This window comes from Camelus dromedarius, chromosome 16, assembly GCF_036321535.1.
Source record: "Camelus dromedarius isolate mCamDro1 chromosome 16, mCamDro1.pat, whole genome shotgun sequence".
Lineage (NCBI taxonomy): Eukaryota > Metazoa > Chordata > Mammalia > Artiodactyla > Camelidae > Camelus > Camelus dromedarius.
Window position 1 is genome coordinate 37,077,479 of NC_087451.1, and position 575,117 is coordinate 37,652,595.

Here is a 575,117-nt window from a genome sequence, read left to right on the forward strand (position 1 = left end):
GCAATTACTGCCCTTCTTCTCAGGGGCTTCTTTAATCCCTTTTAGTTTACAGGGTCCTGTGGAAAGCAATTATTCCTCCAGCATCCCAGCATCGACCTATCTCCTCCTCCCCAGCGAAGGCTGCAGTCCAGCTAAGCTCCGATTCAGGGTCTCTCCAGTGATGGAGTATCTTTGGGAGGCAAAGGAGCACGGTAAGACTCAGTTCAGGATAACCACGGCCTCCAGACACGAGCGCGCTGTAGCAGGAGTAGGGCTTGGGGGCTGGGGTGGCCACAAAGGGGTGGCCTCTCTAGCTGGAATGGTGCATTTGGAATCAAGAAACCAAAATTCCAGGTCCGTTTACATCATGAACTGAAATCTTCTTCCTCTGTATTAAAAAAAAAAAAAAATTCTTCAAACCTCACAATGTTAACGCCCTCAAGTATCATCCAGTCTGACTCAGAGGGAATCAGCACTTCCTAGTGCAATGGGCTTAGGTTTCTGGAACTCTCCTGTTGACATCTCCTGTTTAAATAGCCCGAGAGTTAAAGATAAAGTAAAATGACGTGAACCACGCTGTGTACTCATTAACGCCTGCTAATCTTTCGGTGTTCCCGTATTTGGCTCACAAATATATGCTTTATGAATCATTTCCAGGTCTGGTCCCCCTGACACCCTGTACGTGGATACTTGACTTGTTCCCATCCTGTTCTCTCCCTCCTGTGAGCTCCTTGAAGGCAGGATCTGTCTTTCCTGTCTTTCTAATCTTTGTATCCCAGCGCCTTGCACGGTTCCTGGTCCTCAGTAAACACGTATTCAATGAAAGAACTGCTTCATTGCTTGGAGCCTCCATGCCCTGCATCAGAGGGATTTGTCCTGACTTTGCTTCTCTCTGGAAGACTGACGGTTTCTTCCCTCGCTAGTGCTTTCTGCTTCTGTAATTATTTTTGATGGATTAGGGCCAATGGCTATTGGTAACTGCAGAGCGTCAAAGCTGCGCCATGCTTTGGACCCTACAGTGAACACCATGAGGCTCTTCTTGCCCACTTTGCTACCGTAAAGGCAAAACAAAACACGTCAAGTACAAACGATCAGGTACGTTTGAGAAGTGGCTGATGATAATGGGTTCTGAGGTTACACGGGCATTGACTGCAGCCTGTTAAGCACGACCCCCAGTGCAGGAGGGTCAGGACCTGAAGGCTGGGGCGCCATCAGGAACTCAGGCAGCTTCTCTCTGCACCCCTCTCTCTGGAACCAGGCACCATCTTGCTCCGCTGGCTTCAGTCTCAGTACCTTTGATCCCTACTCCCTCAGCCATTTGCTAGGAACCCATGATTAAAGTCTTAAGCCCTAATCCGCATGACCTTTAAGTTCCCGGCCCCATGAGTCACTGCTTAGCTTTCATGTCTCAAGTCCCAATTTCTAAATCACTCTGAGATCACCTCAGCCTGATTTCACAATCCGCCAACCATCTGAGCCCGTCAGAATGACCAAATCCAACTGTAGCCTTCTCCAATATGTACACCGTCTCTATAACTCACTAATTTAAATTCTGCAAACATCTAAGTAGGTCTGTTCAAGGTGTTTGTAAACTGTGGTTTATTACACAGAGGTAATATATGTTCATTTTAGAAAACCTAGGAAGACATAAATAACCCATAATCCAGGAAGTTCCAAGTGTCTCCTTTGTAAGCATAAATAGAGATGCCATTTTTACAAGATAAGATTATACTGCATTTACTGCTCTGCGATCTTTTTTCACTCAGTCACCCATGGTGAGCATCTTTCAGCTTTTCATCCTTTCAAACTAAAGAAAAGGAGATTTTGATCCTGAAGCATTAGCTACTATTTGTTGAACATCTAACTTGTATTTCTCCATGTCCTTTATCTGAATCAGCTTCTTTATCCTTCACAAAAACTCCATGAGGCAGGAACTGTTATGATTTGGAGATGAAGAAACCATGGCACAGAAAGGCTATGAGTCACTCAGATGGAAAGCGTCGGTGCCACACTCTTAACCACCACTAGCGTAACTCGGTACTCACACTTCCCCACGTGCTAGTCTCCTCTCTCGTTACATGGAAGCAGGTGAGACAGAGAAAGAAAGACCAGGCAATAGTCAGGGAGAGAGAGTAAGAGAGAGAGATGGAGATTCATGGTGGAAAACAGAGGGGGTGTGCGAGCAAAGAAGTAACATAGGAAAAAAAAATTAACATGGTGAAGAAGTAAAATACTAGATTGAATTCCATGAAACTGAGATTTTTGTGAGTCAAAAGAAGTTGAACATTGACAGCTTCGTAGGGCTCAATATATTAAATTTCATCACCAAAGATTTTCCTCACCGCTCAGCAGCATACAATAAGGAACGATATGTTGAGCACCCACTAGACCATAAGTGACATCTCAATAAACATCAAAGCATTGATAAAACATAAGTACTATATTCTCTGACCACAATTCAATAAAGGGAGAACTCAATTTCAAAACAAAAATAAAAGTCAAAAATACTCCTGTACATTTGGGAACTAAAAATGGTTCTAAATTATGCATGGGTCAAAGAGGAAATCATGATAGAAATTAGAAATAGTGCCAAGCTGGCTTGTCATGAACTGATTTTTCCAATTTAACCAGTCAGTGTGATTTAACATCTGATAATGCCGGTAAAGCTAATGCAGTGAGCCTCAGAAACGAAAGAAAGAAAGAAAGAAAGAAAGAAAGAAAGAAAGAAAGAAAGAAAGAAAGAAAGAAAGAAAGAAAGAAAGAAAGAAAGAAAGAAAGAAAGAAAGAAAGAAAGAAAGAAAGAAAGAAAGAAAGAAAGAAAGAAAGAAAGAAAGAAGGAAGGAAGGAAGGAAGGAAGGAAGGAAGGAAGGAAGGAAGGAAGGAAGAAAGAAAGAAAGAAAGAAAGAAAGAAAGAAAGAAAGAAAGAAAGAAAGAAAGAAAGAAAGAAAGAAAGAAAGAAAGAAAGAAAGAAAGAAAGAAAGAAAGAAAGAAAGAAAGAAAAAAAGAAAGGAAGGAAGGAAGGAAGGAAGGAAGGAAGGAAGTCTGTTTTTAAGTGAGAAAAATTATGATGTCTTTTTTTTTAAGGGGGGAGGTAATTAGATGTATGTATGTATGTATGTATTTAATGGAAGTACTGGGGATTGAACATTGAACCCAGGACCCCATGCATGCTAAGCATGCACTCTACCAATTGAGCTAGACCCTCCCCCTGAAGTATTAACTAAATGGCTTATTTATTACCCATTGGTCCATTGATTTTGTGTCTGGATTTTATGCAGTATTTTCTCCATTTTTAACCCCAGGGCTCATCTCAGAAGAGCCCCTTTCATCACAGCTGAAAAGCCAGCCCCCAGGAGCATGACTGCCAGTGCCGAGTGCTTCCCGTGTGGCCCCAAAGCCACCATCATCCAAGCCTCTTCTGAAAGAGCCTGCAAACAGCGGACAGCTGAGGGCACACCCACAGGAACATCTGGAGAGACAACCAGATGGCATCTCGAAATACCAGCTGCTTTCATGTACCACAGTGGGTTTCCCCATCCATCATATCACATCTGGATTAACCCTAGTAGGCAATCCTACTGACACAGGCATCTCTCTTCCTCATGGATGTGGGCAGACCTGATCGTGTCTCTTTACAGTTCCAAGTACGCAGAAGAACACTGAACAAGTGATAGCTTAGAACAATAGCCTGCGCTTCCCAATCAGAGCAACACACACAAGAACAGGGGGTGTATTTTGCTTCACTGCTCATCCCCCAGTCCAAGGAAAACACTGCCGCCAAAGGTCATGTGCACTGGAGCACAAAGCAGGAAAAACCATGCCGAAGTAAGCAAAGCTAAAATCACTTCTTTAAAACTCCAGTTCAAAATATCACCTCACACCGGTCAGAATGGCCCTCATTAAAAAGTCCACAAATGACAAATGCTGGAGAGGCTGTGGAGAAAAGCCTTACACTGCTGGTGAGAATGCAGTTTGGTGCAGCCACTATGGAAAACAGTACGGAGATTCCTTTAAAAACTAAAAATAGATTTACCATATGATCCAGCAATCCCACTCCTGGGCATATATCTGGAGGGAACTCTAATTCGGAAAGATACATGCACCCCAATGTTCACAGCAGCACTATTTACAATAGCCAAGACATGGAAGCAACCTAAATGTCCATCGACAGATGACTGGATAAAGAAGTTGTGGTATATATACAAAGGAATACTACTTGGCTATAAAAAAGAATTAAATAATGCCATTTGCAGCCATATGGATGGACCTGGAGATCATCATACTAAGTGAAGTGGGCTGGAAAGAGAAAGAAAAAAGCTGTATGATATCACTTATATGAGGAATCTGAAAAGGGAGGGGGAACATAAATGAACTTATTTACAAAACAGAGACAGACTCACAGACATAGAAAACAAACTTATGGTTACCAGAGGGGAACAGGACGAATAGGGATAAATTGAGAGCTTGGGATTTGTAGATACTAACTACTAGGTTCCTACTGTATAGCACAAGGAACTATAGTCAATATCTTGTAATAACCTATAATGAAAAAGAATATAAAAAAGAATACATGTATGTGTATGTACATTCATCTACGTATAACTGAATCACTATGTCGTACACCAGAAATTAACACACCGTTGTCAATCGACTCTACTTCAGTTAAAAAAAAAAAGCCTTAGGAATTCCATCAACAACATTCTTCCAGGAACATCATAGTGTCAATATTCCAAAGACGTCTAGAGCCCCCTGAATCAGGGTCTAGGATGCCAGAGAAAGGACGGAAAGGAATCCCCAGGAATCCTGGGATTTTGTATAAGGGCAAAGGCTAAGAAGTAGGATGTAAGGACTGAAATCCGGTCAACACTGTTGAATCTGAACACCGTCCTAAGAATGTCCCACTTCACTAACTGGAAGGTCTCCCAAGTAAGCAAAAGCTCGTTGCCATGTGACAACGTCAGGTAATCAGCTTGTCTCTCTCCTCCTTTATGTCTTTGGGGACTGGCTCTGGGTGTCGGCAGCACAGCCCTCCTTAATTAGAGGGTGTGACCAGTCTGTCAGCTAGTGTTTTAACAACATGGATAAGAAAACCATTTTTTCTTAAGTGGATGTCTTGGTTGATAGAGGAGACATGGGTATTTTTCTTTCTGTATTAATTTTCTTTAATGTTATTATAGCAAAAATAATTAATAAGTAAAAGTAATTGTATGAGATTAAATGCATTCACCACCCCTGATCTGACTCAACGTGGCTCAGAGGCCAAGGGTCTCTCGTAAAGGGTTGATCTTGTAAGGAAGTCAAGGAGAGGGCATCGAAATTTACACAGAACACAGAGGTTTGGGAAAAAATGAAGCTCACGGCCATTTATCACTAGTCTTTTACTCTGAAGCTTCCATCCCTCCTAATGGCCAAGAAAAATAAACATTGCCAATCCAGGGTTAACTTCTGCTGTTGTTTGAAACGTTTCACTTTGAGATTAACTCGGCCTCATTGGGGTAAATAAACAGTCAACTCAAAGGCTGTTTCTTCCCTCCCGCAAAGGGTCATTTCCCCCACGCTTCCTTCCCAACAAGGGTCTGGGTGCAGAGGGAAGCTGGCCTATCCCTGGGGCAGGGGTCCTTGGAGGCCTTGGCTGTGGACGGGTGGACTGGCCTTGTCTCTGAATGTCCTGAGCTGGTGTTTACTCCAGTGTGGCTGACCCCACCATCCCTCGTGGTGTCCTGCTGGCATCTGAGGCTGCAGCCCAAGGTCCTCATGGTCCTTCAAATCACCAGGTCCCTGTGCTTTGTGGCCCGGACCACAGGCCCACCTATGCCAAAAAGCTGCTGCTCTCAACACGTTGGTGTCCTTCACCTGGGCAGACAGGAACCACAGGCCATGGGGAACCCTGTACCCCGGCTGCTCTACCACCTCAGCTAGGATCTCAGCAGGCTCAAGGCAACTCTCAGGGAAGGAGCTGGTCATAAATACTGACATCATATCCTCCTTTCTTTTGGTTCCCAAATGGAGCATCCCATTGGCAAGGGAGTCCACAGATACAACCCAACTGGTCAGCTCCAAGGTGGAGAAGCATGGAGGGTGGATGTGATGGACAGAAGAGATCCGGCCAAAACTTTTTCCCTCAAGGGGAGTGGGGAATGGCACGAGCACAAGGGTGTATGAAAAAGAACATATCACTGGTATTTTTTGGAAACTATTCTATCCCTACCCACAGTTCAATTTCTATCACTGTCCACCTAAGTATTTATTTCAATTGGATGCCCACTAATTTGCAAAGTGTTATGATGATTGTAGCTCGCCCTGAGTGCTTTCTGTATGCCAAACATGGTGGAAAAACTTGATGTTGCTTAATCCTCAAAGGAAATATTTTGGGGTAAGCTTTATCATTAACATCTCCATTTCCAGATGGGGAAATCAAGACTGAAAGAGTTAAAGAATTTGTCCAAGGCCATCGAGCTAGTCAAGGGTCCATGTGAAATATAAGACCGGCTCTCCAAGAGGGGCGGGGAGCTGGGAACGCACAGTGGGAAGGCCACATCCTACTTCAGCATCAGCTCCTAAGTCACGCTGGTGGGCGGCATCTGGAATGGTGGGGGCCCCACGCCACCAACTGTTTTTTCAAGAGAAGCTTGCAATCCACCTTGCATAGGAAAGGTCCCACTTTTTCATTTAGTTGTTCAATTCATATTTTTCATTCACATTGGAAAATGGGTGAGTTAAAGAATACACCCCCGGAGGTCCAGCTCGCAACCTCTGCTGGACGGTAGCAGAGGGACCCCGCCCCAGAACCCCAGAACCACTCCACTCACGGCTGTGACGCTTGTCAGCAGCCTTCACAGAGCTGCAAGCCAGGGATGTTTGTTTCCTGTCAAGTTGACAGCCATTGTGTTTGTAATGACAGGAATGTGATAGACAGTGGTTGCCAGCGTGAAGTCTCACGCTGAGAACTTTACATATGAGATATCATTTAATCTCCACAAAACCCTGCAATGTACATGTACCTCCTTCCCCAAGTCCTCCAGGTGAAAACACTGGGCTCAGAAATGTGAAGTCGCAAATACTGCAGGACATCACTTATGTGTGGAATCTGAAAAATGCGACGAACTAGTGAATGTAACAAAAAAGAAACAGACTCACAGATAGAACAAATTAGTGGTTACCAGTGGAGAGAGGGGAGCAGGGAGGGGCAATATTAGGGTAAGGGGTTTAGAGGTGCCAACTGTTAGGTGTAAAATAAGCTACAAGGATGTCTTGTACAAAACGGGGAATATAGCCAATATTTCATAGTAACCATAAATGGAGTTTAATGTTTAAAAACTGTGGATCACTATATTGTACACCTGTAACTTATATAATATCGTACAGCAATTATACTTCAATAAAAAATGGTAAGTCCCAATCCTAAAGTCACAAAATAGAAGACAGAAAAGCTAAGGACTCAACTCAAGCCTCTCTGACTCCCCACACTAAACTTTTTTCTACCAGAGGTGGAAGACTTTCCCCTGCACAATGCTGAAATTCTAGACACCCAAACCAGCAACCCACTGGGACAATCTGTTCTTCCAAGTCAGTTACCAGTGACAACTTCGAGTTAATGCTTTTTGCACTGCAGGCTGCCCCTCAACCATCCAAATATTGTGCTTCCTACGAGCACCATGGACAACTTTAGAACACCAAACAGAAAAGGAGATAAGCAAAGTAAAGAGTGGGCTAGCCTGTCCTCGGAAGTGGGCAGGCTGGTGGAAAAACAAACAGAATCTGCTGAAAATTAATAGGAAGGCAGAGACTCAGCTGAAGAAATGCTAAGAGGTGCCTCTGTTCCTTTTTTTTTTTTTTTACCTGATGTACAGAGAAAATGTCATTTTTAAAGAGTAGCTTTAAAAAAAAAAATGGGTTCCACTTGCTGGAACTCAAAGGACAGCATTCAATGCATAGATTGTATCACTCCCCAGGCATGCTTTCCAAGCCCCAAGAACTTCATTCTCTCCCTGCATCGTAATCTCAGCTTTTTTTCTGGATGTTTCAGCCACCCCTCTCAGCACAAACACTTCTCAGACTCCCTGCACCCACACCTCATCTAGCATTTTTATTCCAATGCAGGAGTAAAGTCTGATCAGACAAGACATTGCAAAGGAGAAAATCCATGGTTACGTATTTCCACCTGCTACGTCACCCGCTCTCCTCACCGCCGAGGCTGAGTCATCTCCGATCGCCCGTCCATTGTCTCAAGCTCCATCACACATTCTTCCAAATGCTTCTGTCATGACTTCTGATGTAATAATGATAAATGATGGTCTGTCCTTTCAAGACACTTATTGCTAAGAGACCCCTTCTTTTCTACACGGAGCTTAGTAACAAATCTCTGTGATCGATACGTTTGAAACGATTTCTGTTCCCCACCCTCCCACAAAACAGCCATTCCCTCGGGCCTTTCTGCTCCCTCTAAGTAGCGCCGTCATCCGCCCTGTTGCTCAGATCTAAACACCAGCAGACACCTTGAGTCCCTGAGTCTTCCTTCCCCGTCGCCGCTCTAGCTACCGCATCAGCAGGCCTGGTCAAGTCTGCCCCCATCCCACCCTCCTGCCTCCATCTCTCAGGAGGCACCCAAAGTGTGCTGCGTCACCTCCACCTGGACTGATGCAAAAACCTGCCGTCTGGCATCTCTGCCTCCCCCTCTCCCATCTCCAGTCTGTTCTGCACAGACCAGCCAGCCGAATCCTCATAAAACGCAAAGCCAAGCACGGTGTTTTCTCCTGTCTCCTCGTTGCTTCTAGAATAATGTCCTACAACATTCTCCGTGAGGCCCTGCCCGCCCTGGCCCTGCCCTGGCCTGTCTCCAGCCTCATCTCATGCCACTGTCCCCCTCTCTGTCTGTTCTAAACATGCTGGCTTGTTTTCTCTTCCTCAAATATTCCAAAGCCTTGACTGTCTCACAGCCTTTACCATGGCTGTCTCCTCTGCCTGGAATGCTCATCTCCCAGTTTCTATCTGAATGGCCTGTCCTTATCATTCCGGCCTCAGATCCAAATTCTTTTGCCCAAAGAGCCTTTCTGACCGCCCGATTCAGAAGGTGGTTCTTAACAGTTTCTCCCTCTGCCTCCCTTGTTCACTTCCCTTCTAGCATTTTCCACAAGTGACAATTACTTTGTTTACTCTCTTGTCCACACTCTGCCCTCCACACCCAGCATTGGGTTGGGGACACCACAGGGATCAGTGGAGCCCACGGGCGCCGTCCCTTAGCTCTGACCGAGCACACACCAGAGTCAGTGAGGGAAGCAATGCCACTGCCCACTGTGTAAAAGCAAACAGCCAGTTCGAGTTATAAAAATATGCTTTCAGTTAAGATCACAGAAGATGTTTTCTGATTATGCTGAGCTAGGGAGTGAGATGCAAAGATGATAAACACATTTAATTTAAAACAGATGGAAAGTGGTCAGTTCCCCACTGGCTATTTGACGTAGGGCCCCCTACAAAGTATTCCCTGCTCTCCAACATTTTACGAGTATACTCTTTACACGCCAGCCTCTGCTCTCGAGAAGGGCATCCCCAGGCCCCCAGCAGTCCCACGATGGCCCTGTTCATCTCGACCCGCCGGGGAAGGCTTGATGGAGTCCTGCGGGTCCACGCTCATTTGCATATCTGCCTGGGTCTGGAGGATGCCCATGCTTCACTACAACTCTATAAACAAGCACCTCAAAGTGAGGCAAGCACTTCAGGATCCTTGAATAGGGCACCAGAGACACGCGGAATAGCCTATTTATTGAGTGTAGATTTCCTTAATGTGCCAAAGCATGCCTTTGGGTGATTGGTTCAGATGTTACAACTTGCTAGAAAAGTTGGAGGTTTCTAGCGATCAGACACAGAGCAGATGTTCTTCCAAGCTTAAGAACTTTGTTTTTCTAAAAAAAAAAACAAAACCAAAAACTGCCCAGCTAGTCACAAACCATGCATCACACAAACTGCTTAAAAGTTGGATCTTTTGAGAGACGCGAGAGAACCACCATAAATGAATAGAGGCTGAAACCACAACTGCAGAAACCAACTTTAAACAGAAAAACCACGCACTTTTTTTTTCCTGTGGTACGGAGAAAATTCCAAGTGCCTGTCCAGTATCAGCGAGGACGGTCCGATAACTGGGGTTAACTTAAGGCTCCCAGTAGGGACACTGTTATTTCTAAATCCATAACTGTTCTCTCATAATGATCGCCTCTAGGATGCTGGTTTTCAGATCAAATTTCTCTAGCTTTCAGGGAAGAACTTACACTCAGCAGAGATCTTACCACGCTATGCTTCTTCAGATGGGCTAACCTCAAAATGCCAAAGCAAAAGCATGTCCTGTTTTCTGAGCCCTTAGTGCAGCGGGACACTCGACAAATCCCAGATGCAACCTTCGTGGGGACAGAAGCGTCACCTTGACTTTCTGCTTCTGACTGACTCTGGTTGTCACTGTGGATGTGGGGTTGATGAATCATGGCCCCTGACTCTCCCCTCCACAGAGTTAATATTTTTAATCTGCTGTCTTTTATTCTCCTCTACCTTTACCCAATACTTTGTCCTCTATCCATCCATCCATCCACCCATCCATTCATCAATATGAATTGAGCATCTGCCTCTTGCTGGATACAGTGCTACATGCTGGGGATACACTGGTGAACAAGACAGAGTTGAGGACCTCATGGAACATAAAATCTAATAGTGGAGACAGGCATAAAGATGGGCCATTTATTGCACTATACTATGGGCCATTACTAGAATGGAGATACTTGAAAGGTGCTGGGGACCCAAGGGAGGGTAGGTCTACATCAAAGGATGGGAGTGGGGAGGTATCACAAACCACACCACAGAGGAAGTGACAAGGAGTTCCCCAGGATGGGAGTGCGAAGAAGGGAAAGAGGGAAAGTGTTACATTCGAGGCAGAGTGAAAAATACAAGGCAAGTCACAGAATCCTGAGGGCACTGGATGGTTTTGCAGATGGAACAGCAGGGTTGAATCAGAAAGGACCCTGCCAAGAGGGATGTTTAAGAGTCACTAAAGAACTATGTTCAATACTCCTCCAAAACAGGTTTTTTAAATTGGTATAACAGGAAATGGATAAAAAGAAATCGTTCGGTGGGCAGTATATTCGAAAAGATACGTACATCTTAGTGTTCATAGCACCACTATTTACAATAGCCAAGACATGGAAGCAACCTAAATGTCCATTGACAGATGATTGGGTAAAGAAATTACGGGGTGTGTGTACACACACATACACACACACACACACACACACACATACGCACACGGAATACTACTCAGCCATAAAAAATAGAATAATGCTATTTGCAACAACATGGATGGACCTGGAGATGGTCATACTAAGTGAAGTAAGCCAGAAAGAGAAAGAAAAATACCATATGATAGCACTTATATGTAGAATCTGAAAAAAATGACACAGATGAACATATTTATGAAACAGAAACAGACTCACAGACATAGAAAACAAACTTACGGTTACCAAGGAGGAGGTCATGGGAAGGGGAGTGGAGGGATAAATTGGGAGTTTGGGATTTGCAGAAACTAACTACCATCTATAAAACAGATATACAACAAGTTCCTACTGTATAGCACAGGGACCGATATTCAATCTCTTGTCATGGCCTATAATGAAAAAGAATATGAAAAGGAATATATGTATATAGATAGATACATAATTGAACCTGCTGTACACTAGAAATTAACACAACACTATAAACCAACTAGACTTCAATAAAATAAATAAATTTTTAAATATGAAAAAAAAAAATGCTGGCTCTTAGATGTGTCCTGACTGCCTGGTTTCGTCCTTGTAAGGACTGTGTTCTTTCACATAAATATGCCTGCTCTCCAATCGTCCTACTGCTGGGGCAGCATTTCCACACTTCTCTCATTATTACCACGTGCAGGAATAAGCTGACAGCATCCATTAATTTTCTTTCCAGATTACATCTTTTTTCGTGCAGTTAGGTGTTCTGATTCAAAACCTTCCTCTTATGACCACGTGTTGGGCCACTTATTTAGGGGCTGTTGAATCACTCAGATTCAACAGCCTGATGGTGGGTTTTTGATGTTCAGAGCTCCCCAGGAGAGGAGGAAGGAGCACAAGAAGGCAGAAGAGCTGCCTGGAGACCAGCCCTCGCCTCACAGTCAGCTGCTGCCGAAGTGGGAAGGGGCCCAGATCCCGGGGACAGGAGACGACGAGGCTGCGGAGGGAGGCCCTTCTCTCAGCAAAACAGAGCCACGGAGAGACGCCAAGGGTGAGGCCAGCCCAGGGCTGCAGACCTAGCCACGCTGGGTGCGTCCTTCAGTTGGATGAAACAGGGCTGTGGAGAGACTGCTGGGGCAAGCGCAGAGCTGATGGGATGGGACACAAGTACGAGGGGGAAAAGCTAAGGTCATGAAATGCAAGTCTGCGGAGCTACCACTGTTCATGTCTGAACTTCCGGCTCCAAAGCTCTCATTTCCATACTTAGGTAGCATCCAGCATCCGGCCAAAGAGAACTGCTCCCAGTGAAACCAAGGCCATGCACACCAGTGATAGCCACGGGCTGGGTCCTGAGTCCCAGATAGTCAGCCTCATCCTTTCCGCGAGAGAATCTGATTCTCAGATGGGAAAGCGGAGAGTGCAGTAGGGAAGGGGTGGGTGGCTTGGCTCTGGCCAAGGACCCACGCTCCCTTTCCCATTCATTGCCTTTACTTCTGCAGAGTTGGGCTCTTCCACACGGGGCTGTAAGCCCAGCAAAGCGCATGCCTGAGCTCCACGCACATCCCAGGAAGGCAGGGAGCAGCCTCCAGCCAGGGAGGCGTCGCTTCCAGAATGAGGAACAAACCACTTAGCGCCAATGGTAGACACCTTCTGAGCAGGGGCAGCAGCCATGGGGCGGACACACAGAAGGGCGGCTGAGCTGGCTGGAAGCACCCCCTCCTTCTTTCTCCTTCTGCACACTCTCTCTCCTGTCCCCTCTCCCTTTGTCCCTCTACCTGCCTCTCCTAGTGACTCCCCAAGGAGTGACTTTTCTTTGCCAGTGGTTCTGGGTGAAACACACGGAGTAGCCTGCGCCCTGAGAGCCGGGGAAGGCAGAGGGGTGTCACCTTTGCATCTCCATCTCCTCCTCCAGCTCTGAAGAGAGCAAACCTTCTGTACGTACATCCACATGATGTTTCTGCTAAGGGTGCTTCACTGATAGAGGAGAGAAATGCCAGGGGCATATTGTTAAGGTAAAGAGTTATCTCTAAGCCTCATTTACTAACTAGGAGAGGCAGTCCTTTCTGGTCATTAAAACAGAACTATCACCTACCCCAAGTGCTAAACAGAGTGACAAATTCCAGACACCAGAGGGGATATAGAAATTCTCCTAATTTCCCACACACACAAAATCAGAAAGGGTTTTGAGTTACACAGTCATGGCTCACTTTTTGAAAATCAGTTTCTATTCCTTAAAAGTCGTCTTGGTTTCGGTCACATTCAGGCCAATGAAAGCTGTGAAGACGTGAGCCAGGTAAGAGAGAGCTTGGAAAACGGGTCTTTTGCAAAGCCTGGTCTTACTGCCCAGGCCTGAAACTAGGAATGTAGGGGAATTGTAGGGCTAGGGAAAAGGAGAAAGGAGCTGTAGCAAAAGTAGAAGGTGAGGCAGAGGTGAAGACCCTTTATCTTAGGATAACGACCTCCGCCGTGAAGCAAGGCATGTGCGGAACCTTCACTGCAAGGTTGGGAATGAGCTGTAAACCTCAAAGGCCTGTCTCCCGGCTCAGACACTCTCTCGGGGTCTGCACACGAGCCCAGAGCTCTCCCAGACACGTCCACGCAGCCATACTCACTCTCCCCTGCCCTTCCAACCTTCCTAACGTATATTCCTCTCCAGCTCTGCTTAAGGATCAAAGCCTCCTTTGCTTTTTCACCTTTGTCTCATGCGGCAACCATTTGTACAAAGTCAACTTAAGTGACTTGGAGATTTAGAGAGTGCATAGGACACAAAAATGGGTTCAGCCTTTCCTTCAGTGAATGTTTGTGGAGCACCCACTGGGTTCCAGGCACTGTTCCAGGTGCTGAAAATACCTCGGTGAATAAAACCAACAAAGATTGTCAGAAACACGAAGGTGGAGAATGCATTTATGGGTCCCACCGCCCTCTCCAACTCATCTCCAGCCTTACAGAGCAACGTGGAGAGAGGGTGAATTTGAAGACCACTTTCCACCCACCTGTGGTCCCTCCCGTCTGGGTCAAATAAATCACCCCAGGAGAGCAGCAGTGCTTGCCGCCTAAGACAGGAGTGCTTTAGAAGCTTGGGAAGCGGTCCTGGGGGCCTGCAGGCCAAGAGCCCACAGACTGCACCCCTGTGAGCTCGTCTGTTTCTTATTTTCCTCCCACTTGAAAGTGATTAGATTTTTCTTCCATTCGGGTTTTTTTTTTTTACCCACTTCTGACCCTGAAAGGCTCAGGAAATTACGAAACAAATTTTCCAACAGATGCTTCTTACCAGCGTCAGACAGTCCTACACAGCTGCCAGTTTGCTCTCCCTACATCTTGCAAGCCCGACGCATTGCAAAGAGCAGCCTGAACTGAATGGCCCTGCTTGCTTGCGGCATGCCCGGCTCCAAAGCGAGGCTGGCTTTCATTGCCTGATGAGGCACTTCCAAACCTACGGGGGTTCAGCCAGGCAAGAGATCCCGGCAGGAAATATGCACAGACGTTAAGATGTAAAGACTGACAGTGGAGGGGTGGAAAGAGAGAGAGAGAGAGAGATTCGGAAATGTTTAAAAAGAAGTGGGCTTGCTTGGAAGTGTGTGGTTTCCACAGCAATTTTTGGAATCTCGGTGCAGAGAATAGCGGGGGTGACTGTTTCTGAAGAATCCGCAGCCACTCCCCAGTCAGAAGGTCATGTGTTGCATGAAATCTGAACCACAGCCCTTGCCTCCGATCTGCCTCTGCTCGGGGGTATCTGGGGCGACATGGAAGACTGCAGATCAAAGAGGGAGCTTGCTCCAATTTGTCAGAGTCAGGGAAACACATCATTCAGACCAATAGCGGGTAACTGCACATTCTGCGTAAACACGCTCACCCAGACTAGACGGTTTAGCAGAGCATGACTTGGTTTTGTTTTTTGGTTTTTGTTTTCAGAAAAGAACAAGATGATTGGGGGAAAAAGGAGAGTGGAGAGGGCAAAGGCTCAGAGAGAACGCAGGGTCCGCCGCGCACATGCTGTCTGGCTTTGTGCAACTCTAGGATCCCCGATGTTGGTGCCGTGGTTTTTCTCGGGCAAAAATAGAGCTCAACATACTCAGAGCCTAAAAGAATCACCCAGTTTGGAGCGATCTTGAAGGTCATAGTCTGACCACTGAGAGCCTGACACACAGTAGGCGCTAAATAACTCTTTAACTCATCAATGAAGTCATTGAGTGAAGGAACCAGCCTGGCTCCCATGCGACATCCCTGCCAGCGGTGACTCCACCTATGTGTAAATGCCACCATGACGCGACCCTCTGCTGAGACGCGCCCCTCTGTCTTCGGCAGCTGTGGCTGTTGGCAGTGTATGTAAATTCAAACCCAAACCCAAATCCAAACCTGCCTCCCTGCAGCTTCCACCCTTGGTTCTAATTCCATCCACGGGGGCTGAGCCTGGTGTGTTTGACCCCCTCTCTGCGTGGCAGCCTTCAGAACTGGAAAATAACAGCCATGTCCCCCGCTGGATTCATTCTTCTTCAATCTAACTATTCTCACCTCTTTCAGTCATGCCCCAAACAACAGAGTTTTAGGGTTTTCGTTTTCTGCAACAGCCTCAACCCTCTCCTCTGAATGAGCTCTAGTTTGTCCAGGTGCCCTTGAGCTGAATTCAGGGATTCAGTTGCGATTGGACCAATCCCCTTCCAGTTGCAGATCCTGTGTCTATGGATGCAGGCAGTGGTCCCAGTGGCACGTACACTGGCTACCATTCATTTCATCTTACCCCAAACCTGGATTTGTTTAGATCTCATACTTGGGTAAGGGGGCTCAAGGACAGAGAGCAGCTCCTTCTCGGGTCTTCTCTTCCTCAGACAAAATTAGACACATCTGGCCTGATGGATGACTTGCTATTCTGGTTAAATTCTGTTTAGGCCACCCTATTCCACTTCCCACACCATTACGCAAACTTCCCGTGAGTCAGTACTGAAGACGAGAGGCATCCTGCCCTCCCCTTTCACACTAATTACAACTTTATTCAGGGATTCCTTACATGATAACAGAAACATTGGAGTATTCCTTGCACATGTCAACACTGGTCAGTTTGCCAAGTATTGTCAGATACTTGGAGATAAACTTTATGAAGTAGATTTGTATATCAGATAGAATTACATTTGAACTGAAGAAATAGAAAGCGTTCCACCCACAAAAAAGAGGCATATATTTTCCCCGATGACAAGAGGTCCAGAGAAAGGCAGTGCAGGGCTGGTAGGAGGCTCCGTGATGGCATCGGAGACCCAAGACGTTCACAGCTTTCTGCCTCTCCTCGTCCTCACAGGAGGGCCATCTCCTATAGTGGCTTTAAAAGTTAAATGAGATGGTGGATATAACTGCAGGTATCAAGCAAGTAGCAGCTGCTGTCATCACTGTAGCATTTTTGAGCAGCTCCTACATGGCAGGCCCTGTGTTAGGAGCTGGGGATTCAGAAAACAATAACGTGAAACTATATTCGATACCTTGTAATAACCTTTAATGAAAAAGAATATAAAAACGAATATATGTATATATATGCTTGACTGGGACACTGTGCTGTACACCAGAAACTGACACATTGTAACTGACCGCACTTCAATTTTAAAAAACAAGAAAACAATAATGCAAGCTTTGCTCTGAAAGAAATCACAGTGTTTCTCTAACACGCCCCCAGTTCAAAAGTTGGCAAAAAAGCATAGCATTTTTCCATTTCCTTTCCGTGAAGAGATTGAAATTCAATGCATTTCACACATTTTCAAGCCGCTCGCCCAGGTCTGGAGGGCGGCCACTTTCAGTAGACCGCCCTCCTCTGGTTGGGGAGTAGCTGGGATCATGCTGAGAAAAGGTCAGATTGCCCACGTATCCAAGCAGGCTGCTGGCACTCGGCGTGTTTTCTGCTCACTCATTCAACATTTACTCTGTCACCGACATGCATTAAGCACCTACTATATGCCAAGCTTCATGCTGGGGACTGGGGCTTCAAAAATCAGCACAACCCAAACTCTGTTAAAGAGCTCGGAATCTAACACTAAGAGGCAACGATTCCCTTTCTGTACCAAAGAGGTGCTTTCAGGATTGAGGGCATGGAACTAGTTTTGAGGTTATAAATACTCATTTTTTAAACTTCCTCAAGTCTTCTACGAGTATGTGTATCTCTCTCTAGGGTTTAATCACTTGCAGAGAGTAGCCTCTTTCCAATTTCCCCATCTTCTCCCCCTGCCACCATTCCCTCACTGCCCCCCCAAAAAATTATCACCAAGGATAGGATCTTGAAAGGTTACCAAAATGCTATCCTTATTTCACAAAGTAAAAGAGGAGCATGAAGCCACAGCCTCCTCTTCCTTCATCCCTTCTAACCCTCCAGGTCCTTCCACCTTACAAAGGGGCAGAGTCCACACCCCGAGGCACATCCTGAGCCGGGGCGGCTGCTGGCCTCTCCTGCCTGCGGCATAGTCCCTGCTTCCAGCAGGACTGATTGCACACGCAGCAGAAAGCAGACCCTTGATGACTGAGAAGGCTTTGGCAAAGCCCAAGGAAGCGGGAGTCCTCTTTTAAGATAACACTGAACCGGTGGCAGCCGTTTGATACAGAAAGTGATGTGAGCTTTGGTTTTGTAAAATTAAGACTGGATTTGGTGTGCCTGAGTCTCCAAGGGACCCTTCCCCCCAGAACATCGCAGGCTTCTACAAAGACCAGAAATTGCAACCTGAGATGCAGTTCAGCTAGAAGAAAACCTAAGTTCCCATTCAGACCAAGTTCTCTTTAAAACCCTCGCCCCCTTCCATTTGTTTCATGAACACTTACTGAGCATCCACAGTGGTCGAGACACGACACTGTGCTAATCCATCACCACCACACTCCCACCAATGACAAATTTTAAAACATCAGATTCCCACAATGGTCTGAAAATTCAGTGATTTGGCAGCCCCCAGAAATAATCATTCTGAGTTTGTTTCTTTGTTTTTTTGTTTTTCAATTTCCTCTGGCACCCTGGGGGAAGCTGCTAGGTTAAGCTTCCTCCATTCTCTATTTTTAATTGTGGTAGAAGGACAACGCCTCACCTTGGGCTGCTGGAGGGAGGGATTCGAGAACCGCAGCAGCAGGCATCACTGTTCGCGACATCGGCTCCCGAAATCTGGGGCAAAAGACATGAGCAACACCCAAGGTCGTGGCTGGTCCAGTGGAGGACAACATCAAAGCAAACCTAGGGATGCAGTCATGCCCTTCAGTGCATACGTGTGGGAAGAAAAATAACCGTCCAACTTTAGGAAATTACATTGCACTACGGCAGAGCTGCCAGCACGAACATGAGTGAGGAACACAATGACCAGTTGGGTATTTTTCTTTTTTCTTTTTCTTCTTCTTTTTTTTTTTTTTTTTTCCAGTAGAAGAGAGCCTTGTATCCCTAAGTTGCTTTAAATGCGGTCACACAAAACGTCTAGAATGTGGACTGGATGATTTCAAGGTCCCTTGGGATCCTGGATGCTGTACCTGGATTCAGCCAGCCAGCCTGGGCTTGGTTTGTTGAAGGCTTTCTCATGAACTATATGCCTAGCTTGCATAAGGTTTCTGGACTTGCTGAGAAAACTTCAGACAGCTCCTCTCTATTTGGGACACCAGAACTTGTCTCTTGGCAGCAGAGGGTGGACTGAGGCACCTACTCACCCAGAGGTCAGCAAATCTGCCCTGCCTCCTGTTTTCCTATGGCTTGCAGACTAAGACTGGTTTTCCCCATTTTTAATGGGTTGAAAAAGAAATCGAAAGAATATTATTTTGTAACACTGGAGAATGATGTGAAAGTCATAATTCAGTGGCCATGAATCAAGTTGTACTGGAGCACAGCCAGCCACGCCTATTCATTTACATACTTACATATTGTCCGTGTCTACTTCCGCTCTGCAACAGACCATGTGGCCCACAAAGCCTCAAATATTTACTATCTGGCCCTTTGCGGAGAAAATTTGCTGGCCTCTGCACTCAAGTAAAAGGGTAATTCACAAACGCAGAAAAATCAGAGGCTCACATAATTCATTCTTTAATTAACCTAATTAAATGGCCATGTTGGAGTTCCTAATGATCTTCTCTACTCGGTTAAACCCCCAGAGGGAGAATCAATTCAACTCATGTGGCCTTCGCAAAGCAGCTTATGAATAATGCATGTGGCAAGAGACCTGGTCACCATGCTGCTCACATTCCAGAAAAGCAAAAAGAACACCACCGGGGGTCCTCTGACCCCTTAACAAGGGCTTTCATTCTTGGCTCTGGGTTGAGGGTCTGCTTCTTTCTTATTTGCACAAGCTTCTTCCTTGTTCTGCTCTGGGGTCAAACCCAGAGCAATCAGCCCTATTCCAGGGGTAGGAAGCGAGCAATGTGCAAGGACCTGACAGCGCGCCGTTTCTCTCCCCGCCCGCCTGGAACAGACTGGAAGCTGCCAACCCCTCTGGGACCTGTTTATCCACCATCGATCTCGGGTCAGACCGCCACAAAAGCTGTGGGACGAAGCTGGGAGCTGTCTCCACCGACAGGAAAGAGCTTCCAAATACACGATGTAAGTCTTCCAAGGACCCCTTCTTTCCTTTTTCCTTTTCAGTCTGTAATTGTGCCCCATGCAGGGGTGAGCTGAGCGAACGAGGTGCAGAGACCAGCCGAAACCAATGGGACAGGAGTAAGTGGTTTCTATCCACCGCCATCTCCATCCCGCCCTGACGCCATCTGAGACCAGGACAGGGAGAGAAGTGTAGCTCCGAGTACAAGTCACAGTGCACTCATCACCCCCCTCATTGGGGGTCCCTAAAGCGAAAACAGAAAAATCCTCAAAATAGGACAGTTTTTGATGTTCCCAATGGTTTCTTCCACCCCCGGCCACCTCTGTTCCTCTTCCTTATCCAAAATTTCTGCTCCATTTCCACCGTGTCAGGTGTTCCGAGTTTTATTCTCCTAATACCGTACCCTCTGGCTAATTTTCTGGGTTCATTTTGCTTTGGATCAAAGAGATGTGTTTGAAAAGTGTGGTGCTAGTCTAACCCTTTCTCCCTGTTGTCCTAAAAATCTAGAAATGACTTTCTTCAAAACTTCACTGTTCACTCAGGGGACAAACTTCTGCTGAGCACTGACTACATGACACGTAGTCCGGGTAGACGGGTGACTTATGTAGATGGATGAAACACAGGCCTTGGGGTCTGGCTGGGACATGATCAAGTCGGGACACACTCACGGTGACTCAAGTGGGGGACACAGACCCTGGGGGTAAATGCTACGGAAGCCCAGAAGGGGAACTAACTCTGACCGAGGAGCCAGAAAGGCTTCTGGTGGTGATGACACTTCACTGGAAGCCAAAATCAGAGTCCAGAATGATGAAGAGGAAAGAGGCCAGGGAAGGCAGGAGAGGGTTGGAGCGGGGAGGTGACCTCAGTAGAAAAGGTGGCACAGACTATTTTAAATGTGATGATGGTGGTGGTGGTGGAGCGTTTCCTCAAGAAAGGCAACATGACACATCAGGGAGAGGAGCAGAGCCAGGGGAGGCCGGGGTGGGGGTCTCTCTCATCATTCACCGCAGATACAGGTCTGCCTTCGGTCCACTCTGGCCCGAACCACAGCCCTCAGTGTGGTCTGGCATCCTCTAAGGTCTATTGGTATCAATCTGTCGCTCTTCAAAGTGCACTCTGGAAAACACCTTTCTTGGAACAGAGTCGCCACCCTGAAGCTACAAGTGTGAATTTAAATATGCAAGAGGAGGTGACAGAGACCTGGAGAAGGCCCTCTCACCCTGCTGGGTCTCAGTCCCTCCACCTGGGAAGGAGGATGTTTGATCTCTAACATCCCTGGCGGCCCCTCCATCTCCCGCCTGCCTCCAGAGCTGCCCGTCCGCATCCTTACGGTCAATGCTGGAAGAAATAAAACAACACACATCTTTGTTTCCTCTTGTGTGGGAGGCAGGAAATGGCCTAAACCCCTAATTGGGATGAGATTCCTGTGGTGTATCCAGCCGCCCACTCCTCAGCACACCCCCACCTCCCAGGTGTCTTAGCCAGAAGGATGGACACACTTTGCCAGCAGCAGGCAGACCCATTCGCCACCACCATGTTGCCAGCTGTACCCCTGCCTCTGGTGGGTGTAAAAGGATCACGATGCGGATAGAGACAGCATCTCCTGAGGCCCCTCTGCATACAGAGAGGGCCAAGCATTCCCGTGTGGTCAAGAGTCTAGGCTGGGCACCACTCTCCCGCTGACCATGCTTGGGCAGAGCAAGAGGAGGTACCAGTTCTCACGGAGAATATGATGCACAGGTAGAATTTAGGACTCTGTCATCTGCCCAAAGAGGCTGGGCCAGAAGACAGGAGGTGAAGGTGAGACGGTCAGGAACTGGGAAACCCAGGTGAGAGCAAAGGTCAAAGCAGTTGAAAGGCAGGTCAGGTGCTGGCGGAGCTGTGGGCACCTAGCAGGAGCTGCTTTCAATGGGGAGCTCACGGACTTGTGTCTGGGCAGAGAGGGCACATGTGGGGAGACTCTCTGGTTTGGAAATCCACTGGTTTGGAAATCCACGTGAGTGTCTGTCCTAGCAGAGTGCAAACGGGGCTCTTCAGTTTCCAATACAAGTGAAATTAGAATCAAAAAACAAGACCCTCCATCACACTTCCAATCCCACCGCCCACTTCCAGGAAGGATGTCCTTTGACCCATGGCATTCTTATCACGCCCGGTTCTCATAAACCATGTCAATGACAATACTTTAATCAACAACCCGCCATAGAGGTGGGTGGTGGTGAGTTGAGGTCCCACAGTGAGTGGCACAGTCACAAGGAGGGCTCAGTGCCCTGACCCTCCGTCTAATGTGCCACACTCCCAGCAGCAAGTGGAAGCACGGCCCTTTTATCTGTGTCCCAAAGCCACAGAAAATTAAGAAAGTTACATGGAAAGCCAACTTGTGAACAAGGGGCATGAACCACAGCTGCCTGTTCTAAAAAGTCCACCTCGAGACTTGTCTAGGTGTCGGTCTGTGGTACTTGGTAACCACGTGCTCTCTGGGCTCCTCACTGCAGGCGCACCTGCCCCAGCAGGGCCCCTTCCGGCACTTCATGGACATGAAGGCGGAGAAGAGGCTGGCTGGCCGGAAGGAGCGTCGCAGTCGCTTTGGAGACATCAACGTGCACAAGTGCTATCAGTTTGGGCAGGTCTTCCGCCCTTTCCAGGCCCTCGCCTCCACAGTGAGCAAGCTTTCCTTTTCTAAAGGGTTTTAAAGTCTTTTAGTGAGAACCATGACAAAGCCCAGTTCTTTCTTCTTTTGAGGGATGCATTAGTCAGTTCTGGCCACAAAAGTGCTGCATAACAAATCACCCTAAAACTCAGTAGCTTAACAGTCTCAAGGATCTATGTTTCTCACTCGCTAGCCTGCAGGGAAATATATTCATTCTGCTTTTGTTCACTGCAAGTTCATGGGGTTGGAGGAATAAAGAATTGAGAACAATAACCCCAGCTACCACAAGAGACTAAATTTAGTCTCCTTAAGCTATGCTTAGAAACAAAGCCATTTCAAGAGGAGAAAGAGGTCTGGGGAAAAGGGAGATTTTTTTGATAAAGAAAGATGTTCTGGTGCCCGTCCTTCTACCTCACCTGTTATCTTCTAAACCCAAGTCAGTTCGAGTGGGGCTATTCCAAAAATGCATTTCCTTGAAACTATTACTGTTATGTCTGTGGGGTACTTTCTAGATATACATTCTTATGATTCTAAAATTTGAGTGTGCATACAAATCACATGCGAAGCCTGATTAAAATGTAGATTCCCAGGCTTGTGCTAATTCCCACACAGAGAGTCTTGGGTGGGGCCTTGGAATTTCCTTTTTTAATGAGGTCTCTATTCCCCACATTTATGCATCATTATTCAGCAGGGCTTCCCGACCTTGTTTGCTTTATCAGCACCCCTAAGTCTGAACGGGCCCAGTGTGTCGGGCCACCTGTAACCTGTTCACAGCTCAACAGCATCCACTGGAACCTGGGTCAGATGCTTCCCCTCATTGGTCGTTCTCACTCTTTTCTGAACTTCAAAATTGTCTGGGTAGCCAGCCATGCTGATGCCCAGGCCTGACCCAGACCAATGAAATCTGCAGCTCTGGGGGGTGAGTCCCCAGCATTATTCAGTCTGTTTTAAAGCATCACTAGTAGAATGACTGCCACATCCCGGTTTTCCCAGGACTGACTTGCTCACTTTTCCTAGGACTTCCCATCTTTTAGCACTGAAAGTCCTGAGTCCCAGAAACCCCTGGTCCTGGTTTTAAAACTCAGTGTCTCAAGTCCCTGGAACTTGTGCAAACCAGATGGTTGTCACCCTATCCCCACTCGATTCCAACATGCAGCCAAGTTCAAGAACAACTGCTGTCTGAATTCCCTAGAAACTAACCCCATTTCCTCCCGTCACAGGTAGCTCTGCCCATCTACCCATTCACTGGCCAACATTCCTTAGGCATGTGCATGTGCCCAGAGCTCAGCACTCTGGAGAGTCCAGGAATATAAATTTCAGCCCTACCCTCAAGGAGCTTCTAATCTGCTGAGCAAACTGAGCCACATGCTACAAACACAAATAAAATGAAACAGTCTTAGTAGCAGCTCCATAAATTGATAGACCCAGAAGGAGATGAGGGTTATCTAAATTTGAAGTGCCTTCTGCTAACTCCAGCCCCACCCAAGGTCCTGCTGAAAACAAGGTCTCCAGATGGGGACACCCTCTCAACTCACAGTTCCGCCTGGGAAGAGCAGATCTCCTCAGACTTGGAAACAGAGGTACCCTTGTGTTGAATTCTTACTGTGTGACAGGTACAGTGCTAATGACGTCACAAAGCCTTGATCCGCCTGACTTCTACCATATTAACCTCATCTTCCTTTTATCAATGACAAAAGGAAGATGAGATATATTAAGTGACTTGCTCAAGGCTACTGTTCAGTGGTAGAGCCAGGATGTGAACCTACTGTGCTGAAGCAGGTGCCCCTCCACCCCACGCTCTATTTCATTGTCATTATTCCCTGCCTGATAGGAGATGCGAAGACTGGCTTTTCCCCAAGACCTGCCCGTGAGTCCGCACCTGCAGAGTCTGGGCATTCTGTGCACCACCGAAGGGAATCTTCAGGACTTACCCTCGTCTTCTCCAGAGCTGGGCTGGGGAAAGGACACCAACAACCATGAGAAAGACAAACCATCAAGCCGCATTAAAACACCTTTAATCCCCCCAATAGTTAAAGCAGCAAAATCTAATGACATGAAACAATAAAAATGACAAAACTGCATGCTGGCCTTTCCCTGCAAGGCTTTGGATTAAAACAGTTAAGAGCCCCGGGACTCAGGAATGCTGAGACACTCTTCAAACTTGACTTAAAGAATTCCACCAACACGCTTTTGCGAGAACATTTTGGGGACGCGTGAAACAATCAGAAGCTGCACCACGCAACACACTGAATCCTCCGTAAGGACGCTTTTCTTGGAAGTCGGAAGATGCAGGGGAGAGGATGGTTATACGTCAATGAATCAAGGACCCCGTTCTTTCTAATCCGTCTGGTCTACCATCACCAGCATGCTGGATGGTGATCTTGGGGTTAGCACCTCGTGGTCACAGTGTGGTTGGCATTGCACCGAATGCTGCGACAGCCTCGCAGGATCGCATCAAACACTAGAAGGCTGAAGTTTCTCCTTTTGTTACACACACGCACAGAGCCAGAAGGAGAACCTCTCCCGCAAACCACTTAGCAGATTCCCCAGCAGTTCTCCTTGGCTAGGATGAATTAGGGTGGTGTGGCTGACCCACGCCATAACCACACACGAAGCTGGGAAGGCCACTATTGGGTATTTACTGGGAGGCAAGTTCTACCATCAGGAAAAGAAGGTGGGAAAACAGCCGATAGGGAAGCCATTAATGTCTGCCACCCAGGGACACTCACCAGTGTGCAGCTCAGACCACTCTGGTGAGAAACGTCTATTTGTGCCGAGAGAAAACCTGCCTTCTTATAATTTCCAAGCATCAATCCTAAGGTTGCTTCTCCACCATAAAAAGCTTTCTTTTTTTATTATTTTAAAAGTAACATATTCTTATAATAAGAACTACTCAAAGGTATAAATAAGAAAATAATAATTACCCAAACCACACCATTTAGAAACAACCCATGTTTGCGTCTGGGAAATTTTAGGTTGCTTTTCCATCTTTTGCTTTTATGGATCTTTGGGCCCAGATCCCTTTTCCATAGTTTTGGTTGGGCTGTTTCTTGCCACCATTGCCCAACAGTCCTCAGAGGGTCACCGGCCCCACTTCCAGGGCCCCTCCCACGTGGCTGTGGTGACCAAAGTCATGGCACCTGTTTGCATTACAGCACTGTCCCTGGGTAGGTGGTCTGTCCCTTCCTTGCTTCTAATTTTTGAACAGAGTAAACAACCCCCCAAAACAAAAACAAGACGTATTCCTTCTTTATTTTTAACCCTTAACCTTTTTCGCAGATTCACGGAAAGCTCAATTTTTTTAACATTAGCGTGTCTACTTCTGAGCTATGTGATATGCACAAACACACGGTCCCCTCCTTTCTGGCACAATGTGTCTTTTCAATCTAGGGTAAACAGCTCCCTTTGCAGCCTTGCTGATGCGTTCAACTGTCTGCTTGCTCTCCCCTTACTGCCATCATTCACGATGGCACAGGCAGAATTTTATATTTCGGTGTTTCCCATTTCTCTTAAGCCAGGGATCTGGCTGCGCTCTCGGGCCGTACCTGACCCTCCTGTTTTAGGTCCATGAAGTCTGACGGGAACGCAGACACACCCCCTTGTTTCCACACTGCCTACTGCTGCTTTGTGCTACAACAGCAGAGACGACTAGTTACGAATGAGACTCTGCAGACCGAAAAGCTGAAAATGTTCACTATCTGGCCCTTTACGGCAAAAGCTGGCTGCTCTTTCTTAAGCCAAATTCCCCTTTCCAGGTTCTGACTAAGGGGTTCTACTTCACTTATCTCCACTTTTTGTCCACCTACCAGCAAAGGAAGTCAGGAACGTATCCAGTTCCCTTCCGAGAAGGACCCATGGTAGGTGGCTGCCTAATGCTGTCCCCACACTGTTCCACCTGCCTGAAGGCTAATTTGCCATCTGTATTAAGAAACCACCCTGCATGTCTTGTGCAAGAGCCGGCTGCTCGTGGATAAGCTTCTGGCTTTCCTTTTATTCCAACCATGAGCCGCTCCTTCCCACCTGCTTCTACTTTTAGGAGGAGCAAGGCTGGCTCTGCACGGGCGCCAGTGAGGGCTTAACCTCAGTACTGCCCAACCCGGGCACTGTGTTTTCTTTTACACCAGGTGGAGCCTTCCACCCAGACCCATGCAGCGGCAAAGCTCTGGACAATTGCAGTGGAAGGCAGTGAGAGCCTGAGACCCACACAGGAGATCTCTGACACTTAGAGCACGTGCCCAGGCATTCAGAGGAAGAACGGCCAATGCAATTCACAATGGACAAGAAACATACATCTTTGCAGAACCCCATTCACCACACAGCAAGATCTACCTAGACCAAGCTTTTCTTCTACTCTAGGACTTGCACAAGGCAGGACGCACAGGTGAGAAGTCGTAATAACATCAGCCAGCGCATCCTGAGTGATGACTTTGTTGCAGGCGCTGCATTAAACGCTTTGGGGGCTGCACCTCATTTAATCCGCACTATTGTTCACGAAATTAATCCGTTACTATTAAGGATGAGAAAACTGAAGTTTCAAGAGATTTCACAGCACCATCACATTCCAACTCCGTCTCTCATGCAGGCACTCGAGGGGCACCCTCTGCAGCCCGGACGTGCTCTCCCAGGCTGGCCCGGTGCACGACAGCCCCGATTAGCGGTCATTTACATTCCATGCTTGTTCGGAACCGCCACACAAACGTCCTTACCCACTTGTGCCCTGCAGTTTATCTGTCCTTTGCTCTTTTCTTAGCTCTCTCGATTAAAATAAGCCATGCATATATGACAAATGTTAATGGATTCATCTGTCACTGCTTGGAGACAACATCTTTCACTGTTGGCTGCTGCCTGCAGCCTCCTGGCAGCCGAGCGGGGCAGGCGGCTTTTGTGGCAAGACCCCCGGAAGCGGGGCGCAGGAGCTTTGCAGGTGTGCAAGGTCCATGCGGAGAGGGGTCAGGGGGAACTGAGGGGAGCAAGCTGGAGGCTCCTGGTATGGTTAGTGGCTTCAGGCTGTTTCAAGGAGAGCTTTGCCACTTACGACCGTGGGACCTTGGACATGACACCTATGGGATGTTCACGAGTCTGGCTCCTGGTGAAAAACCTCTACGTGATTTTTCAAGCCTGGCCATAGGCGGTTTGTAGGGTTTCCCTGGCAGGCCCTGCAGGAAAGCTGCCCTCCCCACACCGGGCCTGGTGAGAGCCGTGCACTGCAGACTCTGAAGGGAGTTGCGGTCCAGGACTGACATCCCTCTGGCGTGCTATGCTTTTCACACACAGTAATCCCTCTGTGTGTGCAGGGGGATTGGTTCCAGGATCCCCTGTGGGTACCACAATCCTGGGATGCTCAAGTCCCTGATACAAAATGGTGATGTCTTTGCTCATAACCTACACACACCCTCCTATATACTTTAAGTCATCTCTAGATTACTTCTAATACCCAATACAATGCCAATACTATGTAAATAGTTGCCTGTGGGGACACAAGGGTGCAAATTCAAGTTTTGGTTTTTGGAACTTCTTGGAATTTGATGCAACAGTGGGTTGATTTCAGGGATGAGGAACCTGTAGATACAGTGGACCGACTGTATCTGCCTTCCTAGCCCTGGTGCCTTCTTTCCTCGGAGTCTTTATCTTGGGGCCTGGGGTAGATAGAGGCCTTCTTCAGGAGCCTCCACCAGGCCTCCTTATGGGGCAGGAAATGAGGAAGAATCTTGAAGACCCTATTCTCAACCCAGACCAAGAACCTGGGGCTTTTCTACTCCCAGCCTTTTCCCCTCCCTCCCCCGCCAACCACAGGTGAGAAGTCATAATAAGGGCCCCTCAATGGTGATATGACCCCTCACCTGCTCTGACCTACCCCACCCTCACTGTTCCAGGTGGGGAAATGGAACAGAGGAGTCAGCATTTTCTGTTTTCAGAACTTTTGCTTGTACCATCGCAGTAAGAATTTGAAGGCTGAACGCTTTCATTTTTGGCTTGTGCCCTGAATCGACTGCCCGGCCACCTGGCAGCCCAGTGTTCCCCCTCCAGCTCACTAAGTGCCCGACAGACATGCCCCGCTGTCCTCCTGCTGTCCCAGAAGTCCTCCGAGGTCGTGCCTAGAAGGTGTCAGGCACATAATGACTACCTGATGGGAGCTGCCACTGCTTCTTGCTTCCCTTTTCCAAGGCTTGATTCTAAGTCTCAGATCCAGACTCTGTGCACGTGTGTGTGTCTCAAACACAGGAAGAAGGTGTGAGACATGACGAGGCTGCAAAACCCCACACAGCAGCCCCTTAGTCTGCGACACTCCCTCTCACCAACCTGACGGCCCCAACTTCCTCTCTAATGCTCACCTTCTCCCCGAGAGTGAAGAAATGCTCCTCCTGCCCTCTCACAGCGGGCTGTGTCTTGGACCCTGGCTGGGGTGTCCTTGGGGTGCACAGAGCCTGGGACCCTCCCTGGGGGAAGGCACCCCCTGCAGCTGGCTGTTTACAACCAGGAAGCAGGACCGGAGCCCAAGGAGATGGGGTCAGTTCCATTTTTACGGTGTTTTAGGGACGCCTTTGACTTGATATTCTAGAAATTGATTTTCTTATTGTGTGTTAATTAAACTTCTCCATCTGCTTTGCCATGGTGACTGCCGGTCTGTCACTGGATAAAGGAGTGCCCTCACTAGCCCTCCCCAAGTGCTTCAGGGTGGCAGGGAGGACAGGACATCTGTGATGCTGATCGGACTGGGCCTGCCTGGGCTGGGAGAGACCCGCCCTGACATGAAGGCACACAGCTGGTGACCCAGGCAGACAGCATCTCCAGTCCCGGGAAGTTTCCATCCACAGGGGATTCTGGTCCTGAGGTTGACAGGTAAGGGAGTGAGGCAGGGGGAAGAGGGAACAAGGAGGGAGAGAGAAGGGACCCTCTGCCCTCAGACTCTGCATCCATCACCTAAGCATCTCCCACATGCCCGCCAGGCCCATGCCAGGCCCTGGACGTAAGCAGCAAACTGGACAACATCCCCGCTCACACAAGGCCTCAGTCTCCTCTCCCCACTGCCCCTGCCCAGCCCATTACCCGCACCCTCACCACCCTGCTCTGTGCCCTCAGATCCCGACTGACTGACTGCCGGAGCCGCTGTCTGGATGGTGGCAGCCACCACCGTGGCTTGGCCTGAAGCAACCTCTACTCGGACTGTCCACTCAGGGTGCTGGCTATGGGGACAGGCGATCCCTGTTGCACGTGGGGTGAGGAAATCTGAGATAACGTCACATCGGCTGGCGAAGTCTGTACCCCAAGGCACGTTCATTCATTGGGCAGGTGTCTGAGTCCCTACAATGTCCGAGTGCCGGGCAGGGACTGGAAGACTCAGGGGAGGGTTCTCATGTCATACAGATTTGCTCTCTGCCCTGACCCCAGCCCGGAATGTAAAGGTTCATGGGAAGGACAAGGAAGTGGCTGCAGTAAAGGACAACACGCGAGTAATCTCTGTGGGGAAATAGGGGGTTCTCTGGGGGCACCCTGGCAGGGGATTTGGCTTTACCTGGGAAATCAGAGAAGCTTTTCTTGAGAAAGTGATATTTCAATGGAAGCAGGGGCGAGTCAACCAGAAGAGAGGCAGCTTCCAAGCACGGGTGAAACAGCACAGACGAAATCCTGGTGGTGAGAGAGCACAGCGCTCTCAAGACATTGAAAGGGGGCCCGTGTGGCTGGAGTGAGAGACCGTGCAGGGAGAAGACCGCGGACCAGGCGAGGCGAAGAGGCACCTGTGCTGGAGCGGGGGCTCACCCCAGGAACAGTGGAGACCCACGGATGGGTCTCAAGCATGGAAGAGCTGTGCTGGTTTGCCGTAAAAAGGATGACCCTTGTCACCACGTGGGGAGAGCCTGAGAGTATCAGAGATGAGATTCTAGTTAAGAAACAAATGCCGTGGCAAAACCAGGCGAGAGATATGATAGCTTCATCCAAGGTGGAGGCGGACTAGATGGAGAGATGGCTGTGGGTCACACATACACCGTTTAGGGGCTCACTGGCAAAACTTGACATCGCCCATGGGGGGGCAGAGGTTTTCCCAAAGAGCATCTAGGCTTCTGGCTTGAGTAACTGGGTGGGTGATGGTGTCCTCTGCTGGAGCGGGATTATTCAGCCAGGCTGGCCTGGACACCGTATACCACCATCTCTACGCGAAACTGAACTCAAAATTCCAAGACACAGATCTAGCAACAAACAACTGAAACAGATCTCATGTAAAAACAGTCTGTCCATTTATGCTTTCATTCATATCAGGCATTTTCAAACAAGGCTTGCCCCTTCAAAGCACACCTGGGTCTTATATTGTCCACATGCCTGAGAAGGAAAACAAAGCAGAAAAGTAAAACAAAACAAAACAAAACACAAAAAGATTTGCTCACAGTTTTGTTTTTTGTTCCTGCTTCTTGCTGACTGGAACTAACTACTGCCATATGCTCAGAAAATCTCCAACGTTTGCATGTTGGTTTTTTTTCTTTTTATTTAGTTTTATCTGGTCGAGTCACAGAGCCTTCATCTAAGTAACCCTGTAATCTGCACTTCGTGAATAACCATGTAATTGAGCAATTGCAGTCATCGCTGAGGGCTGCTGCGTGGACAGTAGTCTTTTGGGTTTTCTCCAAATTTTTTTCTGGAATGCCGGGAAAGGGAACACATGAGTTGACTCTCAGGGCCCCTGATGGTGGAACCTGCAGCCTTCTTCTGGGAGTAATGACGGCGAGGAAACCGAGCCTGGATAAGCGGAGTGGATGCCTGCACCCAGCTTGGGGAGCATTTCCCAGAGTGATCTTCTGGTTTTTTGTTTTTTTTTTTTTAATTAGAATCTTGGGGAAAGCTAAATCTGAGCAGAGCTTGCTTGAGTGCTTGGAATGTTCTTTTTGGAACTCTGTGCCGTGCAGACAGCTGTGTGCAGAGCGTCCCCACACCCCAGCACCTCCACACAACCTTACAGATTGATAGGTCAACACACAGACTGATCGTTATTCCCCCCACACTTCAGATGTGCAAGTCGGTTGACTTGTATAAGATCAGGCTGTAAGTAAATTACAGTGAGACCTTGAACCCAAGCCTATGTGACGTCCAAGAAGATTAAGTTTCCCATTTTACCCTAAAGTTGTTGATCTCGGAGTCAAGCACAGAGAAGTCCTGTAGCCCTGAAGCGGCACCACCTATGCTTTCATCCCTCTCCCCAGATTTCCAGACTTGCCTGGGTGTCTCTAAGTTCAACATGTTCCAAACCCGAAACATCACATCCCCTCCAAATTCTTTATCCCCTCTGATATTCCCCCATCTCATTTAATAAAGCTGTCGTTTACTGAGTTAGCAGAGGAAACCTTAGGGAAGACTTAACATCTCTCGCCTTCCTTCTGTGTGTGTGTGTGTGTGTGTGTGTGTGTGTGAGAGAGAGAGAGAGAGAGAGAGAGAGAGAGAGAGAGAGAGACCCACCCATTACTCCTACCTCCTAAGCATCTTTTGAATTAATTGCATCCCCCAACTCCATCCCCCGCTCCACGATCTTAGCTTTATCCCTCACCTTCTCGTCTCTATATTTACAATAGCCCCATAACCACTCTCCTTGTTGGAAAGATTTTTCTGAAACACAAGTGTGATCATGTGTCCTCACTCCTTAAATTGCTCCCCATTGCCTTTATACAGTAAGAGCCAAAATTCTTAGCAGGTACCACGGGGCCCTTCTTCATCTCTTCCAGCCTCATCTCCTGCTCCTCCCCACCCACCTTATTCAAATTCCAACCGCTCACATCTATCCCCTTCCATGCACATCAAACCTCCCTTCACCATTGAATATCCTGGATTCTTACCCTCTTCTCTACTTTTCCACATAATAGTCCCTCTGCCACAAGTGTCCTTCCTCTCCTTATCTCCTGGGGACTCCTACTTATCCTCAGGACTCAGCTGGAAAGTCACCTTCTCTATGAAGCCTCCTCCCAGCTCCCAAGGAGGATTAGTGCCTCTCTATTCGTACCCCACTGTTGCAATATTTATCACAGTGATCTGTGGTTATCTGTTGTCTGTCTTGAGGACTCTGATTTCCTAAAGAGCAGTAATCATGTATTATCCACCTCTGTATTCCCTCACACCCAGTCCAATGCCTGGTACTCAATGGCTACTCATTAAATGGCTGGCAAAGAAGTGGATGGATGAACAAAAGAAAAACATGGCACCCAGGCTTTGGAAAATCACGTGTGGCTTTGCACTAAGGTGACGGCTGTTACCAGGGACCAAAGATGCTAGTGGGAGCACAAGGAGATTCAGAGGTAAATGTGCCTGTGACGGCGGGCATGTGGGATGTTTAAAAGCTCCAAGAACTAAAAACGAATGTCAGCAGCCTCCCCTGCAATCGGCAGGCATTTTCCTTAGGCAGCACCGTGTGTTTTGTATAATTGAAGCATTTCTGTCCATCTTGTAAATCACAGTCTGAAAATGGCCACGTTGCAGCAATCTTGCAGGGAAACAGGAGGAGGGCTTTGTTGACAGCCCTTCCCCTGCCAGGCTGGGCCAATCGTTTCCCAGGTCTCATTTTATTTTGACATAAATATATTGCACACCTTCTGGGTGCCTGGCCTTTGCGGTCCACTCTGATGAAGTTTTTTTTAAAGTATTAGATATTCTCTCTCCACTCAGGAGATTTCAGTCTCCCTGGAAAAGCTAACATTTACACCTGGAATCATTAGAAGTCATAAGACCATAGCAGATCAGTGTCAGATTGCATAAAATCAGTGGGGAGTAAAGAGACACCTAGAGGATGGATGGATGGATAGATGAATGAATGGATGGATGGATGGGTGGATGGATGAATAAATGAATGGATGGAAGGATGGATGAATGGATGGATATGGATGGATGGATGGATAGATGGATGAATCAGTGGATGGATGGATGGATATGGATAGATGGATCGATCAATGGGTGGATGGATATGGATGGGTGGATGGATATGGATGGATGGATGGATGAATGGATGGATGGATGGATGGATGAATGGATGGATGGATGGATATGGATGGATGGATGGATAGATGGGTGAATCAGTGGATGGATGGATATGGATGGATGGACGAATGAATGGATGGATGGATGAATGGACGGATGGATGGATGGGTGGGTGGATGGATGGATGAATGGATGGATGGATGGATATGGATGGATGGATAGATGGGTTAATCAGTGGATGGATGGATGGATATGGATGGACAACTGAATATTCTCTGAACCTGGAATTGCTTTAAGCTAATCAGATACATGAGACAATTATAATGCCTCACGGTGCCAATCTATCAACACAGTGATTTAGCCCAATTTAAAATATTCACTATTACTTTGAGGAATGACACTGATGAGTGAGATGTGAGAATTTTTGGGAAGTTGCAGGTATTGACATCTTTTGGTCCCCAAATGACACCTACTTGGCCTGCATAAAATGCTAGTTTTGGCAGGAAGTACCAGCAACTCCTCACCGCTTAAGAAAGAAAATAAGAGGCAAACAGGAAACCATGTTTATTTTTTACTACAAGTCAGCCAAACTCCCACACCTGGACTGTGCATTTCCTCTGTTGGGCGTTATAAACTGCAACAAGAAAATGATACTTGCCTCCACTCTTTCTCCCAAGAAGCTGTCTTACCATCACCCTGCGGGGTACAGAATGTGTGAGAGACTGCAGGGGAGCAGAGCCAGGGACAGGTGCAGGAAAAAATGTTCCATCCTCCCTCCCAGATCCCTCAGCAGAGTCATTTGGAAACTCTCCCTCCCAGGGAAGCATGTCACCATTTACCAGTGGCTGTGCACAAGGAGGCAAGTTAACATTTGATGAAAAGCTCTCACAGAATACTGCTGAGGCACAGGGCAGGCCAAGTTGCTGCTGCAAATTGTTCCATAATGAAATGATTTGGGAGAAAAACAAGAGATCCTTATGGCCATGGGTTGCCCCCCATGTTTCTAAACCTTGCTCACCAGGACTGGTCAAGGTTGCCTTCAGAAGATTGTTTTGCTCACAATTCCTTTGGTGAATTTTCTTTACCCCAGCGAGACTCTTGAAGAGAAGCTGAGACGTGAGTACCTGTTTTAATTCAGACTGCTCTTTTAACTCTGTTTAAATTACTATGATCATGCCTAGTCTTCCATAATGGTGCACATTGGCAGGTAAAATGTCTCTGAGGTGCAGGCCTTTAATGAGAATCTTCGTCCAAGAGGTATAATTTGAGCAGTCTGCCGTGAGACATTTACCAGCTCAGCAGGGCCTTGTCTCCACTTGCACTGAACTTCTCTTGCCCTCTTACGAAGTACCTGCTTGGTTCTTCTCTGTTCTCTCATGGCATAGGCACCTGATGGTGCCTCTCAGCTTGGGTCTGCCCTCGTAGAAGACTAGCATCATATCTGAAAACTAACAGACAGATTGGAGAAGTACCCTTATTCATGTTCACATGGGTAAAAGTGCCATCATCAGGTTGTCCAGTTGAGAACAAAGCTGCTTTAAATTGTAATTGCTCTTCACCAAAATGTCCAACAACAGATGACTGGATAAAGAAGTTGTGGTATATATATACAATGGAATACTACTCAGCCATAAAGAAGCATGAAATAATGCCATTTGCAGCAACATGGATGGACTGAGAGATTATCACACAAGGTCAAGTAAGTCAGACAGAGAAAGACAAATATTGTATGATATCACTTATATGTGGAATCTTAAAAAAATTATACAAATGAACTTATTTACAAAACAGAAATAAAGTCAGACATAGAAAACAAATGTATAGCTACCCTAGGGGAAAGGGCAGAGGGGATAAATTAGGAGTTTGGGATTAGCAGATACAAACTACTATATATAAAATAGATAAACAACAAGGTCCTACTGTATAGCACAGGGAATTACATTCAATGTCTTGTAATTACCTATAATGAAAAAATATGAAAAAGAATATATGGATAACTGAATCACTGTGCTGTGCACCTGAAACTAACACAACATTGTAAATCAACTATACTTCAATAAAAAATAAAATAAAGAAAAACAATCAGTGTATACTGAGGACCCAGCATCCCTCTTCACCTTTACAAGAAAGATTTCTAGGTAAGAAATGTGCACCAGAACATTCAGGTTCTACCCTGAAAACAGAGGGCCTCCTGCATGTGTGACCCCAGACCCAGAGAACCAGGGAGGTGGTGGCAGGTTTGGGAAGGAGGAAAGAGAAACCTGAGTTCTCCCCTCAGCTTTGCCAACAACCAATGTATCACATTAAGCAAGTCACGTCTCCTCTCTGGGGGCTCTGTTTTATTAAATGGGAGGGCAGCTTGCAATGAATCTCCTCTGGGGTCCTCTCTAGGTCTGGAATTCATTAGGTAACCTGGGACCTCCAGACTCCAGAAAGACCTGCATGACCTGGGGGTGACCACACAGGAGGGTGTCAGGATGTCCAGGCCACTGTGCCACAAGTAAAGATGTCAACCTGCCACAGAAACCGGCACAGAGAAGAGCCAGCCCTGGCATTGCAGCATAAGCCATCAGCCGGCTAGTCTGCCTCCAGCCTGGGTCCACTCTCATGTCTTCTTGCTCTGGGCTTCTTTTTAAAATGGAGAATTTAGCCTCCGGAAAAATGAACAGCCGGAGTTTTCAGGAAGGTGTGCCAGCTGTTCTTTTCAGTTTGTCAAAAGCATACCATCCAAATCTCCTTCCCTCTTGACTGGCCAGTCCTGACTTCTCACCATCCCCGCTGAAGTTGCAAACACCACGTGTTCAGAAGGTAAGTAACAGATCAGTCTGCCGTGATGACTAGGAGGAAATAAAGCAGTTTGCCTTCGTATGAAGGGACATCAGTGTGGAACGGGTTTATTAACCCTTAAGCACAAAAGTAGGGGAGGATGAGCGCAGGCGTATCCTTCTTTCATTCAAACCCCTCCCAGTCTCACCACTATCCTGAGATCAAGATATCCCGTTAAATATTTAGCCGAGACGACATTTACCTGAAAAACAAAATCTCTGGTGAGTCGTTTGCTGCTTGTCTCTTGGTCCCCTGGATGCTGACCTCGGGTCTCCAACCAAAGGAAACTGGGCTGAGAAGGCAATGACAAGGCAGGGCTTGGACCTCAACTGCCATTTCCTCAGGCCGCACGGTTCTGTCCTTAATTCCACTGTCCTACTAATTGGTAGGTCTCTGCCGTTATGGATTTGTTGACATTTGAGCCTGGTCTGGTCTTGATTTAAGAGAAGTAAATAAGTCACAAATCTTTATGGGCAAAGGTAATTGCAATGGGACATGTTTTTCCTAACCAGAGCCTTTTTCTCTTCGCCACTGCATTCGAGAGGACTCCATCTCAACAGCGTCTGCGACAGCTGTGTCCCCAGAGTGGGCGTCTGGGTCCTTGCCTTCTAGGGTTTTAATGTGGCCCTCAGCTAGTCATTGAATTCTTCCTCTTCCCCCTCTGCTAGATACTTCTTGAAGCTTAAAAGAAGTTTCCCTTTAGAGCAACCACTTAATTGTCCGGATAAAGGATTTTGTACTTGTCCACTCAAAATCTGATTTATCAATCCATCAGTTGATGAATGACATGGTCTATTATTTCTACATATGCTTATGTTGTGAGCATGTTTTTGAGCAACTGAAAATTGTGCTAAGGCAGGAAAATATAATGGGTGACTTGGGAAAAAAATGTTCACAAATCGCATCACAGATCTTTGCTCAAAAATGCATATAACTTTTTAGAATAAAACACATACTTTGGAAAGGAGAGGGTGATTTAAGGTGAAAGAGGATGTCGTACTTACAGATTGCAGGAATTTTTTTACAATTGGCATGTATTACTTTTATAATTAAAAAATTAAAGAGAAATGTAACACATATAACTTAAACATAATAGACATAGTAAAATTGGCATTCTTTATGAAAGTTAGAACCATTGAGGAAATGTAACACTTTAATAGGGTTCAAGGTAAAAGATAGTGGTCCAAGACATCATACAAAACATTAACTTTTACTAGAGACCCTCACATTGTACTCAATCCTAGCACCCTTTCCATATTTTTTCTCCTTGTATAATTTTATATGTGACAGAACAAAGAAATAAATTATAAAATGATTGAAGTTAACCAATCTCTATGGAACAATATATTTTTCCCCAACTGTAAAAGTAAAAAAAAAAATTAAGTCAAAAAAATAAATAAATAAACTAGCCTAACAGTCATGTATAACTTGCAAGTTCTTTCAGTGGATAATGTCAGCAGCTAAGGACGTTAAGAGGGGAGGAAGGCTTAACTATCCTCTTATAAACTTCCTGCCAGGTTATAGGGAGAAAAAGAAATCTCAGACCGAATTCTTCCTACCAATGGACAGTTATCCAACAAACATTTATGGGCAAAGCAGACACAAAACAGTTCATGCAGTCAGCTCTATAGATTCAAATGAATTCCCAACTCTGTCTCTTGGGAGCTATGAACACTTCCTTTATTAGAAAGAGTTGGTCAAGACAGATGCAACCACTCTAGGAACAAGATTCCGTTCCATCAGTGGGACTCAGGCCACCGGAAGTTTTCCCATGTCAGAGGCTGAACACAAGTTTATTCGCTCTAAGAGTACGGACAAGATTTTCATACCCTGGTCATGGAAGCCAACACACAAAACCTGAATATTCTCCATTCTCCGATGAGAGCTGATTTTTAACAATCATCATGCTAGTTAACAAGTGACTATTCTCACCAGTAAAACCAATTCCAGTATCACTATGTCACCTAGCAATTTCTACTTTTTTCAGCCGCCAGCCTGCAGCAGCCCTGCTGAAATAATACAACATCTAAGGCGAGATGTTCCGTTGTTGGTTGGCTATGTGGGTCCGGAGGTCAGAGGACTAGCATATGGGCTGCAAGTTAAGATCAAAGAGGTAACAGGAGGAAAAGGGTGAGCCATCTGGGGAGAGCAGAGTGAGAAAAGAGAGCATGGGACAGAGCTGTCAAGAAGACCAACACTCCTGGTCAGAAGATGAGCAGCCTGCAAAGGACGAGGAGTTTGGAAAAGTAAAGAGAGAGGAACGAATGTTTTTAAACTTGTGAGATGAGCTCCAGGAAAGAATCTACTTTGGGAAAACTTGCAAGATGGAAATGAGAAACTGGATGAGGATGAGTTTTTGCAACTGGTGAACTCAGGGGAGGGGTTGGGACTGGGAAGCTCAATAAACCAAATTAGAAGATCAGGGCCTGGGTGTGATGTGGGGAGAACCACTGAAGGCCCTCAGGGTCCGGGAGGCAGAGACGTGCGGGGGCAGGGTGTTGGAAGGGATACACTGAGCAACAGAAGCCCGGGCTGACACGCGGACGGGACAGCACTCTCTCAGGGTGTGTGCAGTCACAGGTCTACACCCGCAGCACATGGTCACCAGGAGCAAATCTGAGCAAGCCTGCGGCCTCCGTAATAGTCATTTTTGGCCAGCGCAGACCTTAAATTCAAGAGGGTGAAGGATGCCCTAGAATTAAAACTACTTACGGACTTGTCGGGAAAGGCCCCCAACTCTGACTTCCCCTCACCTCTTTTCAAAATGAAATTCCTTTGCATTGACTGGATTTAATTCACCAGAGTCATGTGAGTTAGCAAGCCCACACGGATTTGGGAGTTTTTGCTTTATTAGATTACAGCCTATAAAATGCTAATGAACAGTCTCTTAGCTACCTTGGAAAAAAATAGAAAAGAAAAAAAAAAAAGTTCTGCAGCAAACAATCCTCCGTGAATTTTGATGACAATCCTAAAATGTTCCCTCTAGTAGCCAAAAGTAATTACACGCAGTTGGGGCGAAGAAAAATCTTTGTTTTCTCAGTATGAAACAGATGTTTTACAGAAGCAATTACCCCTATGCCGCCAGTAAAAAAAATAATCTAACAAATTGATCTTTGATTTAGGGAACAGCTGTATGATTCTGCCAGAAAAAAAAAAATCTTATAGGAACAAAAATGAGTTGTGATTTATATGGACCAAATGTATTTCAGAGCAGCTTTTCTTGGTTTCCCAGAATTCTGAGACTCCGGGAACTGGAAATAAGTACCTGTTGCTGCTGGTTCTGAGGAAGCAGGTATAGGGAGGAGGTGGGAAGGACACAGTTTATGTTGGAGAAGCGGCATTTCATGAGCACACCTTTGTTGGCGTGTTCTAGGTCAATCTCAAGTAATATCTGTCCTGTAAAGGTGTTAACTTTCAACAGGGTCGTTCTGATCCATCATCCACTTAATATTCAACTTTGTTGAATATCTACGCCTACCACTGCCCTGCTCAAAAACTTCCAGTGCCCACCCCTTCCCTGCCCCATTGTCTACTAAACTATCAGTGCTTCGCCTGGGAATTGGAGATCCTCTGTGGATGCTCCTAAAATCCTTTTCCAGCCTCAGTTTCCTCTCCTCTGTGCTCCCACCAAGCTAGACCACTCACCGTTCCACTTGCACACTCAGCTTTCCCACGTCTACCCCTTCCCACCTACAGAGGACCTCCCAGCTAGAGACAGTCCCATTTTATACAAGGCATGTGTTTCTTTGATTCATATAACTTAGGACCAATTATCCCATAGCAACACGTATAAAGTTTGGGAGTATATGTTCTCAGACCACAAAAAGCTACAAGCAGATTTGTTCTTAAAGATGTGCAGCCATCAGTTTTTCCAATTTTCCCATTATTTTGTCCAATTTACAGAAATTGGTGGACCCACCGGAAAGGGCTCTGTTTTGGTTTTTCTCAGCATTAGCTCTAATGTTTGCAGAGAGCATTTCTCTAAATTACCATTACAGTGTATCATAACCACAGCTCAGTCTCCTTCAGAGCACTTCACCACCTCTAACTTCATTCCAAAGTTGCTGATTTTTAAGGCACGTTTTTCTGTCTCAGGCTTAGCCTCAGCAAATAATAAAAATGTAGATAATATGGTTACATAACATATGAATATTTTAAATTACTAATAATTGTAAATGTTAAAATGACAGCATAGCAATTGCCACAATCATTCATAGAATTTCTAATCCCCATAAACAATAGCTGGTGTTTGCAACAGTAACAGTAATGACATGGGATAGTGAGTAATTTGTTTTACCAGCAAAAGAGGCGTCAACATTGACTAATAATTTAAACACAGTTTACTATCCACTCAGCCCACCAGCTTAAAAATCATATGAGGAATTGTGCTTTCAGTTTGGGAAATAAGAGTAATTCCATATTTTGTGCAGTCAAGGAGATTTTATTAAGATCTCTACACATCGTATTTTCAAATTTCTAGAATTCAGGTTCACATGAAATGGAACAACTTTGACGTTTTCTCCCACTAATTGCCTTGGTCCTTCTCCCAGCAATTTCTACCTGTCAAATCTTACCCCTGTTTAAGGCCTAGATCAAATAGTACCACTTCTTAAAAAAAAAAAAAAAACAAAAAAAAACTTTCCCTAATCTTCCCAGCATAATTTGACCTGCGCCTTGCTTAAATCCAGGAGCCCATGGACCTGCATTACAGTACTCTTTTACGGAGATGCGTCTCATTTTCTTATCTTTTCCTGTCCCTTCTAAGACTAATTGTTCCTTCCTTTTATAACCCCTTTGATCACCCAGCTCAGCCCTTGACAGAAGTGCAGAATGGAAGTTTGCTTTTAATTGAATCAAACTGTAAATCAACGTTGATCACTCATCTCCAAATGCCCTGACCTCAAAGCTGATTTCTCTAGCTCGTACTTGCAAAGTGAACTATTTCCTAAGAAATAAGATTTCACACTGCATCAGGGTCCTAGGGCTGCCATGACGAAGTACTAAACACCAGGCAGCTTAGAACCTCGCCGATGTATTCGCTGGTGGTTCTGGAGGCAGGCAGACTATGGTCAAGGTGCGACCAGGGTTGACTCCTTCCGAGGGCTGTGAGCGACAGTCCAGTCCTTGCCTCTAGCTTCTGCTGCTTTGCTGGCAATTTCTGTTGCTCACTGGCTTCTGCTGCATCACCCTGGTCCCTGCCTTCATCTTCACGTGGCGTTCTCCCTGTGTGTGTGTGTGTGTCTGTGACCACATTTTCTCTTTCCATCAGTAAGACCTCTTCCAGTATGACCTCATCTTAGTGAATTACATCTGCAATGACTTTATTTCCAAATAAGGTCACATTCTGAGATACTGGGGGGTTAGGATTTCAACATAAGAATTGGGGGGGGGAGTAGGCGGCAGGGGAGGGACACAATTCAAAACATAAGAGTTTTATTTCATTCTTCTATAAAAAAAGCCAAAGGGAAAAACCTGGGACCACGACATGGGACAGAGGCATGGTCTTGTGCATCAAGAGACCATGCCAGGTTCTTCAGGACCAGTCACTGAGCCTCTGAGCGATTCTCCCCATGTCAGCCTTCTGGGTGTAAGAACAAAACCTGCCCCATCGCCCTCCAGCAGTTGTCTGGAGTAATGTTTGGGTCTCACAACCTGAGTTACGTTTTCAGAGGAAATTATAATGCTCCTTGAAGAGACAGACTGTCTCATGAAGCGGTGCTTTCCTGTGCTCAGAGCCCAACAAGGACATGCAGTTCAACACATTCGCTGAATAAATTAATGAATAAACAAAGTTTGTTATTGATTCAGATGGGAATAGCTTAAATAGGTAATACAGTGTATCCAGAAAGCTCATGATGTACATAATGACTATGTGCCTTTGATAGAATATTTCAAGGGGATTTACACCACCACACCTGCCATCGGGAACCCAAGCAAAAGGGAAATAAATAGTTAATCAATCTATCCAGGTTTTTAAAATATCATAGGATCCTACATTTTACAGTTTTTTTCCCCAATGACATAGCCAGCAGACTTCATCGTCTTGCAGCCTTTAAACTATTTTAGGACGTCTGTAAGCCACAAATATATTTAAAAAGCATTCATTTGACAGTGTATATTTCTAATGTTACCCTTTTAAAGGTTTGTGAAAATTATCCTGTATGTTGTCCAATAGCCTCCTTTCTTCACTAATAGCACTTTTTGGAATTATTTCCTTATCCACACATATATTTCATTTTTAACAGCTGTCTAGCATTCCAGTGAACAAATAAATAAATAAATTTATTTAATAGATCCTCCCCTCATGGATGCTTACATTAGTTCCTCATTGTGTATTATTTTCAACAATTACTGTAATCAATATCCCTGAACATTTTTCTTGGCAGTCTTGTGAAATCACTTCTTCAGCTGTAGCCTGTGTAATCTGGGAGTGGATTGGCAGGCCGAATTTTACTACCAGATTTCCATCTATTCATTCTTTCAACAGATATTTAGTGAGCGTGGACCACGGATGAAATGTCTAAGTACTGGAGATGCAGTGGTGAACACAGCAGGTACCGACTTTGCCTTCACAGAACATCCATATGGGTAGAGAAAGACGTAAATGCATAAACAAGTGAATGCACAAATAAGCAAGGTAATTTTAGATAGAACTCAGTGCTTTTGCGGAAATAAATGGGGTTGTGTGATCATGAGCAACTGGTAGGCGGGGGAGAAGGTTGTGACAGTCAGGGTCAGAGAAGCAGGACCAGTAGCAGATATATAATATGTGATTTACTGCAGGAAACTGGCTTATGGGATTGTGGGGCCTGGCTAGGCAAGTCCAAAATCCATGGGGCAGCCTACTGGGAGGAGGAGGCTGGCACACTGGACTGACAGGGCTGCACACAGGTGGCTTTCCTTTTTCTTTATGGAAGCCCCAGCCCTGCTTTTGAGGCCTTCGACTGATTCAATCAGGTCCACCCAGGTTATCTAGGATAATCTCCCTGTCTTCACACCAACTGATTATGGACTTCAATCACATCCACAAAATACTTTCACAGCAGCACCCAGATGAGGGTCTGATGGAAGAACTAGAGCCTGCAGCCTAGCTAGACGGACCCATCAAAGAGACCATCACAGGGTCCTGGACAAGATGGTCCAAAAAATGACATGTGAACAAAAACCTGCAGAAAGAAGGAAGAAGCCATGCAGAAGGAGAAATGATTTCCTAGGTCTTAATATTGGAAAGATCGCAGTGTGCCTAAAACACTGCAGGGAGGCTGATGTGTCTGGACTGTTGTAAGCTGGGAGGAAGAAAGAGCAAAATTAAATGGACAATTCCCAATTATGTGGGCCTTTGAGATCACGGGAAGATGTGCGGATTTTATTCTAATTAAAGGAGGAAGTCGTTAAAAGTTTTAACCAGCAGAGCAACACAAATTCACAGTTTTAAGAAGATAACCGGTTGCTGGGTAGGGAGGTCAGTTAGTGGGGTACCCAGGCGAGAGGAGATTATGGCATGACTGTGATGCTGTAGAGATGGAGGAAAGTGGACAGGTCTGGGAAATATCTTAGAGGTACAGCAAGACAGACACTGCTACTTAACTATCCATATTCATATTCCCTTCTTCACTTACCAACAGGGTCTCACTTTTGTTGGAGGTAGGCATATGCCCTATGGCAATTTCATTGTCCCCAGCTATGCTTGCTGCTGGAGCTGACCTGTAAGAGGGAGTTGCTGGGCAGAGATGCTAGGAGAGCTCTTTGTAAGGACAGACTGGAGTGGCTTGACTTTTGCCCTTGCATCTGCTTCCTGCCTAAAATTGGAATGCCGTTTTAAGTCCAGGTGCCATCCTGCAGCCATGAAGACAGGAGCCACACACTTAGGTGTGTGCATTTGTGTATATATCTGTACTGAGGCAAGGGTGCTTATGTGTATATATATAGGCAATGAGAAATGGAATCCTTTAAAAATGAACTGATTTGTTGAGTCTGGACTTGAGTTATCAGAAGTAAAAGTTCTAAGAAGTCTCTTCTCTTCTATTGACAAACAGAGCACTGTTCCTCTTTTTTTTAGCAAGATCCAATTAGGCCTTGATGTAGAGATGGCAGGTTGAAATATCACAATTCCACCCATCATGTTCATAATTCCTTTCATGCATTTGCATCTCTAAGGAACCAGGTCAGAATAAACAAACTCCTGGCATTTTCTCAAATTTTGGTCTCTGGCATCTATCTCTTAATAATTTCCAGAAGAGGAGGTGGAAAAAGAAGCAGTGGTTCATTCTGGGTCAGCTTCCTCAGCCACTCACTGATACTGGAATCTTTCTTCGATGATGTCTTCAGAAGAGGAGAGGAGAGTGGGGGTGTAAGGCATAACCCCCATTTATCCTGAAAGGATGCAAGGTGCTCAACAGAGATGTTCATAATCTAACCCTTTTGAATTTTCCTTTCTTTCTTTCTTGGCTTTGTTGGTTACTCTTGTTAGGAAGATACGTCCTGCTTGCTTCATTGAAGTAAATATCAAAGTGGCCTTTGGAATAATACGACTTGAGAGTTTATCTGTATCAGCTTTTGTTTTGAAACCAGAAAGAGTGTCCCTAGAGAATCATTTGCTGCACCAGATGTTTTGTTCTCACAGCTCTGGTTGCCCAATTGTCATCTTATTTACAATGAGGGATTAGCTTGCAGGAAGAGCAAAGCCCTAGATTTTTAAAGGTGCAGATTCTACGGCTAAACCTCAAACCAATCACTCAGAAACTTTAGGGGTGGGTCCTAGGAAACCGTATGTGATTCTGATAACCTATGACTCCTTCCTTCTCCTCAGAGCCCAGGATACTGTGATTTCTCCTGGTAGCAAACAAGAACAAGGCCAAAAGAATCGTCCAAAGGCAAAGTCTGTTGAAAGTGACTAAGTTCAGAGCTCCATATAAAACCGAACAGTGCTGGGGAACACGCAAGAGAAAAAGCTACCAGACTTGCCACTGTTTATTGGGAAATCAAGTCTATTCACATGATAAAATGTTTCAGGGGAACAGAAAATAACATGCCAATGGAAGAAAGAAAATCAGCCATGTGTGCTGAAGATATGACTGATAAAAGAACAATGAGAGTTGGAAGGGGGTTGTTTCTGGCAAGAAAATTAGTTTGTTTTGATATCTGGGAAATTACACATCTGCATAGGTAATACTGATTTAGTGATGGTTATCAATTAGAATGAATTGTTTCCAGCCCAGACACAAAAGCATGAATCTATGGGGAGATCTTATAAGATGTAGCATTTTCAAAGTGGAGGGGAAAAGAAATGGTACTTAATCATTGTCTTGAGGTTTTCCATTTTGAATAGGGAGTTAGGTCCGTCCCTCACACCATATACAAAAACGAATTTCAGATGGTTTAACCACAAAGCTACAAAGACATTAGAAAAAATAGACAGCTTTTTAAATAGTTTTAAGGCTAAGACAGCCTTCCTAAGCGAGACATAAAACTGAGAAGGTCTAGTTGAAAAGATCTGACAAATTTGACAATACAAAAATGGAAAATCTGCACTACAAAAGACACCACAAACAGAGTTGAAACCAAACAAACAAGTAACAGCCTGAAAGAAAATATTTTCAGCAAATATAATACAAAAAATAATATCTAAAATGTGGAGTTACTGCAGATCAGTAAGAAGTGGCAAATATCACAAGAGGACACCAGCAAGCAAGTGGAACCAGGTGAAGGCGAAGAAGAGACGACAGGAAAGGAGCCCAAATCGTGAGGAAGCATGGAAGTAAACTACACCTCATTTACACTCTAGAGGGATACAGATTGTTACGGCCAGTATTTTTAAAATATTGATAAGATCCACTGTTAGCAAAAAGACAAGATCGAAGACACTGTCATACACTGTTGGTATGACTGTAAACACATAAATATTAATCAATTGGTGCCCATGTCCTTGGAATCAGAAATACCATTTCTAAGAATCTATCCTCAGTTCTACAAAGTTATGTGTAGGGGAAAAAGAAAAAAGTTTGCTTCAGAATTGTTTGTAATGGCAAAAGGAAAAAAATTAAGAAACATCTGAAAGTAGAATTCTTAGTCAAAGAGCAGGAAGATTTTTAAGTTCTCTATTTTTAAGTGGCCTACTTCAAAATACTCCATACATTTTCTACGCAGGACTTAGGATTAAAAATAATTAAACTGCCCTATAATTATTCATTCAACAGGATTTTAGTTCCGCTGCTTCTCTGTACGCCACCCGAGGGCGGAGCCCACGCCCAGCCTGTGCCTGACAGTCAGTACGGAATGAACGAACCCTTCCAAGCCTTGATCAAACATCGAGTTTTCATGAAATAAATAACTTCAGCTATTTACGAGAGTGTGAGACTCCTAAAAGGACCCTGCTTTGTCTAATGAAGATGACATTAAACTAGCAATTGGATTACTTAAGTCCAATTGCACCCATAATCCTTAAGCAAAGCCATTTCACCTCCCTGATCTTGGGTTAACATGTTTGCAAAATGAGGATAGGAACGTCTGTCCTTCTAAAGGACTCCTGTGAGGATGCACGAAATAACCTAGGAGGCTGAGCTCTGTGTAGACCTGGAGTATTATCAAGACTGAGTATTTTGTGCAATAAAATGCAAATTGAAAGATTTGCATTTGCTAATTGCTTCCTTCAGGAAACGGTTTCTCCAAGTTCTTAGAAGCACAAATGGTTTTACCCAATCCGTGGCACAGGCCCTATCAGCAGAGCCAAGAGTAACCAGAATGGGCAGCTTTTCCTGAGCTCCTAGGAAACAGGGTTATGCTTCAGCAAAAGAAACAAAAACTTGTTTTGTTTCCATCGCAAAGGCTCTGCTGGAGTTTCAACATACACCTAACCTCCTGAGGTTCAGGGGTGGATTCTTTTAAGAGTGTAGGTCCAGCATCCCATGATCCGTTCTTGCACCTTTTATGCAAAGTCGGAACCTCTGGAATCTGTTTTGTGCACTGTGACCTCACCCCCTGGTCACAGATGATTGGTCTAGAAAGGGGTGACTTGCCCAAGCTACTCCAATCAGAGTATCTCTTCTAGAAACTTGCAAAAGACCAGCCTCTCTAATGACTGAAGCTGTTAACTTTAACCCTGAAATGGTATAGCCACCTTTTTCTTTACAGTTATAAAAAGTGGGATTTTTTTTTTTTTTTTTTTGGCATTGCACTGACTCCTGTCCTAACCTCAGAGGATTCATCAGTAGGGGTAAGACTGAAATCATAACCTGTTACGTATTTCTGGCTTTAGCTTTGATCTCTCTGTCTCCCTCCCTCCCTCCCTCTCCCCCCCCCCCTCTGGTCAGTCTCTTTGTAATCATGCATATAAACAAAGGAGGGTAGATAAATTCACAAAACATTAGTACTTGTCATGAACAGCTTTCCCCCACTACTGTGCAAGTTTAAAACAGAAAAACAATAGGAGGCTTTCTCGTCCACACCCCTCACTCTCCACCAGCTGTTGACGTTTTATAAGCCAAAAAAATAAGCTTGTGGCCAGACAAAACAGCACGCAGAAGACATAGACAAATCGCTTCCTTGGCCACGGCTCACTTGGATGCAACCGAGAACGTGGTGTGGCTTTTTCTGTGCACCGAAGCCGGCTTCTCTGTGGCAGCTAACACACGCGGCAGAAGCTGTGTGATCTGGGGACATTTCAGTCAATATGAGAAACAATTGTAAGGAAGACCTGTGTCACTAATATGGAAAGTCCCCAAATATGTATTTGAAAATAATGGCTTTCACAGCCAAGTTTATACAAGATAGCTTCCTAAACGCTCCCTCTCCCCACAAAAAGCCAGCCTGGAGGATGAGGTGGGACAGTGCAAAAACCTGCAAGGGAAAAGCAGAAAAGAAAAGAGAAATTATTGTCCCTGAGTTTCTGGTGGCTTTCCTCCTTCTGGTCCCTTCTCTGTAAGTTACAAGAGACACTGCAGCAGACTTAGCATAAATTCCCCGGTGTTTTGCTGAGGTTGTCTTGAGTGAGGTTCCAATGTTTGTAAGAAAAGAAGTCGAAATACTATTGATGTGATTAGCCCCCTTTCTCAATGAGGAAACTGAGAGTTAATGAAAGCAAGTGACTTGGCCAAGTTCCAATGGTTCTCCCCCAAAATTTATGCAGCTCCAAAGCCTAGGTCCTTTCCTTCGAGCTGATGAGAGCAGGATGTGTCTGAGCCAATTGCAGCCTGAGTTATCAGGGTATATGGGCTCGGTGATTTCCTTCTTGGTTCTAAGCAACGAGTTATCCAATGAGAGAGAGTCTCATTCATCCCCTGTTCCTATGCTCCCTCAGTTCATTCCTCTTCCCATCTTCCCGGTCAGGACTAGAATCCCATTTACAGCCACAGCCCTGACATCTCCAGGTCATGGCAGGTCAGGGAGAGAGGAATCTGAGAGCAAAAGCTTTGGGTATCTCTCCTCTCAGATTCGAGGCTGGAAAGGGGGCCTGCTGTTTACTTCTGTATTATTTGATTGTGTGCTTAAAGATTAAAAGGCAAGAGGTACATTTAAGTCCTTCCAAAGGTCAACTCACTCAGTTTTCCCTCCCACCTTGCCTAACACACAGGCATTTCTGAAATCAAGGAACTGGGCCCTGCCGTTGAACAGAATTAATGTATTTGAATTTTCTTTTCTTTTCTTTTTTTTTAATTAGAGGAACAGGAGTAGGTGTCACCCCAAATTCTACTGTTCTAGCACTACCAGGGTTAGGCATTTGATACATTTTCCCCATCCTTTCTCTTATGCATTTGTTTCAAATAAAGTTGTTACAAAGGGGTCTAATTTTGTAACATGTTTTTTTGTTTCATATGCATTTTCCCTGTTGCTGCGTGTTCTTCACAACCATAAATTTAAGGACGGACAAATTTTAAGAGTAGAGCATAATTATGATGGGACTTTATGGGGGTTCTCTGCAGGGCTACCCAGTATCTAGCCTTCTTCTCTCTAAGTCAATACGCTTCTTGGGAAGAACTGAGCCAAATGGTCCCTCTCCTCACATCTGGAAAGCAGACATATGAGAACAGGCTATAGGTGCAGCCCTACGATGCTTTAAGCCTTGAGAGAGAAATGCAAAGAAGTAATGGGGATCTATCCTGTGCCTCTTCTGACAGGGCTGTAATCTCAGTGAGAGGCACCCAAGTTACAGCAAGTGGAGGTAATGCAGGCTGTCCCCTCTGGACTAGGGTTCATACATGGTTCAGCCATTGGGAACCTTATGAGAGCCGCTCAACTCTATACCTCCCTCTAAATTTTGCTCAACCTTACCAATCACACTGATCATTTGAAAACAACTTTATTTTCTATTAAAATGTACACTTAGAATTCCACTAAGGAGAAAGTTCCATATTAGCAGTGATTTTTTTTTTAATGATTCCTACTACTATAATTTCTACAACCTCTTTCTTCATGGTTTATTTAAACGTGTACTTCTTAATATTGTTATTGATTTTTGGCTTTTAAAAGTCATTTTATTTAGGTATAATTACATACCATAAAACACATGTGTTAATATACAGTGAGTTTTGAAAAACATAAACACCTGTGTAACCACAATTAAGATATAGAACATTGTCTTCACTCCAAAAAGCTTTCCATCTCTGCCCTCAGCCCCAGACAACCACTAAACTGCTTTTGTTAACTATTGACTAGTTTTATCTGCCATGGAATTTCAAACAGATAGAATCATATACTACTTATCTTCTTTTGCGCATCGTAATGTTTTTGAGTGACAGCCACATTGTTACATCTATAACTAGCTACTGTTTCTTCTTATTGCTGAGGAAGTACTCCCCTGAATGGATATACCACCATTTCTTTACCTACTCACTATCCGACGAGCATCTGAATTTTTCCCAGTTTTTTTGGTTATTATAAATAAAACTGCAATAAACATTTCTGTATTATTCTTTTTGTGGATGTATGTTTTCATTTCTTTTATGTACATACCTAGGAATGAAATTTCTGGAACATAGGGTAAAAGTATAAACTTTAGGAGAAGCCGCCCAACTTTTTTTCTAACGTGTTTCTGCAAATTTACATTCCTAGCAGTAATAAGTTAGGTTCTAGATTCTCCACATCCTCACCAACACTTGCTGCTGTTAGCCCTTTTAATTTTAGCCATCCTAGTAGTTTTAATTTGCATTTATCTTATGATGGATGAAGCTCAGTCTCACTTCATTGTCCTTTTTGCCATTAAAATACCTTCTTTTGTGACATGTTCATTCAAATCTTTTGTCCATTTTCATTGGGTTATTATCCTTTTACCACCAGGCTGTAAGAGTTCTTTATTCTTGACACAAATCATTTGTAATATATATGTATTGGAAATATTTTCTCTGAATCTATAGCTTGTCTTGCCTCTTCATTTTGAGTGTCTTTTTAATTAAAAGTTTTACATTTTGATGGAGTCCAATATATTAATTTTTTTGACTCGTGCCTTTTTGTATCTTATCTAATAAATTTTTGCTTACCCTACAGCCATGAAAATTTTCTCCCATGAATTCTTTTAGAATTTTTATAGTTTTAGCTTTTATCTATTTCAAAATAATTTTTGTGTATGATGTGATATACAAGTTGAAGTTCACTTTTTGCATGTGGATATCTAGTTATTCCAGCACCATTTGTTGTTATTGATTTTTAACTTAATTGAATTTTGTTTAGAAACCAAACACTGTATGGTTTGCATTACTGAAATTTGACAAGACTTCCTGTTTTTTTCCACATATAGTCAACTTTTACTGTGTGCTTGAAATAAATGTGTATTTTCTTTTAGTTGTTGGCTGTAATGTTCTTTACATGTCCTTAGATCAAATCTGTTGATTGTATTATTCAAATTTTGTATATTGTTGCTGGGTTTTTATCCACATATTTTATCAGTTACTGAGCTGGTGATAAAATCTTCCAAAACAACTGTGGTTCTATCTATTTTTGCCTTATATATCTTGATGCCATGTTATTAGATGCATACAAATTTAGAAATCCTACATCTTCTTGGTGAATTGAACTTTCTCTCATTATGAAGTACCCACTTTATCTCTACCAATATTCTTGCCATAAAATCAGCATCTTTTAATCTCTGCATAGCTATACCAAATTTCTTTGGGTTTAGAGTTTGCTTGGTATATATATTTTTTCACTCTTTTGCTTTAACCTTTCCATATTCTTGTGGTTTTGCTATAAAGAGATAATTAAAGTTAAATTAGATCATGTGTCTCTCATAACTAGCATGTAGATGGGCTTCTTTAATTCTCAGTTAACAGTCTGTCTTTTAAATGGAGCATATGGTTCCATTTACATTTAGTGTAAACACTATTATATCTAGATAGTTGTAGTAGTTTGCTGTGTCTGCCAAAACAAAATACCACACGTTGGAAGGTTTAAAGAACAGAAGCTCATTTTCTCACAGTTCTAGAAGCTAGAGATCCAAGCTCAAGGTTTCAGAGAGACTGAATTCTTCTGAGGCCTCTCTCCTTGGCTTGTAGACAGTCATCTTCTCCCTCTGACTTCATGTGACCTTTCCTCTGTGTGTACCTCTGTCCTAATTTCTTCTCATAAGGAGATCAATTATATTGGATTAGGGGTCACTGTAATAACCTAATTTAGCCTTAATAACCTCTTTAAAGGCCCAATCGCTAAATCCAGTCACATTCTTAGGTATGGGAGGTAGAACTTCAACCCATTAATTTTTCAGAGAAACAGTTCAGCCCATGACATTAGATACACTGTCAACTAGATAAAATGACCATCTATTGTATTTGTTTCATCTGTTCTTTGGTCCTTTTTTGTGTTTTCTTTGTTTTGGATTAAACTTTTTTTTTTATTATTCCACCTTTTCTCTATTAGCACGGAGGTTGTACATGCATTTCCCATTCTCTTAATGCTACTCAGAAATTACAATATGCACCTTGACTTACCAAAGCATGATGCTAACTGATGGCTTTACTCCCTTCTGGGCAATGCAGAGACCTTAGAATACTTGAACTCCATTTACCCCCCTTCCTACTTAATGCTCCTATTATTCTTTATTTGAATTCTAAATCTGTTTCAAGACCCCACAATGCATTGTTACTATTGCCTATCAAATTAATATTATTAAAATTTATTCACATCTTTGCCCAGAAACAAAATTCCCGGCTTCATTCTCCTTTTATGCTATTCTTGTGCAACTTACAGAAACAGATATGGTTATCTTCTAGTGAGATGGGTGGAAGCAGGACTAAAATTCCAAACTCTTCCCTTGGAAAGAGGTAGCGTGTTATCCTCCTACACAAAGATAGAGCTTGTGCCATGCTAGATGATACTGGTTACTGTCTGGGATGTTTGTTTTGTTGAAGAGCAGGCTAGAAAGAAAAAAGCAAAGGTGGCAGTAAGGACGAAGGGAACATTCAAGAAGTGAAGGAGAGACTGTAGATGGGAAGAGGGGCTCCGTGGAGACATCCCCAGAGGATTAGCTGGGTGACAGCTGAGTTGGAACTCGGAGGCTGGGAGATGTTTGTCATTCCCAAGCTTAGGTTCCTGGATAAAAGGAGTCCGTAAAATTGGAGCAGAGGCCCAGAAATCATGCTCATGGCAGCAGACAGAGACTCCTCCATATGTATGAAGTCTCCAATGATGAGACTCAGCTTAGAGCACTGTGAATTTTATCAGTCCTTGTGAAAACCTGTCTAGAGCTTTGCAGCTTGTGAATATCCAGCCTCAATTACTTAAATGAGTGGTGTGTTTAGGGTGAAAACTTCCTTTCCTTTGCCAACTTCAAATCATATGTCCTGCTTTTTGGATACAGTCCGTCATGATGTTGACAGGTACAGCCCAACATAGTCTTCTCACTACAAGCATTTGGAAATATTTTACAATTAGCCATGCTTCAAATCTTGTATATTAAAACCAGGGCCTTCGGTTTGCTAAATCAAGACGCTCCAAAAAAGTACGTTAGAGCCAAAATTTCCATGGTGAAAGAAAGGCCAGCGAGTCTACATCAGATGCTTTGCCTGCTTTCAGACCTTAGACATAGTTAAATAAAAGTCTCAGTGCCTCTTGGGTTTTTTCCATCTTCACAAACAAGGACTAAACAAAAGACTCCTTGATGATAACTACAAAGGGGGAAGTTTTCAGAAAACCAACCCTATTTGTATGATGATTACTAGATGTTAACGTTTATTCTGTGTTTGCCAAAGGCCAGGCATTCATTGTACAAAGCTCTTGGCATGCATAATATCTCATTCAAACATTTAAATAGTCCTAACTCGTACAGCATCCCTTGGCATCCATGGGTGATCAGTTCCAAGAGCCCTCGCGGGTACCAAAATCCACAGACACTCAAGTTCCTCATATAAAATGCCTGCCCTACAGTGAATACAGTCAGCCCTCAGCATCCTCTGGGTTTCACATCAGCAGATTCAACCAACCTTGGACAGAAGTTTCGTGGTTGAAAATCCTCAGTGGGTTGAATCTGCAGATGCGAAATCCGCTGGTACAGAAGGCTGACTGTACTCATACTACCCCCGTTTTAAAAACTGGCGAGGTTGAGTAGCTTGCCCCAGGCCAACCAGGTAGGCAGTGTCAGAGCCAGAAATCACAGGTGGGCTTTCTCACTCCGAAGCTGATGTCCTTAACCTCCACCCAGTTAGAGCACACAGTACAGCGAACTTGCCACCAGCATTGTCTCAATTAATTGAATTGAATTAATTAGCTTATCTCACCTCTCTACAAACGCACATAGGTTGGGCCAAGTCACATTTTCGAAAGCAAGACCCAGCAAAGTTCTCGGGTGGGTTCTATTACTCTCCTTCCTCCTCGGGCTCTGGGTTTCCCACCTCTCCGGATCCCACACTTCTTTGGCAGACATGGGGTGAACTTGAAGAAAGAAGGACAAATGTGAAGACGAGCTTTTAGGAGAGTTACAGGATCATTAAAATGTGTACTGGGTGGGAAAAGCATCAAAATGCACTGAGATCTACACAAATCACAGGGCAGTTCATCTAGGGCATTACATTCTATAGCAAGGTAATATATTTCAAATCCTATGAGCTTCTGTTCTCTTTTTTGGCCCTTGTTCCATTTTTAACAGCTAAGCTATTTTATGCTTATTGGTTCAGGGGATGATGTAAAGAAGGAAGCAGAGGCGAAAAAATAATATTTTCCTGGCTCTAATGTTTTAAAAGCCTAGGATGTTAAGGGCCTGGAAAGGACTCTCGGCTTAGGCAAAATATTTCTTGGAAAACATCTTGAGTGAGAGTAGAGCCAGGTAGAACCATACAAACAGGGACAAGGAGGTTTCTGAGGTGGCACGCTTGGGCCAATGAGGGAGGACAAAATTGGGTGGCAGGTGTCTCACCCAAGGCCCTTATAACCAGATTACATTAAAGTTATGGGACATCTAGCTCCCCTGGTTTAAATATAATCCTAGAGCAGGAGAAAAAAAAAACCCAAATTCACCGAGATGAGATGTTTTCCACCCTCGTGAAGTAAGCGTTTGAAATAGATGTTGGATTGAATTTCAAAAATACACTGTCATTTGTGTTTCTTGCACACTCAGGCTTCTGGGCTAAGCTTCACACCTATGACCATGTGCACAACTGACTGCAAACCGGGAGAGCCTTCCTGGCAGACTCGCATCTCAAAGGGCATCTTGGGAAAGGATCGACAGGAAGAGGTTACAGGCCACAAGTTTGGGAAATTTCTGGACAGCAAAAGGGACAGGCCTTGCTTTACTGCCAAGTCAGCTGATATGAAAGGACAGCTTGTCTCTTTATAGACGTCCCAGAGCAGGGACGTCAAACAGTTTCGAAACAGTTCTTAGGAAAGGGCCAAAATGTTGCATAAAGTTGAAAACCAATTTTGCAGCCCAAGGCCCGAAACTAATACTGAATCCTCTCCCAGGGTCTTAGAAACCCTGTCTCCCTGGAAAGGGAATCCTGCACCTTTGTGCTCTGTGGACCTGATGCCTTCCTCTTTGGGAGGAGCTAGAAGTGCTTCGTTTTCAGCCAGCAGACAAAGGAAGGGAGGAGTCCCTAGGCACATACGTGCTGCATCGGCTTCCCTTCCGATCGCCAAATATCCTGTCCCACGGACGTGAGTTTGTACCGAACCTCATTCATAGTTTTAACTCAGTTGATGCCTCGGAGACAGTACGAGTGGAGGAAGGACAAGAGACGTGCCTCCTGCCATAACGAAAGGTTCTTGGTCTTTATATTCAAAGTGTGGTCCAAGGATCCGTGGGAGCAGCATCACCTGGGAGCTTGTTAGAGATGGATCTTGGGCGTCCATCTCAGCGTGGCGCACAGAGGATTTTTAGGGCCGTGAAAATACTCTGTATGATACTATAATGATGGGTATATGTCATTATACATTTGTCCAAACCCACAGAATGTGCATCATCCAGGGGGAGAATGAAAGGGTAAACTATGGCTCTCAGGTGATTGTATGTTAATCTAGGTTCATCCACCGTAACAAGCGCACTGCCCGAGTGAGTGATGGGGCAGAGGCTATGCATGTGTGGGGCCAGGAGGTATATGGGAAATCTCTGTACCTTCCTCTCTATTTTGCTTTAAACCTAAATATCTCTCTAAAAAAAAATAGCAAGTACTTTTTAGAAATGAGGTCCCCAGCTGCTCTGGGAGGAAGGACTCCTCATGGTGGGAGTTGTGTGAAATCCTGGAAGAAGCACAGAGATGGGTACAGGCCCTGGAGTGAGTCTGTCTGAGTTCAAATCCTGCCCTCTTTATTGTTAGTTCTACAGCCTCAGTGTCCTAATCTGTAAAATGGGGACAATGATGATAATAATGGAATTCAGTTTCCAGGGTTGTTGCAAGGGTTAGATGAAACAAGACACACAAAGCATTTAGGAAAGCACCCGGCATAGTGAGAACACCATAAACGTTCGCTTTCATTATTTTTAAGAGGAAGTGCTTTGTGCTTTGGACACCCAACAGAAGTGCTGAAACCTTGGTGGTTCTTTCCCTGCTCTTCCTTTTCCGCTGCAGAAGGCACAGCGAGGGATTTTTAACTACCCGTGACGGTCCGTGCTCAGCGTGGGCAGTGTAGCCAGTTCTAGGAAGGTATGGCATACATCGTTGTTTCTCAAACTTCATTCATTCTAGAAACATCTTCACTCTTTTTTTTTTAAACCATTTCCATATACAACCCCTATGTATTATTTTTACATAAATCAATTTACAATGAATTTGGTTTTCTTAGGAGCCACATCCTAAATGGTAAATAAGAACTATGAAATCAGTAGTTTGATGTGCAGGTCGTTTTGGTTTTTTTTCCCCTAACCCACGTTAAAGTGAAACCCTAAGGATGGAAATAAAAACATTCACGCGTGCATAACAACGTTACTTAGAACTCCAGGAAGTCTCTTCTTTCCTACATTAGCATTTTATTAGCTCTCAGCTGCCATTCTAAGTGTTTTGACATTAAATCTCTCCACCCAAGTGATTTGAGCAAAACCTTTTGGCTTCCAGCTCATCCAGCTCAGCTGCGGACCAGAATCACCAATCGATTCGCCCAAGATGAGCTAGCCAGCGCAGGGCAGAAAGATCAGACCTCAGCCGCTCTGAAATACAGAAGGGGTGAGCATCCTTCCTCTCCCCAAAAGCACCGAGGCAACAGCTGGGTCCACACCCCTACTCCCAGCCTCCCTCCTGGGTGACTTTTGTCTTGTTCCTGTGATTATCTGGAGCCTCCCTCCTTTCACATCAGTGGAACTGGTGGGTTTGTACTCCAGAGCTAGAAATAATTATTTCTAAATGTCAGGACTTTCATTTTGCAGTTTGCCAACGTCCGAGCGGCTCGCTTTCTTTCAGAGTCACTCATCAAGCCTTTTTTTTTTCCCCCCCCACATAACCAAAGCAACGGGTTGGTTTGCCTGTCACCCGACTTGTCTTAAGGCATATTTCAAAGGCTGAGCCTCCTGGGCCAGATTCCATTCTCCTAAAACAGTGAAACTACTACAAAAGGAATGCGTGAGCAAGCTCTCATGAGTGACCGCCTCCAGCCCAATTATTTCTTTTCCATGTTTTTTTTCTCTATGAATTACCTAGCGAGAGTCTGGCGATTCGACAATGTTAATTAATGTATGAGGAAGGAGAACAAATTAGCTGTGTCTCTCTGCTCTGCTTTACAGCAGGCGTGACAATGCTCTCGGACATTGTATTAGCAACATTCAGTTCAATTCAGTCAGTTTTTTTCGAGGGTTCCAGGCAAGCCACAGGTGCTAACGGCTTCCAGGGTGACAAGACTTAGATGTGACATCCTTCAGTCCTCACACAAACGAGGGATGTGTCTTTTCCACCGGGTCACAAACCAAAAAGATTTCAACTTGTATTTATCTAAATCACGTGTTCTCGGTAGGGGCAAAAATCAGTTCTTGAAAGTGAAAATATTTTGGCTATGACAACGGTGTGTGACCCTCCAAAGCTCAACTCTACCCAACAAAATTGTATTCCCTAGACTCTGATGTCTCCCATTGGGAGAATTTTAATTTTAACAAATTTAGTCATTTAAGTTTAATTTAATTTTTATTAGGGTCCATGATAATGAACAACAACAAAAGGTTGTGAAACACTGAACTAAACAAAACTATATTTCAAATATCCTTCTTTGACTTAGAAATTCTGCTTCTATTATCTCTCCTAAAGAAAGGATTCCCCAAAGAAGCAAGTATACAAAGTTCCTGACGGCACTTTTTTTCTCTTTTACTAGAGAAAAACCTAAATGTCCACCAGTTGGAAATAGTTAAATAAACCAAAGTGCATCTGAATTACGAGATTCTGTGTATCAGTTAAAAAGAAGGAAGTAAGTCTAGATAGAGAGAACCACATCATATTATTGGGTGGGAAAAGCGATCTGCAGAACATAAATGCATCATCACATTTATATTAAAACAAAAACACAGGATCGACATGTTTTTATATGCATATATTAAATACGTAAGTTCAAAAGAAAGAGAATGGTAGGATACATGCCATAGTGATAAACCCAAAACACCTCTGGGAAGAGGAATGGGTTTGATGGTCGAGGAGTGGTTGACGAAGTCCACGGACTGTTTATTTATCTCTTCCGTTATGCTTTGGTTTTGCATTTTTCACAAGGATGAGTCATGACTAACTTGTAGAAATAAGAATAATAGATACAAATAGTTATAAAAAAATAAACTCTACCTCAGCCACCTGACTACTGTCCTGAAGGAAAGAGCAGTCACTTTATTGCTAATAAAACTGGAAATCAAAAGCCTGCGTGCTCCAGTGGGATTAAAGTTTTTATCTTTCTAAAATATCAAATTATAGAAAAATGACAAAAAGTTATGCCGAGTCTTTGGGGGAAAAAAATCTACTAAGGTTTGAAGTAATAGAAGAAATCAAAAAGTAAAGAGATTGATTTTACTACATCAAAATGAAACAACGGTAAAAGTATTTCCAGAGGGTGTTCTGGCAACGTGTATCAAAGTATAAATGAGCAAACCTTTTAACCAAAGGTCACAATCCTAGGAATCACACAAGGATGTTTACAGATGCATGCATTACAATAGAGAAAGATCAGAAATCACTTAAAAGTCCGTTAATAGAAGATCGATTAAGCAAAATATGGCAAATACATACAAAGGAACACTTTGCATTCATTCCCAGTAATGGTTTATTATTTATTGACACGGAAGGAGGTCGGCAAGACACTACTGTATTTTAAAAAGTAGGTTATAGAAAAACACAAAGAGGATGATCTTATTTACATAAATATTTACAGCCACTCTGGCTGTTGGCAGGAGGACTCGGTTCCTCACCATGTGTCCCCCCTACTAGGACTGCTGGAGTGTCTTCAGCGATATAGTGGCTGCTTTCTCCGGAGTGAGTGACCTGGGACTGCAAGATGGATGTGGCAAGGTCTGAATGACCAAGCCTCAGGGGCCACGCTCTCTCATTTCTGCTCTACCCTATTATTCACATATGTCAGTTTGACGCAGTATGGCAGCCATGAAACCTGCAAAAGGGCATGAAAACCAGGAGGCAGGAGTCACTGGGAAGCCTTTTGAAGGCTGGCTCCCACCTGTATATATTGTTCTAAGTTTTTGTAAATTTCGTTGAGGCAAAATGGGACAAAAATAAGTAGGTAAAGGCTATGGCATTGTGCCAAGAGTTTGACATATATTATTGTTTTTCATCAAATCTAAAACACCATCAACTCAAGGACACACCACTGTTTTCTACGCCACTTAAAAGTAAATAAAACACTGCCCGTAAAACTGTGACGCTTTGAATTTTTATTGTCTGCTTATTGAAGGAGCTGCTTTAGATTTATGGGTAGTGATTTTCACCATATATCCCTTGTGTGTCTTAATGAGAAAGAAAATATAAGAGAAATAAGACATTCAGAGTCTGAATGTTCTAAATCACTTTTCGAATCAGAGTCATCAACGTCCACATTTCTCCACACAAAAGCATCCCTCAGGCGACCAATGATTCTCCTCTGGGATTTTCTTTTAACACTGACACCCGTTCTGCAACTTCTGATGTTGGTGCTTTCTTGATCTTGCTACAGTCCATCACACCAACTCCTCACTGCTTTGAAATGTCTTTCATCTAGTCCGTGCAATTTCACAATTTCTCCTGCCTTCAGTTGCATAGCTTGGCATGGGATAAAAAAAATCCTCCTGCATGTACTTCCAAAAAATAAATTTTAAAAAAACCAGAGCTTTCTCTACTCACGAATCCCTTTCTTAGGTCTCATGAAACAGTCATTGTTTTGCAAGAAAAAACATGGAGCCGTGGTCACTTCTCCAACGATGAATGCTTGCTTCACAGATACCAAATTTATGCTCCGTCTCTCTGGCAGTCATGGCAAGGTGCATAGTTGATTTCAGAGATGTTAAAATATGAACGATATGCATCCTAGAATTAATGACCTGTAGTGTCCTATTTGAGCTTCCCAACAGCCCTGCGAAATAGTTACTGTTTTTACAGATGAAGATCCTAAAATGCAACTAGATAGGAGAGCTTGACCAAGGTCACATGATCAGTGAGCCCAAACAGGCACTCAGCTTCAGCTTCTGACCCTATACCCAGAGCATCTGACCTCTGCACGGCTTCTCCAGTCAGTAGAGCCACCTTCCTCCCTCGCATTTCATCAACATCGTCATCACCATTACTCTTGTCATCATCATCATCATGGTCATCTTCTTTGTCATTGTCACCATAATCACGATCGCTGTCATCATCATCACAGCTAATACTTACTGAGCACATACTTACTATGTGCTAAGCTCTTTGCTACAGTTTATATGGTTTGCCTCCTAACGACCCTACAGATAGGCTTTATTACAACCTCATTCTACGAGCACTGATAGTAAGATTCAACAGAGATCCAGGAACTTGTTCAAAATTATTCCGCTGAGGCCTGAATTCAAAACCTGGCCATCTGACGAGAGATACCACACTCTTAACTACTACAGAATTAAGTCTAGGACCCAGCAAACTATAGGCACTCAATAAATGATACACGTATTTGTGCCTGTCCCAGTGACCAGTATGCAGAAAATAAACAAATTGGGAGTTCGACATTTGCAGATACTAACATATATATATATATTTTATATATATAAATTTTATATATAAAATAAATAACAAGTTCATTCTGTATAGCACAGGGAACTATATTCAGTATCTTGTAATAATTATGTTGAAAAAGAATATGAAAATGAATATATGTATGTTCATGTATGACAGAAGCATTGTGCTATACACCAGAAATTGTCACATTGTAAACTGACTATACTTCAATAATATATATATATATATATATATATATATATATATATACACAAAAAAAACCCCCAGCAATAATAGCAGCTAACTTTTAACTGAGCCATTACTATGTGCCAGGCATTATGCTAAGTGCTTCTTACAGTTTTTTTCTTTTACTCCCCACATCAGCCCTAGGAGGCAGGCACTGTCTTATCCTCATCTTACAGGTGAGGAAATTGAGAACTGGAGAAATTAAGAATGCAGCCAAGGGTGACATGTTACGGACATGACAGGCCAGCCAAGAAACAAGCACCACTCGGAGGGTTGGAGTACTCAGATTTACGCCAGCGGGTTCAGAGGGACTTCTGCTCCGAAGCTCTGAGCACCTCCAGGACGTGTACATGAGGTTTTACAGGGTTAATTACAAGCTTGGGGTATTCGGCCAATAGGCATGGAACAGCTTTAGCAGAATCATTATCACAAAAGTAGAGGCAGGGAGGCAGCAAACCAACATTTCAAGGCCAGATATGTCTCTCTGAAAATCCAGCTGGCTAGCAAAAAACATGAGCAGGGAATCAGCAAACCGACGCTTATGAACTTAGATTTACGAGTTAGCCCAGCAGAACTCAGATCAGTAACCTGACACTTGCTACACTTAGATTTACAGGTAGGCCCAGCCCGGCTTTTCCTTCACAATACAACCAGTTGGTGACTCAGCAATCATTGAAGCCCAAGAGCCCTGATTCAAAAGCCCATGTTCTCAAGTAGTACACAGTAACGTCTCTTACGAGGAGCACTGTGAGTGAACGTGTTTCCATTGATCCACTCCACAGGTATTGCCTGAGCACATACCACGCGCTGCGTGTTATGCCGAGTGCGATGGAAACGGTAAAGAGTAAGAGAAAGGTAGATCAGCCTTCATGGAAATTACAATCTGGATGAAAAGCCACCACAAATGAGAACTCTGAAGAACGAAGAGAAAGAACGCCCACATTTACATCCTACCCTTCCCAAAACTCTACTAAGATAATGAAATTACAGTGATGATAACGAACATGCATCAAGATGTGTCAACACGGATATGAATGTTCTGCAGGGAAGATAACAATAAAGTGTAATAGGGAAGAACAAATCTGACTCCATATTGGCTCTGTTTCTTTTTCTTTAACCTTTGGGTTCTGTTGCTTTTACTATAAGTTAATCACTAAAAGGATATTGCCCGTAGCCTGAAATTTACAGGATAGCCCGTTTTCAAGGCTCTGACCTTGAAAGGTATAACACATCTCCATTCATATAGAGATAAAAAGTTGCAGAGCAGAGAATAACATTTGTCTTGTTGGAGCTTTACAGGAACATCGTGACCTGACCTACCTGGACCGCTGCAAGACCAAAGGATTCCAACACCATGAAGTTTGCCAAAAACAACCACACCCACCCCCCTTTTTAGTATAAAAGGAGCCTGAATTCTGACTTGGGTGAGATGGTTCTTTGGGACAATGATCCATCATCTTCTTGGTCTGTTGACTTTTGGGATAAAGTTGCTATTCTCTGCCTTAACAACTCGTCTTTCGATTTACTGGCCTGTCATGTGGCAATCAGTACGAGGTTGGACTTGGCAACAAAACCTTATAACAACCTGTTTTACAGATGAAAAATCTGAGGCACAGAGAGGTCAAGTGGCTTGTCCAAAGTCGTACAATTCGTTTGTGGCAGAGCTAGTGTAGGATCTAGAGCCAAGGCTTTGATGCACCTCTTTCCACAGTAAAGGAAGGAAAACATAAATTCTCAAGGGCGGAGACTTCAGGAGAAGGGGTATCCAGGACTGGGAGAGATCAACAGAATTTTAAAGACTGGAAGGCAGGGCAGGAGGAATAACTTACTTAGCAGAACAGAGAACACCATGGATAAAAGCAGAGGACTGAGAACAGAGCTGCTTCTCCCCAACGCCAGACCTCATAGAGACACACGAATTGGGGACTTTGATGTCACAGAGCGTGGGTTGGGGGGTACACGGAGTCATCCTGGAAGGTAGGCATCGGTATTCGTAACAGTCAACACCTTCACATGCTCCTGTGTACAGAAGGCCGGGAGCCAGGCACTGACCCCGCTCCGCAAGGAGACATTCGCAGGGAAAGTTACCAAAGTCTGGTGTCTCCTTCCTCATGGAGACAGGACGTGCTCTTGGTCTCTCCCCGACTCTCACTTGCTCCCACAGGGCAGGAATGGTTAATCCAGGAAGAACGGATCAGGCTTAGTTCAGCCCCCTTTTCTTCTTGGGAGAGAGTCTGTCCAGGAGAGGGCACTTTTCTTCTGCGCTTCCTGATGTGAGTCTCTCCACGAGAGGAGGCCTGTCTGGGTCCAGCACTGCCCATGACTGCGTATGTGAGTCACGAAGTCTCCGGGCTTCAGGTCACGGACCCCCTTGGCTCTCGCTCTAAGCCGCCTCCCTACCTGAGCTTTCAACAGTTTCATAAATGTGATGTTTTCATCTCCCTCCTGCCTTGCTTTTTGGCCCTGTTTCTCAACCTGCGCAGAACTTAGGTTAATTAAGAAAAAAGACAGAGACAAAGAGACAGAGAGAGATGGAGGGAAAAAGGAAGGAAGGAAAGGGAGAGGGAAGGGAAAGGAAGGAAAACAGAGAATGAAGGATTTTTAAAAAAATGTATTAAATAACATCCTTGGAGAGATATGAGGAGATAATGTAGCCACAAAACAAGAATTTATTAATCAGAGCAAAGAAGAGTTCTCAGAAAGTAAAGCCAGAGCGCCCAAAATAGAGATTTCTCTTGATGAGCTTGAAGATAAAGCTCGCCCTAGTTTCTCTCCCAGAAAGAGAACCAACGGAGACAAGGAGATGGAAGATACTGGGTGGAGGGGAGAGAAACAGGAGAGAAGGGATCAATCCCGAAGGTCTAACAGCCAAATGAGAACGGGAGCTCGAGTTCCCAACAGAAAACAGCAGGCGGGAAGTCTATATATTGTACAAAGGAGCCTCCAGTGTGAAAGGGCATCCTAGGGGCCCAGCATCAGAAGCAAACAGAGACCTGCATCGAAGGCATGTCGTCACAGAGTCTTGCAATCGGGGATAAAGAGCTGCAAGGGGGCCTCGCCCCTCCCCCCACGGGGCACCGTGAAAGCCAGGCTTGGAGGTTAAGACTGTGAACTTTCTAAATCTTAACACCTTCAAAGCTCTTTATTTTCTGCCATGTCTGGTTTTTTTTTTTTTTGTTTTTTGTTTTTTAGCAATTTCTGACCCTGAAAAAAGCCGAACCTCCATTTTCTCTGTTCCTCCTCTCTGACTGCCAAACACTGCTGCAGAAAATTCTAAAACCATGCCATAGATTCTGCTACAGATCTGGGGTTTGCACTCTCTATGGCTCATCAGACCCAGAGAACAACTTTCTCACTCCCGCACAGCAGCCAGAGAACAGCTGGATGTGAGTATATATTCATATATATATATACACTGCTTTATACATAAATATATATATACATACACACAAATACACACAGTTTGTAATGCATATTATATTATATAATATGTAAAATGTATTATGTATAGTATATAATTATGTATTAAAAGTATTATTATATTATTACATAATATATTAAAATATATTATATATAACATACAATTATATGTGTGTGTACACATACAAATATATATATAAAAACTCAGATAGTGATGAGTGCTCTAAAATTCAGACAAGTTGCTCAGTCTCCCCACATTCCTCCATGAATGAGACTTCCTCACAAAATGTCGCCCTGTTCGCTAAGTGGTCACAGGCACCCTTTTGCCTGGATTACTCCTCCTCATTGATTAAAGTTACTTAATGGTAGCGAATTCACAGGGAGCACTCAGGGATCTTTTTTAATTTCAAGGGAAATCCAGTGGTGGTGGACATCCATCGCACCGTGCGAATTCCTAGTTCAAGGTGTTTTGCACTTTGAGCATTTCATTCGATCAACTGCATTCTTTTTGAGGACATCAGCTTTGAGCCAAGTTGGGGTTGGGGCCCTTAGAGTGATCAAAAAGCAAGAACCATATGAAAATCACGGTGGAAAGGACATGAGGGTGACAGAGTCTGACCTGATTCCAGCATTTGAGAAGTTATCCAGCAGGCACACACGTAGCATTAGCAAGCAATCGTTTCTAAAAACAAAGTCAAAGAGTTTTCTCTTGATTTATGTGTGTTATTTTTTAAACTTCTACTAAACTGTTAGGACAAATACTTACTAAGCTTTTTGGACCTGACCATTTAACAAACAGAACTCGGGTATTTCTTTTGGCTTCGCGTGCTGTGAAAGAATTACTAAGACACTAAGGACCCTGTGAACCCGGAGAGTTTGGAAATCTCTTTCCTGGACTTTTAGACTCTTAACATCTGCCTTTGTAGGGATTTACCTCCCTTCACACAATAGTGGTTGTCCTTTGCTGCAATCACTTAAGTGACAAAGTGCTTTGATCTGCCTGCTGCTGGTACAGACCATACACACACACACACACACTTCCTTCTGCCTCCTTTCACATGCATAGGAGCTTCCTCCATTTATAACTGCATTTGAAAGAGGAAGTTTGGAGAATGTACCAAAAAAAGTGAGGAAGGAACCACGAAGGAAATGAAGGCAAATGAAACAGTGTCTGTGCGTGGGGTTCCTTGGAGGTCCACGAGGAGGGAAGACACTAGAGGCACAACCCGGGGCAGCTGTTGTGCAACTGTAGGCAGAAGAGGGATATTTTGCAATTGCAGGAGACAACATGTAGCACAAAGTATAGATAAAGCCCAGTCCAGAGTGACACCCTTGCACATGACATTGATGTTCTCACAAGCACAGGTTTTTCAGGCACTGGGACTGGAACAGACAAGTTGGAGCTGGAGGAGGGGGATCCAGGCAGGACAGGTGCACTGTGGCAACTGCAGGGGTTAGGCTGGTTTCTGGGTCCATCCAGTTGGAGATCTGGGAAATAGTTTAGATGAGGGTTGAGAGCATGCCACTCACAGATGGGGAGATTTTGATCAACCCTAAGCTGTATGAAGATAAGGACAAGGTCTAACAACTTCACTGCTGTCTCTAGTACCTGAGACAGGGCTCACCGCATAGTAAATGCTTATTTATTTGTTTTTGTCTGTGTGTGTGTCTTTGTTTATTTCTAACTCCCTGCTAGAAAAGCACACATCTCTCCAAACTAACAAACTCGAAATATATAAAACCAAACTCAATGCCTTCTCCTCATTTACTCGTCCTTTGTCCTGGAAGGTCCTTTAACTCCCCCTCCCCCTTGTTCTTCGGTACCCCATACCCCATCCTCCACTATGGTTTCGATCTCTGACCTCTCCCTTGAATTCGGCCTTAGTCAGGTCTCCATCACCTCTTCCACTGAGCCTCTCCTCCAGTCTAGCCCAACCTACGCACTAATTCCCAAACCCAACGGTTCACTCCCCTGTTCAGAAACTTTCCATGGCTTCTTATGTCTTATCAAGTAGAAACCAAACTCCTTAATAAAGCTTGTGACGGCCTCGACCTTCTGGCCCCTTTCAACATCGGTTACTTCCATTTCCCTCCCCCTGCACTGAGGACCACCTGCCCTACACTCGCATCTCTGTATTTCTGCCCACTGCATCATGCTATTTCTTCTCTGTCATGCTAGATTGCAAGTTCCTTGAACCCTAGGACATGCATTATTTCTCCTTATATCCCCCGGTGCCCCTGCACCCAATACAGTGCCTTGTTTGGGGAGGGGTACTTAATAAGAAGTCCTTGGGAAGGACATTAATTAGACCCAGACTCTCTCTTCCCTCATCAGTGACCCCCTCCCCCAGGGGAGAAGATGACTTACCTGATTCATGAGTTTGGCATAAGGATCTGAGTTTTCTCAATTCAACATCCTCATTCTCTCTTTGAGGAACCAGCCACCTATAATTAACCTGTATTCTCGCTGAATTCTCCTTTCTTCTTGGCCATCCAGAAACCTTATTGGGGCAGGATCATTCCAGCAAAGAAGGCCTCTAGCTTGGGGAAGGGTTGCAAGTTTGATCCAGGGTTGGGGGTGGCGTGTAAACAAACCTATTTTCCAGATTAACCCATGCCCTCCCATATAGTGCTTTGTGAGTAAGAAAGGTGAGGTTTTATCTCCATCTATCTGATTCTTTTGTAAATTTTCCAACTCTTTCCAATTTAGGCAGGTTAGAAGGTGTTAGATTTTAAGTCTTCTCAAAATCTAGTGTCTCGTACAGACAATGTGTATCCTATACGTGTCCCTGATTTAACTGACTTGAATCCTGTCCCAGAGACTTATTTTCAGCTCTCTCGTGAGATTGGGGAAAAAAAAAAAAAAAAAAAAAGCCTTACTTTATAAATAGTACAACAGTTAACATGGCATCTTTCAACTGAGGAAATTGAAACATTTTGGGGTTTGAGAAACATCATTTGTTATTTCACAAACAGCAGGCGGTTGGGAAAAGCCAAAAATGGATTTTCCATGTCAGATTTCTCTTCATCTAGAAAGCCTTCCCTTCTCAGGGAAATTTATAGGTTTCAGGCTTCCTTTTCCCTGTGGTCATCAAATTTAATTTCCCAGGAGTTTTTTTCTTCTTTTTTTTTTTTTAGGTTCTAAACTTGTAAAATTTTCCCAATTCTTGACATTCCAGATCCTCTCATCTCCCCTCAATCCATCAATTCTAACCCTTCCTTCCCTCCACTTCTATGCTACACTTTTATTCCTCTGAACATTGTAGAGACAACCAGACCTCCTGGTTCTCAAAGACCCACTTTGAGCTTTTGCATTTCTTTTGTTATCTCAAAACATCCACCAGCATTTTACATCTTTCCCTCCAGCCTCCAACTGTAGCCTCTCCTCCTCCAAAAAGTGAGCTTTTCCCCTCTACCTTGCATCAAACCCAGGAGACCTGCTTTTCTCCATTCCTTTTATACCCTTTTGATTTTGTTTTTCTCCACTGACTCGTTCCCACCGACCTTTAAACATACCCAGATCTCGTTCTGAAAAACCTCCCGCTTTCCTCTTCACTTGTTGCCCGCCTCTAGCTGCCTTCCCGTTTCACCCCACTTCCACTCACCATCCAAACCCTAAAAACATTGTTACACAGGTTGTACCTGTATTTCCACATCACTGAGTTGCTCCACCACTCCATGACCTTCTGCTTCCAACCCAAGCATTCAACGGAAAGAACTGCTCTTAAAGTTCACCAACAATCACTTCATTGTCACATTCTTCAGTCTTTCTTTAGTCCTCATTCTTCCTGAACCACTTGCTTCATTGACATTCATGGCCCCTTTCTGACCACCCCCCCTTGTGTTAAAGGTACCACCCGACAAACCCCACCCACTTATTTGTCTGTCTTTTTTGTCTCGGTCTCATGTTCTTTCCCGAAAAGTTGTGATTCAGACCTGAGTCTTGATGCGCACTATGCCAAGTGCCTATATTTGCTGTTCTCACTTCATCTTAATAATAGAATGAGGTGTGCAGCCCAGTCATGGTGAACTGTGCCCATCCGACAGTGACTGGTGTACGACTGGGCATGTGGCCCTTTTCTGATCAGTGGCAAAAGGAAGGCCTCTTAGGGGTTCGGAAAATCTTTTACTTCTTCTAAAAGAGGCACACAAGGAGGAAAAACATGTCTCCCTGCCCATCTCTTTTTTCTTTTGCTATCATCACATAAGTACAAAAAGAATTGAGCTGCACCAAGAGGGAAGGGTAAGAGAAAGGTGTAGAAACCAAAACCGTCCCTTGACATCAAGGAACTTCCAAGCTAATGCTGCAACTTCCCATATGTTTGAATGACAGGTCTAGAGGTAAGTCAGCTACTGGCTATATTTCTATTACTTGCAGCCAGATACACTGACGCATGCTTCTAAAACTCTCTACATTTCATCCATTCTCACAGAACATACTGTGAAGTCTATGCTGACCTCATCAAAACCCTTACCTCCAAATGTCTCTCCCACCCCCAGACTTCCCAAGCACTAGATCTTTCCACTCAGATTTCATGCCATCATCTTAAAGCAACATGTTCAAATCCAAACTCATCAGTTTTTCCCTAACGTCAGCCAGGCTTTTGTCATCTCATAAAGATTAAGAAACCCTTTGAGCCTTTTATAGAAGAACATGAGTTTCAACCTAGCTAGAGCTCTCATGGTGGGGGATCATTGTGCAGACAGGTAAGACAGAATTTAGGATTTATATCTTAACGAGGCTTAGCTCTGCCTGGGTATGCTGAGTATTTCACAATGGATGTGGGTATAAAAACAGGGATGAGACACAGAATACACAGCAGGAAGTGGCCAAAGACAAAGCCAAAATGAGAGGAGTCATCAGACCATGAGAGATATTTTCCTAAAGAGCGTGGCCCTCGCAGTGTAAGATTTTAAGCTATGGAACAATGTGATCAGATTTACATTTTGCAGAAGTAGCTTCAGCAAAAGCATGAGGAATGAATCAGAAGGTGAAAAGACAGACACCAGAGCTTTCAAGGGGGTTAACTGAGCAAGGCAGTGGTTGCCAAGATCACTTCTTAGCTAAAGTAGCCCTGGTCCGTGATTGAGCAAAGCATGGTGCACAATCCCACCAACAGAGGAGCCTCCATCAGGCACTCTTGGCTCCAGACCTCTCCACTGGCCTGGCACAGACCATCAGATCTGCCTCGCAGTCACATGGCCCCCTCTGCCCAGCGAATGTTTTGCACTCAGTATTTGCTTCCCAGAGAGCCCAACTGGTGCCAGCTACATGAGTTAGTGCCTATTATTCAATTTGATTAAGTAAGGATTTAATAAGCATTAAAATGGAAGAGGCAGGAGATTAGTGATTTGCTCAACTGACCCAAATTACCAAATACAGGAATCCTTACTCCAAGCAATTCACTTCCTAATTAATGTACTCAGTCTTTCCTGGGTTTTTTGTTTTGTTTTGTTTTGTTTTTTTCATCTCTGTTAACCCAGAATATAAATAACTATATTCCATCAACACTCCCTCCAAAATATCACCCATTTCTATTGTCTTACTTTCCTCTTAAATTTTATCTTGCCATCAAATATTACGTAGTAAAAATAAACAAGGATGAACTAGTAAATCGCAGGTAAAAGAATTCATTCAACCCCTTTGGGTATGTCATTACTGACTGCTTTCCAGATTGAGCTATATCATGGCATAAACCACAATCACTCAACACATAACTCCATATGGCAAAAGCTCTGTATAGTAAGATGAACGTATAAGGCATGTATTAAATCTCTTCCCAGAACATAATGGTCAGAAGTATTGCCAGCAGAATTAATTGAAAAAGGTCTTGTTTCTGAGAATTTAACCATTTACTTCACAAAGACAGAGGTTCATTTTCTCTTTCTTCCTTTTACATCAGTCATCATTTATCTCAGGTTAATCTTCCAAGAAGAGCACAGAGAGCTACAAATATGTTGGCATTTCCTTCTTACAAGGAAAACTGCAAAGCAGATAAAAATCTGCTTTCCCTGATTCTAGTCAGCCAGCATTGTATTAATTGGTATCCTGTTGCAACTTTCTGATGTTTTCTTACAGGGATCAGCAAACTACCATTCGTGGACCTAATCTGACCCACCACTTGTGTTTGTAAATAAAGTTTTATTGGAACACAGAGATGCTGGAGCTTATGTATTGTCTGTGGCTGCTTTCCTACCACAATGACAGCGTTGAATCATTGCAACAGAGCCCACCTCACCTACAAAGCCTAAAATAGTTACTATCTGGCCCTTAACAACAACAAAAATCTGCCAGCCCCTGTCCTGGTTAAAAAAAAAAGTATGATAATTTTCTCACAGTTCAGGTATTTGTTCATTCATTATGATTCACTCATAACATTTTAACCGACATTTTAACATGTTAACATCACTGTTAATGTGTCAATATGAAATCAGGAATGATTTTTAAAGATCATAATGAATGCTCTCCTTTTCTGTTGATTAATAGGTGATTTTTCTTTTTAATGAACCTAATTAAAAAAAAATCTTCTACCCAGAAGACATTTAGAATCTTAAGTACAGCCCTTGATATTCATCCATGTTTTAAGCTGGCTTTAAACTTGAAGCTTTAAAACAAAAACAAAGGTTAATCGCTAGAAGAAACTGGAAATATAACTAGAGCTTTAAGAAATCTTAGAAGCTAATTATGCCCTAACTGCCATGTTTTCCTTTCTTTCTTCTTGGAGAGACTGCCTCTCTGAATAAAAGAAAATGCCAGCCTTTTAAAATGCCTTCCGTCCCCAGATCTTTTGACGTCATAGACCTTCCAATTTTAATGGAGCAACATGTTCTTAGGAATTCATCAATGAATCATAGCATGAGAATGAGGAGGAAAAGGAGGAGGAGGAGGTCTGCACTGAAAGTGATTGCAGACGATCTGCTGCTCTAGACGGCGAGGGCTGCACAGGCCACCAGGCTGCTCACCTGAGATGCCCAGAAGCTAAGGAAGCGTGGACTTCTGGTCACCAGCTTCCCTGCGTCCAGCTTTCCACTGCAAGTGCTTTAGGTTTGCCCCAGGGCATAAACAAACATAGGTCTCTGAGTGATGAATTTGCCCCTCCTCCTGAGCTGTTTTACTCCCTCTGATCATTTCCTTCTCTGAGTGGGTATGGTTGTTTGGGGTTTTGTGAGCTTGGATTCAACTGCATCTTCAAGATGATGAAATCAGCATTCCCCAGTGCAGCCCCTCCAGGGTCATACGCCAAGGACTTTTTAACTTTCTTTTTATTTCAAAAGTAATATAAAGATGTTTGCATAAGAATCATAAAAATATTAGTAAGCAAAAAAAAAAATCAGATTATCCACAATCCTACCACCCAAGGAAGCCACTAGACCATGTAGCTGTATATTTATTTAGTCGTACACATAGTGGATTGAATGGTGCTCACCCACTCCCCTCAGAAATATATCAACCCAGACCTATAAATGTGACCTGATTTGGAAAGAAGTTCTTTGCAAAGGCAAGTACGTTAAGGATCTCAAAATGAGATCATCTCAGATTATTGGATAGGCCCTAAATCCGATGACACGTGTTCTCGTGAGGAGGGGAGAAAGCGTGTGGAGACAGAAGCAGAGACGGGGGTGATACCGCCACAGGCCAAGGAATGCCTGGAGCCTCCAGACAAAAAGTCTTCTCCTCTAGAGCCTTCAGAGGAAGCATGGCTCTTGCTTTCAGACTTCTGGTGTCCAGAATTACAAGAGAAACAGATTTCTGTCATTTTAAGCTGCCAAGCATGTGGCAATGTGTTACAGCAGCCCTAAGGAGCTAATACTTCTGTTCAGTAAAGATACATTGAACCAGTGTGAGCTAGATATTATACCACAGAGTTAAAGGAAAAGATGAGAAAGACACCAAGCCTTTCAAAGCCTTTTTCTATGCATTCATACAAATAAATGTATACGTATATTTTAATGGGTTAGCATAATGTAAAAGTTATTATCAATGCATCTTTTTACCTAATCATATAAACTGCTTTTCATGTAATTAATAAATAGAGCTTCATCTTACAGATGAACCACTATTTTGCTCGAGCAGTTCTCAATTTTGGAACATTAAGCTTGTCTCCTTTTTTTTTTTTTTTCCCTATACTGCAATAACCATTCTCTTTTTTTTTTTAATATTTTTTATTGAGTTATAGTCATTTTACAACGTTGTGTCAAATTCCAGTGTAGAGCACAATTTTTCAGTTATACATGAACATACATATAGTCTTTGTCACATTTTTTTCGCCGTGAGCTACCACAGGATCTTGTATATGTTTCCCTGGGCTACCATTCTTTATCTAAATACTTATGTACACCCTTCATTGTTCTCTTAAGTTGTTAAAAATGGAATTTAGAGTTCCAGTCCATGCCGGTTATCAACTTCTTGTCTCTCCAGGCCAAATCGACTCCTCTTTCCCCTGCTTTGTGAAGCTAGGGCTGGACCCTGCAAACACGCCTCCTCTACCCGTTGGCGCAGCTGGGGCTTTGTCAATAGAGGGTGCTGGAGAAATACCGCCAGCCAGTAGTGGCAGGAAGACACTTCTTGCAGGGTCCCAGCCCTCCATTTCTGCACCCAGCAGTCCTTGCAGACCAGGTCCAAACACGGTCTCAGGCCACACAAACACACCCGCAGCAGCTCTGGCCGTGGCTTCCAACATCTGTCCCACCTTCCAATGGACACATCTAGAGACCAACATCGTGCACCATATGGAGAGTTTCTTCACCACCAGTGGCTGGGTTTCCCAGTGGCAGGCCCAGGATCTTCCAAGAGATCTAAATCTCAACCTTGGGCCAGGGTTGGGAGCACCCTCCTAGTCCTTAATTCCTTCATTGTCCACTTTTCCTCAGCCCAGATGTAACAGCTTCTTTTCTGCACATGCTAGGTCTGGATCCTTTAGAGGAGCCCTGTCACTTTCACTAGCTAACAATTCTTTTGATCAAATCTTTCTTGTTCAAATAACCGGTGCACCGTCAGTCTCCTAACTGACCTTGGCCGCTATAAAATCTAAATACATTTACATGACCAAATTAACTTCCAGAAGAGTTGCTCCCATTTACAATGCCTTCCCCAAGCTCTAACCCATTCCGGATATTCTTACTCATTTTTAGCAATGAAGACGTGATAAGAAAGAAATCATCCCTTGTCAATTATTTTCATTTGCATTTCTTTGATTACGAGTAATGCAGAGGAAAAATTATCTGCATATGTGTTGTACTGGAAGGAGTCATAGTGACCCAAAAATAGTTGTCTTCAGGGAAGGGAATGAGATGGAGAAGACGGAGAAGGAAGGGGGACTTCTATTTGTTACTCTAAAACCTTGTATATTGCCCAAATATTATATAAAGAGAAAATATTCATGTATTATTTCTATAACTAAGCATATACACATCGTGACAAGGAAGTGCTGTTGAAACTTCTCTCTGACTCCACACGGCTGGTACTGGTGAGCGTTGTTACCTTCCTTAGTAGAACTGAGCGACCAACTTTGGAAATGGCTTATCTAGACCTGAAACCTCAGGCTGCACCTAGAACACCAAGAGGAAATGAGGACTCAGCACACGGGCCTGATCACCGCAGCCGTACTTCCTGTATTTTAAGGACTAGGTTACTTTTTTGTTTTGTTTTGTTTCATGATCACGCATATGTTTGCTCTACCTATTCATCAATATTTTAAGCATAAACATTCTTGCAGATAAATCTTTGTGGACATCCTTAATTTTTTCCTTTTTTTTTTTTTACACTATTTCACTATTTTATTTTTTTTAACATTTTTTATTGAGCTATAGTCATTTTACAATGTTGTGTCAAATTCCAGTGTAGAGCACAATTTTTTAGTTATACATGAACATACATATATTCATTGTCACATTTTTTTCTCTGTGAGCTACCACAAGATCTTGTATATATTTCCCTGTGCTCTACAGTATAATCTTGTTTATCTTTTCTACAATTCGAAATCCCAGTCTGTCCCTTCCCACTCCCCACCCCCTTGGCAACCACAAGTCTGTATTCTATGTCTATGAGTCTGTTTCTGTTTTGTATTTATGTTTTTTTTTTTTTTTAGAATCCACATATGAGCGAGCTCATATGGTGTTTTTCTTTCTCTTTCTGGCTTACTTCACTTAGAATGACATTCTCCAGGAGCATCCATGTTGCTGCAAATGGTGTTACGTTGTCAGTTTTTATGGCTGAATAGTATTCCATTGTATAAATATACCACTTCTTCTTTATCCAGTCATCTGTTGATGGGCATTTAGGCTGTTTCCATGTCTTGGCTGTTGTAAATAGTGCTGCTAAGAACATTGGGGTGCAGGTGTCTTTTTGAAGTAGGGTCCCTTCTGAATATATGCCCAGGAGCGGGATTCCTGGATCCTATGGTAAGTCTATTCCTAGGACTAGGTTACTTTTAAAGCATGTGCAAAACCACGGGCTGGACCCTAAGGTCCGATTTTCAGTTCACAGGATATGGTCACCACCCATCTTGGGAAGAACAAAGGGAGACTACAGAGACCAACATAGGGTCCCTTTGCCTTTTCCTGGCTATTGGGTGAACACAGTTGGAGCTTTTGAAATGTGGGACTTAGATCAACCCAGAAAGAAGAGGGCGTGGTTAGCTCAGCATAGAGGTGGGGCTACCGTCACCTGTCTGGTTCCAAAATGATTAATCATCATTCACACCTTTCATCCTTGCTCCCCAAGTAATAAACAAAAACAGCGTGAAGAGAGTGAAGATAGTTAATTGTGTTTATCATGATTGGTAAGTGTATAATTCTCCATCTGATGGGGGCTAAAATATTATAATACTGTAATACAAATATTTGAGATCCTCCTTCTCAGGAGGAAAGACTCTTTAATTACCCAGCCAACTAACAGACCTCCATCAGGCTGGGCTCTGTAGGATACGGAGAGGGGGACGGGGTGGCAGAGAGTGGGGTGGGGTGCCCAGGAAGGCAGGGCCCGTCACCCTGCATCATGAAAGGACTCGGGTGGGATGGGATAAAGAGGAGACAACAGGCATGATGGGGTGGAGTTGGTGGGGATGAAAGACGGAGGGGAAACAGGGGAGGAGGCAGGAGTCTAAAGCATGGACTTTGTGAAGAGAGGGACCTGTAACAAGGACGTTTAGGGAAGTGCACTAATCACCATATACCTCAGAAATGTAATTCTCACTTCTTCACCCCTTCAAAAGTTATTGAGCCAAGACGTGACTATATTTCAATAAATATATATATACATATATACACACCAAAAAAAAAGCTACTGAGCCAAGACATGTTAAGACATGTTAAGACATTTCTATCTATTTCGGCTCTCCTAATATTCTGAGACTGAGCTTTGAGCTGGAATAAGGTATTTATTTGTGTTACATTTGTTTATGTTTGTCTCACCTACTAGCTGTGAATTCACGGGATGGGTTGCAAGTGGCTAAACAGCAGTTAAAATGCTTAAAGACATGACTTTCCAAAGACATCCCTCCCCCTAAAACATCACAACTTTCCACCTTCTGAAAATAGTTGTGTTGTCAAGGTAGTAAAAACTGAACCAGCGCAAACACGTCTGCTGCCGTTTGCTGGGTACAGAAAGCCCATCACACGCACAAGAGTGCTGCTTAGAAAAATCACATGATCTGAAAGCAGCTACAGGAAAGTTTATGGATTTCTTCCAATTCAAAATAGAATTCAATATTATACAGCTGACTTAAGCCAAGATTGTTCTTATGCATATTCTTTGCCCTCTGGCATGTTATCTCATTTTAAAAGAAATGGTGCACATTTCTTAACTGCTGAATTTTATGACCCTGCTTAATCTTAATATCAGAGCCCAACTCTTTAACTCAACCGTCTCTTAAGAAGCGAGAATAACCCAGCATAGGAGGCTGCAGGGGAAACCAAGTCAAGTTTTTAATGAAACACTGTTAAGCACAGAAACAAGCAGAATGATATGACCAACATCCACATACTCCCCACTCAACTTTGTCAAGTTTCAACTTTGTAATATGCACTTCAGATCTTTTTTTCTAAGAGATAAATCACCACCAACACTAATAAAGCCCCACGTATAATCTTCCACAATCCCACTGCACTCACTTCAATCCCATGCATAACCACTGTGCTGAATTTGGTATTCGTCCTTCTCACACGTTTTTATAATTTTACTACATCTATATTTATCCATAAATAATATCAAGAATTGCTTTGCCAGTTTTGCAGTTTTTCTAAATAGCGTCATACTACCATACACACACACTCACACGCATACACACATATGTATCATCAATAAATGTTCATATCCTTCGCCAACTTGATGATGTATCTATGTTCAGAAAACATAGTTGTAATTCCTTCATTTTAACTGCTGTTTCCCCTTGTATAATCATACCACGATGTATTTACTTATTCTTCTGTGGATAGACAGAGGTTTTTTTTGTTTTTTTGTGTTTTGCAATTCTTTGCTACTATAAGCCAGACTGCAGACTGGAAATTCTTTTGAATAGATGTATGCATCTTTTTTTATGTTGTTTTTTAACATAAAGCTAAGAGAATAATATGACCAATAAAATTCACAGTTTTAAAAAGTGTACAGCTCTGAGAGTAAACAACACGCTCAGGATCCTCCTTTGGAGTCACACCTTCGTCACTGGCCCTAACTGCTGGCAACCACTGGTCTATTCTCTGTCACCACAGTTTTTCCAATTCCAGAATATCATACAGCTGTAACCACATGTTAGCTTTTGAGACTGGTCTCTTTCAGCATTATGCCTTTGAGATGCATCCATGCTGTTGTTCATATACATACTTTATTCCTTGTAATTACTAAGTAGTATTCCATTGAATGGATATACAACACTTCGTTTATCTATTTTGCCCATTGAAGGACATTTGCATTATTTCCGATTTTTGGCAATCATTAATAAAAAGTGCTCTAAACCTTCACAGACAGCTCTTTGCACAAACGTAAGTCTTTGATTCATTTCGGTAAATACCTCGCTGTGGGATTATGTTCACCTTTCCAAATTCTTGGAGATTGACCAGTTATCTTTCTGTAAGTGATTTCTAGTCTATTTCTATTATGATCAGAGAACATAATTTGTATGATTTTGAGTCTTTTAAATTTGTTAAGATTTGCTTTATAACCCAAAATATAGTCCATCTTGGCAAATTTCATGTACACTTGAAAATAATATTCATTATGCTGCTATTGAGTGGAGTATCTTTTAATTGGTGTTTTTAGACCACTTACATTTAATGTAATTATTGATAAGTTTGCATTTAGATCCACCATTTTATAACTTGTTTTCTGTTTATTCCCTATCCCCATTCCTGCTTTCTTTTGTGTGATTTGAATATTTTAGGGTCCCATTTTAATATATCTATTGAATTTTGATTATATCTTAATGTAGGTTTTTAATGCAGTTTTTTTATGTTCACTTTAGGGATTATAATATACAAAGTTAACGTTTCTCAGTCTCCTGAGAATTAGTATTTTACCACTGCAAGTGGAATACAGAACCATTACCAGCATATAGGTTACTTTACCTTCTTCCTTTTACGTTGTAGTGGTCATTATGTCTGTAGGTATGGAAACTGTAGGTCATTATGTCTGTAGGTATGTAATGCTTTCAACTATCACACATATTCTAAAGGGGAAAAATAATCTACTCTATTTTCCCAGATATTTACCATTTCTGTCGCTCTTCCTTCATTCCTAATGTTCCAGGTTTCCCTCTGGTAGCATTTGCTTTCCATCTGAAAAACTTGCTTTAGCATTTCTATTACAGTAGGCCTGCTGGCAATAAATTCTCTTAGTTTTTAATCCATATTTCATCATCATTTGTGAAGGGTGATAATTCTAAAAGGGGGCTTTGAAATTGTCTAACTTAAAGTATTCATTTTACATACGAGGAAAATGAAGCCCAGAGGCATTAAATAATTTGCCCCATGTCATTGAGCTAGTTGATGACTGAGCCAGGATCAAAGCTTACGCTTCCTGACTCCCAGTTCAGTGCTCTTCCTCTTCCTGTACAATCTCAATCATTTAGTTTACACTGGAAATAAAGTTGTGCAAAATGAGTTTGATTCCTGTATGTTAGTACAAGAAAAATTGTAAATTTATCATTTTTTAGAACAGAAAAGGACCTTAGAGATCATTCGATTCTGTGTTCCGTGTTTCAGACGAGTAAACTGAGGCCCAGAGAAGGTAATTCACTTTCCCAAGGGAAATTTACTAATAAGTAGAGCCATGACTTTTTATAGCAAGATCACACCACATACCTGCTATTTGTAAAGAACAGGCATTGGGGTTGCTTGTTTGCTTTTTTGTTTGTTTGCTTGTGCTTCCCAGTGACAGTGATGGATTGTACTGGGCTGAACTCTCTCTCTCTCCCCTCCTCCCTCTCGCTCTCATGACTTTATGACACTAGTTGGATGGCCAGCACTGGACATTGTATCCTCGCTGGACCATTTGGAATCAAATCTACAACTCTCCTGTTCTCTCAACCACTCCCAAACTTCAGTGTGTATCGGAATTGGACCTCAGTGTGTGTAGAATCTTATAAGCTGGTGAGAACTGGCTTATTGAAATTGCACATTCTTGGCCCCACTTCCAAAGACTCTGATTCCCTCGCTCTAGGGTGTGACCCTGGAATTCCCATGTTTATAAACGCCCCAGGTGATTCGAATCTACAGACTGCACTTTGAGAAATCTCTGGCCTATGTTGAGGCATTATGTCCTGGTTATGAATAGAAAACTCTGGACTTTCTAGCTCAGAGTAAGAGATGAAAGAGTACAGCACCGAGTCAGTATCAGGTTTCTGCATCTCACTCCAATCTGGACCTGCATTCAGAGTACTTTGCCTCCCTCCTCCCTCACTGACTGCTGCTTTACCTGGTAAAGGTTAACATTGTCCTCACACGCATCTGCACAGTAACCAAAACTCTTAGGGACACACACACCTGCAGTTAGCATAGTTATTTCATTATATGCCTCTTTCCTATTGTTCTTTCAAGAGGTCCATTAAAATTCCTAAGGTTTAGATATTCTAATAAATATAATAGTTAATGTTTATCTGGGGCCAGATTTTTTTAAGTCCACATTTTTTTTAAATACTCTTTTTCAAACCACCCGAGCACAGGCAGACCCACGTATGCAAACATCATTTATTCTACAGGAATTTGTTAATTTCAGTTCAATGCCTTGTGATGTCAGGGGTCCTATGGAAGCAGGAAACAGGAGGGGGAGGCATGTTGGCCTTGTATTCGTGGAGTTCTAGTTTAGCGTAGAAAACCAACCACACCAACAGGAAACAACTAGTTGTGTTTTAAGTAACATATGAACACGTGTGTGACAAAAATAAGAGTGTAACCTTCACAGATTAAAGAACTCTCCTGTTTGAATGTTGACTCTGTTGTTTTCATGGTTTAATTCCTGGAAGTAAAGGGCTTGATATTTAGCCAGACTGAAAGGAAACACAAGTGCCCTTGGAGTCTGCTCCTTTTAATACAATAGCACAGTTTACCTGAATCTGCTCAGTGCACTCTGTCTTAATTGTCTCATGGGTATAGACAGATTTGGTTTCTCAGAGATGCTTGAAGGGAGGAACCATGTCTTCTGTTTCTTCTGTGTCTCCCACAGGGTCCAAAGCTGTTATTTTATTGTAACCAATAGTTAAGCCCCTACTGTCTACCAGGCCCTGTGCGAGATGCTACAGTTGCAGAGGGAGCCCAAGATCCCTGCCCTCAGTATTTTCCCTTCATTCACTCTGGTGGTTTGCTCAAAATCCTGGGCCTTCCCTCGCTTGTTGAAGTAGCACCCTGGTCTCTGCCTCCATCTTCACATGGAATTCCCTTTGTGTGCATACCTCCGTGTGCAAAATTCCCCTTTTTATAAGGACTCTGGTCATACTGGATTAAGGGCCCACTCTACTCCAGTATGACCTCATCTTACCTAGTAACACCTGCAATGCCCCTGTCTCCAAATAAGATTGCATTCTGCGGTATTAAGAGTTGGAATTTAAACATAAAAACTTTGCAGGGAAACAAAATTCAACCCATAACACGTATAAACAACTAAACACAACATGATTGATGCTTTGGTCGGAATGCATGCAAACAGCTATCAGGGTGTAAGAGAGCACATGGCACTGATGTTGCAGAGAGAATAAAACTGGCGGCCAAAGTGTGGGTAGACCACGGACATTCTCCAGGTGGGGAAATGGCAATGAGCCTTTGGTTAAAGGCATGTCTGTGAGAGCAGGAAGCACTTGGGGAACTTCAGAAAGTATTACGGGGTGAAAACTGGAGGACACATAAAGAAGAGGTGGGAGATGAGGCTGGAAAAGAAGTCAGGAGCCAAACCATGAAGAGTCACATCACGAGTGGCCTAATCCAGAGGCAGTGAGAGGCTGTGGAGGCTTTTCAACAGGAGAATATCGTGGTATCTGTATGCTAGAAAGCTCCCTCTGGCAGGAGTTTTGATTATATCAAAACACGAGATGGGCACTGAAATGGGGCCACAACTGGAAGCAGAAAGAACATTCAGGAGGCTGTTTCCAAGAATCGATGCAAGAAACAGATGCATTCAAGAGCAGGAGAAATGGAAAGGGGGATGGCTTTGCAATGGGAGGCCTGAAACAGAACAATGGGACCTAGTAAACAGCAGTTGGAGAAGACATGGGTGCGAACTGAGGGGATGAAGATGAGGCTGGCGAGGAAGCCAGGGCCCCAGACCTGGAGAGTCAGAGCAGGAGCAGAAGGGGAGGGCTCATTTCTGGGAGGGGGAAGGAGAGATTTAGACAAACCGTGAGGTCAGTGGCATCGGACTGGCCAGCCCTGCCTCGAGGATTCCCACTCTCCCACTCCGACCTTACACTCCATCTCTGACTTCCACATGCAGTTTTGCCCTTACCTTTATAGGGCAGGGAAGACGTGTTCCGATCATTGCTACTTGAGTTAGGGGTAGCTGTTTCCTGAATCGAGGTCACACCAAAGGGTCTCCTGAGAGAGCAGGACTCCACGCAACCCCTCGGGAAGGTGAGAGTTAAAGTCGTAAGACTTGCAATGGCTTCTTGCCCATGAACTCTGCCAGCCCAGAAATGCAAAGCAGTTTGCCTCATAGTTACTGCAGATGCAACACCGATGATGCCCGCTCCTGGATCCACTGGCCACGATGCCTAATTAGACACGTCAGAAGTTGCCAAGTTTCTTAGAAACGGGAGGCCAGCTAGAATTTAATTCCAGATAAAAAGAAGGTGGTTCAAGAGAGCTTAAAAACCCCACCACCACACCCAGCTGAGTGAAGCAGCTGGCAATAGTGTTATATTGGGATTTCTCACTCAGACTGGGCATTCAGGCCACTACGTCGTGTTCCTGACAATGGTCCCTTTTTGGGACTTTCCTTTTCCGTACTTTTCTATTTTTGTCCCACTCAGGAACAGTCTCTAACCTATCCCAGTGTACACCAAGAGCCAGGAAGTAATCCTATTTCTAGCAAACACATATTTCACACTTATTCAACTGTGTGCTGGGGGCCATTCAAAACAAGTTACATACTTTAAGTCACCAAAGTCACACAATAACCCCATGGGGTAGGTTCTATTATTAGCTTCCTTTACAGGTGAGGGATGGCAAAGGCCACAAGAATCTCCCACGGAACCACAGTGGGGAAGAACTCTGAACCCACAAGTCAGAGTGTATTTGCGGGTTCTTGACTCCAGTAAGGGAAGGACGGGTTGAAAAAGCAGGGTTCGCAGACAAGGGAGGCTTTGCTGTCTGGGCAGGCAGCTCGTGGCGAAGATGCATTTTCCTTAACTTTCAGCAGGGTGGGGCTGCCTCCGCCATCAGATTTGCGCTTCACCATCCTAACAGCTCATTAAAAAGAGGAGCCAGGAGTTCAGGGCTGGGCCACTGCCCCTCCCTCTTTTTTCCTCAAAAGGAAAACGGGGTGGGGGAGCCTAAATTACCCCATGGGATATCAGGAGAAGGCCCAACACCCGTCCTTCAGTGATTCATTTGGGTGGACCGCGTTCACACCAAGCTAAATGCCAAAGTTCAGAGTGGGGTCATTGGGAGGACCCTCCCTCCTTCACCGCAAGGAAAATTTCCTCTCGGTAGAGTTGCAGGCACAGTTGGAACCAAACTCTATCCAAACAGGAAATCACCACGATTCTAGGTAAAACTGGTGCCTTATTTTGAAAGGTCAAACTTTTTCATTGACTGAGTGGGTGTTTGCTGAGTGCCTACTACGTGCCAAGCACATGACATGTAGTCCTTACGGATCTAGTAGATGCTCTGTTGGAAGATGCAGAAAAGAACACACACACACACATCTGGCAAATCTTACAGGACAAAGGTTTTCAGGGAGTTGTCTTTTTTCTAGAAAATAAACATGGAAATCAAAGGTTTCTCTCCCTCTCTCTCCCTCTCTCTCTCTCTCTCTCCCTCTCTCTCACACACACACCCCTCTGGAGTCCCCCCAAAGTTTCTGGCCTGAGCCCTGAGCAGAGCAAGTAGGAGGCCTGGGGCGAGGGGGGAAGGGTGTGAGAAGTGGGTTGGGTGACAAGGTGGAAGGGCAGAGCCGGAAGAGGGATCGGAGTTGGCAGGCGAGCTGCGCCAGAGGCAGGTGCCAGCGGAGAGTGGGCGGAGGTGCGGGCGCCCGGCCCGGCGGGGAAGGCCCGGCGTCACCCCCGCCTCTAGGAGTCGGGCTCGCAGACCAGCTCGCCCGGAGAAGCCGGGGGCACGGGCGTCCCCGCCGCCCGCAGGACGAGCCGCGGGAACGGTCGCCGCAGCCGCGGAGCGACAGCATCCTCAGGAGAGACGCCCCAGGCTCCGCAGCCGCCTTCCTCCTCCGGGAGGCGAGCGCCACCGCCTGCTCCCTGCACTCCGGCCGCCCGCGGAGGGCAGCCAACACCCGCGCCCCCATCCTCCACCTGCCGCGGGCTCCCGGGCGGCCGGACGCGGGGGAGAGAAGGTGCGAGAAACAGGGGCCCGGGGGACACCGTCCTCGGTGGCCACTTGGCGCGGAGAAGGGACACCCGCCCACACCGCGAGCCCCCGGGAGCTCTGCACCCGGTACCCAAGTTCAAGGGCGACACCTCTCGGAGGGGGGCTTTCCCGCGCGGTGGGCGTTTCGGCCCCGCTGACCCCCGCCAGCCCGCGGGACTCCTGCGCCGCCCGGGTCCTCAGAGACGCCCGCGCGCCCCGGCGGGGCCATGCCCGGGCTGCGCCGGGACCGCCTGCTGACCCTGCTGCTGCTGGGCGCGCTGCTCTCCGCCGACCTCTACTTCCACCTCTGGCCCCAGGTGCAGCGCCAGCTGCGGCCCCGGGAGCGCCCGCCGGGCTGCCCGTGCGCCGGCCGCGCCGCCTCCCCGGGCCCGGCCCCCGCCGCGGCCCCCTCGGCCCCGCACCCGGCCGCGCACAACTTTTCCCGGGCCCGGCCCCGGGCTGAGCAGGACGCCGGCGGCCGCCGCCGCGGCCCGGGCTCCAAGCTGCGGGCCCTCTTCGCCCACCCGCTGTACAACGTCCCGGAGGAGCCGCCGCTCCTCGGGCCCGAAGACTCACTGCTGGCCAGCCAGGAGGCGCTGCGGTATTACCGGAGGAAGGTGGCCCGCTGGAACAGGTGAGGACCCCGCCGGCGGCGCTCCCCCAGGCGCCCCCACCCCCACCCCCCCGGCTCCCGCGCCGGGCTCCGAGCGTGCGCCCCGCCCGGCCCCCGCCCGCGGCTGCGGACGCCGGAGCTCACTGAGCAGACCTCCGGGAGGAAAAGTTTCTAGGCGGCTGCACAGGGAAGAAATGGTCTCCGCCCCACCCCCGAGCCCCGTGTCCCCTCCTGAGCCCCATTTCTGTTTCCCCCCTCTCTCTCCTGGTCCTGACGTGAAAAGCCGCTGCTCGACTTCGGTTTTCCAGAACGAGGTGCCCAAACAGAGAGCTGGTTCGAATCCAGCACTTACCTCTAGACCGGGGTGCCTTCCAGAACCCGAGGCTGCTCCCTGAAGCCCAGCTCTTTCCCTCTACTTATTCCTCTGCCCCGGGGTCAGAGATCACGAGAGGTCAGCCCGGGGCGGAAGGTAAACCGTCAGTTTCCCGAAAGTGCGTGGTCGCCACTCTGTGCTATTTAAACGTGACTTGTCCCTTTCTGGTGAGTGTTACAACCTGAAGGCAGTTGTATTATCGTGGCGATTTGGGCTGACTTGGATCTGAGGCTTGATGCTTTCACAGAGGACGTTAAAAAAAAAATCTACCTGGGAATTTTTAAAATCCAAGGCAAAATACAGAGGAACAAAGTACCAAACATTAGCATAATATTAAGAAGGATGTTTTTTGTATAAGGGAGGGGAGGGACGGTGTTGGAGAAGGGGGAATGGTCAGTACAGAGATCCCTCGCTAGGACAGAAGGCCTTCATCTGAGTTACCACTGTTTTGAAGTATAGATTTGCCTAAAGATCACTCACATCCAGAGTCTGCTTTTGGACCACACCCATCACTTTTCTTAATACAAGATATTTCCAAATGAAATGTCATCGGCTGGTTTTATAGTCCCTCTGGAAGGAAGATAGGGAGACCATAAATCTCGCTGGAAATTTAGTCCTAGCCCAGTTTAACTGTTTGCTCATTTGTTTGCTCATTATTCTGCAGTGCTGAGAATGACCTGGGGTGGGGGGTGGGGGGAGACAGTCTTCAGAAAGTGAAAAGAGAATAAATTGAGTTATTGGCTGAAGTTTCTTTGGTGAATTTCAATTGCAACTCTACGGCTGATGATTTTATATTAGAAATAAAGTGGTTCTTGATTCTACTGCTAATTGGATGCAATAAAAAGGCAGTTTGAGTTTGCTTCTCAGACACTATCATTTTCAATATTACCTTTATTTCATCAGTAACGTGGGAGTCTGGATCAGTGAACGAGGAGATTTTGCCATTAGAAAATCAGCTACACAGTCTGTTGAGGATTTGAGGAGGGACCGTGGGAAAAGTCACTTGCTTTTGTCAGTGTAGATCAATAGTCACACATTTCTGTGACCATAAACTTCCCTATGTTACTTTCGTCCTTAAGGAAAGTGGAAGGGACTATTTTGGCAGAGAAACAAAAATCTTTCTCACCAATCTGCCCCACAGTCGATTTTGAGCTCGATTTCTACACCATTATCTGGCGGAAAAACACATTTACTGACGAGGAATGATCTTGGTCATTTAACAGAGGATTGGCCAACGGGGGCTGGTGACCTTGCTGTATTCAAATATAACAGAGTAGTTTTGTGTGGTTGGTTGAATGTGATGGTTGTGATATTTACTCATTACTTCCTTTGAATACTTGGGGTCTCAAGTGAGGTTTGTGGGCTGCAACAGGAGTGGGGGGGCTGCACTTAGGAGTGTTAGAACGGAACCTCAGAGGCAGAGAACATCCTTCTTTCACCTAAACTGCATGATAAAGGTCAAGGCGAGGATGTTAATAAGTATGTGCTGGTTGCTTAGATCAGGGTTAAAAACGGAATATGGAAGACTCAAGAGCCAAGGTGAGTCTGAATCACTCAGAGCCCCACCATGAGAGACGGTCACTCATTACCTTAAGTGAGAGAGTGTCCTGACAATGTGAGGACAGGTGAAAGTACCTGCCACAATGTGCAGGGCCACCGAAGTCTCCAGATTTCAGTGCAGACAACTGGAAGGAACAGCAAAGGGAGAAACAGGGAACGACCTCGCTAATTATTTCTCTCTTGCACAGGCAAGACCCCACCCCCGCACCTTGTTTGTAGCCACAACCCAGCCAGTGTTTAAAAACCAAGGATTTATAGACATATGTGGATGCTATCATGCCAATAATTGCTTAACGTTAGCTGCCATCCAAAATAATTGTATCCGCAAACCATCTGCCACACCAGGAGGAGTGCAGGTAATGAAACAGCTAAATCAGCATTCCTCACCACTTGCCCAGAGGAGCCCATTAGTCTGAGTGAGCGGATTTTTTTTTTTTTTTTTTTTTTTGCCACCACACTAATAAGTAACGGTATGAAGTCGGAAAGTGTCTTTCTACAACTTGAGCTCATTACCAATCGGAGAGACGACATGGCCCGTCTTCTCCCCCTCCAGCACATTCCTTCTGGATTTCAGTGGAAGATGGAGCTTCTACACTGTTTTGAATGTTTCAGGTTCTCGATCAATATTTGTTCATTGGAGGTCAATATTTAGTTAAGTTGAAACCATGCAAGAGACACATTGTGAGGAGGGCGGGCTATCCTGGTGCCAATGCTCAGGCTGCCTGCAGACCCCCTCCACCAGCTGTTCTTCCCTCCCTTCCCCTCTTTTCCCCCTCGAGATGGAACTAAGTGTGGCACAATCCAAGCTAAAAATGTAATCAGGGGAAAATGTTTCTTTTGGGTCGTCAGCCACCGATCACAGCCAAGCGATCCAACACCAGCCTCCATCGGGCGTGGTGACGCATTTGGCACCTGTCTTGGATAGTGAAGAGGAGGGGGCCCAGGGAGCCAGGGGAATGGGGTCTTCACTATTTCAGGACTTAAACCAGTAAGCCAGGCAAAGCCTTTACCTTTCACAGTAACGATGGAAGGCAGGGCTTACCTGGAGCCCAAGTTCACATGCTGCTACCCTTATATCTAGAGGCTGAACTTTGAGTTTCTTCCTTGCCCGGAGGCTGCCCAAGCTAGAGGACATCTGTCCTTTGACATGTCAAAACTGGTCTGCTTGGCCTGGCCGAGTGCCCACATATCTTTGGTCAGTCAGTTCCTCTGTAACCCTCTGGTCTGACAGTCAAGGTCAAACAAGGTCATGAAGCAGTTACAACACAGATGTGAGTTCTCTACTCTCTGCATTTCTTTCTTGAGACATCTTCAAGTGTCAGGAAGGTTATATTTTCCTGCAATGACCGACTCAGCATTTCTCAAAAGCGCACGCAAACGCGTGTGTAGATCTGTGTTTTCCCCACCATCGGAAGCTCCTGTCTTTTGTTTGTTTTGTTTGGTGGGGAAGGTAATTAGGTTTATTTATTTATTTTTTAATGGAGATACTGGGGATTGAACCCAGAACCTCATGGATGCTAAGCATGTGCTCTACCACTGAGCTATATCTTCCCCGCATAGGGAGCTCCTGTCTTTCCCTCTCCTCCTTCCTACTTGCCGTCACCGAAGGAAGGCTGGCCCTGAGTCTCTCTTGGAAAAATCACAGCAAAGAGACAGTGCAGCTTTGCAAAAATGACAGTTGCTCAAGGGGAGTAAATTGGCTCACCTATTTCCGGGGAAGCTTTGAGAAGAGCCAGTTATAAGAGATGGAGAGAGAGAGCCAGAGAGATGAAGAAGAACTCAGCTGGACACGGGAATGGTCTCATCGAGGAATTTTTGGAGGAAAATCTCCCCACCGTGGCATCTGTGGAACAAAAAGTAAAATCTCTTTATTCTCATTCCCTCCTTTTTATCTCTTTCCTGCTTATCTCAGGCTGGCCCCAGATCGCTTGGAGCACAGATATATTGGGAACAGGGGGTTCAACTGGCAGAGGGGATAAAAGTCCAGGTTCTTGCTCATGGATGCTGGCTATTGGTCTTTCTCCCAGAGTCCACAGGGCCTTGGCCCCTGGTCTGATTCTTCCCCCAGTGATGCCAGGCTAAGAAAGGAAATGACTTCCCTGGGTTGGAAGAAGGACCTCAGCCACAACCTGTGTGTGGTTCGCAGAGGGAGTGGGAATCCGGACATCCATCTCTCTTTTCTCTCAATTAAAGCCTTGCTTGGCCGGTTTAGGAGAAGTTATTATTTCAGTGGTTTCTGAATCCCTGGACTTGTAGCTGGAGGAAACCTCTCCACTTTTCTCAGGGTCAAAAGCTCCAAGCAGATGGTTTCTGAGAGGGCTAATCCAAAGGCCGTTTTCATGTTCCTTCTCCCTCATTCCAAAGCCCAGTCCTCACTGCCATTACCACAGCAAAGATCTAAATCGGGGGAGACCAGAGCTGTTCATCCAAGGACAACAGGCACTTCCTGTTCCTAGTTACATCAAAATGAAGCCCCTCGGCCAAGAATGGGAGGATGTTCATTGTTCCCAACCCCAAACACCTTCCTTTTACCCCAACCAAGTTCTCATCCATCGGGGAACTCAACTGGTTCTAATTCTCTGCATGCAAATCCTCCCACCTAAAAGACGCTGGGCAAGTGCCAGGTTCTTTACATACACTGGCCAACTCAGGCCTCACAGTTTCCCTAAAAGCAGGTGTGCGTGGTAGACAGGATTCCAAGACGGCCCTCCTAGAGGCAGGGCCCTGGTGTACACACAGCTTCTCCTTATTGTCCAACCCAATGCTAATCTAGGAACTGCAGTGAAGGGATTTTATAGATGTAAGTAAAGTCTAAGATTGGTTGACCTTGGGAGATTATCAGGGTATGCCGGATCTAATCACTTGAGCCCTTTAAAAGCACAGGGTTTTCTTTGGCTGGTTAAAGAAGAGGAAGTCGGAGACTCAAAGTCTGACAAGGGTTGGGTGTACCATTGCTGACTTGAAGATGGAGGAGACCATGTGACGAGGGACATGAGTGACCTTCAGGAACTAAGATGGGCCCCCAGCTGACAGCCAACCAGGAAACGGCAACCTCGGTCCTGCAGCCACAAGGAAGTAAATTCTGCCAAACGCAAGAATGAGCATGGAAGCAGATGGCTCCCCAGCATCTCCAGACAAGAACTCAACCGAGCCAATGACTTAACTCCTTTCTGCCTTGTAAAGCCTGTGCAGAGAATTCAGTCACACTAAGCTGGGTTTCTGACCTACAGCCCTGGGAGCTCATCAGTGGGTGTTGTTTAAAGCCAGCAGGTTGGTGGTCATTTTTGCCCAGCATAGAAAACAAGTTCAGCATTGCTGCTTCCTTCATTTTATAGAGGAAACGGGGGACGAGAAGGTTGTTATAACTTGCCTTCTAACGTCAGGCAGCTAGCACAAACCTCAGGCAGGCTTTGTACCCAGAGGGCCTGGCTCCAGAATCCATGCTCTCTAAGCGCCAGCTCCACTGTTCTGCATCCTTGGATGTCCACAGGTCCCTGCTTTTCCTCTTCTGGAAAGGCTTTTCTGACGATTTCCATTCACCCTGGTCCCTCCCTGACCAGACGCATCCTCTCCATGTCCTAGCGTGTTGTTATGACTGTGCACTGTCCACCAGCTTCATAACAGCTGTCTGGAGCTTCATGTCAGCATGAAGAGCCACTTGCTCCTGGCATGAAAATACCCCAGCTTGCACGTGGTCACACGAATACATCTGTTCCGTGGTTTCCCACTGGGGAGAGCCAGAGTCAATATCTGTGGGACAAATAATTGAAAACAGACGACACCAGGATTTGGGGGCTGTTAGCCGATGGTCTGTTGGCGCCTATGAAAAAAAAAAAAAGCCTTGAATATAAATAATCTTAACTTTTAAATCATCCCACCGGTATCCTGTCCACCCCTCCCTGTGAAGGTCTAAGGTGAAACCAGCCCACCAAGACATTCTGAAATTTGGATCCCGGGCGTTCCTGCTATTGCAGTAGCGTAAATAAAATCAATTTCAAAAGGAAAAAGAAAAAAGCCCCAGAGGAAACTTGAGAAGATGTCATTTGCCAAGAAGAGACAATTTCCTCAGCTTCCTGAGCTTTCCAAGGAAGAACAGCCAAGAAGCCATGCATTAGGGAGAAGTGGAGAGTCACAGAGCGACCCCGACTTAGCCAAAGCAGCCCCTGCTCACCCCTCGGAAGGTGCTGACCTGTGTTTTCCCTGTGATTATTCATTAAACTGGAGGCCGATGAGAGCCTGTGGATTCTGCTGACGGAGGCTTTCGCGTGGCTAAAAGCCAAATGAGGATGCCATCCTAGACAGCTTCAGTGGAGCAGAAGTTCCTCGGAGTAATGGCATCTGTGTACCTGTTATTATGGGCAGGCACACACGTATATGCCTTATGAAACCCACAGTATGGAAAAAAAAGGGGGGGCTTGGTTCTTTTTATGGCCTGTCACTTGGCAGGATGTCCCATGGCTGCAATGCGAAATCAGAACAGAACCGAGCTTGAGTGCCTTGGCGATGCCAGCATCCAGGACGCTCTACCCCTGGAGGCTGACCCTGGAGGGCCAGTAACTGGAGGCAGCCAGCGTAATTTGGCTTGGGCAAGAGGCAAAGTGAAGAACCAGAAAAGGGCCTATTTTATTGGATTCTCTAGTAATAAACCAGATCAATCTGGGAATAGTAAATAGTGGAGGACTGTGGTTCCTAAGAAGCCAAGAACCTGAAATAAAGTTCAGCAAAATATGGAAAGTAAAAGAGAAACTTAGGGAGTTGTTGGCACAAGGGGCACATGCACTGAGAAGCTGAACCACAAAAAAAACAAGGCGGCCTGGGGCGGGGAGCGGGGAGCTCGGTGGTAGAGGGCGTGCTTAGCATGCACGAGGTCCCGGGTTCAATCCCCAGTGCCTCCATTTAAATAAATGAATAAACTTAATTCTTCCCCTCCCCCCCCCCAAAAAAACCAAGGTGGCCTGGGAAGAGATGGGATTTTAGAAAACTTGGGAGAGGTAGAATGTCTAGAAAAGAGCTCTGCTCTGCTAGCAGAAGGAAAATCAGAGCTGTTCAGCCCTGGGAAGTCAAGTTCAGCTCTCAGAGATCATATTGGCCTTCACCTGTCCACACCTGGGTCAAACTCTGTAGGTCGTGGGTAAATATTTTTGATGGGGCTCACCAAAATGGGGTCTGTGTGGTCTCTCCTGGCCAATTGAAGTGTCCCACAGAGTCTCAGTTTCATCAGTATAAACGGGATTTTTATATTTCCGATGCATTTTCTTCAGTGGCTGAATAGTGACAAATCCTGTATGGAAAGTGTAGTCATCTGCACACATGTGTCTTCTCTCTGAGTTAATGATTCTGCACAACCGGCAGCCGCTCATTTACGTGTTCTCTGCCCCTCTGAGCACTCAGAGATCCTGAAGAAAGTTCCATTGACCACTTCATGGTCAGCTCAAGCCCCTTACTAACCAGCATTGCATTGCAGGGGTTGTATAACTGGGGTCATTGGAGTCTATTGAGTGCAAGTGATGAGGGCTCTATTTTCCTCTGCACACACTCTTTTTCCCCCATAAGGTCACACTCACGGGTTTTAGAGACGAGGTCAGGGACATATCTTTTGGGGGAGGACCATGCAGCCCACGACAGTCATGTCTTATTATCAATACAAAGGCCATGTAGTTACCGTTTTATTTTTGTTTTTTTAAAAAAGATTGTTTTTACCATTTCCACAAAGGATTGGCATAAAAGAGTGTTTTATGGTTGACATCACAGATCTTGCTTTCCCTGCTAGAGCTTCTGGTGGACGTAGAGTGGCAGGGGGTTTAGGAGGAAACGCCTGGCGATGCCTGGAACGTATCATCAAGGTCGTCATTCAAGATGGAGAAAGATATGGTAATTAGCTGAACCTGGAGGTAGGAACAAAGGCTCTTTATGAAGGTCGTGGAGTCAAACAGGACAGGCAAGTGAACTCAAGCCACGGACCTCTGTCCAGAGAGGGGCCGAAGGGCCGAGGGCAGCCTGATTCTCCTCAGACGATTCTTTGGGATCTGCTATGACAGGCGAGCCGAGGGGTAATCGATACATCAAAGCCATATGCTGCGGAATGTGACTGCGAAATGTTTGGCTGGAAAAAAATATTACAATAGATGACAAGTAAATGCCACCGTAGGTATTAAAAAGCTATCAATAAAGCAACCATTGGATGCCAGATTTGAGCAGTGTAACTCACCCGTGGCCCCTCCGGATTAAACTCCTTGCAAAATGTACACCCCAGGTAACTGAATGAGGTGGCGTTCTCTTCTGTTATTAGCTGTAAATCCACTGAAAGGTCTGGGGAGGTCGGCCAAAACCGATGCACTTGGATTTATAGCAATTGATCTGCATCCATGTTTTTGGCAGTAACAGAGCTAACGGTCTGTTTAGGCTACTTGTAATTTGTGATGTTGAAACCACTTTATCTGCATGTATGAAAATGCTTCCTCACTCTCCTGGGCACAGCAGGGGGTGCTGTGCCCAAGTCACCCCAAAATGATATTTACTCATTACGGTATAAATAAACAAGCAGTTGGGCCAGAACACTGAGCCCCACTGGACGTGATCAGCTGACTCTTTCTTGTCCTTCGGGTCAGCTTGCAAAACTGTGCACTCAGAGAGGTCTTTCCTGTCTCACCAACCTAAACGGATCCCAAACGCTCTTTTACCAACTCCCATTTTATTTCCATCAAGGCCCTTAGCACCTTTGTGCCTTCCTATTTGTTAATATTCTTAGCGTATACCCTCGCGAGATTGTAAGCTTTTTAATGATGTATTGAATCGAATGGATATGGCCACGTCCCGATCCCCAGAACACATCACCGTGATCTTCCTTGGAAAAAATGTCTCTGCAGATGTCATTGGGTTAAGAATCTTGAGTTGAGGAGATCATGCTGGATTATCTGGGTGGGCCTTACACCCGGTGACAAGTGTCCTTATAAGAGAAAAGCAAAGCGAGGTTAGGCACAGACAGAAAAGGAGGGGACATTGTGACCAAGAAGGCAGAGGTTGGAGTCGGGGGCCGCAAGCCGAGGAACGCCAGCAGCCACCAGAGCTGGACGAAGCGAGGAATGGATACTCCCTGGGAGCCCCCGGAAGGGGCACAGCCTTGCTGACACCACGATTTCAAACTCACGGACTCCAGATCTCCGAGCATACATTTCTGTAAAGCCACCAAGGCTGAGGTCATTTGTTAGGGCCGCCACGAGAAACAAACAGAAAGATGGATGCGTGTTTGCTTCTTTGGCAAGGTAACCCCCATACCTAAAATACTGCTTGTCCATAGCCGATGCTTAGTAAATGTTTGGTCAATGAATGAATGGAAGTACTTCAGAGGCTCTGAAGTGAGGCAGTTCTGGGTTTCAGTCCTGACTCTGCCATGTAAGCGTTGGGACATCTGAGGCTCGTTTCCTCCAGCCTCAGTTTCCTGCTCTGTAAAGTGGGCTGTAAAACCTGCTCCAAGGGGTATCAGGAGGGCAGAGTGAGGTCAAGTGTGTAACACACGGAGCAGGGCGCCTGGTTCACACAGCACTGAGTCACCAGTAGGTAAAGGAACACTAGCTGATTACTCTTTTATGTTACATTTGGGTTATTTGATAACCCATCGATAGCCAGCTTTATTCATTAATGTTTGATGCTTGCTTGGGTGGAGGAGGAGGAGGAACTGGAGGAGGAGAGGAAACAGCTTTTGTGGTTCCCAGACGCCAGGGAAAAACAGCAACGCTTCCCGCCCAGCCCCTGCCCTGCTTTGCCTTAGCCGTGGCTGGTGCTTCCAGAGAGAAAATCCGTGTATTGATCTCCCTGCAGTCACTCTGACATCAGATACCTGGTGCTCGCAGACAAGGAGGAAACACAGAAACGGGCTGGTCTGCAGTGAGTCTACCTACTTCAGAAATGATACCCCCCCATACACACACACACACACACCCCGCACACACACACACACACACACCCCGCACACACACACACACACTCACACACACACACACCCCGCCCACACACATACACACACACAGACACACACCGCACACTTCTGAGGGAAAACCAGGCAGCTAACGTTCCTCAGCGACCTGACAGGAGTACTCCTCTTCTTTTTCTCTTCTTCTCACCAGGCATTTATGAGGCCGGTTAAACAGGCTGATCTCCGCTCACTGGAGACCTCTCCCTCCGGCCGTGCCCCTGGTGAATTGGGTGCGTTGAGGAGGGCTGACACCTGCCCTCACTCTGCGCGAGGCACAGGGCTGACCACTCCACGCACCATCTCATTTAACCCTCAGAACAACCCCATAAGAGGGGTACTATTACTATCCCCATCTTCTGATGAGGGTTGAGGCTCAGACAAGCTAGGTTGCCCAAGAAACTGGATTTCAAAGGCAGAGATTCAACCTCGACGTTAACTTTGCCTCATGTCGTAGATCAGGTTCTGGAAACAAATCTGAGATGCGATTTGAGTGCAGGAGGCTTGGTGGGCAGTTCTTCTGAAGTCCCAGCCCTTCAAGGCCCAGAGGTAGGCAACAAAGAATTGCTTCCAACATGCTGCTGTAGAATGAGAGACCGCCGTGGTCTTTGTGGGAGGAAGTTGGCGATAAGCATCAAAAGCTTTCAAAATAGCCCAGTCTATCCATCCTTATGCACCATCGACCTGTTTTTTATTTTTATACTAAAAAAATTTTTCTTTGTTTTTATAGTTGGGGGAAAAAAAACATTATTGCAGAATCTCTCTGCCCCTTCTTAGCAGTGCGGCCTTGGACAATTCGCTTGCGCTGCCTTTATCGGGTCCACTTACCTGTAGATGGAGGTAGTAACCATAGCACTGGCCTTATCAGGAGTTGCTGCGACTCAGAGTTACAATTTCAAAGCGCTTAAACAGGGCTTGGGGCCACCTTAAGTGCTAGGTGAGGGCTGGCTGTTTCCTCTGCTGTTATTCAGACCTAAAGACCCAGTTGGGGTCACTGGTTCCTCTTCAACCTGATTTTTGTTCACAAGGACAGAGGTCCACGTGGCTCCCACACCTGGCGTGGTCCCCGCTGTGCCCCTTCTCGTGCTGGTCCCCTCTCATTCTGTCCGTGCCAGCTCAGAAGCCTTGTCTCTGGGTCTTCCGCCACCGCAGACCCAGGGCTGTGACTCTGTGAGGTCAGGATGGCGCTGGGGACCCAGCTCAGCCCAGAGTGAACACAAGCGGTCAGTTGCAACACAGCATGAAACCAGCTCCAAGAGGAGGAAGTGATTATATTTCAACCAGAAAGAAAGGGGTTCGTGTTGGGAAATCAGCTGATTCTTGGCTAAATCTCACTAAAATCTTGGTGCAGTTACTACTTTCTCAATGGAGAGACAGATAAGCAGGTTCAGTGCGTCCACCACCCCAACCACCACGCTGATCTTTAAGGAGCGGCCATCAGCATTCTACATAAATCCTTGCCAAAGCATCACTGTCTCCGCAGCCTCTATGGACGAGCAGAAAAGGCGCGGGTGAGAAACCCTGGCTGTTCATTCCTCCTTTCGCACTTACTATGTTGCTGCTTACCCTGTGCAGACCTTCATTTCCTCCTCTGGAGACTGGGCTTGAGGGGACTGGAGCAAGACAGTACAGTGAAAGTACCCCCCCAAAAAATTTGCAATGAGCTCTACCCAAATGCAAACATTAATAGTACTAAATAAAAGGATGCATCCTCCATTAAGTAAGCACCACAAAGGCTGTGGCAGAGACACCAAAATCCAGATGTCCCCCCCTGTGTGTCCCGGCCCCTTTGCAGTGAGGTGGGACCACATGCCTAGTTCCAGCCCATGGTAGGTCAGTTCAAATGGTTTACATCACTTCCTGGCCAAAGCATTTGGGAGCCCAGTCCTCAACCTTCCAGTGCCTCTCTTTTCTGGCCCTGCTGACTATGAAGGCCGCGTGCTGGGCTCCTGGTGTGTCCATCAAGCTGATCCCTGAGTCACTTGGTGGAGCAGAATCCCTGGTGACCTTCATCAGACTAGTCGCAGGTGTGAGAAATAAACCTTTGTTGTGTTGAACCGCAGGAGTCTCAGGATCAAGCCATTACTCTCCAGAGCCTGGTTCTCCTCCACAAGCCAAGTGTGAGAGAAATGTAACAATGGTTTCTTTTTCTAGAGTCAAATGGGACTCCAAGCCCCCTGGTGGCGGGGGAATGCCCTTAGGGTCTTAGGTGGCAGAGCATTTGAGGAAGACCCTCGAGTCCGTGTTCCGTCACCCGGTCTTGTGCAGAAGGGTGGCAGTGTCATTTCTGCACCAAGTTGAAGCGCAGGATTGTTTGCTAAGGGGGGTTCCTGGTGCCTGAAATGTGTCTTTCTGGGCACAGCACAGAGCCATTTCCCGCCACCGCAGGTCACCTCCAGGAAACAGGCCAGACCCACCACCCAAGCCAGCTCTCCTTTCATAATCTTGGAGGATCTGCACGCTTCCCCAAAGTGTGTCTTGTGTCCACACTCCCTACTCTCCGTCCAGCCCCCAACCCCCACCCCACCAGCTAGCCTCTCCCTTCACTGAGCTGAGGCTCTTCAAAAATAAAAAATGTTTAAAAGCCAGAGAAGGGGTGGGGAAACCTGTCTAAGGGTCTTCCTGGTCCTGGGTCACCAGCACCCTCGAAGACAAGGAAACGCAGAGTCCGGCCACCTCCTTAGAATGGGGGTGGGTAAGATTCCGCAAGAATGAAAAGCACATTAATATCTCAATAAATTATCCTACCCCACGGGTGACTGCTTACACTGAGAAGGAAAAAGATGCCAAGATCTGCAATTACCCTCTCAGTGTGTAAATCAGATGGAAAAATTATACCAGGCAAATTAGCATGAGCACACAGGCCAAGGACCTGGAAGAATTTAATCTGTGGGGAAGGCACAAGGAAATTTGCCTGAGAACCATGAAAATGTGTGTCCCCAGCCTAACCCTACAGTCAGAGCCGTCCCTCCTTCAGATGTCCATGCACGCGCTATGGGCGGTAAGGTCAAGTTCACACTCTTTGGAAAAGAAGTATATTCTGGTCAAGCTTTATGTATTAGAGGCCCCAGTGTGTGCATTTTTAAGGCTCCTCATTTTCTTTTTCCTTTTTTTTTATTGAAATACAGTGGATTTACAGTGTTTCAGGTGTACAGCAAAGCGGTTCAGTTATATATACAAGTTCTTTTTCAGATTCTTTTCCATTATAGGTTATTATAAGACACTGAATATAGTTCCCTGTGCTGTACAGTAGGTCCTTGTTCTTTATCTATTTTATATATAGTAGTGTGTAGCTTTTAATCCCGAATTCCCAATTTATCCCTCCCCCCTCTTTCCCCTTTGGTAACTGTAAGTTTGGGTTTTTTTAACAATTAAATATTAAAATTTTTTGCTTGCAGAAGATTAGGAGGAGTGTTGGAGACCCTGCTTTATGCTGTCTTATGGAAAATATTAAATTGCACAGAGTCCAGGATCCTTCATAGCAACTTTCAGGTCATTATCGGAGGATTAAGTGCTTTATTTGCTTGAGATTCTGTGGCTCCAGCCCAGGGTCTCTCAACCTCCGCTCTCCTGACATTTGGGGCAGATAGTTTTCTGCAGCACCAGGCTCTCTTGTGCATTAAAGGATTTTTAGCAGCACCCCTTAGCACCCCACCACCACCACCCATGATGCAAAAGTGTCTAAATATTGCCACCCCAGTGGGTAAAATTGCCCCCAAGTTGAGAACCTCTGGTCTACACCATGGAGGCAGTGTCCTACGGAAAAAAAAAAAATAGTATGCAGCTGTGGGACCTCCGCTCTGTGACCATCACATCCTGAGGAGGTTGAGGGTCCAGGGTTAATATTTAACGTTTCCCAAAATGCCCTGTGTGCCACACAGAACCCAGCGGACATCGACATGTGCTGTGTAAAGGAAGGGTTCAAGAAGTGCTCTCTGAACCAGAGTCCTGGCTGCAGGACTTCTCAGAGCCTTCGCTGCCTTTATGGTGACTGTGACTCCCCCAGAGAGGTGAGAGTTTGCCACTCTTCCCAGTTTTATTCGTGTGGAGCAAGTGACGTTTGTCAGTGATGCTGGTGCTTCGCTCGGTGCCCAGGACCAGAGTCTGGGAAATGCAGCCCAGCCAGAAGGCCCCGCTAGTTCCCTGCCTCGAGTCCGGGGATCCCTTCGACCAGGGATCATCCTTGCCATCTTCTCCAGGGGGTCGGTCTGCTTCATCTCCGATCATAGGTCTGGAGGTTGTCATGAGGGTGCAGATGCAAGTTTGTCACTAAGATCATAGTCCCAGCCCCTGGAGCTAGGATTCTTACCTGCCATAGGCATCTGGCTCATTCTCTTAGGCCAAAGCTGAACGCAGGTGCGAGGAGGGGGCCAGACAGCCAGAGAGGAAGCTCTGTTGTGGCCTGTCCCTGGGCTCCTGTGTTTTCCCCGGAGCTTGTCTCATTGGCCGGCCGGGTCCATTCAAAGGGTTCAGTAGGCAGCCACGTTCCAGAATTTGGGATGGGATGGAAAAGCAATAGCCTCTCTCCAACTTGGCAACCACTCCCCGCAGTGACAGCTCCTGGGCGTGGGGAAGTAGCAGGGCGCCCCTTGGATTTGTTCTCAGGAGCAGCAGTGCCCAGAACCACTCCGAGCCTGGGGGTTCCCGTTGGCTCCGTCAGCTGTAGCTGCTGATGGCTGCTTGGATGTGTTTCCCAGAACTGCCATCACAGCCCTGGGTGGCTTAACACCACAGAAATTTATCCTCTGATGTTTCCGGAGGGCAGAAGTCCAATATCAAGGTATACACATGGCCCTGCCGCCCCCATAGGCTCTAGGAGAAAATCCATTTCTTAATTCTTCCAGCCTCCGGTGGCTCCAGGCCGCTTCACTCCAGGGTTGGCTTCTGGGGTCGCATCGCCCCCTCCTCTGCTCTTTGCCTTCTCCTCCATGTGTCTGTCTTGGGAGGATATTTGCAGTCACACTCAGAGCCACCCAGATCATCCGAGATCATCACCCCATCTCCACATCCCTAACGGTCACTTCTGCAAGTCCCTTTGGGCATATAAGGACACACTGACAGGCTCCAGGATTAGGATGTGGGTGTCTCAGCCTGCTCCCCAGCCTGCCGCGGGGGCCGTCCCAGGGAGCGCAGCATGGAGCGGTTGCTCTCATCCTAGCACACAGAACCGGGTACCTGGGAGGTTCCGCAGCCGTCACAAATCATCCCGCACAGCCCTCCTTCCCCACCTGCCTCAGGCCGAGCGGCCTCTCTATAAATGGAATCTCAGAAATCATAGTGATAACTCACTAAACAACTATGAATTTATTTAATCCTCACTAAAACTAATTTATTTCCCCTACTTTTCAGAGTCACAGAGAGGTCAAATAATCTGCCCTAGGTCACATAGCTGTGAGTGGCAGGGCCAGGGCTCCGGGTGAGGGACCTGCCTCCCTGCCTTCCACTCTGCCTGGATTTGTAGACTCACCACTAATAGTGACTCTGATTCATAGATCCAGGAACAGCATCACCTGTCACCTTCCCCTAAAATCAAGCTGTAGCCCATGACCTCACTGATGTGGCTGAACGGCAGACTCCCAAGGGCAAGTGAGCTGAGGAGGTGAGGGGTTGGGAACTGGTTTGGGGGCTGACAGATCGCTGGTAGGTTTGGCTCACAGCTTCCGGGGACTTGGTCGGCCTCGGGTGCCCAGAGCTAAATCGCTGGGGAGGCAGATGAAGAGAAGGGGGACATGGGAGTCATGCTCTTTGAGCCCATGGGTGGGACGGAGCGATGGGGAGATGTCAGTCGGCATCCTGTGCCTGTTTATGAAAAGCCAGAGGATTTTGGTGGTCAGCCCACAAGTCTGCCAAATCTGGGGAGAGTTGGCTGTTCTAGATCATTCTGTGGTGAGGACACGCAGCCTGCAGGAGCTCACTGATCTCAGAAACAATGTCCCCTCGAAAAACCATTTCCAAAAGCCCATGCCTTTCCTGGCCTCCAGCATTTCCACTCAGGGCTGTTGTTCTGATGCCCTCCTACTCGGATGCCGGCTGGGAGAGTCCAGAAGGTCCTTTAGCTAAAGCCCTTGGCTTCCCTAGAATAGTGTGCCTGAAAGTGTCGTTCATACTGGGCGCTCAGTAGATAGTTCTCGGCTGTGAATGGTCTAATTGCCTGTCAGAGGCAGATTTACCACGGAGCTGATCAAGCTTCAGTCCAGGGCCTCTTGCTTCCCCAGTGGGTACAGGAAGCTGTGGGGGTGGCGGGAGGTTGAGGGGAGACAGCATGGGAAGGGAGACAGGTTGCAATCAAGACGTATTTCTATGTTAACCTCGGGAAGAATGGGATCTAAATCTTCAAGGCACTAGTAATTGGTTGCTATCTTTTCTCATTCCAAAGAAACAGCTCTCACGCTTAATTTTGTATTCACAATTTTATATTCTTTTTCTTAGCAATAGTCCTCCGAATTGTATAAGCGTCAGGTCCCACTAAACCTGAATCCTTCTTACTCACAGGGGACACAGGAGAAGACAGAGGAGGATTTTCCTAAACTCATCACCACCATGATAAAAACAACTCTGGGAAAATGTTCTCTCTAAGACCAATGTCAAGGACAAGGATATTGAAACATATGGATCAAACAGATGCATGGATTTAATTTGAAAGCCAAGTCCCTTAGAGGCTCACTCTAATGCTTTTATAATTTTCTTTATAGCAGAGTGGTTTTGGAAATTCATAAGATGGTTAAGGTAATAAATAAGTAAATACATAACTTTATGAGTTCTGTTCTAACAGAGATAGAATTCTAGTGCAACTCCTATCTTTGAGAGATTTCCCCTCCCCTCCCCTCCCCAAGTTTTAATACGAGTGTTCTGGAGTCTGATGGAAGTTTTGCAGCAGGAAACGTGTTCGGTTATTCTAAAAATCAGTTATTTATAGAGAATTTACTCCATGCAGAGCACTTGGTCAAATACTGAGCAAAATGCGAAAGAAATACAAGGCAGGCTCCTGCCCTCAGGAAATGTAGAGCGTAGCTGGGGAGAAAACACGTGGGTCTGAAATCTTTCACTGTTGCTCCGTCTCTCTCCCAACACTACAGCACAATGACCATGACACTGAGTTTCCAACCGAGAGAATTTTTGCCTGAGTGCCTGACAGCCCCATTCCCACCTCCCTCCAGCTGTTCAGGAGCCGGGTGCAGATGGCCAGGGCCCCATGAACCTCCACAGACCATCCATCTTAAGCCTGGTGATGGGGCAGTGGGGCCCTTCATACCTCTCCACCTGGCACCGCATCTCCTACAAATGCCCAGGAATGCTCAGCTCCAGGAAATGAGCAGGGGGTGGGGGTGGGGGGTCAACCAATTAGAAAATAATTAATGGACTATTACCAAATTCCTCCCCAGGGGACCCCAGTGTGAGCACTTAGCAAGCAGCGAGTATGTCATTTCTCATAATGGCTTCACAACCAGTGAAGGTAGCAAAATACAGATTCTAAGGCATGCAGTTTAAATAGCTGTGCTTCAGAGAGCTTAGCGTCATTGCTTTTGGCAGGGAACTCGGGCTCAGGTGCCAAAGGGAGACTGGTTATTTCAGCAGAAAGGACAGAAGTTAATTCCTCAGATCAGTTCAGTCTGTCCTGACTCAGGAGAACTGGGAAATTTAAGAGAATGATACAGTTAGGAAGAAGGAAGGACGGCAAGGCAGGATTTCTGGAAACTTTAGCATAATAGCGAACATAACTATATCCAAAAGGCACGCAAATCAGCTTCTCTTGGATAAGCCTGTGATTCCCGTTAACTGCCTTTCCAGAGAAAGGCAAAGGGCGCTTCTTACAGAGCTGTGCACCCGCTGTGGGTGAGATAAGGAACGCCTTCATTCATCCAACAAATATGTATTGAGCAAGTGTTACGTACGGCAGGAACGGTAGAAGAAATGGGAGGTGTGTACAAATTGGCGAGAGCGAGAGGGAAAGATCATATCCAGTAGTAGAATTGGAAAAGCTTCAAAGAGGGAGCTCCTTGGGCGCCTGGGAGGGAACTGGGGAAACCTGGGAAGGCTGGGAAGGAATTCTGGGGATGAAACTGTGGAAGAAGACATTCCAAGAGAAGAAGCAGCACCAGGTGGGGAGGGAAGTTGGGGAGCATTAAACACGAGTGCTTAGGTAGAGGGGTGATGGGGGGAAAGACTAAAAAGAGTAGCAGGGCTCTGGTGTATGTAGTCAGGAGTCTGGACCAGGTTCCATGGGCAGCGGAAACAGAGTGGAAGACTTTGCAGGAGGCAGGCGTATACTTGGAGCTGTGATTTCCAGATCATTTGGCAGTGATCAGGGCCTGGAGAGAAGCGAGGGGAAGACTGAGTTATGAATATCAGTTAAGAGGCTATTTTAGGCTCCAGGTAAGAGACTGAGGGTTGAGCTGGAGCAGAAAGAAAAGGAAAAATTTTAGAGGTGGTGGAGGTGAAAGTACAAGTTTTAGAAATGATTTGGAGCGGACGGGAGTCAAAGATGTCTGTGCTTTGCAGCCAGGTAACCTTACAAATGCTTAGTTTTGGAGAAGAATTAATGGGGGCCTCGACTCCCCATTGCCGATACAGCCCCAGCCTCCCACGTTAGGGGCTGTCAGAGAGTGTAACTGCTGTGTGTGTATTTGCAGGATCTAGTGCCAAAATTATCCCCAAAGGGCCTGACCCCAACCCACAAGGAACCCATAAATACAGGAGGCATCTACACCTTGAAATCAAGCGGGGCCAGGGGTGGGGGGGTCAATCGTATCCCTTCTGTTCCCTCCAGACAAGGAAATCTAGGTACCCAGGAGGTTCTTCAGACCTGAAGCTATACGGTCAGTGACTAGGAATGTGGGGGCGTGCCCACGCCTCTGAGAACCTTCCAGATCCTCCCTGAACCCTCTGAGTCACTGTCTCCCCTCCTTGCCAGAGGTGTTCCCTGCACCGGGCCAATTAATACCGCACCTCGGGGGCTCTGCCCTCAGGATCTCAGAAGGGACACAGGGCACGGGTGGGCACCTTCCACATGCTCTCAGCACCCCACTTCCCAGGAAGAGGACCCCACTTAGCCCACTGAGAGCAGCTGAGGTGCCGGCTGCAGGATTCCCATCCCTTCCCCACGCCAACAGACGCCCACTCCTATGTCCCAAGGCCAGACCTGCCTGAACATTCAAAGGGCTGAAGAAGCATTTTTCTCTAATGCCTCGAAGATAACTTGGCTACTGCTTAGTCTGCACACTGAAAGACCGCAGACAAGCTGCAGCGGATTCCCAGGTCCCGGGGATGATCCATGACCTTGCAGACATGCCAACGCATGCAGACAGCATTGTCTAGCAGAGCAAAATGATGCAGATGCTGAAGGGACAGTATGACATCCCTTGCTTACGGCATGTTCCGAGGGATGTGGTTCTGGCTAGCAAACCTGGCAGTTTCTACACTACAGGTGTGTTTTTGAAAACTTGTCATCTACCTGATCTTTAGTCTTTATAAACAGTAATAATAATTTAAAATAACGACCATCCTTGGACACCTAGTCTGTTGTTGGATGTTGTTACACTTAATTCTTATGACACACAGTGAGGTAGGTGTCAGCATCCCCATTTTCTGAAGTAGATAAACTGAGGCTCAGAGGGCTTAAACTACTATTTTAAGGCCAAGCCCTGTCTTCAGTCTTCTCATTTGCAAACTGAGTATAAGAGTATGTATGTCGCCAGGTGGTTGGAGGCTCATATGAGATACTGTGTGTATGGTAGTGACACCAAGCCCAAATCTCAAGGTCATCCTGCTGGAAAGAGGCAGGAGCAAGTCTTTGTGGCACAAAATTCTGTCCTTTTCTCCTGCTGCGCTCCTGGTTAGCTCTTGCTTAACTGTCAGGTATTAATGTCTGCGTTCTTTGACACGCTCACCTCATCCCTGCAGGGGTAGAACTTTGTCACTGTCATCATTGAAACCAAACCATGCCTTGTGTTTTGCTTTTGTGCCATTTATTCTTTATTTGGGGGAGTCAAGGAAATGTTTGTGCTGGAGGTGGGGGCTTTTGAGACGGTCCCTGTACAAGTTCTCTAGGTGAAGACTGCTATCCCAACAGACTGGGGTTTTGGAGGCAGACCAAGGGAAAGATTTAACATGAGTTAGGGGGGAAGAAAAAACAAACTCTAATTTAGTCTGGAAATGAAAACAGGGTTTAATCAGGCACTGAGTGATAATGAAGATGATTGAGAAAAGGACCTGTCATGTTGACTCACACAGCCGATGAGACCAGGAAAGTGGTTTTGGTTTTCTACTGACCTAATAACTGTGGACATGAAGGAATGACTCTCTCAGTCCTGCCTGGCACCCGGGAGGTAGATGAGATGGCCAGGCTCCCCTCCCCGGTATGGTGTGTATGTGTGTGACTGTGTAGAGTGGGTGCTGACACCATCTCCCAGAAACAGGGCAAGCGTGCAACACATCAGAAGCGAGACTTGCATCTTGCAAAGGGCAAGTGATGGAAACACACCCAAAGCAGCGAGGGGAAGAGTGCTTGCTCCGCTCAGATAACTGCGATGTCTGGGTGTGATGGCTGCATCCAGGCGCTCAGACGATGCCACCGGGAAGCCTTGGGCCCTCTTTCCCCTGTCACTCACCTTTCAGTTCGGTCTCCTCGGCAGTGGCAACACTAGGCAGGCTTTCTGGCCACCAGCAGCTCCTCACTACAGTGTCCTGATAGCTGAGAATCCCAGAAAAAGAGGCTCACTGTTCTCTGGTGGCCCCTGAAAATTCTCCAGGCATCCTTAAATTGGCACAGCTTGGGGCATGGGGACGTGCCTGAATTACCCGCCGAGGCCAAGAGGATGGAACATTCCACCCAATCACAATCCATCCAAGCACAAAGAGGGCTTATTTGCCAGGTCTGGGGAGGCTGAAAAGGTGACGGAGAGGACGTTAGATAGGGAGACAAAGGGAGGAGTGAGGGAGAGAAGCAACCCTTCGTGTTAGTTGTTTAATCGCGAAATTAACAGAAATGCATCAAGTAAGAAGTCAAAATTACTCTTCATGACCCTCAAGGCCTCCCGTCATTAACGGCGTGTGTACCTCTTCTCACGCACAGCAAAGTGTTTGTGTGTTTGTGTCTATGTAAGTATGTGTCTGACATCTTTAACAACAACAGAATACTCATGAGATCCACTCTACGAACCATACTGCAGTTAGGCATTCTTCCATGTCACTAAATTCAGAGCCGTCTCTTCCATCCCCCTGTCACGGACGTTTGTATCTGCTCCACTTGTATCGTTATAAACAACCCTGCGGTGAGCACCCTCGAACGTACTTCCTCACGCAGTTGTGCAAATAGCTCTACTGGATAAGTTGCACCAATGAAGTGGCTGAGTCATAGGGTAAACTCATTATACATCTTGAAATGGAAAACTGCTCTCTAGACAGCAGTGCCAACTATCCTCGTCAATAATGCAAGAAAGCATTATAATAATGCTACTTGACAAGCCTGTTTAAACCCTTTGGAGGTTTCCATTTTGAAAGGGTTTTGGCATTGTAAAATTCATGCAGATTACGACATAGGTTGGACTATAAAAGAGGAAAACTCTTTAAAAAGAGCGGTAAGTGGAGGGGTTGGGGGGGACTAGACTTCCCAGCAGTTAAAGTGTTTTATAAAGTTTTAAAAAGTTCAAACAGCATCACACCAAAGCATGGCTAGACAGAACATGAAACAGAATGGAGAGCCCAGAAACAGACCCAAAGATAAATGGAAATTTATTGTGTGAAAAAAAAGATGACATTTTGAATCAATGAAGTTTTAAAAAATGGATTGTTTAAGAAATGATTTTCTTAAATCTGGGGGGTGGACACATCCATGCCTGACACCTTTACTAAATAAATTCTAGACATGTCAGGCATTTATTTATTTTTTTTAATAATCTTTTTTGTTGTTGTCGTTGTTAATGGAGGTACTGGGGCTCGAACCCAGGAGCCCCATGCGTGCCAAGCATGGGCTGTACCAGTGAGCTGTACCCCAACCCAACATGTCAGATATTTAAATGGACAAGAATGGAACCAGAAGACACTAGAGGGAACCATGGTTTGTTTTGGTTTGGTTTTGCATTCCTGTCATTTCAAAGGAAGACTGGCTTTTCTAAGTATAACGTGGAAGTCAGAGCCATGAATAAAAGGAGTGGTCGTTTCAACCTTATAAAAATCGACATGTTTGCATGAAAAAAGATTATCCCTAAGTAAAGTCAAAAAAATGGGGGGGGGCAGTATATTTGCAAATCATATCAGGGAAAAAGCTAATATTCTTGATATATAAAACCAATAAGAAAAAGATGAACAACCCAGCACAAACATGGGCAAAGGAACATAAATGAGTCTTGAACACATGCAGAGATGCTCAGCTTCGCTCCTGACAAGATAGAGCTGCACATTTAAAATACACGAAGGTACCATTTCTCACTTACTAAATAAGATTGACAAAGATCAAAAAGTGTAATGATGCTGTTGACAAAGCTTCCTGAAAATAGTTTCATATGGTGCTTTCAGGAAGGGGAGGTGACGTTGGCCTTGGAGGAGGGCAATTTGGCAACATCTGTTAACACTGATGAGTATACATACCTTTGACACGTCAGTAACATTCCTAGGAATTCATTGTACAGACATCCTCCTGCACAGGGGAAACATCATATGTACAGGTTAAACGTCACAGCGTCACTTGTAACAAAAGATTTCGAACAACCTAGATTTCTACCAAAAGGGAGTTAGATTAATTCTGTTATTCCCATACACCAGAATACTATGCAGCCTTGAAAAGTAATGAGAAACATCCTGTGTGCTGAATTGGAACAACTGCCAAAACCTATGGGCAAGAGAATAAAGCACGTTTCAGGACAGCATGGATTTTCTGTTACTCTGCCTATAAAAATAAAAGCAGAAAGAGATAAGGGGAAAAAAACCGACAACATCAGTATTCTCTGGAGAGGGGAAGTGGGTAGACTGGGGCACAGAATGAAAGGAAGATTTGTGGAATTAAAATTTTGGAACATGTATTTCCTGTTTCAGAAATAAATAAATACAATCAGGCATGTTGATATTTTTAAGTCTAATAAAAGTGCCATTCCTTCCAGGAGACAATTTTTGTGGAAAACTCCGGTATGGCGGAGGGTAAGGAGCAAAGTGGTGTTTACTCCTCCCCTCAAGGTCACGGGACTTGTAACAGGTTTTCTTTTTATTGATGAAAGCAACATCCATCAATACTTCATGCCTAGCAGGTGGGGAGAGCTCAAGGGGTAGAGCACACGCTTAGCACACACAGGGTCCTGGGTTCAACCCCCAGCACCTCCTCTAAAAATAAATAAATACACCTAACTACCTCCCCCCTAAAAAAAATCATAAATCATAAAATTATACTGCTTCATGCTTTATTTTTGTGAGAACTTCTCTTTCTCTTCCTTTAAAAGTTCGGCTAGCCTGAAGACCAGGATGATCTCGGCTGCTACTGTGCACAGCCATCCCCTCCCCCTCCATATATGTATAATATATATTTTTAATATAGTGATATTTACTGCTGCCATATTGAGCTGCATTTTTAGAAATATGCCTTCTTTTCCCCCTTGAGTATCCCAAACAGGGAAAAAGAGCAGGTGACTGCTCTCTGCGTTCACCATTTTTCCACTCACAAGCACACACCGTAGTCAGAGCACAGGCCAGTGTGCTGCGGAACTGGCTCCCCTTTCAGGGTAAAAAAACCCCAATTTGTAACATTTGCCAATTTCCATGGTGTAAGCTGCCCCACCAGGGCAGATTTTCAGCTACCTGTCCAAACCAGCCCCTGCCGGTTGTCCCCAAGGAACAAAAGGCACACAAGCGAAGTTTCCGACAAGAAATAAACTACTCTTGGCAGCTCTGCCTTGACCATTAAAAAACAAAACAAAACAAACAAACAAAACAGAAAAGCCCGCAGTGGGAAGGATCCCATGATGCCCTTTCTTTCCGCCCTCCGACGCCCCCACGGCCAGCCCTCTGTCCAGATTGTGACCCTGCCCCTGGCAAGGGCAGGAGAGCTAACCAGAGAGCCACGTGTCCCCAGCCCAACAGTAAGTGCAGACTCTTTAAGGAGCAATTTGTGCTCTCGCAGAAGTTACACTCAGTTTGCCGCCCTTGTCCTCCGATTTGGGTGCTGCAGCCCCGACTGTTGCTATAGCTGGAGCCCATCAGCCATCAGCGCCACTGACTAAAACTCCCCCTCCTCCCCCACCCCTGCTCCCAAAACCCAGCCCAGCCTGAATCACCGTTTCTCTTTCCCCAGCTTCCCTTCTGTGCTGCTCTAGTTCAGGGTGACCAGCTCAGCTCAGGACTTTGCAGTCTCCCCAGCAGGCTCCCCAGAGAGTCGAGCAGTCCCATAGTTTTAGCCTCAAAGTAGCCTTGGGCACGAGAGCCCGGCCCAACTATCTTTTAAAATAAAAATCAATGTTAATAAAGTCAGGAAATGCTGGCAGGAGGCCTGCAAATCTGCTCAACAATTTGCCCTTCCCCTTGATTTTCGGAAACTACTAGATCTGAAGCAGCGTTAACATGAGACACTTCAAATTATTACTCAACTGGTTCACATCTCTCCCCATCTTCCCCAGCTGGGAGGCTGCCTGTCCAGGCCTCGCTCTCTTGGTGGGGACATCCCAGCCATCTTTCTCCCTGCTGCTCTTGGAGGACAATGTCTTCAGATACTCATGCTCTCTTGCCTTCTCCCCCCGTGCGTGTGCTTCTCCAGAGCTGGGGCCGGGGGTGGGGGGTCTTAATATTGTCCTACGTCGACCCTGATCGCATCTGCATCGGCTTTAACAGCATAGGGCAAAGAACACAAATTGACTGCTATCTTGGTGGTGGTGGTGTTTTTCCAGCTTTACTGAGGTATAACGGACAAAAATTGCACACACACTGAAGGCATACAACATAATATTTTGATATATGCATGCATTGTGAAATAATCACCACCATCAAGCATTAAACACATCCATCACGTCGCGTAGTGAGCATTTGTGTGTGGAAGAAGGGCGGGTGTGTGGGGTGGGAACACTTAAGATCTCCCACCCTCCTAGCAAATTTCAAGTCCACAATGTAGTATTATTAACGATACTCACCACGCGGTACATTAGGTCCCTGGAAAGTATTCATCCTGAGAAACAGAAACTCTGTACGTCCCCCCATTTCCCCCTCCCTCCAGCCCCTGGCAACCACTACTCCACTCTGTGCTTCTAGGAGTTTGACTATTTTAGATTCCACCTATAAGTGAGATCTCACAGCATTTGTCTTTCTGTGTCTGGCTTATTTCCCTTGGCATCATGTCCTCCAGGTTCATTCAGGCTGCTGCAAATGGCAGGATTTCCTTCCTATTTTAAAGCTGGATCATATTCCCGTGGTGTGTACGTACCACATTTTCTTTACCCATTCATCCACTGACAGACATTTAGGTTGCTGCCGTATCTTGGCTGTTGTGAATAACGCTGCAGTGAACGTGGCAGTGCAGATATTTTTTCAAGATACTGGTTTCGTTTACTTTGGATGTAGACCCAGCCCACACAGGATATTTTTACATTCAAGTCAACATGTTTTAAAAAGGAGATTACACATTCTGATCAAAATCTGGATTTCCAGCTTCTCTTGACAACTCGGAATAAATGATTTCCCCAGGAAAATGTAAGTTTCATGAGAACAAAGAGTTTGCTTTGTACACAACCCTGGCTCCAGAAGTTGATCGGTGTCTAGGAGTCAGCCAGTGGAAATTGGAGGGCCTGGTCTTGGTAAGATGGCAAAGCTTCGAGTGTCTGAATCTATCCAAGCACACAGCCTATCCAAGGCAGAACCTGGGGTGGGAAGGCAAGTGGCAGAAGACCAAAGAGACAATGAGTTCAAACACCCAGAAAGAAAGTGGTAGTGGAGCTAAGTCACAGTATAAGAAATACAGATGCATTGTGGAAAACAGTATGGAGATTCCTCAAAAGACTAGGAATAGACTTACCCTATGACCCAGGAATCCCGCTCCTGGGCATAAATCCAGAAGGAACCCTACTTCAAAATGACACCTGCACCCCAATGTTCATAGCAGCTCTATTTACAGTAGCCAAGACATGGAAACAGCTTAAATGTCCATCAACAGATGATTTAGTAAAGAAGATGTGGTATATTTATACAATGGAATACTATTCAGCCATAAAAACTGACAACATAATGCCATTAGCAGCAACATGGATGTTCCTGGAGAATGTCATTCTAAGTGAAGTAAGCCAGAAATAGAAAGAAAAATACCATATGAGATAGCTCATATCAGGAATCTAAAAACAAAACAAAGCAAAACATAAATACAAAACAGAAACAGACTCATAGACATAGAATACAAACTAGTGGTTGCCAAGGGGGCGGGGGGTGGGAAGGGACAGACTGGCATTTTAAAATGCAGAATAGATAAACAAGATTATACTGTATAGCACAGGGAAATATAAACAAGATCTTGTGGTAGCTCATAGCAAAAAAAAAGTGACTGAATATATATATGTTCATATATAACTGAAAAATTGTACTCTACACTAGAATTTGACACAACATTGTAAAATGACTATTACTCAATAAAAGTTAAAAAAAGAAAAAAAAGAAATACAGATGCATAGGGACCCCGAAACCCTGCCCCCATGGTGCCACCTACCCATCGCAATCAGCTTTACCTCACTAGATGATGTATGCTAGCTTGCCTTGCTTTCCAGTCCAAAGGCCTCCATCTTTTCACTCAACCATCTATATATCCAACTTCCCTCTCTAGTCCTCTGATATAGCTGTCCCTTGCCTGCCTCTCTGAGTGTTCATATTGCCCCCAACCCAACAGCAGGCTCCAAATCTCCCGTTCAATTCAGATACCACCCATCTGAATGCAGCTGAAGTCCACTTTCTCCCATTGGAGCCTTCCTCTTCATCATATAATCATCTTTCCCTTCTCCAAAGGCATATTAGCCTGAAGACTTGTCTAGCCGTCGACGGACCCCTGCCTTCTATTTTGCTCTGCTTATTTTATAGACATACAACTTGTCTCCTGCTCTAGACTCTGAACCTCTGTGTGGCAGTGGCATTGTTTTTGACTTTTTTCTTTTCACCCTGGCAGAAATGGCTCCTGAGCAGGACAAAGAGAAAATGGCTAATTAATTCTTCTTTTCTTATATGATGTATTGATTCATCCAACTCAGCTCCCAGCTCTACTTAAGGGTCTTCACCCTCATTCTTTTCATTTTCACCAATTACCTTCTCTCCTATCTCTGGATATCTTAGGTCAGGAAATACTGGGAAATACAAAATACAGACTTTTTCATGGGGAAGTGCACAAAGAGGCTCAGACCACTCCCTGAGATATCGGATTATCTGAGGTCCCTCATGTTACTCTTAACCATCTGCCCTTTTCCTTCACAGTGTTTGTTGTGGTTTGTCGTTGGGTATTTGCATATGTGTGTGTGGCATTGTGTAACTGTCTGCCTGTTTCGCTCACTAGACTGTAAGCTCTCGGGGGCCAGGAAGGCATGTGGCTGCTTTGGCATGTGGTATCCTGAGCACAGCACCAAGCCGGGGGCCTACTGGGTGCTTCGTACTCCTGTTGAATGAATGGAAGAGCGAATGGAGAGTCTGGACGAGGCGTTCCGGCAGGGCCGTTGCACCCTTGTCCCCCAACGTGAAAAACACAAAACCCTTCCTGCTTTTTCAGGCGACACAAGATGTACAAGGAGCAGCGGAACCTCACTTCCCTGGACCCCCCACTGCAGCTCCGACCGGAGGCCAGCTGGGTCCAGTTCCACCTGGGGATCGACCGCCAAGGGCTGTACTCGCGGTCCAGTCCCATCGTCAGCAAACTCCTCCACGACATGAGGCACTTCCCCACCATCAGTGCTGGTGAGGGTCACGGGCCAGGCGGGATGGCCTGACGTTCTCCCCGAGAGGCTGGGTAAACCGTCTCAAGCCGGGCTCCAGGATGGAATAGTAATGGGTTGATTCTAACACCCAGTAGAACAATAAGAAGAAAAACATTGAGGACGTTGATCTTTTTCCCTGTGAAAGAGAGCTTACAACGATGAGCTCCTCACAGCCCCGTAAGAGGCGCATAGGAGGTGTCCTATAGTTTACGGAGAGGTGATGGCTACCACTCACCTAGTGCTCCTTTTGAACCTGGTGACTCTCTCTTTTACACGGTGGTCTTATGATGTAACCATTATCATTGCCATTTTACAGATGGGAAAACTGAGGCTCAGAGAGGTTAAGCAACCTGGCCAAGGACCCAGTGGTGGCCCTGCTGACTCCAGGTCTGTGCTTTCAAGCACTTCGACAGTCTAAGGGACACACCGAGTCCCTTAGCAGACACCAAGCTAGCATCAGTTTCCCAACTAGGTGCTGCTGGAGTGTCCACTGAAGGGCTGGAGAGCATGGGGGCTGGACGGAGCAGGGTGGCAGACTGAGGCCAAAAGAGGCTTGGGGCTCGGCCCTATTGAATGACCAAGGGCCCCAGGCTGCCTCACAGTCTTCCCCCTCTGGCGTCTGAACCAGAGTCAAGGGCTCTCCGAGGAGCACGGCTGAACTTTCTCACCATCCTTCTCCTCTGTAATTCGCAGATTACAGTCAGGACGAGAAAGCCTTGCTTGGAGCCTGCGACTGCACCCAGAGTAAGTGGCCCTGGCCCCACCCCTGGCTCCACCCACCCCTGGCCCCACCCCCACCCTGGCTCTGGCCACGCCTCCACCCCACTCATTCTCTGTCACTATCCTGTAAACCCCAGTACCTGGCACACAAGTGAAGTTCCCACCATCCACTCCACGGGGGTCCTGGTCGGGAGGTGAAGAGCATGACTCCCTCTGCCTAATCTCCGAGCACCGGATGTGTCTCCCCACCCACCCACACAAAAGAGAAGGCATTAGAGAGGCGCTCTTGTGTAGGACCCAGCTGGTCAGCGTCTAGTCCGGGGACCAGCATGACCGGTGGCATCGGCGTCCTTGGAGAGCTTGATAGAAATGCAGAATCTCAGTCCCCACTCTGATTTTCTGAATTGGAATCTGGATTTTAACAAAATCCTCAATGGATTGGAGTGCATTTTCAGATTTAAGAAGCAGTGGTACAGGGCCGTGGTTCTCGGCCCAGCAACAGATTAGAGTCACATGGGGAGCTTTAAAAAGTGCTGCAGCCTGGCCTCCACGCAGGAGGTTTCGATTCAATTGCATAGGATGAGGCCCAGGCATCAGAATTTTTAAAACTCTCCATGTGATTCTAATGCAGCCAAGGCTGAAACTCCCTGGAGTAAATGATTAGTAGAATTTTAAAAAAAGAGGCATGAGATACAGCACTCTCTCCTCGCAGGGTGCTAGGACTGGGGTGCAGTCGTGCCTAGACACTGAAGCCCCCAGCCCATCACTGCCGGCCACAAGTAGCCTCATCCATTTACCTCCATGTACTGAACACACATCAGAAATTTCCATGTGTTGTGCTGGGGCTCCCCTTTTCTTTAGTTTGGCCCCTGCCATTTGCTATTTTGTGGAAGGCAAAGGTGGGGGAGGCATCGTCCAGGTCCTCACAGGGCTTACAGCAGGGCCTGGACAGGGCCAGGCGAGTGAGGAGCCCAGGACACATGTCAGGAGGCAGCACTCATGGTCAGGGCCGGGCAAGTGAACCTTGGGTTTCTAATTCACCCAGCCCCATCGTGGCCCAGGTGTCCAGTCTCAAATAGGAAGCGACCCCAATAAACCAGGCTCGTGTGATGTTATGGGTGGCGCAGTCAGAATCTCTAAGGTGCTGCTGAAGCACAATAAAGAATGTTTCCTTCTTAGGCAAACATCCTGGAGGGTTTTCAGGGAATGTCTATCTGGGGAAAACTGCCTTGTCTGCCCTTTTCCCGTAACAGCAGAAAAAGTCATACCTTGAGTCCCTGGACGCACTCTCCATGGCCTGATACAGTGGAATTTGCCCCACAGGCTTTGAAGGCAAATCCTAGTCTTCAGGGTCTCAAGTAAGAACAAAGAGAAGGAATGGGCCGGGTTTACTGAATGAACAAAGGGTCACAGCCCGGAGCGCGGGCCCAGGAGCATCGTTAACTCCCCCTTCTCCACATACAGTCGTGAAACCCAGTGGGGTCCACCTCAAGCTGGTTCTGAGGTTCTCGGACTTCGGGAAGGCCATGTTCAAACCTATGAGGTAAGTGACTGCCTTCCTCACCGCCACGCCCAGCTGTGGCCGCCCTGGGGGAGTTTGGGCCAAAAATTAATCAAAGTCGTCCAAAATCTTTTTAAGCCAATCATTTGTAGACTGCCTTTTGGGCGATCTGCCCAAGCATATAACCGTTTTGGTAATAATAATTAAAAATCGTAAGAGCTAGGTCTTTGCTAGTTTCCACGTTGCACACTTGGCATGAACTGTCATTGATTCATCAACCTTCTTATGAGCCAGGTGGTTTGGGTGGCCACTTTACAGATGGAGACACTGAGGTCAGCTCACCCCAACCTCCCAGCTGCAAGCAGTGGGACCAGGATTCAAACCCAGGCGGCTGGATTGCTAAATTCACACTCTGTATAATTGATCCCCACGTTTTTCCAGGGCTAGAATCGTCAAAAAGTTGACAGAGATCTACATAGTAATACTTGTTTTGATTGAAAAACTAGCCAATGAAGAAAGACTACTATGAAGTCAGTCACACTTTTAAATTAATCTCTATTTTATTCGTAAATAAAGCAAGAGCATGCCTTTAACATTTTGCAGTGCATGTATGTGGGCGAAATAATGTGTATTCAGTCTATGGACCGAGCTTGGTGTGCATATGAATCCGTGGCCCCCAAAGGGTCTGCAGCCTACAGGTGTGGGACTTCTGAATCAGGAGTGGTCCCCTGGAGTTGACATGCCCAAGAGAAAATGGCGCAGGAGAGGTTCCTGTCACCCAAGTCTTGCTTTCTGCCAGAATGGACCACCTTCCAGTGGAATCCCATTAGACTGACTTAGATTCCAAACCTTCCATCAACGGAGAGGCTCACTGAAGGCCCTGTGGGTGGGTCTGATGGTGGAAGGAGCGCTGAATAATGAATCTTAGTTCTAGTCCCTGCACTGCCTTGGAAAAGCACTTATTAAGTACTAGGTGCTTATAAAGAACTAAGTCTAGAAGAATTGGTCTGGGGTGGGGGAGTCAAGGCCCAGGCAGCCTTGAAAACCACCGCCATATAAGGAGACCTTCCATTTCCCATGTGAAAATCCAAAAACCTAGTTATTTGGTCAATTTAAATATATAACTTTTCAGAGATGTATGTGAAATGAGTGACTGTCTGCCTATATTTAATTTACTGATAAAAAAAAATCTCATATAAAACAATACAGAGACTTGGAAATCTTGCTTTTTTTTCCCTCCCAGTCTCACATTTCACCTGTCCTTTTTCTTTTTGGAGCAGCGTAAGGTTTACTGCAGGGCCGAGCAAAGAGGGCAGGGTGGTTTGTGCCCAAGAAAACCCTGAACTCTGTCCAGAATTTTTGACATTGGTCCTCGCCATCGCTAGGTCGAGTTTGGGGTCAAGGTTAAAATCAGTGTTGAATTCTCTTCCCGTCGCCACCACCAGGCTGTTTAAACCAGTTCAGTCGGGTAATAAAACCAGCATCTCTGTTGAAGGAATCTGTCCCAAACAAAATGAAGAAACTGAGAGGTGGGGGGAGCCTGTCATTTGCAGGACTATGCAGGGACTTAAATACAGAGAAACTCCCTTTTCTGAGGGACAGTTTGGGGAGGGGATCCCCTCTTATATCCAAGCATATAAGGTACTTTAAAAAAAAAAAAGCGCTCCTTTTAAAAGAGAATGACAGCAGAGAGCACACACAGTCAGTCCGGGCTCCAGAAGCAGGCACTCAGCTGAACACAAGAGCCACCATCACGCTCGGGCCATTAGAGAGTTTTAAATTATTGTCACGGTCAGTCGTGCACGTTTAATGTAGACTCATAACTGAGCACCAGTTAAGGAGAGGACACAGAAGGAACACTTGATATAGAAACAGGACGTTAAAGAGAAGCATAAAAATCGTAATAAATCTGCAGATCCATGAATTGCATTCTCTGAGTGAAGTTCTCGTACGGCACACCAGGGTGCCTGTAGTTTTTAAAAACTGGAAGCTAACAGAAAGTGGATGAACTCCGTTTGGGGGAGGAGAAACTGCTCACTCTTGCAGTGGGTTATTTGCAAGAAAGCACATGAAGTAACAGCCTAAAACCTCTTCTCTGCCTTGTCAATGACAAACAAAATGCCAAAAGTGCTCAAGTTAACCAGGTTTTTTTTTTTCCTGAATATAATCCAAAAGCTTCCAACATTAGGTCATAAAAGCCATTTTATCTATGCTAAGGCCATAGCACAAAGTTTAACATGCATTTTATAAAATTTAGTCCAAAGCCAAAGTAAGTATCATTCTAAAATGTATTTCTTGAAAACGCAGGCATTTTTTTCTATACGTAATGTCAAGTAAATAGCATTGGTCCCCTTTTAAAAAGGAAAACAGAAACTTACCTGTGGGTGATGTAAATTATGACTATGATTTAGAGATTTATTTTAATGTAATACGGTCTGTACAATGAGAACTCCATCTGTGCTTCACATGCTCTGAGAAGCACTGATGTAGAGGAAAAATGATTTTCAGATTTAAAGTCACTTCTAAATATGCCATACGAAAATGAGGAAATGGCGTTTCAGAAAATTCTGAAGGGCATCCGAGAGACTGTATGTTCTTATGGATAGAATTTAAGAATTAAAGCGAGATTAGGTCACAGGGACGGTCCTTGCTGGCCCGGACTCTGGGCGGCAGTAGTGAGGAGAAGCGGGTCAGGTCTGGGCATACTTTAAATGTGGCTGCACCTTTTAAAAAAAGGAGTCTCCTCTTTCTGGGCAGCCCCTCACTCTGGTTTCCAGGACCCATGGCCGTTTCTGGCCAAGTGCACGGCACGCTTTCAATTTCAAGTGCCGTTTGCGTGCAGCATTCCGCAACATTACGTCTTCTCACATTTATGTTGCTTTTGCGAATGTCATGCAGCCCTACACGGTAGATTGTAAAATTATCTGAAGATCATCATTCTTCCAGTGATTACTAGCGTCAAGTCAACCTGGGGCCAGAAGCCGGGGTGCCCTTAGTTATTGGGAGGCACATTTCTGAATATACACACCCAGCCAATTCATCAAGACCAGGCAAGATGATGCTTTTCAGGAATCCATTAGAGATTTTTTTTAATGTATGTAAATAAACATCCTCAATGCCAGCCACCTTCAGCTCTCTAGCAGGACCCTTATTGCACAAAGACCCGGAATCTATCTGCTCTTCAAATGTCAGTCATGTGAAACTGCACCTCCAGGACCCTCTTCCTTTTATGAAGTCCTGTCTCATACCCCAGCTCTCTCAGTCCTTGGCATCTGGGTCTGCGCTCCCTGCGTCTGGTGTGTGAGCCAGTCCCCCGTCTTCTGTGTATCTGCAGAAGAATGGATTTCTTCCCTCTTGACTACTGGGTTTTTAAAAGAATCAGCCACTGTCGCCAGAGCTGTTTGCATCGGAGACGTGGCGTTGGGGATGCCAACAGGACAGTCGATGTCCTGCAAGTAGCCCGACTCCTGCTACTGTGCAGCCTGGGTGGGTGGGTGTGGCAGGGTCTTCTCCAAGCCCAGGGAGCCTCGGGCCATTCCAGCATCACGCTGTGCATACAGTAAAAGCATGAAAGCGTGTTTTCCTCTCTGTCTGGTCACGTCTGTCAGCTCTCCTCTCGGGCTTGAAGTCTGAGTCCAGGGCGTGATTCCTTCCTTCCTTCCAGACAGCAGCGAGATGAAGAGACACCCGAGGACTTTTTCTACTTCATCGACTTCCAGAGACACAACGCCGAGATTGCCGCGTTCCATCTCGACAGGTGGGGTCCGGCCCCGTGGGGACGTTGTTCACTGCCAAGGCCAACCCCAAGGCGGGCAGAGCCTCATGGAGACCTCTCTGGAGTTCCTTCTCTCCAACACTTGCTCATATCCGCGAACTCCAGTGATGCCTTCACACCCAACACGTCCCATCCAACCCCATGGATTGAAAAACTCGAGGTCTTTTAATGTAATGAAAGGAATAACTTAGAAAGAAAATGAACCCTGCCAGGCAGCTCAAGCTTCCACCTGAACTGGACATGGCCCTTTGGCTCTGGTTTCCTGATTTAAAAGGAGGGAGAATGTGCCCACTCCCATTTCTCCAAAGAGTCTTACAATAGTAAAAGGTGAAAGTTCATTCCTAAACTTCTAGCTCTTCCTGTTTGCCCGTCATTACTCCTTAAGGTGTGGTCTGTGGACTGGCAGCCTGGCTACCCCCACCCCCACCCCGCCACCTCCCAGGGAGCTTTTCAGAAATGCGGAATCACGGTCTCACCCTGGCTCCACTGAATCAGAGCCTGCATTTGCACAAGATCCCAGGTGACTCGTGCACACTGAAGCGTGAGAAGCTCTGACCTGGAACACAGCTTGGCTGGTGGGGAGCTTTGCCCAGGAGGCTTGATGGGACCAGGATGCCAGCCCCTTTGATGTAGGCGTGCCCTGGGCATGGTCGGCTCAGCCCTGCAGAGACCCTCTCAGCTGGGTCTGGTCGGCAAGCCCAGTCCATTTCTAGTGGGCGACCATCTAACTCCCTGACCCGCCCTCAGATCTGAACAGGGCTGCCTCTCTTTCAGGATTTTGGACTTCCGAAGGGTGCCACCAACAGTGGGGAGGCTAGTCAACGTCACCAAGGAAATCCTGGAGGTCACCAAGAATGAAATCCTGCAGAGTGTTTTCTTTGTCTCTCCAGGTAGAGTACTGGCCAAGGCAATATTCTGGGTCTGAGAATGTGGTCTGACCGGTAGCGCCACCCATTACTGGACACTCCCGCCCTGGTCCAGCTGAGCGTCACACGAGATGAACTGGGGGCTGGAGATGGTTGTACGTGAGACGCTAACTAGCCTGTGTGAGCCCTGAACGCTAATGCCAGCCTTTCTGGAACCAGGTGTAATCCATTCAAACAATGACCGTTCTAATCATGTGGGTGGGATGCCGTGAGGCTGGGCCCCATGCTTTCTCTATGCTGAAGCACGTGAAAATTGGTACCCAGGATGCTCAGTTTAATAGCACTCACAAGCCCCTAGATCTGGAAAAGGCGATGTTTTCTTCTTCTCCTGCCTTTTCCCAAGCTGTGAATTTAGGGTTTCCCTTCCCTCCTGGTGGACTTCGTGGGGCAGGAAGATGACATGCCTCCTTCTCTTACTGTTCTCTCCTCCGCCCTCCTCCAGCCAGCAACGTGTGCTTCTTTGCCAAGTGCCCATACATGTGCAAGACGGAATACGCCGTCTGCGGCAACCCACACCTTCTGGAGGGCTCCCTCTCCGCCTTCCTGCCGTCCCTCAACCTGGCCCCCCGGCTATCTGTGCCCAACCCCTGGATCCGCTCCTACTCGCTGGCAGGAAAAGAGGAGTGAGTTGGCCCCCTGGCCGCGATGCCATCCCACGTCCCTGAGAGTGGCCACAGTCCCTGTACCAGGGACTTGTGGCCAGCCAGGCGCAGGTCCCTGAAGCTGCCTCAGTCCCCCTTTGCCTCATCGCATATGGGTCCTGGGCGTCTGTTCGGCCCCTTTAGTTCACGTGTTCAGTTATAAAGAGCCCATGGTGTTCTCAGCACTAGGGGATGCTGATGCAAAAGACACGGGCTCCCCCTTCAAGAAGCCACACGGTCCAGGGGGTGGTCAGACAGCAGCCAAATGGTGAAAACGCAGTGCCACACTTGCTATCGCACAGAGACAGCCCCCAGGAGCCCACAGGAGGGACCCGGGTTCACTGAGGAAGCCCCGTGAGGCCAGGACCTCCTGGTTGTTCCCCCGGGGCCTGGCACACCCCCAGGCACAGAGCAGGCCCTCCCTTAATATCAGGTGACTGAAGGAGGGGGTTCCTCGATCCAGAGCCCCCAGTTGTGGTGGGAGGAGAAGGAAGCAGGCAAGAATTTCTGGAGGGGGTGCCGGAATTCAGGGACTTGTGAAGACTGAGGGAGAGCCCACCAGACGAAAGGGGGCCTGGGGTGAGGGCTGCAGAGGAAGCAGGTCCCTGCTTCCTCTGGTGTGAGGTCAGTACAGCACCCAACAGGGCGGACACTTAGCATACGGGTGGTGGAAGGCCCCAGGCCCTCCTCACCATGTGGAATCTGCAGCGCCCGTGTGTCCCTCCTCAGGGTCGTCCCGGGTGCACCCAGGACCCCCTGTGTGCTGAGGAGCTGCCACCAGCCTGGGGCAGGACCAGGGAGCCAGGGATTTGGGGATGCGAGGGGGCCCCCAACACCTTGCCGTCTTGGCTTTTCCAGCCCCAGGACTTCTTCTCCCCCTCAGGTGGGAGGTCAATCCACTTTACTGTGACACCGTGAAGCAGATCTACCCGCACAACAGCAGCAACCGGCTGCTCAACATCATCGACATGGCCATCTTCGACTTCCTGACAGGCAGGTGCCCCCGCGCAGGGCCTGCGGCGGTGGCAGCGGGCTCCATGGGTGGGCTGGGTTCTCTGTGATCCCGGACTACGAGGACTGAATAACCTCCCAACAGTTCCTGGGGACAGAAGCTAACATGCTCCCCTCTTTGGAGGGGACGTCACTCCAAGGGCAGGCACCCAGCCCTGCCATGAGGCCCGAGTGGACCTCAGATCACAGGTGTCGGACTGGAAGTTCTCTCTTCCCTTCGCCAAGTGAGAAGGAACCAGGGAGGGAGGGAGGAGGTGCACAGTGAGCGAGCAGCAGAGGGGAGGCCTCAGAGGGGACCAGTCATCCCACCTTCAAGTCCCTCGGGGACTGGGGAGAGGCAGCCACACACACACACGCTTCCATCTAAAGTCAGACAGCAGCCTCCCCCGCTCAGTCGCATGCCCTTCGGGAGGCTGACCTGCTTGCCTCTGTATCCCGGCCTCAGCTGAAGCTCTTGGGCAGGTGAGGAAGGCCACACATCCATGCAGTGTATTAGGATCCCTGGCGGGGAGCAGGGGGGTGGTGGTAATAAAAGCCTTAGATTTGGAAGCAGCCCACGTTAGGGTTTGCTTGTTCAGCTTCCTTCTCCCTCTGCAATTTCACCAGTAACTCTGGGGGAAGGACAGCTTGTGGCCCTGGGTTCAGACTCCTGTCCCTGAACAGCTAGCAGGTCTCCATGCCCTGGAGAGGCCAGGAACAGATACCCACTGGCCTGCTGGCCCAAGCTCCAACGTCCCCCCTCCTCTACAGGAAATATGGACCGGCACCATTACGAGATGTTCACCAAATTTGGGGATGACGGCTTCCTTATTCATCTTGACAATGCCAGAGGGTAAGTGTCCCGACACCCTCCTCCCAGCCACCGCGCCCCTCGTGCAGCCGCTCAGGGGAGAGAATGAGGGGCCCCACTGCCAGGTTCCCGGCCTCCTCGCCTGCCCTACTTGCTCTGTTGCCTTTTTCTCGACCTTTGCTAAGTACCGCTTGATTCTCTTCTGGACTGAGAGCACGTGTGAAACACTGAAGTCTTCTATGAGTTCCTGGAGGCAGAGCACAGGCCTCCTCCTCCCTGGGGGTCTGGCCCAGGCCCCCTGGAGTTGGTGAATTAATGAATGAATGATGCTTGGTTTTAACATCTTGGGACAGAGGTTTTTGTGACCTGGTGGAAGGGCTGGAGAGGCAGCTGCCGTGCCCCATGGCATTTTACCCCAAGCTGTGATTCAAAAAAAAAAAAAAAAAAAATGGCAGCGACAGCAGAGGAACATAACGTTAAGGAGAGGAGATGCTTGCCACCCACAAAAACCTGTTTCTTCTCGTAGGTTCGGACGACACTCCCACGATGAAATCTCCATCCTCTCGCCGCTCTCCCAGTGCTGCCGGTGAGCTTTCGGTTCAGGGACAGGTCACAACTGTGACACTTCGTCCTGCATGCCACCAAGCTCTGAAGGTCCTCATCCGTCTTCCCTGGTCTAGGACGTGGGTGGGGGGAATGACAGGAACGACCTCATTTCTTATCCTACAACTGCGGGAGCTGCCTTGGCACTGCTCGCACTCCCCCTCTTCTCAGCACAGGATGACTCAGGGTCTAATCTTTTAAACCTTTCAATCGCCGGCTGTAACCTTTAACCCACTCAGAGAATCACTCACTTTTGCAGAGCCTGACAGCCACGGGTATGACTAATCAGACCTACGCTTCCCATGAGCTCATAAGTACTCTACTCGATCACCATCTAAGCAAGACCCTGATTAAAGCCCCATAAAGCTGTCCAGAGAATCTCTCTCCTACGTCCATGCCTCTCCACTGTTCCAGCCCGGCTGGGCAAAACTGTCCCCCTGCTCAGCTGCCGTTTCCAGAGCTAATTAGGTATTTGTGATTCACTTGCTGCGAAACCATCTCCATTTCCGGCTGGAAAACTCAGAGCAGAGACTGAGCCTTCGCGTCCACTTCTTGAGCTAACTTCAGTGTGCCTCCCTCCTCACGGCCCTTCCTCTCCTGAATAGGAATAGGCAGGAGCTGTTTATGACAAAAGTTGGGACAATTAAGCTGCTTACCCATCTGAGCCCGAGTCAGATTCCCACATAAAAAGAAATCAAAACCTGAAAGTCCAGGATGGTCCTGTCCCATTCTCATCCCCGATTTTGGAGTCTTGACGCAGAGCAGAGTTATAAAGTTGGCCAGGAGCAGCCTGGAGCCCGTCAGTACCTACAGGTGTTGAGGTGACAGACGTCATCGTTCCACCTCCTGGGAACGTCTCTCATCAGCTTTGTCTCCTTGAAAAGTCATTAAACATCACTTCTGTTTGGATTCCCTTAGAAACGTCAGCTGCGTCAGTCCAGTAGCCACGCTGTGTGGCATTACAGATGTCACAGCACAAAAGAGATCGGGAGGCTCTTGACCAAAAGGAGACCAGGCAAAGGATGTCACCTTTCATTCAGTCCCTTTTTACCTGGTTTTCACTGAAGACACTAGGAGAGAAAGCTCTCAAAATACCAGCGCAAACAGCTGTTTGTGGGGAAAGAAGCAAGTTTGGGGAAGTTTTTTTCTTTACATTTACTTACTTGGTTCCTATGGCTTTGTCCTTTCAGAATAAAAAGGAAAACACTTCTGCACCTGCAGCTGCTGGCCCAGGCCGACTACAGACTCAGTGACGTGATGCGGGAGTCGCTGCTAGAAGACCAGCTCACCCCGGTCCTCACAGAGCCCCACCTCCTTGCCCTGGATCGGAGACTCCAGACCATCCTGCAGACAGTGGAGGGCTGCATAGAGGCCCACGGGGAGCAGAGCGTCGTAGCCAACGGCCCAGCAGAACAGTCAGCCCTGGACTCCGGCCAGGCTCACTTGACAAGCTAAGGGCTGGACGGGTCAACTTTCAGGAACAGCACCTGGAGCCCGCGGTGGACTTGAGTGCGGACCTACTTCCTCACAGCCCCCATCCACGCTGCGGGTCCTGGGGCGGGAGCGCGTGAAACAGGTGCGGCCCCGGGATGATTCTAAAAGAGCAAAGGAAGTGGGATCCACTAAACTTTCTTCCTCGGTGCACGGCCTTGGCTCCCTCTTGCCCAGGAAGCTCTGCTCATCAAGGCCACAGACCATCCCTGAGCCCACTGGGAAGTCTGGATACGGAGCAGGCTTGGAAGCCTGGTTCCCAGAAGCGAGTATTAACTGTAACGAATAAAATTAAAGGACATCAAATGGACACCTAGCTGACCCCTCCAGATCTTTATTATAGCTACAAGGATAATTCCCGAGCCAGATAAAATACCTGACATCTCACAAGCAGACAAACAAAAAATCCAGAAAATGGTAACTCTCAAACTGGTTCAAAGTAGACTTCACACTTTGTATTCATATTCCAATCACTGTGGCCCAATCTGATTACAATTATCCCTATTGACTGGTCCCCTAAGGTAATTTTTCAGAAACATTACAAGAGGCAAAAATCACATAGGGATCTGCTCAGAATATCATACAAGGGATGTTTCAATCTGAAAAGTAAACGTCAACAAGTAATATCAAAGTATGTCAAAATTAGCATCCAGTAACAACACAAGGGCAAACAAGGGCGGGCTTGGCGGTGGAACAGTGAAAGAATGGGTCCAGCAGGTACGCGAGCCTGGACCAAGGCAGGAGAAATGCCAGGGCTGGCTACGGGCCACCAACCAGGATCCTCCTCCCCATACGATCCAGGAATTGCCCCCCACCTGTCCCCAAGAGAAGCTGGGGCCACCTGGAGAAGTCTGACACCCTTAATGCCCCTCCCCTCAGCTGCTTACTCAGAAAGGACGAAGTCAAGTTTAATTTCCAAGCCTCCCTCAAACGTGGGTATTATCAGGGATTTCCTGTCTCTTCCACCTTCTCCCTGCTGACCTGCTGATGTTTGAACAGGGGGCTTTGTTTCTTACTCCGTAACTGGTGTCTGAAGACACACATGACAGGAATGCATTCTCATTAATCAATCAACAAGTAAAAATAGCTGATTTCATCAGATCAACCTTTCTAGTAAAGTCCAGAGGCTCAAATACTGGAAGTATGAGTGGGGCTGGAAGAAGCTGTCATTGAAGTGGGTACCAGGTCAAGAACTAGAGACGCCATCCACGACTTCTGCAATGTGCCCACAGACAGCCCAATGGGGTAAGTTATGAAAGTCCTTCTGACCCACCCCGGCACCCCCATTACTCATCCACTGCCCCGAACTTGCGTCTCCACGGAAGTAGCGTCACTACCACTTACGGAGTTCCTCCCACGTGCGAAAAACACAGGTTTCCAGTCCTCCCGGACAGACAGACAGAATCCCCTACACCTCCATCGTACCTCCAAGAAAACGAAATCTCAGAAAGATTAACGAAAATCACAGAACTTGATGATTCAAAACTATTCCAAAGCATTCTTTCCACTGGAACACAGAAATCCAACAGTCTCTCACCCAGTTTATGAAGTTGTATCTGCTTGTGTGAAAACAAAGATCAGCTCTTCAATAGAGGAACCTTAATCCCAGAGACCTGCGTTACTGAGCTGACCCTACAGCAGCTCAGGGCTTCCCACTTCAGGAACTGCTTCTCTCACTCCACGCCAGTATTTCCTTTTGGAGGGGGGACCAGGTAATTACACACAGAGGAATGAGAGAAGAACATTCAGGCCGAGGCATTCAAAGAACAGCACAAAATGGTCCGAAATTCCTAACTGCAGAGCCTCAGGAAGGTAAGTCAAGGTCCCCCTCAAACCCAGGCTCTTCTGTGACAATGGCTTCATTTTCAAATGGCCCATCATAAAAATGCTGGCGCACTTTACAAACTGAGAGTAACAGAACTGAATATGACCACAGTATGTTGAGTACCGGATACCTAATTATTCACTTACCTTAAACATGCCATTATTTTTTCACTGATACCAAAGTTAAGACTCTCTCCTTCGACAAAAGTACCAGAAAGCAAAAGACTCCAGCCTTAGAACGATCAAGTTCCTCCAATATGTTCATTTTGGACTACTGTTCACCTCTTCGCAACATAAAAACTCTCCTGTTCCTAGGTAGAAACTTTTCATGCTTCCCTGTCACTACTACTAACGGCAAACTAAAAAATCAAAGGGAAGTGGACAGAACAGGAACTGGTGGAGAAACGGGTTTGGGGGAATTCATTTAGCCTTCCCCAAAGTCAGGAGGACAACTTGACTCTGAAGACTAAAAAGTAGTTGACTCTCTTACTTGTGGAAGTTTTATGGTCGGTAAATTCACCACGGACACTCAATTAACCAAGACAACCATTTGCCGTGAGACAGGGTTTAGGTTCCTGTGAGCTTCTGGTTACATTTTTGTCAAGCAGTCAATACACAACCTTGTTTTATGTGTTACGGCCTGTTAAAGACACCTTAGTTAATATATATTGTTGCTTCATCAACATGGAACTCGTGGTCAACAGCACTGTAACTCATGTCTGAAAGAAGCTATCAAAACATTTCCCTAAAGACACATCACAGCCTTCTCACCCTCAGGAACTCTAGCCAGGACTTCAGCACTACACTTGGCGGCCACAGAAGGTACAGAAGTGCAAAGAAGTGGTACTGCATAAACCCGAAAAGGGCCATCTGATCCCAGCACGAGCTAAAACTAGAAGGCAGAGCGTGCCCTTGTCCGACCTCAGCTGCACACATGAGTGTCGGGAGACTAAACTCTTCATCACTCCGCTCCAGTCCGGGAATGACTGTGAAAGTGCTGTGGCTGTTGATTTTAGGGTTACAAATTTTAACAAACAGGCAAATTCGCAACACTGACAAATGCAAGATCCATGAATAATGTGGATCAACTGTAATTCATCTTGAAGATCAACAAAGATGACTAAAAAAAAATGTTCTCCATCTAGTGGTGACTTTGAAAACCACAAAGCTACTTAAGCTAAATTAATTGGCAGAACTTTCAGCAAAATGAAAAAATTATCCTCATCAGTGGTTTCGGTTTTAGGTAAGGGTCAGGAAGAAGTCACAGCTCGGATCATATGTCAACACACAAATTTTAACTTTGTATGTACACAGCAATACCGATTTCTCTGTGAAAGCTCCATAGGGTAAGAAGGGAGAGATTGAAGATTCTCCCTCTTCTACTTTTCTCTCTACAGTCTCTACTGGTAGCTATTAGGATGGCTACTTGGGGGCCACGTTAAACGGTGATCTAGGCATTACTTCTCAATGTTGCTTTATTAGCTCATCTAGGAATACACTGCCAGAAAATACAGAAATACAAAAAGGGTTCAGCCATTACTTTGTGGCTGGAGGTAAAGCGGTATTAAGAAAACTAACATTATACTACTTCAATTTTAAAATGCCAATACTTAAGTCATTAAAAAACAAAAAGTGATTTCATATGAGCCAGTGTTTTAGAGGGAAAATTAAACAACCAGTACAGTCAACCCAGGAAAAATTTTAGTTATATTCTGTTGTGACTCAAAATGTTCCAACTCCAGTGGCTTGAGGGAGGGGATTACTGAATCTGGACAAAGTGCATGTGTTATAAAGCGGTAGAATTATCTCCAACTTCACTGGATGTAAAGAAATTAATTGCAATATACTAATGAATACAACGTAATCATCCCATGCCTCAGAAATCTGAAGAATAACTGTATCAGAAATGACTTTATATGTGCAAAATATAGAAGCATACCTAAATATCTGAATGCATATGTTAAACCTGAACCAAAAACTATGCTGATCTAGAAACGGTATTTCCCCGTTAAGGCTGGGAAAGATTCAAGGCCAGAGAACCAGTCTGTCTTCAATAAAAAGGAAATCTTTGGCTCTTGATTTAATCTTTTCCTTCCATTACTCAGGAAACAGGTCTGCTACATCTCAATTACCCTTTAAGTAAGGCTTTTAGATTCATTCTTTGACAAACTGGATTGGAAACACTGAAAATAAACATTACTCTTTCAAAACCCTGACCCACTAAATTCACTTTCCTGGCCCACCAGATTGGAGTTTCTGGGGAAGGGGGAGGGAGAAAAGAAGGGAAGGAGAAAGGGAAGAAAAACTGATTCATTAAAGAATTAAATTATTTAATCTTTTTTTATTACTTGACCTACGGTTAAGACAATCTATAACAAAAAGAAGAGAGTATATTAGCACACACAGTATAATCCGACTAGTAACCAGGAAACAGTACAAAATGGTCCTTTGGCCATCTATGCTCCCTACAGCAGTATCTCATAAATTCACTTACCAAGCCCAGAAATGGCTGCTAAAGCCCTGAATATCAACTGAGACCCATTATGCCAATGGTGATTTGCCACATACACTCAGATTGCACAAAGATAAAGCTTTAAATGTGATCATTTTTAAATTTTGACTTAAATTCTCACAGATTAAAAACTACAAAAGGGAGTAAACAGCAAGCCAATGATTTAAGAGCAAAACTCATGTAGAAGCATCGTATGTATCTATACATGAACATGATTCTATACATACATGAAACTGCAAATTTACAGTATTCTAAATTCAGTTGAGTACAATTTTGGCATTTTAACAAAGATCAAATCAAGCTTTAAGCTAATAAGCACATTAATTTTTATTTTTTATATTTTAAATATAAAAAAGTGGCTAAACAAGAAACAGATCAGAAAATCCTCATTTAATATATTGAAAAATAAAAAATTTGTAGTTAAGGTGGCTTTCTATCCCACACTAGAATGTAAATAAAACCTCTTTCCCAGATTATACTCCTAACTTAGTAACAACCTAAAAACCGTTCAAATCTATGAAAAAAAAATCTACCATGGCCAATTTAAATTACCTGGAGATGGGGAAGGAGAGGGGATTAATAATCAGAGCTAGTTGCACAGATGGAAAATGCTTGCAGTCACTCCCAATATAACCCTACATATTATATAAATCACAATGTAAATGAAAGTGCCTACATTACGGAACTGTGAAATTTTGTTTAAAAAATAACAATAATAAAAATAAACAGTTGGGTTTATTGGTGCACATGGAATAATGTAACAACACGTTAAGATTGATAAGCCTGGAAAATACTGAAATACAGTTAAGACTCAACACACAAGTTTACACAAAAAAGTTTGGTAGAGAAATAAAATGAAAAGCAGAACTTCTCAGCAGGATTGCCTTTTAGACCAATTTGAAACAGACACATCCTACCCCACCTCTAAACCACCATCAATTCTAGTTGATGTAAAAAGGAGGGAAGTTAAGCCAAAGTAAAACGCCTCTTTCCAAATCTCATGCCCAGTGAATGTGATGGGGCAAAGTTCCCAGCGTGGAACGCTGGCCACCTGGCACTTCTCCCCTTAGCAGAACCACCTCCGTTTTCCTGCTACAACATTTGTTCCATCTAGTCTATCTCTTCCCAGCAAGTCCAACCTCCTGGGATCAGTGTTTAAGGAGCACAAGAGATTATTATCCTGGAATCAACTGAAGGATATACATTAACCAAAATCTCTAAGTTAACAACCAAGAGTGCAGACCTCAAATTCTTAACCTCCATTCAGCATTTGATGGTCAGTATTTGGCACTAGGTGGATAAATAAAGGTCTGATCAGAATTTGTGAGCTGAGGCAGACATAATTAAATCATAACCCAATATTTGCAGCCTATGATTTGGTTTCAAACTCAAAAGGCAGGTATAGTCAGAGAAGTGGAGAGGAAACATTAATAACAAGATATAAACAAAACCACGTAAATTAGCTTGACAAATCAAAATTGTTAAAAAGAAAAAAAAAAACGAGCAGATCAGATGAATCTGATCACTAGCAAAAATGGGCATTTCTCCACCCTTAAAACTAGTTTAAATACAGGCAGATGCCTTTCTACTGTACTAAGATTCTTCTACTTCTGTTTTTCCTAATCCTCAGAGCTTAATGAGAAATCATTTATTCTATAAGAAATACAGCATATATGGCCACAGTCTAAAATATGCCTACGATAACAGGAAAATTACGTCACTTTAAAAAAAATCTTGCACTGTTACATCATGACTATGGTAATTCATTTGGTGCAGGGATCTGCCCTCACCAGGAAGCATGGCACGCGCTGCCATGTGGAACACTAACACTGCACAAAGAGAAGCAGTAACAGCAAAGTCTCCAGAGAACTCTTTCTATTTATTTAACTGTGTACGAGCATTCAGTTAGTGCTCCGAAATAAAAACAGTGCAATAAAAGCAACTTTTAATAGAAACCGACAAGAAGCTGCGATGCCAGCGGCCATGTGGCGCTGCAGAGGGAACAGAAAGCAGTCTGCACGAGTGAAGCGTGGACTGGGGGGAGGCAAGGAGGGAGGCACAGGAGGCAGATTTCAGACAGACAGTGACACAAAACTGTTGTACTGCTGGATGTTTCGTTTGAGGATATCTGAGCACGGGCCAAGAACACGTTCAAATCTAGGTCGGTCCAGCTTAACGCACTTCAAGGGGCCACGAGCCACCACGGTGGCCGCACGGGGACGATTCATCAGCAGTGCGATTTCACCTGGAGAAAGGAAAGGCGTGGTTAAGAGCAGGCTAACTTCCACGGAGGGCCGCTTTCTCGCAGGCACGCTTCTGAGGGGAAAAGAACAGCATTTACTTCTCCTTATAACCTAGTACCGGCCACACCACATCTGCACTTAAACAACTGGCAGACATGAGACAATCAGTAACTTAATTATTAACTGAGTAAAGATCAAAATCTCACACTATTTCTCTCAGAGCGAGGAAACTAAAAAAAAATAATAAAATTCAAGAAAAAAGATTATGAAAGACTGATACCTCATTGAGAGAAGAAATTGTATGTTTAGGATGAGGAAATCCACATACCAAAATAATCAGAAGGCCCCAATCTTCCCACTTCAACAAATTCTTCATTTTCTGAACGACGCTGCAGCACAGCCGCTGAGCCCTGGGATGAAGCCACCGAAAAGCAAAATACATGAACACTTTCAAATCCAGGCTGGTATGTTAAACATCCTATGCAATTTTAGCTACTTTTCAGAAATGAAAACAAACAAGAAAAAGGACTCAGCAGTCACTGCAAATCAGCGTCCGTGCGATAGAGCACACCTGCAAATAGGCGCTACGTGGGCTTGATTCCTGTTTACTCAGCAGCCCCCGCCGGGGGTCCCCTCATCAAGCTGAGGTGCTTAAAGGTTAGCAAACTGCGGCCGGAGGGCCGAATCCAAGATCACAGCTTTTTTTTTAATAAATAAAACTTTATAGGAACAACACACCAAATCAGTTACATGCTGCCTATGGCTGCTTTCCCACTATGACAACAGAGGTGAGTCTGCAACAGAAACACTATGGCTCACAGAAGCCTAAATTACTTACCGTCTGGCCCTTTACAGAAAGAGTCCCTCGACCCCTGGTTTAAACAACACCATTAGCATCCACTGAGCCACATTCATACAAAATCTGCTATGTGGCGCTTCTTGGCCAGCAAAGGTATCTGCTGTACATTTCCATGGATTATGAAGACAGAAAACCTAGTAACCTTTAGAATTTAAATACTGGACTTTGATCCTTGTTTGTCAAATAGCCCAAACACATGATTTTAACGAGGATGGTGCAGCACACGTTAACAGTCTGTTACGCTAAATGGCTGGGCTCTGTTTGGCTTGCGTGATGAGGACTAATCTAAGCCAGTCAGAATTTGGCTATTACCTCAGGGACAGCCCTTCCAGAATTCCACCTCAAACTCATGTAAAACATGGTGGCCTGGCAGAAAACCAAACAAATGCATTTCAAAGTGAATGATAATTTTTAAATAGAACTGTCAGGTGATCTTAAAAACTAAAGCTATAAAGCAGAATCGGTATTCCCTATTTTCTCGCTTCCGCCGTACCATCAACTGCAGAGCTGTTTACCTCTAAAATAATGAAGAACTCATCCCCTGGTTCTCCCTGCACCACAATCTTCTGCCCATCTTCAAACTGGACCGGTTCCAATGCATCAGCTACTGTGAGACGTTCCCACTTGTCCAGAGATTCTATAAGGAAAGAATCGGAAGAATTTGTCTACATTATTTGGTACTGCTAGAAATTTTTACAGAAGTCAACCAAACAGCCATGCCAATTTAACTGTCTAGTAATGGCTCAGATTAAACACGGCACCTGCCTTCAAATGCCTCTCGTTTCAGAGAGATCCTCCTCTTACCTACAGATGGCCCTTAGAGCCTTCCTTCAGTAGCACGGTGGCCAAGTTAATTTATACCAACTAAATCCAATGGCAAAAGAATAAAAAGAATGCCATCATTAAGTATTCCTAAAAACTGCCATTGATACAAATCAAACCTACAATTACAGGACCTAAAAGTAACAGTGTCAGCAACTATATCATTCCAGAGATTCATAGAAATAATGTATCTATTTATCTCCTCAGTTGAATTTATGAAACCAATAAGAGTAACTAGAAAACAACTTTTGTTCCCAAAGGCCAACCTTACACCCAAGACACTAAGTAAATGTAATTATTTCAGAGAAAGGACAAGTAAGGGCAAAAAAAGTCGATTCACTGTAACAAAGCAATGGCTGAAGACTATTACCTTTGAAAAATCACCATATCCTCTCCCAATGAAGAACAGCTTGTAATAATGTCTCTAAGTCCACATAACTAAATATATAGAAATATCTACAACCACCCTGCTTTACTCTAGATTTCCATAAACTTCTAGTACATTTTCAGAGAAAGCCAGCAAATGATACCTAATCTTCCTACAGAGGAAATGCATTCCTGGAAATACTCACTTTCCTGAACCAATAAACTCACTGATGGAGCAAGAGATTCAATTCATAAGTCACAGGGAAGAACTGTGAATGTCTACAGTCAGGAGGAGGACACTTTTACCCTTTCTGTCTCTCCAGGACATGTAATTCCAGAAACCTTTCTCCAAATCTAGTAATTTCTATTTAAGAGTTTTCTCATATACTAGCCAATTAAACACATTTTAAAATGACTTCTTAGTCAAACATCAACTTTGCATTCCATGTGTTTTTCATTACCATTAGTATTAGCAAAAAAAAAGAGCGAGCGAGCTGATAACTGGCGCAGTCTTTATGAAACATAATGGGTTCTCCTTAAGCATCATGAACACTTCAATTTAACAATTCTCCACGCAATCTTCCAAAACTCACCTAAAATAGACACTTTACTAAGGAACTCCTCATACATCTTCCGCTTTCTCAGCGTGCTTCCCTGTAAACGAAAAAAATTTAAAAATCGTATCTCTAAAATGTGTGATTCACATAACGCTGTGGAATAAGAAATATTAAGTTTCAAGCAAATTAACAACAGAGAAGTCAAAGGTTGCTGCTGCTGCTTCTTGACACATGATTGTTCTCCTTCGTGCTGAAGATGGCAAGCCCTCTACTCGGTTCAATAAAAACCTTTTAGTAACTTTCTATTAAAAGGATCACCAGGTATATGGCCAAAATATTCACCAATTTACTGAAGTATCAAATAAGCAAATAATCAGTTCTCAAAAAAAATAGCAAATAATATGTGTGACTAGAGCTAAATATTTTTCCAGCCCAGGGTTCTTTCCCACAATCCCAATCCTCCACAGAAATAAGGAAATAAAACTGCTACCATATAAACAACATCCCCGCCATCACTGACAAGAGTGCCATACCCCAAACTAAACCAAAATTTCTTATCTGCAAGGTTTGTTAAATATATCTAGGGGAAACACACAGTTCCTCTATAACATTCTGTTCACAGTAAATTGTCTTGCAATTTATATATTTATACACTTAAAATACATATATAACATATATTTACATATATTATCACTTACATTTATTATACATAAATATACACATAATGTATATATTTCCATCCCCTCAATATAGAAAATTTTCTAAACATATCCAACTGCATATTGTAAAACAGCCACAAACTTAAGAAAGTCATTCAGGATGATTCCTGTCATTAGCTGGGACTTAAATACTCAAGCTACTCCATAAACGTCACAAAGTTCGCAAAAAGTCTGCAGAATGTTCCAATGGTTTTATTACTTTGTTTATTCCCTTAATGAGAAAGGGATATGAAATTTGCATTACTGATAACCAGGTACAATGAATAATGCTACGCTGAGCTTAATGTAAAGCATTCAATCGCTGAAAGTAAAAAATATTCTCACTTTAACTTGGTGATATTACTCAAACGTTAGTTACATACACTCGACTGTAAATCACACTCCAAAAACCATGGTGTCTTACCATAAGGATTCTTCTATAGCTGTCTCGGTCGATACCCCACAATTTCACATTTGTCTTTGCCTTGACAGTGGCTGCTCTAGGTGTTCCATAAATCAAAGCAAGTTCCCCAAAGCTCCCTCCTTCCCCAACACTGGTTGCCCATTCATTGTTGACATAGACCTAAAATACAAACAAACTGTTTTTTTCTACCTACAAAACACATAAGTTTGAAAAACCCATAAACATTTTTAAGAGGTCCAAATCCTGAACTTTGTTTTAAAAAACAAGAGTATGTTATGTTTTCGGTATACAGCAGAGCAAAATGGCTGATTTCTGACAATGAGTTAAGTAAGTTTAGAGTGTCTATGATTACCTGGTTTAACTATCTGATAAAAAAATACGCTAAGCATTAATAATAACCATGTATTTACAGAATACTGTGCTAGGGCACTGTGTTAATAGGCATTTTACTTACACAGGGCACTGAGTTTTCTAATAATCTTAAGAAAGCAACATGACTTAGAGATTCAAGAAGGCCTTACCAAGTCTCACAGCTCATTACCAGATCAATCCAGACTCTCCCTTACACTTGGCCTGCTCCACAGCATACACGTGCCTCAACTACTCTAGAAAAAGTTCTGAACTGTATGTCTAGCTAAAGAAATTACCTTTAAGAAGTTTCTGTGTCATTAAAATATTTGGCAAAAGGAATTTAACATACATGGGCTGTAATACAGCCCTTCAGAAACTCTTAGCAATAAATATTAACAAGTTGACTTTTAAGATTATCAACATATTTTTGCTATAATTAAATCTTACATCCATCTCTCCTTGATCAATCACATAGAAGTTATCCCCTTCATCACCTAAAAATGAGGAGAATAAAAAAGTTAGGAGCATATTATAAATTAAAAAGCACAAATCAAAACTACCAAAATAGGGGGGAGGGTGTAACTCAATGGTAGAGCATGTGCTTAGCATGCACAAGGTCCTGGATTCAATCCCCAGTACCACCATTAATCAATCAATAAATAAACCTAATTACCTCCCCAGCAAACAGATCCAAAAACAAAAACAAAAAAAACCCTACCAAATTAATGTAAAATAATAAACTTACTAAGGTGCTGTGGGAGAAAAGAGTATATTAAAAATTAACACAATCTTTCAGGAAAAAAAAGTCCAGCAATATATTTCAAAGTCATAAAACTGATCAAGTTTTAGTCATCTTGTGGTCAAGAATATCTCTGAAAAATAACTTAAAAAAGCACTGTGTGTACAAAGGTATTAAATGCTACATCATCTATAACAACGACAAAACCAGAAACAACTCAAATAGTTAAGTAACAAAGTATCAGATAGTCACTAAACAAGAAGACATACAGATCACGAAGACCCATGAAAATACCAAGAGTAAATCAGAAAGGAAAAAAGGGAAGAGACCCAAAAGATGTGACCCACATTAGCATGTGGCCAGTCAATACTCAGGAGACGGCAAGGAACCTTACGAACAGAGAAGCCATACGATGAAGAGTGGGAGCGCTCTGATTGTTTCCTGCTTTATTTTACTAAGTGGTTAGCCATCAATATGAAGGATGTATGAAACACACGTGGTTCTCAAACTCCATACAAAGTAAAAACGCATGAGTTTCCTTTAACAGTTACTATAAGCAAAACTGTATCAGATGCTTTGGGAACTATTAGTCCCTTAGACAAAATGTGCCTTTTAGCTCAGAAGATTTTAATTAAAAAAAGAAATAGGAAAGTCCAATAGTATAACAGAAGGGGAATGGTAGGCTTAGAAAGGAAAGCAAGAGCCAGTAATAATACTGTGTGTCGTAAAAGCATCAACCTTTACCTTGCTGAATAACAGTCTCTCCAGCAATGAAGGAAACCGGAAACATGGCATCAAAAATATCACTGCAAGGGAGAGAGGGCCTTGTGTTACATTTTATGTGCCTCTTCTATGGACTTCAAACGTTAACCTTAGAATTAAAGCCCCCAGATTTTCAGCCTGGATTGTCATCAGGTAAACGACTGTTAAGAGCCTTAAAATCTGTGACCATGAGACTAGTTATGACTAGTTACTAGTTACGGACTGCAGCTGTACTAGAAAAGCAGGGTAACAAAGACTGTACCTACCTTCTCTCGTTATCATCAAGGTGTGAAAACAGCACATTCTTTTCAATGGCTTTAGCTAAAGCAGCCATTGTCTTATAATCTTTTGGTATAACCTAAGAAAAAAACAGAAAGTCAAATGACAATTCCATAAACCAAAACCATTTCATGTTTGCAACCTATTATTCAATTAAATGTCAAGTTCATTATAGTATTTATATATTTTCAACACAACACTCTTACACTATCTTTGATCCACAAACACTCAACATATATTGACTAATTAATCCCTTTGGCTACAACTAGGCCTGTATTTAAAGGCTGGTACTTAGTTCCTAGTCAACAACTAAAGACACAGGTCAAAACACCTTGGCATTGACACAACACTGTAAACTGACTACACCTCAACTTAAACAACAAACAAACAAAAAACACCTTACCCCGAGTCATTACTGAGGCAAAACTAAGCATTTTATGACAACTAGTCATTTTTTAAACTGATCATGTGCTACTAGTTTCACAACTTCTTGCCAGCACAATTCTCTCCTGTTCAGGCTAACAACGTACCTCAAAATGGCAGACTGGCTCTAAGGAAGAGCCAATTGAGATGAACGAAGCTCACAGGATAAACGATTAAAAGCCACAACGTGAATTACAGGATGTTAAAAAAACTGACACCATGATTCAAGGGGAAACAGAGTAGTGCCTGCTCTTCTACTGCAAAACACCATCAAACCCCCAAAATGCAATTATTCACTGTTTTATAATTACTATTAATTATTTCCTTTAATGGCATGCTATTAAAGAAACCTGTTCCCTGCCCAGGAACCACACAGGATGCAGTACAATCTACCCTGCCTGTGTTTTACTATTCAGGAGTGCACGTATCCATCAAAGGAGACTGAATGACTAGCACATGGGTCTCGAAAACATTTCAATGTTCAGCTATCCAAAGCACCTTTCTGACGTATGACGCAGCATCTTCCTCCGTGTAGACCTCAGCGCTGATAGCACCTCGTCGCCTGCGGCCCTTTACCACAGGGTTGGGGGGAGGAGGGGAGATTTCATCCTCCCTTGAGTCCGCACGGCTGCTCGCTTTCTGCAGATTCTGGATCTGTTTTGCCTCCTCCTGAAAAAAATTATGACTTTATAACCTTCAGCATGTAAAGCTGATAGTCTCACATTCCAGTGACAGTCCTTCTCGGTCACTTTAAATCCCTTCCTCTATTACCAAGGTGAAAGTTAAGGGGAAAAAGGCCAATGACCAATGGGAAAAAAACAGTCAAGTCTGTAAAGAAATATTCTGAAAGGACTGTACTCTTTCTCCGATGATGACAGATGCTGTACTTATTAATGAACAAAAGCCACTGGTACAAGGACAGTAACATGCAAATAAAAAACTGGGTATTCATTATAATAATATATCAACAATGATTTGTAACGCACACAACAGCAACAAACTGCAAGACAAACTCCTGGGAAATCAGCGTGAGATCCCTGCCCCATCCTACTCCCAAGAATGTCATCTGGGAATAAACACTCAGGCACAGCAAAGCGATACAAGAATGTCTAGATTACTGGTCTGTTCCATTAATTCAGTAAGTATTCTCTGGATCTGCCAAGTCAAGTCTACGCTAGGCAAGGGGAATATAAAAACCAAAGAGAGAGAGTCACGAGCCCGTGGAATTCATATTCTAGCTGGAGTCTCAGACAGACAATGCAATGATGTGATACTAACCAAGAATTTAAATAAGATCAAATGTAACAATACTTCTCCTTAACAGAGCTAGAAGCATTCTTTATTATCAGGGTTTACACTTGAAGTTAAAACAAAAAAAGTTTACCTGCTTTAAAAAACTTCCTAGTAAACCAATCTGTATAAAACTGATGAACTATTTTAAACACTCTTATTTTCAGATCTAGGGCCTTAAAAAGGAATTCCTCTCAGGTCTGCAGTAAAGAATGAGTTATGCCTGACATAAAATCAGAATTTTAAAAAGCTAAGAATGTATTATCTACTACTTTCTCATTCATCTGACTCATTCTCCATTATTTTTCTAAACCATCTTTCAAATTCTAAATGAACTTAGCATTTACTAATTATTTCTGAGAATTTTTTGATAAAAAAGAAATCATGGAGACGACCGCTCTCTCTCCTGCCGGGTGCTCAGCTCTGCGTCTGGCAGCAAAAGAACACGCACCTGCAGCAAGAAAAGCCTAGCGCCACAGCCAGTTGTTATCAACAGTGTTTATTCTGTTAGTAACGTCATGCCTGGTTTTTATTTTTTTGGAGGAAGGAGGCAACTTCATTTTTCTCACTTCTCTAGAGTTTCTAATTTTCAATTAAAAACACAGTAAGAAAAGCCTGTAACAAAAATAACTTCAATATAGTTGTATAGTTAGTTACAAACGCAATTACTTGTTGACCAAATAATCCAATAATTCTACTGCCAAGAATTTATTCTAAAATATGCATGTATGTGAAATGACAGATCTACCAAGTTATTTACTATACCACTGTTTCAACAGTAAAACACTGAGAACAACCAAATGGTCGCCAACGTGGTCACTAAGTAAATTGTAGTATATCCACACAATGGAATACCATACACACGTTGGAGAAGAACAGAAAGCTCTTTTATATATGAATTTGTAAATGTCCATATATTATCTATGGAACAGGAGCTGCATTCAAGGAAGTGAGGAAAAAGACTTTTTGTTGTTATACCCTTTTGTACCTACAGAATTTAGAACCATGTGCAAATATGTAACCAATTTTTAAAAAAAAATACACATTTTAATAAAACTCACTTCATTTTCATTCTGGTAATTCCAATAACTAACTGGTAAGGTTTTCCCATTCCATATTAACTGAGAACTCTAAAACACAAGTCTCCTCAAAGTTTAAGAGTATAAATGAAAACACAAATTCCAATCCCAAAATTTGTCACTGACATATTACACAAAAATTTCATGAAAAATTTCACAAGTAACTACATCTCATTTGGAACTGTCTTCTATCTGACTTTTAAAGATAATTTTGAAGTACCAAAAGCATTTTGACTTTAACACTTTCATGGATTCTCGTCTTTAACAGCAACCAGATAGAACCTACGTCTAAAGACTCAGAGCCATTACTGAGATCATCGATTTCTACTGTGTGTCATGGTACATTTTTATATCCTTTTTCTTGCTGTTGTCATTCTTCGGTCAGTCTCCTCCCTTGTCAGTTCTCCCACTTATTAAAACAAAAACAAAAGAACCTTTCCTAGTCGACTTACTGTCACCATGTTCTAGAGTATTACATTCAGATCCTGTCCCCACCACTTACTTAACATGTTTTCAACAATTGCTATTTGTTCCCTCCCTACCCTGGCCATTCCACTTTTCTCCACAGGTGAGGTAAACTTCCCACCCCACTGACTCGGGGCTTGCTACATGGCTTGCTTCAGCCATGGAACGCACGTGGGCGTGCCATACCATGTCCGCCTGTAAGGTCTGGTTCAGGCCCCAGGAGCGTCTGATCTCCCTCTGCCTTGAGAACAGCACACTTCTATAGTGACTACTCCTTCCACTCAGCCCCAGAACAAAACATGGAGCCCAGAAGGGAAGATGGGCCGAGCCCAGAAGAGCTGCATATGACCAAGAGATGAGGACTTCTGCAGGAAACCACTGCCATCTGGGCAATGTATGCTGCAGCAAAAGCTACTGCCCTGTATGACCACAGCCAAGTTAACTTGGTTTCTCTTGGTTTCACATGCTACCTCCATAAAATGGTAATAATCACCAACCACACATACTGAAAATAAGGAGAAATGTGTGTATGTAAAGTGCTCACACAGAACCTGGCACACAGGAAACACTCCATAGTTGGAGCTATTAAAATCCCTCTATCAGAGAGGCAAGGTTCTACTAAATATATGCATTTAAAAAGGTTTCAAATTACAAATAACAGTCTGAAGTAAAATGCAGACGCTTTCAATGGACCACCTATGAGAGTTTTTGGTACGTTTTTATTGACCAGTTGAGGGTACGAGAAACATGACCTCCGGTTGACACAGAGAGGTGACAAGAATGTGACTGTATTTTCAGACACAGAACCTAACACCTAATGTATAGAACAATGACCTGTTGAAAAGCTGACAACCTAGTTACTTCAAGGCCAAATACGGGTATTCAACTCTGACTAAAGGAACTGTGCAAGTGAACAAAGATCCTTGAGTTACAGAAAACACGGTGCTAAGCTGTAACTTTTATTAAGAGGTAAAGAAGCCAACATACCTTAACTCAAAAAATTTCATGTGCAAAGAAACTACTTTAATGATTAATTTCTTGTTTTCTCTTGGTTAGTGCTGAAACATGGCCGTGAAGAGTACAAACTCTGAAATGAGCACCATGCACGCAACACTCCCTATAAAAAGACACACACTTAATGTCTCACCAACTCTATCCTCTCATCGGATGGTTTCTATTGATGTCCAAAGAGAAGAGGGATCACCTTACAGTGACCCATTTCAGAACCAGATCTCCAGGAACGCACTTTACTTCAAAACAGGGAAGGCCCACAGCAGCCTGGCTCTACAGTGTTTCACTATTAGGAAACTGCTTAAACAGGAAAAAGCCAAACTTTCTACCACAATTCTGAGACAGCAAGGCTACATTCACAGAGACTGGTCAGTTGCTTTTGTTGCTGTTTTCATTATTCTAATCATGGTACCAGACACCAATTTTAACAAACAGTTTTTCAAGAAATCAGTAGAAAATACCCTATCACTGGGGCACCCAAACATTTTTTTAAACATCAGTATAAAAAGGTTCTTTTACTAATAAATTATGCTGATTAAGAAACTGTCCTGGGGAGGAGACAGCACAGAGGTAGACTGCATGCCTAGCAAGCACAGGGTCCTGGGTTCAATCCCCAGCATCTCCTTTGAAAATAAACAAGTAAATAAAACCTAATTACCACCCCCTAATACAGTGCTGTATGTCAATTATATCTCAATAAAACTAGCAGGAAAAAAATTAAAAAAAAAAAAAAAGAAAAGAAAAGAAACTGTCCAAACCAGTGGGGTATATTACCAGTATTTCTATAATACAATTAGACAATTAAAAACCAAATAACTAAGAAAATGCCTCCCAACTGGTTCACAATCATTATGAACCACATTAAAACTTCAATACACATTAAAAAAAAAAAACCTGTGAATTTATCTTGCTGAATTTCAGAAGCAAATCAAACAAACTACTCAAAACATTAAACGATCCAAATGTTCCCACTCATCATTTTTTTGAGGGTAGTGAACTGAAGCATTGTCCTTGATGATAAATTACCATTTCGCTTAGAAAAGCATATACCACATGCTTAGGTCACATTGACATACACAAAATGAGGATGAACAACAAAGCCTAAGAACTGGATTAATTTTTTTAAGAGAAAACAAACCCTGACCAAAACTGTAAATAGAGTAAAATTCTGACAACCATCAATCTTGATATCTCTCCTCTATAGTCGGTTCATCGGAGACATATTCTACAGTAAAACACACTTCACTAATTCAGTTTCTGATAAATGTCACAACCTAGACTCAAGTGTTTACTACGATTTCAAAAGGTGGAGTAAAGCTTTTAAGTTTACTTGTTTTGTTGAAGAGAAAAGCATTGAATGCTTTAATGCATTAAATTTCTCACTTCACATAACTGCTTACTACTTCTGATCTTGTCAGTTATTTTATTTAGTCAGTTTTACGTATTAATTAAAACAGTTATAAGAAACTACATCTGGAAACCCTGTTAGCTAAGGAAATTTAGCATACGGATTTGTTTTGATAACATCTGTTGATTACAAAGTTAAAAATTACTACAAATGCCGTAACTGCATTTCCCTTTTGAGGTTCTACTACAGACTTCTTATTTGGTCAGAATTTCTTTTCTTCCAAATGATACAACTCAGCACCTTTCTACAGCATTACATTTAATCATTGTCAGGGTCATCTCATCTTCTCCCCCCATTTATTTTTTACCTTCTCCAGCCTCTCAAAGTATTCCCTGAGGAATGCCATGGGTCTCTCAGGCCGGGCAGTGCACAACTGCACGATAGAATCCTTGAGCAGTGCCTGAATGTTGTGCTTCTGGACATAGAGCTCACATTCCCGGAGGCTTCGCTCCTCCTCACTGGCGGTGCTGCCAGACGCCATGGTGGTCTACAGGAAAAACACACAGATGCTTGGGAAAACTATTTATAAAGAGCAAATGCCAGTTTGGCCTTTGACTTACCAAATTCACAAGGATTTTTTTTTTCCCTCACTAAGTAGATTTTTTTTTTTCTTAACAGGGCGGTGGGGGCTAGGGAGTAAAATACATAGAGAAATAGCATCCCCTTAAAGAAGTGTTTCATTTAAGTCCTGCTGCACAGGATCTAGGCTCTGTAGGCAGCAATAGTAAGAGGCAATAACCTCAGCTCCTGGGAGGAAGTATGAGCCACTATCCCCTGCAGAGGCGGGCTGCTGAGGAGTCAGGCCCTTAAGGGAATTTCATTCAGTTCTCCTCCTACAAAAGAAATCATGATGACGTGGGAAGTGTGTAACTGGTAAACAGGACAGAGAATTACAAGGGCACACAAGTCAGCAATAAGTGAAAGCAAGTAAGCACAATGAAGAACATCTGACATTCCCTATATGTAACTCGTATCCCAGAGGAATGTCCTAATTGTCAACCAGCAAACTACGGGAGCAAAGGCTTTGATTAGCCAACTACTAGCATAATTAAGATTTTTGGAAACGTAAAAGAAATGCCAGATGAGTTTTAAAAGCAATCTTTTATTCCAGACTCTTTTTACCAGATTCTAGCCCTAGATAACACACTTACCCACTAGAAAGAGGGAATCCTTACTAGAAAAAAAATTAAACACACATAAATAAACAAACACCTTACCAAGTAGAAAAGATTTTGACAGGAATATGTCAAAACATTTTCTTCATCTGGACAGGAAAATGTTAAAACACATGAAGTTTTAAACACACATGAAGACCAATAGATAAATTTCATTTAGTGAATTTTAGAAGGTTCAAACTACCATGTGAAGTAAACTAAACAGAAATACAATCATGAGCAGCTAACCTTACCCTGGAATCAAAAGCTTAGTAATTTAACAACAGTCATAACTGTTTTCTTTCCAATCTCTAATTATTAAGATTAGAAGATAAAATCAAGGTCCCCTCCATTCAGCAACTGAATTCAATACTAACCCATTTTTTCCAAATATAACGCACACAAAACCACTAAGAAACTGTAAATTTAAAAGGAGAAAGAAACACGAGTAAAGAGCTGAAGTGCTCCACTGTTACTCATTTTGTTTTGACAACTTTCATGATAAAGGTCAATAACGAGGAGACTAACAGACCATGAGCAAGTTTGTAGCTCCCTGATAAGCACATAAAAATTAGAAGCCACAGAAAAAGAATCATGCCTCTACTTAATAAACAGTCAAAAAAAAAAAAAAAAAGTCCATTTACTTTAGGATAGATCTATACTAGTCACTTTTCCAGGTCAGACTACCTTATGAACTGATAATCTACTTCAGTAGAATTTTCTGCATTTGAAATACTGAAAGCCACTAAGAACAATGATAAATGATCTTTTTTATGCTCCAAGACATTCAGAAATACTATATTCAGACATATTTCAGGAGTATTAATACATGTACTCAACAGACAAATCAAAGATCAGGTCTGTGGTAGAAATAAGAGAACTGGGTATAAAGATGAAGCTGGTCTTTTGCTTGCAACAGTGTATTAAAAAGACGAAAAAGAAGACACTGGAAATAAGGTAGCATTATTAACAAAAATGCCCCAGGATTAATCCAGTCACCGTGTGAACCCCTGAAATCCGTTTATTTCATGATCTTACTATTTTTAATCGAATATACCTAGATTAATTCTGTGCTCATACTTAGCTTTAAGAGCCTAACAATTTAGGTTCCCTCACCCCTCCAATTATTTAACTGTTTTAAAACGTCACTGCATTGCCTCTACTCATAAGAAAACACTCAGATTTTCTTTTGGAAATTCAGCTGTGATAAAATTCAGTTTCAAAAGGATTTCATGAAATATTTAAAACACTCTGAGAAACTTGCTGATTCAGACCGCAGACCCTCAGACCAGCCATGAACACTTTCTTGGGAGTCATCTTGAGGAAGTGTTAGCTTTCCTTCCCCTGCGGAAGACCCATCTCTCGGCGAATCTCTCAAGTAGCTAAGACGTTTGGCACCGCACCTGCACTGAGCTGGAGGGGTTAACAGGTACCGCGTATTTTTCGAGAGAAAGGCCAGGAAAATGCCCTTCACTTCACTTATGCCACAGTCATGGCCACAAAATGAAGGAAGGCCGATCCTTCATTCTGTTTTAGTCGGAAGGCCACAGTGGTGGCAAGGGGACCTCAGAGGGGAAAAAAATCAGGAAAGGTAAGGAGATGAAAGGGGACAAAAGGAAATTTAGGACCCAAGCTAAGACCGTCCTGGGGGCGGGGGAGGGGCAGTAATCCCGGGAAGGAGAGGGAAAGCGATTGACGAGCAGACAGGAGGAAAATAAGAACGGCCGGGTCTCAAGACGAGCCAGAAAAGCTGGAGGGAGATATGGCGAATTCCGGGAAAAGCGAGCTGTTGTCCTTCAGGAAATGGGGGAGGGCGAGCGAGGTGGCCGCGGCGCGCGCGGGGGCGGAGGCGGCGGGGGCGCGATGGCCGCGGAGTCGGGGAGCGCGCGCAGGTAGGGCGGCCGCGAAGCCCCGCATCGGAGCAGACGCCCCAAGGGTCTCGGAGGTACAGACTCCCGGCCGGGGGCGCGGCCCGGGGCGTGAGGCCTGCGGGGAGGCGCCCGCCGGAGCCGGGGAGGGGCAGGGGGGTGCGGCCGTCCCCCTGCAGGTCGCTCCCCGTGACGCCATCTTGGATCGGTCCAGCGCCCCCCAAACGGGCGGCGGGGCGGCGAAGCTCGCCAACCCGGGACCCCCGGCCGACCCCACTCACCTGGGGACGGGCGGCGGTGGGCACGGGGCTGCGGCTGCGAGGCGACGGCTTGCAGAGCTCTCTCAGCGTTTCCCTCCCAGCCGGGCGCCACTCTGCGATAGCGGCTCCGCGGCGGCTCCACCGGAAACGGCCCGGCCGCAGCCAATCAGCGTTTGGCTGCTGACGTCAATGCGCCTCGCTCTGGCCAGGGCCGTCGCCTTGGCAACCTTAAAGGCTCAGAGCCGGGTTCCTCCCCCGCCGCTCTGAAGGACCCCCCTCCCACCTCCCACTAGAATCGATTCCCTTCTGCTCTTCTTTCGGTCTTACCTCGTCCCTTTACTGTAGCCATTTCCTCAAAGCTGCCTCTTGTCTATTGCCCCACTCTCTCTAACCCAGGGCTTCCCTCCTCTGTTCACCTGCCTCCCCTTACCTGTTCCTTTCTGGACGCCTCAGGTCCCCTTTATTCTTCCTTCTGCTCTTCCTCTCTGCGTGGCTCTCTCCTCTCTCCTCTCTTCTCTCCTCCCCACTCTCGCTCCTACCTCCCCCGCAGCCTCGGCCTTTTCTCCCTCCCTTCAACCCCCGCCCCCCACCCAGGCCGACCCACGTGGGGCGTCTCGGATGACAGGTGGGCGACTCCGCCCCGTGGCCCCTGCCGGAGGCGGACGAGGAGCCGGGGAGGGGAGATTCCTGCCGTTTCCAGGCCCCACAGGAGGAGGCGGCCCCCCGGCGGATCTGCGGCAGCTGCGCCGCCGGCCGAATGCGGGCGAATGGCGAGAAGCGCACGCCCGGCCGCGCATCCTATGGTCGGCAAGCGCCGTGCGGGCCTCCAGGCTCCGGCCCGCCATCCGGTCCAGGAAATCTGAGCCCTGCCAAGCGTCTGTTTGGCAGATTGGGCTGCTCTCTTCTCCGGGGGTGCTGTCATCAGTGGAGGCCACACCGTCCCTTTGGGCACAAAACGGTCCGAAGAGGACTGAGTCCTTCTAGAACCTGAAATGCCCCCTCCCCCCGATCCTCGCACCTGACCCTGTATGATGAGAAGTACAGATCGTGCAGATGATCACAGACCCTCTGTGACCATACAAGAAATCTCAACTGCCTGCAAAAACTGCACTAATTGGGGATGATTTGGGGAGGACGGGCGAGAGACTTCTTTATTGGTTCAGCCTTTTTTTTCCACCGGAGTGTCGGTGGAAGAAGAGAGGGGATGCAGGGGACAGTTTCAGACATATAACGTCGCCGGATGAATAAAGACGCCCCTTGGAAGACAAGCCCCTTGTGTCTGGCTCGTACCTTTATACTCTTGCGGTATATAGCTCAAGGGCTGTATGTGTAAAATACACAATGGATTTAACACCTAATACGAAAAATATATACAGATATCTCGTTTATAATTTTTGTATTTATTCCAAGTAGAAACTAATCTTTTGGATATATTAGGTTAAATATTACTAAAATTAATTTTGCCTTTTTTTTTACCTTTTTACTATAGCTATTAGAAAAATTTTAATTACCTATATGGCTCATGCTTATAGTATTTCTGTTGGACAGTCCTAGCCAGCCAACTGCTCCCCTTAATCCACCAGTATGATGAGGGTCCTGCTTATCATAGAATTTCTTTTACTTAGTTGTGGTTAACCCCTGCTTTCTTTTTTGTTTTGTTTTGGGTTTTTTTTTTTTCCAGGGGGAGGGGAGGTAATTAGGTTTACTTATTTATTTGTAATGGAGGCACCGGGGATTGAACTCAGGCCCTTGTGCATGCTAAGCATACACTCCACCACTGAGCTATACACCCCCTACACACACCCCATTATACCCTGCTGTCTGAAAATCAGGAAGCAGAGGCAACATCAGAAGGGCAGGATTAGGCCTATAAGAGGGAATGTAAGAGGGAAGCTGCTTCTCCCACCCATGCCCCCACCTGCTGACTGTTCTTTCGCCAGGGATGGGTGGAATGGGGATTAAAGACAGAGCCCCAGTCATATAGGATTTCACCCTTGTCCGTACAAAGAAAGGCTAATAAACCGAATCCTAAGCTGGCAAGCAGCAGAGGGAATTCGATAGCACCGAGCAGGCCCAGTCGTGTTCTGAGAAGAAAACACTGCCGTCAGAAAAATCTGAGTTCGGTTTCAGGCTCTGCCATCGCCAGTAATTGACTTAATCTCCATGAGCCTCAGTTTCCTCAATCAAGGATAAGCCAGGCTGTGTTAAAATTAATGGAGATAATAACAGCACACAAATCTATAGCACCTCCTAGGTACCTGGCACTGTTCTGAGTGCTTCATGCACGATAATTAATTTAACCCTCATAATGGCTCTATAGCATCGGTATTATGATTATCGTTATTGCTTCAGAAGGAAAGTGAGGCATGGATCAGTTAAGTGACTAGTGTGACCAGGCAGTGAGCGTCATCACTCTCCTTCGCAGCTTATATAAAGACAGTGCCAGCACTGGGTGTAAATAAATGATAATTTGCTTCCCTCTTCTCCTCCGCCTTCCTAATGAGCTCTGCACACTACTGGGTGAAGACCGAGTTGTACTGTGGCCCACTATCAATGGTACCATCCTAAGATAGTCAAGACGCTTAGAATAAGGAAACAAGTAAGCTGGTGACATTGAGCCAGGTGCTTTGAGTGACAGCTGATACCGTGCTGAGGCCTGGGTGTGTGTCCCCATTCAGCTGCATTCAGGCGCCAGTCCAGCCACGGGCTGTTTCCTGTGTCAGTAGCGCTCAACCTTGTTCTAGCTGCCAAATCCTCATATGCTCGGGCTTTGAAAGACAAAAAAGGACATGGGCAGTAGATAGTTGAGCCTGCAGGGTGTTCACTGAGACAGCTGTTCTGAAAAGCCAAACAGCCTCAATGATTTCCAAATGGTGCCAACACTCTTTCAGTGTCCCTGGGTGAGTGACACCGTGTAAATTTCATTTCAGAGCCGACCACTGTTTCCCTCTGGTTTCTGCTTGGTTTCCCCTTCTCCAGAGGCCTTCTGCCCTGCCTGGATTCCTAGGTCTGCCAGTCTTTTTTCTTTTTTTTCTTTTTTCTTTTGGTCTATGTCCTTGAAAAGCTCGACAAAATGAGTTCCTGGGGTCGTGGGGTTGTAAGTAAATTTTTCTTTTTAAAACAAAATTCCTTAATTGCTGTTACAATGTTTGTGAAACAATAGCAATTTTAAAAGTAAAATAAACATCAGCTGGGCATTTACTAAGCAGAAGTAGAACTCAGAAAGCCAGTACATAAAAGGAAAGAATATTTTGGCAGCCCATTTCTTAGTGTTTCTTATGTTTAAAGTTTCCATTGGCAAAGGTCAGATCCACATATTTCAGACTTCCAAGGAGAAATTTTCAGACTATCATCACCTATTTGGGCTGAGTATATATGCTTCCTGTGGAACCCAAGGTTGTGGTTTCAAAAATAACCTAATTCCAGCAAACATTCAAATGCCAAAAGTCTCTCACAAAGAATGGTTTCACTGCCCTAGAAATCCACTGCGTTCCACCTGTTTATACCTCCTTCCTTCTCCCAGTAACTGGCAACCACTGATCGTTTTACTCCCTCCATAGCTTTGCCTTTTCCAGAATGTCATGTAGCTGCAATCAAACTGTCTGTAGCCTTTTCAGACTGCCATATTTCACTTGGTGTTATGCGTTTAAGGATCTATATTTTTCATGACTTGATAGTTCATTTCTTTTCAGTGCTGAGTAATATTCTGTTGTCTGGATGTACCACAGCATATTTATCCATTCACTCCTTTGAAGGGCGTCTTAGTTGCTTCCAAGTTTTGGCAATTATGAATAAAGCTGTCATAAACATTCATGTGCTGGTTTTTATGTGGACGTGTTTCCAACTCGTGTGGGTAAATACCAAGGGATATGATTGCTGGATCATATGGTAAGAATATGTTTACTTTGTAAGAAGCCTCCAAACTGCCTTCCAAAGCGGCTGTACCATTTTGCATTCCTACTGGCGGTGAATAACACTTCCCGTTGCTCCACATCCTCATCAGCATTTGGTGTTGTCAGTGTTTTGGATTTTAGGCATTCTATTGGGTACGTATGTAGGGGCGTCTCATTGCTGTTTTAATTTGCAATTTCCTAATAGCGTACGATATTGAGCATCATTTTGTATGTTTATTTGCCATTTGTATATCTTCTTTGATGAGGTGTCTGTTAAGATCCTTTGCCCATTTTTAAATTGGGTTGTTTGTTTTCCTATTGTTGAGTTTTAAGAGTTCTTTGTAGATTTTTGGATAAAGTTCATGTAATTTTGACATGTCCCATTCTTTTGATTTATTTCAACAATCAAAAAATGTAAAAATTACTTGTCGCTTGTGAGCTGTACAAAAACATACAGTGTGCCGGACTCAACCCACAGGCCACAGTTTTCCAACCCTTGCCTTAGAAGTTTGGGTTTTCTTCTTAGAGCCATTGGGGAAATCATCCAATGGTCACATGCAGGGAAGAGATGCCATCAAGTACACACTTTATCACTCTGCCTCTAATGAAGCAACGACAGGTGTAGGAAGCATAGGGGAGCCTGGACCGAGGACACTTGTTGGAGTCTGTGTAGAACTAAGGGCTTTGAACTCATCAGCTTATTAATTACAAAGCCACGGAGTGAATGAAATCCCTCCTGGTAGAGGGTGTTGAGAGAGAAGAAAAGGGAAATAAGAAGACGGCATGAGGCAGGCCAAGAACAGAGGATAGAGGAAAGAAGGGGACCTAAGGGGGAACATTTGAAAGCAGGCAGCAAACCAGGAGAGGATGGGGGTTGCAGAAGCCAAAGGGAACAACTGTTTTGAGAAGGAGGCAGATGCTGCAGAGAGATGGAATAAGAAATGAAGAGTCGGGGCAAACTGAACAGGTGGGATCCGGGAAACCAAGATGACCTTCTGATCTGCCATCAAGGGGGAAACGATGCTCAGAGTTATTTCTCCATGTGGCCTCATTTGCATGACCAGCCAGCAAGAGATTAGACAATTCCATTGTCACAAGTGTTCTATTGGACAGCACAGGTCTAGAGCAAGGATTGGCTTTTTTTTTTTTCTGTAAAATGTCAGACTGTAATTATTTTAGACTTTGCAGTCACATCGTCTCTGCTGCAACTACTCAGTTCTGCCACTGTAGCATCAAAACAGTTATAGATGATGCATAGATGAATGGAGAGGGCTTTGTTCTGTAAAACTTTATTTATGGACACTTAAAGTTGAATCTATGATTTTCACACTTCACAAAATATTATTCAGGTTTTCCAACCACTTAAAAATGAGGAAATCATCCTTAGCTTGTAAGCTGCACAAAAAACAGAGGACCAGAGTTTGCTGATCTTCTTCTTAGTCTCCTGGAGTTCCAGCTATCTACTGTCACACAACAAATTAACCCAACACTTACAGCAACGATCATTGTATAATATCTTATGATTCTGTGGACCAGGAATTTTGGCAGAACTCAGTGGGGTGATTCTTCTGCTCCTTGTGGTATCCACTGAGGGCACTGGGTGGTATTCAGCTGGAGGATGGGCTGGTCTGAAGGATTCAGATGGCTTCCCTCCCATATCCGTTGTCATGGTGAGCGGGGAATGTCAACTGGAGCACTCACAGTATGGAAGTCTCAAGATGCTGGACTTCTTCCACGATGGCCCAGAGTTCCCAGAGAGCGTATCCCAAGAGAGCTAGGCAAAATTTGAATCACTTTTGATGACCTAACCTGGAAATCTCTGAGCATTATTCCTGCCACATTCTCTTGGACACACCAATGACTTCAGCCAGCCCAGATCCAAAGGGAAGGGCATGGAAACTGACCTCAGCATCAGAGCTCCTTCACCATCTTTAATCGGCCACAACCAGAAGCAGGAAGCCAGGAAAGGGGCCTTTTCTTTTCTTTTCTTTTCGTTTGAACTATGTAGGGTTTTATTTTTAATTTGGAAAAACACAAAAAATAAAATTAAAAATTACCCTTCAATCCCACTACCCAGCAACGATCACGTAACACTGTCAAGAATTCCCTTTCAATATTTCTGATGCTCCGTCTTTTCAGAGTCTGCCTGTATTTCTGTACTTTTCTTCAAAGGACTTTAAATAGGAAAGATACATTATTAAGTTTGCATGTTGAAACATGACTTTGGCATCAGTGTGGGGAGTAGTCTGGCAGGGAGACAAACTGAGCCATGATTGCTGTAATGGGGGAAATGATCCCCCAAGGCTTGGCTGCAGAAAAGTAGAGGAGGGGGAAGGGGACAGTTCAGCTGCTCCAGAAGCTTCTCCCCACTTAGTTTTGTGTTTTGATTTTAAACATTATGTAAAATGCGTTGCAAATGCAACTTCAAGACAGGCCCAATCCAGAAACAGGCTGGAAATAGAGCCACTGGAAAGTTTCTTTCTCACTCACACTTTGAATCCACCAGGTGGTCTGAAACTTAGTTCCATACTGTCTTCACAGCAGACCTCAAGTTTATGAAGTGACCTCTTTCCAAAACATGGTGCCAGAGGAGAAGAAATCTTGGCTGTTAAAGTTTCTGCAAAGGAAAGACACTTATCAGTTCCTCTTGCCTTTCATTAGTCAAAGCAGGTCCCGTGCCAGTGGGGTTGCGAGTAGGGCAGAGAAGTCTCCGATGGCCAGCCTGCCCGCCCGCCCCTAGGATCCGGCCTCCCTCAGCCTCTGATCTCAGCCCTTCTGCTCTCCTGCTCACACCTCCTCCAGCCCCACTGACATCCTTGCTGTTCCTCAAACAACGCAGGTCCTTCTCCACCTCAGGGTTGGCTGTTCCGTCCACCTGAAACACTACTTCCTCCAGCAGCCTCCTGCCCCACCTCCTTCAGGTCCGTGCTCACATGCCACCTGGCCGTCTTATTTCATATGCAACCTTCCATCCACCTCCATTGCCACCCCCATCATTCTCACATTTCCTCCATATTGATCACTCTGCGACATATTGTATATATTTTACTAGTTTGTTTTCTCCCTCTCTTACACACACACACACACACACACACACAGAAATGTCAGTTTCATGAGAGCAAGGTTTTCGTTTTGATCCCTGTTGTGCCTCCAACACTTAGTATCTGGCCCATAAAAAGTGCTAAAAACATCTTGGAAGGCATCTGTGATGAATGACTGAATACTAGAAAGATGGTCAACACAGGGGAAAGTCAGAAAGCATTCACTTTAATTATAACCATATGCCTCTCACTGCATAGCAGAGTGTCCAGCTAAAAAAATATTAACTCATTGGGTGACCTTCATTTGAAAACCCTAGATTGTAAAAATGTACCTGGAGGTAAAATTTATTTCCCAGGAGACAAACTGTGGGTAGTTTCAGTTATCTAAGTTTTTCTGATTTGTATTATTAGAGCAATATTCTGAGCTCTCCCTGGGTGCCTGGCGCCTCTGTGTGAACACGCGTATCTGGTGGAACCCACACAACATCCTCTCTGGGAGGGAACGAGCGTCAGTACTGAGGTGTGTTCGGTGAGTGACCTCTGCAAGGTGACATGGCTAGTCAACATCAGGACCAGATTTCAAACTCAAGTTCGGTTCTGGAGCAAAAGCGCGGCCACCCCACGCTGGTACTTTCCACAGCAAGTGTAATTATACTCAGAATATGAAGCAGAAGGGGGAACGCTTATTTAAAAAGAAGCAGGAAGAAAAGGAGGAGAAAGAGGACAGGAGGAAAAAGGGGGAGGGAAGGAGGAGGGGGAAGGAAGGGAGGAGGAGAGAGGAAGAGGAAGAAGCAGAATCTCCTTAAAAACAAGAGCTTGTGCCTCCTGGCACCACCGCTGGCTCCAGCCCAGTGACTTTCACAGAACGGTCCCCTGGAAAGACATTTAAGCTTTCAAGACTCCATCATTATGCAGACATTATAACCCTCCTGGGGTCTTCTCTGCCTGGTCCCAACATCAGTCTGCCTAATGGGAAAGCGACTGCAAAGTTAGGTGATTCCTGAAAGAATCTTTTCTCCTGTTTTGATCAATCAATGTTCAGTGAATCACTAAACACGAGGGACTTAATCACTGAGCTTCGAGAGTGTTTCTTTAGACTCAGTGGAATGAACCTAATTTTTGTAAATAAAGCTCTTCGGGCTTTGCAAGAATAATCGGAAGGTTTCCTCCTTTACTCACCACAACCCCTCATCTCCAAGAGCTGTGGATGCAAAGTGAAGTCCCCACGGCTGTGGGTCAGGCATTCTTGCCGTTTCACAAACACAGAGATGGGAGCAGGAGAGTTTAAAGGGTCCTGTTTCCAGAGTCAAAGATCAAAGGGTCAAAATAACAAGTGGAGACTAAAAAAGGCCTGCATGAAAATCAAGCAGCTCCCAACGGACGTGATGTCATCGTGTTCTCTGCAAAATCTGAAATCAGCTTCAGGGTTAGCAACAATAACAAGTAAAAACTTGACATGTTTAGAAATCTTTTAGTGTTCCTTTAAATATATATATTTTTCATTTACATTATATGATATATATATTATTTATTAGTGTAAGGCACCATGCATTTCTTTCTTGAAGAGTTCCTTGTCTTGTTAACAACTTTTTTAATTGGACAATTAAGACATGCCTGTGTCTTAAATGCCAAAAAGTGGCAAATGATACAAATAAAGAGTAAGCTCTCTGCCACTCCGTTTCTACAAATCTCCAAGGCTTTGGGAATGCAAATATTATACAATACATACTATTCACATATAAATTTTTATATTCCTTTACATATGCATATTTACATATATGACCATAATGGAAATTAGAAAATGTTTTGACGTGAGCAGCAAAGGCAAGAATATGTATCGAAATGGCTGGGCTGCATCTAAAGCAGAATTTAGAGGAAATATTTCATGCTATGCCCATCCTCCTGGTGCCTGTTTTATTTGCTCAGTATTATGTTTCTTGAGATTTTACTGACCAATGAAGATTTAAGTCATCTCTCTGCTTGTAGAGACACAGAGGACTGCAGGCCTGACTCCCAGGAAATTCTGGGCCATGTTTCTACAATAAGTATGCTATTTTTTGGAAGTTTTTGGTAGATACTTTTTACCAGGAAGGCAGTTTCCTTCTATTCCAAGCTGGCTGAGAATTTTTGTCATGAACAAATTGGAATTTATCGATCCGCTAAGATATCCACTGAGAGGGTTATGTTCCCCCTCCGTCCATTGATATGTTAAAAATTGCATTAAATGCGTTCATTGGTTTTTGAATGCAAAACCGTTTTTTCATTATAGAGATAAACCCAATTTCGATTTTATAATTGTTTTAAAAGACATGTAAAAGGTTGTATTTACTTATGTAAGCCAATAGGAAAACTCAAGTGTTTTGATTTTGAATGTTGGTGTTCTGGGGGTTTTATTTGAGAAGCTGATTGATGGGGAGCTGCTGGGAGAGGCATCACCTGACCTCCTGCTCTGCTGACCATTCATCACGGGACCGGAGGTGGCCCTGCCTGCCTGCTGCCAGCCTTCTCACTATGCCTGACATCAGGCAGCCAGAGATCAAATGGCCCCCGGGGCACGGCTGTCCAGGCCAACAGCCCTTGACTCCTCCGGCACACACTCGGCATGTCCAACGCAGGAAATAAGCTTCTGTCGGCATCCTCTTCATCCGTTAGCAGGCACACCTCATCTTTTTAAAAACAACCACAAAAATGCCAGCTGACTCTCTACCTTTCCAAAACCTTAGCCCCAGGAAAAAGCAGAGCTGATCTCACTTAATGCTCTACATTGGGCAATTTTCCAAGCTTACTGTTTTTTCAGCTGAATTGAAGAGGTTGAACTATGATAGCTATATATGATATAATAAGAATACTATAAAAATATAACCATTAAAGGTGTTGGAAAGATTAGCAAGAATCAAAATATTACCAATGAGCAACTGAGGTGCTGAGATTGTAAGGCACTATGCATTTCTTTCTTGAGGGGTTCCTTCTCTTGTTAACAGGTTTTTAAACAGGACAATTAAGACACGCCTGTGGTTAAAATGCCAAACGGTGGCAAATTTTACAAATAAAGAGTAAGCTCTCTGCCACTGCATTTCCCCTAATCTCGAGGCTCTTGGGAGTGGGAAGCAACCAAAAAAATCACTCTTTCCAGTTTCTCTGCAGAAATCAGTAATGCCTATCTCGAGGGAGAGGCCGATTGGTGGGTAAATCTACGTTACAGATCAGCAACTGGATCAACAGGTCCATCTCTTCATGCTAATCGGGTCTGTGTCCGTCTAAATTTAAGTTTAAATGTAAATTTTTACAGTGACAATTTTACAAGTTGCAAATGCCAGATTGTAAATTTTTACAGTGACAGTTTCCTCTGACCTCTCCTGTAGCTTACGGGGATCAAGAAACCAGAAACTTGCATCAGCAGAATAATCCCTCCCAAAATTAAGAATTATTTACAACCTGGTGTTTGCCAAGAGCAGCTGACATCACTTTCAACTACATCGATTAAAAATGAAGTTACTTGTGGGGTTGGGTATAGCTCAGGGGCAGAGCACATGCTTAGCATGCATGGGGTCCTGGGTTCAACCCCTAGTACCTCCATTTAAAAAAAAAGAAAGAAAGTAAAAAAATGAAGTTACTAAAAGCATAACATTTGATGACCTAATAAATGAATTTGCAGAAGAGTGAGCCAGAAAATCCTAATGACCAGTAGCAAATAATTGTATGATAGAAACTTACGACACGAGATGTGTATTTTTTGCTCATTGTGAGTTATATTACAACTCCTATGTCTTTCTAACCCCCATATGTTTTATAACTAATAAAATATTTTTTTCCTGTAAAAATCACTTTATTGTTAATTAAGCAGTATTTTTTTACTGCACATGTTTTTTTAAAATTTACATATATGCACTGTTCATTGTTTCTAAGAATGTTTAGAGCTTTAGCTTTCTAAACTTACATAGTTATCAAAGGAATAAAGCCAACCACAAACTAAGAATTAATTCAAAAGGCGAATAAAATATTTTTAACGGGAAAATCTTCCTATTTGATTGCCTTTAACAGCGCTTTTTCATGCTTTTGGAATAAAGGAGCTTGCATGTCCCTTTGCACCAGGTCCTGAAAATTCCGTAGCTGGCCCTGGTTGGGAGCTTTGTTGTGCTATGAAGATTCTCAAGTTCAATCCAGTGTCTGTGAGCAGAGAGCGGGAAAGTTCTTGGGAATCTGGCCTGTGTCCCCTAGAATATGGGAGGGTCAGACAGAGGCACAGGGAGCCTGGTACCTGTTTCTTACCAGCAGGGTGAGGGGAGAGCAGCTAGCAGTGGGGAAGGCTCTTTGCCAGCCACGGCAGGGCGGCAGGGCAAGGACTGGTGAGCTCCCCCTGTAACAGAGGCTGGAGGAGTCATCAAGGCGGAAGTCATCTTGAAAGGCCCCACCTACCACCTGCCAGTGCAACAGAAGAAAGAGGCTGTGGATGGGCGCTGCGGGGGAGATGCCGAGGTGGAGAGCCACAAGGGGTCTGCCAAAGAGTACATCACCCAAATTGGGAGCAGTGCAGAGGGTCCCATGAGAGCCCTCTGAATAACCACAAATGGGGCCCCTGAGAGAGGCAGGCTTTTGGAGATGCTGTCCTAATAGGAGAGAGGGCATTAGGGGGAAAAAGCCTACAGGGATGTCACTGAGGAAGACTTCACCCCATCCCCTAGTCCCCTCTCTTGGCCCCAACTCAGAAGAAGATGGAGATGGGGTGGGAAAGAGGAGGTAGGGAAAGAGAAGAAGAGGAGCTCAAGGCTGTGAATGGCTGTGAGAGAGACATTTTCTAGTCTCTGAAAGGACTTGAAAAGTAAGGGGACCTGCCCATACGATGCCTCAAGGTGAGCATGCAGGGGAAGAAGGGGCCATGATCACAGCAAAATAAGCTGTGTCCTGTTTGTCCTTCCATCCAGTTCACGTAATAAACCAGTTACCTGTGCGCAGTAATCCAGACGTTTATAAACACAAATAGACCTCGCATGACCTTTTTTTTTCATATAACAATTCTCAGGTGGTTCCAGGTCAGTACTATAGAGCTGCCTTACTCTTTTTAATGATCACATAGTCTCCCATCTCTCAATGTCCCACAGTTAACATAACCTGTCTTCTCTTGATGGATATTTTGTTGTTCTTCAAGTCTTTCACTGTCAATGTATTACTTTTCAAATCAGAAAAAAAATGCATTGACTTTTTATTAGTTGCACATTACTGAAAGAAGAAAAAATTTTTTAAAGGTTTTGATTCATTTATGGAAAAATGGTTAATTTATACAGTGAGCTCTTCATTGTTTCTGGGCTTTTTTCTCCCCATGTTGTGGTAATCTAGCATTTGACGGTAAAAGAGCGCATGTTCTTGGAATAAGAGTCATCGCTTTGTCACTTATTAGCTTGGTGACCTTGGATACTTTGTTTAAGTTTTCTAAGCTTTTGTTTCTTTGTGAAATGAGACTAGTAATTCCTACCTGGAAGTGTTTTCATAAAGACTAAAGATAATCTTTGGAAAAAATGGAGCGTGTAAGTACGTGCTCAGTAAAGGCACATGTTTTTATTATTGATGTTTTTATGTGCGTGCGAATGGATCGGAGTGCAATAAACATTAACCCTTGGTTTGCTTTTCCTTCATTCATCATTCACTATGCATCTTGGCAATGATGTATTTTTGAGGAATATAAACATAGTTTAATACAAAGCTAAGCAAAGGATGTGGAAGAGGAGGATACAGTATTTAAAGGTGACGCAGTTCAAAGGCAAAGCAAAATACTCCTCTCCACTAATATTGTTCATTTGTTCTCCAAATGTGCTTCGAGGATTCCTGGGTCTTCCCCAAGAATCTCTTGCGGCACCTGAGAACTCAAAACTATTTTCAAAATAATACTAAGATATGACTTGCTTTTTTTCACCCTTGTTCTCTCACAAGTTCACAGTGGGATTTTCTGCAGGCTACTGGATATGTGATATCACCACAGACTGAAAGCAGAAACAGCTACAAGAATCCAGCTGTCTTCTGTTAAGCCAGACATTAAAGAGGTGTGTAAAAAAGGTCAAACTATGCCCCTCCTCCCCACTTTTTGTCTGCTTTGGAAACAAATATATACATACATACATATATATGAATGATATTAATGTTAACTTATAATGAGTTGATTATTTTTAATGAATTAATTAATAAATATCTTGAACTCTTCTCAGTTTTCGTTTCTATTGCACCAAATAATGATAGCTATAACCCACTCAAACAATAGCTCTTTGGGACCCTAAATAATTTTTTTCCTTAACGGAGGCAGTGGGGATTGAACCCAGGAACTTGTGCGTGCCAAGCCCACGCTCTACCCCCGAGCAGTACCCCCCACTCCCCACCCCCACAGTCCTCAATAATTTTTATGAGTGTCAAAGGAACCCAAAAAGTTCAAGAGCCACTAATATAGCTAACTGACATCTGGTTATAATACCAATTAAATTTGGACAATATCGAGAGATTATGTTTAAGAGAGACAAAAGACAAAAATGACACTGATGATGAGTTAACAGAAAGCTAATTTTTATACAATTTTTAAATTATTCATTCTGTAAGTCAGTCAGCCAGCAAATATATCATGAGTTCCTACTACGTGGTCAAGCATCACTTTAGATGCTGGGAGAAGTCCTTGTTCTTACGGAGCTTACGTTTTAGATGGAGGAGATAGAGAGTAAACATGTAAACAAATAAACAAACAAGACAAATTCAGGTTGTGATCGCTGCTTTGAAGGAAATAGACAGGCTAATGTCCTAAGAACCCCTGGGGTGGGGGAGGCGGGTGGAAGGCACTGGGCTGTGTGGTCATGGAAAATGACATACTTATGTCAAGGAGATCTCAGACTCTACTATGTTCATGGATTGGGGGATTAGAAGAATGGAAATTAACAGCTGACCATGCAAAGAGTCAATGCATAAAACAGTGCAAAATAAATGGTTCCTGTCTTTGGCGTGGGACAAATCTCTTTAAAACAAAACAAAACTCTCCCACCCTTTCCTGGGAGTTGGCTGTAGCAGGATTCTTTCAAGGGCTCAGGGGAAAGAGATCCCTTCGGGAATGCCATGGGAAGGGCATGTTGATGTGCTCAGAGATGACAGTCAGAGGCAGGCAGAGCATTCCAGAGAGTGAGGTGACACCAGGGTCATGTGCAGACAGAGGCTGACTTAAACCCCCACATGTGGGAACAGATCCCTGGGGAGGAAGCAGCAGAGGAAGCACTGAGGGCCTCGGAAATGGCCACTTGAAATATTTTAAGATATGTCTTGCCCACTTGGTATCTTTCCTAAGGGCTCTTAAATAGCTTCTGGAACCAAACTTCCATAAGAAACTAGAAACCCACTTCCTAAGTAGGTACAGATCAGGGTCGGCTAAAGAGTGTATTTCTAGCAATGAACACATTCACAAAAGTGACAGATTGTGAACTGCAGAATGTTGATGCTTTTTGACCCTGAACCAGACCTCCGTGTTTAATTCTGATTAAGCACAGTTTAACGTGACCTTGTTTATAACGTGTACCATGAATAGTTTCATAAAAATGATACTTTCTTAAAAAAGAAAAAAAGGAAGGAAGAAATTAGAAACCTGCTCAGGGATGTTTCTGACCTCAGAGAAACCATGAAAAGTTTAAATCACACCCACTTCAGATGTGCAGCCGTGAAAACTCTCAGTTGTGTTTTTGGAAAACACACCAGCTTTTTCTTCCCTGGGCGTATTTGCAATCAATAAGGAAAACAGGGGCTTCTGTAGATAATAGGTACTGAAATAAACTGGTGCACTTAGTTTCAGCTGATGAGCACTTGCCAGTTTGCATTTCCATTTATAACGGAGGTTCTCACTCATCAGCAATGTGTGACTTAGCGCTGCCACGGCCGGCTCAGCACACAGGCCAGCCTCCCCCTTCCTGATAGTGTAACTAAAATTAAAGGAATACTCAAAACATCAAAGTGGGACATCTCATTCCAGTTCTCCACCAATGGACACGTCTTCCATTACACGTGACCTCCTCCCACGGCTTCAGCTACTACCCCTTTGCCAGTGATTCTGAACCCTGCCCCCTCAATCCCATCTGTCTCCCCTCTGCCCGGGATACAGGTATCCACTGCCTCCCAGATGTCCCCTCTTTGATGTCACACAGTATCTTTACAGTCAAAGGAACCAAAGTCGCTTCCCAGATCAGTTTGTCCTCCTGCATCATATGTGACTGGCACCACTTTCCATGCTAACAAGAAACCTGCATAGTGGAGAGATCCCCGGGGCTGAACCGGAGCTGGGCTGATCACACCCCGGCTTACTTGAAGAACTAGTGGTGCATCAGGAGGATTTAGCCAGAGGATGAAAGATAAGAATGCAAAGAACGCTGTCCGTGATGAGCTGTCTCTACTCATCCTGGTGTCTATGGGGCCACCGAGTCCTATAATGTCTAACTCCATCCCCCCGCGATTGCCTGAGTTCAGCTCTCATCATCTCCAACCGGGACTGAAGTACCACCCTCCCGCCTGTTCTCTGCTTCTACTCACCCATCCTCCTCCCCTTACTTCTGCGGCTGCAAGGAGCTCTCTAAGATGCAAGTCTGGTTTTGTGGGTCGCCATTGCTTACACTCATTGCTACTCAGGTGTGTACATTGCCTAGAACCAATCTGGTCTTTCTCTGGACATCTGTGCATTGTCTGAGAAAAGTCCCAAGAGGCTCCAGGCAGGAGGGAAGGGTACGAAGCCCCAGTCAAGCCAAGAGGGTCCATAGCACAAACACGCAGACAAAAAAAAAGTGAGCAGCAGGAGGGACCAGACAGACAAGAGGCAACTTATAAACATAATGCCCACTTCCTATTTTTAAAATATTTGACAACACGGTCCTTGCCCATTTCATTGATTGTACGCTGTTTTCCAATTAGTACGCATGACATTTCAGGCGGGGTGCAATGTCTCAGACTCCAGGAATTTGATAGTAGGAAGTAAACATTTCATTCAGCTCTCCTCCAACTTTATTCTACAAAACACTGGGGGCTGATAACAGTTAGAGGTGGAGACCACCAGTGTTCGCCAAGTCAGGGTTAGTTTTATTAACTTACTGCAGCAAGAAGAGTGTGTACATCAGATGAACCGTGGGATGTTTCAGTAAGAGGCTGTGGGAAGGGGCTTTTTGTAGGATTTGGTTTGTGCCAGGTAATTCTAAGCTGGGAAAGTTAGGAGAAACAGGATCAAGGTCGGAGGTGGTCCTGAAGGGGGGTGGTTTAGTCACTGGATATCTCAGAAATCTTTGTTCGGGAGGTGGGAGGCACCGAGCGAGACGGGGGAAGGCATTGATAAGAAAACATTAGTCATTCGCAGTTAGTCATTTTGCAGCTGTGCCGCGGCCTCAGGGAAAACACCGTGTGCTCTTGGCCTTGCCCTGGACTTGTTTACGTCGGTTGGGAACATCGGAGTCGGCTCTTCCGGGCTGATTTTTGCTTTCTCAAGTCCCGCAAGATGTTAGTGGGTGTTTCTGGGAAAAAAAAAGAGATCTAAATAAGCCTGCAAAGTGCTTGTGAAACCAGGTTAAATAAACACAACATCAGGCTCCTTGGGGCTTTTAACACGCTGAAGTCACTGGTGACTCTTCCCAAAGACACCTGCGGTTTCTTTCAACACAGCTGCCAGAGGGAGTCTGCTCAAATCTAAGGCAGGACGTCCAGTGGTTTCTCATCCCTCCCCCACACCCTGAGCGTGAACCATTCTGGACCCTTTTCCTGTTTATTCTGCCCTCTCCTCTCTCTTCCCCAATGACCCTGGTGGCTCCTCCATGTTCCAAGAGCACTCCTGTTCCTTCTGCCCACAATGCTTTTCCCCACGTGGCCGCATAACCTCTTCCTTTCTCTCCTCTGGGTCTTTGCTCAAGTGGAATCTCCCAGTGAAGGCTTCCCTGTTTACTCTCTGCGAAATCTACCTCCTCCTCAACACCTCCAAATGCCCTTTCACTGCTTTCTTTTTCTTCCTAGCACTCATTACCATTTAAGGTGGGCTCCATTTTTTTTCTTCTGTATGGTCCCTCTGCCCACGTGGGCAGGGATTTTGAAAAATTGTGTCCCATGGTGCATTCCCACGACCTGAAATCGAGGCAGGTGCGTAACAGGCATGTGATAAAAATTTGTCAAATAAATGTATGTGCAAACCCCTTCCAAACTTCTCCTCCAGCAGAGGAAGTGGTGAGTGAGGTGTCTGTGTTTTCTGGGTACAGACAGTAGAGAGGTTTTGGAAGAACACATGGGGAGCCTTGGGGGCTCTTCCTCTAGGACTTCAGGACCAGCTCTCCAGATGGTCTCAAGTCAAGTCTTTCCTGCAAGGTCCATCCACCAGCCTGGAACAGAATACGGAAGACCACTAGATGGCATTGTTCACCACGAATCGTTGGCTTCCTGGCCCTCATTCTGCTAAGACCTTTGAAATCACCTTCTTCCCAGAGAATTCCAAGGAAAGGTTACCACTCCCAAGCTCTCCCTCTAGACCACGAAGAAACCCAGAGGCCTACAGCACCACATATCAACGAGCCACCCCCACCCATGGGCTCAGGTTAACCCTTGGCTTGGGAGCAAAAGATGTTTTCAGATACGGTCGACCCTGGGTACCCGCAGGGGTTGGTTCCCAGATCCCTGCCTTGTATCAGAATAAAAAATGGCATACAAAAGATGGCATAGTATTTGCACATAGCCTATGCACATCCCCCCACAGGCCTTTTAAAAATTTTTAATTTTTTTTAATTTTTAATTTTGGGGGTTTTTGTTTTGTTTTGTTTTGGGGGGAGGTAATTCGGTATTTATTTATGTGTAACAGAGGTACTGGGGATTGAATCCAGGCCCTCATGCGTGCTAAGCACATATTCTACCCCTGAGCTGTACCCTCCCTCTCCCATATACTTTAAATCATCTCTACATTACTTACAATACCTAATACAACGCAAACGCTTTGTAAATAGTTACCTGAACGGTAAACTCAAATTTTACCTTTTGGAACTAACTGGAATTTATTTATTTATTTATTTAAATTTGGGGGGATGTTTTCAGTCAAAGTTTGGTTGAATTCGTGGGTGAGGAATCCACTGATACAGAGGGCCAACTGTACTTCTAGCAGCACCCTGGCAGACTTAAGCAAAGCTTTGGACCTCTTTGAAAAGCAGCAGGCCTCCATGCCTCCCATTTACACTTGGCCTGTGGCCTTCTTGGCGCAGTTCTGTCTTTTTCTCTCTACCCTGCCTATCTGTCCCTTTATAGGACAGCGTACAGGGTAAGATGCTAACTCTTTCTCGCCTTGAGCCACGGCAGCGTGAGACACAGCATGGAACGGCAGCCTGAGAATCTGCTGGAGGGAGCTCAGAGCAAACAGCATCTCCAGCACACACTGCCTCAAGATCGCGAGATCTTTAGCAATGCACCCAACACATCCCAAGTTTGCTTCACATGGCTGCGTGATGGGGATAAAATCCTTGGGTTGGGACAGATCCAGTGAGCACTAAATGAGAAGATATAAGAGGCTTCAAGACAAACTTTCCATAAAGTTTTGTTTTCCATTTCCAGATACCACCTCTATCTACACTCTAATACCTAAGTTGGGGTGATCGGCTGACCTGATGACCCCATGTCTGTAATCTCAGCTGTTCTTAAGATGTCCAAGTGAACAGAAACTCCATGAATTGAACCTTCCTATATTGTCTTAAATAACAGACCAGGGGCCCAAGGTACATCTGCAAATGCATACATGGAAAGCTACCATCTTCGTGAATGTCAGTCCATCAGCAAGCATGTATTGATGGAGAACTTGTGATCTGCCTTGGTGTTTTAGGATGATTATTCTGGAAGCAAAAATAAGACAGATCGGGGAGAGGGGGTGAAGACAAAGACACCAGCTCATTCTTCAGTGAGACATCATTGTTTCTTACCCTGGAGAGGAAATACGTAAGTCAAGGAATATTAGAATGGTTCTTAGTTTTTGCTCCCTGCCCTCCTTTTTTTTTTAATCAACGAAACCAGAAATAAAGGTTCCATTTTTGGGAACAAAGGCACATTCTAGGGGCTGTTCATTCACTGCAGCCATGCTCTCCCACACAGATGGTGCATATGATTAGTTTAAACAAAAAAAGTCCAGTTGTGCCTTCTGGGGACTTCCTGATTGCCGATCCCATGGGACAGTCTCCTTTCCCAGAAATCACCCTACAGCCCAACCCCTCCTCCCCTACCTAGAACCGTGGGGCTGATTTCCTGAGCTTCCTTCACTTTGTGGCCCACCACCTGCCCCTCTCCCCCACCACCCCGAGGCTTTCGTATTCTGTGTTGCCCCTTGTCCTTTACCCTTTTCTCAAAGTACTGCCACACACACTTATCCATTATGGTTCTACTTTTTTTCTCAGCCCGCATTCAGAGTGTTGAAACACATCAGAAAAGAAAAAGGAGATTGTTTCCTGTGACTTGATTTTATAAAAATAGAATGAATTTTATAAAAAGCAGCAGCAGCCAGCCGTGGTATTTGCTCACCTAGTAGTTACTCTAATTATAGACCGTTGGGTGTTACGGGCAATCATATTGGGTGACAGGGGGTTGCCTCAGACAGGATGTCTCATTTCCAACTTCCCCTGTTAATGCCTTGTGCATGCCCTGATCAGCATCTCAAAATTACAACCTGATTGTTGACACAAAGAAGAAGTCTTCCCGTTAGCTGAACTGTGGCCTGCAATTTTGTATTACCAAGGATGCTTGATTCCTAGACCCTGGCTCAATTCTCCCAAGATTTTGCTGACTTATGTTTCCCTAAAAATGAGAGGCGTTGTATCTGGGAAAAGATGGACACTCGGGAATTCCAACTGGGAAAAGGAGAAAAAGTCAAAAATCTTGTTACCGTTTCCATAAACTGTTGTATTCTCTCCCTCCCCCTACCCAGTATCCCCCATATTGCTTCTGTCATTTAGCCTTGAAATCGCTGTGCTAAGAATGTGGAAGGATTAGGATGCCACAAGCCCAATATTCAAATCAGGAGTTTCCACTCCTGCAGAACCCAAAACGAGAACTTGTACTTAGAAAAAGAAAAACCAGCCTGACATCAAATGAATTCAGCACCTCTGAATATATTTATAACCTCTTCCTTGGCTTTTTATATAAATGGAGTTCTGGGATTTTTTTTTTTTTTTTTTTTTTTTTTTTTGAGGTTGGAACTTCTCGAAGTGGCTGCTTCTGCCTCTAAGAAAGGCACAATGGGGCCACAAACTGGCCCTCCACAAACCACATCCAGCCAGCTGGTGTGTTTAGTTTGGCTCATCTGGTGTTTTTTTTAAAAGGTAAGAATTAGTTGTCAACATTGACAATTTTTACATAAAAATATAGGTTTATGTAAAAATTAACATTTATATAAATATAAACATACATAAAATACAGACTTCTGTAGTGTCTTGGGGAAAATAAAACCAGATGAGGCAGCCCTGGGATGTTACTTCCACATGGGTCGTTAATGGATCATGAAACATTAGCCCAGGAGCAAACACACAAGGGACATCATTCACACGAAAAACCAGGGCTGGGAAGGTGATCTGTTTTCTCCCATATCTGCATCTCTAAGCCTGGACCTTAACTCCAGTGAGCCTTCAGCTCCACTACCGCAACATATCTGAAACTACATGCGTCTTCCTGCCAAACATCTGGTTTCTGAAAGCAGCCGGATGGGCCTCTTAACCAAGGAATCAGCTTTAAATATTCCCTCTTCCCCCCTGCCAATCACCCCTTTCCCCACCAGCCACCCCTTTTCCCACCAGTCACCATGCCCTGCAGTTTATGCTCTCAAAACGTCCCTGGGCGACAAGAAAGCTACCAACCACATGAGCACCTGAAGTGTGGCTAGTGTGACTGGAGATACACTGTAAGTGAAAAGGACACACTGGATTTTAAATACCTATGCTAAAAAATAATGCTAATCTAAACTGGCTGATTAATGATTTTACATGATTATTATTAAAATGACACTTTTGACATATTGGGTTAAATATAGTGTTAAAATTAACTTGCCCATTTCTTTTTACCCTTTTTTAACATGGGGTCTAGAAAATTTTAAATTATATATACCTTGAACATTTTAAATTACATATGGGTTCATATCTGTGTCTCACATTATCTTTCTATCAGACAGCTCTGCTTCTAAGTATCTCTTGGTGTGTCCATGATGAGGTGCTAATTTGCACTACAATGACAGTCATATTACAATATATAAATGTATGAAATCAGCATGTTGTGAACCTTAAATGTATACAATGTTATACATCAAATATATTTCAAGAAAAAAGTATCTCGGGTTTTTCCTAACCTTTCTGGCCTTACTGCCATCCAATAGACTAGTTTCTCACATCCCTTCACTCTGAAAATTTCACATTAGTCTAGGCTTTTCCCCTTTCTAATCTGTTCTGCACACCCTGGCCGAGTTTATCTGCCTAAAACACTGCTTTTATCATGAAACACTCCTGCTCAAAACCTAACACCAGCTCCCAACTCTACCCCATAAAGTCCAAATTCTTGGTAATAACAGCTTCCACTTTAAAAAACCTATTGTGCACACTGTGTAATTCTAGCACCTAGCATGTGAGGCTCTTGGTTTTCTAAATAGAACAAAAAGGACTGCAGCATTTGCCTGAGCTGGGGGAGGGGAGGAAAAGCACCTTTGATCTGAGCTGTTACAAGGATAATGCAGTTAAGGCATCCAAACAGCAATTCTTTTCACATAAGACGATTTATACAACACCTCACAATCAACTAAAGAGCAATCAACATCTGCATATCTATGAGTTGAACTATTTTTTTACATCAGTTGAAAGAAAGAATAGTAGCATTGAAAGAAGAAACTGTTATATTTGCATTTCAGAAAACCAAAACCAGAAATCAACTGGAAAAGCTTAAGTGAAATATTGATCTCCACTCACCTGCTGCAGGCTCAAGTTTCCAAAAAAAAAAAAAAATAATATATATATATATATATATATATATATATATATATATATATAGCTTTGTCACAAAACAGAAAACCTGAATTATGTGAATTATGCCAGTTTAATAATAAAAATATCATCTCAAAATCTGAAAAAGCAAGAATTAAAAATTCATCATATAAATCCCAAACTAGCAGAGCTTGTGATTCATAAACTGGGTTGGTCTTTCTACATGGCAACATGTACTTAGCTTGGAAAGAGAGACCCTTTGTCAGGATTCGTCTAGAATTACGTGAGTTTTTAACTGTCCTTGGTCTTCAAGATGTCATCTCTTTCATAAAATACACCATCCTATACACATTTTCTTTCATTTTTTTCAGCTACAGATCAGATAGGTTTTGCCAAATACTGTCGAGCAGAGTCCTTTGGTGCACAGGTCTTGAAATCAGACAAATCTACATTTTACCACTTACCCTGTTACTTCAGACAGAATTGTTCAGCAGTTCTGTGTTTCAGTTGCAGCTTTAAATTGGGCATAATTATACTTTCTTCACAAACTTTTACAAGAATTCAACGAGATAATATACATAGTGATTACAGTGCTTGACATATAGTGAGAGTTCTCAATGGCAGGGCAATGGATAAGATAACTTCTTATCTATCTGGTCTTAGCATCCTCACAGTATAAAGTTCAAAAGCAGCCTGACGACTCTACAAGAGGGTGGGGCTTTAGCGTCTAACGCTCTCTACTGAACTCTGTAAGTATTAAAAAGAACAGGAGGTTGGGTGGAGTCAGAACCAGCGCGTCTGCCTGTCTCCTTTGCCGCGTCGGCGACGCAGATGCGGGATTGCAGCCAGCAAGCCCTGCCCCAGCTGCACTCGTTCTCCCCTTCTCCCGCTCCGCCCCGCAGCTCTGGCAATGAAAACACCACCACGTGGCCTGTAGCCTGTGCGTCACGCGCCTTCACCCAATGGAAAGCCGCCTCACCGTGCTGGGGGTGGGCCGCCAGCAGGGCGGTTCCGCCCACAGCCGTTGCCAATTGGCCAAGGGTACTCCGAGTCATGGACTAACGACCAATGGCGGCAGGCGGCGGGGACCCCGCCCTCTCGGTTACTTTGTACCCCCGCGCGAGAGGGGCGGGGTCGGGGGCGAGGCGATGAGGGGCGGGGCGATGTGGGAACAGGGAGGGGCTAGGGCCGGGGGGGCTGGCGAGCCGGCCCGCGGAGCCGGCGCCAGCGGGCTGCTGAGGTGGCTGTCGCCCGCTCGGAGCTGCGGCTTCCCCGGGTCGAGCCCCCGATGGAGGCCGTGGCCGCGGACAGCCCCCCAGGCAGGGTCGAGGGGGCGCTCAGCTGTTTCTCTTTCAACCAGGACTGCACGTAAGCCGAGGCTCCAGCCGTGCCGGGAGGTGGTGGGGGGTGAAGTCGCGATATGGGGTGTTGTCCAGTCGGCAACTTGTAGCAGGAGGCGCGGGCCTACGCGCCAAGAGGTCCTCGACGGGACGGCCAGTGCTGCCCCAGACTGGTGCGGGTCCTGGTAGCCACCCTCTGCTCTTTCCCCTTCCTCCAGCAGAGGGGTTGAGCGCCCCCATCCCCCGCTGCCGGCCGAGAGCCGGCAGGGGCCCGCGGACGGCGACTGGAGGGTATCAGCCAGGGGAGCGGGGCTGAAGAAGCCTGAGGAATATGGGGGAGAGGGGGGAGGGTAGTGACCGAAGTGGGGGTCTGGGGAGGGAGGAGCTGTGGCCAAAACAAAGGAGATGAGAGGGAGGGGGAAGTTGCAAGTTGACCCAAGGCGAGGTAGTTGGGGCCCAGGAAGATGGGAGTACCGGAAAAACTTTCCCATTTGTCCTTGAGCATCTCAACGTGGCATCTGGGCAGGGCCAATGACAAAGAGGCAGCCTATCCCTATGGCCAGGCCAGCCCAGTCCCAGCCCAAGAGCAGGGCACTTCGCCTGCCGGCTCTGCCTGTCAGAAACCTTTGCATTGCTCTCCCTGTTTTCACATAGCCCACTCAGCGAGGCAGAACCTCCTTCTCCGAGTTCAGGAGCCCTTTCCCGGGCCCAGGCTGCCTTCTCCAAGAAGCATGCACTCCACCCCCTTGCTTTTTGAGTGGATTTTTAATGTTTCACCGTGATGTTCACATTCGGACTTTGGCCAGAGAGACAGGAGCTGCTGCACTGTTTCAGACATCTAGAAAATTCAGTCCCTTAGAAGCAAATGCCTGTTTTCTTACCTCTTCTCATGGAATTGTTAGATGCCAGCTCAGGGACCATATGGAATCATCTCTTTGGAATGTGTGCCCAGAGCATCAGGCAGCAGTGACCGCTTCCCAGTTTCCTGATATACCAGTTTCTGTTGTGTTCCTTCTTTGAAGTTGGCTTCAGGTTTGTGTGTTGGCTGCCTGCGACTGGGCTGTGCTAATATTGAACTTCAGTGGTGTCATTAAGGCCGTCGTGTACCATAAGCAACTCTCTGCCTTCCATTCCCTTTGTGTTTCTGTTTAAAAACACTGTATGCCAAACAATGTGCCTTTGTTAGGAAAATCTGTATGTGTGATCGTGTAATTGGGTAGCTGGACAACTTGGTTAGATGAGTGACTTTCAAGCTTTTCTTGACCGCAGCCCACAATAAGAAATACGTATTTACAACATTACCCTATATATTTATACATATGAAATATTTTATACATATATATATATAATATCACTGAAAAGCAATTCACAGCATGGTGTTTACCCTTAATATGTGCAATACCCTCTGGTATTTTGTTTCTTTTTTTTTTTTAAAGCCATCTGTGACTCAATGAATTGTTTTTAGGATCCACTCATGGGTTGAGACCCACAGTTTACAAAAATGATAGTCTAGATAAAATTCTGATGTTTTGTAAGAAACATTTTGCAAGAGAGGATGGCTTTTGAAACGCTTGGGTGTTTTCCTTCCCAATTGAATGCAGATTAAGGAAGGGAGCTAGTTTGCTTGTTTGTAGTAAATGTTAAATTCTGCCTTGTAGCACTGTTTATCAGATTTTTTTTAAAGGGATGTTAATTTTTACTCTAGGTGAATCCTGGCTTTCTATAGCCATTGGGTAAGAATGTTATTTTCAAAACTGTAGGGTGCTTGGGAATTAATTTCCTTAGTCCCTACTGTCAGTCCTGTTTTCTTGGATGCAGGCTCTGCTGGACAGCTCTGTCTCACCTATAAATAAAAGTTTTTGTCACAGTCAGTTGCTCTGAGCCTCAGAGGGTATGACACTGGATTTTAAAATGAGTCACACCCCTTACTGAATACATTTAGGAGTGTCAAGGTGTCTTTTTCTGTAAGGCTAGGCTCAATTTGGGACCCAGTATTTCTGGAGAAGGTGGATGAAGACAACTAACCTTTACCAGTCTCCTCTACTCATACTTCTTGCTAGGTCCCGTGCTAGACAATTTAGGTTTATTTTGTCATTTGACTCATGATATGTATTTGTCCCAAATCCATATTCATGAGAGGTGATGAGAATTTTTTTTTCCCTTATGGTTGGAATAAGGCTTTAGTCTGAATTCCTTGATTCAGAGTTTTTGTGGCCATTGATCAACCATTTAAAACACAATATTGCTCCCACTGCCATTTCTCATATTTAACATTCTTCTGTTCCCAGAGCAGGGAATGTTTGAAAGTTATTTTAAAAGGCCACATTTTTTGGTTAAGTATAAAACTCTAGTTCCAACGTATTTTTCCTTTACTGCAAGCTTTAGAAACCTCAGTTTGCAACTCAACGCACATGTATTTATGTGAAACAAGTTTACATGAAGGAAGTTTAAAAACAGTGATCGCTATGGAGTATGTACATTTTGAAGTTTTAAGATGCTGCGGGCCTGCCTTTCCAGTTGCTGTTTGCCGTCATTAATGCTGTAGTTCTGGAAGCCGAGCCCCAGTTCTGTGTGTCCTGCTGCTCTTCTGCAAAGATCCAACACACCAGGGTAGCCACACAGCAGGTCGGAGGGCTCAGGAGCAGAAACAGCCACCTTGCTGATTAAAAGTTGACAGTAGTCACCTCTCCCATTGTCCCAGGGAAGAGCCAATGTTTGGGTGGGGGAAAAAAAAAATTCCAGGGAAAATCATGTGACCTTCTCTTTTTTAGGCTAGTGAAACAAGAGCCTTGGCCACCTAGGCTTGTAGCAGTAAGCTGCTTATTTTAGTACATGCCTTCCTGGGAAGAACGAAGCTCACCTTTTCATATATTTTAAATGAGGAAGTAGGACCAATTTTTGGGTCCACTTACGACCACTTTAGGGTCCATTGCAGCTCAGACATCCCATTTCCCAGGGTGGAAATGCTCAGAGTCTGACTCATTCTGAGGGCGCCCCGTGGAAGGTTTTGTGCATCACGCAGGTGTGGAGGGCAAAGCGGGAGCGAGCGGGATGGCAGTTCCCAGCTGCCGAACAAAACTGACATGTTTGCTTTCATCCTGGGGGCAGGGAGACCTGGGTTCTCACTCTGTCTTTATCTGTTGGTTGAAAAGTGAAAAATTAAGAAAATAGCAATTTGTTTTAGCCCCACGCCCTTTGTCCCAGATAAGCGTTTAGTTTAGTTTTGTTTGGTTGGTTGGTTGTAATGAACCTTTAAGTTCTCAACGCTGGCTTCACATTAAAGGACTTGAACTAAGAAAAAAACAAATCCAATTAAATTGCTCAGCACTGGGGGGAGGGAGCAGGGGTGAACAGTCATCAGGAATTTTTTTAAAACTTCCCAGGTGAGTTCAATGTACATCCAGGAATGAGAACCACTGGTATAAAGTATCTGGGATGCTTTTGTGGGAAAGTGATGTGAGAGAGCATCTGTTAAATTCTGCTACTGGAGACCTGCTGTGCCTCCTCTGATTATGTATTTCCTTTTAAAGCAAAAAAAAAAAAAAAAAAAAGAAAGAAAGAAAAAAGAATTTATTTCTTGGTAGCACTGTGATGGATATTCTTAAACATTCCATTTTTCCTATTTCTGCCCGGTGAGGAAAGCACGGTGGGTTTGACGTTTCTTTTGATGATAGACAAAGCCCACATGGTTTCAAGTCTCTTAACCATTTCACATTTTTGTGAGTGGTTGTCTTCGACTTTTTCTTTCTGGCCGTACCTGCCCACCTGACAAGGCACGTATGCGTCACCGTTTAGAAAGTTATCAAATATCCCAGCTCCTGAGGTGGTATGTTTGTTTATCTGTCCCCTGAGAGGCTAGAGGGAAGGGGGTTGTCAGTGTTCAGGCAGATCGACGGGTGGAACACAGTACCTCTTGCCACCCCCATGCTGTCATTGTCTTCACAGATCCCTCGCAATTGGAACCAAAGCTGGTTACAAGCTGTTTTCCTTGAGTTCTGTGGAGCAGCTGGACCAAGTCCATGGAAGCAGTAAGTACATGTGTGTGTGGGGGGGATCTCAGGGTCCCCCCTCTGGACTTTAATCCGTGATGCTCCTGGGCTTTGTTTCCCTCCCGTAACCCTCAAACGGACAGAGTCAGTATTCTTCAGATTTAAATATAAATCATTGTCTCCACTTGCTTCCAAAAAACCACAATGAGGCACTGGTAAGATTTGGCAATAGCTTAGGTAACATTTTCTTTTTACGTTAAGAAATCCTTTGTTTGAAACCATGTTGACACTTTTTCCTATACTTAGATGAGCTGTCTTCAGTTCTTATAATTGTCTAACAAAAAGGTCGTTTATGATTTTTTTTTCACCATTTTATTGGCTCTGTAGAATACTGGAAACATTCATTCAGTCATGAAGCATTTTCTTTGTTTTAATAAAGCAACACTATCCTAACTTATATAGTCTGTATCAGAGATGTTGCAGTAGTTCTAGAGAATATTTTTTTTAAGTTCATCTTAGAAATGTGACTCTCTTACTGTCTCAGATTAAGTAATAATTTATGGCATCATAATAGTGAAGAATATACAATCTTTGGATTTCCTGGAAAGAAAGTGGCAAATAATATATGGGGCTCCAAATTGATTTGTAAGATGTTATTTTCATTATAACATTTTTGTGAAGATTTTACTCTGTGTCCGTCCTGTGTTGTTCCCTATGGGACCAGAGCCCAAGAAAGGCAGGGCTAAGAAAAGAATGTTCTCAAAAAGACACCGAGGCCTCCACCGATGGGCGCTCAATAGGCTTGCTAGTTTACCTTCTTCCTGAGTACAGAAGCAATTCTCTGGTCATAGCACAGGTGTACAGGTTGTTTTCAACAGGAAAGGGATTCCAGAGAGAGTCAGGGAGCAGGGAGCACAGAGAGATGGGGAGGGGGCACAGAATTAACTCCTTTCCTGCTCCCCCATCCTGGCGGCGCCTGTCCCTGTTAGCAACAGGGACCAGAATTCCAAAGCAGAGGCTCCCAACAGAGTGGTCACTCCTTTACAAACCTCTCATGGAGAAGGAATAGATTGAGATTGTCCGGACCTCCCAGGTATGTTTTACAGAGTGAACAGTGGCGCCCTGGGGCCCTGGGGGTGGGGTGATTCCACCACGCAGACAGCATCAGGAGAAGCTCTGGAAATCCTGGCTTTGTGTTCTGGTCACGAGCGTTTTCTTTAGATCATTGAAAGGGCTTTAAAACTTGGGAAACAGTTAAAGCTTCACTGTTGGGGAAGCGAGGAGGGCAGAAATCATTGCAAACATGTGCTAACAGAGGGCACCCAGTCAGCAGGACCCAGAGAAGGCCAGCTGACTGGCGTGAGGGAGCGCAGGGTAGGGGCTGATGTCTGTGTAACCTCGAGCTGCCGTCCCTCCCAGATGAGATCCCGGACGTGTACATCGTGGAGCGCCTCTTCTCCAGCAGCCTGGTGGTGGTGGTGAGTCACACAAAGCCGCGCCAGATGAACGTCTACCATTTCAAGAAAGGCACGGAGATCTGTAATTACAGCTACTCCAGCAACATCTTGTCCATCAGGCTGAACCGGCAGGTAAGTGCAGGGAATCCCTCTGGGTTGCAGCTGAAGAGAAAGATGAGCATCCTTTGTGATGAACGTCTCTACCACAAGCATCAGGTTCTATAGGGGGTTTTAATACTCAAGCCGAGTGTTTTGGGGACACCGTTAAGAGAGTTTCCTCCATGCGATGGTTTCAGTGGTGTGACCCTCCCTGGTCCTTTGCCTTGTGTGCTTTCGGTCCTTCTGCCTGGTGTGCTTTCTTGATGTTGGCCACTGGCTAGGCGGACCCTCTCCAGCTGGGTGCTGGCTGGGGGGACTCTGGCTCTGAAACTGTCTGGTGAACTCCTGCAGGGGCACCTTTGAACGCCTCTCTGGTTTGGGCCCTAGACAGTGGCATTCATTGTAGGCTGGCCATAATGCCTCTCAGAATAAAGTTCTAAAGAGCAAGTGTGGTCCTCCTGGGTTGGTCCTGAAGCCAGTCAGTAAGAACGCCCCTGCTCGTGCTGTTACTAAGGCCTTCCCAGAGAGCCATGTGTTCAGTCTCATGCTTCTAATCCTTAAAGATGTTTCTTGCAGTGTTTTCTTTGTTGGAGGAAGGATTATTCTTATCTGAAATATGCAATATATATTCTTTCTAAAAAATAAGTTCTCAGATTCCTTAAAAAACTAAAAATAGAGTTACCATATGATCCAGCAATCCCATTCCTAGGCATATACCTGGAGAAAACTCTAATTTGAAAAGATACATGCACCCCAGTTTTCATAGAAGCACTGTTTACAATAGCCAAGACATGGAAGCAACCTAAATGTCCATCGACAGATGATTGGGTAAAGAAGATGTGGTATATATATACAATGGAATATTACTCAGCCATAAAAAAGAATGAAATAATGCCATTTGCAGCAACATGGATGAACTTAGAGATTAGCATACTAAGTGAAGTCAGTCAGAGTAAGACAAATATCATATGATATCACTTATATGTGAAATCTAAAAAAATGATACACATGAACTTACTTATAAAAAGAGACTCACAGACATAGAAAACAAACATATGGTTACCAAAGGGGCGAGGTCGGAGGGGAGGGATAAACTAGGAGTTTGGGATTAGCAGATACACACTACTGCATATAAAACAGATAAACAGTAAGGTCCTACTGTATAGCACAGGGGACTACAGTCAATATCTTGTAATAATTTACAATGAAAAAGAATATATATACGTGTAACTGAATCTCTCTGCTGTACACCAGAAACTAATACAATGCTGTAAATCAACTGTACTTCAATAAAAATTAATTAATTAAGTTCTCATTAAATAAGTTTTGGGGATATTAGCAATTTCCCTTGAATTATTCAGTTTTAAATCCTCTGAGGGCAGCGACTGTATCCATTTTGCTCCCAGCTGTAAGACCTGGTAGAAAAGACAGTGCTGGAAGACAAGTGCCCGGGGACTATCTGTTTCCTGGCTGCCTATTAAATAAACAGACAAACCCATTCTTTGTATGACTGGGCATACCTTTGTATTCAATTAAATACTCCCAGGATGCGGGAGACCATTGCCTTCACTGAGGACATTGTTTTCTTCTGTCCTTGTACCCAAGCTATTAAGTACTTAATTAATTTTTTTTTAAACAACGAGACAAAGCGCCATCTGAATTAAGTTTATGAGAAGAGATAGATGGTTTCTTTGGGTCGATCAGCTATTTTGACTGAATATCCACTGAAGTCTGTAGAAAGCAGCGGGGTAGAACACAGGCTAAGAAATAGAATATGGGAGGTTTTAAGCAAGGAGTAGCAGGGAGATAAGATAAACTGGGTTCTTGGCGGGAGACGGTAAGGCGGTTTGAGAGTTTTCAGCTTGAAGGCTTTTAAGCACAACTCTTGGCTCAAGTGCTCTTGCCGAAATCTGTTGGTTGCACGTTGAATTTTGTTGCAGAACGTTTTTATCTTTGCATGTGGTAACAGCCAGGACGTGAAAATTAAGCTTGTTTAGACAAATGTCCCATAAAGATCAGAACCCTCAAATGGTATCGATGGTATTTGTTTGTGTAATGTCTGTCTTACTTGCTCTCTGATATTTTCATCAGCAAATGGGACAAAGAAGGACTGTTCAAGCATCTAAGCCTGTCAATCTTTCAATGTCACCCCCTCCTCAATAAAACACTCATTAACCTCAAGGGTCCCCTCTCCCATCTCCCATCTCCTAAAGAGCACTGATGCACCTGGAACTTCTCCACTGTTCATGGCCAAGCTAACTGGACCCCAGACCGAGCAGGGCTCTCTTCCCTTAACGTTCCTTCTCCTAAGAAGATGATTTGAAACAGGTCTAGAGAGTCTTCAGGGTTTGCTTTCCCTAACAACGTTCAGGTTTGCAGCTCCACTTTTGGCTTACTGGGCGCTGCAGCCCCTCCCTGCCAGGCGGGGGTCCTGCCGCCGGCCCCCCCCCACCAGGTGTGAAAAGCGGGGCGAGAGCAGCATGTCCTGTCCATATCATCGGGTCTTCAGACAGTGCAGTTCCTTTAAAAAAAAAACAGGAAAAAAAAAGTGAAAGATTTGTGTAGGGAGTTACCAAAGAAAGAAAATCCCTATTTTCCTCTCAATCTATAGAAAGGAGAAATATTTAGTAATTGTGGTCTTTTTCACTTTTAATTGCTGTTATTCCCCTTGCACTAATTGAGGAAATGTATCCTGTGGACTAAAGACGATGGCCAGATGTGTTTTGAGACATAAATGTCCACAGTTCTTTGACCATCTGTTCTGAGGGGCCCTCGTTATCCAGATGGAGATTGATGGGACGGGAAGCCTCTGAGGGCAGATATAAATATTTTCCTAATGGATGAAAGGAGTTTTTAGCTCTAGAACCTAGAGAAGTAGATGAGAGCCAAGGTGGCAAGGAGTGGGCAGAGCCTGGGGTTCTGCTGAGACTGGAGACTGACGGCTTAAAGGAAGCAGTGACCAGGGTCGCGCTCATCCCAGGAACAGGCTCTCAAATGCAGTCAAGACGAAGTGCCTCCTCTTCCCCTCTCACTGTTTTCTGTCTGTTTTCCTCCGTTTTTATTCTTTCTTGTCTGCAGCCAGCAGGGGGGTGACCTGAAATCGGGCCAAGTAGCCAAGAGCAGGTGGCGTCATTAGAGCTGGCGGGAGAAGATGCAGACGGGGTCAGACCAGCTAGCTTGTGGAAGCTGTTCCCGCCCCAGACACATGCTGAAGACCCAATATGCTGGGGATCGCGTGTGCAGCTGGGTGTGGGGGTACGGGAGCGTACCAGAAACCTACAGAGATCAGCAAGCACAGAACCCTCTAGTCCAAACCGTAGCAAGTGCTGGCGAAAAGGCACAGTGACGGGGGTCTACCAGGGGGTGTGTATTCCATGGAGAAACACTAACATACGCCATCAATTTGGAGACCCTGTTAGAATCATTTTCACCCCTCAGCACCCACAGCTTTGGCCACGGAGCCTTAAGTCACCTGGCAAAAGGTGTTTAAGTGTTGTTTTTTGGCGTGAAAGTGACAGTCTCCAGAAAAATCCTGAACTGTGAAGAGTCTTCCCGGGGAGCCTTCAGAGCAGGCTTTTCCCAGGAAGAAAGTGCTTCCTGATAGCCTCGTCAGGTCCCTCCTTTCCAAGAGGTGTCCCTCGGGATGAAAAAGTCTGGCCAGAGAGCGGTGGTTCTCAGAGCCAGGGACTTGTGTAAACGCCTCTGAATCTGAGTCTCCAGGCAGAGCCCAGGCCTTGCCCCTGCAATACCAGGTGCTCACCAGCCCAGAGGAAGCCTGGTCCGCACAAGCGGGGGTCGGGGGGCAGGCACTTGTTGGACCAGAACCCCCTTCCTAACAGCTCCTCCCCAGCCCCCAACATCTGCCCTCGTTTTGAGCCCTGTGTTCTGGTCTCTACACATCCAACACCTTAATTCCGAGGCCTGTTTCCACAGGGCCTGGGGAAAGAGGCTTTAAGTCTGGCAGGTTTCTTTTGAAGAGGAAGAGAAGGGTGACAGGGCCCTGGGGAGGGGGAGCCCCCGGGAGAGGAGCCAATCAGAGCGGGCAGAGGGGGCTGGGGGGCGGGCACTGGGTCGGGTGTCACGTGAGGGTTGAAGGGTTTCTCCAATTCCCCTGAACCAGGGCTGGAGAAAGTGCACAAAAGTGGGTCTGGACGAGAGTTTGAGTGGAGTCTAGTTAAAGCCAGCAGTGACTTGGAGAGGGCAAAATGGGACACGGTGTGGTACAGATGGAACAAAGAAGCCCGCGTCTGTACAGGAGGGAGACTTTGCTGTGAACATGGAAGGGTGGGACATGTCTGGTGGGAACGGGAACTGAACAGTTTCCCTGAAATCGTCTTAAATGGCAAAGGAATCTGATCAGGAAGTGTCCAGAAACCCCTGTGCTAAGGGGAGGGGAAAGCACCCCCCCTCAATTTCTAAATGAAATTTCCTGAGATCTTAAATTTTCTGTTTCTGTTCAAGTGGCTGATGTACTTACGCACACTTCACACGATCTTCAAATTGACCATCAGAATTCTTCCCCCATTATTCTAAGTGAAGTAGGCCAGAAAGAGAAAGAAAAGTACCACATGAGATCGCTCATATGTGGAATCTAGAAAACAAAAACAAACAAACAAACAAAAACAAAGCATAAATACAGGACAGAAATAGACTCACAGACAGAGAATACAGACTTGTGGTTGCCAGGGGGGTGGAGGGTGGGAAGGGATAGACTGGGATTTCAAAACTGTAGCATAGATAAACAAGCTTATACTGTATAGCACAGGGAAATATACACAAAATGTTATGATAACTCACAGAGAAAAAAATGTGACAATGAGTGTGTATATGTCCATGAATGACTGAAAAATTGTGCTGAACACGAATCTGACACAACATTGTAAAATGATTATAAATCAATAAAAAATGTTAAAAAAAAAAAAAAAGAATTCTTCCCCCTTTAGGCTTAGAATCAGGTTAGGATTCACATGAAAGGCAAGTGATTTCGGGATGGTGGGGCTCTTTTCGTGGAATCAGTCCGGTAGAGTGATGGGTCTGTGTGATTTCAGAGGCTGCTCGTTTGCCTGGAGGAGTCCATTTACATTCACAACATTAAAGACATGAAGCTGTTGAAGACCATCCTGGATATCCCTGCAAACCCAACAGGTGAGCTCCAAGCACGGAAATGGGTGCCCCCAGATCTCGTGTCAGGGTGCTCCTTGCGCAAGCTGTGTTTCCACCTAAACTGAAAACCTATTGTGTTTGCTTCATTGCTTTACACATCTTTGTGGCGTTTGCCTTGAAGCTTTGTCTTAATGGTGGCAGATTCAAATCCTATCAGGCTGCTCCTCCTGCAGGGGGAAGTTCCTTCCGTCTGGGACCCGTGCTCAGGGAACGTGTCGAAGCATTTAGGCAGACACATAAGAGATTTCACGCATCTGATACTGAAAGGTGTTTACCCTTCGTTACTTTCCTGGTTGTTCAGTACAGCGTAAGCGTAATAATTAGAAGCAGGTTTTGACTTGATGTGTCTGCGAGGAGACGGACAACCCAAACCGTGAAGAATGTTTTGTTACATTACAAGTGAATCTCTCTACTTGGGTGATATGCTAGGATGTTGGGCTTTAAGTCTCAGATGTAACACCGTTCAATAAAACTTCCCACTTCAAGAATGGGAATAGTTTGGACTGGTTTGATTGAAATAGCTGATGATGATGATGATGGCACTTTATGAATTCGTGGAAGTAGAAGTAAACGAGAAGGAAGTCCTTCGTTGTGCGGTTGGGTGGGGAGTCACCAGACTGGAACAGCTGGCACATCTAACGATTCAGGGTAATATTTGTAAATTGCACTCCAACTTAGTGTCATTGAATTACTGCCTCCGTTTACTGTAGTTTCCTGATCCTTTGACTTTCACTGAATTTCAAGATCTTTGTGGCCCAACTTCAGGCCCCTAGGTTCTTGGAGCCTCAGTCTCACTATCTGTGAAATGGAATAATAATACCCATCTCCCAGGATCAGCTGGAAAATTAAGGTACTTATACAGACGGCCCTTTGCTGTTGACCTCAGTGCTTTAAAATCTCAGTCCTGCCAAAATGGTATTTTAAAAGATCAAAGCTATTGAGGCCATTATAAAGTTGGGTGAGATAATGACTTTTAAGCCTATTTCGCAAAATGGAGGGTGGTAAGTGAATTTGCTTGGGGTGGGGGGCGGTTAGTTGTTTTTCGTTTTTTGGGATTTTTTTAGAAATGAGAGGCTGAACTAATCTGGAAAGTATTTATTGCAGACATGCTATGTGCCCAGGACCACAGTAGACACTGTCAGGCACAGATTGTGGCAGCCGCAGGAACCCAGGAACCCAAAATCTAGCCAGCACTAGCTCCCTGAGGCGGCCTGCCCCATGTAACGTAGGGCACAGCCAGGGCCCTGGCCTCTTTGGTAGGGCCGGGACCCAGGGTGTGACAGCTGAAGAAAGATGTGCTCTTCTGATCGGGCGGGAGAGGAGTCATGGAGTCTGAGCAGAGCCCACGGGACGGGTGGGCCTGACCTGGACCCTGGTGGCTCTGGGCAGGGGACATTTCAGGAGGACAGAAAGCTCAAAAGCTGCCAGTGGCTCTCTGTTTCTTAGAAAAGAGGGGAGTTGGGCACAGTCCGTGGCCTCTCCAGTGGGGTGACCTGTGGGTTAATGCAGTGGTCAGCTGCCCTCCCTCCCATTGACACACTCAGCCTGCTCGGGCCCGGGGACAGGGCTGTCTGTGTCCAGGGCTGTCCCTTCTATGAAGAGCCCATCTGCTGTTAATTTTCTGCTGTTATAGCTGTTTGTCATAGCTCGGAAAACTCACTGATTGCCTCAGATCCTGCAGTGAAACAGGGAAAAGATGAGGTTTGAAAGTGTGGGGCTATTTGTGCTTGATGTGAGAGAGAATGTGCACTATCTGTAAAGGGCATCCTTTTATCTCAAGAAAAAATTAGGAACAATGGGAGGTGTTTTCTCTGTCTCAGATAAACATTATGAATGGGTCCCGGTTTAGCACTTCCTCCTGAAAGGCCAGGGGTGGGTGAAAAGACCAAGATGTGTCTTATTACACCTGGGACATTCTTTGGAGACACAGCCCGAGACCTTTTTCAAACCCTGACATTTACAACCATCCTCTCAACTATCCCTGAGCTCTTTCTGCTTCAGTAAAGTGGAGCTGATCATTTTCACCACACAGGGCTATTCTGGGGAGGATGGACCAGGGCCGTGGAGTGCATGAGAGTAAAGGCAGGTCTGCTGAGCACAGGCAGGCGGTCAGCAAGGCTCCCTCAGCGCCAGCTCTGCTCACACACTTCCGTCTCCAGCCGGGAGGGCGGCCTCGAAACAGGTCCAAGTTTCACTGCACTGACCTGACCCATCAGCAGACCCTGAGCAGCTGAAACCATGACTGTAAGATCCTCAGAAGCCAGGAGTCTCCTATATTTGTTCCCATTCTCTCGTTTATTTTCTGAACAGCAACAACAAAATATAAGAGGGGAACTCTGTCCCTCAGTTTTTCTGAATCCTTAATGGGTCCACAAGGGAGACGGAATCACTTGACTGTGTCTCCATCACACAAAGTCTGAATGTATCTTGACCTAGTGAACCACAGATACGCGATGAACACGGACTTCTGCCACTGCTTCATGCTCAGCATCGAATGTGGCTGTAAATTTCCTTCCCTTTTGTCTGTTTGTGTCAGGCCCATTCCTGTTGTGTCAAAGATTGCAGGCTGTTTCCTTTCAAGAGTTTGGCCAGACGGGGCCCGAAGTTAATTTCCTGCCAGCACAGCAGTCTGTGCCCTGAGCAGCTGAGGGTGGAAATCTCCACAAAAAACCTGCCAACTGCAGAACTCAAGGATGCCATAGATCAGAGACCCCTTTACGGGGTGTCAAGGGAGCAGTCTATTCCACGGGGCACCGTGTGTAACAGAGCAGAGTCGCTATGTATCCCCCAGCGAGTGCTCTTAAAATGTAACCCAGGTGGGGTAAACGGTGCTCGTTTGCAGTAGCACGGAGCATTTGCAAGCACAGAAATGACTTCTTTCCTTTCTATTTTTAAAGATGGCAAAGCATATTCTGAGACATTAATCAACCCAGAGAGAGCTGCATTTTGTAAATCACTGTTAACTTGCTTTATGTTTGACACGTAATACTATAAATACCAAGGTAAGAGTGATTTAGAATCACAGGACTTCCTTCTGATTCCAGCAAATGATGCCACTGGTTCTTGAACGGAAAGCAGGCATTTCTTTCCCAGCTGTGGAAGAATTACAGCCAAACAATTTCTGTGAAATTATAACTGACAGTGATTTATGAAAATGTGTGTCAAGTTTAAAGTCCACAAGCCACATCAAAACCTAACTCCTGTAATTTAAAAAAAAAAAAAAAGCCTGGAAGAAAATACTCAAATATTAAGAGCACTGAAAAGCCTCTGGGTTTTAGAATTATGGGTGATTTCTTTCTCTCTCTCTTTATATTTTCTGGGCTCTGCAAATTTTTTTGCACTATCACTTTTATATTACAAAACATTTTATATTATAAAGTAATATCAAAGAAAAAGCTCATTTCCTGCCTAAAAAAGGGATTTGGGTGACATTTGTGATACAAACGGAAGACTTGGTAGGACAGTAATATCTAAGTCTGTAGCAGACTCTTCCTACTGTCCTCAGGGGCTTCACAAGAAATAAAGATGCATTCTTAGGGCTGATTGGATTTGTCCGACAACTGGACTACAGGAAACCAAAAAAGCTCACATTAAGCATTTCTGGGGACCTTCGTTAAGTCTACAAGGGTTGGTGTGCAGAGTCCCTTGGCTAAATTCAGATGGGCTGGCAGAGGTGCCGGCCCCTAAGCAAAACTGTCAGGTAGGTGGTTATGTGTCAGGGTCAACCTGCCCTGGTCCCTTCTCGTCAGAATCCAGTGTCACCTCTTCCTCCATTAGGTATTACAGAAAGTTCTATGTTAGCCGAAGAAGTTTAAGCTTTCTTCTTTTCTGGGATATTTACATTTTAATATAGAACTCAGCAAGTCACCTCACACTCAGCAAGAATGGCCATTATCAAAAAGACAAGCGGTAACAAGTGTTGGCAAGCACGTGGAGAAAAGGGAACCCTCGTGCGCTGCCCGTGGGAATGTAAACTGGTGCCGCCGCTATGGAAACGCTCCAGACGGTCCTCAAAAAACTAAAACTAGAACCACCTTATGTTTAAGCAATTCCACTTCTGGGTATTTATCCAAAGAAAATGAAAACACTAACTCAGAAACATAACTGGGCTCCCGTGTTCATTGCGGCATTATTTACAATGGCCAAGACATGGAAACAAACTAAGTGTTCATTGATGGATGAATGGATGAATAAAGAACTAGTATATAGAAATAATGGAATACTACTTGCTCAGCCATAAAAAAAAAAAAGAAAGAAATCTTTCCATTGTAATAACAAGGATGGACCTTGAGGGCTTCGTTCTAAGTGAATTAAATCAGGCAGAGCAAGATAAATACCATCCGATCTCGCCTGTATGTGGAATCTTAAAAACAAACGAGCTCATAGATACAGAGAACAGATTGGTGGTTGCCGGAGGCTGGGAGTCAGGTGGAAGGGGAATGAGAAATGGTCAGACGGGGTCAAAAGGCACACACTTCCCAGTTACAAAATAAATCATCCACGGGGGTATAACATTCAGGACAGAAACTGTCATTAATAATACTGTAGTGCTTATTTGAAAGGTGCTTAGAGAATAGGGCTTAAAAGTTCTCATCAAGAAAAAAATATTTTTTTTTTGGTAACTATATATGGTGAAAGATGTTAACTAGACTTACTGTGATCATTTTGTAATATATACAAATACGAAATCGTTATGCTGTGTCCCTGAAACTGATACAGTGTTATTTGGCAGTTACACCTCAGTTAAAAAGAAAAACATACTGAAGGGCAGCGGGAAGGATCTGTCCAAGCCTTCTGCTCAAAGACCCCTCTGGTTCCTTCTCCCTGCCACAGAGATATTTTCAGTTGAGGAAGTAAGTAAATGAAGACTTGGGATCTTGGAACATTAAAGCTGGAAAGGACCCTAGATCACCATTGCCCCCTTGCCCCCTCATTCCCCAGGGAGGAAACAGGCCTGAAAGGACCAGGTATAACTCAGCCTGTGTTACACTATCTACAGAACCTACGTCGATGCCATCTTGAAGCCATGCCGTGGACATTCTTCAAACACTGACTCCCCCGCTCCCAAAATAGCTTTATTGAGATATAATTCACATGCCATACAATTTGTGCATTCCAAGTACACAATTCAGTAGCTTTTAGTATATTCAGTCAATTTTAGGATATTTTCATCAATCCCCACAAAAAACCCGTACCTCTTAGCCATCACCCCCTTGCTCCAAGTCCTAGGCTACCCTAATCTGCTTTCTATCCCAGAGCTTTGTCTGTCCTGGATTCTCATATAAGGGACTCATACAATATACGGTCTTTTGTGAACATAGTATTTTCAGGGTTTATCCATGTAGTAGTAGGAATTAGTACTTCATTTCTTTTTAGTGTCTGATACTATTCCATGGTTAGGATATACCACATTTTATCTATTCATTCATCAGTTGATAGACATTTGGGTTGTTTCCACTTTTTGACTATTATGAATAATGTTGCTATGAACATTTGTATACAAGTTTTTATGCGGCTACACTTTTTAATTTCTCTTGGGTGTATACCTAGGGGTGGAATTTGGGGGGTTATATAATAATTCTGTGTTTAACCTTTTGAGGAACTGCCAGGCTGTTTTCCAAAGCAGCACCCACCCCCATTACATTCCCAGCAGCAGTGTATGAGAGTTCCAATTATCTGTCTTTTTGATTATAGCCATCCTAGGGGGTGCGAAGTGGTATCTCATTGTGGTTTTGATTAACACTGCTTTTTCTAAACCCATGTGCTCAGAACCCGTCAGCAGTTACCCACTGCATCTGTAAGATCTTAACTTTTTGATCTGGCTTGGTGCTCGAGTCCTTCTACAGATGCCACGTTCAATCTTAATATCTTTGCCGCCCCTATGGGAACCCCCGACACCAGCCACCCGACCTCCTGATTTTCTTCCCTCCCCAGTTCCACAAGACCAGAATGCCTTCTGTCTGGCTGGCTCTTCTTGAAATTGCATTTGTGTTGCAAAGAGCTCGGATGATGGTGGGAAATTGGGGTTCCTAGAGCAAAACTGGGAAGGGATGAGTGGCCTCTTCTAAAGCCTGGTGACCTTGCACAGGAAAGAGGGCTGCAGGGTGCCAGAGCCTGCAGGAAAGGGTGCTGGGCTCAGTCGCCCTCCCACAGCTGCATGGCCAGTGATAAGAGCATAGCCCTGGCTGTGTCCTCAGCAAAGCCAGAGCAGGAGGTAGGACCTTGGTACCAATTCTCAATGTTTATTTTTTTTACCCCCACTCTCCCCACCCCACCCCAAAAGATTAGATCAGGTACCTCTTAGCCTGATCTAAAGTTTTTCTTATACTTTTGAAAGAAACCCATGTAATGTACTAACTTGTAACAAAGGTATCAGTCACCTTTTTCATTTAAAAAGACGTCTCTCTTGCACTATCTCAAAGTTTCTATTCTGGTGATGCTTTTGGTCCTGATAATTCCTTGAATTCACTTCTATCACGTACACCTCTATGAATCTAAACCATCCTTGTAAAAGTCCCTTACTTACATGCTAGTAGGATCCTCCCCAGCTTGAATCCCCTTGTAAATAATAATGGCTCAGGTTGGTTCAATTGTTTGATTGGCTGTTTACTTTTCCAGAATATTGTGGAAGCGTCTTCAATCCAAAATGTCCTCTTTCTTTGGTTTGCTCCAGTGGCAGCCACGCTGTCTTCACTGCAGATGCAGCCCTCAAGTGCACCTTCACCTCTGCCTTTATCAAGGCAGGATATTTGGCTCAGAAATGAGCACTTTCTAAATAGGTGCCCCCCAACCCCAACCCAGCTTCCCTATCCTCCAGCCTGAAATGACTGGCCTTTCTGTCACCTGCAGAAAGGCTAACACCACCCACCCTTTTACAGTTGGAACATTTCCAACAGGAGTAAATTCTCCTGCAGCCCTAGAGGGTCATGGAACTGGGGGAGAAGTAAATGTTATTTCAGGGCCCTGGGGTAAAATGTGAGGAAAAGCGTTTAAAATGTTCTAAATTCTGATTTCTTCGCTGTGGAGTGGACATGGTCGGTGTCAAACGGTGAGGTCTTCCCCTGTGAATTCTCTTTATTGGAGTCCTTTGATGAGAAGAATCAGTTCCAAGGAAACATCGGCAAGGCCGTTCCTCCCCTCACCAGCAGGTGGCACTGTAGTCGTACCATTTGCAGATGCCCTTTCCAGGCAAGGTCTCCCCTGGCGGACCCTGGCTTTTCATGTGCGCTTTGCTCCCTGCCAGGTCTGTGTGCCCTCTCTATCAACCATTCCAATTCTTACGTGGCCTATCCTGGAAGCCTGACGACAGGCGAGATCGTGCTTTACGACGGACACTCCCTGGTAAGTGGACAGTGATCCTGACCGGCCCAGTCTGCCTGCCTGGCTGCGTGGTCAGTGGCAAGTGAGGGGCAGGTGGGGCGCAGTGCTGAGGCGGAAGCAGCCCTGGGCGGCTGCTGGGTGTGGAGGGGACGGTGATGCTGTCCACCCTGGTTGCCCAGTCGCCGTAGCCACGAGGCAGCGTGCCAGGCCGAGTCAGACATCTGCTGGCGGATGGAAGCCTTGCACCAGCTGGTGGCCCTTCGTCGGATCGAGTGTGTCATGCTGGGCCGTGTCGCGGCCCGCGACAGCGTGCAGCTGTTTCACATTTCCTGTCCTCTGCTCTCGGAGGCTTCACAGAGCGGGCCAGGCTGGCTGCAGGAAGTCAGGCCCCCAGAGATGCACGCAGGGCCACAGCACCCTGCCTTGGCCACACGGCAGGTCGTCCAGCTTCCCGAGGGCAGGAAAGGGGACAGAAACGGAGCAGCCCCTGAAGCAGAATCTAGATAGGCCAGGAAACGACGTACAGTTTATGTGTCAACAGTCTGGTGGAAAGAGAGACAGGGAACCTGGCAGATGAGTGGGAGTGTCTGGGAAGGAAAGAGGAAGGATGGAGATGAAATGCACCTTCCCTTTGCCCCGCCCGCAACATCCATTTTGCTTTTCACCAACAGAAAACAGTCTGCACGATTGCTGCCCATGAGGGGACACTGGCTGCCATCGCCTTTAACGCCTCAGGCTCCAAACTGGCGAGCGCATCTGAGAAAGTGAGTGTTCCCGGGGCCTCGGGCTCTCCTCCAGCTGGGGCGGTGCTGGTTGGCTCCCCGTGCTGAGAGCTGAGGGAAGGAGGCCAGGAACGCGAGGACTGACAAGTCTCAGGCCGCTCAGGATTCATTCAGAGGGAGGCCTTCGGGCCCCTGCGGGTTGGGGTGCATTTATCAACCCAACAGACCAGAGGCCTCGGCCCTGCAGGAAACGAGATACTTTGCACAGAGCCTTGCGGTCTCATTAAGCAGTGTGGGTGCATGTCATCGCAGATACAGAGAGATACTGCATCTCATAAGCCCGTTAGAAACAGTGTGTCTGGCTGTTTAGCAGGTGAGATTAATCTCTTCTGAGTAGAATAATCAGGGAAGGTGATCAAGTTGAATTTCAGATTCCATGGAAAACAGGTGTATCTGTGACAGGCAGAGACTGACTGTTCTGGGAAGGCAGAGTGGATGAAACAGACACGCCCAGAGCCTCAGGCTAGGGTGGGGAGGGACCAGGAAACAGGAGTGTCCAATTCCCGCTCCCAGGATGGTTTACATGGCACATACACAAACCAGAGAGCCTCACTGCTCCACCTTCTGGGCTTCCCCTCCAGAGACAGATGTTCAAAACCAACAAGACGCGCTCCTCTCTAAAGGCTTGTGTCTGTGTGAAGCCATTCGTGGTATGAATTGCCCACCTGCTTTCTCTTCCAGGGCACTGTCATCCGGGTGTTCTCAGTACCTGATGGGCAAAAGCTCTATGAGTTTCGGAGAGGAATGAAAAGGTCTGTGTTCACTGTGAGACCCATTTTAAAGTCCCCACAGAGGTCCTGCCGTGGGTGGCTGGCAGCCATCTGGGGAGAGGATGGGGGTGCCATGCACTCGGCTTCTGCCTGGAAGGATGAATACCTGTACTTTCTCCGGTCACTGCCTTAAACGCCCTGCCAAGTGCTTAGTACCCCTGAGAGCGGAGAAGGGTTACCCTTGCTAACATGGGCCTTCAGCCTGGAGAGCCCTTTTTTTGACATGTGCATGGGTGGCCTGCAAAGGAGGAACGAGATGAGCGAGGAGTCACAGCCCAAAAGTAACTTCCAATTCCCTTCCGTGGAATAAAAACGTGCCGTGGTCGGGGATGCTATGGGCTGCCAAGCTTGCAGCTGGGTCAGTGCACAGAGCACATGCAGAACCTCCAGCATGACAGGAAGGAGGCTTGTTTCTTCTCACCTGAAGCCATGACCCACTGGGAATCTTTCCGACATTAATTTCAAAATAGGAATGACACAGTGCTAAAGGGATCTTAGACCACAGGCAGACCTCGGGGCCACTGTGGGCTTGGTTCCGGACCACCGCAATAAAGCGAGTCACACGCATTTTTTGGTTCCCCAATGCCTGTAAAAGTTATGTTTATACTGTACTGTAGTCTTATTAAGTCTGCAATAGCATTATGTCTAAGGAAAACTATGTACATACCTTAATTTTAAAATGCTCTATGGAGGGAGGGTATAGCCCAGGGGTAGAGCACATGCTTAGCATGCACAAGGTCATGGGTTCAATCCCCTGTACCTCCATTAAAATAAATAAATAAGTAAAACCTAATTACCCACCCCCCCCAGAAAATAAATAAAAATGCTCTATTGCTAAAAAAATGCTAACCACCATCTGAGCCTCCAGCGAGGTATGATCTTTTTGCAACAGTAACATCAAAGATCACTGATCACAGATCACCGTGACAAATATAACAGTAATGAAAAGGCTTGAAATATGGTGAGAATTACCAAAACATGTACAGAGACATGAAGTGAGCAAATACTCTTGGAAAAACGACACCGATGGATTTGCTCAAGGCAGGGTTGCCACAGACCTTCAACATGTTAAAAAACAACCAAAAGAAGACCCCAAAACGCAGTATCTGCAAAGCGTAATGAAGTGCGGTGGAATAGAAGGAGGTCTGCCTGTGCCCAGGCTCTTCAGGACACGTCCGTGTTCTTTCTGAAGCTGATTTTTGAACTCTAAGGCCGCCCCCCTCACCTCCCGGGCTCACCCGTCCACTCGTTGCTGTGTTTCTAGGTATGTGACGATCAGCTCTCTGGTCTTCAGTATGGACTCCCAGTTCCTCTGTGCCTCAAGCAACACGGAGACTGTGCACATCTTCAAGCTGGAGCATCTCAACAACAGGTAGGCGAGGCTCCTTAGCCTAGAGGAGGCAGGTCCTGGTTATCCTGCCGGCGTCCGCGGTTTCTTCCCTTTCTCAATGCTGTGAACTTGTTACGTCTTCACCAAAGGGGTGAGTGTGGCTTAGCAAAGACTCAGTGGTGCAATGCCTGGCAGCACAAAACCTGGGGCCCCCCATCCTGAGTTTGTGCCCTGGCTCTGTCCCTTATGAGCCACAAGGCTCAGGCAGGTTATTTTGTGTGAGGGGGGGGAAGACATATCATTTCTTTTTTTTTATTATTAAAGTATAGTTGATTTACAATGTTTCAGGTGTACAGCAAAGTGATTCAGTTATATGTATATACACATATACATATTCTTTTTCAGATTCTTTTCCATTATAGGTTATTATAAGACACTGAATATAGTTCCCTGTGCTGTACAGTAGGTCCTTGTTGTTTATCTATTTTATATGTGGTAATGTGTATCTGTTAATCCCTAATTTATCCTAATTTATCCTAATTTATTTATTTATTTATCCTAATTTATCCCACCTGCCCCTTTCCCCTTTGGTAACCATAAGTTTATTTTCTATGTCTGTGAGTCTGTTTCTGTTTTGTTAATAAGATCGTTTGTATTGTTCTTTTAGTTCCACATGTAAGTGTTATCATATGATATTTGTCTTTCTCTTCACTTAGTATAATGATCTCTAGGTCCATCCATGTTGCTGCAAATGGGATTATTTCATTCTTTTTTATGGCTGAGTCATATTCCATTGAGTGTGTGTGCATGTGTGTGTGTGTGTGTGTGTGTGGTGTGTATATATCTTTATCCAGCCATCTATTGATGGACATTTAAGTTGCTCCCATGTCTTGGCTATTGTAAGTAGTTCTGCTATGAACATGGAGAAGGTACATGTATATTTTCGAGTTAAGTTTTCGTCTCTTCAGGATATGTGCTTAGGCAGGTAATTTAATCTTTCTGTACTTCCATTTCTTCATCTGCAAAGCATAAAAAAGTCATAATCATAATCATAATGATACATGCATCTTAGGCTTGCTGTGAGTTCCTTGACCGGGAGCATGCCGTATAGGACAGAGGTGTTAGCCAGTCTGGCCGTAAATACAGTAGTGTACAGGCAGGCCTCGTGTTGTGGCTCTGTGCTTTATTGTGCTTTGCAGATACCGCATTTTTGAAAAATTGAAGGTTTGTGGCAACCCCGTGTCGAGCAAGTCTATCGGTGCCGTTTTTTCCAAGAACATTTGCTCACTTTGTGTCTCTGCGTCACATTTTGGTAATTCTCACAATATTTCAAACTTGTTCATTATTGTTATGCTCGTTACGGTGATCTGTGGTCAGTGATCTTTGATGTTACTAGTGCAAAAAACTTACGCCTCGCTGAAGGCTCAGATGATGGTTAGCAGTTTTTAGCAACAGAGCACTTTTTAAATGAAGGTACATACATTGTTTTCTTAGACATAACGCTATTGCACTCTGAATAGACTACAGCATACTGTAAACATCACTTTTCTATGCACTGGGAAAATAAAATGTGCGTGTAACTTGCTTTATTGCGCTGATCTGGAACTGAACCCCACAGTAGTTCCAAGGTCTGCCTGGATTGATCATTGCCATTCCCCAAGCCCTGAGTGCTCGGCAGACACAGTCACAATGTGTCACTTTCTCGTGCACAGCACAATGTCCCAGTCATGCCTGTACATATGTATATTCATTTTAATATTCTTTTTCATTAAAGGTTATTACAAGATATTGAATATAATTCCTTGTGCTATACAGAAGAAATTTGTTTTATCTATTTTTATTTATAGTGGTTAACATTTGCAAATCTCAAACTCCCAAATTTATCCCTTCCCCCCCTTACCCTGGGAACCATAAGATTGTTTACTCTGTGACTCTGTTTCTATTTTGTGAGTTCATTAGTGACCTCTTTTTTTTTTGTTTTTTTAACAGTCCACATATGAGTGATGTCATATAGTATTTTTCTTTCTCTTCCTGGCTTACTTCACTTAAAATGGTGATCTCCAGGTCCATCCATGTTGCTGTAAATGGCATTATTTTATTCTTTTTTTTTATCACTGAGTAGTATTCCATTGTACAAATATACCACAATTTCTTTATCCAGTCATCTGTCTATGGACATTTAGATTGCTTCCATGTCTTGGCTATTGTAAATAGTGCTGCTGTGAACTTTGGGTGCATATATCTTTTTGAATTAGAGTTCCCTCTGGATTTGTGCCCAGGAGTGGGATTGCTGGATGATATGGTAAGTCTGTTTCTAGTTTTTTGAGGAATCGCTGTACTGTTTTCCATAGTGGCTGCACCAAACTACATTCCCACCAGCGGTGTAGGAAGGTTCCCTTTTCCCCACACCCTCTCCATCATTATCGTTTGTGGACTTTTTAATGAGGGCCATTCTGACTGGTGTGGTGATACCTCATTGTCGTTTTGATTTGCATTTCTCTGATAATTAGCAATATTGAGCATTTTTTCATGTGCCTATTGGCCATTTGTATGTCTTCATTAGAGAATTGCTTGTTTAGGTCCTCTGCCTATTTTTGGATTAGGTTGTTTGTTTTTTTTGTTATTAAGTTGTATGAGCTGTTTATATATTCTGGAGATGAAACCTCTTGTCAGTTGCACCATTTGCAAATGTCTTCTCCCTTTCCGTAGGTTGTTGTTTTGTTTTGCTTATGGCTTCCTTTGCTGTGCTGTGACCTTTAATTAGGCCCCATTTGTTTATTTTTGCTTTTATTTCTTTTGCCTGGGTAGACTTCCCTGGGAGAACATTACAAAGATTAATGTCAGAGAATGTTTTGCCTATGTTTTCTTCTAGGAGGTTTATAATAGCTTCTTATGTTTAAGTCTTTAAGCTATTTTGAGTTTATTTTTGTGTATGGTGTGCGGGAGTGTTCTAACTTCATTGATTTACACGCAGCTGTCCGGTTTCCCCAACACCACCTGCTGAAGAGACTGTCTTTTCTCCACTGTATATTCTTGCCTCCTTTTGTTGAAGATTAATTGACTGTAGGTCTGTGGGTTTATTTCTGGGCTCTCTATTCTTTTCCATTGATCCATATGTCTGTTTTTGTACCAATACCATGCTATTTTGATGACTGTAGCTCTGTAGGATTGTCTGAAGTCTGGGAGGGTTATTCCTCCAGCTTCGTTCTTTTTCTTCAGTATTGCTTTGGCAGTGGTCTCCACCTGAGTCTATTATTGGTGCTTAAAATAGGAGATCACCACATGGACTCATCTCCCCTCCAGGCTCTCCTGTTTCTGTCGGTCTCAGACCACCAGGAATAAGCCTTGGAGTCGCTCTGGACTCTCCCTCAGCCGGTCGGTGAAGTGTTAACACATCCCGCATGAGACGGCTCGTATTTGCCACCTTGGTGCCATTTCTCCGGCCACTGCCCTGAACCAAGCATTTCACAGCTCTTGGCTGGTCCACTTTGTTACTCTCCTCTTTGGTCTCACTCCTTCTAGCCTCTTCTTACAATCCATCCTATGTCTCTTGCTGGACTCATCTGCTGAACACACCCCTTTAAGCATGACCCTCCCTCCTCTGACACCTTTATTCCCCCTTTGCCCTTGGGAATAAAGTCCCGGCTCCTCCTGCCTAGCATTCGAGGCTTTTCTTGGCGCACCTGGTCTGCCGCTGCAGACTTCCCGCCTCTCCCACCTCCACCGGACCAGCACTGCTCATCTGCATCCACGTCTGACATGTGCTCCGCCTGCGCCCGCTCCATGGCTCTGAGTCAGGCGCTGTGGTCCTGGAGCTCTGCCTGTGCTCTGCCTGCCGACCCTGCATGAGGTGTCCTGCTTGCTCTTTCTGTATATCTGTGCTGTGCCTCCACCTTGAATGCAGGACCTGGATGTGGTACCTCTTTGTAAGTCCCAGCCCTCAGCCCAGAGCTCTGGCACACAGCACAGGTGTGTCTGGGATGTTCAGGATCCGAGCGTGATGGTAGAAGCCTGGGAAGCGCCCATCATTTTCAGATGAGAAAATTGAGGCCCAGAGAGTTTTGTCCAAAGACCATCCAGCCGGTTGGTGCCCATGAGAAATCAACCCCAGAGCTTATGAGCTGCAATGTGCCCCCGCAGCCCCCGCCACCAGGATCTAGTCCCACAGAGGAGCAACCTCTGAGCTGGTGTGCCGCTCAGCAGCACATGTGGCCCCCCTGGTCCTCAAAGTGCTGACCACTGCGGAGAGCTCGGAGGCAGGCGTGCGCCCCGCCCAGCCTCACGTCTCACAGTGGAGCAGTTGTCCCCTTTGCCTGGTGGAGCCCCTGGGCTGGCGCGTGATGACTGCAGGGGGCGCACCGGGTCCCTCTGAATTATTCCCCTCCCCCACCACCCCGTGGTGAATCCCCGGGAACCTGGGTGGCTCGAGGGCTGTAATCAAACACCATCCAAAGCGTCTTGCCTGGAGGCTTGCTTCCCACGCAGTCTGGCTGGGGAGGCCTTAACACTGGGATCGGCCTGTTCTTCCGTGAGCCCAGGACAGGCCTGGGCTTCTTTTACAGAGTCCAGGGGCAGATTCCATCTCGCTTTCTCCCCGAGCCCCCTTTTAGAAATCTAGAAATCAGACTAATCATCGGACACGACCTTTTTTTAACGTGGGAAAGCGGTAGCACTGCGAACCTCTTAATGGCTTTGCAGTGGCTTGCTGCCCTGCGGTCCGGCCGGGCCGGCTCGTCCTGAATTGTCCTAGGTGGGCAGAACATTACGCGAAGGCACAGTTCCTTCCCGCCGCTGCGGGCCCAGCAGGTTCAGGTGCGCAGAGTGTTGGACGGATGCCGCGGACCGCGGCCCCGTCTCACCCTCGCGTGTGACCTCACTCCCCCCAGTCGACCAGAAGAGCCTTCGACCTGGAGTGGCTACGTGGGAAAGGTGTTCATGGCTGCCTCCAACTACCTCCCCGCCCAGGTGTCCGACATGATGAACCAGGACAGGGCCTTTGCCACCGGGCGTCTGAGCTTCTCCGGGCAGAGGAACATCTGCACCCTCTCCACGTACGTATGGCGCCACCCACTCCCGACAAGCAGGAACCATTCTGCGTCTCGGGGTGGCGGGGGGTGGGGGGTGCTGGCACAGGAATTTTCACCCTCTGGTCACAGTGACACTGTCTTGAAAACAGTTCCCATTCTTAGGGAATCATGTAAAAAGGCTCTCGTCCAGACGCCTAGGTTCAGATACCTATGGGGTCGACAGATATTTTACCGAAGCAGTTTAAAAGCACTTATTAAAGTTGAATGTTGTAAAAATTTCATAAACCTGGCCAGCAAGCACGGGAGCCAGTTTCACTCCTGTTTTCCTTTCCGTGGCTGTGAGAGGCAGAAACCACGTCCCGCTCAGGTGAGCGGATGTGTTTGCCGGCAGGGGTATTTCACGGAGCAGCAGTGCGTTCGCACCGCATTTCGTGTCGTCCACACAATTGTTTTTAAAAACAAGAAATAATCCTCAAGGTCGATCACTAGGACACAACGCAAAGACTTGAGCAGAAACCCATGCTCTGGGGTCGGCGAGCTGCAGGTCTGTTGACGGCGGGACGAGAAGTTGGTGACCCCCCTCCCGGAGGAGTGAGGCTTTGTCACTCGAAGCCGGTCCATTGCCCACGTTCGTTGTGATCACAGCACACGTTTCTCTTGGCTCTTAGGATCCAGAAATTGCCGAGGCTCTTGGTTGCATCGTCCGACGGACACCTTTACATCTACAACCTGGACCCTCAGGACGGAGGAGAGTGTGTCTTAATCAAGACCCACAGGTGAAGAGACTAGTTTTCAAAAAGCCAGCCTTTCAGAGAGCTGACCGCGTCGCGTTGCCCCTTAGCTGAGGACACCCACAAGCCCAGCGCCCTTGCTTTTCCCTCTCGGCCACGGGCACTGCCCTGGGCCGCGCTCAGGTCCGGCCCCCTGCCCACCACCACGCTGCGTGCTGCGCAGGAGCCGGGCCGAATGACGTGCAGAACGCAAGGCCCCTCCTCGGACAGTTCCTCCGACACAGCGGGCGCTTAGAAACATTTCGCTGACTGAACCCAAAAGCCCTCTTGACCTGTGACCAAAGGCAGGGCGACCTCCTGCTGCGGACAGAACCCTGCCAGCTGCCACTGCCCCCGCGCCCGGGGTGGGGGGCTCCCCTCCAGCACCCACCTTGGTGCCCTTGCCTGGGTGGGCCGGGAGGAGGGAAGGACCGAGCTTCGTCTGTTAGACGTAAGTGAAGCGAAGCTGTGTGATCGGCCCTGGCCGTTTGAGGCCACTTTGCTTAACACCCACCCGGCAGGGTGCTGACAGGTCCGTGCCTTGAACTCTAGCAGCCAAGCGCGTGTTTCCTGCTGCTTTTCCTTTTGGAAGTGTCCCGGGCGTGTGGTGATCTCTTTCCCTCTTCCATTCCCCTCTTCTGCAATTAGCTTGCTTGGCTCAGGAACCAGCGAAGAGAACAAAGAAAATGACCTCAGGCCTTCATTACCTCAGTCTTACGCTGCAACCGTAGCCCGACCGAGCGCAGCTGCGGCCTCCACGGTGCCGGGTGAGTGGGGCCCAGGGGCCGGCCGTGCACAGGGCGGGGGGGGGCGCGGGGACCGAGACGTGTGGAGCAGCGACCCTCCCCCCTCACTGCTGCCTGTGGATTTCCTCCCAGGTGAAGCCTTTGAACTCGGGTCCCTAAACCTGGCAGGCGTAGCCCCAAAACGGTTGTGTCCCTGACAAGCAGCGTTAAACCTTTGCCTCTTGGAGGATTTTGCAACCAGGTGGAAAGTTTGAAGTGCCTGGGATGGAAGGGTGGGCGAGACCGGCAGTCCGGGGGCTTAGGGACCGTAAACGGTGGGGATTTTGGCTTGTTGGAAGCGTGGTCTCTCCAGCTGGAAAGCGAAGGCAGCCTCCACAGTTCCCCTGGATTCTTACTTTGCTGAGGTCCAGCCCCAGATCAGGGTCTGTCCCCAAAGACAGACCCTGTGGCTCCTCTCATGTCTCATTCTTGTTTTCTAGGTTACTCCGAGGACGGCGGGGCGCTCCGAGGAGAGGTTATTCCTGAACACGAGTTTGCGACGGGACCAGTGTGTCTTGATGATGAGAATGAGTTCCCCCCTGTGAGCATTCGGGATCCCTAAGAGCGGCTCAGTCTGTATGCTTGGCCGGAAACCTTCCCCTCGGGTGCGAGGTGGCGTCACTTCCCGGTTAGCTAGTCTGTAAACGTCTAATCCTCTAATATCGGGAAAGCCGCGGGCGTGCACTGTGCCGCGCGCTTCAGACCAGGCAGACTAGCCAAGCCGACAGCGCTAGGACAGCCGAGCACTAGCGCAGGGCGGCTGGGCGGCCTCCCTGCACTCAGAGGCCTAGAATCCTTGACCTTGCTTCTTTACCTTTGTCTTTGCTGCTCACAAGGTAGGAACTTGCCTGTGTGAGCGCTTACTTTTCTGAGGTTCCTAGGATGCTCCCGCAGAATGTTGTCGCCCTTGTGCCAAAGCTGGTGGTCTAACAGGGCTGGGCGCTCAGCCCCCTCCAGCTCCGACAAGACACACACTAGTTAACGGCCAGGCAGAGTGCAGAAGCGGTGGCGAGAGCTCCCCCAGCCCCGGCGCCTCTCGCTGGGCTTCCGGCGTCCTGCTTCAGCCCTTCTGCCGCGGGGGCCCGGGGGCTGGCTGGACGCTGGGAAGACAAGCTTGTCCCCCTGGGTGGCTGCCAGCCCTGTTTAGCTTCTGATTCTTTAAGGTTCCATTCAGAGCAGCATATAGACCCCTCTTGTGAGCTACAGTTAGAGAACAGCCCAGACAGTCAATGGGAAAGTGTTTAGAGGTGGAAGCGGTACTTTGGCCAAGACTTGGGAGAGTCAACTGAGTGTCCCTCCTGGAGGCAGAGAGAAGTAGCCACTGGGCACAGACCCTGGTGTGCAGTGTCTTCGCCTGATCATTATTTCCTGTCAGTTGGATTCCATTTACAAAAGGATGGAGTGTGGGTCTGGCTTCCTTCTTGCGTAGATCCTTGGGACAATTTAGCAAGCACAGTCAGCTTAAAAAAAAAAAAGAAGAAGAGCAAGCTGCCGCGGGGCCCTTTGTGCAGGTCTGGAGGGCTGTGTTCGCGATCTCAACTTGAGATTGTCATTTCTGGCTCTTAATGGGCAGGTTGCCAAATACAGTGCCAACCAGTGAAATGTATATTTTAAGGGTGGAAAGCAGTCGTTCTTAAAAACATTAATAATGTATTTTAAAACATCTGTTGGCTTGATGCCTTCTGATAAACCAGTTGTTTTGCCATTGGGTTCTCTTGCCCCAACTGGCTCTAGAGGGAGTTTTTCTGTTTCTCCGAAGTTGGTGGTTAATTACTTGAAGTTGCGTCTTCCGGGAACCAGAGCAGGTCCGGTGCAGTGGGGATGGACGAGACGGTCCTGTCCGTGGTGAGGTTCCATTTCAGCAATTTTGGTAAAAGTCTGTGGCTGCTTATAAAAGATCGTCAGATTCTTAGATTCTAAACTGTAATCAGAGTAGACCTCGCAGCTTCTCACGTTTACAGAATCAGGATACTTCGGATGTTGGCATTCAGGAAGTGACCCCTTGCCAAAGAAAACCTGTATCAAATAATAGGTACACCCTGCAGATCATTTGGAGTGGGGAAAAAAAATTAGGGATGCTTAGAAACTAGCACTAAAATGTGTCGAGAGGCCCGTGTGCCTACACGCCGCCCGGAAGCCGGGTACGAGCTATCTGTCCTCTCTCCCTCTTAAGGACCAAATGAGTGAAAGTTGGCTTCAGTCGCATTGGGGATTTTTATTTATACACAAGGAAGGCTTCCTGTCAGTGAGAGTGCTCATCACTGAACGAGGTTCCCCAGAACGGTCATTGGGCCCCAGCAATTTCGGAGCAGGCCCTGTGTGCAGAGCTGGTGGCGGGCATCTCAGAGGCCATCAAACCCCGGCCCTGCCCTCAAGCCTGCAGGTGGACGGTGAGGAGAGGGCCATGCTCCTGCAAGACAGCGACGTGGTGGCAGGGGGCTTCTCCCTCTCGCCACACGAGGGTCAGAGGCTGGAGTGTTGCTGGGATGTTCTTGCAACATCCTCAGTCACGCCCTCAGTGGCAACAGTAGTCAACTGGAGATGCTAGATGCCTTCCCCCCTCTGCCTCTGTTCTGAATCATCAGGCCTATTACCAGTACCTGTCCGAATCCGCATCTCTACCCATGTTCCTTAAAAATTTCCGGGATCACGCGTGGCTCTTGGGGCTCTCAGCTGCGTTAACATCCCTTCTCACAGACTCCAGCGTAGTTTTGCCCGGGGAGTCTCACAAAGGGCTCTCGGTGGTCGTCTTCAAACGTACTGACCCTTCCGTGGGTATGGTCACTCTTACTTTCTTGGGATTTACTTTGCTGCAATAACAAGGCGAGAAGAGAGACCTGATCCTCCCCAGTCCCTTAGAAAGGTGCTGTATTCAGGAGGGGAGCCGCTTTCATTTCAGTAACAAGCTAACCTCGACAAGTCTGCATATTTTCTGATACTAGTCTTCCTCTCGGGAGCAAGAGTAAGGGAATTGGGGCCAAGGGTATTTGCTGACTTTCTCATGGTGATGAAGCAGTCTGTGTTTACAAGTAAGATGAGCCTTGTAGAAATAACACACACACACACACACACACACACGCACGCACACATCCAAACACACATATCCAAACACACACCCATCTGTTTTACAAGTAGCATTTTCTGACTGTGCCACCCCCGTCTCCACCTAGATAAGACGGGTGAACTTTCTGTGACCACACATGAGGGTCAGTCTGTGGATGTTCAGGAAGGCTCTGCGGGGCCCAGCCGACCCTGTGCGGGCCCAGATCTGTTGACAATGCAGCCTGCCTGACAGCCTCTTCCCGGAAAGAGTAAGGCCGTTCTGTTTTGATTTCGGTAGATAATCTTGTGCCGCGGAAGTCAGAAGGGCAAAACGAAGCAGTCCTGATGGGAAGCGCACCTCAGAAATCAGGACCTCCCCTGTCAGGGGGTTTTGGAGGAAGCAAGGAAGGTGGAAGAAAGGAGTGCGAGTGTGTGAGCAGAATGGGGGGCAGGAACCCCAGGTGCCGCCTGCTTAAGCCACGGGACACAGTCCACGGCCCAGCCAGCTCTTCTCAGCCCTGGTTGCCCGTGGGTGCGGGAGACACGGTGCACACACGTCCTGCCACAGAAAGCACGTTACAGCCGTAGTGCCCACGCGAACTAACCATATTGGTCCATAACCCGAATTTTATATTTAAAAAGGGCATCCTTTTAAAATGTATGCTGTGTAAACGTGTACTTACAGGAAAACCTCTTCGAATTGTACTTCTTGTATATTACATGCCTAGAGAGAGAGAGAGACTATTTTAGCCAGGCAAAGTATTTCTGCAGTGATTGGAATAAATCATTTATTACCTTTGAGTCCCATTTAGGACACTAATAATAAAATCATGGCAATGCACTTTTGAGGCTTTAAAAATTTATTTCTTGGTGGCGTTAGGAAGCAGGAAGAACTCGTAAAATCTTTAAAATACAGCCAGTTGACCTGTAAAAGGGGGTGGGGGGGGTCGGGTAGGGACTTGGACTAATGTGGGCACTTCTGCTCTGAGACCTGGAAACGGATCTAAGTTTGTCAGGTCTGTGTCTATGCTGCTCATGGCATTCCGGGGGGAGCTTCCTAGACAGGGAGAGTCTCAGGCCCCCCCCAGGCCCACTTTCACAAGCCCCCAGGTGATCTGTATGCACACAGAGACGGAGAGGCACCGCCCTAGACACCAGCTGGGATGAACCTGTTAACATGACTAGTGAAACTGGGTGCGTTGAAAAACTGGCAGTGTATCGAGCGCCTGCTCTGTGTCGTCTAATACACCCAGCATTTTTCATGTATTGCCCGTTTAATCCTCAAAATCAGCTTGCAAGTTAGGTTAAATAATCACCCACGTTCAAAAGCTGGACCAGAACCCGGTCTGGCTCCCTCCACAGCCCGGTGCTTTCTCTTCCAGCTCGGCACGGAGTTCTCCCTCTCGAGCTGGCATGCAGGAGGGGCAGCAGGGGGCCACAGAGTGGTGGCTTCAGAGCAAAATTCCAAGACTGACTCTGAAAGCACACAGAGCTGCTGTGAGGAGGGTCCGACTGCAGCTGGGATGTGAACGTGCCCCATTTCTGGTCCCCCAACGTTCGTGTCACACGGTCTGGCAGCGGCAGGCAGCTCGGCGGGGGTTACAGCAGGGAGTTACCGAGGGATCCTGAGTGTAATCCGCTCTGGAGATGTTGTCATCGGCAATGTCTCGAAGGACACCCGCCAGAGCCTCTCTGACCTTGGGCAGTGCCCTCCGGTACTCAGCGCTCCCTCTTTCTAGAGGCAGGGCTTCCGCTGCATCGTCTTCCAAGTTAAAGATAAGGGGGGGCTCATGGTGCCGCTCGGGTCCGACGCTCCCATCGCAGGCTTTGGCTCCACCTAGAGAGAGGGTGACAACGGACACCCCGTCAAACCCAGCATTCGCCTTACATCATAAAGAGAACTGTGATGGATTCTAAATGAATCCAAACATCCCAGGACTCGAATACTCAAAATCATCGCTCTCCCGGTCCAAGCAATCGTCTCAAGAACCTGCGTACTCATTCTGGGAATATTCAGTTGTCCAAAGTGATTTAGAACTTCTCCTTGGACTTGGCTTCAGAGTCAGTAGGACACTGACTCAAAATACCTTTCACCTCTACCCTTTGAGAGTAAATCTGATTTTTTTTTTTAATGGATTTCTTGAATACAGAGGTTACTCACCACGGCGAATCAGGCAGGGAGGCGAGGTGAGTAACTTCACCTTGGGCTGCAATTCAGATTCTTGTATGAATTAGAATCTGGCTGTTAAGGTGGTCCCCAAAGAGAGGTGATGAAATGTCTGGAGTGATGGCAGCATCCTTGGGTGTTAATGACTCAGATGACCCCCCCTCCCCCCGTTTGCATGCAAAAAGGTCTTTAGGTTCCTGGCAGAAATGAATATAATATAACTGAATAAACAAAAGGAACTGAGGCAAAGGCTAGCCCTTGGAAATACAGGCAATCCTAAACACCCTCTTTTTGTCTCTGAGCTTCTTAGCAACCAAACATGAATAAGGTAGACATTTACCAACTGCTCTGGGGGGAAGAGGGGCCTTTTTCTGGCTCTGAGGTGTGGGAGAATTTTTTTCCCACTGGCTCCTCCTAGGGGGGACCCTGTCTGATGGCACGCACCACAGCATCCTTAGGAAAAACACAGCTGTGTGATCAGGGCAGTCCAGCTGATGACCTTGTATCACACCTTCCCTTCAAGCTGACAGCACAGAGCCCACGTGCAAGTCAGTGAAAGCAAAGCTCCACGTAGGGGCCAGCGTCCTGCCACCCGAGGACGCAGCCTCCCTTCTGGGCCAGTCTGGACGGAAGAAACCTTGAAATGCTGAAGGAGAAGACTGGGTAGATCACATGCCCTTTAGGCGGCCCCTGTTCATGCTTTTCCTCCTGCGACTGAGATTCCGTTTGCTCAGCAGAAACTAAGACCTGTTGCCTCTGCCTAGTGTTTGGAGTTGAAGCTGGCTCTCTGCCAATAAACAGAGGCGGCCCGAACTCTGGCAATCAATCAAGGTAAGGTTAAAGGCTTCCACTTAAGGGAAGAGTGAAGTAGCTCATATAGAACTAATCCTCCTGCAGATGACAATGTTAAGTTCCAAGCAACAGATTTAAAAAAAACAGCCGGTTGAAGGCATCTGAAAATCATCCATGCAGGCAGAAAGGAATTCAGTTCCTGAAAGGAGGAAGCCACATTGGGTTGGGTCTGTGTTTAATTTTTTTTTTCTCCTGGAGACAGACCCCCTCCCAGTCAGTGCAGCACGGAGCCCCGGGAGGAGGCTGTGGTCCCTTTGGTGTGAGGGGTCAGGGGACAGAGTTCAGGGCTGCCACAACAGATGAAAATTGTTGGCCAAATCCTGGGAGAGAGCTGGAGAGGGGAAACCTTGAAATCTGCAAGTAAGCTCCCTTCAGAACATCAGCTGACCCCTAACTGCATGCACTTCATATTTTTCCACTGAAGTCCCCAAAGGCTCGTGCTAGGAGCAAAGCCCATGTCCCAGAATGAAGGCATTTACCTAAGATTAAGGACAAACTCTGAAAGAGCCAGTTCTAACAAAGTACAAAACCAAGCTGTATACCAACCAAAATTCCACAAGTTTAAGGGGATTAAGTAGTAATTAACTGCTGTGAGGGAAAAAAACCAAAAGCAACACTCCTTGGATCACGAGTCAGAATCTCTCAATGCATCACACACAATGTCCAGTTTTGAAAAACTACTAAATAGGAAGCGTCTAGTTTCTGGTCCAGCCTGTGAGGGGCCTGGAAGTCATCCCTCCGACCTAACAAGTAAAAAGCAGAACAGACTGAAACACCAACGACTCCTCTTAGATCCATCAGAGGAGTGAGGTCACAGGGCAAACCTCTGGCCCCGCAAACTGGAGAGACAGGTAGGTGAGTCCAGAGTCACAACACACCAGAGCAGACACCCACAAGCTGGACTCTGGGACCCAGCGCCCTGGTAGAAAAACCCAAATTGTGCCTGACAAACAGCTGGGGGCTCAGCATGGACGAGTCCAAGCGTTCAAAACCCCATGGGGGTGGGGGTGGGGGTCATCTTTTAGATGAAAATTATAAAAAAAAAAAACAAAAAACAGAAAAAAGAAATGCCAGTGATCAAAAACACTGTAACAGAAATAAGAATAAGGATTCCATTGATGGACTCGTTAGTAGGGTACGTGGCTGAGGGTCTCTGAGTTTGAGGACATGTCAAAAGAAGCTTCCAAAACTGAAAAGCAAAGAGGAACAAAGTCTGGAAAAAGAAAAAAAAAAAAAACAATATCCAAGAACTGTGGGAAAACTACTAAAAGCGTAGTGGGACAACTGCGTAATGGGAATACCATTAGGAAGGAGGAGAGTGAGAGAATGTAACAGAAGAAATACATGAAACAATAATGTCTGAGATTTTCTGCAAATTAGTGTCAGACACCAAACCACAGATCGAGGAACCTCAGGGAACGCCGAGCAGGATAAATGCCTTTAAAAGACACTGTCAAGAGAATGAGAAAACAAGCCACAGACTGGAAGAAGATATTTGCAGAAGATATATCTGATGAAGGACTGTTACCCAAAATACTTAAAGAATTCTTAAATCTCAACAGTAAGAATAAGACCCAAAACCTGGACACCTCACCGCAGAAGATATACAACTAGCAAATAAGCAAATGAAAGGATGCTCAACACCATATGCCATATTAGTAGTTGCAAATTAAAAAATGAGACATCACTACACACCTTTTAGAATGGTCAAAGTTAAAAAAAAAACAAAAAACTCTGACAACACCAAATGCTGGTGAGGATGTAGAGCAACAGGAATGTCATTCACTGCTAATAGGAATGCAAAGCGGTACAGCCACTTTGGAAGACGGTTTGGTGGCTTCTTCCTAAACACGGTACCATATGATCTAGCAATCAAAGTTCTTGGCATTTATTCAAATGAGTTTATGACCATACAAAGACCCTCGTATGGATGTTTATAGCATAATTGTCAAAACAACTTATTCATAATTGTGAAAACGTAGAAGCAACCCAGGTGTCCTTCAGGGAATGAATAAAGTGGTACCTCCAGGCAATAGAATATTATTCAGCACTGAAAACAGATAAGCTTAAGCCATGGAAAGACACGGAGAAACCTTAAATGCTGTATTAGTCAGCACAGGCTGCTATAACAAAATGCCATAACCGAGGAGCTTAAATAATAGAAATTTATTTTCTCACAGTTCTGGAGGCTAGAAGTCTAAGAACAAGGTTTTTGAAAATTTGGTTTCTAGTGAGGGCTCTCTCCGTGGCTTGCAGACAACTGTCTTCTCACTACACCGTCACAGGGCCTTTCCTCAGAGCATGTGCACAGAGGGAGGAAAAAAGAGAGAAGCCTGTCTCATATCCCTTCCTATATGGACACTAATCCTACTGGATCAAGGCACCACCCCTAGGACTTCATTTGACCTTAATTACTTCCTTAGACACCCGTCTCCAAATACAGCCACACTGGGGGTTAAGGCTTTAACATATGAATTTGGGAAGGACACAAACATTTAGTATATAACATTCTTCCCCTGGCTGCCCCCCTGCAAATTCATATCCTTCTCATGTGCAAAATATATTCACTCCATCCTAATAGCCACCCCCCCCAAAGTCTTAACTCATCCCAGCATCAACACTGAAGTCTGAAGTCCGAAGTCTCGTCTAAACATCACCTAAGACAGATGTAGGTGTGACTAATACTCAGGTATGATTAACTCCTTTCCAGCTCTGAACCTGTAAAACCAGGCAAGTTATAAGCTTCCAAAATACAATAGTGGGGCAGGCATAGGATAGACACTCCTATTACACAAGGGAGAAATAGGAAAGAGAAAGAGAGAGTGATTACAGAGGATTCATCGAAAACTACATTGTTTCATGATTGCCACGGTACAGACTAAGTAAGAGGTGGCTGAGAGCCTCGGGCACCCTAGACGTGGGGAAATACGGGGTTGGTGTTTGGAGTCAGACCTTGGATTGGAATTTGTTCTCTGTCCCATAAATCTATTAATCAAGTGGTCTTGGGTGAACCCTAATGTAAACAATAGATTTTGGGTGGCAATGATGATGTCAATCTAAGTTCATTGATTGTAACAGGTGTACCTTTCTGCTTAAAGGGAAAACTGCAGCTATAAACGCTTATGTTTTTGAACATAAGAAAAGTTTAAAATTAACTGTCTAAATGTCCTCTTTAGGAAATGAATAAGGAGAGTAAATTAAAGTAAGTAAAGAAAGAAAGAGTAGAAATAAAAGCAGACGTCATGACATAGAAAAAAAAAGGAACAGAACTCAAAGTTGGTTCATTAAAAAGATTAATTAAAAAGATAATGAGGGAACATTCTGAACAATTTTAGGTCAATAAATCTGACAACTCAGATGAAATGGACAAATTATTTTAGAAATACAACTTACCAGAGCTGATACAAGAAGAAATAAAAGATCTGAATAGCCCTATACCTAGTAAAGAAATTAAATTTGTAACCAAGAACTTTTCCATCAAGAAAGCCCCACGCCCCAATTGTTTCACTGGTGAATTCAATGAAACATGAAAGAAATAAAGCCAATCTCACACAGCCCCTTCCCAAAAGTAGAGAAGGGAACACTTTCCAACTTACTTCACAAGGTTAGAAAAAACCCTGATAGCCAAATGCTGGAACAGACATGACAAGAAAGGAAAATATAGACAAGAATCTCAGCAAGTCAAATCCATCAATATATATTAAAAAAAAAAAAAAAGAATACATCACAACTCAGCAGGACTTATCCAGGAAGATAAAGTTGACTTGACATTTGAAAACCAGTCGATGTAATTCACAGCATTATGAGGGTGTGAGTCTGTAACGCATTTATTTTAAAAACTCATCAAATTGTGCAGTTTAGATCTGTCTCTTTCACTGTGTGTAAAGTTTCCCTTAATTGCTTTTTTTAAAAAGGAAAAACCACAAGGTAACTTAATTCTGGGCTACACACAGAGACCATGCCTTTTAAGGCTCGTCCTAATTCACAACCAAAATAAATCACATCCTCATCTCAGAAGGATACATGCATCTTTTTCTAATCTAATGTAGTAGGGGTCAATTCATCTTGCTTATCCAAGAGAGCACTTTTTAGGAACTGGGATGCAGATTTTCAGGGACCAGGGTGGTGGAAGCGAGGAATCAGGACACATCCGGGCGTCATCGTGTTTCATCCTACTCACAAGTTTCACCCCATCTGTTGAGATTCCCGTCTCCCCACGCTAACTCTCCTGGGAGTCTGGTGGCTCCTCGGAAGAACAGACCTCCCCTGGGTATCATAATTCCTATCTGATTGTGATCATTTTAAACAGTCCTATTACTTCATAGCAACATTTATGATCCGACCATTGTGGTGCCAAGGGTTTTCTGGCAGGGTTATGACTTCTGAAATTAACTCAGCCTGGAGAAACCATACCTCTTCGATAGCGTAATGTAAGGGCTGTAATCTAGACACTTTCCATCTGAAAACATAACAAAAATCTGGACTGGTTTGCATTTTACGTTTCAGAGAATCAAAGATTCTTGTGGCATTTTTAATATCCCTCAAGTTATGAACTCAAAGGACTTGTTTTGTTTTCATGCCACATTCTCTTTGGGGTCACTTACTCACGCTCGGGGAAAATCGCTTTTGTTCTTTATTATATAATTCTTTGGAAAGCTCTAACACGAAATAACTGCATCAAATCGGAATCCACATCAGGTCCCAGATTTTGGTGGGGTTTTCTTTTGGGGGCGGTAGGGAGCTGGTTGTTTTTTTTGTTTGTCTTTTGAAAAGTGTTAGGGTTCCTCCTAGGTGCAAGATTGTGTGCCAAGCACATCAAGACAACAAAGACTAAATAGTGTACAGAGCTCTGAGCTTAGAGAGCTTAAAACTACTAGAAGAAATGAAACGTGTACTTAAATACCTTGCCTCGGCAGCAGAATGTGACAGAGAACGAGAGTTCTCCGTACCCTACCAGCTGGGAAGATGAGAAGGGGATCCTATGATCCAGGTGGCCTTAAAAGATGAGAGAGATTCCAAGATGGAGGCCAAGGAAGAGGTCCATTGCTCTGGGAGCTAAGATTTTAAACGTGGAGGGACCTAGGATGGGGGGAGTCTGAATTCAGTTGGAAGCAAGAAGCCGCTGGAAGATTTTTGAGAACCATCCTGACCCAGTATCACATTCGTAAGACACATGTTTAAGATGGCCCCAGGGTGAGCCAAGGAGACTTACGTTTGCTGAATAGACCTCTAACATTTACTTTCTGAAACAGTCTATTGTCAAGTAAATTACACTTTAAAATATCTCTGAGCTTCCATTTAATGTTCAGCCAAACTAACATCGAAAGCGGAACAATGGAATGAAACGTTTCTCGTGTGACAAGGGACTGCATAAATGTGCTGGACCAGCTCTGAGCTTGCTGGAAATCTAGATGAACAGCAGAAAGACCTTGTCTGCATATTTGTGGGTGCAGAGGGTCCGTGTTGGGCCCTCGGGAGCTTAGTCCTTCTGCCAGGCCCACGTCAGAGGTGCTGAGAGCCCCTGGAAGGAGGTCAGCCCCCACTCATTCCTGGAGGCCTGAGTGAGGGTCCAGGTGGAGCAGGGGCCCATCACTAACTCACCGGTGATGTAGAAGGCCTTGTAGTGCCCCAGGCGGACAGTCTGAAGGGCTCCATCCTCTCCGGCGGCCCCGCTGTTGGGGTGAAACATCACCTGAGAAAGGACAGCAGTGCTTACAGATAAGAAAACCATGCTAGACGCTCCCCAGAAAGGATGACTTTCTTTGTCGCGGTCCCTGCTCCCCATCACCCTCCTCAAACCCACCCCCTGACCCCGACCCCAAACACTGACAAACACAGGCCTGCAGTCCACACCAGCCACACCTGCGGGAAATAGCTCTTCGCCAGTAAATTAATCAGAGTGCGTGACAGCACTGGCTGGACTCCTAAGCCAGGTACTAGCTGTGTAAGCGGCAGAGTCCAGTACAAAATGAGAATGAGAGAAACCTTGTCCAAAAATTGAGAATTTCAAGAAGACCACAGCACGTGTGCTTTAAAGCAAGCACGGGGTCCTCCTAAGTGGGGTGGGGGCCCTCTGTGACTGCACAGGTCACCCGCCCAGGAAGCCGAACCCTGCCTGCGCCCCACCTGGGACCTGGGAACCTGCATGTTTTAATGTTCCCAGGGGGTCTGACACAGATAGGGGGTGATCCTCAGATGTCTTTGAAAAAAAGTCTTCAGCATCCAGTTGACTTTCTAACTCTCACTTGAGCAAGGATGGCACAAGAAGGCATCCTTCAGAGGACACCTCAGTGCCATGTCTCCAGAACTGGGTACCACTTTTCCTCCAGACACAGGTCCGCTTTGACTCCATCCTACTGAGCAAATCCTTCCTCACCAGGTCCCAAATGAAAGAATCACCCCATGGAATGGAAACACCTAGTTCAGGGCTCCCAAGGGCAAGGTCTGGTAGAAAATAAATGACCAGCATCCTTGGTAGGTCAGTGGATTTGGGCTGGAAGCGTGAGACCGCCCTGGTATGAATCATGACCGATATATATCGCTGGAAAGGCGCTTACGTGATTCAAAGTTTCCATGGAGCTAAAAAAAAAAAAAAATGAGAAACATCTGTAGGAGCAGTAAACAGCTGTGCCCCCAAGTTTCCTGGCTCTGAAAGGATGCCAAGGAGGGTGGGGCTCCTCCCACACCTGCTGCTTCCGCTCTCGTGACAACCCCTGCAAGTTCCCCAGCCAGCCTGATGACAGCAGGCTCCTTCCAAACAGGAAAAGAAGCCGTAACTCAAAACCCTCACTTCTTCCAACCCTGCAGGAAGCCAAGCCTCTCACCGCAGGAGGCTGTTTTGTTTCCTTGTGGAGAGGGCAGGAAGTGGGAGACTTGGAAAAATCTTTTGTCAACTGATCTATGATGTACTCAGACATCCAGAAGATGGGAGTCAAGGTCCGCTGGTTCAGATCATTGACATGACTTGCGTTTCAGTAACAGAAATTCCATACGACTGGGCTGCTGTGTTCAGAATGTGTATTTGGCGTTACCAGGCACTACTCCCAAAATCCAAGAGGAAGTAAAATGGCTCACTCTCCGAAACGTGGATGGATTTTGGAGAACCTGTATATGCCTTTTTTTTTTCCTCTCCTCCTTTGAGCAGACTGATGATGGTGTTCTTGTTTATATCAACATAGGAAGGAGGTTGGCACAGCTACACATGAATCACAGCTGAAGAGATTTCCTCTCCAGAGGACACCCGGTGCGAATTTCAAAGATAACTTAATTTTCTGCAAACACGTAGCATCTTCTTGGTTGCCTTTCTTACCTGTTTGCTTCGTTTTATTTTGTTCTGTCTGTTCAAGCAGGGAGCATCTCCTTACAATCAGGCCCAGGAGGCTGGTGCTTAAACAGCCTTCCCAGAAGGAGGAATCTCCCACCCCATCAGGTTGGGGGGGCGGGGGTCACAGCTCTAGATCTCCAGAATCAGCCTTTTGCCAGCCACTCCCGACAGCGTCTTTCGCCACTAGGGGCCTCCCTAAGAGAAGTGATCAGCGTTGCAGAGACTAAGACTCAGCTTCTCTTTCCTCAATGTATGGTCTCCAGGGAGGTATCAAGCATTTTATGACTCAACCAGCCCCAGACTGGTTTGGGCTAGACAGATGCAGGGCCATTAAGGAAGCCTGAGAATTCCTTGGCTAAGAATTCTGGGGCTCGGTCACAGCCACCTGGGGCAGAGATCGGGCTTGACCAGCGGTGGCGCTGCAACGGGGAGCCAGTGGGACAGTTGGTGCCAGGCTGTGCAGCCTCCCCTGCCTGGTTGCTGTCTCCCTCCTTGTGGTTGGCCTCACTGCCTAGACGAAGACCTGGCAAGATTGGAAGCAGAAGGCTCAGCAGAGGCAAGAAGAGGCACGTGGCGTCAGCGGCTGTTGGTTATGAACATCACACTCATCATGGCCCAAGCTGTCCATGGGTAGTGAGAAGACCATCCAGTAGGAAAACCAACAGCTCACTATTTGCTTGTCAACCTCAACAGAGGGCCAGGCAAGGTTGCCAGAGGGTATGTGGCCCCCAGGTTGCTTCAGCTTTTCAGCTTTCGGTTACTCATTTGCAAAACAGGGAAGAACCCAATTGCTGATTTGCATTTGCAAAGGTTTTTTTTTTAACTTTTTTTTAATTGAGTTATAGTCATTTTACAATGTTGCGTCAAATTCCAGTGTAGAGCACAATTTTTCAGTTATACATGAACATACATATATTCATTGTCACATTTTTTTCCCCTGCTGTGAGCTACCACAAGATCTTGTATCTATTTCCCTGTGCTCTACAGTATAATCTTGCTTATCTATTCTGCATATTGCAAAGGGTTTTGAGATGACTATCTAGGGGTTACTCTGAGCTTCTTGAAACTGGAGTGGTTTTCTAAACCAACACACGTTACAATCTAGTAAGCCCAGGACATATCTAAGCGTGAACACAATTAAGTTGTGTTTATTTTAAAATGCACGTGTGTACATGTATGTATGTGTGTGTACACACAGGTATATGCGTGCAGATCAATATAATCACTCACAGTTTTACCTCCCGGCCCCTCTTCAGCAAACTCAAGACGATTTACTCTAGTGTCTTTAACGCCTGACCAGAAAAGACCAAGGCCAAATTCAGGGCCAGCGGCTGCCTCTGTTGACCCCTCCAGCATCTTCAATAATATTGCATCTTCAATAACAACCCAGTGCTCGGGGAGGCTGAGCTCGGCCCACAGGTGCCGGCACCATGTCCTTTTACTCTTGAAGATGCCATCGGCAGCTTCCGGCAAGCAGTAAGTCATGATTGTTTCCTTCTGGGCTGTGGGGTGTGGTTACAGAGCAAATCAGCCTGACTCCAGCTGCATTACCACAAATCGAACATCCCCATGAAAACCCCAAACGGTGTTGTAGCTAGTGTCTGGTGCTCCCACCCAGTTCCTGGGCCCAACCCCGTTGGGGCTTAGACCACTAACCGTCCAGCCCCGAGGGTGGGGCGCCCATGAGTCTGCGGAAAGCTGCGACTTGAGAAAGAGAGCGAGCCTTCTCCCATCTGAAAACGGAAGTTCCACGCGAGGGAGCTGGCTTCCACCGGTGGCCTGACAACGTCAAGAGGACCGCAGTCCTTGAAGCACTTCCTGGTGACCCCAATTATTCTATTAGTAGCCGTGGTAATAAACACTCGGGAGCACCTCTCTGCTGACGTCTTGCATAACCCCCCAGGGTCACATACTGCAAACTCCCAGCCCAGAGGCGGAAACCACCTTCCTGCTTAGCTGTTGTCCTGGAGCTGGGCTTGGCCTGGAAGGGTCTGCCCCTCTAGGGGGTCAGATACGCCAGGAGAAGCAGTCCTTCTCTGGGGGCCACTCCAGGCATCATCTGAGGACCCCTAGAGTCTCCCTGAGTGCCCACTCAGGACCAGTGTGCCAGCTGTGGGGAAGGGCAGATTCAGGAACTGCCCCAGTACTTTTGAGTCACTTCCATGTGACCCACGGTAAAGCCAGAAATAGACCCTTTGATGTGTGGGTCCCTAACTGAGAAGCCGGGCTCACCGGGCCTTCCAGAGGGGGTTCCGGGTTCCGCCAGCCTCCTTCCCTCCTCCCACTTCCTCTTCCTTTTGGCAAAAGTAAAACACACAGAGAGACAGGGAAGGGCCATCAGGCCTGACATTTCCTGGCTGTCGCTGCCACCGAGTGCTTCACAGCACCCCAAAGAGGGGACACTGGGGTGCCGGGGAGCAGAAGCCTAGTGCTCATGGCGGGGCTGGGGAGCCGTGCGGGCCGAGCCCTCCAGGAGCCGGGAAAGGTCGGGGTATAAAGACCTTGCCAGCCCTGCCACCCATGAGGTCTTCCCTTCATTCATTTATTCATCCAGTTCGCGTTTATTGCCTGCAGGCCGGGTGCCCGGCACTGTGTTAGGTGCACTAAGAATTCCGTGGTGAGAGCCCTGCCCTCAGGAGGCTTCTGTTCGCATAGGGGAGCCCCACCAGACACAACTTACAGACACAGGTCCTACATCTCAGCCAGCAGAATGTGCCAATGCCTAAGTCATGCCAGAAAATTAAATGATGGTGAGGGGGGAAAAATCATTCATTATGGGGAATAAGCATCAACGTGCGCCCACCCCAGGCCAAACTACTCCACAGACATCTGGACTGACAAACTGGATGGATGAGGGAAGAAGAGGAGGGGAGTGGAAAGAGAGGTTCATCTCAAAGGAGTCACCCAGGGCGGTTGTCAAACTGGATCTTCATTCGCCACTTGCCAGCATCTTCTGAAGAGGGTTCTGTCTGCACAAAGGCAGCCAGGCCCTGAGGAGAGGCGCCGGCCAGCGCCCTGAAAAGCCCAGGTGAGACACATACCTCCGCCACTTACCCTGTGCCCACTCTGCGCCCGGCCAAAGAGCACCTCAGAGGCATCCAAACCATCGAAGTGTCGGCCCCGGGGCAGTTGGGCCCCGGCCAGGGCCACCACGGTAGGGAAGATGTCCAGCACACTGCGGAAAAACCAAGACAGCGCTGGCCCCAGCTGATCCCAGGCTCTCTTCCCGGTAGCACTGTGTTGAGACCTGCCCGGACGAGCCCAGACTAGCACTGACAGCCTCCTGCACAGCCCACCCCCTCTGCCCGCCTGTCCTTCCTTCGGGTCCCAACTGGGTTTCTGCTCCTACGGGAGGCGGGATGGTGCGGTGGTTCAGCACCTGGGCACTGCAGCCAGGTGCTGCCTGGGCTCACATCCCAGCTCTGCCATCTAGCTGGGCCCTCAAGTGCCTCAGTTTTCTGTTCTCTAAAATGGGCATGTTAATAATAGTGCTGACCGCACAGGGTGGTGGTGTGGATGAAACCCATGGGTATGGCATGTTGAAGGCCTGCACTCAGCACTCACTGGATGCTTGTGTTATAATTACTCACAGGGGCACCCCTGTAGGCCTATTTAAGCACTAATGGGTTCTACCTGTCACCAACTAGGCCACTGCCACTCGCCAGGAGGGAACAGTGTGTGACAGGTGTCTGCAAGAGGACATTCACCTCCTTCCTTCCATCCCCGGTCTTTGTGTAGAGTGCCGTCGTGTGTGAAACATCCCATCCTCGTTTACTTAGCTCTTTCATTTCCATTACGAAATAGTAAATGTTTATAGTTGGGGGGAAATGACATCCAGAAATAACAAGGAGCAGCACACAGCGTACATCACCCGAAGGCAGCCCCTGCGAACGTTCCGCTGGATTTTGTTAATTCGGTTTTCCTTTTTAAGTCGTGCAGTAAAACCGGGCTCTACCACAGGGCCCATGTCCCCCCAGCCTGCTGTGCTCATGTCGGGGAAAAAACTCTTCAGCAAGAACAGATGGGCCGCCCTTTCAACAGAGCTGTTTACCTGAGAGCCAGGCCAACTGAGAGTCAGCGGGACTTGACGGACCAGGAGGGCAGGGCCAACGTGAGGCTGAACTTCCCCAGGAAGGAGGGTCAGGATCCCTGAGGCTGGGCCCAGCAGCCGGCTTCAGACTCCCCACAGGGGAGGCCTACAGGGCCACACGTCCTGCTTTCCTCCCGCCTGGGGTCCGGGGAGGGGCGCCTCGCCCTCCAAGGGGGGCTGCGGAAGGGACCTGCCACGGGGCTCCCACCACCCTCTGCCGGCCTCCTTCTCCTCCTGTCCAGGGCTCTGCCTACAACCCCAGGCAGGACCTCTCCTTTGACTCCGGTACAGACTGCTTCTGGTTTGCCTTCAGCTTTCACAGTCCACGTAGCTGGTGGCTTAGCGCTTGAGATACGCACCCCAGGAGCTGGCATCCCACACCAAGGCAAAGCCAGGAAGTGCACGGTAAGCACTTGCAGGGTACAGAACAGTCCAGAGACCTGTCCGGAGTCCAAGGTTCCTGCCACCAGTCAAGCAGCACAGGACCGCAGTGCAGCCTGGAAAGCCGGGCAGGGCTGGCGCTGTCGGTTTGCACTTTCTCTAAACTGTGCCCCCGGAGAGATCGGCCTCGCCGATGGGTCAGTCAGAGCCCGGGAAACAGGATCTGTGTTAGATTTCGGAATGCCTGGTACACTGTCTTTCTCCATCTCATCATCGCCCCTGCACCTCCACCGTCATGAGGCTTTAGCATCCTAATTACCGAGCACAGAACCCTGATGTCTCAAAATTTGGCAGGAACCTCAGAAGTACCTAGTCCACCCAGAGCACAGAGAAAAGCTTCTGGTCCACATCTCCAGCGACGTGCCAACTCAGCAGTGACTGGCCAGCACAGGCCATCAAAAAGTCCTTCCTTATGTAATGGAGGAAGCCACGCCCCCAAGGGTAGCCCTGGAGGAGGGAGGTCCTCCCAGGACACGCAGTCCCGAGGCTGGCCCCAGGCCTCAGCTTGAACTTGGAGAAAGAGCATTGGTCCCACAAGGGCCACCAAAGGGACCGCAGCTGCTCCAAACCTCAAACCCCACCCTCAGGTCCCTCTCGGTGACCCGACAGCACCGTTTTCAGGGAGCACGGGGGGTCCGGAGCATCAGGAAGACCCAGCTCCAAAGTGTGCACGTCCGTTACAGAGCAGAGCGCGGCTAGGAGTGAGGGTGGGGACGAGGCCCCCTCCCCGACGCCCCCACCACTGCCCACCGCCAGATACAGGGCAGGGGTGGGGGGACCTTGAAAGGAGATGTGTGGCTTGGCCTTGCCCAGGGAGCGTGACACCTAAAGCACCGGGCATCGACGTGGATATTGCCACTCTGCAGCTCCCACTTCCGGGACTCGCTTCTGCGCCTCAGGACAGCACGGAACCAGCCAAATCCCCCTCCCGCATAGCTGCCTGCCTTTTGGACATGAGGAGAGCCATGTGGTCCCCCCAGGGGACCATCGCTCTCCTGGCTAAGCAGCACCTTTAGCCGTTTCAAACGAGCTTATTTCAAGTCCTTCTCACCATTCTAGTCACGGTTACTTGCCTCTGTCCTTAACACAGATGGGGGCCTCCCAGCCCCAATGCAGAGCTGACCCTGCACCTTTCTGAAAGTGACTCCAAGAAATTAAGCGAGAGCTGTGGTTCCCACCCAGCATGACTTTGTCCTCCCAGGGGACACCGGTGCTGACCAAAGACATTTTGGTGGTCACAGCTAGGGCGGGGGGAGCTGCTGGCCTCTGTGGGTGTGGTCAGGTATGTCACCAAACATCCTACCAGGCCCAGGACAGCCCCCCACCACAAAGAACCATCCAGCCTCCAATGTCAACAGCGCCACGGTTGAAATACTCCCCACTCTGGAGTTTCAGGGTCAAACCTCCAGGCCTTCTTCACTTGTGCTGCCAAGCCCTGCCCTCCGGAAGGGACATCCGCTCCTGGACATCAGAACCCTTCTGTCTGATGTGCCGTTACTGCCCCTCCAGTCCTGAGAGCCTTGCGTGACCCATAGTTGGGCACAACAATCAATCTCCATTGAATAAAGGAATTTCCTCCATTCTGCAATTGTGCCCCTGGGCTTTGGGGTCAGGGCACCTCTAAGACCCTTCCTTGAGCTTATCACATCACCTGGGTGCACACCTGAGTATTAACACCAGCTGTATCTAAAGGTAACCAATAAGATGAGTTTGGACCCCTCCTTCCCCAACCCCCAAATGTGATTATATCAACTTGTCCACTGTCTGGTGGCCATAACGCCTCAGGGCCACTGGGATGTGGGCTTGGAGGGTTCTGGCCTTAGCTTGGAGTGGCTGAAGCGAGTTCTCTCTGATCTGGAAGGAGATCTATATCCTTGGAGGAACAAAAGACTAGAGTAAGTGACAGGAGAGGTGATTATGAACCACAACAGCGGGAGAGCCTGCCTGGGCATCCAAGAACAGGAGGCATGAGCATCAGTTTCTTGAATATGGATCATACCATCCTGCTCCTCAGAGCCGACCCCGGGGAGTCCTGCCAATCAGTATGCCCCACCCAAGTCTGCTTCTCATGGATTCACGTGGGAAAAGAGCAAGAGGATAAATTCTATGAAGACAAACTGTCCTGCTAAAATCAAGACTAATTTATCACCAAAAATACCCGCCAAGGGGCTGATCAGTTTTGTCCTGGTAAAATTCCAGGAGCCCCCTAAGCAAATGTTACCTTGCACCAAAACAACTTCCTTTGGCTACTCACCAAACAATCCCCTAAGTCACCTGTCACCCCTGAGGCCTGAAATTATCAACAAGATGATGCAGTTTTATCTCTGGTGCCGTAGCTGACTGTAGGTACAAACGCCACTCTCAAATGAGAAGCGCATGCTTGGTTTTTGGTGATGTAACTTGAGAGACGGCTGAGTGATTTGTGCACATCCAGCCCAGCCCGTGAACACTTGACCTGACTGCACTGAGTCAGCCCCATAAAAAGCAGCCCGCCTGGCCCTCTTCCTGGCCGGGCTGACCTCCCAAACTCCGGCGTGAGCCGTTGCTGTCACACCTGCTCGCAGCCCCCCACCACTCGACAATACAGGGCTGCCTGGCAGTTCCTAAGGGCCCAGAGGCTGCCAGGGACAGTGCCTACTCGGCCCCTACTCTGGCCATCACAGCTGTTTGTCCTTCCTTTCCCCTGGGCTTCAGTGTGCCCGCTTCCTCTCCATCACCGCCCCTCCGGGGACGCTGGAGGAAGACACAGAAGCTTGCTTTCCTCTACCAGGCTGTATTCTTTAGGCCGGAACCCGTTTGGTTAATGGTAAAGGACCTTTGGAACTAGTACATTAGCGTTTAACCAGAACAAAAACTCCAAGCACGTAAACAAGCAGCTGTTTCTACGGAGGACACCACCCCCACCGTCCATGAATACAGGGTAGATCCGCGGAGGGGACGTCCCCCCAGACAAGGGAGAAGTCCCCATTGTAAGTCACGGTTGCGAAGCTGCGTGGCATTGCCTTCAGAAGGGTGCACCTCAGCCAAGTTCTGTGCCAAGGAGATGGCCTCCTGGATCTGCCTTAATAAGGAGATCGGAGGGATCCTGAGATTTTATCACGTTTACAGTCATCCTACAAATAAAAGACGCACCTCATTATAGAAGCTTCTTTGCCAGAGGTAGGAAGACTGTCCTCACCTAAGGATTCATTCCTTCCCTACCAGCCCGGTCGGACCCAGCTCCCCCGCATCCTGCCCTCCAGGGCACAAGAACACCTAGACTCCTTTCTTGGGGCCACCTGATCACCAGCGACATGCTAGCTTGACACAGCCACCCGTAGGACGCCTGCCCTACCCTCAAGGAAGGAGTAATCCTGGCTCAGATGAGCCATTCCCTCCCGTCAGCTTGGCCCAGGCCCAAAGGGGAGATGAGGGTTCTGCCCTCCTGTCAACAGGCTCAGCCTCCACCCCATCCCTCTTCACGGAGACGTGATCCCAGAGGATGGCTTGCATTATTGGTCCATGCTGCTACTGTCAGAGTCTGGGAAGCATCAGGGGACGCCCGACCGAAAAGGTGATGGACAAGTCTCTCTTCCCAAGGTCTCTAGCCACTCAAGCGCCCATGACCTTTTCTTACATCCCAAGGGAGTTTGGGTCTCTTACCTTAACAGAGCGGTGCTGGTGACATTGCTGGGGACTCTGCCGGGCCAGTAAGCCAGAGCCGGGACCCGGTGCCCTCCTTCCCAGGTGGTCTGCTTGGCCGGACTTCCCCCTGTGAAAGAAGGGGAGGCAGCTGGTTCTCTGGGGAAGCAGTGCTCCTCTACAGGGACCTCTAAGGGCTTCCAGTAATTCCAGCAAAGGAACGACTGCCTTTAGGAACCAGCTACTTTGATTCCTCCAGTGATATCTTTCAGTATGTGTGCTTTTATTCTGGACTCAACACACGTAAATAGCTGCCCGTGGCAATCTCTGATAATAATGTCTTCATGCCATTTTTAACACTTCACATTGTCTGGCTTGTTTATTGACTGGCTTGTGGTGTGTCTGCTCCCCACGAGACGGCATCAGTCTTGTGCACCCAAGACACAGTTGGTGCTTACATATATCTGTTGAATAAGCGAATGCCTTCCTGCTGATCACGAAATGACTGTCTAGGATGGAAAAATAAAATTACTTGGAAAGAGATAAAGGCAGAAACTCCCCCAGTTATTTGGTCCGCCCAACACCCAAGTGATCTGGCACAGATTTTGTTGTATTTTGTTTGCTCTGCTTTGCATTTTTTTTTCTTGGTTCGGATTTTTTTTTTCTTTTTTTGTTTTTGGTGAATGAATGACTTGTTCCTACGTTGTGGAGACAGCGTTCATAATAGCTCCAACCTCTCACCTCTCGGCGGGAGGTAAGAACAATCTATGTGCAATCTATGAATTTCCACTTGGTAATTAAGGGAATTATTTTTGTAACCACAAAGTCAAAAGTGACCACCAGGATAACGATGACCAGCGGGCTGGAAGGGATGAGGTCATGTTTCATGGAAACATCCTGAATACACGTTGTGTTGAATTAACCATGACCATCCCCACCACTCCCACACACACCCCAACCTCATCCCAGCTGAGCCAAGGATTCCACAAAGTTAGCGTGTGGAGAGCCCTTCCAAGGCAAATGCTGTCTGTGCCTCGCACATACCGTGGTCATGCAACTTCCTTATGTTTGGCTGGCGTGAGTAACAAAGGCGGGGTGACGGGAGGGAGGGGGCGAGGAGACCAAGGCTTCTGTCACTCGGCCCTCACCCTGAAGCAAACAGAAGCTTTGATGTCCCTGGCCCAGCGCACAGCACCGGAAATGCTCGGCATTCCTGGAATTTTCTCATAACCAGCTTTGGAGTCCCCGGAGTGTGGAAGTAAGAAACAAAACACTAAACAACTCACGTTGTATGGACTGTTTATGTCTAGGGGTGTAGGGCTCAAGAAGCCACGTGGAGTTGTGTGGGCTGAGTGGGAAGCTCTTTGACTTGGCCCAGGACTTCTCAAATACCTTCTTCCTCTCCAGAGCCATGCCTCCCAGGAACACCTAGAGAGCCCACCCCCGATCATTCACGCGTGGGGAACAGACCCCAGCGCTGCGCAGAAGGCACGTGCACGTGGCCCTGGAATGCATGACTTATGCTGCAGACACCGCGGCTTCAGGCCAGAGAGCAGGGCGGAAGCCTCTATGATCGCACGTGCTCGGGCTCTGCGGGGAATTCCTCCCCCACGAGAGGCATGTGTATGGAAGCTTGGGGAATAGATGGGTGAAAATATGGAGCCCATTTATTTACACGCTTCCGGAGCACAAAACTCAAACGGACTTGCTCATTCAGCCTTCGAGGCCAGATGCTAAGCAAAGGCGAAGGTTTCAATTCAAGAAACAAGCCGGTTGTTCCGAGGGTCAACCAGAAGGCCAGGGCTGGGGGCTGGCACTGTGATTGGCTATGGGCACCAGAGTCAGCACGCAGGGCTGGGTCTCTGCCTCGAAGATGTTTTCAGAAGGGTACACGAGCCCCTAATTAATAAGTTTGCTAACTGGTCCTCACCACTAGGAGTTCTGCTCATTTGCCATAATCTTTTGTATTGTTCTTTTTTAGAGGACTAACTTTACTAATTTGTTTTCAGAGAGAAGTATTTCAATGTGTTTGCCCTATTTCAGCACAGAGTCGGAAGCTTGGAGAGGGTATGAGGAATTCAGCTAGTTACAAAACGTGAATGTGTCAACAGGGTGGACTTACAAAGATTCAGTTGAGACAAATAGATAAAGAAGGTTGGCAGCGAGAAGCCCCTCAATGTGGACACATGAGGGGCAATCCCCCACTGTGTCGTCAAGGCTGGCCAGCTGGTACTGGCTATACCTTGAGTTCTGGCTTTAACAGAAAGACACAGTTCTCTATTCTAGCCATGCCCACAAACCTTGTACTTGAAAGGAATTTATCTTTAAAAAGTCCAGAGTGTGGTAAGCAATTATAAAAAAAAAAAAAAATCCCCCACAGCGTGGACATCATCTCACTCCAAATTCCGGTATCTCACTGGCACTGCTAGGGGTGGACCAACTTAAAAAGAGTCGACCAGCATTCTCCATGGGTCCCCAGGGTTGATACTTAATAACCAAGCATCTGATTATCAGAAACATCTAACAGTGTGTGTCGTGGTTTATTTGAACCAGCACATACTGAAACCCATGGTAGCTGGCCCAGGTCCCCTAATTCTCTTCTTCAGTGATACCTGCTCCTACTAATGGAAACTCATTCCGAGTTAAACATAATAATAACGGCAACCATAATCTCTCCTATTGTTTGAGCCCTTCCTAAGCACCAAAGTAAGTGCACCTAAGGATAATGCTAAGAGTTTCCTACCATTATCTCATTTAATCCTTATGACAACTTTGTGAGCCAGGCACTATTATCCCCATTCTCAGATGAAGCTCAGAGAGGTTAAGTAATTTGTCCAAGGTCACACAGCAAGCATAACAGGAGAGTCAGGATATGAATCCAAGTCTAGTGACAATGCCAGCACCCTCACCCATTAAACCTTCTAGGACCTTCTAGGACAGCATTTCCCATCCCTGAATGCATATTCAAATCACTAAGGAAGCTTCTGAGAAATACCCATGCCAAGGTCCCTTTCCCAGAGATTGTGATTTAATTGGCCTGCGGTGGGGCCTGGATATCAGTACTTTATAAAGCTCTCCTGGTGATTTAATGCAGAGCACACCTGTTCCAGGGCAAAGGTGAGGAGGGCAAAGGGCAAAAACCAAAAAGTGGACACCATGCTTTTCGAAACTAAATGTAGCTTATGTGCTTTCTAATGACAGGGTTTATATTGCATTCACCTTAATACCTTTAGGCCACGGGATCATAAATGTGACCCTATACGTCATCCTGAGTAAGAACAATAGATAAATCCCTAAATTAAAATAGGGACTTTTTAAATTTCAAAATCCGTTCGTTAGCTTAGATCAACCTTACAACTTTGATCAGTGGCACTGGCACATGAAAAGTGTCAGTGGCGTTTGGCTTTCCATCGGGGAAGGCACATCTCAGGGTCATGAGAATGCATTTCAATGCACTTGTGGTTAGTTATGACTCTAATTAAGGCAGAACCTCTTACTTAAAGCAATAAATATTTAGCCTCAGCAACCAAAATATAAACAGAACCATGATTCATGAATTTGCTTACTTGTTCTTCCCTGGCTACGGAAGTGAAACGGCATTCTGTGATGCATCAAGGAAAGGGCAGGCTGAGGAAGACTCACCACAGCCAACGCTTAGGAATAGTGGTCCCTCCCAGGAAGGACTCAAAGGCCATGTTTCTCTGAGTCAGAAAGGCAGCGATGCTCAGACAGAGGCTGGCAAACTTCTCCGTACAGGGAGCCGCCTGCAGGACCCCCCGGAGATTCTGATTTCCTAAGTCTTGGGTGGGGCTCTGATTCCAGGTCATTCTGACACCAATGGTCTGAGGACCAGAGTTTCAGAACCATTAGTCAGGTAGATGGGAGGACGCCTTTTCATTGTGAGGCCCTGGGCAGAATTCTTAGCATCCCTTGGTCTGAACCTCCTCAGCCATGAAGTGGGGAAGGGGGTGGAAATGACTGTACTGACCTCATGGGATTCTGGGGAACGTTCCCGTGAGCTAATGCATATAAAGTTCTCAGTCAGGTCCTCTCCCACAGTGCCTACCACGGAAGTGCCCAACACATGCAATCCAAAAAACCCACAGCAAAACAAAACCAAAAACGCAACAAAATTACCTACAGAGAGACAAGAGCAGAAGTTGCAAACTGGCAACCCATAGGCTAAACTCCGCCCCCTTGACAGTTTGGTTTGGCATAAATCATATTTTTTATGTGACTTTTTTTTAAAGCAGTCTAGTTTTATGTATTTGGGGTAGGGGGAGAGGGGAGGTAATTAGGTTTATTTATTTAATAATGGAGGTACTGGGGGTTGAACCCAGGACCTCATGCATGCTAGACATGCGCTCTACCACTGAGCTCTGCCCTCCCCCCAAACTAATTCTGAATGTCATTAGACAGAGCCCTCTCTCCAATTTACTAAATCCCTAATGCTGCCTGCAATGGACAAAAACAAACGTTTGTTCATTAATATTACCTGCCTGGCTCCCAAAAGCATTTATATTCGTAACTCGGATAGAAGAACAGGCCTGTTCTGAGCAGGGCACATTCTATAACCTTCTAAAGAAGCAGGGCTCATTTCTAAATATAAACACGTGCCTTTGCCAAGGATGCCCGCAGCCCACACACTAGTTTTCTAGAAACACAGGGCAGCCAGACCGCTGTCAGGACCGGGGACTCTGGCTGGCCTGGGGTGGCCATGAGTGTGGTGGTGGGGACACTGTAAGCCTGGTGGCCTGTGGCCCAGACAGAGACATAATTTCACTTCCACTGAGTCCCCATCGGTGGGCCCTGCCCCGAGCCTGGGCCAACAGCCAGCATCCCTGGTCCCTCACTCTTTCCCCCAGCCCCACCTCTGCCCCAAACTGGACAGAAGGCCCAGGATGTAGGGTCCGCTTCCCAGTGGGAAAGGTTATGCAACAAGCCGATAGCATCGAATTACAAACAACCAAGGTCTCCTAGAAGCTGAGGATGCCAAATTCAACACAATGTTTCCTCATCACCAAGGGGGAGGAAGGAACAGCTCTGTTCTTCAAATAAAACAAGAAAAGATTTTCCAGACAGAGGAGCAGTCAGTCAGGGGACAAACAAGGTGCTGGTTCTGTCCCGGATAGGAAGTAGGTCCGGAGTGGGGAAGGGAGGGACGGCTGCTCCGAGCAGGGCCTGCGCAGGGGCCGTGGGCTCGGGGTCACCGGTCGACCCGCACCTCGGACCCTCTTTGTTTGCAAGAAGGCAAGGCCCTCTGCGCTGCCCCCTGCCCCCCGGCTCAGTTTCTCCTCTGCCCTGCAGGGCGCACGCAAGCCAAGCCCAGTGGCACATCCTCACTCCCGGCACGGGGTAAAAAGATGACTCCAGGAGACGCTGCCTCATCCCATCAGCTGAGCAAAGCGGCTTGGCCAGGAAAGGAAAGAGAAGACAGGAGGGGGGCTCCGGGGGGCTCGGGTAACAGGGGAAGGCAGCACGTGGCCTGACATACTGGGCTGGCCGCGGGGAGAAAGAAGCAGGGCTCTGGGTACTGTTTGTCCTACTCTGTTGCGAAAACATTGACTGTCTTCTCTCTTTCATCTATTCTGGAGACTGGCCTCCTTTACAGCAGGATGTGCAGGCATCCCACTGACAAGGAACCTGAGTGAAGAAGAGCAGGTGGTCCAGAGGGACCACCAGCCTCATGACCCGAGCCCCCAGCCATGTCCCTTCCACACGGTGCTCTGCCTGGCCTCCCAGAGCCCCCAGCAGCATTCTGAGCAGAGAGGAGGAAGAAAGCTATAAAACAGTGGACAGGAAACAGGTTTAGAAAATGAGGAAGGAAAAGTTCGCCTTTAGGATCTCCTGCAAAAAGAGAGTAGCGTTCAGCCCCTACCCCGCCACCACAAATTCAAGTGCTGTGTCCCACGGATACCACATCCAGCCACAACATTTATGCAAGGCCTTGCCCCCAAAAGGGTGTAATTTTGAGATGAATAAAATCCAGCTTCAGAGCAAAGTTTCCCAAGCTAAGGACCAAAGCACTTGTGAAGTTGTCCATGTTGTTTAAGTTGCCCGTGTACTCTGTAGGAAAATCTTTCTCAGGGCACTTCTTCCAATTCTCTTTGTGGGGACCCCCCAGTTTGTTTTGGCTGAGAGTGAAGAAATGGAGTCTTAAGGGGTGAGGGGCAGGGGTTGAGGCTAAGCGCCAGGCTGAGTTCCCTCCATGCGATGTCTCAGCTGGTCCTCCCCACCGGTCCCCCGAGATGGGTCTCCAGAGACCCTCCGGAGGAGGAAGCCATACTGGAAGGGCAGGGGGCCACCAGGCACCAGTCCCCACGCTGAGTCGAGATTCAAGCCTCCAAAACCATCTTTCCACCTCTCCACTCTGCCTCCCATCAATCTAGAAAGGTTCAGACTGGAACAGGGGCTAACCAGATTTTCCTTGACAACCACGGGGTCCAACTTGTAAGACAGGATGTTCCAACTGGTTGAGCAGTCGATCGGGTAGAACAAAATGTGAGAAACAACAATCCCGTGTGTTAAGGAGTGAGCCAATGGTGGTCAAACCACGTGGCCCCCTCCATCACTGGCTGGCCTCAGGAAAGCCCTCCAACCTACTTGGCCTCAGTTTCCACATTTGGACAACAAGGCAATTGGAATAAAGATGGGGCCTCCCACCCTGGCATTGTTTGACTGTGGGGACAATCCTGGAGAGTCTGTCCCTCATTTATTTTTCATCTTTGGCTCAGTACAAATGAGTCTGGCACCTGCTCCTCTTCCTTCCCTCAGCCCCACGGACGGTAGAGAGGTCCTTTAAAATGGAACAATGTGTCAGGAGCAGAGGGCAACGCAGAGCTAGTGTTTAAAGTGTATGGGGATTTCTTTTGCAGTGATGAAGGCTTGGGGGGACCCAGCAGAGGCGACAGTGGCACAACACTGTGAATAGGCTGAATGCTACTGAATTGCACAGTTTAGCTTTATGCTCCATGAACCTCACCACCACTTAAAAAAATCAAATGCCACTCTCTTAAAAATCCTTCCACGATTCCACATTTCCTTAGAATCATGACTAAAAGAAAAGCCCTTCAAACGCTGATCCCGGCTTTCCCTGTCTCTCCACTCAATCTGCTTCCATGAGCTCCAGATGCACAGACAGCTGGACAGCCCCGCCTCTCTCTTCTTCCCACCCTCGCCCAGGCCATGCCAAACCCCGTCGCCAGCAAATCCCAGGCGGTCTCCTACTCATTCTTCCAAACTCACACCACTCAGGGATGCCTTCCTGTTCCCCTCCCAGGTGGGCGAGAAGCCCTGGTGCTCCCCTCATGGAGTTCTTACCCTGCTTTATAATCACCTGCTCGTGTGTTTGCCCCACGGCACTTTCTGCAATGATGAAAACATGCTAACCAGTATGGTAGCCACCAGCCACATGTGGCTTCTGAGCCCTTGAAGTATGGCTGGTATGACTAAGGAACTGAGTTCTAATTTAATTTTTATCTAAATAACCATGTGTGGCTAGTGCACGGTGTATCGGACAGCGTAGTTCAAATTTTAACCTGCATCCATATCGCCTAAAGGACTTGTTAAAACAGATTGCCAGGACTTAGCCCCAGAGCTTTTTTAATCCTTTCCAATTTTACTGAGTACAGTTGACAACCAGCCCTGTATCAGTTTAAGGTATGCAGCATAATGGTATCACCTACATACTTCATGAAATAATTATCACCGTAAGTTTCGTCAACATCCATCACCTCATAGAGACACAAAATGAAAGAAATAGAAAAATTTTTTTTTTCCTTGTGATGAGAACTCTTCGGATTTACTCTCAATAACTTTCACATATAACATACAGCAGTGTTAATCACATTTAGCACGACGTACATTGCATCCCTCGTACTTATTTATCTTATAACTTGAAGTTTGTACCTTCTGACCGCCTTCATCCAGTTCCCCTTCGCCCACTCCCACCTCTCGCCTCTGGTAGCCACAAATCTGATCTCTTCTTCTTTGAGTTTGTTTGCCTGTTTTTGAAGCATAATTGACCTGCAACACTATGTTAGCTCCTGGCGCATCACACAGTGATTCAGTATTTCTGTACATTTCAAAATGGCCACCACGGTAAGTCTAGTAACCACCTGTCACCACACAGAGAGATTACATAATTATTGACTATATTCCCCACACTGTGCATTCCATACCTGTAACTTATTTATTTTGTAGTAATTGGACTTTTTCACTTCTTAATCTCTCACTTATTTCTCTCCCTCCTCCACCACACCCCAACCCCTCCCCCAGCAACTACCTGTTTGTTCTCTGTATCTATGACTCTGTTTCTTTTTGGTTGTGTTTATTCAGTTGTTTCCTTTTTCAGATTCCACACATAAGTGAGATCATACAGTATTTGTCTTTCTCTGTCTGACTTATTTCACTTAGCGTAATACCCTGTAGGTCCATCCATGTTGCCACAAATGGCAAGATTTCATTCTTTTTATGGCTGAGTAATATTCCATTGTATCTTACATCTTCTTTATCCATTCATCTACTGATGGACACTTAGGTCACTTCTATATTTTGGCTATTGTAGATAATGCTGCAATGAACACACGGGTGCATGTATCTTTTCAAACCAGTACTTTCATTTTCTTCAGATAAATAGCCAGGAATGTAATTGCTGGATCATGTGGTAGTGCTATTTTTAATTTTTTGAGGTACTTCCATACTGTTTTCCTTGGTGGCTGCACCAATTTACATTCCCACCAACAGGGTTCCTTTTCCTCCACACCCTCTCCAGCATTTGCCATTTGTGTGACACCCTCACCAACACTTGCTATCCCCAGAGATTCTGATTTGGCAGGTCCAGGGTGAGGCCCTACCATCCACAGTGCTAACAAGCTCTCAGGTGGTATTAATGCATCTGGTCCTGGGACCACACCTGATAACCATGGGTCTAGATCCGAAAGTTCTAGACTTGAATGACTCTAGACTCATAAGGTCAAGCTGTGGATATTCTAAGTGGTTCTCAAAGTGTGGTCCCTGGACCAGCTGTATCAACATAACAGGAACTTGTTATAAATGCAACATCTCCATCGCCACCCTACACCTACTGGGTGCAGGATCCCCAGGGGACCATCCACAATTAAAGCCTGAGAAACACTGCTCTAGACAGTCATTCTTTTTTTTTTTTTTTAATGGAGGTACTGGGGATTGAACCCAGGACCTTGTGTATGCTAAGTACGTGCTCTGTCACTGAGCTATACCCTCCCCTCCTTAGTATTTCTTTAAATATATGTACCATAATTTCTTTGAGCACTCCTCTCTTGCTGGACACCTGGCTCATGTCCAACTATTTTTTTTTAAAAACCTACTGCAATGAGCATTCCTTTACATACATCATTGTACGCTTGGCTAATTATTTCCTTAAGACAGATCCTTAAAGGAGGAATTAATGCATCAATGGGCATGCATATTTTTCAAACCTTTGGTCCATATTGCCAAATCGTCCTCAGCATGACTGCTCTTCCAGAAAGTGGGGTCCTTGTGGGGAAACTTTCTCAGAGAAGATGGGTGCTGAGCTGGGGGCTGAAGGATGTTTAAACAGAGAAAGGCAGTATTGTGTCACGTCAAAAGATCACCAGCTTTAACTTAGGAGCAAGCCTAGCTCTGTCCTCCCAAACTGTGTGACTCTAGATGAGTTACTCAGCCTCTCTGAGCCTCTCCCCTTCTTCATCTGTAAATGGAGTTATCGCTACCTGCCTTTCACTAAGCTTTAGAGGTAATACATACAGAAACCTTGCATGGCTGTGCACTAAATATTTCTTGAATAAATGAGGTAAATTAACAGTTGGGTAGATGGAGGAATGACTCAAAGAAAAAATGAAAGAAAAGAAAGGAAGGAGGAAGTGCAAGAACATCAGGATGAAAGTAAAGGCAAGGCATATGTGTTGGAAGGTCCACGGACTGGCTCATCATGGGGAGAGCTGGTGCGCTGGGAGGAGAGGAGAGAAAGGGACGGTCCAGGCTGAACACGAACTTTCTCAGTCCCAATTTGTTTCTTCCCTGGAACCTGGGAGCTGGTGAGTAATCTGTCCCTACTTCACAATGATGCCCCAAGGCCCAGATATAAACTGGTCCCCCTAGAGGTGGAATCTCACGCCCACACTTGGGCTCAGCACCAGCCATGGGATGCCCCAACCCGAGCTACCTTGATGAGTTTGCCACGATCCAGTGAAGGGCCCCACGCTCCCTGCAAGCTCACACTTCTGAGCCCACGGGCCATTATCTCCTAGAAACCAAAAAAAGAAAAAAAAAAAAAAAGCAACATGTAGCGGTCAACAGGCAGCAGTCAACAGGCTAATGGATGCTTCAGCTAGTTCTCTTTCTCTCTGTCACCATGTCCCTGTGCCCAGCAGGGGACTGGAGAGAAAAAGGATTTGTGAAAACAAACATGACCCCTACCTTTGAAGAATTACCTTTTCTAGGGGACCTGCCTCTGATGGGCTTTCAGAGAGGTGGCTGGTCCCTGCCCCGAGCTACCCCTCGTTGAGGCTCCTGCCTTCCTACACAGTTTTAGGAATCTTGTTTCCCTTGTCATCGGCCCAGCAACCACTCACTGAGCACCTGTGATGCACCCAGGGCTTCATATACATTATCTCATCCTCCTCCAACGTGCTAAGGAGTAGCTCCGACTGTTAGCTCAATTCTGCAGACAAGGAAAGAGAGGTTTCACAAGGGTGAAGTAACCTTCCCAATAGTAGAGAATAGACTGAAACACAGGTGTCTCCTGCCCTCGTTCCAGACAGGGACCTGAGACCCACAATGCCTGTGTGGGCCCTTAAAACAGCTCACTAGCTCAGCTCCACTCAGAGAAAAGATGTGACCTGGTGACCGGTGGCAACCTCTGGGATGCGGGAGGATGCTGAAGGGGGAGTCTCAGAACTGCCCGAGGACTCTATAAGTTCACAGTGTCAAAGTCATTCATTAACAATTAAGAGCAATATCCAGATAACCCTAATCAATACCCAAGGGGCCAGCAGGGTACCTGTCCCCTCTGTGCCAGCCTTTCCAGGGGTTCCGCCTTGGTGGCCCCAATGGACAGGTGCTCAGCACGCAAGCTAATGAGGCCCCAAGTTCAAGGCCAGCCCCCTGGCCCCATTAAAGAGGATGACTTGCCCAGACTCTGCTCCTCTGGTTGGTAGGTGGGGGTGGTGAATGTGCAGGGTTATCCATTAGATCTCAGTTAGACTGGCTGGGTTTTACTTCTTCACCTGTAAACCAGAGGAATGTGTTGTTTTTCGCTGTGCGGTCAACTTTGTCCTTGATCTGGCCCACGAGGCTGTCCATCTCACGGAGACCTGCAGCGTATGGCCTTCGACCCCATGTTTCTGCTGAGAGCTGGGTCCTGGCTAAGGGCACGTGCATGTGGGCCAGGCCCACATAGAGCAGGAAGGGTCTTCCGCTGGTGCTGAAACGAGAGAGAGCCAAGAGGTAACCCTCCAGAAGGCACTCTGGCTGTTCCAGTGTCTCTGTGGCTCTCCCTGGCCCCAGGGAAAAACCCAGAACACCTTCTGCCTCATGTGCTCAGGACATACTCATCTGTCTACAATCTCCAGAGGAAATGTGGAGATAACCTGGTTAGCTAGTTAAAAACTGAGAGGAACTGTAATCATTGTCACTGTCCTTTCGCATTTACCGAGAGCTTTTAAGTGTGACTCACGCCGTCTAAATTCATCCTCATGAGAACCCACAAGTTCCCTTTTTCAGATGAAGCATCGGAGGCTCAGGGAGACTGAAAGACTTACTCAAGCTTTGTAAATGATCAAGTCTGGACTGAAACTCAGACCTGGCTGAGAGCAGAGCCCTGGCCCCTAACTGCTGCCTTCTAAAGTCCAATGCAAACATATTTTAAAATTTTATCTGCTATTTTGCAGCATCCAGGCCATCATGTCCACTCCCAGCCTTGGCCCTTCCTAGGAGATGAATGAATGACTCAAGTTGACCACAGGGAATTCCAAGGACAGAGCCGGGAACATCCAGATCAAGGTCCCGTTAGAGGCCAAGGCACCTGGCCGCCCCTCATCTAATCCTGCAGGTGCCCCGGGAGGCCTCTGGTTCCCGACTGCCCCCCACCCCACCCTTCACTCCCAGGCAAGAGACGGGATCAAGTGCAGCTTCAGATCCACAGCCTCTCCACTCCTGCAGCAGCAGGGACCCTCAGGGAGCCCCGTCCCACAGCCCACACTTATGGGGAGGGGGGTCTTTCCGAGGACACAGTCAGGGTGAGGGGAGACCTCAGGCAAGTTTGTACAGAGTCATAATAGAAGTGCGGGCTCTTTTTACACCAGTGCAGCCAGAGACTCGACTTTCACATTGACCCAAGAGTTCTTTGCTTCCTCTGATTTACACCATCTCACATCAAGCTCTCTGAGTCCTCAGCTCTGCGTGCAACCTCGCGCTGGACAGTCCCCTGCGTCCTGACTCCGAGGGTCCCCTGGTTGGAACGGTGCCTATACTCAGTTCTCTTTGATGGACAGAAAACCCAGGGTGCACGTCCCAGTGGGGGCCTCTCCTTCTCTACTTCAATCAGCAGTTTCTCTGCAGCGTTTCCGGAGTTGCTCTGTCCAATGCAGGAGTCACAAGTCACATGTGGTTATTTCGATTTCAATTCATGAAAATGAAACAAAACTAAGAGTTCGGTGCCTCACATGCCACACTGGGGATGAGGCTTGAAGACACGGTACCCAGAGTGGCCCGTTTCATAGAGGTAGGAAGTAGAATGGTGGTTGCCAGGGACTGAGAGGAACAGAAAATGGGGAGTTGGTGTTTAACGAGCACAGTTTCAGTTTGGGGTGATGAAAAAGTTCTGGATGGTGGTGATGGCTGCAGAACAATGTGAATGTACTTAAAAACATAGAATTGTATACACTTGAAAAGGTAAATTTTATGTTACGTGTAATTTTTTAATCTTTTTTGTTTGTTTCTTTTTTGGGTATTTTTGGTTTTTTATGTTTTGTATATTTTACATCTGTCTGTCTGTCTATCTATCTATCCATCCATCCAGTGTCTCAGTTGCCTTAGCTACATTTTAAATGCTAAGGCTAGTGGCTACCATGTTGGACAGCACAGAGAAAGAACATTTTCATCCCTGCAGAGAGCTCTACTGGGTGGTGCTGATTTAGAGTGTCTGTTGCCTGCTCATGTACAGTTGTGTAGGTTGCGTCCTGCACAAAGACAAGGACTCTCTCAGCTGAGAGAGTAAATCGGAGCTTAACTCCAGCCCACAATCCGCTGGCCGGGCACTCTGGCACAGATCAGCGCCTGCTCAGAGGGGACGCCTTTTTTCTAATCTGCAGAGAGACACCATGTTACATTCGCACACTGGGTGGAACTGGTTCAAATTTCAGGAATTCTGCAAGCCAGTTGTTAAAACACGGCCATCATTAAAAATTAAATGAAATCAACTTACAGTTAAACAAATGATATTAAAAACAGGTAATAAATGTGCACGACTCCTCATATCCTAATTATTTTTTACATTTTAGTACTATCTATGCCCCGGAGGTAATTTCACGGACACTGACCCTGTATGGTGGAAACAGCCTAAGATGGGGTGCCCCAGCACATCTCTCCCCAACCCCACATTCAGCAACATCTCACTGGCATCTTAAAATCAGCCACAGTGAGGATACTTTTTACACCACAGAATTGGGCAAATGGTACAAATCAGAGCTTTGTTTGTCAGAGTGTTGGTTGTTAAACATTGGTCAGCTCACCCCTACATATGGGCTGGGCGCATGGTCCCATCATCCACCCCTGTCCCACTCACCCTCAGCATATCCTCCAAACTCCCCGCCCAGTATCAAAATCCTGTTAGTACCCTGGGCCCGAGGCTGAATGAGCACCGTGATGGTGAGGGACGACAGTACGCACGGATGAAGAGGACAGGTGCCGGAGATCTGCATCCAGACCCCTGGAATTTTATTTCATGGTTCTGTCACCCTGGACAATCAACTTAACCTCTGTTGCCTATACAGTGGGGACAGTTATGCTGCCCCCCAATAAGCTGTGATCATTAATTAACTGCCCAACATAAGCAGTTAATAAACAGTAGCCTTCTTACTAACAAGTATGAATTTCACGAGCCAGCAGTCGTAAGGATCCATAGTACCCAGGGAAGTACCTCTTCCTCTGCATCCTGATGCCATGCTAGAATTCATAAATGTGGCATCTTGCAGAAACCACACAAACTAGCTCCCAGGGGGCATCGATCCCCCAAACCACCCCTTCATTATGCTCCTGTGCTGAACGGAAAATAAAGAGTAAATAAAGCAAATAAAGAGAACTGGTACTTAAAAAAAAAAAAAGCCAATGACACAAATGAACTTACTTACAAAACAGAAACAGATGCACAGACATAGAAAACAAACTTATGGTTACCAGAGGGGGAAGAGGGGAAGGGGTTTGGGATAAGCAGATACAAACTACTCTATACAAAACAGACCAATAACAAGGTCCCACTGTATATTACAGGGAACAGTATTCAATAGCTTTTAATAACCTATAATGAAAAAGAATCACTATGCCGGACACCAGAAACTAATACAACACTGTAAATCAACTACACCTCATTTTTCTAAAAAAGCCAATTACAGGGGGAGGGTATAGCTCAGTGGTAGAGTACATGCTTAGCATGCATGAGGTCCTTGGTTCCATCGCCAGTACCTCCGTTAAAAAAAAAGCCAACTATAAGACAGTATGATTTCATATATATATATTCACCAGGCTAGAAAAATATGACCAGATCTAACAAAAGGGGTTAAGCTATTAGAAGAAGTAAGATGCTCAAGGGGACATTCCAGGAGAGAGGATGGGGCAGGGCGTGGAAATGCATTAAGATTAAGACCCAGAGACAGCCAAGTCAGCAAATCACCTGATCTGAAACAGAAGATGGCCAGGGAGGGACACCGACCTCTCACCTCTTAGGAAATGTCCCCACAGGCTTCTGGCCAGAGAGAGCCAGGCCTGCAGGTGGAGGCGGGGCTTCCCTCAAACCAGGAGTGTTCACCTGCCCAGCTGGTTCCCGGCCCTCTCGGCTCCCCCTGCAGTGGTCCCTAGAGGTGAAAGGTCACGGAGTCTCTCTGAAATGGAAGGCTGCACAATTTTACCCAGCCCCCAGCATTTTACCATCCCCCTCTGGGCTTCAGCATTCCAGACATCTTCTCAAACCCAGACTTGATCTGTCAGTTTCCTATTTAAAAGCCCACTGGGCTCCATGCAGCCCACAAGATAGTCCAAACCCTGCAGCCCAGCATCCGTCTTCCCCGCTCCGAGGCTCCTTCTATGGTGCCAGCTTCCCAAGCATCTCACCTCCATCTGCCTCCTCTCCCAGACGTACCCTGCCTGGTTCCTTGCCTAAATACACTTAATCTGTTCTTAAGATCCAGCTCCCAAGCCATCAAGACTCCTCCTCTGCTCCTAGCTCACCAATAGCTTCCTCTTCCCTTCCCCCTCCCCCAGAGTATTGATCAAATCTGGATAATACAACCTACCTTCAAGTCAGCTTTTAACGTTATCTCCTTCTGCACTAGCCTGGGAGCTACTCAAAAGCCAGGACAGATAGAATGTTCCTTTGTATTCCTAGCACAACACCAGCCCATCTTTGAGGCCAGATCAAGTAACTCACTCATTTATTCACTCATTCAATGAACAGTCATTAAGCTCCAACCAGGCTCCCCCCAGGCACTAGGGATAGAGCTGTAGGCACTAAGATTAGGATGGGACAACTAAGCTGATTTCCATGATCAGCATTATTTCCACACCCTTGGAGCTTCACAACGAACTGGAAACAGGTGAGAGAAAAATCCAACTAAAAATTAATCAGACACAACCTAAATATCCATTGACAGATGACTGGATAAAGAAGCTGTGGTATATGTATATATATGCACATATACACACAGCAACAGAGCTCAGTTAAATGCAACTGCAAGTAGGTTACTGTAAGGTCTTTAAGATAAAATTTCTTCTTGTCAGTTTTTCTTAATATAAGTGCCTGTTTGGCTTTACCTGTTACTTTTGTTAAATAAAGTTTGTATGTTGCACTAAAAAAAAGATACATATGTACGGATATGTGTATATATATCTCTCTGTACTATGGAATACTACTCAGCCATAAAAAAGAATAAAATAATGCCATTTGCAGCAACATGGATGGACTTGGAGATTGTCATTCTAAGTGAAATAAGCCAGAAAGAGAAAGAAAAATACCCTATGATATCACTCATGTGGAATCTAAAAAAAGAAAAAAGACACTAATGAATTCATCTACAAAACAAACAGACTCACAGACATAGTAAACAATCTTATGGTTACCAGGGGGAAAGGGGGTGGGAAGGGATAAATTGGGAGTTTGAGATTTGCAAATATTAGCTAATACATATAAAATAGATAAACAGATTTCTTCTGTATAGCACAGGGAACTATATTCAATATCTGGTAGTAACCTATAATGAAAAAGAATATGAAAATGAATATTTGTATGTATGTGTATGACTGAAACATTATGCTGCACCCCAGAAATTGACACCTTGTAAACTGACTATACTTCAATTTAAAAAAATTAATCAGATGATCATTACAGATTTAGCAGCGATGATGGAGGAAAAGTACAAGCTGCTGTGAAAGGATGTAACAGGGGAACCGAATTAAGTGTGGGGTGAGGGGGAGAGGGGAGAGATCTCTGAGACCAGGAGACCTGAAGGACGAGGGGTTCCAGGTGGGCGATGCGCAGTAGGCACTCAAGGTGGACAGAACAGCAGGAGGAAGGCCTTAGTCCCATCACCTAGTGAAGCACGAGTTGGTCATTTCCTCATCGGCTATTCATCTGAACATTCAAACAGAAAGAAGCGAGAAGTGGCTAGGAGGTGAGAATGGTCTATAGGCTGAACCCGGAGCCCTGACGTAGGTGGCAGTCGGTGTGTTAGGTGGGAGACAGGTGGGGGTGGAGATAAGGAGGGGGAGACTTGGACCAGCATGGGGAGAGCAGTGCAGGGGCCGGTCCAGCCCAGCAGAAGAAGGCATTGAGCCTTTGATGCAGGTCCTAGGATGCAGCCCAGGAAGGCGGGGGCTTCTCTGTGTCTGTGCCTCTCTAGGCCCTGGTTCAGAATGACACCCACCCTGGAACAGTGACCACACACTCTGATTTCAAACACCCTCAACTACTCCTCACCCCTGTGCCCCATCCCCTCGGCCTCACCAGGCCCCGTTTCCCCAGTTTAGGTTCAGTGCACGAGACCCTGTAAGGAGCAGAGGACTAGCTCGCTCCTTGACCCAGTAGCCCATGCCATCTGCTCTCTCTTTCTTTTTTTGCGGGGGGGGGGGGGCAATTTGGAGCTTTGCCTGCTGTTTAAAAAACTCAAATCTAGAATTCACTTTCAGGCTGGGTGGAGGGAGAAAATGAGAGTTCAAGATTTACAGATACTAACTGCTGCATATAAAATAGATGAACAGCAAGGACCTACCGTACAGCACAGGGAACTATATTCAATACCTTGCAACAGCCTATAATGAAAAAGAATATGAAAAGGAATATATATATAATATATTTTTATATATATAACTGAAACACTATGCTGCACACCAGAAATTAATACAACATGGTCAACTGAATATACCTGAATAAATAAAGGGGGAAAAAAAGAAGAATTAGCTTTCAGCATTGCTGCTAGGCTTGGGGTTTAAATTCAAGTAAAGACCCAAGGAAGAACGTTCAACGAAGTCTTAGGGTGGGACCCTCACTGAGCGGGAACAGAAAACCAGACTTCAGGGACCCCCGGTAGTTCTGACAAACAGGTCCAGGTAGGGTCGGAGGTCACGGAGGAGAAGAGAGTACAAATCTGGGGACTTTTCTGCTGACACTTCAAAAATCATGGGTGAACTGTCAAGGCAGATCCTAAAGAAATCAGCAGGCCTGAGGATTATTTTCCGTCAAGTTAAAAGCCAACAGGATTCATGTGACTTTTCACTCAATAAGTAACTTCACAAATTAACAAACCCTTCACCACTTTCCTATGATAAAGAGTTTTGTTGGTTGATTGGTTTGTCTTTGCGCTGGTTAATTCACTGGTCGATGAACAGCCCCATGTCCACTTCAGAGCGTTAATCAGTCCCCAGCCGGCGCACCCCCCCCCCACCAGAACACTGTGCTTTCACCGCAAAAGGAGGCACGGACTGTCCCCATCAGCCACGAAGCACCCACCTGTCACAGGGCACAGGGGCCTGACGCCGTCTCCAAGCTCCCGGGAGCGGATAAGTGCTCAACAGCCCCAGATGGGAGAAGGAGCTTTCCCCTTTTCATATCCACCATTTGAAAAAATAAAAAACAAATGAAGTGTTTCTCAGAAAGCCCTGAAAAACTGGTAAGATGCAGTCTCCAAAGCCCTAAGGGACTGCTCTCAGAATTTAGGCTGTAAACAGGTTTTGTTATCAAGAAAACATCATAAAGAGATCTGCATTGCTGCCTCCACCCTCCCAGCTGCCCTTCTCTCTAACGAAGTCCCAGCGCGGTTCAGGGGTTTGGGGGTTCTCTCACATTCCAGGAGCTGGTGAGATCAGTCATCCGAAGGTGGAATCTATTTTTAATTCTGCACAAGTGGACAGGTGTGCAGCACGTTTTTTCTTGCCCACTTAGGCAAAGGCTGTGGAAAATACCAAGGGACCTACTAGAAACTGCTCCCCAGCCCTCGAAGGGGTTGCAATCTTGGGAGAAAGCTGAGACAGCACACGTGGGCTCAACAGAGGACAGCACGGGGCGGCTGTGAAGAGTCGAGACCCGGCTGAGGGGGCGGCGTGGGGTGGCTGTAGGTGTGTGCACGTGTGCCTGTACCCCACCGTCGGTGCACCACAAGGTCAGGGTGCATTACTTGGGAGCTGTCTGTTGTTTCACACAATCTATTCTCTGTCCTGACCAGGGAGGCTGTAAACCAGAAGCCCTCACACATACACACATACGCAGCTTGCTAGAGACCCACTGTGGCACAGGTCTGGGTTTTTTGCTTTTTTTGTTATTTTTAATGAGTAGTTTCTAACTTTTAAAGATTAGGAGATTTGCCAACTGCCAGGTATCCCATCTTTCTTGAGAAATGGAAAGATCTGACAATCCAGGCTCCCATTTCCACAGAGAAGCAGCGGGCAGTGAGAGTTAGATGGCACACGTGCTTTCAAGTTCACCACAATCTCCACCACTCCCTAATGCCTCACATTCAGCCTGCTTCCCTCTTTAGGTTACCTGAGCCCTGGAGATGCTGGAATTTGTAACCCCTGCGTGTCACACTGAATCTAACCTCTGGAATCTTTGAGTGTTGCCTTATGTGGAAAAAGGGACTTTGCGGGTGCAATTAAGTTAAGGGTCTTGAGATAAGGAAATTACCTTGGATTTTCCTAGTAGACCCTCAGTGTAATCACAAACACCCTTATAAGAAGGAGGTGGAATAAGATTTGACTACAAAAGAGGAGAAGGCAAGGGGACCACAGAAGCAGAGATCAGGACGACGTGGCCAAAGCCAAGGAATGCCAGCAGCCCTGAAGTTGCACAAGACAAGAAACCATTCTCCCCTGGAGCCTCGAGAAGGAAACAGCCCTGCTGAAACCTTGATTTTGGCCCCATAAGACTCATTTCAGATGTCCAGCCCCCAGATCCGTAGGAGAATAAATTGCTATTGTTTTAGCCAATTAAGTTGGTGGTAAGTTTGTTACAGCAGCAATAAGAAATGGACATACCCTGCCAACTAAAGAACTCCACAAATGCCCGGAGTGCCCAGCATACAGCAGGCAGGCTCTACCCCCAGGCAGGTTATACACCCATAGGAGAAGGCAGAATAATAATGATGATAGAGCATGGCCTGAGCAGGGATACGGGGAAGCTCCCAAGGACTTTGGGAACATACCTGAGGCACTTCTAACCCAGGCTGTGAGATTCCAGGGCAGACTGTTTTCCAGTTTTACTACACATGCATCCATCTCTGCGGGGCAATGGAACTCCGTCGTGGCTCTGAGCAGTGCGGGCCCAGGGGACATGGTGGGTGGGAGTGGGGACCAGCACCGGGGACGCCAGGGCACTCCTCACCTTGCGTGCTGGATGAACTGGGTAGCTTTCTCGGCATACTTCTGTGCCAGGCTGCTCAAGTTCACGGGCTGCTCCACGATGTTGAGGTTTTCATACAGAGGAAGGGCCACGTCAGAGTAACAGTCCCGCTCAAGGTTCCTGTGTGGAAACCACAGATGGTAGAGTATTCATTCCCACGACCTAAGTAGTCATAGAGTCGAGCGAGATGCTTTAATGCAGTGATGCACATGAATACAAAACACTTAATAGTCTGGCCCCAGATGGTTTTTGCAGCCTGCCGCTTCCTCCCAGTGTAAAACCAGTATGAGACCTCCTTGCATTCCCTTTCTGTAGATGTATTGATCCTTCGACAAGCCTGGCCTCTCTGTAAAACTCACCAAGACTTCCGTGAGCTAGGGACAGGGGGACTCCCATTTCTTGAGGGGAGAAACTGAGGTCTAAACAAACTAAATTACTCAAGCAGAGTCCCAGAGCCAATCAGCAGCCCTGGCTCTTTCTATGGACCCCCCGAAATCATGGCTTCTGGCTGTTGGGGGCAACGCTTGGTATTTTCCCAAGTCAACAGCCAGGACTTCCCACGTCACGACGTCTGACAATATGACAGATGGTTAGCAACGGTTTTTTTTTAATTTTTAAATTTTTCATTTTTTCATTAATTATGTATTTGTTTTCCATCTTTTGGGGGGGGGTCATTAGGTTTACTTATTTATTTTTTAATGCAGGTACTGGGGATTGAACTCAGGACCTCAGGCATGCTACGCACGCACTCCACCTCCGAGCTGTAGACCCTTGCCCCCTGGAAACAACTTTTGAATTTCAAACCACGTTTGGAGAATTTGGAGAAACTTTAGCAATTAGGAAAAGTGGTGGGGGTCAAACCAATTCTATCTCTTGGAAAAAACCGAACCCAGCCTTTGGTCTCACTGATGGGAAGGAATCTGATACATGCACGGCCCAGCAAAGAGGCCAGGTCATGACTCTGGCCATGATTTGGGGCAGCTCAAGCCCTCAGAGCTTGACAGTCCTGAGCGAAAGTGCGGGGTTGCCTGTGCCCCCTTTCCGGGGGTCTGGGGAGGACTAAAGGAGGTAAGGAACGGTTAGTGTTTGCACACTGCTCAATAGAGTAGCAACACAATAAAAACTCAAGCCCTCCATCCTGGTGGCCACAGAGGACCAGGGGAGAAGCTGAGAATGATGGAGAGTAAAGGGGGGCCACGGGAGGCCCAGGCAGAGGAACTGTCCTCCCGGTGCAGGGAAGGGCTTGGGAAGAAATGAAAGTTCCTCGCCACAAATCTATGTGCACACGCACCACTCCAGAAGCTTAAGAGGAAGGTCAGACTATGGTAAATAATCAACCAAAGACTACGATTTTTTTTAAAAGACAGAAAAAAAAAAAAAGAGCACTGTCTCGGGCATCACAATGCTAATCTCATCATTTGTGTCCAATTTTTCAGCTTTTGATGGTCTCGCCCCATCTCCACCATCCTTTACACCCTTGCCCTATTCCTCTCTCGGCCAATGCTTTTCTTCTGTTTGGCTGAACACAGATTGAAAAGGAACTGGCTGGTGTAGGTCACACCATGATATGGCCAGTCGTGCCCCAGGTGTGACCCCCAGGCCACAGGCGGTCAGAAGGGCAGTGAGATGTCCTGTAGCATCGCTTCTCACACTGCAGCGTGCTCTGCATCACCTGGGCACGTTGTGAAAAGGCAGAACTCGGGGTGGGGTCTGAACACCTGCACTGCTAACAAGCACCCAGAAGACACCCATGCTGCTGGTCCTGCGACCACACTCTTGAGTCGTTAGGATGGAGAGGATACAGGCTCTGGACTGAGAGAGACCCAGACCAGAATCTTCATCCCCCACTCTACCCCAGCGTGACCCGTGGAACCAGGGGAGCTTCCTTCCCTGTACAATCAGGATAAACACTCGCCTCGCTTGGTGGTCACATGGGTCACAGATAAGTATGCAGAGTGCTTGGAACGTAACAATTCCTCAATAAATGGTTGTTATTATTATACTAACTATTGTGTTATTAATAAGCCACCTGAGACTCATTTCCCCCCGGTGGCTGCAACCTTAAAAATAACCATAGCGTACGGTCTGAACAAGCAGAGGGCTGGGTTTACGTTGCTTTACTATCCGAATAAGGTTTATTACCTTTTCTGATAATAACTGTATTGCGTGCTCATTACAGAACGTTTGCAAAATACAACAAGAAAGGAAAAAAAAAAAAAAAAGAAAATTCCTTAATCCCTCAACCAGAGTGTGTGAACAATGGTTACCATTCTGGCCTATTTCCTTTAGGGCTCCTGGAGGTGTAAATACAGAGGTAGTTAAGATCACACTGTCGATGACTTGCTTCCTGCCTTTTTCACTTACTATTCTATTGTGAGCATTTTCCCATTTCACTGAATATGTTTTTAAAACATCCTGTTTAGTGCCTGCATGACATTCCAACGTCAGAATGCTGCCTTATTTGTTTGAGTGGGGCGGGTGGGGGGCGGGTGATGCTTGTACGGAGCTCTGGGTACCTTTTCTCGCTCTCTGTACAGATCTCCCACCCTATGTCCACTGTCTGGGCCAGGTGAGTGGTCCAGGAGCAAAGCCAGCAGGTAGAGGAGGAAGGAGGCCACCTGCATGAGGCCTTCAGGTTCTCCCCGGCTCAGCTAAACAGTCCAAGGAGCCTGGAAAGTTCCAATAAAAAATTTTGTTTGCTTCATCTTCACCAGAAGTTTTCTTGCACTCCATGCCCATAATGCGTTTAAATTCGCACTCGAGGTACTCAACCTTTCCTGCTGTCTTTGCTCTCCCTTGTCAGCCTCTCTCATTGACTCCTGAAGGATCACACCCTCCAGATCTCTCCTTGCTCTGGAGCCCATAGTCAGTGCCTTGGATTGGATTACCTTGATGGCCTGTCGCCCCGTGGACACGCTGGACAGGGAGGGTGGTTGTAGCCGGGGGTGTCAGTGCAGCCCATATCATGGCTGTACGGGATTCCAAAGTAGTAATCAAAGCCTGGAAGAGAAGCCACGAGTTAGGCTTCTGCTGTATGAGTCGGCATTCTTACACCCAGAAATTTAATTTTCCACGATTTAATTCAGCAGTAATATGGAGAACGTAATTAAAAGGGGATTTGATTAATATCCCTTTGTAGTATGCAAAGAAAACACATTGCTGGGTTCTGGCTGCAAGACTAGATTTGCAAAACATCTTGGGATTAGCGTTAACCCAGACTGGAGGGAGGGGGTGGATTATCGAACCCTTACCATCCACAGTGCGCAGGACTCTCTGAGGGATAAAAGAGTAAATCCTGCCCTCAAGATACTTCCCACCTGAAGGGGAGATAAGCTATAGAGATTTAATTATAAGAGACAGATTATCAGTAAGCCAGCAAGGGAGATCAGAGGCAGAAGTCACCCCTGGGTGCTGTGGGTGGGATGGGGTTGGGATGGGATTCTCAAAATGCTCCTTGACAGAGATGCTACTTCAGCCAAACTCAGAAGGCTGTGGGGTTGGGCTTGGGAGGATGATTGGTGGGGGTGGGGGGGGGTGTGGTGAGGAGGTCAAACTGAGACCTGAAAAATCTCCTATTCACTTTTTTTTCTGAGACCCTCCCTCATCCTCTCCTCTCCAACCCAAGTTTTAATCTGAAGTTTCCCACAGAAGTTCCCCTGCTCCTCCCTGAGTCCCTGCTTCGGTGAACCCGTAAGATGATTTTTACTTCTTACCATGCTGGACCTCATGGGGGCCAGATGTTCCCTGACACGTGAAGAACTGGTTCAAGGGAAACATGGATGGGCTCCCGATGGGGGAGCCAGGAGGGCGGACAGGCACCAAGGAGGGGGGCCAGGAAAGGTGCCAGGTGAGAGGGATGTGAGATTAGAGGCAGCCATGGATGCTTCAAATCCCCCCAGTGACCCTGTGAACGAAGACGTCCTAACTTAGGAGCGATGTCCCCCAGAGGCAGGATGGCTTAAACATTCATGCAGTCCTTTTACACAGAGATCTTTATTTTCTATTTCCTAGGTGACAAATCCTCCAAAGAATTCTTACCACGGAAGTTGGGGTGATAAGAGCCATGGTGCCCAAGATGCCACTTGCCTGTAGGAAAACAAGAGAAGAGACTTTTAGAAGAATCCCGGTGGGGGCTCCCAGCCCCTCTGGGGAGCTGATCACACACTCAATTTTTTCATCAGCATCACCCTTTACTGAGGACAAGCAAAGAGAAACTGCACTGTGTGAAAGCCAGGCTTTGCTCTCTGGGACCGAGAGGGAGTCCCCAGGGAGACAGAAAGTAAGCAAGGATGACTCAGAGCCGCGCAGGAAAGCACGCAGGGAAAGAGGAAGGGGAGCCGTTACCGGGAGCCCAGAGAAGTCAGCAGGCTGAGCTTCTGCCCCTCAAAGAAGGTGCGGGGGCCCACAGTAGCCCCCCAGAGCCCACGCCACCCTCCGCTCCACCCACCCGCGCAGGGGCCCAGTGACCCAGGGAGCAGGTGCGCGCCCCAGATAGTCTCAGAGATGCCGGTTCCGCCTCGTTTCATCATCTTCCTCTCTGGCGGCATCAGCAGTCTGCAGAAGCTGAGCGAGAGACCGCCTCCCTGCTGCAGTCCAAGCACGGGACAGCAAATGAGGAAGCTCAGACGAACGGCTGCTCCTCGAGCTGTAAATGCGTTCATGTCGGGGAGGTGGGGGGGGGGGTTGTTAACTGGGCAATGTGGGGCAGGAGCTCGGACAAGGCTGGAACTCTCTGACCTGCTCACTCTGCGCTGGGCGAAGATCCCGGGGAAATCCCCCACAAGGCAAGGAGGCAAAGAAAAGATGGAGGGGAGTTAGGTACAAAGACCTAAAGGGTGGCAGCACGAAACACAGAGGACAGAAATAAACAGGCAGCCGCAGGAGGATGGCTAGGTAAATTATCTCACGCGGCCTCAGTAAAACACCTCCAAACCATCCTTAAAAGACAAATGCATATAGCTCAGCGGTAGAGCGTGTGCTTTGCATGCATGAGGTCCTGGGTTCAATCCCCAGTACTTCCATTAAAATAAATAAATAAAAACCTAATTACTCCCCCCTCCAAAAAAAAAAAAAACAAAACAACTTTAAGACAAAAGCATGTAGCAAAAATTGACAACTGATGAATCTAGAGGATGGGCATATGGGTGTCCATAGGTTTTTGAAAAAAAGGTAATAAAAAGTGGAGAGAAGTGGATTAAACATTCTGTGGAACACTTGAAGCATGACATGGAAATATAAAATTGTATCACAATTTTAAAATTATCTCAGGGGGAAGGTATAGCTCAAGTGGCAGAGCACATGCTTAGCATGCACAAAGTCCTGGGTTCAATCCCCCGTACCTCCTCTAAAAATAAGTAAGTAAACCTAATTACCCCCACCAAAAATAAAAAATTTTAAATTATCTCTAAAATTATAAAAATTATAATAAATATGTAAAATTATTATCACATGGACATACAAAATAGCAGGAAGGGGGAAAGGATACAACGAGGTAAACACACATTAACACGGACCAAGGTTGGAAGCAAAGAGCAAGTGGTGAACACGGACTTGATATTCCTTCAGCAGGTTTTTAATTTCCCCTAAAAGTGTGCTGATGGGAAATTCATAATCTCAACAAGCTGATGTGCTTACACATCCTCTCCCAGATAAGAAAAAGGTGTAATGAGTAGTGAGCGGAGAGGGTAGCAGCTGAACAGTGCATCTGTCATCAGTTTCTTCCCTGGGGTTGAAAGGCATGAAGAGGGAGTGGCAAGGGAGATCCGGTCCAGCTCAAGAAGAACTCAGCTCCCTGATGCTGAGCTCTGGAACCAAACTCTTCCCAGTTGTGCGTCTTACAGGGATGCATGAACAGAGCCGGTAAGGATGCTCAGCCTGTAGTGAGAGCTTCACAGTAATTAATGCCTCGGGGTATGGATAGAAAGGGACTGAAAAGGAGAGAAGGTTGGGACCTTAGTTGGTCCCTCCTACCAGTGAGGCTTGTCCTCCTGGGACAATGAATACCGCCCTCCTGTTTGATCTTCTGAGAAGTATGTCGGGCTCCTTGACTCAGAGGAGAAGTCGGGCCAACACACCAGAAACGCCAGTTTCACCCTGGTTTACACCAGAGCTCCAGGCACCAATAACATCCCCCCAGGGACCCTCACTGTGTCCTGTTTGTCAGCACACTGTCCCTTGCCGTTTCACGTGCGGCGGAGGGAGGCAGGAATCCCACTGGACCCAGCTCCTGGAGACTTACAATAACAAGCACAGGCAGCTCGAGGATGCTGTTGGGATGCTGGGTTCTGTAGGAGGGACCGGCGGTCCAGCCAAGCATAAGAGCACAGCCAGGCCTGACACACCTGTCTAGATCCAGCCCCCACCCACTCCAGGATTGGCAACTTGGAACAAATCTATGCACCTGCCTGAAACTCAGTTTTCTCACCCGGACAATGGGGGAAATAAGCATTTCAGAAGGCATTGCCTTACTCTGGTGCAAACAAACACAGCCCAGTGCCAGATACATTATAAATGCCTACAAGCATTTTAAAGGAAAGAAGGGAGGGAGGGGAATAGCTCATCAGTAGAGCACATGCTTAGTATACACATGCTCCTAGGTTCAATCCCCAGCACCTCTTATAAAAATAAATAAGTAAAACCTAATTACCCCCCCCCCCAAATAAATGAATAACTAAAGGAAAGGATGCTGTTGGACAATGTGGCAGAGGCTGCTGGTTGCCTGCCCTACACCCATGTCCCCACTTACTCTGCTAATAGAACTTTGGTTTTGTTCAGGGAGTGGGCAGACCTGTGCCCAAGTCCAAGTCAATCATTATAATCCCAAGGCCAGCTTCCCAGCTTTCTTTGCAGCGAGGGGTGGCCACCCGACCCAGATCCACCACTAAGATTTGAGTGCATTTCTGCTGGAGGCAGGGGGAGTGTCCGAGAGAAGATTTGCTTTCCTGATAAAAGTGAACAAGTGAGTCTGGCACCACCTCCCCGTTTTCCTTCTTTAAACCACAATGAATGGTACCAAAGCCACCATTTTGCAACCATGAGGCCACAAGCATGAGGACAAAAGCCAACATACTAAGGACGGCAGAACAGAAAGATAGAAATGATATCTTTGAGCGGGTTAGCCAATGAACTCAATCACTAACCTCTGAGTTTGTCGTAATGGGAGGAAACTAGTTCTATGTATGGTGAGTCCACAGTTAGGGCTTTTCAGTTACTTACAGCTGAAAGAATTCCTAACTCACACAGTAAGAAATAAGCAAACAAAAGCAGACTTGAGCAGAAGAGGTGGCAATGTTTGGGGTTCTGCAAACACAAAGCAGCCACCACAGTAAGTGCAAGGGCAGATGGGGGTCCTGGCAGTGGGGCCCAGTGTTACCAATCATCCCGGTGATGTAGCCAGCTTGCTGCAGCACCTCGGCCAAGGTGGTCTCGTTGAGCGGGAGGCCCCCCACAGAGGTGACTGCAAAGTTGTGAGTGACTCCATTGCGAAGGCCGAGCCGGCCGGTGAGCAGTGAAGCCCGGGAGGGCGAGCAGGTGGAGGCGGCTGCGTGGAAATCCACAAACCTGCATGGAAAGGAAAGCGATCGGGATCCATCCACAGAAAACCAAGCCAGGAGAAAATTCAATTCCCGCTCAGTTCCTAGGATTCCAGTGCTGGGAAAAAGCTCAAAGCTCACCCAGTTGTGGGACAGCTAAAGAAAGCGAAGCCCAGAGAGGTAAAGCGACTAATCCAAGGTCACACAGCTAATTCAAATTGATTTAATCCAATCTATTTAATCGATTTTTTTTAAGTGAAAGCAAGTTTATTTAGAGAGATACACACTCCACAGACAGAGTGCAGGCTGTCTCAGAAGGCAAGAGAGAGCCTTCATCAATCCTCTTTCTTTGTAGATTCCATACTTTGAAATCCTCTACTCCCTAAATGTATTTGTAACCCCAAAATCAGTACTCATGGCTCTTAAGTGGTCATTCACAGACGTACGCAGACCTGTGAAAATTCGAGCCGCCCGCTGGGAACATTCCCAGCTGAGGTTGAATCAGGTGACCTTCTTGTTTGGACTCTCACGCTGCACGCAAGTGTCCTCCCTTTCACAGTCCATTTAGTGCCATGGATTTTGCACTTTTGTTCTTTCTGTTGATGATTTCACTGTTTCCAACAGCCCCTGAGCGCAGTGCCAAAGGGTCGGCTAGCGTTCCTGGGCTCACGAAGTTGGGATGTGCCTCGCGGAGAAAACACAGGTGTTGGATGAGCTTCGCTCAGGAATAGTTATAGTGCTGCTGGCCATGAGTTCAATGGCAACGGATCAAAAACATACATTAAATAAGACATCTTTATACAGAAACACACATAAAACAAGGTTCTGTACTGATCAGTCAACGAAAATGTTGTGTCCAGGGGCCCCCAGGAACCTAACCCTGCATTTCCCCTGGAAGCAGTGGTTCCAGGTTCCCGAATTCATCGTTCACAGGGACTTTATAAAGAAAGTAAATATCGCCGGCAACAAGAATTGACTATCACTCACTACCATAAGCCCAGCCCTTTTTTAGACACTCTGGAGAAACAGAGGGGTTTCTCCATTTGCCTACCCTCAAGGAATGAGGTTAAATTTAATGTCACTAATAATGGGGCAGTTATTTCTGCCCCAAGTGTCTCCTGATGAGCGGCTGCTGAAGTTCCTAACAGCAAGGATTCCTGCCCAGAACGTTTAACCTGAATCAAATCAGACCTCTGGATCTAATTTCCACATTATAGGAAAAATAACTAAGAGCAGAGCAAAATAAAGAATACCACAAGAAAATAATTCCGCAAACCAGTCTCTGGACGTTCTATAAGACAACCGGTCTGATCTCTTCAAAAATTCAATATCCGAGGGAAAGATGGGATGGAGGGGGGATATTCCACAGCAGAGAAGAATAAAGAGATAGAGTCAGTGCAATTCATGACCCTTGACTGGATCCCAGTTCAAACAAGCTGATGACGCCTTCGAGGGCTAATTCAAGAAATTTAATATGAGCTGGATATACAGTGACATCTGGGAATCACAGTTCATTTTTTTCAACGTGGCCATGGGGAAGAATGTATTCTTCCTCTCCAGTTGTACTGAGATACAATTGACAAATAACCGATTAGTTTCAGGCATACAACAATGATTTGATATAAGTATATATTATGAAATATAAACACCATGATAAGTTTAGTTAACATCCATCACCTCACATAGTTAACAAAATTTTTCTTGTGATGAGAACTTAAGATCTACTCTCCTAGCAACTTTCAAATATACAATATAGTATTTAACTATAGTCACCATGCTGTGCATTACACCCCATGAAGTTTTATCTTATAATTAGAAGTTTTCACCACCTTCACCATTTTGCTGCATCCCCCACCCCCGCCTCTGACAACGACCAATCTGTTCTGTTTCTGTGACTTTGGTTTTTTTCAGATTCCACATATATGTGAGATCATACAGTGTTTGTCTTTCTCTATCTGACCTATTTCACTTAGCATAATGCCCTCAAGTTCCATGCATGTTGTCGAAAATGGCAAAATTTCCCTTTTTTAATAGTTGAATAACATTCCGTTTTGTATCACATTTTTATTACATCAAAAATATGTTTATTGATTGACCAACAAGGGCTTAATTTCCAAAATATACAAACAGCTCATTCAACTCAATAACAAAAAAAAAAAGAAAAAACCAAGCAACCCAATCAAAAAATGGGCAAAAGACCTAAATAGATGTTTCTCCAGAGAAGACATACAGATGGCTAGCAGGCACTTGAAAAGATGTTCAACCTCGTTAATTATTAGAGAAATGCAAATCAAGACTACAATGAGGGACCATCTCACACCGATCAGAATGGCCATCATTAAAAAGTCGACAAATAACAAATGCTGGAGAGGGTGTAGAGAAAATGGAACCTTCCTACATTCTTGGTGGGAATGTAATTTGGTGAAGCCACTATGGAGAACAGTGTGGAGGTCTCCTAAAAAACTAAAAGTAGACTTAACGTATGATCCAGCAATCCCATTCCTGGGCATATATCCAGAGGAAACTCTAATCCAAAAAGATATATGCACCTCAATGTTCACAGTGGCACTATTTACAATAGCCAAGACATGGAAAGAACCTAAACGTCCACTGACAGATGACTGGATAAAGAAGATGTGGTATACACATACATACACACACACACACACACAACGGAATATTAATCAACCATAAAGAAGAATGAAATAATGCCATTTCAGCAACATGGATGGACCTAGAGATTATCATGCTAATTGAAGTAAGTCAGAAATACTTATGATATCACTTATGTGTAGCATCTAAAATATGACACAAATGAACTTATTTACAAAATAGAAACAGACTCACAGACATAGAAAAGGGGTTTGTAAAAGGGATTACAAAAGAAGAAAGGGGATAGAGAGGAATAAATCAGGAGTTTGGGATTAGCAGATACAAACTACTATATATAAAATAGATAAACAACAAGGTCCTACTGTTAGGACAAGGAACTATATTCAACAGCCTGTAATAAACCATAATGGAAAAGAATATGAAAAAGAATATATATATATCTGAATCACTTTGCTGTACACCAGAAATTAACATAATGTTGTAAATCAATTATACTTCAATTTTAAAACAAGAATATGTGTTTATTACATTAAGAATGTATTTTATTACATTAAAATGTTTTTTACTCTTAAGAGATGCATGCTGCAGTATTTAATGAAAGGTCACGATGTCTGTACCAAGTGATTCAGAAAAAAAATCATAGAGCAAACATAAGAAAAAATGGAAAAATATTAATGGTTGAGCATTCCAGCGTTTATTTGACTATTCTCTCCCTTTTCCTTTATATTTGAGATTTTTAATATTAGCGAAGTTGACTGGGATGACGGTCTGGAGTCTAGAACGAGCAGGGCGGTGATGCGTGGGTGGCCAGGACCTCGCTGGAGGGTGGAAGGGAGGTGCTCACGTAGAGTGAGGGTCTCAAGCCCACATCTTGTCCGGGCTGCCTGGGAGCCCAGTGGGTGAGCTCGGCCGCCACTCTGGGCGGAGGGAAAGCCAAGGTCTGGGAGGGTGCAGGACAGACTGACAGCCACGGGGTCAGCTGGGGACGAAGTGGGTCTCCCTGCCTCTCCTCCCCACTGCAGCCCATCCTCCCACAGCAGCTGGGTAGGGGCCAAAGTGCTCCTCTAAGCACTGCTTAACACCCTGCATGATTCCCTGGGCACTCTACGATGCTGCTCCCCCTGGCCTGCCTTCTGGGTCTCTCCCTCCCTCCCTCCCTCTGGCCACAGGCTCAGTCTTACTTCAGTTCTGCAGACAGGCCAGCTCCTTCTCAACCTGTCCTCTGTCCACTGGGCACTGTTCAGGGTGCTCTCCCAGCTCTTCCCATGGGTTCTCCTGGTCCCTCAGTTCTCCCGAAAAGAAGCCTCCTCTTTCCTCTCACCAAGCTCCCGATGGCACTGGTCCCAGATGAGAATTACCTTGTCTGTTTTGTGTTCATACTTGGTGTTCATTCATCCCTGCACTAGAATGCAAACTCCATGAGAACAGGGCTTTGCTTGTAATGCTCACCGCTTCTGTCCAGCTCCTAAAACAGGGCTCTATAAATAGAGGAAAGGGGAGGGGAGGGGAGACGTCTTTCCTCCCCAGCCACTTCATTTGAAAATGTAATCAAACACCCAAATAACAGTTACTGGGAATGTGACGAAGCAGGCAGGGTTGGGGACAGTAGTTTCCCTGAGCACATTCACCAAAAGCAGCGCCTTTTTAACGGTTTTTAAAATAACATGCTAACATGGAAGTTGCAAGCACAAGTGTCATGATGTGAAGTGTCATGAAGAGATGGGACATCAGGGCACCACGGGGAAAAGCCAGGGAAGAAGGTCATGGAGGGCAGTGCGAGTTTCAGCACTCCTTCCCACCCACCATGGAGCCTGCCACCATCACGTCTCAGGCTGGGTCACCAGCTGCTACAGCCTCAGGTCTCAGCCGTGACCCCAGATCTGGGCACAGGCGGCTCCCAGAGTCTACAGACCACAGCTCTGAACTGGGCCCAGCCACCTCCCCAGGCATCTTGGCCAGGGCAGTGCTTGCTCAAGGGCTAAGACCAGTTCGGGGACATCTCCTTGTGATCTGTGCCCTCAGAGAGGCCAGCCTGGCACAGGAAAATGGGGGAAATGCACTCACACCCCTGCTTCTCCATCCAAGCAACTCTGGCAAAAGCCCAGCACAGAATGGGGGTTGAAAAGTAATGTTTACAAGGGACTCCAGCCCACACACATGTCACGCAGCCTCTCTCTGGCCACCAGAACCTCCTGGAAACCACAGAAGGGTCCTATGAGTCATTAATGCTTTCATACCCCTCAGAGATGCCCCACGGAGCAGCCCCCAGCAGACCTTGCCTGTCATCATGGCCCTGGCATTTACAGAGGTGATGGCTCTCGAGAGCAGTGTGGTCTGCAAAGCAACACAGTGGGTTCCTTTCTTTTCTTGAGCCTTTTTCCTCTCTTCTTTTTAACTATTACACAAGCCTAGAGATCATAAGGCAAAACTTTTAAAATCTTACCAACTGATTATGATCTGAGCCAGCAATTCCATTCCTGGGAGTGGAATTATCCAAAAGAACTGAAATCAGGTACAAAAATTCTTATACATGCATGAAAAACAGCAACACTGTTCACAGTAATCGAAAGGTGGCAAAAAAGCACAAATGTCCGTTTGTGTGAATGGATACACAAAATGTGGTACTGCCACAGAATGGAGTATTATTCACCCATGAAAAAGAATGGAGCACTGACACTTCACAACACAGATGAACTGTGAAAACGTTCTGTAAGTGAAAGAAGCCAGACACAAAAGGTCATATAGTGTATGATTCTATTTATATGAAATATCCAGAATGGGTAAAATCCACAGAGACAGAAAATAAATTGGTGGTTGCCAGGGGGCTGGAAAGGGGGGGAAAACAGAAAGGAATTGCTTTTAAATTCCTTTTAGGGTTTCCTTTTGGGGTGATGAAAATGTTCTGAGACTAGATGGAGGTGGTGGTGTACAACATTTTGAATGTGCTAAATGTCACTGAATTGCTCACTTTAAAATGATTCAGTTTAGGTCATGTGAATCTCATCTCAATTAAAAACAAACAAACAAATAAACAAAATCTTACAGACTGAGAGGCATATGCTCAAAGAGAACATCTCAGGAAGGAACCGAGGCCCAGGAAGCTGGAGGTCAGGTCTGGAGGTCTTCAGATGAGACATTACTCATTTATAACTGAGAGGGTGAATCATCCCTTCATTCATTTATTCCAAAAGGGCTGACAGAGCAGCCACGGGGGCAGAGCTGTGACAGATGCTAAGGACGCCAAGAAGCAGTCCTTGTCCTCAGTGACCTTACAGTTTAGTTTTGGAACAAACGTCCAAGGAGGTCATTTCCATTTTACAACTAATTGAGCACTAACTATAGACCCGGCTCGTTACATGTGCTGACTTGTTTAATCCTCACGGTGGCCCCAGGGTGCAGATGTCAATGACATATGAGGAAACCCAGGCAGAGGCAGGGTAAGGAACTCCTGACCTTTGCACCATATGGCCAGATAGCCAAGGGCAATGCCTTTGAACTTGGGCGTGTCCAATTCCAAATCCCACATGTGCACCATCAAACCACGCTGCTTCCACTGGAGCTTGTCTGGAAAGTCAAAGGGAAGGGGTCGGAAGGCTTACCTACTCCACAGCCAGTCTCGGGGAAACGAGAGCCCCAAGAGACAGAGTGAGGTTTTAAAGCAGAAAGGGCCCAGTCCCCCAGGCCCAGGGTGAGAGACGTGAGAAAAGAGAGCTGGTCTGGGCACCAGAAGAGGCTCTGAAGCTTAATCATCCAATGACTGACGTGGGACACACACACACAGCTCCCAGATCTGAGCCTCCTCTCTGCCACCCGTGGTCACTGCCTCAACGGAGGCCCTGGGAGTGAGAGTCAAAATCAGTATAAGAGGTTGGTCTTCCTGCCACCCCCCCACCCGCATTCTCCATGCCAACGCAAACGTCTTTCTACAGGGCACGTCCGATTGCATCGACCTCCTACTGAAGAACATGCTCTCTCTCTCCACCCACTTCTCCGGGCTCATGGGCCGCCCCGCCCTGCCACCCCCCATACTCCCGACACACCATGTTACTCCCGGGCCTCCGGGCCTTTGCTCATGCCCTTCCCAACACTGGGAAGGCCTCCCTCCTACTCTCCCTCCTTATCTTGACTAACAAGTCCCAGTTGTCTTCAAAACCTAGCTCAAGGCACAAATGTCACCCCCACTGTGTCCTCTTCCCAGACTCTCCCCTCCCCACCACTGCCCACACAGAGTCAGGGCCCCCCTTCTTTACGTATTTTATATACACTTTGGCATCTCCTTTACAACACTGAAGGATCGTTCTTTTGTTTTCATGTTTAGGACGTCTTATAGATGGCCAAAAATTCTTTGACAGGCCTCCCATTGAGTCGTGGGGTCTGAGTCCCCTCCCCTTGGTGCTGTGATGGCTTTGGCCACTAGAATAATGTGGAAGTGACATTCCACCAGCTTCTGGGCTCAGGCCTTATGAGACTGGCAGCTTCCACCTCCCCTGCCCTTGAAATATGAGGCTTGAGCCACCATCTGAGAAGCGGGGCTACCCCAAGGCTGCCCTGCTGGAGAGGCCGTCTGTAGATGCTCTCGACAGAGACCCAGCAGAGGCCACTGGCCTCTAAACATCACCTGTGTGAGTGAGGCCATCTCGGACCTCCCAGCCCAGCCACCTGCTTGCTGAATTTCACCAGAGCGGCCTTAGTCAACACAGTGCGGAAAACAATTGTCCAACTAAGAGATGCCCGAATCCCTGACCTACAAGATCATGAGATGTAAGAACGTGGTTGTTGTTTTGAGCTTCTAACTCTGGGGATAGTTTGTTACTCAGCAATTACACAACCAGAGCAACATCTGTCTCTCACTAGACAACACTTGCGTCCCCATGAAGTCCTCAAGTGGGCACCACCCACCGTGTGTGGAGTGGGTGAGGCCACCACCATCCTCTTTGCTTCTGTACAATGTAGCGAGTCTGGCTAAAGAGATCTGGGCCTCAGTCCCAGAAGATGAGTGTATTCCCGAAGACCATCTTTCAAGGCGACAAATGGCAAAGAAGGGACAGCAACAGGGAGCAGCGACATGACACTGTGAGGTCCCAGCCACGCCTGCCTGGAAGCACTCAGCCTGGCCCTGAAGCCACGCTTTTGGCAGTGGACTGTGCGGTGCCTCCGTCTGACAGAATGAGGGCAGGGAAGATAAGTGCTGGGTTCACACGTGCTGGGCGAGGTCTCCCTCCAGCCTCAGGGAGCTCCCAGCCTCCCAGCTCAGTTCTCACTCCTGCCAACACTTCCTCCCTGACCCTCAGTCCCATGGGGCTGCGAGAAGCACGTGCAGCCTTCCTTCTCTCATCGCTGGGCACCTGGGGGTAATTCCCCAGCCACAGGCGTCTCTCAAAGCATCCCCACCTGCCACACGTCCCAGGGGCCTCAAGGAGGGTGTCAAACTCCTAGGGAAAAATCCAGGGCCCTCGATGTCATAGGTAACGGGCAACTGCTACCCTCAGAATCCCAAACCGAGTTCCGCTTTGGTGCTCACACTTTTGTCCCAAGGAAACGTTCCTCTCTCCCCAGTCTCTTCTGTTCTCTTCCTCCAGAGATTAAAGCACAAGGATCCTCCCAGGTCACACCTAAATGTTCTCTATAATGATTACTAGGACTATTATCAGTCATTATTAGATTACTGTCCTATTACCAGCTGTTAGATCACCATTCTCACTCTCACAGCTAATGCTCGTCAAGCGCTCCTGTAATCCAGGCACTTCGAGCACATTACGTACCTGAAGTCACAGGCATCTACTGCCCCTGGACTCATTCTGGTTTGAACGTGCATTTCTGCGTGGGCTGGCCCAAGCTGGTTGGTGTCATCTCTTTATCCACCACCACAGGGGCACACAATTTGCAGGGCCCAGTGCGAAATGAAAACGTCGGGCCCTTGTTCACAAATTACCAAGCATTTCAAGACGGCGGCAGCAAAGCTTTAAACCGCCAGCCACACCTGGGTCCGGAGTCGAAGCGTGCACAACCTGCCCGGCTGTAGGCGGCAGCCGGCTTCCCGTTTACAATTCCTGCTCCCAGTTCCTCCTCTTCCCCTTTTCCAAGGGGTAGTCAAAGTAATCTTAAACATCCTTTATCAGCTAACGTTATTCCTGGCTGGAAACCCAGGAATGAGTTCTCACTGCAATCTGAGTAAACCCAAAGTCATTGCTGTGGTCTACTGGCCCTCCACCAGAGCTCTCCCGCCCAGGAGCTGAACAGAGAGGGCCAAATAGCTCATGGGTTTTCTCAGATCCAGTTCCTCTCAGCCCCAGGAGCAGCCAGCCTCTGGGCAACTGGAGGGTCCAGGGCAGTATTACAGCAACCCTACCTGCGCCCTGCACAATTCCAGGCAAAACAATCCCATAATATGGAGACAGCCTTTCAGGCGAGGCGCCAGGCATCCTGGTTCAAGGCCAATGCTGGCCACTTTCCAACTGCCAGTAGCCTCAGTGGAGACTCTTGGAAATGGATGCAAATGTCATTCGTTTCTGTGTGAGACACCAGACAGAAAAGGTGGGAACTCAACATGCCTGGTGATCTGGACTCCATCTGACATCTTCCCCACCCCACCCCACCAGCCCAGCTCTCTCTTCCATCAGTCACGCCAACCAGAGTGGCTCTGCCTAGAACACCTCAAGTTTGTTCCTGCCTCAGGCCCTGTTTATGCCCTGTCCATCTGGAACGCTCTGTTCTGGTCTCCGCATGACTGGTCCCCCCTGTCATCAGGGTCTTGCCTCTCATTTGCCCTCCCCAGGGAGGCCTCTCCTGACCTGACCACCCTCCAGTGCATCACTGTTCTATTTTGTCTTTAGCCCTTATCAACTCTGACCTCACCTTGTTGGTTGATTTGTCTCCTTGCCTGAGGCCCGGCTCCCCTAGGTGGAATGGACTTCCATGGGCGTGTCTGCCCGCTCCCACCGCCGCCCCTGGGGGCTGGTTCCAGATCTCAGGAAGGGTCCTTCTCTGCCTTTGGCAGCTGGAGTCTTGTGCTCCACTGGGGAGATAGTTCTTCCTGTCTAGGGGGGACACTGGCTTGCTCCAGTGCGTTCTCTGCGGACACCAAGGCATCATCCCGCCATGTAGACTTTGAGATGCTCCCCCACTGAACATTCCTCCCCTAACCCATCTTTCTGCCTCCCAACAGACACACAAGCACATCACCCCACCCCTCAAAGCTTCCACTTATGAGCTGCTGGCTTAGTTCAACCAACCACCACTGAGGAGCCACAGGGAGGGAACCACAGCCCTTTTCCATCAGGAAGCTTAATCTTTAGTGGAAGGGTCAAGACACATGTGGATAATAATACAAAAGAAGTTGAGCCTGATTAGAGAAACAACGTGCTATGGGAGGTGGAGGCAGAGGAATGAGAAAAGTGTGGGCAAACGTAGGTTCAAATCCGGCCCCAGCTAGCTCCAGTGTGAGACAAGACAGGTGACTTACTTCAAGCCTCAGTATCTTCATCTGCAAAATAGGCATAACTGTGCCTACCTCACCCGGTTATTTGGGAGATTCAATGGCATGACGTACAGAAAGCACTTAGCAGAGCTCCAGGTTTGGAGACTTTTCCCTCCAAATTCACGGTAGTCCATGGGTTTGCTATCATCACTAGCTAAATGGGGGAAAAAAGAACATTCCAGGTGGGACAGGGAAGCAGCGTGCAAGGCATGATGGAATCCTAGGGGTGGATGGCACCTGGCTCCCGCTGGGACTACCCAGGCATGCGATTCACTGCTGCAAGTCCATCGCAGGTCACCTCGGCCCCAACGTGCATCCACTCTCCGAGGGCCGGTGTCCACCCTCCTCGCTGTCAACCATCACCTTCTAGTCTCTCTGCCACCCCTTGCCTCCTTCAGCTCCTCCCATTCCAAACGACACCCCCCAGGATCAACATGGCCATTTCCCCCACCTGAATCGCTTCCATGACCTTCCAAGATGCCAGGCACACTGACGGGTCATGCCAGCCACTCCCCGATCCCAGGTCGTCAGTGACTCCCTCTGCTCGGCCACCACGTCCCACCAAGCACCAGCAAGACCTACCTCTTCAGCCTCTGAGCCCCTGCTGCCTGCTATGGGTTGAACTGTGTCCCCTAACCCCCATACCTCCAAAGGTGACCTTACTTAGAAACAGGATCATAGCAGATGTAATTAGTTAAGATGAGGTCATCCTGAAGTAGCCTGAGCCCTTAACTCAAGAGAACTGGTGTCCTGATGAGATGAGAGAGACACAGAGAGGAGAACTCCACGTAAAGACACAGAGACACACAGAGAGAAGATGGCCGAGTGCCAGAGGAGGCAAGGATTGCAGTTGGACTGCCACAAGCGAAGGGATGCCCGGGGCTACCAGAAGCAGGAGGAAGCAAGAAGGAGCTTCAGAGGGAGTGTCGCTCTGCCAGCACCTTAATTTTAAACTTCTAAGCCTCCAGAACTGTGAGAGACTACTTTTCTGTTGTTTTAAGCTGCTCGGTGGGTGGTGCTTGGTTGCGGCAGCTCCAGGAAATTAACGCAACACCCTACAAATCCCCAAAGTTCAGCCCAACGGGACTCTTGTTCCTGAAACATCTCGCACCCCTCCCTCCCTCCCAGCCCATGTGCAACTCACCAACCCAACACCTTGACTCGGCCGTAGCGCAGCCAGAATGCTCTACCCACCGCTGGCCCTCCCAGATTCCTACCTCACGTTCAAAGCCTTCCATTGTCACGAAGTGTTTCCTCATTCATTCCCCAGAAGGCTGGGTCTCGACTGTGAGTTCTGGAGCACATTGAAACATTCCTGCAGAAGGCAGACATTCACCCGACAGTATTCTGAGTACTTAACGAAAGGGGTTTACCGTGGGGCTGCCAAAGCCCGTTCCCTGCCCCACGCCCACCTGCCCCAACATGGGCCCAGGACTCTAGCGTGGGCTAAGCAGAGACCAGCCCCCCAGCCTCAATGGTCAGGCCCACGACCCACGATCCAAGCAGGACTGTTCAGAGTCCACACCTGGAATTTTCTGAACCAGGAAGAGAGGTTCTTTCTTTCTTCTCCCTTGCATCTCAAGCTAAAAGGATGTCATCCCAGAAGGGCCAGGGCCTCACCGCCCATCATAAGCAGGAGCCTGAGAGAAGGGCCAACTGGCTCCAAAGCCCAGACAAAAAGACTGAGTCTCCCCAGAGTTTAGTCCATGAGCCAAGGCTGTGCCCCTTTGGTGCTTAGGCTGCTTGAATTGGATTTCTGTTGTTTACAACCAGAGTCCTGGCTACCACTCTGCGAGGGAAACCGGATAGGGGCCTGGAACATAACAAGTACCAGAACGAGGTCAGTCCCTGCCCTCACGGCGCACGTAGTTCAGTGGGGGAGGTGGGTAGTTCCAGCGGGCGAGAGGCAAGCGCTTCTTAAAAGAGTTCCATGTAAGCTGAGCCCTCAAGTATAAACAGGCATTAACTTGATTTAGGTTTGTCTTATGATACTAAAAATAGCCACCATTTATCACAAGGCTACCACCCTAATCGTAGGACATGTGCTATTTCATACCATCAGGACCCCATTTTACAGATCAGGAAGGTAAAGCAGAGAGTGTGCATAGCTTTCCCAAGACGGTGCAGCGGGTTTGAGCACAGACACGTCTTCCTCTGTCTAATCACTGTTCGGTATCGAAGACGGTGGGTCCCTACATGTAGGAAATGACAGAGCCCCAGGCCTGCTCACCCCAAATTCCATGTTCCTTCCACATCCCCTTCCATTTGAGAGAAATCTGGCTGGTGGTAGGCTAGTCCACAGAAGGAGGTACCTTAACTTTAAGTCACTGGTCTTGGGCTGCGACAGTCCTGAGACTCACTCTTGGAGGTGCCAACCCTGACAGCCTGACTCACATCCACACAGACCATGTGAGCCCGTGAGAGACACCGGAATGCCACTTCCCAACTGACTTCCGAGAAGAGGCAGAGGAACCAGAGTTCAGCAAGGTCAGTGTGTTCTCTTCCTGCACACGAACGACACGGGAAATCAGAATTCAAAGTCTGTCATCGTGAGTGTGGAGTTAATGAATACAAAGGGAGTTAAAATGGGTCACAGAAAACGTCCTCCTGTGTGCTCAGCTCAGGGGACTTTTGTTCACTGTGGACTGAGCTTTGCCAGTGGGTCTGGGATGCTCAAAGTCTGCTGACCACCATTTCTTCTTGCCTGGTCCTCTGGACTAAACGTTGCTTCCTCGAAAAAATACATTATGTTCAAGCCCTTACCCCCAGTGTGATGGTATGTGGAGGGGGATGGGCCTTTGGCAGGTAATTAGGTTTGGATGAGGTCATGAGGGTGGAGCCTCCATTGATGGGATCAGTGTCCTTATAAGAAGAGGAAGAGACCAGAGCTTTCCCTCTGTCAAGTGAGGACAGAATGCTGCCAGCCAGAAAGAAGACCCTCAGCAGACCTTGACCAAGCTGGCATCCTGATCTTGGATGAGCCTCCGGAACTGTGAGAAATAAATGTTTGTCATTTAAGGCTCCGGTTCTATTGTTTTTGTTATAGCAGCCCGAGCTGACTCATACGCCTCCACAGTGACCAAACTGTATTTCCTGGATGCCACCCTGCCTGTCTGTTTTTAACAGCTGTGCTGAGTGTGGTCTCTCCTTCAACATGGTAAGGCCATCAACTTGGAAGAGCTAGAGCCCTTTTTTTTTTTTCAATGGAGGAGCTGGGGATTGTACCCACGACCCCTCACATGCTAAGCATGGGCTCTGCCATGGAGCTATACCTACCCCCCGCCCAGAGCACATTTCTATGGCAAGATGTAACTCTGAGTTCCTCCCCAGACTGTAGGTTCTAGGAGATGGGGCCTCGAGTTGCAACTCCAGCCCCAAGCAGACAGCCTTGGTGGGAAGGGTGGCTCCAGCAAAATCTGGTGAATGAACAAACAAAACTTGACAAGAGAGGCCCAGGTCATTTGACTAGAAAAAACATGTTCGTATTTTTCCACATAATTGCTTAAGCTGAGCCTCTTAGGGCTCAATTCCTTCCCTACTGCGTGTTAAAGTTCACAGCTTAACTCTCAGAAACAATCTGATTTCCTTTATTTCCAAGTCTTTGGACAGCCCTGACTGTACCTCTCTCCTTCCCCCACCACACACACACACACACACACACACACACACCCTTTAACGACACCCCACGCAGCTCAGTGAACTGACCTCCATGTCACCTTTCCCCCTCTCCCAGCCTCTGTCTCAATTTGGCAGGGGCTAATTAATAAGCAATAAAATGGTCTTGCTATTTGGAAAGCTTCTTTGGTTTTCCCCCAAATCTATCTGGGCAGGCTCAGGACAGTTCACCAACAGGGGTCCTAATTAAAGTCTGAAACTACATTGTAAGGCAAAGCTAGAAATACAGAACCAGACGTTACAGCAGCCTGTTAACAGGAAAATCAACTCAAATTAAGACACAGCCAGACAGAAATCAAAGCAACTTGCCATTGCATAAATTACGCGTATTAGAATCAGGAAACGTTAGCTCTGGAAACGCTGCCTCCAAAGCCCCCGGAGAGACATAACATCGAGAAGTTAAGCGTGTCCAGCCTTCATTTATAAGGAATTTAAAATAGATGATGAGACCTGCTGTGGCAACTCCCTAAATTGCTATGTGACTGGAATAAAAGCTATCCGTGCTCCATTCATAATTTAAAGGCTTGGAGGTGAAAATGGGTTTCAGAAATCTTTGCTGTGGCCTTTGAGCTTAGAGGGACAGGGGTGTTTAGTGAGACCTGCAAAAAGGCTCAAGAAGGACTTGGGCAAATCAGCTCAGTTCAGCCTCCACATTCTCTTCTGCTACATGGGAAGGACGTTAAGTAGGATCCTTGAGACAATCGGTAGGCAGGCCCTTTGTAAACTACAGGCAAACATGGCAGCACAGAGCCAGCTTGGTGTGTTTTGCTTATTCATCCATCCACCCATCCATCCATCCACTCATACTCTTGTTTTTTCCAAAAAAGAACAGCTGGCGGCTGAGTTTGATATGACCCTTGGCAAGTTTCCCCTTTCCTTTTCACTCTCATCGTGGATATGGGCGCAACCATGTTCAAGGAAGGACACACACAGGCATCTCGGCGCCTCCTGGATCAGACCCTTCTGCCCATTACCACCACTCTGAACTGAGCCATCCTGGAGGCTCCTGCGATATGGCTCCTGCCCTCTCAGCCACCAATGTGGGCCATGCCTAGTGAGCTGGAGCAATCATCTCAAATGCAGCTGGAAGCCTTCAGTGCTCAGGGGTCCCCATGCACGTGATGTCCCTCACCAGCTGCATTGTTGGTATCCCAGCCAATGGAATGCAAGCAGCCTATCTCAGCCAATAGAATGCAAGCCAGCCTATCCCAGCCAATAGAATGCAGAGAAGCTAGGGTTTTTTATTGTTCCAATCATGGTGTACTCCCAGCACCTAAGACACCTAGGGGGCGCCTCTGTGAACACCTGTTGAGTGAATGGGCACCTTTCAGTTCTGGATCTTTGCTGATGCTTCCCCTCTGCCTACAACATTCTTTCCACCCCCTTCATCTGGCTAATTCCTACTCATCTTTTAGGGCTCGACCTTCAGGTCCTACCAGATAAGTTTATTGAGTACCTCTTAGCTTCCCTCTGGAGAAATGGCCTTTTTTTCCTGTAGTCCCATAGCACCCTCTTTAACATGCTTCTCGCTCTGAGCTTCATCGTTCGAAAGGTGAGAAGCCCAGCAGGACTTTTCTCATTCCTGTCTGTGACCAGTGTATTAGTTATGTGCTAATTCTGTCCCCAGGATGTCAATTACAGCCAACTCCGATGATAAAAGCCCAAGGGGTGGGAGATGCATCAGGAGTTCCCACTGTCATAGCACAGGACCCTTCTGCATTCCAAGGGCCGGTTTTCCTGTCTTTATTTGTCACCAGGCTGTAAACCTCTTAAGGGCAGCGCCGGCTGGGGTCTCCCAGCATGACTCAAAACCTACCCTGAATAGAGATTCATTGTTGAATGACTGTAGTTGGGAGGCTTAAAAGCAGAGCAAATGATAGCCCCTGGAAAGGCTGTTTTGAACTTGCAGTTGTGACGCAGGCTGGCACCAAGGCCTCACTGGTTAATATTTCAGTTCCTTTTCTCTAAGATTGGCTGTCATCTAGATCGTCACATTCCTGCCTGTCCCTGTCTGCCACACAGAGCCACATGGTGAAGGTTGAAACTCCACCTTGCCCTGGTTAATAAGTGGGCATTACGTGATTTTTAGGTCTATTTGACCTACTTATCCAAGGACAAAGAGATAAAACTGCCTGTCCCATGATGCTGAGAGTTCACAAGGGGAAGATAGAATGGAACCTCCCAGAGCAAACAGCCCCGAGTTAATGGGAGAGGTCACAGGGCCAGAGGATTTCTCCCTGATGAGGGTCCTCAACCTTGAACCTGAATTGCTGTGTGGGGTCAGGGGTGCGGGAGAGAACGCTGGAAGGAGTTTACTTGGTGGGGGGAGGGTCTCATTCAGGAAAGTTCTTTCTGGCCTCGCTCTCAGGGTGTCCATGAGACCTCACTCCCCTGCAGCTTCCAGTGCAGCCTGGCTTCCATCTTCCTTCTGCAAAATCCCAAAGGTGGTAGAATGGCTGAGAAAGGCCTGAGAGGTAATAGAGCAGATGAGTGTTTGCAAAAAGCCAGTTCTGAAAAAATAAATCACACCAGGCGTTTGGCTGAATAGACAGCTCAATTCATTCCTCAACGAGGCCCTTTTTTAGAAACAGCCTGAAGCCCCTGGGAGCCTCTGACCTTCCAGGGGGAACATTGATCTCTGATTTCGAGCTAAGCCACTGCCTAGAACTCTCAGTGCAGCACAGACTTGACTCAAAATTAAATTGAGGGCAGAGAAGGGGTGACGCAGGGAGGAAGAGAAATCAAGGTGCACCGTTAACAGATGACAAGTCAATTACATAAGTAAATGTATTCACAATACACTGTCAACTTCACCTCTACATTCATTGCAGCACTATTTACCACAGCCAAGATATGGAAGCAACCTAAGTGTCCATCAATAGGGGAATGGACAAAGATGTGGTATATACACATGGTAGAATATTACTCAGCCATAAGAGAGAATGACATCTTGCCATTTGCAACAACACAGGTGGACCCAGATTATATTAAGCTTAGTGAAGTAAGTCAGACAAAGACAAATACTCTATGACTTCACTTATAGGTGGAATCTAAAAAACAAAACAAATGAACATAATAAACTAGAAACAGAGTCCTAGACACAGAGAGCAAATAGGTTGCTGCCCAAGGGGAGAGCGGATGAGTGAAATGGGTGAGGGAAATTAAGAGGGACAAACTTCTGGCTACAAAATAAATGAGTCACCGAATGAAAAGTACAGTGTGAAGAATGCAGTCACTAGACTTACCATGATGATCATTTTCACATGTGCAAAAATATCAAATCACTGTGTTGAGTACCAGGAACTCACATACTCTTGTAAGTCAATTATGCTTTAAGAACAAACTCAGAAAAAGAGATCAGATTTGTGGTTACCTGAAGTGGGGCGAGGAGGGGAGTGAGGGGGAGAGGAGGAATTCGAGGAAGGTGGTCAAAAGGTACAAAAGTTCCCGTTAGAAGATAAATAACACCTGGGATGTAATGTACAACAGGATACATATGTTCTGTGTGTATCAGAACATACAGCCTCTTACACGGTTGTACAACAATGCTGTATGTTATATGCGAAAGTTAAGAGAGTAACTAAGCATTCTCAACACAAACTTTTTTTCTACTTTTTTAACATTGTAGCTTTGAGGTGATGGATATTCATTCAACTTAATGTGCTCATCATTTCACGATGTGGGTCAGATTGTTATGCTGTACACCTTAAACTTACATGGTGCTGAATGTCAATTATATCTCAAAAAAACTGGAAGAAAAAGGAGAAATAAAATTAAAAAAGAAAAGAAACAATATACTGTCAGCTTCATTTCTGAGCCAGCCTGGCAGATCATTTAAGTGAGGGGACAGTGTCTGGGTTGGGCTGGCTGGGACCGCTGCTGTCTCACTGTCACTGGTCACCGTCCCCTCTCTCCCTCCAAGGACATCAATCAGGTGCTCACACCCCAGTTTGGACATCTTAAGCCAATGCCTGAATCCAGTCACCCAGCCAGGAGACTTCACAAGTTGCTTCTCAACCAGAGGATTTTCTGTCTCATCACAGGTGGAACCAGCACTGGCCTTTCCATGGATGTGTTGCCGGCAAGACCCAAACCAGAGCTGCCTTACCAAGGTTATTCACTGGGCTCTCACAGAGATTCAAACGCTGTTCGGGTCGCTTGGAAGGCTGGATGAGATGCCCAGGAAATGCATTTGTCCTTTTCTCTTTTTGAAAGTAGGAGCAACGCACTCCTCTAGCCCACCATGTAACTGCAAGTTTTCTAATTGCTTGAAAAGTTTACGTTTTAGTGGATGACTAAGTCCCTGGCATCATCACTGGAATTCCAACATTTCGATTTTCTTCTGGTTACCCTATCATTTTTCAGCTTTCAAAGGTTCAACAGCCCTGCCCAGCTCAGATTTGCACAGGACACTGGCCAAACGACAGCTCAGCTCTCAAGGTCAAGGGCAAAACCCCCTGGCTGATGAGCTTATTGACAAAAGGGCAGGAGTCTTGCAGCCCGCCGTGCACACATGGGCCACCCCAGGGAGCCCCACATGGGATGCCCCCGATAAAGAGGTGCGGTCACTTTCATTTTCTACACAAATAAACTGTCTGTCATTATCCCAAATGATTTAACGTGATCAACTGGCAAACTAGATAGCCTGTCCCCACATGTGAGAGGGCTGACTGCAACAGTCAGAACACTTCCTTACTCTCGGTGCCTCAGTTCCCCTCCACCATAACGTGTGGTGTGGATGCTCTTAGACCTGAGCTGCCATGAATGAGGCCAAGGCGTGGGGTCTGGGGCCCCAATCCATGTTTTATCTCCATCTAAACAGAGTTTAGGAAGTCTGAAAAGGGACATCGAAATCAAGACGCTGAGAATTTTGCTTCTCTTCACCCAAGGATTCCTTTATTTTTGTTTTTTTTTTTTTTTCTTTCTGCAACAATGATGACCTCACAGTTACTCTGTGAATGGTGCCCGTTCCGTCCACAACATTAGCAAATTGCACCTGCAATAGTCAGAGTAACAAAAAGAAGAAGAAGGAGGGTGGGTGGTGGCCGAGGAGTAAAAGGGAAATGTGATAGAGACGTGGAAGTGCTACCTTGGGGACTTGGGGAAGGAGCAGAATCAAGCAGATTCCAAGAGGACAGCTGAGTTCCATGGCCAAGCTGGGGGAAGGATGAGGGGGTCTGGCCCCGACAGAGCGACGTGCTTCTGGAACATAAGCTGAGCAAACAGGCATGACTCTCCAGCCAGGGGAGGGGGCGGGGGGAGAGCAGAGCCGCAGAGCCAGTGACACAGGGAAATACTTAGAGCTAACACCTCCCAAGCATGACTATTTGCTAGGGACTCAGGCAACTTTACTCACTTCCTCCTCAAAATGACCCGCAAGGATGCCATTACCGTCCCGTTTTAGAGATGAGCAGACTGAGGCCCAGCAAAGTTTAGTAACCAGCCCAGTGTCCCAGAGCTAGTAAGTGATGGATCCAGAGAGCCTGCTTTCAAATCCCATATTGGGATTAACTCACCTATGCATGTCCAGAAGGTTAGATCCAGGAGTCCGAATCCATGCACAAACATTTTTTTGAGTACCTACCGTGTGCCAGGTATTGTTTTAAGCACCGGAGGCAGGAACAAGATAGATCAGATTGTTCCTCTAAGGAGCCAACATTCCAGGGTGAGAGCCAGGTAATAAAGAAGTAAAGAAAGATCATGTCAGTGGTGATATGGGTCATAAATCAGGAGAAAAGGTCAGAGACACTTGGTGAAGGAAGGCAGTGGTCAGGAAAGGCCTCCTCAAGGATGTGACATCGGAGCGGAGACTAGAAGGGTAAGAAGGGACCAGCTATTTGAAGCTGAGGGAAGAGCTTGCTAGTAAGAGGGGAGGAACGGGCAGTGCAAAGGCCCTGAGGCAGATAAAAGTGTGTGTTTGAGGAACAGAAGTAAGTACACCATCAAGAGCATGGGAGGGGCTTGGAGATGAAGTCAGAGCAGGCAGGGGAAGACCACAGGCACCTGCAAGTTTGGCAGCCACACATTCTTTACCTGTCAAACTTCCTGTCCAATGGTTACATCAACGGTTGACGTCTAAACCACGTTTCTCTGATTGTCTCTTACATCTGCACAGCACAGAACTCCTCTGTCCGCTCCAAAGGGAAAAGAAATATTGAGATTCTAACCTCTACCTCTTCAACACCTCCTTCCCTCTTACCAGCAAAGCCAGCCTGGGCCTTGAAGGACACTCTTGGCAAATTCCCCTCTACCTCCCAACCATTAAAGATAAGGCTCTCGAATGAGAGAATGTTGATTCAGCCAGTCATTAACTCTGGGCGAGTGACTCAACCTTGATTTCCTCATCTGTGAAAGAAGAGAAACATCAGGTGGCAGCGAGAATTAAACGGGGTGATGCCCAGAGCTTGGCACCTTGTGAACACGGGGAACAGGTTAGTTACTACTGCAGCTGTGGGGCTGATTCAAATACAAGTGTTGGCCCTGTGTGCACGGTCCATGTAGAGACTAACTGCGATACGTCCCCGGACTCCACTCCCCCTTCCATGATTCATCATTCAGACCTTTCCATATGCAGAGCAGCCAATTCACACGGACAATTCATTGTGGCTTTTTTGCTTTTTTATTTTTTAATGGAGGTACTGGGGACTGAACCCAGAACCTCCTGGATGCTAACTAAGCATTTGCTCTACCACTGAGCTATACCCTCCCTCCACACTGACAATTCACATGGATATTGTTTCCGAGAACAGTAACAAAAATAACCATCGCTTACATCTATCCACGTCTACTGTGTGTCAGGCTCTGTGCTAACTGCTTACGTGGATGACTTCACTAAGCCGTCACAACATCCTATGGGGTGGGTGCTCCCATTGTCCCCATCTACAGGGGAGGAAAGCAAGGCTCTGAGGAATGAGGTGGCGTGGCCAGGGTCACGCAGGTGGAAAGCAGTAGAGCTGGGGTTTGAACCCAGGCCATCTGGTTCCAGAGCCAACCCTCTTAAGCAGGATAATTAACCTTCAAGGCAATAAACACCTAATGTGCCACACGCTCCAGACTATGTTGAGAGCAGAGGCAAAGATGAGGGCGGCATAGCTAATGGCTCTGGGTTGAGTCGTGTCCCCCCAGATCTCACGTCTCTCCAGATTTCACCAGTCCTTCACAGGACCTGTGAATGTGACCTTATTTGGAAACAGGATCTTTTCAAATGCAATCAAGTGGAGGTGAAGTCACACTGGATTAAGATGGGCCTTAAAAGCCAATGATCGGTGTCCTCCTGAGAAGAGGGAAGTTTAGACACACATGCGGTGGGGAGGCATGTTAACAATGGAGGCAGAGGGTGGAGGGGTGAGGCTACCAACCAAAGGAGGCCAAGGATTGCCGGCAACTACCAGAAATTAGGAGTGAGGCATGGAACGGATTCTCCCTGAGAACTTCCAGAAGGAACCAACCCTGCTGACACCTTGATTTAGGATATCCAGCCTCTGAACTGTGAGAGGATAAATACATGCTCTTTTAAGCCACTTAATTTTTTTTTATTGGAGTATAGTTGATTTACAATGTTGTGTTAGTTTCAGGTATATAGCAAAGTGATTCAGTTATACTACGTGTGTGTGTGTGTGTGTGTGTGTGTGTGTATACACTTTTTCAGGTTCTTTTCCATTATCGGTTATTACAAAATATTGAATATAGTTCCCTGTGCTATACATTAGGTCCCTGTTTCTTATCTACTTTATAAATAGTAGTGTGTATCCGTTAATCCCAAACTCCTAATTTATCCCTCCCCACCTCTTCCCTCTTTGGTAACCATAATTCTGTCTTCTATGTCTGTGAGTCTGTTTCTGTTTTGTAAACAAGGTCATTTGTATCATTTGTTTAGATTCCACATATAAGTGATATCATATGACACTCGTCCTCCTTTGTCTAACTTCACTTAGTGTGATCATCTCTAGGTCCATTCATGTTGCTGCAAATGACATTATTTCACCCTGTTTTTTTACGTAGGCCACCTCATTTGTAGTGATTGGTGGTGGCCATCCTGGGAAGCGAACACACTAATCAAAGAGAGACAACAGAAAAGTGACTTTCTCAAGTCACTCTTGGACCGCGTTTGGCAACAAGCCCTCTGGTCTGAAAGTCATGGTTCCCCACTGGCGGTGAGTCGGCAGAGGGAAAAGCCGCGATGAATCAATCCCTGGCCTCACAGGAAGCCTGCCTTCCTGTCAACAAAGCACACAGTGAAAAGCCGTCGACATCAGGCCAGAGGGCCACCGCCTGGCCCCTGTCACAAGGCTCAGACAGAGAGAATCTTGTCATCAACGGGAGGGAAAAATAGGAGAGCCCACCCAACTGCGTTCACATCTGGTCCCCAGGAGGTCCCTCCTGCTCAGGGCGCGCCCGCCCGTGGGGACAGCTGGGAAGATGAGGCCGAGGCCCCTCGAATCTCAGTTTTAATAACGGGCCAGATAGTTCCCCACAAACCCACTTGACGCTCAAAGCAGTTCTTCAGCATTTGGCAACCCAGTTCCCTTTGAGCATCTGTTAAGTGCCATGCATCAGCTCTCTCCCCACGGGGGAATAAATCGTCTGATCTGTACAATTTCAAGGCCTCCTGAACTCCTGAAGCCCATCCATCGGCAAGCAAGTATTTTGGAACTGCCTACTGGCCACCAGGCACTGTGCTGGAGGAAGAGACTAGGCATTTTTCTTCCTGAAGCCCAGTGCTGGGAGGGCGGTGCAGAACTTCCCACGGCTGCCATAACACGTCACTACAAACTCGGAGGCTTAGAATGATAGGAGTGTATTTGCTCACAATTCAGGAGGCGAGACGTCTGGTATCATGATGTTCGCAGGGTTGGTTCCTTTGGGAGACTCAGAGGGAGGCTCTGTTCCATGCCTCCCCTAGCTTCTTGGGGTTGCCGGCAACCTGTGGCCATCCTTGGCTTGAAGACACATCACCCCACCCTCTGCCTCCATCTTCACATCGCCCTCCCTTCTGTGTGTCTCCCTGCGTCCTCCCCTCTTCTTCTAAGGACACCAGTTGTTGGATTTAGGGCCCACTCTGAATCAAGTATGGTATCACAGAGATCTTTAATTACCTTTGCCAAGACCCTAGCCCCAAATTAGGTCACATCCTGAGGTTCTGGGTAGACATGAATTTGGGGGTGATGCTCTTTAACCCAACACAGGTGGTCGGATGGTTAAGCAGTCACCATGGAGAGCAGCAAAGGTGATGGCTGAGTCTACCTGAGGCATCCAACACAGCGTTCCTGAGGACCTGGTGAGCAATTGGGAAGCAAATGGTGAGTAGAAGCTAATTCAATGGGAGCAGAGAAAAGTGCCCCAGAAAGAACGAATCACACAGGTGAGGCCCAGAGAGAGGCCCCAACTGAGGACAGCTGTAAGACGGAAGGGGCCACACAGAGAACCGGTATGGACGGTGTGCTGGTCTTATGAGATGCTCTCCGGAGTTTGGATTTTATTCTTAGGGTCACGACACGCCTTTGAAGTGTGGGAAGCAGAGGAGTGTTTCTAGACAGTTCACCTTGGCCGAGGTGAGGAGGATGGACTGAAGTGAGAGAGACCAGATGCAGGGACCCCACGGGTCTATACCTCACGTGAAAGCTCCCAGCTTGAGGATGCAAGCGGCTGAAACCCAGATGTTGCACGTACTGTCCCAGCCAGGTACCTAGAATGACTCCACTGAGCCAAATGGAGGGATTCACCCCAGGCAGACGGTATCGGAGCAGATCCATCAGATCAGCGTCAGCCCAAGTAGAAACCCCAAAAGTCTGAAAGCTGGCACTTGCTCTCAATCTAAGCAGGGAACGGGGCTAGGCACTGGAGCGAAAAAACGTACAAACACTTGGCCCGGTTCAGATACACACGCCTTCTACTTTTGTGGTCCCTTAGAGTTAAGTGTGCCTTAAATGGACCAGCACATCCTACCCGCTCACAAATAAGCCTGTCTGACCTCAGTGCACCCCACTGACTTTCAGTCGCTCTTCAAAGGTCACCTTCACCCTTGAACCCCTAGGCTGAGGTCCACGCCCTACCCACAGACTCCAGAAATTCCTGGTGCAGGCTTATGTGCTAGATTGTGATCTGTCCTTTCCTTTCATCCTATCTCCACTACCAGACCTTGAGGGCAAGGATTTTTATCTTGTTCGCCTTTGTGTTCCTCGCTCCCAGTACACATTCGCGCACAACCCCACACACAAAATAGGTGATATCGGATGGATGGACGGACAGACGGAAGGATGGATGGATGGATTTCTTCATGATGCTCTACTGGCTTCAAACCAAATTCATCAACCAATTAATTAAATCAACATGGACCCATCAATTACTCTATAAGTGCTTTGTGCTGCCCTCTCCCTCCCTGAGAGTCAGGGTAAGACATCCAAAGAGATGCTGGCTTGGCATCCTCAGGACTCACCTCATTCCTTCTGCAGCCATCTTATCAAGGTTGTCAGTGTCCTTCGTTTCTGCCCAGTTAGCTCCCAGGTCACCCCACCCCACGTCATCTGCCAAAATGATGACGAAATTCGGTCTCTGGCCTTTTGTGTCCCTACTGAAGCAAAAATCCACAAGAGGATAAAGACATCCCAGGAAACTCACCCCCACCAACAAAACCTTTAGGAAAAGCCAGGCCATGGTGATAAGGGGAGGATTCCGACTGTGCGGAGTGATGGCGGGCCACAGCCAGAAACTTTTCCAAGAGTTCCCTTCTGCTCACTTTCAACTCAGGGAGTCCTGGCGAGCAGTGGTGGGGTTTGCGATGGTGATCGTGGTGGTGCTGGTGGTGGAGGCAGTGTCTAGAGGGATGGTGGGGCTACAGAAACAAGGCCCCCATCTGGAATCCTAATTCGAGAGAGTCAGCAAATTTGCAACCCTGAACTTGGCTTTCTCCACTGCAGCTCCGTAAGATGACCGGCTGTGTGCGTTACTCAGACATCAGTGTCAGCAGCTGCTCTTTGGCCACTTACAAGACGTCCCCTCTGTGCTCAGGGATGCGGGAGCCGGAGCACAAGCCTTGCATCTGTTCGGGACTCCAGCTGGCGAGTGCGGGATAAATTCTCACATCTGCAGAACACCTGGACGTTCTGGAAGCCACAGTCGGCCCCAGTCGAGTTTCTGAGTCCCAGATGGTTGAAGGCTTCATGTGTCTGTAAGGTTTCCTGAAAGAACAAAAATTGACAAGAAAACAGAGTTAAAACTGCCAGTGCAGCTGTGTTTTACTCAGTAGCTTAGGAAATAATCACTTTTCCACGCCAACAGATGTTTTCCTTCTTATTCAAATATTTAACGGGTTCATCAGTTTCTCCACCTGAGAAATACCGATGCTTATAATATTTGCCATAGCCACCTAATCACATGGGTGGAAGCGACACTGGAGATCATCTGTCTCAGCTGGCTCACTGTATATGTGAGCGTAGTGAGGCCCAGTGTTCTGCAGGGGGCAAGGACCAGCACCTGACTCTGTGAAGTCTCAGTGCTCCCACCACCTCCATCCCACCATGCTCCTCTGATTAACAAGAAATTCCCAAATTAACTGTGACCTTATCAAACCCGTTGAGGATTCTAAAAGAAAGGGTGAGACCCTTATCACCAAGACATGCTGTAAACGAACATTTCTACATAAAATTCTTGATAGAAAACTAATTTGGGGGGGGGGAAGGACAGTGAAAATATATATAAAGTTATAAAGATAAATATATATAAATACATATAAAGTTAATGGTAGACACTAGGTGGACAGTCTATGGGAGCACACTGTAGAACTCTTTCCATCCTGCTGTATGTTTGAAATGTCTTGTAATAAAACGTGAGAAAAAATTGCCAAAAATTTCCGTTAAATGTGTCCCTTTACATCTTTACAAAAAGAAAATCTTAAGACATGCTCAGTCAGGGCTTCTCACATTTGGATGTACATATGAATCAGCTGGAGATTTTATTAAAATGCAGATTCAGTAGGTGAGGCTGGGGCCTGGGATCTGTACATCTAATGAGCTCCACGTAAGGCCAGTGTCAGGCTTTGGATCACATGTTGAGTAGGAAGATGCTCAGATAACAAAAACGTCATGATTCTGGTCTCAGAAGAAAACCAGCTAACTGGAGATGATTAACCTCGCTGATGCTTGACCTAACTAGAGATGATTCAGCTTCAGTGGAAAAGCACAAAAGCAATCAATCAGGTTGAGTTTTGAAAGACAGAAATGGAAGGTTATGCGTTCCACTGACTGTAGGCTGCAAACAGGAACCAGAGAATAAAACCATATTGGCCCCCCCCCATTCACTTAAAAGCCCTAGGTTTACAAGGTTAGTAAGGAGACACAGACTTGAAATTCGGGATCGGATTAAAAACTGCAGTCAAATGCCCAACCCATGGAGGAGATTAAAGGAGAACCAGTTTGTAATACATGAAGGTGCTACCCGGGCTGGGCTTACGACAAATGCTATTTTCAGTCATGCGTCCCTGCCCTGGAGGAAGGAACACACAGCTGACAGAGCCAGCCCACCAACCCAATGGCCAACCCGAGTGGAAGGGAGTGGTTCTCGGGGTATGCAAATTCCAAAAGACCTAGATAAACTCAAAACGATAGGCAGACATGTACTTAGTCAAAATGAAAGGAAGTCCAAGTCCATAGCTATGGTTCTCTGGGAGCCAATGAATCCACTGTTCAGAAATGTGAACTTCTTCCGTTTTCCAAAAGTAAAGTTATTATTTCAAACTCAATTAGGTTCAACTGGTATTTGTTGATCTGGAGGCCCCGAAGACTTCCTCCTTTCTAGAAGAAAGAGCCTTGGCACGAGGTGGGGGCCAAACACTTGTTGACCTGCTGGTTGATTCCCAGCCTCATTTTACTGGCTTCTGACCATGAGCAACAAGCATTGAAAGCTTTTCTTCTTAAAGCTACTTAGCTCGGAACCCTAGAGTGGCCTCATTCTTCATCCATAATCCATTTCGGAATGACCCAACATAAAACACTTCAGGGGAAAAAAAAAAAATCTCTTAAGAAAGAAGTTAAAATTAAGGTGGGAACATAAATAAACAGATTGTTTTTCTTAGGAGTTCCATGAGAAAACATTCCTCTGAGGATTTTCAAAGAGAATCATTAATACTTAAAATTTTTCATAGAATGGAAATAAGTTAATTTAGCCAGTACACCATTGCATTATTCTTCACGCCCACACCTCCAGGGAGACATTTAATCCTTTCCCCCATTTACTTTTTTTTTTAACTAAAGGAAAAAAGCAAGTCAGACATGCAAAGAATGGACTCCAAGCCACGGACTTTGATTAAGATCCAAGCTGACATTATGGAAACAGTATGGAGGTTCCTCAAAAAATTAAAAATAGAACAACCATATGATCCAGCAATTCCACTTCTGGGTATCTGTCCAGAGAAAATGAAATCTTGAAGAGCTATTTGCACCTCAATGTTTATTGCAGCATTATTCACAGCAGCCTAAGTGTCCACTGATGGATGGACAGATAAAGAAAACGTGTTGGATACATTATACACACATACACACAATGGAATTATCCAGCCTTTAAAAAAAAAAAAAGAAGGAAATTCTGCCATTTATAACAACCTGGATGAACCTGGAGGACAGTATGCTAAGTTAAATAAGCCAGGCACAGGAAGACAGATACTGCATGATGTCACTTACATGTGGAATCTAAAAAAGCGGAATTCAGAGAAGCAGAGAGTAGAAAGGTGGTTGCCAGGGGGTGGGTAGGGGGGAGTGAGGGAAATGGAAAGATGTTTGTCAGAGGACAAAGTTCCAGTTCTGCAGAATCAATACCTCCTGGAGATCGAACGTACAGCATGGTGACTAGGGTTCGTAATACAGCAAGTTGCTAAGAGAGTAGATGTTAAATGTTCTCACCACAGGGAAACAAAAAAAAGAAGAAGAAAAACAAACAAACAAACAAAAACCTTAAAAGGTAACTACATGGGGTAAGGAATGTGCTAATTAGCTTGATTGTGGTAATTATGTTATCATTTATATGTCTTTCAAAACATCACATCGTATATGGTAAATAGTACAAATTTGATTTGTCAATTATATCCCAGGAAAGCTAGGGGGAGTTTTTTAAAAGATCCAAGCTGAGATGTTGAGCTCAGTGTCTGATCTGAGATTACTTTCCCAAATTTTCTTCAAGGGGAGCATGGACACAGGCAAGGAGCACTCCTGGGAGCTAAGGAAGAAAGGGGGAGTCTTTGGCAAATAAAGCCTTCACCCTCCATCACTGGGCTGGAAGGTACTCGACCATCTTGTTCGACAAACTGTGAAAGGAAGGCCCACCTGCTGCATCCGAGCAGAACGGACTGGGGTAGATCTCGCTGAGCACGAGGGTGAAACTTGCCCACGTCTCAGAGACCTTCAGGCCGCAGGGGAGTGAGCTTTGGTAGCCAACCCGCTTTGCAGTGGTCTGGGTTCTTCTCCACGACCCCTGCTGGGTCTGCGGAAGTTGGCCTCCCTTTGGATTTCCGGCTGACTGATGGGGAAAGGTACTTACAAGCCAGGAAACAATCCACAGGCAGGCTGTAGGCCAGAAGGGCTGAGAAGAGGAAGGGGTGAGGCAACCTGAAGATGCGCTTTGCATCTTGCACACCAGGGCTGGGAGCCCATCACCTGACCCTGGCTCCCCGTGGGCCCCCTGTGGCCAAGCGGCCTGTGAGAGCGCCTTGCAAACAGCTGAAACAACAAGAAGGTCGGGCAGACCTCTCTGGCCGAGGGCTCTATTGGTTTTCCAAAGGCAGAGCTTCTGATGAGCTGAGGCCAAAAAAGACAAGAGCACAGAGGGAGTGTGAGCTCTGGTTGCAGAGAAATGTTGATTCACCAGGCCAGTCGGAACACGGTCAGTCGGTGCGCTGGCTGCGGCCAGGAGTCACATGGGGGCTGCCAGGGGGGCTCTGAGGCACCAGCTGCCCACGTGGAGTCTAAAATGGTCCCCCTGCACACCCCCCGCCACCCCCGCTCGGGGCATTCAGTCACCCTGCCAGCGAACAGCATGGACCTAGTGACAGGTCTCCAACTGGGCGCTGCGCTCAGCAGGGAATCAAACCCAGAACCCATTGCCCAGATGCCACTGACCTGCTTTTAGGGGGAAGCCATGGAAGGAGGGCAATGTGTCACGGAGGAAATCAAAACAGGAAGGGGATTGGGGGGGGGGGGTGGCGAGCAGGTGCAAAGTTAAAGAGGGAGGTCAGGGACCACCTCGCTGAGAAGGTGATCTTTCTCCAAGGATCCACAGGATGGAAGGGAGGAGGCTCTGGGGCTCGCGAAGCTGGGCAGCTATGGGAAGGAACGCCAGGCAGAGAAACCTGCAGGGCACAGGGCTGGCACGTGAAAGGGCGGCCAAGAGGCCAGTCGAAACAGTAGACTGAGGGCAGGTGAGCATTAGGTGGAATCCAAGGTGAGGCAGCCTCTACTGGGGGGGAAGGGAGGCCAGAGGAGGGTTTGAGCAAGAGTGGCAAGTTCGGACTTACCTCGGAGCAGAATCCCTCTGGCTGCTTTGCTGGGAATAAACAATTGTGTCACAGCGTGGCACGGAAGAGAAGGCGAGAGGTCAGGAGTCCGTCGTGTCAGTCCAGGTGAGTCCAGGTGAGAGACAGAGCTGGAGTGAGGCCAGCCAAGTGCCCAGGGCACAAATTTAAGGAAGTGACACCCCACATCAGGTGCCCTGACCGTGCTGACAGGGCGCACCTCCTTAAATCTTGCCTCACCCTAATCCAAGCCCAAGTGGAGAGGAAAATCCAGTTACCTTGGTGGCCAGGTCAGATGCTTATTTACTGTCTACATGTAATAAACATCCTCCTGGCCCCTTCCCCTGCCCCCAGACCCCAACGTATCAGTTTGGGGCTGGCCCAACTTGGAGAGATTTCTTTTCTCAATTTTTTAAAGATTTTCTTTCTGGTGGGGGAGGTAATTGGGTTTATTTATTTATTTTAATGGAAGTACTGGGGATTGAACCCAATGCCTCATGCATGCTAAGCATGCGCTCTACCCCTGAGCTATACCCTTCCCCCGGGAAGATTTCTTAAAGTCTTATCTGGGGGGAGGGGGGGCCTCAGTTTTAGCTCAACAGAGGATGCCAAGGAAATCTTTTGTTTTGTTATTGTATTTTTTCTTTCAATTTTATTGAGATATAACTGACACGCAGCACTGTATAAATCTAAGGTGTACGGCATAATGACTGGACACATATATATTGCAAAATGATGACCACAATCAATTTAGGAAACATCCATCATCTCATACTGATACAGGAAAATGAGAGAGAGAGAGAGAAAAGAAAAACAAATGTTTTTTTCCTTGTGATGAGAACTTTGAGAATTTACTCTCTTAACCTGCAAGTGTTCCCTACAGCAGGGTTGACCATTGTCACCACGTTGTGCATCACATCCCCAGTACCCATTTACCTTACAACTGGAGCAACGGAAACCTTTCAATGCCTCCATCTAAGCTGGAAAAGCAATTCCACTTAGATAATTTTTAAAAACATTTTAAGCTTGAAGACCTCCAGCCAGGCCTTCCTGTTGGGAATGCCACTTCTGGGACCCCAGCGATGCCAGGAAACTCATCCACAGCGACAGATGACATCCTGCCCGATTTTAGGCTGGAACCACCCGTTGGGAACATCCCAGTAGGAAGCCATGTGGCAGGAGTCAATTTGGGAGAGCAGAGGCGGTGTTGTGCCATGCATCTAAAAACTCAGTACGCCAGCAGAAGTCCTATCTGGGTCCTCGAACCCAGGTCAGAAAAATACAAGAGAGTAGGTGGGCCTCTGAATAACAACATCCTTTCTCTAGAATTCCATCCTCCACTTGAGAAGAAAAATCAAGAGGGGTGTGATCAGGCGAAAAGGGCTTACGGTCAGTTACCTGAAAACCACTCCCTGAATGCCTGTTTGCCAAAATCTTAAGGACTTCTTACAAAGTGGTGTTAACTTATTATTATTAAATATTTATTACGGAAGTCATCCAACATTCAGGAGTTGAGAAACTCGCACATACCTAGCTACCTAGAAATATCTAGATCTAACAGTTACCAACACAGAGCTGGTCTGGTTTCATCTGTCACCTCTCCACCTTCCATTTCCCTCATCCTCCACATACACTGGATTATGTTGAAACAAATCTCTGCAAGCATGTAACTTCACCCACAAACATGTCTCTAGAGCTCTGTAAATGGTAAGAATTCTTTTAAAATATCACTACAATTCTAATAACGGCCCTTTAAAAAATTAACGATAATTCGCTAGTATCATCAAAAATCCAGTGTTGAAACGAACTCCCTCCTCTCATCAACGTCCTCACCAACACAAGTGCCTGCTCTCAGCAAGTACTGAGATGCTGATGACTGTTCTTCCCTTTCTCAATTGTCTTGAGGATAAAGAAACAAACATGAGCACCCTCTGACAAAGCACTAGGCGAGCCCAAAGCATTACTAAAATTAATATTAAGCAAAACTATTCTGAGCGTCGATGGTGAAACCCGGGCCCCCTGCAGCTGTTGGCTGAGTCTTCGCCATAACTGTTGGTCAGCATTCTTGGCAGTTGGATTCTGAATTCAGAAAAGGTAGCAGATACAAACACTATGGTTATACCCAAGACCGAAGGGAAAGTGAAGCGTCACCTTGATTTGCGTTTTCGAAGTTCTGAACTACATACAGTTCCTTGTCACGCAGTCCTGTGGCTGTCAGTGCCATTTTGGAAAAACCCTGAGTTGGGACCCTCTGCCTGGGCGGACTCTGGTGACAGCTGGCATGGTCCCTGGAGTACACTGCCTACCAACAAATCTGGTTTTGGACAACATAGCAGGACGAGATCAAGACGTAGAGTGGGTGTGAGGGGAACCTCCCTTTGCTGATAACTGAAAGTGCGAATTACATTTTCGTATCAGAAACATCCAAAAGAACGATTGGCCCAGGACACTGAGCTAGGTGCTCCAACAGGAAAAGGCCACGACTCTAGGGTGTAAATTCCCCAAGGGCAGGGATGTCTGTTTCACGCACTGCATAATCCGGTTACCCGGTCCAGAAAGCATTCAATCATTATTTCCCCAATGAGTGCATTGGACACAAAGAACTATGGCTGAGCCTGCTCTGTCCACCCCGAAAGCTCAGCGGCATCTCACCACTTCCCCAATCTCAGATGATCTTTCTAAGTTCCCCTCCCTCTCAGAGCCTCACTTGCAAAAGTGCCCTTGTCGAAATGCTCCTTTAGGTGATAATCACACCCATGTCCTTTCTTCTGAACTAGAGGGTGAACACTTTGAGAGGAGGGACCACATCCTCTAAGGTATGGTTTCCTGGCCTGGAAAGCTAAAGCATTCATCAGTGCGCATGCGTGGCCTGTGATGCGCTGCTGGGATAGAGGAGCGATGGGTGTAGGATGGGAGGACAGATGCTCCCTGTCTCCAGTGCTACCCTGGATCCGTACGAAGCATTTAAGCTCAGCGACAGAGGCTAGGGCCCTCCATGGATCACAGCAGGGCGGGGTCCCTCCTTGCCTCTTACCCGTATCATGGTCCTGGAGCATCCTTCTAGCTTCTTTGCCTCATCCGCCTAGCCATCTGGAAATATGTGGATGCCCTGCTCCTACAGGGTTAAAAGAGAAGCTTAACACTGTGTATTGTTCCAGGGAGCAGCAGGACAGGCCATGCGTGTTTAGACAAGACGGGGAAAGCCAGCATCTCCCTTTAGGCAAGAAACATAGCAGGAGAGCAGGTTTTTATTCCTTGGGCCTTGAGGAACACGGTGTGTGGGACAACTTCAGCAATTATCCAAAGAAAGCCGGGTTTAATCAGGGTGAAACCCAATGGTCCCACACTGAGCACTTTCCGACAATTCCAGTTAGATTTCGTGACCCACAACTGTGTCATAAAAGTCGAATGTGATACGTATTTATTCCTGAAAGTAGTGTGATAAAAATCATGTTGTTCTAAGAATTTTGATTTTTGTTTGGTTCTGTTTTTAGGACTTTTGCAACAGGCTTGAGATCATTTGGAGAGGCCTCTTCCAGGCAATTTTCTCCCTTTTTTTTTTAAGCAGTGAGAGGATGACAAAACTACAGGAGCAGTAAACGAGTCAGGCTGAGGAGGAGATATCAGCGAAACAAGTATCAGCGTTGAAAGCCAGGAACACTGGAAAACTGACTGCAGCATGAATTGGACACACTCAGTGATACATCACCAATACTTCCCAGAATGGTAACCAGGCGTCAGAGCCGCCAGAGCACCGGAGGGCCCTGGTGCCATGGGTCACCTCCCTGTCCCCAAGTCCAGCACGCTCTCCATCCCCTCTCACCTTCCTCTCCTGCTCTTATCCCTTCCCCCCTCCACCTTGCCAGCCCTTGCAGGATCTTTCCCATCCAGCCTAAGCCTCACTGAGCTCCACCATCGTCTGCCCCCTCCCCAGCCAGGAGTCAGAGCTTCAGCGCGAGTCCAGCACAGCACTAAGATGCAGAGCCAGTTCCATGTTAATCGGTTACCCCAGCACTGAGCACGCCCCCTACAACAATAACCCTGCGCAAAGGAGTATTATTATCATTCCCATCTCCTTTCCACAGATGAGCAGACTGAGGTAGAGAGAGGTTAAGTAATGTGCCCGAGATGACACAGCTAGTGAGGGCAGAGCTGGGATTCCAAGTCAGGCTTCAGAGTCCCTGTTCCCGTGCCCCCTACATCTGCAGCATCCTACAGGGGCCGCTCGGCGTGCAGCCCCTGCCTTCCTGTGCTGACTCTCGGGTTTGTTCTCTTCAGAGAGAACCTCTCCGTGAAGGCAGGGACCACATCTTTTTGTCTTTGGGTTCATAGGGATCTTACTCATTGCCCTGCCTTTTTTTTTTTTTTTTTTTTTTTTGCTTGGGTCTCTTTTCAAAGAATTTGGAAAAACAGTAAACCCCCTCTGTATAGTCAGCTCAAGCTGCCATAATGAAATACCATAGACCCGGTGACTTAAACAATAAAAACTCATTTTCTTAGGGTTCTGGTGGCTGGAAGTCTGAGAGTCTAGAACAGCCAGGTTCTAGTGCGGACTCTCTTCCTGGCTCGTATGGCTGTCTTCTCATAACATCTTCGCAGAGCCTTTTTTCAGTGTGTGCTCGCAGAGAGAGACAGAGAAAAATTTCTCTCTTCCTCTTCTTTTTTCTTGGCTTTTTAAACATTTTTTTAAAAAAATTTTGCAGGGAGGTAGTTAGGTTTATTTATTTACTTACTTATTTATTAATGGAGGTACTGGGGATTGAACCCAGGTCCTCATGCTTGCCAAGCATTCACTCTTACCACTGAGCTACACCCCTCCCCACTTCCTCTTCCTGTAAGTGTACTAATTCCATCATCTGAGCCCCATCCTCAAGACTTAGTCTAACCCTAATTCCTCCCAAAGGCCCATCTCTAAATATTGTCACATGGGTGGGTAGGGAGGGGCTTCAATATATGAACAGTAAGGGGGAACAAACACAGCCTCTAACACTCTCATCCAGTTTTAAATTATCTTCCATGTTTCATCAGAACTTTAAATCACTGCAAAAGATATCATTTCAATTGTATCTGTAAATGTTGACTTTTATAATAAAACTACTAAACCACTCTTTTAAATGTATTCAATGTAATATAATTTGGAAAGCACCATCACTGATTTAAAAATTACTTGGGACTATTTCTCATTAGGTTGGAAATTTTCTATCATTTTTTTTCTCTTTTTTGCAAAGCTATACTTCCATTCTATCTCAATACACTATACCTTTATGTTCAAAAGTAGTTAATTACTTTATCCTACTTCTCTGGAATACAGACTTTGTGTATACATTGAAATTTAACTTTTCACATTTTCCTCCAAGTGTTAAAAAAAAAAATCCCTTCAGGGTAACTGTAATTTATAAACAAAAAACACACATTATAAATTTTGACAAATTGTTATTAAGCACAAGATAACCTGATGGGAAACGCATCCTTAATAAGATGCGCTTGGGGGGTGAGACATTGACTTGAAGAAAGGGGGTTTCCCTCTTATGACGTTTGCATTCTCCCCCTAGAGATGCTAACAGCTGGCCCAGTGCACCTAGTGACATCTTGGTGCTGGTTAAGCCAGAGGCGGCCCACAGTGTAGGAAAAACGGAACGCCAGGCCTGCACCACAGTGGGCTCTCCTGGCTGTAGGAAAGAGCTGATGTTCTGAAAAGTGATTCCCCCTAAATTACCTGTGCCTCAGAACCCCTTGGCAAATCTTCAAATATCCCCAAAAGCATGCATTTCTGTTTGAAGGAACCTGCCTTCCTGCAGCTCTTCCAGTGTGGGAGTTGGGGATGTCCTGCAGGCCGCTGGATGTACCTAGCACCTCGCGCTGGAATATCGGTATTGTTAGAAGGAAAAGCTTGTGACATTCTCTGCTGTCTGGAGAAGCTGATATTAAAGTTTTAAAGCAAGAATTCGCTTTCAACAAATACGCGTGGGTCACAAAGAATACCTGCCCATAGGTGAGCTCCTGGGTAGGTGGTGCAGAGACCGGAAGGGGGAGTGTGGATGGGCGGGCAGGCAAGCAATCCAGGCCTCCAGGAGAAGCCCCCTCCAATACACCCCTCTTCATTGGCTGCTCTGCAGGCCCAGCCCTTAAAAGCAGGCTTGCACCTCTCTGATCTCCAGACAAGATTCCTTTCAATCTCCTTACCCCAAGTTGAAGTTCTCACGGGCTGGTAAATGCAGGGAGCTTATTTGCAAGCCAGGGCCATATCTGCCTAGCAACCCAACACGAAGACCAGAAGGGCTCTAAACGTCGACAGAGAACAGGCCAACTTTGCACAAAGGAATCTGTTCTCATGCAAATGACTTGAAGCAAGAGGGCTAGGAAAGAGAGAGCGGTGGGGAGAGCTCTCAGAAGTATTTCCAGAGAAGATGTTGGGGGACTTTCTAAGGGCATCATTATAGACTTGCCCTCTGTAAACCACGGGCCAGAGGGGTCTGCTGCCACTTGGGTTGTGACAGACACAGCAGAAGAGGCTAAGAGGGGCGCCAGACCCTTAACTGAATTTCCTGATTTTTCTGGTTCTGTACTCAATGACTCCAAAGGTCCTTTTGTTTGCATTTAGAACTAAACAGAGTTAGTTTTGTTTAGAGGGTAGGGGGGGTTGATTAGCATGGTAACGTCGTGCTTTCCTCCCTTGCTCTCCCTCAAGGAGTGAAAAAAGCAGGGGTTTTCACGCTTGGTCTCACTAGCATGGAGGGAACAAGGTGAAGCCGGCCACTAACCAGGGCGGGCAAAAGTCACTGGTGTGTGGCTACAAGACCGGACAGAGGTTGAGTTTCCAGACACCTCTTTGTCGTCCAATGCGGGTAGCCAATGTCATCTTTGGATGAGCTCTAGCTGCAAAAAAAAAAAAAAAAAAAAAAAGCCAGTGTGTCTAAACCTCGGGGGGATCCCACCAGGGCTCTGTGCCAAAACTTTTCTCATCTGTGAAATGGGGATGAGCATCAACTGCAGAAGGTTGCTGATGGGGTTAAAATTAGATCCCATGAATGGTACCTAATACAGTGTTGGGAACAAGCCAAAAGTGCAAAAAACTAATAATAGGTATAATTAATATTAATAGAAACAGTAGTTGTTTTTTATTATTATTATTATTATTATTATTATTATTATTATTATTATTATTATTATTATTATTAATTATCATTACAGTTATGCCCCCCAGCAGCCAGTCATATCACTTGGTCAAATACTCAGATGTCACTTCCCCAATCATTCATTCACCCCTAGGGCTTTTTGCATTATTTGTCTAATTTTTAAAACCAAGCAGCTGGAGCACCAAGATCTTTTGTGACTGGCTTAGAATCCCTCAGCTATAAATAATGAGCTACACTCTTAAGTTCCTAAGCAGGACACAGCACATACTGTGCTGTGTCATTTTAAATATGGCATTTCCATCTAAGTGCAGTGACAGGTCCTAACGCAGGATAAAACCCTAAATATCAAAGATTACATTTACAGTCCCTCCTATGTTAGCATTAAGTGTTTTCATCCTACGTGCGAATTCTTCGAAGAACAGCTCGAAAAGGATCGCGTGCAGGTGCGGGCTGGAGTCAGCTACCAGACTTGATCAACCATGAACGGCAGTGACGTTAACAGCTACTGGCTAGTGAGGTCTTACCATATGCCAGTCACTGTTGATCCGTGCTTCACTGGCATCATAAAGTAAACCCTTCGTTTCTGGGAATACCACGATTGTCCCCCTTTTATAGATTTGGAAGTTGACGCCCCAAGAAATCGGGTTACTCCAGCGAGGTTGCAAAGCTCATCAGTGGTCCCCGCTGTACAGTGCTGGTCGCAACAAGGCACTTCGCGCCAACATACCTGCCCCCCACCTAACCCACGCCAGAGCTTCTTAACAGCACAGGATGGCATTTAACCCAGTCGGTAGACCCTATCCCAAAATTGTAAGAGAAATCAGGAGCGACTGCAAAGGGATTTTTTTTTAAATCAAAATTCAAATCGCCTATTCCTCCCGGTGGCAACCCTCCGTGCACGCACTCCCAAACCAGGCTCTCTCGAGTTTCTGACATGAGAAACACACTCCCCAAACCCCAATGAAGGGAGCCGCCAGTGCCAAAGTCCGCAGAGGAATGTGGAGAATGAGGCCTCTGCTTCCGAGCAGGTCTCAGGCCCTGGGGATGTGAGGTGGAGACCAGGAAGCCAACTCTGCGCCCCGCAGGCTCCGAAATGCCTGGGACCTAACACACTGCTTTGTCCCGAGCTCGTAAGTGAGGTTTCCCGCACATCATCTGCTGAGTTTACCGTAATCTTGGGGTCGAGGACCTCGGGATGAGGGGCACTGTACCCCCACAGCATCAGGGTCCCTCCCCTACCTGCGCTCCCTGCGAGTTAGGCATCCATGCACCTGTATGGACGTCGCCTCCCGCCAGGCGGGGAGGATGTGCGCGCGCCCCGGGCCGGGGATGCTGACTCAGCCCGGCTGCTCAAACACATCCCTTTCGCACAACGCGATGCTGTTGCTGCTGCTCCTGCTGCTGCAGCAGCAGCAGAGGGGGTAAAGCAAAGTCCCCGTGGCAGCCGGGCCGCCAGCTCCCTGGGGCCCACTGCGGCACTCCACCCCCAGCCAAGGGGAACCGTGGGGGTGCGCGAGTTGACGAAATCGGGGGAAGTGGGCGCAGGAGGAGGAACTAGGGGTCCGCGGAGCCGCGCGCACAGCTCACACCCAAACTGGAAGGAACCTGTTCTGCCCGGGGCGGGCGCAGAGCCGCCGCAGCCGGGAGCCCAAACCCTCCGGGCGCGGGCGGGGCTGGGAGGGTTGCCTGGGGGGCTGCGGGAAGGGAGGGGGCCCCGGAGCCCCGAGCGCTCCCGGCCGGAGGTGCCCGCAGAGTGGGTATCGGCGCTCCCGGCTTACAGTGCAGCGGAGCGCCGGGGTCTGGTCTGGCCAGGCGCGCAGAGCCGCGCCCGGCTGGAGACGCCTGGGGGCCGCATGCCTGGGACCCCGGCGACAAGGGCGGGGGTGGCCCCGCGGGACCCCGCGGCGGATCGGGGACAGCGACGCCGTTACCTTCCGTGACCCCCAGCCCCGGCCCTGGGCGGGCGCGCTCCCGACACGGCCCCGTCCACGTGGGCCGGCGCGCGCGCGCCAGGCCGGCCCCCCTCCTTGGCGGCGCTCCGCGCTCGCAGCACATGGTCGGCGGCGGCGCGCCCCCGAGGCCGGCGGAGACCGGCTGCAGCCGGTATAGGATAAGAGATAGGAAGCAACGCGGGGCCGGGGCGCGGGCAGCAGCACGCACGGCCCGGGCGCAGGCGGCCGGGGAGGGGGGCGGGGGCGGGCGCGGTCCGGGTGCCCAAGGCGCGGGAGCGGGTGGGGGCCGGGGCCGGGGCCCGGTGGGCCGGGCGCCCGGTGCTCACCCGCCGGAGCCAACTTGCCATAGGCTCAGGCCCACGCCCTAAGGGGTTAATCCTTTCTCATGTTACCGAGCGGCTTATAAGGAGGGGGAGGCCAAGCCTCCGCCTTATTGGGAGCCTTTTGGGGTTTATTCTCTTCCCTTCTAACTTGGTGAGTTGGTTTTATTATTTTACATGTTTAAAAGTTTAATGGTGGGGTGTGGGGTTTTTTTTTAATCTGTGTTGGGAGTTTTTGGAGGGTGGTGGGGAGGTTGGAGGGAGGAAGAGGAAACCACTTAACAGCTTAACATTTTGGAGAGGTTATTCCGAAAAAATCTCTTTGACAGTTGGGAATGCTCAGGGCCACCGGGATGACGCGCTCTCGCCAGTGTGGGCAGCCGAGAGTTGCATGTCGGTGGCTCCGGTACAGTTGGGGTCCGGAGAATACCTAAAAGGCAGATTTGGCCTTTTTAGTGCCCCCGGCCCCGGGTTAGGGGCTGCGGGCCGTCGGGCGAGTGGGGGCGCCGTGCTCAGCCCCCAGCATGGATTTTCCGCATGAAGTTGCCTGCGCGTCACAAGAGCGAAATGTCAGAGGTACCTTCCCCAGGCTCGCGCGCGCACGCAGGGCGGCCACGGAGGCAGTGCGAGGGAAAGTGGGGTTCTCGGTCGCCCCTCACCCGACACACACACCGGGGGTGGCCAACGTGACACCCCCCTTCTCCCAGGGAAGTCAGGGATTTCCCTGCTGAGAGCAGATCGTCCACCTTGACCGTCAGAGCTGTCAGCGGATGAAGGCTGGTCCCGTTCAACTTCCAAGGTTCCCGGGGCTGCCAACCACAGGAAAGCGCCCGTGTAGCCGAGCGGTTCTCTAGCGAGGGAGGATGGTTTTGCAGAGGAAATGGGTTATTTCCTTCTGTTCGTCCTCTCTTTCTTTCTTTCTTTCTTTCTTTCTTTCTTCCTTTCTTCCTTTCTTCCTTTCTTCCTTTCTTCCTTTCTTCCTTTCTTTCTTCCTTTCTTCCTTTCTTTCTTCCTTTCTTTCTTTCTTCCTTTCTTTCCTTTCTTCCTTTCCTTTCTTCCTTTCTTCCTTTCCTTTCTTTCTTTCTTTATTCCTTTCTTTATTCCTTTCTTTCTTTCTAAAAACCTAAACACCCATGCTACCGCAGCAGACAGGTGATACAAGTTTCGTCGGTGACACGAAAATGTCACCAAATACGGGGGGCATTAGTCTTAGAAAAAGCTCCCTGGAGTTAACTGGGGAAGAGCAATTACAACTTGTCAACCTGGAAGCTGGTTTTGTTTGCACAGTTATAGACACTCCGTGCCAGCGCTTTCTCGAAGGAGATGGTTTCCACCCTGGGAATGAGATTTCTCAGTACCCTTACTGTTTTGCAAATCATAGTAAGTGGAGGGTCTTGTTTTCAACAACAGAAACAACAAAATAACCAAGTACTATGCAGAAATCTCTAAGTGGCTCTAAGTGATGCATCTCCCATGTGCCAAGCACCAGTACGTGGCATTTTTGGGGTCAACAATACATCCTGCCTGGTGGGTATAGAAATACCTCTTTTCATAATTAAGGGAAACGCGTCCAAGATAGAGAGTTACAGTATGTAAATAAACAATGCAGCCAAGTGGAAAAGCTCCTTCTATCTTAATGAGTACCACTAACCCTGAGTTTTCCTTCTGTGGTTTCCCAAAAAGGACTTTCCTCAGTGGAACTCCTGAGGAGGACACTTAAATTAGGGGCTCAGGTTTCAACACCATCATCTTGTAAAATGGATGAATCGGTTCTAAATCCAGTGATTCACAGCTGCTGAGGTGGCTGTCCAGGTTAGGATTCAGATTTTTTTTCTTAATAAGAGAACCGAAATGAACTTTACCTAAATACAGACTGGTTTTGACAACTAGGGCTGGAAACAACTTGTCGAAAGCTGTTCTCCAGGCTACGCCTTTAAGAAGAATGGAGATTGGCAGTGCGTTAGCTGAGGATTTGCTCAACGCTGGCCGCACCAGCAGCCATCACCACTTCCATCCAAAGCCTGCATTTTGAACTTTGCTCTGAACTGACCCTGGACTAACACTCTGATGGTCTATAATAGTCCAATATTTTGCATTCTTCATGCCTCTAGAGCAAAGCTTTTTCTCAACAAATCCAACTGCAGTGGAATTCCCAGATATAACAGATTTCTCAGTTTTGGCAGGATACTCATTTATTTAAGATTAGCTGACCAAATGCTTATAGGAAATACTCCAAAGTGACTGTGAATTTTGTTGTTATACTTGCTTTGGAAGAAGGGTGAAGGAGAGATGGCTGCCGGGAACCCTCATTCAGAATCATGGCATTTTACCCTCCACAGCACCCTGTCTCACCCCTGCTTTTACCGAGGATGAAATTTAAGAATTAAGTGATTTCCCCAAGATTGTGCAGCCAGTTAATGGTAAAGAGAAATTCAACAAATAATGCAGAAGGGCCTCAAGAAGACAAACCCATGGGCCTGGAGTCAGAGGACTCCCAACATGAATTGAGAAAGATGAAAGGGTAACTTAGAGCAAGTCAGGGTCAAAGGCTATCAGAGAAATGTAGATTTTTAGGGCAGAAAGAGATCTGAGATCATCCCAGTCTAGTTCAGCTCCCCTGTTCACTTCTTGATGACACTGAAAGGGAGCAGAGTGATTCTCCCAAGGCCGCAGGGTCGCTCAGCTTACCTCACCCACTATCTCCCCACACAGTAAACTAATATCCCTTCCCATCAGATAAATTCACATGCCCATAAAGCCAAAACAGACATTTCCATGTCCTGGAGTTTACAGAGCCCTCTAAGCAGCAGGCCTTTGTTTCCTGCTTTGTAGACGCTGACCCTTCGCTAAGCCAGTTGGTCTGCTGGGTGAACAGGCAAAGGAAAGGAGAGGCCAGGGAAGGATTTATTCTGCAAGCAGGGACTTCCTCACTTGGTGACTGGGTTTTACAAGGATAGAGTGGCACATTGCATCAGGAGCGCCCCAAGATGCATACTTTGTTTAAGTGAAGTTTTATTGAGCACATATCATGTGCCAAGCACACTGCCAGGCACGGGCTCTGGAAAGAGCAGCTGACTGGCCCGTAGGTGGCCCTGCGTGCCAAATTCAGATGTTATCAACCAGTATGTTTTGGAAACCAGGTTATTCTATTATCATTCTATATGGTGGTCTTTAGAGCTATGTAGATACTAGGGCATAAGATGCTTTAGGAGGATGAAGGCGTAAACTTTGGAGTAGGAGTGGGTGCTAGGATATCATCTTTCCTTTATGATGTTCCCAGCAATAATAACCAAAAAAAAGCTGTCCTCCAAAATCCTAAGAATGCAGGTGAAAGTTATATTTGGATCTAGCTCCTGGAGAGTAGCACAGATGTAAAGCAAAGTTAAAAAAATAAAAAAGAATTGAACACCCCGGAGGAGCTCAGAAAGTAAACAAAAGTAGAGCAATCAAAAGTCCACCATCTTCCAACCAGCTGAGATCAGATCTAACCAACATCCAAGTCCTTTACACCCACGTTTGCAAGAACCAGCTGACATCTGCACTTTCCTTCTAGCTCCCAGGTCTCCTTGGGCCACCAGGTTTGGCCTGAGGAATCAGGTGATTGAGAAGTCAGGTGTCAGCTGCCAAAGCCAGGTGGATGCGAGCTTTAAGGATTCCCACGTCCAGCCTCTTCATTTGACTGGTGAGCACTCAGGCCCAGAGAGGTACAGTGACTTTCTCCAGGTCACACAGTTAAGTAGTGAAAGAGTTCTCATAGATTTCTACACAAGAAGGCCAGGAGAGCTTTTATCTCTGAAAGAAACTGATTCCTCGAAATCTCTATAAAACACTCCCTTCCCTGGACTTCTAAATGTTGTTCTGTGTCCTAATACAGCAGGGCCCTGGGAGGCAGGAGATTTGATTCTGGACTATTTTTGTCCAGTCCCTTCCCGTCTCTGGGGCTCGGTTTGTGAGTGGGATTTTACAAAGAGGAGATGGACCAAAGATGGGCTCCCAGTTTCCTTTCAGTTTTAACATTCTGTGATTCTAACTCCATCCCGGGGCTGCGGGTTCCTCCCGATGCCACCCATTCTGCACATTCAAACCACCGACGGCAGCAGGCAAAGATAGAGTGTGACCTGGGCGCCCGTCACCAGAGCTGAAGCTCTGGCCTGACCCAGAGCCTTGCGATGGGTGGGAATCTCATCTTCAGAGAAAAACTGCAGTCTGCTCTTGCTGATCTCAATGCAACCCGACAAAAAGATTCTCTGTCTTGCTCCTGCAGTGATTTTAGGCTAGAGAGAGATTCAGCTTGTCTCTAGGGGGCCTGTATCACATTTTAGCCCAATATGCTTTTATTCAAGTTGGTCCTGAGCCCTGTATTAAAACTTAAGATCTTACGGGTGCCCAGGGTGGTGGGTATAGCTCAGAGGTAGAGCACGTGCTTAGCATGCACAGGATCCTGGGTTCAATCCCCAGTACCTCCATTTAAATAAAGAAAAAAAATTTTTTAGAGAATGTAGTGGTTAAAAAAAAACAAAGTCCTATTTGAAAAAAAAAAAAAAAACCTTGGACTTAGTAGCCACTCAGTCTTGACTGCTTGTCAGAAATGTGCTGAACTCCAGAAGGACATGGCTGAATGGTTTTAAAATGTGATAGATTTCAGTCTTAAGGTTCCTGATCCTTGTCATCAACAAACGGTTAAGTTCCTGGAGGCAGAAGCCATCTCTGTGTATTTTCAGTCATGTCCCCCTGTGCCTGGCAAAGGCCCTGGCACCTAGTAGGTACTTTGTTGAAAAAAAAAATAAAAGCCACATGCAAGGTACTTAGGGGCAAAGGGATACAAAGAGATAGAGACCCCAGATTTTGTTTTCTATGAGCTTACAATTTAATTGAGCAACTAAGATAAATGCATACAAGTCAGTAATACCCCCATTGTTCAAATAATACTTGTCACACAAAGAGAGCCCCTTAGGTTGAGTCGATCAGAGGAAGCATTATGGAAGTAGGAGGACTTGATGGGGCAGGTCTTACAGGTGCCAGCTGGAAGGGGGCCTCCCTCCAGCCTGGGGAAAGGGCCTGGCCACAGGCAGGATGGTGAGAGACCAGGAGGCAGGGAGGAGTCCCTTTTGGTCATGGCAGGGGAGTCGAATCATTGAACAGGAAGAAATAAGGCTACAGACACCCGGGGGGTGGGTGGGCGGTGTGTCTCATGATCCGTGGATGTTATCCTTCAGAAAGAGGATAGCCACGGAGAAAATGTGAGGAGAAGCATGTCATGGCGATGCAGCATTTCAAAAAGATTAATTGTGCTGGACACGTGGAGCCTGTTAAGAGACCAGTAATGAAATCTTGGGCTCAAAGGAATGGCCCGGTCGGGGTATGAGATGGGAGGATGAAGGCTGAGGACCTGAGCAGTGGGCTCACCAGTACCACTTCCCCCTCCTTCCCTCCTACACCGCCTCCCGAGGGATCAGTACAATGCTGGGGCCAACACTGGCAAGTACCTTTTTTTTTCCCCTGGTCTTCTCCATCTTAAGCCAGTACTGTTGTCACTCCTCTACCCCAGCTGCCTCACCTTGGGGGTGCATTTTGAAAGTCTAACGAAGGAGTGATCTTGTGAAAACCTCCGTTGCTGGAAGGCTCCAGGTTCCCATCCTAAATCAGTTGCTTTCCTGCTGGGAACACTAAGGACAGACTGTCCCATGGTTGCTTAGCTGACATCCTGAGCTACTTAACGGCCCTTCCCGCCTTTGCCCCTGCTCTCGGGGATGACACGTTGACACACATCAAAATGCAAAGGCCTTTGCTGCAGAGAGCATAAGCTTCTTAAAGCATCTCCTGCCCTATTTTATGCAACCAAATATCTAACCGTAATAGAGCGAAAAGTAAGTAGACGGTCCTTCCCAAGCGCTAGGCTGCTGTGGGGATGGTGCTGTCCGTAGGATGAACAATATGAAACTAGGTCAGATTTGCTACTTTTTAAGATTCTTAGAGCAAATTCAGAATATTTGGTCCTCTTATCAGAAATCAGCAAGACTGCTGGGGAAGATGAGGTTTCATGCTTTTCTTCAATCACCCTCCGTTATCAATAAAACCTGCCTCAGTCTGTGAACACAACTCACAGCTAGGGAAAGGGTACACATGCATCCTGGAAATTCACCTGGATCACTGTGTCACTGTAGAGAATTCTTAAACTCAAGGTGGGTTTCCATTAAGAGCTCTCAGACCATGGACTCATTTATTATGAGAGAGATTAATTTTTAGTTGGGCTAAAAACACACATGACTGTTTCAAAGTATACATAGTTGCCAAGGTTTTGAAAATGTCAGTGTTTAGGGGGCTAGAGCCCATCACAGAAGACTTAGCTTAAACGGCCCTCCCTCCAGTGTTAAATCTAGTGTCTGAGTGGTGTTACGCCACAGGTCTGCTTGTTTTGATGTTTGTCGCCATTTGAACAGGGAAGCAGGGGTAACCCGGTTAAGTTCACTGGGTATCCAGACCCTGCACACTGGTGGCCTGATTTGGTCACTATATTCCAGAGTACTTGTCTTGTGTGTAGAAATTCAGTTTCTCATACACCACGTCGTGACCAACTTGGAGGAGCTCACTCACCCCAAACCAACTCCCAGAAGACAGAAGTCCCACATTTTGATTTATGGTCATGTTCTGTCCATGTAGGTACATCCACATGGGACCCTAGCTCATCAGAATGTTGCTGAGTAGGAAGCGGGATGGAGGAGAGGTGGCTGGATGGTTGGGACGGCCAGTGGCACCAGGTAGAGACGCACAGGACGTCCAAGCATGTGTCCCGTGGAAGGTGCTAGACGTACGATCAGTGTCGTCTTAGCCTCTCCTTTCCTGGGCTTTATTCCTGATCAACAGTCCTTATGGCCAGTTCAGTCTTCCTTCACCTGACTTGTCTTCAGGTTCAAGGTCAGCATCGATACTTGGTCTGGTGGTCACTCTTTGTCCTTCAATGTGTCTCTAAATATTCTGCTCGGATTCCTTATGTTGGCTTAGTTAGTTTTTCCCATTTAACTGCCACAGCTTGGAAGTCCAACTTCCCAAAATCTTTGGGGGCTCCACATAGATGGGTGGATAGATGGATAGATACTGTTATTATTCAAAGACTTTATAATAACTGCTCATGATTCAAATATTCATCAACCTAAGAAGTGCGGTAAGTTGTGCTTACCTGTTACATGTACTGAAGAGTGTTAGACTCATCCAGCCTCGTGCCGTTGCTGGTCTGAACTTTTTTCTTTAACTTTTTTTTTTCTTTCAGATTAAGAATGACCCAAAAGAAATCACAGCTTTGTTCCAGAGCCAATGTTTATACTCAAGTGCCTGATGGAGGATGGGGCTGGGTGGTCGCTGTTTCTTTCTTCTTCGTTGAAGTCTTCACCTATGGCATCATCAAGTCGTTCGGTGTCTTCTTTAATGACTTAATGGACAGTTTCGATGAATCTAACAGCAGGATCTCGTGGATAATATCAATTTGTGTGTTTGTCTTAACATTTACAGGTTAGTACACCTTTCAGTTCAAATGCTCTGTAAGCACGTGCCTCGTTCAGTCTGCCTTATTGTGTAACGTTCAGTGTGCCTTATTGTGCAATGGCGCTCACTGTGCCGTGATGCTTCTCCTTAGATGACCTGTTGGCTCTTTCCAGCCTCGATTAAGTAATCTGGTTTTCAGGGGTTGGGGATGGCAAGAGGTAAGAGGCACCGGAGAAAAAAGCCTATTTGTCAGATGTGACTGCCTTCGGGTTAACACACGTGTTAAACGCATACTGTATGCACTCTCTTAGGATCCCGTAGGTAATTTTGGAGAAACGGCCCCTCAGGTGCAGTTACTGTAGGTTATTTTGAAGACCCCAGTTCAGTAGGAATGTAGTCATTTCCTAAAGAAGCACCATCAAACGTACTTTGCCTCCTGGGCCCTGGGCTCATAAAAACGCGCTCAGGAAACAGTTTGGAAACATGAAGACGTGGCTACATGAGGAAGAAAGATGGAAGGTGTAAAAGGGTATCATGGAAAATTATAACCGTTGTTCAGGGGGGACGCTCCAAATTCCAAACACCTGCTTCCCTAAAGGACTTCCCTGGCTAATAGGTGTACCGTGCTCCCAAAGCCAACAGCATCCAATAAAATAGGGGTGTAGCAGAATTCTTAACAAACTGATTTTTCACTTTGTCCCATATCCGGACCTAATTCCACATGTCTGAGTGGTCTCATGACAGTCCACCCATCTGTCAGGGGCCACCGTAGGGTTTTCTGAGAAAGCAAGGACGTTGAACTCACCTCAGATTTCCCTAACTGTACCCTAATACCCTGTCATGGGACGACTGTCTCTGACGTTTTCTAAGCCCGTCTTTCAGTGTAGCTCGTTTCCCGCTGTAGACTGTCTTAAAGAGGCAGCTCCACTGTTCTTTGCTGTTGGGAAAAGTCAGAATTTCTCTCAGGAGTCCTGATACCATCTCCTACAAGTTTCACTGCAGAACTCCGAGCTCCAGTTTGAGCCTTCAGATACTTAATTTTTTAATCACGGGATGTTTACTTTCTCGGAAAGATACGAATTAGAACCAAAATTTTACATCTGGTAATCTAAATAAAAAGAAAATCCCAAAACTTGAACTTTTCCCTCTTTCCTAACCAAAGATAATACAGTCCACAAGAAATTTCTAGTTAATACACTATCAGATTATCCCAGAAGATAGTTCTTCTAAATGCTATTATTCTGGTAGGTAATGCTTTAAGGCAACACACTGCCTAAAAACAATGCTGCTGGTGGTGTCATTATATGCATGATATTATCATGTTAGTGTTCTGGTAACATAAGAGCTATGTATGGACCAACCCCCAACAAAATTTAGTCCTTTTTTTCTTTGCTCTTTCTGTCCAGCATGCACTGTCGTGTTTTTCCTTCCCCCCGCAACCCTTGATGGTTCCTTATCTCATTGGACTCAAGTCAGTATCAGCGGTAGCCTGAGTAACATATAACTAGGAAACTAATTTTCCAGATTTAAATGTCCGAGGGGATGTCGTGCATGGAAGCTACGCCAATTGTAATTCATCAGCCACTCTGAATTCTCTGTCCTCCCTCTGGTATGCATGATGGAATTCACCATACTCATATCATTTGCAGAAAAGTCAAATGGAACTAAGCTAGAATTTGACCCTAAATGGAGCCTTTTTAAAAAGAATCCAAAGCAGTGAGTATAGAAAAAAGAAAGAAAGAAAAAAAAAGACTCAGGCTCCTAGGAAAGCCCATTTTTATTACAGAATAACATAAATGTAATGCATGTCTAAGTGTATAGGTGTTCATGGAGAGTCTAAATCTTTCATCTGACAATACAGATGTAAGTTTTATACATTACTCTGGCTTTCTTTTTAAGGAGCCCCCCCCCCCAAATATATGTCCAGCTTGAGCAAATACTACAGTAAGAGCTGAACTGACTTTCAGAAACCGTTGCACAGAATGTGTTATATATCTCACATCGTGCCTCCATGGTCAAGGCGTAAAGGATGGGATCTAATGAAAGCGAATGCGCACGCCTCCAGGAGTTAAAATACCACGTTCTGCTCTCTTAACGCAGCTCCCCTCTCCACTGTCCTGAGCTCCCGTTTTGGACACCGTCTGGTGGTGATGGCGGGAGGGTTGCTGGTCAGCACAGGGATGGTGATAGCAGCCTTCTCGCAGGCGGTTTACCAGATGTACATCACCATCGGCATCATCTCTGGTAAGTGTTCCCTCTGGGCTCACAATTTCTCCAGATGCTTAGTTTGAAGAACAAGGAAGAGGAAGAAGAAATGCAAAAGTATACTTCTTTCTGGCTTTCTCTTCTTTCTTTACCATTTATAGCATCCCAGATCCATGGTCTTGACCTGGGTTGCATGGACTCTGCAGGCAGGGGAACCTCTTCTCAATGCCCAATATTTTTTTGTCTGACTTTTTTTTTCAAGTCTTTACCGATGAGAACAAGAACTCTTTTGCAATGGTTTGCAGGCAAAAGATACCATTTTCACAAAGGAAGATTTGGATTTCTTTAGCCGAGATTTCCCCAGTTGGGGTGTGAGGATCCTGACCTGGAGGGGAGGGTGCTGTACTCTTGACTCAGTCTTAGGGGTCTGAGAAAACTTTTTTCCCTTTAAAAGGAGTCCCTACATTACTCACGGATTACCTATTATTATGTGTATGTGTATATATACACAGCTATATTTAGTTAAGATTTATACACTTAAAATTTTTTCATATATTCTGCACATATCAAAGCTCACTTATTTCCAAATAGACGTCTTACATAGAAACTATTATAAAACTACATTTTATAATATATATCAAATTATAGTCTGACCATTGCAAATTATATAAATTTGGGGCAAAAATTGCAGAAGAGTAGGGGAAAAAAAAAGTTTTCTGTTTTTTTTTTTTTTTTTTTGAACTCTTCGCTTCCCCAAAAGAGCTGTTGCAGTTTCTCCAGATCTCTGAGGAAACCTGTTTTTCCTTGCGACAGCACTGTTTTCCAGAACGAATGACTGAGCTCCCAGAACTCACCGTTTTAAAAATAAACACACAGATCCCAGATCTCTGAACGTCTCCTTCCGCCATCCATGAGCACATGGTTCTGACTGCTGTTTCGGACTTTCCATCACAGGTCTGGGATATTGCTTCAGTTTTCTCCCCACTGTCACCATCCTGTCACAGTACTTTGACAAAAGACGCTCCGTGGTCACGGCCGTTGCTTCTACGGGAGAATGTTTCGCTATGTTTGCTTTTGCACCAGGTAGGTGGACCACCCCAGTCCACGTGTTCACAGGGAGGAGCGGACTGGCTCCTCGACACCCTGACCTTTGCCAACCGCTAGTTATTGCCAAGCTCGTAGGCGGCGTCAGCCACGCGCAGAAGGAGAGGCCAACAGTCTTCTCTTCTCCAGCACGTTTTTAGGTCTGTCCTCCTTAACCTCCATTTTAGGAATTCAAACATTTTAATACTGGTCCAAGGTTACATAATAGGAAGATACATGGCACAGTTTCAGTGGTACAGCTCAAAACATCTGTTCCCAAAGAGATGATGTGTTGATTTGGGATTGTTCATGCAATTCTATTTCTCTCCTTGGTCACAAGAGCCATCTTCAGTATGGATTTAAATTGTGCCAATAAAATCACTTTCATTCACCATGTGTAGACACTCTCACAGTGAGATTTTTATCCCTGGTTTAGTTCCCTATCTTAATGTGAACATGTGAATTTCACTAACAACTAGTAGACAGATAACCTCGGAGACTTAAGATTCACCTCCTCCTCCGCCCCTCCTCTGCCGTTGCTGGGCGAATGTGTTGGTGAACTGCAGTGGATTTGTTCAAAGGAGATATGTGTTGTAGTATTTTGGGGGTGACATGTCATAATGTCTGAAGCTTTTCAGATAGTTTCAGAAAAATTAATGTATGTGTACAAATACAGGCAGGCAGACAGAGAAGAATGTTAATTGTTGAATTTAAGTGAAGGGCAGGCAGACTTAGAGGGGTAATTTCCCCTTTTCTGTCAGTTTAAAATTTTTCTTGTGCCTCTAACTGGCTAGAGGCCCCTCCAAAGCTCTTCTGGAGCCCCTGGCTGAGAACTTTTATTGCATCTCTGTTCCTCTTTATACACCTTCCTCCTCCTTGACTCATAAAAGCCCCCAAACCCGGAATGAAGCCGAGTGCCTGCTGACTGCATTCACACGGCTGAGTCGTTTGTGTTGAATCATTTCCAAATCTGGGTCCGTTCTTTCTTGCTCTTTTCTCCCGGGTCTCGTGTCCATTTCTGACCTCCGGTTTTGTTTCCCTCTCGCTCCTGTCTATCCAAGCCATCATGGCGCTGAAGGAGAGCATCGGCTGGAGGTACAGTCTCTTGTTCGTGGGCCTCCTGCAGCTAAACATTGTAGTCTGTGGAGCGCTGCTGAGACCCATCGTGATCAGAGGGCCGGGGACGCCGAAAGCCACCAGCCACGACAGCCGGAGAGAAGCGCAGTATATGCTCGAGAACGAGAAAACACGCACCTCCATAGATTCCATTGACTCAGGAGTAGAACTAACTACCTCACCTAAAAACGTGCCTAGTAACACAAACATGGACCCAGAGTCCAAGGCCGACCTCCAGCAGATCCTGGGCAAACCCGGCTCCAAGCAGAGCGACCCCAAGGCCCCGCTGCTGGACTTCTCCATCTTGAAGGAGAAGAGTTTTATCTGTTACGCGTTCTTCGGTCTCTTTGTGACCCTGGGATTCTTTGCACCTTCTCTGTACATCATCCCCTTGGGCATCAGTCTGGGCATTGACCAGGACCGCTCTGCTTTTTTATTATCCACCATGGCGATCGCGGAAGTGTTTGGAAGGATTGGCGCGGGTCTGGTCCTGAACAGAGAGCCCATCCGTAAGATCTACATCGAGCTCATCTGCGTCGTCTTACTGACTGTGTCTCTGTTTGCCTTTACTTTTGCGACTGAGTTCTGGGGTCTGATGTCCTGTAGCATATTCTTCGGGATTATGGTCGGGACGGTCGCAGGGACCCACATTCCACTGCTCGCCGAGGATGACGTGGTAGGGATCGAGAAGATGTCCTCGGCGGCTGGAGTCTACGTCTTCTTCCAGAGTATAGCGGGACTGGCTGGACCACCCCTTGCAGGTAATTTAAGTACCCCAAGTAAAACCCTTGTGTACAGTCCTTTAGTCAGTTATGCTATAATCCCTGTTGGGGTCTCACCCTCCAAAAAAAAATCAATTGATTTTTATACTTGCAGAGAACTTGAGAGGTGTCAGGATAGAGGTTACCTGAGCCAACTCTCTTGACTTAAATATGAGGCAACTGAAGGCCAGAGAGTGAGCCGATAATCCTACAGTAAATCAGTGACCAGGCTGGGATTAGAACCTGTGTCTGCAAGCCAAGAGGCCCAGGCTTTCTTTTCCTACCACTTTGCTCTGTAAAATGCTGGAGAGGTGTGCATGGATTTATGACCTCGTTACCCTCTGACTTTTGGAATAACACACTAAGGGGCTTCTGTAAACCATCTTCCCATCTCGGGAGGGGTTTTAGGGGCTGGAACACAGAACGGCACTTTGCAGAGACTTCACTGACCACTACAGAACGTCTCCTCATAGGAAGGACATGGGTGTGTGGTATGCCTTAGACCCGAAATGGGACCTTAAGGTTACTGTGATTAGAAGTTTTACCGCATGTTAAAAGATACCCGAGGTATCTCTTAACTCTTTCGTCTCTTACGATGTCACCTTTTCAAAGAAGCACGCGTCTAACCATCCCCATGTTGTAGATTCTCGACTCGGACCAACTAGACCCCGGACCGATTAGACCCCGGACAGAGTTTTCTCAGGTGCTAAGTGTGCTGTATGTGTGTCTATGCTTTCTCTCCCGTAGGGACAAGACTCCTACCTTCCACACCCTTTTATTTCTTTAAAAAACAAGATAACGCTAGGAGGGCAAAGAACTCAAGAAGCTGCTGAGTTTGCGGGGAGCCTGGGGGGAGAGAGGGTTGGTGGCCGAGTCGCTAACTGATGCTGGCGCTCCCTCCCAGGTCTGCTGGTGGACCAGAGCGAGATCTACAGCAGAGCCTTCTACTCCTGCGCCGCCGGCATGCTCGTGGCCGCCGTGTGCCTGGCGCTCGTGAGGCCGTGCAAGAAGGGGCTGTGCCGGCGGCCTCGTGCCCGGGAAAGGAGGGCCGAGAGCCGTCGGGGGAAAGCTTTACCCGACATCCCCGAGGACTTCCTGGAAATGGACCTTGGGAAGAATGAGAATAAAGCTCCTGTGAGAATGGAGCCCGTATGACGCCCTTCCAGGGCACGTGGGCCGCCCTGCTGGCTGGGGAGGGCGGGGGGCCAGGGGACCGAGGGCGGTGGAGGAGCTGACCACTCTACCCGCTTGCAACTACACTTTAAAGGGAATGTATCTGTGAACACCACGACCAACATCCTTTTCTTCTTTAAATTTTCCTTTTTTGCTTGTTTTTTCAGCTAAAACAAAGACAACCAAACACCCTTTCCGTACGTACATACACCTGGCTGTGAATCAGTAGCAATACACAGCTAGAGGAGGACTCTGGTTCACATTCTGGTTTTAAAATAGTGACATGAATTGGCAAAGTAGTTTTAAGGGCTCTCACATGTGATAAACTATCATCTTATTAGAAAATGACACCTGGCCCAGGCCATTGAAGTGAAATCAGCCATTCCAAAAAAGAAAAAAAAAATCTTGCATCATCATTTTAAAAATTTCTCATTTTCAGAAATACGAACAAATTGTTTAAAACCCTTTGAAAAATACTGAGGTTTCCATTCACAGATTCGGGCCTCTTGATTTTCCAAATATTCCATGGAAGTGAAGTATAGTTTAAGACCAAACATTTGGCTAACAAATGGAAATTTTTAAAATATATGTAACTTCAACTTCATAAATGTGAAGATTACCACTTCTTTTTACGGCCAGTCATTACCAGAAGTATTTCAATACAGAATACACAACATGACATTCAAAAATGTGCTTCCTGTTGCTTTTAATTATTCAGAAATATATGATTGTAGTGTCTTTAATTTAAACCACTATTTATTATTAAGTTATTCTAGGATGATTAAAGTAATCAAAAGAAAGAAAATTTAAGACATAAGCAGAATTTTTACCTCCTTTCTGCAATCCTTTAAATGCCTCAAAGAATATGTCTTAACTTGTAAAGTTACTCTCATAAAAGGCCAAGTTGTAATGATTCTTCAATTTGATACAAGGCAACGTGTGTGATTTAAAGGGGCGGGAGGGGAGAGGGAGACAAGAGCAAATCGCCTTAGCTTTTTAAAATGATTTGTTTTATTGCCTAAGAATACTTGAGGATCTTCTTTGATCAGAGTTCTATTTCATGGAATTGTTAAAGCATTTCTGATTTTTTTAAAAAAAAAATACGTCTAACTGTTGAAGCATTTCTGTATTTCACATGGGGTGGCAGAGACATTTGTTTTACCATCACGAGTTATAGGTTGCAATTTACGTCATATATAAACCTTGATTTCTCTGTGCTGCCAGAGTTATCAGGTTAACTGGTCATTGTCTTTCTGGAGTTACACTACATGTATAGTATTTCTATGTGCATATTTTTCTGTAAAAGGGCAAGTGTGAGGATAACAGGTGGACTCCTATGTCCTGAATCTCACTCTGCAGGTGATGGTCAGTACCGCTGCTCCATTTTATTCATCATTTACTGTTAATTTATGACAACTCAGGGGGAAAAAAAATATAACAAGCCTAGTTGGTTACAGGTACACACAAGCTTGAATATTTCTCTGCACTGAAATGAAAGTGGCATATAGTTCATCACCACCTGCTACATTTTGTACAGCATTTGATCAGCCATAGAAATAGGACAATCTGTAAAACTTTGGGGGGGGGGGGCAGGGGAGGAAATGACAAAGTGTCCGTCTAAAACAGACACACCAGAAACAAGGTGGATGTAGCAAATCTCTGTCACTGCCAGAGAAGGACTTGGAGCTTGTGGCAGTTTTGCAGACTTCCATGACTTCAGCACTTTACCACATTTTTTACTATGAATGTTCAATACAACTTAATATTTATAACTGGTTTCTGAGCGATCTGCTCGATGTCCATTCTGTTAAGTGCATGAAAAAAAAAACTGTATGCCAATTTCAGTATGTCAGTAATCAAGGTTTTACATGTTTGGAAGAAAATGAAAGCAGGATTGCTGATTTGTTCTGTATTAGTGACATTCTGGTACTTCTAGATTTGCAATAAATATATGGCTTTTTTTATTTAAAAAGAGGGATTTGTTTTTTATTGACTTCTGGGCATTCACTGTTGGATCCAACTGAAGTTATAAAAACTCAAGGAGGGTTCACTTCAAATAAATAACTTTCTTAAAAACCTTTCAGCAAAATCTTTTTTTTTTTTCCAGCAAAACCTTTTAACTCTACTAGAGACGCATAAACTGTTCCCAGAAGTGTTTGCTGAACGTCGTTATTTCATAAAAGAAGAATGAGTGAATGGAATGATATTACAGTAGCCACAGAGTGGTAGCTAAGCCTATCAAAAGTACTAAGTGAAAATAGTTAAAGACTAACCATAGGCAATTACAGAGCAGTCCCCAAAACTGGTCTAACCTCTAAGTAAACAGCACAGAATCTCCATGCCAGAGATCTGCGAACTTCTGTCAAGGTCCAGTTAGTAAATATTTAAGGTTTTGCTGGCCCTGGGACTCCGTCTCTGGAGGGTGAAACAGCCACCGACCATTGTAAAGAACGAGCATTGGCTGTCTCGATAAAAGTTTATTTAAGGATACTGAAATCTGAATTCCATAAAGTGCTCACACATTATGAAATATGATTGATTTTTTTCCAACATAAAAATGTAAAAACTATTGTTAGCTTTCAGGCTGTGAAGACAAACAGGCAAGTAGCCTGGATTTGGCCCATGGGCCTGCTCCATGCATCAGTGACACTGGGACCAACAGGGACCACCGGCGGCACAAGTCTGAAAGGATGACTCTGCTCAAAGCGATTCCTGGACCACAGGTGCCAAAGGCAGGAAAGATTAAAGAGCTAATGGCAGAGTCTCCGTTTTCATTTCCTGTGATTAAGGAGATTTCGCTTCAGCCTTGCAGACTGAGCAACTTCACTATAAATGTGGACTGTTTCCCACCCCGAAGTGAAAGTGTTCCAGTTGTAAAAAAAAAGTTAAGATCACATGCTCGTCTAAGACAAATTCATCCTGAACTGAGAAATGTTTCCAAGCCTTTTAACAAAGTTATTCGTTTTCCGCTCCAAGAATGGTTAATGGAGATTTCGGGCACCTATTTGCCTTTCCTTTAGCCTAATACCTGGTGATAAAACAGAAAACGGGTTCTAACTCCGCTCCTGTGACCTGCTCATCCATTCAAGATACCTAGACATGTTTATTACATTTAGATTCTGCACTCCTCAAATACTCTAAATCAGAGAGGATCCAGAATCTTTATTTTTGAAAGTTCCCAGACAGGAGGCTCGCTCATAGGCCTCTAGAGCTTAGAAGCTTTAAACTTTTAAATGGTTGTGAGCATTACCTAAAATAACTAAAGACAATCCAGACATGGTACGTGTCACTCCTATAAGTATACCTTACATTGAAAAATGTGAAAAAATGTGAAAAGAGAAACTGTCCTGGTTTTCAGATTTATCTTTAATACAGATGTTAATGTGAGGGCTACAATCTCCAACAGGTGGGCCAGGCACCGCGGCGTAAGCAAGGACACTAGCTCCCCCTGGCGTCCAGTCTCTATAAGGACCACCTGAAGGTGCGGAACAAGAAAAGTGCCAAGGTCAGGAATTGGCAAAATTTCAGTTGTCATGTAAGAAAAACTCTCACACCCAAATCAAAGTGACTACAGTCACTGTGGATCTCCTAGAGGGGAAAATGTACAGCAGACCTGGTATCTCACAACACCGTATCTAAGAAGGTTTTTCAGATACGGCTCACCAAAGGTTATGTTTAAATACAAATGGTGGCCATGAATTTATATTATTTATATATAACTTTCTAGCAACTCAAGAAAAGAACAAGCACGCTAACTACCCTAGCAACTTACTCCCCTACAATTCGCCCAAAGCTTCACCTCTTCTACAGCGAGGACTGCCATTGTAAGTCCCAACTTCACCTCGGATCGCCTGACCGTGTGACAGCAGCGGGGCCAACCGAGCTCTCCCAGTTAGCCTGTCCTCGGCAGAACTCTTGCTCGTCCTCCCCAAACTTGCTCCTCCACAAATCCTACCAGCCCTACTTTCTAAATATATCTAGAACCTGACTGCCTTTGCCAACTCCACCGGTACCCTGATCCAAGCCGATGTCTTCCTAGCTGGATTATTGCTATAATCTTCTAGCTCCTTTGCCCAATTTCACTCTTGCTATGCATCCACCCTAACCCACCCTGGCCTTCATTTTCCATACAGAAGCCTTGCAATAATCCTTTTAAAACCTAAAATCCTTCCTATGGCTCTCCATGCACGGCCTGGGGCTAGTATTTTCCGCCTTGCTCTTGCTACTCTAACTGCACTGGCTTTCTTGTTGTTCCTTGAAATCACAAGCCTCGGGCCTTGGCATCTGTGGTTCCCTTTACCTGGTCCGCCCTTTCCTTAGATGTACACATGATACAGGACCCTTCATTTGGTCCCCACCCCCCGACCCACCTTGAGGAGGCATGCCTGACTATCCTATTCAAAACAGCGCTTGTCAAACTACCCAATCGAAAAATGGGCAGAAGAGCTAAACAGACATTTCTCCAAAGAAGACACCCAGATGGCCAACATGAAAAGATGCTCCACATCACTAATTATCTGAGAAATGCAAATCAAAACCACAATGAGGTCATCACCTCACATGGGTCAGAGTGGTCACCACCAAAAAGTCTATAAATAATAAATGCAGGAGAGGGAGGGGAGAAAAGTGAGCCCTCCTACACTGCTGGTGGGAATGTAATTTGCTGCAGCCACTGTGGAGAACAGCATGGAGGTTCCTTAAAAAACTAAAGACAGAGTTGCCATATGACCCAGTAATCTCACTCCTGGGCATATATCTGGGAAATACAACTTTAATAATTCAAAAAGATACATGCACCCTAATTTTCCTAACAGCACTATTTAGAATTGTCAAGACAGAAGCAACCTAATTGTGCATTGACAGATGAATGGATAAAGATGTGGTAAACATATACAATGGAATGCGACTCAGCCATAGAAAAGAATGAAATACTGACATCTGCAGCAACATGGATGGACCCAGAGATTATCACACTAAATAAAGTCAGAAAGAGAAAGATAAGTATCATATGATATCACTTATATGTGAAATCTGAAAAAATGATACAAAATGAACTTACAAAACAGAAACAGACTCACAGACACAGAAAACAATCTTATGATTACCAAAGGGGAAGTGGGGAGAGATAAATTAGGGGTTTAGGATTAACAGATACACACTACCATATGTAAAACAGATAAACAAAAACCTACTGGATAGCACAGAAAGCTATATTCAACATCTTGTAATAACCTATAATGGAAAAAGAACCTGGAAAAGAATACACACGTATGTATAACTGAATCACTTTGCGTACACCTGAAACATTGAAAATCAACTACACGTCAATAAAAAATTAAAGATTTTTTAAAATTTCAAAAAGAACTTGTTTCTATCCCTTTACTCTGGTGTTATGTGATAAAAGTATTTGTTCACTCATTTATTATCTGTCTCTTCCACCAGTGCATTCGGGTAGCAGTTTTCTGTTCGCTGCTATATTCCCAAGGCTTTGAGCACAGAGTAGGTGGTGCTCCAAAAATACTGCTGAATGAATGAATTAATGAGTTCCTCGTTTCTCATGGACTTTTTTTTTTTGAGGTATAGTCAGTTTACAGTGTTGTGTCAGTTTCCAGTGCAGAGCACAATTTTTCAGTTACACCTGAACATACATATATTCACTGTCGCATTCTTTTTCACCGTGAGCTACCACAAGATCTTGTATATATTTCCCTGTGCTCTAGAGTATAATCTTGTTTATCTATTTCTCATGGACTTTTTCATGAGAAAAAATTGGTATCTATTTACGATTACAGCTCAAGAGTCGGGTGCTTCTATGAAGCAGCTGGATGGCCATGGGACACTGAAAGCATTGTGCTCAAAATCTGCTCATCCAATATCTGAGATGGGTTTCAAAGTGTCCCGCGGTAGAGGCCTACGTGGGCGGGTCCACTGTGAGGAAGAAAGCACAAATCCAAGGGAAATTAAACGAAAGCGTAACTACCACTAGGTTAGACACGCAGTCCTCTGTATCTGCTGGTTCCACATCTGTGGATCCAACCAAACGAGGATCGAAAATATTCGGAACAAAAATTCCGAAGGTGCCAAAAAGCCAAACTGGACTTCCCACACGCCTGGCAACCACTTACATAGCACTTACCTTGTAGTTACAACTATTCCTATTGTATTAGATGTTACAAGCAATTCTAGGGATGATTTCAGGTGTACTGGAGAATGTGCACAGGTAGTCTACAGATACTACAGCATTTTATATAAGGGACCTGCGCATCCATGGATTTGGGTATGGGGTGGGGAGAACAGGGGAGTCCTGGAACCAGTCCCCCTGCAGATACAGAGAGAGAGTTGTATGCAACCAGGGGGATGTGAGTTTTAACACATTGCTGGTGCAGAATTTATTTTAACTTAACCTATTTTCCAGTAGACTTTTTTTTTCATGATGCTTTTTTTTTCTTTTAATGGCTCGACTATAGCAAGTGCTTTTCCGGATACTGAATCTCTCTCTTTTTTCTTTTGTTGGTAAAGCAAAGTACTGTGATTTCTCTGACTTTGAGCAACTCCAGATGGCCCCACTTAAATAGAAAAGAGGTAGAAGGAAAGTTTAATCTTATAGCCTCTTCTGTAAACAATCTGAAAAAAATCAGTTAGGTCTCTGGCATGAGGCATTTTACTTCTTATGAGGTCACATGGCACAGTGAAAACAAAGCAGAACTTGAAATTAGGGAGATCTGGTCCCATTTTTGCCACTGGGATAACTACACACAAGTTTCCTTAGCTACTTGTTTCCACATTATTAACATTCCACAACCCTGCTTTCCAAAAGTGCAAATACATTCAAAGGACGCACCAGACCCTTGGCCATAGAGGAGAGGCTAAAAAAACCATCTGCCATGGAGAGTAACAGCAAGATTCAAAAGCAAATCGGTACCAGGTCCAGAGGCCCTTACACTGCTCACAATCTTTCAGCCTGAGTGTGAACACTCACTGTCCCAAATGTCAGGAGATCCTAAATGACCTTTTCCTTTCAAAATCCTTACTCTCCTATTAATTCAACTTCATAGGTGCAGCTTTCCATGCAGACTAGAAACTGGTGCTAATTGAGAGCCGCAATGTCCAATTACTGTCAGCCCAGGAGCCACCCAGAGCTGTTGAGCACTGGAAATGGGACCAGCAGGAACTGAGATGTAATGTCAGAGTAAAACACGCTGAAATCTAAAGGCTTAGTGCGAAAAAAAAATATTGTAAAGTGAGATAAATCGGACAGAGAAAGGCAAATACTGTGCGGTATCACATCTATGTGGAATCTAAAAGAGCAGAACTAATAAAAACAGAGATGAGAACGGTGGTTATCAGGGGCTGGGGGCGGGAGAACAGGAGAGAGACTGTTTAAGGGTTCAAACTCGCAACTGTAGATAAATAAGTCCTGGAATGATCCAGCGCACAGCATAGAGGTAACGGACAATACTGCATTAGAAACCTTAAACTTGCTAAGAGACTAGATCTTACACACACACACACGAATGTCAACTATCTCAGTAAATTTTATATTGATTACATGTTGATAATACTTTGGATGTATTGGATTAAATGAAATAGCTGATTAAATTAATTTCATCTGCTTCTTTTTGCCTGCGCTAACCTGGCTACTAGAGACATTACAACTACACAAGCGGCTCCGGTTATACTGGACGGTGCTGCGCCAGACCAGCAATCAGAACTGAGTCAGTGACTACGATCCAGACGCCAACAAGACAAGCCTTTTGCACGCTCGACTCGACTCCAGAACGGATTGCACTCACGCTCTTTGCCGAGCCCCGCCTAGGCCGGGCCCACGTGGCTGCGGCGCGGGGCTCCTCTGGCGGGTCGCGCGGTCCGGCCGCGGAGGAGGGGGGAGCGGTGAGGGTGGGTGGCGGGGAGAACGCGCTGCGCTCGGCGGCCCCGGGCGCGCGGGGAAGCCCCGGGCGGAAGCTGCTGGGCCGCGGCGCCCGCTTCCTGCCGGGGAGGGGCCGGGCCGGGCCGCGCCGCGCCGGGTCTCCGCCGGCGGCCGAGGGGGGCGCCCGGCCTCGCGGCCCCACTGCCACAGGGCCGGCGTCGGGGGAGCTTGTGCTGCCGGGCGCCCGCGGCTCCGGGTCCCCCGGGCCCCCCTTGCCACGGGCTCCTGTATAACCCTCACTACGAAGTCTTTAAGGCCTGGAACATTAGCACTTAACCCCTCCCTCGACCAGAGAGACACGACTAATTCCGTGGGCGCCAACGGGAACGCTTCAGATTCACTTTTTTTCTAGAGTGGTGGTTAGACCGTGGAAAAAATCCTTCTCTTTACCCTCAGATACCTAGTTCGTTCAGCATTTGCAGAGCAAAACCTGCCTAGATTTCTGTTGGTGGCTAAGTGAAAATAAGTGGTTAAGTGAAAATAAATCATTTTTTAAAGCTACAAAGATTTGTGCTCGTTTCGGCAGCACATATACTAAAAAAAATAAATAAATAAAAAATAAAATAAATACCTATAGCACATATAGTTGCCTTGAACAAGTTATATTTTTTAACTTAACCCCAAGAAATTTTCCAACAGCAAGTACAACGCAATAATTAATCATACACAACACTTAAGTGATGACTGCCTGTTACAGAAAACTTAAGCTTATCCGACTTTTAACAAGAGTGAAGTATTTGTTTCAATAGACCTCTTCCTGGTCTCACAATGCAGAGTAGATACAAATGGACTTACAGCTTGACCAAATAACTTTAACCCCCAATTTACACACTTGGCCAAATCTGAGTTCTTTTAGGTTTGTAACTAACGCTGACCTACAGGTCTAAAACTGTGTTCACCCTGTAGGAACATGAAATAAAACTAAACAGACTGGAGAATGGTTAAAAGTACGTTACTCAGGAAGGAAATGAAGCCCATAACAGAATCCATAAAAAGTCCACGCTACACTGGGTTCTCTTTTCAGTATTAGGAAGACCAAGTGTCCCCTATTAGTTTTAATGGCAAAACACCGTTTTCTAAATGACTTCAAAAGGTTTCATCAAGTAGGAAAGAGTGAATGTAAGGGAGACGTTGATTCAGTTATAAAATACGCTTTAAATCATACTGCATAAATAGTAACAGTTGAAGAATTTAGGCATCAAAGTTTTAAAAAAAAATTACCTTTAGTTTCACCTCCACAGTTAAACAGGAAGTGGGAAGTGCTTTCTGCTCAGCATTTGGTCAAGTGATCCCCTCTAGTTTCTAGATTTCCAGGATACATCGATCTGTCAGGTCTGAGGTTTTCAACCTCTTCCCCACCGTGGAAATCCAGCCAATGGTCACAGCCTGACAGGCCATCGTGGGCATTATTCGCACATCCAGAGATTAACCCCATCACACACCATCCCCTGCTCAAGTTAACACTTAAGGCAAAGGAGTGAGTTATTACTGTAGGGAGAAAACACCTGCTTAAACCTATATTAAAAGTGCAATACTCACAAATGTAATGACCATTATGTAATAGGGAAGAACACATCTAACTCCATACTGGATCTTTTCTTTTACTTTAACCTTTGTATTCTATTGCTTTTGCTACAATTTAAGACTGTTGCCTATAACCTGAAATGTACAGGATAGTCCATTTTCAAGGCTGTGACCTTTAAAAGCGTAACACTTTTCCATTCAGAGATAAAAGTTGCAGAACAGTAACATTTGTCTTGTTGGAGGTTTACAGGAACACCATGACCTGACCTACCTGGACAGTTGCAAGACCAAAGGATTCTGACACCAAAGTTTGCACCAACCACCCCCACCTCCTCCCCTTTTAGTATAAAAGAAGTCTGAGTTCTAACTCAGGTAAGATGGTTCTTTGGGACACTACTCTACCATCTTCTTAGCCTGCTGGCTATTCCTTGCCCCAACTACTAGTCTCTCGATTTACTGGCCTGTCATGCAGTGAGCAGTATGAACTTGGACTTGGTAACAATTACAACAGATTATTTGCAAGACTCCTCATAAAGGATTATGTTAAAGCTGAGAATTGCAATGTACCCACCACAAAGGTTGGTGCAGTTCAAGTACCACTGTCATTTTCACTTGTAAGTAAGAGTGAGAGGAGGTCACATTTTAAGCTGCTAAAAACTGAAGTGAGTTATTACTTCTTTCAGGATGAGCTAACAATTAAAAAAAAAAAAAAAAAAGGAGGTAAGGCAGCCCAAAGGGTGGAAAAGCTTGCAGAAAAGCAGGAGGGATGTGAAGGGAGAAAATGACTTGGTCGGGTCAACAGACAGGGAAAGGCGGGGAAGCACCTCTTTCTAAAAACTGAACCAGAAATCACCCCCTGGGAATTATGTTCCTTGGAAATCCTTTCTTAGGGCATATACAACTATTTTTAAAGGGTTTGTTTACTTACTAGTTACTGCTGGTCCTAGCTCCCTCATGAGACATAAACACATGTGAAGAATGGAAATGATGAGCTAGCCGTCCCAAACCAGGCTACTGAGACAGACGAGAAAGTTTCCAGTTTTTATCAGTCAAAATGAGCCTCATTTCAAAGTTCAGCTGCTTTAAAAAAAAAAAAAAAAAAAGTTCCACTCTGTTACTTTGACACAGTGCAGAGTCAATAGAACAGTTTATTCCAATGAAGTACTCCACCCAAATGACTGCATAATGTGCAAGTATTTATTTTTATTACTCCTATCGGAAGGTACTTATTTTTGGAGAATGGCCAGGCATTTTGTGATCCATTCTTTCCATTCCTTAAAGGCTTCCACAGGTTTTGGCAAGTTCACATTATCCTCACGACTGTGTTTTGGAGTAACTCCAGGTGTGTCAGTGGACTCATCATCAATCCACCTCACCAGCGCCTTGAGAAACAGAAAACAGACTCGTTATTTTAACACATCACAGCACAACTGTTTCAGGCAAAGAGAAAACATTGGCTCCTAAATCAACTTAATCTAAACTAGTGACTTATGTTGCCCCATGAAGATGTTCCATCTGATAAAGATGGTGACATAAAAAAACATGTGATGCCAGGCTGAGTGGAAGGGCGCGCACCGAGAACGCCAATGCCAACCCTGAATACAAATTACAGTTACACATGTGCACAGGAGAAAAGATTAGAAAGAATTACACTGATCCTCAGTTTTGTTCTTTTTTTTACAGTGGGGAGATAATTACTCTCTTTTCTCAACTTGCTGAGTGTTCCACAAGGCATTACTCTGTGCTGTTAACGTGATGTGTATGTCTCTACACCAGTTACGTGTACACATAGGTGTGGTGAAGACACACGTGTAGATGTGAATTGTAGTCACACCCACAAGTAGGAGCATGACGTGTACTGACACGTTCGTGGGCTTATGTGGACACACGTACATTCATTCACACACACACTTGAGATTAGGTACTTTCCTTCCTCCTTAAAATCATCCCTTCCTCCTAATGAGTATCGTATGGTTTTTCAGCTTGAACTCTGCCACACTTACCGATACTCTGCTCTGCAAAGTCAAGCTCTCTGGCCCCAAATGAGCGGGAAATACAGAAACCTCTTCCACTGTTTCTCATTGAACTCTAAGTGTAAGGCACTCAGAGGCAAGTCAAAGTCTTTAAGAAAGTTACGTCTTTGCAATTTTTTTAAACCACAGCTTCCTGCGTACCTTTGCACTCATCTCCTCCCATAAATCACCTCCAGAGAAGCGCCTGATAGAAAATGGTAGTTTGCTTGCTTATAACCACTTCCCCTTTTGACTCCCCCCCATTTACTTTGTATCTTTCTTGAATGCTGAAGCCGACAGCACTCTGCAACTTGCGTAAACAGATGGGGCAAAGGTTGAGGGGGCGCCGGTCAGCTTCTTCCAAGTGGTTGGAGCCCTGCATGAGGCATGCAAGCCACTGGCAGTGTCGAAGTCCAAAGATATGTCCGATCTCATGGGTCAAAGTCTGCAAGACATTCACATGGAGGCTTACAGCACCGTCATCAGCAGCAATGAGTTACACCCCTGCTTTCCCTTGCTTTTCTAAGAAACAAATTTATAGGAATCAGCTTCTTTACCATCATCACTAAAACCTCAATCTGCCCAGACTTAGTCCCTATCTTCCCTAAATGCCTTATTGCCTTCCTCTCTGTACTTAATTACTTCCCCTAGACCAGGGTTCCTCAACCTTGACACCACTGATGTGTTGGGTGGGATCATTCCTTGGGCTGGGCAGGGAGGGTGGGGAGGGGGAACGGGGGGGCCTGTCCTGTGCACTGCAGGAGGCTGGGTGAGGAGGGGGAGGGGTGCAGGGGGGGCCTGTCCTGTGCACTGCAGGTGGCTGGGTGAGGAGGGGGGCAGGGGGCCCTGTCCTGTGCACTGCAGGCAGCTTAGCAGCATCCCTGGCCTCTACCCACTAGATGCCAGTAGCACCCCTTCCCCAACTGTGGCAACCAACAGTGTCTCTAGACATTGCCAAATACTCCATGGGTGGCAAAACCACCCCTGGTTGAGAGCCACTGCTCCAGACCAATGGGGTACTTGCTAAAATTTAGATTCTGAGGCCCTTCCTCCAAGATGCCGAGTCAGCAGGTTGCTGGGGTGGGGGTGGGTGTTGATCTGCACATGACAAGCACAGCCCGTGATGCTGAGGCAGGGAACATACAGTTGACCCTTGAACAAAGAGGGAGTTGGGGTGCTGACTCCCCAGTCAAAAATCTGCTGGAACTCTACAGTCAGCCCTCTGCATCCGCAGTCCTGCATCCCGGACCCCAGCCAAACTCGGCTCCTGTGGTACGGCAGCACCTGCTGAGTACCTATTGGTATTTAGTGGAAACACACACACACACACACACACACACGCGGACCCGTACAGTGCAGAGCCGTGTTGCTCAAGGGTCAGCTGTACTTTGGAAATACTGTTCCATTGGGTGTGGTTCCCAAACCCCAAAAAACAGGACTGGTGAAGGCTGAAAAGCCTTTGCCTCTGGCCACGAAGAAAGGAGAACATGAGGAGACAGGCTTTCCACAGAGCGGGGGGGGGGGGGGAGACATTAGGAACCACCAGTGGGACGACTGCCGTAGAAGGTGGCCTGCTGCCCGAGAGGAGGCCCATTCTCCTCAAGAAGCCAGAGAGCAGGGGCCCCGAGGCCCCGGGGAGGCAGCTTTTCTCAATGACCACGGCAGCTTGAAAAAGTAGGTTCACTACTCATGCCAGAATTCTGGAACTAACAGTGAGGATGTGGATACAGCCAAGTCTGCCTGGAACTAACAGGACAAAGAAACGTGGCACAAATATTGTAAATTTCAGTATTAAGATATCCATTTAAATTGTTTTAATTGATAACTTCACTCAAGCAATATCCACCAAAAGTGTAAAAACGATACAAACTCGTTGATTCTATTACCTGAAGGATTGCTGATAAATAAATTCAAGGAATTAAGATCTCTTTAAAAAAAAAAAACCTCCTCCTGTTGGACTTGGATTGTTTGAACAACTCACCTTACAGGACCGAAGCAGCAAAACACTAGTCACTTCGGGAATGTAATAGTTATCAAAAACCGAATAGTCACTTGAAGATTTCTTCTGCAGCTTCTTCACTTTGCCTTCGTAGTGTGAGCTGTAAAAATCACTGCCATACCTGGCAAAGCTGAATATTCCCACACCTACAAAAAGGGGACAAGCAACGAGAGAGTAAGATTCCAGAAGGAAAGACCGAGAGAGCCTGCTAGGGACCTGGCCAGTGGGTGCACATCTGTACTAGTGAGTGCGCGCGGGCTCATGGGCTTAAGGTTCGCCAAGACAAAGAGGACTTTTTACCCCAGATTTCCCGATCAAAATCTGCTACCCAATTTGCTCTGCCCTGTAAAACTCAATGGTCTTGAGGTCAAATTCTTGAGAAACTGGAAGTTCCAGAGAACTTTTTTCCCCATAAAAGAAGTCTTTTTCTTAAACAGTCCAATCAAGTACTCCAGAAGGAGGAATGGCAGAATGATCACATGACCCACAGGCACTCACGATTTCACTCGTTCTGGACACAATAAACATCCCCCATGCCACGTGTGTCGGTGAGGGCTCCATGTCTCCCTCACGTCATGCCACAGAGGAAGACTGCCCGGCCACTGCCCTGGATGCCTCGGCAAACACATTTGGACCAGGCCTTCAGACAGAAGAACCTATTCCGTCCTACCCCTCTTTAAACACAGCACAACTCTACAGCGTGGCTGGTTCCACGTGCCCAGAACAGACACCCTTGTGTCTGACCTCCTGTGACACTTGAGCTTGTTTCAGCCATCTCTGCATATACGGAGAACAGAGTCTGATGCACAGCTCATTCTAAAGGGGGCTGACGGCTTTATGACTTGACTTGTTGACATCATCCCTTTCCCTGATGCCTCTCTTAGAGTTGTTATTCAAAAGTAATACGGGCTTTTTTGTTAAGGAAATGAATTCACAGTAAGTCTGCCCAATCTAATTCCATGCAAAAAGAAGGCTCCTCACTGCACTTTGGTGTTTGAAATTTAGGGGAAGAAAGCATTCTGGAATCTAAGAAAAAACTAAATCTATTCGTGTTACATGTGGTCTCCTCTGACCAAACCAGCATAGGCGTATTTCACTGTAATTCCTTTAGCAAGAACATTGTTTCCTTCTAATAGTCCAACAAATAGATTATTTCCTTTAGTAATTAAGTACTTCTCCATCTTAAAATACCAGTCTTTATAAACTTGGAGGGCAGAGTGACTTGCAGTAAGATACGGTCCCACTGCACGGCAGGTCAACCCTGTCTCTTCCTACATCTTCTTTGATGTCATGCGATGTTTAAGACATTTACTGAAAAAAAAAATTAAAGTACAAACATTTGGGGGGAATGCTTCCTGATCTCCTTAAATACATAAGACAAATTAGCTAACAATATCTAAATAAATGCATTGTTTAAAACATATTTTAATGCTTCCATCTCAGGTTAATAATAAAAGGGGAAAGAAAGATTTAGCTCATACAAGTTCATTTCTGAAAGCGCGTGCAAAAAAATCAGGAAGACAGCAGTGACCTAAGTCTCTACGAGTGTATTGACAGGGTCGTGGGGAAGGGGGCTGTAAGAATATAAATGGAGAAATGAGGATGAAGGGGTAGGTGGGAAAAAGAGGCTCTGTAGTGCCCTGTGCCTCCACCTCTGATGAACGGGGAAGAGATGTATTTAACAGGAAGAAATACTCGTCAGTGAGGGCTCCCCACCGCCAATAAACCCTGAGGCCAATGTAACATCCAGACAGTCTGTAAACTCTGTACTCATGAAGTTCAGTGCCTGGTAATTACTCTCACCCCCAGAATGCTAACGGACAACCACTCTCCTTAGTTCACTGGACTTTTCCCCTTCTAATCTGTCTTAGATCCTTGGAGGATGGAAGCAGAAAAATAAAAGCAAAAATGGAGGGGAAAAGAGAAGCAGAGAGAAGGCAAAAAAGAAAAAAAATAAAAATAGGCAAAAACATGATTCGCTTCCAGATCGTCTCCCACCCCCAGTGTTACTATACAGGGTTCCCGATGAGTCAGTTTATTTTCTCTCAAATCAAAAACTGAAATTGACTTTTCAAAAAAACAGAAAGTAACAAAATGTTATAAGACACAAGCTACGCCATCAATGCATGAAGACTACCAAAAGAGTTGAAAGACAATTAGCAAGATTTTCACTTACATTAATGATAACTCAAATACCATTTCTTAATCCACCTTGCCACTGAATTACTCACATTTACCATCTGTGGTGCTGAATGCCTATATACGTGCCAGGCATATACACACGCTTTTAATGCATCACCATTTTCATTTAAATTATCTCAAAATGACACCGTGAAAGAGGTATTATTCGCTTCAAGGTTGTGCAGGCAGCCGACGGCCCACCTGGAGAGGAACCCAGATCATCAGACTCTACCAACAGCGCGCTTCCCACTACAGCACGGCCCGCACGAGAAATACCACAGTCTTAAGTATCAAAATTATAACTGGTTGGAAGTTTTTTCCCCTCTTTCAACATCTTCAAATATTCTCAAATTGGGGAAGTTTCTACCAACAACGTCAAAAAGGAATACCATCCGTCAAAGAGGCCTGTCCAAAGACAAAATTCCAGGAGTCTCTTGGGTAAAGATCGATCATCGTTATTCCCACAACACAGAAAGCATCTTCAGGTTTCCTCTTCTTTAAGAATTTCAGGATCTGCCCTATTTAAAAAGAAATGTATGTATGAGACATACACACACACACATATTACTCAATTCCAACGGTACAGCTGTCTGAATCACCTGCGTGAATCTGCAGGTTCTGCGTGCTATCGTTGATTCTAAAGGAGCACCTCGTTGCAGAGACGGGAACCGGTTCCAGGAGTTTGACTCTCAGGCCATAGAAAAACGCTTCGCAGTAGCCCTTGAGCCATCTCAAATATTCTTCACTGATACTTCTGGTGTTTCCTAGAGACCCTATGATGTGCAAGAAAATTTAAGACCAATTTTAAGATGATCAAAATATTCAGTCTTTACTACCTCTGTCTCTAATAAGAAATTTGGAATTAGAAACAAACGAACTCTAAATTTTCAATACACTTTTATCATTCATGGATGTGAATACGAGTTAGAAAGAAATATAACAACCTCTTTCAAGGCAGCTTGGCTACAAATCGTCCACCACTGGAGTGAATGTCAAAAATGATGATAAAAACTGCCTGCTTGAATGAGATCAACAACCCACACTCTCCCTGGCAAAACCAAACCAAATCTAACGTATTATCGATATATACCAATGCACTGTATATAAATACTGCATTTCTCTGGAGAAGGTGTCTTTCTGTAAGGATCACTGAAAAACTCTTCAAAGTCTTGGGGAGCCTCAGGATGGGAGTTTATCCAATCTGATTGTGAATGCAAAGTAATGGGTCCAAAGAGATCACTGTCTGGCCGGAAGGCTTCGTTCATCAAACGGCGCTGCCCAGCATCTAACTTCTCATACTGTGACGCAAGCGCTGGGTTCTTTGAGATGAGAGCTGTTTTTAGTGTCTGTTCAGAGTGCCGTACTGTTTGCATCTACCACAAAGACACAAGTAGTCAAATATAAATGCATATCCGTGCTCGTGACTTTAACCCACCTGTCCTCCAATTACATTTCTTATTTCTCTCTAGAATGGAATGACTAATGGATTGCTAATGCCTTGGAGTGACCACATCAAATTACTGTCTGCTTTCCCCATTTCTAATCAATTTCTTGGGGAGGGTAATCTGAAAGAGTGAAAAGAAAATCATGAAATTCCTTCCTCCATCTTTTAGGGAAACTGCTCCCATTATAAAAACTAGTAACCATAAGACATGACCTGATTTCCCATTTCCTTCTGTCATCTGGGTTAATAAGAACAATATTACGAACTGACTCATTACAGCCACATGAAAAATACTCACCCTTTCCAGTGTGACTCAAAGATGTTCACGACAAAAAAAGAGAACTAATGTAAGTCCTGCCATGTCTGTAATTTAACTGCAGGCTGATACTATACCTCAGCCACTGAAGTTTACGGTCTCAAAGTCATGTCACCCTGGGGAAGACATCCAGTGACTAATCAAAAGCCACACTCACAGTGACATGCCTCTTCCATTCACACCATGGTCCTATGTAGAGATTTAATCCTTCCGTCTGAATGGGTCCAACAGCTTTCCACCATAAGGCTTTCTGAGTTAGGAAAGGAAAAAAACTGGTCATCACTGTCTGGGACCTATCGTATTTTCTAATTATCTAGGTTTTTCCAGTTTAATGACAGACGATTGAAGGGAAATTTTAAGCTAACGGCTGTTCTGGCTGGATATCTGAATTCTGGGATTCCAGAGTGTGGAAGAAATTCCAAAACAAAGATCTCTAGCTGTCAAAACTCTCATGAGCATAGAATCTTCCTCACTGCTCCACAACTGGGCTGAAATGTGACTTCTACAGGACAAAATGTCAAGCAGGATGTGCCCTCCTGTATTTCTACCTACATTTAGGGAAAGGGAGGTTCCCACTGAAGCTTTTGCTTCACGAGGACAGGCATGTCTGGGCCTGGTCGGGAACGTGTTGTGCGGCTGCCTTAACCCTAACAGTAAAAAGGCAGCGTGAAAGGTCAGGAGGCCTCCTCCAACCTCCCAGGTCTCCTCTAGGTTGAGACGTGCGGGAGAAGATGGAACCACGGGAAGCATGACAAGGTCGCTTCAGGGGGATGGAGGCCTGCAATGCCGTCAGTACTCAAACCAGCACGTCTCGAGCAAACCGGGACAAGATGGTCACACCGACTGGTCGCCTATGGCGACTCGCAGCTTGGGCTCAGGCCCGTGCAAGCGCGACCCGGCCCCCAGGTGGCAGGTGGAGAGGGGGATCCCCGCCGGGGACTCTCGCTTCGTCTTTTCTCCCCAAGGAAGACCGGGCCTCGCTCCCTGGAGACACCCCCGCCCCCGCTGTCCTCCCCGCTTCCGCCGCGGCTGCTCCTCCCACATCCTCATCCCTCCCCACAGCCCGAGACGGTCCCCATGCTCTACAAGCAGGCTGCCCCGCCAGGAAGCCCCAGCCCGGCTCTGACGGTTCCGCCGCACTTTCCTCACCACGCCAGGTGTCAACGCCGCCGGCCCGCCTCCCGCGGCGGCCCTGCGCGCCTGCTCAACGCGCGCTGCGTCTTGCCACGCCCCTTCGCGCAACGCCCCGCCCCACCGTGTCACGCACGGCTCCTCCGAGCCCCGCCCCTTTGCGCCCGCCACGCCCCGCCACGCCCCCACGCCCCAAGCCCAGCCCCGCCGCGCGAGGCCATCTGGGCCCGTGTACCCTCGGGCCGAGAAGGGTCACGAGGGGGCGACGAGGCGCCGAAGTCAGCCCCGGCACTCGCCTTTTCCCGCCTCGCCCTCGCAGGGGCGCCGCCTCCGGTCTCTCCGGGGCCGCTCTCCAGCCGCGCCAGGTCACGGGGAAGCTGGGGCGAGGCGGCCCCGCTGCTGCCTCGGGCCACGCCCTCTTTTGCCGGGTTTGCTTGTTTGTGAATGTGCTCAGCGGGTCGTGGGTTTGAGAAGCGCCCTCGACGTGACTAGTGTAAGCAGCTGGCTCGGAAATAAGTCAGCTGCGGCCGCAAGTTGACGCACGGCCTCGGCTCGCACTCCCCGGTGCCGTCACCCGCTGTACTTTCCCTTTATCTGGTTGCAGCCTGTGCAGCCGCCCGGGCTCGGGGAAGTGCCGAGTGGTGGGCTGCGCGGAGGCGGTGTCCGGTGCAGATGTCACCGGCAGGATATCTCTTCTTCCAGGGATGCGTCCCTTGGTGTCTCACCGGTGCTGAAAATGCCAAAATGCGTGTGCAAGAGAGAGGCTGGGAAGTAGAAAAGGGCTCGGCCTCCTTAGAGGATCTCAATTTCGTAAACGTTGAGTTTTTCAGGTCAGTGATCAACACAGCCTCTTGTTTGTGCCCCTCCCCCGCTCTTGACATCTCAAAATTCATTCTTTGACCATAGTGCCCATATCCACCCTTACCTGAACCCGTTCTTCAATAAAATGTGTTCATACCATGCCTATTTTCAGAGTTTCAAACTGAGGACAATGGTGCATCCTTCTTACCATACCTGAGAACTAGTGGGCTTTCTTGGATGTTGTGCCTTGTACTGAGTGCCTACCTCCGGATATCCTGAGGTAGCACAGAATCTAAGATCATGGTCTGTGTTTGAACCCTAGAACCCCTAATTGTTAGCGCGTGCCCTGTGTCTGTTATTTAACCTCTTAGGTACCTCTTCCCTAGTTTGTACAACAGAGATCCTAATAGCACAGATCTTACAGAGTTTTAGGCATCAAATGAGTTACGTTGGATGTTTTGCCTGTTGATTCAATGGCCTCCTGACAACCTGAGAGGTCTCTTTAGCTCAGTGTCACCTCTTCCATAAAATTCTCCATAACCCCAACCCCACCCAAGACAAAACTCCCTCTTCTGCAATGCTCATCCATCTCCTTGTTCTTACTGCTGTGAGATGCTGGAAGGTAAAGACTTTCACTTAGGGTATCTGGAACATAAAGGTATTCATTCAATCACTTGTATTCATTAACAAGAATTTTTCATTTTGCATTTAAACTGTTTAAATTCATCTTCTGGGAGGGCAGGAACTTTGCAATTGCCCCCAAATCTTAGAAGGATACCACATTTCTGCACAGTCTCAAAGTATTTAAATATTTATTTTTTTTAAAGCCTAGGACCTTGTGGTTTTTTAAGCTTTTTTTTTTTTAAGAATAAAAAGATATTTTCTATTACCAAGGATGCCAGAATAATAGGTGGTGTGGAGAAAAAGTCTGTATGATAAGAGGAACAAGTAAGAGCTGACAACGTTAAATCTGGGATAGGATTCTAAGATTTTTTTTTGCCTGTTAACTCGTATGCAGTTCCAGAATGAACCATAGTATATCTACGTTTCTAAGAGAAATACAGTTTCTCATTTTTAGAAATGAATGTGTATGCCAATCATCCAGGTTGTTCAAAAATAAAATTTGTAATGAAATTAGAAGGCTACGGAATGGGGGAAAGACATGCAAAATATATGACAGACGAAAAGAATTTTAATGGCTTTTACAAATCAATAACAAGAGATGCCTACACTATTGATGGGAATGTGCAGCCCCAATGGAAAACAGTATGGAGAGCCCTTAAAAACTAAAAATAGAATTACCATATGATCCACTAATCCCACTCCTGGGTATATATCTGGAGAAAATTCTAATTTGAAAAGACACATACACTCCAGTGTTGGAAGCAGCACTGTTTACAATAGCCCAGACGAGGAAGCAACCTAAATATCCATCAACAGATGGTTGGATAAAGAAGATAGATAGACAGACACACACACACACATATACATATACAATAGAATATTACTCAGCCATTAAAAAGAATGAAATATATTGCCATTTGCAGCAACATGGATGGGCCTAGAAATTATCGTATTAAGTGAAGTAAGAGAAAAACAAATATTATATGGTATCACTTACATGTGAAATCTAAAAAAAAGGATACAAATGAACTTTTTACAAACCAGAAATATACTCAACTTTTCCTTCATGTTTTTCCATCTATCACACTGTAGTACTCTTCTGAAGTTTTCATCAACTATTTTTTCTTTTGAATATATATTCAAACATTCTGTTCTTCAATAACCCAAAGCCCTTTCTTGTTCTGATTGTTTATTTTGCACCTTTTTTTTCACTTCATGGGTAAAAGGCCTTCTCTTACCTCTCTACAGATATTAACTGTATCACTTTTGAAGTTTTGTTCTGCTGTTTCCTGAATGTAGATCTTTTGCTTTTATGTTAGAACTTTCCACAAACATCTGGTGATCCTTGGCTATCTGTTAAGATTTTATCATACAAAAAGCTGGTTGATGGTTTTGTGGGGATGAAAGCAGCTTATTCACTGAAGTTTCACAGATGTGAGCTGGCAGAGAACCAGCTGATTCACTAAGGGGAGATCCCCCAGTGTCTGAACCTGCGACAATCCTGTTTTTCCCAAGGAAGGATCCTTTCGTAACTGACTGCCAGTGTTCTAGAAGCAGGGCATTGTAAGCCTAGGAGTCCCACTAATGAGAGTTCCCTTTATGTGCAGCTTCTGAATCCTTAACCCCTTTGTTTTCAGTCTTAGGTCTTAACTGCCCAGAATGACTCTCAAGTCTCACAGTCAACCCATTTTTAACATGAGAATATGCTAAGAGGGTGAAGAGGTTTCAGTCATTCACCCACTAGTATGAATTCATTCCTGCTCACTTTGCTTTTCCTCTAGTCCTTGTCTGATATCAACTGCTCTGAGGAAATGGAAGTCCAGTTGATCAGGAAATGAGGAAATGTGGGAACTTTGAGGTCGCAGAGTCCCTCAGCAGGAGATCAACTCAGAACAGATAAGGCAGACTGGGGAGGGTGCTGTAATCCAGGGCACTGGGAACTGGATGACACAAGGGAGGTGGAAAGATGGAAAAAAAAGTTAACCTAGGTTTAGATTGTGCTCAGAGCCCGGGCTCTAAGGGTAGAGCAGAAGCTGACTTGTTTTCTCCCTCCTGCACTGCAAAGACCTGCACTCAAAGACCCAGAGCTCAGGTACAGTCACGGCTGGACAGCACTGACTCTGCAAGTGAACCTGAGGACCCAGTCACCCAGGGAAAGACGGTTTCCAGGGAAACACATCCTGCATCCAAAACACCCAGCTTATAAATGATCTTTTGGACCCTGTCCCGCTTGCAAACTGAAGCTTGATTTGCCTGTAACAGGCCAGCTCCGGCAGTGCCAAGGGAGAGAGGCCATTAGCAGAAATGAGAAGCAAGAAATCTTTTAGTCCATTAGGTTGAAAGGGGATTTTTCTATCTTTGATTATTTATGATTTGTGACTTCAGTTACTGTTTCCTGGAACAAACAAAATGTAACAGTCCTACTTCAGCTTCCTCACGAGCAAATAGATGCCTATCATCAATTATGCTGCAAACTGCTAAGCAGTCTGTCCTCAAGGCCTTTGGCGCTTGCTGTGGCCTCTTTTCATAGTTCTTTGATGTTTTGTCAGGCAAGTTATTTTCTGTGCCTCAGACAGTTTCCAAAAGCTGCTGCAGTCTGGTGTGTGTGTGTGCGCCCGTGCACACGTGCATATATATATATATATATATACACACACATATGTGTGTTTCTATTTTGCAAATGAATATAGTAAACTCAGTGACATGAGCAAAAGCAGACTTTGCTTCTTACTTTAAGAAGGTCACTCCCTGAAAAATAGGAATTGGGGACCTCAAGGTTCTCCTGTGGCATCATTGAGGACTACTTGGGTGGCACCTAAGAAAGTCAGCAGGAAGTGGGGAGGGAAGGCCGGATAGAGTGAGCTCGGGGACCCCTGGAGGATGCTGTGATCCCCCTGCTAACTGCCCCAGCTTCTGCTGAAGGATAACATGGTCATGCATGTGGTCTCCGCACTGTCGCTGCATCTGAATTTACAGTTTTTCTTTCACGTTCCCCTTTTGCAGTCGCCAAGAAGACGGGGGGAGGGGATAAATGAGACGCAAGTGAAAGAGGAAGTGTCTCAGCACGAATGAAACATAAAACAGCCCACTCGATCCATGACCTCAATGGAAATACAGAAGACTGCCTCTGCGGCCTTTTAGACTTTCTCGGGGAAGGGACAGCTGCTGCCCAGAAGCAACCAGCTTCCCTCTGGCCAGGTCATCATGGTCACCTGCCTGGAGGTGGAAGGAACTTGTGAGGGGAGGGTAGTCGGATGCGCCCAAGGCAGGGAAGGCCTCCTTGCCTTTGGGTGGCCCTCAAGGCCTCTTCCGCAAGCTGGAATGCACTTAGCTTCCCATGGAGATACCCAGACTGTGTTCAGAGCAGGTGTCATCCAAGGGGGCCACCCTGGGACCATGAGCCCAGTTCACTTTCCAAGTCAGGCAGCAGCTCCCCAGTGAACACCTGTGGGGGCAGCTGGTGCTGACTGAGGGACAGGGAGGGACTGACAGCCCTCTGAAGGAGAGGACAGGCTTGAAGGCAGATGACAGAGGGCAAAGGATAAAGCAAGGGTGGTGCAGAAGAGACAGGAAAGAGCGCGTGGGCAGAGGTTAGAAAACACGTATTTCTTATGCAATGTAAAAATACATTTCTGCTGGTGTCCACGTATTGAGAGCCAGGACTGAGACATACTTACAATAGAAACATTCAGAAGGCCAGGAGAGTGGACAAAAAAATAAAAACACTCCCAGTCCTGCCCAGAAATAACCTGTATGAACAGGGGCTAAATGTTTCGACTTTTTCATAGCCTGCACTTTTTAACATAATCGTAATTTGACAGAACCTCGAAAATTATACACACTAAGTTTTCAACCTATCTCTTTCTTATTCCAGAAAGAATACTCAGCCTCTAAGGATGCACACTGATAATCTGGAAAACCTGAAAATGAATGATCATCATTTCAGTCAAGTAAATGAAGTTACAATCTCACAGTAAAATATTATGTGGTTGTTAAAAAGATTGATCTCATGCTGTTATTCACATGGAAGGATGTTGCCAAGATCTGGCTGAATTTTTTTTTAAAGTTTAAAAAATAGTATATATAACTTGAGCCCATTCATATAAAAACATGGGTGTATGTGCCTAGTTTTATATTTTTTAGAATTACTCATTTTGAGAAAACATTTTATGTACTGATTGATATAAAATATATCCATTATATAGTGAGTGAAGAGTTACAAAATGTATACATAATATACCATTTTGGAAGGTGACATTTCTAGGTACTGATTGGCATGTTATATATAGATATAATTTGTGACTATAAAAAAATACACAGTACACATATTAAATACAAAATTTACATATCCATTTTACATGTGCGTATAAAAACAAGCTTAGAAATGTATTCTGTGCTTTTTAAAAAGATAATTACTGTATTATATTTTAAACAATACTGTTATTTCTATTGGAGGGGAAGTAGTGTTTTGGGCTGAGTCTTGGAGGAGTTGGACTGGCCTGTGCAAGACAGTCCGGCTGGAAGGAACAGCACGTCCCCAAGGCACAAAGTCACAATAAAGCGGGGCACGTTTGTCGGCCTGTCATCCCTGGCATCTAACACCACGGCAGCTCCCTCCTTCTGAAATTTCGTCCTGGCTTTTCTGGGTCACTGTTCTCTCTGGGCTGCAGTGGCTCCGGTCAGGCAAGCAGACCCTGGGGGCCCTGAGGGAATGAGGACCGGGACAGCGACCTGGGCTGTGCTGGGCAGGGACTCCGTAGAGATTAAGAGGATGAAACCGACCTCGTTCGTATTCTCTTGGAGGCTCAGGTCCCGGCACCAGGGGAAAGAGAACTTAGAATCCATGGCACTGGACTTGGGTTCAAGTTGAAAGACCACCACGCCCTCAATGGCCCATCTCAGATGAGCTACTTCGCCTCCCTGAACCTCAGTGTTGTTATCCATAAAATGGGGCAATCACCACCTCTCCCCCGGAGGGTTGCTGAGAGCATTATAAATAAGCCTCAGAAAAAGCCCCTGATGGCTAGCCATTTTGTTTCCAAAAAAGCTGACTCCAGTAATAACAGCATGACAAAACCCCAGAGGCGAAAATGCAAAGCCCTGCTGTTTCCACAGGTCATTTTTTTGGCTAAAAAACCAGCCCTCACGACAAGCTCTTGTGATGGATCCTCGTGGTTGGACACGTCGGTCACCAGTTCTAATTATGGAAACGCTCTCTGACAAAACAGCCGGTTGACGTGAGTCACTGGGGTGGTTGGAGTCTCCAGGCCGAGAACTCTCCTGAGAATGGTTTGCAGAGATGTGTGTTGTCAGGAAGAGAAAGCAGTGACTGATAATCATTTTCACCCAGGAGGATTCGCCCACAGGCCAGACAGTCACGGGCTTGTCACACAGCAGGTGTTAAGAACTTGCCAGGGTCTCCTTCCTTTTAATTTTCTGCGTCAACTTCTTCTGGATTTTCGCCTGTTTGGTCTCTCCTTTGACAGACACACCTCTGCTGATTCAGGATCCGGCCTGGTAACCTGGGTGAAATGTTTCAAATGGCAATTCAAATAACTTCAGTCTGATTGTAAAACGCAGACGGGAGAAGAGTCTGCTTACTGTGGGCGGTGACAGAGTGGCTTCAGAAAGGGATCAGGCTCTTCTTGACGGGCAGGGTGTGAGAGGAGGCCATGACGTTGCTTTTCTTTCAAGGGTGAATATTTCTCCCTCCTGAATATTTGGATTTCTTATCTGGAGGCTTCCTCAGCTTGTTTTCTGAACAGTCAGCGTGTTTGATAATGTGGAAAGCCTCTCTCTGCAGGATTCCGTAGCGTGGCCGTTAGGGACACACACATGCAAGGCTGTCCCCAAGACTGGGCTGAATTTTTTTTCTTTTAAGTTTCAAAACAGTGTATATATAACTTGATCCTATTTATACAAAAACATGGGTGTGTACATGTGTTTCAAGAAGATGTTGGCCAAAAAAGAAGCAGACTCATGGATAGAGAGAACAAACCAGTGGTTACCAGTGGGGATGCAGGGTGCTTATGGGGATGGATGAGCGGAAGGTGTAAACTACTGGGTGTGAGATTGGCTCAGGGATGTATTGTACAACTTGAGGGTGGGTAACAGCCAATATTTGGTAATAACTGTAAATGGAGCACAACCTTTAAATATTGTATTAAAAAGTTAAAAATTAAAAAAATTTTTTGATTAAAAAAAAAAAGATGTTTGACAAAATGTTGCCTGACAATCATGGGAAGAAGCCACGGATTTGCATCCCAGTCTTGCTGCTTACCGGCGTGTGTGACCTGGGACAAGGGCTTACTAAACCTCCCTCTATTCCTTTGTCTCGGGAGCTGGGACCGCGACTTGGTGTGAGGATTCCGTGAAATACAGGACGCCCTGCGTCGTAAGTGCCGCTGATTATGATTCTGCCACCCTGAGACCTGGGAGAAATGGGTCCTGCCATTTGCTTAGTAGAGACCCAGAATGCGGTGGTTGCAGTAAAGCACGACTGACTGAGCTGGGTGTCCCCTGGGGGTGAGCCAGCACGTGGAGGATGGATCAGACTCCTGCTGCCTGAGTTCACAGAGAGGCTAGTGCAGAAAAAAAAAAAAAAAAAAAAACCAACTGCCATGTGGTGGCCGCCCTCACAGAGCCGAATACCTGTGTTCTGAGGTCAGCACATGCACGCCCTGCAGACAAGGGAAGCCAGATTCTAACAGTTTTTTTCTTGGTCAACCTGGGGGATTCGTTGGGTGATGCCAGTGGCCCCTGCCACTCAAAGCCACGGTGGGATCAGAGCTGTCCCAGACCTGGACATCCATGCTTCTGGACAACGTTAGAGAGAGCGACCAAAGCCCCGTTTTCTCTTTGACCCTCCTTTTTCTGCTGTTGACCAACCCCCTTTCGGACTGGCACATTCCTAGGATGTGTTACAAGAGAGGGTTTGAAGTGTTTTTGTAAATATGCTTTTCTTAATATTCTCCAATTACAATCCAGTCTTGCTGAAGGACCCCTTCTGACTTCTTAAGGTGACTCGACTTTGTTCTGATCCGGATGTGTTTTATACTTTCACTCTCCAAGTGGGGTTGCCAGATACGACGCAGGGGCCCCAGTTACATCTGAGTTTCAGATGAAACAATGAATCATTTTGTGTATGTGTGTGTGTATGAATATGTCCCATATGTTCTATGGGACCTACTTATATTAAAAAATGATGGGTTGTTTATCTGAAATTCTAATTAACTGGGCATCCTGTCTTTTTATTTGCTGAATCTGGCAACCCTAGCTCCAAGGGAAATCTTATTTCCCTGCTTCCAAATTCTTGGAGGGGATGGTGAGCTCATGGTTGCGGATATAACACATACGCAGCTCTGGGGAGGGAAGAGTGGTGATTCTTTAGGCACAAAGACACACTTCCACACAAACAGCAAGCATCTCCCCTTGCGAGGCTCAGCGCTGGGTGGCTTGGGGAGAGCAGAGCCTGGTAAGACCCAAGCCCTGCCCTGTAGAACACAGTGCAACTAACATAGAGGGAAACGGGGCAGAGCATGTGCCGTGCGGAGGGCTCCAAGCGCCCCACATTCAGGGGAGAGGGAGGTCACGTTTGCCAGGAGGGGTTGGATGAAGAAAGTCTCCTTCTCGGGGTGGCGTTTGGATGTGTCTTAAAAGCATCAGGTGGAAGAAGTGAGGAGTGCCTGCCCCTGGAGTGGAGAACGAGGCATGTTCCCCACCCAAAGGTGGCTTCCTTTGGGCAGAACACAGAAGACACCAAGTGGTAGAGAAGGGGGTGTAAGGCTGGGAAAAGTAGGTTCGATTCCATAAACACGCAAACAAAAACCAAACCAAAAAAAAAAAAAAAAAAACAGTCACCGAAACTTCTTCTGCATGCGTAATTTTCAAATACTGAAAATTTCTCCAGTATTCTCTTGAGAGAGGAGGTGGGGGCTGGTTATCCAGTTCCTCAAGGAAACGATTTTATCCCATCTTGAGTAAGTAACATTTCACCAACAGTTGCTGCCATCAGTTAACTCGATCTGGGGATCAAGGAAAGGGTAGGAGAGAGAATCAGGTCTATCCAAGCGACGCCTGGGCTGAGGCGGCCGTGGAAGGAGAAATATGGATGTCCTTCGTTGGACAGATTACATACAGTCCAGAGAGGTTGGCCAGGAAATGAATTTCTGAACAGCAAGTTGATTTCCCAGTTTTTCAATGAAAAGAATGAGAGTCCGGGGCTTCCCGACCTAGTTTGTTCATTGAACGCGTGGCCATTAACTTAGCAAGTGTATGACCTGGAAACTCCGATGGGACTCGGTTTTCTCATCTGTAATATGACAGCATGCCCCGCATTGCTATGTTTCTTTTCCAACCGACCCAAAGGAGAGCTCTTGGTGACAAAGGCCTGTGTGACAGGCCTGCTCAGAGGGCCCCACGACACCTGCAGTTCCCTTTGTCTTTTCTGGATAAGATAATTGGAGCTTAAGCAACTCCTGGGAGCCAGCCAGTATGAAGGGTGCTGAGGGGTAGGACCAGCCCTCCATCCGCTGAAGAATGAGGCTCCACCACATTACGGGCCTGCAGTGAGCCTGCCTCCAGGTATCCATGCCCTCCTGGTGTGCAGGGTTCTCATTCTTGAACCTGGGCTGGTTAAGACAGTGAACAGTGGTGACACGGCCCCAGCTCCAGCCCCATGCCTCAAGGAAGCTTGGTGGGTTCTGCTTTTGCTGTCTTGGGAGACGTGAGCTCCCAAATAACATGTACTGTGTATCCTGCTGGGAAGGCCACATGGAGAGGGAGAGGCCTTGTGGCTCGGTGGAGGAGCGCCAAGCACCTCAGCCAGATGTGTGCCCCTGTTCAAGGCCATCCAGCCACCCCTAGACTTCTGAGTCACCCGATACGGGGGGGTGGAGATGGCATCTGGGATCTTCCACCCACACAGGGACCAGCCACCCCATCCGTGTGCCCTGTATAAATTCCCGACCCACAGATTTGTGAGCAAATAGCATTGCTGCTATTTTCAGCCACAAAGTTTTTGGGTACAGCCCCGGGTAATGAAACCCCACACTTGCAGGAGAGGTAACCTGCCCAAAAACTGTCAGGAATCTGTGCCATCTGGCCGGTTGGGTTTCTCAGGATCCAAAGAAAGAATGTGCATAGTTTAACCACAGGCAGGAGCACTTCCTATTGGGGACCGAACAGGAGTTCCCTGAGGACTCCTACTTTCTGGACCCTGGGGTGGACTGGGGCACAGGCTCCAGGGGAGTTTCTCAGCTCTTGCTCAGAGCATCCCTGGGCTGGTGGACCAGCCCCAACTTTGTTGGGTCACAGCTTTGCTGCCCCAGAGAGGCAATGACACGGGGAGCTGTGTTCAGGAGAAGCTTTGGGGCCATCGATTCAAGGGTGTCCCCCACCTCTGGGGAGTAGCAAAAACCAAAAGAGACAGGAGGAGTGGAGATGGATGGATGGAGGCGGCAAAGGTGGCTCCCAGGGGCTCCTTCAGTCACCCAGGACAGGAAGCAGGACAGAGGGTGGCAGGAGGGTACCCAACAGGAAGGGGTGGAAATTCATGGCATGGACTGGAGTCCAGGGAGGGCTCCACGGGCAGGGACAGACCAGGGGCTCTGAAGGCAGCACACACTTCCACGGGGTCAGGAAGGGGCAGGGCGTTCTGCACTCGGGATGGTCCCCTGAAGGTGCAGAAACAGGAGAGCAGGCATCCTGGCTGTGCAGGTCCGCTGCTTGGGGCAGTGGAGGGTTTGGGGTCGGGGGCAGGAGGGCAGGTGAGAAATGTGAATGCCAGGCTAAGGCCGCATAGGGACCAGACTGTGGTGGGAGTCTGGGCTCGGTCTGGTCCACCATCAGCCAGCCCCGCCACCTCAGCAGCTGGCACATAAAGATGCTCAACAAATGTTTGCTGAACAGAGGGATTTCAGTTCTACATCAAGGGAAGACTGATGCTATTTCCACAGAGGCGATCTGTAGAGGAAGCAGTGTAACGGATGCTAGGGAGACTGGTCAAAGGGGAGACTGGACGGAGAGGACCCGTCAGGCTTCTGCAGGCTCCCCAGGAGAGGAGATGAGGGCTGGGCCACAGAGGGGCAGTGGAGCTGGGGGTGAAGGATGGGGAATAGTCCTCAGGAAGCATTTTATCAGGATGGGCCGCCATGGGAGGAGTGGGTTTCCGGGGCTGTGGGCTCTAGCCCTGCCTGGTCATCATACCACGTGTGATGTTGGGCAAGGTGCCCCCTCCTCTCCAGGGCTCAGCACCGTCTCTGTGAATCAAAGGTGTTGGAGGAGAAGTTTCCCTTCTGCTCAGGGACTCTGTCCCTGAGATCTGGTGACTAATACAGAGTGTGGATGGGGGTGTCAGGAAGGGAAGGAGCTGGGAGGATCAAAGATAATTCTGAGGAGGGTGATGGAGAAAATGATGCAGCTGTCGGCAGAAACAGGAAGTCAGAAGGGAGAGCTGCGCTGGGTGGGAAAGATGACGTGTTTGCTGTTAGGGAAGTCTGAAGGGGACGCGGGCACATCTCCAGAGCAAATGGGCAGCAGAGGCAAAATATCACAGCCAACTAGAACATTCCTGCCATGCTCCCCCCAAAAGATACCCAAGTCTTTATATGGTACCTGATATGGTAAAAGGGTCTCTGTGGATGTGATTAGGTATAGGTCCTGAGATGGGGAGATTATTCTGGATTATGGGGTGGGGATCCAAGATGCCCTCACGTGTATCCTTATAAGAAGGAGGCAGAGGGAGATCTGACACTCAGAGGGGAAGATGTGCGAATACAGAGCAGAAAGAGATTTGAAAATGCCGGCCCTGCAGATTGAGTGATGTGACCACAAGCCAAGGGCAGCCGGCAGCTCCAGAAGCTGGAACAAGGAAAGACCGGGTTCTCCCCTGCAGCTGCCGGAGGGAACACAAGCCAGCAAGAGTTTTCAGCCATCTGGCCTCCAGACCTGTGAGATGAGAGATTTCTGCTGTTTCAAGACACCAAAACTTTGTGGTAATTTGTTACAGCTGCCACAGGAAATAAAGACACTGGCCATCACAGACTCTCAACTTACTCGGGCCCCTTCACTTGGGCCCCAGGTTGAGTGCTTTGCATAGATTGTCTCTTACAGCTCGGAAGAGCCTGTGAGGCAGGAACTGTTAGCATCCTCACTTCCCAAAGGAGGAAGAGGAGGCGTAGAGGTTGAAAAACCTTCCAAAGGTCACAGGGCTGGTCATCAGAGTGACAGGCTGATTCATGCTGAGATGGGTGTGACTCCAGGAGTAATCAAGTAACCGTCGTAACCCACTCGGCTAGTCTATCTCCCAGCTAAACACATATTCCTAAACATTTTACCAATGCAAGCTTTTGGGTCCTGGTAAGGAAATTGGTGCCTCATTTGCTTAGTGCCCGAAGTCACAGAGCCAGCACGTGTAACAGCCACACCTCAAAATCCTAACCCAGTTCTAGCTCGGTGATGGCATGTTAGTCCTGCAGTGGGCCTCTGAGCATCTGTCTCCTGTGACCTGCCATGTCACAGGGGGACACACAGGGACCCTGAGGGGATTGCTCACGGTTTTAAGGCTGGTGTCCCCATGTTAGAGCCAGAATCAGAGGCCAGTCCAGAATGTTCCCCAGTTAAGCAACTTAAATGTGAAAAGAAATGCTGGCTTGGTGAGACCCTTCCTAACTAAGAAAACCCCAAGACCACTCTCCAGAATTAGAATCTGAAGTCAAAGATTCTCTCTTTATACACCCACTCTGGGCACGTGACGGGTGATGCATGCCACCCACCAGAAAGTGTAAGGGCAGGGCAACTGGGCACTTCCCAGGGGGCTGATTGGATCAGGGAGGTCCCCTGACAAAGTGGACCCATCCACTGGCTACCTGGTGGCCCCCAGGGGTGCCTCCCAACGGGGCAAGGTATTGGATTAATCAGACTAGCTCCCTGGAGTGAACTGCAGAATGTGGAGAAGACTGATGAGGGACAGACAGAAAGACAGACAAAGAAACCCGCCCCCTCAGGGCTACTTTGCATCCTGGAAACCTTCCCAGAAGAGGCTCACACACCCTCCCTCCTCATCCTGAAAGGCGATTCTCCGCTTTTCTGAGTGGACTTGAGACCCCTGGGTAGCTCACAGGGCAAAAACAATTAGCAGTATTCGCCCCACTCCTTTTGTTTTGCATCTTTGCATTCAAATGTCTACATCTTTCGTTGCTTTTTTGAGGTGACATTCTTATAACTGCCTTCCTGAATTAGTCTTGCTGCCTGTCACCCTCGCAAATCCATCTGGGCAAGTCAGATTTGCAAGGGAGTCCTCACCGCTGAGACAGGTCCCAGGGGGCCCCTCATGGAACCAGTTTCAAGCAGAGACTGCATTGTGTTCCTCTTTTTCACGCTCTGAGGACCAAAATGAGATGGGGCAGCCTGGGGCCCCAGTTTTTTCTATTATCAATCTGGCCTGAATTTAAAATGTTTGAGAAATGAATGTTAAACCCTTCACCCATTGAGGAAGGCTTCGTATCTGCCTGCTAACTTTAAAAAATATCTATTTTGTACTTTCCCATAGTAAAATAGAATAAAGCTGAACTCTGATGGTCCTTGGTCATTGATTTAACATGGATTTATGCCTGCAGTGCTCAGCCAATCACAAGACTGGGGTGCACGTGGACTCTGCTTACAGATCCTATTCATATAAGGCTGAACTTGGCCAAGGGCACCCTCCCCCCTCTAACTGCCAATGCCAAGACGACTCCCTCCTCAGGGGACCTTTACTTAACTATCACCTTTGGGTGATAAACGTGGTATTAGAGACTGAGAATTTCACACATGGGTTTCTGGTTTCTCTCGGGGGAAGTTGTCAAGATGAAAAACAAAAGAAACAAAAAGGAGGGTGAGAGTGAAGAAGGAAGACAAAGAAAGAAGCCAAAGGAGTGAAAAGAACAAAATTTAAAAGACGGAATTAAAAAATAAAAAGATAATAATAGCTACCCTCAATTCCTACCTCGTGCCTGGCACTGTAGCAGCCTCTGCATGAAAGGCTGAATAGCAAACTCACTGCGTAGGTGTTACAGATGAGGCAGTCAATGCCCAGAAAGGCCAGGGTGTCTGCCAAAAGTCACACAGCTTGGTAAGCAGAGAAGCCAGGATTTGAATCCAAGTTCATCTTACTTCAAAGACTATGTTTTTGTTCATCCAGCCCAGACGCAGCCTATAGTCACTCCTTAAAGAATCTCACAAAATAAGAGCAAAATGAAGCACAGGAATTCTCTGGAAAAGTCAATGTAGAGTTGAAAGCTAATGAGCAATGAAAATGTAATGAGCATGTCCTATGCTGGAACTGGCAGTTTGGACCTCTTGTATTATTGAGCACAGAGGCCATTAAAGAAATGGATCACACAAAGGCTGGGGAGAAAGTACAGCCCCTGGGGGCAGCCTGATAATGAGCAAGGCCACGTGAGGACTGTGGCTGAGACGAAATCTTGACCTCTCGGATTTGGTGTAGCTCAGCCCTGCGTGCCTTCTGGTACGGACCCCACTCAAGCCGAGGTGGGAAGCACCAGGAAAAGACCGGCAGGACCCACAGGCAGGGCCACTACTTTCCTGCCAGCGCCATCCGGTTCCCTGGTCTGGCGGTGTTATCTCGCTTTTGTGCTTCTGTAAAATGGCTTGCTTCTAGGAGAGCAGAACTTACCCCTAAGATTCTATTGGTTCCCAAAGCTCACTCCTGATTGGTCCATTTCTATCACTCCTGATTGGTCCATTTCTAACACCTACTCTGCATATGATGTTGCAAAATGTTGCAAAGTCTAGACTGGTAGCCTATAAAAGCCTGTGTAAACCTACAGACGGGGTCCATAGCTTGGAGTGTTAACTCCTCTGGGCCTGCTGGTGTAATAGACCTGAGTTCTCCAACCCTCCGAGTGTCGCTTGATCTCTTGCCAGGATCCAGGTTGCTGTAACTCTGAGCTGTAACACTGAGCTGCAACACAGTTTGCTGTAACAAAGTCTAGGCTTTGAAGCAGTTTTTACACTTACAACACCACCCCCACAAATTGTGCCCTCTTTATTTTTTCCAATTTCTATTATGAAAAGTTTTCAAACATACACAAAATTTAAAAGAATAGCCCAATGAACAGTTAAAATGTTATCATTTGCTTTATATCTCTGCCTCTGACTGTCTCTCAGAGAGAGTTCTTGCTGCTGCCCCCAACTTGTAAGTTCTACCATGCCGCAGTGCCTTTGCACATGCTGTACCCTCTGCCTAGAACATCCTACATGTTGCTCATCTTTTATCATAGCCTTCCATATTTTGTTTCCTCCAGTGGGCAGTGAACTCTTAGGGTGGAGATAAGAGAGCTGTTTCTCCTCTTTACTTCCAGTGCCTTACAGAAGGCTGCTTCATCAAAGATGCCTTCTCCTTTCTCTGTTGTTCAATCCATCCAGCACGCAGCCTTTCTGCTCCTTATGTCCAGATATATTTAAGTCATCTTTGAAGGCCCAGCCCAGTGCCTTGTCTTCCACAAAAGGGTCCTTGATTCCATCTATATGGAAGTAATTTCCTTTCCCTGAAGACCCCATAGCATTTTTCCATGTTTTCAGAAGTGGTAATTATTATTATAGATTCTGGGAGTTAATTATTTATTTTTGCACCTATATTTTCTCCCCCACTAGACAGTAAGCATCTTAAAATCAGTTCCATAAGTGGATCATTTTCTTATCACTAGAAGTATCTAGCACGTAAGCAACATAGTTGACATTTAGGAAGTTCAGTTAAATTCTACAAATATTTTTGAGCACTTATCTATATCTAGCAAGCTACTAGGCTCTGGGCGTACAGAGGTGAAGGAGACAGACAGTAATCTCTGCCTTCTGGGAGCATACAGTCTCTCCTAGAAGTCAGACTGGAAAGCAGGTAATTTCACACATGATGACCAGGATGAAAGGGGAGGCAGAGGAACTGTTTCAAAGCAAACACAGGGGCTTATACTTTGCTGGTCAAATGCAGGTTTCTCTTTCGCTTTTAAATGTTTATTGATTTGTTTTCTCAACATAAAAGTAACAGATGTTCTTTGTAAAAAATTTAGAAAATGGAAAAGTGTAAAGATACAACATCTTGTGACTCCCATGCCTCCAAAACAAACATTTTAATGTCTATTTTCAGTTTTTTTTTATTTTTTGCAAACTCTGTGGGGTGATTGAAAGCTCAATTTTTTTTTTTCAAAAACAGCCTTATTGGATATATAATTCACATACCATCAAATTCACTGATTTAAAGAGTCCAGCCAATGGCTTCTAGTGTATTCACAGTTATGCAACCATCTCTACAATCTAAGAACAGTATCCTCCAAAGCAGCCCACACCCATTAGCAGTCACTGCCCAGCTCCCCTGCCAACAGCCCTAGACCACCACTAACATATGTTCTGTATCGATAGATTTGCCTATTCTGGACATTTCATCTAAATGGAATCATATAATGTGATTGTAAAGAAGGTAAAGCCTTTTATGTCCAGCTTCTTTAACTTAGCATAATGTTTTCAAGGTTCACCAACATTGTAACATCTATCAGGACTTCATCCGTCTCATGAATAATACTCTATGTAGGAATATGCCTCATTTTATCCATGCATCAGCTGTTGGACATTTGGGTTGTTTCCACCCTTTTTTCTATTGTACATAACGCTGCTATGACCATGCATGTACGTGATCTTGTGTGGATGTGTTTTCACTTCTCTTGTGTAGACACTTAGGGGTGGAACTGCCGTGTCATATGGAAACTCTGTGTTTAACATTTGGAGGAACTGACAGGTTTCCAAAGGGAAACAATCCCACCAGCAATATATGAGGGTTCCAATTTCTCCACCTTCTCATTGTGGCTTTGACTTGCGTTTCCCCGATGCTTAATGATGTCGAGCATCTTTTCACGTGCTTACTGAGAGCTCAAATTTGGACACTGCTACAGAGATCTTGGCTACATGAGTTCTGTGCTAAAGACAAGTATCAAGTTACCAGTGAGTAAAAGCTTAAGGTTTGGTGGCCAAGTACCCTTTCTGGGTTCCACCATAGAGAGTTTAGAGCTGGTTTCTGTAAACAATCATGAGGACTGTAAACTCCATACTACTGGACACATGGAACTAACAACAAAAAAGCCCCCCAAATCGAGAAACATAAGAGTAATAAGACTAAAATAAATCTTAATTTTACAATGCAGAAATAAAATTATTTTATTATTTTTTTCATTACTAAATGGGTAAAAAATTATTTACTATAAGAATTTGAGGTATTGTCCTGAAACTGCGAATTCTTTATGCAATACCAGTGACCCACAGTATCTGGGATCAGTTTTAAAGTTTTCGGTTCTGTTCTATGACGTCACAAAGAGTGTGGTTCAACTCTCAGAAAAGACCTTCAAGATACTGAATTTTGGAGCGCACTGGAGAATTTTAGAACCAAACTCCATGGCTCACAAGTAATCTGATTTGCAGAAGCTTGAAAACAAAATGGGCATACTCATTGTTGCTATTGTAATAACTGTTCACATCACACGTTTGGGCAAGAAGTTCAAGCAGAAAGACATGGACACAATGTTGCAAAATGACTATAACTCAATAAAAATGTTTAAAAAAATAAAAATAGTTTTCAGAGCAGTGCCTGTCATATTGTCAAAAAAAAAAAAAAGACATGGACAGGCAATGAGTGAAATAGGCAACTATTTAATACAATTATCATTAGGACTTAAGCTCATGACATGTTAGTGAATCATATATAGGGAGAACTCACTAGACAGAAACATTAAGATTATTTATAGTGGTTGTGATAGAGCAGTAAGACTGGGTGGTTTTTTTTTTTTTACCAAAAGTTTTTGGCAGTATACAGAGAAGAAAATTTATACCAAAAAAGGTGTTACACAGAAGATGCGTAGGAGCTGCTGGATTCTTATCTTTGCACTGATCACTGAACACACAAACAAACGAAAAAAGATTCTTCTTGGAAAAAAAGGCAGAAAATCAAGCTGGATTCAAATCAATGCTAATGATGACCGTTATGTTTCTGTCCAGTCCAAGTTCATCTGTTGACACCCTAATCCCGATGTGATGGTGTCTGGAGGTGAGGGCTTTGGGAGATAATGAGGTCATGAAGGTGGAGCCCTGATGAATGGATTAGTGCCCTTGGAAGAGGCCAGCCAAGTGAGAATACGATAAATCGGCAGTCTGCAAAACAGAAGAGAGCCCTGCCCAAAACCTGACCATGCATGCCTGCACCCCATCTCCACTTCCAGTCTCCAGAACTTTGAGAAATATATATCTGTTGTTTGTAAGCACCCAGTATACGGTATTTCTTTTTTATAACTGGCTGAACTATGATCATAAACCAAATGCATCTGACCTTCACATATCTGAAAGCTCCAGTGAGTTTTTGAGGCTATCAGAGCCTAACTTTCAACACCACAGAAAGACTAACAACACATTCTTGAGTATCTATGGCCTGTTACAAGGAGTTTCCCTGTGAGGAAAAGAGTGCAGGAAAAAAAATAACACAACACTGGGGGTCAATTTTTTAAAAACCTATGGAGTTACTGTTAGTGTCTTCAAAGACACATATGTACAATTTCCCCCATAGAGTCTTTCCCTTTACTTTTTTTTATCATGAAAATTTGAAGACCTTATCATAGGAATTTTTATTATAGACTGTAACACTACACTACAATGTACACAGCTTTTGTTGCAAGTTGGAATACTCTCGAAGGCTTTCAAGAATCAGTAAAGAAAACGGAAACCGTCTCACTCAAGCTCCTTACTTCCCAGATAATCTGTCTGATCAGGCCACTCCCCAAGTTAGTGACAGTCCATTCCAGGGTCACTCGTCCACACTGGAGGGCGGAGCTCTCTCTACCCCTGCTCAGTCTGATTTCCCTCAGGCTCCCATCACCGCGTGATTGTGAGTCTCCTAAGAAGCAGATCCTGTGTTGGTTCCTCTTGGGAACAGTCAGATGTGTCAGGAGGGCACACAGGGAGCATAGCGAGAGCATCCGTGTAATAGTGTCAGGCTCAGGCCACAGCCGAGCAGGAGAGCTAAGACGTGCACATAAGCAGATCTGCTGTCAGTGCCCTGAGAGAGGGATGGGGTGAGGACGCGAGAGGTCCACAAGGACGACTGCTCCCAGCCTCGGGGTGGGTAGCCATCCTGCCGTCTTCCTCAGGGCCACGCCTTGAAGCATGAGCAGGATCTGGCCCGTGGTGAAGAGAACCAGAGAGAAGAGGCTCGGGGAAAACTGCTGTCTGGTTCAGTTGGAGTGAAAGAAGCAGGAAGGGAAGGCTGGCTGGGGAGGGAGGCTGATGCCTTGAAGGTTGAGGAGCGGGAGGTTTGCATGTAATTCTGTTCTACGTACTTTAGAAGGCGTTACGCTGTCCAGTGTACCTGTGCTACACTAATGCTCATTATTTCCATAAATTTGGGCATCCAGTCTTAGTTTTGTACATTGACTTTTATAGCAGCTCCCCCCACACTATTACCTGTTACATGATAGATGCCAGGACGGCCTGTCCATTAGCTTTAATGTGTAATGTCACCAATACCACTGAACCCTGGGTGCTAGGACATTTGGGTTTTTTTGTTTTTCTCCAGGATAGCTTTGATGTACTCATTCTGGCGTTAAACCAGCTAGTTAAATCTCACAGAGTTTACAGGAACTGGGATTTTCCATGCAGAATAATAGAAAAATAAAACCACCACTCTTTCCACCTCCCAAGGGCAGCAGTGTTTGGCTTTGTTGCATCGTAGGAGCTTGCTCCCTCTTGGCTTCAAGGTTTGACAGCGGCGGAAAATCAAGCCCGCGTCTAAAAGCGGCAGTGTGGTTAATTGCAAATGATCAACTTTTAAAAAGGCTTTGTTGCTTGTTTTCCTATCACGTACCTTCCCCGGGAAAAGGAAAAACCAACACACTCCTCCACTCGGTATAAATGTTAATTCTGGACACAGCTTTCCTCTGTGTTCTTGGGGCCATCCCAGCAGCTCAACCCAGCTGCCCTGAATAGTTACTTTGTGTTGAACATTTGTTTGAATCTTTTGTTGTCTTGGCCTCCTTGACAAAGGGATGCTTGGGAAATGTAGTTGACAGTGTTTATTCCTTCCTCCGGCCGCAATGCTGTATTTCAGGTGCTCCCCATCTCATTTCTGAAGGAAAATTACAGTATCTTCTAAAACACTGCCGGAGGTCATTTGCTTTTTGAGGATTTGCCAAATTTCCCATCCACCAAACAAATCTCTAGTTTAACCTATAAACTGAGTTTCCTGCGTTCTCGAGAGACCAAAGTCTCTCTTTTCTCTTTCAACAACCCAAATTGTGGGCAGTGGAAGAGGTCATTTTGAGAGAGCATCCCCTGCCAAGGATACATGATGGTGCCAATCAACCACAAGGGTGCCCAACACTTTACTGGACAATAGTTTGAGTTTCAGCTGTTTCCTTGGACAAATGAATAGTCTCTTGTTCCAACAATAGCATACTTTTTTTTTTTCTCCCCAAAGACTTCTTGGTTTGTTTTGTGGATTCAAATGCTCAAGTGAGTTTAGTTTCAATTTTAAAAGATCTTAAATCTCACGAAAAGAGCCTCATTTAATGACTTGTTTCCAATCTACAGATTTGTAGGTATCTGTAGATAATTCTAAGTCCAAATTTTTCTCAGTTTTTCTTGAGACCAAAAGTGAAATTTCATGTTAAAGGTGAGGCCTTAGACAGAATTTTTATTTGCCAGAATGGCCTTGAGCCAGCCAGTCTTGGATCATGGCCACCGGCACTGAGCGTTTATTCACACGCTTTGCAATTTGAATTGTGGGAAAAGGAAGAAAGCACATTCTGCTTGGTGGAAGGAAAGCACATGCTCAGCTTTCCATAAATGCCAGTTAAGGAAAGGTATAAACACGTCAAAAGTTATTTTACAGCTTCTAACTCAGCTGGAGTTGCGAGGGGGAAGATGGGTGGATTGCCTGATGTGATTTCACGAGAACGGGACTTTACGGCTGTGATCCCCCAGACTCATAAGCCAGTCTCATCACCAGGAAAGCATCAGACAGATCCCAACACAGGACACTCTACAAAATACGTGACCAGTATTCCTTCTCAAAACTGCCACGGTCATCAAAAATAAGGGAAGTCTGAGAGATTGTAACAGCTAAGAGAAGCAGAGAGACAGGACAAGTCAATGTAAAATAGTTCCCTGGATGGATTCTGGAACAGGAAGAGGCAACAGGGAGAAACCAAGGAAATCTGAATAAAGTATGGGCTTTAGTTTAAAAATATCAATACTGGTTCATTAATTATAACAAGCCATACTAATGCAAATGTTAACTGGGGAAACTATTACAAAAGGAGGGGACTACAGGGAAACTACCATCTTTGCAATTTTTCTGTAAATCATAAAGTTTTTTTGAAACCAAAAAATGAGTGGTAACATGTTAATTTGTTTCTCGAACGCCATTTCAATTACGAAGGTCACAGCAGCCATTACTCCTACAGGTGCACAAACCCTGAGCCCAGAAACACCCTAGTGCAATTTCAGCAATTTTAAGAGGAGCAAAGAGAACAGTGAGTGTCCCCGTCCCCCCCATTCCCACATCCAAACAGACTAAAGTGTCTGGGAGCTTTCTTGGATGAAGTCCTCCATCCTCAGTAGGGAAACGTCTGCAGACTAATATTTAGATCACTGGACATCTGCCCAAAGAGTGACTGCTGTGCCTTCACTGGATGAAAATTTGCTTTCAAACTTTAGGTATCTGCTTTACAGTTACATTTATCGAACTGTTAAATAACATCATAGTATGAAATAGTTTATAAATGTTTATTAAATGTCAGTAATTTTTACAAAGCAAATATTAATAGCAAGAGGCAAAATGTCTGCAAAATATGTACAAAAGTAAAAAGCCTTAATGTCTAGCAACTCATTTCATAAAATCAAGCCATTCTTCCCACTTTCAGACCTCCTTTAGAAATAATTTATTGCCAATCCTGAACTAAAAGCACTGACAGAAAAAAATTTACAACGGTTATCGGATATGTGCTCAGTTCCTGGAAAGCTATAAAAAGATATATGTATAAAAAAGCCAGAAATACTTTCATACAGAGCTAATACAAATCATGTTTTGTTAGGTACAGTGTATCTGTGAGGTTGTTACAAAACATACTTTTTGATAAGGCTTCTGTGGTAAACGAGCTCTCACCACGCTAGAGTATAGAAAAGCCACTGAAACATTTTGCGACTCTGCTTTCCAGTAAGAGGTGAAGAAAGGGTAAACGGTATAGTTTGCTGCTTTTTCACATCTACTTCCCAAGAATTACCTCCTACCCGCCCCCTCCCCTTTTTACTCCTGGCACCATCAGACAGGCATGATTGAGGACAAATGCATCACTTACTATGGCAAGAAATATTACAAACAAGCTCTCTAAATACAAACCCGAATCAGATACCAAAGGGATAGCGTGTAGCTATTACGACATTCACTGATTGAACATTAATGCATAGCGAGTCCTAGCGTACTGCAGTCCAACCCGAAGTGTTCATCAGTATCTGGTATGGATAGGTCGCAAAATCTTAATCAACCCAGAAATTACTGTCCTATCGTTAACACTTTTTGCTCCACATGAGCTCTGGCATTTGAAATCAGATAGTTAGACCTAGATGCCACAAGAATGACTGTAGATACTTAATTGCTAACTATACATTCAAGTACAGACAACAGAATGCTAGTGGTACAAACATTGTACTTCAATTTATGTTAATAATCACTTACCAGCCTAAAGCTAATACCAACATGATGGTACTTGAAAAAGCCATGGAGTTCAACTTGTTTAAAATGTCCAGGTTTAGACTTAACCCTAGTATAAATGTATTAGTCCCTAACTTCGTACCGTAAATTAATGGCTATGGACTATATCATCTGCTTTATCTGGAATGTGGAGACATATACACACCCACTCACATACAAGCCCTGCTGTCCTCATGTTTTCTGCACTGAAAAGCCAACTTGTATCCTATCAGTTAAAAAAAAAAAAAGTGCTTTTAGTCCAGTGACACAAACACATGGATAAATCATGTGACTAATGTAACTTTATATGTTCAAATGATGGGAAAGAGAGAGAAGCTCAGATTTCCAACTGAAAGACACCTGCAAACTTTCTGTTCTTGATCCTTCAATTAAAACTAAAAGAAATGAAAAGGTAACAAAGTGGCTTTCTCTAGATTTATTAGGGAGTTTGTTACAAATGTTTGACTGAGCTTTACAGGCATGATTTCACGGATTCAAACAAGAAATTGAGTTAACAATGAAGTTAGACTTCTCATTACATGTACAGAAATAACATTGCTACAAATGGCAATGGAGAGAATCTTGTTTCAAATGGCTTGGCTTGGGGTTTTTGTCTCAATGTATCATTATATAATGAAAGCACCAATTTGATGGTTTCTCAAATAGTGATTTGAGTTTCAGAACATAACAGAACATAAACTTGGTAACTTTATTCTTCATATAAATAAGGCATAACCGGGTATGTGTACTAATGCTGAAAATACATTTTACCAAAAGCATAAACACAAGTATTTGAGTATGCACTGGAAGTTAAGATTTATTCATTCCTGCTTACAAAAAAGTATGGGGCATATGATTCTTGGGAATCTAAAGCAACACTTCTCACCACTTCTGATATTAAGGTAATCTTATTTCCTTCTACTTTATACCAACCACTGCCAACAACTGAACATGGATTTCCCTACATAACCTCACTTGAGAGATTAACCACAGGATCCTAACCATGTGAAAATACATGTCAACGCAACTTCAAACCAAACCAAACCTTTTCACTCCACGATGCCTTCTTTGGTTGCTGTTGCATTCTTGCTATCAAGTGCCCTTTCCAGACGATAACACTGAAATGAAGGTTTCAACTTAATACAATATTTGGCAGCAAGCAATGATTCGGGTTATTAAAAATAATATTTGAGTGGCAGAGGCATACCTTAAGTTGTCTGGATTTTCAGAAAACATTTGGCAAAACCTTTTCCCTTTAAAAAAAAAAACAAGGCAAAAATCTGCAGTGTTCTTTGATTTATAAGGCAACTCTGTATACTATAAATTTCAAGGTCAATGAAGACACTTGCGTGACATTTCTTAAGAACTAAACAAGAAGACACTCAGACTTATGAATAGAATGCAATAGAGAATTAGGCACATTTTATTCCAAATCATAACCATGAAGACTTAGAAAATCAAACACCGAAAAACTTTGTATTCAAATTACATCTTTAGAGATTGGGGGGAGACTGGCATAGGGAAAACTACGAGCACCCTTTCAATTTTGTTCACTAAGTTTCATCTCCCTCTTCACACAGTGCTATTTCAAAGGGATCTGGTTTTCATGGTATAGAAGATGTAGGAGTCCTTCAAATGGTTTAAAAATAAACAAGATATAAATTATGTGGACTAGCGCCTTCAGACTGAACCTTACGGTCCCTATGATGTCTAAGCAAGCCTGCCATTAAGTGTAAATGATTTATTACCTCAAAATATAGCCTAGATTTTATTTTAAAAGAAAGTTGATTCTGAGACTTCTTCATACCTCTCAGGAAAGAAAACCTCAAATGCTCAAAATAATGTATCTACTTGGTGCTTTGCCATTTCTTTGTGGTCGTCACACTGGTGACTCCTGCTTTGTCAGGCAATGTTTATGGTTCGTATCACAGATCTAAAATATAACTTAAATAAGACTGTCTTTCCTCTTTATACATACAGGGAAGTGACTTTAGCTTTAGCCTTCACTGGAATTAAATAATATTTTGGCCATTCAGTGAAACCATTTGCTAAATTTACAGGCAGACTCTCCACCAGAAGTCTCCAGGTCACTGTGCGCATACTCAGACACCGACTAGCACTGAAAGGATTCTAACTGCGAATTTCAACAATGCATTCTTTCTGGTACAAAGCACCAGATGCAGACCTACTCAAACACACATCAACTAGACACTACACCAGGCACCTCGCGCTGTGATGTGGACCTACATGTCAGGAGCTCACGGATTACCGAGATGTGGGAACACTGCCAGGTATGGATGAAATGATGGTGGCAATTTCAGATGCAAGAAAAGTCAGGTACGTTAAGAACATCCCCTGGTGAGTTCACTGCAAAGCCCTAATCTCACCAGACAGCAAGACAGACCCAGCGCCAATGTCTTGGAAAGGCTGGGTGATCCATCATGTTGATCAATCTTTCAAGGACTTTTTAGCCAGTAAAATACCTGAGAACACAGTCAGCTATAAAGTGACACGTGTCACAGTCTTAATCACAACTCTCAGGAAAAGGAGAAAAGGGGTCAGACTCCCCAAATTGTCACCAGCCTTGTGCATCTGTTTCTCTAATCAAATTCTAACACTGCGTGTAAACTACTAGGCAGTATTTGCACGACTGCAAACCAGCCGTTCTGATGAGCTCACGATGAGTGTACCTGTAATCACAAAGCTACTTCGTGGCTACGCTGTAATTTGGTCAAGTGGTGGGGGGAGGTCAAATGTTTCACAATCCAGAGGTTCACTAAAATTCATTTCCCTCTTTCAAAGTATATTTTAAACTATAAAATTCATACTCTTTTAGTATGAACCAAAAAAAAAAATCACTACTCATTCTCAGAAATATCCTTGAAACATTCAAAATGTACCTCAATAAAGCTGGAATTTCATAAATAATAATGTTGCAAATGTGTACATACCCTTTCAGAGACACACACATACTGCCCTTGGCAAGCTCCAAATAAACAAAAAAGTCCCATAAATGCCACCGTCGGGAGTTGATGGGGACAGACAGGAGAGCAAAAAAAAGGTGTCTGTGATGGTGCAACAATGACTTCCCACAGTAAGGACCCAGGATTTAAAAGTCTGAGTGTAAAACACGTAATATTCTGGGGAAAGCGTCTATTCATTTAGAAAGTTCTTGTATCAGGCTGCTTGTACTTTCTGATTGCTGCTATGGCCAGAATGTCTCTCATGTGGCACATTTAATACATGATATTTAAATAAGAAAAGGGCACATTATACTTCACTCGACTCTTAATCAAAACATTATAGATGGCAGGTGCCTGTCTTTTGCTCCCCCTCCCCGTACCATTTGTGAACATTCATTAGCATCAGAAATCCTTATGTAAACTTTAAAACACTTAAGAATATTATCTGCAGGAACCACAGAAATTTTAAAACAAAAACAACTTTTGCATATATAAGCAATTAAACATGAAGGCTAAGTCTGGGTAAATGCACAGAGTGCCATTCCTTGGAGCAACCTTTTCCAGTGGCCCTTTCAAAGCAGGTCACCATAAAGCTAGGCACAGGTGTGGCTGCTACGCATAGGGTAGACAAAAGATTTTTTTATTTTACTTGTTTCAGAACTGAATATTCTTAACCTCATACCTACAAATATTTTAAGGACATCTTCTATACTTGGCACTACAGAGAATTCAGTTTGAAAAGTGGAAGAATTTAAAGCCTGAAATATACCTAGTCTGAGGTCTGGCTGGAAACTGTAATTCCACTTCAACGGAAGCCAGACTGAAAAAGATCAGAGCTGAACATCAGCAGATATTGGCAATGTGTCATCCAGCAGCTGTCAGCCACAAACCAAAGTCCACAGAAGAAGGACTAAGATTTCCAAGAAGTTAAACAGAATCAAGATTTGTCTAATTCCTGTTGTAAACGTCTATTAAAAAAAAAACAAAACAGAAAACAATCAAAAGGACAGAAAGGTATTAAAACAGCAAGTCTTTTGTACATCACTGGAGCATGAGCTGCTTGAGGTTGTCATGAAGAATAGTATCCTTCACGTCACGGAAAACAAGGCGGATGTTCTCCGTGTTGATGGCGGTGGTGAAGTGGTGGTACAAGGGCTTCTGCTGCTGGTCCCGGCGTTTGTTCCGGAAACATTCCACCAGGAATTTTTGGACGTCTCTTAAGCAGTGGGGATCCCCTTCAAATTCTAAGAAATAGTCTTTGATGCTCACAATTCGCACTTTCTCCTCAAGCAAATCTGTCTTGTTTAAGAAGAGAATTATGGAGACGTTGCTGAAAACCCGGTTATTGACGATGGTTTCAAAAATGTTCAGAGATTCTGTCAGGCGATTGGTCAGTCGATCTTCCATAAGCACCTGGTCAAATTCACTTGAGGAAACAAGGAAAAGTATTGATGTCACACTGTCGAAGCATTCAAACCAACGTTTTCGTTCTGATCTCTGACCACCTACATCAACCATTTTGAAAGGAACATTTTTAATTTCAAAGTCGTACTCATGAATGCCTTTGGTGGGTCTTCTGGCCAGCAGAATGTCTTGCTGTGATGGAATGTAATCCTGGAAAAGAAAACAGTTGGTTTATACTCAGTAATCCAGAAGTAATTAGAATGCTTAATGTACTACTGGCTGGTCTAGTGAAGAGATATGCAAACAAAATTATCTTTTTAATGACATCTCCGGGTATCATTAAAGGATCAATACCACTATTACGCTCATTATAAAATGTCAAGATAAACTAAAATGTTAGTGTACAAACTGGTTTAAGATTCACTGCCAAAAAGAGGCTCCTACTAAATTTTTTCAGTTCTGCAACACTACTCAAATTTAAATCTTATCTACCAGCTGTCCTCACCCCGCCCACCGCTGTGCATCTCCCTTTACTCTGACTCCTGAGCAGTGCCCACTCCAGCACCAACCAGAGTGACCTTACTGCTCACGCATCCACCCACCTGCTCCTCACTCCTCTGTGAAAAGCAATGAGGTCGGCATGTCAGTTCACGAGGACCACATGCCAGTTCAAGGTTCTGCCGCTCTCTCTCCAGCCCATTCCAAACGTTCCTGCTCAGTGCAGCCGCCTTGATGACTAAGAACCTCCACGCAGGTCACTCCACGTCATCACTGCTACAAGACTGTGCGGGAGCCGCCCTGGCTACTGTAACAAACTAACTGAACTGACTCTGGGTCCCTTCCAAGCTTTGTTTCTGGGGTGCAGTCTAAGCGGCTGTGCTCCTGCTTTCTCCCTATTGACACAAACCACTTCTCTGCCAGCGCCTGTGCCTGTGAAACAAAGGTGCCTCGGAGGGAGAGCCTATGCCAACATCGAATGAGCCCTCCCCTGTGAATGGACAGTCGACTACAAGACCCTGAACAGAGGGAAGCCGCGGGTCTCAGGAGGCACCGGCCACCCCTCGACGGCGCGCTTTCCCACGCAGTGGAACTGGTTCTGTCTTCTCAGGCTGGTATTTTCCCAGAACTCTGACACAGCTTTTTGACAATACTGAACAGAAGAGCTTTAAGTGCTCATCATCAAGGTCAAACAGTTTTTAAAATCAAGGCAGAATTTTAAAACAAAGCCAACTGTTATACACAATGCTGCGATTTATGCCTTCCCAAACAGTATGATTTTGAAATTTCATTATAATGTGAAACTTATCTCCTTAAAATAGTGCGGTTAAGAATAAAAAAAAAAAATGTAGGCAGTTCTCAGGTATCTGTAATCCACAGCGATTTACGAAGTAACTGTAGGACTCCAATAACGTGTTGGTATTTCCATGTTTCCGTCTAGCTTTTGCACACATACTTAAACTACTGTACTTAGAATCAGCACAGCCAATCAATCGTTAGCTTGCACCCACTTTTTCTGCTCAACATTTTATCATGAATTGGACCACATGCTGATATGGTTGTATTTCATTTTAAAAGAGTGTAACGGGCATCTCCTGCCTTCTGAGATGGCCCACGTTCCGTCTATGGAGTGTGTATATCCCTCAAAAAATCTACTTTTACTTAAAAAAAAAAAAGTACAACATACATCAAATGGATTACTGCACTATAATTTACATAAGTATTCCCCCACTGTAAGTGATCCTTTAGTTGTTTCCAATATTTTGCTTTAATTAATATAAATGCTACAATTAAACTTCTCATGCACATATTTTTTACCCCCCTTTTGGACTATTTCCTGAAACTAAATAACCAGGAATAAGATTATGAAGTCAAAGCTTATGAACATTTTGATGACCCTGGACACTTAATGCCCAGCTGCTTTCCAGAAAGGTGCTAACCAACTTATAGTCCATGAGCGTAACAGCTGCCTCAGAAAATGCGAGCCCTGAGTTTTTTTTTTAATGTTCTAATTTCATAAACATGAAAAGCTCTTTATTATTGCCTTAATTAGGAGCTAACAATCTAGTCAGGAAGCTGAAGGTTAATTCACATGAAGCACAAAACAGAGGACAATGAAATCAAGTGCTGAATGGTCTGGCAGAGTAATACTGATTAGGACTGAATTCTCCACCTATATTACCTGTGTGACCTTGGACAAGTCACTTAACCTCTCTGTGTCTCAATTTCCTCATTTGTAAAATACAGAAAACAGCACTCACAGGGGTGCTGTGAGGACTGAGTTCAGAACTGGGTTTGGCATATAGTCCGTGTGTTACTAGTCTCGCTGCACCACCGCTGCCAGCGCTGTCGTCACGGCCCTAAAGCGAGGGAAACCTCCATCCAAGTCTCTCACCTGTAAAGGCTCACCAATCGTTCGCACCTGACAATCCATTCACAACACAAGTTTCAGCAAGAAAACTGTCATCCTCGCCAACTCCTCAGTTCAACCAGGACGCTCTCCTGTCTACATCCTGCCCCGCCAACACCCCCGTTCTCCGAGCCTTCCTATCTCGGTGGGAATTCTCTGTCATCTCCTACTTCACGTCAATCCGACTGCTGCTCCTTCTCTGACTCCTTCTTACATTTTCCCTTTATTTTCACTGTCCCCATTTTTATCATCTCAGCTTGGAGCACCATCTCATCACTTGTTTCTTCACCTTGAATGTCTCGCCCCTTCTGGATCCATCCCTAAGCCAAGCCCAGACTAACCCTCCTGCAGCATGACTTCAGAGCTCAGGAGCCGAACCGTGACCTGGCCCTCACGACCCTCCTTACTCCCCGTGTGCTGGAACCGGCAGGCCCTGCTCCACACTGCTGAGGCTCAGCAGAGCCTCAAATCTCGATACCGTAACATGTCCATTCACGTGTGATAAACAACAGTGCAATGAATAATGCATCCAGATCCACGTGACTGCCTTCTAAAATCTGTTCTTGTAAGTTAGAGCCAAGAACTTGACGGTCCTTTGTCGGACAGCTGTGCGTGCCTCCTCGTTTCGTGCCTGAACCCAGCCTGCCCTCAGGCAGCTCAGGCTCCCTCGCCCTCACGGGCTAGCTCCTGCTCCAGACTAATAGCTCTCTCCGTCCTGTGAACTCACACCATCTTCACGATCAGTATCATTTAATTGTCCTCTGCTTGTCTTACGTATGTTAGTTTTGTCTCTGACTAGAATGAGTTCCTTAAGTGTGGAGATCAAAGAACAAAACGGCTAAGACTGAGCATTTACTGCGCACAAGGCGCCAATCTGAACACCCTACTGGGCACTACGGGCTGAACTGTTCCCCTCTCCCCTCCTGTTCATGAGCTGAAGCCCTGATCCTCAGTGTGACTGTATCTGGGGATGGGGCTCTCAGGTGGTTATGAAGCATACGGGTGGTGTCCTGATCAGGTAGTACTGGCGGCCTGTAAGGAGAGTAAGAGAGAGATTTCTCTCCCCTTCTTTCTTCACACGTACGTGATGAGCAAAAGCCGTGTGAAGACACCGCAAGAAGGCTGCAGTCTGCAAGCCAGGAAGAGAGGCCTCACCACAAACTGACTGTGCTAGCAGCTTGATATGGATGTATAGCCTCAAAAACTATTAATAAATAAATGTCTGTTATTTAAGGCACTTGGTCTATGGCAGCCTGAGCAGACTAAGACTTGGAGCTTATTTCATGTAACTGCCCCCTTAACCTACGAGGCTGGTTCTCTTACTATGTTCATAATATGGATGAAGAAACTAAGGTTTAGAGATGCCGAAGGTCACACAGCCAGTCTGTGATGGAACTGGGACTGGAACCCTGGTCGTCTGGCTGTAGAGCCCATGTCCTTGACCCCTGGGGTCCCACCTCCAGAGGGTCTTGGGGCTCGGCACACAGAAGGGCTTCAATGGTCCTGGCACTTCTGTCAGAGACGGAGAAGCAAATGCGATCCTGTGGCCTGTCTGACATGCACAGAACGGGTGGTCAGTCTGTAGCACACCCAGATTTTTTCTCCCCGCCTTTACAACCATCACAACTGATCACAGCACTTCTTTTTATTCCAGATGTCGCCTCAGGATTGTTTGCTCTCAACACAGAACTCTAAGCATCCAGTACAGCTGGAGCCGGCTCAGAGCCACTCCCTTAGAGGCTACCTGGTGAGCGCCAGGCTCTGCAGCTCGGCGTCACGGACGCCGCTCTTCACACCAAGGCACGGGCCCTCGTGCTCGCAGACAGGCGTGGGGAAATGCCCAGCAAACACGTGACGGGGTAAACCAACTGCAGTAAGGGCAACGGGGTTTGAAAAAAAGCAAGGGCTGATACTGAAAACAAGAAGAGGGACCTACTTTGAATGGCGTGCTCAAGGAAGACCTATCTGAAACGGCAAACTGAGAAGAACAGGTAAGTCAGCACTACTTGGACTGGAAAACATGAAAAAACTCTTACAAAGTTAATGTACTAAGGCTTCACTCCATCTGGCCTATATTAACTCTTTTTTTTAAGGCTTATTATAATCTGACCAGATAGAAAAGTGACAATGAAGCAGTAAGTCTTAATACAAAGTTTCACTGTGAACTGAGTGACTAAACAGACGGCTAAGCAGGTTCTAACTTCTGGAACACCTGTGTCTAGGGAACAGGAGACACACATACGGTACTTTTTCTCGTGTCCTAGATACATCAGCATGCTGCTTTTCTACTTGTGAGGGGGGGTTCACTCAAAGAACCCCTAAGACCACATTAAAATTTATAATGGAAATTTAGTTAAAGAGGAGGCATATGAAGCTATACTCAATTTAGTACATAACAAATGACTCTGGGGCAATGGCTTTCAAACACTTTCTACGTGGCACAGAACTCTTCCAGCGAAGTCTCTGCACGAGCCTAATACTGAGAACAGACAGTGGAGCTGTCCTCCCCCAGCGGGCCAGGGCCGCCGGCGCCGGCCACAGCTGAGCGCGGCTGCCTCTGAGGGCTACCCTGCCGGAAAACCAAACTCTCTTTCCAAGGGCGACCCCTCTTATATCATGGAGTCCCTTCAGCAAGCCTTGAGCACCTAGCCTTCCTCCACAGGAACTCCACACACACGAGTCCTGAACTGGAAAATACCGTTTGCTGAAAAGTTTTGAAATCAATCAAGCCACTGTGTTCTTTCTGTTTCTGCTTACAAAAAAAGCAAAAGACACAGAAGTAGAATAGTTAATGTGCCATTTCATTTTCAAGCATAAACTTCTTTCTGTAAACAGTTTTACTTTCACGGAACAGTGGACAGGGCATTCCTCAAGGAAACGGCAGAGATCAGGATGCTGACGGGTGGAAAAATGAAGCAGGAACAATCAGAATACTGCCACTAGGAAAAAGGAAATGGTTTCTACCTAATTTTTTTCTAAATTTCATAATCCTGATTACTGCTTTCAAATGACAATAAACATAAACATTCGGTTTAAAAACTTACTGGTTCTCCAAGTTTATCCAAGTTATCCAGGAAATATTTTACAGATTCTCCCTAAAACAAGAAGAAAATAAATAGTTATTAGGGCTCAGAAATGGAAGACTTTGTTACAACAGTTTATATTAAACCGTCTGGCTGTACACTTAATCCAAACATACCCCGTTTAGTCACCAATTTCAGACTGAACAGCTAACCCCACTAAAAACGTATAAAATGTCTGCCTCTGCCGGAGCGCGGCAGCCTGGTTCATTTCACGGTCGTTACGTAAGCCACCGTCCAGACAGGATCACACATGTGCTCTCTGATGTAACTGTGCATCCAGAGAGAAGATGGAACTAAACGGCGGAAACTGCTTTTGAGATAAACATACAACTACAGTTCAGGTGGGATTACTTCTGTGTACATTTTTGTGCCTTAAGTATTTATCAGTGGTGGTTATCTTCAGAGACGAGAGCAAGCCAGAGGTGAGGTAAGAACACCGTACAAGATCTTCCAGTAACAGGCAAATGCCTGGACAGACAGGCTTTGCTTCTGAAGACTCTGAATAATGCTGCAGGCTTCCCATCGGCAAATAGGTCTTCTTTTCCTGAGTGACCAGCGGACGCTCTCTGAGCCCAGATTTCTACTAGACCTCAGGAATTTCGAATACCTAAACTGTATGAGGATAAAACTCCTTAAAGGAAATACTTGAACAGAGGCCAGACAGGTAAGAGGGGAACCATCCAGGGAAAGATGGGCTCTGTGTCTTGGAGTCTCCCAGTGTTTCTGCTTTCTTGCTGGATTTCTGCTTCCCCTGCCTGAAGTGGCTTCCACAAGTTCCTAAAGGCAGTGTTTTTTTAATGTATAAGACAATCCCCTGAAGATCTTGTTTGCAGGATCTGATGAGGTACGGAGGGGAGAAGAGTAGTGTCTGCAATTCAGGTGATTTCTGGGACCACACTTGGGCGTCATAAGGCCTTAAAGCAGCAGTTCTCACATTTTTAGCCTCAGGATCCTTTGTACATCTAAAGATTCTTGAGGACACAAAGGGACCTCTAAGGGGGTTATACCTATCAATATTTACCATATTACAAAGTAAAACTGAGACATCTTAACAAATACAGTATTAATTCATTTAAAAATATCAACAATAAACCCATTCATGTTAGCATATTTTAGTACAGCCTAATAAAAGACAGTGGGACACTCTTCTGCTTCTGCATTGGAACTGCTACAAAGGTTGTTTTAGTTGTAGCATATGAAGAAAATCTGGCCTTTATGCAGAATGTTGATTGGATAAGGGAGTTATTTTAATAATCTTTTCAGGTAATTACAGATATTTTCATTTTTACACCAGAACTTGACAAATGGTAGTTTCTTAAAAGTGAGCTCCCTGTGGGATGGAAAGCCTACCAACTAGCTTTCTGTACTTTGTTACGTCCATTATAATTCACTGGTGTATCCTGTGCTTGCAATGGGTCTTTTACCCACCCCCAGTGTTGTAACATCCAGTGCTGGTTACATGGAACACAGAGAGTAACTACGTTATACAGATCTTCCAAGTGTTGGCATGTTTCAGTACATGGTATTAAGAAAATCATACTCATTAAATATCACACTGATCTCATCAGAAGCCTGAAGGCTTGAGAAGTTGGCAAGCTCACAGTGGTGGGCAGATACAAGTTTTCCTAAATTTTGATTTTCACTTCAAAGCTCAAATTTTATCAATAGCAACAAATACTGTTATTTTACTTGAAATGACAGGCTATTTTCAAAAAAAAAATGCCTGTCAAATGCTCAAGTCTGAGTAAGTCGGTTGTCTTCTCAGATAAAAATGGTGTTCCATGAAAAATGTAGTTAGTTCAGCTCACATCACAACCAGCTGCAGAAGTGCTTCCCCTGAGACCGTGGTCCTGCTCCAGGACGCTGCAGGGGAGTTTTCAGGGTGCCTCCCACTCCGCCACACAGAGTTTTAGAGAGCTGTGCCCTCAAGGGTTGAGATTTAAACTATTAATTTCTACTGTTTACTCAAGGATAATTTTAAGTGAAACTGGTGTGTGTTTTAAATTGCAAACACACAGCAGTGAAGAAGACAACCAGTAGTTTGGGGCCAACACGTGGACCTGTGCTAAGGCGCTGGCAGTTTCAGCCACTGCTATTCTGTACTATGAGTCCAGGTGTCCACATAATGAAGGGAAATAACATCTCAGTAACATTATAAAGAGTGGTAAACATGAAGACTACTTTTAGAGGGTTTCTGGGATCCCCGGTGGTCCACGGACCACACGTTGAGAACGGCTTCCTCCCAGTACGTCAAGGAGAGTGTGTACCTAGGTGTGTGTGTGCTTGTGGTGGGAGTGGTGGGGCAGGGAGGGTCTGCCTGTGACTTCCCCATGACTGTAAGCAGTAGCAGATGGTCGTGCTTTTTTCTGGACCTGGAATACTGGCACAGTATTTATAGCATCTAAAGATGATTTTTAAGAGAAGGGAAAAGAAAAAGCTTGAAAAAATTCATGTTGGGTTACTGAAGAGATTATATGGTCAAGCCTGTACAGATATTTTGTATTGTATCATCCATTTAAATGAAAAACATAGTATTTTTGTTTTTTTGACGGATAACATACATAGGCCAAAGGGAATCGGGGCTTAATCTTTAAATAACATCAGTGTTTACTTAAAGAATTGCTTGTACAACCCAAATGAGGTTATACACATTTAAAATACTTAAAAAGTAAAATTCAAACGAATGTTACCAACTGTGTTACACTGAAGTATACACAGAGTCTCTTGGACAAATATGATAAAAGGTAGTCATTCTGTTTATGTAGAAGACTAACAAAACTATTACCCTTTTAGTAATGTGCATATTGAATCCTTAATGTTAAAATTTAAAACATTTCAAAAAAGGTGTTTTTTGACTGGTAGTGTTATAATGTTGCATTTATTGACTTTTCTTGATTTTAGAATTAGTACAAATTCACTGTAGAAAACTTGACAATTATAAAAAGGAACAAAGAAGGAAACAGGCAATAATCATTAATTCCACCACGCAGAGGTAACTACAGTTAATGTTTGAGGATATTTCCTTCCAATCACTTTTTGTATATTTAACACATTTGAAATAATATAGACAGGTCTGCATCCTGATTTTTCCACTTAAGCAATTGGAAGTAAATTTTAATGGTCAAAATAATTCCTAGTATTTATGCACTAAAAAATTTAAGAAAACCAATAATCTAACATCGGACCTCTGAGTTACTTCCCCCCCTTTTAATAAACAGTTTAAATATTTTTAAAATAAAGAGTGTTGTGTAAACAGCTTTAGTATAACTGCACATGCTCTTGAATTATGTTCTTAGTGGTCTTGGAAGAATTACTAAGGCAAAGAGATCCAACATTTTAAAGACACTCACTACCTATTGCCACAAAGGTTCTACTGATTCTCGCCTACCCAACAGTTAAGATACTGAGTATATTAATAGTGAAACTATGATGCAGATAAACTTAGCCAAGATCACATCAGCGTGCTTTGCAGATGCTTCTATAATAAACTAAAGTGCAAACTCTCAGAGGCCCCACGTTGTGCTGTAACTGATGCTTATCATTTTAGGGACCCCAGGGCAAACGAGCTCTGTTTAAAAGAGAAAATGACATGTTCCATTTCCAAATTGACAATAAAGGTTCAACTATATAAACATCTATTTCAATTAATATTGCTGTTTATCTTAACTAATGGGCAAATAAATGAGGGTTAAAGTAACCCTAAGATGAACATATTATCTAAAGCAGCAAGCCTCTTTCTCCCGTTAAACAAAATAAATGCTTGTACCCAACCCATCATTTCTAGAAACTGGCATACTCATTCTAGCAACCTTGCAAATTCACACAAACTTTTTAGAAATCTATGGGTAGTCAACTTCACAAAACTTTCAGTGAACTTTTGTGCATTCTAACGAATTTATTCAACATAAACAAAATGATACAAACAAAATTTTTCCACTTATTACGGGAATGATTTAATAAATTTTGGTAAGCTAACATAATAACGTAAGTCATCAAATAATTATTTTTATGTAATTGCTAAACATAACATATTTTTATATCACTAAGTGTGAAATTAAGTAGCAGGCTACAAAGCGAAGGTCCACAACATCTTACCCACAATTTGTTTTTGGTTTTGTTTTTGTTTTTTGTAAGCTGGGCCCCAACACTCACTTGGCAGCAAAACCTGACCTGATCTGAGGTGAGGCTCTTTATAGTTTTTATTTCTCCTACATTGTGAAACTATTCAAATGTTTGGCTGCAAAAAAACGGTGGCGATTACACAATAAAGAGTACATACATTGTATTATCTATCTGTAATCCAAAGAATTCTTAATTCCATTAACAAGCACGGACTCAGGGATTTATGGTAAGAATGGGTCTGTAACATTATGTATGTTTTGATTTTAGCTATTTAAAATGTGGACAAGGTGATTTCGTGGTTCTGTGAGTGACTATATTCCTTTGTTTTTTTTTTTAAAGAAGGAAAACTCATCCCTATTGGTTCTTCTCTTGGCATTACAAATATTAAGAGAAAAAATTTTTAAGTTCTTTTTACTGAAGCTTTCTGATTCAACTGCATTCGTTAAGAGAGGTCTTAGATCTTTTGGGCTCCAATTACTACATGCCTTTGTTTATTAGGAATTCATCTCTCACCAGAATCAAATGATCATATTACAGAAACATGTATGTGCTCCTCTCATTAAGTTTCAGCTTCTACTGAAGGAAGCTTCATCAGTATAATTTACAAAGTCCTTTGTGCCCTTAAGACTATAAAATCTAAACAAAAATACTTTAATTCATTTTCACACATCTGAATGTGTGGATTCTCTCTAATATTTTAAGTCCTAAATAAGGTTCCCTGCTGCCAACTGACCATACTCTTTGCCTTCTCCCCTACCACTCGGCCAGTATCTATTCAACCATGATAAACACTTGAAAACGTTTTTCTCATGAAAAACACAGTTTGGTATAAAATAACTCCCCAGTCAAAAGAAAAGTCATGTGAATTCACCATTTGTGTCATAGATGGTACTGCTGATCCTTCCACAGTAAGAAAACTGAAAGCGGGAGACAAAAGGATAGTCTTAATAATCTTTTAATGCACATGGTTGTAAACTAAAGCCTCTTACTGTTAAGAGAGCAGGTTCCCTCAAATGAACCTATTCTGAAACAAAAGTTTCAAACACACATGCAAAGGCACACGTGCACATACGAACATACACGGGCTATAAAAGGATGAGGATTTTTCTGACAGGTAATTTAGGGGAATTTTAAGACCTTTACTCACAAACAAACAAAAAACCAAACCAAGAGAAAACCTTTTTATAATCTCAAAAATATTTTTTAATTAAAAAACATAAAATGTGTGTTATTTGCAATTAACCATGAAGGACAAAGAAAATGAATAATGGCATCTCTGTTCTCAGTAACCAAGAGTGTCTGACCATGGCTGTTGGTTTGAACTTCAGTGCCCTCACATGCAAATTTTACACCTAGCTTAGCGCCTGACACCTGGTAGCCTCCTCTTCTTCCTCCCCACGTGTTTAGCAAATGAAGTACGAATTATTAGGGGAAGATTTCCCTCAAATACTTTTTCCTAACCATTTCAAAAGTGATGGAAAGTCTTCTGGGTGTCTAATATTAACAAGATGTGAATGCTAGTCCTCGCTCTAACATTGAGTGATCTATCTGGCAAGTCTCTAAACTCCTCCAGCCCTCAATTTAACGGTCAGCAAAATGAGGAAGTTCTGTGGTTCAATGGATAATCACCAAAGTTCTGCCCCAGGCAACAATTTCAGTTTGTACAATTGATTTAAATTTAAGCTCTCCTTTCCTTACATCTATATGCCTATTAATCTTAAATTCATTTTTGTTGTGACTCATTATTCAAGTTATGTTCTTAGTCTCCTGGCTAATACAGAAGTAAAAAACTTCATGTATTGGGCAAGAAATACCCAGAGTTTAAGATTCTGCTGGTTATGACTTGAGGCTCCATTATAACTTTCCTCGATGTTTTACGTTACTGAAGGGAATTTTTAATAAAATTGCGAAGAAAAGCCATTTGACACTTACGACTTTAAAAATTTAACACATTTTGTATCATCCTTTAGTTCTTTTTTCTCTGTTTGAAATACTGAGATGACTTTCTAGGTTACTGTAGTAAGCCTGGAAAGTACAAAGCACCAGGGCACTCTGAAAGTTTTCCAGCATTCTTTACCCTGTGGATATCTGGGTTCCATCTAAACAACAGCAGAGCAGCCAGGGGACCTGGGTTCTAATCACATGACAGGCTCTGCTATTGACAAAGCCAGTGGATCCTGGTGAAGTTAACTCAAGAATAAAATGAAATGATAGATGAAATTATTAGCTCCAGTGGCCCTTTGAATTTAAAAATTCTATTAGTTCTAAGCGCCCGGCTAGCTCAGTCGGTAGAGCATTAGACTCTTAAAAATTCTATTAGTTCTATGAACCATATTTTGTGTCAGCTTTCCAAATCTGTGTCTAAACTAGGAATGGCCTCAGCGTCGTCCGCACTTACAAGAATCATGTATTAGAAAGTCTTTGCTTGCAAAGTACAAAAAGGCTCAGGGACCTTGAGTTTGAAGGTTAACAGAAAAGTTGAGAACACGAATTAGAAAAAAACTTTTATTAAATAAATGTGTAGTTACAGGGAGAGTTGGCAGTTTATTTGCTCAGTTACCAAACAAGTGACAGATTTATTCAACACTCTCTTCTGCATAACTAAAATATATATAGGACAGGATTTAGAATGTACTACTTTAAAAGGATGTGGAATTCAAGCTAGACAGCCAAAGAACACACAAGATCTGCTTTTTTAGAAGAATATACTCAAATACTGGCAGCTTTACAGCAACAGGAAGGGAACAACTCTACTTACATATTATAGGTACAATCTAGCACAGATTTTCACTTCAAAGATTTATCTAAACTTCTAAAATCTGTAGAGATAAGGATCAGATATTTTAAAAGCAAGGCATACGTATTCTAGACAGCAATTTGGCATATGTAACAGGAGCTGTACACAATGATCTGCATCATGGAGCTACAGAAGCGTATGCGAGTACAAGAGTGGTGAGAATTTCTACTGCGGCAGGAGGTTAGCTGAGAGCCACTGAATTGTTCCACGTGTGCATTTTATATATTCTGGACCAGGGGTCCTCCTAATATGGCCTGCAGGCCAAACCCAGCCCACTGCCTGTTTCCGTGTGGCCTATTTTTAAGTGGCTGGGAGGGGGGAAGTCAAAAGACTACTTCATAATGTCTGAAAATGATATGAAATTCAAATTTCAGGGTCCACAAATAAAACTGTGCTGGAGCACAGCGTGCTCGTCTGTCAGGGACTGGCTGTCCCTGACTGCTTCCGGGCCACGGCCATCAGCAGAGCAGACACGACGGGCCGCGTGCGGCGCTCTCCTTGCTCTGCACCACAAACTGCACCGAGGCAGCTAGAGCGTGGAAAGACTTCACGTGTCACCAGTGCTGCAATACCAGGACCTTCTTATTACTAGGGCACATCCACCACAAGAAGCAAAAAGGGAAAGAGCACTTTATATGGCATACTTTTAAGGCACAATGGAATGCGGATAATTCTGATATTAAATGAGACGGCAAAGCCCTGGGTTTATTATGCCAGGAGCCTAGCGCTGCGCTAAAAGGACACATGAACATCAACACTACCAGACTGAGCGCCCTGGAAAATCATCTAAACTCGATGAAAAGCAACAGTTGGAAAAATGACAAAATTTAAAATGGAACAGTGCATCACAGAATTTCTTCACAAAAGGAAAAAAACGAAAATGAGATTGCAACTGCTGGTCAAGCCAGGACTGCCATAGACTGCTCAGCAGTTGTTTCCTCAAGGGATCAATAATGCCAAGTGTGAAGTGACTGAAAAATTAGCCTGTATGAGCAGTCTGTGTGGAAGAACAACAGGTGAGATTATTTTCAAAGAAGCTGAGAAAACAATCAATACAACCTGAACTGGAATACGTTAGGGTGTGTTACAACTGATGGTGCTAAAAACGTGTGTGGCGCGGAAAAGGGACAAGTTTACAAAGCTGTGAAAATGGTTACACCATGTATTACTCACCAGCAGGGACTCTGGAGGAAATAAATGAATCTATAATGTGTTATTGAACCAGTATTGTTAACGATGAATTTAACTCACTCTCATGGACTTGATCACCATCAGTTCCACGAATTTTTGTCAGAAACAGACTTGCCCTATGTGCTAACTTACCCTATAACACAGTTTGATGGCTCAGCAGAGGTAAATTTTTACTGAGTTTTTTTGAACTAATAGATGAAACTGAATTTTTTTCTGAACAAGAATCACCTTCAACCACTAAGGCAGAACACTGAATGGCTTTTCAAAATCAGCTTTAGGGAAGACTTAATTGCATTTCTTAATGAATTCAACCCTAAACTAAAAGGCATAACAGTTGTTTGCCAAACTTATACTGTGGAAAAGTCATTTTAACAACTAGCAGTATTTAAATCATAAGCAACGTCCAACTGCTTTATATACTTTCTTCACTGTCAAAAGTGAGAACAGTGGGCCTCCATTCTCACATACATTTGCGGCAGGTATGTATTTCTAAAATCAAACTATAGTTCCAGCAACATCTTTCAGACTGTAATGCAGGTGCAAACGCAAAAAGTCCATACTTCAAAATCCATTCAACTGTGTAATGAGGAGCATCCACAGAACCTTCGACTGGAAATGGCAAACCTGCAATGGCAATGACACGCCAAGAGGCAAACGTGGAGAAGAATCTAACAGAATTCTATAAATGTCTTCCAAGCGATGTTCATGCTCAGTGAAGCTCATGCTCACTTGGTAGTACCTGTGTGAAAAGACACTTCTAAGGATGGAACATGTGAAATCTCACTACGGGTAAGCATTAATGGATGGACACTTGCAACTGATTCTGAGAGGGAACACTAGAGCTTCAAACTCCACTTGAGCAAAATGTTCTCCCAGCTTCCAACAGAGTCCAGTTCTTCCCACTAGCAAACCTGCGCTACAAAACGTTGTATGCACTTTTATTATTGTATTTTGAGTTTCATCAATGAAACAATCTGTGGAAATTTGAATTCTCTCTTGTTACTTACCTACAGAATGCCCCTGACTTTGACTCTTGGCACACGAAGTCTAAAATATCACACTATCTAGCCCTTTATAGAACGTTCTCTGACTCCTGTTCTAGACCAACAGTTCTTAATTTTGGCAGTGTATCGGAACCACCTAACGTGCTTGTAAAAATAAAGACTCCCAGGCCTATCACAAGTCTACTAAATCAAAATTTTAATAAGCTCCAAGAGAAGTGATTCCGACATAGCCAACTCTAGCATCAATTCAGACCTGGACATCTGTTTGACTCAAAACTGGATTTTATATTAATTTTGCCTTTTGATATTGATTATACAAAATCAGCTAGGGTTTATTTTTTAAACTTTGTAAAAATGCCAAGAATATTAAACTAGATTAGAAACTTATTTAGCTTTATCTTATTACAAAAGTAGGTTTCAAGCAACATTTACTTGCGTTCAACTAGGTCTCACAAGAAAAGCATCACCTGACATATCCAAATCGTGACAGAATCAGCAGAATCACATCTACAAATAGAGCTTTCTCTTTTTAAGATCTGATTTGGTGGCTCAGGCGTACTTTAGTTCCCACTGCACTACAGTTCCAGCTGCCTTCCTTTCTGAGTTCCTAGAGCCTGATTTCAAATGTCCGCCAGAGTCCACAGCCTTCAAAGCTAGCTCCCAGACACTTCTGTGGTTTAAAATTAATGAACCTGGCACTCCAGCTATAACACTCCCAAGCAGCTAAAAAAAAGCACAAATGAGAACGATTATTAGAACCACTGTTACTTATATTTTAGCAACAGGATCCAAGGAACTTAAAACCTCAGACTTACACAATTAATTCACTTCTGAAACAGACACCTAAACTCTGCAAATAAGTAAACAAAGCAATTCAAAGTGCGTAATAAAGAGCATTATATCTTTTTACCTGGTGAACAGGTGAAAATTACACCTTGGAATGAAAAAAGGTCACAAAATTCAATCGAATGCAAACTATATGTAATGCACTGGATTTTAGTTTGCTACTAAAATAAACTACCATTGCTTAGTCTTGTAAAATGTCTAGAATTTAACTGCAGGCCAATTAGGTATGTCTATAAATGGTAGAAAATTCACGATAAAAAAAAAAAGTCAACTAGAAAAAAATAAGTGAATTAAGAAGTATCCCATTTTTTATGTGTAGAGGCGCTTTTAGTTATGAGACTAACATTACCTAAAACAGTTTTTTTGTTTAAGAGTAAACATAATAGTACAAGAAATATTAAAATTCAAAGAAAATCTGTATTACCGAGAAAATTAAGGAGTGAGAAATTTTCTTCTGAAATCTAAGTATACATATGATTCTGCAAATGATGGCATAACTCAGAGTTAATATCTAGTTTCTCTTTATATAGTGGTAACCACTTGCCAAGTATCATAAATAGCAAAACACTTCCTGAAGTACTAGTAAACTACAAAATAAAGGTTTGTATTCTGAAACAGCTAAGTCCAATGGTTTCAAGTGGTTCACACACTTGCCATGCATATTAAGTCCTTCCATTTGCAAGCTTGGAATATTTCAAAGAGGGAAAAAAATTGAGAGATTCTTGAGAGAGAAAATTACAAATCTGTTTACTCCTTAAATTGACTACAACTGTGAATTATACTGCCATATGGCACTGCCTCTATTGCCAAAATAAGGCTTTTGTACACCCATAACATGCCTTTAATTTTTATTAGTCTTATAATCCCCAAACTAAGCCAGGTAGAAATATTTTCTGAATATTCATTAAGCACATGTTTGGAGAAATCCATTCAACAGGCAACTTATTAACTTGCCTTTAAAAGTGACCTAGAAGTAGGTTTTTTTTTTTAAATCAATAATTCATATGTGTATACACTAGTAATTTCAGCCCTGTAAATATCTTGAAGTCACATCTAAATAAGGAGTCTTTAAATATTCTATGAATAGACTCTGAGTAACATACACCTTTCCATCTAACATTAACTTATATGTAAAGTTTACAGCAAAAGTCAAATGCCATATATAAATGAAGTACAAAATGGAAACGTTCGGCGTTAAAGCTGATTAATGAATCAAGCAAGACTCTTCATTTCAATCTAAGGGTGTGGTCAGTAATAAAAATAGAGGGTAATATTTCTTATTGAATGGGTTCTGTATCTTTCCCATCCTTAATTTTTATTTCAAAATAAAATACGATAAAGAGGACAGCTAGTTTCATACACAGGGTAGGCACAAAACTCTCCTGATTCTCAGGGCTTCTGCCATGGAACAGCTTCTCTTCTGCCTCCATTTAAGTGCCCCTCCAACATTCTCCCTTTGCCTGGTCTTCAAGAAGGATCTATTTTATTGTTTCTTATCTTTGAGATGACCTACCTTTAAAGAAAAAATGACTTTATTCATTTTTCTCCGGAAAAAAACATCGTAAGGTACTGATGTGACACGCAGTGCATGTTCAGTAAGGGTAATACTGCGTCTATATCATGAAAGCATACTCAAAGTACTACCACTCACGCCTGTTTTTTGGTTCACAAGGAGAAAGACAGTATTTACTTATAGTCAAAGAAATACAAGCTATTTTCCTTTGCTCTATAGATAGGTCAAAATTAAGTAGTACTCCAACTGAATGCAAATTTCTCACTAGCATTTTCTTTTCTCACTAGCATTTTCTATGTGCATCACTCAAAACTCCTGAAAGAACCAAAATTAGTCAGTTATATTATAAACCACCTAAACATTTGAAAACATTCCAGATCAAGATAGTTTATAACAGCCTAAACAGAATTTCAAAGAGAATACCTCTAAATTAAACAGTTAGTTTCAGATTTTCCTTGCATATAAGCTATTAAAACAAACAGAGGCACATCAGAAATAAGATTTTTGGAAAGAAGTTAGAACTTTATTTTGTGAACTGCCCTTTTCTTGCCACTGCTCACAAATTAATAAATTCCTTTTTATAACAAGTTTTCTAATTAGACTTATCACCAAAATGACTTAAAGCTAATGATCTTCGTTTTCTAAGAGTCTTCCTTTGGTCCCACCAAATCCCAGTTTACATACCATACAAATGTAAATGAAGTTTAGTAATTCTACTACAGATGTCACAAAAAAGAAGGGCCTTATTTTATTAAAAGGTTTTATCCTGGAGAGGTAGAAAAAAAAAGTTTGGTCATAAGTCTAATAAGCATTTATAGATGCTTATATCTTATAAGCTATTCAATTTTGTTATCTTAAGAAAGCATCAATTATTTTCAAAACCTCATATAAGAGCTACAGCCCCTTCTTTAAAATACAGGTTTCAGAGTAGCAGTCGGCACTTCTTTATAAAATCCTATTCCCTTAAAAGTTAAGCAAAAACTTTTAATGTGAAGAAGTTTAATATTGCAGAGACGGGCTTGCTCTGACATAGTGTATAATGCTGCTCACTAGGTAAGATTTCTGTCATTACTTACTCCATGTTACCACTGACCACCACTATTCATAAAAAAATATACATACGCAGGAAAGAATTTTCCATATGTCAGAAATTCACATCCATTTCTAGAAGAATGGCTTACTGGTCCTCTGATAAAATCACCACCTCCGGGAAATGCTAATGGTACAACATTAAATGAACAGGATATAAAACTGTACAGAAAGTACAGAAAAGTTTATCTCAACAGCCAACACCTCATTCAAATACTGGAAGGAAATAACACCAAAATGTCAACAAAGATGTCTCGGGGTGGCAGTACAGCGGCTAACTAGATGCTATTCTACAATGGACATACACACATTTTAAAATTTAAACTTCGAAAAAAGCTAATTTGGATTCTGGAGCCTATTACAAGTAATTCCCTCAAAAAAACAAAAACAAAACAACTTCCCTGCTTTTCAGTTGTCACAGAATGATTAATACTAAGAAGCTTAGAGTTTTGAACCCTGAAAAACTCCTCAAAGTTAAAACACTGTTTTGAAAAGGGTCAAACATACGAATCCTAACAGTATATAAAGAAATTTCTCAAATTCAGAAGGAATGACCTTGACTGTTAAAAAAAAAAAAAGGATATGCAGTTTTCCAACATGAGACATAACTTCCCAAATAGAGTTTCAATTCCCCTGCTATCTAAACAGAGGGCCTGTAAGAGCATTTCATAACACCCACAAGTCCTTGTGAATGCGCACCAGATGGAAAGTTCTGCTCTCTGCTGATGCGCTGCAACGCATCTTGAAATCCCCACAACTCAAACGTTATGCAATAATCAACTTTAATTAACATTAACAATCAACATTAACTTAAAAAGTAATTCTGTGCCTAAGGTCACACAGCAGGTGAGAGGAAAACCCAGATCACTTTATTCCCAGGCACGTGTTTTGAGCCCATCATCCCAAATGCTGGGCAGCAGAGAAGCTCTACACAGCTGCCATGAGCATTAGCCACCTCCCCCACCTCATCTCCCATTCAATCACGTCAGACAGCAAAGACATGCAGCCTCTGAATGTTTCTAAATACTGATGAATGTGGGTAATAGCTCACAATTTTTTACTGGCATATCAGTTCCTGTTTCCGAGTCACTACAGGTTAATTGTGTCATTAAGGGACGCAGGGAAGCATGGTAGTAAGTATTCAATTGTGACTCTCACACTCAAACTAGCTGTGACCTTAACCTCTGTGGAGTTGTTTTACGTACAAAATGAAATGAACTGGACCACCTGCCCTCCTGTGTCTTTTCTATGTTAGTAAATACTTATGATCCTGCATAATCTTGGCAGAGGAGCTTCAATGCAGCATCCTACACCGTTTATTGTATCATTTGCAAGAGCTGTTGGGTGACTAACCTGCTCCTTATTAGATCAAGAGCCTTTATTAAGGCAGACCAGACAGGCAGTCCCTGAGTCCCTGAGTCCCCAGGGCCTGCTCATCCCAAACACACTGTGGCCAGGTATTCAACACACACTTGCTGAAGGAACAAAGGAATGAACGAGTGCCATGTTGTATCACTGCTCGAGCGAGTGCCCTCACTAGATAAGAAATGGTCCTAAGGAAACATCACTTGCGTTTGCTGGGCCTAACAGATGACCAATGTCATTAACTGACACTGACTCTTGTTCTGAGAGTGAGATTCAAAGAAATTGGTTAATAAAAATACAATGTCCTCTTAAACTTTAAAAAGGCCTGAAAACCCAACCTACTCAGTCAGGTGGGCTGCAAGTACAGCAAAAGGGAAATGAGAACAGTCAGCCTGACTTCAAGTAAACCTTCTCCACTTCCTCACCTCCTCTCCCTCACATCACGGGCCACACTCGGCAATAACCTCCCTGTTGCCAAAATCAGTGGATATGTCTGTCTTCACTGTACGAGACCTCTCAGTGGCACATGGCACTGATGACCACTTTTTCCCTCCTTAAAACACTTTGCCAGCTTCATGGCATTACATGTTCCTGAGTTTCTTCTGCCTTTCTGGCCATCTCTGCTAGCATCTCCTCCTCTGAACAGTCTCAAATGGTTTGAAGGTTCCTCAGGACTCTTTCCTGAGCCCTAATCTCTTTGACACCCTTTCCCTGAGTAACTGTGCATATTCTAAAGACTAAATATCACCTGAATACAAACAACTCCTGAATGTCTACATTTGGCCCAAAGCTCTGTTCTAGATTCCAGACTATGTATACAACCGTCCACTTGATTCCTCCTGCAGGTCTCATAGAGATCTCAAAACCTGATAAACCCAAACTAAAGCCTTAATCTTCCCCCTCAAATTTCCTTCTCACAGTCTTTTCATTTCAGTAAAAAGTACCACTGCCCCCCTGGTTGTTAAGACCAGAAATCCAAGTCACTCTTCACGTATGCTTCCCTCCCTCCTCTCATACTCAACCCATCAGCATCCCAATGACTTTCCCTACAAAGCATACCTTGAACCCACTGTCTTCTCTTCATCTCCACAGCGACCACCACCACGAGCACTCTCTCTGTGACAGTCTCCTAACTCTGGAGCGCTGCTCAGCACCCAAACAGTACAGAGGTTCTCAATCAAGGTCCGACCGCTCTCACTTCCCTCCAACTTCCACACCCCAGCAAGCTTTTCCTCACCTTCGGACCTGCACACATGGTGCTCCTTCTGCCTCCTGACCTCTTCCCTCTCCTCACCCTTCCTCATCCACGGGGTCTCAAATGCCACCTCTTCAGACCACCCTCTTGTTCTCTCATTGCCTCCTTTCCCTCTCCTTCAGAGCATTTCTCACGTGCGTGATTATTTACTTGTTTGTCTATTTAATGTAGTTTCTTCCTACTAGCACCTAAGATCAATGGGAACAAAGATTACTTTCACTGGTTCACTAGCAAGCACGCAGTCTGCAAAAAAGTGCCTGACTCTTTTTAGATGGTCAGTAACACGCCACTGATTGGCTGCTGAAGGCTGCCAGTTATCATTTCATTGATGTTTAACTCTTGGTAAAGAATAACCCATCTCCTGAAATGTGCTACCCAAGGCCTCTTGCCCTTTTACATTTCCTCTTCATTCTTCACATTTGAGGAGAACAGAATTCAGATTACCATAATGAAAATGGATACTCTTAAAGTAATGCCCTAACCTTAACACTTGTATATAGTATAAAATAGTTACATACAAAAATATCAAATGGATACATACACACATAATCCTATCGGAAGAAGTTCTACAGAATGAATTTTTTTTTTAAATAAAGAAAACTTTTTTCAAAAAAAAGACATATTAAGGCCAAATGTGCAAAATACTATATAAGAGGTGAGAACCTTGATTTCTTACTAGATTGTAACACCAACTTTAAAACTGGTAACATCTGATCATAACATAACAATTTAAAAAGTCAACAAGAAAATTAAGTAAGTATAATTCTCCTCGTCCCAGCCTACAGCTGAAATGTATATAATCTATATGGCAACAATTCAACGTACCCATCATTTTTGAAGCTGTAGCTAATAAACAAGGACAGTTTTTTGCTAATGTGGCAAGTTAGTACCAGTTAAAAATAGCAAATCATTTGTCTTGCAGTATTTTTTTTAATTGAAGTACAGTCGACTTACAATGTTGAGTTATTTTCTGGTATACAGCACAGTGATTCATTTATACATATATATATATATTCCTTTTCATGTCCTTTTCTATTATAGGCCATTACAAGGTATTGAATATAGTTCCCTGTGCTGTACAGTAGGACATTGTTGTTTACCTATGTATTGCAATATTTTAACTCAACAGGCTAAATCACATTGCTCTTATAAATATTTCAACTAGGATATATGATATTTGCAGCTGTGAATATAAAGCATATTTATTGTGAATATAAAGCATTCAATCATTCAGCTTTAAAAAAAATCAATAAAAATGAATTTAGAGACCATCTTACATTTGCATAGCAATTTATTTATCTAAAGTATCTGCATGTACATCTCATCTGTTAAGCCTCACTTAGCAGAGCTAGCCAGGAAATAACTTGTGAGCAACTCTCTAGCAACCTGGAAAACCTAGTACAGCTGCCCTGAGTTTTTCTTTTACTTAGCATCAATAAATGGAAACAACCGCACTTCACAGCCTGAGGTCTAAATGCAAATCACATGATGATTTAAGAGGACAGATTCTCTCTCTATAATTTCCATTGACCAGTTTGTCCTATTTAACAGGAAAATAACTTTAAAAAGATTACTGACGGACAGAAAAATGGTAACCAGGATACTGAAAGGGAAAGTGAGCGCCTCTCACCCCAACAACAGCATTCATTATTCCAGCACTTTCTGTTTAACCCTTCTAGAAGAGTAAAAGAGAAACGTCCCATTAACAGGCCAAATGTAGGTGCACTGGCTCAAAGAACCCAAAGACACGGTTTTGTTTCGTTTTGTTTTGAGGGGGGAGTGAATACAAGAGTTCTGTTTGCTGCCTAGCATTGTTTTTAAATAGCAAAATTAATAAAATGTTCCTTTTCTTTAAGAAAGCAAATCTGAAATTTGTTTATTTTGCTCCATCAGAAAAAGCAGAGATTCAATTAGACTAATGTTTTTAGTTGTTTTTTTAACAAAATGGTCAGTAGTTCTAAAATCTCATTAAAAAAAAGTAACATAAAATATTTTTTAAAAAGGACACTCTGTATTTTATGAATATAAGAAATTTTTTTTTAGGTTGGAAAAGAAGCCCAAATAACCTCTTTAATCTGAGTACTCACAACACCTCTGCCAAGCCACGGGAACCGGCAAAAAGGGAAAGAGTATGAGGTGCGTGCAGGTGGAGGGGCACCACAGAGACAGACGAGAGGGAAAGAAGAGAGCAGCACGCTCAGCGGCAGCGGCGGAGCACCTGTGCCTACGCCGAGGCTGTCCCACCAGACCTCTAGCAGGAGGACGATCTGGCTACTTCGGCATACACAGCTGCAGCATTTCAGGAGCACTCTCCAAACAACTAAACAACTCTGGCTGTAAATCTCACCGTGAACATGGGCAAGAAGAATACTGGTTAGTTTCACCACACATCTATATAATGCTTTATTATTTCCAAAACATTTTAATTTTCATTATTACATTTGATTCCTTAGAATTGTGAATGTTTCAAAAATCATGCAAAAATTTACACAGGGACTAGCAATAAAGATACAGACCCACTATTTATAAAATGGTTTTTGTTCAAAATGAATGCATAAGCAAAGGCTTTTCAGAAATGATTTCACTATGGCTATCAGGGAGACAAATTAAGCAATATTCTTTAAAATGTATCTATTTGTCAAGGAGATGGAAAATATAGTCAAAATAGTGACAGGTAAAGGTAAAGTGTGCTAATCTGGGTCAGTATAGTAATTTATGTACCAGAAAAACAGTCAATATAAGTAAGTAGAGAGCTGACCTTCCAAGGGACAACTGCAATGAAATATTTGGAGTTAATGTTTCTAATGTTAAAAGTTCAGAAAGTATCTCCATTCTCACAAAACATTAAAAAGCTACTATGAAGAAATGAAGAACCACATCACAGATTTTCAATCTGAAAATCAAGCAAAGCGGTATCAGAAGGCAAGAACCAGCATAGCAACAACAACCTCAAACCTCTCTTTGGTTTCATTAGAGACAACAAATGGTCTAATGAGTGTAGGTCAGATTTTGCATTCCTCAGAATTCAGAATTTTCATACTGGAAATCAAATTTAGAGAGTTTATCAAAGTTTACAGTGCTTTATATTTTAGAAAACTATTTGTGGTTTGCACATACGGCATTTTAGGAATATTAATTGTTAATAATAATGTGGTTACTACGTATCAGGCAACGTGCCAAAGGCTTTACATGGATTATCTCATGTAATTTCTACAACAACTAGTAACAGTAGTTGAATCATCCCCATTTCACAGCTGCAGTAAGTCAGAGAGATCGGGGGACTCGCTCAAGCTCAAACACTGAGCGGCAGAACCAGGACACAAGTTCCATCTAGCTCCATTTTATCCCACAGCACAGCAGAAAAACACATCACATTTTAAGGTCATCACGTTAAAATCATTTGTAAAAATGGTTTACAATATGTAAAATAAGTCAATAAATTTGAACATAGGTATTTTCTAATTTGCTTGGAAGAAACAAGTGAAGTTCCACGTAGCAAAACCAAGTATCCAGGTCTTAGGACTTGGACCAAAAACCAAAATAAATCAGCAGACAGTAATTCTACTTAAGTATTCTGCATCTGTTGCAGAGTAGTTGTGGATGAAAAAGTTCACCCATTGCAATAGTTTAAAAATCTTTTTCATTCGTTCTGCCAAAGGAAGAGAGATTAAATTTGAGAGATTAAGATGAACAACTATCACTGAAAGAGACTGGTAAATTTAGCCAAGGCCACTAAAGTTCAGTTCTCAAAACAAAGCTATTTCCTTGATCCGTATCAGCTCATTCTAATAATGCTATGTTAATGTGGATGTAACAAAAATCTCAAAAAAAAAAAAAAAAAGCATCTTGTAAAAAAAAAAACCAAAAAAAACTGTATGTTCCCAACACAGACTAAAGTGAATTTTATCATATAGCTGAAAAAAAAAAAAAGTACTTTCAAACAAAGAAATAAAAATCAGTTAATTTCCAGAAATAGGTACTTCCTAACTGGAACAAAAATTTGCAACAAACTGCAATCTGGAATACTCATAAGCAGAATGAAATCTGTGACGACTACATGAGAAACACTGCAAAGGAATTCATAAAAACAACAGAATAAAAGTGCTCTGACAGCCCCTTCTCCAAACCAAGAGCAAATCTGGGCAACTGTATACCAGACACATGCCAATTTCCAAATGTCACTTCCCTAGAAGAATATACTGCTGCCTTTCAGATAACTGGTTGCCATTAAACTTCTATTTTTCAAGGTACATTAAAAACTATGTTCACTGATGAAACGTCAGTTGAGGGTCACTAGTAGTTTTAAAGGAGGTGAACACTCAAACAGCCTTTATCATGAAGCATGGTGGTTAGGATAAACTGTACCACTCAAAGTTAGTAAATTTACCATTAAATATAAAATTATTACCATTACTATCATGCCTATAATCTAAGTTAATATAGTGAAAAAGGAATGGCACAAAGATGTTATGAACAGTTCAGAATACAAAGAGAACTATGTCAGTATTAGTGTAATGCTATGTATTCCTAAGAAAACCATACAGATATTTAAAATAATCTGCTAGAACTTACTAGTGGAACGTTAACTATTTGGGTGTACGTGTGTTGGTCAGAAAAGGCTGGTAATGAAAGGAAAGAATGCTCCACGGATAGAAGGCACGAGTGCTTGCCAAATGGTTTAGAGGCCAGCTCTGCGGACCAAGAGTCAGCAGATCGAGGTTCCAGTGTCTACCCTCACACCATTTACTACCTCTGGGATCTGAAGGAACCTCACTGCATCTTAATTTTTTAATCTGTGAAATGAGGACAACAGCTCATATTCTAGGTTTTTTTTTCTCCCTCTTAAGGATTAAATGATAATATATGTGATAGAAGTAATTAACATCCTTTGAAAAGGACAAAGCAATTTCTGTAAAACACAAACTGTTAAAAAGTTATGTAATTAATTATTAGCTCTGAATTAATTTTCTGTAGAAAAAAAACTGGCACCTGTTTTCAGCTAATAGGACAGGATATGGCGAATTGTCTGGGCTGCTGCCTATCTGTGAAAGATGAACAGGGACTATTCAATGTACCGACACCTTTGGCCATCGCGTTCTTCTTAAAAGCAAGCTTACAAATGGTTCTCCTGAGTTAGGTCCACATTCTAGTATAGAACAGCAATAAATGGTAATAATATAAAAAGCAGCACAGTATTTTACAATCCCTCTTCAGCACCCAGAGCTTGGACATCCCACAGCTAGTCAAGTTTCTACCAAAAAATAAAACGATGTAAACATGAACATGTCAACTTGATACAACACATCAAGAGATATAATTAGGTGTGCATGTATGTGTGTTACACACACACACAAAATCACACAAAGTTACATTAAAACTATAAGCACTTGCCAAAACATCCTGTTTTTAATGTATAGGGTAGTACAACTCTTGAGTTTCCAAGTTTTTGATAAAATGTAACCATTCTGACATCTCATCAAGTTCACCAAAAACAAATTCTATAGAGACCTAAGTTTAAAAATATCTACAATCTCTAATGTAATATACAATTCTTGTTATATAGGCTGAAATGTTTTACCCCAAGCCTAGAATCAGTAGGTTTTTAGCAACTTGAAGTCAAAGTCCTTTTTAGGTTTTATACATAAAGGAAATGGACCAAATTCTTCTCCAACAGAAACTTGAAAATAGTTTACAACTGAAAGTAGTAATTAATTCACCCTTTAAAGCAAATTCAAATTAGTGTTAAAGAACAAATGCCTCTAACTATACAGTATTTCAAAGCCATGCCGCAGTGCAAATAAACAAATACTTTAGCCCAAACTGAGTTCCTATTTTACTTAGTACTCAGCCCCTTCTCAAAGGCCAGTGCATGAGGCTTAATAGTTACTTTGTTACACAGACTGAGGGAAGCTCTGTCTTAATGAATAAACCAGCTCATCAGCTTTCGAAGTGTAACTACCACCAGGCACAAACTGTACTATTTGAGTAAGAAAAATGAAGTCTAACTGAAGGTATGATGATAACAAAGAAGACAGTTTTGGTGGCAGGAATTGCAAAGAAAAGACTGATCATTACAGGAAGCTGTATTAATGCTGACAACGTTTAAGTGTCCACAGAACCTAGGAGTGCTTGTCCCAGTGTCACACACTGTCTTGCCCTATATAACCAGGTCTATACATTTTGCTTATATTCCTGTGTAAGCACCTGTATATTACACACACACACACAAATTTTAATTGGCAGTGATCCCTAGCCACTTGGTTAGTTTCACCATGTATCTCCAGTTGTATCAGTTCCCAGCCAACCTTTGACTCCCATCTTTTTAGTCATCTAAGTTAGCAAATGCCCTAGTTACGGTCACATACGGTTTTCTAAAGAGAGGTATCTCCTCAGTACAGTGGTGGGCTCTCGTGCATGTACATCCAAAGCAGAGCATTACAAATATTTAATCGAGACTGATAAGAGATCACTTCTTAGGATATATTATCCTCAGTGTGCTAGTTTATAAGAAGGAGAAAGGCACCATAAGCTGTAACAACGTGAATCTTTAGATTTTTCTTTCTCCACAGCAAGCTATTTAGCTTGCCCATAATAAAACTAACCGGAAAAGGAAATGTTTGCCTTTGGGAACTGGGGAAAGAAAACATTCATGTTTGCACCCGAAGTTATTACTAACAAATGAATGGTATGCTAAAAACCTAAGCTGTGATGTCACTGCCTTACCCCTTTCCCCAAGACTGATCAAAGGACAGTCGTTCATCTTAAGCAAAAAAGCTGTAGAGAGGCTTAAAAACTACCCCCATTTTTCCTGCATTTCAATTTGCATTAATAAGTTTAACCACCAAGTGTTGGTTGAAACCAAAAAGGCTAATTTTAGTTATTTTATCTGCTAAATCCCCCCATTTTTCCCTGATGTTTACTTTTTCTATCCAAGACTCAAGAATATACTACACTGTTAAATGTAACAAGAAAGAAAAATTGATTCTGTAATACAGGAATTTCCCATCCCTTGGAAAACTAACAAACATACAGAATCACTCACATTTCCCAGAAAAAATGTGGACTGTTTCTTTTTTTTCTAGAATAATATAATTCTGACAATGTGAAAAATGAGGAAATAAGTGTCAGGCCCTACACTAGTGAGAGAAAAAGGGGAAAAAAAGGCAAACCAAAGGAGATTCTGCTTTACAGGGAGAACAAAACACAAACCAAAGAACCGTAACACTAGGTGAGGCACCAGATGAGGGTCAGCGAGCGCGCAGGCTCAGGAGACGCACTCCAGGTTGGGGGACGGGGAATGCTTCATGTGAGAGAGCTCAGGACCCCAAGGCACTGTGGCCAGAGAGCAAACCCACCCAACTCGCCTATGGCTGTCTGCTACAAATACAGATCACCGCTCCCCTTCCCAATTCCAGGAACAGAGTCTAGGGAAGTGTGTCGTGTTCTGTTTAAGCAAGGGTTCCAGCTGAACCTGATGCAAGGGGCCACGGACCACATGCAGTCACACAGAAAGGCTGCTCAGCATTGTTCTCAGTGAAGGGTAAGACCTAATGAATTCCCAGCTATGGGAATGAAATACCCTGGCAGAGGGACTCTGTGAAGATAGCCAGGGATGCAGAAAACCAGGGTATGTGGGATTTGAGAGGTTATAGGATAGGTGGAGTGGTCTAATGAAATAGATTATTAGAATCATAGGTAAGCTTGTTCAGAGTCCTGACTCACATTGAGGTTGAACTCTGTTCTGGAAGCTCTGGAGAATAAGCAGAGTTTTCTGCACAAATCCATGCTATGTTTGAACAAGATTACTGGGAGTCCGAGCAGGAGGTAGTAGGACAAAAATGGAAGGTAGAAAGGAGGGAATGATGCAAGAGACTTTTCAGGGGTAGAGAAGACAGGACTTGGGGATGTGCTGTATGTAGACAAAAGAAGGAACTGACGAGACTTTGAAGAAAATTTTAAATAAGCAAAGTGCCTTCCCAGTGTTCGACACCATGCCAAGCACCACAGAGCATCCGAAAGTACGAGAGCCATTAATCCAACGTAATAACTAAGCACCTACTGCACACGCCAGGTACCATTAACAATGCTGAGAATACACACAGGATGAGAATCCTTGTCTTCCAGTTTAAAACTAGATCTCTCCCTGCCATTCTTCTTGTGTCTCTACTTTTTATCAGGGAAAGTGTTTCTGGACCTTGTCTCTTCTTGTCCTTAGGCATTCTTTGCTCTGAAAGCATCAGTTGGCTCAAGTTAAGAACTTGCAGGTCCTCACTCTGAATGGTTTTACCTATCGTTCAAGAAGTGTCAGTGAAGTCCAACTTCAATTAAATGCACTTACGGAAAAGTTCCCTACAGAGAACTTTACAGTACAGTCGTTTGCTTGTTCACTGACTCAACATGCAGCGTGCGCTATTACAAATGGATGTTTCTTCCCTGCCTGGAAGGATGAAAAACATCCCGGGAAAATTTACAGTGAAAAGTGTGGTTTGTTGAGAAAATGAATTAAGAAGAAAGGAGAATAAGCAGCACCTAGAACAGGAGGGAGGGTAAAGGGAGATGAGCAGGGGTGTGTGGAGGACAAGAACTAACTACCAATCTGAGAACTGGATGGAGGTTACATGTCCATTTAAATTCATAATTTTCAACATATAATGCTGCCAGCTACTGAATTTTAACAGCTATGTGAGACAGCCTCTGCCTTTCATTAACGCATAAACTACTCGACAAGTTACACACTCCGAAGAGAGCTATACAAGGCGGTACATAATCAGGTGCTAGGCTGTATGACACGTGAGCCGTAATTCAGAGAAAGCAAAGACTCAGGTCTCACTTTTATCAAAAGTGATCATGAACACTTTCTAGAACTTTCAACAGCCAAGACTGCTTCTGAGTACAAACTGTAACAGCAAAGACTGCTGGCTGTGCATCATTTTGCAGCCATACCCATAAATGTGAATTGCTTTAATGCTGGTGACATCATCAAACAACTTTCTAAGCAGTTTTACTTTTAACTGTCACTTTATTTTGATCATATTATAGTGAAACACTTTAGATCTGAACTCCTTCCAAATTGCATACTGTCTGGATTGCTGTCATCCTTGGCATCTTTCCGGTCTTTGGCAAATAAAACCCCGAACACAATCAGAGCATTCACAATTAAGTTATAAAACACTTGATTGAAAAAAAAATCTATTTCAATTATTATTTTTGTATCTTTAACCTAGATCAGATCTTTTATCTTCCACTCTCTCTTCAATGTTGTGTAAGAGCTACCAAGTTTTACAGGGACTTTTGTTTAAGACAAAGTAGAAATAATAAATGTAAAATAAATTCTAGGTGCTTTCCATGTGAAACAAAGGTAGAGAAAGTAACAGATTTTTTTCTTTTTTAAGGAACATTTTGTAAAATGTGCTTAGAAGCCTTAAAAAAACACATAGTTTGCAAATATACAAAAAGCACAGTAACTGTTACACATTAAGGACTTTAATCTTTTTATACATTAACCTGTATCATGAAATAAATACCTCTAAAGATTAAAAAGCACATTTCAATTAGGTTCAGTTACTGAACTCTTAATCCAGAAGTAAAAGGTCAGTTTTTTAGAAAGATCAACATTGTTGCTCTAATTGGGAGGAAATTACTTTCAAAAGGAGAACAAAATTAGATAAAAATGTCTAAGAAAATCATTATGATCTTACTTTCAAAAAGGAAAAATGAGCAACTAATTATAACAACTTCATCAAATCTGTGGGGTTTACCTTATTTTCATTTTGCTTAGTTTAAAAAGCTCATCTCCATAGCAATCCAAATTTCTAAGGCTAAAATTCTGGATAGATACATTATATTGTAGAAGTCAGTGTATCTGGTATGTTTGAATCAGACACTAATAAACGTCATTAAAGTAAAATCACAACATTTAAAGAACCAAATCTCTTACCAGTTGGAATTCTCGACGCCGGTCATAGGCATTCTGTATGCCACTGTCTGCCCACAATGCTCTTATGGCAGGAAGATACTGTAAAAACACTCGAGTTTCCACGATTCCCTGGGCCGTCAAGGGGGTCCGGGTGTCAAATGCCATCATCTTGTCTCCATTCAGCTGGTTTGAGTTATCTCCCCAAGGAATGTGAAGCTTCTCTCGGGCATCTACCAGCACCCTCATACCTTTGTTTAAAAAGAAAGGAAAAAATAATGTGATGGGAGTCATTAGATTTTTCTTAGAGATTTGATTCTAGTATTATTTCCTTAAACTTAAGTACTCTAGGCCTACTGCCTCCAAAAATGGAGACCAACATCAAAACAAGAGCGAGTAGCTTCCCAGAGAGTAAAAAAAAACTAACAGCTGTTCAGTCATAAAATTAGAGCCTTAAAAAGCAAATACAATTAACACAATTGGCTCTTTCTGAAGGATCTTGACATGCTCTAATTTATAAAATAACTTCTGGGTAGAAGGTAGTCACAAGAGAACCAAAACTAGCGAAGGAAAAAGAAATTATGCTGCAAAGCCGGACTTCTAGGCTCTGAAGATTTACAAGCAAGATTTTAGGAGAGATATTTATTTATGAAATGCCAAGAACCAAACATTATCACCCTGTGTTCTGTGTGGCCCCTGAGCACCTTGCTTAGCCCAACACTGAGTCAAGAACACATTTAAAGCTCAGAAACTTCTCCCATTCCAAGCTCCAAATCACTGTGAGACACAGGATGGCCTTCGACATCCCTAACAGAAGACCAACTGCAAAAAAGATACAAAAACAGAGATTTCAACTCACAGAGATTCATCCAAACCCATTACTTCTATCACTAAACTGTTGTCTTTAGTTCATCTTAACAATCACATGACTTGTTTGGATAAATGAAAAAATGTTTTGCTATCAATTTTCTGATCACGCCAACTCAAAAAGTAGCTGTCTAGTGCGTGACTTCATCTCATAATCAAGACGCAAAGTAGGTCACACTTAGAAGCCTGTGCACATTAAGAACCAGGTGTTGACCTGGCCCATAATCAATGAACATGTTGACTCTGTCCATTGACAGGATTCCTTAAGTTCAGCTGCATCAGAACACAAAGGTACCTTCAATTAAACGACTGGCTAAGCAGTCTTCGGCCTTGAAAGAGACCTTAGTTTTGTACTAAACATTAAGGGAGGATAAGTACAACTGTTTTTTACACCTTAACTACAGAAGTACTAGGCTAGCTGTGGTGTGTGAGCTCCTGGCCTAGTGCTCTTCCCTGTCATTACCCCACGATGCTTTCCCCTCCCAACCCCCCCCCCCAGCAGTTTTCCTCTGCTCAGTACTGGGAAAGAAAAAAAGTGACACGAAAGAGTGACTTAAGTACTTCCTGAACAAAAATTCCCACTTAAAAAAAAAAAAACCCACTGCTTAAGAAGGCTTGAAATCTGCAGCAAATTCCTAGATAATTGCGACCCAGATGCAACTGAGAGAACCCTGACGCACCTTAAGTAGCAGGCACTGTACCTCAGTTTTGTCAAAATGCCTTCTATAAAGCAGAAAACATGTGATACTAAGGAAAATGAGTGCTGGTTCTCTCTCAAATGACAAAATAAAATCCCTCTTCTCTAATTCTTTGAAAGTCCAGAAACAAAATGCTTGTGTTTTTCATTTACGAACAAAGCTTTACCCTAATTTCAAAAATACTGACAAACAAGCCGAGCCTATGATCCAAGCTGATACTGATTCACTGTCTTTAACCTGCACAGGCTCCGCATTACTTTTAGGCCAAAGATGCTTTCTATCAACGCACAATTTCACTTACGTAGTAGAAGCAAGTGGTGGTACCCCGCTCCCCCCCTCCCCGCCCCCAGTTATTATTAAGCAAAAGGAGAGTGGAATGTGTTGCATTGTGATTACAGGCAAACATCCTGCCCAACCGTGACACTGGGGCGAAAAACCACTGATGCTAACTTTTTTAGACTGACTGTATGGGTCTTGCCCTTTCCTGACGCCAACACAATAAACAGGACTCTCTCAAGTTTCATATACTTGTCCCAAAGGGCTCGAGAGCTGTCACGCTTCGCCCTTGACCAAAGTCTCGGGCAAAAGTTTCCTTACTGCGACAGTTCCAGAACTCCCTGGCTCAGGAGGCGACGGAGGAAGCAGGGAGTTGGGAGCAGACCCGATCCCATGTGACTCGGGTCACCCACCCACCCGGGCCGGCGAGGTTCGGCGGGCAGCGCCGGGGCGTGGGGTGAGGGTGTCGAGACTGGGGTTGGCTCTCGGGTCGGCCTTCCTCGCCTGGGCGGGGGAAGACAGGAGAGGTCACCCCCCCACCCCAGAAGCAGCCCGCTCGCCTCACTTCCCTCTCGCAGGGGGCGAGGCCAGCAGCGGGGTGGGGGTGGGGGACCAGCCGTACCCCCGCCGCGGGGAAGGGGGAAAGCGGGGCGCCCCCAGGCATCCTCCCCCCGGGGCCGAGGGCACCAAGGGCAGGCAGGGCCGATGCCCGGGGCGCGCCCCCTTCCTTCCCGCTCGCCGGCCCGCCGGGCCCCGTCCTTCGGCAGGGACCGAGGGAACGAGGGCGGTGCCCAGCCCCGCGCCGGCCGCCCCGGGCCGGGGCCCTCCGTCCCCCGGCTCCGACCCCGGCCCGGCACCTTTGATCACGTTGCTGTAGATGGTGGGGCGGAACTCCTCGCGCGCGCGCTGGTCGAAGTCCTGCCCGTGGATGATCCGCATCTGCTTCAGGAAGGTGGACTTGCCGCTCTCGCCCGCGCCCAGCAGCAGGATCTTCACGAGCCGCTTCACGTAAGTCTTCTCCCGGGACAGGCATTTGTCGATCTCCTTGGACTTGCGCTGCTGCTCGGCCTCGCCGCTCGTCAGCACGCAGCCGGGGAAGCACACGGACAGCACGGACCGCGACGGCAGGAAGTCCGCCATCTTGCCGCCGCCGCCGCCGCCTCGGCGGGCCCCTCCGGCTCCCTCCACCTCCTCCTCGGGCGGCGGGCGGCTCCGGCACCGCGGCTCGAGGGCGGGGAGCGCTGCGGCGGCCCGAGCGCGTCGGGGGAGGGAGGGAACAAGCGAACTGACTCGCAGGGCGAGCCGGGCAGGGCGGGCCGGGAAAGCCAGGGAGGGAGGAGGGAGGGAGGAGGGAGGGAGGGCAGGAGGGCGGGCCCTGGAGGGGCGGTGGCCCCGGGGGCGCGCACGCGCACGCTGCCTCCCGGGGGCGCGCACGCACGCCGCGGCCGCTCCCCCTCCCCGCGCCCTGGACCGGCGATTCACGTTCTATCGCGAGCCCGCGACCGCCGCCGATCGCGCGCGCGGGGAGGGGTCGAGGGTGGGCCCTGGGTGGTCACGTGAGCTTGGTAGGGGCCAGGCGCCTCCGCCGGGGCGCGCGCGTGGGGAGTTAGACTTTCTGTTTCCCTTTAATTAGCTGCACCCACCTACGTGCAAAAGGGCAACTTCCGGGAGCCCTGGAGGCCGGAGACCACATCCCAGACATTGCCCTTTGGGTTCCCCAACCGCTTTTGCCGCTCTTACTCTGCGGTTACTTGCCCGCCTCCTGCTGTCACCGTCCACGCGCCTAATTTCGTGGCATTGGCGCCAATGTTATTCAAACGGGGAGCGTGAGCTTGGAAAGGTTTTCGTGCATTTTTTTAAAGTAGCTTCCTTGACATTCTGCTCTCCCAAGCCCAGACTGATAACCAAACGTCATCAATCCTCTCCTCCACCCTCACCTGCAGCTTTTTTTTTGGGGGGGGGGGCATTCTCGGACCTCTGCAAATACCCTCTTTTGAGGAGAAAGACCTGGAGTTGATGTTAATCTGCGATATGCTGGGGGTGGGTTGTTGGTGTCTCACTGATGTGGAGTCTCACCCGAGTGGCCGCGCTGCAGTCTTGACGGTAGCTGCAGGAGGGTGAGGTCATGGTGAAAATCCCCCTTAACCGGACACTGTGATGCAAACTCTTCCCTACAAGGAAGCAGATAAGCAAACAAACTGGGGACAAGAGCCGGCAAATTTTAGGTTTCCTGCCAGCACAGAGGATATGACCAGCCAAGGGACTTTTTTTCCTGGCCTAATGGCAGATTCAGGCCTGGACACCTGAAGGGCTGCCAGGAGACAAGCGACAAGTGACAGCTGGTTTGGCAGAGAGACTACGCAGCAAGGACCCCGAAAGCCAACTTCTTCATTTTTTGTATTCTAGTTTCAAGTGGAAAAAGCCATTTGAATCGGTCTCTGGTTTTGTCACCACAACCCTAACGCTCCTTGATTAGGGCTTCCCTGTCTCAGAGACGTCTGTGTGTCAGGCATTGAGGTAAGAAAGAGGTCAGCACTCTGAAAGACTCATGAGCGGGTTTAAATTTAAAAATCAGTTTACTCTCCGGGTTAGGTTAATGGCTGAGGAGCCTCATGACTCAGTAAACTGACTGCAGTAAACAATGCCTGTAGTAGGATTATCTCCTGTTGTCCTCGCCAAGCCCATGGGGTGGACAATCTACAGTCTACAAAGTAGCGTAGTTGCCACTTCAGTATCTGTGGGTTGATGGGGTCAGAGTCACTAGGCGGTGCCTTCAGGCAAAATATATGGTAAAAGTCTACCCTGGGTGGAAGAGCTTAGCTGGTGTTCAGGAGGTTCTGTTCTCCACCTGTGAAAGGACCAAACTCTGCCCAGGCTGGGCTGTAACACTGACTCTTAAGCACCATTTCTGTGTAGACTCCAGATGCTAATTTGAACTCATCTACAAAAACAGGAAGAGGGAAGCCTATGAGTTAGGTAGTTCTCTTTTTTCTTTTTCCAGAAGTGTATGCAACATAGTGGAGAACCAAGGATGCCCGGGAGGCAGGAAGGTATTCCTGCCCAGCCAGTTCGTGTTGTGACAGGTAGAGCAGCAGAGAAAGCTGTTCAAAGCCCTGCCTGTAACCTTGTGTTGGAACAGGCTTGGCTCAGATCAAGCCCAGCTGCTCCGAGCAGTGTTTCCGAAAAAAGAGACCTCTTTGAGCCCAGCCTGGGGTCCAAGGTAGTCAAGCTAGTAGTCAAACTACCTTGAAATTATGAGCATAAAAATGAGTCAGAGGTTTGGGGGTTCCTCAGAAAGTTAAACAGAATTGCCATATGACCCAGCGATTTCCCTCCTAGGTATATACCCAGAAGAATTGAGAACAGGTGTTCAAAGAGAAAATTGTACACCTGTATTCATGGCAGAGTAGCTCAAAGGAGAGAACAACCCATAGTATCCATCAACAGATGAATAGATAAACAAAATGTAGTGTATCCATGCAATGGAATTATTCAGCCATAAAAAGAGATGAAGTACTGACACATGCTACAATGTGGATGAACCCTGAAAACATTATGCCAAATGAAAAAGCCACTCACAAAAGGCCACATATTGTAAGGTTCCATTTATGTGAAATGCCCAGAATGGACAAATTGAAAGAAACAGCAGACTAGTAGTTGCCAGGGGCCAGGGGAGGGAAGAATGGGGAATGATTGCTTAATGAGTACACAGTTCCCTTTTGGGGTGATGAAAATATTTAGGAACTAGGTAGTGGTAATGAGTCATTCACTGAACGGTACACTTTAAAATGGTCAAATGATGAATTTAATGTTACGTGAATTTCACCACAATAAAAAGTGAGATAGGGAAGACAATAATTCCCATAAAAGAAGTCATTGGCGTCATTTAACATTGAAGTACTCTGTGCAATATTCAGTGAATGAAAGAGCCATTATGTTTATTTTAAAATAAGACTAAGAATTTAAATTATTTGCACCAAAAGCAGATCTACTCTAGCTGTGACTTTAGGTTACATTGTAATGATACTAGTGATATTTTAATTTTCAGATAAATTGTTTCATAACTGAAAAAAAAAACTTTTTAAGGGAATATAGGGTCTTTTGGTTGGAATTGAATCTGCTGGGTGCTCTATTTCCAATAGACCCAGATATGATTCATTGGAAACATCTGTATTGTTAGCCAGTTAATCCATATACTGGTGAGGGATTCAGATGTCCTGAGGAACTGTGATAAAATGATTAAACAGTTAATTAGTTGCAATGTTCTTTTCCTTCTGGGAACTCAAAGTCTAGTGGCAAACAGGCTTGCAAGATAAATAATGAAGATGTAACTAAAAAAATGTAGAAATACATTTCCAACATGGCTTTTCTCCTCTAATGTGGTCGCCTTAGGATGGAACAAACCCTTTCTAGCAATACTGCCAATTCCTGAAATCTACTACTTGGAACTTTATGTTGGAACTGAAAGAAAAACAGCTTTGCTGTCTTATAGTCATAGCTTTAAAAAAAAAAAAACCAACACTTTTTTTTTTAAGTGGCATTACTTAAGCTCATTTACCAAACTTCATGCCAAATAACCTTGGGCTGTTTACAAAAACCAGCACTATCCACAAAGGACAAAAATTTGTCACCCTCAGACATATCTAGAAGAATGTGCCAGAGGCTCTAGGAACAATTCCAAAAGATGAGTTGAAAAAAAAATTTTGGGGGGGAATGATGGGAAATATAATTTAAAGAACAGTTTTGGCCGCCAAGGTGACTACTCACTCCTCAGGGTGGGACAACACCCATTTAGATATGTTTATTTAAAAATCAGTCACATTACTTGATGGTTAAACCGTGTGTTAATTTTCTAATAAGGATGATGACATATCCAGGTTATCGTTACCCAACTCTGTTCTATCTCAGCACCAGCATAAAATAGGTGAATTCGAATTCTTTTTTACAGATAAAACAGGCACAGATTTTTCGTATCTTCCTTTCCATACCAGAGTAAGAAGGGAATTCCCTAGCCCTCCCAAAATACAAATCCTTTACAGTTGTGTAATGTGTGTGTGTGTGTGTATGTGTGTGTAATGTGTTAAATGCCCCAAAGCACTTTGACCTACTTTATCTCATTCTGTTCACAATAGCCTGATTAGGAACACCCAGCATTAACCTCACTCCCATGGCAGGATGAAGCTGAGGGGAAGAAAAATTTAAGTGAATCAAAAAAGTTTGAGTGCTCAAAACCTCACTCAGCCCAGCCAGTTGCAGAGCCAGAGCTGGGAACCTCCCCCTTTTGACTCTGAATCCGGAGCTCTTCCTGATATGCCAAAATCGAGGTAAAGCCCTGGGTCCCCAGGTGTATGAAGATCAAGTTTGAGAAACAAACAGCTAACTGTACTTAACCCTGAGACACCATAGAGTCCAGTTGTTACGTGTGTTGGTTGGTTAGTTGGTTGGCCGGTCTGTTTTTCCAGCCCCTTTTGGGGTAACTGCCACCTCCAAGTTTACCAGCTCTTGGGCTGATTCTGGTAAGATGTTCTGTAATGGAGCTCAGCCTCTGGTTTGTGAAGTGTTCCGGGCAGTTGATGTAGAAATAAGAAAGGAGCCATGCTTATGGCAATATTTACGTGGTGTACCATCCCCAGACGTTCCCTTACTGAGTGCTCGATGTGAAAAGGCAAATTTTGTCATGAAATGTGATGGTGCCCTTACCAGCGTGAGCCTCGCATGTGGAAAGTTTTGTAAGAAACTCGGCATGTGGAATTCCATTGTCAGTGGGTTTTGTTGCCGTTGTTATTAATGGAAAACGTGACTTTAATTACTGGCTACATTTTTCTCAGCCTCCAAGAAAGACCCATGAGCTGCTGTTGACCAGCTGTGACCTCACTTAGCTTCTCCAAAGTCAGTGGCCTGTGTCTTAAAGATACCGTCCACCATTCATAGAAACTCTTAACACCTTGCTTACTGCATCTGACGCATTTATGGGCAGTCTATTTATATAACACTAAACACAAGGCTTTTCTTGTAAATCTGAGATCCTTTCCGGGAAACAAAATATCCTGTTCAGTTTCTATTTTCCCTTACAGCTTTTAAAGATGAGGAATACTTTTTAATGTTTAATTGCCTGTAAGTGGCAGTAATGGGTAAATGTTCTTTAACGTAAGTTCTGTTTCTCCAAAGTTTAAGTCTGCAAAGTCTCAATTGATTCTTGTGTCTTAAAATCCTCTGCTCCCAGTCCAGCCGCTTCAGTTTTCTTTTCCTTGGAACATGCGCTAGCTGACTGCGACCTGTTGCTACCAGGAACCACACCCCTGGCTAGCTGGCCAGCCAGGTGGTGTCACTTGTCAGGACCTATACACCTAGCCTTTGCCTCTGTATAAATGCCGGGATGACTTAACCATCAAGCAGTAAGGGCTCATCCAGGGGCACAGAGAAATGGTCCCCGTGGCCTTGGTCAGACGGTGGCAGCCTGGCTTCCCGGAGCAAATAGTGTCATCAGCGCATCTGTCTCCAAAGCCCTGCGTCAGCCACTAAGGCAAAGAAGAGCTAGCACCTGGCGGGATTCAGGGGGAGGTACCAGCTGCTGAGTCAGAATCACAGAATCAGAGGTCTAGGGAAGATGAGTAATGGCCGCAGAGGGTCTAATCTAGCTTTAGTTACTAGCTTTCTCCCAGCTGTTGGGGGGGTCATGTCAGGCCCACCCAGGAGAAGATGGCGAAGAAATAAAAGCCAAGAGAAGCGGTTCCTTGTGTGTCAAGCGATTTTGCACTGTGATTGCTTTTTTTTTTGCTAATAAACACAATGGTAATAGGAAAAACAGCCTTAAGCAGTGACTTGAAGTCATCTGCTTTTCTGGCTAGACCCTACGAAGCATATCAAGATTGCTTGCTAGTCGTGGTGTTTCCCGGAGAGGGAATGGAGTCCGGGCGTGGGAACTTGGGGAGAACCGAGTTAACGTATCTGCGCCTTGCCTTTCATATCTGTAAAACGGGAGCATTTGTACATAAAGTTACGTCCTGAGGATTAAATGATAGAACAAATGCACTCTATCTCCGTCCATAAATGAGAGGTCTGGTTTTAGATTATTTGAGGACAGAGCTACCAAACTTCTTTAAAACCCTTTGGAAGGTTTAGCTGTACTGTCCTGGTCAGAACATGCTCCCATGTACTTTCTGAGCCCTTCCTTCTGTGGTTTAAACACCTCTCTTCTCTTTCCTGTGTGCAGATTCACTCACGGCAGTTGGTGTGTCCCCAGAAAGGGTCTGCTGATACAAGAGTGAGAAAAATGTATGTGTGATAGGGGTTGTCCTCCAAATCTGAGCTCTGATGAAGGGCAGGGTTTATTTGTTCCCACCAGCACAGGGAGCACGGGGAATCACCCCAACCAGAGACTGAGGTTCGAGTGGAGATGCTGGCACAGTGCATTAAGAGCATGGCCTTTGTTCTCTAATCTGTAAAGTGGGTATAACAATCTAAGTATTTGGGGGGAATTATGTAAAATGACAGAGCAGGCTTTTAGTCAATGTCACCACGTTTCCTTTTGTCAAAAGTATTTGCTTGTCCAATTGATGAACCAGTATCTGTCCATGGGAACGACAGGATGCCTCAGCCCACGTGCCCATGCTCTGTGCACTCTCCTGCCAACAGCCTCCATTGAACAACCCTTGAGCCTACAGGTGGTGCACCAGTGGTGCAGTCACCCCTTAGGACAGACTCACACTCAGGGAAGCGGATTTGGCCTGCTTGAATCAGGAACTCTGGGCTCCTGGCTACCTGGCATTTGGCTACGGGGAAGCATGGGCTGCGGGGGGGAGTCCCTTGGCCTTGGCCTGGAGTAGGGACAGCACTAGAAGAGGGCCAGGGTAGGACCCTCTAAAGCATAGGTTGGTGGTGGGGGCTTCTCTTGCCTGGAGTTAGGGCAGTACTGGCTGGGAGGGTGTGATAACACCTAAATTGCCCCCATTTTACAGACATGGGGCCCAAACTAGACCTCAGAAGTGTCCAGCTACCCAGGCTCTTGAAGTGGATCCCAGTGGGGGAAACTTGTGACTGTTCGGCTGAAACACTGTATTTAAGTCATTCATTAGCCAGTCCCTTGCTGGGGACTTTTGTGCCCCTCTAGTAAAAGCCTGCCAGTTTCTCGGGCATCACTGTCCTTCCCAAGGCCACCCTGGGCACTAAGTCAATGAGCACTTACTAGAAGAGCAGACACATAATGTGTTGTGGACTGAACCTCAGTCATCCCCTCACCCTGGATTTCTGCTCAGGACCTCAGGGGAAGCGAAGGAAGCTACCCCAAGAAGTTAAACCCAGCTGCAAGAAGAAGTGGGGTCCTGGGGCACAACCTCAAGCAGGATGTGAAGCCCTTAAGCAAAGCTCATCCTCTGCAATTTGGGAGCTCTGTATGTGCTGTTTGGAAGGCAGAAAGCGCCAGGTGCTCAGACAGTAAAAGATGAACACCTATTGCCTTAGGCGCATTTCTCTCTAAGAAGAGATTCAGCAGGTCACAGAGACACTTGGCTAATTTGCTTTAACAATTAAGGAATTGGGGTTGGGGGGCTATTTAACTCCCCCTGGGACAGACATGACCCAATAGACTCACCAGGAAAAGCACAATGAGTTCTAATGTACCTCCATTTATGTCTTGGGCCCCCAAAAGATATGTCCCTCCATGGCCCTATTCTTAGTTATTTAAACTTCTCCATAAATGAGGGAACAAATAATAGTAGCAGGCACCTTAGCAATAGCCAGGGACTAAGAGGTGTTTCTGAACAGCCTTCCCTCCTTCTCCCAGCATAATCCTCTCATGGAATACTAGCATTGTCTTAGGGAGACTTTCTTTTGACAAATGACTCTCTTGGTGGATGTTATGCGCATCTCAACAGCACCAGCCATTTTCTCGTTTGCCCGGCAGTGGTAGAACCCACAGTTCTCCCTGATTTGCTCCTCAGGCCGTCTTCCCCTGCCTCAGATCCTTTCCTTCCCCTGCTCCCTCTCCTGCCCTGACCTCCCCACCACCACCCTGCCCCAGCCCCATCCTTTCCTTCCTTCCTTCCTTCCTTCCTTCCTTCCTTCCTTCCTTCCTTCCTTCCTTCCCCTTGTCCCCCCTGGTCTGGTCAAGGTACCTGGCCTCTGAGGTCCTGCAGCATTTTCGCTTCTTGCATCCCAGCACTGATCACCCTGGACTGTCCTTGTCCCCTCCCTCACCCGCCCGCTGCACCAGAACGTGGGCCTCTGAGGCAGGGATACAGCCAGCTTACCCTGTCCCTTTCGCGGCTGTTATGTCATATTGTACGTGTGTGTGATTTACGTGGGTGTGCACCATCTGCTACTCTCAAGTTGTTTTGCTGCAATTTCTGATGGCTGCCAGCTGGATTTGCAGCACCCTGGGACTGGAGGGACGTGTGCAGTGACTCGAGGGACTTCTGGCTCAGCCCCACTTGTCTGAACCAGAGTCTTGGATGGTGCTGTACCCTCTGCTAACATGCAGTGGCGGGATAACACCCTCTTATGGGTTATTAAGTGACTTGAACCAGCTGAAGGGTGTGTGTGGGGTGGGATGATTGGGGCACACCATCACACACCATCACACACATCAATCAAGAAGCCTGCCCACGGTGGGGCGAGCAGGACAGCGAAGTTCGCCTGGGTGGGCCAGGGAAAACTAGAACTTACTTCTCAACAGCTGCCCATCCCTATCAGGCAGGCGCTGGGGTCGCCAAGAGCAGCAGCGAGAGACACGCAGGGCTGGGTTCAAATCCCAGCTCTGCTACCTCACGTACCTACCATGAGTGTCCTGGCAAAAACCACCGAAACTCTAAGCGTCATGTTTGTTATCTGAGAAATGGAGCTAAGGATGCCCACACTTCACTGGGCTCCTGAGAGGACCAAGTATGATGATAACATATAAAGAAACCGGCGAAGTGCCTGCCCAAGATAGGGGGTCAGATAATGGTAGCATTTGCTGCTAGGCCCTGGGGATTGAAAGTGGTAATGATTTTGCTGTGTAATTATAATGATTAAAAAAATGCAAAGTTGTGTATGCTAAGCTTTAAATGTACTATACTGATCATTGCTTCAGGCACCTAGAGTTTTGAGCATGGCTGTTTAATAAAAAATGTAATGCAAGCCATATACGTAATTTTAAATTTTCTAGTAGCTATGTTAGGGAAAAAAAAGTGAAATTGATTTTAACAATGTAGTTTATTGAACCCAATATATCAAAAGTATCATTTCAACATGTAATCAATAAATATAAAGATTATTACAGAGATGGCTTACATTTTTCTTTTTTTTTTTGAACTAAGTGTTCAAAATCCAGTGTGTATTTTTTACAGTTGCAGTAAATGCTACATTTTCATTGAAGATATCTGGTCTGTGTTTAGGTTTCATAAAATTTACAGTTGAAAAAATAGAATCACAACCCCAGATTGTCCCAAACATACTTAAAAGTTCCACAATACCTAAGTCGAGTATCAGTCTTTACATTTAAATTAATTAAAATGTAAATAAAATTTAAAATTAAGTTCCTCAGTGTCACTAGCCACATTTTAAGTGCTCAACAGCTCCTTGGAGCTGGTGGCTATTTCCTGGGCCGGTCCATGGGATGGGGACAAAATCCTGGAATGATTGGTTCCGAGGAAAGATGTGAGGAAGGGCATTCCATGCAGGTGGAATGAGATTGGGCATGCGCCTGTCACATGCATGGGACAATGTGGGAGCCAGTTGGATAAGAACCAAACAGTTGAGGTTAAAGAGGCATGGTGGAGTCAGATTGGAAAGGGGTGGGATCCCAGGTTATGAAGTCAAGATTTTATTCTGTTGCTAAACAAGAACCACTGTAATATTTTTGAGCAGGGAGTGGACTCCACGTGCACCATTTTAGGATGATCCCCCTGGTGCTGGTACCCATGAGGGAAGGAGTGAGGCAAGACAGCAGCCAGGAAGAGCAGCTTGGAGGTGGCTTCAGTAATTCAGGTGTGCTCTGATAGTACCTGGCTAGTGTGAGAATGCATAGAACCATCTGGAGAATTCTGGAAAACAAGGAGTCTCTTTAGGATGAGGGCAAGGACAGAGGCTCAGAGGGTGGGAGGCTTGGGGACTGCATGTTTGGGAGACTGGGCTGACACTGAAAGGTTTAAGGAACCAGAGTGCTTCTGCCTGTCAGAAAGCAACTCCCTTAAGACAGATGGCTGAACCCAGGTCTAGAAGACTGTTTCTTTTATGGATTTTATTTTAAGCAAATGTATAATTTATAACATCCACTCCACCCTCTGAATCACACGGTGGACCCTGGACTTTGCCCAGAGTCTTAGCGATTGTGAAAGACACTCCTTAATTCTAGAGAACTCCCTGAGGTGCTGGATCCAGGCTGAATTAAAGACTTCAGAAGTGGGAGGAAAAGTCTAGGCTACAACCATTCCCTGGCTAGTTGTTTCCATACCCCTAAAACCTTCCCTGGGGAAAAGCATTCCTTCTAACGTGAGAATTCGGGCTTCACTGTGTTGAAAGGAGGAAGGCTCTGTTGGAAAGGAGGCCCTCCCTCCCTCCACACCACCCTGGGCTCCTCTCATCCTCCAGTGGCCTGAGTCACTGCAATCGCCAGTCTCCTCCTGTGGATGGTCCAGGGCAAAAGCAAGCCTGCTGGGGCTGCTGGCACACAGTGAGGGACTGACTTATGGATGGCGAAACAAGGCCAGCAACACATCATCTGGATGGGTGAGGAGTGCCTGCTTGGGCCGGGCACTGTGCTAAATGCTACAGGGCATAAAGGGGAATGAGTCTACCAGGTGTTTACAGTGGGTGAGGACAACCAGCCATTACAGTGCTGGGTTGGGAGCAGGGACAGCTGCCCAGAGCCAGGAGAATTTGAGCATGTCAGCTGGCCTGAGAGCTTGGGATGGGGCCACTCTGAAGGCAGGTGGGAGGTATTCGAGTTGAGTTTTGGAAGAAGAGAAGGGGAAGAGGGGGAATGGGAATGAGGGCATTCTGGGCTGGGGAATAACATTCAGATGAAGATTAAGAGGCATGGAATAATAATGGAATAATGAGATTATGCTGGTGGTGGTTGTCTGTGTGTGCTCGCTGTGTGCTAGGCACTGTCCAAGGGCTTCTCGTCTCTCAGCTTTGTCCCCCTTTTCCAGCTGGGGAAACTGAAGCTCTGAGCTGTAAAGGGCACTCATCAAGGTCACACTCAGGGGGTGATGCTGATGCGAATCCAGAAGTGCCTGACTCACGCCAGCTGTCTCAGCAGCACGGTGCACTCCAGGGACTGCGAACCATTCAATGTCCCATTGGGAGCATGTGAGGACCCCACACTGATTTACAAACTTTAGGTTTTATTATCATCTCAATGAGTAGACCTAACTGGAGGAGTTGAATAGGTAGTTCTGTGCATGGCACGAAGGTGATAGGTAAGTGACCATCGTGGACTTGCCCATCACTGGAGTGTCTGGTGTCAGGGTGGCCCTTGCCCCGGGCATGTCCATGTCCGAGCAGCTTTGAACTCACTGGCTGGGTGGGTCTGGGCAGGCACTTCCTCCTGGCGCTGGCTGGGCACCAGATGTGGGTTTTTCTAGGTCAGGCGGGTCTATCTTCAGCTGCCCGAGGATGCAGTTTGTGTAAACTGCAGACATCACCCGAGTGCTGTGTAAACACAGACTATCTCCCGCTCCAGTGTTTCCTCTGGGAAGGCTTCTCCTCCAACTGAGATGCTTGATTCTAATTGTCTTATCAACTTGAGCTTCCTACCCTGATATAAGGAAGCTATTAAATTCTGTTTCCTGGTGTTGCCTGGACCTCCCCCGGGCATGCTCACATTGAAGTGAATGTCTCTTAGAGGAGGCTATTTTTCACCTTTGAAAATTCTTTAGCCTCAAATCCCCCACATCAAACAAGCCTGCAGGCATTTTGAAAATGTGTTTAGCCAAAGCCTTATGCCCTTAACGTTTGCTTCCTACTCCAGCTAGTTTCAGCGTGTTCACTTGGCTTTGGGGACTTTCTCTGTGCCGGCCCAGGCTGCCTCTTGTACCCTATTTCTGGACTTCTTTTCCAACCCAATGTCAGTCTCCCTTTTACTATCCCTCTTATAAGTCCTGTTCACACCTTTTAAACTTTTCCTCAAACTTGCCCTTCTGAGGATGAAAGTCCTACCCTCTCTCTCCAAGTGCTATGGAAATAAGGAATGTGAGAAGGAAATGGTGACGGACTTCCCTCAAGATCAAGCTATACAAAAAATCCATCTGTACCCTGAGCACACTAACCTTCATTTCTCTCCCTCTCATCTGAACTCCCACGGAACTCAGAGCCCCTGCCACACCCTGTAGGACTTGTGGTTGTCCCCCTCCAGGATGACCTCCACTGGACCTCTCCTCCTGGAATTCACACCCTCCCCAGGTGAACAGGGCCAACCCCCATAACTACTAGGTTATTGTGGCACAACAAAAATAATAAAAGACTCTGTGGCTTCCACCTAGCTCTCTTGGATTGTTCAGCAGGGAGGAAGCCAGCTGCCATATTGGAGGGTGCTCAAGCAGCCCCATGGAGGGGTCCACGTGGAAAAGAACTGAGGCCTATGGCCAACGGCCGGCGCCAGCTTGCCAGACACCCGAGTGAGCCCGTCTGGGAAGCAGATCCTCGTCAAGCCCCAGGCAATCTCTTGTCTGTAGCCTCTTAAGAGATCCTGAGCTAGAACCCGGCAGCTGTGAGTTGCTGCCAAATTCCTGGCCCCAAGGAAATCATGTGAGATAATAAATGTTTATTGTTGTATTAAGTGGTGAAGTTTTGGGGTGATCTGTTATGCAGCAATAAAAATCAAATTCAGAACTTAAAAATAAAAAATGATAATCATCATCATCCTAAGAGCAATTGACATTACTGAGTGCTATTAACAATGTAGTCAACAATAATAATTACAGCCATGAACACCGACCAAAGTGCCAGAAACTGTTCCAAATGCTTCACACATAATCTATTCAAGCCTCGTACGTGGTGCTATTGAAACAGGTGTTGTGATTGCTATCATTCCCATTTTACTTTTAAGGAAACTGAGACAGAGAGAAGTTGAGTGACAGCATGTCCGGGGCACATGGCTCGGATGTAGCGGAGCTGGGACGGGAACAGCTGTATGAGTTTCCCAGGGCTGCCACAACAAAGTGCCAACACTGGGTGGCTTAAAGCAGCAGAAAGGCCTTGTCTCTGTCCTGGAGGCTACCAGTCCCGATTCAAGGTGCTGGCAGGGCCATGCTCTCTCTGACAGCTCTAGGGGAGAATCCTCCTTTCCTTCTTCTAGCTTCTGGTGTTTGCTGGCACTCCTTGTCACCCCTTGCTCATAGATGCACCTTCCTTCTGTCCAAATTTCCCCCTTTTCCAAATACACCAATCATACTGGATTAGGGTCCACCTGACCTCATTTAGTGTGATTTTCTCTATACAGACCCAACTTCCCAACAATGTCACATTTTCAAGTACCAGGTGTCGGGACTTGGATGTATCTTTTGCAGGGGACACAATTCAACTCGTATCACTAGTCTCACCAGGCTATTCTTGGCAAGCCCCATAGTCAAGGAGAAAGAGACAGGGAGAGAGAGAGAGACAGACAGAATGAAGCAGGGTTAAGGAGGAGATAGTAGAAAACAGACTCAAGAACACACACAGCTGGAGGTGGTGGCCTTGAACCAGAGAAATGACGCCTTCTCTGAGAGGAGTGAATGAAGATGAGTTTGTGTGGGGATGGGTTTGTCAAGGTCAAGGCTGCAAGCAGCTTTGCCAAGTGAATGCCATGTTGCTTACAAAGAACAAAGAGGGTGGAGGTTTGGTCAGGGACTTGGGAAGAGGGCTAATGTGTGGGTGAGCTGCAGAGGAATCTGCCAAGTTCAAAGTGGGGATGTGTGTCCTCTTTTTTTTCTTTTTTTAGATTTCAGATATAAGTGGTATCATATGGTATTTTTCTTTCTTTCTGGCTTACTTAGAATGATGATCTCTAGGTCCATCCAGATTGCTGCAAATAGCATTATTTTATTCTTTTTTATGGCTGAATAGTACTCCATTGTATAAATATACCACAACTTCTTTATCCAGTCATCTGTCGATGGACATTTAGGTTGTTTTCATGTCTTGGCTATTGTATATAGTGCTGCTGTGAACACTGGGGTGCATGTGTCTTTTCAAATTAGAGTTCAGTCCAGATAAATGCCTAGGGGTGGGATTGTTGGATCATATGGTATGTTTATTTTTAGTTAGGACCCATATTAGACGGTAACCCTGGGATTGTCCTGATGGAGTCTGACAGTTAGGTTTTCCTCCAGGTTCTTACTCGCTTGCATATAAAATCACCCCTCGCCTGGGGGGTTTGAGGGGAAGTCTGCTGGTTTGGTGGGAGGCGGAGAAGCTCTTGAGAAGTTAGTTCATATGACTGATGTGGAGTCCAGGCGAATGAGGAGGGCCTAATGAACAAGAGGCTGAAGGGCTGGGCCCTGGCACTGAGAGGGGAGTGAGCACTGGAGGGACTGGAAGCCGGCTCCCAGGGCCAGGAGCTAGAATCCAGGTTTTGAAGGCAGCATATTTCTGGGTGAGGACAAGGTCTAGGGTGTGGCTCTGGGGGGTGGAGTGGGTGGCTGAAGTGAAGGGGCAGCAGAGGACCTTGGGGGTCATGAGATTATGAAGTGTGATGGGTCATGCAGGGGGACTCTGAAGTCACCAAGATGAGGACAAGACACTGAACACAGGGAAAAACTTGGAGGCCGCTACCTGGATGGGTGGAGGGGGCAAGGCTGGGTGGTGTGAGCCCGAGGGGAGCTGGGCTTTTAGCATCTGAGTAGGGGCATGTCCGAAGAAGCTAGAAGTCTCTGCTCTGGGCTTGGGCAAGGCAGGTAGGGGAGCTGCTAGGGAGATAGTGTTCTCAGGGCTGCTGAGTTTCAAGGCGAAGTTCTGGGGGGACAGAGGACAGTTTGTTTAGGAAGTGGGTTGGATGGGGAGGGAGGGTGGGGAGACTGTATGATGCGGGGGCAGGGTGAAGGGTATGAGGAAGTTGTCCCAGCCCCCCTGCTGTACCCCTGGGGACGCTTGCAGTCCACAGGGGACATGGAGCCCCTGCGAGCTGTGTGTCACAAGCAGGCACGGAACCAGCACCAGAGCAGAGGAAGGAAGCCTGGCTCTGACTGGGGCCCAGGGAGATGGTCCAGAAGCAGGGCATCAGGGCTGCAGCAACGGTCAATGATGTGGTGGGAAATTCAGGCAGAGGAGGTAAGAGCCAAAGGCAGGTTCAACATGTGCCCAGGAAAAAGCCAGTCCCTGGAAATGACTAGAGAAGAAGGTGTTAGGGAGCAGCAATGACTGGAAAATTAGCTTAGACCTGGGCCAGCCTTGGAATGCCAGGAGGAGGGGCACCGTCTTCTCCTGGAAGGCCATTGCGAGCCACAGAAGATTTTTTTTTCCACAGAACATCTTTGAGGAAGGGATGCTAGCCATCCTTATGGAAGATAAATTCTCTGTGCTTATAAAAGAGTTAAAAACAAAACGTTTGGTGTCTGCAGGGCATCCTTGGCTTTGTACCTAGAAAAGCTGCCTACCGAAGAAGAGAGAGGAGGCAAAAGGGCAGGGCTCCAGCTTCCAAGGCCAAGGTGCCGGCTAATGTTACTGGGGAAAGAGAGAGGAGAGGGAAGGAGAGGGGAAGGAGAGAGAGAGAGGCAGTGTTCAGACCCACATGGCGAGTGAAGAGAAGTAAGAGTGAGGGAGACGGGGTTTGAAACTCCCTGTTGACATAAAGAAAGTGAAACTGGTGGATGTTAAACAAAATCCTCGCAGGTGCTTGTTTTCATTTCCTTCTCCTGGATCCGTCATCTTCCTGAACCCTTCCAGATGTCGCTGTTCCCAGGAAAATCAGCGGCAGAAAGCAGTGGGGTGGCAACTTTGGAAAGTCCCTCACTTGGGAAGGTCACAGTTGGACACACACACTTGCTCCTGTTCCCCCATCTGCTCCTCAGGGAAAAAAATTATCTGCTGGAAGCAGAAGGAGGGGCTGGGGGTCCAGGAAGGCTAAGCTGGAGCCTATCGTGGGAACACCAGGGACAGCAAAACCCCAGGGGGAGATCTCTGTGGCCAGTGTCCCTGAGGGCCATCAGCTGATATCCAGTGGGGCCGAGGGAGCCCAGGGCTTGGGAGGGAGTTTGGAGTGTGGACTCTGGAAACCACCTCACTGGGGTGAAATCTCAGCTCTCCACCTACCATTCAAGGCTACATGATATGGGCTAGTTATTGTAAGACTCTTTGACTCAGTTTCCCCGTCTGTAAAATGGGGCTCAGAACTGTAGCTTCCCCTTAAGGATGTTGTGAGAATTCAGTAAGTGAAAGGTGTCAGGGCTCAGCACCCTGCAGACACCCAGGAAAGGTGGGGTACTCTCCTTGGCTTCATCTGTGGTGCCTCAGGGAGACCTGGCAAAGCAAAGAGGCCCTGGGACAAGGTGGAGGTGGCTAGGGCAGGGCTGGGTTCCACCGCGTGGGTGAGGGCATCTTTGATGCCCCATTCTGGAGCGGTGCCCTCAGCCGTCTTCACTCATGGGTGAGGGGTGGTGTCTGCAAGGGTAGATATACCTGTCTTGAGCGCCTGCCACTGGGAATTCAGCTTGGGGTGTCTAAGCTCAGAGGGGCCAAGCACTAAAACTGCCCCACCACCTGGACCACCGCGGGCACCCTTAGAGCCCCTTCACTCTGCCTGAATTAGACGGGCTGAGCACAGAAATGGCACTTTTTCTTCTGATAAAGACCAAGTGGGAGAACTGAGCTCAGTCTGAGGGTCACATGGGCCTGCAGAAGCCAGAACGAGGCAGCATCTCTCACCTGACCCAGGGCAGGGCTTCGCAGGGCAGGTGCTGCAGAAGCCATGCAGCCTGCAGGATGCTCAGTGCTTAGGAGGAAAGGGGCTGGCGGCAGTTCTTCCAAATTTGCCCATCAGATGAGTCACCCCACGTCCTCTAGGACAGAATGAGTAAAGGGGCGGAGCCAGGATGGGCCTATTGGGGTGTGGGTGGGGCAGGCTGGAGGAAGGAAACATGGGGAGGGGAGGGAAGCCGTCTCCATCCATATCTTTATTCCACAGACGTTGACGCCACACTTCATGTCGGTGCTGCAGTGCGGGGCGGAGGTGACTCTGCGGACTTTGGAGCTGGGCTGCTAGGTTGGCATCCTCTCTCTGCTACTTCCTAGTTCTGTGCCAGGTCCCACGGGGCCTCCTCTCACCTGAACAGTGGGGACGGTATCCAGTACCCCCTCAGGGGGAAGTCTTTGAAACGCTCACACCAGCGCCTAGCTCATACCAGGGTGGCACGGTGAGCTTTGTTATCATTCTTACTATCTGAAAGGCCTCCGGGGTGGGGTTGAGGGGGTTCCAGCACTCCAGGAACAAAAGGGCCCTTGTGCCACCTTACATAAAGTGATTGCAACTACATGTCTGTGCCTTGAAAGGCAGCAAAGTCAACAGACAGTGGGGCCTCTCTCAGGGGCTGAAGCCGAACAGACAGAAACTGAGGCTCCTGGGGCCACGTGGCCCCTCATTTCTGTTCTTGGGGAGTCTTTCTGAGTCTCTATCTTCTCTCATAGATCAATCGAAAGCCTGCTGCACCCCAGGCATGATGCCAAGTTGCTGGAAATAGCACATGAACAAGAGAATTGAGTCCTTGCCCTCACAGGGCTGACTGTCCAGTTAGGAAGACAGACAGACAGTACTGAGAGAATCACGGAAGAATCAACCATGTTGTAGCATGTGCCAGAAATTCCTTCCTTTTTGAAGGCTGAATAATATTCCATTGTATGTCTTGACCACATTTTATTTATCCGCTCACCCATCAGTGGACACTTGGGTTGCTTCCACCTTTGGGCTACTGTGGCTGAAGCTGCTGTGAACATGGGTGTGTAAATCCAACCTTTCCCTTTTACAATTGAACGTGGCCCCATTAGATGGTGTCACGGTCACCCAGGCAAGAAGTGCTGGCAGCTCTGGCACATCCCTTTCCCTCCTATGTTCCATTTCAAGTCGCTCAAGTCTCCCCCAATTGGATATTATCAAATGTTTAAAAATTTGCTTTTCTCTATTTCTAAATTTTTAGGAGTGAGTGTATATTTATAGTGGAAAAAAGAGACTTGTAAAAGCAAAGACATCAACCTTATTAAGCAGAATCCACCTGACTCCTGTTTAAGGGAGGGATAGTATGGTGTCTTCTGGGGGACAGAGGATGGGACAGTATGGTCATATTTGCCTTTGATGGTTTCTAGCAAGTGTTTCTGGGAAATTTCTGCCCCAGACTCATTGCAGGAACTCTACTCCTTAGAAGGGAAAGGATGGAGGGGGAAGACCCCTCATAACAGGGTGACATACTGGAGGTGACGAGGAGCTCTTACTTAGAGCAGATCATCCTGTGTGAATTCCCTGAAGTCCTAGCACCCAGCTGCATGCCTACGTTCCTACCCATTTCCCCCTCCCTCACTTACACACTCACCCACCTCACCTGGAAAGTATGGAGGTGCAGGGAGGAGAGAGGAGATCTCTGCTTGCAGGAATGAGACATACTTTTACTTCCCAGCTGGTCAATTTAGATGGACAGATGTGATCTAATCAATTGTCCTCTAAAGAACGCAAGATTGTTTATTAAACTCGAATATATTTTCACCACACTATTCTCCCGTATCTTGGGCTAAAATAAAGCAATGTAGGTTAAACAAATATTTGGATAAATAGAGTTACTCATCTTGAAGATTTTTGAGATTGCTTATTTTTCCTTTTCTCCTTGATCTCGTCCAATTCATCAAACCATCTCCCACTCATTACTCAAATATAATTTAATTTATTTATATCTCAAGTCATTCCAAAAAGGAGTTGTTGTGGCTTACCAAAAGACAAAAACTCAGATAACAAAACAGATAATATATAAGCTCAAATAGGAAAACAGATTGGAGAGAAAATTAAAAATCAAATGTTCACAGCAGGTGCTCCAAGGGAGCCTTATGCTAGATTTGAAGTGTTCTGTTGATCAGGATGAAAAAGGAAACTTGATACTCATCTCTCTCGATGGGGGAAAAGGCTACACTGCGATTTTATTTTTCAGGGGAGACTCAGTTTTTCCTGGTCCTAAACCTGGAAAGAAATTTCTCTTATGGTACATGGTAGACAGCTAGAATGGACACTATCTTGACAACAGTTTTGGGTCAACTCAGAATTTTTCCAAAAAGAAACTCACATGGCTTGTTGCTATAATGACTTCTGGTAATAGCTGGAAACCCTAACACTGCAGTTTTACCCAGAGATGCTGATACAGGGCGGGCATTTGAAAGCACACCAGGTGAAGCTCTGACTGGCCAACATTTCTGGATGTGAATGCTGTTTTTCTAATGTATTAGCCATTTTTTTTTTGGCATCTTTGTTTGAAAATGTAAACGTTATGTCATCAATGTTGTTATCTAAATCATTATGATTTTTCCATCAGATGTAATTTTGGGTCAAGCCAGTGACACGCAGCTGGAGACCTATCTCTGTAATTAAGCAGGAATTGGGGATATGGTCATTCAGACATGCATCCACTTAAGTTAGTTCTCATCTGAACTATTTATTTATTCATATCATGTCTCTTTTCACAACTGGGGCAAGGAGGCATACAAGAGATGCATAAAATAAAATGGTTAACTATAGTGACAAATCAGGATAAGGAAAACAAATTAAATATGGAGTCAAGACCAGGGCAGGTATAGGGTTATGGTGGACAGACTGAGGATATATGATGGCAATAAAGTCCTACTGTTGCCATGACTTGGTTGCAAATTTGCTTTGGGCTCTAGAATAGGGGGCAATGTTCACTTTTTTCCCCTCTGGTCCACAAATGTCTTGCTGAAACACAACTATACTGTATTTCCATCAGTCCCCTAATCTGTAGCCCATTACTTCCACGAAAAAGTAACCAAAGATGATGCAATTTGCTCTTTGCCAACAAGCCCTGCACCCTGGGGCCTTCACTTCCATTTCTAAGAGTTCTTGGGGGTATCCCTGCCTCTCTCTGTGATGCTGATCCAGTCTCATTCTACCCCAGGCTTTTACTGCCTGCTCAGAGTGTGTCTTCCGCCTAACTTTAGCTCACCAGTGATTTTGCCCCGTCATGGATCTGATTCCACCTTGCGGCTTCTTTTCACATCTGGCCACATCCACCAGCCAGTTCAAGTGATTATCTCCAAGAGGGGTAACCTGGTGGGCCCACTTCATCATTTTACATCTAGCCATGTTACAGGCTGTTGGCCAGTCTGTGGACCGGTGGCCTGGGTCAGGTACTCCAGTGTCCCTGGTCCAGGTAGCCATGGCTCACGTTACATGGTCCAAAATGTGAACTAGTGAGTATGGAGGGAGCTGTGGCTGAAACCTTTTTCCATGCAACGTGGTTTAAGTCCCGGAAGCAATCAAAGACTTCACGTGTTCATCTGGGAGAGAGAGTGAGCGTGAGCGTGGGAAAGCCAGGTGCTCTCTTGCCTCGCTTGCATTGGTTTAAAAAATAAAGACCTCTGTCTTTCTGAACATCCTTTCTGGGTTGTTCAAGCCATTCTCTCCGGTGTATGTTAGAGACTTTGGGGAGCCCTGCAGTCAACAATCCCTCTTAAATGTAAAGCAGATGCATTGCTGAATGTATTTCACTAGAACCTCCTCCCCACTTTTTATTTTTAATGTCATATTGATTTGTAGTCTGTGGAACAGGTCTTTTTAGACCTTTGTCACTAGACTGAGGTCAGCATGGGCATTACCTGGCAGCTTGTTAGAAATGCAGAATCTCAGTCTCACCCCAACCTGCTGAATTGGAACCTACATTTTAACAAGATCCCCAGGGGACTAGTATATGCATTAAAGTTTGAGAAGAGCGACTTGTAGAGCAAACTTTGGGAAACACTGAACAACCCTGACCAGGGGTTGAGGCTCCAAGAAATGATACGTCATCCCTGAAGTCCCCCAGTGGGTCAGCGATAGACCAGAATCCAGATGTCCTGAGTCCTAGTCATACTCTCTTTCTGCCACCCCATGATGTCTCCCTCATCTTCCTAGGAGATGAGGAAGCTCAATTAGATCACTGTTAGAGTAATAAATTGTCAGGTGATCAGGGTGACCCATAGGAGTTATCATCCAAGCATCGTCACTTCTGAGAGGACATCATGAACTACTTTTGGACAACCAGTGACACAAAGTGACACAGGTGGTCACTCTATCCCCTGAAGTTCTTTTCTAGTTTGCAGAGACCTCTCACATCTGTTAACTAATTTAAACAGCAGAAATACCCAATGACTAGATGATCTTAAAGTTCTAAATTTTCAATAAAATCTGATTCTCAAGTAAATACACACACACACATATACAGTCTCATAATAGATAAATCACTGTCTAACCTAATTAAGAAAAAAGAGAGAAATCACAAATCAACAAAATAAGAGAATGGGGAAATAATTCTCCAAGATACAAGATGCACACACATTTGAAACGATTCTGATATTATTTTGCTTAACCCACTCCAATAAATTTGGAAACCTGGGAGAAATGAGTGGTTTCCTGCTGTCTGTCATGCACCGTCTCAGTGGCCTCGCTGGGGCTGGGACTCCTGGCTTTGCACCAAGTCATTCCCCTATGAGTCAACCAGACCTCAGCGTTTGGTTTCTGAAACTGTTATTCCAGCATTTTAACTCAGAGCTGAGGTGTCTGGGCAGCTTGGCAGGAACTTGGCTCTTCTGCTGGGATGGGAACCAGATCATCCGAAGAGCTGTTTGCAGATTGCACCTCCTATGGCAAATGCCCACCTGCCCTCTTCTAGCATTATCTGCCACTCTCCAGCTGCCCTGCTCTAGAATGAAAAACAGGCATGTCCCTGATCCTGAGACTCCTGTGAGACCTGGGAGGTCTCATCCTGTCGGAGATTGGTTGGTTCTCGCCCCTCCTTTTACAGATGAAGAAACTGAGAACAAGGGGAAGAAAGTAACTGTTAAGACCACTTTCATTCATTTTGTGCTGTCTATTGATACTAAACTATTGATACTATTAATAACAGTAACAATTGACATCTATTGGTTGTTTACTCTGTTATCCCCCCCCTTTTTTTTTTACCTCTACAAGTGATTTCTTAGGCTTTAACTGAGTACCTCCTGCGTGCCATTCACGGTACTAGCGTTTCAGTCAGTTTGGGCTGCTATGACAAAATACCATCAGCTGGGTGGCTTATACATTACAGAGATGTTGTTTTTCATGGTTCTGGAGGCCAGAAGTCTGAGATCAGGATGCCAGCATGGTTGGATTGGTGAGAACCCTCTTCTGGGTTGCAGACTGCCTGCTTCTCACCGTGTACTCACATGTCTGAAAGAGAGCAAGCTAGCACTCTGGCCTGTTCTTGTAAGGGCACTAATTCCATCTGTGGGGGCTCCACCCTCACAACTTAATTATCTCCTAAAGGCCCCACCTCCAGATCATCACATGTTTAGCAGGAGAGCAATACCTGCTACATGATTTGTGAGGCTGAGGGCAAAATGAAAATGTGGGGCCCTGTATTCACAATTATTAAAAATTTGAAGACAGTGTCAGCAGAGCATTAGACCCAGCTTGGGGCCCTGTGTGACTACACAGGCTGCACACCCATGAAACCAGCCTGCAGGAGGGAGCTCTCACCAGATGTTTTTTTTTTTTTTTTCATTGTCTCCCCTTAATAACCTTATTGTGTAGGCAGTCATGGTGTCATTCCCATTTTACAGAAACTGAAGCACAGAGGGGTTAAGTAACTTGCCCGAAGTCACACTTGGTTAATCAGTAAGCAGCAGATTTGAGATTTGATCCCAAGTCATCTGACTCCGGAGCCTACATGCTTGCCTCCATTTACTACTCCAAGAGTTCTCATGTTATTCTGAGATGATATATATCTCAGACTAGGAGTGCAACGGAGCCACTAGGCATGGTAATTTTTAAGAGTCCCAAGAGACGTAAGAGAAACTATGGTTTACCCGACATTCGCCACATGTCAATTATGGTTCTAAGTGCTTTTACGTGTATTAGCTCAGTAATCTTAAACCCCAAACCAACCCCCCCCCAAAAAAACCCACAAGGAGGGTGCAGCATCCTCATTGGTAAGATGGGGAGAGTGAAGCAAAGAAAGTTTGACTTGCTTGAGATCCCACAGCAAGTGGCTATCCGGGGTTCAGAGCCAGCCTACCTGACAGGTGAGCAGCAGTCTTCACTGTCAGCCACACCCCACTGTCAGTTAACTGGGTTATTCATTCCGTCCTCACAGCACCTGACAGACAGGTGTCCTTTCCCAGCCACTCACTTGCTTTTCTCCAGTGAGAGGAGGAAATCGATGCTCAGAAACTTTAAGCAACTTGCTAAGGCCCATCCAGGGAGCTGGTGGCAGGCTAGCCAGGGGTCCAAAGCCCATGGTGTACTGTTTTCACTCCCTCGGGCTTTCGTGCTGCGGTCCAAGGGGCGCTGTCTGCGACAGAGCCTCCCACTCGCGGGTCCCGGACACTCGGGTCTCACCTGAGGCTCCGCGGGGACCGGGCAGGGACGGACACCGCCCCCTGGCGGCAGGTGGGCGCAAGCGCAGCTCACGCTCTGGCCCCCGCGGCTCGGCTCGCTGATTGGCTGGCGCGGATTCCAGCTGCTTCCGGGGGGCGCGAGCCGCGCGAGTCAAGGGGCCCCGCAGGCAGCAGCCGCCCCGCCCCGCCCGCGCCCTCCCGCCCCGCCGCCCCCCGCCCGCCCCCCGGGGGACGCCAGCGCGAGTGCGGGCCACGCCGGCTCGCTCTCCCTGTCCCTCTCTTTCCGGAGCTTTTCCTTTCTCTCCCGCCTGTGTTCTGGGTCTGAATTCATCCAGGGTCCAGGATGACAATCCGACACCAAGGCCAGCAGTACAGGCCGAGGATGGCATTTCTGCAGAAGGTGAGCGTGGTGCCGTGGCCTGGGCCCGGGGAGGTGCGCAGGGACCCAACTCTGGGAAGTGTCGGCGCAGATGCTGGGTGGCTCGCAGCGTGTGGGCAGGAGTGGAGGCCACTGCTTTGTGGTCTTAATAACAACGGTATCACTTTAAGTTCCCAAGCTGCCTGTTGGTGGTGAAGAATCAGCCCTGCGTGGGCAGAATATTGGAGGGTGAAGAGCCTGTTAGCAGGAGCTTCCTGCCCACTCGGGCCGGACTGTTCTACACGCTACACTCTTGCTCCCAGAGGCCCCCAGTAACCCCAGTGACCCACATGGGTAACCTGCACAGGAATGCGCCCTGTATTGCCCTCCTTTCTTTCCCTGGCTCACTTCCCCGACCATTTATCATGCTTCTGGGCATCAATCCTCCCACCAATACTCTGAGATAAGTTTGATTATTAACCCCATTTTACAGGTAAGGAAACTGAAGCTAGTAAGGACCAAAACTGGAAGAACTGTCCGCCGCCAGATACAGCGAAGCTGGGAAGGTGCTTCCGACTTTGCTGCAGGAGTAGCGGAGGCACCCAGGAGGAGAGGGCCCCGGGTCTGAAACTGAAGGATGCCGCATCCGGGCTTCCGCTGGACCCAGAAGAGGCAGAAGGAAGACCTAAGCGGCGGGCTCGGCGTTTGCCAGAGCAGAGGTGTGTGCGGGTCTGGTGTGTCCAGGCAAGTTGTTCCCGGTTGCTGAGGTTTTTATATACAAGGAGAGTGTGAGTTCGGACAGGCAGGCAAGAGCGGATCATAACAATCTCCCAAGCCTTTCAAAGGTGGTCCTAATTTTTCCCAAAAGAAGCCACCGAGAAATTTGGAGCAGAAGAGTAATGTGGTCAGATTCACATTCAAAAGACCACTCTGATGTGAGCGACAGGAATGGATGGTGTGTCTTCTTTTCCTTGAGCTTAGAGAGTTCACTCAGGGTACTCCTGTGTCCACTACAACTCCAGCTGCCAAGGAAATGACGGGCTTGTGACAGAGCCAGGGAGAAAGGTGCTGGTCAGAGGGGCCCTTCTTTCTGCTGTGGCTCCCATGCCGCCATCTCAGGCCAGTGTAGCCCTCAGTTAGACGTGCCCACCAGCCACGCCACGGCCCTGCCTCTGATTTCTGTTGCCTGGTGACTGGCACCCACCACGGAGGGATCCTGGGCTTGTTTACGATGCGGCAGAAAGATGTGGTGCATCCACAGACCAGAGCTTTATCTGAGCCTAGTCAGCCGATGACACACAGCCGTCTGAGAGCATGGCCAGGCCAGGCAGCCTGCTGTGGCCTGCAGCCCCCTCAGGGCTCAGTTCCAGCCTGTCATCTCCTATGTCCCGGCCACCCTGACCGTCTAGGGGTGAGGTGGAAAAAAACTTGCTCCAGCCCCCTGAGATGCTTTCCTCTTAACTTAGGGAAACCGTAGGTCCTGGGCAAGGACTGCAGAGAGTCGCCATCTAATGAGGCTTGGGCCGACTTAGAATTGCTGGTGGTGTCATTTATACATTTCTTCACCCAACAGTCATTCATGGAGCAACTACTGTGGGTCAGACGTCGTTAGACGCTGGGGTGACAAAGACATTGGAGACCTGGTCCCTGTCCTCAGGTGGCTTCTAGTCTAGTAGTGGGACGCAGTCACATACACTAGCCTGAGGGCACATCACAGGTGCCATGGCAGATACCTGGAGGGTGGAGGTCATGCCTGGGTGAATAGAATATCACGAAAGGATTCTGGAAGATTCGGTGGTGGTTGAGCTGGGACTTGGAGGATGTGAGGGGGTTCGTGAAGCAGGTGGGGCATAGGCAGAGGGCCAGGGTGCAGAGGAGGGGTGCGCACGTGGTTGTGGACCTCCAGTTGTTGATTGGAGCCCGGTGTGATGGCCAGCAGGCAATTCTGCTTCTAGAGGGAGGCGCTGGAGGACTGGAGAGTGCTTCTCAGTGGTTATTGAGAATGTCACAAAAAATGGGGACTTGGTGAGGCTTGAATGCAGCTCAGGGGGCACATGGGACTTGGGCAGTTGGACTGTGGATGGCAGTGCTGTAGCTGGGACACAAGCCCCTACTGGGAAAGAAAGAGCAATGATTTGGGGTCACTGTTTACAGCTCTGCACAGCAAAGGATGTGATAAGTATCGTCTGCAGGGAGCCCTCTCTGGCCTATAGGAGCAGCAGCTCCTTGAGACGTCATGGAGAGCGACAGCCACGTTAACGTGGGGGGACAGGGTGTCCCAGCCATTGCTTCTGATACTTTTAGTGTCTGGATTCCTAAATGCATGGTGTTGTACCTCCATCAGCTGGATTCTGAGACTGGAGACGCTTGGCCTGTTCTGGGGTCCGATGGGCCAACGATGACATCTTGTTAGAGCCGGAAGCTGTGGTCTGGTCAAGTGTGTGTGTGTGTGTGGGGGAGGGTGACAGTGAGGATAGGGGCTGGGGGTCTTCCCTGTGTCTTCTGGAAGGAGACCCTCAGGAGGGATGCACACAGAACACAAAGATGATGGGAGCTGGAGCAGCCTTTCTGGGGAGCTTCAAAGGCAAGGCAGATTTTCTATTGTTGGTGGACAGAGTTTCTGCTCAACACAGGAAGATGGCCAGGATTGCCTCTCTGAGACCCCAGGAGTCAGTCTTTTTTTTTTTTTTTTGCACTTTAGATTTATTATAACCTTCTTTAAAGAACCACTTAAGTGAATTTATAGAGGAAAATTACTCAATACCCTCACGGGAAGACTCTTGTCTGAGTGCATTCAGGCTGCTATAACCAAATACCGCAGACTGGACAGCTTGTAAAGAACAGAAATGTATCTCTCCCAGTCCTGGGGGCTGGAAGTCTGAGATCAGGGTGCCAGCAAGCATGACTGGACTCTGGTGGGAGCCCCCTTCCCAGTCACAGATGTCTGGCCATGTCCTCTCGTGGTAGAAGAAGGGATCAGGGATCTCTCCAGGTCTCTTTTGTAAGGGCACTAATCTCATTCATGGGGGTCCCCCCTTAGTGACCTAATCCCCTCCCACAGGCCCCACCTCCTATTGTATCACCTTGGGGGTTAGGTTTCAACATATGAATCTGGTGAGGGGTGGACACAAACATTCGGATCACAGCAGCTCCCTGAAAACATACACGGCGCACACACGGTCCCCTCTTCTGGGCAAACCCTTTGTGCAAAGGGGGACCTCCCTGCTGGAAAGAAATTTGCCTCTGTTGTGTTCTTGAAAATAGCTCTTATTATTCTCCTCTGAAGGGTTTCAAATTCTTCACAGATTGTTTTTTTTTTTTAACACAGAGGGAAAGGAATGAACCTGCTGACATTGTTTATCAGAGAAATTTGCATTTCTTTTTTTTAAACACTTTTATTGTGGTATGATTCCTGTATAGGAAGCTACACATACTTCAGATGTATAATGTGATGAATTTTGATAGATGTAGACACCAAAAATTTACATTTCTAACTGACCAAGCAGATAAAACGCCTCCATCCACTGTTAAGTCCCCCTGATTCCCTGCTAAGAAGGTGGTGGCTTCACCCAGTGAAGGTCAGACAGTCTATTCAGGAAAAGTTATGTATAACCTGCAAAGTTATGAGTGAAAGGAGGGAGCTTTTAGCCCTGTCTTCAGAAGTGAGCATAACGGGGTCTGTGTGTGTGTGTATGTGTGTGTGTGTGTGTTAGGGAAGGAGGGACAGCTGGCTGCTGCAGGAAGGAGTGACTCCTGCAGCCTCTGGCTCCTCTGTCCCCTGACTGTGTCCAGGAAAAGCAGGCCACCCTCTGCCACCCTACCCCGGGGTGGGGGGTCTCTTTGCTTCCCTCTCTGCTGTGGGTCACTCGGCTGACCCAGTGAAACCTCCTGACATCTCAGAAGGCCGAGCCCTGCAGCTCCAAATGGAGCCGAAATGAATAGTTTCTGTTCCAGAGCATTTCTAGGAGCCGAGAAAGCGTCTGTGCAGATGGAGCTTGCAGTCAGTCTTGCTCAAGGAGCCCCGGCCAGTCTCGCACCGGCTGAGCGGCTGGCGCTGTGCCCGGAGCGGCCTGACCTTGCACCTGACCTCCGCCCTCTCTCAGGATTGTGGTCCTGCTGCAAATGCTGGTTTAGCAACAGATCAAAATAGGAAACCCCAGCCCTCAGCATTGATTTAGGACCTGGTCTGTCCCACACTGCTTCCCTCATTGGGAAGGTGGGAGTTTTCCAGCTTCAGGAGCTGGTGGAATGGGGGGTGGCAGGTAAAGTTTCTCCAGTTCAGGGCTCCCTTGCACGATGCTTCCCCTCCAAGGAAGCCAGGTCCGTATGCACCTCCCTCTCTGCCTGCCCATACCATATGCTCCCTTCAAAGTCCACTTCCTCCAGGAAGCATTCCTTGACTGTCCAGAAGATCTCTGCTTCCTTCGGGCTCCTGTGCAGTTTGGATCTGTGCAATCCACCTGGGACACGCATTATCCTGTGCTGTGTTAATCTCTACCTGTCTGCGTACTTTGCTGCCTCAGCATCCGGAGAACGAAGATTGTGTTGTTTATTGGTAGCAATCATAGAATTGGACCCACAAGAAGCATTCAGTTAAATCTTTCTGGATTGGGTTCTCTTTGAGCGTTTGAGTGTTTCTTCCATAGCCTTATTCATTGATCTCTAAAGGACATGATGTGACAATAACTTCTGGCACTGCCACTCCCACCCCAGCTGTCACTGTTCCTCTATTCCCTTAGAGATGACATAACAATATTTTCATTTGACCTTCACAACTACTTTTTTAAATGGAGTGGATATTACATTTGCCCAACCCAGTGGATGAAAATACTGGGGCTCAGAGAGGTTAAATGACTGGCCTAGGGCCACACAGCTGACCTAGAAAGCGTCCCTGAGGCTGGGAAGACCAGTGTCCCATTCAGGCCACAGATACCTTCATGCCTGTGAAAGGACTTTGTGAACTAAGGGTTTCTACAGTGTTACATAGAATTAGATGAACTGTGGGAAAATAGCCAGATTGAAGCAGTGGAATTAAGAGGGAGAAGTCGGTTTGGATGGCTCTGGATTTGGTTGGCAGGAGTCAGGGCATTGGGTGCATCTGAGGGGCCCTCTGGGTGGAAGTGGCTGTGAGGAGGGCGGGAAGGCCTGGGGCACCCGGCGAGGAGAGACCTTTGTTCCGACTGTGGCTGTCTGCACACACCCTGCTATTTCTTGCCCTGTCCCTCTGCTTATGCTGTGCCCTCAACCCTGGCTCCCTTTCCTCACTCCCCAGAGCTTGGGGCTGTATTTCTGGTCGTCCCCTAGACATTTCTGTGTGCGTGGTCCAGCCACAGGGCGCAAACTCAAGTCTTCCTCTTCCAAAACAGGCCGCTGCTTTTGTGTTTCCTGTGTTGAGTACTGATGCCACCATTTGCTTGACAGGGAGGCTGGAAACCTGGCACTCACGTTCTCTTCCCCTCACCAAAGCATATCCCGTCGCCAAGGACAAGCCTCCAGTGCTCCCAGTCTCCATCCTCTCTTGTCCTCACTGCTACTGCCTGAACTGTCACCATCACCAGCTCTGTGGGTTCCTACATCTGCTCACTCTTCTCTTTGTCACCTTCTGTTACCTTATGAAACGAGGCAAGCGACGACGGCGTTCCTCCCTGACAGCTTCCACTTGCCTGTTGTAAAGCAGTGAATTGTGTCTCCCCGCCCCGCCCCCCGATTCATGTGCTGAAGCCCTCACACCCAGCATCTCAGACTGGGACTGCAGTCCGAGATTGTCTTAGTCTGTTCAGGCTGCTGTAACAGGGTACTGACACTCTGGGTGGCTTCAACAAAAGAAATTTTTCTCATAATTCTGGAAGCTGGGAAGTTCAAGGTCAAGATGCCAGCAAGGTAAGTTTCATTCTGAGGCATCTCTGTGTCCTCACAGGACCCCTTTGAGGATTCCCAGGAAGAGAGGGAGAGAGCAGGCTCTCTGGTGTCTCTTCTTATAAGCATTAATCCTCTCAGATCAAGGCCCCATCCTTATGGCCTCATTTAATCTTAATTACTTCCTCGGGGCCCCACCTCTAAGTATAGTCACGTTGGGTGTTAGGGCTTCAACGTATGAATTTGGGGAAGACACAAACAGGAAGTCCTTAACAGAGATAAAGCCTTTCAAAAGATGATTAGGGTGAAATGATGCCATTAGGTTGGGCCCTACTCCAATTTGACTCTTGTCCTTATGAGAAGAGATTAAGACACACGAAGAAACACCAGGGGCATGTGGGCAGAGGGATGGCCATCCGCACACCAAGGGGAGAGGCCTCAGGAGAAACCAGCCCTGCTGGCGCCCTGATCTTGGACCTGTGAGAAAATAAATTTCTGATGTCTAAGCCACCAGCCTGTGCTATTTTGTTATGGCAGCTGGAGCAAACTAATACGCCTATGGAATGACCTTCGAGGCCAGCTGGGTCCTAAGTCTCTTTGCTCTTCTTGTGCACATAAGCATTTTTAATCCTCTCATGCCTTTGCATGTGTTAGCTCTTCATTCTGAAATGCCCCTTTCCTCTGTGGCAGAGGCAAAAAAACTCTCACAAATTTTCCGTGTGTTGTCGCAGAATGAATAGGCTCCAAGCAGAAGTGATGTGTGTGGCTTCCAGGCTGAAAGCACTGAAAGGCATGTGTGAATGCTCCACATTTTGGTGCCTTCCCTGCGTATTGATTATGAAGGCATGTGATGCAAGGAGGGACCATGGACGGCAGCAGCCTGTATCCCTGAAGCCTGACATTGAGGGTGTGCCCCAGACACTGCCCACTTGAACTAGCATTTGCATAAGAGAAATAAATCTTTGTTGTGTTAAACCTTTTGTTACGGCAGCATAACCCAGCCTGTCCTGACTAATACACTCTCATATTCTGCTGGTTAAATTTTTTATCTTATAAGTTCCAGTTTAAATGCTACTTCTTAAAAGCCTTCTAGAGCCAACCCACCTTCAGTTAAAAGATTCTCTTTCCTTTGCACATCCACAGTATGTGTAACTTACGTCAGTTTGACCCTTAATGCTTAGTATTACAGTTAGTTATGCACGTGTAGAATCAGTGACACAGAATGAGTAAGAGTATGAATTCGGGAACCAGACTGACTAGGTTCACATCTTAGCCCCGCCATTTATTAGAGGGGGACTTCTGATGAGTTACTTAATCTTTTTTTTTCATTTTTCAGTTTTATTAGGTAAAATTGATAGTTTGACTGCACATATACAATATATTGCATGTAAATACATATATACAATATACTGCACATGTATTTTTTAAATTTACGTATGTGTACTGTTCATTGTTTCTAAGAACAGTTTGGATCTTTAGTTTTGAGTTACTTAATCTTCCAGGACCTTGACTCATATTTGTTTTTCTAGGACCTGCCAGAGTGCCTGTTACAATAATTAATTGTTCAGTAGTACCTGCAGGCCAGCCTCCTTCTGTTTTGTCTTGCAGATTGAAGCATCAGTAAAAGACATGGAGAATCAGAGATGGGGGTCAAAGTGCAAAGCCAGAGGGTCCTATAATCAGGGGCCTTTGCGCCTGTGGCTCAGACCAGGTATGAAACAAGACTGTAGTTTTCTCCTAGAAACTGGAGGGATAGGACTCAGAGGGAGGAATCTGATCTTACTTCTTAAAACCACTTTCCCTGAGGTCATCATTTTTATGTGTGTGTCAAGATGGTTTATGATTTTATTCTTTTCCTACTAATATGATGACTTACTTTGATTGATTTTAGAATATTGAATCCCTCTTGCATTCCTGGAATAAACCCTAGCTGAATGCTTGATTTCATTTGCTAATAATTTATTTAGGGTTTTGCTTCTATATTCATGAGTAAAGGTTTTTTCCCCTCTTCTGACACCAACCAATTCTTCAATCCTTTGACCAACTGGGTGTCTAACAATTCAACTTAATTTTGATGCTGTTGACTGAAAAAAGCCCACAACCTAAAAGTTGCAAGTTATGTTTTATTTGGGGACCTTACTGAGGCCTATGACCTGGACTATGGCCTGGGAGACAGCCTCTCAGATAGTTCTGAGGGATTGTTCCGAAGAGATGAGGATGAGTCAGGATATATAGGAGTTTTTGCTGAAAAAACAAAAAACCCCACAAAAACCCGTGTGGTCAAACATCAAAAGATTACTGCTAATCACAAAAAACAGGTATGTCAAGTTGTAGACTTAAGTGCTTTTCTATGTATAAGAAGATGCAAGGGTCTGGGCTTATTGAAATTATTCCTTTGATAAGCATCTTAACTACCTGGGGCCAGTATCCTGTTTTTCTCCATCCTGCATTCCCCTCGGTACCTCATCGCTGGCTGCAGTGGCTGATGGCTTGATGGTGGGCGGGCAACAATCTTTGTTTACTGAAATGGCATGCAACCTTTTTTTATTGTTGTTTGCCACACTGACTACCTGGAGTTAGGTTTAAGGGCTCAGTCTCACAAGACCACCCCTACTTCAGACACCAGTCCCAAGTCTAGGTCAAGTACTTCTGGCCGACTGGCTATAAATTGGGGGCTTCCACTTACCCCCCCCAACATTTCCCCATAATTTGTTAGGACCATTCACAGAACTCAGCAAAGCGCTTTACTTACTATTACCGGTTTATTACCAATGCCTCAATTCAGTAATAGGCAAATGGAAGAGACACAGAGCAAGATATGGGGCTGGGGGTGTGTGCTTGGAGCTTCCATACTCTCTCCAGGCAAGTCAGCCTCCCAGAACCTTGTGCTCACCAACCCAGAAGCTCTCTGAACCCTGTCATTTAGGGGGTTTTATGGCGGTCTCCTTATGTAGACATGGTTGAGTGTGTCATTGGCCACTGGTGATTAGTTCAATCTCCATCCCTTTCCCCTCCCTAGAGTTTGGGGGTTGGGGCTGGAAGTTCCAGTCCTCTAATCAAGCCTCTTTCTTTCTGATGACCAGCCCTAAGGGCCTCCAGCCACCAGTCATCTCAACAGCATACAAAGGACACTCCTGTTGTCCTGAACTCCCAAGGCATTCAGAGCTGGGCGCCAAGACAAAGGCCATATATTTATTTATTTTTTATTATATCATGACGTGAGAGACTGGCTAGTAATTTTTCCTCCTTGTACTATCCCAGTCCAGTTTTCTATCAATGTTACGTTGGCCACATACTCTTTTTCTATTCCCGGAAGCGTTTGTGAAAGATTGGTATTACTTAAATATTTGCAAGAATTAACTGGTGAAACCATCCAGGCTTAGAGTTTTCTTTGTGGGAAGTTCTTGAATAACAGAATTTAGTTAGATGTTATTAGATGTTAGATATTCAATTTTTCATTTTCTTTGGTGGGCTTTGGGAAGTTGCATTTTTCAAGAAATTTTCCCATTTCATCAAAAATGTCAAATTCCTTGTGTAAAGTTAAAAAAAATAATATTTGTTTACTAATCCTTTTAATGTCTGTAGGGTCTGTAGTGACACCCTTTTTCATTTCTAATAGTGGGAATTTGTGTTTTCTCTTTTATTTTCATTGGACAGTATTGTTAGTTTACCAATTAAAGACATTTTCAAAGAACCAACTTTTGATTTTGTTGATTTCTCTCTACTGTATGTTTGTGTCCTACCTCACTGTTTATAATCTTGTTTACTTCCTTCTATTTTCCTTATATTTAATTTGCTATTCTTTGGTAAGTTTTTTGGGTAGAAGACTATATCACTGATTTGCAGCCTTTCCATTTTGCTAGTATGTACATTTTTAAGGTTATAAATTTCCCTCTATGCCCCCCATTATCTGCATATTGTGAGTTTTTATAAGTTATGTCTTTATTATCATTCAGTTCAAAATATCTGTTTGAACTTTTTCTTTAATTTATGGTTTATTTAGAAACATATTTTAAAATTTCCAGGAGATGGATATAATCTTTTTATTACTCATTTCTAAGCTTAATTCCATTGTGGTCAAATAACATTCTCTGAAAGATTTCAACGTTTTGCAATGTCTTGAGGCTTTCCTTATAATCCACATATGGTCAATTCTGGTACATGTTTCCACTTAAGAATGTAAATTCTGTGATTGTTGGGTACAGAATTCTTGTGTAACAACCAGGTCACGTTTGTTAACTGTGTGTTTCATCTTCTGTATCCTTGCTGGTCTGTCAGCTGCTTGTGGTATAAACTATCGAGGAAGATGTGTCATTAGGCTTTCACTGTGATTGTGGGTGTCTCCTTCTCGAGTTGTTTAATTTTTGCCTTATATATTTTGAAGTTATGTCATTGAGTACATACTGATTTGTGACTTAATGTCTTCTTGTTGGATTGACCCATGATGATATTTCTTTGTGTCTAGTAACAGTTCTTGCCTTGAAGTCTTATTTGATACTGTATGGATACACCTGATTTCTTCTTGCTAGGGTGTGTATAGTCTGTCTTTTCTCATCCTTTAATCATTCTGTCTCCATATATTTAGATAGTCTCTCTTAGAAGTTACATAGAGTTTTATTTTTTTCCCCTTTATCCCATCTGACAGTCTTTTTCTTGGATTATTTAGTCCATTTCACATGTAAAATAATTGATGGGTCTTGTTAAGGCAAAAAAGTACTATTGTGTAAAATAACTTGTTGAGTAGTTAAGCAAAGACCAAGTAATTCCGGTTTGGTTGGGTCCTGTCAAGTAGGCTTTAAGAGCACACATTAAAAAATTTTTTTTAAATTTATTATTGTGTTATTTAATTAGGGGGGAGGTAATTGAGTTTATTTATTTTGGGGGGAGGTGCTGAGGATTGAACCCAGGACCTCATGCATGCTAAGCATGCACTCTACCACTTGAGCTATACCCTCACCTCTAAGAGCACACATTCTTGAGGGCATTGGCTTCAAATCTGCGCAAGTATCCACAAATAGGGGGAGGCACCATCACCTTAAAAAAGGCGAGGACAGGTGACATCCCAGGGATCGGCCGTAGTCCCTGACCTCCTTCCAGCCTGGCATGATCTGGAGTCCAGAGCTGCGGGGCAGACTTGGGAGTTCCAAGTCAGAGAAAGTCAAGCTCCGAGTCCAGGCTGCCGTCTTCATCCCCTCCTCTTGCAAAAGAGAAGGGTACTGGGGAGAACCACAGATGGAGTAAAAGAAGGTCACGGTCAGTGCCAAGCACTCCAGCTTGAGAGTCAGAGAAGCAGTCATTGCACTGCTAGTCCGAGATGAACCATTATTAATAAAACAGCTTTCTGGGTCAGACAGTGAGATGGTGAGCTGGAGACAAGTTCCCTGTACCCTGGGCTGGGGTTAGATCCACAGAATGGTCCAAGCCTCCCGATAGGAGAGCAGTCCTCCAACAACAGCCATTAGGCGGGGACACATGACTGAGAGCAGACAAGAAGGGTGTCCAGAGACCGGGACGAGGACAGTGTGATTGACAGCAGTGTGGCCACGGCCAGGCCGCTGACCTGGTCCAAGTCGCCACCTCTTCCTCAGTGAAATGAAAGGTTGGAGTGGGTGACCTCGAAGTTCCCCTTCAGCTCCTGCACTTCCAGGAAAAATGTCTGGGGACAGCTGAGTCAGAGTGTCAGCTGCCGAGACACAAGTGGAAGTGGCCGCTAGTCTGGGAACAAAGAGCATGAGCTAGACTTGATTCAGACCCTCCCTGCATTTGCTTGTGTGGGCCCTTCGGCATGTTCCTTAACTTAGTTAGAGCCAGGGGGTCTTGAAATACTTGTTTCCGGTGGCTTGGGACACATTCTTGATGCCATGTGAGCCCCTTCTAGAAGAAACAGTTTCTTGTCCATGCATAGACTGACTTGTACATGGATAGGTTATGTTGGGCCTGTTAAGGCATCAGCACAGAACTGTAGTGAAAACCCTAGAAGAAAACACAGTATCTCCAAGGACATAAGGAGAAAGAAAATGAAGTCAGAATCGTTCATTAACGTCCAAGGGCAGTGAGCTGCAGGGCAAGCTCTGAGGGAGTCAATCAGTCCAGCCTGGCACAGGCTGTTTTAGCATCTCTTCTCCCACCGCTGGGACTGGGTACCTTGCTCTAGCTTGGTGGTCTGAGGCCCCTGCTCCCAGGCCCCCAGCTCTCCACAGGCTCAATCAACTGCTTCTCATCTGGTGCCCCTCATCACCCAGCATCTCCCCACAGCTCCCCCTGCACCTGCTGGGTGAGGTCCCCCAGGACTCTGGCACCCTCTGGCGGAATGGCCAGAACCGCCACAGCGTCAGCAGTGCCGGTACCTGCTCTTCTCTGTAAACGTCTGGACTCAGCTGTTCATGACACAGCTCTTGGACTCTGCTCAAAATCCCAAGGGCTGTTGACATCATTTGGCATGAGCATTTCTTAAAGTGCTGATGCAGAATCTCTTGGCTGGTGTTATATTTTCTTGCCTGCATTTCTGCCCCCTTATCTTCTTCTTTTTCCACCTTCTCTATCCTAGGCCCCTCTTGCTTGGGTGGAGCAGGGGGATCTTAAGTTCTTGGGTCTTTTTTGTCACAGATGAGTTCTAATGAGTGTAGACCCCAAAAGCTCTTCAAGCTCCTGGTGATTCCTCTTTAGGGCCACTCCAAGTATGGTAAATTATTTCCAATGTAGATAAATGACAACTGTTGTTGCAGGCATATAAAATATACACAGAGCCAGTCACCACTCGTATTTATAATTAGAATTGGAGGAGCCACCAAACTGATGATAGCTGTAATATCTCAACAATGCATAAATTGGATAAATGTGATTTTGACTACGTGCCTTACGGAATTGAAAGGTACTATTTGATTAGAAGACCATGTGCAGTTAGTCTTAACGTCAAGTACAATGTCTCAGAGGAGAGGAGATTATTAAATAGGTTAATACAGATCCTGGTTCTTGGATGAGTTCAATGGATGTTGAAGGAGGTCACCACGAGGATGTGACTGACTGATCCTTGACCTGGACCTGGGCAGTCGGAGGCTTCTCAACCCCTCCCTTGTCCTTGGAATGTTCGATCTGCTCATGGTTCCCACAGTAGAAGCTGTTTTCAAGGACTCAGCTTTGAGAGAGTAATGTGTTGTTAAGACCATCTGGAGTCTCAGATGCTTAACCAACAATGGGGCCAGCCGATGTTTAAATTTTAGAAAGAGATCAGATGAAATCAGTCATCATAGAAGGTACCCAAGGGACTGTCTGTGAAGACCCCAAATGCAAACTTGGTGACCCAGGTGCCACTTCAGGGAGGCAGAGCTGCATGGGAGCTGTAAACGGAAAAGCTTAAACCAAGTCAATTATGTTGTACTCTCGCTTGAGAAGGAATATGAGGAGAGCACCTCTGAAATAGATGTTCGAAGGGACCAAATAACTTATCTTGCCTCTGGCACCATGAGAGAGAGTGCTTTTTACCCATGAACATGAATATCTAGCCAACTCGACAGGTACACCGGTAGAGTGAAGACACCCAATGCTATTAAACTGGGATATCATCCCCTTGCTCTGATTCCATGCTATGTCCCTCCAGTACAATATACTCATAGTATATGAATCTGGACCCCATGTAGATCTTCCTGCAAGAAGGAGCACGCTGTTGGTGAATAAAATTATCCAGCTGATTGATGAGTATATTTTTCACTAGAAGGAATTAACTTACACTCCAGGTTTATACATCAGTGCCTTTTGAGTTTGGTTAGCATTAGTGTCTTCTGGAGCCTGGTTATCTTTATAAGAATTGTGTAGGTTTCTGGAGGCCCAGACACTGGAACAAGGACACTCTAATGTATTGTCACATTACAGTTATTACACGTTACATTACAATTATTGTCTATCATCCTTAGGCAGGATTTGCTTGAAACTGCAATATACTAGTAAGTCACTATTAGTAACTTTAGTAACATATTAGTAAGTCACTTCAAAGCTCCCCTTGACGGAGGATTGTACCAAACATGTGAAACTACCTCATTAAGAGCTTCTGTTGTTACTTCAGTAACGAAGTCGTCATGAATAATGTTGAAGACAATCCTTGTACTAAATTTTATTCCATAATGTTAGGGCAAGTTTCCAGTGAATGTCACTTCATGCATACATCCAACGTACTTAAATGATTCTTAGCTACATTCTATTTTTGGAGAAAATGTTAATCATATTTTACTAAAATAAGCCCTTAATTTCCTAGGTTTGTCATTAAGAAGCCCTGAATTGTAGAATTTCCACTTGAAACAATTCATATTTTCCCCACTTACTTATTTCTGTTGTTTTATAAATAATAATATATTGATATTTGCTTAGTAATATTAAGATGTTATCTACTGTCCATGACGTATAGGAGGAAGGGCAAGGAGGGTTCATTTCCCTTTCCGTATGTTACATAGCTTGTAGTGCTTGATTATTTATGGACCGTTTTCTCGAACGTCTGTAAAACTGAAACTATCCTTACTGAAATCCAGTCAGATGATTTTCAAAAAGTAGTTCTGAAATATCTTTTGAGAAGTGAGAGTGCCTCTTGAGGAGGTCTGTGCTCAGGTGAATGATTTATGTCAGTGTCTCCCAAAAATGTGTTTCTGGAAAAAACCACGTTGGAGAGACATTAATAGGGAGTAACTCAGAAGTTTCCGTGGTCAAATGCTTGAGAAACACCAGGCTAAACAATGTTAGGCGGGTTCCATCACTGCAGGGCTTCTCAGAACAATTCAGTATTTTATTACTCATTGTGCTAAGAGACCAAAATTCAAATCCTGAACTTGTCCATCTTTTTATCCTCTCAGGGAAGAGCTTCTTTATAAATGTTCCCAACACAATCTTACAGTGTCAGAGAATGTAAACCCGGTTCACTCAAGAACATAGCCATTGTGTGATCACACACAGTAGGACAGCATGGCAGATACCGTCCTCATTTTAAAATTGAGGACACTCGAGGTCAGAAAGTTTAGGCAGTTAGCGCCTGTGGCAAGTGGCTGTCCTGGAAGGGAAACAACCCAGGCCAGTCTTCTGCAAGGAATCTGATCACCAGAGTCCCCCTTCTCGGTCAGAGAACTTGAGTCTAAGTCTTGACACCCCACCTCCCATAGGGAGATCATTCTGACCCCCTTCCACCCCGGTACGTCCCGCCCTCCTTCCAAACCGCACTCTACAAATTCCCCTGGTACCCGGTTCTCCTTCCAGGGCCTCTTCGTTTGCCCTAAATCCTCTCTTCCACATCTGGCCACAGTGAAATCCTCACACCACAGTATTTTTGTTTTAGTTACTTGACTGTTTTTTCAGATCGGTTGTTCTCTCAGTTAGTTACACGAAAACAAGCCCTAAATTACGTATTTTGAAGTGGGGTTTTCACCATTTTATTTTCTGCGAGCCAGCTGTAACAAGGAAACAAATCCACAGCTCTGGATATTCGAGGGGCCGATCCCTGAGTCAGCACCTCGGGGACCGGAGCCCCGGTGCCGTGGCCTCAAGGTAGCCCCTCTGTGAAGCCTTTCTCCCGGCTCCTCCCAACTTTTGGAGCCCGAGCCCCTCTCGAACGGCTCCCACGGCCCCCTAGCCGGAAACACTGCCTCCAGCCGCCCCCCGCAAACTCTTCTTACAGGAGCGGGTGGGGCGGGGCCGGAAGTGGGCCGCTGGCGGAAGTCGGTTTCCCGGGAGCCTGCGCTTCCTCTCTAGGGCTTTGGAGATATCTGCGCCTCTATGGTCTGGACCTCTCTGGGTTCCGCGGCGGGAAGGAAAGAGGACGCTGGACGCCATAGGGTAGAGCGCGGGTCACTGTCTTTGGGACACATTCTTACCCTCTTGTGCCTGTGTGCATTTGTCAGCACTGTGCAGAGAGTCGGAAACTGCCTTCATCACGATTTTTAAAAATGGAGAACGGGGACAAGAGAGGGTACTCCCAAACTCCTTAACAGTTTTCTAGCCCTTTCTTTCTTTCTTTCTTTCTTTTTTTTTACAGGTGTAGACGCACATACATTTTTTATTGACGTGCAGTCTAGCGTTCATGCGATAACAGCTGTAATGACCCTAAATAATTGAAAAAAAAAAGAAAGGTTTACATTTGAAATACATTTTGAACTTGAATTCCAGCCTGGGGCTGGACCTGCAGGGTCTTGTCCTTTCTCACAGGCGCAGCCCTCCTGTTCCCTGACAACGCAGGGATGACTGGGCACACCTGTCCTTCCCCTCACCCCTCATGAGCCAGGGGCCCCAACTGGCTCATCTGTTGATTCAGAGGTTCATGTTAATAACTTGTATATAGTAATTCTCTTTTATTTGGATTTTCTGCTCTAAAAAAAGGGAAAACTATGCAAATATAAATACAGAATCTAATACAATTAGAATTGTTTAGGTTTAAAAAAACGTAATAGCATTCAACACAAATAAAAGTGTGGTGAAATCAGTTCATTCTGGGTGAACAGAATGTAAATCTGCAGTCCTGTTGAAAAACTCCTTGGTGATCTATGTCAGAAGCCGTTGAACGTGTTTAGGCTCTGACCCATGAGATAACCATCTGTGGAAAATTCATCCCAAGCAAATAATCCAAGAGAGGAGAAGCTGCATTTTTGAAGTGATTCTACAATGGACAGCTGTTGATTTCGCTTGCCCAGTGTCCAGTTTTCTTTTTTTCTGGTTTTAACATCATGATTTTTCTGTGGGAAACCAGCTAGCTCTCAATCTACGTCAGTCTGGGTCTGGCCAGTTGGAATATCCCAGTATGGCGTGGAGGTAAGGTGTCAAGGCAGAGGCCAGGTTGCCTGGGTCCCAGTCCTGGCTCAGCTGCCTAATAGGGGCATGTACTTGAGCTTGTTATTTATCCTCTTCACTCATTTGTTGAATGGGGGTATTAATAATAGACGTCTTCTCCTAGAGTTGTAGCAAGGACCACGTGAGTGAAGCAAGTATACTAATGCCTGTGACGTGCAACCTCTATAATTTCCAACCTCCGCACCTCTGAGCAGGCTCTTATCACTTTTCTTTTCTTTCCTTTTCTTTTTGCCTTCCACATACTCCAGCATCATCCTCTGAACTATCCCAGAATTATATTTTATATCTTTCCTTCCTACTGGAAACACCCTCAAGGCAGGACCATGTCTTATTCACCTTTATGCCATGGGTGCTTAACAAAGTTCCTACCCCAGAAACAGTACTCAATAAAGGTTTATTTTATTGTATTAGTATTGTTTTTTGATGAAGTATAGTTGATTTGCAATGTTCTGTTAGTTTCTGGTGTATAGCATAGTGATTCAGTTATACATTAAGATCTATTGTTTTTCATATACTTTTTCATTATAGGTTATTACAAGAAACTGAATGTAGTTGCCTGTGCTATACAGTAGGACTTGTTTATCTATTTTATATATAGTAGTTTGTAACTGCTAATCTCAAACTCATAATTAATCCCCCTTCCCTCCTTTGATAACCATCAGTTTGTTTTCTATGTCTGTGAGTCTCTGTTTCTGTTTCATAAATAAGTTGATTTGTGTCATTTTTTAGGATTCCACATATAAGTGATATCATATGGTGTTTGTCTTTCTCTTTCTATTTCACTTAGTATGAGAATCTCTAGGTCCATCCATGTTGCTGCAAATGACATGATTTCATTCTTTTTTATGGCTGAGTAGTATTCCATTGTATATATGTGTGTGTATACACATATATATATATGTATCTATGTATATGTGTGTGTGTATGTATGTTTGTATACATATATATATACACTACATCTTCTTTAGCTAGTCATCTGTCAGTGGACATTTAGGTTGTGTCCATGTCTTGGCTATTGTAAATAGTGCTGTGATGAACATTAGGGTGCATGTATCTTTTCCAAAAGTTTAAAAAATTATACTTATTTATTTTTTAAGTTAATTTTGGGGGGAAGGTGATTACCTTTACTCATCTGTTTATTTAATGGAGGTACTGGGGCTTGAACCTAGGACCTTGTGCGTCCTAGGCATGCACTCTGCCACTGAACTATACCCTCCCCTCATGTATCTTTTCAAATTAGAGTTTTCTCCAGATATATGCCCAAGAATGGGATTGCTGGATCATATGTTAACTCCAGTCTTAGTTTCTTAAGGAATCTCCATACTGTTTTCTATAGTGGCTGCACCAAATTATATTCCTACCAACAGTGTAGGAGGGTTCCCTTTTCTCCACACCTTCTTCAGCATTTATTGTTTGTGGATTTTTAAATGATGGCCATTCTGACTGGTGTGAGGTGATAGCTCATTGTAGTTTTGATTTGCGTTTCTCTGATAGTTAGCGATTTGCTCAGTAAAGATTTGTTGAACAAAATTGAATATTCTTTAACACAGAACAGAGAAAGTTGTAACATTTAATGAAAATGTAGTGAATCCTAGAGGGATAAACAGAAGGAGGGAAATGGTGAAAAACATATGTTGCTAGAACAATTTTCTTACCAAAAGTGGTGTGATTCCTGGGGATTGCAGACTCCATTCTTCCTGACACTGGACTTGCTCTCAGATACTGGGCATGTGAGTCCCAGCAATAGACTGGTACCTAAGGCTGACTTTCTGAATTACTGCTTCCGTTTTCTGCCTTAGAACCCATTTCTTCCCTTGGGGAATGGCAGGAGAGATGACCGTGGCCTTCAAAAAAATCAAATACACCCTTGAGACACCAGATGCCTCCCTGCAAGCTTAATGTTCATGTGTTAAAACTCACAATACGATGCAAAGTGGAGCGTGGGCTTAAGAGGTCAGGCTTCAGTAGGTGCATGGGAGAGGTGGATCAGGCCAACCAGAAAACCCTTTCCAATGATTGCCTGCCTTCAGTGGTGATGCTGGATGAGTGAGAACAGCATCCATGTCTCTGCCATATGAGACTCCCTTGGAGCCACACCCACCTGAGACTTAATGATTCTTATGGTTGGAAGAGATGGGCAGGAGTATTTAGTTTCCCATCCAGTGTAGTGCAGATCTCAACTACAACATGTTGGACCATCATAGCCACTTAAGCTATGAACATTCTAATGACTCCCACTTCCCTGGTCCATGAGATAACCTATTTAGTTTATGGAACCGTTGTAATTGCTAGAAAGTGCTTCCACTGAATCTTTCTGTAATGATGCCCCAATTCAAGTTTTGCTCATCCTTAGCAGTCTTTGGTGCCCCAACATGAATCCAGCAGGTATAGAAGCGCCTCCAGCTCCCATCCGGCGATGTCACGTTAATAGGAGTGTTTACACCACAGAAGCTGGCAACGCCACAATCAAATCTACCCCCTGCCAAAGCCAAAACCAGAACCCAGAAACCACTGCTCACCACTGGCTGACCGTATCCTTGGTGAAACTCATTGATTGGCGTGGGGGATGTAAGCTATGCACCAATTATCCACCACCCAAATTTGTGTGTGGAAAAATGCCACGTGTGCGGCACAAACTCCGTGCAGGTGGAGTGAAGAGGAGGGAGGCATCCACAGAACAACTGGCGAGAGAAAAGACCTGAAGGTGAGAAAATCCACCACGTGCTCAGAAAAAGCAAAGTCCAGGTCTGGCCGGAGAAGAGACTCCACGTTGAGGAGCAGTGAAACAACAGCTGAAAAATAAGGTTGGGCCAGACTATGAAAGAATGAATTATATCAGGGAGGTGACTGGGAGCCACGGCAGAGTTTTAAGAAAGAGAGGGGGCATTATAGTAGCAAGACCTTGAGGAAATTATTTTTCTGAGCTTGCTCTTCAAAAAATTGAGATATAATTCACATACCATAAAACTTACCCTTTTAAAGTGTACAATTCAGTCATTTTAGTCTATTCACAAGGTTGTGCAACCATCAGCGCTATCTAATTCCAGAACATTTTCATAACCCCAAGAAGAAACTCCATGCTCATTAGCAGTGACTTCTTCCTCCCCTAAAGCTTTGTGCTTTTTACAAAACATCGAATTTGGTTGTCTGTAAAGTGGCTGGAATTTTGAACCCAGAAGGGCGGTCTACCAAACATAAAGAGGGAAAGGGAGAGAGCAGAATTAGCTTTTCCAAGGTTCAGATGTCACCAGATACCTGTCTATCTATTCTTTCTTTCTTTCTATTATCTATCTATCTATCTATCTATCTATCTATCTATCTATCTATCTATCTATCTATCTATCTATCTATCTATCTATCCTGTCTGTCTGTCTATCCATTCTATCTGTCTGTCTATCTATCTATCCATCTATCCATCCCTCCCTCCCTCCCTCCCTCCATCCATCCTATCTATCTATCTAGAAAGAGAAGAGAGAGAGAGAAGAGAGAGAAAGCAATATTAAATCTACACATGGGAGCAAAGAGAAATAAGCGTGGGCAAAACAGATCTTCAAATGCAACATCCAGGTGAAATGGAAGCTATGGATATTGAAAGAAAATTCTTGCAAGGGTTAGTGTTTTTATTTTCTTGGCATCTCCTTTATCAGTCATCTTCCTGTACCCTTCCAGACATTGCCATTCCTGAGGAAACCAAGGGAAAAGCAGAAGGGATCTTTGGAAAGCCTTAAGGAAGACACTTGCTCTCTGCTGCCCTCTGGGCTCTTCTCCAAGGACAGAGGTGGGGGCTGGAGGCCAGAGGAAGGGCTGGGAACCCGGGCTGTGAGCCTGAGCCACCCCACACAGTCAGGGGGAGCGTCTGAGTGTCAGTAGAGGACCCTCCGCTGGTGGGCTTTGGGTTTTAAAATCCTTCGCTGATGGGCGTGTTTGACAAAAGAAAGGGTCTTCACAAGGACTAATCTAGATGGGGTGCACCAGCTAATACGTTTTCTTGGGGGTCTCCTCTCCTGAAGCAGGTACCTCTTGCCCCTCACCCCCACCCATCCCTGATCACATGTGGTAGGAACAATTGGGGTGTGTCATGGTAGTGCTCAGCTTTTTGGAATGCCGCGTGGAATCCCATTTCGAGGTGGCTGATCTAAGTCCAGAAGGACCTCGATTTGTAGGAAGCACTAAAGCCTTCGGGCTGATTGAGCTTTTTATTCTACTTAGACTATTAAAGTCATGTGACTCTAAAATTGGAGGGGAATTTTGAATTCATCAAATCTGATTCTTATTAGTACTGAGAAAACAGAATCAGAGAGATTGGGTAACTTGATCAAAGTCATCTCTCCCACTAATTCAGAGTGACAGAAACTAGGTCAGTGGTTACCCGGGGGCAGCCGGGAGAGGGGTCACATATGGCACAAGGAAACTTTTGGGGATAACAGATGTGTTCCCCATCTTGATCGTGGGTATAGTTTCATGGGGGTATACATAAACCGAAACCCTTCAAATTGTACACTTTAAATACGTGCAGTCAAGTGTATGTCAGTTAAAGGTCAACGAAGCTGTTAAAAAAGTCACGCATCCGGTGAGAGGCGGAGGGGGGGGGGGGCAGAACACACATCTTGTGCCTGGAGGCCTTCACACTTCCCCTTAACCCCGGCGCTGTCTTAAAACCAAAGCCTTTTTCAACGTGTGAAAATGCCTTTTCCTATAATATCATTTGTTTCCCCTTTCTTAAATTAAAAAAATTTAAGTTGGAGTATGGTTGCTATACAATGTTGTGTATGTTATACAGGTTAACAATATAGTGATTCACAATTTTTAGAAGTTATACTCCATTTATAGTTATTATGAAATGTTAGCTATATTCATTGTGTTGCTCAGTATATCCTTGTAGCTTATTTTATACCTAATAGTTCGTACCTCTTACTTCCCTACCCCTAGTTTGCCCTATCGCCCTCCCCACTGGTAACCACTAGTTCTTTATATCTGTGAGTCTGCTTTTGTGTGTGTGTGTGTATTGACTGGTTTATTGCGTTTTTTAGATTCCATATATAAGTGATATTATACAGTATTTGTCTTTCTGTGTCTGACTTGTTTCACTTAGCATAATGCCCTCCCAGTCCATCCATGGTGCTGCAGATGTCAAAATTTTGTTCTTTTTTTTTTTTTTTATGGCTGAGCAGTATTCCATTGTATATGTAATATACCACATCTTCTTTATCCAGTCATCTGCTGATGGACACTTAGGTTGATTCCATAGCTTGGCAATTGTAAATAATGCTGCTATGAGCCTTGTGGGAAATGTATCTTTTCACAGTAGTGTTTTGGGGTTTTTTGGATATACACCCAGGAGTGGAGTTGCTGGGTCATATGATAGTTCTGTTTTTAGTTTTTTGAGAAACCTCCATATTGTTCTCCATAGTGGCTGCACCAATTTTCATAATTATCATTAAAAAAACTCCATAGCTCTAAATTGTCTATAATGAAATATAATAACACCCTTAACAAACAAGTTGCAGATGCCATGTAACAATTCCAAGCTGACTCAGTCCACAGACAGACGTAAGTGTGCCCGATGGAGTTGGGAAGAGGGTGGGGACAGAGGGAGGTGTGATTTTGTTCTGTTTTCCTGTGTTTTTCTCTGGCTGTGCTTTTGTGCAGAGTATCGCCTCTGGATGCATCCAATGAATCCAATTTAGGATAAAAAAGATAAGGATAAGATTTTTATTCTAGGACCATACTTGGTGGTGGTAGCTGGTAGCCCCCACTGGGCCAACACAGAGGAAGAGGCAGGAACCTTCCAGAAAAGTTCCAGCTCTTCTCTTTCTCCCTCTCTCCGGCATCAAGCAGTCAGGGCCTCACCAGGGGTGGCCAGCTTCTGAGGGTCTAAAATAGCTTTGTTGTAGAGAAAGTGAAAGTCACGGAGAAAAGGGTGTGTGCTCCACCCACACTCCCCTGTACTGCTGAGCTGGCGCTGACCAGCGGATGTGCAGAGAGATTCTGTCCAGCTGGGGTGCTCACTGAATGGAAATTAAGACCCTCCAGTTTCCCTGCCAGAACGTGTTTTCATGAGCTATTGCCTCTCTCAGGGGAGCTAGGAAGAAACATTCATGCATCTAAGGTTTTTCTCTTCCCCCTCTATGTGGTTTTCCAGAATTGCAAATGTAATACACACTTGTAACAAATTCGAAGAAGACAGAGTTATACAAAATGCAACCAGGGAATAGAGCACGAGCAATGTCCCAGGGAGTCAGACGAATTCCACACGAGTTCCGTCTGAGTCAGGGAGGCGTCTGTGCAGGTGCGGGAGGTGCTGTTACTGAGTTGCCCGAAGTGCTTGCGGACACAGGATCAACTCTGAGACTTGTCCTCTGGGCTTCTACACCGTAAAACTGTAGAAGACATTTAACCCGTTGTGCTGTTCCTTCAAGGTTTGCCTCCCCCGTGTCCCTCCCACCCCCAGTCCTTTGCCCTTCTCCCCCTGGCTCTGTGCCCCAGGAGGCTGATCTTAACAGACTGCATCCCGAAGGCTCTGTTGCCCTCTGGCTCCCATGAGGACTGACCGATGGGAACAGAGAGAGTCGGGGTATTTATTCTCCTGACGTCCACTCTAGCAAAGGCTTCCAAGCTGACGACCCCTGCATGGCAGCCCCTCCACCAGGGCTTGGGCTCTCTATCCCTTTGGGCTTGGGTGGTGGCAGTGGCTTCCCATGGTTGCTATTCTCTGGGTACCCCCACATCCCTTAGTGGTTCCTTAATCCTGTCCTGCCTCTAAGAAGGTCTTTGCCTGGAAGCAGTTTGATACATCCATCATATAGAAATGAACTGTTTAAGATTCTGTCTCCCCTCCCACAGGAGGGCACAAGGGCTGGGAGCATGATGTGTTAAACTTCGTCCCCTCAGCACTAAGCACAGTGGACTGAGCTAACTTGTTGAGTTAACTACAAGTACTGGGACATTTTCCTGGGAGGTGACCTACGACCTGGGTTTGAAAGGGCACTGCTTTGTAAATGACCACATCACTGTGCTCGGATGAGGGTCGAGGCCCAGGTAGATCACACTGCATAGCATGCGGGGCAGCATGACCCCAGTTTAGATCCCGAATCACACCTTTTTGTTGATGAAGAGGAAGACATGGATGACTTAGTGATGATGGGTGTCCACTTACCTGACTGAGTCATGAGAGGATCTCATTTTAGCACTACGTCCCTCTGCCATCTTGCAAGATAATACTTGCTTTTTTTTTTTTTTTTTTTGGTCAATCTTTTTTTATTGAGGTATATTTTACAGACGATGCCATGCTCTAATTTTAAGAGTACAGTGTTTGGATGAGTTTTGACAAACTCAGTTACCTGTGTGTGGCCATCACTCCCATCAAGATACAGAGCATCTCTATCAGTCCAGAAATTACTCTTCTGTGCCTTTTCATTGAATCTCTGACCCAAACTCTCCAAACTCCATCCCTCACCAAAACCACTGTGTGATCCCTGCCTACCTTCCTCTCCTCAATCTCCTGTCACCTTGTGTCCAGTGAATTCCTTGATGCTACTCTCAAATCATGCGGATCCTGGCCTCTGTGTCTACTCTCGTGCTGTTCCCTGTGATGTGCTTGCATTTATCTATTTTTACCTGATTAACTTCCTATCTTTCTTTAAGACTCCTCCTCCAGGAAGTCTCCCTGATCTTCTCTTCCACTCAGGCTGGATAAAATCCCTTCTACAAAGTCCTATCTTTCATTGACTAGATCTCCACTCTATATAGATTTTGTTTGGTAACATTTTGTGCAAGTATTCTTCTCTGCCATTAATCTGTGAACTCCTTGAGGCAGGACAGGGTCATATTCTGCTTTGAATTCCTGACTCCAGCACAATGCCTGGCATACAATATGTTGGATGTTTAGATGAATATGTGAATTAAATCAATTTTTCTTCTTAGGACACTACCACTAAACTTTTAACCCCACATTACACATTCGACCCTTTTGGTTACAAGAAAAAAAGACTCAGGGTATGTGGGAGGAGGACTCAAAAAAACACATGTGCCCTTGGAAAGACACAGAGCCCAAGTGAACCTTAGGGACCCCTCTGTCAGCCTCGGGGCCCCTCTGCTGCTCTAGGCCTGTTTGCTGTGTTTGCTCCTCTTTTCCCATTGGCTTCCTCTGCTCGCCTTTGTCTCCGCTTCCTCCTAGCTTCCCCGTGCCCTTGGCCTCAGCCTCCACTGGTCCTGACTTTATCTCTGTCCAGCTTAAGTCAGCCTTTGTGAAGATAATGACCTAACAAGTTCATCTAAGCTTCTCAGATCCCCTTCATGCCCACACTGGAGGCCATGGACTGGCTGGGACCAGCGCCCCATAAAACAGAACTACTTGGAGAGCAGAGCCTGACAGAATAAGGGGTGATGAGGAGAGTGGCAGGCATTCTGGAGGGCTCTCCTACCCCATTACTGAGCAAACTCCCTTGTCTTTTTGCCCATCTTTGCCCCTGAATAATTTTTCTCATCCTTAATCTTAGGAAAGCCACTTATCTCCTCTCTGCTTAAGGCTTATAGAATTAAGGAACGTCGAAGCTGGAAGCAGTCTTATAGCTCACCTGTTCCAATGTCTCCCAATGTGAATTCTGTGTAACACCAGGCCCAGAAGATGCTCCATGAAAAAAAGTCAAGATATTCCAGCACTTAGAGGTCCAGGATCCTCTGTGTGTAGTGCGGGGGGATGTTGGTGGCTTTGAATCAGCGGTCCATGGAAAGACTCCAGAGGGGATCAGACATGAACCCCTTGAAATTGCTTGCAAACTTGAGCCAGCGTTATGTGGACAAGTGTGCGTGCTCGTGTGTTTCCTGAGAGGGGATCCACCGCTTTTATCAGAATCCTACAGACCCCAAATATGGATAAAAACCACTGCTTTAAAGGGACTCAGTTGACTGTGCCTTACTGAGAAGAGAACAGAACAGAGAACCCCTCTGTTCTCTTCCAACATAACCATTTTCTCTGCTCCTTAACCATCCAGCTTGCATGAACAGGAAAAGGTGCTTTATAGGGCACGACTTGAAGGGTCCTGATGTTACTGCAAGAGGAGGGCGTCCTTTCATTTCTACATATGGAAACACTAAGGGCCAGAGAAATACCATGTTAACTTGTCTAGACGGGGCCGCTGGCCCAGTGGGGGCTACAACTTTCCTTCTTTCTTCTTCACTTTCTTTCTTTATTAACCAACACCTCACCAATTCCACGCAGGATTTGTTTTTCCCCTAAACATTTCTAAACATTTGTTACATCTTTCCCCGTTACATGATACACAACGCTACTGTTGGATACTGTGATCGAATTTTTATTTTTACTTTTCACATAAGGAAATTGATACTGGAGATTTTAAGGAACTCGCCCAGGGTTGCCCAGCTGGCCAGCGGCAGAGCAGGGATGGCAAAGCCAGTGATTTCCACCGCTCTCATTCATGAGTCTGCGTTGCCTCACTTCTGTACAGAACTCCCATCCTGCTTAAAAGGCTCGCTCTTTGGACAGAGCCTCCCACTCGCGGGTCCCGGACACTCGGGTCTCACCTGAGGCTCCGCGGGGACCGGGCAGGGACGGACACCGCCCCCTGGCGGCAGGTGGGCGCAAGCGCAGCTCACGCTCTGGCCCCCGCGGCTCGGCTCGCTGATTGGCTGGCGCGGATTCCAGCTGCTTCCGGGGGGCGCGAGCCGCGCGAGTCAAGGGGCCCCGCAGGCAGCAGCCGCCCCGCCCCGCCCCGCCCGCCCCCCGGGGGACGCCAGCGCGAGTGCGGGCCACGCCGGCTCGCTCTCCCTGTCCCTCTCTTTCCGGAGCTTTTCCTTTCTCTCCCGCCTGTGTTCTGGGTCTGAATTCATCCAGGGTCCAGGATGACAATCCGACACCAAGGCCAGCAGTACAGACCGAGGATGGCATTTCTGCAGAAGGTGAGCGTGGTGCCGTGGCCTGGGCCCGGGGAGGTGCGCAGGGACCCAACTCTGGGAAGTGTCGGCGCAGATGCTGGGTGGCTCGCAGCGTGTGGGCAGGAGTGCAGGGCATCCCTTGTGGTCCGTCAGTGCTGCCTGATGTTATTAAGTGACTTATTTGCGCTCTGTGTGTGTGTGTGTGTGTGTGTGTGTGGTGTGTCTTTTAAAGACTATAACGATTAGGTTTCCTTGTACCCTGTTTATAGTGGAGAATCTGAAGCCAGGGGCGATGGGTGGCTGGAGGCTGAAAACAATCTGTTACTTGGAGAGGAGGTACCAGAAGGCAGTTCAGCGCGGCTCGGTCAGATTTGAGAGAGTCTGATATTGCTATAAGGCACCCAGATGTTAAATGAACATTTTTTGCCGTTTTTTTAAAAAATTCAAAACTGTGGTATTTTCAAGTGTGCGTGCGTGTACACATGGACCATGAACATGATGTGATTTGTAGGAGAAAGGGACATTGTGCTCTCAGCTTCCCTCGAGTCCTCGCTCGGCGTGTGTATTTCTGTATCTCAGGTCTCTCCGTGCTGACAGCCCAAGGCAGAGCTTCTCCCTTCTGTTGTAAAGGTTGTAAAGGCTCCCTCAGACCACATGGCCAGGCACAGGGTGTCCATCCTGGGGACACGTGGGAGGTGGGATGCATCTTGTGGGTGATGTATTTGGGGAGGAAGCGGCTCATTTTGTTCTGGGCTTTTGAGACAATCAGTGTCGGAAGAGATCAGCTGAGGATTTGGTCCTAGGTCACTGGGCTACCCTTTATCCCACCCACAGCCACATTTCAGAGCACGGTGTCCAGCTTCTTAGGCTTAACTTGAGTAGAATTAGCTCAATGCTTTGTGACAATAAGAGCCTTGCTCTGAGCCCCTGGAGCTCAGCAGATTGGTATAGTCAGTCCTGCTTTGTCCAGGACTTTCAGAGCTAAAACCTGGACAGTCCTGGGCACACTGGGACACTTGGTCACAGTCCGTCCACCTACTTGTGCAGCTCATCCATAAAACAGAGAAGGAGAGTGTTGTCTCACTCAGAAAGGACCCTTCGAACCTATCTCGCAGACACTGGCTCCTAAAAGCAGAAGCCCCTTAAGCCTGATCTCCGAGAGCCGTCAGTCATCTTCCAGGATTTCCCCAGGACTGCCTTCTCCCAGACAGGGAGGCTCGGAGAGTAATTGTCTGGAGACATTCTGTTTGTTTTTGAATCTCAGACATTCTGTTCCATCTTGGCTGTCATCTGGTAGATTTTTCTGGTCTTTACCGTGGCCTTCTGACTAGTGTCTTGGTTCTCCAGCTCACCAGACTTTACCCCGGCCTCCTCTTTTCCACCCTAGCCTCTCCTCCTCCACCCCAGCCTGCCTACCTCCACAATACCCTTCATGAACACATTGGTTTTCTTTCCCAAACCAACGCTGACCTTCTCAACCTAAAACGCACCCCTGACTTCCCGTGGGCACAGGATGAAGTCCAGCCTTCTCAGCCTGGCCATTCAGGATTCTGCTCTGACCCATCTCTCTGGCTTTACCTCCTACTGGCCGTCCACTCCTGCCCTCCAGGGAAATAAAACAAAGCAGCCACAAGCTCTCAGTGGGGCTCTTGCCCCTTCTCACCTTTCTAGGAACTTGATGCCCTTTCAGGCCTCAGGTCCTCTGCTGGGAAAGCCCTTTCTCCCCTCCCCCCTGGCTGAGCCCCCACCCCTTCTCCTCTGCGGCCCAGCCCAGCGGCCCCTCGTCTGTGACAGCCGGTTCTCCCACCCCCCTCTGAGCAGAGCCACTTCCTTCTCTGCCCTGCAGACCCTGCCTGCACCTCAGTCCTCCTCTTTCCCTTTGCCTCGTGGGGAGGAACCCTGTCTGTCTGTGTGTCCTGAGGTCCTCGGTCAGCTCACGTTGCTCCTCAGAGCAGGCCTCAGGAGCCCCTGCCAGGGGGCCCTTGACGATGAACCAGCTGAACTGGGTGTCCAGCCTTCTGGGGAAGGACCCGGAACAAAGGAATGTGGACTTGAGTGCGGCTGTCATTCACCACTCAATGAATATTCAATGAACTATCAGTGAATATTTATGAGATATGCCCTGTCCCCAGTGGGGGCCTTACATGCATTTGCTCATCTATTCTGTAAGTCAGAGTTGATGTCACCATTTTACAGAGAAGGAAATGGAAGCCCAGAGAGGTGAAGCAACTTGCCCCAGTCATAGCCGCTAAGCCACTTCTGGAACAGCATGTGCTAAGTGTGTGTGTGCGATGACACACAGTGAGCCACCTCCTATGGCTCCTGCGGGCTCTTGTTCTAGTACTGGCCATACTCCCCTCACCTGGTGATTTCCAGATCACCGTCCCAGCGGGACCAGTTGCTGCTGCCCTTGGAGTTCACGGCGGGCTTGACTTTCTTGGTGCCTCGCAAAGAAGCCTTCTGTCGGATGGCTTTGCTTTCCTGTGTGGAGTCTGGCCTCTCCTCTGGCTTCAGGAGGGAGCGCGGAAAGAGAAGTGTTAGGAGCCCTGGGCAGAGCGCGGTAGCCGTGCTCAAGTCGTGCACACACACAGCATCGTGTGCTCCTGTGCTAGGCTGTGCCCAGGGCTGGGGACACCGTGAGGATGAAGGCAGGGCCCCTTCCTCCTGGAGCTTAGCGTCTGCTAGAGAAAGACAGATGTATAAGTGAGAAGAGTGTTCTGTAGGTCCTGGGAGACGTGGTTAGAGGCCGTGTCTGTAACACAAAGCGGGGGAGTGGTCAGTCCTGCTGGGGTAGGGGGATCAGCAGCTTCACAAGGTGGGTGGTAACTGAGTTGAGGTCTGAAAAATTAAGTTTTTTTTTTTTTTTTCTGCCAGGCGGATGGGAAGATGAGTGACATTTTAGACAATACAAAACTCGGACGTGTGAAACATCGCGGTGCTGGGGGAGAGTCATGTGGGGACTGGGGTACCCGGCAGGGGGCAGGGGGTAAGCAGGGGCAGGACGGCGGTGATGGAAAGGCTGGAAGTGGAGAAGGGCCCAGAACTGGGGAGCTTCGAGTGTCTAGCTGAGGGATTTGACGCTTTCTGTGTTCAGTGAGAAGCCGTTTGACGTTTTCAAATCAGGGGTGAATAGAATGTGTTGCTTCTCATGTTAGAAAGATGGTTCTGTTTAAAGGGTATGAGTGCTTCTCTACCCCAGCTGCACTTTACAAAATATTGATGTCAAGTCACCATCCTTAGAGTTTCTGATTTACTTAAGATGTAATTAAATAGTTAAGTTTAGTGGAGCCCAAACATTGGGTGGTTTTTTTTGTTTGTTTGTTTTTAAAGAAAATCTTTCCAGGTGATTTGAATGTACAGCCCGACGGAGAGCCCAGGGACACTCGGTCATACCTGGAGACGTTCTGGGTTGTCACGGCTGGGGAGGGGGTGCTCCTGGCATGTAGCAGGGACTGGCAGGGTTGCTGCCAGCCAGACACCCATGAGGCACAGGACAGCCAGCCCCGCAACAGAGAACGACCCGGCCCCAAATGCAAGAGTGCTGGGGCTGAAGGGCGCGCTGGAGTCTGGAGACAGGCTGGTCTGAAGGCAGAGGGCAGGTGGGCAGAACCTGCTGGTCCAGGAAGAAGGTTAGATGTGCCTCAGAGGAAGGACTTAGTGAGCAGATGGGAGATGTGTTAAACACAGAGGTGGAGTCCACCGCAGCTGGCCGCCACTGGCCGGGTCATATAGAAAGCTTCCTGGGCCTTTTGGCCAGGGTGGGAAGAGCAGGTTTGGGGGAGAGACTGCTAAGCACCGATTAGGGTGTGGTTTTCCCGACGGTCTGGGAGACTTCGGGCTGAGGTGGCCGAGGGCTCCGCTGGCCTCTGTGTGGACAGGCTTAACAGCAGGAGCCTCCTCTCCTCTGTTTGCAAAGCAACCCCATGGCTCTGGGTCTCGATCCCCATCTTTGTACAGGAAAGTACTGATTGTTATTACCCTCCCAGGGAACCTGCCCTGCCTCAAAGGAAAATTCCAGCCCAGAGATCTTGCAAAGTGAGTGACAGCTCCTTCGCGAGGAGCAGCGTGGGTGTGGAAGGTGGGAGACGTCGAGCCCTTCAAAGCCATCGTTCCTGCTCCTTTGCGATGTTGGGGTTCCCTGACACGCCTGCAGTCACGTTGCATCTGGAGAGGGGGAAACGTGGGGCTCACTCCTCTGTCCCCACTTGGCCCCCAACACCGGGTCACGCAGGGTCCAGCGCGGCCTGGTTACCCCTCATTCTCATGTCACTTGGGAACCAGACGTGGCTCCTTGGGAGGTGCGGGGAGCTGAGTCTGGAGAGGAGCGACGCTGACATTTGGAGTGGGGGTGGCCGTCCTTTCCCTCATCTCTGGAGGGATGCCCACGAGGCACGAGGAGGAGGGGGTGAGAGCTGGCAGCAGTTTGGAGCACACAGGCGAGGGCTCCTCGCTCTCCGGGGAGCTCGGGACACCACTTGGACCCTCTCCTCTCTGTGGTGGGCACAGGGCTTTGGCTGACGGAGGGGAAGGCAGAACCCAGAGCCTGTGTTAGCGTCCTTGGGCTGCCAGGACCCACCGCAGCCGGGGTGGCTTCCGTGACAGATGTGTGCCTCACAGCCCTGGAGCCAGGAAGCCTGAGATCCAGGTGTTGATGGGGCTGGTTTCTCAGCGGCCGCTCTCCTTGGCTTTCAGGCGGCCGTGGGTGTCCCTCTTTGGGGGCCCGTGTCCTAATCTCCTCTTCTTCAAAGGAGATCGGTTGCATTATCATCCTAATGACCTTATTTTAACTTAATTACCTTTTCAAAGCCCCTCTCTCCAAATCCAGTAGCATTCTGAGGTCCTGGGGGTTCGGGCTTCAGCCTGTGAATCTGAGGGGTGGGGCACAACTCAGTCCATAACAGAGTCTCTCAGAGACAAGGCCACCAGCCGGAATGTGATGGTTTTCTTCTTAGGTGACTGGGGAGACCCTTCAGAAGAACTGACACGAGGAGAGTTCTAAGGAAAATTGACCTAAATCCCAAGGGGCCTAATGCCCTCAAAGTGTGCTCGAGGTCCCTGTGGTGTCCCCTCCTCCCATCAGCCGTTCCTTTCTGTGGAGGTGACACACCTGCCAGCAAGAAAGCTGACTCCCCTCATTGTGTTTTTAAAATAACTCTCATTATTCCTCCTCTGAAGGTTATTTTCAAACTCTTTAGAACTAGACTTTTTTTTTTTCCTTTACTGCAAAGAGAAGGAATCAAATCCCCTGACTTTCTGTGGGAGAAACTCGGGTTTCTAACTCATCAGGTGGGTTTCTACTTCTTCTCCAAGATACGAGCCCCCTGAATCCACGAGACACTGCTGTTTCAGCTAATGCACGGTTTGGGATGGACGCGGACACTCACCTGGCAGATAACGTGGGGAAGGGGAGGCTGAGCTTTCACGTCGGGAAGGTAGGCACTTCTTGGAGCAGCAGGTAAATCCGAGGCTCACAGTAGGCTCAAAACTCCAGCAAAAGTGACTCCTGCAGCCTGTGGCTCCTCGGTCCCCTGACCGTGTCCAGGGGAAGCAGGCCACCCTCTGCCACCCTACCCCGGGGCGTCTCTTTGCTTCCCTCTCTGCTGTGGGTCCCTCGGCTGACCCAGCGAAACCTCCTGACATCTCAGAAGGCCGAGCCCTGCAGCTCCAAATGGAGCCGAAATGAACAGTTTCTGTTCCAGAGCATTTCTAGGAGCCGAGAAAGCGTCTGTGCAGATGGAGCTTGCAGTCAGTCTTGCTCAAGGAGCCCCGGCCAGTCTCGCACCGGCTGAGCGGCTGGCGCTGTGCCCGGAGCGGCCTGACCTTGCACCTGACCTCCGCCCTCTCTCAGGATTGTGGTCCTGCTGCAAATGCTGGTTTAGCAACAGATCAAAATAGGAAACCCCAGCCCTCGGCATTGACTTAGGACCTGGTCTGTCCCACACTGCTTCCCCCGTTGGGAAGGTGGGAGCCTTCCAGCTTCAGGAGCTGGCAGAATGGGGGGTGGCGGGTAGAATTTCTCCAGTTCAGGGCTCCCCTGCGTGACCTGTCACCTCCAGTGCAGCCCAGTCAACCTCTCTCTCTCTCGTCTTTTAAAAAAATTCTATTCTATTGTGATAAGAACAATTCACTCGAGAATTCACCAGTTAAAACTTTTTTAAACTGTGCACACAATGTTGTTAACTGTAGATACAGTATTGTAGGGCAGATTTCAAGAACTTAATTCATCTTGCTTGACTGTAACCTTATGCCCACTGATTAGCAGCTCCCCATTTCCCTGTCTGCCAGCCCCTGGCAACCGCCATTCCACTCTGAGTCTATGAATTAGCCTATTTTAGATAGTGGAACTGCGCCGTCCTTCCGGGACTGGCTTAGTCACTTGGCATAACGTCCTTTAGGTTCATGCGTGCTGTTGTGCATTGCAGAATTTCCTTCCATTTTTAGGGCCGAGTAGTAATTCACCGTCCCATGGATGTGCCCAGTTTTCTTTATCTAGTCGTCCATCAATGGCCACTTAGGTTGTTCCTCATCTTGGCTGGTGTGCGTAGCGCCCCCATGAACCTGGGAGCTCTCACATCTCTGAGATCCTGATTTCAGTTCTTTCCGATAACTACCCAGAAGTGGGATTGCTGGATCATCTGGTAGTTCTGTTCTTAATTTTGGGGGCAACTTGCATACTGTTTTCCGTAGCAGCTGCACCATTTTGCATTTCCACCAACAGTGCCCAAGGGTCCCAAATTCAATCCTTCACTTTCCTGCGTAGAGAAGATGTCACACCATCCCTCGCTCAGAGTACAGCCGCCGTCTAGGGAAACCCTTCTCACCCTCTGTGAACGCTTTTTTTTTGATCAGCTCAGCCATCCTCTTCTTCTCCTGCCTCTAGTCCAATCAGTACCTTCCCTGGTTTTTGGTGCATAATTCAGCCTGCATTTGCTGTCTGATGGACACTGTGCATCGCCCGGTACTAAGAGCTTTAAATGCTTAATGTCATTTAACCTTCACAGCGTCCCTCTGGTTGGGGGGTAGTTACTATCGTAATCTCTGTTTTACAGAGGAATGCGTCTTAGTGAAATTTAGTGATTTACTTCGCTTACTTATCAGAGTGGGGTCTGAACTGAACTTTTTTTGCACCCAGATCCCTAGTGTTTATCTTAGATAATTTTTTTTTTATCTTCATACAAATGTCTTCCCAGCTCTCCGAGGACCAGGAGTCTGTCTTTTGCCTTGCTGAATCCCCGACAGGGTTCGGCCCCTAGTACATGCTCAGTAAATACCCACATATGAATGGTTAGTAGCATAGGGTTTTTATTCCCTGGCATCTAAACACAGCTCTGCAGGCAAAGTTTTAAAGATGCCCTCATTATATGAATGCTACTGATATTAATGATTCTAAGCACAACCACTGACAAATATCTCTTTGTATAAAGTCTGTATCTTTATGTTTATGTACCTTTGTGCGTATGTAACGTGTATGTGTTCTTACAAAGCATTTTTACACAATTAGATTCTCAGCAATTACAAAGCCCTATTAATTAGCATATGCTATCATTTTATGGTACAGGAAGGTGATTCAGAGAGGTTAAGTGACTCCTACAGTTAGGACAGAAAGGAGACCCCTTGAGGCTGTGAGATCCGTGGGTTCCTTTTCTTTGGACCACAAGCACATGCAGACTCTAAAAGGACTTTGGAAATTGTAACGGGCTATATGGTGTGAGGGAGTGTTATTTTATTACATAGCAGGAGGCTAATGATGATGTAACCAAGTTAGTTAAACCAGGGGAGGGGGGAAGCAGGCAGCTGAGGGAGCTGTTTTGCTGTGGGTAGTGGCTGGAATGCGGGCAGGTTGGGTTTGAGGGGCAACCCTCCAGGGGGATCTGTCCAGCTGTGCGCAGCTGCCCGGGCCTTGGGAGAGGGCTTCTGGCGGGAGGAGGGCAGGAAAGGTCTTTGTTCCCACTTACTCGTTCATATTCCGTGTTTTTGCTTCTGCTGCTCCTGCAGCCTGGAATGCCCTCCCCCACCATCTGTTTCCCTTTCTGCTGCCTAATTCCTATTCATCTTTTTGAAGATTCACTCCAGGAGTGACCCTTCTGACCCCCTCCTGGCCCTGGTGTGTCCTGAGGATTCCACAGACTCACCTTTGTCAGTGTGCTTCCCGTGTTGTCCTGTCATATCCTGGCACTAGACGGTGAACCCCTTAAGCTCAAGGACCAGATCTTTTTGTCTGGTTTCCCAGAGCCAACCGTGACTGCCTGGTTGTTGAATGACTGACTGGTCATTTGCCAGCATGTAGAGGGCTGGGGGAGTGAATGGTTTCTCCATCAGTGAGGGGTTTCCTGGTGCAGCATGAAGTTTGAAACCTCTGCGTGGGAGGCTTCATCAATGCCAGTCACCAACATTGACCAAACACTTGGGTTGTCTTTTTCTAATTGTGCCAACCCATCCAGTTTGTCTTAAAATATCCTTCAGTTGATTTTACTCCCATTTCATTTTTTTCAAGTGGAAAAACATTTTTTATTCATCAGTGTTAAAAAAAAAATTACTCTGAAGACAGTCCGCTGGGCTGGCCTTGTGAATGCCTTCCCGCACTTCGGTCTTCCTTGGACAGTTCATTGAGTCTCTTTGGCTTCCACTCTCTTGTCAACATTTGTGAATTGCGTTCGTATCTCTCACCCTTATGTCCTTTGAACTTGGGACATTTATTTCCAGTCACCCTCCAGACATTGTGGATATCTCAGCAGCCCTTTGCAGCCAACATTCCGAAAGCAGAAGCATTTGCTCTCAGACAGTGCTCCTTCTTTTGAATTTTCTATTTTGGCAACTGGCAACTCCAGTCATATAACTTACAAACTTTGGCAGTTCATCTTTGCCACCCTTACTGAACCAGCCCATCCCTTGCAGGTTACATGTAATTCCAGTTAATTAGAGTTAGAACTAGGGCCCTGGAAGCCATGCCTTCCTCTCATCTTTCCTACCACTGCTTCTGTTTATTTATTAATTCTTGCACCAGTGATTTACTGAGTACCGTCCACGTGCCAGGCACTGTTCCAGGCAGTCAGGATACAGCAGCAAACAGCAGAAGACAAAAAATTTGCCCTTGAAGAACTTACTTTCTAGGAGCAAGGGTGACACACAGTAAGCATTACGATAAGCAGGTAGATTATTCTGTGTGTTAGAAGGTGAGCACCCTGGGAAGAGCAGGTAAGGGATTAGGGATGCTGGGGTGGAGTTCAGGGTTGCAGCCCTCAATAGGATGGGGTGGGGGTGGGGGGCTCCTGAGACTGTTAGAAGAGGAAGGAGGTGAGGGAGTGAACCTTGCAGGAGTCTTGGGAAGAGTGGTCCAGGCCCGGGGAATGGTCAGAGCAAAGGCCCTGAGGCAGGGGGCTGGGCACGGTCAGGGAGGAAGGGGTCCCGGCCGGTAGGAGAACTTTGCCACTGACTCTGAGTGGAATGGTCCTTGCAGAGTTTCAGGCAGAGAAGGGACACATCCTAAAATAATTGGAAGTCCCACACTGGCTGCTCAGCTGACGACGGACCGAGGGGTAAAGTGGCAAGGGACGAGGCGCCGTCACTTCCTGCCCGGACTTCTGCAGTAGTTTTGAACAGACCCTCCACTTTTCTCTATCTTGGCAGACTTCTTCATACTAAAATGTGTTTCTCTCTAGCATGGGCCACGTTTCCAAAACGTGGGCCCAACTGCACGGCTCTCCAGCAGTAGCTGCTGGAACAAAGCCCACAGCCTGGGAGAGGCGCCCGAGGCTCACTGTGATCTGGCCTCCAGCTGCCACTCCAGCCTCCTCTCCCGAGGTTTCCTGTCCCTCTCACACCCAGGGCACCGCCAGCCTCCCACACCTTTGCTCGTGTTGTTCTCTGACTTTCTGTCCAGCAAGACCCTTTTTTGGTTAAGTCTCATCTTCCCTTGAAAGCCTCTGCCGAGTCCCCAGATCAGAAGGCATCTCTTTGAGTCTCACACCGGGCGGGGTGTTGGTGTCTGTGAACTGCGTTTCGCGCTAGTTGCCTGGTAGCTGCTCGCTGCCCATCCCGGTGGTGGGCTCCTGGTTGTAAGCGCCTCCCTCGTGTTCCTCTTTGTATCTTTTGCTCCCTTGGCGCTGCAAAAAGGACCGTTCTCAGCCTTTGAAATGGTTCTGCTCAGCCAGCATTTGTGGTTCTATCTTGCAGATTGAAACTCTGGTGAAGGACATGCAGGACCCAGAGACGGGGGTCAGGATGCAGAGCCAGAAGATCACGGTCGCCAGCGTCCCACACGCCATGATGGGTAATGTGTCTTGTGATTTAGTCTTGGCCTGGAACAGACCACACGCAGGGGCTGGCAAACTGCAGCTCACGGGCCAAATGCTGCCTGTGTTCTGTATTTGTGAACGTAGTTTTATTGGAACACAGACACGTCCCCCCATATGTATTGTCTGGCTGCTTTTATACTGCAAGACAGAGTTAAGTAGTTGTGTAGGGGCCATATTATGGCCCACAAAGCTGAAAATATTGACTGCTTACTTGCTGATTCCTGGACCACAGCTCCTTAGGAGGGAGTCAGAAAGGAAAAGAGAAAAGAGAAAAGAATTCAGTGGGTCACTTGGTAAAGCCGTTCTTCCCAAGAGGTCATTTTAAAAACCTTTACTGTTTATTTTTAATATTGTTTGTCTTGTTTGTTTTGTTTTAATAAAATCAAGTAGCAGAAAAAAATACTATTTGGCAAAAAAAAAAAAAAAAATTGGCCTTTGTTTGCTCCATCCATCCCTGTCTTCTGATTCACACTTAGACCCCTCTTAACTCCCCCAAGGGGATGATGGTACCATAGTCTCCTTCCTCTGGGTGTGGGCTGAAGGACATCATTTAAGGATATCGGCCGAAGGGGCTGGACCCCAAAATAGGAATGCATTTTGATTAATGCGTTGCGTATGTTTTATGATTTTTGGTCTTGTAGTAAAGAGTCTGTTTCCTGCTGAGGGGCGTTGTCTGCAGAAGCAGACAGCTTCTCGAAGCACGAGCCAGGGACGGGCCACTGTGCCGCTAGCCTTGTGAGCCCTCGCTCTCCACCCCACCCGAGACCTGAGTGTTTTTCACTCAAGGTGCCAGAGTCTTTTCAGAGGCAAGTTAGCTGACAGCGTCCCGTTTCCCTTTTGGATTGCTTGGGAGGAGGGGTGCCCCTGCCAGCTAGGTGCCTCTTGGGTTCCCTGAGTGCAAGCAGCAGAAGACCAGCTCTGGCTGGTGGGAGCAGTAGAGGAATTGACTGCGATCCAGCAGGGTAGCTCACAGAAAAAGAGAAAACTCTGATGGGCTAGACTTGGGAAAGGCTAGGAGCCAGAGTAGCCTGGGCTCCCAGAAAGCAGGGACTGATGGGCAGACTTTTCAAGGTGTCTCTGCTCCCCTCCCCCGGCATTTAAGATGCAGGTGTGATAATTCTTCCTGAGGGCATCCCCGACCCCGCCTCCCCCCCCCCCCCCATTGTCATTAACTCTGGCTTGAATTCACCTCTGGATTGGGAGACCCTCAGTGAGGGGATATCTCATCTTGCTCACCTGGGTAACCCCAGTGCCTAGCACAGCTGTGGGTCAGGGTGGAAGTTTAATAAAAGGTCATTGAATGTGTGAATCAGTCCTGGTCTAGCACGCTGCCCAGAGGGCACTGGAGGTACGCTGGGTTTGAGCCCTTTGGGCACCTTATTCTTGCTCTCTCTCTGTCTTTTTTTTTTTTTCTTCTTCTTGTGTAGCCCTAGTCTTAATTTTCTTATTTTAAAAGCAGGCATATCGATCCTTGCCTAAGGAAATGACTGCAGGAATTAGATGAGATTGTGCTGTGCATGTGGCCAGCGCTCAGTGATGCTCCTGGGGGGGCCGGCACCTAGCAACTTCCTGCAGCGTGTCAGTTACTACCCACAATGGACGTAGGGAGAGATATGACCATCCAGCCCCTTCTTGCAGATGGGGATGTGGAGACACAAAGACTTCCAGCACCTTGTCCCCATGTCACTAAACGCGTACGTGGCTGAGCTTAGATTGGAGCCCAGCTACCTGACTCCAGCGCCAACACTCCTGTCGATCGTCACACGCGGTGTGAGCTGCTTTCCTCCTTGCACCCGTGGCCGCTTAGTGCCTGGATCTGGGTGGGGCTGCCCACCCTTGTCCCTCCTGCCTGGGTGAATTCACCCAGGAGGAGCTGTGTCCTGGAGCATTAGCTGTAATAAAAGCAAATTGGCTCATCGCCATCCAGCTCCTCAGATGGCAGGTGACCCAGGACTTCCGGGGACCAAGGTGGCTGACGTGGGAGCCTGAGCTGCTGGCTGTGCCGTCAGCACCGGTCGGTCACGTGTTGGAAATACTGGTGGCCCCATAATCTCATTTGATCTATTTCAGGAAGCAGTCGAGTGGATGAGAAAACCCTGGCTCCTTGGTGGAGAGTGCTTATCTGCTGTCTGCCTGGGGTTCTCCTTCCCTGGCTGCGCACCACCAGTGCAGAGCCTCGGGGTGGAAGGTCTGAAACACCCAGTCCTAGGATTTTAAGTAGGATTCTAGATGAAGAATTTTGCTTTTAAAGAGCCAACCAGGGCTGAATAAAGCCAAGAGCAACAGAGAACCCACTGAAAGCCGTAAGGTGGGCGTGTGGGTACTGGGAGAGGACGTCTGGCTGTGTGTGCCCCGGGGCGTGCCTACAAAGGAGAGAGCTACAGATTGTCCATCCTCAGCCATGCTGTGGGCAGGTGGTTAAGCCCAGAGCATGTATGAGGCGCCATCAGGGCCTTCCCTGGAGGGCGTCAGACGAGATGCCCCTTAATCACCTTGAAGGAGGGGAGTGTTGTTTCCAGCAGTCCAGCCACAAGGACACAGGCAGTGGGGTTTCAGACCCTGACCCTCCTCTTTGGTGTGTTTTGTGGGCCGGTTCCCTTGCAGGCAGGCAGGGGACTCAGCTTGACTTTTGTAAAGCAGGCTGGAGTTGCTGGAAACCGTGGTCATTGGCAAGGTGACGACTGAGTTGGGATGCTTGGTTCCAGAACATCACGTCTTTCTTCTTGGACGGTGCTGCCCACCTCCTACAAGGAGCACGTTCTGCTTATGGGGCTGGAGGGAGGTACACGGCCTCCTTGAGTTCCTGCAACAGCTCTGGACTTGCTGGTGGAACTTGGCTTGCCTTGGCCCTTAGACAAATCTGAATCCGGGCAGAGGGTGGTGATGGGAGGGATGCATCTTCCCTCCTGACCTGGTCCCTGTCTGCCTCTCCTGCTGTTTTTCATGCCAGTCTTCACTTTGCGTTGTTCCCAGGCCAGCCCCTTCGACTTGCTGGGCCCAGGGCGAGAGTACAGACGGAGCCCACATTCCACTGTCTGAAGTCGTAAATCAACCCTCAGAGTTACTAAAATACGTCCCACCCTCCTGCTCTAACACAAGTACCTTGAAAGCCAGGTGCTTAGAATTCTAGGGCTCTCTGGCTCTTCAGAGTTTCAGAATTTAGATTTAAGACTTTAGAATTAGATTTAGAATGCTCTGACTCTTCAGAGTTCTGCCTGGGAACTTGGGGGTATAGGAGAACCAGCCCTCCCCCCACCGTGGCCCACCCCCACTTCTCCTCCCATCCCTGGCTCTGATTTACTCCCATGTGTCCAAGCTCCACCCAGAACCTCACGGGCAGCTTGCTTTGGGTCTGTTTCTTTTCATTGCTAAGTCTGATGACTGTTTGCTTCCTACTGGATGAATGAGGGTCCATGTGCAAACTCCTGTAAGCTGAGAAAATGAGTACCCAAGAGAGGTAAAGACTGAGGGTGTACAGGGAAGCGTAAGCTGGAAATCTGGCCGGAGTCGGATCATGGATGGCCCTGAATTATGGGCTGCAGGGTTTGAACTGTACATGGTTGTGGGCAGGGTGGAGGGGAGTCCCTGAAAGCTTTGAGCAGAAGAGGGGTGAGATCACAGCTGAACGGGGAGGAGGCCAGTTGGGCCGCAGCGCGGAGGAGGGCGTGGAGGCCGGGGGTGTGCCAAGAGGCTCTGACGTTTGCTCACTACCTCTGCTTTGCAGGAAGTGAGGTTCTGCAGTGGATCATCCAGCGGCTTTGGATCTCCAATCTGGGTGAGAGCTCGTCTGGCCCTCAGTTACCAAGGACCGCAGTCCACCGAGGGATCTCTGAAAAGTAGAAACTAAATGGAAGCTTCAGTCTCTGAGAAGCTGATCTTTTAATTGGAGAGACAAGGCCTTCATGTGTAAAACAAGCAAAATCAAAACGGGAGGCATGACAATCGGGGGGACAAACTTTTGTTTCATACAAAGTATTGAGAGCATGTAAATAGCAGGAGCGATTGGGGAGGAGTCAGTCAAGGAAGACTTCTTGGAGGAGGTGATGCATATCTACACCTGTTCTCGAAAGCAGCGATGCATGTGAATTGTGGAGGGGAGTCTGGAGGGTCTGTCTTCCCAGGGGGGCAGTTATCAAGAGCATTGATGTAGAAATGGAATGAAGAAGAAATGGTCACGAGGGGAAGTTGGGTACAGCAACTTCATCTGGGTGTGGAGGGTGGTGGGCGGGTGGGACGCACCTAGTGTATTAGCAGATTCCAAGTTGTATCTGGGAGAGAGGCAACAGTAAGCCACAGGAGATTTTTGAGCATGGCAGTGTGTATGATAATTGTATTTCAGCTAGGATGTTTGGCAGCAATTTGAAGGATGGATTGGAGCAAAAGACTCTGGGACCAGACTTGCCACTAGAAAAAAAGGCTGTTGGTACAACCAGGTGTAAAAAAATGAGGCTCTGGTCTCTGATAGAGGGAGGGAGACGTGAAGAGGGAGGAAGTCTTTCCACTCCTTGGAGACTGAGCTCTGGGATGGGATGTGGGTTGGGCTTTGGAGCCTGGAGGACAGGAAGGGATGGAATTTTCTCTCGATGGTAGAAGGACACCTGCTCTCATTGGTGCCTCTGAGAATGAACTAAGACAGTTTTGTTTTAACTGATGCGAGTCCAGAAGCAAGACCACGTTTCCAAGCAAACTGAAGAGGGGTGGGAGTTAAAGTGAGGTGGGGAGGAGCCAGAGGATCTGGCCCTGGGTTGCAGGCAGAGTTGAGCTTGGAGTGGAAGTTGATTTTAAACATGGGCTCCCCTTCTCTCTTGGAGTGAGGAAGTGGCTGCTGGTCAAGCCGTCTCTCCCTGTCCCTGGGGCTTCTCCAGACCCAAAGAGCCCAAGGATGCTTCTCCAGGATTTCCCCGTCTTGTCACCCCAAACGCCTGCAGTGAACGCCCTGTGGCATCTGTCAACATTGGGCTTCACGGGCTCCCCTCCAGACTGACTGAGCTGTCATTCCTGGGGTTGGGCCGGGGGATCCTCCTTTAAGCATGCTCCCCATGGCTAAGTCCAGGGAGCGCTGTCCTCCCTCCTTGGATGACATGCTGTTAGGAGGGGGGCACCTCCCCTGGAGTTTGGGGTGCCGTGTGGGGGCCAGGCAGTGAGCTTCTGCTCTTAACTTCCTTGTCCCGACTGCTTCTCCCCAGAGGCACAGAACTTGGGCAACTTCATTGTCAAGTATGGCTACATTTACCCCCTGCAAGACCCCAAGAACCTCGTTCTCAAGCCTGACAGCAGCCTCTACCGATTCCAGGTGAGTCTTGGCCTTGACCTTGGGTGTGAAAATGGGTCTGAAAAGATAACTGGATGGCTTCACAGCCTCATAGATCTATGGAAACAGTGGAAGAGGCTAAGGTGGTTTTATCTTGTCAGCTACAGGACTGGGGTCCAGGGGATCTCAGCCCAGAGTGTAAGCGTGGTTTCCTGGTTTCTTTTGTAGACGCCGTATTTCTGGCCCACCCAGCAGTGGCCGGCCGAAGACACAGACTACGGTAAAACCCCACACCTCCTCCCATGCCTTCGGTGGTGCTTCACAGGCTGCTTATTTACTCGCTGCGTTTTGGTGGCATTTGTCTTGCTGTCACCACGACCTTTATGTCAGTTCGCATCTGTATTAGAACTGATCCCCAGGGGAAGTGGGACCGGGTCTGCTGGCTGTGCTCTTCACCAAGCCGAGCGCGGCAGTCTCACGCACAGAAGGGTTTTGGAATTTGATGATGATGGAAAATGTCATTGTTTTCTTTTCCAGCTATTTATCTGGCCAAGCGAAATATCAAGAAAAAAGGGATTTTAGAAGAATATGAAAAGGTATAGAGATGCTTTCAAGTATGGGTTATTATAATTGAGTGGAATACAGTCTTGAGCTGTTTTCCCCTGTTCCCCTGTTACTACTTTCATATGTACCCATCCATCCCTCTACCCATCCCTCATCCATCCATCCATTCCTCATCTATCCCTCCTTCATCCATCCATCCCTCATCCCTCCATCCATCCCTCATCCCTCCATCCATCCCTCATCCCTCCAACCATCCCTCATCCCTCCATCCATCCCTCATCCCTCCAACCATCCCTCATCCCTCCATCCATCCCTCATCCCTCCAACCATCCCTCATCCCTCCATCCATCCCTCATCCCTCCAACCATCCCTCATCCCTCCATCCATCCCTCATCCCTCCAACCATCCCTCATCCCTCCATCCATCCCTCATCCCTCCAACCATCCCTCATCCCTCCATCCATCCCTCATCCCTCCATCCATCCCTCATCCCTCCAACCATCCCTCATCCCTCCATCCATCCCTCATCCCTCCATCCATCCCTCATCCATCTATATATTTAGAAGCAGGAAGCTGAGGTAGATTCCCCGCCATGCTGAGCTGCCATTTCTCCTGCTGTAATTCAGGCCACCACCTCAGTAACTCCTGGGCACACAGTAGCTTTCACCGTCCCTAAGTAATATGACTTAATTAATATGTGTGAGAATGCATATTACAGGATGAACAGATTTGAACTCGAGTTTGTCATGGGGAAAACAACAGTATAGATTTTTGTTTTAGGCAGAATGAGTCAGATTTCTCAAAGAACACACCCTAACCTCCCAAAGGCTGGATTTCTGGGCAGAGAGCAACCATCTTACTGCACTTTTATTTTTAACAAACATGGTTTGAGAGGAGCCGACATCGCACCAATGTTAGGGCTTATCTTCGTGGGTTTGCGATGCTCTGTTGTTGAATGTTGTTTCTGTATTCTTCGCCACACTACTCCCCTCTTCCTCATCAGATTTGGGATCCGTTTATTGAACACAAAAATCCAAGCCAAGGCATGGCTTCTGTTGTGAAGGCTTTTTGAGCATTTGGTGCTACCCTTTGAATGAAGGCCTTTGCAAAGCTGGGCTGGGAGACCCTTTGTCCAGGTCTAGTTGATGCAAAGTTGGGGCCTGCCCTCTCTGGCTTAGGGCTTTCTACCTTCTGCACACAACATATGTCATGGGGCTAAGCGTTCTCATTTTGTTTTCCTTCTCTAGGAAAATTACAATTTCTTGAACAGAAAAATTAACTACAAGTGGGACTTTGTGGTTATGCAGGCCAAAGAGCAGTACCGGTGAGTGAGAAATCGTGTTGGTCCTCTGGTGCTGCTTCCTCCCTCCCCTCTTCTTTGTTTTCTTTTAATAAAATAAACTTTCATTGGGAGTTTATGTATTAAACAATGGGCCGGGCATAGGGGATGTAAAGGCATCTTCTAGGGAGTCAGGCAGACAAGCAAACAGGCCATGATGCTACAGTGAATTGAGAGCCACATGTCCGGGTTTGGAGAAAGAGCTGTAGAAACAACATTGGATCTGGAGGCTGCATAGGATGTATCCAGGTGAAGGATGCTGGTGGGGGCTGGGGAGGAAGGGTGAGATGGGAGGAAGGATGCTCTGAGCAGACAGAACCAGAGTCTGGGGCAAGGGAGTGCCTGCTGGGTGCAGTTCCCTGTAGTTGGCACAGAGAGCGTGAAACTGGCAGAAGTGAGACTGGACATGTTAGCAGGAGCAGATCATGAGAGGGCTTTGTGCTAAGGGTCATGGGGAGCCATAGAGAGATCTTAAACAGGGGAGAGATGTAATCAGATTCATCTGTGAGAGCCACCCACTACTGGTCCTCATTTGCCAGTTCAAAACTGGACCTGAAAGATCCCTTGGAGTCTCTGCCTTGTCCATAGGAGCCAGATATAAATGTTAGGAAGAGTGTATCAGTCAGGATGAGGTTAGGCTGTCGTAACAAACAGCCCCCAATGCTCAGGGGAATGAAACCACAAGGTTCATTCCTTGCTGGTGTTACATGTCCACTGTGGGCCAGCTGGAGCCCTGATGTGCTTTGCACCCACTGTGTGATGGTTAATTTTATGCGTCAATTCGGTTCGTCCACAGTACCTAGATAGGTCATCCAATACCAGTTTAAGATGTCACTGTGAAGGTATTTTTTAGATGAGATGAACATTTACATCAGTAGACTCTGTGTAAAGCAGATTGCTCACCAGAATGTGGGTGGGCCTCATCCAATCAGTTGAAGGCCTTAAAAGACTGATGTTCCCCCCAGGAAGAAGCAATTCTACCCCTAGACTGCCTTTGGACTCGAGTTGCAATATCAGTTCTTCCCTGGCTGGTGTGTCCTGCAGAATTTGGACTTGCCAGCCTCCTCAATGGTGTGAACTAAATCCTTAAAATAAACAAGTTCTGTCTCTGTCTCTGTCCCTGTCCCTCTCTCTCTCATCTATTCTATTGATTCTATTTCTCTGGAGAAGGCTGACTAATCCAAGTACCGGGTCTCATCACAGAATTAGGTTGGCCATGTAGGTTGGTTCATGAGGTAGTCGTTTTGTTACACTGGGTCTCCCAACCCGGACCTCTTCTCTGGATCCCAAACTCAGCATCCAGCTACATACTCAACATCTCATGCTGATGAGACAGGATGCATCCAGGTGAAGGATGCTGGTGGTGACTGGAGAGGATGTTACACCTCAAACTTAACTAGTCCATGTTGGAATGTTTTCCCCCTCCCTCCCCAAACCTTCTCTTCCCTCAGCGTGACCCCCACCAGTACAAGGAACCCCCATTCACCTCTCCCCCACCCATGTCCACCGTTCAGTACTCCAGTCCTGTTGCTTCCTCTGGCAAAACCCCTTCTCCCATACCTGCCCCCTTCTGTCTGCCTCCACCGCCTCTGCCCTGTCGGCTGCACCATGGCAGGGTCCTCCCAGCTGGCCTCTCTGCTGGCCTTTGCCCGATTTTTGAAACACAAAACAGAATCCTATCACATCATTTAGAGAGAGAACCCTCCTTTCCAGTGTCATGTGCTCAAAGGGGCTTTTCTGATTAACTGTTAGTACCGCACACATAGCATCCTAAAACGGAGTGGCTCCAGGTGGCAATGGTTATTTTATTATATCTCTGTAGGTCTGGAATTTGGGGCGGGCTCGGCTGAGCAGTTGTGGGTCAGAGTCTCTCGAGGGGCTGCGGGTCAGAGGGCTGTGCATTTCTTGTCCTCATCTGGTGGCCTCTGGGTCTCTCCATGAGGTCTGCCTGGGGCTTCCTCAAAGCACGGTGGCATCTGGGCAGTGACACTGCTGACAGGTGGTTGGAAGTGTCCAGGGCAAGTACACCGGCGAGGAGGAAGGTAGCTGTACTGCCTTCTAGAGCGCAGCCTCGGGAATCACAGAGGGCCGTCTCCGGTAAACTCTGCTGGTCAGAACTGCCTCCAGACCCCACCTGGTCTCCGGGGGGGAGGACACAGACCCACCTCTTAATGGAAGGACTTATTCTTAAGAATTACAGACAGATTTAAAAAGCACCCCCTGGCCGTCCCCGATTCTGCGTGACAGGACACGCAGTGTTTCCTCATAGCTCGTCACACAGTTTGTAATTTTATATCTGTTTCTTGACCACGTGTGTAATGTTTACACCGAAAGCTACTCAAAGGCAAGCAATGGGTCTGTGTTAGCTTAAGCTAAACACCGTAGCGCATCCAAACACCGTAGCCCGGGTGCCTGAAACAGCAGACACTGGTTTTCTCACACTTGTGGAGGCTGGGAGGCCCAAGAGCAGGGTCCTGACGGGGTTTGGTGTCTGATGAAGAGCCTCTTCTTGGCTTGTAGAAACTGCCTTTTTGCTGTGTCCTCGCTTGGGGGAGAGAGGGAAGGGGAGAGAGAGAGAGAGAGAGAAAAAAAGACAGAGCGAGATGCTCTTTGTGTCTCCTGTTAACTTGGGCACTAATTGTATCATAAGGGCCACCCTCATGACCTCATCTAACTACTTCTAAATTCCAGTTACCTCTTAAAAGTCCCCATCTCCAGATACGCTCACGTTGGAGCTTGAATATATCAATTTGGGATGGAGGGCACAAACATTCATTCCACAACAGTCTGTTTGGTTCACCTGTATACTCCCAGTGCCTGGCGCCTAGTGGGAAATCAATAAATGCACGAACGAACGAATGAATGAATATTGATTGTAATACTGTTGCTTGAAAAGATTGATCGCACATGACAAAGTAAGATAATTCCTTGCGTACTGCTTCTCTTGGATCCCATTCATCACGACTCTCCTGCAGTCATGCCTGTCACGAAAAAGCCGAGGAGCGTGGCCAGGAGAGACATCGCTGTCATTAGCGGCCGACTCGGTCTCCAAGGCTGTCCAGTGTCCTGGGAACTCCGCAGTGCCTCCGGCCATCTGCGGCCCGTCCTCCTGAGGACCTGGGCTAGTTAGCCCGGTAGACAGCCCAGTTAGGTTGGCGAGGGGAAGGGAGCGACAGTGTTTCTATTTGATTTCCAGAGGAGGTTGCAAAGCAGCCCCCACAGGAGTGGCACTCCCCCCCCACATCTGGCTCTCTGGATGCTGGGATGTTATTCACGATCCCTTAGCTGGCACATAAATCCGCCGACGCTGTCTCGTGGAGGGCATGCGCGTCATCCCACGTTGCCTGGGAAAGCAAGCATCATCGCATGTGAGTGCAGGTCGCCATGGACATGGTGCTGAAGGGGGCCCGTGGCGCGATAATGCACGTTACCCTGCTCCTGTAGGAGGAAAGCGCAGCGATCATTTCCTATCCGTAATAGGAAAGGGGGAGACCGGGAGCTAAAGGGGGAAATAAATCACCTTTTATACTCGTAAGTTGGGCTCAGAAAAACCCTGACTTGGCATGAACCCTTTGAAGTGACAGAGTGGAAGTGACAGGTTGAGAGAGACAAGGACTCCCTGAGGCCAGTGCTTTCCCCGGCACAGGCTCTGGCAGTGCTGGCTGCCGGCTTATTCAGATGCTGATTATGGTGTTTGTCACAACCGGGAAAAATTCAGAAGCCAGGTGGTCCGGTGTCAGCCCAGAGTACCTTCCACACTCGCTGCTCCAGTGGTGAAGTTGGCGGGGATGGCTTGTTCTCGGGCGGGTCCTGTTGGCAGGGGGAGCTGACCAGACTCCAAGTTCAAGTCCCACCTCTGCCACATGCTGACCATGTGACCCTCAGTGGGGCATTCAACCTCTCTTTGCTTCAATCCCCTGAACTGCAGAGTGAGAAAGACTCACTGGGAGGATTCAGTGAGTTCACAGGTGTGAAAGTGTTTAGCAGGGTGCCTAGTGCAGAGGTGTGATGTTAATGTTTGCGGTTTTCATGACCATTATTACGGCAGACACAGATGATTTGCGCAGATCGGGAGAGTGGTCCGGGATGGGGTCCGTCAGGAAAGAGGTCCATGACTGAGCAAAAGATGCAAAATCTTACTGGCCTTCCATGTGGCTTTTGGCTTTTCAGGGCTGGAAAGGAAAGGAATAAAGCAGACAGGTATGCGCTGGACTGCCAGGAGAAGGCGTACTGGCTGGTGCACCGATGCCCTGTGAGTACTACCCTCTCTGGTGTCACCCGTCTCTTCTCGTGCCTCCCCATCCTGGACCCACCACCCTCTTTTGCTGCTTCATCACCCTGTGGAGCTAGAATTGAATCTGCAGGAGCTGCTGCTCAGTGTTGAGTTAGCATCCAAGTGCCTCTTGGCTGGAAGAGGAAATTCACTGTCTGGATGGAGTCTGCCCGTCCACTGGCGTTAGCACTGAGTGAAATTACTATGGGAGGGACCTGCATGAGTCTGCCTTTTGTGACGGCTGGGACTCAATACCTCGGAGAAGGTATAAAGAAAGAAAAAACTAGGACACAGGCTCTAAAGCAGAAAAAACAAAACAAAACAAAACAACCCATCACATGCTGTAGGGACGCGGAAATCTGCCCGGCCACAGCCATGCCTTGGGTCACTCGCTCCCTCTTTTTCCTCCTCCCGAGCGGGTCCCCAGCGGCGGAGATGGGAGGAGGGGAGGAGAGATAATGTGGGCTGTCTCATTGCTTAGAGCACGTTGCATCTCTGGCTGTGGGACTGTAAGTGGCCTGGAGAGACAAGCTGTACGCAAATGATGTTACTTGTCACAGCTCATTACTTGGGACTGGTAGCCTCATCTCCCAGCGCAGAGAGGCAGGCTGTAACCCTCACCCGCGGCGGTGAACTCCGCTGCCTCCGTTTACTCCTGCGTCATACACACGTGCCGCCTACGGGTCACCGGAGGTGGGAGATGTGAAAGGGACTCTGAAAAATGATGAGTTCAGAACAGGTGTTCTTCCTCTTCCTCCTTTAGTTTTCTTGCCTGACAAGAAACCGGATTCTCAGAACCAGAAAGTGAACTGGGTCAGTCACGGTGCCAGAGCTTCTGGATTAAAATAAATTTTTTTAAATTCATTTTTTAATGGAGGTCCTGGGGGTTGAACCCAGGACCTCGTGCATGCTAGGCACGTGCTCTACCACTGAGCTATACTCCCCACCCGCAGCTTCTGGATTTTTGAACTTCAAGCCCATCAGATTTCGGCTGTTCTGCTAATTTTCTTTCTACGTTCAAAGCACACATCCCATAAGGTGTTCCAGCCGTGAGGGCATTGGTTTGGATGCCTTGTTGTGAGGTTAAGGTCCTGGGGTTGATCCCCAAGAAGCATGTTTGGTTTTCCTTTGTTTCAGGGCGCCTCCACTATGTAGACCAGCTCGCCAATGCTGGACACAGGTCCCTGGGGTCCTAAGTGAAAGAGTGGTTGACTCAGCACAGGGTCCTGAAGGTCAGAATCAAGCATATGCCACCCCATTGGTAGTTGGGGAGTGAGATCTTCGTGTGAGTGGGAACCAGACATTGCTCAGCCCGTATTCAGCCTTCTGTCCCTGAAGGGGGACGCTTGGTGAGGATAACGGCAAATGGTGGACAAGCCGACTCAGTTGACCAGGTGCGCTGGTGTCCAGTGGCCCCCGTGACCAAAGCAGTCCTGCTCCTCGTAGGGTGGAGCGTGGCTTCCAAATCACATGGAGAGACTGCGTGGTGTGGGGATGCAGGGTGCCTATACCCCTCCCCAAGCGATGTAGGCTGGCTGTGCACGTCTGCCCTGGTCCCTCTCCTTCTCTCAGTCCCTGCAACCAGGAGGCCTACAGGGACACAATGAGAAAGAGACTTTCTGAGTGCTCCCCTGTTCTCCTGGGGTAGGCTCTCAGGCCCCACACTCAGGCTGAGTGGTTCTTCACCGTCTGGTACAGAGGTACACACGTTTGATGTGTCTCCGTATGACCACGGCTGCCATCACCTCCCCTGTGTCCACCACCTCCGCTGCTGCCCCCACTTTCTCCACCTCTGTCACCGTCACCACCACCGTTGTCACTGTCGTTGTCGCCGCCGCCATCAAGGCAGACCTGCGAGGAGAACTTGCAGTATGCTGCGCCTTGCTCTGCACGCACCGTCTCATTCCACCTTTGCAGTCTTGTGTGCGCGGCAGTGTGATTAGTCCCATGTTGCTGATAAGGAAGTGGAGGCTGAACGATATTGTTATCTGGCTAAAGTTACGCAGCGGGTGAGTGCCGGGGGATCTGAGCCCACCCAGGGGAGCCCTCGCTCTTGATCCCTGGGCTCTTTTGCCTCCCACGACGGTATCACGTGATCTCGTAGTGCACCCAAGGGCTCCTTGTAACCTCCTCGGCCATTAGAGCGTTGCAGGGATTGCTGGGGCTCTAGCAAACATGGCACCAGGGTTCGGGGGGCCTGCTGCCTCCCTGATAGCACTGGGGGGCCAAGTTCAGAACGAGGCTCTGAGGTGCTGGCAGCAGACGTAAAGCTCCTCAGACACAGACCCACTCTTCACGCCCGGTCTCTCCACTGCTGCTCCCCTCAGTCAAAGCTGGAGCAGGAGTCAGAGATGAAGCCAGGGTGCCCCTGGGCCCTCCTCTCCCCGACTTTCTTAAAACACTCTCCTCCTCTTGGTAGCCCGAGAGTGTGAGGATTAGAAACGCGCGCTGTTTGAAAAGCATCCTGTTTGAAGTCAGTCTCCGCCTGGAAACTGAGCAATCTGACTGACAAACCCAGGGAGCTGGGGAGCTTAGGGACTGTCAGACTGTCTCCCGGAGACCCAAACAAGCTGTCAGTTCGGCGGGAAAAAAGCCAGCCAGGCAGACAAAGCATTTGGCTGGGTGGCGTGTGGCGCCTCCAGGATGGGGACTGACGGTAACCAACTGTTGAAGTTACCAAGCAGATTCAGTGCCCTGTTCACCGGTCTGTTCACTAATCCGTGAACCCTTCACGGGGCCCTGACTCTGTGCCAGCTAAGGAATTAGGTACCGGGCACGAAATACCAGCTCAAAGCCACGTGCCTGTGTTAGGCTCTCGGCGTGGATGGTCCCACGTGCCTGATGGCGATGCTGTGAAGTCGGGAGTGTCATTGTCCTCGTAGTTCAGATGGGGAGATTAAGGCTCAGAGAGGTTCAGTGGCTTAGGCAGTGCTGGGACGTGAGTCCACCTGTCACACGTGTCGCTGTGGACTTCCCACTTCCAGCTCAGGTTGCTCAAAATCCAAACCGCCGTCACAGGGGGAGCAGTGCTCTCCCGGAGACGAGACCCAGGCGCGGTGAGGCGCAGTGAGGGCTGGTTGATTAAGGGAAGGGGGACCTTCTCTTAATGAAGGAAAGCGGTGTTCCGCCCTCATTGTTTACCCAAATGGAGCAAAGTTACAGATCTGGGCACAATGCAAACAACAGTTGATGTGAAAATGAGCAGGGGAGACGTTTTGGATTCTGAGGACCACAGCTGCCTCTGCCCCCATGCTAGATTAGATCCTGTCGAGGGCTGGCTTGGACATCTGTATTGTCCCTTTGGAGCACTTGTCACAACTGCAATTTATCATTTGTGTGATTAATTGCTGAGTGGCTGCCTCCTCCTCCGTGAGACAGGAAGTGCCTTGAGATGCCCGCCGGGGCTGCCTGGAGGCCGGGCTCACACTCACCAGGGCTCCCCAGGGCTGAGCACCACGTCAGCCAGGGTAGGTTCTTGACAAATATTTATTGATCGAGGTCCATGTGTAACAACTAGGGTGAGGAGGTTGGCTCCCCTTCCCTGTCCTCCTCCCCACCCATTTTCTATTCCTTTTTTTTTCCTCTCCCTTGCCTAGGTTGTATGCCGAGTGCTTGTCCCCATGGTGGCCTGCTGAGTTAAGTTGCCAGATTTAGCCAATAACACAGAGGATGCCCGGCTAAATTTGAATTTCAGATAGCCACCGAATGATTTATGTCCTGATATTTTTATACATACTGTGTATTTATACTAAAAAAAGAATATATTTTATATAAAATTATATATCAGAATTATCTGTTATTTATCTGAAATTCACACTTAAGTGGATGCCCTGTATTTTATTTGGCAACCCTATCTCTGAGCTAAAAATGTGGCTGGTCGTCTTGATGAGGCTGAATCTGGTGGGGAGGAAGCCCAGTTTCCTCCTGCATCTGCTTCAGTGGAGTCAGCCTGGTTAATCACGTGGGCTGAGACTCAGCGTTTGCTTGCACCAGGCTAACAGAGAGGAGGTGAAAGTCTCAAATTGCTGGCCTTAGGGAATTGAGAGAGACCAGGCAAGATTGGCTGGAGAGTTAGTTGCCTGATGGATAAGGACAAAGACTGTGACCCAGCTTAGGGCCGGGAATTTATATGCATGATCTAAAAATGAACACAATCCTTTGCTTAGTAACAGCTACCCTCGGCTGAAAGCGTCACAGTCCATCTTGTTAAATCTTCAGAAGAACCTGAAAGGTAGGAGGGATCATCTCTAGTTCTCAGAAGAGGTAGGGAAGGCAGAGAGGAGAAGTAATTCCCAAGATCTTCCTCACAGCTAGGAAATGACAGAACCGGGATTGGATCCCCTGGGTGCCTGACGGAAGCCTGGACTCTCCAAAGCAATAGACTGTAGAGTGGGGAAGGAGCCCTGTGAGGGTAGACATGAGTCCCGTGTGCTAATCCCAGTGAACTCTTACTGAGTTTGTGTGTTATTTATCCATCCATCCATCTGTTTATCCATGCACACACCTACCCTCCATCTATCCATCCAACCTCCATCCATTTATCCATCCACCCATCCATCCATCCATCCATCCAGCCATCCTCCATCCATCTATCCATCCATTCATCCAACCATCCATCCATCTGTTTATCCATGCACACACCCACCCTCCATCTATCCATCCATCCATCCATCCTCGCTCCATCCATCTATCCATCCATTCATCCATCTATCCATCCCTCCTCACTCCATCCATCTATCCATTCATTCATCTATCCATCCCTCCATCCATCCATCCATCCTCCATGCATCCATCCGACCTCCATCCATCCATCCATTCATCCATCCATCCATCCATTCATCCATCCATCCAGCCACCCTCCCTCCACCCATCCCACTGTTAGATTCTGGGGATGCTGTGGTGGCTGAACAGCCCTGTGAAACTCAACAGCTCACCTAGAGAATCTTACATACCCTTGTAGCTCCCCATGGGCTGGGCCACAAACTCGTCTCAGATTGGTCTCATAATTGGCAGCTTGGCCAAGATCCAAAGTTAATAAGAAACTGGAGACTCTCCCAGTAGTGGTCGTAATTTTTTTTTCCCCTTTTCCCCATTCAGCCAGGAATGAACAACGTGCTCGACTATGGCCTGGACCGAGTGACCAATCCGAATGAAGTTCAGGTAAACCAGGTAGGTCTCTGCTGCGTGCTTTGGGCAGGGCCCAGGTCAGGGTCTTAGCCTGGGAAGGTGTCCACGGGTCTGTTGTCTATTTGTGTCTGTGAAGCAATGGTCTCTCCGCTTTGGGACTGCCATAGAGAGGAGGCCCGTGGGCTTTGTGATATTGGGGAGGGGCTGCATGGCGAGGGTTCTGCATAGAGAGACAAGAGTGCAGGTCAGAGCAAATGAGGTCTAGATAGTTGGTTTTCAGGCTTTCCTGAGTCACTCCCCCCTTTGAAAATCTGATAGAAGTTATGAACTCATTTCACCCAGAGACGCACAGACAGGCATTTTGCACACAACTGCACCAGTTCACCCACGCCCTGAAGACTATAAGCCCCAGGCTCACAACTGTTGAGTCAACTTTGGGTGTAAACCTTATTGCACATGACAAGACCTGAAATGTCCCACTTTCTTTTGCATCTCAGTAAAGTGGGATCTTTGCAAAGAATCTCCTATGCTTTTTGTTTCAAAAGGACCCTTTCCCCCAGTAGGCCGCCATTTATGATGGAGGCCCGGTTTCCTATGATGGATTTTTATTTGAGGAAATGCTGTTCAGAAGCTGCTGGAAAGGTGAGCACCCCAGTTAGTTTCTCTGGCACCATTTGGAGCCAGGTAATTTTTTAGGGAGGCGGTCCCGTGCATTGCAAGATGTGTAGCAGGATCGCTGGCCTCTACCCACTGGATGCCAGTAGCTCTGTGCCTTACCCTGCCCGCCTCCCAGTCCTGACCATCAAAAACATCTCCAGACATTGTCCTGTGTACCCTGGGGGACAAGACTGCCCCTGCTGAGAACCACAGACCCCAGTAAACCAGCCTAAACCCACTTAAACTAGTCGTAGATGGTTTCATTGCTCTCTGTCTAACGTTGTCTTTGGGCAGCAAGGGGTCAGGCACGTCTATTTAGCGTAGAGTGTCATGTCAGCCTCCGCAGTGCCGAAAGGCACAGGCAGGAGCGAGAGGGATGTGCCAGGAAGGAGGAAGAGGAAGTCGAAAGGGAAAGAGGAAGGAGCAGGAAAAAGCTGGCGAGGAGGCTCTGACTTGTTAGCTTTGCCCACTGGGGCCCCGAACTCAGGATGGCTGTGGGGACCTCTCCCGACTAGCGCGTGAGCCAGAGGCCCGGGATTAGGGGTGGAGTCCGGGAGGAGGGGGACATCGCGTCCCTGAAGGGCATCCCCCAGGGGCGTCCCTGGGCCCGTGGTCCACCACTCAGAGTGACCCTTCCTTTGATACACGCCCGGCACAGTCAGCTTTCAGCGGCCTGCTCCACTCTCCCCCTGTCAGATGACAGATAATTGTGAGGCCTTGTCGGGCTTGGTTGCCATGGAAACAGAATCATCGAGGAAAATACTGAACCCGGATGGGGGGGTTTGCCTTTTTTTTTTTTTTTTTTTTAATGGATAACTGGCAGCTCTGGAAACCTCTCTGGTGTGGAGGAGGGAAGGGTGGAGCAGGGCGTCCTAGGTGCTATTTGGGGTGATGTCCCAGGGGAGGGGGCGGGAGGCCAGACCCCTCCTCGCTGAGGCAGCATCCTCAGGCTCTCTGGTGGCGGTGGGGAAGGAGAGCCTGCCTTCTGGCTTTCGAAGCCCATTTCTTGCCAGATGCCAGCAATGCTCTCAGCCCAGAGTCAGAGCATAGCCTGAGGCTGAGGCTGAGGGCTGTCGCTGCCGTGGTGCCGTTTGACCCGGGTGTGCGGTCACTGCTGTTTACCCATGGTCTTCTCCATCTCTCTCTCCTTCCAGCTCTCCTTCTCCGTCTGCCCTCTTCCTGCTGTGGTGTGTTGAGAAGAACCAAGAACCGTAATTCTGCCAGCGGGGCCCCTCCCCTCATACCCAGCTGTTGGGGTGGAGGCCGATGCTGGGCTTTATCCGTTTGTAACATTTCCCACAGTTGGACTAGGTGTCCCCTGTTTATCTGCCCTGAGAGACCGTGCAGTGTGTCCCTGAGGCCCTGGGTGCGCGAAGAAGTCGGATTTTTGGCTCATTTCAGAGATGCACTCCTGGTACCGGTTTGAAGAGAGAGCCCGTTTCTGAGAATTTGTAAATTCTTGAAAAGATGTCTGTTTTCCATAAACGGAGGCGCATAATCCAAGAGAAATAAACACCATCGAGGTTAAGAAAGGAGGGTGTCAGGTTGGCAGGTGTCTAGGACCCTGGGTGACCAACTTCCTCAGGCTGATGGTTGTCGGCCAAGGGGCTACCCAGCCCTGGGAGGAACCGGCCAGAGCCGAGGTCAGCCCCCAGAGAGCGTGTCCTCTCTCAGTTCTGATTTCCTGGGGTGTGCAGGGGCACCAAGCATGCACAGCCCCCTGCCTCCCCTTTATTTCAGAGAGAATTTGGCCCTGCGGTGCAGAGGCTGGGTGGTAGCCGGGCGCCAGCGTGGCTGTGGGCAGTGGTGGCCAGGGCTGGCCCTCCCTCAGACCCCAACAGGGCTACCGGGGTCATTCTGGGATGCGGGCCAGTGTGGCGTGCTGAGGAGAGCTTTGCTATCAGAGTGACTCCCAGCGCTGCCACTCCCTGGACGTGTGATCTTGGCCAGGCTCTTGGAGCCCTTCAAATTCAAAGCCTCAGTTTCCCCATCTATAAAATGGGACTAACAGTAGTTCCTCCTTCAGAAGATTGAGCGGGGTCATTTATGTGACGTGACTGGAGTGATGTCTGATGTGGAGACACTGTCTGTCTCCGTGCTGCCAGAGAGAGAACTCACGGCACCCCGGAAACCCTAGACCCTGTTTTGGGGAGCTGAACCTGGCGGGCTTCCTCTTTTGTCCTGATACCTTCTCTTGCTTCTGCCCTTGTTGGAGGCGGCGGGAGGCAGGTGCACACCCATCTCAACATCCCTGCCTCGTTCACAAGCAGCCGCAGAGAACAGCGCAGTTTACACTGGTGGGCACACGGGCCTGTGGGTGAAAGATAGGAATGTGGGTCCACAGTGTTAAGCAGTGGTCCTGGAGGGGAGCCCTCCGGGAGTGACAGCCCCCTGAATACTCCCACCAACTGGGGACAAGTAGCTTCCCTCCTGTGGCTCCCGCGTGACCGTTGGTGGCTGGAGGAGGGGTGAGGCCTGCCGACAGCTCCCTGTGTGACGGGCCTGGGGCCCGAGGGCTCACACCTGGTCAGCGCTCCGGGAGGGCTTGCGGCAGCCTCGTGGGGTAACGAGTATTGTTAGCATCTCTGAGGGGACAGGCCGAGGGGGTGGGCAGCTCAGCCGAGATGCATATCTCAGAAGTGCTGGAGCCGGGGTTTGAACCTCAGCTGATGGGCACCCGTGCCCTGCCTGATGTGTCCTAAAGTCCGTGGTGTGGCTTCTAGCAGCTTTGCTGCATTTCATTAAATTCCCACAGCAGCCTGGTAGGAGAGGTCATGTGCCACCTCTGGCCTGCACCCGGGACCAATGTCCCCGGCGGGTGGTCCGTGCCCAGGCCCACAGCTCCGCACTCAGCGGGGCCCGTGCTTGGCTTGATGTTCTGCTGTCACTGTCTTAAATTTTTTTTTTTCCCTGGACAAGGGGCCCTGCATTTTCGTTTTATCTTGGGCCCTGGGAGTTGTGGAGGCAGTCCTGCCTCCACCGGACCAGGAAGGACAGGCAGATGGAGACTTACTTCCGGGGGATCTCAACCTCGAGTTCTTGTCCCCTTGGACAGCTAGCTGTCCTCCACCCCATCTCTTTCCATGTCTGCTTTGCATTAATCGTCTCAGTTCCCGGATTTCCTGGCTTCTGGCTTTTGACGGCCTCTGCCCTCAGTGCCTGTGCTCTCCAATTCTCCATGCTTCTCCCCATCCTGTGTCTCACTCCATAGCTCGCCCGGCCCCCACCTCTGTTTCTGTCTGGCCACCGGATCCCAGACTCCCTGCTCAGCCCTGCCCTGGGCTCCCACTCTCTGGTCTGCAGTAACCCCAGGGTCTCCCTCTCTCGGGGGCCTGGCCTTGACCCCTCCTGCCCTGTGACAGTTGTCTGCAGCCTGCATCTGGGTTTCAGGGCCGGCAAGCTGGCCAGCAAGCTGTGTGAACAAACTCTGGATGTGTCCCTGTTTGGGCAACTCTGTAAGTGGGAAAATAATAAGCTGGAATTCCAAGAATGCAAAGAATGTGAAGATTCCTTGGCCAGAGGGTCCCTACTGTAGCAAAGTGTGTCACTGGGACAAGGATTAAAGGAGGGCCCACAGCTGAGAAAGCCGGGGCTTCGGCGTGGATTCCAGGGTGAAAAACATGTTTCTTTCTTATTCTGTTGTGCGGCGGTTTTCTCTGAATTGCTTAGAAATGTGTGTGTGTGTTTTTTAATAACTTCACTTTAATGTTTCTTACAGCCTTTGGCTAAGTACTAACAGTAACGATGGTAGGTTTGTGAGATTTAGCAAATAAAATACAGGATACTCAGTTAAATTTAAATTTCAGATAAACAGCGAATAACTTTTGTTGGTATGACTGTGTCCCGAATATTGCCCGGGCACCCTGCATTTTATCTGGTAACTAGGACCGTGCATCTTCTCAGCAGCAGTATGTGGACCCTCATTAGTAACCACGGAGCGTTGAGTCCCTGCTCGGTGCCAGTCACTTAAGTCTATTATGTCATCACTCCCCCTTTTTTCTATTCCCTTTTACAAATGAGAAGGCAGAGGCTTTGAGATGCTAAATAACTTACCCAAAGTCATGTAGCCAGTAAGCGACAGAACCAGGATTTTGACCTTTCTGTCCCCTAAGTTGATACTGTTTCTTAAAACTACCCTCAATCCATCAAATTCTGTCTCCGTTTTTCAGAAAAGTCCAGAACCCTCTCCCCCACTGCCCAGATACACACACACTCCTTGAAGGACAGTGATACCCCATATGTCAATCTGGAGGAGGAAGATGCCACAGACAGTGGGTTTTTAAGCAAAAAAAATTTTTTAAATTGATGTATAGTCGATGTACAACGTTGTGTTAGTTTCTGGACAGTGGTTTTTGAAGCAAGAAATAAACTCTAAAATCCATATGGACAATCCAGTGTAGGGATGGGCAAGCTCTTAGACTCAACCCAATTCACTGCAGTCTGATTCCCAGAAGATGGCTGGTAATTTTGGGAATCAGAAAACCAACAGCAAACCACATCATCGACGCAGAGCCCTAAAAGGGTAATAAAGTCAAGAAGTGAATTACAATATAAAAATTTTAAAAGCCCGGAAGACTGAGACAATGGCCCCAGAGATAAACGCATGAGGCCAAAGTCAGACCACGCTCGGGAAGACTAGAAGCGGGGGTGCCGGTGACCCACGTGCAAGGACAGACAGCTCCCCATGGAGCCCAGAGAACATCGGACAGCCTGAGAGCCTGCCTCATCCTGTCTGTGTTCGTCCACTCAGGATCCCTGTGGCCGTAGAACCGTGATGGACAGGAGGTTTCATCTCGAGTCGTGGGCGCTTTGAAGGAGGGTGTTTACAACGCTGCCTGCTGGGCGCAGACCTAGTACAATTGCAATCTTTACCACCCCTAGTGGTATTTTTTCCCCCTCAGCTTTATTGAGCTTTTAGTGGCATAGAACATACATCAGGTTAAGGTGTACAATGTAACGATTAGGTGCGCGCGCGCGCGCGCGCGTGTGTGTGTGTGTGTATGGCAAAGTATACCACCGACAGAATTCGTAAACACTTCCATCTCCTCGCGTAACTATGACTTGGCGGTGATAACCATTAAGGTCTCCTCTCTGAACAGCTTCCAGGTATATGATGCAGGACTGTGAATTACAGTCACCATGCTGTGCGTCAGATGCCCAGATCTTATTTCTCTTTCAGCTGGGAGTTTGTTTTACTATCCTTAGTGTTAATGAAAGGGTCTTTCCTGGGCTGGGGTGTCCTCTTGTGTTTGGGGCTGGCTCTAGCATTCTTTTTTTTCTGTTTTAACTTTAAATGAAATGGCTGGACAGAGACATTCCATTCCGTGGTATCCTCGTCTTCACGGCAAGGAAGGAATTGGTGAAGAGAGCAGTTTCCTCTCTCTCGGATCACTTCTCAGCTTTGCGAAGGGCAGATCTTGGTTTGAATCCTGGCTTGGTCAGTTACCGACGAGGAGATGTTGAGAAGGTTTCTCAGAGCCTTGGTTTCCTCAGCTGAAAATCAAAATAATTGAACCTCCCTCGCTTAAACTCTGTAAGGGCTCAGAGAGGTGTAATTATTATCACACAGAAGTCCAGCTTCCCTTTTGAGCAGAGGGCACAGACCGGTAGACACCATTCGTAATCCACTTCCACACGGTTCGAGTAGAAGAATCTGCTTATATTAGATTTGAATGCAAATCCGCTCTGACCCCAGGATCCTTTTCTAACTGAAACGTGTGTCTTCTAAAACAGTCTTAAGTTAGGAGAGAATGGGGAGAGGTAGTCAGTATGATTGCCAAAATATTTGGGTCATTTGGGGAGTATTTTCAGTTTTTTTAAGTGGAAAAATATTCTGTTTACCTTAAGGTACATCTCCATTTTTCTAGGCTTCCAAGCACGCCACAGTCATCACTTATTTCGTACTTCCTGAGCATGTACTCTGCACCACACATTATGCTCGGGAAGATAAACATGGTCTTCCTGCTCTTAATGGTGCCTAATGGGTGATACGTATGTTAAACCAAGAGTCACGCAAACAAATCTCTAATTACACTTGTGATCAGTGCTTTGAAGGAGGAAGTTAGGGTGTGTGGGGGTCCAAATCAGAGACACCTACCTGAGCATTAATTACCTTTCTGAGAGGTCATTTCTCCCTCCTCCCCTACCCAGGAAAAAGGATTTCCTGTGAAAAGCAATAAGATAACAGCAATCAATCTAAGGAAGCAAAATGATACCCAGCATGGGTTAGAAAGCAGAGACCCGTATCTGATGTTCGAGACTGGACACTCCTTCGTTGGAGGACTCTGGTCCACGATTTATTTTACTAACTGGCTAAAGGAACTAGTGTCCTCCTTGGACTTCTGACTCTATTCCAAGTGAAAACCCAGTTGCATTAAGCAGCCTGAGTATTAAGCAGCCGGGAATTTAGATACTCAGCTTGAAGTGTTAAGAGTCAGCACCAAGCAGCCCCCAGACACATCCAAACCTAGGAACGCTGAGATTGGCACCACCAACTGTGCCCAACCTCCAGGAGTTGCGTGGGGCAGAAAAGTGACACCAAGGAAGCGTGTCAGATGGTAGGAGAGTTTAGTAGGAGACAGGACCGAACGGTTTCCAGGGGCTTCCAGAATCTTACACCTGGAGCCTCTCTCGGAGCCATCCTTTCTCTGCTGTACCTCAGAGAGTCCAGAGGGAGGATGCTGTGCAGCCCATCCCCAGCGGGGACTTGCTTCCGTGACTTCAGGGAGAGGATGGGACCCGCTGTCCTCTTCCAGCTCTGGGGCTCAGCTTTCAGTGGGCTTGAGTCTGTTAATGGTGTGCTTTATTTTTGGCAATGTGGCTCCCCCCCCAACTTGTGCTGTTGGTCAGGTGGCTTGCTCTCCCATCTTTATGTCTCGTTCCATTTAAAATGGTTCTGTGGGCGCTGCGGTAGGCTGCAACCAGTCCCACGCTTTAGTCTTTAATTCACTGTGGCTTTGAGGAGAGTTGGGCAGAGTTACAGTGGTAAATCGTACTTCTTCCCTCACCAAACCTCTCGGTTGATCTAATTCTCCAATAGCTGCATCAAATAGGGCAGAAGTGGTGGTGGTGATGGTGGGGAATTCTCTTTTAAATAAATAAAAAAAAAAGGTGGGCAGTTTTCTCTTAGGGAAGTGCTTTTATTTTTCAAATGGGGTATTTGAACTCTAATGATTTAATGACATCTGTTTAATGGTTCTTGCTTCTTTATTTTACAGAAACAAACGGTCGTTTCTGTCAGGAAAGAGGTAATTTAGTCTCCCAGTTCCGGGGAAGTTTGATTTTTAAATCCTCTAACAAATTATATGTACTTTGGCTTCGTGCTCCATACTCAGCGATGAAATGAAAACCACGTGTAATGTTGCAGACAGTGGTTTGCAAGTGGACAGACAGCTCAGAATGCCAAAGCATTCTCTCATAAGGTCTGGCTTGGGAAATGAAGCGCCCTCTGAAGGCACAGACCGGAGGGACGTGGGAGAGGGTGCAGCCACCCTGGTCCCTGCTCCTACAATTATAGCGCCGCCCAGTATCTGTCCAGGGTGACAGGCTGCCTGTTTTGGCAAATCCTGTATCCAGGGCTCAAAACAGAGCCCCTGGGAAGCATTGGCTGTTGAGGTTAGATTTGCTCCTGTGAGTCAGAGGCATTTAAGGGAAAGGTTCAGCTTCTGTCCCTGTCCTGTGTCTAGGTTTAATGCACCATAGGACTTTTTTTTTCCCCAGTTAGTGCCTTTTCTGAGACTAACATATGCTGTGTTAAGGAGGTCCCTAAATGGAATACTGAAGACCTGAGCCCCGCTGGCACTGAGGTGGCTGGCTTGAGGGAACGGGATGGGGCGCGTTGATGGAGAAATGGCTTCCGGCTTGGAGGCCGTGTGTACGCGTCAGTGTTCGTGACACCCCGGGGTGGGGAAGCTGGACGTCTAACAGCTGTGTCTCTTCCAGATCATGTACTACCGACAGGCCTTAATGAGGTCCACGGTGAAGTCCTCAGTGTCCCTCGGAGGGTACGTCTCTGATTTGTTGGTCTTGCTGAGACAACCTATGACTTGCCTTAAAGCAAATTTGACAAGTCATAGGTTGGTGTAAGATCTGAAAGAGCTCTGAGGGACGAAAGCTGTCTCTTGAGGGGTTACGTTACTAGTTCTTTGCTCCGTGTGAGTCTCCAGGTCTCATCGTGGGTTAGGTAAAGTCACGGGTCGGGGCGGGTGTCTGCACACGTCTGTCTGTGTGGGTGGGAAGAGTGGAAAGGCTGGACCCCATGGTTCATTGTCTTGATAAATGGGGTTCATTTTTGATTTAAAATCCGATGAGAAGTTGAAAATTTATGTTTGATTTATTGAACCTTCAGGCTGTTTTGATCCCATCCCCCATTGGGCATTATTTGGAAGACACAAAGAGGTTTAGTGTCCCCCGAAATGTAAGCAGTGACCCTTTTGAAATGGGGAAATCATTTTGGGATCACCTTGCTAACTCTGTGATTTTTCTGCACATGTGAAAATTGACTTGGCTCCATTTTCTGGAGAAACACAACACGACTTCTCATTTATTCTTCCTGTGTGAGGCTCCGGTAGCAGTGCTGAGGGAGATGGAAGACGCTGTGTCTCGTCCAGTGCCTTTCTCCCGATGTGGTGAGGGGTTAGGCTCTTGTAAAAATCTTCAGATGTCTTTTTATATCTCCCCAAGCCCCTAGTTTGCAAAAATACCACCTGCTCGAGAAAATGTGCCCCGACCTCACCCACCTTTTCAGTGACTTCTGCCTGCGGCTGCTGAGCCCAGTCACAGATGAGTGTGCACCCGGCTTCTCAGGGGTGCTCACTTGGGGTTACAGGGATCATCGTTGTTCTGTGATAGAGTGACAGCCGTCTACTCTGATGTTCCAGAAACCCAGTTTCATGAAACCAATTAGGAAAGACATTAGAGGAGGCTCAAAGGCTGTATTAGGCTGCTTCTTAGACCCACTTTCCAATTTTTTTTTTTTTTTTTTGGTCTCAGAGACTCATTACCATAATTTTGACATCATTAGTGTTCAGACCTGTGGATGAGTTTTTTTCCTTCTCTGCAGCTGCGCCACTGTAAAGGTCTCATAAGAATAAGAAGGTCTTGGGAAAAATTGAGCCAGGGGAGCTGAGTTCTGCACAGAACGCTAAACCGAGAGTTCCCGTGTATCTCCCGTGGGCATGGGTCCACCTCTGTCAAAATCTCCTGCTGTGGGCAGGCTTTGTGGCAGGCGCTTTATGCATTCGCTAGGGAGGCAATTCCATGCCTTCCATGTGGGCGGAAGCATGCAGGTTTTTGTAAATCTCCCAGACGCTGGGAAATGGGTCAGCTCGGGTGGAGCTCAGCTAGAGGGAATTCGCTCTTGCCCGCATTTGTCTCAGTGAGACCCCGTTTTGAACAGTTGGTCTAAGTTCCCAACACTGGCATTATCTCTATAAAGGGTGGCCCCCAAGGTGGCAACAGGATCCCACCGAGTCCCTGGCAACCTCGTGCTTCCAAGGTGGTGCCAAAGACACTTGTCTGAACCCGTGAAAACTGCATCGGCTTTGTGTTTTGAAAGCTCAGGATAAAGTATATTTTAATGAAATAGGTACAGAGAAATCACAAAGGCACCGGATCAGGGAACGGTGTTTCATCTCACCAGGAGAAGAGAGGCAGAGCTTATGAAATACCCACCAGTCCCCAGGGCTATTAGAACGTGTTTCTCAGAAGACAGTAATAAGGATGTAATGAAATCGATCAGGTTAAAGGGGGACACGCTGGTCAGTCAACGTGAGTATTGATTTGGTCCCCGGGGTGTTGAATGTCTAGGAAATCGCTTTCCATTTGCTTTTCAGGATCGTCAAATACAGCGAGCAGTTTTCGTCCAACGACGCCATCATGTCAGGCTGCCTCCCCAGCAATCCTTGGATAACAGATGACACCCAGTTCTGGGATTTAAATGCCAAATTGTATGTATTCGATATATATTGGTATTCTTTTAGAAGTAACTTTAAAAATTTTTTTTTTTATTTTTTACTCTTTTAAACTTTTTTTATTGAGTTATAGTAATTTTACAATGTTGTGTCAAATTCCAGTGTAGAGCACAATTTTTCAGTTATATATGAACATACATACATTCATTGTCACATTCTCTTTTCGCTCTGAGCCACCACAAGATCCTGTATATATTTCCCTGTGCTACACAGTACAATCTTGTTTATCTATTCTACATTTTGAAATCCCAGTTCCTTCCCACCCCTCGTCCCTCCAGCAACCATAAGTTTGTATTTTATGTCTATGAGTCTGTTTCTATTTTGTATTTATGTTTTTTTTTTTTTTTTAGATTCCACATATGAGCGATCTCATATGGTACTTTTCTTTCTCTTTCTGGCTTACTTCACTTAGAATGACATTCTCCAGGGCCATCCATGTTGCTGCAAATAGCATTATGTTGTCGGTTTTTATGGCTGAATAGTATTCCATTGTATAAATATACCACCTCTTCTTCATCCAGTCATCTGTTGATGGACATTAAGGGTGTTTCCATGTCTTGGCTATTATAAATAGTGCTGCTATGAACATTGGGGTGCAGGTGTCATTTTGAAGTAGGGTTCCTTTTGGATATATGCCCAGGAGCAGGATTCCTGGGTCATATGGTAAGTCTATTGCTAATCTTTTTTCAAAGTAATGTTTTGTGTTATAATTCACATGCTGTACAATTCACCTGTTTAAAGTGTACAATTCAATTTTTTTTACTATATTCACAGAGCCATGCAACCATCCCCACAGTCAGTTTTTAAGACATTTTCATCATCCAAAAAAGAACCCCCCTACTGCAACCCTAGGCAACCAGTAAACTATGTTCTGTCTCTGTGGATTTGCCTGTTCTGGACATTCCTATGGATGGAATCATGTCATATGTGGTCCCTTGTGATTAGCGTTTTCACTTAGCATAATACCTCCAAGGTTTCCCCATGTTGTGGCATGTAGTGGCCCGTGTTCTCTGCAGGGCCCAGCGATGGGTATGTAAAGCACAGTGCTTCCCAGAGGCTGACACTCATAAATGGTTCATCTTAATCCGGGATTCCTACTGTTTTCATGCTGATGTCATGGAAAGTGTAAACTGGCCTGGCCAACTTGAGCTCCCACAGACATCAGTTGTACCCAGACATGGTTCCAGCTGTGACATCAGCGGGAAACGTGGTGTCATGGCCTCGGAAACCTGTTTCCAAGGGGCCGTGTTGGATTATGGAGACTTCCATAAGGAATAGGAGAAAAATCAACTGTTTTCCTGATTTTTTGGAATGAGAGACCCATTCTGGCCGGGCTCGCAAGTCCTGCCTGGGATCAGGGAGACCTTTTAGGGAGATGACGGGGAGTGGAGAGGGCGTTGCATCTCAGGGGAAGCTCAGGGAAAGGGTGCACAGATGGCAGACGGGGGTCTACCTGCGGGCAGATGGGCTGAAGGCAGGTAGGGGAAGAACCACTAGGTGGCCCTGTGGGGAAGGGGCAGCTGTGCGGTGGGTGACCAGCATCCAGGGGTGGCAGTGGCCACAGCACCCGTCACCGGTGCTGTTCTGGGATCTCTCCTGGTCTAGTGTGGCAGCCTGACCCTCCGGTCTCCACAGACCTTGGAGGAGGCATTTGTGTCCCTTTGCCCTGATGGCTAAGGGAGGGGGGCCAGAGTACGAGGCTGTCCGCTGGCGGCATCCTTCTCACCAGCCAGGTGGCCAGCTTCTGACACAAGGCCCAGGGGACTTGTCCAAGGCTGTGTTTTCCTAGCCAGTGATGACTTGCGTTGTTTGTGCTGGGACGGGGGGAGAGGGGAGGATGGGGTCGCGTCCTGGGCCGTGGGACTAACGGAGGTGAGTGGGGTGAAGGCCCCCGCCTGGCGCAGCCCCTCCTCCCGCTGAGTGTCCGGAGCGCTTATGGTGCTTGTCCTCGCAGGGTGGAGATCCCAACCAAGATGCGGGTGGAGCGGTGGGCCTTCAACTTCAGCGAGTTGATCCGAGACCCCAAGGGGCGGCAGAGCTTCCAGTACTTTCTCAAGAAAGAATTCAGTGGTGGGTTTCTAATTTTCTTCAATAAAATATTTCCTTTTAGGAACACTCCTGCAGTATCCAGCCTTCGGTTCCGAGCATCGCTGGGCATGTGTTTCTATAGATCTGACTCTTAACAGGAGCTCCCTGGACCCATCCTTTCCACCGGTTCCAAGGGGCCCCAGAGTTGGGGGAAATTGCTTCTGCTCACAGAATCCACATTAGCGTTATTCACATTTCCAAGGCTCCATGCCCTCCACTGGCCTCACTCGCTCACTCCCACCCCTGGGTCACCTGCCCACAGGCTCCTGTGTCTCCTGCGCTTGGGGCAGACCCTCAGGGAAACCTGACAAGAGCTCAGGCCAGAGAGCAAGCTCCCTTTGTCTCATGGCCTGGGGGTGTTTTAAAACATGTTTGCCTGGATCCCATCCCCAGAGGTTCCTTTTTTAATTGGTTTGGGGTGGAATCTCTGAAGTTTTGAGAACTCACTGAGATGATTCTAATGTGTGGCCGCTGTCTCAGCTCCGGGTCGCTACCTCCTTAGAGGGTGAGGATTTGATTGGAAGGGGTGGGGTCACACTTATAGCCCAGCTCGGGATGTCTTATGATTGGGAGCACCTGCAGCTTCTTAAATATGCTGCCCCGTGGAAACATCTGGGAAAGGCAAAGACCAAATTAGGACCGATTTTGTTACGTTGGGCATCCCACTGGCTCAACCACCTTCCCTGAAATATTTACTTTTATGGGATTCTGTTGCTCGTGTACCGAGTGCCCAGCCACGGAGAGCATCGCATTGGAGCCCTGACACTTCCTCTCCAAGACTACTTGTCTGTGAGGTTGCACCTGAAAACTAACCCACGGGACATCCTATTATCCTGTTTGACTGCTTGATGCAGCGCATTACATTATAATATGGATTCTTGAAAATCCCCTTTTTCCAATTAAGCCTAATTGCCATGATACAGTAAAACCCAGAACAGATGGGTGGGAGAAGGGAAGTGCACAGGCCAGAAGCAACTGGTGAATAAGTGGATAGGGTGCCATCTCGTGGCCAGATGACAAACTACACCCTGAGCTTGTCTCACCCACGCATTACTTAGAGAGAATCCATCTGAAAGATTTCCCTGCGTCATTCAAAAATTACTATTGGGGATCTCCTGACAGGATTCCAGGGACTTCAGGGATGAACAGAACCCACAAACAATCAGTTCACTTAATTACGGGTTTTTTTTTTTAAAAATTGAGAAATACTTCCCATGCCATAAATTCACATACCATATAATTCACAAACCATAATCCACATACCCTTTAAAGTGTACGGGTCAGTGGTTTTTTAGTATATTCACCGAGTTGCTCAACAGTCACCACTATGTAATTCCAGGACATTTTCACCACCTCAGAAACTCCTAGTCCACAGAAGTCATTTCCTTTTCCTCTGCTCTCTGCTCCCCCCACCCCCACCCACAGCCCCAGGGAACTTTCTGTTTTCATAGATTTGCCTATTCTGGACATTTCATATAAATGGAGTCACACAAAATGTGGCTTTCTGTCTCCTTTCACTTGGCGTAGTATTTTCAAGTCCATTCCTGTCGGAGCATGTAACATTCCTTCTTTTTATGGCCAAATAACACTCCAGTGTGCGGATGGATATACCCCATTTTGTTCATCCACTCCTCAGGTGGTGGACATTTGGATTGTTTCAACTTTTTGGCTATTATGAGTAGTGCTGCCGTGAACATTCACGTACACATTTTTGTGTGCTCATTTAATTTTTTTTTTACGACGGTGAAACACTCATAACATAAAACGTAATCGTTTTAACCATTCAGTGAAATTGACATCGTTGTGCAACCATCACCACCATCCATCTCCAGAACTTTCAAAAAATCATCCCAAACTGAAACTCTGTCCCCATGAAACACTAACTTCCCAGCCCCCTGGAAACCACCATCCCACTTTCTGTTTCTGTGAATTTGACTACACTAGGGACCGCTGTAAGTGGAATCTTACTTTTGTGTCCGGCTTGTTAGTCACTTAGCACGATGTCTTCAGGGTTCGTCTGCCTTGTAGTGTCTGCAAGAACTTCAATCCTTTTTAAGGCTGAGTAATATTCATTGTGTGTACGCACCACATTTTGTTTATCTATTCATCTGCTTATAAACATTGTGGTTGTTTCCACCTTTTGACTATTGTGAATAATTACTCATTTAATTTTACGCCTAAGCAAGTAACTGCCTTTTTGCCCTGGGCAAGCTGGTTTATATGGTGTGTGATGTAAGACCAGTGGCTGGCACTTAAGAGCATCGCTGGCCTGGTTACTCATGCCTGTGGTCTCCGTCCTAAGAAGACCTTGAATTTTATGCTGGCGAGGAAGGATCTCTATGGAGTTATGGGGAAGGGTCACCTAGCTTGGAATTGTGCAGACTTTTCTAGTCTGAAGTGCCTGGGAGCCTTTCAAAGAATACTCTGAATGGAGAGGGGGCGTGGTCTTATCCATTTCCCCACACAGTGGCAGTCTGTGGTTCACCCACACATGTGCACACACACGCACACACGTATACACACACACATGCATGCACACACGCACACACACGCACACATAGGCTCTTGCTCTCCCACTGCTGTGACTATGTTTTCTCAGGCAAAAATTGCCACCTGGGATGACTGTACCTAGGTGTTCACACTACTTCCAGGTGCTGGGGAGAACTGGTTAGAGAAATTCAAGTTGGAAAGACATGAGGGACCTGGAGGCATCTGGCTTTCTTCTGGGACCAGAGAACAGAGCCTCTCTGGCTCAGGTGACCCTTTGTTAAGTCCCGCAGTGGCCAGGCCTTCCCGGAGAGTCAGTCCGTCAGTATTGCTGCTTGAGCGGCGTCTCTGTAAGGACCTTTGGCTGGAATATGCCCAGCGAGGGGCTCTAAAAGATGGGGTCTCTGCACACAAAGGAGGCAGAAGTCACGTGTGGTCACTGAACATGAGCAACGTCAGCAGGGCCCTTCATGAAGGAAACCTGGAGTGAAGCAACGCCTGCTTCCAGGTCGAGTCCTGCGTGAACTTGCTCGTGCCGCACCTGCTGCAGCCACATTCTAGGGCAGAAAAGGAATGTGGCAGCCCCCGGGGGTGGACGTGAGCTCTGGCTCGTGCGCCGTTGGGGGAAGGCGCAGGTTCACAGCAGACACATACGGCTGCGGAGGCCGCAGACCAGGTGTGCCAGCCGGGTTCACTGCAGAGAACACGGAGGTGCCCTTGCTCAGTTAACAACCCTCTCCCGGGCCCTGGAAGGAAGATGGGGCTCCTTCTCCCAGGAGTGTCTTGTCCAGCCTTGCCTCGTGCCTCAGCTCGTTGTGCAGAGGGAAGACAGTCACTGCGCCGGGAATGGCGTCTGTCCCAGCTGACCCGTTTCTCTTCTTTCTTCTTTTCTTCTGCCACCCGTTTCCTGTCTGGCTTTCATCGGCGTGGACCTCCCCTCCCCGTGCAGGGGAGAATCTGGGATTCTGGGAAGCTTGTGAGGATCTGAAGTATGGAGATCAGTCCAAAGTCAAGGAGAAAGCGGAGGAGATTTACAAGTGAGGACCAGCCAGCTTGTGGGAGAAGCCTCCTCTGGGGCCTGGGGCTCCCCGGACCCCGACCATGCGTTTGAGGTCGGAGACTGAACCGGAGGCACCACCCGCCTCGTGTCCGCGTGTGTGCATCAGTCACTGCGCCTCGTGCTGGAAACACCTCCCACTGCTCTGGGAGGTGGGGGGAGGGGGTTCCTCGGAAGAAAGCCTGGTGAGGCGTGAGTGATTCCCCGGCTCTGAGGGGAATGTGCTTAGGAGTTAAAAAAGCAAGCGGCCCTGAATTACAGTGTGAAGGGCTTTGACTGAAGTCCCTTAGGTCTTGTGTGTGTGTGTGTGTGTGTGTGTGTTAGAGAGAGAAAGAGAGAGAAAGGAGATAATAGGTGAGATGGGAACCCGATTCCCAGGTCGTCTTAGAGAATTGAGGACCATGAAGGGAAGGGAGGGTCCCCGGAGGGTCTGCGACAGGGAGATCGGCTGGCGCACAAGTGTGGCACATCTTTTATTCTGCACTTAATGGCTCTGTAAGTCTGTCCCTCTCCAGGTCTGCATCTCCTCCCAGAACCCCAAGAACCGAGGGTTCCAGTCCAACAGGGCTTGTCCTGGCCAGGCGGAGCGGGGAGGGGACGTCCGATGAGACCGCCAGGGCTGCTGAGGCGCAGAGCTGCGGGAATCGGCACCCGTCCCCTCCTCCCCCTGGCGTGGAGGGTGCCTTGTCTGATGTGATCGCATCCCTGCTGGTGCTTCTCTCTGCGCTGGCCAGAGTGGACGCTAGTCTTGGGCTCTGTGGGCCCAGCGTGTTTCGTTCTTACTCACCAGCCGAGCTGTGGTTCCCAGTCCCCAAGCTGAGTTGGAGCCAGCCCTCCGTGGCCATCAGACTGTGGTGCTGAGCTTGGGGCAGCTGGCCAGACTGGCCCCTCCCCTCTGAGTGCTTATCCGTTTGAATGAATGGACTCAGACCATCCCAGTTTTCAGAGAGATGCTAACAACGTGGAAGGGATGATCTTGGGGCCCCACTCCTCAAACCAAGAGGCTCCTGGACTTTCTTTAAATGTACCCACCTCGTCCCACGGCGTGGGGACTCTGCACACTAGGAGAAATGGGGGTGAGGGAGGGATGGTCCGTCCATGAAGTTTCCGTGACACCCTTCCCCAGAACAGCGGTACCCAGTGGCCTCACACACAGCCACACACTCATCACTCCAGAACTCCAGAATTTCAGAACTCTTCGCCCCCCAACTTTGTGTCAGCTTCCTTCCTCCTGGGCTCCCCTGCCACACAAATCTTAGTCTGAATTCCAGACTCTTAATGCAGAGCCTGGGATTGTGGCAAAATATCCACATAAGGGTTTCTAGCCCCTCAACGACTCAGAGCAGGCTTCCAGGGCTGGAAATTCCAGGTGGAGCCGCAGGACACACAAAGTGTGGCTGAGTTTGGATTCTCGCTGGGGCCCCTGGTGAGGGTGCCCGGGTCGTTGGATTCGGGTTCTGGGAATGCGGGCTGCCTCCCCTCTCAGCATTAGAGACTTATCCCCAGACACGCCTAGCCGGGGCCAGGGGAGAGCAGAGCGGAACACCTGTCTGAAGGTGTCTTAGCCTGGTTCCAGGTAAGCCCTGGATCCTAGCACATAAGGAGGCAGAATTTACGAAGTTGGAGGCTGGATTTGTCATTCTAGAGGCTAGGGCCTCACCCAGCTTGGGGCTACCCCACCCACTCTTTGCTCTCTCCCCTAGAGGCTGGGAACACCAACGTTAAATACGTATTCACGTTCCCAGGGCTGGCGGGGCTGTTTACTTGCTTCTGGGAAATGTTGCTTGACAACCGGTGCAAATTCTTTACTGTCTCCTAAAAAAGGGCCGCGTTCATCCTGGGTGGCCCGAGTCATGTCTGTCACTCACTCACTCCCCAGCAGCTGTGAAGTCTTTGTTAACTGACTTGGTTTGGCTACTTGTGCTAACATCCCCCCCGCCTCCCGTCTCAGGCTGTTCCTGGCCCCGGGAGCAAGACGGTGGATAAACATAGACGGCAAGACCATGGACATCACGGTCAAGGGGCTGAAGCATCCTCACCGCTACGTGCTCGATGCGGCGCAGACCCACATTTACATGCTCATGAAGAAGGTAGGTGGGGTCTGTGCTGAGCATACGTGGGGGCCGGGAAGCCCTTCCCTGCCCAGATACCTGGACGGTTCTTTAGATACGGGGGAAGGGGAGCTCATATATGGTTACTGCTTTGCTGGTGTTGGGAATGCAGAATTGTTGCCGCCGTCTTCCTGTCCACGGCGCTGGCCCCTCCTCATGCTCTCAAGCTCTCTGGCCGGGGAGGACCACCTGCAAGGGCTGTGTGTCTTCGTGTGGTTTCTCACTCTGCCGTGGGGGTGCAGGCAGTAATGACATTGGTAATGGTAGGATTGCCATAATGGTTGTTCTTGATTAGGGACTTGGAGGTGCAGTCACTGTGCAAAGTGCAGAATTTTGTACCCAAGGACAACAAAGTGGACCCCAAGTCTCTAGAGTCTGAGAGTTTGCCCAAGGTCTCACCAGAAGTGGAGCTGGGGTTTCAACTCGGGTCTACGTGAGCCCAAAGGCCAAGCTTTTAGTCTCTGCTGTGGATTGGTGGTGCTTCTGGTGGCCTTGGCCCTAAGCACCTGTAACACATGGTAGGGGGTGTGAGGATTTAGTATCTGAAAGAGACAGACTAGGTGTGGTTATGGTAAAAGCCTTTGAGAATTCAGACTGCCTTCTGGATTATTAATAAAAAGCAAACTTGGTGGAATTTTCAGGGAGTTGTTAAAAAAAGGTAAAGGGAACATGGAAGAGAATCAGTCACTTTCTTAAGAAATTAGAATTTGGGGCTGAGAGGTGGCCTAGGAGAAGCTGTCTGGTTTGGTTGTGAGGGGGTGCCATGCCCAGCAAGACTTCCCTGGGTAGCTTCACCTTCTTGTGACGGTAGTTATTTCTTTGATGGTAAAACATCTCTAGGAACTTCATTATATCATGTAGGCTTGTGTAAGTGACAGACTTTTATTAGCTTCCCTCATTTATGTATTTCTGTTTAGTCTTTTATGTGGGTTATGTTATAAAATTTTTTAAACTTTACTTTTAAAATATGTAATAGTTTCTGATTTTTACCAAGCTAGAACAGCCTTTTTTTTTCTTTTTCATCATTTGTTTTTCATCAGTGGGGTTTCTCTGTGTTTATCCTACAAGAAGATTCACAGCAGGGCTTCTTTAATAATGAATTTTAAAATGCATTTTGATTCTTAAACATGGGGCTTTCATACAGCCTTGCAGGGAGACCCCCCAGGGAGGCCAGCTACTAGCCAGAACAGAACAGAGTCGCGGGTAACTTAAGAAAAGAACACTGTCTATGCTCATAGCGCTTTGTGTCACTACAGGTAAACTCAACATGACCCGTGTTTCCATAATCCCTACTCCTCTGCTGTCTCCTAGTTCTCCTTGCATTTTTTTCTTTTCTTACTCTTTTTTTAAATTGAACTATAGTTGATTTACAATATTTTGTTAATCCTAGGTGTACAGTAAAGTGAGTCAGTTTTACGTTCATATATCTGTGTGTGTGAATATATATATATATATATATATATATTCTTTTTCAGATTCTTTTTCATTATAGAATATTTCAAGATACTGAATATAGTTCCCTGTTCTACATAGTAGGAATTTGTTGTTTATCTATTTGATGTATAGTGGCTTGTATCTGTTAATCCCATACTCCTAATTTATCCCTCTGCCCCACTTTTGCCCTTTGGTAACTGTAAGTTTGTTTTCTGTGTCTGTGAATCTGTCTCTGTTTTGTAAATCAGTTCATTTGTATTATTTTTTAGATTCCACATGTAAGCGATATCATATAGTATTTGTCTTTCTCTGTGTGACTTATTTCACTTGGTGTGATAATCTTTAGGTCCCTCCATGTTGCTGCAAAGGGCAATGCTTCATTCTTTTTTATGGCTGAGTAATATTCCACTGTGTGTGTATATCTATATATCTATATACTCCTCTTTATCCAGTCATCTGTCGATGGACATTTAGGTTGCTTCCATGTCCTAGCTATTGTAAATAGAGCTGCTATGAACATTAGGATGCATGTATCTTTTCGACTTAGAGTTTCCATCTTTTCCAGATAAATGCCCAGGAGTGGGATTACTGGATCATGTGGTAACTCTATTTTTAGTTTTTTTAAGGGACCTCCATACTACTCTTCACTGTGGCTGCACCAAATTGCATTTCTGCCAACAGTGTAGGAGGGTTCTCTTTTCTCCACACCCTCTCCAGTATTTGTTATTATAGATTATATGTAATTACTATATATGGATTATTATATCTCTATACAGATTGTATAGGCTTTTTGATGATGGCCCTTCTGACCAGTGTGAGGTGGCACCTCATTGTAGTTTTGATTTGCATTTCTCTGATAATTAGTGATGTTGAGCATCTTCTCAGTGCCCATTGGCCATCTATGTGTCTTCTTTGAAACGCTGTCTATTTAGATCTTCTGCCCATAGTTCTCATAGCTTTTACTACTACAACTTAGTCTTTAGAAAGGTGCTGTTTCAATAAATTAAAAAAAAATCTTAATTGGTTGTTGAGAAATTTTCACATTTGTTTCTGTGTGCTTTGTCCCATATTTGTTGTCACTAGAGTTTCCAGTTGGCTTGGAGGTTGCAGGCATTTAGGAAGCAACTTCTCTGAATCTGACCAGGGTCCTGGGAAGTAGACACACAAGAGGAGTCTGAGACTGGGTATTTTTTTTTTTTTTTTTTTGGTTTGGTTTGATTTTTGTATTTTTTTTGCCTTTACACTCAAATTCAGGGCAGAAGGGGTTGTTCGTGGGCTTGGAGTGGGAGGTGCTGGGTGGGAGAGAGGTTGGGGGCAGGTGCCCTCTGTTTCATGCGCACTTGACTGGAGAAGCCCCGAGTTTCTGTGTGGGTGGCTGCAGACCACGGTTCTCCAGCAGCAAGTGTGGCACCGTCACCTGGAGGCTTGTTAAGACTCGGCGTATCCCACCGCCAGGGTTTCCGATTCAGCAGGACTGGGGTGCCTGAGAATGTGCACTGCCAGCAGGTGGCCAGGTGAAATGGATGCTGCTGGCCTGGGGACCACACTTGGGAACCGTTGCTTGAGAGCCACACCGGAATGCCTTTCACACAAGGATACAGAGTCTCTTAACTTTGCCATCTCACTGCCGAGGGAAGGCTGGAAAACCAGCAAATTTATTCGTTTGATTTGACACTTTCTCTCTCGTAATTACTGTTTTTCCCTTGTTCCCGCTAGGACTCTTACGCTCGCTATTTAAAATCCCCAATCTATAAGGAAATGCTGGCCAAAGCGATTGAGCCTCAGGAAACCACCAAGAAGAGGCAAGTGGAAGGGGCTGCAACTGCTCGCTGCCTGCTGTTCTGTTTACAGAGAAATGAGGGTCTCCTTCAGCCAAATGGCTATGATCAGGGTACTCGCTGGATGAAAATACTGGGCACTGGGAAGTATTTCTTAGGGTATGATTTGCCTCATTGGCTCCATAATGCCCTGAAATCAGGCTCGCAAGATGTACATAGTAATTACTGCCAGTAAGTTTTGTTCCCCTAATACTAGTTTGAAACAGGTTTGACTAGCAGATGGGATAGTTACCTTTATCACAAATGAAAGCATCTCACTGAGTTTTTTTGTTTTGTTTTGTTTTGTTTTGTTTTGTTTTGTTTTTTGCAGCAAGAGGAGGTAATTAGGTTTATTTACTTATTTATTTTCAGTGGAGGTCCTGGGGATTGAACCCAGGACCCTGTGCATGCTAGGCGTGCTCTCTACCACTGAGCTATACCCTCCCCCTGCCATTGGTCTTTTAATTGCTGCAATTCGTTTAGCTATGCCCTGGTATCCTTGTAATGGCCTAAGACCTTGGAGATTGCACCCCAAGAGAAACGGTGCACTACTACGGGAAGTGAACAGGGACACTTCAGGCATTCTTGCTGTGTCCAGGGGGGACCGTCCTTTATCAAGTCCCTCAGTTACTGCGCTCATTCTCATCTTCCTCACCTGAAGAGCCCTTGGGCAAAGGACGAAGTGTTCAGAGGGGGCAGTTTGAACTCTTTTTATTGAAGGAGGGGGAAGAAAACTCTACAGGGACTGAAGATCCAAAAGAGTAACCAACTGACAGCTTGAACAAAGACTTGGGACTTCGCCGAGGCTTTCCCAGCGCCAGTGCGTGTCCTGTCCGCTCCCCACCTCCGCCCCGTTAGTAGACGTTCCCCTGTTTGCTGGCTCAGCCCACGCTGGGCTCTTTTCCAGCGTCTCCAGTCAATTCAAAAGAGGGGTGGTTGGACCAGAGCCTTTATCAAAGGAGCTTAAAAAAAAAAAACACCCAACTTGGTTCCATTCTTGAGGATAATGGCTGTGTTATAAAAGGAGAGAAAGGAGGCCTTTGTGGTGCTATTCTTCTAGGTTTACGGGTAAGGAAGGAGTTCGGTGTCCCTGGGGACTTGAAAGCGTCTTCTTTAAGCCGCAAGGAAGGCCCATAATAGCTCCAGAAGTCCTGCCAGAAAGTAGTGGGGAAAGGAGGGGAGTCTCGTACGTCTCTCTCCAGAGATCTTTTTTGGTTGGCACCGACCTGAGGAATCAGCTGGGGTCTTTTGCGGGGCACCCCGGGTGCTCTGAGAGCCGGGGTGGCACGAGACCGCAGGCGTAGAGCTTGGCTGTGGGGTGGGGTGACGCTGTCACCGCTGCTGGGAGGGAGAGTGTACGTGGGACTGCTTCTGGAACGTGGGACGCTCGGCCTGTGACTCTGCACGGGTGGCAGAGGGTGTGAGTTTGTCCCGTGACGCGCAGGCGTGAGACAATGTACAACGCTTATTTTTTCCAGAACAAGTTAAATCAAGCCTCAAGCAGGCAGGGCTGGTGGGAGACCCAGTCTCAGGCGTGGCTTACTGATAGGGGAGCCCTCTTCCTCGCTAGGGTAGACACATAAGTTCCAGGGGCTTATGTGGTCCTGAAATTTGGGGACGTCCTGGGATTGAAGGACGTCTCTACCCTTGGGGCTGAGATGCTTATTTTCCAAGCCTGCTCACCATCGCCTGCATCACCTGGAGCTTTGTCCTGGCCCCCAAGGCTGTGACAGAGAGAGTTTGGTGTCGGGAATCCATGTTTGGCTTTGGTAGAGGGTTCCGACTTGTCCAGTGCCTGCGCACAGTACCGCCAGCTCACCCACCCTCCCCAGGCCCCTTCCCCTTTTCTGTGCCTGCCCAGCCTAGCTCGTGGGCAGCCCAGCTCTTTCCTTCCTTCCCAGAACCTTGGCTTTTGCAAACAAATGCTCCAATTCTCCCTTGAGGCAAGAACCCTTGGGCTTCCAGCATCCAAAGCCTCCTTGTCCCTTTCAGGAAGAGCCTCCAGGAAGTTAAGTTGACACACTGATTTCTAAACACTGTAGAAGGCAGTCTGTGCTCGGTCCCATCTGAGCAGTCTTCCTTGCGCCTAAGCCTGAAATTTGATGGCAGCGGGTACTCACTCTGGTCCCATCCTCCCAGAAGGGAGAAAAGAGCTCAGGTCTGAAGGTCCCCCTTGAGGCTCCCCGGGAGGATGAGGGAACAAGTCTAGAGTCTGATCCCCCAGCCCCGGCCTCACCTCCCACCGGGTGGGGTGTACCAGGTCACTGTTGAGCAAGCAAGCACGTGGCTTTCTGCTAATGCCAGTCCTGTCCTTCCTTTCAGCTCGAGCCTCCTGTTCATGCGGCGTCACCTGCGCTCCAGCCCCAGCCCTGTCATCCTCAGGCAGCTGGAAGAGGAGGCCAAGGCTCGAGAAGCAGCCAACACGGTGGACATCACCCAGGTCATGAGCAAGCTGGACCGCAGGAGCCAGCTCAGAAAAGAGCTGCCTCCCAAATAAATCCATACTTGGTCTCCCCCTGGGGGTGAGGGCGGGGGCGGGGCCAGCAGAGAGAGGCAGAGTCTGGAGGGCTCATTCCTCTTCTGTGGGGTGGTGGACTAGCCAGGCCACCCTCTGATTCCTCTGACTTCCATTCCCAGGCTCCCTCCTCCCACCACAACCCCCCACAGGGCCGGGTTGCATGGTAGGGGAGGGCCCCGACTCAGTGGCTGTGAGATGGCCTGTCGCACCCTAGGGAGTTCCTGGGGTGAGAACCAGAGAGAATAGGCTGCTTTGTGTACAACCATTGGCTTTGGAAAATTAATGAGAAGGTCTCTCTTCACCTCCAGGGCATAGTTCTTTCAGGCATGTTTGTTTCCAGTAGCTTAATGGTGCTCCTCATCCCGTCTCCCCAGTTCAGACTCTGCTTCTAAAGCAGCCGGGGGTCCCTCCGAGGGGCTGGCTGCAGGGCCCCGCTGCAGACACACTTCCCGGGCTCCTGTCACACCTGCCTGGGAATTTCTGTTGAGCGTGTTTAGTCCCAATTATCAGGGGTTGGTGGCCTCTCTCCTTCCCTCTTGCCTCCCCACCCCCTTTTTACATGATGCTAGGAGAATTCATAGCTTGTAGGAACGAAGGACTCAGGTCACAGGCGTCCAGAGCATTCAAGGTGAAATGGCCTGCTGGGAGCATCTTTTTGGATAAAGGACAAAGGTGCTGATGTCTTCATTCGTGGCAGGAGGGATGGTGGAGGTCTGTGACATTTCCAAAATGAATCAGAGTCAAAGATAATACTCTTTGGGCTGTTGTCTAGATGTGGTGCTTCCTCCTCTGTAGTTTTAGATCAGGCCAGCCTGTGGTCAGGGCGGGTGGGGATGGGGTGGGGGTGGCCAGGACAGTTCCATATCCGACCTTGGAGGCCTAGAAGGTAATTCTAGAAGTTGGATTTGCCCCTGTATGTCTGTATAGTAATGCAAAGGAGATAAAACAAGTCAATGACCAAGGGACTGACCTTATGCATCGAGAAGACTCGTTCAGCACTTTAACTGAGCACCTACTATGTACCAGGCATTGGTGAATAACATAGTCATGGCCCCTGCCTCATGGAGCTTAGGTCTAGGACTGACAAAAAATAATGAAGCCAACCGTATCAGGCAGCCATTGCTGTGTAACAAACAACCACAAAACTAGAGTGGTATACCAGAATAAGTGTTTCTGGCTTATGCACATAGGGTCATCTCTGTGGCTCTGTGTCTCTTGGTGGGGCTCCCTCCTATGCCTGGTAGGGGTTGACCCAGGCCAGGATGAGTGGAATGATTCTGTTCACGTGTCTCTTATCCTTCAACAACCCTAGGCTGATTCTGTGATGGTGGTAGAATTGCAAGGGAGTAAATGGGAACACATAAGGTTCTTGAGATGAAGGTTTGGAACTGGTGCCTCATCTTATTAACCAAAGCAAATCACAAATCCAGCCTAGAATCATGGATAGGGAAATTGATTCTACCTCTCCAGTGAGAGAAATTTCAAAGTCCTATGGCAAAAGACAAGGAGTCAGGGAAGGCTGAAGAACTGAGACCATCATTGCAATCAGAAGGTCAAACAAATATATGACAAAATCTGGAGAAGGTGCTTTAAAGGAAATGGATATGGTGCTGTGACAGGGAAGATGAGGGGTGTGTAGACTAAGGAGGGCTCTCTGAGGTGATGACAGATGAGCAGAGGATGAAAAAGAGCTGACCATACAAGGAGTTTGGGCTGGGCAGGAAGAGCTTTCCAGGCTGAGGGAGCTGCATGAGCCAAAGCCCAGAAGTGGGAAATGGCTCAGAGTGGACTGAAAGGCCAGATGAATGGAGCCTAGTGGACCAGGGGGGGAATGGTACAAGATGAGCTTAGAGAAGTGGGAAGGCCAGGCCAAGGAGGACTTTCTAGGCTGTTGTAAGGAGTTTGAGGCTCTTGGTTTCATGTTAGCAAAATGATTTTATTACTCTCCCCGTTTTCCCTAGTCATAGACTAGTTTACACTCTGAAAGAGTAACTAGAGAGTTCATCTCTTTTTTGAAGAATGTTGGACTTCTCCAACTCAGGGAGGGAACCCCAAGCAGAAATTTCAGGTAATGAACCCTTGTAAACTGAGTATCTCACTCACCATTTGGAGTCTAATGCCTGAGATCTAGATCTGTAGAAACAAGTATTACGTGGGTGGATGGGTGAATGGATGGATGGATGGATGGGTGGGTGGGTGGATGAGTGGAAAGAGCCCTGGATTTGGAGAATGCCTCCTAGGCTCTGGTCCTCATTCTACCATGAACCATATGGTCTTGACCAAGTCACTTCACCTCTCTGCTTTCTGATTTGTGAAATGAGGGGTTGGGACCAGATTCATGCTTCTCAAACCAGACTCAGTGAATTTCAGGAAGATACCCAGCCTGGAGCAAAAGTTATACTTGAAGATTTGGAATGGGAGGAAAGTTAGATAATTCTTAAAATTTCACACGAAAACAATCATGAATATATTATGAATTAGACCGCAAGATGTACATGAATTTTTTAAGATAAAATTTGAGACATCAAAGACATCTCTTGCTTGGCTGTGGCAGATTGAGGCTTTGCCCTCAGACTCCCAGGAGAAAATAGTTCCCTGGCTCTCCTGCTGTTTGGCCTACTTCCATGGGAAAGTTTGAGAAACATGAAACTAGAGGTATTTGCCATCCCTCCTAGTTACCCTACGTGAGCTGAGATTACACACTTAGCAAAATGGGGATGGGGATGGTGGGAGTGTCGAAGTAAGTCATAAATTCTTCAGGGCACAAACTACGTCTTGTTCAGTTTTGATTTAACCCATCCCATCCTCCAACAGACTCCCAGGCGCTCTGTGTCAGACACATAGTAGGTATACCAAACTTATTGATGGAAACCTTCTCAACATCAGACACACAGGATCCCACAATCTAAGGAGAGGCACAGGCATGCCAAGCAGTAGGTTATCATTCTTTATTAGATGGATGAATAATTAAGTGCTTCAACATTACTCATCTAAAGGCAGGGAGGTGATAAATGGCTTCCCTTCTAGATAGCAGGAGCTACAGTCTACAAATGTATTTTATTTTATTTATTTTTCATTATTGAAGTATAGTGGATTTGCAATATTACATTAGTTGCAGGTGCACAACATAGTGGTTCAATATTTTTATAGATTATACTCCATTTATAGTTATTGTAAAATATGGACTGCATTCCCTGTGCTGTATACTATGTCCTTGTATCTTATTTATTGTATACCTAGTAATGTGTACCTCTTAATCCCCTCCACAGATGTATTTTAAATTCCTGTTTTGTGTGAGAGCAGGTGGTGGTACTCAGTGGTTCTAGGACAGAGATGCAAAAATGGACAAGATGTTCTCTTTCCCTCAGCCCTCAAGGGGCTGACAAGGGTGCATAGATGCCAACAGCCACAACATGAGACAGAACATGATGGAGGCTGGATGGTGTAGAGCACATGCAACGTGCTAGGAGAGCACAGAGATGGGGCAGATTTGTTTGACCTGGGGGATCGAGGGAGAATCTGCCAGAAAATTCTCATGTTTTGTAGGAAAGGAGCCACAGGTCCCTGCCCAGTTTTGAGGTTTTGTGGAAGTGTCTGCTTCTAGACTTCAGCCGGTGGCCCCTGCTCTCCTGATAGCTTTGTTTCTAGGTATCAAACATAATAGTAGCCCCACAGGGCCCATTTGAATCTCAAATAACATAAAAAATAGTATTTATTTGGACAATGTTATTGTTACATTGAAATCATTATGATATTCTCTTGTTATGCCTTGTACTGAGTCACCGTCTTAATTCCTTACTGCTATGTGTTAAACAGCTTGAGTTTCTCTCCCCATGGTGGTGTATATCTTATGCTAGAGTATAAGGTATGCTATAAGTTACCAGGATTCCCTTGGTAGAATTTCATTTTCAAGCTTGGCTTTTAGAGAAAATACTGCTTTTGCTGTGAGGGCTGCATGGAAGTACAAGGACTCAGGACAAGAAAATGCAAGTAGAGTGCTTAGGAAAATGCCTGGCGTACAAGTGTTCAGTAATGCTAGCTGCTGTGATCATCATCACAACCATTATTATTACCATCACCATCACTGCCATCCTACTGTCATCCTCACCATCACCATCCTCATCAGTACCACCATCACCGTCATCATCACCACTATCATCACTATCACCACCATCATCCTCACCATCCTCATCAGTATCACCATCACCATCATCATCACCACTATCATCACCATCACCACCATCATCCTCACCACCACCATCCTCATTAGTACCACCATCACTGTCATTGTCACCACTATCATCACCATCACCACCACCATCCTCATTAGTACCACCATCACTGTCATTGTCACCACTATCATCATCATCACCACCATCATCCTCACCACCACCATCCTCATTAGTACCACCATCACCGTCATCATCACCACTATCATCACCATCACCACCATCACCCTCACCATCCTCATCAGTATCACCATCACCATCCTCATCACCATCACCACCATCACCATCACCATCCTCATCAGTACCACCATCACTGTCATCATCACCACTATCATCACCATCACCACCATCACCGTCACCATCATCATCACCCTCACCATCCCTAGTAGCTTCCTGGTCTTAAAGTAAGCTTGTGTTTTCTTGCATCTGTCAGTGTTGCCCAGAAGAGTGATTCATTATTCTTTATTATTCAGGGCATTTCCTGAGGTGCATTTAAAGCATCATTGACCCAAACCATCTTACTTCTCTTCACGCTCAGAGTCGGACTCCCCAGGGACCATTAGGATATATTTGAGGGGAGGGAAGCGGGGTGTTGATGTCATGTCATCTGTCTGCAGCTCCCATGAGAGGGCTGAGCAGTAACAGTACAGTGACTGGTCAATCCATTGGTCCCAAGTTTCACGGCTGAAGTGAGGGTCCGTTCAAAATGGGAAGGTCTCATGCTGGGCTGTGACAGATGAAACGACTGGTAGGAGAGATGGTGTGTTCACCCATGTGGATTTTTTCTCCAAGGGGCCAACTTCGCTCTTTCGCTTTTGGGGGCAGTGGGGCAGTGGGGAGAGGAAGAGGGGGCTGGAAGCGGGGATGGTTCACTGCATGCTGAGCCGGAATGCAGCCCTCGGCTCCTGCCTGCTCCCAGGAAGTGGGAGTTCAGGGGGCCACAAGGGCTCCTTCAAATTCTCAGCCAGCTTCTGAACAGGAAGTGAAATGCATCTCTGTGCCACCTGCTTTGCCTTTCATTAAAAAGCCTTGATTGTGTTCTCATGGCCACTACCCTGCTCCATTTCAAGCTCCTTCCCCAGCTCTCCTGGTTCCCTTGCATAATAAAGCAGCAGCACAAAGCCAAGCCGGGCTCTCCTTCACTGTGTCTGTGTGTGTCATTTCTTTGTGCCGTGTGCCTTGCACGCCACTGCTTCGCTGCCACACGCTGATAGTGGGCGTGGCCTCCAAGCGGGGGGCGGGGTCTCCAAGCACAAGCCCCAGGCCCCTGTGGGAGAGGCCAGGGTCATGGTGGGAGGGGGTAGAAAAGGCCTCTTGCTTGGAGTGTCCAGGGCTATTTGCCCAGAAGAAAGGACCTTCTCGGGCCAAGTAAGTGAAGCAGGATGGTGGCCGCCTTCCCTACCTGTCCTGTCATTCATCCTGGAAAAAAGAAGGTGCTGGGGGAGGCGTGAGGTGGGGAGGAGGGCACTGAATTGGGTGGGGGATGCGGGTGGCTCATCCTGTCACAAAGCTGTATAATCTTGATCAAGTGGCATCATCTCCATGAGCTTCTGTTTTCTCATCTGTAAAGTGCGGATTAGAACAGGCGTTTATCACATGTTCTGAGTAAGTGGGCTTTAAGTTAATGAGCTGGGGCTGGGGGTGTCCTCAGTCAACTTGTTGAGGGAGGAGAACTTTGATGCCTCCTGTCTCTCTCCCCTAGTTTGCTGTTTCAGCCCACTCCCCAGGACCCCAAGTCCTGTCCAGATCCCCCAGGCAATGGGAGAATCAGTAGAAAAAGCAAGGGCTTTGGGGTGACTCGCACCTGGGATCAGATTCTTGTTTGGCCACTGTATTCGTTTTCGATTGCCACTTGACAAATCAGCACAAACATCTATTAAGTTCACGGTTGGCCAGGTGAGACCTGGCTGGGTTCTCTGCTCAGGACACACAGTCAAGGGGTCACCGGGCTGTCTGTGTTCTTACCTGGAGGCTCCTGGAAATAATCTGCTTCCAGCCTTCTACAAGTTGTTGGAAGGATTCAGTTTCTTGCTATAGGACTGAGGGCCCCCCCCTTTTCTTTTTTCGGTTGGTTGGTAGCCGAGGGCTGCTCTCAGCTTCTCGAAGCTGCCCGAATTCTTTGCCACATGCTCCTACCCTCCATCTTCAAAGTCAACAATGGAGAACTTCCTCAGTGAATTTTTATCATGCTTCAAACCTGACTTCTGTCTCTGGCCTCTAGACTCAGCTTTAAAGGGATCACGTGATGCAGTCAAGCTCACCCAGGTAACTTTTGAAAGTTACCTAACGCCATGTCACATAGCCTGGCCATGGGGGTGACTCTCCCTGACGTTTACAGTGCACACCCATCCTGAAGGAATGGGACAGGAATCTTGGTGGCCACGTTAGAGTTCTACATTCCACAGTCACTGCTTTCTTGGGAGAGCCTGGGGGATGGTAATGAACCTCTCTGGGTCTCAATATTCGGTTCTCTAAAATGGGGTGATTATAGATTCAAAGAACATAGCACGTAGTAGATCTTAATAAATTATAGGGCCATACTCTTTCACTAAACATCGACTCCCAAATCCTTAACCAGGGCCTAGCCTCCCCCACTATTGGTATTATTGTTCTTTGCAGACTTTGTCCTAAATGGGGGACACGTGTCCCTGGAGGTGTTAGAAGCACAGTGCTGAGCTCCTCAAACTTACTGGGCAGAAGGACCAAGCAGTGTCCTCGGGTGTCTGTGAGAAGATGCTTTCCTGAGTCGCACCCCCTGCGAGTCTCCTTCACTGGGGCTGGGGTGCGGCTGGGATCTACATTTATAACAGGCACCCTGGGTGCTTCTCACCTGCAGGAGCCCTGAGCCATCCAGGTAGCGTTACACATGCAAACTATGGAGCCAGCAAACCTGGTTTCAAAGCCTGCCCAGCGTTCCCAGCATTCCTGGGGCTTGGCTCTTGGAAGCATTAGTTTTCTCACCTGTGAAATGGGCATAATAATAGTTAGCTGCCTCACTGAGTGGCTCTGGGAGGTAAATGCAATAATCCTCACAAAGGGCTCAGCCCAGAACCTCACGTGGGTTTGCTGAATTCCCGGTGCATGTTACCAATAATAGTGACGATACTATGAAACCCCGTGGCCTCAGGTGTGGGCCTCAGCTCGGGTGTGGCAGCCTGTCTGAGCAGTGGAGCAGAATCAGTGGCTCTGAGCTGCTGTTTCAGAACAGGATCTCACTTGAACTTCAGGGAGCTGGTGGGAGAGAATGGAGGCCACCCCCCTGTCCCCCACAACAAAGCCCTCTGTGGCCACCTGGCCTTGCTTTTCCTCCCAGGGCTGTTCTTGGATGTGCCCGCCCTTCCCTCTTTGGGTCGGGACTGGCCGAACTCCTCTGAAGCTAGCTGCCCCCAGCTCCGCGCGCAGAGCTGCCCTCCTTCGACCCCAGGGCGGTGCCCAGGCCCCGGCGGCAGGCAGCTCCCTCTGAGCGGGATGTCTGGGTGGCTATGGCATTTCAAAGAAGGTTTGTTTTGCCCTGAAGTCATTTCCGAGTCTCTTGGAGACAGTGTTGGTCCAACTGTCCCGGGGGGTCCCCCGCCCCACCAGGACCAACCAGTACATCCTCCAGATCTGTTCACACGGGGCTTTGATGTGGCATGTGGCGACGGCAGGCCTTCGGGAGGAGACGAGAAACCAAGTCCAAGAGAGGTGAGGGCGGAGAGCCTCCCTTTAAATTCCAGTTTTAACTTCCTCTGTCAGCCCAGACCTAGCTCTCTCGGGCTCCTTCAGCTGAAACACGCCTGGTCCCACACTCCTTCCGCAGCGCACCAGGACCCGGGCCACCATGGCCCAGAGACGTTGACGTATGTCCTCTTTCTCCACCAAGTAACCTCCTCACCCCCTGTTTCCTGCCTGCTTCTCCGTGGCTAGTCCAGGTTTCGCGGCTGTGCCTGCGGGAGGCACTGGAAAGTGCGGGGCCGGGCCATCCCCGAGGTGTGGTCAGTGTGGACGTGGTCAGGGATCAGGACGAGGCGGGTGGTCTCTGGCCTGGGAGTCAGCGCAAGCATGGCGAGGGCTCCTTCTGCTCTGTTAAAAGAGTTTTAAAGGCCTCCAGTCCTTAGGTGGCACCAAGGACAAGGACAGACGGGTGAGATGGGGTGGGGTGGGTACTCAGCATGGCTCCCTTGGGGCAGAGTTGGTGGGCGATTGGAAGTTCAGCCTGGCCACACCCCAGCAGCCCAGGCCTGGAAGAAGGCCAGTCGGTGCCCTGGAATGCAACTGCCCGGCACTGGGGGCGTGACCAAGGCTTGGGACAGGCAGAGCCCTTAGCGGGACGCCTGTGTATGACTGTGCCATTGTCTTGGGTGGCATGGGGCATCCTTCTCACATCCCCGGGAAGTAGCCATACCTGGCCTGTGCTCCGGGCACTGGAAGGGGCTAAGTTAGCCGAGGGCAGCCAACGGATGGGGGACCAGCCACGCACTCACCCTGAACTCTCTTTCCTTCTCTGCAGCCGGGCCAGCACACGGCTCCCAGCCCCCACCTGGCCGTGTACACCGGGACCTGCGTGCCCCCTTCCCCTTCCAGCCCCTTCTCGCCTCAGTGCCGCTCCCCCAGGAGGCCCTTCCCCTCGCCCTGCCGCTTCATCCGCCGGCCCAGCACCATCTGCCCCTCACCCATCAGAGTGGCATTGGAGAGCTCCTCGGGCTTGGAGCAGAAGGGGGAAGCCAGCGGATCCGGTGCTGGCCACGGGCCCTCGGATGCTGAGACCAGCGAGACCTCCAGGGACTGGCCCCGGCCCCGGGCCCCTCCCCAGGCCCGCATGTCTCTGTCCTTCAGCAGGTTTCTGAGACGTGGCTGTTTGGCCTCGCCAGTCTTTGCCAGGCTGTCACCCAAGTGCCCTGCTGTGTCCCATGGGAAGGTGCAGCCCCTGGGGGATGTGGGCCAGCAGCTGCCACGGCTGAAATCCAGGAGGGTAACAAAGTAAGAAGAGAGGAGAGTGTGTGTGTGTGTGTGTGTGTGTGTGTGCGCACGTGCACGGATGTCTGTTGAAGATCGAGGCTCTGTGATGCAAATGTGGTGATCTAGAGCTGGGCCCTGGCTAAGGAGGATTCTGGGAGAGCAGACGCCTCTGATGGGCCATTGAAACCCCTTGGCCGCTGGAGAGTTTCCAAAAACTCAGTGCTGCCCTCCCCTGTCTTCCTGAGGAAAAGAAGGGTGTCTTTCTTTTCCATCTTTTTTCCCTCTTCTATGCATTTCCACCCACCCTGCCCCCGCCAAGAACGTTAGTCTAATGACTCCATCGCATTTTTAAAGGTCAGCCGTGGAACCACAGGAGGTGGATGCAGCGGGGGCGGTTCTGGGGCTCCAGCACACTCTCCCCTGCCTTAGGCGCCCTCGCCTCCCCCACCCGCTCCTGCACACACCTGCACAGTTGCTCAGAAGGGCCGGCAGCGATCCTGACAGTGCCCAGGCTCTGTCCAGGGGTGGCGTCTCTAAGCTCCGCTGTGGGTGACGCTGCCAGCCTGACCTCTGAGACCCCCAGTGTCCCGAGGCAGCTCTCTGGGTGCAGAACAGAGGCTCTGAGGGGCACTTGATAACTCCTGGACCAGTGGCAGAAAGAAAAGTTGTAGTCAATGCAAAACAACGAGTCAGCCCCCACTTTTATTTTGTTTGAGGGGAAACCGTGGGGGGGGGCACCCCTGCACCAACTAGCGTGCGCCTGTGTTTGACCCTGCCTGGTCCTGGAGAAAGAGGGCGCCTTGCTGAGGTCTTGGGTTGCCATGGATACCCAAGTCCACGGCCTCTGCTGTGCAGATGGGGACAGCGGGGAGGGAGCGGAGGTTACTGCTCCTCTCCTGTCTGTGGCAGCTGGGGAAGGGGGTAGGGTGTTGGGATCCAGGGTGAACTGGCCTTGCTGAGCGAATGTTCTAGCTCTGTGGCCACAGCTGTGCTGCACATACAGGCTTGGGGCTTTTTAAAAGCTCTTCCCTCAGCAGCCACCACTTCATCAGAAGGCAGTTTAAAGGGCAGAGGATTAAGTCTCAGTATGTTTTCTCGGGACATCCTGAATTCATCAAAACCGTGAAAACTCAAGTCCCTTGAAAATGAAAATAAACCATTTTCTGAATTACCCATAACTCAGCAGGAGAATAAGAGTCTCCATCCCCAATGAAAAGGATTGGCCAAGCCCATGGCTGCACCCACGGCTTTTGGCAAATCGCACCTGTGTTCACTTTTCTTTAGGGATGTCAGGGTGGGCTGGGGATGAGGTGACCCTCCTGTCCCCACACACTTGCTTTCCTCTTCTGCCTGAAGCTTTTTCCAGATCAAAATGGATGTGCCAACGGGGAGCGGGACCTGCCTGATGGACTCGGAGGACGCCGGGACAGGAGAACGGGGTGACCAGGCCATAAAGGAGGTCATCTGCCCCTGGGAGAGCCTGGCCGAGGGGAAAGCGGGCTGAGCCCTGGACCTTGGACTGGGAATTTGTTCCCACAGACTTGGCTGGATGGGGCCACGGGGCATGCTTACTTGGGAACCAATGTGCATTAAGATCACTTTTGAGGGTTGGAGAGACAGGATGGGGTGGATTATGGAAAAGAGGGCTCTGGCTGGGCTCCCAATGGCCAAGTCCTTCTCTTTCCCCCGACCTCTCCTCCCTTGGTCAGAAGAAAGTCATGTGAACCAGAGGACTTTACTTACTGCCTTAACTCCAATGAAAGGTTAACTTGTAAAAGTGTTTTTGGATTGGAATGTGAGTGTGGTTTTATTAGCTATTTATGAGATCAACTCATGTCTTCTTGGTTTTTTCTGGACAAAGGAACTGAATCTCTTCCAAGAACTCCCTCCCTGTCTAAATTGGTTTGTGCATGATGCGTTCATCAACAGAGATCCCCAGGGGGAAGCCCCAGGGTGTGGCATCCCACAAGAAGAGAGGACTGGGGAAAGGCATCTTTCTAGAATGCCAGGTGTGTTTTTCAGATCCACCAAGAAGCAGAGGCCAGGATGGGATTAGGGGGAACACCTGTGAAGAATCAAGGGTGGGAACTGGAGAAGGAGGTCAGTGAGGGCTTTCAGACCATGGCACGGGGCTGACCTCTGGGGAAGGAGTGGGCACGTCTGAGACCAAGAAGGTTTTGTCCAGGCTGCCGGGGTGTCCTTGAGCCTGTATCTTGGGAGAACGGATCTGCATAGTACTCCCACCGTGCAAGGTCACTGGCTGGGAGCACCTGTGGGCAGCCTGGCCCTGGCATGGATGTGCTGGGGGCCTCAGTCCATTGCCCCCTGAGCACGCATTTTCACATCTGCCGTACCAGTGCAGTAGGTGCTTCTGGAGGTTTGGGCCTTGGTGTGCCCCTCCCACCTCCTCTTCTGTTACTCACTCAACAAGCGTTTATTGAGCCCCTCCTATGTGCCAGGCACTGTGCTGGGTCCTGGAGATGCTGCTGTGACGTCTTGCTTCTTGAGATGCGTCTAGACTGGTGGTTCTCAGTCAGGGCACAGCTTTGTCCCCAGGAGACATTAGCAGTGTCTGGAGACATTTTTGGTTGCCAAGACTGGGGAAGGGAGTGTTGCTACTGGCATCTAGTGGGTAGAGGCCAGAAACGCTGCTGAACATCCTATCATGCACAGGACAGCCCCTCCCCCTCCACATCAAAAGACTGTCTGGTCTAAAATCTCAGTGCCACTGCGGAGAAACCCTGGAAGAGCGGTTACAGGTCACACCCTGTGTGGCTGGGCATGTGCCCTTGTCACTGGTTTCTGTCCAAAGCCCTGAAGCATTGCCCCAAAGGGTCCCACTGGGACCATATTTGGATTGGACGGTGGGTTGAGATTAAGGGTTACGTGGTGAATAAAACATTTCTCACGAGTTGCATGGAAAGTCCTCTTAGGAAAAAAAAATTTAAGTGGTTTGCAAAACCACTTATTATGCTTCTCACCTTTAATCCTTAGCTTCGTCAGAATTCAATGAGCAGATAAGAGGCCCTCACCTGCTTTTAATCCGGGACAATTTACCTCATTTAGCCCATAAATATTAGGGGTGCTGCGCCATGTCTCTGCACGCATCTCCAGGTGAATGGTGGGTGGGTACCCGGGTGTTTGGCCAAGCCTGGACCCACTGACCCTGCAGGGAAACACAGATGCTTCACCGCTGAAACACAGATGCTTCATTTCAGATTCTACAGAATCCACTCCTTCAGGCTCACAGGAGTCACTCCCTTCGGGGAAAGGAAACTTTTCTCCCAGAGAGTAAGCAAAATTCAGCCAGATCTTTCTTGGAAGGTGAGCAGGCCAATTAGTTTGATGTCTATGCTTGCAAAGCTGGTCTAAAATGAGGTTAAAGGCAAATCCATACCCCACCAGCAGCCAGGGTGTCTGGAAAATAAGGAGAATTTCAAGAATTTCAAGGCTGGACTTGCAAATTCATGTTACGGGGCTCGACTCCTAAGCCCCTGGGGTCCTACAGAGAAATCAAGCCCACGTGAATCCCCAGCATCAATGACTGAAGGCTGCAGGATTCAGCGGCTGGACTAGGTGACGCCCAGTGACAAGTGCAGTAACAACTCCAGATGGAGGGCAGTGGTTCAAACATGAAGGAGCTTCTGTTTCTGTCACATAATTATTGAAAGGCAGGAGGCAGCCCAGGGTGAGCAGACCGCTCGGAAGAGAGGAAATCCAGGGACCGATATGTTTTTATCTTGCTGCCCCACGCATCCCCTAGTCGCTGGTATGATTAGCCTCTGTCTTGTCTAGACATAAAAATTCTCTGGGGAACCTTGAAAGTTCCTGATGCCCGGGCCACACCCAGTCCAATCAAGTCAGAAGAGACGGAGCCCTGGCATCAAGATTTTTTTTCAAAAGAGTCTTTTCCCGGTGATTCCAGTGTCCAGACAGGGTTGAGAACCACTGCCCTGGGGCAGTGACTGAAGCTGATTCACCACCCCCAGGTCCCAGTTCATGCCCACGGAGACCATGGGAGAAGAGGAAGAGAGGGGAGGGCGGTTTCTTCTTAAGTTCATAACCTGTAAGTAGTACGTGTCATTTCCACTCACCTCCCATGGTTCATTGCTTGGTCACATGGCCACACCTAGGTGCAAAGGAGGCTGGGAATTGTAGTCTTTTGTGAGCAAGGCCAGCTTCTGAACAGCTGAACTTCTGGAGGCTCTGATACCAGGAAGGGAGATGGGGAGAGTGGACACTGGTGGGAAACTTAGTCACTCCCACGCTGGAACTGTTACATGGTCTCGGTTGGGGGATGGAAAAATGGGAGGCGGTAGTGGGTGGGGCAAGAGAAGACGAGAGTGGCTGATTCATTTTAATTGAGCCAAATAGTTTGTCAACATCTATGAAATGCAGCCATGCTCCATTTGATGGCTGAATGTCTTTTCATTCATTCAGACTGAATGCCTGCTAGGAGCCAAACACCAAGAGAGGGGCTGCGAATAAAGCTGATTTCTTCATGGTGCTCTGTTGCTGCTCAGAAGAAGGTGGAGAAGTTGGTTACTAGTGGGTTACTCTCTGGGTTACTAGTGGGTCCTAAGATTGTGGGATGCTTGAGTCCTACCCCTTCCTTTTCCAGCTTGGGACAGCTCCTTGATTTCTGTGAATCGGAGGTAATAATTTGACCTTCTTCATAGGGTTATTTGGAGGTACAGAAAATGAGATGGTACATATATAACTTTTTGCCTGTTCAGATCTTTAGAGGGTGCAAGAAGAAAACAATTTTATTTTTCCCCCCAATTCTCTCTTTAAACCTATGCTGTTCCTTAGCTCTCTTCTTAACCCTGAATGAAAGCTCTGGCAAGTTCCATAACATTTCTGGTCCCTTTCAGAGAATAAATCCTCCAAGATAGAGAAAGCAATCTCTATCCAGTTGCGTTCACAGTTCAAATGTCAGTGTAACGAGCAGCCTCGGAATGTCGCCCAGAGGTCCAGCGCCTCCCCGTCTCCTTGCTGAACTGCTCCCGGCTGGGGCGGCGCTGGTGCCTGGGCTGGGGGACACGGGGCTCAGCTTCTTCTCTCCTCCCCACCTTGCCCTTCTTTTCTTCCTTCCCTGCTCATTGTGTGGCCTCTGGCTCCTGGAGGGGTGGACAGGAGAACAGGGAAGTTCTTAGGTGACTGGCGCAGAAACCACCCGTGCCCGTGCTCGCTGGGACTCCCCTGCTGGGTCTCACTTAGTTGAGAGTTTTCCTAGATTCTTGGAGGCTTTATGGCCTTGGCTTCCTTGGTCAGGAGGGCCCACGAGTCTCCTCCAGCTGGCTGCACGAGGACCTCTCTTGTCCCTTGAGCAACCGATGGTCGTCATGTCTCCAGTTGCTTGGGGCCAGATTCTAATGGATGCAGATCACTCCCTTCTGTGCCGCCCCTTTGGACCCCAGCATCCTTGTCCCAACAGGGAAGTCCTGTTCTCTTTCTCTCCCCTCTGCTTCGTGGCCTCAGCCGGCCTCAGCTTTCCTCCAGTTCTGCCCCTCTCCCTCTGGAACATGAGTCAAGCCCTCTGCATGGCCCTGTGAAACCCCTCACTTAGCTCCAGAGAGGGCCAAGCTCCCTTTTCCCCAACAGGTGGCATTGCAAGAATGACTCTTAGGCCACCAGGCGGACCTACATGTCCGGTGGCTCATTTGGTCCTGGGCAAGAGATTGGCACCTACTGTTTTGTTCTCAGCCTTTGGGTCCACAGCAGAAACAGAGAAAGAATCCAGTTTAACATCTCATTATATTTGTCCCAGTTTCAGAAATGTGCTTATTTTTCTTCTTTTGAAAATCTACCAGCAAGCAATTTCTCCTAAGACGGTTGTCCCTTTGTCCTCCAGGGAGGGGACTCTTGGTGGCCCACACTCGAGGCTGTGAACTCATTGACCCTGAATGGAGACAGGGCTGTCCCTTGCTATTTGCCAGGAAAGGGGAGAAGGATCATGTAGTCTGCACCTGCCAAGGGCACTGGGGTCCTCGGGCACAGAGAAGGTGAGCCAGGGAGGGAGAGGGGACAGGGGCCTCTGGGTACAGCCCCCTCCCCATTCTTCACCAGAAGAGGGAGTTGGAGGATCACGGATCCCCAGAGAGAGGCGGCTGGGATTCCCCTCAGGAGTTCGGAGAGCTTTTGTGGAGAAGAAGGGAGAGGGACTTGGAGAAAGGTACTTTACTTGTTGGAAAGTCAGTTTGGGGTGCCATCCAGGGGCTGCAGAAGGGCTCCTCTATGCACTCTGTCCTCCTGTCCTCGGCCCCAGAGCCCCCGGGGCTGCCCATGGTGGAGGAGGATGAGAGAGAAGGGGAGGGGAGAGCCGCAGGGTTCTCCTGGCTGCTGTGCTCGGATTGGGACGAGGGGCTTGTGCTGTTCCTAGTGGCTTTGGGTGAGTGTTGAGACTCTGCAGAAAAACTCCTGCAGGAAGAATGCCCCCTCCCTCTCCTGTGGACCACGTCCAGTAGAATTCCTCCCTTGGAGGGTCATCCCTCTGTGTCAAGCTCCGACTCCTGGGACCGCAAATTGATTAAGCCTCATTCATCTTTCACTCCTCAGCCTGAGCGATCTGTCAGCATCTCTGTTGAGCGGGCGCGGTTGGAGAGCTGGGGCATTGCCTTACGGGGTGATATGTAGGGGAAATAAATGGTATCAGGAAGCAAGCTTTTTCCACTTCTGGTGGGAGGGGCCCGTATGGACACAGGGCAGGAGACTGAGGGAGGAGAAGGTTCATTTTCTTCTCAAGAAGTAGAGCAAAGCTATTGGAAGAACTCTGTGAGGAGGAGTATGTTAGGTACGGCTAATAGTATATGAGTGTATTAGGGACAGCTGGGTGAGCTTATAGGCGCTGGTTTACCAGCATCAGGCACATCTAAGGAGTAGGGGGAGCTCGCCCGTGTGCATGGAGGTGCGCGCAGTCACCCGTGCATGCGCAAGCACCCGGGACCACGTGTGTACACCCCGCCTGTGTGTGCATGGAGTGTCTGTGTGGTACATGCATGGGATGCCGTGGGTGTGGGCCAGACACTGGTTGCAGTGGAGACACCACGCACACCCTAACACAAAGTAGCTCAGTGGTGAATCTGGAGACCACGAGGCACGTGGAGAGCATCACAGGATGTGTCCTTGACAAGCCTGATGTTTATGAAGAAATCTTCTGTCTCCCTGACCCCAGATGTTTGGGGAGATGTGACCATAGCCTGTTGCCTAGGGTGCTGGGATCCGCTGAGGTTCAACCGACTTGAACAAAGAAAGCCATGCTCTGAGCTGCAGAATTACTGCAGGACTCATCTCAGAACCTTTAGAAAAAAATCCTTTTTTCATTCTCCATCTTCTAACCAGTTTTTGTACCCTCTGCTCCTCCTCAGCCCACAAGTAGCCACCCAACTGTCTTGTCCTGAAGTTCTTCATCTTGAGGAGTTAGGGATTTACACAACCACAGCTTACAGGCTTACAGAGCCCCTCCATGAATTCCTGAGCACATTTAATCCTCACTACAGCACTGTGAGCGGAGAGCATCACTGCCTTCATCGTGCAGGTGTGATTTCCCCACTTACAACAGGTAGAAACACTCCAGTTGAAGTCTAATGCACTTTATTTTCTTTGTGTGTATGTGTGTGTTATTTATAATTCAATTTTGGAATTAAAAAATACTTAAAAATACAGTGATTAATATAACGAACATCCATATACACATCACCTAGAATTAACTCGTGTTAACATTTTGCCCAAATTACTTTAAATACTTAAAAAAAAGGCAAAACAATATTTCTCTCTGCCTCCCCTCATCCATCCACCCTCCCATCTTCTATGTCAGCAAGATACAAATAGACAATAAAGACATGAAAAGATGCCTAACATCACTCATCTTTATGTAAATGCAAATTAAAATCATAACGAGAGATCACGTTACAATCAGTTAGGATGGCTACTAGAAAAAACCCAGGAAACGAGAAGCACCAGCGAGGATGTGGAGAAATCGGAGCCCTTCTGTGTTGTTGGTGGGAAGGTAAAATGGAGCAGCCACTATGGAAAACAGTGTGGAGGGTTCTTAAAAAATTAAAATCAGAATTACCATATGATTCAATTGCTTGGTATATGCCCTCCCCAAAGAATTGAAATCGGGGACTTGAACATATATTTACACACTCATATTCACAGCAGCATTATCCACAATAGCCAAAAGGTGGAGACAACACAAATGTCCATCTGTGGATGAATGCATAAACAAAATGTGGTCTATCCATATAATGGAAATTATTCCGCCTTAAAAAGGAAGGAAATTCTGACACATGCCACAACAGGGATGAATGTGAAGACATTATGCTAAGTGAAGTAAGCCAGTCACAAAAGAATAAATACCGTATGATTCCAGTTATATGAGATCCCTAGGGCAGTCCAAGTCATAGAAACAGAAAGCAGAATTGTGGTTGCCAGGGGCCAGGGGGGAGAGGGGAGGAATGGGGATAGAGTTCCAGTCTGGGGGAGATGAAACAAGTTCTGGAGATGGATGGTAGTAATACTGGTGCACAATGTGAATGTACTAAATACCCTGAATTGTACATTTAAAAATCATTAAAATGGTAATTTTTATGTCATGTCCACTTTACCACCATTAAAAAAAAAAAAAAGTGAAAACTATTCTTACCAAGAGAGCCATATGAAAGAAAACATGCTGTTGACTGGGTGTAGCTCCAGGGTCAAGGTTCACCAACGTTTGCTCAATGTTATTATTAGTTTCATTATGGTTTTAAACGAATGAGTCATTGTGATGGTCATTATTGTTTATTACTTGTCAATGCTCATTCAGCTTCAACTACATGTTGACCTAATTCTTTGCTCATCACTGTCCCTAGGATCCCACTTCCTCTTTCCAGGTCCACTTTTCTTTGTGTTGAAGTGCATCCTTTAATGATTCTCTCATTGATGGCTTTGAAATGTAAACTGTGTTTTTGTCTGAAAATGTCTTTATTTTACCCTCATTACTATTGTACCCTAACAGTATTTTGATTATTACTATTAAATGATTGCTTAGCTGAATAAAGAATGATTGGTTGAGAGTAATCCTCTCTGCATTTCCGATATTATTTCCTCCTTTCACCCTGTCTTGTTGCTGATGAGAAGTCCAATTGTTGTTGCTTTATAGATTGTTCTTCTCTGGTTCACTTCTAAGAACAGGTCTTTGTCTTGAGCGTCCTGCAGTTTCCCTGCAGTGTGTCTAGAGCTGGAAGTTTGCCCCTGTGTATCCTGCTGGGGATGGTGCTGCTTCAATCTGAGTTTTCAGGTCTTGTTTCCATTCTCATCCACTGTCTCTTTGAATAATGTTCCTCCTTCCTCTCCCTTCTCTCCGGTGTCTTTGGCAGCTCCTATTAGATGTTTGTTATACTTTAGAGGGATGTCCCGTCTTTTTTCTCAGTCCCCTTTTCCTGTCCTGGGCAGCCTTTCAGGTATTCTGGCTTGATGGAGGGGACTTAGTTCTGGCCCTTCAAGTCTCTGGGCCTCCTGTTGCTCTCCCTCAGGGACTATGTAATTGTTATCTTCATTCAGAGTTATTGCCACATTTTATAACAGAGGGGAGTCCATGGTAGCTCGGCTGTCCTGTTGCAGGAACTAGAAGTTCATCCAAAGCCTTCTTTTCCACCATAACACAGCTGCCTACCATATTTATATATATAATATATTATATATATATATAATATTATGTATATACACACACACATATATACATATATATGTGTATGTATATATTTGTGTATGTATATTATTATGCACATACATTTCATATATTTATGTGTATATAGTTCATATACATTTCTCAAATTGTCAAGTTATACCATTTCCTGCTCCATTGTAGCTCCATTTTAACAGAGATGTCTGGCTCAAGAAAATGCATTTCCAAACTTAGAATTGTAGGCACCACAATTTGGTGGCAGGGAGATTTACACTCCCTGAGTGGCTCTGGCTCTGGCCTTGCCCTGAAATGTCTCTTCACTCTGCACCCTGCACACACAAATGAGTCTATACCATCCACTGTCACCATTCCACCCACCCATCCATCTGTCCATCCATCTGATGGTCTCACTGATGTGGTATGAACTTTACTTTAAGCTGAAAATATCTGAACAAACAGCAGTGGAAGAAAAAGCCCTTACTTACACTTTTTTTTTTTCCTGACTTAAACAAAGCCTCAAAAATACAGCTGCCGCAAATCCCCTCTCTGGGAGGTTTACATCCAGAAAGAAGATGGACCATTTGCACCTGGATGAGAAATTCCATAAACAGAGTCTTTCCAAAACTTTCTATACCCTTTGCTTTTTTCTCCTATTTGTTTCTCATTAGTTTCCCATCATTTGCTTTCCCTTGAAGTCTTAACCCCCCTTTTTATTAAGATGGTATATAAACCCTTAACCCGTTGTACAGGAGCCATTTCTTTGTGTGTGCTCATGTGCGTGAATAAACTTGATCTTTTCTCGGTGAATCTGAGAATGAACCTCTGACCATTAATCTGCTCACCTGTTCTTGTCAGTTAATTGGCAAATCCCCAACCACTGGACATAAGTTGATAGGGCGAAAAGTTTTCTCCTTCCTAACATTTCTATCTGTCTATCCATTCAGTTTCATAGAGGGTCTACTAGGTATTTGGTGTGTTGCCATGAAAAAAATGAGGTCCTCCTCTCAATAATTCATAGTGTAGCTGGGGAGCACACTTTTTTATTGACATATAGTGGATGTGCAATATCATGTAAGTTACAGGTGTGCAATACAGTGATTCATGATTTTGAATGGTTATAGACCCCATTTGCAGTTATTATGTTCCCCGTGTTGTACAATATCCCCTGTAGCTTATTTTATACCTAATGGTTTATACTTCTTAGTCCCCCTACCCCTGTGTCACCCCTCCCCGCTTCCCTCTCCCCGCTTGTAACCACTAGTTTGTTCTTGATACCTGTGAGTCGGCTTCCATTTTGTTATATTCACTAGTTTGTCGTATTTTTTTAGATTCCACGTATAAGTGATATCAGACTGTATTTGTCTTTCTCTCTGTCTGACTTATTTCACTTAGCATAATGCCCTCCAAGTCCATCCATGTTGATGCAAATGGCACAAGTTCGTTCTGTTTTATGGCCTAGTAGTATTCCATTGTGTGTGTGTGAATACACAACTATATATATATATATACACATACACAACAGTATGTATTAATTAAAAGTATGCATAATTTTAAGATCAATCCACCATGTCAAATCATCTTTAAAAGTCTACAAATCTAGACGTCTACCGACATGAAGGTCTGAGGGCAGTCATTTCCTCGCATCCTGGTTAGAGCTGACGTTGACTCTGTCATGTTGTCTGCACTGCATTTACTCAGCAGGGAGACCATCTGGGGTTGAGCACTTTCTTCTAGAGCCAGGGCACAAGGCTGAGTGTGCTGGGGCCCTCGTCTCCCTGCACGCTCCTGACCCTGGGAGGACAGGACAGTGGGGATGGTCACGGAGAGCGAGAGGCATGTGCCTCCCTGCCTGTCCTCTGGGGCAGCCCAGCCTCGCTGGGGCTTTGGGTGCTTGTTGTTTGGTGCCCCCGTCACCCGTGGTCTCAGCATACAGCTTCACAGGAAGTGAGGGAATCTTTATTATGACCTCAGTTACAATCCACTTCGCATCATTTCAATATGTGATTTATTTTCCCAAGAGGTGGTGATATGCTTGGGATCAGGTGCTAGTCATCTTTTGCACAGATGCCAAAGATACAGAAAAGCCTAGGTTCCTGGAGGGTAGGGACATGATGATCAGTTTTCAGCCTTCTTCTGGGGGTTCTGCCCTTGAGGCGGCCAGTTCCCCCCACTACCTTCCCCAGCAATGCACTCGTGTGACACCTCCCTCCTCCCCCGAGCCTCCTTACCAGGTCTCAGGGTATCAGCTACCAGGTCAGGCCATCCTAACCCCAGAAAATGACTCAGGTCCCTCAGGTGCACCAGGGACCCTCTTTGTGGGAAGTCCCGCCCAGGAGAGGCGGGCTCCAGACTTGCTGAAATAGAAGAGGCAGGTTCTGCCGATGTCTGCTTAAAATTCCTGTTGCCATAGCAGCGTGGCATTAGGCCACGGGTGATCCGGCTGCACAGAGCTTTGATCTCAGGGAAGGCAAGGTTTCTTTTGCTCTTGAGCTGGTTCTGAGGGGACACCGCCTTGGGGTCAAGCTTTGGCTTTGCTCCTGGGCCTGGGGATTGTCCCAGAAGTGGAAAGCTGGGGACAGGAAGACAAAGAATGAGACCCTCAGAAGTCGGCTAAGCCCTGAGACTGAGGCTCTATTCTGGGGGAGCTGGCTCGAAACCCTCAGGGCAAGAGATCTGGATCTGAAGAGAGCAGTTGGATGGGTCTGTAATGAGGGTTCGGTATGCACTGCTTGACTTGCAAGGAAATTGCAAATGAGATGGTTTGTGTGTGTGTTTAGCAACCCAGCTAAGGAAGAGAGTGGTTTATCAATAGACGTGGCCTGGCTCATCAAGTCTCAACAATGTCAATAATTTAAGGATTCACTGAACAGCCATTCTGAGGACTTACTGTGTGTTTGGTGCTGGAAGATTCAAGAATGGTTTGTGTCGCCATCAGCCCTCAAGGACTTCCTACGAAGTCAGGGCACTAAAACACGCATGAAAATGATACAAAGCAGAATGTGATAAATTGCCTAGAGAGTACAGAGTTTCAGAGAAGGGAGATCACCCTGCCGGCGCCATCAGGGTTTTCACAGATGAGCTGAGGTTGAACCTTAAATGAGAGGGGAAGGAAGAGCAGAGGAATGGCGCTTTATGTGGACATCCTTGTAGACATAATGGAAATACTGATAGTCTGGGAGTAGGTGAGAATATTGAGGGACAGAGCCGAGGGCGAGAAGAGGAGATAGAAGAGCAGAATCTAGAAGAGTGTGGATGTGAGAGTGGACGAGAGGAATTCAGAGGGATGCTTGGCGGTGTTGAGGACCCACGGGCGGTTACACAGCATGAGCCCCGGAGTGGGTGTGAGTTGTTTGGCTGCTCCGTGTCACGAGAGTTCTCACAGCAAATGACAACAACTTACCCTGTGTCTAAAGGTATGTCCTTCCGTCCATTCTCCCCGCACGCTAACTCTGCATATTTGACCAACGGATCCTACCATGGAGAATGACCACTGTGACGCCCTTCAAATATACTCTCCCTTGTGTGTGTGTCAAACACAAATGAAACAGTACTGTAAATATCTGCTTTTGAATTTACTTTAAACTATTCTCAAATTTAATTAAATTTGAGAATAGTTTTAGATTTACAGAAAAGCTGCAAAGTAGTACAGAGAGAGTTCCCATAAACCTTTCAACCAGTTTAATACCTACTTTTTCACCTACTTTGCCATGAACACTTTCCCATGACAACACATGTTCATCTCAACATCATTTTTAATAATAGTGTTGTATTCAATTGTAGGGGATACAGCACATTTATTTAATTAATCCCACTTTGTTGGATATTTGGGGTATTGCTAAGTTTTCACTTTGGCAGGTGTTTCTTACAAAAAGAAAATTCCTAGAAATACGACTGCTTGTCAAATGAGAGGAAATTTGTGAATGCTCTTCACATCTGTTGGTCATTTGCCTTCTGGAAAAATACTCTCCGTAGAATATATGAGCACCCATTTGACATGCTGTGGGTATTATGATTTTAAAAGGGCATTTCAAAAAAACCACCACGAACAGAGCTGTGTTCCCTAAACCCAGAGTGCCACTTCCTTCTTCCAGAAATTTTCTCATGCTCTTCTACCGTCCTGCCTGGCAAACACTCACCCATTTTTCCAAGACTCATTTCAAGCGGTGTCTTCTCTAGGAAGCCCTGATGTACCCCTCTTCTGTCCCTTTCCAGCCTTTTATTTGGCCTGTCTTTCTCTCCTTTGCACCCAACTCTTGGGGTCATCTTAGGCAAGGTCAAGTTCTCATTTTCTAGTTTGCCAATGTTAAAAAAAAAATGTACCATAGGGCCTGAACGTAGAGAGGGGACAGAGTCTAATTACATGTTGAGTGTGATCACTCAACTCAAGAAGACGGTGTGGGTGGGATGGTGTGGGTGGGAAAGAAGGGATTGATTCTGGAGCCCAGAAAAAGGTGAAGCCAAAGAGTTTGGTAAGCAAGTTGTGAGGGGGTGAGGGTAAGTGAAAAGGGAGAATGTAGGTGTTATTAATTGGTGTTCTCCAGAGAAACAGGATCAAAAGGAGATACGGAGGTAGGTAAGTAGGTAGTTATCAGTTTTGATATAGATGGATAGATAGATAGATATCTAGAGAGAAATTGTAAGAAATTGGCTCACATAATAGTAGTCGTTCCAGGCTAAACACTGTGCTGGGCTCATTGACCTACATGGTCTTATATTGTGTCAACATCACTAACTTGTAAAGTACATGTAGTCAGTGAGTGCATGTAATTAATACCTTTCAAGAAAAGTCTAGAAGGCTTAGAGAATATTTTAGTGGTGTGGATGATACCTCTCCTACTTTTATCTGCCAGGGCAGGGACGTTCAAACTCTTTTGACTGCTGTCCATGATTAGAAACACGTTTTACATGGTGGTGCGGATGCTGTAGGTCCTCCGTCCATATTCCTGAGGTCACTGCAGACAGTTCCTCCTTTCTCTGTTGGCTGTCCCATCTCTTGGCCTGAAGGTGTTCTCTGGCCATAGGGGCATACTTGGTCTGTGCATAGGGAAGCGTTCTGGGGAGCTGAAACCCAAGCAAGACCCTGACCAATGGAGGACCAGCATTTGCAGGCCAGCCCTCCAGCTCCCTCATTTTTGGCAGGACGACTCCAGTGGCCCATAGTGGTAGCCCACCCCTAACACACACTTCATTAGCTTCCTGCCTTCCTATCTCATTTACCCCATGACCTCACAGTGCTTTCTGGAATCACCCCCCAAATAAGCAACTTGCTCCCAAATCCTTGTCTCAGGGTTTCTCTGACAGGGAAAGGGGATGGTGGTGATGATGTATGGTGACCCGGGGCATTCACATCCAGAACAGAGTTTCAAGCAACAGTGCTTACCCTCATCCATCAAATGCATTCTGGTCCTTTCTTTTCTCTTCTGCTGGACGTGATCCTCTAAATTGATCTGATGACCCACTCCTGGGTCTCAGCCTGCAGTTTGAAAGTCATCATCCCAGAGGGTAAGTGTATTCTAAAGAGCTGGGTCTCGACCGGAGGGGCAGTTTGGTAGCTGAAGGCTCCCTTGGGAGGCACAGTGAGTAGCCGGGGTCAGCTGGGAGGGTTTCTAACAGCCTGTAGACGCCTCCAGTTCATCAGATTTCAAACCAACCCTTCTTGTCAAGGGGTCACTTCATGGGCCTCTACTGACCATTCTGGCCCAAAGCCAGATGGAAACAATACCTCCGTTTTCTCTGCAGAGTCCTTCGGGTCACCCCCAAGAAGACCAGGGCTCGGAGTGAGGGTGGGGAGAGTGATTAGGAAGGAGGAGGAGGAGGAGGCGATGTGAATTTTCAAAGGTCAGCTGGAGTATGACTAGCGAATGCTTGGAGATTTATTCCAAGTGCCTTTCCTGACTGGAAAAACAACAATAAAAGAAAAAAAAGAAAAAAACCAAAGCCACAAGTGGGGTAGAAGTTGAACACTTTAATTCGTCAGGAAAAGGACTTGAATAATTGATGCTGCCGTCATGCCAAAGATAATTTCAGCGCGCTCCCCATCGCACAAAGACATTTAGCATTGATTGAGATCAAAGTATCTAGAACCCCTGCTGCTCGGCTGAAAGGCGAGGCTCGCCTCGGCCTTTCTCCGCTCTGATAATGCCGTCTTTATGTAGTTAATAAACTGCACACTTCAGTCAAACGATATCATTACAGAAGACTTAGGGAGCTAATAATTTAAAAGCAAAGAATTGCCTCTGTTCTTCACTTTGAACTAAACAACATTCTGTTGAATGAGAAGGACATCAAAGTCTTGTCACTATTACCAGTGTGGATTGAGCAGAAGGCCTCATAGAGTGGGTACTTCAGTCATCAAGGAGAGAGAGAGAGAGAGAGATGTGATGAAAGATACTGGCTTATCAACCCAAAGGCAGTACCAGGTGTTTCATTGTTATTATTTTTTCTACTGTGCAAGCATCAGGTGGTTCGCTTATCAATGAGTGTCCTTGTTAAACGATGTACTTGAACTAGGTCAGACTGTTCGATTTTCACCTTGGCCCCAATCTGAACTTTGTCTCGGCTTCGTTCAGCCTGCCCACCCCTCTCGCCTCTCCTGGCCCCCCACCCCCACCCCCAGGTTCTGTGTGCTGGCTTCCTTGGCTGCTCTTTGGGGAAGAGCAGCAGAGGTCTACATCGCTGCCTTTCAGCGCTGGCTTGTTTGTTATCGAACAGCTTGTCTGCCCCTCCTTTGCCTCTGAGACTCACTGGCTTGCTGGGTGAGGGCATCCTGTACACACGTGTCTGGGGAGATGCAGCCACTCAAAGCAGGGATGTCCTGGGACTGAGAGCCCCATTGCACCAGCACACGCCCTCCTGTGGCCAGGCTCTGTTGTCGTGTATTTTGAAGAATGACAACTACAAAACACACCTAAGACCTCCCACCTGACACCCCCCACAACCCCCTCAAACTGCTATTGGATGAGTGTTTCAAGATGGATTTTCTAGAGGAGGTTCTCAAGTGAATGATTTATTTATAGTGGGAGGTTCTTAGGAGAAAAGCCTCTAAGGAAGTGAAGAAAGCAGGAGAGAGGAAGAAACCTAGCCAAGAAGTCGGGTCTCAGCCTGATCCCACAGGGAGCCGTGGAACATGAATAGAACCGCAGGTGGTTCTACGCACGGGCAAGGGGGCTGGCCTTGTTCCCGGTGCCAGTCGGCCATTGGCTGCGGGCCGCGCTGGGGGCGGGCTGACATTCCAGGCACTTCCCAGACGGGCGAGTCCTCTAGGCCAAGGGCGATTCTCCAGGTAACAGCACAGCCGTGAGCCTTTGCAGTCAACACGCCCAACAGGTGGGATCAGCCCGGCAAAGAGGTTCTGGGCAGGGAGCATGCAGGGTAAATCAAAACAGCTATCAGAAGATTTTAGAAAATGTACATATCATTTAACCTAGCAGTGTTGCTTTTAGGTTTTTATCCGGAGGAAAATATGGGCTATCACCACCACCAGCATCATCTTCATCACCCTTGGCTGAGCATGTATTTGGTGGGCACTTTACAACTTCGCATCTAGTATCTCATTGACTTCTTCCACTGATTCTGTGCGGTATGGCTAACGTTTTATAAATCAAGAAATGGAGACTTAGAGAGGTTATTACTCTTGCCTTAGATCCCACAGATTTAGAATGGCACGCCCATGAGACGTGCATGGCGGTGTTAGTTACGGTAATAAAGATTTGGAAATTCAGACAGTCCCCAGCTTACAGCAATCTGACATGATTTTTCAACGGTACAATTTCGAATGCAAATCGCATGAGAGATTCAATGCTTCATTATAAAGTAGGCTTTGTGTGAGATGATTTTGCCCAACTGGAGGCTATCGTAAGTGTTCTGAGCATGTTTAAGGTCAGCTAGGCTAAGCTACGATGTTTGGTAGCTTTTCGACCTAAGATATTTTCAATTTACAGTGGGTTTATTGGGATGCAAACCCATCACAAGTCAAGGAAGATGTGTAATGTATTTCTCCAACACTGGGTAGAGTCAAGTAATGCATGACGGCATGCAGTCAATAAAAAAAAATACCATAATGATACAGGGATGGGTCCATAACCCATCACTATATGGAAAAATGAGGCCACAAAGCCGCATCGTACTGGCGTGTGTGTGCGGGCACGTGTAGACAATATCTTTCCAACATTAAGGGATATTTTTGTATCTCCATTTCCTTTTACCCTTTGCTGAACCCCCTCCCAGCCCACTATCTTGGCATTAAAGTTCAGCTCTTTGGTGTGTTTGGCCTCGGGGAAGGGATGTGACCTGGAAAGCAGTGGAAAGGGAGAGTGGTCAGGGTTGGGGGCTTGAAAAACAGAAAGGTCCTCAGGGCCGAGACATCAGAAGACATGATGACAAACTTTCCCCCAGCCCCACCCCAGACAAAGATCCCCTGGGATTAAGATTGGAGGGTGGAGGATGGAGGGATAGTGGGGGGGTTGTTGAGGAGAGGGAGAGGGGCTGAGAGTTTAGATGCTGGAGGGTTCCTGAGAAAAAGTCCAGCACCTTACCCTCACTTGGGTGAGCCTGCTGAGGGCTGAGTGTAGGTGGGGGCTACTTCAAAGGCTCGAAGAACCAAGGGGATCTGAGGTCAATTCCTCAGAGGGACTTTGACTCAACAGGGATGCTGTGTGGAGAGGGTCCTGTGATGCGCCCTCTACGGCCACTATGGTGCACCCTGGCTTACCCCCAGCTCCAGGGGACCCATGCAGCAGAGGTGCTGGACCACAGGGCTTGCAGATGGGAGAGAGGGGTAATGGGCAGTGAACCACGTAGCTGGTTCCATGGACCAGATCCATGGACCAGATCCCCTTGTGCCCTGTTTCCTCCTCCTCCTCTTCTCTTCCTCCTCCACCTGCCGTGGGCATTTGGATACAACTCCAGGGAAAAGAGGAGGATTGAAGTGATGAGATTGAACCCCTGCCTGCAGCAGCATGGGCTCGTAACAGAAATCAAGGTTAATTAGAGGAAATAAAGACCTATTTCTTGCCAACCTGAAGCTGTGGACCAGAATTTAGGCACAGGAAAGGAGTAAGAGGACACACAAAATTATGATTCAGTGGTTATCACGGAGTGATTTCTCTTTCCTTTGGGGTGCTTTCCTGTGTTTTTCAAGTGTTTGGCAATAGAACATTCATTAATTTTGAAATTAGAAAAAACAGTTTATTTCAGATCCTTCTCCAAGAACAACAATAATGGCTCACACTTACTAAGGATGCTTGACATGCCTGGTATGGGGCTGGCCACTTTATATGACCCCATTCCTTCCTCACAACTGCCTTATGGGGTAGGGACTGCCATACATAGTTCACAGATGAGAAATCTGAGGCTCAGAGAGGTTAAGCAACTTACCTAATGTGGCAGAAATATGTTCATGGTGTAGGTCTGACTCCAGGCTCTGCGCTTTTCTACCCCACCTCACTGTCTATCAGAGCAGGGTTTTTTTTTTTGTTTGTTTTTCCCTGCTAAACACAAAATTAGCCAAAGCATCTGGGATAGGGTTAGAGATTCCAGGCGAGCACAGGTGCTGAGCAGAGCTGGCCTTGCCAATAAACAGAAGAGTCCGTACAAAGGGCTGGCCAGCATGGGGCCTGAGGACACAGCTGTCTGTACAGTGGGAAAGGAGAGCTTGCCATGATGAATTATACTGATGCCACAATGAAAGAATCGTTTTTGAAAGAATTGAACTGTTTTTAAAAGACAGAGGCACATGAATCACATCAACATTGATCTACTCAGCGTAATTCTGGAACCAGACAGTATTTTTTTTTAAGGTACATTCTGATTGAAGTTTGACATAAATAGAGAAGCTCACACAGTGAACCAGGGCACTGCCTGATGCATTTTCACAAAGTGAGCACGCCCAGTAACCAGCTCCCAAATCAAGAAACAGGCATCGCAAGAACCCCAGAAGCACCGCCCACAACCATATTCCCTTCCAGTTCCCTCCCCCTTGATAAAGACAATAACCCCCCTGACTTCTAACACCTTAGATAAGTTGTGACTGATTTGAACTTTATGTAGATGGAACTTTCTGAACATAATATAAACAGATCATACAATGTTTATAAGATTATGATGTTTATATGAAGTTTGTTCAAGCGGATGGACAGGCAGCATCCACTGAGTGACTGACTATATACTATCCAGCAGAACTTACCCATTCTCCTGCTGATGGGCATCTGATTGTTTCTAATTTTTTTTCCATGTTGTTTGGTGAATGCGTTTCTTTGGGCCACATACCGAGGTGTGAAATTGCTGGGTCACAGGGTATATGTATGTTCTGCTTTGGTAAATACCATCAGATAGTTCTCCAAAGTGGTTGTACCAAGTTATATCTCAACCCAGAGTGGATACAATTTTCCAACTGTCTGCTTCTTTGCCAGCTCTTGGTCGTTTCTGTTTTGATGGGCACATGGTAGCATGTCATTGCCTTCATGAAGCTGAGGACCTGAATACCTCTTCACAAGCCGCTTGGATATCCTTTTTTTGGTGAAGTCCTATTCAAGTCTTTTGTAGAAAACACTGTTTTGAAGAATAATTACTATAGTCCTTTGCATGTGGCAGCATGCTGATTCTGCCGGTTAAGTTGGACACTGTGGTGTGCGGGCTATGATTTTTTACATTTCCTTAATCAAAATATATGTACCAACTAGTTTTTTCACTGATGCCTGAAATGTCTACATCACACTTTCTTTTAAGACAGGCACGTGTTCGGGGGAGAGAAGTGTATGAGAGGTTCTTTTATGTCGTATGCAACACATGCATGTTCAGGTTGCCATGGTTCGTGGGGTTTATGATAAGGGAGCCCAGAGAATCTAGAGAGACAGCCAATAGCTTAGCAGCTGCCTAGACACATCCCACAAAGCACAGGAACACCTTATACCATAACAGGAGCTACTGTATTTCAACAGCTAGAATTTTTTCAGTAGGGCATTTCAGTAGTTATGGCATTTCCATAGCAACTCCAATCATCTAGCAGAGTGACTTGGTTACATCCTTGCCCTCTGAGCAGAAGGCAGAAGTTAGCTGCTTGGCCAGTAGGTTCCTGCTCCTATTGACAAAGTGGCATCCGATTTCTGCCTTCCCACTTCCTGGTTGGCTGTGTTAAGGCTTCTACAATCTCAGATCATCTATGGCATTTCAAGTCTTCTCTGAGTGTCTTTCAGTGGCTTCCCCCCACCCTATTAATCACATCTCTTTCTTTCTCCACAAGCCTCATTTTTCACTGAGAGAATCTGTTTGGACGACCACTCTAGGGCACCTGATGAGCTTGGAGCTAGAGCTACTTGGTGTGCAGCATCTTCTGTTAGGTTCCATGCTTAAGAATGAAGCTGAAACTGAGGAAAGTAAGGCTGAGAGATGAAGAGAGAGAAAGATTTCCGATCACATTGTTTACAGACCTGGTTTCGGCCATATGCAGAGGCAAATCCACCCCTGGAGTTGGCTGACAGACGCCACCACTGAATTCCCTTTGGGTCTTATTCCAGGTTGGGCTGAATTTCTGGCACTTGTAACCAATAGCGCTCTGATTAACAGGGTGCGCTTCCCACATAAATATTAACGTGAAGAAATTGGATCAGAAGTTTGCAATATTCTCCTTGGGAAAAAGATTCAAGGTTCCAAGGACATCAAATCACCATGTAAAGTATTTCCTCCTCTTCCAGAATGGACAAATCAGGGGCAAGGCTGGGCTTGAAAGAATTGGACCTATGGTTAAGGGAGACGTATATGGCCAAGGAACTGCATTGGGTTGATTCTACAGTGCTTCTGACACCTGCTTCTGAGCCTTTTTATTGTGATATCAAATCCTGGGCAGGATGGAAAGCATCTGTTAGTCTGACAGAATCTCGATCCATCCATTCATTTATTCATCCATCCGTCTCTTCATTTGCCTATGAATTAAACAAATATCAATGGAGTTTAAACAACTGGCACAAGGCTTTGTGAGAGAGAGGACTTGAAGCACAAGGTCAAGGTCAAATTAGCAAGACATTTCTGTGCCTGGAGGCTGGGGCTCAGTCAGATGCCCTCTATATCTTCTTTTCTTTAAAAAAATATATTTAAAGTCTTCCCTGGGGGGGGGCATTCGATTTTTTATGTATTTATGTATGTGTGTATTTATTTATTTAATGGAGGTGCTGGGGCTTGAACCCAGGACTTCATACATGCTAAGTATGTGCTCTACCACTGAGCTGTGCTTACCCCTAGATGCCCTGTTTTTCATCAGAGAAAAAATGAGGGAATCTAACGAGATACTTGGTCAATCCCTTTGAGTGCTATTCCTTTGATGATTCAAACAGTTTTCAAAATGGATGGTAACTTCAAGTGTTATCCGGTCCAATTTTCTCACATCCTGGATGAGAATACTCAAATGTCTGATACCCAAAGCTTGGAGGGTTTGTGCGAAGACCTGAAACCCACTTCACTCCCCCAGGACTTCATCACTTCGTGATGGCTGGTGGGCAGGGAGGGAAGAAAGACTCTGCACAACCGCAGCAGGGCCAGTCAGGAAGCAGTGTCGGCTGGCGTGGGGATGGGTGCGGGAGGTGGGACCCACACAGGAGGGAAAGTGGAGGGAAAGAGCCAGGAGCCACGGAAGAGCTTCCTTGGGATTCTCTCCCCTAGCAATGGAAACACAGAGCCTAGCTGCGTAGGCTGGAAAGGAAACAGGCCCAACTGCCTTGCAGGACACGATTCTGAGCAGTGGCCCCAGGAGCATGTGAAATGCCTGCTCCGGGCAGGCTCATGGAGGGCGCCAGGCGGCTCTGCCCAGTAGCTGTGTCCCTGACTTCCCTTCTCCAAAAAGGAAATTGCAGACTTGTTACTGCTTTGCTCAGGACCGGGGATTATGGAGCTTAAACTCTCTCCTTCCAGCCATGTTCAAGTTTTTGACTTAAAAGGGAAATGTTTCATTTTGGGCCAAATGCATCCCCCTCATTCCCCCTTCCTGGACTGAGAACAAAGCAATTCAAATCAGAAAACAGAGGGAACTCCATGCGCACTGTCCACAGGGACCGGGCTCCCAACTGGATCCGACGGAATTTGATTGAAGTACTACTGAACCCCTCCGCATTTGTTCAAATGTCATTTAAATAGAAATGTTTCAAATCTCTGCCAAGGAACGGCCCAGGGGGTGGCGTGGAATGGAGGCGGGCCCCCACTGCTCTGCGGGGCAGCTTGGGCCGGAGACGGCAGGGGCGGGACCCAGTGGAGACCAGCTCAACCCAGCTCAAAGGAGGAGGAGGGGAAGTAGTGGGAAAAGAAGGGAGGAGGGAGGGAGAGAGGGTGGAGGTGGACGTCTAGGCAGCTCTTATACTACAGATACAAGATATAAATGAGACACAAGATGCCTGGGGTTTTGGCATCCTATTGTACTTAAAAAAAAAAAAAAAAGAAAGATGCAGATAAACTCACAGCCTGGAAGGATTCCTGCTCAGGAGAGCCATGAGGCTTCAAGATTTGGCTGGCTACCCTCAGTGCCATGGCGATCCAACGTGAAGACACCACGCTTATCAGTTTGGAAAGACGATGATATATCTGGCTTGCCTGGGCTTTGTCAAGGCATAGGATTTGGTTTGAGGTTGGGGCTGAGGCTGTGGGTCTTGGTTTCGTTACTCTGAGTGGTAAAGGTGGCCATGAGGTCAGGGGCTTGATGCTTTTGGTACCCAGGCCTGGGAGTCTGTAAGCATAGCCATGGCGGAGCCGAGGGAATGCCCAACAGGGAGGAGTTTGGGTGCCCCAACAATGATGCCCCCCTCAACTGTAATGGCTCCTCTCTCATCTTTTTATGTTTTGTACTTGTGGGTAAAATTTTGTGGCAGGAAGAAATCTGCTACGAACAACACTGTTTAAGAATCACTGAAGTAGACATTTCGAAGGGTCCTTGGTACTGGCATTCTCTGAGATCAAAATCAAGAAGAAATTGAAGTGGCCCCATTCCCTCATCCCTGGAGACGCATTGGCACGGGAAGGACTGCATCAGGACCTCCCTTCCCAAGGCAACAGGCTTACCTGGCTGTTGGAAAAACCACGCTGATGCCAGGATGCAAGTTAAGCAACTCATTCAGTATGTGCGATTCATGTCAAGTCATCGTGACATGATTATGTCTGATGCCTTTGTTTGCCCTTCAGCCTTTGCTCACGGGAAGGCTATCATGTCGTGGTTCCCACATTTCTCAGGGTGAGGACACCTTTTAACTCTCAAAGGCTTCTTGTGGACTTTTCTTATCTCTGGCCTAAATTGAATTATTCTTTGAAATAAGCTTGCCTCCTATTGCTACATCTACTCGTATTTGGAAAATCATTGCATGTATATGTGTAAAGCATGATTCATCCTAGAAATAATAATAGACAATCATTAGACAGAATAAAGACAATTTGAGCATCTTTACTTCAGAGTTCACAGACTGGTGAACAAACCTACTGCTGTATATAGCTGAGAGGTGGCAAATATGTGGGGTCTATGCCTCCAGGCCCCTAATCTGTGCACACTCCATCATTCCACTTCTTTCCAGCTGAGTCTGCAACTCAACCTCAGGGTCCTTCTCAACACAGCCCTCTAAGAAATCACTACCCATCTGTGAGAGTTGGCACCCGAGGTCATAGGAACTCATTTCCTTCCTCTGAAATAGACTGCAAAGTTTTAAGAGGGTAGAGGGGTCAGAGGATGCTTGTTCTGAGCCTCAAGACAGTAATGAAAGACTTCTAGGACTTGGGGAGGGTCCACCTGGGCCTGGTTTAATCAGGCTGGTCAGTGACTTAGGCAGACGGGCTTACGAAGATCTGAGAAAGTGCAGTTTGGGTGATCTTGCAGGATGAGCCTCCCCCTGAGTTGCAAGGATTTACCTAAAGGTATGTGAGAAGAGCAGTCCAGGAGTCACTACAGTGAGTTGTCCCCCTCTCTTAGAGACCTGTGTTCTCTTATCTTAGAGAAACGCATAAAGCAGCAGGAGGTTCTCAAACAGGATCTGTCTCCTTTCGTCACTCTGTTCAGCCGAGACAACCCCTTTCAATGAGGACCATCACCGAGGCGATGGTTCCTGCACCGAGAAAGGACCCGAGGGGTGAAGGCGCTCTCCCCGTAACTCAGCCAGTTACTAAAACCGTAGGTCCTCAGAGCTGAAGGGGACTCAGCGGTCATCTCTGTTTACAGACGAGAAAGCTGAGGGCCACCTCGGTGTGTGCTCACAGACAATTCACTGGAGTCTAAAATTAACAGTGATCTCTACAGTAAGAGCAGACGTCTATCACCTTGGTCAAATTTCCGTGGCTTCGGTTAAAAATCACGGAAGATATACTATTTAATTTCAAGATGGTGTGCCAACCCCCAAATCAAATTCACTGTGCGTCTTGACTCTCTCAGTGATAGATTACACTTGACAGAAATCCGTTCATTCCTTTGCAAGCGGCGAAGGAATAGTGGACAGGAAAACGTAAAGTGCTCCCCCACTGCGGTGGCTTAGTTAGAAATCCCATGTCGTTCAGCTGTTATCAAAGTCACAGCCGTATCATATTTTATTAGCGGGTGTCAGACAATTAGTCTGGAGGACAGACACTGTCCTGTTCCTGCTGTCAATGTGCTAAGAAAGCTCCCTTACCTGCCCGCAGCTTTCCTCCCCTTCCCTTTTCAGAGATAAGAGGCCACGTGGTGAAAATCCTAGCTGGCCCTTTTTGTGGAAATTGACAAGCTGATCCTGAAATTCACGTGGAAATGTGAGGGACCCAGCACAGCCAAACAATCTTGAAAAAGAAGAACTAAGTTGGAAGACCCATGCTTTCTCAATTTCAAAACATATAGTAAGCTACAATGATCAAAAATCTATGCAAAACTCTAGGAATCGAGACCATGTGATCCTGGCGTGTGGACAGACCCACGGGTCAATGGAATAGAACTGAGGGCCCAGAAGTAAATCCATATACTGATGCTCCGTTGATTTTAGACAAATGTGTGTTAGTATACTAAAAACCACTGAATTGTATACTTTTCAGTGGGCCAATTGTATGGTGTATGGATTAAATTATATCTCAGTTTTTTTTAAAGGCCGTGGGGGTGAATTTGGAGGATGGATTCGGAAAGCTAAGAGGGCAAGTGAGGGCTGAGGAGGCATCAAGACCAACTTCTCTTGGCCACAGTAGGATTTTTCCTTAATTGTAAGTGAGGCATGCAAGAGGTCACCTTTTCATAGTGACAGTGGCCCAAACGAGGTGACTGAGACATGCATGTTTTGGTCTCGTTTCTTCCACGGCTGAGGGACTTTCATCTGGTCATTGGACATCTCCTGATTTTCTCGTATACGTGGAGAGGCTCAGTAAAGAAGAAAGAACAAGAGTTTCAGAGCCAGGCAAAATTGTGTTGAATGTTGGGAGACCTTCAGTAGGTTACTTGCCCACTCCCCACCCCCAACCAACTGAATTTTCTCATCGACAACGTGGGTTGGTGGGAAGACGCAATGTCTGTTCCAGGCACCTGGTGCATATCCAGTCAAGGTTAATGCCTTACTTGTCCCTTCTCTTTGTCTTCGTGTGTGGGAAGGCTGGGTGAAGAGACAAACTGTATCCACCACATGCCCTCACCCAAACTCTGCCAGCATCCTCCCCGCACCCTCTCCTCACCTCCAACAGGAAGGGACTCTGATCAGAGCCAAATCCCCTAGGTTCGAGGGCAACGAACGTCCCATGAGTCCTACAAGAATTCAGCCGACTATACTCTTCCTAGGGGGGCTGCCTCAATGGATGGTGAATAATTGGTTCCAAATCTCTTAGGTCTAAACTTTGAGGGCAACTTCCCATGAGCTGTACAAAAATTCAGCTGGACCATAAGGCTCAGGGCTGGATGCAAACCACTACACACCAGGTAACTACGGAGAGTCTTCAGGAACCCAAGCCTTTGTTGCCTCCTGTCCTTCTTTGGAAAAATTCCGATCGCTTGCCAGGTTCCTAGGTACCTGTACCATTGCACTGGCTACCATGATGCCACTGGACTTCCCCTAGAGACGTGCCGGCCACCCCCTCCTTAACATCAGAGAAAGCCCTCACGGGGGTGGAGATTGAGTCAGATGGTTCTTTCCAGAAATCAGTTCCCCCTCTCCTTGCTCTCCCTTCCCACTCTCTGAACCGAAAGCTGGTTTTCATTCTCCCTCTTGCAAGCTGCAAAGGGTACCTCTTCCTAACACTTGTCAAAAATTAAAGCGAGACCTGCTTTCAAATGTTCTGTCTGTACTTGCCAGCCGGGAAGGCAAGTCTGTCTCCAAAGAATCTGCATTTACAATTCCAAATACGCACTTGTGCTAAGACGAAAGAATGTCTTCCTGCTTTCAAGCTGGGTTTGGCGTGACCTCTAGGTTTTAATATTTTCAACAAAGTGTCATTTGACAATTCCACCGCATTCAGCAAGAGGAGAAAAGTGAATGTCCTTTCACGTGCATGCTGACTGGATTGAGAGTCAGATGAGAAGACAGCCCAGAGCCATCTACTTGATTTTATCATTTGCTTTCACCCTTTATTTAGTTTAAAAAATCTCCACTGAAGCAGTCTTGTTTTCATCTCTGGGTTTTAACTTCTGTTTTGGTTGAGACGGTCCACATGAGTTTTCTTAAGAAGACCAAGAAGATTCCTACCACGAGAGCATCAAGTCAAGCCCTTTCTCCTGTCTCTCCATCTCTCACCTCCAACCCAGAATCCTCTCCACACCCCCTCCTCAACCCCAACAGGAAGGGAATCTGGTCACAGCCAAACCCCCCCAGGTCCAGATTTTGTCCGAGGGCGATGAAAGTCCTGTGAGTCCTACAAGAATTCAGATGGCTGTACTCTCTCCAGGGCTGCCCCAAAGGATGGTGAGCAATTAGGTTCCAAATGCTCCCTCAGAGGGGCCAGGTCGGGGCCACCCCCAGACCGGGAGCCCTGGAGCGGCTGAGACAGGTGCAGTCCCACGGGAGGCCAGGAGGAGGGTGTCTTGTGCTTCCGAAGTCCTGTTTGTGAGCCACGGTCCCGCCTGGTTCTTTAGCTCCGTTCTTCCTCCTCCCTCTTGCGCACAGAAGGCTCCATCTTGACAAATAGGTGGCTGTCACTCCACGACTCAGCCTGTAGAACAGTTTGTCCCAGGAATCAGTGCTGGCCCCGGCCGCGCCGCCCAGCTCCGTCTTACTTAGAAGTCGGCCGAACAGTGGGATCGCTCGCGACAGCTTCACTCAGCACCCTGACAGGGCTGTGGGTGCAGGATGGGGCCGGTTTACACAGATGGAGCCTCTCTGGCGCACCCAGCAGGTGTGTGATAACCTCATCATACCACCCTCACAGTAAAAAGAGCCCCCCTCGGGTCTGAGGCGGGAGAGACCAGTCTTTCGAGAAGATCTGGGGTGGATCCGCTACCTGCCTGGAGCCACGGGCTGGCTGGGGTGTGAGGACTTGGGCTGATGCCGGAGGACCGTGACTCAGGAGCGCCGTGTCTCACCCTTCACTGATGCCTCGTGGCCCCTCCTTGAGATATTAGTGTTCCCATTTATACACCAGGAAACAGACTCAGAGGCTCAGATCCATGAAGTCCTTCACCAGAGGTCACAAAACCTGTAGGTCACGGAGCCAGTGCCCGATCGGAGGCCCCCTGAGCTCTTAGCCCGGGCCTGTGCCTCTGCTCCACCTGTACAAACAGACGTGACCCCGTGGAGGCAGAGGAAATAGCCAACCGTCATCACGTGCTTTAAACTTGTAAAAGCCTTTTCACATCTACTTCCATTATCTTGTTTGCTTCTCCCAGGAGATCTCTGATGGTGTGGTTGGGAGAGATGCTAGTCCTGGCACTGGGCCCTCCTCCCTGCTGACCTCTCCCCCAGGGGACCCCAGCGACCGTGTCGGGCAGCCTGCTCCCCGGAGCGTGTGGGTGGCCATCCTCTCCTGAGAAGGCCGCCTGGGCACAGTGGCCTTCATTGGCACTGTACACCCATGGTGCTCACCTGTACCAAAGAGGAATGAGATCTGATGAGCCTCAGAGCACTTGGAAAGGCGACCACTTGGCCCTGGATGTGCAGAGCATCGTGACAGCTTCTGCCTACCTGTGTGTCCTAAACAGCCAAGGAGACCGAAGGCATCTGAAAATTCTTTGAATTGTTATATTTTATCTAAAGAAAAAAAATTCATGGAAAGTTACATTCTACTTGATCACATATCTGTTTCTCCTTTTTCTTTCTCTAAAAAAAATTTGCAGTAAAATGCATATAACATACAATTGACCGTCTTAACCAGTTTTAAGTTCAGGGGCTTTAAGTACATTCACACTGTTGTGCGACCGTCACCACCATCCACCTCCAGAACTTCATCATCTTCTCAAACTGAAACTCTGTCCCTGTGAAACAATAACTCTCCGTTCTCCACTCCCCCCAGCTCCTGAAAACCACCATTCTACTTTCTGTCCCTGCAGATCTGACGACTAATTACTCGTCACGAGGGGAAATCATACAGTACTTGTCCTTCTGTGCCTGGTTTTTTCACTTAGTGTAATGTCCTCAGGGCTCATCTATGTGATGGCATGTGTCAGAACTTCCTTCTTTTTGAAAGCTGAATAATATCCCTGTGTGTGTGTGTGTGTACACATTACATTGTGTTTATCCGTTCATCTATATCTGTTTATTTTAAATAAAAAGTCTTACAATGACTTAGTGGTTAAGCAGATTTTTCACACCATAATAAAGCCTGGCACATAGGGCCAGGGGTTGATAGACTTTTCCTTAATGGGCCAGGTAGTAAATATTTTAGGCTTTATGGGTCACGTGGTCCCTACTGCAATCGTGCTGCTCCGTAACTGTGCTGTGGGAGTGTGACCGCCATTGACCAAACACACAAATGAATAGAGGTGCTTGTGTCAATAAAACTTTATTTACAAAGACAGGAAGTGGGGCGGATTTGGCCTGTGGTCGGTAGTTTGAAGATACCTGTTCTGAGAGTCGATGTGTATATCATTAAGATCACAGGCGGCAGTGTCAGTGGGATGATTCAGTCACTGCTTTCCTCCCCAGGGCTCACATGTGGGACAGGGTCAGGACCCAGCCAGCGTGCTCTGCCCTGAACTACCCTTAGCCCTGATCTTCAGGTGGTGTGGCTGAGTCTGGCACCCTCTGGCCAAATTCCTTCTCCCAACATGACTTTATTCTCAGATGGCCTGGTCCTTCCCAGCACCACCACCCAATGTTTGCCAAATATATCTGCCAATGACTGGATGATGATTGTGTACCAGAAGCTTTTCCCCCAGGAGGTCCTCGGTCTCTCCATAGACCCAAATGGAAAGAGGCACTTGGGGAAATGGGTGTTGCAACTCCAGGTGCCAGGAGAGCCAGGTGCGCAGCAATGGCCCAAACAAGGACTCATGTCGCTCTGCCCCAGTAAAATCTCTGTAGTTTCTTGCCAAGTATCCATGTCCCCTTCTCAGAAGGGGTTTTACCTGGGACACTTGGCATGTTGCCTTGGGTTCCTAAGGATGCTCTCTCTGAATCAACAATGCTGCGCCGCGTGTCTGATGCCTTTCACCAGTGTCTCGTGAGCAGAGCACATGAGCCCGCTACCAGGCAAATTGTGCAACTGGGAAGACAAGACTTCCAGGTGGAGACTTTCTCCTCTGACTTCTGGAAAGCCTTAAGACATTTCTAAGAACAGCTCTTCTGAGGTTTAATTGAGATAATAAGCTGCACATAGCATGTACAATTGGACAAATTTTGACATATATGCATGAACCCATCACCACAACCAAGAGAGGGAACATTTCTCCCTCCTCCTAAAGTTTCTTCATGCCCCTTGTTAATAACTCCCTCTCTGTCCTCCCCACACCTTTCTCCCTAAGTGACCACAATCTGCTTTCTGTCATTATAGACTAACTCTAGAGTTTTATGTAAGTGGATTCATATAGTATGTACTCCTTTTTAGTTGACTTCTCTTGCTGCGCATAATAATTTTGAAATTCATCCATTTCACTGAGTGATTAATAGTTTATTCTTTTTTTTTTTTTTATTGCTGATGGTGTTTCACTATATGCATATAGCACAACTTGTTTATTCATTCCCTGTTGATGAGCGTTGGGGTTATTTCCAGTGAATTAGGTCAAGCTGGTTGACAGTGTTGTCCAAATCTGCTCTATCTTTGCTGATTTTCTGTCTACATGATTTATCAATTATCAGGAGAGGAGGATTGGGATCTCTGGTTGCAACTGCAGCTTGTCCATGTCTGCCTGCACGTCTATCAGAAGTTGCTCCATGTGCTTTGAAGCTCTGTTATTAGGAGCATAAATGTTCAGGACTGTTATGTCCTCTTGATAGACTGATTCCTTTATCATTGTGAAATGTTCTTGTTTATCTGGTCCACGGCCCAGAAGGCAGCATTTTGATTGCTTTCGCTTGGTTTCACCAATTGTGGGGACTGAGTCCAGCCCATGATCGGAGGCCAAGTCACTTTAACACTTGGCTCACTCTGATGAGCTGTGCAAAGCACCATCTCCAGTTTCCTTCCCATGTTTCTCCCCTGGGAGGGACTCAGTGGATGCCAGATCCAGGGTGGGGTTGTGTTAAGGTTGGGGGTCCAGGACTCGGAACATCTTGGTTTATCACTGGGGCACAATCCCCAGCCTGATGATATATGAAGACCCAGGGGTAGCAAGGAGGTCCTGGTGACTGTGTCTAGACTCTGAATTTATTTTTAAGAGACAATTTTGTTGGAACTAGGTCCCAGACTGCTCAGTGTGTTCTGAGATGGTGCTAAAAGGATCTTCTGTACAGGGGCAGTGTCCTAGGTTTACAGTTTCCTGACTAATTCCACCATAAACTTAATTGCCTTTTCTTTGGCTTTGAAGCCCTAAGACTCCCCTTGGCACAGGACTTCCTCCCCCACACACACCCAGACTCTTGGCAGGAAGTAATGACTGAGGATCCAAGTGCCAGGGTTCCTTGACTCACTCTCTAAGCGGTTACTTCTGCCTGGCCCAGGAGCTGGACGCTCCCTCTTCAGGAGGTGATGTCAGGGAGAAACCACCTTGGCAGCAACACTCTGGAGCATTTGGAAGCAAATGCCCAAGAGTTGGTGCTTCTAGATCTTGTCCCATATGTGATCTTGAGCGCTAGGGATTCCAGCTCATCATCTGGTCCTCCAAGCCTACCCCTCTAGGATGTAGGAGCTCCACTGAGTCTGCCAGTTGCTTGCCCACAGTGGCTTAGATCTCATTTCATTCTTACTACAACCCAGGAAGCCAGATAATCGTGCACCCATTTTACAGAGGAAGACATTGAGGCCTGGGTGAAAGTAAAGGAGTTGAGCAAGGACACATGGCTGGGAGGTGTAGAGCAGGGCTTAAATTCAGGTCATCTGATTCCAAATATAGGGTTTGTTCCAACATGCTACACGCATCTGTGTTTGTTTCTAACGGCCGCCATAATAAATTACCTCAAACCTGGTGGCTTAAAACAAGAGGAATTTATTCTTTCTACAGTCCTGGAAGCCAGATGTCCAAAATCAAGGTGTTGGCAGCATAGGTTCCTCCTGGAGGCTCTACAGGAGAATCTGTTCCGTGTCTCTCTCCAAGTTTCCGGGGGCTGCTGGCCATCCTTGGCGTTCAATGGCTTGTGAATCCCTCACTTCAATCTGTGCTTATCTTCACATGGGTCCTTCCATGAACTTCTTCTTTGGAGAACAGTGAAATAAGTTGGAGAGTTGGAGGCACTGTGGGAAAGACAATCTAAGATGAAGGAGGATACAGAGTCAGGGACTTCTAGGCTGAATCCTGGGCAATCAACTCAGGCTTTCCACAGCTGAACCTCCTCATCTGTAAAATGGGGCTGGTAACAGTACACACCTCATGGGGGTCTTGTAAGAGTTAAATGTATGTAAAGTGCTTAGCCCCATGCCTGGCCCCAAGGAAGAGCTCAATTAATAGTAGTTATGGAAACAGTATGACCGATCAGATGTCTTCTGTTTCACTGTGCATAAAACCCAACGTCTTGGCGGTGGGCGACAAGCCCTTCCGTGATACAGGCCCAGTTCTTTCTGATCCCATTTCTGACCTCCTACCCTTCTGTTCTCTGCATTTCAACTGCTCTGACCTCATGGCTGTTCTCTGTGTCTGCCTGACACCTTTGCATTTGTGGCTGCTCCTGCCTGGCTTGAGTTTGGTCTCTCTTTAAAGCTCATCTGATCTGAGACCTTCCTCTGCATCCCTATTTAAAATGCTACCCAATCAATCAATCAGTCAATCAATAAATTTCCACCCGGGTTCTGCCATGTGTCCCCGTTTCCAGCACTTCTGGCCCCTGTGGGCTGCTTGATTTTTTTCTTAGCACTTATCATTAGTTGCTATATTAAATACAGCTGACCTTGAACAATGCAGGGTTTAGGGGTGCCACCATGTATAACGTTCCAGTGGACCCTCCATATCCCTTGTGTCTTATTCACTGATTCAGCCAACCACGGATTGGATAGTGCTGGAGTACTTACTGAGAAAAATCCACATGTAAGTGGACCCGCACGGTTCAAACCCATGTTGTTCAAGGGTCAACTGTATTTACTGATCTGATGATTTAATTCTGTCTCCCTCCATCTGAGTGCAAGCTTCTCAGGACTCTGTTTTGTTCATTGCCAAATCCTTAGTGCCCATGACAGTGGCCGGCAGGCAGTAGCTCTCAATAACTATTTGTAACATACATGAATGAATGAATGAATGAATGAATGAATGAATGAATGAAATTTCACCGGTCAGCCCCTGTTGGTAGTGCAATCCATGTATACAATCCCGCCCCATTAGCCATCTTTTGAAGTGAAAAAGGACAGTGAGCATCTACCGTGTACTCCGGGCACTGTATTGAGTGCCTCCGTTCAGTTTACACCTACTTTTCTGTGTAAAGAAACAGGCCCAGAGAGGTTAAGTCAGTTGCTTAAGATCACACAGTTCATAAGTGGAGAGACGGAGCCTGCCTGTCTTGGCGTCTGTCTGTTTGCCACCAGCCCAAGCTGGGGTCTCCCTCAGCTTTGAAGTCTAGAAGAGGAAAATGGGTAGACATGGAATTTGCCCACATCAGGGGGCTCCATGGGAAACTCTCCAACCTCAGCTCCCAGAAAGAGGGTCCTGGCCTCCGGAATTCTTGGCAGGAGGCACGAGATGTGCCTGGATCCTCCTGTCACTGACCTCGAAGAAGTGTCTTCAGAAACTCTTTTAAATCTAAAATCCCCTGCAGCTTCCAGCCACCCACATCTTCAATCGTGTCAGCAGAACCCTCTCATATTTGACATTCTTTCCCGGAGTTCCTGACCCCAGCATTCTCCAGCACAGCCCTCTTCTGTGTTCCCACCTCTGTGCTGAGCGGCATGATGGGGAAGGAGGGGTGGAGGGCAGGAGGGACCTGAAGACTTCAGCCACTCCACCGGGAACGGGGAGCAGCAGTTCCTCTGTGGCTTCGTCTCAGAAAACCCGTCTCCAGGAAAGGCTCCAGAAGCTGCTGCAAGAGGCTGGGGTCCTCCGGGGGATGTTCAGAGTCAGGGGCCACAGGACGGTGGCTCAGCATGTGTTGGTCCGATGTCAGAGGCAACTTGTCCATCACACAGGCCGGCAGAGTCATCGCCCCATGGTCAGCGGGTCTGTGCTCAGCCCCTGGGACCCCACACCCTGCATCTCCCAGTCCACCCTGCATCGCTTCCAACGCCGCCATGGCCTCTCCAGCAGAACCCAATTGAAAAGGTTCATGGAGCCAACATACAACTCGTTTGGGGCTCTAGGCCCTTTGTGCCCACCTGGCATGGCCATCCCTGCCAATCCATCACCTGCTCAAGGCCTGGCTCAGATCTCAAATCCACCCTAAGCCTTCCCAGGTTAACCTGCCTCAGATTTTGACACACATTTCAATACGCGAGGGTTTCCCCTCACCACCAGCAATTCTCTGCGACACCAGCTGGGTGTCCTACAATTCAGCCGGACTCTGACACCACCTACGTGGAGATGGCATCAGATCCCACAAGTGAAGGGGTCAGCCCTGCGAGACTGCCCCTCACCCTTCAGACACCAGTTGAAAAGTCCAGGTTGTCACCTGTGCTTCTGACCGACTTGCTGTATAGTTCAGAGGTTCCAACGATCCCCTCCTTGGGTTTGATTAATCTGCTAGAGCGGCTCACAGACCTCAGAGGAACATTTTCCTCACTAAATCACCAGTTTGTTGTAAAAGGATGTAAGTTAGAAACAGCCACATGGAAGAGATGCATAAGGCAAGGGGTGGGGAAAGTTTGCGATGCCTTCTCCAGGTGTGATACTCGCCCCAAATCACCACGCGGTCATCAATCTGGAAGCTCTCCGAACCCACTCCTTTTTTGGATTTTATGGAGATTTCATTATCCACACATGCTTGATTAAATCATCAACCGCTAGAGATTGATTCAACCTCCAGCCTCTCCTCTTGGGGTAAGGGGTGGGGGTGGGGGGATGGATGGAAAGTGCCAGCTATCTAATGACTTGGTTAGTTCTCCTGGCAACCTGCTCCCATCCTTAGGTGGGATCCAAAATCATTTCATTAACATAACAAAAGACACCTTCATTGCTCTCATCACTTAGGAAATTCCAAGGATTTTAGGAGCTCTGTGCCAGATACGGGACAAAGACCAAATATTTATTTCTTCTTATAAATCACAGTATCACACGGCTCAACTCAGATCCCTTCAAACTGCATGCCCTGTGGGGGCCAAGGGTCTCTCTAGAGCGAAGACTTGGTCAAAGGCCTCACTCCCCGGCTCAGGGTAAGCCCTGGGCTTTCGAATTTCCTGGGATCCCCCCCTCAGTCTCTCTGCAGCCTCTCTTTTTCCTTCCTGATCTCCAGGGCCACCCAGCCACGCCGGCCACTTTCTTGGCCTGGTTCTCTCTTCCTCCTTCCAGGCCTTTGCACGTGCTTTTCTCCCCGTGTGCTGGACTGAATAGTGTTTCTCCCAAACCTGTCCTTCCCAGAACAGCAGAAGGTGAACTTATTTGGAAATAGGGTTGTTGCCGATGTAATTCGCTAAGATGAGATCATCCTGGAGTTGGGAGGGCCCTTGATCCAGTGTCATTGTGTCCTTATATGAGGAGACACAGGAAACACACAGGGAAGAAAGCCATGGGAAGACAGAAGCAGAGATTGGAATGAGGCAGATACAAGCCAAGGACCTTCAAGGCTCGCCTGCAGCCACGAGAAGTCAGGATAAAGAAAGGTCGTCTCCTCCCCTCGAGCGTGGCCTGCTGACACCTTGATTTTTGGACTTCTGGCCTCCAGAACTGTGAGAGAATCAATTTCTGTTGTTTTAAGCCATCAGTTTGTGGGGCTTTGTTATGGTGGCCCTAATGAATGAATATCTCCTGTCGTAGACTCTGCTTCCCCACTCCCCTATCCCGTGTTCATTCACTCCATCTTCCCTTGACCGCCAACCTCCTACTGATGCTTCAGCCTCACACATCACACCAGGTGGGGTCCTCCCCAAATGCATCACATTTGTTCATATTGTAGTGATTTCCTTGTGGTTCCTTGACGGCACCGATAAGGAGTATGGCTCTCCGAGCCATTCTGGGCAGGCGTAAGCATGTTTCCCAGAGCATCTACCAAGAGGAGATCTCCCCTGAAGGAGTTCTGTGGCTGCATTTGCCACGAGCCCACATGCCTTCTCAGGTCCCCTTGACCGTCCCCTTCTTCCCTGATTTGGGCTGGTGTCCCACCTCGCTCTTCCTCCTTCCAGACGGAGATGGAAACTCACACCTCCAGGTATGGAATCTGGAGTAGCCGCCCGGGGGCCAGATGATACAACCCGTGGAATCAGCTCCTCACATAGGGAAATTTGACCAGAGGGACATGGGAGGGGACTGGGCAGAGAAATCCTCCCTCTTTCTCCCTTTGGAGGACTACTCTGGAGCGCCTCTCTTCCTTGTAGCCATTCCGGAGAAATCCGGTGTGCCCAGCAAGCACACTTGCTGAGCATCCTGGTGGCAAAGTGGTACCCAGTGTGATGATGCGTGGTACGACCTTGGTTCACTTCTCTCCTTGCCCCCTTTCCCCTTCCTTCATCCTTACTGCCCTGGGCTTGTGCCTCACAAATAAAGTTATCAGCACTTCCACCTTTGCCACCTGCTTTGTTTTCTAGAGGGCTGGTTAACAACAGTGGGCAAATAAGATAGGAAATACAACCTACTTTACCCTGCTTCTTGCTTTGAGAGTCACGGTGCCCATGAGCATGTGCAAGAGACGGCAGTTCTGTGGTGAAAAAAAAAATTTATTTACTTTACAAGCTAACATTAATTGAACCCTTACTTTATGGTAAACACGATTCTAAGCATTTTACATATCCTGACATGTTAAAATTCCCACTGCAACCCTCTGAGATAGGTATTATTATGATTCCATTTTACAAACAGGGAAACTGAGGCACAGAGCATTTAAGGGACTTGTGTAAGGTAGCACAGGGAACAAGCAGAGAAGCTTGGCTTCACATCCAGGAAGCCTGGCTCCAGAGAATGTCTGCATAATCAGAATGCTATGTATACTCTTGCTTTAACTCAGAATTGCCCTTGCTCTTTTGATGATGGATTAAAAAAAATCATATTACCTATTAACATCAGGTAAACTGGTTCTACTGAAACAGTTTGCTCTAAGTTTATCTTGATTTCCTGCAGAGATATTGTTGCAACCAGCAGCGATCTTTCTGCCTTGATCTGTTCCGAGACCTAGCCCAACCCCCTGTGAACTCACAACTTTGCACTATAACAAATATTTGTAGGAAGGAGAGGGAGGAGAAGAGGAAGGAAAGGTTGTCCTTACCAAAAAAAAAAAAAAAAGCAGGATCCCTGTCTTAAGAGCAGGTACCCTGGACAGAAATCCGGTGGAACTTTCAATTCTTGGTCGTGGCTCCCACGTTGAGAGTCTTCTTCTGCTACGTGCATAATCATCAGTTGCTCTACTACTTGGTGGCTTTTAAACGAGGAGATGGCCAAGAAGAAAACCAGAAGAGGTTGCTGTGATGATGAGAGCTGGTCCCGGGCTTCTGGGAGTGGAGCTGCCACGTACAGCTGCATAGGTTGTGCACTGCCCAACTGTAGGGGTTGCTGTTCACATGATTGTCCATTGCACAGTTGCCCTGAGCGAGAATCACACAATACGGCAACCACAATGCTGAGGTTTGGGTGGGGTGCAGTGAGGGTAATTGCAGGACTATAATCATTCCAAACACAATCTGGCTTATCTGAGTGGCTCAGGGTGTAGTCCCTGCCATATCACAAAGCACCAGGAAGTTCTGACACTGGCGCCTGGAAGCCTGCCCTGTCTGAGGCGAGGCCTGAGCTCTAGCGTGAGTGTCTGCAGTGGCATCACCCTGACAACCTGGCCCAGAGTGCCCACTTCCTCCCAGCATTCTGTGGCGCTCCGACTTGACTCGATCCACATTTGCGGATCATTCTTTGCTGTGGGGGACTTCCTAGTTCACTGAAGGATGTTTAGCACATCTTTGGTCTCTACCCCCAGATAAAACCAAAACTGTCCCTAGATGTTACCAAATGTCCCCTGGGAGACAAACTGCCTGGGATTTGCAAATCCATGCTTTAGAGGCTAACTCAGTGTTGTCTAGATGTTAGCCACTTGCTGCGTGTGGCTCTTAAGCATTTGATATATGACTGGTCCAAACTGAGATGTGCTCTGAGTGTAAAACTCACACCAGATTTTAAAGACTTAGTACAAAACAAACAAACAAACAAACAAACAAAAAGAGTGTAAACGATTTCAATAGCAATCTTAGAGCACTGATCACATATTAAAATGATACTATTCTGGATATATGGAGCTTATCATAAAACATGACATTCGTTTCATTGATTTCTATTTACTTTTTTTTTTTTTTTTAATGTGACTCCTAGAAAACTTAAAATTACACAGGAATCTGGAATTCCATTTCTGCTGGAGATCACTGGGCTAGCCGTCCCTCCTGGAGGCATCCAGTTGTCTATGTAACAGGAAATTAGTGTGCTCGGACTGCTTTGTCTCCCGGCCCCACCCCCGTGGAAACTTCTGCTGCATCTGAGCACTTAAAGCCCATGCTCGGGCCCACCCCCTTTAAGTGACTTGGGGAGGGTAATTAGGCTTGTTCATTTATTTGTTTAATGGAGGTACGGGGGATTGAACCCAGGACCTTATGCACGCTAAGCACGCGCTCTACCACTTGAGCTATGCCCTCCCTTCCTCTACCCCCTTTAAAAACGCTCTGTCCTTGAAACTTCACCCTGTTAGTAACACCAGGGAAGAAAGACCCAGTAGGCCTGCTCCCCTATAACAGCTGGTCGTTCAGGGGCCGCCCCCACCCCACCAGTCCTCCCCGCCCCCCGACTAAGAAGCATCTGTATTTTTGTGTCCACCAGTCATGTGGTTTTATTGTTTCTGCCATTCTAGAACCATTCCATCGGCGTCTTACCTCTCGCTCCTCCTGCACTCTTCCAACGGCATTGCTCTGCCGACCCTTGTGTGCAGAAGAGCCTTCAGTGGCTGCTTCATGACACTGAAGAGGCCCAGACTCCTTAGCTGGGGGTTCTAAGCCCTGTTGCAAACAGGGGTGGGGGGTGGTTATTATCATGGGGTTTCCTTCCTGTCGCAAACGGGCTTATTTCCTCGCATGCCTTCTGCACTTGGCATTCCTCCTCCTGTCAAAGCCTATTTATCCTTTAAGAGCCCTATGAAACCCTCCTCCTCCGAGAAGCCTTCCGTGTTTATGCCATCCAGCGTCACCTGTCTCATCGTCGGAGCATGTCTGCACCAAGTCATTGGGAACAATCATCCGATTGTCTTGAGGAAACTCTGAAATCTAACTGCTCTTAAATGACTGTAATCATGTCTTAGCTTCTTGCGGCTTAGATCTTCTTCACTCACAGAGTTTGTAAACTCCTTGGACTTGCCTGAGACGAGTATACTCATGAGAAAAGATAGACCTGATGTTTTAAAGTTAGGCATCTCCCTCTCACATTGGCGATGGACGGTGATCCTGCTGAAGCTCCTTGTTATTTCCTGAATCCCCACCACTGTGTGCGAGACACATCTGAGTACTCACAAATGTTGGTTGGAGAATAAGGCCCCGGTTCAGAAGAAGAAATGAAATTGGGGAAGAGGGTTCATTCAGACCGGACGGAAGCTTGGAAATACTTTGGATACACCTGGGAAACAACTGCACCCCACACCTACGTGTAATCACTCTGGCCCTCGTGTTCTTCTCTAAGGGGGGAAGGTTGGGGAGTGGTTGTTGCTGGCAGTGGTGTCCCTGCTCTTTGGCAGAACATCTGAGGATGAATCTCCCTGGCTGTCTTAGCTCAGTGATTTCCTAGGAAGTGGTTACTCTCTCCACCAGCCACCTTCTAGCTCAATATTTGAACTGGCAAATTGTGGCAATTAACCAGAATGGTGGGTCTCATTTGTCTACATCAAATGATGCCTGGCCCTGGATACGGGGTTGTAAACCCTGATTCAAAGGGAGACAGGTGGCCAGGGAGCACGGTCCTTCACGAATAACACACTTCAGGTCCAATCGACCTGCGTGGGCTGTGACCCTCCCTCCACTTACATGACGGAAAAACTGCCCTTTGTTTACTTGGCTATAAATGGCTCTGCCCCTCCTTCTTGACAAGTGGACAAAGTGGTGAGCAGCCTGTCATCCTCAGGGGTTGATGCTTTGCAATAAAATTTCCTCCTCCCTTTGGCTTGGTCTGCAAGGCAGGGCGAGAGAAAGAGAGAGAGGGAGAGGGAGGAGAGAGAAAGAGAAGAAAGAGGGGGAACTGGTCCTCTCAGGCCTTCTCAGGGACCAGTCTAGCCTGGCCTGAGAGGGGAACGGAACAGACAGAAAACCCTGCCAAGTAGCTGCATCTACCTGTCCTCTGAAGCATGAGCCTGTTCCCGGGTTTCCAGGGCCTGTTCTCAGAGCAGCCAGTAGGTGTCTCTGCTACACACGGTTCACATCCGCCTTGGTTCTTGCAGGAGGACATGCACCAGAAACCAGATGCGGAAAGGCCTCCTTCCCTCTCTACCCAAGTTGCGTCACCCACCTTGCCCAGGGATGCTCTGAGGGTTCCTCAGGTCCTCTCTCCTTGGCAGGAAGCAGGAGGGTGGCATTTTAGGGACCAGGAGAAGGCTGGGAAGGCCAGACAAAGTGTGAAGGGATGGAGAGACCAGAGAGAGTGCAGGTTTGTGCAGAGTGGAAGAGGACCTGGGGAGGTGGGGGCACCCTGTCCCTCAGGACAAGGTGGGTAGGGAGGAGGGAGGAGAGGAAGAGCCTGGTGGAAAGGGAGAGGCACTATTACAGAGGAGTCAATTACACAGCCCCGGGAGGAAGGGCTGGGTCTGGATTTGCATCCTAGCTCAAACTCCTACAAGCTGTGTGGCTTTAGGCAAATGACTCAACCTCTCTGTTGCTATGGATTCATCTGTAAATTGAAGATATACTACCTCATAGAGTGCCTGTGATAAGATCAGTGCCTGCCACGTAGTAAGCACTCAGGAAATCTTAGCTATTTCTTATTCAGTAGCATAAGCAGGCAGGAAAGGCTGGTGCAAACTCACCCGCCTCCCACTCCCGTTAAAGACGGGAAGAGGAAGCCAATAAAACAGGGGCAGTGAACAGGAATGACTCCTTCCCTTCAATTGTCCAGAAATCTGATACCACCAGGGGATCAGATGAAGTCTCCACGGTGAAGGAAGGCTCACCTGGAGATGGGAAGAGGCAGCTGAGAACTTAGAAGCCAGGTTTATTCAAGCCAGGAGGACGTGTGGAGGTGCCCCGAGGGGTGTCCAAGGGACTGGGGCGTTTTGGGGTGGAATTGGTATCCTAGTGGCATCACTGAGGACCAGGGAAGGGGAGGTGACAAATGCTTGCTCACCTCTGAAGAAAGAAAGAGCAGATAAATCCTATAAGCCAGTGACCAGCAGCTGAAACTTTCCTGGGAAGATGCTGGAGCTGGTCACCGCCCATGTGGGGGAAGCATAGCGGTGGTGGAGCTTAGTGACTGAGAACAGGAGCCCTGGGGTTCAAATCCTCATCCCCTCACTGGTTAAGGGGCCCCAGGGCAAGTACGTGCACTTAACCCCTTCAGTTCCTATCACCTGCCGTGATGATGTTGTAAGGATCCAATGAGTTAACCTGTGTGAAGTGCTAAACAAATGATGACTATTACTGCGGGACGGAGAAAATAACCGAATGATGTTGTGAAGTGCCCATCTTCCCTGACCGATTTCATTCCTCTTTAAGGGGAAAGTATGGCAGGTTGGGGTTACCAGGGAATCCAATCATTTTGCTAAACCAAGGCTCAGACAAAAGTAACTTACCCGAGGGCATAAGCACATTAAAGGCAAAGACGGGATCTGGTCTCTTGATCTTTAAGTCAAGTGCTTTTAAAAATTATTACTACTCTTCAGTCTGATGTCAAGATTTAATCTATAACAGCATTTCTACAAATGTTTCTCAAAGAAATAGTAATAGGTGCTTCTAGAAACAGGGTCATATGGATAAGTAAATAAGGGGAATGTTGAGTTTGAAAAAAATACAGGGTTTTTTTTAAACTGCAGGACTTCTCAGAACCTTTAATATGTCTATGTACATTGGAAATCTCCTAGAGGCCAGTATAGTGAAAGCATTTCTCAAAGGAATTAACAGTGCTACCCTTATATTTTTGGACCATCTCGTGGAGGTGGTATTCATCAAATATTCAGTTGACTCTTGAACAAGGCAGGGGTTAAGGATGCTGACTCACTATGCAGTTGAAAACCCGAGTATGATGTAAAGTCAGCCTCCCTTATGTTGGGTCCGTCTATATCAACAATTTCTCCGTATCTCGGGTTCCTCTCATCCTCGGATTCAACCAGCTGTGGATCATGTAAAACTGTTGTATTTACTATTGAAAAAAAAATTTTGTATGAGTGGACCCATGCCATTCAAACCCATATTCTAGAGTCAACTGTAGTTGGGTTGCGTGTGTGTATCTGTACATTATATAAAAAAGCTTTTGATTTGGGAATGTCTGTGCAGTAGTTGAGTATGAATAGTAACTAGCTCTCCGGTCATGCTATATGATCAAATGCACAAATAAGCACAAATGTATGTCCCTTAATCCATGCTGATTAATTGTATATATATATATATATTTAACCAGAAGGATCCACACCAAACGACAGCACATGCATCTGCATGGTGGGATTACAAGTTATTTTTATGTCCTTCTTATGCTTATCTGCATTTTGTAAATGTTCTGCAAATGAACGCACATTCTACAGCCAAAAAGAAAAGCCACGCTTTATTGCATAATCAGGGCTGTGGCATTTACTTGAAAGGATGCCGCTCCTCTGGGATTAAGTGCCGGGTCTATCTTTACTAATGACTTAAACAAAAGGATGGAGGCTGTGCTCATCAAATCCTCACATGATGCTAAATTTGGTGGGGTGGCTCACACTCAGAAAGCCAAGAATAAAATTCAAAACAACCGTGACAAATTGAAAACATGACCCTGACAAAAACCGGATGAAATTCAATAGTACAATTAGAAGGTGATATATTTAGGGCTAAAAGCAGTCGCTATATGTTTAGAATGAAGACAGGACCAGCTCCCAGTGGGTCAGCCACTACCAGGTGAGTGCCTCCTACGTGTCTGACCTTGAGCTAAGGACTGGGGCCAGACATGGGTTTAGGAGAAAACGTCCTAGTTGTGATCACAGTTCACAGGCTGAGGACAAATGAGCAAGATCGCCACGTGGTCATAGTTCCATGAATACAAACTCCCAAAAGAGTGGTCTGGCATGACGGATAACTCCCAGTTTGCAAAAGGGGAGAGTCTTCGAAATCGAGGGCTACCATCATGTGACCTTGCATCAGAATGTCATCTGTCCCCCTGACTTGCTGCGGGAACATTCTAGTGTCACATCCGTGTATAAAAGGCATGCTGGGATCTGCAGTGTGGAAGCAGAAAGAGTTAGGACTTCTGGGATGTTTTACTGGTTTATGGGGACAATCAAATAGAATATTTGAAATCTGAACCATCTCCAGAAAGCCCGTCCTGGAAACTCCAGGGCATCTGGTCGTAGTCAACAGAGCGCCTTGCCTTCTTCAAAGCCGGCTGGATTCCACACACATAAAAGGCCCGTGACATGCCCCGGCCCCCGGCTCATCCCCCTTCTCAGGTCTTGCATTAGTCAGTTCCTCATTAGGCTGCTGGGTTGAGTCTGTGTCACCCTCCTGAAAGGGCCTGGGGAGGCTGGAGAGTGTCCAGGCAGGAGCCGCAGAAATGATCAAAGGCATGGAAACAAGGGCCTGTGAAGCAAGGTTAAAGGAATGGGAACTATTTCGCCTGGAAAAAGCCAAGGAGAGTCTGAATAACCCAACTCCAGAAATGAACCGCACAAACCCCGGGGTAGCCTGACTGTCTCCCATTGGTGGCTTTCATCCGAGGGGCCAACCGGAAGTAATCCCCATAGCTCACAGAGCGCACGCACTTATTATGCTCCAAGCCTTCTGTCCAGAGCTTAGCATAGCTATCTCATTTCATCATCACGAAGGTCCTACAATGGTCCCTGCCTTCAGGCAAGGCCCAGCATAGAACTCACGTAACTGGCTTGAGTTGCTTGCGTGGGATTCAAGCTCTGGTAGTCAGTCTAAGGCCGTTTCAGACTATTCTCCAACAGCCAATGTTCTTTCTGGTGGCCTTTGCAAGAGGGTCCTCATCCCGCATTGTAGGGCACGAAACTTGTTTAGGTGCTTGCTAACAAGGAAAACTTGTTCAATGACAGAAGGCACTGAGCTGTCACCAGAATTGGGTTCAACAATGCATCTTATACATCGTAACACAACCATCTCCCCCTATGTTACATCTGGAGCTGCAGATGGAATTGTGCACCCTCCAAATTCTCGTGTTGGGGTCTTAACCCCCAGTACCTCGGCTTGTGACTGTATCTGGAGAGAGGACCTTTGAAAAGGTAATTGAAGTAAAAGGAGGTCATTAGGGTGGCCCCTAATCCAACATGCCTGGGGTCCTTCTAAGAAGAGGAGATTAGGACACAGACACGTACTGAAGGAAGACCATGTGAGGACACAGTGAGAAGGTGACCGTCTTCCCGCCAAGGAGAGAGGCCTCAGAAGCAACCCAGGGACACCTTGATCTTGGACTTCCAGCTTTCGTTGTTTAAACCACCAGCCTGTGCTACGCTGTTATAGCACCGGAGCAAAAGATACATCGGGAAATCCTCAACCCACCCCCTTTTCAGAAAGAGAGACTGAGTCCTGAGGGATTCAGCAACTCGCCCGCTGCCACGGACAGAGCTAGTGCCGGAAGTAGATTCAAGCCCCTTTCTTGTGACCCAGAGTCCCGTATGCCTTCCAGTCCCCCAGGGACACGGGGGAGAGAAAGCAGGCACACAAATATCGCCTAACACACACCTGGGAGGTCAAACCTCGACTGGTACAAGCTGCATTTCGATGCCATATCTCAGCAAGCATAGGCCTTTCTGACCCCTAATGTGGATTCACAGAGAGTTTTAGCAGCGAAGATAAATGTGGGGTGGGGCAACCCTGTTCAAGAAAACAAAACAAAACCAAACCAAACAGGCACCAAGGGCCTGGCGAGGCGCACTTAAAAGGCAAGTCTGAAAAAGCTTCCCCGTCTCCTCTCTGGGGGGATGATAAAGAGGGTCAGAGCGTGGCAACGCAAATCCAGCCCGTCTAGAACTCCAGTGAGCTCCTTGCAGGTCAAAGCAGAGCACGCTGACTATCATCCCGCCAGGGAAGATGTGGAACTAAGCCTTTGTAATTAGGCCTCCACTGAAGGGCAGGGGAATGGTTACCACTGAATAAGTAGAAATACAGATTAATTTCCCCAGGTTCCGGCTTGGACTCCCTGGGCCAATGTGGGAGACGGGGCTTGTCGGACAGAGCAGCCCACGGTGCTGGGGGCTCTGAGGGGGACCCAAAGGCAACCAGGATCTGGCTTCCCTGGTTTCTGGATGAGTACTGGGAGGAGGCTGGGGAATTTGCTCATGGATCCTGGGCCAGAGCAGCTGAGTCCTCCCATCTCTGCCCACCGAGGGTGCAGTCTACACATGACATAGTGATGGCTACCACCTATGGCACGTGCTGTGTGTACCAAAAACTTTATATCTGTGTTACTTTGAGGCATCACTAATATTCCAAGATATCCTTCTTTTACATGGGAAGAAACAGAAGCACAGAGAGGTCAGGTAACTAATCAGAGGTCACACAGCTCACAAATAGCAATCTCAAGTCTTGAACCCTGGTCTGTCAATTCCAAGGCCCCTGCCCTCTAGAATACACTGTTTTCTCCCAACTCCCTGCCTTCTCTTTGCTTTTCAATCTTCCCAGTGTTCAGCCAGGTACTAGGTACTGAATATGGGAGCCCAAATCTGCTGGATCAAATAATAATCATGGTGAAACACAAACCAAAGAATCCATCTCCCTATTGGACCAAAGTATTATTGAGCTTTCTTCAAAATATCTGTTGCACACTGCTCCCTAAAGAAAGGTTCTTGTGGTCAGATATGAGCAGGGATTGCATATTCCATCCCCTCTTTGAGAACCACAGAGCGCTTTGGCTTGTAAAAGGCACGGAGAGGAGGCCTGCTGTCCCCACTGTGTCCCCAGTGCCCAGCCCAGCAGCTGACTCCAGAGGAGCTCAGCAAATACTTATTTGCTGAACACAAGTGGTTGAATGAATGATGATTGTACTGGAAACTTCCACTCTGTTTAATCCGGTTTGTCAATCTGCTCTGGCTGCCATAGCAAAACATAAACTGGGGGCTGGAAACAATAAAATGTATTTTCTCACAGTTCTGGGGGCTGGAAGCTCAAGGTCACGGTGCCCGCAGGGTTGGTATCCGGTGAGGGCAGAAGTCTGTGGGGGGAGAGAGACAGAGAGGAAGAGACACTCTGGTGTGGTGTCTCTTCTTAAAAGGACACCAATCCTATTAGATCAAGCCTCACCTTTGGGACCTCATTTAATCTTAATTACTTCCTTAGAGGCGCCATCTCCAAATACAGTCCAACAGGAGATCAGAGCCTCAACATACAAATCTGGGCAGTGGGGAAGGGGGCGGGACGCATAAACATTCAGTCCATGACACCCAGTAGCTCAGTCTTACTTATCGAGCAAATTCCCCTTTGGTGTGTGACACCACAGATGGTACTATATGGGGCATTTTCCCAGACAAGCTGGTGGATAATAATGCTGTCTGATCAGAGACCCACAGAGGCCTGTGCTGTGGAGGTGAATGTCCACCGTGCCAGGTGTTGGAAAGTCTCTGGTGGAGGAGATGGAGACAAAGCAGTGAACGACTCTGGGGGTTACAGAGGAGATTCAGTCTTGTGGGGGGGCTGTTTGAGGTGCTGGTGGAGAGAGGCAACCGGGAGCTGTGACAACAGGGAGGACGCAGGTGACGTTAAAGGGCACCCTTGGGTCAAGCTTCAGGTAGCTTTGCCAAAAGTGGTTTCTCCCTGAAGCTGAGCATTGGGTGCCAGGGCTAGCATCCCAGGCAGTGTGGGCTAGGTGGCTGAAACCATGCACAGTCATTTCTCATGGTTCTGAAGGCTGGGACATCCAAGGTCAAAGCCCCCGCAGATCAGGCGTCTGGTGAGGGCCTGCCTCCTGGTTTGTAGAACAGCTTCTCACTTTGTCCTCACGTGGGAGAGGGGGATGGAGGGGAGACAGAGACAGAGACAGAGAGCATGCTCTCTCAGGCCTCTTCTGGCAAGAGCACAAATCCCATCACGAGGCTCCACCTTCATGTCCTAACTCCCTCCCCAGGGTGCGTCTCCCAGCGCCATCACACTGGGTCTTAGGGCTCTGGCATACGAATTTTGGGGAGACACAAACCTGCAGTCTATAACATTTAGGTTGAGAAGTTATCCTGGTTTTTGCTTGGAAGTTGAGAGGAAGGGGAGCGACAGAGGAAGAAGGAGAGAGAGACTGATTGAAGGCTGAGTAAATGCAGCCTGGACACCGAGGGGCAGGCACACAGTGACCGGACACGTGGCTGCCCCCAGAGATCAGGGCAGGAGGCAGCAAGGCCTCCAGCAGGGAGGCGGGGAAGTCAGTGGGTGCCTGTGAGGAATGGAATCCCGCTGGCGCCCTGGGCCACACCCACCTAGTGATGGAGGGTCCCTCTGCTGTGAGCTCGGCACCCCTCGTGCCAACGGGTGGGCATAGGGCAGAGGAGCTGAACGAGGTTGGCAGGACGAGGGCTCAGTGTCACGTCAGCGGGGTGCCCACAAACGCCCTGAGTGACGAGGGCTGCAGACGCCCTGGGGGATCCGTCTCTGGGGGGCTGCTCCCCGGGGAGGGGGCGGCCTGGGTCACCTCCCCTCAGATCGTGCACTCGGGCGAGAGGAATCCGGCTCTCATCCTGCTTCTGTGAACTTGATGCATCACAGCCCATTCTGGCCTCAGCATTTTATCTGCTGAGTGACCCTCTGTAATTTCCCTACGATTCCGTGACTCAGAGGGACCTAGGGAGGCCGAGAGCCCTCAGCCCGGAAGCCAGAAGGTCCGGCTCCCGGGGAAGGAGGGCCCACACGGCCTCCGCTTCCTTTCTCCCCAGCGGGAGCCCGATGCCGGCAGGCCCACGGCCTCACAGCACAGTCAGTTGGGAATATTTTTGTTCCATTCATGGGCCTCTAATGGAATCAAGACCAAGCTATTTATATTTACAGATGGTGCAAACGTGAGTGGAACATCAGATGCGCCAGATGTGGTCAGGACAGAGGAAAAGGAGTGAACTCGGCTGATAGAAATCAAAGACCTCCCCTGCCAAACCCTGGACAAGACTTCTTTCTGGACCCAAGGTGCACAGGACCCCAAACAGCCAGGTGGTAAGAAATGCCAGGATGTGGCACCCCTTGGATTGAGGGTGGCTGCTGCAGCCCGGGGAGGAGAGTGGATCCAAGCTTGCTTTGCTGGGGGAGAAAATGGAACCATTGTCTGTTCCCATTGTTCCTTCTGAGACGACGCAGGGGACCGAGCAGCCGGCGTTTCATCTCCAATTATTTTCAGCCAAAGGAGAAAACAGATGGTAAATAGCACTGGAAAAAAAAATTTTTTTAGAATTAATATTAATAAAAGATGTGTGGGAGGCTCTGACTGAATCTCGGAGAAGCAGGGCCCGCCGCATGTGTTGGGTTGGGGGATGAAGGTGGCTGAAAGGCCGGGGCGGGGAGTGGTGGCTGCAGAGAGAGAACAGACATGTGGGGCCGAGCCAGCCACTCCCCGTGTGATCCCAAAGGTGCCAGAGGGCAGTGTGGGTGGCGGGGCACCTTTGGGAGCCCAGCATTTGGTGGGGGCTGGAGCCCTAAAGCCACGAGGCGCCTGTCGAGGTCCTGAGATCCACGGGGGAGGAGAGTGATGGGGCCAAGCTGCAGGCTGCCCAGGGCTCACAAGGAACACTGGCGCCACTGGGCCCCCCTTCCAGCCGGGTGTGGCCCAGATGGCTCTTGTACGCAGCTGCAGCAGACAGAGGAGGCGGGCGGGGGTCCTCACCTCCCCGGCCCACGCTGGCCGCGATCTCGGCCCCACTCGGCCAGTCCCAGTGTCCATCTGTCAGCAAGCGCTATTGAATGTCCACCGGCTGCCCAGCTGTCCTCTGAGAGTTTGCATTCCACGTTCAAGCAGAGAAACTGATCTGGCTCCTTCAGGATTTGTAGGCATCACAGGGGAGGAAGGAGTGACATGCAGTGGGTCCTGTGTGTGGAGGGGGAAAGGCGGGTTCCTGGGGACAGTGGTTTATTCAACAAAAGCTTTGGAGCACTCGTTAGGTGCTTGGGAACAGAACGGATGGAGTCCCTGCCCTCCAGGAACTTACACTCCAGCAGGAGAGAAGAAACAGTCAAATGCACACCCAAATGTACGTGAACTACAATCAAGTTAGATTATTTCGTAGGAAATGACAAATGGGGACAGTGCCAGGAAAGAAAGGACGAGAATGCCGGGAGAGCTACGCCACTGTGTCATGATGATTTACCACGGTCTCCGAGGCTTCCCCAAGCTTCTGTCTCCCTTCACCCCGGCGCTCAGGTAGGCATGAGCTTGGAGAAGCTGGAAAGAAAGCATGTACCACAATCATGAACTGTAAGTATTAGCGTTAAAAAATAAAAGCTACCTTATAAGACAGAAGCCCTCACCTGGGACCATCCTGCAGCCATGTCCATCTGATCTTGTTTCTTTCTTTGTTTGGGCCACTAGAAAGCTCAAGGTGGAACCATGATTCACCTCCAGCAACAAACATGAAGGATGTTGAGGTGTGTCTCTTTACAAAAGTAAGCTAGCTCCCAGCTTTAGTTTTTCTTCCCTTGTTTCATTGCCTTCATCAGACAGTTTTAATTTGTATTTTATCTTATCAGATAATGTATGCCCCCTTTTGGTATGCCAATTTCAAAAATACATATAAATATATAGAATATATAAATAAAACAAGATGGACATTGATGGGGTTCAGCTAAGACTGAATTGAAAAATCATCCTGCTTTCTGTGATTCTAGCTGGATTACGAACCAGAAGACAAACATTGCCAGAAAGGACGTTATTGGGATAACTGATGAAATCAGAATGTGGACTATGGACTGTAGATAGATAAAAGCCTTGTTTTAACGGAAATTTCCTAAATTTGGTCATTTACTCTTGTTTTGTAAGACATTGTCCTTGCTCTTGGGAAATGCACCCTAAAAGGGGTAAAGAGGGTGTGATATCTGCAACTCTGTCTCAAATGGCCCAGAAATGGGGAGGAAAAAAAAAATATATATATATATATATATTTATATACATAAATATTTTTGTACGTATGTATAATAAGAGAGAGAGAACAGGGAAAGAGGAAAGATTACAATCTCATACTGGAATAATGAAAGCCCTTGTACATCTAAGTGAATTTGCTTTGCAATTTTAATTACAGTGGGTGTCCTTGTAAAAGAGAATCTCAAAAAACCAATTTCTTCCTGTTTTTCAATGCTGCCTGTCTCCTTCTGCCCTCTCCCCTGAAGACTCTCACCCCCACTGAAATGCTAAAAGAAGACTGAAGTTTGGAGTGATTCCGGGAAGAATTGTTTTTGGATAATTAGGCACGGTCTGCATTTGCCTCTGGCATCGATGTTGATGCAAAAATCCCATCTGGATGATCAGCAAGTATTTAAGCTTTTAAACCTTTTCTTCTGGAGGCTTTTTATTAATCCCCTGGAGAAGCACCTCAACATTTCTCTCCCAGCCCTGACTTCTTGTCACTTGCAATCCAGCCACTTTGGGCTTCAGAAGAGAGAGTGTTGCCAGCAAGAGTAATCACAGACTTTCTAGCATCGGAAATAAGCACTTTCCACTGGCTGGGCTGCAGCCTCCGCTTGGCTCGGTCACTTCTAGCCCAGCACGGCCTCCTCTGCCTCTTTGTCTCTCTCATCTCACCTGCATCCAACCTGTAACTGTAGTTGGAGAGAACTCAGAGCAGGATGTTTCAGACCTTCTCCTTCCCTGCTCCTACTCCTGAGGCATCAAGACTCCAAGACCAGGAAACAACTCTTCTAAGAGTCTTCTGTTCTGGCGATGTCTCCGCTGTCCCCTCCTGTCTTCAGACCACGGGGCACACACCCAGTGCCCCCCGGGTGGGGCTCAAGCCCCAAGTAGAGGATGCAGGGCTGCGCCCAGCCAGTGGAATTGATCGCACCTGCCTCTTTCCTTGGCCAAGGCTCAGTGGTCCTCTTACTATCCCCCTTCCTCTTACCACTGGTCCTCTCGCCCTCCTGCAGGCGTCCTGCTCCTCTGCACTTGCCGGGTGGATGGTGGGGTGGTCCCCGTTCAATGACCATCCCTCTCTCCGAGTCTCCAAGTCGTGGGAAGGGCTATGAGCCGGACTTGTTCAGTCTCCAGCCATTCCCATATGATTGGGGGTCAGTGATGGGGTTAGACCATTCAGTATAGTCTATGTCTATGGGGAGGAGGGCAGAGAACATACGGTGATTGCAGAACGGCCTCTGGTGAATCAAACCGCAACGAGAGCTCAGAGATGTACAGTGATTTTCCTGGCAACACCCAGAAGAGGCACTTTATCCCCCAGTCCAATATTTTGCTCTTTTCAGCTCTCTTCTTTGAGCCCTCTCATTCACACGGCTCAAAGTGGCTCTCCGACTGTAGCTCTTTAACCCTGGCGATCACGGCGTGAGGCCACGGAGGATGACAGTGATTAGCCTGGGAGCCGGAGGAGCCAAGCCCCAGCAGAACACGGGGATTTTGCCTGGGACACATCACATTGGCCTGGGCCTCCCTGCAGGTGCTCCTGGGAGGTCAGGCTGGCGCAGGGCTTCCAGGACAGGTGGAGAAATTGGGACTGGGCCGGTGGGCCAGCCAGGGGTTGGAGTCTCTCCAGCCAGGTGCAGCGATGGCCACGGGCCAAGGTCAAGACTGAAGAGTGGATACTCTTCCTGTTGAACTCTGCTCCACCTCCCGGCCCAGCCGCTGGCTCTGCCCCCTCCCCTCCCACCCTGTCCCCAACCCTCACCCTGCTCTCAAACTGCCCGGGCCACCCAGCAGGAGGGAACTGAGGCCCAGGTTCAAGTCCCAGCCTGACCACCTGCCAAATGGGCTTCCTCTGATGTCTCTGGGAAGTCAGGGTATCTGACCTTGTGAGGTGGTCCGTCTTTAACCTGGACAAGCTTGTCCCTCTCTTACCCTTAAATAAGTTTGTGTTTCTTTTCCCTGGAGTCCCTCTGATCTCGGCCTACAAATTCATACTGAGGTTTAGGTAGACAAACTGTGACTGCACTAGCCTTTCCAGGGAAAATATTTTCTTTTAATTTAGACCTTGTGACAGCATATAAAGGATTAAGGGAATGACAGTTGGCATTTAGGATGGGGGTTGATGAGATGTGTTAGGACAGCCTACCTCCCAGCCCTATCATAACAACAGCGACCAGGACCACGAAAGCAATTACCACTCACTGCCGGGCGCCATGCTGATCTCGACCCAGACCACTTACAAGAGGCTGGTGTTCTCCCCTCTTATAAATTAAGACTCTGAGGCCTGAGATATTGAGGTGAACTTGCCTAAGCCCCTGTTGCTGGTAAGTCACCCAGCAGCATTTGCAACCTGAATCCCCCAAATCTGCCCTAACCCTCCATCCCGAGTCCAAGGCCCTTCAGAGAGTCCCCACAAAATAGTCCAAGGGCAGTGTTTTATCCATCAATTAAAAAATGTGTATGTACATAAGCCAACATGGGCCACGACCTGTCCTGGGACTTGTGGAAAAGGAGGGTGTCTGATGGACCACGCTCTTGGAGACTTTGCTGTTGAGTCAGTCTACAACACCGTCAGTCTGAGTTTGCAGTATGGTTTGTGGTAAAAGGCACACAGTGAAGAGAGAAGGATCTGGCAGGGGAGGGGCCACTTTGGATCAGGTGGTCCGGGAAGACTCCTCTGCTGAGGTGACCATTGGGCTGAGATCTGAAGGGTCGAAGGAGCTGGGAGGAGCGGAATCTGGATGCAGGGGACTGCAAAGGCAAAGACCTGGAGGCTGGACCCAGGCTGGTGAGTCAGAGGACCCGAAGGTGGCCTGTTGTGGCCAGAGAGACGTGAACGCAGAACAAAGAGGTCGATCAAGGGAGAGCAGGTTGTGGAAAGATGTGGGAGTGTATTTTATTGGATGGACTCTAGCAGGGGGCAAGGTTAGGATGTTCCGACTCGTGCTCTGAATAGATGGCTCTGGCTGCTTTTGAGGGATGGACCTCGGGGGTTGAGTGGAAGCTGGGAGACCCGTCAGGAGCATCAACGAGGAGGCTAGTGCATCTTCAGCTTACAGCTTACCCTGGGGGCAAGAGTCTGGAGCCACAGACTTATGGAAAAACACATAGTGAAACCCCAGCACGAGTACTGATGCTGAGGACGGACGGATGGAAGGTGTGAGGCCCACTGGGGTGGGGCTCATCCTGGGTGGTGGCTGTCACTCGAACACAAGGCCCAGTACAGGCACGTCCAAAGGGGTCAACACAGATCTGGTGCCCACCCCTGAGTCACCTCCAAAAGCACCCTTTCCATGGGTCCCAAGGCCCTGTAGACAGACAAATCCCCAAAGGTACCCATTCCTGCAGCAGCTGCAGAGGGAAATGTCCCGTTTCAGCACCAACGTGGGCCCCTGGGCTAGAGGCTTTTGTGAGTTTCTGCCCCGAATCACACTGTGGGCCAGTTCGGAAGATGATTAAACCCCTCACACAGTCATCACGGGTACCACCCAAGGGGCAGGATGACGATGGCTAAGAGTCGTCCGAACCAGGCACTATTCTAAGGCCTCACACTTATTAGCCCTCCCCTCGCCCCCCGAGCCCTGGGAGGTGGGCACTGTTGTTACTCCTATTTTACATTGAGGAAACAGGAAACCTGGGCACAAAGTCCAAAACCCACTGTCCAGCTTCGGAGTTCTTGCTATTAAGGCCGACCCTTTCCTGCCTCTCAGGAAGCTCCCCGAGGTGCTCAGAGCTCACAGACTCTCCGAGGTCTAAGCTCTCAACAGCAGTGGAAGCGGCCCAGGCCTTCTCTTCCAGGAGACCACAGGGCAATTCATCCTCAAAAATTAAGTCCACCAGAAAGTGAAGATGCTTACAAGAGAGAAGACAAGGCTGAGAACTCTGAGACCCTGAAACGGGCCAGGTGGCTAAACACATAGAGGCCAGAGATGGTCCGAGGAGAGATGCTCCTGCCGTGGCTGGGGCCCTGGCCAGGCTTCCATGGGAAGGACGGAGGCTGTGCTCCGGCCGGTCCAGGGAACCCCCGGTACTTAGTGGCTGACACTAAGAAAGCCAAGCCCTTCTGTGGGAAAATCAAGGATGACAGGGACTCTTCCCCCTGCCACAACAAACCTATACTTAAACACGATTAAACTGCACCGTCTGTAAAGGAAATAGCCCACAGTTTAGCCAAACATGGGAGCATCCTCTCTCTCTCACCCGGCGCTGTTATGGTGGTTTGTGTGGTGTACTCTGTTCTGAACCGGGACCAAGTCTATCAGGCCGAGTTCCAAACTGGCTCTTTTCCTAGCAGCCCAGGCCTCACTTACGCCAAGGAGAAGGCGGGATGTGGAGGCTCCAGCCCTGAGCCTTGCTCACTGCTGGGGCTGAGGATGGGCAGACACCAGGCACGCCTAGTGGATTCCTTCCTGCGCCTCTGAGCTCCGGACGTGCTGGCCTCCCCGCTAGCCTTTCTGTGCTGCAGAAGCACTCAACTTCCCTTCTCCAGGGAGAAGCTTTGGGAAGAACAGAAGCTCCCTAGGTGAGGGGGAAAAAGGGGAATATATATTTATCCCTTGCTCATGTCAGGCAATTAAAGGAATTGGTGGGTGACTTCTTGGTAAAGCCAATCCCCTGGCCCCCTCCCTGCACCCCCAATTCAACTCAGAAATAGAGAGAATGGTTTCCAAAGTGAGCACCTTCCCTCCCCAGTGCTTTAAGAGGCCAGGCACTTCATTCTCTTAATTATATGGACACGCACTCACAGACATAAATACGGGATGATATGCTTGTGTGTGTGTGTGTGTGTGTGTGTGTGTGTGTGTGTTTGCACCCCCGCATACATCTGCTTCCAGAACCCTGTAATTAGCACCCTGTAAAGGACAATTCTACACATTGGAAACCACCAGCCTAGATCCTGGGTGACTGACAAGCCAGAAAACTTAATTTCCCTCTTTGTAGGAGAGATCTTTTAAGCTACTGTTTGATCGCCTCAGCAGATTAGGTGAGCTCTGAACTGCTTTGGAGAAATTTGTTCCTTTTGCCCGATGCCCTCCCCTCCCCTCGCTGCCTCCCCACCCCTTCGGTGATAAGGCATCTGTAAACACTCTGAAGCTCTTTTGCCCGCCTTCTTGGGTCCGCCGCTTTGAAGCAGAACTGCAGGAAGACCTCCGTACGAGATGAAAATGTTTTGCGGGCTGATAGAGGAGCTGGGATCCAGCTGAAATCCACTCGGTGGCAGAGATTAGAGGACCTGCGATGCGGCGTTCGGAGGGAAGGCTGAGTCGAAAAATGTGAGGTTTGGATTCAATCAAAACGAACCCAAACCCCAGTCACCCCGCCCCCATCCCATCCCACCACCGAGGGGAGGGGAGCCAGACACCCGGAGGGCACCCACCTTCAAAGTCAGAAAGTCCTTCAGTCTCGCGGGGCTTTTCCCTCTCCACGGTGGTTCTTAAACTTCACCAGGCGTGCGAATCGCCAAGCTTGGTCAGGGCAGATTCTGAGGTGACAGTGAAGCAGAGGTTTATTTGCAAAGACTAAGGTGGGACTCAGTGACCCCGAGTTTTAGTAAGACCCCAGGGGCTTCTAAAGCAGGTGCTGACCAGACTCTTCAGACCGCTGACAATGGTGAAAGCCACGTATGCGGGGCTGTGGTCTGCACTAGAGCTGGTGGTGAAAATATTGAGCTCATGGGGTAAGGGGCTGACAAACAGCCACAGCCTCTGGTCCTTGGAGTGCCACCTGCTGCCCCGTCGCCCTCCCCTCCCCCAGGAATTCCCGGACTGCCCCACATCGCAGGCACCTGAAGCTGCTACAAGGCCTGGTCTGCACTGACTGGCCAGAGCCTTGTCAGTTGCTGTGCATCTTTACTGTCCTCATCCGCAGGGGGACAGTCTGGCGGGATCCTACCCAGCCCGCGGCGCAAGGTGCCCGTTTCTCTTGGTGAACTGCATCGGGGGCACCATTAACCGCTCTCTCCTGCTTGCAGTATCTTCTTCTGCCCCTTTCTTAACTTTCCTCCTGTTTACTCCCTACTTTTGCTGCGCCATTCCTTCATTCGGCCTCTCCATGATGGTTCCCTACTGCTGTCCAGCCCTAAGTGATGACTTAAGTACCATCTATACGTCAATGGTTGCAACCGTATTGACCTCCCTTCTCTCACTCTTGCCCCTTGCAATCCATTCTCTACCTGTTGACCAGGTGGTCTCACTGAGAGATAATCAGATCATGTCACTATCTGGCTTAAAGTTCTCTGGTGGCTTCCTCTTGTGTTAAGAACAAGACCCAAACTGCTTCCCATGGTGTACAAAGCACCAGCAGCGCTAATATTCCAACCTCACTTCGCACTACTCTCCCTCTGGGCCACTGCTGCCCAGCCTCTCCGGCCTTCTTTCCCATCCTCAGAACATCCTCAAGCTCATTCCAGCCTCAGGGCCTTTGCACTAGCTGGGCTATGGGCCTGGAATGCTACTACCCTGCGGCTGGTTTCTTCTTGTCAGATCTCAGTTCAAACAGACCTTTTCTGACTTTGCAAACCAACGTAGCTACCCAGCCACTTTCTATCGCCCTGTTTTAATTCTCTGCACAGTGTTTACCTCTAGCGGACGTTTTAATTGTTTACTTGTTCACTCAGTTCTTTACTGCCTGTCTACACAACTCCCTCTAATGAAGAAGTTAGCTCCAGAGTGCTGTGCTTTGGGAATTTATATCTGCTTTTTTTTTTTCTTTTAAGTAGATTGTCTGACTCTTCTGTTTTTATTGAACACTGTCACTTTTTGCTGTCCTCAGGACTCCCATCTCTGCCAGCCACCTAGCTGTGAGTATATCCTGAACCAGGAAGGCAGTAGGCACGCTCATTAGAATTGGGAACAAAGTGTAAGTTATAATTCTGAGCAAGGCCGAGACCCTCTTACCCTGAAAAGATGCCTTTGGTTTAGCATGATGGTTCCTAGCTGCTGCTGTGGACTGATTGCATCAGAATTACCTGGGGAACATCCGAATGATACGGACACTGCAACTCCCTCCTTGGAGGACCTGTTTCGGTAGGTGTGGAGTTGGGGGTGGGGTTTCTGAGAATCTCTATTTGTCAAAAAGGAGGCCAGCTGTCCTCACCCTGTGCAAGCTTGGGAGCCACTCGCTTAGTGCATTGGCATGGAGACACCCAGTACAGACCTGCAGGGAGTGACCTTCACTGCCTGCTTCTGGGACAGGGCTTCTCAGCCTCATCACTGTTGGTGTTTGGGATGGCTGCTCTCTGCCGTGAGAGGATGGCCCTGCATCCTAAGAGATTTAGCAGTATCCCTGTTCTACACCCTCTGGACCCCATAGCTCGTCTCTTCCAGCTGTGACAGCCAAAAGTGCCTCCAGACACTGCTTAATCTTCCCTGGAGGGCAAAGTCACCCCTGGTTCAGACCCACTGCCCCAGGGTTTCAGCTGTGTTCCAGAGAGCCGATAAGAGACCTCTACAGTCAAAGGTCCAGACAATTCCGTTACCCAAAAGATACAACAACCTATGTGACTGCTCAGAAAGCCAACTTTTGTTATGCTAAACAATTGCCTAAGCCTTTAAATGCGTATGTGCTCGAGCTACTTGTGTACGTGGAAATCAAGAACAGCTTTTAACTAATCAAAAAGATATATCCTGGTCCAAGCATGTTTGAAGACTGCCATGTTTTAAAACTCGACATGACTTAAAACAGAATCCTATAAGTTTCCTTTGCTAAAATACTTTCAGGATATATTAGGTATAACAATAGTTTGCTACATGAAAATGGCTTTGAAAATCTTAAAAGTGTTTTAAAAGAAAAAAGACTTTTTTTTTTTTTGCAAAGCATTAAATTGGATGTGAATATGACAGATTTCAAAGACCCGTCAAAATAACAAATTTACATCATAAATGCATCGGCTTTCTCTTTAAAGGCTTTTCCACCACTCAGGACGGCATTTAATGGTGAGCAGGTTCAAAATGTCGCCAACTCCCACTGGTACAAAAGGGAGGCGATCCCTGCTAGAGTCTCTGGGCTTCAGATAATGTCCTGGCCTCTTTTCAAGTCAGTAAACCGCACTCCTGTCAAATTGCAGATAAATGAAAGAGACGGCACCATTGTTTTCCCCCACATCTTGCTAAGAAAGATATCTCCCAATATTTCGGGAGGACCAGTACGCCAAAAAAATAAACTTGAAATAAATCCACCCCGCCGTGACTTTACCGGATCAAAGACAACGGAGTTTCCACAGAAGCACTTTTCTGAAGTTTGCAGCTCTTTAGTTCCGATAGCGGCTCATTAAGAGGCTTCTAATGCATTTGATTGTTTCATAGTTAGCCATCTAAATTTTTAATCATGTGTGGGCGCAAGATAGTCCTAGGGTGGTACCCAAACATGGCAAAGCCTTTCTGTTCTAAAGAGTCATGTCAATATAATATTTTCCTGAATAATCAGCAGGTAGGCTTGGGGAGGGGGTGGCTTCAAACAGCGCCGTTCTTTGATGGAGGGGTGGACAGGTTTCTGAAGTTGCCTTTTGAAAGAGAAATAAGTCTGAGTGTTTTGAAATCTGGGTTCCTTTCTTTTTTGAGGGAGTGAAGCTGCCCCTCTCTCTTTTCTCCTCTTTCTTCTTTTCTTTTCATGGAGACGGAACTGCTATTCATCATAAAGAGGAAAATAGGGCTTAGCCGGGAGCCCAGCCTCTCCAACTGGAGTCTCTTGGACCAGAAGCACACTCCCTTGCTCAGCACGCTTGGCTTAAATTTCTTCCAATACTAACCACGGGTCAGTTTTTGTTGTTCCTTCCTGCCTCTTTGGGAGTAAGTTTTTTTTTTTTTTCCTCAAGAACCTGTTGTTTGATGGGGAACACGGAAGGGCACGGAGGTGGCTACACACAGCTCTGTAGGATTCGCGGGGTGTCAGGGGGTCAGCGCCTTCGTAATGACGGAAGTGAGAGCTGCACTCACTATGGGCGAAGGTGAAGGAGAGGAGGGGGTTGGCAGAGACCTTGCTGCTGCCATTCTGTAGATGATAAGGCACAGCTCACCTGGGTCGGAAAGATCTCGGGGAGCCTCGAGATAGCTCTTAATCTGCTCCTTATTTAGTGAGCATTTACTCTGTGCCCGTCTCTGTTCTCAGCTTTATTTGGACTATCACATTTCATCATCACAACAATTCCCCAGTGGCGAGGTTTTTAATCATCCCTGTTTTACAGGCGAAGAAGCTGAGACACAGAGCCAGGATGTGAACCTTGGCAGTCAGGCTTCAGCACCCACGCCAGGCGCAGGTTCCTGACAGTGCTATCTACAAGAGCGAAAACTTGGAAACAACCCAAATAGCCCCCAAATGAGATATTGCTTAAATCATTTGTAGCAGATCCACACCAGTGAATGCTCCGTCATGAACATGTCACAACCATTAGAGGTGACACGTGAAATGGTAGAACAGAATTTAAGACAAGAAGGCAACTTAGAAATATATATATATGTAAAAGATTTCGTATGCTAGTAAATAAAAATCACCATTCAGAGAGAGAGAAGGGCATTGAGGCTGCATTTGTAGACTCAGGACGCCATGGCAAAGTACTGTAAGACTAGGTGGCTGAAACGAGAGAAATTAACTTTCTTGCTGTTCTGGGGGCTGGGAAGTCTGAGATCAAGGCACTAGCTGATGACCTTTCTGGTGAGGGCTCTCTTGCTGGCTTGCAGACAGCCGCCTTCCCCTGTGTCCTCACACGGCCTTCCCTCCAGGGTGTTCATGGAGGTGTGGGCACTGGGGTAGGGGTGAGTGTGGGGAGGGCGTCTTTTTCTTCCTATAAGGCTACCAGTTGGATTAGGACCAGCCCTTATGACTTATGACTTCAATTAACCTTAATTACCTCCTAGGAGCCCCATCTTCAAATAAATCACATTGTGGGTCAGGGCTTCAATATATGAAGTTTTTAAATTGGGGTGGGTGCATAATTCAGTCCACGGTAGAAACCAAAATGTTAAGAGTGATTATATCCAAGTGATGATGATAGAAGTGATTTTTAGTTCTTTTATTTTAAACATTTTTCAAATAATAAACATAATTTACTTGGTGTAATATTAAAAAAAAAAGTTTATCAATATCAGATTTTCGGTCCAAGGTGATTTTAATCCATTCTGTACAGACGAGTCCCAAAAACCTCACTTCTAGCAAACCGATTGGCCCCATCCACCCGTGTCTGGGGTGATTTTATGGTGACAGGCAGCCCATCTCTCTCTGCCCTGGAGCAGACTGAGAAGGATCCAGACCGGAGCATCTTCTGTGGTCGGCTCCCCAAGCAAACCCTGAGTGTGGCTGGCACTGCCGGCCCAGGCAGAACCTGGCAGGAGCTGCAGGTGGCCGGGACCTTGGTAGATGATGTCCTTTCTGCAGCCCTGTTACTTACAAGCAGAACCAAATCATATTAGGTAAGTGGTAACTTGAGAAACAAAGGCCAGACCAAATGTTTGGGGCTTTGTTCAGAAGGACGCCAATGAATCCACAGCATGAATGTCTGGGAGCAGAAATTCACCAGACTGGAACAGCTTGGGTTTGGGGGCCAAACCGCGAGGTGTGATTACCACATGGGAGGTTCCAGATGGGGAGACTCCCCCTTGCCACTCCGTCTCCACCACTCTTGCGCAGAGCAGTCGAGGGTAGCGCTACCCTGCCAACCTAGCAAAGTATTAGGGACACGATCTAGGTTTCCACGCCTCTAAAAGTGTTTCTTCCCCCAAAGTTGAGTTTCTTTCTGATGTCAGGCCTGCAGATTTGAACTAATTTGCACAAATGAGCAGGAAGCATGAACGCTAACTCAGATATGTGCCGTTCATTGCCACCACAGGGCATAGGGTGACCTAAGTTGAGAGACTGATACCCCAGCCCTCATCTGCCAGTGACTGCAGGTGTGACTTCTGGCAGGTTGTTGGACTCAGCTTTTAAATGGGAATAAAAACATAGTCCCTGCCTACTTGATGGGATGATTTAGAATGCAGTATCTCTTTGCTTACCACTGTACTCCCTGTGGCTTGCGTGCTGCCTGGCCACAGGATGAAGTTAGGGGGAAAGAATTCCGTGATCTGGACGTTAAAGTCACTTGGGTAGCAGAGCAGACACAAACCTTCACAGCCCAACCAGGAGGTCGTTAAGCTGGCTGCACATGGGAGCAGATAAGCACCCACTGATGCTTCTGGGGGGAAGGTAGGGGTTCAGAAGACCTCTTACCTCTTAAATACTTAGCACCCACTGAGCGCTCAACAAATAAATTCTGAGTGACTGAATCAAGAAAACTATAAACCATTATCTGTGAGAGTGGTTTTCAAAGTACCAGGAATCTTACACTTTGTGGCAGAGACTGACTAGCTGCTTACTAACTCTTTTCTCCCTGGGCCTGAAGCTGAACTACATTTCCCAGACCCTTTTGTAGGTGGGGCCGATGCAGAAGCAATGGCCATCAAGACAACTGGGAAGCCAGGTGTTGAAGACGGCACAGCTGTAAGATGGAAGGAGACTGGATCTCTGAATCAGAAGAAAGCCTGTCCCCAATTAGGGGGCCATCTGGGGGCTTATTTAGCATCTGGTACTATCTGAACTAATATACAGTCTCCAGTATAGTTCATATCTTCCATCTGAGAGGCTCCAAAAGCTGAGTGACGTTGGGGAGAGAGTCCAAGCACCTAGTTCTGGAGTCTTGAACATGATTCCACAGCAATGGCCTTGACAGAAAGAAGCTTCCAGAGAGCTAGAAGCTGGTAAAGATGCAGTCTGACCATGCAGTCTCAAAGAGTCCTGATGAGGAAGCAAAGGGTGGGGGGAGTTGGAAGAGATTAGCTACACAGGGGGTGTCAGGAGAGCTGAAGTTCTAAAAGAACATATACAACAAAAGATGGAAAGACATTTACAAGGACAAAGACCCAAGTGGTCCAGAGTCATAAAAGAAGGTCTCCCAGCTGAGACTTAGGAAAAATACTTAGGGTGACTGTATGAGTTAGGGTGAACTTTGAAACCAACAAAGCACAACATCTCAGTGGCGGGACATCATTCAAGCTAGTTTCTCACTCAAGTGAAAAGCTTAACGAGGGAGTCTGGATAGGCAGGTGATCTGTCACACGGTGATGCAGGGATCTGTGCCCCTTCACCCTGCGTCTGCACCCCCTGCCAGGGTCCCAGAGCCCTGAACTATGAGCCGTGAGCCGGTGGAGGTGGGAAAAGTAGGGGTGAAGAAGATCACTCCTATCCCAAGCTCTTTAGGCCAGAACTAACATTCACCACTTCTTCCACATTCCATTGGGAAGAATTAGTCATATAGCATCACCTAGATACAAAGGGAGATGAAAGTACAATGTTGATGGGCGACTCACTGTCTCTACAACAATATAAAAGGGTTTTCTGTTTTTGAGTGACACAACAAGAAGATGATCAAAGAAGGGGTAGACCTGTTATTCAATCTTATGGTACCGTGCTTACAACATGAAGGGAAATGAATTTCCTCACCTCTTGTTTCTCTGTCTGGGAAGAGAATAATCAGACTGAATAGAGTAAAATGGACATTGGTGAAAGAAAGGAAAGAATTGAAGCCCCCAAAATGGTTACTGATTCCACGTGGCCTGGATGGTTCTCCTTTAGAGATCACAAGAGGATTTGTGAAAATGGTGACAAAGTAGGCACCACGGAGAGCCACAAAAGTACCTGAAAACTAAATGTGGGCAAAATGTACTCCTGGTTGTCATGAAGGAGAGACTGTCTTGGTGCAGGCTTGCTTTGTGGCTGGATTACCAATTCCAGGTTAAGTTCTAAAGAGTACTAAAAACAATGTTTTAAAAGACAGTTTACATGCACTTAGAAAGGTAAATAGTAACAGTTAAGAGTTAGCAGTCTCCCAAGACCAAGGAGGGCCAAGCTAACCTCAACTGCGTCTCCCATGGTCTTAATCTGGTAAATCAAGGAGGTTCAGGAAACCTTGAAAACTGAGTTTTATAAAGCATTTGGCACGATCTCTCATAAAATCCGAAGGAGACTCTGTGGCCTGGGAGATGATCCAGTTAGATGGATTTATAACCTAGTTGACAGATCACACTGAAAGGGTGATGATGAATGGGGAGTCGGGGCTGCCAGCTCACTGCCTTCGGGAGTGAGAGAGGTGTCATTAAAGAGTAGGACCAGGCAGGATGCTTGATAGTAGAAAGTGATGGGGACAGAGACAAATGGAAACCGTGTCTTGCCTAATGGCTGAAGTGATCACTATACACATCCAGGTGGGACATGCAGTCTACAAGCCACACAACCACACACAGCTGCTTTGGGCCGTACCAGCTGGTTGTTGTCATGTTGGGCTGTGGACCCAGTGTTGAGATATAGTCACTATTTCAGGAGAAGCTGGAATCCAGATGTTGGCCATTGATTCAAAATTAAAAAAAGAAAAGAAAAGAAAAATGCCACACAGGCCAAAGAAAACACACCTGGACCTTCACTGTGTGAACTGTAACCCTAAGAAAAATTTCTAGTAGCACAGGGTTTATGTCACTGGTCCGGTTCTATTCAACATTTTTATCAATGACTTGGACTAAGCTCTAGGAAGCACGTGGATCAAATGGGCTGTTAATACAAAGCCAGAGGGACAGCTGGGTGACCGACTTGGGGTTCCAAATAACCTCAACAGACGAGCACAGGGCCTGAACCGCACAAGAAGGAACTCTTGGGTAGACAAATACAAGGTCATACACTTCGGTCCAAAAATATCAGCCAGACAAGTACAGAATGGCTTAACAAGAGCACATGTTACTGAAAAAAAAAAAAAAATTCTGCAGAGTTTCAGTTGCTTGCAAATCAATGTGAGGCAACTGTGTGATGTGGTTGCCAAAAAGCAAAGGCAATCTTAGCCGGCATCAAAGGCGGCAAATCCTGCAGCGCTCAGGCCAGCCACATCTGGAGCCCCACCTTCGGTTCCGGGAAACACTTGAGGAAGGACCCGGAGAAACTGGAGCACGTTCGGAGGGCGTCAGCCCAGAGGGTGAAAGGATTGGGAACTATTCAGATGAAGACCAGCTAGAGGTGTCAGGGCTCCCTCACTTAGAGAAGGGAAGCCTCAAAGATACATAAACGCTGGGTTCCAACATTTTGGGGGTGAGTCGTATGGCCGGGGAATTAAACTTGTTCCTTTTGTGTGGACGAATGCCAAGGGGGAAAGGGAACGGAGAACCAGAGTTCAATTCAATGTTCAAACACCTTTCAAACCCATCTCTGGTGAGGGAAAGGGCTGTCCAGAAAGGAAGTTAGCCACCCCCTCCATCCCTAAAGATGGAACTGTGAAAGGCAAGGACAGCAGGGGTTTAGGAGAAATCTGAGTGTCAGGGTCATTACCAGCCATTGTCTCAGAAGGATAAATCTTGGTACCTGGCGTTGGTTGGTGGTTGAAGATGCACCTATCAGTCCTACAGGGAGACGTGGGGACTGAGTGTTAAGGTGAGTTTTTAGTAACGGTTCTGAGAATGCTGGGTCTTCCCCGGCTGGGTACTGTGTATCACCAACTGAACCACAAAGCCTAGAACAAGGTTAACCTGAATTCTTAAGCCAGAACGCTCATAGGAGATCAATCCACGGCCAGGAGACATATTTATGCTATACTGTGAACCGAAAAAGGAAAGCAGCATATAAAACAGCAAGCACCCTTGAACAACTACATTATGTCATATTTATTTAGTATTTCTTATTAATACGTGTTATACAGTTGAATGTATACATTGGTCAATAATAAACACCTTCCCATGTAAACTTAGGTGTAAACACATTGAGGGAGAGACAAGGTCACACGTAAAATGCTAACACTTCTCCTCTTTGGGTGAGGCATCATGCATAATTTTCTATTTAATTTTTTAATGTTCTGTATTATCCAAATGTCTACATTGAACACGTGGGTATTGCTTATAATTAGAAAAAAATGAAAATTTTTTTTTCAAAAGGGAGGAAAGAGGGCGCCCTTGGCTTGGGGCTGACTCCTCCAGCTGGGGGCGAGATCATGCACTGGGGACTGGACAGGAGACCGTGCAGACGGGCCCTGGGGGATCTCCTGGAGCCCCCAGGGAAGCTTCCACAGGGAGCTCAGGCCTGGCCAGGCTCCCACCAGCGTGGGGAGCGGCGAGCAGGCCCAAGGGCCACCATCTGGGCTGGAAGGTCAGCATCTTTTCCTTGCAACACAGCGGGAGTGGGATGAAGGAGTCGCTGGGAGAGCGGGAATAAAGAGCAGGGGCCAGAAAGTAGGTCGTCAGGAAATGGAGGAAATAAACAAAGGGTTCCTGTGAAGGGGAGGCTCGCTTTGATCCTGGGGTGGGAATGGGAAGGACCGACTCTGGGAAGAGTGGTGGGGTTTCCGAGACACCCTCAGCCCACCTCGGGCTGACACAGAGTCTTAGAACAGCACAGAAGGACAGGGCACAGGGCTCGGGAGTCAACCCACCAGTACCTCCTAACCCCACTTCCCCACCGGACACACCACTGCTCCTGGCAGCGGGGGGGCTCCTGCAGCTCTGCTCCTACTGTCCATGGCTGGCCACACGAGACTCTTAATGGGGCCCCTGACACCCCACCCCAGTGCTGACCCCTCTGCCCAGACCCTTCTCTCTCTTTTAGAGTTTGTTCAGCTCTCCAGTATCCAGAGCGCAATTACGTGTGTGACATTTCTTCCTTCTTCTCTTTCTTTCTTCCTTCCTCCCTTTCTTTCTCTCTTTCTCTCTCTCTCTCTCTCTTTCTTTCTCTCGCTCTCTCATTAACTTTTAAAAATTGTGGTAAAATACACATAACATCACATTTAGCATCTGTACAACCCTGTACAGTTCAGGGGTATTAAGTATATTCACATTGTTTTTCAACTATCACCAACATTTAACTCCAAAACTTTTGCAAAACTAAAAGTCAGTCCCCATTTAACTCCCCCTTCTCCTCTCCCCTCAGCCTCTGGCAGCCACCATTCTACTTCCTATCTCTATGATTTTCTGATTCCCACCTATCCCCTGAGCTCAGGTCGGCCTGACTTTGCTTGGTGTTCAGAGCAGCTTGCCCTGGGGAGTCCAGGTCACTCTGACATCATGGCATTTCCCCCAGGCCGGGCAGAGCTGCAAGCAGGAGCGAATCACTGCTCACAGTTAAATGTCCTGCTCGGGTGTATATTATGCCCAGAGATGCATTATTTTAATTTGTACCCAAATCTCCCTTCCCCCAGCACAGCTTGTGTGAGCTAATTTTATGTGTCAACTTGGCTGGGCTAGGAGATGCCCAGATAGCTGGTCACATGTTATTTCTAGTTGTGTCTCTGAGGGTGTTTCTGGAAGAGATTAGCATCTGAATCTGACTAAGTAAAGGAGATCACCCTCACCAAGGTGGGTGGGCATCGCCTAATCTGCAGAGGGGCCTCATAGAACATAAAGGAGGAGGAAGGGCAAATTCTTTTACTCTCTCTTGGAGCTGGGACATCCATCTTCTCCTGCCCCCAGACGCTGGCACTCCTGGTTCTTTGGCCTTCAGACTCTGATCACACACCACGGGCCCCCTGATTCTCAAGTCCTTGGATTTGAATTGCATTTCATCACCAGCTTTCCTATTCTCCAGCTTGCAGATGGCAGGTTGTGGGACGTCTCGGTCTCCATAACTGTGTGAGCTAATTCTATATAAATCTATCTATCTATCTATCATCTATCTATCCTATTGCCTCTGTTTCTCTGGAGATCTCTGACTAATACACACCTATATCCCAAAGATGCACCCATTCGATCCAGGAGGCTGGCAACATGTTGGCTTTAAATGCATAGCATTGCGACTGTTTTTAAAAAAGAAATCCAGAAGACAGAAGCCAAAAAGCCTGCCCTTGTCTATCACTACTCTTCAGAGCTGGATTGACAAATAACAAAATTGAGAATAATAAGCCTTCCAAGTCTCTTTTTCCTTCTGAGACTCACTAAACACAAACATCTGGGTTATTCTGTGGACCTGCAGAGTAGAATTCCCCTGGACTTGGGATAGTGGAAAGAGAAGGGGCTTTGAAATCAAACAGACCTGGGTCCCAATTCCCTGCTCAGCCACAAACCAGCTTGTGATTTTGGGCAAGGCTGTGCACCTCCCCGAGCCACCGTGTCCTCCTCTGTCAAAAGGGATGGTGATGTTTACGTCTCAGTGTTATTGGGAGGATCCAAGGAGCTACCAGCTGTCAAGCACAGAGCCGGGTACGGTGTAGGCACTCATCACTGGCAACGTCTATTGGAAATCCATCAATATGATTCTAGTCTGAGCTCAAGTTGATTCATTTCTGGGTCTCCATCGCTTTGTCCATTAAATGGGAGAGAAAGACTCTGCCCTCCAGCCATACTGACCTCTTATTAGTTCCTTGTGTGTGTGTATTGCTCCCTCATTGTGAGGACTCTGTGCTTATCGCTCACGTGAGTTAGGATTAGATTCAGCTGTATAGTGAGCAAACCCGAAGTAACAGTGAGTTAATGAGACAGGAGTTTATTTCTCTTCTGTGGAAGTCCAGGTAGATGGTCCAAAGCTTGTTTGGTAGCTTTAAGACAGTCAAGGCTCCTTCTCTCTTACTTTTCTGCCACCCTTATTGTTCCACGGTAGAACACAGCTTCTCTCTTGTGGCTAACGTGGCTGCTCAATTTCAGCAATCACGTCCACATCCAGCCAGCAGAAAGTTGTTACGACAGAGCGAAAGGCACATCTTCTCCCTTTAAAGACACTTCTTGGAATTTGCACACAGCACTTCCATCTAGATCTTACAGGGCAGAACTTAGTCACGTGGCGTCACCCATCTGCAGACGAGGCTGGGAAATACAGTGTTCGCCAAGGACAGACATGCACACAACCACAACTTCCTAAAACTTCAGAAAAGCAGAAATTTGTTAAATACCTTCTTTAACTGAAGGAGAAGCAGTATAGATATATACGGATGTGGGGAAACAGTCTCCAATGCAGTTTCTTTTTCCCTTCCCCTCCACGTCCTGGCACACTCCTACCCACACACCAGGTGGAGGATTACTTCTATAAGGAAGAATTGCATCCTTCTCCTGGAAGCTTATTCATCTCCTTTAGAACACTTGTTTTGGGTTGTAATTATACATTTTAGTGTGATTGACTCCCCTCTCCCCCTTAGAGTGGAAACATGATGGGAACAAGAATAGTACCTAATTTTATATATCATTGCATCCCCAGTGCCTAGTTTAAAATATAGCATGTAGCAAACACTCAGTTAATAATTGCTGAGTTAAATAATGATGAGTTCTAAGAACCCTACCAGCTCTCACTTTCTGTGTACCTATGAGGTTTCTCACATTAGTTCTAGAGGGGCTTGCCCGACTCCTCTCTACGTTAGTACTTGATTGTCTCCTTCACAGGAACACAAAACCTACTACATGGTTCACATCTCACCCTCAAGGCTTATCATAAACTCCAGTAATCAAGACAGTGCAACACATCAGAAATTGACAAGACATTGTAAACTGACTATTAAAAATAGATAAACAAAAAAAAACAAAAACAAACAAACAGAAGAGTGTGATATTGACATAAGGGAAGACAAATAGATCGATGGGACAGAACAGGGAGTCCAGAAGTAGACCCATGCATATCCAAACAACTGGTTCTGGGCGAAGATACAAAGACAATTCAGTGACAAAAGAATCATCTTTTCAACAAATGATTCTGGAACAATTAGATATTAGTATGCAAAACAAAAACAAAAAACCTTTTTGCCTCCCAATACCGCGTTAAAGAAATTAATTCAAATTGGATTATTAACCTAAATATAAAACCTAAACCTAATACAGGCGCAATTTTTTGTGACCTCAGGTTAAGCACATGTTTCTTAGAAATGACACCAAAATCACAACCCATAAAAACAAATTGTTAAGTTGGATGTCATCAAAATTATACACTTCTGCTTTTCAAAAGATACTGTTAATGAAAAGATAAGCCAGGGAGGTGCAGAGAGGGGGAACTGGATAAAGGCAGTCCAAAGGTACAAACTTCCAGGTATAAGACAAACAAGTTTTAGGGGTGTAATGTACAACATGATAAATATAATTAACACTGCCGTATGTTATATGTGAAAGTTGCTAAGAGAGTAAATTCTAAGAGTTCTTATCACAAGAAAACTACTTTTCTCTATTTCTTTAATTTTGCATCTATAGGAGATGGTGTATGTTCATTCATTTGTGTCAACTATTTCATCATGATGTATATAAGGCAAATCATGTTGTACATCTTAAACTTACACAGTGCTGTATGTCAATTTTATCTTGGGAAAACTAGGGAAAAAAAAGAAAAGCCACAGACTGGGAAAAATAATTATTAAGCATATATTTGGTAAGTTCAGAATATGTAAATAACTCTCAAAATGCAATAATAAGATAACAAACAAAAATAGGCAAAATATTTGAAAAGACATTTCATCAAAAAAGATACATGGATGGATGGCAAATAAGCACATTAAAAAAATTCTCAGCATCAGTAGATAAAAGGGAAATGCAAATGAAAAGCATGAGATACCAAAATTAATTTGTTAAAATGGCTAAAATTTAAAAAGACCAACCCTGCCAAGTATTGGTAAGGATGTGAAGGAGGTGGAACACTCATATATTGCTGGCAGAAATGTAAAATGTTAAGATGGTACAGCTATTTCTCAAGGTACAACTTGGCAAATAGTTTGCATTTTCTTAAAGAATTAAGTGGATACCTACTGTATGATCCAGCCATTTCACTCCTGGGTATTTGCTAAAGAGAAATGACAGTATATGTCCTTTGAGAGTTTTGCATGAATGGTTATAACAGCTTTGTAACAGCCTAAAGCTGGAAACAACATAAATGTCCAGCAGCTGTGAGATTCCACACAATGGAATACTACTCAGCAATAAAAAGGAACAAACTATTGACACATGCTAAACATACTTAAAAATCAGAATAATTAACCCTGAGTTAAAGAATCCAGATGGATAAAAAGAGTACTCTATGATTTCATGTGTCTAAAATTCCAGGAAATGCAAACTAATATATAGTGACAGAAAACAGATCAGCTCTTGCCTGAGGTCAGCCAGGGATGGGAATAAAGAGGAGGAAACACTAAAATATTAAGGGGTTTGATAAAACTTTTGAAGGTGATGGATATGTTCATTGTCTTAATTGTAGTGATGATGTCACAGGTGTATACATATGTCAAAACTTATCAAATTGTACACTTTAAATATTTGCAATTTATGGTATGTCAATTAGACTTCACTAAGGTCTTAGAAGACTTTAATTATAATAAAAATACAAAAATTACTATAGACAGTGAAAAAATAAATACTAGATATCAAATCCAGCAATACATTAAAGAATAATAATATTTACCAAGGTGGAAAAGAAGCAGGAAGGGATTAATTGGGAGTTTGAGATTTACAGATACTAACTACTATATACAAAATAGACACACAAGTTTCTACTGTATAACACAGGGAACTATATTCAATATCTTGTAGTAACTCATAATAAAAAAGAATTTATGTATGTATATGTATGACTGAAGCATTACACCATTCACTAGAAACTGACGCAACATTGTAAACTGACTCTACTTCAATAAAAAAACGAAAGAAAGAAAGAAAAGACTAAGTAGTGAGACTTACTTGGCATAAAGATTATTCTAGAAATAAGTTTCTTCTTTTTTTTTTTTTTTCCAGTTCAAGGAAACAACTTTATGCCTCATGTTTATAATGTTAGTGTCTGAAGACTGGCCCTTGCATGATACAATTATAATAATAATTGTAAGAAATAGAAATACGTTTCTAAGTAACATTAGAAAAACTGGGTTTGTGATTCGACACATTAGGAGGTTAAAACACCAGCAACAGAGTTGAGCAAAACATCAGATAAACCCAGACTGAGGGACACTGTACAAAGCACATGACCAACATGCCTGGAAACTGTCAAGGTCACCAAAAACAAGGGAAGTCTGAGACACTGTCACAGACAAGGGGAGACTAGGGACACATGATGGCTAAAAGCGGTGTGGGATCCTGGAGGGGACCTTGGAACAGAAACTGGACATTTGGGAAAAATTAGTGAAATCTGGATAAAGCCTGCCGTTTCGTCAACGTACCATCGCTGTTTCCTTCCTTGTGACAAAGTACGTGGTTATGGAAGAAGTGAACAATAGAGGAGACGGGGGGCGGGGTGCACAGGGCCCCTCTGTACGATCTTTGCAACTTTGCTGTAAACTTAAAACTATTCTAAAATTAAAAACTGTCTTTGGAAAAAATGTCCCACCCTTGTGGACTTTCATTCTGGGGGCGGGGCCAACCAACAATAAACCTTAAATAAGTAAGTTTGGTGGTCTGTTTGAAGGAAATAAATACCCTGAAGTAAAGAGTGGGGTCTGGGAGGGAGGCGCTGGCTAGGGAGGCTGTCACCAGGCCCCATCCTGAATTGAGTGGAAGTGGATAAAGGAGCTGCCGAGGGCGGGTGTGGAGCAGGTGCTTGGTAAGAAGTGGCCATCCTTCCCTCTCACACAGCTGAGCACGCGGCAGCCCCACCTGGCAAGTACTTTTGTTGGGGTGACATTCAAACGAGTTGCATCATTTAAAGTATGACTAATGGGATCAAAGAGGAACAATTCTACAGCTCTCTGGGTGTCCAGAGGAAGTCAGATTAAAATATTTGCACACAGATAACCCACAAAAGGAGAAAGTAGAATTTAGCAGTCCACCGAAGACCTACGGCCGCCTGTCCCATTAAAAAGCGGGGAAGCAGGCTTATAAGGGCCCATTTCTATGAGCTCAGAAGCCCAAGATTTGAGAGGATCTGTTTTAACATTCTGGTTTTCGTTGATAAATAATTACAAGGGGGAAAAAAAGAGTAGCAGCTCCTTAAGGAGCCCCTGTGACCTGCAGGCTGAATGTCATCCTCCTCAGAATAATCCTGCAAAGGTGACTGTTTTATACCCATTACACAGGTAAAGAAACTGAGGCTCGGAGTGCTTACGGAATTCGCCCCAAGTCACAGAATTTAGCATTAGTGCCACCTATACCTTCCCTGCGGTTCTTTGACATCGGGGATCAGAGTACAAGGCAACGTCAGTCCATGTGTTCTGTTCTCAGTAGCTACAGAGGCCCGGCGCCCCACACTCCCTTGAAATAGGTTGGCGGGGCGCCCCCACCCCACCCCGCCCCAGCACATGCCAAAGAACCAAAAAGGCTCCATTCATGTGGTCCCACAGGAAGCTGGTGTTGAAAGCAAACACACACAGAGCTGATGATGGTGACTCACAACTTCTAACTCACAACCCTCCTTCTAACCAGTTGCATAAACTTTTCCAATGTATTGAAGTCTTGGAGAAATAGTGTTTCATGGGAAGATATCAAGGAAAATGTTCCAGGAACCAACCAGCAGGACCTACGCTGAGTTCTCAGCCCCCTTTTGAGGTTTTTTCTTTCTTTCCCTCAGCGATTCCTTTCAAAAAAGAAAAAAAAGAAATTTTTTTTTCCCCTCACCATTGACCTTGTTAGAGTTGCTAGTACTTTTTCCCCTTACACTGTCGCACTTCTGTAAATGTTTTTGTTCTTCCGTCGACTTCCTGCACTCTTTGAGCTTGGCTGTGATGTCTGTTCAGCGGGGCCTTTCTGATCAGTTGCCCCTTGCCTGTAACATCCTCTCCCCAGGTATCAAAAATGAGGGCAGTGGGGCCTGGAGGGCCCCTCATTAGAGGGAGGCGGCTCCGCTCTCTCCCCAGTCACAAGCAGAGAGGGCAGCGCCGACTCCACGAATGACCAGTATTGAAGAGAAATCTCGGGGGCTGAGAGAGAGGCACAGACGGGCAGAGTCAGAAGCAGAAGGTTAAAAAAGACAAGAAAAGCAAAAAAAAAAACCCCAAAAAACAAAAACCCAACCCACGAAAGCCTTCTTTCTGCCTGCCTAAGTGACTCCCTTTCAGGACCTGAGGCTTTCCAGAAAAACATCCTGGGAAGGACAGACCATTTCTCGCTGCAAAATCTTCCCCCTGAGGGCCACACCTCGAGTAACGTCGGGTGTGCGTTCCCGGAGTTGTTGGCCAAAGTCAACTGTTGGCTCTGGAGACGAGGGATGCATTTTATCTCGGTGAACCCTGCCACGGGCATCATTAGGGAGGTTGGTGGCCAGCTCCGACAGGAGCGGAGTCCAGGAACTTCCCAGGGATCCCTGTGACTCAGCCTCCGTGGAGGGAGGAGGATGGCAGACAGGGACCCTGGAGAGCTGCCAGCGGTGGGCAGTGGGCGGGGCCGGGGTGGTGCAGAGTCCCCAGCGGCGGGAGCTGGGGGGTCCGTGGGGGCGCTGGCTCTCTGCGAGCTCACGGAGGCTGGCCCTGTACAAGGGGCTTTGCTTATTCTGGGTGTTGGAAGTAGGGTTGGCCTTGGGCATCAGAAGACCTGGCTTTGAGCCCGGCTGACCCAGTGTGACCTTGAGCAATCTGTCTCAGCTCACTGGGTTTTATTTCCTTTTCTCTAAAATGGTGATGATTTCTTGTCTTCATTCAGCCGTGAGTGCGTGTTTTCTTGAGCACCTACTATGTGCTGGCTGCTGGAAATAGAAAGATATCACAATGATGAGATGCCTGTGGGCAAAGACCACTGAGTCTATTGGGGAAGACAGACACGTGAAGCAGTAATTAAAACCCAGGGTGAGGAGCACCCGTGAGAGAGGTCCGTACAGGGTGAGGGAATAACACGGGGGAAGTTGTGATTGTTTTTTTCTAAGAAAGTCATTAAAGCTGGCTTGAGGCTTTGGAAGATAACTTCCGAGTTTGATAGGCACATGGGAGAGAAAGAGACAATGGCAATATAGGCAGAAGAATGCTGTCTATAGGTGATGGATGCTGTAGTCCACATTTGAATAATCTCAGTTGAAACTGGACTGAGGTGATGCCATGCTGCTAAGGTTCCCAGGAACTTTGTTGAAGCAAATGAAAATTCTCTCTAGATGAAGATAACCATGCGAACAGGAAAAAAAAAAAAGTTTGTGTAACTCTATTAAAACAAGGTAGATTTTAAGGGGAAAGGAGCATTATTAGAGACAAAAAGGTTGAAAAAACTAAAAGTTTCAATTCACAACCAAATTATGTAATAATTCTAAATTTTCATGCAACAAACAAGATAACTTCAAAATACACAATGCAATAATTTTTGGAACTACAAGGGAAAACAGGTAAACTCATAGCCATAAAAGGAGATTTTCATATGTCTTGAAGTTACAATAAAACAAATAATCAGCAAGGATATAGTAGATTTGTTAACGATGATAAAGAATATAGTAGATTTGAGAAACGTGTAGCAAATTTGACTCAATGGATATACATGAAATGTTCGAATCAAGAATTTCAAGTACACTTTTTTCAAGCATTCATGAAAAAAGGGATTTAAAAATGACTATATGCTGGGTCATAAAACAAATTTCAATAATTTTCAAGCTATTAAAATCATACATAATAAATTCTCTGACTACAATGCAATTAAGCTAGAAATCAATAACAAAACAATAAATAGAAAATCCCCATTTGTTTATAAATTAAACAAAATATACTCCTAAATAATCCATAGGTAAAAGAATAAATCACAATGGAGATAATAAAATGTTTTTAACTGAATGATAATGAAATAGAAATTTTATATGATGCAGCTAGAGTGATGCTTGGAGGGAGCTACTTTTTTTTTTCTTTTCTAATTTTCATACATTAGAAAAAAAGAAAGCCTGAAAATCCATGATCTAAGTACCAAACTTAAAAAGTTAGACAAAAGAACAGTAAATTAACCCCCCCCAAAGGAGAAGGTAACAAGAAATAAAGCTATTTACAGAAATGAATGAAATAGGAAACAAACATAGAAGACTCAATAAAGCCAAAACATGATTCCTTAAAATGATTAATAAAATTGATAATTCCCTCATAAAATTAATCAAATGAAAAAGAGAAGGCAAACAACCAGTATCAGGAATTAAATTTAAAGGAAGACGTCACTACAAATCCTAAAGGCATTCAATTTTTAACAAAAGAAGAGAGTATAATTTTATGCCAATAAATTTAAATGCAACTTAAAGAATGGGAGAAAATATTTGCAAATCATATATCTAATCAGGATTAATACTCAGAATATAAAAAGAGCCCTTACAACTCAACAACAAAAGAAAAAGAAGTAACTCAATTTAAAAATGGGCAAATTTTGAATAGACATTTCTCCAAAGAAGATAAAATAAACAGCCAACAAGTATATGAAAAGATGCTCAATATCAGTAATTATTAAAGAAAGGCAAATCAAAGCCACAGTGAGATTTCACCTCATACTCTTTAGGATGACTACTATGAAAAAAAAGCAGAAAATCACAAGTGTTGGAGAATATGTGGAAAAACTGGAACCCTTATGTACTGTTGGTGGAAATGTAAAAGGGGGCATTGCTATAGAAGACAGTATGGTGAGACCTCAAAAAAAAAATATTACCATATGATCCATCAATCCCATTCTGGGCATACATATCCAAAAGAATTCAAAGCATCATATCAAAGAGATATTTGCACTCTCCTGTTCATTTCAGAATTATTTACAATAGCCAAGAGATGGAAACAACCTGTGTCCATCAATGGATGAATGGATAAACAAAATGTGGTAGATACATACACTGGAATATTATTCAGCCTTAAAAAAGAAGAAAATCTTGTCCTAAGCTACAACCAGGAAGACTTTTGAGGACATCATGGTAAGTGGAATAAATCAGTCACAAAAAAACAAATACTGTATGATTCCACTCATATGAGGTATCTAAAGTAGTCAGACTCATAGAAACAGAAAGTAGAATGGTGGTTGGCAGGAGGTGCAGGGAGGAGGAATGGAGAGATGGTGTAGAGTTTCAGTTTTGCAAGATGAAAAAGTTCTAAAGATCTGTTGCACAATATGAATATAGTTAACACCACTGTACTGTACAATTAAAGACGGTTAAGACGGTAAATTCATGTTACGTGTTTTTACCACAATTTAACACATCAATTCCAGGTAGATTTTGATCTAATATGAAAGTTACAACACAGGGGAACCTCTTCATGATCTCAGAGTAAACAAAGATTTCTCCAGAGAAACGTAGCATGTGCAGGAGTTGATCCTGCAGACTTGAAGATCAGGGTGCCAGCACGCTCCAGTTCCGGTGACGAACTTCTGCCAGCTTCTCACAGGTTCTCTAGGGCCTCTTTTAAAAAGGCACTAATCTCATTCATGAGGACTCCACCCTCATGAACTAATCACCTTTCCAAAAGTCTCTCCTTTTAATATCATCACCTTGGGGGTTAGGGTTTCAACATATGAATTTTGGGAGGACACAAACATTCAGACTATAGCAACCGTGTTTTAAAGTTTAGGTTTAACTATTATCCAGGTGTGGTGAGGCCAACAGATCAGGAGATGGTTACCATTGAAAAGGCAGTTGTGTATCACACATTATCCCAAGAGAAGGGAGGATGGAAGGGCCACATGGAGAAGTACCAGGGTCAGTCAGGAGGCAGAGAGAGCAGCGGGAAAGCACAGATAGGAGTCTTTACTGTGGTTTCCACAGGAAGGAGCATGTGAGGCAGGGTGAGCAGGTTTTGGATTGGCTAGTGGACATAATTCCAGCGGGCTCTGCGGTACAGGGGCTGTCCCTCGTGGTCTGATAGCTGGCCCTGGGGTGATGAGGGCAGGGAAGAGGGGGCCTGAGTGTGGGTTCGAAAGAGGTGTTGTGGGTTCAGGCTCTGGATTCATTGGTTGGAATATGAAAGGCGTGCTTGCGGGTGGGTCTTCTGCTATCTCTAGAAACTGGCAAACCTTGGCAGGGGCAATCCCTCCACGGGCAGCAAGGCCCCAAGATGTTAAGGCATTGGAATAAAGCAAATAAAAAGGCATGATTCATACACAGAGCCAGCCAAGTTGACACCTAAAACCAACCATGACAATAGATGGTTAGGAAAATGATTAGATAAACAAAATGTTAACAACGATCCTCTCTCGGGGGTCAGTGAGATTGTGGGTGATTTGATTTAGTATCATTTTCTTTTCTATGATTTCTAAATTCTCTACAGAAGTGTGAATTACTTTTCTTTTCGACGTGGTGGGGAGGGGACTAGATTAAAAACCTCTTTTATATTATACGCATTTTTACTGAAGTAGAGTCGATTTACAATGTTGTGTTCGTTTCTGGTGTACAGCATAGTGATTCAGTTATATATATAGATATATGTTCTTTTTCATTATAGGTTATGACATTTATATTATATTTTATAGCTAAGTCACTAACTAGCTAAGCCCTCTGCCCTGTGGACTTCTGCTGCTGTCTGGGCTGGTGACAGGCAACACGGGCCTCTCGCCTTCCAGCCTTCACTGTCTCGTCTGTCCCCAAGGGCACAGGGTTATGCCAACATCTCCCCCTCCTTCCCAGGCTGCTCCAAGGAGGCAGGAGTCCCCTGCAGGGTAGCGGGGCATTTCTTCTGAGGAGCCCACGTGGAAACCTGGGCTTTGAGGGGACCGTGTGTGTGTGTGTGTGTGTGTGTGTGTGTGTGTGTGTGTGTGTGTTGGGGGCAGGCACTGGAGCAGAGAGGCAGCAGGAAGCACAGTGACCCGGGCTGTGCTGTCCTGGGTGCATAGGCCACCACACTCAGGAGCCACAGAAATGAGGTTTAACTGCCAGTTCTGCTCCAGGATTCTCAAGCGTGTGACCCGCAGAGACGAGGTCTGCCTGGCTGACTGGGGAGGGGTCTCCACCACCATGGAGCCCCTCGGCCAGGGGAGGGGAGTTTGGAATTGGGTGGGCTGCATTTTGATTGTCGCATGTCAGGGAAGGAGGACTCTGGCGTTTGGGTCAAGGGTACTGAATATCTCGCACAGGGCAGGCTTGTCCGGTCCAATAGGCCGGGGAGGCTGAGGCCCAGAGCCCCCCGCCTTTAAGTGTCCTCACTGGGTGCTCCGCCCTGGGCCCTGCCTTGGGAACTGCAAACCACGGCAGTGACAAGATGCTCACGCAGACCCAGTCTTCAGGGAGCTCTCCCACCTCCATTAGCTTCTCCAGGTCCAAGCACAGACCTGGGGAGTCACACATGGGCAGAGTCAGGCTTGCGTCTCCTTTCACCCTTCCAGTCCCCATCTCTCCGGAGCCAGGAGGACATGAAGAGGGTGAGGGTTGGCCCCAAGGCGGGAGAGGGCTGGATGGGGGGCAGGAAAACAGGGCTTTCCTTCAAAGGGGACGTCCCTCCCCTCTGTGCTGAGAAGGCCCTTCCTGAAGGGAATCACCCCCAAAGTGATAAGGCCTCTCCAAAGGGGGCGGGCCCCCAGTTCCTCTCCATCTTTGAAGCCGACCCCCCAGTGCTGCGAGGCCTTCGCAGGACGCCCCAGCCCCTCAGTGGGGAAGTCTTTGAAGTGTCTAGCACGGCTGAGCTTCTGAGCGGCTGAACATCCCGCGTCAGACACTGGGGCGGGGGTGAGGGTGGGGTGGGGAGGGGGGACGGAAGGGGGAGGCCCTCGGGTAGGCGAGGGGAAGAGGCAAGACTGCCAGCTCCTGGTCTGAGCTTGAGCAGGAGCCAAAAATGAGTAAGGGGGCCAGAAAACCCTGCCGGGCTGAATGCCGCCACAGCTGATCCCCAAGACCCTGGGGAGCTCCCCTGCCTCTTCTGACCCCGTCCCTCAATCCATTAGGGCAGGGACTCGCCCCCGCGGCCCCCCTGTCCCCAACACAGAAGCCAGGCCTGGACTGGGCACTCCGCATCCTCTCTCTTGTGAATGAGAAAAACGCTGAAGGGATCCGGCCCCTTCACCCCGCGGGTGGGCCAGCGCCCCCAGGCCTGCCGAGTCAGGACCCACATCCTGACAAGGTCCCCCAGTGATTCGGGGGCACGATCATGTTGGCAGAGCACTGTTCCCCTGGAGTTAATAACCAGTAACCGCCTTGCCTCTCTCTGGAAAAAATACATAATCTCCCTTTGGAAAAAATATATAATCTCCCTCTGGAAAAAATATATAATCCCCCTCTGGAATAACACTGCAGTAGGGGAAGGGAGATTCAAAGGTGGCCTTTATGGGCGCAGGACAAACACTGTCTGTTTTACAAAACGCCTCAATCCTCATAACTGCTGCTGAGAGTTGATATTATGGGTGTGGCCATTTTGGAGACGAGGAAATTCACCTGGGCTTGTGCAGGCGAAGGTTTACAGAGGCACGGGGAGGCTAGAGGACTTAGTAAAGTGATGCAGATGTAGGACTGTGCTCTGGCCTCCTCGAAGCTCAGCATGCCGCCTTCACACCTGCATGACTGTTTCACCCGCCCGACCCCGCGGAAGGACGCTGGACAGGCTGGGGAGTCGGGAATCCTGAAGTCGACCTCAGTTCTGTTCGGGCTTGGCTGTGTGACCTTGGTCAGGTTGCTCAACCTCTCTGGAGGGGGGTTGGACCACATGATCTCAAAGAATACTTTCTGCTCTGAAATGAAGACTTCACCAGAGACCGTTCTCTTGGTATAGTTTAGAAGGCGACTCCACTTATGGCAACGCTTTGTACATCCACCCATTACAGGAAAATGGGGCACTTATTTTATGGGAATGGGGGACAGACTCAAGTTTCGAGCATCATTAACAGGGAGGTGACAGGCACTAAATGCTCAAAGCAAGGTCAGGAGGAAGCCTGTTCCTGGAGGAAAGACGGTCCTGCAGGTAACTACAGGCTTCAGTGCATGCCCTCTGGCAATTAACTACAAAATTAACATCCCAGGTGGGAGGGACGCCTCCCCTGGCTCACCTATCCTCTCCCTCCTGCCCCTGTGGCTTTTGCCTCTGTGTCCTGTTTTTAAAATGTAAATTAATAGATTTTATTCTTTAGAGCAGTTTTAGATTTACCAAGAAAGAAAAAAAAAAAAAGAGTGGAAACTACAAAGAATTCTCATATTACTCTCCCTCCCTGAGTAAGTCTTCCTTACTGTTAATATTTCGCATGAGTGTGGTGCATTTGCTACACTTGACAAGCCAATCCCAGTCAGCTATAATTAACTAAAATCCAGAGCTTACATCAGAGTTCGCTCTGGGTGTTACGCATTGTCGAGGTTTGAACAAACCTGTAGTGACATGTGTCCACCATTATAGCATCAGACAGAAGAGTTCCACTGCCCTAAAAATCCGGGGTGCTCCACCAATTCATGCGTCCCCCCCACAATCCGTGGCGACCCCAGATCTTTCTAGTGTCTCCATACTTTCGCCTTTTCCAGAATGTCACAGAGTTGGAATCAAACAGTACACAGCTTTTCTAGACTGGCTTCTTTCACTCTGCAATCGGCATTTACGTTTCCTCCACGTCTTTTCGGGGTTTGCTAAGATCCTCTGTTTTTAGCGCTGACCCTATGACTTGATGTGGGGCAGGAAATGCTGCAGTTTGGGCCAGGATCTTCACGGGAGGCTGGCAGCTAAGTCTCTGAAGGGCCGCCCACAGTCAAGAGTCTGCCTATCCACCGAGTGTGCCAAGGTGTAAGGAACAGGGACAGAAGAAAGAGGGGCCAGGCTCTTGCTAAAGCCCATCCAGCATGGGTGGACGTAGCTCCCTTTAGACGGGCTCTGGCGTCCTCAGATACGTGGCTCCCCTCCCTGCCAGTAACACAAGGCATCACCTAAGTAGGGGATGCTGGGTGGTGACAAGGTGACGTGCCAGTTTACTCCACAGCCTGCCCAACTCCCCCAGCCAGGCAAGGAAAGACAATTCTGGGAGGAAGCTGTCCAACCCCTAACCCACCCTAAACCCAGTAAGGAAAGCCATCTGGCTGTCTCCCGCCCCTTCCACTGGTAGAAGGTTTTCCAGAGGAACCAGACAGCTTCCTGAAACCCCCAACAGACTCAGAGTCAGCTCGAGCTCATCTGTCTACCTCCCTCCTGGGCCAGGACAAAAGTGTCACTCTGTGTCTGACACCATGGCCTGAATTGCTCTCACCCCTGCCGTCCCCGTCAATTACTCCCGACCTTCTCGGCTTCATTCCTGGCTTTATTCTTTGCCTGGCATTATTTATCACCGCAAAATGAACAGAGCAACAAGCTTTTCACTCACGGATACCGCTCCACCGGAAGAATTCATGCAAAGTTTTTGCAAAACTTGGCCACAATCGAAGTCTTGCCTCCTGAATCTTGGTGGGCTCGAGGAGGGCCGGGGTGCAAAGAATTTCTGCATGATCCACTGTGTTGGAGCTGGAGAAGAAACAGAAGACAGGGACTCTCCCCCAAAGAAGAAAAAGCCCTTTAAACAGCATCAGATAGTTCCTCCATAACCGGTTTCATGGAGCTATTTTTTAAAGTCTACATTTAACAATACAGAGTAACCCGGGCCTGTGTATCTCAGGCATAATGTCTGAAGCAAAAACCACAAAGATTTCTGATGTTTCTTCTTGCGGACTTTTTTCCCACAATATGAACTTTTTTCTTTAAGGCCCCCACTTTCCAGTGAACTCTGTTCTGTCTCTTTTCTTGCTGAAGCTGCAGATGTACATTATGGCGGTGTGAAAAAAGCTAATTAAACTGCAGAGGCTCGGCGGGAGGCAGGGAAGGCCCCGCCGAGCACACGGGATGATTGATTTGCACTGTCACACGGCTCTGCTGGGTGTCATAACTTAGTGACAAATCAAGGATTACAGTGGCCCAGAGTAACTCTCTCTCTTTGTTGTTCAGCAGACATCAAAGCAGCCAGGCATATTAGTGGTTTTCATAAGTAGCAAAGCCAGAAGTAGCTTACAGTTTAGAACTTGTGTACAACTGGGGGAGCGTAAGACAAAAACCATCCCAAAATGATTCGTTGGATAAAAAAAAATTTAAAAAGAAAACAAACGCAGAGCAAAGCAAATGAAATGAAATGGGGCCCGTATGGCAGGGAGCAAGTTCTTTGCAGGGGTTGTTGGAGATTTTGCATTGTTTGTCTAAGCCACACAGAGGCCTGTTGGGGCGAGGCACACCGTCTGGAAATTAGGTTTTCTACGGGGAAAAAAAAATGACTATAAGTGCTACAGCTCTGGGGGGTTTCATAAGCAAAGAGCTCTATTTTAATCAGCACAGGAGGAGGCTGGGAGGGTCATGGGGATGTGTTTGAAGATGAATATCTGATTCCTCAACAATTAGTATAAAGTGATTGGGGCAACTCACCTTATCTTGAATGTACACATATCCCTGAAGACAGCTGCGGTCAAAGCTGGTTTTTCTTAAGACATTTACCTTCAGCAACAGAGCAGAGACCTGAAAACCAGAGCAAGGTGGGGAAGCTGCAGTTCGTTCCTGCTATAATACTGTTTTCACTCTTGTAATGTGGATGGTTTCTCCAAGGGGTAGGGCTGAGCCCCTGGAGGACACTGTTGGGGCCAGGGCCTCTCAGAAGACTGGATGGCCATCACGCTCTATGAGGTGACAGTTCTCTCTTTTACTTTAAGCAAATGTAGCTCCCTGGACAGGGAGATGATCTGCCATCATCACATGTGGACTCCAAAGGTGCATGGGTTTAGGTCAACGATGGGTGAGCCAGCCCATGTGGTATGTGAGGGGAGCGAAGGCATGGCTCTGCTATGTGACTCTGGGCAAGTCGGTTAGCCTCTCTGGACCTCAGTTTCTTCATCCTGCATAATTGGAAAGAATCCTTTCTTCCTCACTCAGTGGGTTGTGAAAAATCTATTCAGCAATACTAATGCAAACATTTCACTGATTCCCAAGCATTATGCACATCAATCAGAAAACGGAAGCAAGGGAAAGAAGCCGTCTCCCCACATGCACTGGGAAGTCGACATGGGTGAAGGAAAGTTGTCACGGGATCACCCCGGGGGCACCCCAGAACAGATGTGAATCTGCTGAGGCACTTCCATCAAAATTTACATGGGTCTGTGTTGTGTAAAAAACCCATTTGGGGTAAACAATGGCCTTAATTTTCTTCTGCGTGTAAGTATGAATCTGGGGATTCCTATTTGCATCCTGGTGAGCAAAAAGAAAAATAAAAATCACAGTAGTAGAGTCTGTTTTTATTGCTATGAATAAAATGGTGAAGCTGGCGGGCTGCAGGTAAGGAGAGGGTGAGGGTGAGGGAGGTGGGATCCGCCCACAGGGAGCCCCAGCAGGTGGCTAACGGAGCATCAGCCGTGGCGCCCACAGCTGGGTCTCGGTCTGGTGGGCTCCAAAGCGGGGTTGCATCAGTTTGCTCAGGGGAGATGAGGCTTTGAAGAACTGCTGGTCCCCCAGGCCCACTCACGCTGGCTGAGCAGCCACTCGGAAAATGACCTGTACGCCACTAGAAGTGATGGCTGGAGTCTTCCGAGCATGCGTTTGCTGGAACGGTGGGGCTGATCCCTGCAGGAGGAACACAAGCTTGCTCCTCTTACCTGCTGATGTCCCGATGGGGTGGGCCTCAGGGCCCGGCGTCCCAACACAAGCCTCCCCAGAGGGTGTCAGCGCCCCCGCTCCTTTTGAACTGGGAAGAACTTCACTCCCCCAGGAGGAACCAGGTAGAGGGGATTGTCCATCAGCCATGCCAGTTGGCCGAGTTCCTCTCTCAGCTAAATCAGGAAGCTCATAAAAAGACTTTATCTCTGGGTAACCTATGCCTCCCCAGTTTCCACCCGCCTGGCGCCTGGGAAAGGACAACAAAGGGGTGCGGAGAACAATGCCCGTCTGTGAGGCTCAGCCTGCACCAGACACACGGGAACCCCAGCGTCTCAGTCCCTCCCTCCCTTGGCCCAGTGCCCAGGTGGCCAGGCTCCTTGGTAGACCAGGTGGCCCTGGAGGCCATTCGTGCTGCCTGGTTTGCAGCCTTGCCCACATCCATTCTTAAATGTTCTAATCGCCTAAAAGGGCCTGACGGGTGGCCTGGTTTTCTCCTTTTACTTCTTAGAACACTCCTGGTGCCCTGACTCTAGAATAACTACGCCATTTCATTTCTTACCCCCCTCTCCCCGGACTGGGCTGAAGACAGTCCCAGTAATAGGTCCCGTCCTGCCCCCCCACCGCAGTCATTCTTCCCACGTCCCACCCCCCATCCCCAAGGCTGAATCCTCTCTCCACTGAGACCGCTGCCCTGGTTCCCATCTGCCCTCCTGAGCCTCATGGCTGCCTGTCAACGCCAGTATGCTGGGCCATCTCTGCCCTGAGAGGCGGTCCTGCCAGACCCTCCAGGCAGACGGAGCATCTCAGTGAGTCCCTAAGGCAGTCCCCTGCCCCCCACCCCCCACCAACCCCTACCTCCAGGGCTCGCGCCACCGCTGAATCACCTGACATTATTTTCTTTACATTTTCCCATCTGCCGTTCCATGGGTGTTGGGCTACCAAATTGAGAAGCACGTAGATACGTATTTTTATTTCTCCTTTATGAAGAAATTAACTGAGGGACAAGGGACTGTCTAAGGCCATTATTAGTTGCTGGCTGAGAGAGGACTCTAAACCCTGGACCCCTGTCCTAAGGCTGTTTCTGTTCTATTCCCATCTCAGAAACACTTCGCCAGGTTTTGGGTCCCCTTCCGTTTCACCATCTCCATCGCAGACTATTACAGCTGAAAAGGGTGTCAGGTGTATCCATGGCCCATCCCCTCACGAGGAAAGTAAGCTCCAGAGAGGGCAGGGACTTCTCCGGGTTGTACAGGAAGGATGGCTGAGTTTGGATGAGGTGGTTGGGCTCCAACTCGGAGTCACCCCAGACCACTCCACCTGTTCCTGGGCTCCCTGGGGCTAGGGATCCAAAGCCTTTTCTCTCTAATTTCTCTCCTTCCCTACCTCCCAGCTGACCAGGCAATCCCTGGCGTCCTGGTCCTCACGCCTTTCTGCCTGGCTCTTGTAGCTACCAGCAGCCCAGGAGGAGGGCAGGTCGCAGGAAGAGAGCTGGAGAACTCCTGTGCACAGACAGGATGCACGTGCAGAGGGAGTGAGGAGAGGGGGGAGGCAAGAAAAGGGGCAAGAATCGCAGTCTCCAAGGACACGGGACTTCAGGAAAACCCCTGCCATCTGTGCTGACCACGGGTTCAGTCTGGGAGAAGTAACAGAGAGAAGGAAAAAAAAAAAGCATTGGTTCTGTAACATCCCCACGCCTGAGAGTTGACTAAGCAGAATGCTGTCGCCTGGGTCTGATTACCACACAGTTCCATGGCAGCTCTGCGTGTCAACTGCATGTACAGCCCTGGCTGCACGTCACACTTTATGAGGACAGTTATCTTATCTGCTCAGTCTCGGCAGTATGGCCAGAGCTTCAGGGTTAGAAGAAACTCGAAAAGATCCCTATTTAAAACGAAACTTAAATGTAGTTAACACTGGTATTTGTTATATATGAAAGTGGCTAAGAGGGTAAATCCTAAGAGTTCTCATCACAAGAAAAAAATACGCTTTTTTCTTTTGTATCTCTATGGTGGTGGATGTTCACCAAACTTACTGTAATCATTTCGTGATGTGGGTAAGTCATCACGTTGTACACTGTCAGCTTCTACAGTGCTGGGTGTCAGTTCTAGCTCAGTAAAACTGGAAGAAACACACCCACCCACCACACACACACATATACAACCATATGACACAAGCCATAGACTAAAAAAAAACCACCCTAAATTAAAAAAATTGTGTCTTGCAGGGAGGGCATAGCTCAGTGGTAGAGTGTGTGTGCTCAGCATGCATGAAGTCCTGGGTTCAATCCCCAGTACTTCCATTAAAAACATCAGTCAACCAATCTAATTACCTCCCCTCTAAAAAAATTTTTTTTAAAAACTGTGTCTTTAGTTGTGCCTGTGGTTCCCTTTGTGTCTGGTTTCTGATGCTAAGTCGCACCAAGTAGCCACCAGGGCTACTGAAGCCACTGAATAAGCTAAGCTCTCAAGAAGCTGAAGTGAGGAACTTTAGTTCCGGAACAAGAGCTGAGAGTCACCCTAAACCAGGGCCCTGGGGACCAGAGCACCATTCAGCCAGGGCAGCAGGACTGCGGAGCCAGGTGCCTGGAGGAGGAGAGCTTCTGGCTTTTGGCCAGAAGGGTGTGGCTCTAGTGGACACGTGGGCCCGGGATTTCCCGACCTCCCTTTGATGGTGGGTGTGAAGTTGACATCTCCCAATTTTGAGCATCTCTTCCCTAAAGCTACCCCAGTTATTGTACCACCAAGTAAACACACAGGCTTGTTTTGCAAACACAGCTGCAAAACATCCTCCAGCCTCTCCTTTCACCAGAAGGTGCTCCTAAGGTCCTCCGTTGTGGAAAATTGGGGGTCACCCATAAGAAGTGAAATCTATTTCCCTGTAGCGGAGTGAAGAAAGTAACAATAAAATCTACGCATTAAAAAAAACTAAATAGAATGGAAACATCCAAATTATTTAAAACTGTGGTTATCTTTGATTGGTGGGACAAAGTCTAATTTTTTTCTCACCTGCTTTTCTCCAACTTCCAAATGTGCTCTAACGCCTACAGTATGTAGTCATTTTATGCTAAAAAAAATATGAACTAAAATTTTTAGAGACATTACAGCCCTCAAAAGTGACCTAATTTGACTGTCCTCCACAAGGACCAAGTGGGTTATCTCCATGCAGACAGAGTCCCTGGAAGGAAGTCCTTCTCCCGTGGAGTGTAGGTTCCTGCACTAACCCCAAAAGATTTCCGTGGGCACCCCAGATCTGGGCTCCTCCAATGCTTCCTTAAAGAGCTCTGCATTAGAAAAGAGAAACAAGCTAAAGAGAAACATAGAGACAGAATCATGTGAAAAAGCCACATCCCATCATCCTCCAACTCAGCTAAATGGTGGGAAAATAGAGACTGGTCCAGGCATTCTGTATTTTACTCTGAAGTCTGAGCAAGTGCTTCTGAATCTTTTTGGGGCTCATTTATCTCCCCCTTCCTCCCATCAGATAGAAAATAACTGCAGACTAAAAATAAATAACTTTTTAGACGGCTCAGGTAAGGTAGAGGGTCTTAACTTTCAATACCCTTCACAAGCTCTGATCTTCATGTCTTGAACACAGTAAAAGTTTTAGTGACCATGTGACCCAGTAATTCCACTGCTAGCTCTATACTTAAGAGAACTAAAAACAGATGTCCACACAAAAGTTGGTACACAAATGTTTATAACACCATTATTCATAAGAACCCAAAGATGGAAATCACCTAGAAGTCAACCAGCTGATGAGTGGATAAAGAAAGTGTGGTATATCCATATAATGGAATATTATTTAGCAATGAAAAAGAAAGGTACCAAAGCATACTACAACATTTCAATGAAACTTGAAAACATGATCCTGAGTGAAAGAAGGCAGACAAAAAAGATCACATGGTATATGATTTCATTTACGTGAAATGTTCCCAATGGGGAAATCTATGAAACAGAGGAGATTAGCAGTTGCCAGGAACTGGGGTGCTGGGGAGCACAGGAGTGGTAGCTCAAGGCTAGGAGGTTTCTTTTTGAGATGATGAAAATATTCTCAAATTAACTGCAGTGATGGTTGCACAATTCTGTCAATATGCTAAGTGGCATTGAACTGCAGACTCTAAATGAGACAACTGTACAGT

The 575,117-nt window shown here is 46.5% G+C and overlaps 9 protein-coding genes, 4 long non-coding RNA genes and 1 other non-coding gene across 39 annotated transcripts; 8 read left to right on the forward strand and 6 right to left on the reverse strand.

The window, feature by feature from the left end:
- The first annotated feature begins 4,834 nt into the window (after positions 1-4,834).
- On the forward strand, positions 4,835-29,529 carry LOC135323175 (uncharacterized). Its single transcript, XM_064494924.1, has 7 exons — positions 4,835-4,940; positions 19,548-19,737; positions 20,592-20,600; positions 22,228-22,392; positions 26,138-26,239; positions 26,419-26,567; positions 29,463-29,529. The coding sequence occupies exons 1-7, from the start codon at positions 4,873-4,875 to the stop codon at positions 29,527-29,529; spliced, it is 750 nt and encodes a 249-aa protein (XP_064350994.1). The 5' UTR covers positions 4,835-4,872.
- Positions 29,530-82,940: 53,411 nt separating this feature from the next.
- FAM20A (FAM20A golgi associated secretory pathway pseudokinase) lies at positions 82,941-129,832 on the forward strand. Its single transcript, XM_031468950.2, has 11 exons — positions 82,941-84,002; positions 111,588-111,772; positions 112,486-112,536; positions 113,977-114,055; positions 117,678-117,770; positions 118,563-118,678; positions 119,157-119,337; positions 120,239-120,348; positions 121,117-121,198; positions 121,683-121,742; positions 122,950-129,832. The coding sequence occupies exons 1-11, from the start codon at positions 83,596-83,598 to the stop codon at positions 123,212-123,214; spliced, it is 1,629 nt and encodes a 542-aa protein (XP_031324810.2). The 5' UTR covers positions 82,941-83,595; the 3' UTR covers positions 123,215-129,832.
- LOC135323251 (uncharacterized) lies at positions 88,660-95,064 on the reverse strand. The gene is made up of 5 exons (XR_010384570.1): positions 94,712-95,064; positions 92,123-92,860; positions 91,070-92,017; positions 90,104-90,260; positions 88,660-89,734 (listed from the first exon to the last, which is right to left on the reverse strand). It is a non-coding gene; the product is annotated as an uncharacterized LOC135323251 (long non-coding RNA).
- On the reverse strand, positions 127,396-145,211 carry PRKAR1A (protein kinase cAMP-dependent type I regulatory subunit alpha). Of its 2 annotated transcripts, none has more exons than XM_031468952.2 (11): positions 145,075-145,211; positions 141,670-141,849; positions 136,608-136,778; positions 135,674-135,765; positions 135,390-135,451; positions 134,354-134,400; positions 133,556-133,714; positions 132,470-132,530; positions 131,204-131,325; positions 130,158-130,239; positions 127,396-129,831 (listed from the first exon to the last, which is right to left on the reverse strand). In XM_031468952.2, exons 2-11 carry the CDS (start codon positions 141,841-141,843, stop codon positions 129,659-129,661), a joined length of 1,143 nt encoding a protein of 380 aa, XP_031324812.1. In that variant the 5' UTR covers positions 141,844-141,849; positions 145,075-145,211; the 3' UTR covers positions 127,396-129,658. The 2 variants fall into 2 exon arrangements, with proteins under 2 accessions (XP_031324812.1, XP_031324811.1); XM_031468951.2 differs by lacking the exon at positions 145,075-145,211 and adding an exon at positions 144,666-144,820.
- Positions 145,212-167,745: 22,534 nt separating this feature from the next.
- WIPI1 (WD repeat domain, phosphoinositide interacting 1) lies at positions 167,746-199,253 on the forward strand. 3 transcript variants are annotated; one of them, XR_010384574.1, is made up of 13 exons: positions 167,746-167,906; positions 171,824-171,906; positions 173,287-173,456; positions 178,472-178,568; positions 185,830-185,927; positions 186,578-186,670; positions 187,370-187,440; positions 188,723-188,830; positions 193,675-193,839; positions 194,484-194,591; positions 195,234-195,352; positions 195,811-195,998; positions 198,711-199,253. XR_010384574.1 is itself a non-coding variant. In XM_064495630.1 (13 exons), exons 1-12 carry the CDS (start codon positions 167,827-167,829, stop codon positions 195,930-195,932), a joined length of 1,314 nt encoding a protein of 437 aa, XP_064351700.1. In that variant the 5' UTR covers positions 167,746-167,826; the 3' UTR covers positions 195,933-195,975; positions 198,711-199,253. The 3 variants fall into 3 exon arrangements, 2 of the variants coding, with proteins under 2 accessions (XP_064351700.1, XP_031324808.2); XM_064495630.1 differs by having other exon boundaries at positions 195,811-195,975; XM_031468948.2 differs by having other exon boundaries at positions 167,747-167,906; positions 195,811-195,911.
- A 1-nt stretch (position 199,254) lies between these two features.
- Positions 199,255-269,246, reverse strand: ARSG (arylsulfatase G). 8 transcript variants are annotated; one of them, XM_064495627.1, is made up of 15 exons: positions 268,759-268,890; positions 255,866-255,963; positions 248,353-248,573; positions 245,011-245,243; positions 244,399-244,586; positions 241,065-241,112; positions 239,915-240,026; positions 237,009-237,146; positions 228,154-228,350; positions 227,091-227,171; positions 217,366-217,416; positions 216,929-217,037; positions 211,810-211,930; positions 207,033-207,123; positions 199,255-200,249 (listed from the first exon to the last, which is right to left on the reverse strand). In XM_064495627.1, exons 4-15 carry the CDS (start codon positions 245,040-245,042, stop codon positions 199,975-199,977), a joined length of 1,443 nt encoding a protein of 480 aa, XP_064351697.1. In that variant the 5' UTR covers positions 245,043-245,243; positions 248,353-248,573; positions 255,866-255,963; positions 268,759-268,890; the 3' UTR covers positions 199,255-199,974. The 8 variants fall into 8 exon arrangements, 6 of the variants coding, with proteins under 6 accessions (XP_064351697.1, XP_064351694.1, XP_064351696.1 ...); XR_010384573.1 differs by lacking the exons at positions 245,011-245,243; positions 248,353-248,573; positions 255,866-255,963 and adding an exon at positions 210,412-210,573 and having other exon boundaries at positions 200,229-200,249; positions 268,759-269,246; XM_064495624.1 differs by lacking the exons at positions 245,011-245,243; positions 248,353-248,573; positions 255,866-255,963 and having other exon boundaries at positions 268,759-269,246.
- Positions 265,617-269,378, forward strand: LOC135323252 (uncharacterized). Of its 2 annotated transcripts, none has more exons than XR_010384576.1 (3): positions 265,617-265,811; positions 266,325-268,713; positions 269,240-269,378. It is a non-coding gene; the product is annotated as an uncharacterized LOC135323252 (long non-coding RNA). The 2 variants fall into 2 exon arrangements; XR_010384575.1 differs by lacking the exon at positions 269,240-269,378 and having other exon boundaries at positions 266,325-268,004; positions 268,459-268,764.
- A 9,185-nt stretch (positions 269,379-278,563) lies between these two features.
- TRNAA-GGC (transfer RNA alanine (anticodon GGC)) lies at positions 278,564-278,638 on the reverse strand. The gene has a single exon. It is a non-coding gene; the product is annotated as a tRNA-Ala (tRNA).
- Positions 278,639-283,204: 4,566 nt separating this feature from the next.
- Positions 283,205-299,016, forward strand: SLC16A6 (solute carrier family 16 member 6). 3 transcript variants are annotated; one of them, XM_064495629.1, is made up of 7 exons: positions 283,205-283,381; positions 289,888-290,142; positions 290,495-290,733; positions 292,807-292,950; positions 293,866-293,994; positions 295,056-295,871; positions 296,776-299,016. In XM_064495629.1, exons 3-7 carry the CDS (start codon positions 290,502-290,504, stop codon positions 297,024-297,026), a joined length of 1,572 nt encoding a protein of 523 aa, XP_064351699.1. In that variant the 5' UTR covers positions 283,205-283,381; positions 289,888-290,142; positions 290,495-290,501; the 3' UTR covers positions 297,027-299,016. The 3 variants fall into 3 exon arrangements, with proteins under 3 accessions (XP_064351699.1, XP_010974271.1, XP_031324803.1); XM_010975969.3 differs by lacking the exon at positions 289,888-290,142 and having other exon boundaries at positions 283,206-283,381; XM_031468943.2 differs by lacking the exons at positions 283,205-283,381; positions 289,888-290,142 and adding an exon at positions 285,438-286,909.
- An 8,609-nt stretch (positions 299,017-307,625) lies between these two features.
- AMZ2 (archaelysin family metallopeptidase 2) lies at positions 307,626-315,671 on the reverse strand. 2 transcript variants are annotated; one of them, XM_010975973.3, is made up of 8 exons: positions 315,597-315,671; positions 314,605-314,697; positions 313,778-314,060; positions 313,287-313,460; positions 313,077-313,205; positions 310,489-310,652; positions 308,776-308,952; positions 307,626-307,877 (listed from the first exon to the last, which is right to left on the reverse strand). In XM_010975973.3, exons 3-8 carry the CDS (start codon positions 314,058-314,060, stop codon positions 307,722-307,724), a joined length of 1,083 nt encoding a protein of 360 aa, XP_010974275.2. In that variant the 5' UTR covers positions 314,605-314,697; positions 315,597-315,671; the 3' UTR covers positions 307,626-307,721. The 2 variants fall into 2 exon arrangements, with proteins under 2 accessions (XP_010974275.2, XP_010974276.2); XM_010975974.3 differs by lacking the exons at positions 314,605-314,697; positions 315,597-315,671 and adding an exon at positions 314,430-314,582.
- A 22,135-nt stretch (positions 315,672-337,806) lies between these two features.
- GNA13 (G protein subunit alpha 13) lies at positions 337,807-376,900 on the reverse strand. 2 transcript variants are annotated; one of them, XM_064495635.1, is made up of 5 exons: positions 376,435-376,900; positions 373,761-373,987; positions 348,603-348,653; positions 347,495-347,536; positions 337,807-343,361 (listed from the first exon to the last, which is right to left on the reverse strand). In XM_064495635.1, exons 1-5 carry the CDS (start codon positions 376,715-376,717, stop codon positions 342,789-342,791), a joined length of 1,176 nt encoding a protein of 391 aa, XP_064351705.1. In that variant the 5' UTR covers positions 376,718-376,900; the 3' UTR covers positions 337,807-342,788. The 2 variants fall into 2 exon arrangements, with proteins under 2 accessions (XP_064351705.1, XP_031324796.1); XM_031468936.2 differs by lacking the exon at positions 347,495-347,536 and having other exon boundaries at positions 376,435-376,897.
- On the forward strand, positions 376,460-488,954 carry RGS9 (regulator of G protein signaling 9). 8 transcript variants are annotated; one of them, XM_031468935.2, is made up of 21 exons: positions 376,460-376,585; positions 400,945-401,170; positions 407,916-408,018; positions 437,193-437,289; positions 441,039-441,089; positions 442,501-442,607; positions 442,794-442,845; positions 443,103-443,161; positions 444,376-444,452; positions 448,638-448,719; positions 453,838-453,909; positions 461,742-461,771; positions 462,466-462,527; positions 464,358-464,471; positions 466,450-466,565; positions 470,020-470,107; positions 472,079-472,217; positions 475,389-475,474; positions 477,812-477,929; positions 486,726-487,195; positions 488,531-488,954. In XM_031468935.2, the coding sequence occupies exons 4-21, from the start codon at positions 437,214-437,216 to the stop codon at positions 488,676-488,678; spliced, it is 1,947 nt and encodes a 648-aa protein (XP_031324795.2). In that variant the 5' UTR covers positions 376,460-376,585; positions 400,945-401,170; positions 407,916-408,018; positions 437,193-437,213; the 3' UTR covers positions 488,679-488,954. The 8 variants fall into 8 exon arrangements, with proteins under 8 accessions (XP_031324795.2, XP_064351702.1, XP_064351704.1 ...); XM_064495632.1 differs by lacking the exon at positions 376,460-376,585 and adding an exon at positions 400,316-400,493; XM_064495634.1 differs by lacking the exons at positions 376,460-376,585; positions 407,916-408,018 and adding an exon at positions 400,316-400,493 and having other exon boundaries at positions 400,945-401,195.
- On the forward strand, positions 385,900-389,497 carry LOC135323253 (uncharacterized). The gene is made up of 3 exons (XR_010384577.1): positions 385,900-387,283; positions 387,709-388,960; positions 389,041-389,497. It is a non-coding gene; the product is annotated as an uncharacterized LOC135323253 (long non-coding RNA).
- A 46,455-nt stretch (positions 488,955-535,409) lies between the features above and the next one.
- LOC135323147 (uncharacterized) lies at positions 535,410-537,624 on the forward strand. 4 transcript variants are annotated; one of them, XR_010384396.1, is made up of 3 exons: positions 535,410-536,922; positions 537,091-537,146; positions 537,387-537,624. It is a non-coding gene; the product is annotated as an uncharacterized LOC135323147 (long non-coding RNA). The 4 variants fall into 4 exon arrangements; XR_010384397.1 differs by having other exon boundaries at positions 535,410-535,924; positions 536,789-537,146; XR_010384399.1 differs by having other exon boundaries at positions 535,410-535,724; positions 536,789-537,146.
- The last annotated feature ends 37,493 nt before the right edge of the window (positions 537,625-575,117 follow it).

Bases quoted from the DNA above. Each gene is read 5' to 3' on its own strand.
- GNA13 (XM_064495635.1), bottom strand. From the start codon at position 376,717: ATGGCGGACTTCCTGCCGTCGCGGTCCGTGCTGTCCGTGTGCTTCCCC. The intron at 373,988-376,434 runs GTGCCGGGCCGG...TTTTAAACAAAG, and splicing joins CTACAGCAACGTGATCAAAG to GTATGAGGGTGCTGGTAGAT. The intron at 343,362-347,494 runs GTAGGTCCCTCT...TTTCTTTTCCAG, and splicing joins CCTTGAGCACGCCATTCAAA to GATTACATTCCATCACAGCA.
- SLC16A6 (XM_064495629.1), top strand. From the start codon at position 290,502: ATGACCCAAAAGAAATCACAGCTTTGTTCCAGAGCCAATGTTTATACT. The intron at 290,734-292,806 runs GTTAGTACACCT...CTCTTAACGCAG, and splicing joins GTTTGTCTTAACATTTACAG to CTCCCCTCTCCACTGTCCTG. The intron at 293,995-295,055 runs GTAGGTGGACCA...TGTCTATCCAAG, and splicing joins TATGTTTGCTTTTGCACCAG to CCATCATGGCGCTGAAGGAG.
- ARSG (XM_064495624.1), bottom strand. From the start codon at position 268,976: ATGGCCTGGCTTTTCCTAAAGGTTTTGTTGGTGGGGGTGAGTTTCCTG. The intron at 217,417-227,090 runs GTAGCTCGGGTT...TTTCCATCCTAG, and splicing joins ATCGTGGCAAACTCATCAAG to ACAGTCATTTCGTGATCAGC. The intron at 217,038-217,365 runs GTAAGCACCAAC...CTTCTTTCACAG, and splicing joins CGCTTATTCAACAGATATAT to GGGGAAGTCCGGCCAAGCAG.
- AMZ2 (XM_010975973.3), bottom strand. From the start codon at position 314,060: ATGCAAACAGTACGGCACTCTGAACAGACACTAAAAACAGCTCTCATC. The intron at 313,461-313,777 runs GTATATATCGAT...TGCACATCATAG, and splicing joins TATTTATATACAGTGCATTG to GGTCTCTAGGAAACACCAGA. The intron at 310,653-313,076 runs GTATTCCTTTTT...CCCTTTTTGTAG, and splicing joins ACAGGCCTCTTTGACGGATG to GTGTGGGAATATTCAGCTTT.
- FAM20A (XM_031468950.2), top strand. From the start codon at position 83,596: ATGCCCGGGCTGCGCCGGGACCGCCTGCTGACCCTGCTGCTGCTGGGC. The intron at 84,003-111,587 runs GTGAGGACCCCG...CTGCTTTTTCAG, and splicing joins AAGGTGGCCCGCTGGAACAG to GCGACACAAGATGTACAAGG. The intron at 121,743-122,949 runs GTGAGCTTTCGG...TTGTCCTTTCAG, and splicing joins CCGCTCTCCCAGTGCTGCCG to AATAAAAAGGAAAACACTTC.
- LOC135323175 (XM_064494924.1), top strand. From the start codon at position 4,873: ATGTCCCACTTCACTAACTGGAAGGTCTCCCAAGTAAGCAAAAGCTCG. The intron at 22,393-26,137 runs GTGAGCAAGCTT...TCCCCTTTCCAG, and splicing joins TCCAGGCCCTCGCCTCCACA to GTTCTGACTAAGGGGTTCTA. The intron at 26,240-26,418 runs GTAGGTGGCTGC...TTCTACTTTTAG, and splicing joins CCTTCCGAGAAGGACCCATG to GAGGAGCAAGGCTGGCTCTG.
- WIPI1 (XM_031468948.2), top strand. From the start codon at position 167,827: ATGGAGGCCGTGGCCGCGGACAGCCCCCCAGGCAGGGTCGAGGGGGCG. The intron at 186,671-187,369 runs GTGAGTGTTCCC...TTTCTCTTCCAG, and splicing joins TGGCGAGCGCATCTGAGAAA to GGCACTGTCATCCGGGTGTT. The intron at 195,353-195,810 runs GTGAGTGGGGCC...CTTGTTTTCTAG, and splicing joins TGCGGCCTCCACGGTGCCGG to GTTACTCCGAGGACGGCGGG.
- RGS9 (XM_031468931.2), top strand. From the start codon at position 432,386: ATGGACGCGGACACTCACCTGGCAGATAACGTGGGGAAGGGGAGGCTG. The intron at 466,566-470,019 runs GTGGGTTTCTAA...CTCCCCGTGCAG, and splicing joins TCTCAAGAAAGAATTCAGTG to GGGAGAATCTGGGATTCTGG. The intron at 477,930-486,725 runs GTCATGAGCAAG...CCTTCTCTGCAG, and splicing joins ACACGGTGGACATCACCCAG to CCGGGCCAGCACACGGCTCC.
- PRKAR1A (XM_031468952.2), bottom strand. From the start codon at position 141,843: ATGGCGTCTGGCAGCACCGCCAGTGAGGAGGAGCGAAGCCTCCGGGAA. The intron at 136,779-141,669 runs GTAAAAAATAAA...AATTTTTTTCAG, and splicing joins ACTTTGAGAGGCTGGAGAAG to GAGGAGGCAAAACAGATCCA. The intron at 131,326-132,469 runs GTGAGTTTTGGA...CTTTCCTTATAG, and splicing joins TAGTAAAGTGTCTATTTTAG to AATCTCTGGACAAGTGGGAA.